The 576,716-nt window shown below is 45.7% G+C and overlaps 2 protein-coding genes across 3 annotated transcripts in view; one reads left to right on the forward strand and one right to left on the reverse strand.

Annotated features, from left to right (window-relative positions):
• The first annotated feature begins 43,528 nt into the window (after positions 1 to 43,528).
• On the forward strand, positions 43,529 to 440,528 carry ROGDI (rogdi atypical leucine zipper). The gene is made up of 11 exons (XM_078662917.1): positions 43,529 to 43,705; positions 184,764 to 184,835; positions 203,354 to 203,436; positions 207,385 to 207,439; positions 207,558 to 207,638; positions 227,858 to 227,953; positions 235,872 to 235,970; positions 274,435 to 274,548; positions 367,801 to 367,850; positions 395,770 to 395,896; positions 439,389 to 440,528. Exons 1-11 carry the CDS (start codon positions 43,658 to 43,660, stop codon positions 439,428 to 439,430), a joined length of 867 nt encoding a protein of 288 aa, XP_078519043.1. The 5' UTR covers positions 43,529 to 43,657; the 3' UTR covers positions 439,431 to 440,528.
• Positions 440,529 to 479,393: 38,865 nt separating this feature from the next.
• The window catches only part of SMIM22 (small integral membrane protein 22), a 272,449-nt gene continuing 175,126 nt past the window's right edge, over positions 479,394 to 576,716 (reverse strand). For both annotated transcript variants that reach the window (XM_078662918.1, XM_078662919.1), the window contains exons 3-4: positions 544,963 to 545,045; positions 479,394 to 482,889 (exon numbers count right to left, since the gene is read on the reverse strand). In XM_078662918.1, coding sequence (XP_078519044.1) covers positions 482,836 to 482,889; positions 544,963 to 545,045 — 137 coding nt within the window. In that variant the 3' untranslated portion in view covers positions 479,394 to 482,835. The remainder of the gene's footprint in view (positions 482,890 to 544,962; positions 545,046 to 576,716) is intronic.

The following is a 576,716-nucleotide window of genomic DNA, read 5'->3' on the forward strand; positions in this document are numbered from 1 at the left end:
CAAGGGACTTACATGTGGCCAGAGAGGTGCCAATTGGGGGTACAAAGGTACAGTTTGGGGAAAGAACACAGGCCCTGGGAACCTGATTGGAAGGGACCCTGGGCACATCAAGTCAAAGTGCATCAGAAATCTGGCAAAAAGTGGGGGGTTACTGCAACAGAAATCTAGCTTCCTACAGGTACCCAACATTTTTATTATGTTTCCTTTTGACTTCATTGTTGTACCATTATCTTGTAAAATGTGAATAAAAGCTGTGTTTTAGTAAGGGAGAAGATGTGTTGTGATCTTATCTCGTGCGCCAGCATCATGTGAGTTCAGGAGTTATGGGTTGCGTGGATTCCACTATGGTCAGTTGAATGTTGGCTGGCTGGAGGGAAGCCATGCAACCGACAGGCCTTAAATAAATCTTATCTTATTGAAGGATTGCGTTTGCGGCGCTTTGTTTACCACAATGTGTTTTGTAGCACCAGGCGCAGGTGGTTAAGAGGGCCTCCTCCTGGCCCCCAGTGAGTCCTACCACCAGTAGTTCACTTTTGCTGCTGCAGTTATGTCCCATTTGAAGTCAGAGGAAGAAAAGTAAACATCAAGCTCCCTGGAATACGGAGCCTGACATTTCCCCTCTTTAAATGCACAACAAATGTGACCAGATGAAAACAAGAATTAGAGGCCTGTTTATAGGACGAATACAGTAAACATGGTTTGGGCAATAGAAGGGACGAATTCGAGCTGGCCAAGTCAAAAAGGAAGATCATGCTAGGGTGATTCTGAAGTCATCCGATGACTTCAGCCAGGTTATTCCTGCAATTATCTGTGGAAGTCATCTGAAGCCATCCTGAAGTATGCCCACAGGGCAGAATATTTAAATGAGATGACTTTATCCAGAGTCATCAGAGAAACTACTCCAGGATTAGTGCCCGATTACTTCAGTGGAAAAGATGTGATGATCTTGTACTACTGCAGGATGATACCATGATGATTTCAGGAGTAGTCTGAATTACTCCAGGATGGGTTCCTGATTATTTAATTGGAATATATGTGATGATGCCTTACCACTGCAGGATGATTCCAGAATGATTTCAGGATTAGTCTGGATTACTCCAGGATACTCCTATGGGTATTTCAGGATGGGGTTGTATTAGTACAGAATGATATTGTGATGACTTCAGAATGAGGCAGTAGTACTCAAGGATGATCCCAAAATATCTTTAGAATGGGACTACTAACCGATGATGACTTCATGATGGGGATGTATTACCTTAGGATTGGTTCTGGCTGTATTACTTACAGCATGACTATTTCAATATGCGGATGTATTGATAATATATCTGGAAGAGTAACGTGTATACCGTTGTACAAAAGAAGTTAGGAAATCTGTAGGTTTTTTTTTTTGATTTTTTAAAAACCTTTATTAACATTCGTGCACAGGTACACAGCTTTGCGCCTACAACCATAATATGGCCAGCAGCATGTTACCGCAGTTGTTGAGCATCAATGTGTGATTGATAATGAATAACAAATTAACACATCAAGCCGCCTACAAACACTTCGGGCCGGCCGCGTATTGGACTAGTTTCAGTATATCTATAATAGCAGAGAAGGCAAAAACAAAAACAAAAAATACAGAGATCTCACAAGGACAGATATGTAATCAATAAATCAGATGTGCAGTCCACGTAATTAACGTGCAACATTAATCATTCCCTCATTGCTTAGCATACGTCAGACATGTACGCCTCAGTTACGTCTGCAGTGTGTTTGTGCAACCCAATACGTGGAGATATATTTCCGTTGCAACAGGATAGGCAAAAGTTACCTGTAGCGTGTATTACCGTGGCTGAGTGACCTCTCAAGGTGTGTCGTGTGCGTATTGCACATGTCTGGGAGAGTGTTGTTCCTGCGCTCATGTACTGTATAGGTATCCTCTCCTACCTAGATCTTAGCTAATGCCCTCGCAATGTAACCCTCAGATCTGCCCAGTGCAGGCCGTATGAGAGGGGTGTTAGATTCCCTAGCGGTTCCACAATGTAAATGTGGCAAGTATCAGCAGGAGATGGTGATTATGTAGGGGTATGTCTTCCCTCTAGGTCTGGCAGGGCGCTATCAGTCATCTGTGTCGCCGTCCGTATCAAGTATGTGTGTAGTGGGCCCCAGATATCCGCCGGCCTAGATGTCATTGATTGCATTTCCGAGTATATTCCATATTGCTCCTGACAGTACACCATGTCTTGCACCCACTCCTTAAATTTGGGGGCGTGCCCTCTCCCCCACCTGCACGCCAGTCGTCTTTTGGCCAATAGTAGTGCTACATTAGTGAATTTCCTGCTACTCCTCGGAATCTGCGCCGTGTAGCCCAGTAAAAACATAAGAGGGTCAATCTCTATCGTGCTATCTGTCATGAGCTCTAGCGCCTCATGGATCTGCCCCCAGTATATTCTCACTTGCGGACACTCCCATGCCAGATGCATGAAGCCAGCACCAGGTTGCTTACATCGTTCACAACAATCTGAGTCTGTAAGATGAAATCTATATTTTTGAGCCGGGGTGTAATACATTCTATGTAAAAATTTATAATGGATTATTTTGAAACGGCAACTTGACATCAAAGTCCCTGCAAGTCCACAGCAGTACTCCCACTGCTCATCGGTCACCTCACTGCCAAAATCTGCAGCCCAATGCGCCCTGGCTGTACCCTCCACTGCCGGCATATTACCACGAATGCTGCTGTATATGCTAGACACCAAGTGTGTGCCATCCGCGCTGTTCAGAACCACATTAAGAGGAGCCGTGCATGGTGGTTCTTTGGGGTAATCTGGGAACACTGTTTTCATTCCTTCTCGCAGTCGGATATAATAGAACACCTCCAACGGGCTAGGGGGTTGTTCACCGAAGAATTGCTCCCGAGAGCGGAATACTCCTCCAGGAAATAAGTCACCCCATGTACCTATATTAAGCCAGCGACACATATTGCGGAAGCACACTTCTTGAAATAAAGCCATCTGAGGGGGGTAGGAAAGAGGCATTCGGGGCGCGTAGAGCATCGGTACCCGCAGTCAACCCCCTATCCTCTGCCATGCTTCTACCGTGCATGTCACTGTGGTGGGCGGGGTGTCAAGAACCCCAGCAGGACCATAGACGATACCAGTTAACGGCAACGGATGAGCAATCCAGTCCTCAACCGCTATCTGCGGCATAAAGCTAGCAGGTTTCATCCAGTGATATAAATAGTGCGCCTGTGCACTCAGGTAATATGTCTCAAAGTCTGGTATGCCAAAGCCTCCCATGTCGTAAGGTTGCGCCATGACAGCCCATTTGAGTTGTGCCTGTCTACCCCCCCCCCCACACCAACCGAATCAGTTCAGACTTCAAGGTCTTAAAAAAGAAGGACCCTGGATAGTATGGTATGTTGAGAAAATAATAAAGGAAGGAAATCTGTAGTTTTTTTGTTAGTTTGCAGAGCAGATTACTCCAACAAAAACAACCATTGGTAAACGCATTAGGTTTCACCTATGTGATCAATAATAGGCTGCTTTTTGTTGTGAGTTGTAGGTTGCTGAGTAGTTGTACAATATAAGTTACAGAAACTGTTAACGTGTTATGACTCATTTATGTACAAAAAGGCAAAATATTGTGCTGTTACTAGTGGTTTAGTGCTGGTAAGCAATAGCAAACTTTTGAAAAAGGAAAGAGGGAAATAATAGAATTAAATGATGTAATAGCAATATTATGTGTTTAGTAAAGTTCTGACAACTTTTGGGCCCGGTGCCACTGCACCTGCTGCACCAGTCAAATCATGCCCCTAATGCCTGCAAGGTAACATCACTTGTGACTGCTTATTTAGTAGTTAAACACAGCAATATTTGATGTTAGAGGAGTTCTGACAACTTTTAGCCCCAGTGCCACTGGACCTGCTGGACCATTCAAATCATGACCCTATTGCCGGTAAGGTAGCTGCACTTGTGACTGCCTGTTTAGTAGTAAAATATTGCAATATTTGGTGTTTGAAGGGGTTCCTAGAGCTTTGGAACCCGGTGTCACTGCACCTGCTGTACCATTGAAATGATGACCCTGTTGCCTGCAAGCTAACTGCACTTGTGGTTGCCTCTTTAGGAATAACATATAGCAATACTTGGTGTTTAGTAGGGTGCCTGGAGCTTTTCGTCCTGATGACATTGCACATGCTGCACTATTGAAATCGTGGCCCTAGTGCTTGCTAGATAACAGCACGTGTGACTGCCTGTTTAGTAATAAAATATAGCAATATTTGGTGTTTAGTGGAGTTATGACAACTTTTGGCCCTGGTGGCACTGCACCTGCTGAACTACTTGAATCAAGCCCCTTTCACATGCAAGGTAACTGCAATTGTGACTGCCTATTTAATTTTAAATGTTAGCAATACTCTGGGTTTAGTGGAGTCCCTGGAGCTTTTGGCACCGGTGCCACTGCACCTGCTGCACCGTTCAAATCAAGTCCCTTTTAACTACAAGGTAACTGCAATTGTGGCTGCCTTTTAAGTAGTAAAATATAGCATAGTTCTTATGTATTAACTTTATTTTTTAACATCCAGTCTTTATTACATTATTTAGAATATGATCATAATGATCAAATAGCTTAAGTTGAAAAAAATCAATCACATAATGTCTACGAAGTGCAAAGAAAAGTACTGGAGGCATGAATAGGAAATGCCACAAACGTTCTAAGGATAAAGCATCTGGTTTACCCAACTAAATAATAACAAGCATTGGCATAGCCAATAGGTCTCGCCTTTGGGAACTTATAAGTGTTTAGCCAGAGATATTGACTTTACCTATGTCTTTAAGCTGTGCTGTACAGATTCTGCAGCATGCTGAAAAGTTATAATAAAGAAGTGGCAGAGGCATTTTTGTTACCTTAGATATGACTAAAAAAGCATTATGTACAACTGAACGACCATATTAAAAAAAGTATTAAAAATAATGTCTTGAGTTTCTTTTGTCCTTTCAATGCTGGCAACTTGTATCTGCCTGTCCCAATGGTTATTTGTCGTGTTTTTTTTTGGTTATGGGGCATAAATAACAGGAGGGTGAAGGACAGTCAGTTAGTGAGAGAGTCAGTCAGTGAGAGTGTCAGTGAGAGTGAGAGAGTCTGTCAGTCAGTGAGAGTCAGTCAGCCAGTGAGAGTGAGTCAGTCAGTCAGTGAGAGTCAGTCAGCCAGTGAGAGAGAGTGAGTCAGCCAGTGAGAGTCAGTCAGTTAGTGAGTCAGTGAGAGTCAGTCGGTCAGTGAGAGTCAGTCAGTGAGAGTCAGTCAGTCAGTGAGAGTCAGTCAGTGACAGTGTCAATCAGTGAGAGTGTCAGTCAGTGAGAGTGTCAGTCAGTGAGTGAGAGTGAATGAGAGTGAGTCAGTCAGTGAGATAGTCAGTCTTTTAGCGAGAGTCAGTCAGTCTTTTAGCGAGAGTCAGTCAGTCTTTTAGCGAGAGTCAGTCAGTCTTTTTTGCGAGAGTCAGTCAGTCTTTTAGCAAGAGTCAGTCAGTCTTTCAGCGAGAGAGTCAGTCTTTCAGCGAGTGTCAGTCTTTCAGCGAGAGAGTCAGTCTTTCAGCGAGAGTCAGTCTTTCAGCGAGAGAGTCAGTCTTTCAGCGAGAGAGTCAGTCTTTCAGCGAGAGAGTCAGTTTCACTGGAGCAATGTGATGCTGAAGGAGAAGCCGCCTCGACCTTGCATCACCTCTCTGAAATAAGGCGCCTCTTTCACCGGCCGACATGACTGGAGGTTCCCGCCTTTAAAACCGGAGATGAGGCAGCCCAGAAGTTTGAAGATGGGAAGCCACAGCTCTTTCTTCAATCGCATCAATCCATACTGGGGAGGTTCAGAAATGCGCCTCCCTCCCACCCTCCTGCAAGCATGAGCCCGCGTGGAATCATCATCGGTCCCTGGCACAGCAGTTCTTCGTCTTTGTCTCTCCTTGCCAGTCTGCCTACGGCCGCTTCCGGTACTCCAGGGCAACTTCGGTTTGAAAAAGGCGAAATAGAAAAAGGACATAAGTAAACCCAGGTTAATGTTTAGCTCCGGCTTTATTTTACCACAGTACCTCCAGATAGTGGCATTTCCATTGCACAAGAGCAAGTGCGATTAAGACTCCGTTTTAATTTCTGTCCAGAATTAAACATACTCTTTTTTTTTGTTGCTTTTAAACTTGTATTTAACTCTCAAGTTTTATTAACATTTTGTTCTAAAAAATGGTGTCAGAGCCACTAAATTTATGCTAAATCGTACTGCCAGAAAACAACATGCATTCTAAAACAAACAGGTTTTGTCTAGAAGAGAACTATTGGCATTATCCTGAGCCCCTTTTTTGTTTTTAGTTTATACAAATGGTTTAGAAAGGTTTCTGTTGGAGAACTGCTCAGACTTTCCTAAAGTAAATGGTAAACAGATTCCTTTGTTATCCTATGCTGATGACACTGTACTAATGACCCTAACTGCTAACAGTATGCAAACCTGCCTGAACGCATTTAATAACTTTATGCAGGACTTAGATCTTAGGGTCAATTTTACAAAGTCTTTTGTAATGGTATGTGGCCCCAGAGGGTCAAAAACCCGTAGGTTCGCAGTAGATAACCGGATTATTGAAAAAGTTGAAAATTTTAACTATTTGGGAAACCTATTTAATAAAAACTTGAGCTGGGATCCATTAATAACGGCTCGTGTACAAAAGACCACACGATCCATAGAGGCCCTTTTTTGTTTTTCAAGCAAATTGGGTAAAAAACCAATTGCCGAATTGAAGATCCTGTACAAAGCGAAATGTTTGCCTGTCGCTACCTATAGGGTGGGGGTGTGGGGGACACATAAATGTACCCAGATACAAGTTATGGAAAACAAGTTCTTAAAGCGTCTCTTATCAATTCCAACTTGTTCTTCAAACACCTTTTGTCATTCAGAGATTGGCATAGAATTTGTGAGTGATATTATTCATGTCTCTCCATTACTTCTATGGGAGAAAATCTGGCTATCTGAAGATTTGCATCTCTCAAAAGAAATTCTGAGGGATTGCATAAAACTAGATTATGCCATGCAGATCCCATGGTTATCATATGTGAAGGAAACTTTCTATAAAATTGGTCAGGGTCATATTTATGAAAATCCAGAATCTATTCAGCAGGATACAAAGATTATAATTAAAAACGCTTACTGTAACACTTTGGGTCTGTTAAAAAATAATGAACAAGTTCCATATCAAATGGGTAAATTGCAGCACCAATTTTATTTATCATTTACTGTATATACTCAATGGCGTTTTTATTTGACGAGATTTCGATGAAATATTCTGCACTTTCTTTTTGGGGGTTGGTGTGAGAGGCTACCACCTTGTCCGTGTGATAATAAAGCTCAACAATGCACTTTACATTTCGTTCTTTTTTGCACCTTGTATAAAGATCCAAGAAATCGGTTCATTAAACCTATTTTATTGGATATCCGACCCTGCAACTATAAAGAAGGATATGAGTACTTAAAATCGTTGTCTACCGCTGCTACGTGTAGCGCCATGCTTAGTTTTATCAGACTGGCACTTATCATCAGCAAACGATATTGAAAATTTTGGTTGATTTAGCGGGAGTACTGTGTAATTACTTGACGAAAATTTCTGGGCAATGTAAGCTTGTATGTATGCAGGGTTGAATTGATTTATATTTGATACTCAGGATTTAAATAGCATAATGCACTTTATTCCTATATGTTTGCTTCCTTTTATTTCTTTTTTTCGATGTATTGTAATTTTCTTTGGGTAATGTGTTGAAAATGTGGTTGAGAAAATGTATTATTTGGAAGTAACCTGAACTTGTAGATTCGATAAACCGTTTGTAAAATTGCGTTTTAAAAAAATGTATACTTTTATGATTCCTTTTGATGAATCGAAATAAAGTTTTATGACTGACTGAGTGAGAGAGTCTGTCAGTCAGTGAGAGTCAGTCAGCCAGTGAGAGTGAGTCAGTCAGTCAGTGAGAGTCAGTCAGCCAGTGAGAGAGAGTGAGTCAGCCAGTGAGAGTCAGTCAGTTAGTGAGTCAGTGAGAGTCAGTCGGTCAGTGAGAGTCAGTCAGTCAGTGAGAGTCAGTCAGTCAGTGAGAGTCAGTCAGTCAGTGAGAGTCAGTCAGTGAGAGTCAGTCAGTGAGAGTGTCAGTCAGTGAGAGTGTCTGTCAGTGAGAGTGTCAGTCAGTGAGAGTGTCAGTCAGTGAGTGAGAGTGAATGAGAGTGAGTCAGTCAGTGAGATAGTCAGTCTTTTAGCGAGAGCCAGTCAATCTTTTAGCGAGAGTCAGTCAGTCTTTTAGCGAGAGTCAGTCAGTCTTTTAGCGAGAGTCAGTCAGTCTTTTAGCGAGAGAGTCAGTCTTTTAGCGAGAGAGTCAGTCTTTCAACGAGAGAGTCAGTCTTTCAGCGAGAGAGTCAGTCTTTCAGCGAGAGTCAGTCTTTCAGCGAGAGAGTCAGTCTTTCAGCGAGAGAGTCAGTCTTTCAGCGAGAGTCAGTCTTTCAGCGAGAGAGTCACAGCCTTTCAGCGAGAGAGTAGGTCTTTCAGCGAGAGAGTCAGTCTTTCAGCGAGAGAGTCAGTCTTTCAGCGAGAGAGTCAGTTTCACTGGAGCGATGTGATGCTGAAGGAAAAGCCGCCTCGACCTTGCATCACCTCTCTGAAATAAGGCGCCTCTTTCACCGGCCGCATGACTGGAGTTTCCCGCCTTTAAAACCGGAGATGAACATTGCCCTTGACATTGCTGGGCAAAGCGGCGCTCTATAAAATGATGCCGCTGCCGCGCTACTTATATATCCTAGAAAATACACCATACCCGGTGTTACCAGGCTACTTCAGGCAGGTGTCAGCATTGGTATCCGGTCTCATGTGGAGTAATCGCCCGGCGCGCATTGCTCAGGCCAAATTGCACAGAGGTTGGTACTGATGAAGCAAAGCTTCGCATATTTTGCGGCTTGCCGAAGTCAAGAACCTCGTTTATGTGTAATAAGGTAACAAGTGTATGTTCTACTAACATTTACGTTTAGTTTGGATAAGGATCGTGAAGCTTGCACATGTGTTTTACTAAAATAATTTACTCGAGTCATCTAAAAATGGCCGCCGCTTGTATTTAGTTACTGCGCATGCGTCAGCCACACTCACGTGTCCTGACGCGTCTGCAGAAGTGGAGGGAAAGTTATGCGCATGCGTAATTCATAGCTGTGCTTATCATGTGGTACTGCTCGTGCCACTGCTCTTGTGACTGTGTCAATGTAGCTAACATTTAAATGCAATAGTTTTATTTTTTGATGATGAGTCAAAAGTACAAATCCTGTGATGTATTTTCATAATGACATTATTATGTATTAATTTGTTTTTCGCTTACTTTTTATGTACCGCGGGGAATGGGGTTTGTCTGTGCCGAGAACCATTTTGGAGGTCCTTCTGCGCCTGCGCGACCTGCCAAGGCAGAGCAGACCTTGAATGATGGAACTCAGCCAGTTGGCAGTGATGAGCAAGATGCTCCTGAGAACGACCCGAAAACTCGGCTGAACCAATCATATGTGCTCACAGAGCAACAATGTTAAAGTTGCCATTGTATTTCTGCACCAGTTCTCATGAGAACCCCAATCTAGTTAGGCGGTACCCTATTATGCAAATGTAGGCTTGAAACTCTATGTCGTGATTGGTGTGTTACCCAAATCCTACCTTAGGACCAATCCAAATTGAAGGATTCTGACACTTTGCAACATTGGGGGGTGGTACACTGACTCCAAACTGTATATCTACCCTGGGTTCACCTAGTGAACCGTCCGACTTGTCTGGTTTAGCTGACCTGTCACTGACCCAACGCACTCAATAGGTGACTGAAGATACAGAGCGCTGCGAAGCACTCTGTCCGAATTTGACCATAGACTGAGGTTCTACTGAACCTTAAAGTGCTGGCAAAGCACTTAGCTGGGAGTTCGCTGACCCAATCGGGGTCTTGATCGATAGCTGCAGAGCGGGTGGAGCGCAGGCGTTGCTTCCGAACTGTGGGTTCCGGTCCTGTCCTGAGCGGTCCTGTCTTGAGGGTTTGCTGTCCTGTCCTGAGGGTCCTGTCCTGATTCCTATTCCGAGGGTATCCTGTCCTGTCCTGGGTGTCCATTCTGCACCTGCTGTCCTTTGAGGGGTATCCTTCCTTGAGGGTTTCCTGTCCTTAACTGACCCGTGGCCAGGGTTTGGTTTCCACACCTTTCTAGGTAAATATTGCTCTGAAACTCTTAAATCTTGCACCTTCTGAATTCTAACTTTTGCTTTAATAAAGTTCATCATTGCATATGTTATATTTTCCATGCCTTTCCGCAACTATTGAAAGTCAATTACATATTTTCAAGGGTTTGTTCCTATGTCTTCTCACTGGTTAGAAATTATATTTTGCATTGCAGTTTGTAATTTTATGATATGGTCTAGAACTTCATTGCCTAGATTGTTCAAAGGCCCATTCACCTTAAGTGAAGCGTGTTACTCTTTATAGGCCCTCCCATAGTTATTCAGGCATAAACTGTCCATGCTTAAACATTTCTGAGATTTTATAGTATTTTCCATCTGCATTTCATATTACATTTGAATGATTACCCTGTCATTATTTCTTTATGCCTATATAATTTACGTTATCTTGGTTATTGATTGCCTTATTTTACTGTACCTCATGCAAGAAAATATTGAATTTAGATAAACATTTTAAAACTTCCAGTTGTCCGTGGTCATTTAAACAGTATTTGAATGTTATTGTTTGGGTTTGCATTTTGCTGCCTTTCTTTTACAGCTAGCTCCCTGATTCATTGTGGTCATTAGGTACCCGCATCGGTGGATGGTAAGTCGGGTGCACTGAAAATTATTAGCAGGGAACACACACACATCAAATTGGTAGAGCTCGTGAAGTCACCCGATCGATGTATATGGTGATTTGAAAGTATATGGGCCCTGAAGCCGGAAAACGGCGAAAACTATTGGTCGGGTGGCCTCGCGCGCTCTATCAGTTTTTCTGGTAGCTAGAGGATGGTTAGGGACTAGTTGAGAGTAAGGCAGGGATTAGTTGGACTAGTTGAGTCGGAAGCTGCTAGTATATTGATGCTGCTAGAAGAGCGGCTGTTCTAAGAGACCTGATCATTCTCTTGTGAATACGCTGCTGAAACTCATGAATTTTTGCGTTGTTATTATTCTTGTTCTTATATTGCTATATGTACTAATCCATGCATTTGTAAACCGTATCGTTACATGTTGTCCGAACTCCCCGGGGAATTGAAAGGGCAAGTGGTGAATAGAATCCATTGTCCTGAGGTCACAGGCTCGAGGAAAGTTAGGTGCAGGTTAGGATAACCGGGAAGCACTAACTAGGGTTTTTCTGAATACATGTGTGAATAAATGACAGTAACGGGGTTCATTGGCAAAATTCCCATAGTGGCGTAACCTAGTAAGGGTCACATCGGAAGAGTAGCAGGTTCCTCGGAGCTAACGTGAAAGCAGAGGGGTCCGCTGAGAAACCTTAAACTCGGAATATATCCCGGAAAGAAGTGGATGAGTTTAGGGGAATAACAGGTTCACCGATGCTAGAGTGAAGGGTAGGCGGAAGAGATCTGCCCGCAGCGAGTGAAAAGTAAATGGAAGTAGTTTACTTGCAGTAAAACAATTCTTTCTCTGTCTAGACACTTGAGCACTGTGGCGAATGTGTATTTGTTGTAAATTAACCAAGCACTGAGCACTTTAAAAGAAAGAAAGTTTCCGTTACCTTGTGAAGGAAGGGGGTCAGCCGCGAAGCGTCTCTGACGTCACTCTGTGCCGCGCTGGGATTGGTGAAAGCAGCGGGCGGGTAGCGGAGCTGAGTTTGTAAAGGAGGGGTGAGCGCCGGAGCGTGGGAACTATCTCACGAAGGGGCCGCGCACCCATTGGCCGAGATTATTTAGAGTCGCGCACCCATTGGTTGCACGAATTTCTGAAGTACGTTCTGATTGGAGGTAGTTGTAAACAAAGTTTAGCGGAGAAGTCGTATGTGGCACTCGCAGACTACAGGAACTCGACCTGATCCAAGGCACCTAGGGTTTGAAAGGGATCAGTGGAAGACTAATAGATACGATATTATGTACGGAACAAAGAGAAAAATGTCCCTTATAAGTAAGGTGAAAAATTATTTTAAAACGGACAAACCGATTAAATCTAGAGAAGGTGTTCTTGTCCCACCACCTAATACTCCTGCCTCATTCATGATGTTTGACCGAGGGTACAATACCTGTGTGTGGTTGGAGAATTGGGTGAAGTACACAAAAGATGACGGAGTATTGGCCTTTCCGTTAGATGGTACTTTCAATGGTAGGATCCTATTTAATTTAAGGACTCGGATGAACGAATTGCATCCCAGACCGAGACTAACGCAGTATGAGGCATTAGAGGAATGGGAGATTGAGGCTTTTGAAAGAGAAAGACCCCGAATGGACAAGGGTTTGACCAAGTGGTACCCCAGGCAGAAACAGGAGTCCAGGGATAAAAGGATGAAACAGTGGAGGCAGAGCATGATTGTTGAGGGTCTGTTTCCCATGATGCCGGCATGTCATAACATTGGAGCGGGTGAGAAAAGTACTGAAAAATGTAAGCATTGGGGGCCCTGGGGGAATCAGATGATGAACTAATAGATGACATCTGTACCAGAAGTCCGCCACCTTACAATGAGGGAACCCGACCTTCCAGTGTAGGAGATGCTCCCCGACGCCACTTCCTAAAGGAAGAAGACAGGTCCCTGGGACTGGGAGGGGGTGGTCAAGTATTGCCCTATCCTGAAAAACCAGAACCGGCGGAAACAAGGGATATATATCCCAAAGTGCCCGCGAGCCAGGAAGAAAAATATTCACGTACGAAAATCTTTTTTCCCAGACCCTTGTATGAAAGCGAAGAGAAACCATCGAATTCAGGACTGCCTTTTGTTCAACCTCCATATGGGGATGAGCGCAGGTCCTTTAATACTGGAACTTTATTCCCGAAACCAAATTATGGGGGAGGACCAAGTGAAACGCATCCTACTGCCCCGAGTTTTACTCCTCCATTGACCCCACAGATATTACATGACACAACTTTAAGAAGGGTACTAGTGGAAAAGGAGCAAGAGGCTCTAGCTAGACAAAGGACAGAAATAATTCAGAAAATTTCCCAGTTAAATACCAGTCCTGAGGCATTGACTATTCCAGTAACTATTGGACCGGTGGTCCCGTTATACGGAAATGGTCAGGGAAATCCGATTACTCCAATTATGACCCCAGTCATGGCAACCCCGAGACAGGAACCGATCATCATAGATGATCAGTCCAGTGAGTGCGAGTCTGAAGTTGCGTTCTTGGAATTGCCAAACAAACAGACTGGAAAGGGAATACAGCAGAGGCATAACCCTTTTAATACAAAAGAAATTAAATTAGAGTCAGCAACAGGTACTAGGAATGTCTCTCTGGTAACTCCGGATGAAATTGAGAGTTGGAGTCGTGAATTAGAGAAACAGACTCCGCAAACGAAACCTTTAGACCTCTACAAGCTGAGGGTCGAAATAGAAGAATTAATGGCAGGAAATGTGGGGTTGGATCGATTGAATACCTACTCTGAAGAAGAATTGTCGATCATATGTAAAAGCTTTACAAGGAACACCAGAGTGCTCCACGAAAAACTGACCGAAACAGCAGTTAGTATGGGGGTAGATATCTCAAAATCCAAGCCCTTACAGAAACCGTACCGAGCAGACTTCTCAGACAAGGATATAGAGCACCTGAATGTGGCGGGAAAAAAGCTGCAGATTAAAGAATTAATGGGGGTACTGCAGAAATGGGGAGATGTGGAAAAATGGAGAAGCAGGTGGGCGAAAAAGAGAGAAGAGGTTCGCTCCCGACAAGTGACTCCTGAATTTGCTTTAAGGGAGGTAGAAAAACCTGAGCAGTTATGCCCCATGCGCGAAGTTCCAGGAGGGAAATATGTGCATGTCCCCTGGTCTAGGCAGGATATTGTGTCCTTCACGAACGATTTTCCAAAATTACGAGAGAAACCAGTTGACTGGTACAGGCAGGTGGAGAGGTTCGTGAAGGTACAGAAATGTCTGTGGAAAGACCTGGATGGGTTTTTCGACATTGTGGTTCCAGTAGATTTATGGACCCAGTGTAAAATAGCCATAGACTGGCCCAGTGAGGAGTACCCCAGAAACAAGGAAACTGGGGAGCCATCAAAGGATGTCATGCGAAAATATGAGCAGGTAATTCAGCATTTGAAAGAAAAGGTGCCCGCAAAAGAAACTGATTGGACAAAAATAGATAGAACAACACAGGAAAGGGACGAGACAGTGCACTCCTTCTATGAGAGGTTATTGCAGGTATTTAAAACATACAGTGGTATTGATAACATCGATTTGAAGGACATGACGCACTTTATTTACAGGTTTGTAAATGGTTTAAGACCTGAAATTTGTCAGTGGATAAAAGATAATAAAATCTGTTGGCATACTAAGAAAATGGATGAGGTCCTGCGGTACGCTAAGTACTGCGAGGACGAGATGGCAGAAAAGAAAAAGGCCCTTAAGGAAAAGGTGATGTGGGCTCAGGTGAAGCTCGCAGAACAGCAGGAAAAACAATTGAGTAACATGGTTAAGAATGCTGAGAACAAAAGTCCTGGGGGAGGGGGTGGAGGAAAGCCCCGGCCCAAATTTAGCAGGGAAGAGGCTATGAAGAAATTTCCCTGCCATCAGTGCGGCGAAATTGGACACTGGCGAAACGAGTGTCCCCAATTAGTAGATGTTAATGAAAAAACTCCTGATTTAACTCCACAGACGCAGAAAGATAGACCAAGAAAGACTCAACCCCAGGTAAAAACAGTCCAGGTGCCTCGAGCACCCAAGCAGGTATACAGGGGAAGACAGGCAGAAGATGAAGAGATAGAGGTTTGGGAAAGCGGGGAGAACAGAAATACAGCAACTTCGCAGTATCTGCTAAATGATACCTTCCTTTGTACTGATCAGGACTGACGGGGCCTGAGAGGGGAGGACGAGGAGTGCGTACTTGGCGCTTCCTTGCCGGTAGACCAGTCTGGACCATATATTGAAGGAAAGGTTGACGGAAATGATGTCACTTTTCTGTTGGACACTGGCGCTACCCGTTCTACTGTAAGAACAGTGGACGTTCCAAACCTACCCCTCTCGGGAGAAAATATCCAAGTAGTGGGTGTATCTAATCAATTGATTAGTACTCCTGTTACCGAACCAATGGAGATTTCAATTGGAAATTTTAAACAGATGCATAGATTTGTCGTCTGTGACACCAGTCCAGTGAATCTACTGGGTCGTGATTTGCTGTGCAAAATGAACTGTACCATCTTTTGCACACCAAAAGGTGTTGAAATACAGACCCCAGATGAAGATGGCATTTATAAATTATTGTTACTTAGACCTGACTCAGAAATTAAAAGATTGACCCTGCAGGACTTGCCCCAAGAACTCCAGGAAGCCGTAAAGCCAGAGGTGTGGGATTTCACTGGAAAAGATGTGGGGTTGATGAAAGATGTGGACCCCATACAGATAGCCATCAAGGACAATGCAGTATATCCTAACACTAGGCCCTACCGAATGAATGCTGAAGTGAAAGCAGGTGTCACTCTGGAAATACAAAAATTATTAGAAGGAGACATCATACAGGAAGTGATGAGCAGCCCATGCAACTCACCGATTATGGGCATCAAAAAGCCTAGTGGCAAGTATAGGGTAGTGCAAGACCTGAGAAAGGTTAACAAAATTGTAGTTCCTTGCTGCCCTATTGTCCCGAACCCTGCAGTGATTCTGTACCAGATTCCTTGGGATGCTGAGTGGTTCACTGTGATTGATTTGTGTCATGCATTCTTTTCGAAACCCCTGCACCCCGACAGCAAATTTCTTTTCTCTTTTGCCTTCGAGGGTCACGTGTATTGTTGGAACCGGGTCCCTCAAGGGTATACAGAGAGCCCCTCTATCTTTAATCAGATCTTGAAAAAAATGTCTAGAGACTTTGATCTTACCTGGGAACTCTGTGTTAGTGCAGTACATAGACGACCTTCTACTGGCGTCTAAAAGTCATAGGGACTGTGTAGTTGACACCATTGCCCTCCTAAATCATTTGTGTGAGAAAGGGCATAAAGTGGCCCCTGACAAACTACAGTTCTGTGCGAAATCAGTGAAATATCTGGGACACCAAATAGAAAAGGGTGTCAGAAAAGTCACATCAGAAAGAGTGAGAATAATTCAAAAGATGCAGTTGCCCCGTACTCAAAAAGATGTCAGAATGTTCCTGAGTGTATTAGGGTACTGCAGGCAGTGGATTCTGGGATTTGCAGCCTTAGCCAGGCCCTTGATAAAAATGACCACGAGAGGAATGCCAGATATTGTAGAGTGGGACGATGAAAGCCTAATGGCTTTCACAAGACTGAAAAACTGTCTGTGTACAGCCCCTGCGTTGGGAATGCCAGATTATTCCAAAGAATTTGCCTTATTCTGTGACACTCGCGATAATTGTGCATTGTCAGTCCTGACTCAAGAACATGGCACGACCAGAAGGCCTGTGGCCTATTTCTCTGCCACTTTGGACCCAGTAGCTGCTGGGTTACCAGGCTGTCTGAAAGCAGTAGCTGCTACCTGTGCAAGTTTGGAACAGAGTGAGTCCATTGTCATGGGACATCCTGTGACCGTGTATGTTTCACATGGAGTGGTAATTCTATTGACCAGAACTAAAACACAGTATCTCACCCCTAGTCGGCTGACTAAATACGAGAGGATTCTTGTGGGTGCAGCAAATGTAAGCATTGTTAGGTGCGGTATTCTGAACCCTGCCACTTTACTCCCCGACCCCTTGGAAATAGAAGGTGGGGATGATGATGAACATGATTGTATTGACCTGACAGAGTTCAGTACTAAACCACGCCCAGACATAAAAGAAGTGCCATTGCCTGAACATGATAAAGAACTATTTGTGGATGGTTCCTGTCTAAGACATGAACTAGGAGGCCTGAGTGCTGCTTATGCAGTAGTCTCTTTCACAAAAATTGAAGAAGCAGGTTACCTATATAACATCAAGTCTGCACAAGTAACCGAATTGATAGCTATGATAAAAGCTTGCAAAATTGGGAAGGACTTACGCATAACAGTGTATACTGACAGTCAGTACTGTTATGGAGTTGTGCATGACTTTGGCCAATTGTGGCTGCAGAGGGAATTCATGACTTCCTCAGGTACTCCCATTCGGAATGCAAAGGTTGTTCATGACCTTTTAGAGGCCATCCAGTTGCCCAAAGAACTGGCAGTGGTAAAATGTGCTGCTCATAAAAAGAGCATGGACAAAGTATCACTGGGAAACGATTATGCTGATCGAGTGGCCCAATGGTGTGCCAAAGATCGGTATATTGTAAATCCAAAACGAGGGGGGCCAGGAACCAGCTGCCAGCTTCAGGTGTTTGAAGAAGTGCCTACATGGGATGAAGTGAGAGAGTGGCAGGAATCGGCTCCTTGGCAAGAAAGAGAGAAATGGAAGGAGGATGGGTGTAGACCGAGACGTGTGGATGGTGTGATTTTGGGCCCAACTGGTATGCCTGTGTTACCCCGACACTTGCTTGGCACAATGGCAAGATTAATACATGAAGGATCACACATTGGTAGGGATGCCATGATTCTGGTATTTCAACAGACTTGGTACAGTAAGAAGTTCAGGAAGGTAGCAGAGTCCCTCTGCCAGAGGTGCCTGTCATGTCAACAGATGAACCCAGGCAAGAGGACAATGGTTGAACTGAGCAAGATTGGGAGATCAGGGGGTCCCTTTGTAAGGATACAGATTGATTTCATCACCATGCCCCGTTGTGAAGGGAAACGATATGTCCTTGTCATTGTTTGCGTATTTTCAAAATGGGTAGAAGCTTACCCTACTCCCCAAAGTGACGCACTGACAGTAGCGAAGTGTTTACTAAAAGAACTGATACCTAGATTCGGAATACCATACATTATTGAATCAGATAAGGGTGGACATTTCCAGAATGAAATACTGGCTGAACTCTGTAAGGCCTTTGGAATAAGGCAGAAACTCCATTGTGCATACCACCCAGAGGCTTCTGGAATAGTGGAACAAGTAAATGGAACTATAAAAAACAGACTAGCAAAGCTGACAGATGCTACTGGCATGACCTGGGTGAAGGCCCTGCCTCTGGTCCTAATGGGACTGAGAAGTGTTCCTGACCGCAAGACAGGCCTAAGTCCCCATGAAATCATTATGGGAAGAGTGATGAGACAAGCATGGGTGCCAGGAAGCAAACTGTTGAGTATTACTGATGATTTGGTGCTTGAATACTGCAGAAGATTGGGTGACCAAGTGCGTTCTTTCTCTCGCCAGATTGGAGACGACGGCATCCTCAATCCAACGACTCCTCTCCACAACTTGGTTCCAGGAGACTGGGTCAAAATAAAGAAGCACACTCGATCCAATTGTCTGGCACCAAGGTGGGGAAAGAAACGCCAAGTAATCCTGGTAACAACCACTGCAGTGAAGGTCGCAGGTGTTCCCCAGTGGATCCACGCTGGACACACCCAGAAGGTATTACCAGACAAAGAATTTGCAGAAGAAGGGCAACCAGCAGAGGACCCTGCAGGAGCCAGTCCAGAAGCAGCTGACAACGAGCAGCCCAGCACCAGTCAGGTTGCAGGAACAGCAGACGTTGGCCCAGGAGTAGTTGACTACGAACTGCCAAGAATCCAGCCTGCTGAAGAGGTCCAGGAAACTGAGCCAGGAGTAGCTGAAGACGAGCTGCCAAGCATATGGCCAGAAGAATGGATACCGATGATTGATCTGACCGAAGATCCTATCAGAACAAGAGAGCGACTTAGTGAAGGTAGAGAGTGGACTAGTCAGGAAAAGCAAGGCACAGGCGAAGAACCTCAGCCGCTTGAGATTCACATCAAAACTGAGGAAGGAGAAGGTCAGACAGGGACAGAGAAGGTGTTCGATACACCACCGCTAACACCTGATGCAGATAAAGGAGAGACTAGAAATAGAGTGATAGTTCGAGCAGAAGAAAATCAAGAGATCGAAGTGCTTGAACAGGATCAGAGAGGGTTAGAAGAACGGGTTCAGGAAACAGAAACAGAAACAGAAACAAAGACAATCGAAAGCCAAAAACAAAATATTCCTGAACAAGGCCAGATTAGCAACCAGGCAGAAGAATTTGATGCTAGCCCTGGAACTAGCCAGATAGGGGAAGTAGAAGAAGAAAGTGGAGAAGAATTACCACAAGATAAAGAGAACAAGAGAATAAGAGAAGAAAGTGAAGTCCAAGTACCGACTAAGAGACTAAAGAAAAGAAACAACCTTGAGCCTAGGTTTGTAAAAAGATTGAGACTAAGGATAAAGACAGTGGAAGAAAAACGTGCAGAAGCAAGAAGAAGTGCTCGGATAGCAGAGCAAGAAGAAGACTCTTCCAAAAGAAGGAGTGAACGAATAAAAAGACAAAACAAAAAGTACAAGTCTCCTGAATGGACACTGGTTTTGGAAGAACTTGAAGATCTTGATATAACTGACGTGAGCGACGGAGAGCCCGTCCCTGAGTACTCAGCTGAAGAAGAAGACGAACCACCGTGAATTTGCACCAAGTAAGCTAGTAGTGTAAAGCCAAAAAGAGGGGTCGAGAAACTCCTTCTGAGCCAAAAATGTCTGATTCAACAGTGAATGGTAGACCTAGTTGCAGCCGTTTTAAGACGTGTTGCAAGGTGTGTATATGTAGTGTAGTAGTACTGATAGTTATCTGGATAGGATTAACAATTTTCATTCCCTTTGCTGTAAGTAAAGATACTAACATTGTCCCTACTGAAGTTGTAAATACTGACAGTGAGGAGCTAACAACACAGAGTGTAACACGACATGAAAGAGCCCTGAGACAAACAAAACAGAACTTAGAAGCATCAGATGAGGGAGGACTACATTATCATGGAGTTAAGAACAAGACACACTTAAATGTTTTCGCAAACTTGTTAATACACTATGTAGAGACTATGGAAATTGAAGATTGCTATGTCTGCATGAAGCTACCTACTTCTGTGGCTGAAGGCGTGACATACCATCACCTGCCATTGACATATGGAATCTCCTGTAGCATTTTAGCTAGTTTATTTTACAAAAGAGGACCGTTACAGTATTATTACTCTAACAATGACGTGATCTTTTCTGAACTTCCTATACGTGGGAACTTGAATCCTGTACATACCAAAAGTGACACCATAAGATATATGGGAGACTACTTTCTGACTATAGGTAACATTGACATAGCAGACGCACACAGAGATAACTTGACTTGTTCTTTGCGTGAGCAGGAAAAGATGTTCCTGAACATGGCAGAGAAAAGAAGAATTAAAATTCAAAAGAAGGCTAATGACGAAAGTCAGAAAAAGCCAAAGTGGGCAGAGAACATGGAAGGCACCTCATCTGGTGGAGCGGGTCCTGCTCTGTTGCTGGATTTTGAAAAGAAAGGCAAGCTATGTCTTCACCGCGAGAAGACTAGCTATTATAATAATGTTTTCATTGGTTCCAGTGAATGCGAACATAATTACAAGGTAATTGGAGGTTGGGGTTTCAAAAATGGGTCAGAGCCTGTGTTTCCTGGAATTTATTATATTTGTGGGGACAAGGCTTATTTCAAATTGCCGGATCACTGGTATGGAAGCTGCTACTTTGGCATTGTCTTCCCGAAAATATACCATGTGAATGGGAAAGCTGGAAGCAATGAAGATACTAATGGCTTAGTGCGTAGTAAAAGAGAAAGTATAGGTGAAATTATGGGTAGTATTTTCAGTGCACTGATACCTGGAGTGGGAGTGGTTCTGAACACTCACAGAATTTGCAAATTGTCTACTATAGTAGATGTGCTGTCTACTGAAACAGCTCATGGATTTCTGCTGGTCAATACTGAAATGGTTGCGATCAGATCAATGGTTTTGCAGAATCGACTTGCTCTTGACACCTTATTAGCGAAAGAGGGCGGAGTCTGCCGGATGTTGAAGGCGCAACATTGTTGCACTTATATTCCGGATAAAAGTGTACAGATCAAAAGATATGTGAAAAACATTACTAATTTGGCAAAAGAACTCAAACCACTCGAGGTTGATAGTGCCTGGAAGAGACTGGTAGATGGTCTCTCAAATGTAGGTCATTGGCTTGCTAGCATAGGTAAAAGCTTATTGTTCAAAATTCTGATGCCAATTGGTATTATAGGTCTTATTATACTTTCCATTTTCTTATGCTGTAAATACCGCAAGCGCACCAAAAAGCACGAGGTAAATGCAAGAGGAGTGAAACGAAGTGTGGATGAGATTGAATTAGAGGAAGTGAATGATCAGATATACAAAAAGGTGAAGACTTCTCACCCTACTAAAACTGAGAGAGAAAAGTTAGAACGGTTGTTGGAAGAAATAGAACTTTATAAAGTGTGAAAGAAAGTTGGCATCTGGTTCCATTATAATTTGTGATGATAGTAAATATCATCAAAGAGGGGATTGATGAAGCAAAGCTTCGCATATTTTGCGGCTTGCCGAAGTCAAGAACCTCGTTTATGTGTAATAAGGTAACAAGTGTATGTTCTACTAACATTTACGTTTAGTTTGGATAAGGATCGTGAAGCTTGCACATGTGTTTTACTAAAATAATTTACTCGAGTCATCTAAAAATGGCCGCCGCTTGTATTTAGTTACTGCGCATGCGTCAGCCACACTCACGTGTCCTGACGCGTCTGCAGAAGTGGAGGGAAAGTTATGCGCATGCGTAATTCATAGCTGTGCTTATCATGTGGTACTGCTCGTGCCACTGCTCTTGTGACTGTGTCAATGTAGCTAACATTTAAATGCAATAGTTTTATTTTTTGATGATGAGTCAAAAGTACAAATCCTGTGATGTATTTTCATAATGACATTATTATGTATTAATTTGTTTTTCGCTTACTTTTTATGTACCGCGGGGAATGGGGTTTGTCTGTGCCGAGAACCATTTTGGAGGTCCTTCTGCGCCTGCGCGACCTGCCAAGGCAGAGCAGACCTTGAATGATGGAACTCAGCCAGTTGGCAGTGATGAGCAAGATGCTCCTGAGAACGACCCGAAAACTCGGCTGAACCAATCATATGTGCTCACAGAGCAACAATGTTAAAGTTGCCATTGTATTTCTGCACCAGTTCTCATGAGAACCCCAATCTAGTTAGGCGGTACCCTATTATGCAAATGTAGGCTTGAAACTCTATGTCGTGATTGGTGTGTTACCCAAATCCTACCTTAGGACCAATCCAAATTGAAGGATTCTGACACTTTGCAACATTGGGGGGTGGTACACTGACTCCAAACTGTATATCTACCCTGGGTTCACCTAGTGAACCGTCCGACTTGTCTGGTTTAGCTGACCTGTCACTGACCCAACGCACTCAATAGGTGACTGAAGATACAGAGCGCTGCGAAGCACTCTGTCCGAATTTGACCATAGACTGAGGTTCTACTGAACCTTAAAGTGCTGGCAAAGCACTTAGCTGGGAGTTCGCTGACCCAATCGGGGTCTTGATCGATAGCTGCAGAGCGGGTGGAGCGCAGGCGTTGCTTCCGAACTGTGGGTTCCGGTCCTGTCCTGAGCGGTCCTGTCTTGAGGGTTTGCTGTCCTGTCCTGAGGGTCCTGTCCTGATTCCTATTCCGAGGGTATCCTGTCCTGTCCTGGGTGTCCATTCTGCACCTGCTGTCCTTTGAGGGGTATCCTTCCTTGAGGGTTTCCTGTCCTTAACTGACCCGTGGCCAGGGTTTGGTTTCCACACCTTTCTAGGTAAATATTGCTCTGAAACTCTTAAATCTTGCACCTTCTGAATTCTAACTTTTGCTTTAATAAAGTTCATCATTGCATATGTTATATTTTCCATGCCTTTCCGCAACTATTGAAAGTCAATTACATATTTTCAAGGGTTTGTTCCTATGTCTTCTCACTGGTTAGAAATTATATTTTGCATTGCAGTTTGTAATTTTATGATATGGTCTAGAACTTCATTGCCTAGATTGTTCAAAGGCCCATTCACCTTAAGTGAAGCGTGTTACTCTTTATAGGCCCTCCCATAGTTATTCAGGCATAAACTGTCCATGCTTAAACATTTCTGAGATTTTATAGTATTTTCCATCTGCATTTCATATTACATTTGAATGATTACCCTGTCATTATTTCTTTATGCCTATATAATTTACGTTATCTTGGTTATTGATTGCCTTATTTTACTGTACCTCATGCAAGAAAATATTGAATTTAGATAAACATTTTAAAACTTCCAGTTGTCCGTGGTCATTTAAACAGTATTTGAATGTTATTGTTTGGGTTTGCATTTTGCTGCCTTTCTTTTACAGCTAGCTCCCTGATTCATTGTGGTCATTAGGTACCCGCATCGGTGGATGGTAAGTCGGGTGCACTGAAAATTATTAGCAGGGAACACACACACATCAAATTGGTAGAGCTCGTGAAGTCACCCGATCGATGTATATGGTGATTTGAAAGTATATGGGCCCTGAAGCCGGAAAACGGCGAAAACTATTGGTCGGGTGGCCTCGCGCGCTCTATCAGTACGACGGGGGGATTGCGCTGCCGAACCTGCAATTATATTACTGGGCCGCTCAATTAAAGCCCATCAATCAGTGGCTGCATGCACCTCAAGACAACCCGGCATACAGGGCCGACAGGGCACAATTGGGCACCAACTGCATACTGGCACCTCTATATGACCAACGCCTAGTGCGCAAACTGGTGGGACCCACTAGACTTACCACAGCGCTGTGGCACACGGTACAAGCAAAACTGGGGTGGAAGGGGCGAATTACTCAGCTCACCCCATTGTGGGACACCCGGGCCCTGGGTAACCTGAGACGCAGTAAGGGCTTTACGCACTGGGACAATATCGGTATATCCAAGTTTGAAGATGGGAAGCCACAGCTCTTTCTTCAATCGCATCAATCCATACTGGGGAGGTTCAGCAATGCGCCTCTCTCCCACCCTCCTGCAAACATGAGCCCGCGTGGAATCATCATTGGTCCCTGGCACAGCAGTTCTTTGTCTTTGTCTCTCCTCGCCAGTCTGCCTACGGCCGCTTCCGGTACTCCAGGGCAACTTCCGTTTGAAAAAGGCGAAATAGAAAAAGGACATAAGTAAACCCAGGGTAATGTTTAGCTCCGGCTTTATTTTACCACAGTACCTCCAGATAGTGGCATTTCCTTTGCACAAGAGCAAGTGCGATTAACACTCAGTTTTAATTTCTGTCCAGAATTAAACAAACTCTTTTTTTTGTTGCTTTTAAACTTGTATTTAACTCTCAAGTTTTATTAAAATTTTGTTCTAAAAAATGGTGTCAGAGCCACTAAAATTATGCTAAATCGTACTGCCAGAAAACAACAAGCATTCTTCGGCACAACTGCTGGTGGTCCCGAGGTTTCAGAGAGTTAGGATGGGTGGCCGCTCATTTAGTGTTGCAGCGGCCAACCTTTGGAACTCCCTGCCTCTTTCTCTGAGAAGCCACAAGGACTACCTGCCGTTTAGGAAAGCGTTGAAAACGCATCTCTTTCCGAATATTGTCTGAGCAGTGAGAAGTGCAATCGTCCCGAAGTTCAAAGCGCCAGAATGCTCTCTGGGTGACAGGTCTGCGCTCTACAAGTACACAAAAATAAATAAAATAAATAAATAAAACAAACAGGTTTTGTCTAGAAGAGAACTATTGGCATTATCCTGAGCCTCGCTTGGAGCTCAGTTTGGTAAGAAACATTTCCGAGGTGGATGGCGAGGTGAAGTATGTCCGCACTGAAGAACTGCGTATTACTACAAACATGATTTTTCTATTGGAAGGACATGGCAGAAACGGAGGGTGCAAACAGCAACACAAGGGTGGTCGGAGGGGCAGGCAACATCATATTTGCAATGCATTAAATAATCTGACCTTCTGTAATGTAAACCAGTGTGTATGTAAAGCACTCCAATGCCATTGGTCTAATTTTGCACTTTATACATGCAACATTGGAAAGAGTGGGGTGTGGGGCTTGTGGCGAACACAATGCAAGAGGGGGCAGGAGCACCTGGACAAGAAGCAACGATAGGGCAAGTAAAAAGAAAAAACAAGCATTGGCATAGCCAATAGGTCTCAACTTTGGGACCTTAAAATGTTTTAGCCATGCAACACTTGATGCACCAAGGATATTGTGCTGGATAACTAAACACTTATACGGTCCCAAAGGCCAGACCTAGTGGCTATGCCAGTGCTTGTTTAGCCATGCCACCCAACTAACAAACACAATGGCCACTACTTACAAAATGTTACTACTTCAAATTAATTCCTATCATACTATCCCTACTCCAAACTCTCCTTTTCAAGTCTCTTCCTATTTTTCTTTCCCTACTCTAAACGCTTCTAAACATAAATGAAATCAAGAGCACAAACCTAACGCTACTAATGCACAAGAAAAATAAAAGAACTTTATACTAACCTACTAACAACTAATCTTGGGTTCCGGAGTAGTGGATTACACACTAAAAAAATGCGATGCAACCAGGGGTAATAAGTGCCATATAAATACATTTACAATTATAATTACATTTTAGCTCACTCTTTCAGGTTCTGGCTTTCTCTCAGTCTTTATGCCGTTTTTTCTGTCTTTCTCTTTGTCTGCCTTTCTGCTGTTTTTGATTTTCCTTCTCTTGTTGTCATGTCTGAGGCAGAAACAAAAGTGCGGATCCCCACCGTCTCAAAGTAAGCACTGCTTGAAACTCTCGCAGAGAGCTTTGAAGTAACTCTGGCAGTATGGGACAAGCTGACAGGAATGCCTTTGGAGTTAATCGTTAAGCATGTATGAGTGTGTGCATACTTGTGCGTGTATGAGTGTGTGCGTGAGTGTGCATGTATGTGTGTGCTGCATCTTCTTAACTGAGTCACAAAATCTCGTCATTTCCTAACTGTGACAACAGGACAGGAGCAAAAAGATGTATTTTCATTTGCAGTTTCTGAAAGTGTGAATTAGAACCCTGTCCAATAACTGCTAAAAAATGCGGGTAGATAAGCCTGCTAAAGAAAGAGATCTGCAGACAATCAGGATAGTACAATATTTACCAAAATGCTCACAAACTGAGTGACACCGTCTGATGAATGTGTCACTCCTAAAGTCATTGGGATGACTGAAGCTGGAGTGCGACTGCGCGCGCGTCATTGTAAGGCCTACACATTCTGAATGAGGGCATGCACTAAGGTGTGAGAGGGAGCTGTTGTGAGAGACCATTAGGCATAGTGTCCGACAGAATGCAACAGTCACACAGACTCTCAACAGGATAGTGAGGCTATGCTCCAAATAGTGAACAAGACATCCACTGAGTGACAAAACTTCAACGTGTACAACTACATTAAAGTCTACAGGGTGACCAAGCGGGAAGAGAGACATAAACCAGGCATGAGACACGCCTACACTCAGTGCACAGAGGTGGGAGACTAAACACGCAGTCTGATTCCGCCAACATGTGCAGCTCCGTTAAAAAGTATAGTTTCACAGCGGCTGGAGTGGGTCTATGCCTCATTGTGAGACCAATATCTGCCTAGTGAGGCTGTTCATTAGTGTGTAAGACTAACGCCAAAAGTGTGAGGGTGGCACACTCACTGAATGAGACCGTGCCAAAACCTGTAACTCCATTAAAGACACTGGTGTCAATGCACATAGCACAAAACTGTGTGAGACTCACACCCACCGAGTGAAAGTGCACCAATTTATGAGACCCCTGCCCCCTCCCAACCACCTCTTCCCCTTTCAGGATGCGTGCAAGAACATTAACGTCTTTGTCGCTGACAAGGCCTGGCCTGGCACGGACTGACCGTTCGCTGCAGCGAGTCCTCTGTGCACGGAGGTCACCCTGCTAAGAAGGAGAAGGCCCTTACCAGAAACCGGTCGCCATATCCCAAGCAGGAATGGCAGCTGGGTTGCAGTCTCGGCAACCCCTGGCCAACACAGAGAACAATACACACTTGACGTGGTCCGTTAGGAGGCGCTGTCCGACGAGAAGCGCTATACACGGTACAGAAGTAAATCTCTACCCCCCCTCCGGAGCGGTGGCCTGTTGTTGCCCACCGCCCTTGTCCCACAGAATTTATTAAAGAAAATAGTACTCCCTGACTAACAAAAGCATCCCGTGTAGCGCCGCAAGCAAACGAACCGGTCCAGGTGGGCGTGGCCAAAAGGAGACAGGACAGTAACCAAGTAGCCTCATTTTCAATGGGAGGCCAGCGTTTTGCATAAACGATGACACCAGCCAAAAGGAATGATGGGCGGGGCTTTAAGTCCCCTTCTGAAATCTACTCGATTACTATAAGCCTCGCAGAGGCTAAGTCTGCGAGACCTAAAAAGGTGTGTTCTTAAACTCTGAGTTTGGAGATCCTAAACTCCACATCTCTAGCTGTTCCCAATGGAAAGTTGCACTTGTAGAAATGTTACAAGACAGCTCCAATGTTAGCCTATAGGAGAGCTAGTCCTTGCAATACTGAAAATGAAATTTGCAGTATTTCACTATCAGGCCATGTAAAACACACCAGTACATGTTCTGCCTTTCACATACACTACACCCTGCCCAATGGGGTACCTTGGGTTTACCTTATTGTTGCCTTACATGTAGTAAAAGGGAAGGTTAGTGCCTGGCAAGTGGGTGCACTTGCCAGACCGACATGACAGTAACAACTGCGCACAGACGCTGACGTAGCGAAACAAAAAGGGGATGATGGACGGAGCGTTTGAGCAAATCAAAAACTCACCCCCAGTCAACTGATCAGGGTTTAATCCATCACCATTCTTTAGCTCACTCAGCCACCCCAGTTCAGACATGGCCATATGCAAATCAGACTGACCCTGTGCCTCATGGGAACAGTCCAGCCCGAACTGCCAAGCCATGTCTTCCCTGGACCGGAAACAAGCATCCTGGGAGCGGTTTCGGATTCATAATCCTCATCAGCCAGGCTATCTTGAATCCAGTGGCCAAGTGAGCAAGGGACTCAGGTCTGAACATACCCTGCCAATTTAGGGCGAACAAAGCGAAACAAAAGGGGATGATGGACGGAGCATTTGAGCAAATCAAACACTCACCCCCAGTCAATTTATCTGGGTTTAATCCATCACCATTCTTTAGCTCACTCAGCCACCCTAGTTCAGACATGGCCATATGCAAATCAGTCTGACCCTGTGCCTCATGGGAACAGTCCAGCCCGAACTGCCAAGCCATGTCTTCCCTGGACCGGAAACAAACATCCTGGAACCGGTTTCGGATTCATAATCCTCATCAGCCAGGCTATCTTGAATCCAGTGAGCAAAGGACACACGTCTGAGCATACCCTGCCAACTTAGGGCGAACAAAGCGAAACAAAAGGGGGTGATGGACGGAGCGTTTGAGCAAATCAAACACTCTCCCCCAGTCAACTGATCTGGGTTTAATCCATCACCATTCTTTAGCTCACTCAGCCACTCCAGTTCAGACATGGCCATATGCAAATCAGTCTGACCCTGTGCCTCATGGGAACAGTCCAGCCCGAACTGCCAAGCCATGTCTTCCCTGGACCGGAAACAAGCATCCTGGGACCGGTTTCGAATTCATAATCCTCATCAGCCAGGCTATCTTGAATCCAGTGGCCAAGTGAGCAAGGGACTCACGTCTGAGCATACCCTGCCAATTTAGGGCGAACAAAGCGAAACAAAAGGGGATGATGGACGGAGCGTTTGAGCAAATCAAACACTCACCCCCAGTCAACTGATCTGGGTTTAATCCATCACCATTCTTTAGCTCACTCAGCCACCCCAGTTCAGACATGGCCATATGCAAATCAGTCTGACCCTGTGCCTCATGGGAACAGTCCAGCCCGAACTGCCAAGCCATGTCTTCCCTAGACCGGAAACAAGCATCCTGGTACCGGTTTCGGATTCATAATCCTCATCAGCCAGGCTGTCTTGAATCCAGTTGCCAAGTGAGCAAGGGACTCACGTCTGAGCATACCCTGCCAACTTGGGGCGAACAAAGCGAAACAAAAGGGGATGATGGACGGAGCGTTTGAGCAAATCAAACACTCACCCCCAGTCAAATGATCTGGGTTTAATCCATCACCATTCTTTAGCTCACTCAGCCACCCCAGTTCAGACATGGCCATAAGCAAATCAGTCTGACCCTGTGCCTCGTGGGAACAGTCCAGCCCGACCTGCCAAGCCATGTCTTCCCTGGACCGGAAACGAGCATCCTGGGACTGGCTTCCGATTCATAATCCTCATCAGCCAGGCTATCTTGAATCCAGTGGCCAAGTGAGCAAGGGACTCACGTCTGAGCATACCCTGCCAACTTAGGGCGAACAAAGCGAAACAAAAGGGGAGGATGGACGGAGCGTTTCAGCAAATCAAACACTCACCCTCAGTCAACTGATCTGGGCTTAATCCATCACCATTCTTTAGCTCACTCAGCCACCCCAGTTCAGACATGTCCATATGCAAATCAGTCTGACCCTGTGCCTCATGGGAACAGTCCCGCCCGAACTGCCAAGCCATGTCTTCCCTGGACCGGAAACAAGCATCCTGGGACCGGTTTCGGAATCATAATCCTCATCAGCCAGGCTATCTTGAATCCAGTTGCCAAGTGAGCATGGGACTCACGTCTGAGCATACCCTGCCAACTTGGGGCGAACAAAGCGAGACAAAAGGGGATGATGGACGTAGTGTTTGAGCAAATCAAACACTCACCCCCAGTCAACTGATCTGGGTTTAATCCATCACCATTCTGTAGCTCACTCAGCCACCCCAGTTCAGACATGGCCATATGCAAATCAGTCTGACCCTGTGCCTCATGGGAACAGTCCAGCCCGAACTGCCAAGCCATGTCTTCCCTGGACCGGAAACAAGCATCCTGGAACCGGTTTCGGATACATAATCCTCATCAGCCAGGCTATCTTGAATCCAGTGAGCAAGGGACACACGTCTGAGCATACCCTGCCAACTTAGGGCGAACCAAGCGAAACAAAAGGGGGTGATGGACGGAGCGTTTGAGCAAATAAAACACTCTCCCCAGTCAACTGATCTGGGTTTAATCCATCACCATTCTTTAGCTCACTCAGCCACCCCAGTTCAGACATGGCCATATGCAAATCAGTCTGACAGTGTGCCTCATGGGAACAGTCCAGCCCGAACTGCCAAGCCATGTCTTCCCTGGACTGGAAACAAGCATCCTGGGAGCGGTTTCGGATTCATAATCCTCATCAGCCAGGCTGTCTTGAATACAGTTGCCAAATGAGCAAGGGACTCACATCTGAGCATACCCTGCCAACTTGGGGCGAACAAAGCGAAACAAAAGGGGATGATGGACGGAGCGTTTGAGCAAATCAAACACTTACCCCCAGTCAAATGATCTGGGTTTAATCCATCACCATTCTTTAGCTCACTCAGCCACCCCAGTTCAGACATGGCCATAAGCAAATCAGTCTGACCCTGTGCCTCATGGGAACAGTCCAGCACGACCTGCCAAGCCATGTCTTCCCTGGACCGGAAACAAGCATCCTGGGACTGGTTTCCGATTCATAATCCTCATCAGCCAGGCTATCTTGAATCCAGTGGCCAAGTGAGCAAGGGACTCACGTCTGAGCATACCCTGCCAACTTAGGGCGAATAAAGCGAAACAAAAGGGGATGATGGACGGAGCGTTTCAGCAAATCAAACACTCACCCTCAGTCAACTGATCTGGGTTTAATCCATCACCATTCTTTAGCTCACTCAGCCACCCCAGTTCAGACATGTCCATATGCAAATCAGTCTGACCCTGTGCCTCATGGGAACAGTCCAGTCCGAACTGCCAAGCCATGTCTTCCCTGGACCGGAAACAAGCATCCTGGGACCGGTTTCGGATTCATAATCCTCATCAGCCAGGCTATCTTGAATCCAGTGAGCAAAGGACACACGTCTGAGCATACCCTGCCAATTTAGGGCGAACAAAGCGAAACAAAAGGGGGTGATGGACGGAGCGTTTGAGCAAATCAAACACTCTCCCCCAGTCAACTGATCTGGGTTTAATCCATCACCATTCTTTAGCTCACTCAGCCACCCCAGTTCAGACATGGCCATATGAAAATCAGTCTGACCCTGTGCCTCATGGGAACAGTCCAGCCCGAACTGCCAAGCCATGTCTTCCCTGGACCGGAAACAAGCATCCTGGGACCGGTTTCGAATTCATAATCCTCATCAGCCAGGCTATCTTGAATCCAGTGGCCAAGTGAGCAAGGGACTCACGTCTGAGCATACCCTGCCAACTTAGGGCGAACAAAGCGAAACAAAAGGGGATGATGGACGGAGCGTTTGAGCAAATCAAACACTCACCCCCAGTCAACTGATCTGGGTTTAATCCATCGCCATTCTTTAGCTCACTCAGCCACCCCAGTTCAGACATGGCCATATGCAAATCAGTCTGACCCTGTGCCTCATGGGAACAGTCCAGCCCGAACTGCCAAGCCATGTCTTCCCTGGACCGGAAACAAGCATCCTGGGACCGGTTTCGGATTCATAATCCTCATCAGCCAGGCTATCTTGAATCCAGTGGCCAAGTGAGCAAGGGACACACGTCTGAGCATACCCTGCCAACTTAGGGCGAACAAAGCGAAACAAAAGGGGGTGATGGACGGAGCGTTTGAGCAAATCAAACACTCTCCCCCAGTCAACTGATCTGGGTTTAATCCATCACCATTCTTTAGCTCACTCAGCCACCCCAGTTCAGACATGGCCATATGCAAATCAGTCTGACCCTGTGCCTCATGGGAACAGTCCAGCCCGAACTGCCAAGCCATGTCTTCCCTGGACCGGAAACAAGCATCCTGGGACCGGTTTCGAATTCATAATCCTCATCAGCCAGGCTATCTTGAATCCAGTGGCCAAGTGAGCAAGGGACTCACGTCTGAGCATACCCTGCCAACTTAGGGCGAACAAAGCGAAACAAAAGGGGATGATGGACGGAGCGTTTGAGCAAATCAAACACTCACCCCCAGTCAACTGATCTGGGTTTAATCCATCACCATTCTTTAGCTCACTCAGCCACCCCAGTTCAGACATGGCCATATGCAAATCAGTCTGACCCTGTGCCTCATGGGAACAGTCCAGCCCGAACTGCCAAGCCATGTCTTCCCTGGACCGGAAACAAGCATCCTGGTACCGGTTTCGGATTCATAATCCTCATCAGCCAGGCTGTCTTGAATCCAGTTGCCAAATGAGCAAGGGACTCACGTCTGAGCATACCCTGCCAACTTGGGGCGAACAAAGCGAAACAAAAGGGGATGATGGACGGAGCGTTTGAGCAAATCAAACACTCACCCCCAGTCAAATGATCTGGGTTTAATCCATCACCATTCTTTAGCTCACTCAGCCACCCCAGTTCAGACATGGCCATAAGCAAATCAGTCTGACCCTGTGCCTCATGGGAACAGTCCAGCACGACCTGCCAAGCCATGTCTTCCCTGGACCGGAAACAAGCATCCTGGGACTGGTTTCCGAATCATAATCCTCATCAGCCAGGCTATCTTGAATCCAGTGGCCAAGTGAGCAAGGGACACACGTCTGAGCATACCCTGCCAACTTAGGGCGAACAAAGCGAAACAAAAGGGGGTGATGGACGGAGCGTTTGAGCAAATCAAACACTCTCCCCCAGTCAACTGATCTGGGTTTAATCCATCACCATTCTTTAGCTCACTCAGCCACCCCAGTTCAGACATGGCCATATGCAAATCAGTCTGACCCTGTGCCTCATGGGAACAGTCCAGCCCGAACTGCCAAGCCAAGTCTTCCCTGGACCGGAAACAAACATCCTGGGACCGGTTTCGAATTCATAATCCTCATCAGCCAGGCTATCTTGAATCCAGTGGCCAAGTGAGCAAGGGACTCACGTCTGAGCATACCCTGCCAACTTAGGGCGAACAAAGCGAAACAAAAGGGGATGATGGACGGAGCGTTTGAGCAAATCAAACACTCACCCCCAGTCAACTGATCTGGGTTTAATCCATCACCATTCCTCAGCTCACTCAGCCACCCCAGTTCAGACATGGCCATATGCAAATCAGTCTGACCCTGTGCCTCATGGGAACAGTCCAGCCCGAACTGCCAAGCCATGTCTTCCCTGGACCGGAAACAAGCATCCTGGTACCGGTTTCGGATTCATAATCCTCATCAGCCAGGCTGTCTTGAATCCAGTTGCCAAATGAGCAAGGGACTCACGTCTGAGCATACCCTGCCAACTTGGGGCGAACAAAGCGAAACAAAAGGGGATGATGGACGGAGCGTTTCAGCAAATCAAACACTCACCCTCAGTCAACTGATCTGGGCTTAATCCATCACCATTCTTTAGCTCACTCAGCCACCCCAGTTCAGATATGGCCATATGCAAATCAGTCTGACCCTGTGCCTCATGGGAACAGTCCAGCCTGAACTGCCAAGCCATGTCTTCCCTGGACCGGAAACAAGCATCCTGGGACCGGTTTCGAATTCATAATCCACATCAGCCAGGCTATCTTGAATCCAGTGGCCAAGTGAGCAAGGGACTCACGTCTGAGCATACCCTGCCAACTTAGGGCGAACAAAGCGAAACAAAAGGGGATGATGGACGGAGCGTTTGAGCAAATCAAACACTCACCCCCAGTCAACTGATCTGGGTTTAATCCATCACCATTCTTTAGCTCACTAAGCCACCCCAGTTCAGACATGGCCATATGCAAATCAGTCTGACCCTGTGCCTCATGGGAACAGTCCAGCCCGAACTGCCAAGCCATGTCTTCCCTGGACCGGAAACAAGCATCCTGGTACCGGTTTCGGATTCATAATCCTCATCAGCCAGGCTGTCTTGAATCCAGTTGCCAAATGAGCAAGGGACTCACGTCTGAGCATACCCTGCCAACTTGGGGCGAACAAAGCGAAACAAAAGGGGATGATGGACGGAGCGTTTGAGCAAATCAAACACTCAACCCCAGTCAAATGATCTGGGTTTAATCCATCACCATTCTTTAGCTCACTCAGCCACCCCAGTTCAGACATGGCCATAAGCAAATCAGTCTGACCCTGTGCCTCATGGGAACAGTCCAGCACGACCTGCCAAGCCATGTCTTCCCTGGACCATAAACAAGCATCCTGGGACTGGTTTCCGATTCATAATCCTTATCAGCCAGGCTATCTTGAATCCAGTGGCCAAGTGAGCAAGGAACTCACGTCTGAGCATACCCTGCCAATTTAGGGCGAACAAGGCGAAACAAAAGGGGATGATGGACGGACCGTTTGAGCAAATCAAACACTCACCCCAGTCAACTGATCTGGGTTTAATCCATCACCATTCTGTAGCTCACTCAGCCACCCCAGTTCAGACATGGCCATATGCAAATCAGTCTGACCCTGTGCCTCATGGGAACAGTCCAGCCCGAACTGCCAAGCCATGTCTTCCCTGGACCGGAAACAAACATCCTGGGACCGGTTTTGGATTCATAATTCTCATCGGCCAGGCTATCTTGAATCCAGTGGCCAAGTGAGCAAGGGACTCGCGTCTGAGCATACCCTGCCAACTTAGGGCGAACAAAGCGAAACAAAAGGGGATGATGGACGGAGCGTTTGAGCAAATCAAACACTCACCCCCAGTCAACTGATCTGGGTTTAATCCATCACCATTCTTTAGCTTACTCAGCCACCCCAGTTCAGACATGGCCATATGCAAATCAGTCTGACCCTGTGCCTCATGGGAACAGTCCAGCCCGAACTGCTAAGCCATGTCTTCCTTGGACCGGAAACAAGCATCCTGGGACCGGTTTCAGATTCATAATCCTCATCAGCCAGGCTATCTTGAATCCAGTTGCCAAGTGAGCAAGGGACTCACGTCTGAGCATACCCTGCCAACTTGGGGCGAACAAAGCGAGACAAAAGGGGATGATGGACGTAGCGTTTGAGCAAATCAAACACTCACCCCCAGTCAACTGATTTGGGTTTAATCCATCGCCGTTCTTTAGCTCACTCAGCCACCCCAGTTCAGACATGGCCATATGCAAATCAGTCTGACCCTGTGCCTCATGGGAACAGTCCAGCCCGAACTGCCAAGCCACAGACGCTGACGTGGCAGGTCTGAGACACCTTTGAAAGGCTACTTTTGTGGGTGGCACAACCAGTGCTTCAGGCCACTAGTAGTATTTGATTTACATGCCCTGGCCACACACAGTGCACTGTACTAGGGATTTACTAGTGAATCAAATATGCTAATCATGGAAAACCAATCATAACACAATTTTACAGTTGGAGCACTCGCACTTTAGCACTGAATAGCAGTGAACAAGTAAGCATGGACACTAAGGCTGCAAAAACGAAGTCCAGCATGCAATCAAAACAGGAGACCAGAAAGCAAAAAGACAGGGGAAACACACCAAAAGATGCCAGCTCTAACAATGCAGCAGCTGGTGGATGATGCTGAAAGTCATTTTCTGCTTTAATTAGTCCACAACAAGTGAAAACTACTTTATAATGTAAGGAAAATAAGAATTTCAAGAAATACACACACCCAAATAATCAAGATTTACTAACTTTTATTACTGTTAAGTACACCTGCACTCATACATTTTATTTTCCGCCCTGGTCTACTTAAATCAATAAAAAGAGTAAAAATATCACACTGCAAATTACCTTTGACACATTTTTCTGAAGCACATTGTTTGCCTATTTGAATGTTACAGGCAACACATGTAGTAGCTAAATAGTTTTCTCTGTTTAATTATCAGCCAAAGGGCTCAGCATTCCTGATGAAAATGCAACCAAAATAGTGGAAAGAAAATGTAATTTTGTTAATCCCTTTGAAGTAATCAGATAGTCATTTTCAAATCACCTCCAAGTCATCAGGAACAATCTCAGCCTAAGAAGTAATCCTAAACTAATTTTCAAATCATCCTCAGTCATTTATTTTGTTTTTTTAAAACATATTTTAATGAAGGTTTATCATCACACCACAGTATTACGATCTCAACACCCTCAATCGCTAAACATCTCTTCATTTACATCCCAACATATTCAAATATTGACCCCCCTCCCTTCCCCAAATGGTGTGGGCATGTGGCTTCAAGAGAATGCATCATGTATAGTGTAGCTGTCAGCGAAGGGTACTCAACCGAGCGAAAACTCTAGATGTCATTCGTGCATTCCTAGTGCTCTAGTTCTCCTCCTCTGTCTGTAGGTCTGACAAGGCCTGTACAAACGCTTCCCATGCTCTTGCGTGCTCCAAGGCCTTTTCCTGACCGGAGCGTTGGGCCTGTCTCAGCCGGACAGTACTCTCGCTCCTCGCTCATTTACTAAATTCCGCCCCCCCAGCGCCTATAGAATGGTCCTTCCTTCGACTTCCAATGTAGAGTGATTTCCCTCTTTGCCAGTATGAGCCCCAAATCTATAAGCTTACTCGTTAATTTCATCTTGGGTGTATGAGGGAACCAAAGCAACACACATGTGGCCATGTCATAGGTCAGATCCCTGCTCGTGACTTCATTTAAAAGCGCTCCCACTTCTATCCAATAATTCCCTATTTTTGGGCAGTCCCAGAGCATGTGTTTTAATTCCACTCCCCCCTTCAAACATCTGGGGCATGCAGCATCCTGCGCCTGGAAGTATCTCTGAATCTTCCCCGGTGTCAGATAGGCTCGGTGTATCACAAAGAACTGTATCAGTTGGAACCTCGCATTTCGTGTGCCCTTCCACGCCCTTCTGATGATATGCCCCATGCCGTGTCCAGTATCGGTCTACCCAACCCTGCCTCCCATTTCGATTTTCAAAGCAGCCAGCGGTTGTATCCCTTCGTGTAACATCCTGGAGTGGAGGCACGTAACTGCCTTAAAGGTCCCTGATGCCATTACCACATACTGGCATGCCATTGTTGTCTTCGGTTCTGCTTGCCCCTCCCTCCAATGCCCCCGAATCGCCGCTACCACCGCAGCATGGATCAGGAAGTCACCTGTTGGAAGGTCATATCTCTCCTGCAAAGCTCTAAAGGACAACAGCTCTCCTTCTGTCCCCTACCATCTGAATTCCCAATTGCTCCCAGCCCTCAAGAGCAGACCAGTCACTTCCATGAGGAAGTGCTGTCAGCATCCCCAGCGTCAGTTTGTCCAGTGCTATCCGCTTCCTGCCAGTTCCCCATAAAAAGCCTATGACCATTGTCCTCAGTTCCCTAAACATAACCGGCGGGATCCAAACAGGTAGCGTCCGGAAGTAATAAAGTAGTCTCGGTAACGCCACCATTTTAAGTAAGGCTATCCTCCCCATTACTGATAACGGGAGCGTGGCCCAGAATGCCATGTTCCCCTTCAAGGCCCGAATACAAAGCCCTATGTTCCCCAGCAGGACATCTGCGTCGTCGTCATAGATCCGGACCCCGAGATAAGTGAGGCATCTTGGTTCCCATTTTATCTCCTGGGGAAGGGTCGGGACCACCGCACCTGGCCGCACCGGAAGTAGGCTCGTCTTACTCCGAGTCACTTTAAGCCCAGTAAAGTCTCCAAACCGAGTCAGCATAGTGATCGCCCCTTATAACGCCTCCCCCGTATATTCCAGATATAATAGTAGGTCATCTGCATACAACGAAATACGATGCGGTATTGCATTCCGCCATAGGCCGTCAAAGCTCAGTCCTCGTCTTGCCTGCACTGCTAGGGGCTCCACTGCCAAAGCAAACAACAGTGGGGATAGTGAACACCCCTGTTGTGTTCCCCTCAGGACCGGATACTGGTCAGATATCAGTTTTCCCAGTCGCACCCTCGCCATTGCTGAAGTATATAGAACCTTGACCCAAGTCCCGAACAACGCACCCAGACAAAACCGTTCCAGTACCATATGAAGGTATGTCCATTCCAGGCTGTCAAAAGCTTTTTCTATGTCTACCGAAAGCTCCGCCGGTGTATCTAGATCACAGTGATTAGTGCCCATTATCCTCATGAGCCGGCGTATATTCATGGAAGTGTTCCTAGTTTGAATAAATCCAGCCTGATCTGGGTGCACGAGAGTGGTCATGTGCGGCAAGAGCCTAGTTGCTAGTATCCTACTCAGTATCTTATAATCCGTCGTCAACATGGATAACGGCCTATACGATGTTACATCCTCCCCGTTCCTGCCTGGTTTCAAGAGGGGAATAATCAACGCCTTGCGCATGGAGGACGGCAGCTGACCCAATTCCCTAGCTTCCCTATATACTTCTAGGAGACGAGGGGCGAGCAGATCAACATACTGTACATAGAATTCTACTGGCAGCCCATCCACTCCCAGAGTTTTGTTCCGAGCCATGTGCTTAATCGCACTGCGGATCTCGTCCAACGTGGCATCCTGTCCTTGTAGCTTAGCCTGTTCCTCTTCTAGGTGCGGGAGCTGGAATTCCTCCAAATAATCAGCGATTGCTTCCCCCTCCATACTTAAGCTACTCCTATACAATACCTCATAGTAGCCCAAGAACCGTGCCATGATCTCATGCTGGGTATACACTACAGTGCCAGTTACTGTTTCAACAGCCAGTATTGGGCACCCCCTCGGTGTCGGATCAGCTAGCCACGCCAACAACGATCTGGCTTTATCCCCCTCCGCATGTACCCTTGCCATATACTTCTTGTATTCGAAACTACGCAATCTCTCTACTTCTGCTGCCGCCTGTTCCTTTGCTTCAAGCAGTTGTGGATGTAATGGTGGCTGCTCTGGTCGCCGTTGTTCCAGTGCCCTCAGCTTCTTCTTGGCTTTGTCTACATCATTTAGCAACACTTTCCTCATCCCTGCGTATTTGCTGATACATAGCCCTCGAACCACCACTTTGAAGGCGTCCCACTCTACTGCTCTAGAAGAGGCCATTCCCTCATTTTCTGCAAAATAGTGTCCTATGCCTTCCCCTATCGCTGCCTGGTATGCCTGATCTTCTAAGGTTTCCGGGCGTAAGCGCCAGGTAGGGATGGACGACCTCTCCCTCTCCCAATTAGGAGATCTCAACAAAGGGTTATGATCGGATATAGTCCTGGCTAGATATTCTGATCGTCCCACCAAGGAGCCCATCGATCCTGAGCACAGAATCGCATCTATGCGAATGTGGAGCTCATGTAGGGCTGAAAAAAGGAGTAATCCCTATCCCTTGGGTGGTGTTTACGCCAGATATCCACCAAACCCCACCTTTCTTGCCAGTTTAATCTACTCTGTGTGAGCCGGCGCACCGGTGAGTCCGCCAACGGAGGGTGAGACCTATCAAGTTCGACATCCGTAAGTGAATTGAAATCCCCTCCTGCCAATATCGGGTTGGTCAAATAATGTGCCAGGGCGCCCGACAGGTGCTCGAAGAAATGTGCCTGATCTGTGTTTGGTGCGTATATACTGCAGAGTGTGATGTCTCTCACATGCAGTCGGCCCTCTACTGCCACTTATCTACCCCCTGGGTCCACAACTTGTTGTGTAGCTTGAAAAGGAACTCCAGCTCGCACCCAAATTAAGGCACCTCTCGCAAACGCAGAGTACGGCGTGTAGAAAACCTTGCCCCTCCATCTATGCTGTAATGCTAGTCCCTCCGCTTTAGTGAGATGAGTTTCCTGGAGGAAGGCTATCTGGACTCCCCTCCTGACTAAATATGTATGGACTTTGTGACGTCTTGTCATTGTGTGTAAGCCTCGCACATTCCAGGAAATGCAAATCAATCCAGGCAATGTCCCCATTGCTGATGTGCCAGCTCCCCCTGATTGTGTCCATGCATCTGCCCACACCAAGCATTCCCGTTCTCCAAACAACATACCCAACTGTCTTCCCCTCCCTCCCCCCCAGAACAGGACCCAATATCAAGTTATCAGCCCCCATCCAAACACAAAGGAACAACCCAAACACTCAACTATATCCTGCAGTAGTCACTGCAGATGTGCCTTATGGGCTAGTAGGGTGTCACTCCGGCCCAACAGGCAGCTACGCCAGCCCCCAGCCCCCGCCGCAACGACCCCATGGTGGAAGACCTCGATCTTAAGTCCCTTTCGCCAATAAGCATAAGGCCTTCATCTCTCAATTTGAGTAACTTCAGTGTTCCGTTGACCAATGTATCCCCCCCCGCCTCATGCATCTAGTACTCCGTCAGCCGCCCGTAGCGTAATCTTCGGGCCCTGGACGCTGTCCGTGTCTGATAATACAGTTTCCAAGCATGTTTTATGCCCTTCCGATTCAGTTCCCTGCGTCGATTGAGTTTATTGCGTTCCAGAGAGTGCCAACACCGCCAGCAATGCCGCCTGCCTTTTCTCGCCTGTCTGGGATGACGATGGTTTCTGTGATCCCTGACGTCGCCGACGTATTCTCTGTGATTTGCGCACCTGTGGGGCCCTCTGTATTTCGTGCTCTCGGCGCTCCATGCGATCAGTTCCCGCTTTATAGGTTTCCAACCATGCCCATGTCTCTTCAGGCGTGTGAAATAAGTGTGTTGTGCCGTCCACTATGATCCTCAGCGTTGCTGGAAAAAGCAAGGAGTATTGAAGTCCTTCGGCCCTTAGTTCCCGCTTGACTGATAGAAAAGACGCCCTGAGCCTTTGTGTCTCATACGTGTAATCCGGGAATAAAGTCACCTTGCTATTGTCTATGGAGAAAGGCCCATCCCTGCGTGCTTTTTGGAGCAACAGATCCCTGTCTTTATAATGGAGCAACCTTGCAACCACAGGTCTTGGTGGGCAGCCCTGTTTTGGAGGCCGTGCAGGGACACGATGTGCTCGTTCGAGCGTGAAGAAAGTGGATAGGCCCTCAGGGGCCACTGTTGTTTGAAGCCAGGACTCCAGATATCCGATCATATCTTTCCCTTCCACTTTTTCCGGCAGACCCACAATGCGTATATTATTGCGCCTGTTGCTGCCTTCAGGATCCTCGGCTCTCTTTTCCAGTGCTTGTATACGTTCCAACGCATTCGCCATTTTGCCCTCAAGGGCCGCATGGGCCGGAGTCAGGTCTTGGAGCGTGTCTTCAGTCGTCTTCACTCTGTCCGTCAGTTTGGAGTGATCTGCACGTAACAGTCCCAGCCCGGTCGCCACCTGGGCAATAGCTATCCGTAAGGTCTCCCGCGTTGCCGCGATAACCTCCAAGATGCGGTCCAACTGTTGTTGTAGGTCCGCAGGGCCTTGCGTTATCTAATCTTGCGCATCCGAGTCCATGGCGCCTTCTGTTTTCCCCTTGGGTTTACCCATAGTCAAGGTCCTGCTACTAGGCCCAGGTCAGCGTAGTAAGTTCTAGGAGAGGTAGTTGCGTGCTGTTCACGTCCTGTTATACTGACCGTCTGCGGTACGCCCGCAAGTCATATACCAATGTGCATCAAGGGAGTAAGTCACTGTCACCAGTCACCGCTTCTCAATAGTGTAAACTCAGGCCTTCTCCGTTCGGCACACCCCTGTTCCGTGGACATCCAGAGCCCTGGGAAGTTCAAAGCAACCCCGTTACAGCTCCTCCTGCTCTCCCTGTCGCCTGCACCAGCTCAGTCCTATTAGCAGTATTGCGCAAGCCCCTTCTGCGCAAGTACATCACTAGAATGTCAGTACCCTGCACCGCTCCATGGGCAGCAGCCTGCTCCAGCTCTGGGTCAATCCGGCAACAGACGGTGCTTTGCGCCCTCCGGCTTCGCAGCATTAGGCCCAGTGTGCGCTGCCGCTGATATACCTATGGCGGTAATCGCCGCCCCAGACGTGTCCCGCTGGTGCTAATCTCCGATGTTACTCCCGACAGTTGTGGCTCACCCCCAGCTAACGGCAATCATGTCGCTCTGTTGTAGGCCTTCACACGGCATCTGCCAGCAGCTCCTCACTCCGCCGGTGGCCCCAGCAATAACCACAACGCCTCCCGGACGCCGGCCACATTCATCACTGGCTAGCCTGCCCCGCCGTCCCTGGTTCGCAGGATGCAGCCCGCCCGCGCCCCGCTTCTACCACCACAGTGCGGGGCCCCAGGCTCGCCGCGCCCCACTCACCCGGGTCTCCACTGTCGGGCAATTCAGCAGTCGCTGCCGCCTCTGCCTCGTCCGCAGCAGTGTTCCGGATTCCGGGTGCCTCCCGGTAGCATTAAAAGTGCTCTGCTTCCTGCTGCTGGTACTTCCGCGCTGCTCACTTGGGGCTACGGCTTTTCTGCTCCGTCTGTTCAGGTTACGCTCTTCCTCACATGAGGCCGTGCCTCTCTCCTCCTACCGTCCGTTCTCACTGTGGGGTCGCCGCCATTTTGGTGCCGCAGCTCCCGGCTCTGTTCAGCGATCTCGGGCTCAGCAGGTGCCGCCCTTCCCACCGCAACCACAGCGGTCCTGGCAGGTCACACCCGTCCTCCGCTGCTGTTCCGTTCAGCCGGCTGCTGCCTTCACGATGCCTCCGGTCCGCTACGCTCGACGCTGCCTGCGCCGGGAGCCAAGGGTAGTCGCCATTTTGATTCGCCCCTGCATCGGAGTGTCGTTGTTCCGTTTATGTTAGTTGCACAGCGTTGGGGGCGTCCACGGCCGTTCTCTGGCCCACCGCTTCTTTGCTCTACTGTTCCGACCTCTGTTTGGTCGAGTCGTTGGGTCTAATCGGCAATATTTGCAGGATAAATGCGGGATCGGGCACGGAGCTCCGAGCTCACGCCGCCATTCCCATCGGCGCCCAAGCCACGCCCCATCATCCTCAGTCATCAGGAAGATTCTTGTCTTGTGAAGTAATCAAATGGTAATTTTCAAGTCATCCTTAAATCATCAGGCTCAAGTTTCTAACGTTGCTGATTACTTCAAAAGCTTGATGATGTCTGATGACGTGAAAATTACTTCTATAGTAGTTGGCTGATCATCCAAAGACTCTGGGATGGCTTCTAAAGTAATCCTGTTTGACTTGGGTGGGCAGCCTAAAACAAATAGAGCCAGCAAATAGAAATCAAGCAAATGTGTGTTACAACCCACAAAGCCAATGGAAAACAATAGCCGGAATATATTACATGGAAGGTTTCCGAATGTCTCAAAGATGTTAGCAAATCAGACACCTTTGCTGTCTGATGCTCTTCGTCCTAAAAAAACAAAAACAAAGAAACGTTATGTTTTTGCAGAACACTTTTTAGATATTTATCACATAAAACTCAAAATGTAGCTGTATTTTGTCCATTTTCTCTGTCCCCTCCAAGGAATTCCACAAAAGGGGTTAAAACCGCTGTACCATGCATAGAAATAAAAGGTTGTACCCAATCGCGTGGAAGCTTGTTGCATAGCATTGTTGTGTGACGTCATTGGGGTATCTTCCAATAACGTGCCAACGGGTGGGCGTAGCTTATTTCTTTATACTTGTACTCTGCGTCGGGTGGGGGGTGATGCAGAACGTCTTTGTGTGAGTTTAAGTGCTTACCAATGTTATTGTTACTTGTCTTGTGAGCGAAAGAAGTTCTTAACTATGGCGAGCGTTTCTTTGGTTAGAAGAGGGTTGTGGGCGGGGCAACTGACAGGTTAATGTGACCCGAGCATGGTGCACGAGTGACAAGAATTCTGCCCTATCGTGTTGGAGCTGGGCGTTGCTCGCTCTAGTGCAAAGGCGGGGCTGGTTGGTGGGCGGATTTGCTTGTCTGGCGGCTTCTGCAGCTGACTGTATTCAGTCAGTTTGTCTCAGACTGTCATTGACGCTGGACAATGGCTTCCCTTGCGGCTTCAGCGACCGGCACTGAGCGGAGTGTTCTGGTAAGTGTGCGAGGGGATGTGACTTCTCCCTCAAACTATACTACTAATTAATTGCATACTGTTAATTAATTGCATCCTTGTACTATTTTTCTCCACCCCAGCAGCCTATTCCATCCTAGGAACTGTCTATTATTGTGGTAACAGCCATTCCGAAGAATCTGTCCCTTGCGTGGTGCAACCCCAACCCCCTCTGCCCCGCCCCTCAACGGTGACCACACGCCCTGGAACAGCCCACGTTCCCAGCACCTTTCCCCAAGACCTGATTCACACCACAGGGAGCTCCCACTCCTGCTGATCACAGCTGCCTCTCCATATTCCCACATTCAGGTGACGTCTCCCTCAATTACAGCGCTCCCAATAAAGTGTCTCATCATTGTCATGAAATAGGCCGCCAATCGGCATGTTGAACATTATCCACCTTCCCCAGTTTGTCACGGTCCTTATATGGGGCTAGAAGGCCACAGCCCCATTAATATTTGTTAGATGCTTCTCATCCTCACCTAGAGGATAGCACCAGCTTTTACATTATGTTTATCATCCACCTCAAAAGCAGCAGTCCTCCATAGACTTCAAAAGGATTACCTGCTCTGCAAACCTGTGACACGGTATTTAAATGTTGCAAACTCGATTCGCTCCTGTGAGATTACCCTCTTGACTATCGGACTCCACCATAATTCATGAGCCACCTTGTTGCGAGATTTCAATTGAATAGGACACCTAAAGTTATTAATACCAGATAGAGGCATGGCCAACAACAGCCATGCCAGCACCAGTGTAATTGAAAGGTGCCCGAGGAGAAGGGGGTGACGTATATGAATTCATAATCCCCCTTCCCAGGATAGGTCCGAGTGGGGGGATATGTCCTAGACTTTAACAAAAAATAGCGTTCCTCCTATGGAATGAACTTTTTCACCCCTGACCCTGATTTAAATACAACTGTGTGGGAAATGCTGGTGATTCTGACTTGTCCCCCCCCCTTATTTCTCGGTCTCTTCCTTGGGCAGGCCTCCAGCCCATTTACCTGAAGCAAGCTTGTGTACATAGTTATACAGGATACTGTCACCTCTACGTGTGGGAATGGTGCTTCTAGGGTTTTCTTAATGTGGTACAAGATCACGTTCCCTACATAATTCGCAAGACTGTGTAGGACGCCAATGGGTAGATTGACATAAGTGTCTATTTGCATCCTCCTGGTGCCTTACCCCCGCCGACCACAGGCTATTATACATGTTTTTCTTTAGGATGCCCTTAAAGGTTCACAAATAGTAGCTTGAAGATATACAGAATGCATGGAATAATTCTTATTGATATAACTCCAAATTTCTGAACAGGGCCTTTGATTTAAACGTGTTTGCCTGACTATTGAGTCCACACATTTTAATCACGAAATTATATATCCACCCTGTTTGAACATTGTTAAGGTTTTCTTTCCAGTGGCAGACAAACGTATTTTTCTTCCACCCCACATTTCTCGGTCTATCCTTTGAGGATATTAACATCACCACTGTTAAATTCCTTAATGCTTTAGTGCCTCAATATAGCAATAAGTAGTTGAAGGTAACCACCAATTGTTAGAGAATATTCTGGCTCTGTGTTTTGCTCGGAGTGAAAACATTTTAGTAACTTTTTTATCTAGAAAAATACATTTGTCAAGCTGTAAACCGTGAAGCGGATGAAAGGTCTGGTAAGCGTGGCAAATTGATAACTAAGCGAAACGGTCACACAGATAACTCACAGTGGAAATGATAGAAACTAATCTTACGGTAATACTAAGCAGGTTAGACTTTAGTATTCTAGCTGCTAGTTTGCTGGTATTGCTAGCGGTCAAAGTGGGCAGTGTGTATTAGAAAATTAATTTCTAACCTTTTTTTAATTGTATCTAAACGGATTCCATAAGGTTTGTTAAAACAACTACTGTTCCAGATTGTATGATACCAGTCTTGGAGGAGATCTCCTATGCTGTCAAGAGAGTGAAGCAACAGTCATCCCAAAAATAAGAAAGCCTTTTCTCCAGGGTACCTGTTATATCAAAGATATAAACATTGGTGCAGTTGGTTAATCCGAAAATTTCAAGGCTTCTTGGGAGCCAGTATAGGCTTTACTTGATAGCTTAATTTGAAGCTTCATGGTGACGGTTATTCTTTTTGAGAGGTACTGTAAGGCTATTACCAGTTCTGGAATCTCTTTTCAGCGGAAACCTACAAAATGTTTGCAATAGGTACAGTCTGAAAACATTAAATTTTTGCACATTTTACATCAGCCTAATTAGTCTTGTTTGCAGCCTATCTTAGTGTGTGTATTTTATATTTTTTTCAGATGTAGCAGCCGATCACATGGTGTGCTATTTAAAAAAAAAAAACGAATAACTTAGTTATCCACAGTGATTTCTGTCACAGGTTGGGATTTTCTAGCACTGTAAATATACATGTCACTATTCCCTGGGCTATAAGTGGAGCGGGTCCTGCTGGGTCTCAGATCCGCCAGTAATTTAAAAGAGGATTTTAAATGGGTGCCCATCGGGCCCTATATTCATGTGCTTAACCTTACAGGAAAGTCTTTTAAAAAAAGAAAATTTCCTGAATTGCAGGCATTAAAACGACAAACTTATTCAATCTTTATTCTCTTAGACTCAAAATTACAGTTACCTACAATTCCTTTCTTGGTGGTGCAGCTACGTGTCCTCTGCTCCAGAACACCCCAGTAGAAACTGTAAATGGTGCTGTATACAGACTAGCCATACACACTTCAATGGAAAATCCTTAAGAAATGTATCTTGATTAAGGTTTTCGGTTTTTACAGATAAATACAGACCGAAAACAATGTGTGTCCTGTCTGTATTTATTTTTAAAAGTGGAAAAATGCTCAAAATGGTACTTTTGGTTAGATACTCTGCATGCTGTTTTTTATGAATTCCAGGCAAAAGTTGAGAAGGTAACATGAGAGTGAAAAAACAGGATGTGATTTCCTGAAATACAGGCATATATTAACATATATTTGTAGTATAACGCTAATATGCACCTGGTGAGTGTAGTCTTTTGTTATTCGCAGCTGCATAATATGCTAAAATGTGGAGGCATCCATGTATGAGTGCATGTCCAGGAGTTAAATAAACATGGAAATATACCATTTTACCGCTCAATTTATTCTCAAAATACAAATTAAATATGGATAAATACACATAAGACGGCCAAACAATAAATATGGATACATGCAATGGGAAATGTAATTTTTTTTTTTTACATAAAACCGGGATCCTTGTCTTGATTCAGTGTTTTAACTTTGAATATTGATTATTCATTTTAAACGTAGGTCGTTTCCATATAAAATATTTGATCACAGACACTGAACATATGAAGAAAAGAAGTAAACAATGTTAATTCACATTTTTAGGAAATCATGACAACGTTGCTCCTGTCATAATCACAGTATGCTTCATGCTCCACTCCAATGCATTTTGGCAAAGGTGTGCCCTTCTTCAAGGAGAAAGGAACTCCATCAACATTTATCAGATTGCATAGGTTCACAAGTGTGACCAATACTATCACCCAAAAATAAACTGATAACAATGTGCTAGGATCTTCAGCATAAAAAAAAATGAAAACTCACTGCGTAAACTGCTAATGTGGCAAATCCTAAACCATGCATTTAAAGACCGTCCCCACGTAAAAAAAAATAGATCTATCAGAGGCAAGTTTGGTGTGTTCGCTGACATTAGAAACCGGGGGTGGAGCTGTGCATAGTAATCCATTTCAGACAAAGACAACAACCAAACAACAGACCAAACCAAAATAGTGTAACGTGAAAGAGCTTGGAACGCTTGGTGAATTTGCGTTTGAGAGTGGAGTCCTACATGATTTTATTCACAGCCTTTCATGTTGCATTAGTATAGAGTGACGTGGCGTGGAGCTGCGTAGAGTAGCTTTGTGTGGAGTGGTGTAGATTGCTATAGAGTAGTGGTGCAGCGTAGCTTGCCATGGAGAGATATAGAATAGAGTGGAATAGTGTAAAGTAGAGTGGCATAGAGTAGTACTTGTAGGGGTGTCACAAAGGGACCACGGAACAAACCAAGTGCGCTTTGCAAAAATGGGTTTATTTCTTTCTTGGTTTTCTTTCTTTGGGGTGACTCTCAGGCAATAAATGTTAAGCCAAAACAAAAGTAAATGAAATGCAAAGGTCTTTGCAACAGGGATGGTGTCACATAGCGGGCTAATCCATAATCTTCTTGGTCTTCTCCTCAGTCCCTCAAAGTGGTTTCTGGATCCTCCCGACCTCTCCCACAGGTTCAGTTGTGTAGCAAAGGGGAAAAGAAAATAGACTCAACCAGTAGTTACTGCCAAGATAGGGGCTTCTCATTGTGTAGTGTGCTACCGTCACCAAAACAAAGCGGGCAGTGAGGGAGGGGTGTGAGGGAAAAGCTGGCGTGGTGTAGATAAAACAAAGCAACAAAACACACGTGGGACCTAATTCCCCGTGCCTCCCCACCACCCCCACCAAAACGACCTTCCCAAGGGTACTCGCTTTGTACCACGGCCAGTGTCCCGGACCGTGGTGTAGAGACCGGGGCGTCCTCTCTCCTCGATGAGCCGCCGGGCTTGGTCGCGGTATACAGTGCTCTCTCCTGGGTCTCCGCCCTCTCCTAGTCATCGTCCGCGACTTCCTTCTCTCCTTGGCCATGCTTGCTCCTCCGATCTCCTCCTGCTGTCTCCGATACTACTCTCTCCCCCTCTGGCTCCGTCTCACCGCGTTTTGTGTCGTCCCCTCCCGATGACGTTAGGAGGTCGTCCTCCTGTTCCCCAGCCGATGCTAGACCGCTCAACTTTTACGGTCCTCTGAGGGAATCGCCACACTCCTTTGGACACTTACGGGTTGCTTCGTGCCTCTCCCCCTCACAATCCTCCCCCATCAGGAATGGACGTTGGGGCCATTCAGTGAAAGGGTGCCGTGACAGATACTCAGAGCTTCTTTGCTTCGCCCCCGGCTTGTGTATGGTCTAGAACGAGAAAGGTTGTAGGGCTAAGAACCAGCAAAGGATTCAAGGGTTGGTGTCTTTGTTGTGTGCTAACCAGGTGAGAGGGGCGTGATCTGTGAGAACAAGAAATGTGCGTCCTAACAATTAATATTGTAGAGCTTCTATGGCCCATTTGATGGATAGGCACTCTTTCTCGATGGTGGAATAATGTGTCTCGCGTAAAAAGAACTTTCTGCTAATGAAGAGGAGTGGCTAGAGGTCATTGTTCGCATCTGGTTGGTACAACACAGCACCTAGACCCACTCCGTAGGCATCAGTCTGTAGGTGAAATGTTTTGTGGAAATCGGGGCAGTGCAATACCGGAGACGTACAGATAGCGTTTTTCAAGGCATAAAAACTTTTCGTGTTCAGGAGCCCAGGTGACTATGGCGGAAGGATGTTTCTTTGTTAAGAGATCAGTAAGGGGGCTAGCCAAGGAGGAAAAGTTTGGAAGGAACCTCCGATAGTATCCGATAAAACCTAAAAATGAGCGGACCTCTTGTTTGGTTTTGGGGATAGGTATCGCCCTAATTGCCTCGACTTTGTCCATTTGGGGTTTTATAAGTCTGTCCTGTATGGTGTACCCTAGATACTGAATGGTGTTTGTGCCTAGCAGGGATTTCTTTAGGTTTATAGTGAGGCCTGCTGTTTGAATGGAGGTGAATACAGAGCCTAGATGTCGTAAATGGTCCTCCCAGGTGGGCCAAAATACGACTATATCGTCTAGGTACGCAGCGGCTTACTCGCTGTGGGGTTTCAGAATCCTGTCCATTAAGCGTTGGAACATGGCAGGTGCCCCCTGTAATCCGAATGGGAGAACCTTAAAGTGATATAGACCAGAGGGGGTTGAAAAGGCGGTATTTTGCAGTGGCTTGAGGTGTCAAGGGGATCTGCCAATAGCCCTTGGTTAAGTCAAGAGTTGACCTATATCGGACCTTTCCTAGTCGTTCAATAAGTTAATCTATGCGGGGCATGAGATAGGTGCCGAACTTGGTTATTGGGTTCACTTGCCTGAAATCTATGCAAAAGCGTATGCTGTCATCGGGTTTGGGCACAATTACCACCGGGGAGCACCAGTTGCTTTGCGATTGTTCTATGATATGGGACTGTAGCATGGCTGTCACTTCCTTCTCTACTGCCTCCCTCCGGGCTGCTGGGATTCATTAAGGCTTTTGCTTCACTACTTTTTTTGTCTAATGATACTATGTCATGTTGTACCAGTGAGGTCAAACCGGGGATGGTGTATAAGAGCCCTGGAAAGGAATCTAACAAACCCCTCAGTTGAGTATATTGTGTTGGTGACAAGATGTCTCCAGTGGGTACTATCTCTGTTCTGGTTTCCTGTGTAAGTAAGGAGGGGATGTCTGTGGGTTTGTTGGTGCTCACGAGGTGTATAGGTGTTCCTGGAGTGTCTGTCTTATGGGTTCCTCCCACTTTTTTAAGTGGTTTACGTGGAAGATCGGTTTGCCCCCAACCAGCAGAGGTAGAAGAACGCTGTAAGTGACTGGGGTGATTTGTTTTTAGATGACAAAGGGTCCCTGGCACTGGGTCAGCAACTTGTTCTCAGTGGAAAGCAATAAGAGTAACACCTTATCCCCTGAACTAAACTCCCTCAAACAACTATTCCTTTCGTGGTATGTCTTCTGTCTTTGTTGGACCTCCTCCATATGTTCCTGTACCGACCCCCATACTTGAGTTAACGTGTCTTTGAGGTCGGCCGCATACTTCAACAAGGGTTTTCCTTCCTCCTCCTACTCCTCCCATTGTTCCACAGCCATGTCAAGTAAAGACTGGGGTTTTCTCCCGAAAAGTATTTCAAAAGGTGAAACGCCAGTGGATCTTTGTTCATGTGATCTTATGGCGAATAGAACCAGGGGCAATTTGTGGTCCCAATCCCTCTCGGATTCCGAAATGACCTTGCAGAGCATGGTTTTGATGGTTTTGTTGTTCCACTCCACAACGCCATCTGTTTGGGGATGTTATACTGATGTACGGATTCTATCGACTCCTAATACCTTCCTTATCTGCGCCATAAGACGAGACACAAATGGGGTCCCCTGGTCTGTTAAGATTTCAGATGGGAATTCCACCCTGGAGAACAAGGAGATCAAGGCTTGGGCTATGGTGGGAGTGGTCATACTCCGTAAAGGAAAGGCCTCAGGGTACCGACTCGCATAGTCCAATATGACGATGATAAACCTATGTCCTCTGGCCGAAGGGGGCAGGGGTCCCACTAAGTCAATACCCACCTGCTTAAAGGGTATATCGATGATGGAGAAGGGATATAGAGGGGCCTTCTTTATTCCTCCCGGGTTCACGTATTGACACCTTATACATGCAGCACATGGTTTAGCCAGGTCTCTATAAACCCCTGGCCAATATAACTTTTCTAATAGGTATTTTAAGGTGTTTTCATTGCCATAATGAACCCCTCCAACATGGCTGTGTGCCAGGTGTAGGACATGCTCACGAAAGGAAAGGGGAACTAGCAGCTGTGTGGTGGTATGTGTCCCCTTTCACAACCCTATATACCAGCCCCCTTTTGACTATAAAGTAGGATCCTACCTGCTCCGGCTCTTGGTCCTGGACTTGCTCCCAGGCGCGTGAAAGCGTGTTGTCCTCCTACTGAGCCGTACGGAAGCTACCTGGGGTTGTCTCAGCTGCATCTGTGAGAGAAAGGGGGAATGCAGGATAGGGGTGGTGTAAGAGTGCAAAGTTCTGTTTCTCCCTTCGTCTTTCTTGTCTGCTTTTCCTTTCTCTGCTCTGTGGGGTCTCTATATCACTGCCACTGAAGGGTGCATCATGTAACCAAGTGCTAGGGGCCTCCTTAGTCTCATCTAGGTACTGTCTGAATTTAGGATGATCCATTCCGATAATTACCGCCTCAGGGAGGGATGGGATGACGCCCACTTTCCTTAAGTGGGGATCGTTTTCCACGTCCAACAGGACCTCAGCAACTGGGTACGTTTTTGTATCCCCGTGCACACAGATGACACTCGCATGTTCCTTTTCCTTCATCTGTGGGTGGGGTATTAATGAACTGTCTACCACTGTAACATGGCATCCGGTATCTAAGAGAGCCTGTTGTTTTTTTCCATTCAGGAGGATCTCCTTCCTATATCGTTGGTGCCCTTTTCCTGTCACATATATCCGCCCTCTGGAGTAACCTATCTTCATGGGCTCACTGGTGGGGGCTCGATGAGGGCATTGTCGGGCAATGTGCCCCCATTCGGCGCAATGATCACATTAGGTGGCTTGTCCCCTTGGTGTAGGGGCTGGGAAGGTGGGTTTAGGGGTAGGGAAGATGGGTTATGGGGCTTCCGCAGACCTATTGGGGCTCTGGGTTCTGGTCGGCCTATGCTACGTGAAGGGTTCAAAGGGGGCCTGAGTGCAGTAGCCTTGAAATCGGGGGACCTGTGAAAGGCGCAGGCCAATTCTACCGCCGTGGTCGGGGTAACATTGGGGTGTTGCTTAACTCAAGATCTAGTATTGGGAGGTAAGGCATCCAGGAACTGCTCCAAATATATTTTCTCAGTGAGTTCCTCTGTGCTGGAAGTATTGGGTGTCAGCCATCTGTTACCCATGTCCTGTATCCTATAATCGAGGGTGCGTGGATTGTCTCCTGATGTCCATTTTTCTTTTCTGAACTTTGCTCTGTAATATTCCTGGTCTCAACCCAGGCGTTCCAGGATGGCCTTCTTCACATCCTCATATGCTGTAGTGCCGGCTGGGTTGGCCGCCTGGTATGCGGCCTGAAGTTCTCCGGACAAGAGGGGGGCTATGTATTGGAGCCACCTCTCTTGGGGCCATGCTGCGGTGGTTGCCACCCTCTCAAAATTGAAATAGTCCAGGTCATCCCCGTCCTGATAGTGAACGAATCCCGGTACATTAGGTCTCACCCTTGTGCTTACAATGATGTCGGTGAGCCGCAGGATTGCAGTGTCCTGGACCTGCTGGTTGTTTGTAAGCAGACTGGCCTGCTATTTTAATGCTTCTTGAAGGGCTTCCTGGTCCCTTTGTGCTGTTTGTGTTTGTTGTTCTGACACTAATTGCAAGTGACGCTGTCCTTCAGCCAGTTGGGCTATTATGCCCTCTATAGGCACGGGTTGTGTCATGATTTGACACGATGGTCAGGGATCCCACTTCTGAAACCACTTTGTAGGGGTGTCACAAAGGGACCACGGAACAAACCAAGTGCGCTTTGCAAAAAGGGATTTCTTTCTTTCTTGGTTTTCTTTCTTTGGGGTGACTCTCAGGCAATAACTGTTAAGCCAAAACAAAAGTAAATGAAATGCAAAGGTCTTTGCAACAGGGATGGTGTCACATAGCAGGCTGGTCCTTTTTAGGTCTCGGTTAGAAGCGCGTTCTCGCCAGAGAACTATAGTCGTCGGCTCAGCCGACAAGGACTGGAGACATGAGATGGCCACGCGCACATTAAGAAGCATGGCAGAGTCGGATTCCGACGCGCGCCTTGGGATTGGGTTGCGCGCGTCGGAATCCGACTCTGCCATGCGTCTTGGGATTGGGTCACGCGCGTGAGCTTCTACCGTAGACGGCTCACGTCGCACGGCTCGTATGTTTGTTTAGTTTTACTCGTGCGTGTGGCCGGCTGGCATTCCCGAGCCGTGGAATGGAAGGCGCAGCCCACAAACGCGCTGTAAACAAAATAGTGAACTGGCCCGGGGGCGACGGGGCTGAAAGAAAGGCCGTCTTTATCACGGTAGTTGTTGATGGGACGCGCTGTGCTAAGCAGAGCAAGTGAACACACGTGGGAAGCGCCACTGCATAGCATGCGAGATGGCGCTACGAGACAGAGGCGCTTCAGGGCGTTGGAAGAATGGAGAAGGGAGCTGGCACAGTGCGTACGCACTGGAAACAGCAAGGCAGCTGCACACCCTGAAAGCTCTCCAGCGCTTACTACTTCTAAGCGCTAGGGAAGGACACGACATCTGGGTGAGATGAAGCTGCCTAGGAGGGAAAGCTCTCCATCACTTACTACTTGTGTGTGCCTCCCTGTGCTTGTGTGTGCCTCCCTGTGCTTGTGTGTGCCTCCCTGTGCTTGTGTGTGCCTCCCTGTGCTTGTGTGCGCCTCCCTGTGCTTGTGTGCGCCTCACTATGCTTGTTATGTTAGTTAGGGTGTTTGATTAGGCTCAGGAATTGTGCAGAGATGCTTCGAACACTAGTTGATGGAATTTTTGATACCTGGGACTCGTTTTGAATTGCTCATGCTGGAACATTAAGAACAAGCATTTGCAATGCAATAGGTCTCGCAGTTGTTAGAGTTTGAGCCATTGCCATTGTAAATGGCAATGCCTTTTATTTATGTGTTAGTTTATAAAACGTAAATAAAAGGCATTGCCAATTACAATGCCAATGGCTCAAACGCTAACAACTGCGAGACCTATTGCATTGCAAATGCTTGTTCTTCTTGGTCTTCTCCTCAGTTCCTCGAGAACAGTGGTTTCTGGATCCTCCCGACCTCTCCCACAGGTCCAGTTGTGTAGCAAAGGGGAAAAAGAAATACACAACCAGGAGTCACTACCAAGGTAGGGGCCTCTCATTGTGTTGTGTGCTACCGTCACCAAAGCAAAGCGGGCAGTGAGGGAGGGTCGTGAGGGAAAAGCTGGCAGGGTGTAGATAAAACAAAGCACACACATGACCGAATTCCCCATGCCTCCCCACCACCCCCACCAAAACAACCCTCCCAAGGGTGCTTGCCTTGTACCACGGCCCGTGTCCAGGACCGTGGTGTAGGAACCTGGGGCGTCCTCTCTCCACAATGAGCCGCCGGGGCGTGAGGGAAAAGCTGGCGTGGTGTAGATAAAACAAAGCAACAAAACACATGTGACCTAATTCCCCGTGCCTCCCCACCACCCCCACCAAAACGACCTTCCCAAGGGTACTCGCTTTGTACCACGGCCTGTGTCCAGGACCGTGGTGTAGGGACCCGGGCGTCCTCTCTCGTTGATGAGCCGCCGGGCTTGTTCGAGGTGTACAGTGCTCTCACCTGGGTCTCCGCCCTCTCCTCATCGTCGTCCGCGTCTTCCTTCTCCGCTTCGTCCTGCTTGCTCCTTTGATCTCCTCCTGCTGTTTCCGATACTACTCTCTCCCCCTCTGGCTCCGTCTCACCGTGTTTTGTATCGTCGCCCTCTCGATGACCTCAGGAGGTCGTCCTCGTGTTCCCCAGCTGATGCTAGACCGCTCACCTTTTCCGGTCCACCGAGGGAATCACCACACTTCTTTGGACACTTCCGGGTTGCTTCGTGCCTCTCCTCCTCACAGTACTGTTGTAGGAGAAAGTAAGCAAAGCGTCAATAGAAATGGCAGTTAGGGTGTAACATAAATAGGAAGCTGTATGCTTGTGTTAAAAGTAGGAAAGCACATTGCACATCCAGGAATATTACTGAAACGCTTATAGAATAAAAAGTGGTGTGTTGCAAAAGGACAAGGAAGAACAAAGACTAGGAAGAAAACATACTTGATCCATGCTCCAAGGAGATGCTAACATAAGAAAGGAAGGGAAGCCTACAGGACTAAGCAATTGAAAGACTGCAAATGAGTGATCATGAAAACAACTAATGGTGTGCTGTGGACGAGTTGTAATCCCACTGAATTGTAAATGACATGTCTCGCAGGATAGTTTATGCAATGTCTAGGCGGGACATAAAAAAATGCTTCAGCAAACATGTTTTTCTTCAGTTTTTTTCCTAAAGCTCGTTAGAAAGGGTTATAAGCTAAAGTCTGTCAGCAGTGCATCCCAAGTTAGAGAGGCAATCACTAAGAAGGAACATCTGCCCAAGTAGAGAGAGTGCATATTTTCCGAGTGTCTTGTTCGAGCTCTCTGATAGAAATATGACTGACGGTCAGACCAGGCAAGCTCTTGAAATTCTAATGCTGTTTGCCATTTGAAGCCAGTGCAATGATCTCTGTGCTCAGAAAAAGTGGTCTTTCAGTTAGGACAGGAGTTGATTTACTGCCTGCGTTTTCAGCTTGCTGCACTTGTTCCACCAAAGATAGCAGTAATCTGTAGTGGTAAGCGTTAAATGAAGAGTTTCAAAGTCTGTGCTTAATCTGGACCCAGGTTAATACCTTGATACAAAGTGATACCAAGCTATCTCCACTTGCTGCTCTTCCTTGTTACCTCAGTCAGCCAGGTGTGGCTATCTATTTAGAGGCCTTCCTAGAGCTGGAGAAGAGTTCTTTATGCTGCACTGCAATGATCCCTTGTGGGACTCTACGTCAGCCTTCTTGACTTTGTTCATGGCTTTTTGTTAGCCCATCATAGGCGTTGCTATTTGAGGCACTCTGGGGAGCCATAGCCTTCACCGCAATGCCAATGGTATGTACAATGCTTTGAGGGACTGGTTCACTTGAGGACTGTAAGCTAGTCTGCAAAGAGAAGGTGTCCAACTGGTCAGCCTTGACCCCTGCAGGTAAACAAAGCTCAACAGAAAGTGATAGGTGGACATGAATGATCAAAGATATTCTAACCCTCGGGATTCCCTCTTAGTAGCATTATACTCTCTCTTTAGCTTGTCAGTGTTTATAGAAGGGTGGAAGTCTTATTCGATTTTACCTTGTCTCTTCCTCACGGGACCAGACCAAAAAAGCAGAATGCTGAAATTGCAACACATTCTTAAAACATGTTAGCATTGAGAAGGGCAGCCAAGAGATGTAGAAGGCGTATTGCATGCAAGCAGTGTTGGGTGAAATGGCCACAAGTGTCCAAGTTAATGTCTCCTTCCTTATGCTGTAAATTCCCGACTCTTGTCCAGGAGTGCTCCCATGCGTGCTGTGCATGCATGGTTTATATGAATGTATCGTCTGCAAATTAATGGTTTGGCATGCTCTCTTTTTCCAATGAGCACTTCAGTCAAAGCAGTACTGCTCTTCCTGTTGCCTTATTCCTATATTCCCACTTTTTCTTGCAGTTGTTTATACCACAAACCAAGTGCATAGGATCGCTTTACATGAGCACCAGTTACATTACACAAGGCTAGAATCTTTGCTTTTTGGAGGCATGGGGAAATTAAGTGATTTGCTCAGAATCACAGGATGTTAGGCCAACAACACGACTCGAACCTTGTTCCCCCTCTCCAAAGTCAGCAGGTCTTGATGTAAGGTCATTGTGAGAAGTTGGTCTGGTATATGCTGTCCACTAATTAAAGTGTCTTTCGAAAAATGGGGCTTGCCCTGGCAATCTTACTGCATCCGGGCAAAAAATACACTCTGGAAACGAACAGCGATGCAAAGGAACAGATACACCAATAATTATATAACGGAAAAATTATATTAGTCCCTATCCATGAGTCCTAAACCTCTACAATTTTTATTTCTTTTCTTATCAATCTAATACCGACTCCAAAAATGGTTATCAAAAACATATATTTTATCTAGTTTTTAACACAGGACACATGAAAACAAATATACAAAAATACATACATATACAAGACTAGACGCAAGGGTCCCTATTTGGTCAACGGTACCTACCTCGGCCCCCAAATCTAACACAGCCTAACTGTGAGATATGTAAGTTAAATGGAGAATAACAAAAATAAAACTAAATGGAATCAATAAAGAAATAAACAAAATCAACAAATGAAGAGAAGGCTGCCAAGTGAGGCACCAACAGCTTCAGGGATTTACAAAGTCCTGTCACCTATTTGTGTACACCCGAGGCAAGAATGTCTCAACATATGTAAACCAGCACACAGCCATGAGTGGTATATACACGTTAGAAAAGGGTGCAATACAAATAATGACTTAGCAATTCTAAGTTCATTGCTGAACCAAGGAGCGGTTTTAAGCTGCCTACCCGACGCCCTCGAGGACCAGGGAGCCGTACTATCCAGTGCCTCCAGGATACGTTTATCGAGTGCATCACATGCAAACTTGATGTCGGTACCCCCAGATGGGCCACCCTTATGTAGGGCCGTATTAAAACTGGGCATAGAAAACTTAGCCCATTTCCTCAGCGGTTTTGTGGTACCCATTTTAGATGAAACATCAGACTGGGGCAACATGATCCTAAAGGGGACCACAAAATGATCAGACCACAGGACAGGGGGTTCAATTGGTAAAGCATCCCAGTTGTCAAAGATCGGATTTAATAGATGGCCAAGTTGGGGAGTAGGATGCGCTGATTTGAGTGTCAAATGAAAGTCACCCAATGCCTGGCGAACCTCTCCCGTGCGCCATTATTTGACTGATCATCAAAATGTAAATTCAGATCCCCCCAACAGCTAGATCACATTTCCTCCCTGCACAGACATGACTGGAATATTGGGAACCCAGATACTTCCTCCGGATATCTCGGGCCATAGGAAAGCGGGTTCATTACCTCATATGGCATTTGAATGTCCTGGTAGACAGACGCAGATTTTTCAATACACCTGTGAAAATAAATAAAAGCATATTTCCAACACAATATGGGATCAGTTGCTGCTGTTGCACTACTGTGGAAGTGCTTAAGGCAACCCTTTGTATGAAAGCTATGACTTTTCTATGAAATATGTCATCCACTATAGACAGAAGTCCTTGCCCTAGAATAGAAATGCTCTTCCTCCCAAGATGAAGCAACAAAAATTCACATGAGACAACTCGCTTGAGACACCTCTATGCTTCCATTTTTGCCCATGCAACATCACACCTATGGGTTGGGGAACAAAGTGGGGAAATCGCTATACTGGCTCACCGTTTGCCAGGCTTCATCCAGGATTATTCTGACAGAATATGACCCTTTGGGTCAAGTGCAGCACTCTGCAGTTGTAGCTTTCATCTTTAAATCCATACTACTAGAACTCTCAACATGAGCTCTGTCAAATTCTGAGCACAAACATTTAGATCTTCCCATATATCCAGTTTAAGTTCTCGATGCAATAAGTAGGATGCGGTCGGGCAAGACTTTCCCATTGAATTCTTTAAGAAATTTAAAACCCTCCTGATGCCTCATCTTTTAGATGTATTTAGTGATGCACCACAGAATACTTCCTCCCACTAGACTGGAGAGGCACTACTGTTTTGGCCCTGTTAAAAGCCAGCTAGGCCCTGCAGTAATGTTCATCATATCGCCCAAAATCCTTATAAATTCAGAATCCAAATTATAGCACAAAATTCTCGCCAATCAGTTAATCATTCATAACCTACTTGCACCAACATGCTAACATTAAAATGGCCTTATTGCATGGCCCCAGCAGTAGGCCCTGTCTCAGATGATTGCAACTTCGCCCTATCCGACCACACATTCTCCGACCCTAGCACATATTAGTAGATTTTGAATAAACCTTTGACTCTAATAGTAGGAAATTGCTCATGCAGATCCTTGAGAAGGGTGGCTTGGCCCTAGACTTCTCTCCTACATACCAGTTCTGTACCAGTTTTCCTGGGCTTGAGTAAGAATTAATATTGCGCCCTCTAAATCTTTCTCTGTTGAGAGGAACACCTGATTGCCCCCTTTCTATGTTGTTGTTTGCACGGGCCATTGAGCTCCTGGCAGAACGGATTGGACGCGATGACCTGGTTTGAGCTTCCAGTGAGATCGAGATATGGAGGACACATTGCTTTATGCATATGAAATGCTTTTTATGTGGCTCCCCTGATGGTCAATGCAGAGTCTAATGGAGTAGTGCTGCAGGGGTGATAAATCTGGGTTTAAGATTAACTGTGATAACTACATCATAGTCCTAGTCCAAGGAGGTTCTAAAGCTACTCATTTGCAAACTACATTGCAGATCTAGATCAACTACTTCAAATATCAAGGTGTCTGCACTGAAATTATCCCTAAGCGGTGCTGGGATCTAAACATTACCCCTTTTCTAGAAGGAATGCAGGAAGACTTGGAAAGATGGAACTCCTTTCCTCTCGCAACCTTTGAAAATAATAGAATTAATTAAAATGATTACATTTGCAGGGCTGCTCTATTCCCATCGAACTACCCATACAACATTTACAACAGGTTCTTTGTCTCAATGCACCTATGGCCACCATTAAATGTGAGTCGGCCCTCAGCCTAGGATATCCAATCAGCCTATGGCTGAAGCTTTGGCCTCCCTGACTTGCGGCTATAATGTTGGGTGTTTCAGCTCACTATTATCATTACCTTGGCAACAGGGAAGAGATGCTTACAGATTGGAATTATACCCGTTCAAGGGCTCCGCTCTGAAGGGGTTCTTGTACGACTCTATAATGCTCATAACATTGCCCACAGGAACTGTACTGTAAATCCTCAGGCAACCTTCTCTACTGATTCACATGTGTAGATTTACATAATTAGCAGAGCTCATTAACACACTGATTTAGCAAAAATACAAAATAGTTTTATTATCAATATTTAAGTATTGTCCGCACATGTGACATATACATGAACATAATAACATACTGCTCTAAAAAGAAACCATAACAGTCAATCACATCTCTCATCACCCATTAATGAACATGGATCTCGTTTGATAAATAATGCAAAATCCTCAGTAATTGGGTCTACGTCTGACCCATCAATGGTTAGAGCGGCAGACCCTGATGCAGAGGTCTGGCCCAGGACCAGGGTTTAACTACCGCCTTGGCGGCTCTTGGACTCAATTTCCCTGGACCTGATCATTCTCGCCTCGGTGCCTAGTCTAATCATGGGTCACACTCTGTGACTCTGGGCAATAGCTTGCTTAATCTCCACAACGGCCCCAGCAGCGCTAGGATGCCTGGCTTCACCTTGGGGGTGCCCAGGAGTGGACATTTCACAGGAAAGCCAGGATGGGTTCCACAGCGGTATGAATACAGCGCTACGAGACCTCTGGGTAGAAGTGCGCTATATAAATACAAACACATTTACATTTACATTCAAATCTGCATTTACATGGTTGTTGAGATTCAATTTATAACAGAAAATCCAATCTCCTTATATCAAGAACAGTTGATAAATCCGATGCAACTGGAGTGCATGATGCATTTCACTTTTGTCTCCAATATCATGGTGGTTTTTAGCACATCTCTCTGCGCACATTCTAGCTCATAGGCCTTAACCGGGAAAGCCATATTTCTATGGTTTTGAATTATACCTCATCATCCTGTTATCTCCTTTTTCGACCGCTAAAATGGCAGTGTAGTATCAGTCTTGCCCACAGTAACTACATCTACTCTCAAATGTTGGCGACGTATTGAAACAAATAGCCTGGAATAATAAACTCATGTGGAAATCCCTATTCTGGCAGGATACGTGGTTGGCTGATACAGCGGGTTGTACAGCAATAGGACGTGATATCTCAAAGCTGATAGATTTTTGGGAGAGACAATACATGAAGTTTTTTTTAACTGTTCAAAGGGGATTATGCTTTATAATACAATTTCCAATTTTACAGCTACCTGCAGCTGCGACATGCCCTGGAACAGTACTGCCTTGAATTACACTCCTTCTCTGGTAATAAGCTCTTCAGACCACCTAGGACCGCTTTGCTTTCTCTGAGTGTGACTCTGGGCCTGTAGACTAAGGCGATCTGAGGGAAGCAGAGATCCCCAGAGTACTGATAATCTGTCTCAGATTACGATGAGTTCAATTTAAATACCTCTGTAAAATGTACTACACACCAGAAGAGCCAGTCTTCTGCTCTTATGGGCCCCTGAGTGGCGGTTGGAGTCTTTCTATATATGGTATTGGGGGATGCCCAGTGAGCACTGGTTGCGAGAACCCTGTATCTTATATAAAAAAAATCCTGGAATGGCCCCAACCTGAACTCGGTGCCCTCAGGACTTGTAGAGGAACTGGGTGGTACATAGGGCTCCCAATACGTAGTTGGGTCTGAGTCTCTTCATTGCTATGGGGAAGACTGTATTACACTGGGACAGGGTAAAGGGATGCCCTTAGAAGTACAACAAAACATGGGACCATGTTGGGCATGCTTTGAACCCACAGTGAGGGGCTCACCACCTTCATAACTACATTGACACATGGGAGCAGAATCATACCCCGATATTTAAGACACCCCAGAATTTCAGTTCACCCACAATTTACCAAAGACTGTTCTTCCCCGAGTTGATCTTGCATGAAAAGGCACCCTCCCCAACATCAATTTAGCAGAGTAGTGCACACTTACAGCACGCTTACAGAGTCAGATAATTGGGAAAAGCGGCTTCTGGGGACTGAGTTGGGGGGGGGGGGGACACCATGCCCCAGTTGCTGATGCATGGGGTGGGGGGTGGTGGGGGTGGGGTGTCGGGGAGGGGTGTCGGGGCTTCCAATGCCATAACTGGTTACCCTCTCTGCGGGGATCTGGGAATAAATCGCCCAGAGAGTACTTTGTAGGGCTTCCTTCAGTAGGGAACTGAAGCAATGGGATCTGGCACTGTTCTGGCGTATTGACTCCACCATGTCTATGGAACGGTGGCGGGGGGGGATGTCTGGATGTGGGCAACGTTTTCCCTGGAAACACCTTTATATCATTCCAAGAGGCACAGGACTCGGTTTCTCCGTTATGCTAAGCTGGAGAGCGTGGTCAACGACCTCTGGGTGGTTTTCCCAGTGACCCCTCGGCGGTCCTTGATGGCCTCATTGGATGAGGAGAGGGGTGCCATCTCATTGCCCATTTCTACAAAGCCCTTAGGAGTGATAGGCAACGCCGATAGTACTCTGCACAGAGGGCCTGGGAGGTGGACATGGAGGCGCCCATCTCTGATACGGACTGGGAGACGACGTTGAACTTTGTTCGTACTGCATCCTGTATCAACCGGTATAAACTCTTGCATTTCCATTTGCTACACCGTACATATGTCACCCCATACAACCTTAATTAAGTAGACGCTGCAAGAAATGCTGCCTGTGCGCTTTGTGGGTGGTCAGGCTACCTTGCTACACTTGGCCTGGAAGTGTGGTCCCATTCAGTCCTACTGGACACTTTTGATACCTTGCATAGAAGCGACCACTGGAATAAGTGTTCCATTGAGTGGTGCATCCTAGGAGTCGTAAGATCCCTTATAGGCTAGCTCAGCTGGCTTTACTGTTGGCGAAAATGCATGTGGCTGTCGGATGGATGGGGGTGCAGGCTCCGGTGAGGACTCATGGGCTGAGAGACATGATGGAGTGGGGAGCTGCGGATGAGTAACATATGCGCCTATAATGCACTGATGAGTGGGCGTCTGAGGCTATAATGCAATGGGCCCAATTGTTGGGTATGTTTCACAGTGATGAGAACCAACCCACGGAGGACCAGTCAGAAATCGGGGACTAAAGGGTACTTGAAATACTTTTTGTTCGTTTTTGACGACCAAGTGCACATTTCTATGTTATTGTGTTATATATGGCTCAATGGCTTGGTGTTGTTATTTCTTGATGTCTTGGAATATCTTTAGACCTACGAATATTTTCACATTTGCATTTCATGTCTCATTGGATGCCTTTACTATATGTCAGAATTCATTACACAATTTCCAATATGCACTGCATGTTCGCTGTTGATGGAAAATTCGATCAAATACAGTTTAAAAAATGTAATTAGCAGAGTAGCAAAATAAATCATTAAGACCACTCGATAATTTAGTTCTGGATCGGAGGAAAAGTTAAAGGGTTATATTCTAAAAAAAGGTCTCTAAAATCAAGCAGCACAGACGAAATGCCATGATGGCTCAAATATAAAAGCTATACAGAGTAGTCAAAATAGAAAAAAATCCAAGTCCCAAATGAGCCTCAAAATTATAAGTAAATCGAGCAGCACCCTAGTAGATTTGGTAAGTCTTCTAAAAAAATCTCTGGCTCACCCCCAAATCAAGGCATTCTTATACAGAATTCTAGCATAGCAAATTGGGAAAAGAGCAGATTCTTTGTGGCATGATCACAAGTAACAACTCTCTTGGTAAATCACAACAATACAATTCACTACCTAAAACATAAGCACAATCCCATTCTAAGAGAGCATCCAGCAACTTCCTTGTTTGTGTGGAAGAGAGAAGTTCTTTGTCAGAAGCCCATCACCAAACATGGATATAATTCTCGTAAACTCTAAAACCAGACTAAAGAAAAAATATGAATGTTATTTGTTCAAATAAAAAGTACTGTTAGTTTTGAATTTCTGTAACCTCAAGTCACTGTTAAAACACAAAAATAACGTAAAGGATGTAGGCTAAAAAAGGATAAACTATGGAAATATTTTTTTTTTACAAAATAAAGTATTGTCCCACCAGCCCTATCTCTGAAGTACACGTGTGTTTACTGCAAAAAGAACAATTGATGGACAACATTCTGAACACTCTCCCCTAGTCCGAGATCTGGGCCTAAATCTACCGTTTTTAGCTCACAATGCCATTCCAGTTTAGACCAAGCATATGCAAATCTGTATCGACCCTGCTCCCGATGGGAACAGTTCAGCCCTAACTGCCAGGCCCGGTCCTCCCTGAACCGGAAACCAGCGTCTTGGGACCGGTTTCAGGGTATCACTCTTCATCAGCCAGGCTAGCTTGACTCCAGGGGCATGGTGAACACAGGACCCACCAGATGGAAACATTGATGGACGGAATACTGAACAATGTCAAACATTCACTCCTGGTACAGATGTGCACATGTGATGAACCCAAATACCGTCACATTGCTAGTCAGCCAATGACTGAATTGGGCTGTTCCATTGCTCCATGCTGCATGTTGTGGTAATTAGATGCAGAATATGAAAGACAGCTGAACAGACCCATGACACAGAAGTGATGACCCAAAGCCTCTCTGCATATGTGTTGTGTGAATATATAATTTTTTAATAAATCTTTTTATTGATTTTATGAATCAACACAGTACGGCAGACGTATACACTCGCTCACCAGCACAATGGGAACGTCCACAGTTAATTGGGAAGCCACATCTGTAATAGGAGTACAAGTATACTGGTGACAACCAGGCAAGCTAGGAACAAAGTAGAGAGAACACCACCATTATAGACTTCCAGTTGAATAGTCCTGCAATCTTTCTCCTGCATCCCATTGGCCTTATACACCCCATTCTAGCACAGAAATCCATGATCCTATTCCATTCCTCCATAGTAAGAGGTTCCCTCTTACGCCAGTGGTGTTGCAAATCCCTTTTAGCAATCCGCAAGCTAATGGCAATGAGAATTCAGATGTGCCTAGGGCCACCCAAATGATACATCATTCCCCACTGTACTACACACCCTGCACCAGTATTCTTTGCACCTTTGGCATTTTTTTTTTTTGCTTTTTGCTTTCCCCATTTTCCATAGACATAGGGATTTTTAATAGTACCGGTGCAAGTATTTAAACTGAGTAAGACATAGGTGGGCATAGATGGCTAACCCCCGCTGTGTCATCTTCACCGCGATACAATCGTCGTCCAGTTCACCATAGTCAAGTTGCCACATTTCCCTCTGTTTCAAATTTTGTTCAGGGGAGTTAACAGCTAGGGAACAATATAGCTGCGATATTCCTTTCTCCACATCGTCACGAGTTCATTTGTCCTCAAAGGGACTAAATTTAGAGAGTGCTATCAATGTATCCTCACAACTCTCAAGCGCATGCCGCAATTGGAGGTATCTGAGAAATTGGATTTTGTGTAGTTTAAAATCTGTGACCATCTCATCGCCACACTTTGCCCAGCGAGGAGAGGCCTGTCATGTCCCATTGTGAGAAGCCTGCCAGCTTCACCGTCCCTGCGTGTCCAGTGCCTCGCCATAGCGGAGTAATCGTAGAGGGTTTCGCATTGAATCTTCATAAGCAACTCTTACAAGCATAACAGCTGTATTCTAGTGGCTGCCAGTAACATTTTAGGGATTTCCTTGCCATATAGTATGTGAAATAAATCAAATTTGTCTAGGAGGTCCAACTCTAACCTAGTTATGGGTTCTTTTGTGTCCCCGAATATCCAGTCATTAATGGGGATGAGCTGAGACGCTCTGTGATATAGCTGAGCGTCCATAACCCCCAGCCCTCCGTCTCAGGGGTTTTGTCTACACTTCAGGAAGGAGACCCCCAGGACCACCCCACCCCATAGGAAACCACTAATCTGAGATTGTAAATCTGTGAAGAAGGTTGGTGGGAGTCTAAACAATGCTTCAAGAAGGTCATTTTAAATAGCGCACACAAACTCTTTATTGTGAGGGGGAAGAAAGGTCCAGGAGGCAAGTTTCCTCTTCAGTTTGTCTAACAGAGTAACTATATTCGATACCCAACCCTCTTGTTGGCTCGCTGTAATTTCCATATCCAAGTACTTGAAATGTTCACCTGTGATCTAACAGGGTGTTGAGGCATCCTCACAATAAAGAAACATCTCATCTCTACCTAAGTCCTAAGTCCTGACTGTCTGGACTTCATACAGTTTACGTTATTACTAATTGAGTGCTTTGTTTTTCCGTGTTATAAAACCATTCTGGTCATTGTGAACTAAATAGTTCACCACCCTAGAAAGGAGAGTTGTGACTATTTTAGCTAATATTTTAGATTTAGTGTTTTGAGTGATATGGGAAGATAGGAGTAGGAGTGAAAAGGCTTTTTAGATTTAAGGATAACTTCAATAGTAGCCCCATGTAGGTCGTATGGTACAACGCCATTCTTGAATTCTCCCTCATACAGACTGCAAGTGTGGGTGGCCAGTAAGGAAGTGCACTCTTTAACTGTACATTTAAAATATCAATTAAGCACATGAATTGGGTTTGCTTGCCAAGGCCTGCAACCAATTTGGCAAACGAGATCAAAAGGAGGACAGGATCACTCAAACCGACAAGATAACCAGATCGAGAAATCTGGAGGCTAAACGATTAAACGTCCCTTATCCTGGTAGCTTTCTAACTTGGCTATTCCAGTTCCATTTTGGTCGCATCAAACTGGAGAACTCTCCAAAGGCACCATTTACTGTATTGATATTTTATGATTTGCCCGATAAATGGTTTCTGACCTGATGCCGACTCTTTGACCTTGGGGTTAAAATGGCATTGCTGCTTCTGGCATTTGGAAGGGATTATAACTCTCAAATTTCCAATTGGTTTTGAACCTATGCATTATCTTGAAAATTAATTTTTCCAATGCCAGCTTTTGTTTGCTTTTAACCCACTATAAATTATTGAATGTGTTTTTGTTGTGTAATAAATTGAGCACGGAGTACTGACTCATGTTTTGTTTGTTTTTTTCAAAAATAATTTACTATGTTTTTTTTTTTTTAATTGTGTGGGCACTTTATTTTTATTTTTGTGACGTCTATTTTTTGTGGCATTTATGTGCTTTTCATCAATTGATTTTGTATGTATAATTTCCTACCTGGTACCCTTGTTGCTTTTATAGATAATGTGAGACGTAGGCGCAGTGCGGTTGCACTGCAAATCGAGCACGACGTTGAATTCCATCATGTCGTTGAATTCTCCTCCCATGGCCTCTGTGCCTGGAAGAGGATCTGCTAATAGTTGGGTATGTTTGGCTAGGTTTCGACTCCTGTGGAGTTGGATGGGCCTAGCCACTGACAAGTGTCCTGTGGTGTCCTGCTATTGGGCCTATTACAGCTAAATATTGGCCCAAATTATCAGTATGCACAGAGCTCAGCATTCGGGGAAATAATTTTTTATTTTTTTTTTGCAGAGTTTTATATAGCGCGAACTAGACCCGAACCGAATCAGGTATCAGAGCGCGGGAAATAATTGTTTTGAGAAGAATCCTTACTCCCTTGGAGTCTCAATTGAAAAGCAAGAAATGTTAAGGTCACCTGAAGCAATCCATAGAAGTTAGAAAACGTGAGGGTAATAGAGAAAAGGAGTAAGAGAGCGCGCAGAAGGCACCAAGTAAAATACAAGTGCTTGCATCCGTTTCAGTACTCCAAATAATAGTATACATGTCCCCTCCCATGCAGGGGGTCACAGTAGGCAGTTTGTAGTCCTGTAGGAGTGCGAACCGAGAGGTGGGAGATAAAAGGTTAGTGTACTCCAGTAGCCAGTAAGGACAAGACATAGCCTCCTTTTCGGTAGCAGACCTGGTCGCTCCTCAGTGTCGCCGATGAAGTCGACGTGGCTGTCTCCAGTCCACTCAATTGTGGCTCCACTTCGTGGTCTGAAGGAATACCCCTAGACTATCTTAACACTCCGACTTATCATCCCTTGCTTGAGACGTATGAGATTGCGGCCTTTGGCATCTTTGAGTTCTCTGCACCATGGCTACCTCTGCACTGAAAGAAAAATTTGGATGCCGATTTATCCCCGCCCCTTTCTGCGTGCAGGGTATGTCATTCTTGCACCCAGGTCCAGGCTGGTTCCAGAGAGCCAAAGAAAAAGAACCTTCAGCTTTACTTAATGCAGCCACATATAGAGTAGACCCATGGTGCTTAGCTTTTGTTTCACCAAGTTAAAAAGTACAGCGCTGCTGCTGGATACTGCAATTTTTAATCCGGAAAGACACGAGTGTATTATGTGAGTCGAATGTGAGTTCTTGACACCAAAGGGCCACCTTTATAATGGCGTCTCCGTCCCAGAAGTTTAGAAAATAGACAATCTTTTTCAACTTTTATATAAATGATCCAAAGGTATTGGGGTACCGGTCATGAGTGCCAGTTACGTTACACAAGGTCACATTTGTATTTTAGGCAAGGGGAAATTCAGTCAGTGATTTTGCCCAGAATCATAGGATGTTCAGCCGATGCTGAAACTTGAACCTGGTTTCCCTGTTCCAAAGTCTGCAGCTCTAGCCCTAATGTCGCATCCTCTCAACAATGAATGTGCAAGGTGAAGCGTCCATCGTGGGCCCTAGCCCCAGTTCCTTGTGTGCTTGTTCTATTGACGAGCAATGCGAAAAATTGTGTGTCAGGCAACTTAGTTTTAAGCCATTTCTTCAAAAAAGTTTTGGGTGTGTTCCTCTACCTGCTCAGAAAACCCATCAAGTTGAAGCCTGTTGTGCCTTGTTCTTCCCTCCGCGTTCTCCGCAGATGTGCAAAGTTTGTGAGTTATTGCTTTCAATTTCTGAACAGTCTTTTTGAGGCCTGGAGCTGTGGCCTCAGGCTGGCATATGCCTCCTGCTTCAGTGACCCTCCCTGCCTTGTTCTGCAAGTCTTGTTGCATGAGTGTCAACTCGGCAGCCACCGTCCATGTTTGTGTCTCCAGAGCCTGCCTAGTGGCTGCGACGGCATGTAGGATGACCGTAGTAGCCTCAGCAAGTTCACAGGGTGTCTCAGCAGATCCACTTGCTTCACGCATCTCGTGAGTAGGTGGGTTGGGGTGCATAGTGATAGGTTTAGTAAACCTATGTAATTTCCCCTGTTTTGGAGTTGCCGCAGACCTGCCACACGTCATGGTGAAGTGTCAGGAGCTAGGCGCCATCCAGCTCAACCAGTAAGGTAAGAGCCTCTCTAGTCAGTGTAGGGCAAAGCAAGACGGCTGCCTCTTTAACTGGCGCCATTGGTCTGTCACACCGAATGGAAAGTGATATCCTCAGTGACCCGCCAGCCCTGGGCAACATGAGCAGTGGCAGCACTGGCACAGCTGCTGGGTATAGGCCTCGCCTCCCTCACGGCAAAGCCATTGCCTTCCGAGGCTCCACGTGAGATGATGCACAGCAGGGCCACCCGGGACTCAAAAGGCACATTTGAGGATCCAATTGTATTGTATGTACAGGCTCCAGAGGGCCTCTTCCTTTCTAGCAGTGGTGGGGGAGGGCCCAACTCCAGCCCTCTCTCGGGGTGGAATGCGTGACCGACAGTCCCTCTACAGGTCCGGTCCATCTAAACAACATGGGCCGCTCTGCCCTCCCGGTCTCCAAGACGCCAGATTAGTCATATGCCGTCTGCGAACACCTCAGACCCATGGCTCTGCCCTACCCAGTTGGCAACTCTGGCCTTAGCCCCAGGGGGAGAGTGGCCAACTCAGCTTACCAGCAGATTGGACTCATTGAAGCCATAGACACCGTCCGCAGCGCACCTCCTCTAGTTGATCTGTCTCGCAGATATGTAGGCCCAGTGGACCTCAAGTCCCATCTGGTGGGAATCTGCCTGACTGACTAAGGATTCTCAAGTCAGCAGTTTCAGCTGCCACGGGTGCCATGCGATTCCCCTCTGTCCTCCCGACTCCAATTACAGCTGCCTCTTGGAGGCTTTTTATAAACCGACAAGGGGCCCGATGAGTAACTAAGGACCACGGGTATCAATTGTTTTCGTAAACAATGGTCCTTAGAATGACAATATAGAGGAAAAAATAAGGTATAGACCTAAATGGGTACTATTGTGGTAAATAAATAAATAATACCCTATTTTTGACTAGACATATATCATAACAGATAGCTCAATAAATAAGAGTCAAGATTCGAGGTAGTAGGAGTTTTGCAGGTTTAATACAGCATAAGGACAGGAACAGGACAACCTGCATGGGAATAGGATGACAGGGCCCAGCAGGGTGACAGGGGCCCAGCAGCTGCTGGGCCTGGGTCTGGGATGAGCGCGCTAACTTTTAATAACAATACACGAGCATATATACATAACGCAAACACATAGCATTACATTGCAGTAGGCGTAGCAGTGGGTGAAACAGAAGGCGTGACGCGTAGCAGTCGCGAAAGATAACAGTAAAAAGAGGTGTAACTGGGCGTGTACATAGACATGTGGTGCAAACGTAACAGAATGTGTCATGAATGGGCGGAAACATAGGAGGGGGCTACCTAAGGAGCCGGGACCTCTAACCTGGTGGTGCGCGCAAACTGGCAATGACGTGTTACTAGGAGAAGCTGGGGGCTATGAACTCTGTGCTAGGAGCAGAGACTAAAGTCTGGAGGGTCGGAGCGACATGTACCTAAACCCTATCTAGTATCTAATGTTTAGGGAACATGTTGATATAAACTAGAAGTCATGAGGGGAAAAGCTAACTGACTCTAAGACTAGAGCATGCATTTATTCTACATATAGTGCGTGACGAAGAATATTAAATGACCATTAAATACAGTATTTCTCTTACATGGAGCCGAATAGGCTAGACAATGACGGAAACTATTGATGCAGTTCAGTAGCTTAGGAATGCAGAGAAGGAGGACTAAACTGATAACTGGAATCATAACATAATCTTGGCAGACTCAGAGGCAGAGCCAAGCTGCACTGGGCACTGCGAGGCAGGAAGTAAGTGAAGGGTCGAGGATACAGGTGGGGGCTGGATCGCTCCTCAGCGAGGCTTCAGGAGACAGGAGCTGAATCTGATGTCCGGGCCCTGTTGAGGCCTGGAAACGGGGACTTTATAATGAAATAACGTGCACACTGAGAAATGTGGCAACATTACTTTACATAGGCCTGATATTCGTAGTATTCACGAGGACTGAAAACTAGCATACTAGAGGTGGACACAACTGTAATTGCGTCATTAATCGGACATGGGGAATAACATATGCATATTAGTCATGCACACATAACATATGAGGGATGACACGTAGGGACACAGAACATGGCAAAATTTACTTTTCCACATTCCCTCCTTGTCACTACGTTTCCATCAGGAAACATCAATATTCATGATACCATCTATCATTTCATACAGTACCATTTGTTCATCTCGAATTGTCTTGGAACGGGATTTAGAACGAGGCTTGGGACTAGGAATACAAGAGGTAGCACACATGCCGCAAATCGCAGGGCCACATTGTATACAGAGGCAGCAGCTGAATATGATCGCTACTGCGATACCTAGAAGGGACAGGACTTTCCATCCCCAGGCGGAAATTATATTCCAGAACCAACCGGACCATGTCCAGGTGCCTGGATCTTGGTGTAACAGATGGGCAATTTTATGGAGTCTGGTTATAGCTGAATAAACAGACGGCGCGTTATTTGGAATGAAAATGCAGCAACTAGATCCGAGGACTCTACAGGCCCCGCCCCTATCGGCCAGTATGACGTCAAGGACGAGACGATTCTGGAGCACGACAATTCTCATAAAGGATTGCTCTTCGGTTAAGTTACCTAGAGCGGAGGCAGTCTCATCTACTACTGCTTCAAGGGTTCTTGTTAACCTACGGATTAGCTTACTATTTACAACTGTGCCTAAATAAGGGAAAACACCTTTATCAATATCAATGAATTGCTCGGCAGCAGTTTCAGTATAGTTGACAATCGGGAGGTTTCTCTTGTGTCTAGTATGTACTAGGAAGGAATTCCTATGGTAGTCAGGTGGGGCTAGAAAAACAGGTGGCAGTAGGAAGGCAATGTAACAGGTTCCCTCCCAATCGAGGGGCAGACGAACATATGCAGTCTGACCACAAACAAAATAAGAATGACGTGAAGCTTTAAAAATAGATTTCCCACTGTCACTATACTTGATAATAGTAGTACAATCACTATGTCCTACGTGTACGGAACCCTTATTTCGGACACATAATTCGCCTTTGACTGGTAGTACTGAAATAGCAGGTGAGTCTGGAGTAGTATCAGACTGAACATTCAGGACCATGAAATTCGACGAATAATTACCTAAATTATACACTTCATTTTCTAGATCTAAACCTGTTCTATGGGGGAAACCTTGCTTGTCTGGGAAACATGTACTGTTAAGAAAAGACATATCTGTTGAGGATGACGTTAACGTGGACCATGCTCCACACGAACCATTATGTGAAAAAGGATAAGGAAAGAGTGGCAGAACTCCCTTCGGTGTCTGGAAAGGGGGGAGTCGACCACACACCCAACAATTAGTGGCATTGCTGGTCTGGTGTGAGTAATGTAACATACGGATAAATGAGTTATTACGCATAGCGAGGCGGTATGAATATTCGTGAGGAGGCAGATCACTAAACGTGTGCTCTACTGTAGCATTAGCAGACATATTTACATGAGGAACTGGGAAACACAGGAAAAATGCGTAACTAGTGCAGGAAATCATTATGCTGAGAAATAATATGAAACTTAGAAAAACGATACATTGAATTGAGTTTTGACTAACTCTCTCACTATGGGGGTCTATTTTATACATGTCAGAAACAGTCTAACCGTTTCACCTAGGGGAGGACTTATACAATCAAACTGACTGACTTATTTTACTAGACCGGAGTTTTTGCTTATACTCCTGCTGCGGAGTTTTCTCTAACAGGGGAGGGGTTGTAGCAATGTCTTTTGCGGGACAGTCCTTAGGAACAATATTTTGGCAAGTCTTGATATCCTGGGAAATGTTCTTTAAGGCGGGTTTCAGTCCATTAAAAAGTTTAACATGAGAAAGGTGTATCCATCCCTTGCGTCCTTCCAATTTCACGGCTGTACGGGTGGTGAGGAGGACCTGACGGGGCTCTTTCCATCGGGGCTCCAGCGGACTTGATCTGTCAAAGTTTCGGACCATCACCATGGATCCTGGAACGATTTCATGCGGTGCCACCTCGGTATTGTCTGGAAATGCGGCGGCAACCTGTGAACGACATGAGTTGAGGGCAGACATCAAGGAAGCTAGGTAATCTGTCAGCATATTACATGAAACATCAGTAATACTTCGGGGTCTAGGAGTACCCCACATGTTAGGGGGGCGGCCGAAAACGACCTCATACGGGGACAGACCTGATCTGGAATGTGCGACCATGCGCATATAAAACAAAGCGACTGGCAGAGCTACTAGCCAGTCCACACCCTTGTCTTTGCATACTTTAGCAATTCGGATTTTCAGAGTCTGATTATGTCTCTCAACTAGACCGGCTGCTTCAGGATGGCGTACACAATGAAACTTCCACTGGTACCCTAACAACAGGGAAACGTGCTTCATCAATTCAGATGAGAATGGCTGACCGTTATCAGAATATACGACTCTAGGGAGTCCATAACGAGGGAAGAATTCACGAACCAACTGCTTGGCAGTGGTCGCGGCTGTGTAATCTGGGACTGGATATGCTTCTGTCCATCTGGACAAAGCGCATACAACTACAAGGACATACTTGAAACCTCGACATCGCTCCATCTGAATATAATCCATCTGGAGGACTTCAAAAGGGTGGTCAGGAGGCTGGAATCCACCTTGTTCCACCGGGACACTTTTACCTGGATTAAACTGACAACATATCATACAGGTACGGACTTTCTGCTTGGCTGCAGCTCGTAAATGCTTGTTGAACCAAATGTTCTGGATACTGTCTAACATTGTTTTTTCTCCTAAATGTGCTGGACTATGTGCGGTATTAATAATGACTTGAACCATAGAGTCGGGGAGAAACCATGCGGTCCTACCCTTTGTTAACCATCCTTGATCTGTCTGGACCCCTCCTTGTTCAGACCATTTCTTGATTTCATCGGGAGTAGCATGTAACTGGATATCTATGACATCTTGAGTAGGGTCCTTAACTGTCATACATGTAGTCAGATCTGGAGTATGTGTCTTGTTAACTGGAATGTCTGGAGTCTGGGCTGTAAGCTTGGCTGTGCGATCTGCTAGATCATTACCTTGGGAAATAATGTCAGTAACTTTCGTATGTGCTTTGCATTTCATGATAGCAATGGATGTCGGTAAATGTATGGCATCTAACAGAGCTTGAATAAGGATACCATGCTGAATCTTGGTTCCATGAGAAGTCATGAAACCTCTCTCCTGCCAGAGCACTCCAAAGTCGTGTACGACTCCAAATGCGTAACGTGAATCTGTGTAAACATTAACTTTCAGGTTCTTGGCGTGTATGCAGGCTTGTGTCAGAGCAACTAGCTCTGCTGCTTGAGCGGACAGAGTGTCAATACGGTGTGTCTTAATAACTTCAGTGTCAGTAGTCACTGCATACGCGGCGACTAGTTCTCCTGTACTAGTTCTCATACATGAACCATCCACATAAAGTGTCAGGTCAGGATCTGGTAACGGAGTATCTGTCAGATCTTGTCTTGGCTTTGTCGTAATGTTAACTACTTCCACGCAATCGTGTGTGGCAGAATTTGAATTAACTGATGGTAACAGTGTAGCAGGATTCAGGATGTTGCAGCGTCTAATTTCTATGTGTGGCTGAAACAGTGTCAATTCATAACCTGTTAAACGTGCAATTGTCAAGTGCTGAGTTTGTGTTCGATTTAAAAGAACTTCCACGGAATGTGGGACTTGTACTGTCAAGGAGTGTCCTAAAACTATGGAATCACTTTGTCTGATAGCTAGTGCTGTGGCTGCAACTGACTTGAGGCACGCAGGCAATGCCTGGGCGACTGGATCTAATGTGCTCGAAAAATAAGCACAGGGCTTGTATTGTCCTGCTTGATCTTGTGTAAGAACAGATAATGCTGTACCTTCACGTTCAGTAACGAAAAGTGTAAAAGGCTTACTGTAGTTCGGTGTAGCTAGAACTGGAGCTTGGCATAAAGCTTTCTTTAACTCGTTGAAACTAAGTGTATGTTCAGATGTCCAAGGGAGAACAGTCGATACGGCTGCCTCCTGTGTCGTTAACTGTATCAGTGGCTTGGCTAGAAATGCATACTGAGGAATCCATTGTCTACAATAAGAAGTAAGGCCGATAAAGGCACGTACCTCCTTCTGGGTTCTGGGCTGGGGAAGACTCGCTATCAACTGGATACGGTCTGGTGTCAACTGCCTACCCCTCTTGGACAGTAAGTGTCCTAAGTAGACCACTTGCTGGACACAGAATTGAAGCTTCGAAGGGGACACCTTGTGCCCCATCTCGGCCAGGAAATACAGAACCGTCAGTGACGCACGCTCGCAGTCACGTTCAGAACGGGCTGTGATCAGTAGATCATCGACATACTGGAGCAGGGCAGTGTCAGCTGGCATGTGAATATTATCTAGTTGTCTCTTAAGTGCTTGGCTGTAAATACTAGGACTTTCTGTGAAACCTTGAGGAGCGCGTGTGAACATATAGCTCCTTCCATTTAAACAAAATCCGAAAAGAAACTGGCTGTCTGGATGAATAGGAACACTAAAAAATGCGTTCTTGAGGTCTATGACAGTGAAGAACGTGGCTTCGGAATCAATGGCTGTCAATAGGGAAGAGATGTCTGGGACAACTGGGTACTGAGGAATAATACATTTATTAAGTTCTCGTAGGTCGATCACTAATCGATATACTGGGGGTGCATTTGGATCAGTACGTTTCATGACTGGAATGATCGGAGAGTTACATACGTTGGAGTCAGTTTCTACAACTACTCCTTGAGCCATGAGCTCGTCTATAATTTTGGATAAGGCTGCTACAGCCTCAGGTGGCAATCTGTACTGTCTGATTCGTGGTAACACTACACCTGGTTTGAGAGTCACACGATGGGGTGTGATTTGCATATAACCTACATCAGTGGGACCTTGCGCCCATAAATACTGCGGAACTTTAGACAGTCTTGAATCAAAATCTCGTAATACATAGTGACCCTTAAAGTCACGTAGGAACAGACGTATTCCCTCTGGGGAGCAGCAAATAACTGCACCCAACTCTTTCAGTGTCTTAATGCCTAATAGGTTTTCTGGACATGACTTAGTAAGTAACAGATCAGTGGTACGGGACAATGGACCTACTTCTAGAGTGACTGGCTTTGAAATCTCATTAACGATCGGCTTTCCTGAAAATCCAAGGGAAACATTTCTTGAGCCTGAGAGCGGAGCCCCTGGAACTTCGGCATGACTAATTGTGGTCCTACTTGCCCCTGTATCAATCAAAAACTTTCTGTCTTTCCCTAATACTTGACTGTGAACATAGGGACCTTCTTGATCTACAGGTATCTCTATGAGAGGCAAGCCTACCTCCCTCTCTAGGCTGTTTCATGAATATGGCTGGTACTCTGGCTACTCAGACTGTGCATACTGGTACATCTGCGATGTAACATGCTGTGTTGCAGCAATAGGCTGCGGTGCTGTAACTGTCTGTGGTGCATTCTGTGGCTGAGGAGACTGTGAAACTTGTTCTTGTCTAGGCGGACGTGGTCTTTCTTTAGTCTTACCAGTAGCTATGTTGTGTTTCAGAACTGCACACTCATTTATAAAATGACCTGGCTGTTTACAATAATTGCAGTTCCCTTTAACGGGAACTGCAGGATGACTGGCTTGATTCGGACCCCTCTTCTGACTGTCTTGAGGAACAGATTGTGCAACTAGTACTTTCATTTTCGTGTCTTTCATACGTTTTCTCTCGTGTTCTTGCTCTTCCCTGATTCTATTCTGGTGATACTGGAGCATCTGGAGCATCTGGGACGGAGTATTTGCTTGCCAGGTGCTTTCGACTTTCAAAACTCGGTTTTTAATTTGTGGACTTGAATTCTCGACTAATTTAGTAACGAAAAGGTGAGGGTATGACTCACTACTTGTCTTGAGGCCACTGTTGATACTGAAACATTTTTCAAATCTAGAATAAAAATCACTAATATCTTCATCTTGTTTCTGTTTACAGGCTGAGATTGCATCCCAGTCTTCTTTTCTAGTTGTTAATAATCTGGGTAACACTTGAATTAATAATTCCGGTAATTCTTTACATTTATCTCCAAGACCGGTACCTGGTACACGTGCCTTGTCTTCAGCTTCTAGGACTGCCCAATTGATCTTTTTCTCTCCCACCTCCCATTCTTTTTCCTTTAGCTTTTCATACACCCCTGCGGGCAGCAGAACCTTTAACATTTTAATGATATCTGGGTAAGTATATTCTCCCATACGGAGCATGTCTTTTAATTCTCTATGGAACCCTGCTGGATCTTTGTCATGACAGGGAATTAATTTCTTCATCTCGAGGAGTTCCATCTTTGTTATCGGAGTGTATACAAACACTCGCTGCATTTCGCCACCCGTTCCTTTAACTGGGTGGACTTCTCGTAACGGATTCTGTTTGTCTATGTAGAATGATTTACTTTCTGGGGGTGAGACATGAACAAAATGCGGGTTCAAGAATGTTCTATATTTATGGCGCTGTTCTAGAATGACACTAATTAAATCGGTACCTAGACCTCTCCATCTGTACTGGAGTAACTCGTTCAAGATATCATGTAACGGGCCTGGATCAGAGTGCTGACCCTCATACAGAGTAATGAGGTGCTGAATCATATACATACCCACCAGTCGCTGCTCGGCTGGGGGCATTTTCAGAAACATTTGTGCCACTATTTCGTCTGGAAAAGTGGTAGAATCAGTAATCCATCGGACCGCTGATCGGGCTAGTTCTTGTTCATGCATGGTACTTAACTCACTATAACCGATTCGTGATTTCAGAATGTGATCGGTAGCTTGGAATACTTGTTCTAGAGAACCTTGTTCTGGTGCTGGATGATGAAAAATAGACTTGTGTTCTAGGCGTAAATGGCGGTCTGGAAATCTAGATTTTCCTACATACGCTATTCTGGCGGGATTCTCGTCCTCTACCTCTTCAGTATCAGAGATACTTTCTTTCTCGCTTACTTGGGCTGCTTTACGTTGTTCGTGTATCTTTATTATTTCCCTACGGATTTTCTTGTACATACTCTCCATAGCACCGACGGTCTTGTGCTTACCCTCGGCTATATTATCACTCCACCTTGTCAGGATTTTCATTTCGGCAGGATCTTTAGACGGGTAATCTTGTTCTCTTATTAGACAATTTATCAGAAACTTTAATATCATGAGCTGGATCTCGGCTTTCCTTTGAGACATGGCCTCGCAAATACTTTCTGGATCATCCCCTGTACGGATGAAACGATATATTCTGTCTAGATCTTCTTTCATATTCGGTAAGGTGACTAGATACTCGGCCACCTTTCTTACGCGGAATGAATATAAAACCATATTATCCTCGCCTGGGACTGGATCATAGCAGCATTCGGCAAGGGATTTCCTTATTTCTGCTACAGTCTGATGTCTAGGCGTACGCTGTGACGCTTGTGCATGTAATTCGGCTAACGTTAAACGCTTGTGTGGCGGCGGGGTTTGAGGAGGACCTCCCCCTGCGGCCCCTAAACTAGAGTCTAGGTCTACTGAGGCTCTTCGTCCTGGCAGAGTGGGAAATGGAAATGTAGGCTGGACTTGTATGGCGGGCTGGACCGGGGGTACCGTAACAGGTACTCCGGTGTCTGGAGGAGCGGGAAGTGCCTGATTTACAGGGACTGGCAGAGCACGAACAGAATTTGCATATTCGGGGACTGTGTCGTCCAAATAGGACGAAATAAAAATATCAGCTGCGGTCGGTTTGTGACGTAGCTTGGTCGGAACTAATGGTGGCGGGAAATTACTGGATGCCTCTGGGGTCGCTTTTGGCAAGCCCTCGGCAAGAAGAGGATACATACCCCTAATAAGGGCATGCCTCTGTCTGTCTGACTGTTCGGCTTTGACTTGTTCACCTATCTCGATTAGTTCTTTTTCTTGGGCTCGTTCCTGGGATTCTCTACTTAGTTCTATCTTTCTGATTTCCTTTTCAGTTCTTTTATGAGATTCTTTACGCCATAACTCGATGGCATCTTTCTGTGACTGTCTGGCTTTCTTTTTCCATAATGCTTCTTCTACTCGCATGATGCATTCGGCATCCCATGTACCCGATACGGGCCATCTATACTTTTCTTCTAACTGTTTGGTATACTCTACCCATAAATCTAGATACAATATGGCACTTATGCCATGTTTCTGATACATAAAATGACCTGGACTGTCCCTCGGCGGAACAGGAACTGCTTCTTCTAACAAACCTTTTCTAGTTTTTAGCTGACGTAATCTCAAAGAGAGACATGGTAAACTTGAATCGGAACACAATACAATACACGAGGAACAATAACAATTGGGAGAACAATTCAGGCATACCACGACATTGAAAATACATTGAACAACATCATAACATAACAGTTCGGACGGAATATTACCTGGAATACTGAGAACAGAAAACACAAGAATTTCTCGAGAACGGAACAGACTAAAGTTACTGGATGCACTGCTGAAACAGTACGGAACATACCGGTCCCATAAAGGGACGCATCAAGACCCGTATCCACCTAGGTGAACACTTCGTTTGTGAGTCTGGGTACCACCAACCCACGGACCAGAGTCAATTTAGATTGACCCTGTCTAGATACTACCCCAGTAATGGTACTCACCGGGCAGCAAGAACGGAAAGCCTCGGACTGGACTGGACTGCTACGACGACGGACGACGAACTTCGGACTTCAGTTACGGGTGGACCTCCGGATACCTCGGACCTTGGACTCTTGGCTTGGGCTCTGGTCGGGACTCGCCGCGCTCCTCCACCGTCTCGTCTGGATGCTGGACCGCCTCCTCCGTCTCCTCCGTGGGCCTGAGGGATACTTGAGCAGAAATATCTGCCACTGCGCAGAAGAGTTCCGTCACGACTGCAGAGGGTCAGGGGGTCGGCGTGGCTTCACCGACGCGTGGGGAAAGGGCAAGTCCCTATTCGGGCGCCATTATGTGGTAAATAAATAAATAATACCCTATTTTTGACTAGACATATATCATAACAGATAGCTCAATAAATAAGAGTCAAGATTCGAGGTAGTAGGAGTTTTGCAGGTTTAATACAGCATAAGGACAGGAACAGGACAACCTGCATGGGAATAGGATGACAGGGCCCAGCAGGGTGACAGGGGCCCAGCAGCTGCTGGGGCTGGGTCTGGGATGAGCGCGCTAACTTTTAATAACAATACACGAGCATATATACATAACGCAAACACATAGCATTACATTGCAGTAGGCGTAGCAGTGGGTGAAACAGAAGGCGTGACGCGTAGCAGTCGCGAAAGATAACAGTAAAAAGAGGTGTAACTGGGCGTGTACATAGACATGTGGTGCAAACGTAACAGAATATGTCATGAATGGGCGGAAACATAGGAGGGGGCTACCTAAGGAGCCGGGACCTCTAACCTGGTGGTGCGCGCAAACTGGCAATGACGTGTTACTAGGAGAAGCTGGGGGCTATGAACTCTGTGCTAGGAGCAGAGACTAAAGTCTGGAGGGTCGGAGCGACATGTACCTAAACCCTATCTAGTATCTAATGTTTAGGGAACATGTTGATATAAACTAGAAGTCATGAGGGGAAAAGCTAACTGACTCTAAGACTAGAGCATGCATTTATTCTACATATAGTGCGTGATGAAGAATATTAAATGACCATTAAATACAGTATTTCTCTTACATGGAGCCGAATAGGCTAGACAATGACGGAAACTATTGATGCAGTTCAGTAGCTTAGGAATGCAGAGAAGGAGGACTAAACTGATAACTGGAATCATAACATAATCTTGGCAGACTCAGAGGCAGAGCCAAGCTGCACTGGGCACTGCGAGGCAGGAAGTAAGTGAAGGGTCGAGGATACAGGTGGGGGCTGGATCGCTCCTCAGCGAGGCTTCAGGAGACAGGAGCTGAATCTGATGTCCGGGCCCTGTTGAGGCCTGGAAACGGGGACTTTATAATGAAATAACGTGCACACTGAGAAATGTGGCAACATTACTTTACATAGGCCTGATATTCGTAGTATTCACGAGGACTGAAAACTAGCATACTAGAGGTGGACACAACTGTAATTGCGTCATTAATCGGACATGGGGAATAACATATGCATATTAGTCATGCACACATAACATATGAGGGATGACACGTAGGGACACAGAACATGGCAAAATTTACTTTTCCACACTATATATGTCCTGTGTCCAGCCAGACAAGGAGATTTAATAAGACAATGTATTTAGAGGTGGCAAGTAATATACAAAAGAACAGAACAACGGGACGCAATCCAAGCTTCCACGGCTCCAGCTTTTTGCCTGTAACTTGTTTTGTTTAAACTTTCATTGTTTGTTTCGTTTGCTCCCTGTCCTTTGTATCGGGTGCAGGATTGCGTCCTGTTGTTCTGTTCTTTTGTATATTACTTGCCACCTCTAAATACGTTGTCTTATTAAACCTCATAGGAGGCTGGCAGGAATCTGCAGGAGTAACCAGCAAGGGCATCCAAAGGCCTAATAAACAGCAGATAAGCCATGCCCCAGTATATACATATCTAGCATTTTTTTTTAAGACATGAGGCTGACAATACAGTTATAACTGTCTGATCCCAGACATAAAAATGACACCTCAGTTATGTAAATAGTAAAGCTGGTTTGCACCATACTCTGATTTAAGTAAACCTGCACTCCATTGTGTCCAGTATACAGATGTTTCCAAATCGAAATAGTAATCCAAGAACAGATATTCTAGCAATAAACCTCATGGGGGTTGCATATACCTTTTTGTTTGAGTTTTCCGGAAATGGGGAATCAAGATCTCATACGGGTGCATTGACCGAAGTAGTTTAAGGGAGGAGAGACGCATGTTAGCAACTGGCCTACACTATCGTTCATTCAGAGGGTAATCGCGGAGATTGAAATGTGTGGCATTAAGCTCATTTGGGACATGCCTCTCACTTAGGGGTGCTGCTGCGTAATGGTGTATGGCCATGTCCCCTGCAGGGAGACATTAAAGGGGACAGCCTCTTAGTGTGTCCCCACTACCTGGGGGATAGTATCTTTTCAATACATCACAGTGATTCTGGATGGCATGATATTGGTTTCAGAATGGGTGTCAGTGGTTAGTCTTAAAACACTTCGATCACTCGTAAGTTAACCCTACCCGTGTCTTGCATATAGGAAGTATGAATTTACTTGTGACCGTTTTTCGCACCCCCTTAGTGTTTCCCGATTACCTGGGGAATAGTATATTTTCAGTGGCCACCTGGCTAAGCAAGGTAGCCACAGCCAACACAAGATCTCAGCCCCTCAACCTGGGCGGATGATATCATTTCCAGCTCGGGGTGGGGGGAGGTATTTAGGCTCGCTTTCCTGCTCTCCCTCTTTTTGTTGTCAAAACCAAAGGTGGTGATGGACGGAGTGTTGAACATTGCAAGCACTCACCCCCAGGTAACTGATCTGTGTTTAATCCATCACCATTATTTAGCTCACTCCACCCAGGTTCAGAAATGGCCAAATGCAAATCAGTCTGACCCTGTGCCTCATGGGAACAGTCCAGCCCGAACTGCCAAGCCATGCCTTCCCTAGACCGGAAACCAGCATCCTGGGACCGGTTTCGGGCTAACAGCCCTCATCAGCCAGGCTATCTTGAATCCAGTGGCAACGTGAGCAAGGGACCCATGTCTGAGAATGATCTTCTCAGACCATTAGGGGCCATGAGAAGAACGGGACTGTGATCCCGTTATCTCGCAAGGGACAGTTTATATCCTGACAGCTGGAAGTTGGCCTTAATTTGCTCCGTGGTGGCATGAGTGCAGCAACTTTAAAATTGAGCGGGCCACAGCCCCAATGCAAAATGCAGAGCACCGGATGGCAAATGAAACATCACTGGATTCCCGGTGGCATGATGGGTGTCCACAGTTAGCCTTAGACGGCGCTGAGCACTTGGATCGCCAATAAGTTAACCCTACCTGTGTATTGCATAAAGAAAGTATGAATTAACTTGCGGCAGTTTTTCCCAACACATGGCGTGTGGTCTGTTTTGTGAAATGCAAACTGTGTGTCTTTTACAAAAGCAAGAATGTCAAATAACAGAAGGGCTAGGGGTGGAAACACTAGGGCGGATGAGGAAGTTCTCCTAAGTTCCTTTCCAGCTCAGGCCCCATGCAAATGCCTCACTAAAGAGCTATCTGCAACTCTGCGTCTTGTTGGCCATAAACAAACAGTTGGGGGTCGGGATCCCAGTTCGATCCAAACACTGTGTTACAGACTCAGACAGACGCCCATCTCAGCGAGCCATCAAGACAACTGGCGTCACCTCGCGAGTTGTTAAAACATTCATTGCGATTTAGAAGAGGTTTTTACTTCCTTAGTCTCGCTGTATAGGGTCTGTGTGCATGTCGTGTAATAACAATGTGTATGTCTCTCTATAGTTGTCATTACAGAAAAACACATTTATGTAGCATTTACGTATGTAGCATTGTAGCAGAGAGTGTTAACTACCCAAAGGATCCTGCTATAACAACATAAGTCTAAAGATTGGGGAAAAAACTGCAGAGTTTTACACTTCTGCTCAGCCGGTTATGTACAACTCTTTGATGCAGTGCATAAATCACTGAGCTGTATTAACATGATCTGACCTGTAGGTAACGCAGTGGTCGCTACAACAAAAGCATTCCCTCACTCCGCTGTCTACACATCCAATATGAAATAGCGTTCTGCATGGTGCACTCTGCGCTCTGCATTTGGCACATTAACCCTCCGTGCTGTTTTATATTGAGTCAAACGTGACTGGATTGCGCAGCATCCACCACAATAGTTCTCTTCCGCCACGGTGACGTAGGGTTTAGCGGGAGCCTCCGTTCGCTGACATGTGCGGATGTTTCTTCTCGTCCGATGTGGCCCCGTGAGTTTATTTTCAAGTACCAGCGTCTTGTTGCAGCTCGTCGTGGCGGGCTTTTCTCCTGGTGGTGCCTCGTCTCCTCAGCTCAGGCAGGGACCGTGTTTGCCGTTCCTCTCTGAACGCTTGTTGTGTAAATAGTGTTGTGTTTATCCAACATCGAGCTGTTTCTGCACAATGGCCCCGGCGGACCTGTGATGGTTAAGCAGGGCTCTCTATTCAGCGTCTCGAGGCTGATTACCTGCACTGATGGTGCTGTGCACTCTTGTCTCTTACCAGGAATTCGTTTGCTGAGTTTTTGCGCTGCGGGCAAACGTGCCTCTGTAACGAGAATCGCACAAGGACAATTGCAAGTGACTATTTTTACAATACAGAAAATAATGCAGAGGTTTGGTATGTTCTTAAGTGCTCCAAGTTTTCATCCTCGAGATACAAAATTAGAATGACATGCTCAGGATTATTGAAGTGGGTCAAGTGATGAAGCTGGAATTACAACATGCTGCTTATAGTAAAGATTTTAGGTCTGGCAGAGAGCACTGGAGCTTTGATACTTACGCCCTAACCGCTGCTCCTACCATTGTGCGCCAGCAGTGATTTCACACTCTGTAGGAAAGTGCTCCTTTTGGCATGGTTAACCCCACTATTTCCCTCACTGATGCATCTGACTGAATGTGCATGGGGTTCCTGTTAACCAGGTTCCCAGTGCCTGTGTTCTTTCCCAAAACTGTACATTTGTTTCCACGATTGGCACACCTCTGGCACACATGTAAGTCCCTTGTAAAAGGTACCAGTGGTACCAAGGGCCACAGCATGTATTGTGCCACCCTAAGAGGTCCCTCACCAAACACACGCACACTGCCACTGCAGCCTGCGTGTTTTGGTGCAGATAAAAGTAGAGTCGGCCTGACACACAGGCCTGCGTGCCAGGCCTACCAGCACTGCAAGAAACATAGGTAAGTCACCCCTACAGCAGGCCTTGCAGCTCTAAGGTAGAGAACACTATATCTCTTGTGAGGGCATAACTGCATGAGCAGTCCATTCTTTGACATTATAAGTGAACAGTGAAGCCAAATTGAATACACGGGTGGGAGCTTGACATTGAGTGCCACAGCTCCATGATGGCTTCACCGAATTCCAAGATGTTTGGTACCAATCATCTCAGATTATTGAGCCCACACTGATGCCAGTGTTGGATTAATTAATAAATGTACTCAGAGGTGCCCCCTGAAAACCTACCAACCCACTAGTGCGTGTCTGACTGATCTGCACCAGCCTGCCACTTCTAGACATGTTTCTGACCCCCTGAGGTGGGAGCCTATAGCTCTCGTGGGTCAGAAACCAAGCCTGCTCTCGGTGGAAGTGCTTCACACCTAACCCCAAGCAAGAACAGCATAGCACGACGGTGAGCCTCAAAGGCTTATGTTATGCCCTCCAGGGCGGCTGCTCCAGCCAGTAGAGATAATTCCCCCCCCCCCCCCCCCCCCCCCCATCCCTTACCCCGGCCATGCCCCACTTTTGGCGACAAGGTCAACTGGAAAATTAGTAAGTAGGGAAAGTGTCCCTCTTCAGCCAGGACCACTGCTAAGGTGCCCTGAGCTGAAGTGACCCCATCCTTTGAAAATCCACCATTGTTTGGAGGATTCTAGCCATTGGGGTTAGGGGTATGCCCCCTCCCTAGAGGGATGGACATACGAAGGGTGCAGTAACCCTAAAGGTAAGTAGCCCATTGGCTACAACTACCTTTTATCACTGTAACACCCGTAAATTGAGTATTTAGGGGCACACCTAAACCTTAATCCTCAGATTACTGACGACCTATGAAGAAGAGGACCAAAAAGAGCCATGTAAAAGCGAAGACTGAAGACACCAACTGACTTGGCCCGTCCGCAGCCCTCAAAGACCCTGCTACAGAAGAGCGACTCGTCCCACAACCCAGCGCCCTCCAGAACCCTGGGGAAGACTGCCTCCCTTCTAAAAAGACTCCTGATCTCCCATGGACAGCGCACCTGTCAGAAGATAAACCAAGTAAAGACCAAAGCTCAGCTTGTGGAACTGGAAGTCTACCACCTCTGTACCCGACACCCACGGCCGAATCCAAGAGGTGCACTGGTCCAGAAAAGGTTTCCCAGCGATCCTGAGTAAGAGTCCCTCAGGGCTTGACCCCTGCTAGGCTCACGTTGACGCCTGCAGCCTCTGCAGGACGACCCCCCCTCCAACTTTGACCACATTGGTATGCTGACTTCCAATGCTAAAGGACAACCCTGCACCCGGAGCCCCTGGGCTTTGGGGAGCTCTCCCGACGTTGTCCCGGCACTCCAGCACATCCCGTCTTACCTGTGCTGCTTTAGGTTTCTTTCGTCAAGACTCCTGGCTTAAAATTTCTTCCAAGTTCAAGATTCCCTATTGGCTTGCATTGGGCACCTAATGTTGTGATGGCACTCTCCTCCTGGCGCCCCTGTGCTGCTGGACGGGTAAGTTTGGTGCTGCCTTGTAGCCCCCGTGCCTACCTTAACCCCCAGACACTGGGTTCTAAGCTGTGCTACTCACCTGCAAGTAGTACCACTTCATTTGGCCCCTTACTCCATTTCATAACATTGGCACCAGATTCTGAGTTTGACCTCTGCACCCAGCCGCCCCTCTGCTGCTGGTGGTGCACTAAGGTCTCTTACCTGAACCTTGCATGGTACTGATTCTTCATTCAAAAGCTTAATTTCGTAAATCGTGTACTTACCTACAGTTTGCAGATCGTGATTCCTCCCTTAGGATAACATTGTATTGATTGAAAAATGTAGTGTGCACTTTTGATATTGAAAAGAGTGATATTGCAAACCGTAATTTACGGCAACAAAGTATCTTTGGTTCTATTAAATATACTAAAAGTAATATTTTTTTAAAACCATTGGTCTCTGATTTAGTCATTGAGTGTGTATAATAATTTCTTGGTTTAGTGTGTACAACAAATGCTTAACACTGCCCTCTGATAAGCCTAACTGCTCGCCCACACTAACACACACTACAGCCTCTGGGGTTCCACTAGACTCTGTGCATACTATACCTTCCTTTGGTATAGTATATACAGATCCAACTTCCTACAGTCTCCACCAGGGAGAACTGTTTGCTTTTCGCTAGACAATCCTCACTTATTTACATCTATTTCAGGATTTTGGGGTTTAATAGCTATAACTAAAAAAATCTGGGAATGGAGGAACAGTTGGACAAATAAACAAGCTCCAGACAAGCGGACATCTGAGCAAGCAATCAAAACACCTGGAGTTGCTTCCCATGTTGTTTAAAAAATGAACTGCGATTTGGAAAAAGTTTTTACTTATTTGTGTAGAGTAGATTGGCATAGAATGAAGTAGAGCAGTGGCATAGAGTAGAATAGCATAGAGTGGAGTAGCGTAGAGTGTTGTGGAGTACCATAGGGTGGAATAGAGTGGAGCTGTGTAGAGTGCAGTAAAGTGTTGCACATTAGAGTGGAGTTGCATAAAGTGTTGTGGAGTGGAGAATGCATGGTGTGGTAGCACACTGCCATTACAGAGAACACATTTTCAATTGAAATTACCTTAACATTTGCAGAGACCTTTAGTTTTACTGATAAAACTATACAACACGCAAACAATGTGTGGAAATTGGCATCACCTAGTGTACTAATTTTGTTTTGATCGTATTAAAATAGGTTTCCCTCACACTTAAAAAAAAAAAAATGTACTTTCATAATTCTGATATATCCTGAAATATTTGTACAGTTCATTTACTTGCATTTAAGTTTTGCTGTGTACTAGAAAAAAGTAACATCCTACATCTAGCCTTTCCTTTAACACCCCTAGTACCCAGCAACATTGCCACATAAATCCTCTCGCTTTGCATTCAGAGAAAGAAAAGTAAATACCATGCTCCCTCGGAAGACAGAGCTTAACATTTGACTTCTGTTTTTCACGGTTCAGCAAATGTGACCAGATAAAGGCCTGTTTATCGCCCATTTGCTTCTAACCCCCAGCATGTTTATGTTGGGGGTGCTTCAGTATCTCCCACTTCCCTACTTTCCGCGCCTGTGGCAACGATGTGAAATTGAGGAGGAATATTGTTTGTTGTGTACCGACCAAAATAAGCAAGCTCGTAAACAGAATATTGTTCCTCAGAGGCATGCAAGACTGATGAACTGGTACTGGCAGAGATGAGTAGAATCCAGTACAAAGATAGGCGGCAGAAAACCTTTTCATAGAAATACAGCACATTTACCCTTTCCTGAACTAGCATAAAAGGGACAAAACTGAAAACACATGCACTTTCGTGGAGTTTCTCACGAAAAAGAAAAAAAAGTTCCCAGAAAGAAGGGACGCATGGAAGGATACAAGGAGCTAGTAAGAGGTGGTAAACAAGCTGTGCTCCACGGGAGAGACAGACATGCTGGACATCCTAAACCAAATAAAGGCAACAAGTAGAAAGCAACCAAATTTGAGTTGCAAAACCAATGGTAAGAAGTAGGCAGAATGTCTTCTTAGGGAAGCTATCTGCATGTCCCCAGTATGTCTTTGCACAGTCTGATCAGCTTCACCTATATAATGAAAAGATAGCAGCAAGCACTGGTCTGTCTCTCTGCTCAGGATCACATGGAACATCCACTCTTGTGAAGTTTGTACTGATATCAAGGTATGTCAGTATAAAAAGCAGTGAAGTCCTGTGATAAGATATGTAGTGCTGAAGTGGGCAGTAAATATTTTGGAACTAGGCATTGAGGCTGTAATAGGAGATACAGAGCAGTGGATATTTGGAGAGTTCTCGCTGTGATGCTACTTTCATTGAATGTTAATTGCAGTTATCTACAGCGGCTTTGTCAGTTTGTTTATAAGGCAAAGAGACAGAGGTCCCTCCATGCTTATCGTGTGTTTATACATCAAATGGAATCCTTTTGGGAGCTGTGGTTAGCTCTTCTGTGGTTGGTTGTTTTCTGCAAGAAGGAAAGGGAAAATACAGCATATAGAGAAAGTGGTGAAAAAGGCAGAAATTCACCTAGATGTATAAAGAGATGAGTTGCAGACTAGAGTACAGCTGATTAAGAGCCAATCATTGAAAAGCTGTGCTTGTAATGAGTTAGCTTGTTAAAGCAAGTGTAATGTATCCTTATGGCTTGTGTGCTTCTGGAAGGTCTTTTGTGGGTTTTTTGCCTCTCCGGTTGATAAGGGTGAGAATTCAGCATTAGTGAATCAAGGAGATTGTTTGGGAGTGGGAGGTGTCATTTTCAGCAAGACCTCTTAACATTGAGAGTGAGGAGGGGGTGGGGGGAGGCACACTAGAGAAACGGAGCATGGGTGGGCATTTTGGGGGAGCCCGCGGGAGAGGAGAGCGTTGTAAAACAAATGCAATCTCATGGAGTGCTTAAGCAAAATGATAAAAGTAGTTTCTAAAATTGAGCAGTGGAAGGTTTCTAAAATTGAGCAGTGGAAGGATAGAATCCAGCCAGTCAGAGAGATGGTACTGGGGTATGCTCCAGGGGAATGACAAACACACGCTATAAAGCTAGGAAAAGAAAGCCATTGAGGAAGAAGCGAGGAAATGAGTGACAATACTGCCAACTTGAGTTAATCAGCGGGTGGGCTGTAAGCCCTTGTAATTTCATGGCAAGCCCACAATAGGTCTTTTGGAAGCAGCAGCTTTTGTTGTCTGATAGGCTTGACCTTGAATTCAAATGAACATTGGGATGTAGAACGACCACTTGTTGTTCAAGTTCCACTTGAAACTTTTACCTCTGCTGTCTAGACCATGGACTTTTTAGCATTTGGGTCACTGCGAGTACTGAAGTTGAGCAGTTTTGTTGATCTTCCTAGGACAAGTCTTTCTGTCACTCTGGAATGTTACTGATGGGCTGCAGGCCTACTTTCTGAGCTCAGTGGGGTCATGTGGCCCTACATGACTTATTCTTCCATGCAGCATGCACACCACACACAACCCACTTCTCCTCCCCTCTGCCTCTTGTAGGGCCTCTTGCAAATTCGTTTTTTCTATTTAATATTTTTGACAGTGGTGCCCAAATTACCTTCAAGCACTTGAGGCATGACCTTTTGAAGAAGATTGCAGTGTGAAAGAACCACTGCAAAGATAGAAGTGGAAATGTGGTTAAAGACTTAGCATGCTGTACCATAGATACGGCACGCCATAGATTTCAATATTAAAAGACAAGACACTGGAAGGAGGGGTGCTGGCGGTCCCTAGTGAATCATATAAGAGGGCAAGCACTTGGACGTGGCCCCCGCCATCATCATCACTCTTACAGGATGGGCAGTTTGTCATTACCTACGTCTCGGAGGAGCCAGACAGTTCTGACCCCACATGGTAGGCTGCCCTTCTCTGCTGCTGCTCCTCCCCTGATACTGAAAGGGATGTCTGGCGTGTTTCCCTACGGCTGTGGCCTCCCAAAGTCAACAGGGGGCTCACATCCCCCAACAACACCCCCAGGTCTGGTATAGAACATCAGGGTAAACCTCTATCAGTAAAGGACCCCCCAATTGTCTCCGCTGTTGTTCTCCGTTTACCATTCACAGTCAATGTTTGTTTGTGCCTTTAACCTTTGTGTCCTGTCACGGTCTGGTAGAGTCCTATCATTTTACCATTTCAACCCTGGATTCAAAGTTAACACGACGATGGGTGCTTTGAATCTCTGCTTTGAAAGAATCCCGAAAGGTAACCGAAGAGCTCTCTAGTGAGCCTGGCCTGATTGTGTCGACCGTACAAGCTAAATGACATTTATCAGGGTCTGCCTAATTCTTGCAGCTTCATGGTTTTGAACAAGGGGCTACTCGTTAATTGAAATTGATAAATTATTTCGGGAGAATTCCTATAGGAACCTTGCGTCTCCCATTAATATAAACAAAACTACAAGATTCAAGACCACAAAGCGACTCTTTATTTTCGATTTGCGCAGTAGAAATGTAAAAGGTATGATGATATTTTATTTATGTATTCTGCCCCAGTCTTGCGACATCGAACAGCAGACAGTTCTTAAAACCCTCTCCCTCCGTGGTAATCATTTCACTCCACTCAGAAGGATACAAGTTTTAGCGGAGGTGCTAGAATGCAGCTGGTGCATAAACTCGCTGAGCCATAGTAATGGCCTATATGTTGTCAGTGCGACAAAGAGGTTTGCAAATATTGTGTCAGTAGGCCAACGGATTGAGTGCTGAAGGTGGGGGAGACTGGTGAGGCAGAAATTGTGGTGAGGGGTGAAGAAAGATTGTGCAGGCAGCAGACGTTCTCTGTGAGGGAAATCTCAACGCATCCAATGGGTAGATGAGCTAAGAAGCAGCTTCTCTAAAGGCAGCTTCTGATTAGGTCTGGTGATGATGAATGGGATGTCTTTGTGGGGTCGGCTAAATTATGCAGCAAGAATAGATAAATTATAGGGCACGTTCAGTGGCAGTATTTCTGCATTTTGTCACGTTTAGCACACATTGATACAAAAAACATTCCTTCAAGACAACGGCCTCTTTCTTCAGATCTCAGTCGGGTCAAGCCATAAACTTTCTAAAAAAAAATAACACTTTGAGAATGTGAAACAACACTCCTAATCCATTCAAACTTCATATGTCCAAAATACAAATGAAAGTAGTGCAGCATTCTCTGAGTTATTTGATAAAAAGATCTGCAGACAGATTACTCCACCCTGTTCCAAATAACAATGTGCTCTGGAATAATTTAAGAGAAATTACAGGAAGTGAATAGTCTAAAATTATGATGAACTGGTCACTGTCAGACCAATAACGTCACCTTACTAAAAGAGATAAGCTAATCTCTTTCCCTGTTTTTAATTCGTCTCATCAAATCTTCACTTGCTCAGAACTACTCCACTGTTGTACATTTTAGAAAGCTGGTGATGATCCAGAAGATCCAAATAAATTCCATCCAATATCTATTCATGTTATTTACAAAAATCATAGAAAGCTGCGGAGAACTCCAATGATTCATACGGGACAATGACCTTTTCATACGATCTGCAGTTTGCTTTTAGTGCTGTATGTAGGAAAGAAACAGCTAAGTTCCAATGATTTGATGAATTGCTCATCTTATGGGACAAAGGTGAATTGTCTACTAATTTTACTTGATTCTTCATCAGTGTTTGATATGGTGAATTCCACCACCCCTCTAAACACACTCGAGGCAAGAATGTGTGTAAATTGCACAGTTCAGAAATTATTTTCTTCATACCGTTAGATTTGATACCTACAAATAAAATTTAGGAATAATCTCTCTTTAACACCCCCCCCCCCTCTCCTGACCAGGGAGTGCCACAGGGTTCAATCATATCCCCAACTTCTAAAACAATCTAATATTGGTATTTACCTAAAAGTTTTCACCACTAAGAACCTACTTATTTAGGGCTTTTTTAAGGCTCTTTTGCTTAACTCACATTCGCTTCAGAAGCATGAACCTCGGGTCTTTGACCTTCTGCAAGATTCTCTCCCCGACTTAATGTTTGTAACTTAAACTTGGTTGACTAAATTTTCTAATCCTACTATTGCCTCAGCTATACCACCTGTGTACACAGTACTTAGGAACGACCATCCTGTTGAGCAGGGGGTGTGTGGCTATTGTTTTTAATCAAGAATTTGATTGCAACTTCGAGGATGCGAAATGTCTTGGTTTCCGCTGCACTTTATCTTCTCACCAATCCCTTGCCAGTGCCCTAATATACAGGCCTCCAGGAGGCCCCGTCACCTTTTTGAGATCACTTACAGAGGTGATTGCACCCCAGGCCCTCAGATACAGCCACTTTCTTGGTTTAGGTAATCTAAATCTGCATATGGATAAACCTATGGAGTTGGATGTCATCTCCCTTACAGAGACTCTATCAGCGCTCAATCTAGTGTCCAGAGTTTGGGTCACACCCGAGACCAATTATTTTCAAATGTAGAGCTGGAGGTTGATCTCCCCCTACCCCTGGTCTGGTTGGACCATTATCTAATTAGTTTTAGGGTGCGCAGCTGTTGGACTGCCGGCCAGGATCTCCCTAATAGGGTGGAAAACAAAGTACTGAGCCCTTCACAGAGTTTTACCGTCGGCTCTGGGGGACGGCCTCAAATCCTCTGTCCCTCCTATATCCGTGAATCCAGACGGGGACGCGCTTCAACTTGAATCCTGGCTGAGGCAGAACTCCCATGAATTAGCCCTGCTGACGATATGCATACCAAGAAGGCTAGGCCCTCCGCCCCCTGGTTCAATGATCTTTTGAGAACTAGCAAAAGGGTATGCAAACGCTTGGAAAGGAAGTAGCGGAAAAACTATAATCCTAAGGATAGATTGGCGTATAAGGCGGCATTGAAATCTTACTATACTGAAGTCCGTGTTGTCAAGAAGAGCTATCTGGAAGATCAAATTGAGACCTCCAACAATAAGGGAAAGGAGATTTTTTTAAATCGTGAAAACTTTTGCTACTCCAAAGGCCGTCATCAGTGATCTCCCACATTCTGCAGAATGGACTAACTATTTAGCAATGCTCTTCCAGGAGGATATCGTGATTATTTAGAACTCTTTCTTAAGGGGGCCTCCTGATGACCATGCACACTCGCTAGTCCCTGCTAGGGAGCGGCCCACCGGTGAAATCCCTTCTCTATTACAAATACCTTCGCAGCTGCCTGAGGTATCCCTGGATATCATGAAGGGTCTTAAGTCCGGCTCTCTCCTGCTGACCCTTGTCTAGCGAAATTGTTGGCCTCTGTTGCCATGGCCATAAATCCAGTGGTAAACAAGGTTCTTAATTCCTCTCTCTCAGCCGGCTATATACTTTCCATCTGGAAGGCCATGAAAATTCTTCCGCTGCTAAAGAAACCGTCAGAACATCAGAATGTGCTTGCTAATTACAGGCCCATGATGAAAAAGTGTTCAGGCAGATCAGGTCGTTTTACCCCTTTTCTATGTTTGCCCGGCGTTAGCCGATTCTCACCCAACTCACGATTACCAAATAAAGAGGCAGGCGCTGGAGACTGGAAAGCGGGAAACAGGAGTTTATTTCCGACGGAAACAGAACACGTCAAATCAGACAACAGGGTATCTTCTCGAGGTGCTCTAACCGCATCTCTGAGGTCTGGCCTCTTATACACATGTTTATGGCTTTATTACATTTATGACATCCGTGGTATTGCTTTGAAGTTCACAAAGGCATCTTTGGAATCCCCGGTTCAGGCCCGTTCTCACACATATCTACAGTAGAGGTCCCCACCCAAATCACAGCATGATGGCTATCGCGCAGCTGGACATTCCGCTGGGAACAGGAATGTGGGCGATCGGTCGGATCTAGGGGGAGGGTGAAGGCATTGATTATTCCCCGCTCCTTTGATGTGGGGCGAGGTCCTACTGTAGGGGGCAATAAACTGCATCTGCTGAGCTAAGTGATGGCCTGGGGTCAGGCCGGACAATCGGGCAGGGAGGAAGAGGTTATCAAAAGGGCCTGTTCTATGAATGAGATGAAAGAGCGAGGGGGTTCAGCACGGGATGTGGCTCGGAGGCAGGGTCGCGCTGGAGGTGCGTTTATGACCCAAGCAGGAGAGACCGGGGGTTGTCGGGGATGCTTGCGAGGCTGGGAAGTGAGGGGGAGAGAGAGACGCTGGCTATCGGGAGTGGGCAGAGAGGCCATGGCAATCAAAATGGTTGCTGCTTACGCGCACGTATGGATCTGAAAAGGACAAGATGGCGCCGATAATGTTTACGCCACAATCCAGATTTTAACAGTCCTCCCTTTTCAACATATCTAGCCAGCTTGTCAATTTATGTCTATCCCCATTATATTACGTATTTCGATATCATACAAAGCGTTCATACGTTCAGTGTCGAGATTCGGAGTCTTAGGGCACATGCAGTTAGCGATGAGTGAGCACAAAGGTGGCAAGCATTGAATACCTAGGCAACATCCACACAGTACCACGACCGGTATCAATAAAAATGTAAACAACCTCCATCCCCAGTCCTTCAAAGTACCCCAAAACCAGCTCCCAAGCGACCATCCTTCTTGCTTTTGGTGAACCGCTGAGGAAAGTCTGTGGAGGTGCTCAATTGCTTTGTAGACTGAGGGCGAGTTATCTGGCACGTAGGTGCAACAGCTGGATCCGATGATGCGGCATGCTCCTCCAAGGTCAGCTAGAACCACATCTAGAACAAGGCGGTTCTGAAGAGCCACCAGGCGGACTGCCTGAAGCTCGGCTGTATTGTTAGTGAGGATGCCAGCCGTGATGTTCATGGTCGTTTCTACTGCCTGAGTCAGGTGTCGGATGGCGCGGCTGTTTGCCATTGGGCCCCACAGAGGAACAAGTCCCTTCACTGCATCCAGGAACTGTGCTCCGGTGGAGTCGGCTTGCTCAATGTCTCTTGCGCGCTTCTGCCGGTGATGGTTTGCTGGAGCCACGTACGTTGGAGGGAGAACGAAGGCGACGTAGCAGGTACCCCCCCCAACTTTTTGGAAGCCAAGTGTAAGCTTTGGTGCCACAAACAAAGTACATATTCGGAGAAGCAACAAAGGAGGGGGGGTCGATGGAGTCCAATGTTCTGGTGAACCGGCAGGAACTGTGACCCACCGGCTGTGTTCCCAAGCCTTCGAGGCACACGAGGCCCGTGATATTGATAACAGACAGAGCCACTGTCAGAGTGGCAGCAGTTCGTTTCCGTAAGTAGGAGAAGGTGGGTCTGGCTGGATTATGGAACACCTGCATTTCGACTCGCTCCTTGGCAGGGATATCCATCTGGAAAGAGGAGCCAGAGGTCAAAGGACAAAAGGGAGCAGAAGTCCTTCCGGTTTTGTTCAGCCAGAACCCGTGGTAGAAGTGCGACACTGTTTGACCAGAAGTGGCGTTGTCCTTGTAGCTCTCTTGCAAGAGGGTCAACCAGGCAAGGCAAGAACCGTGAACCGAGAAAGGGGAAGGGATGAAAGGGATGGAGTGTCCAGTGGCATGTGGGAGCAACCCGCAGATCCAGCAGTTTGTGGCATTGGCGGCAAGGTTGTGCTGGTGCAACAGTTGTACGAAGGAATTGTTCCAGAACTCCTTACGCCTTTCTCGGAGCTGAGGCGAAAGGGAGATCAGGTGATGTTCTTTCATAGTGGTTGGCTGTGCAGTGGTCAGCAATATCTGATGAGCGGGTGCGCTCTCTTCCATGATCCAGAAGGAAGTCATGAGGAGGAGGCAAAAGAGGAGGACAATGAAAAGAGCAATTGTCTTTGATTTGTGTATACTGTCAGTCTTTGGGTTTCGATAACGGGTATTTCCTGTTGCCTCCGTGGGCTTCTTATCTGGCGCTTCCATCATCTTCTTATCTGGCGCTTCCATCATCTTCAAGGTGCTCGGTAGCGGGCAGAACCGCTGACTTCGTTTAGCCTCTGTTCGGGTAACCCTTGGTTGTGTTTAGGCTACCGTTCTGAGATTCAACTTAGTCTGTGGTCTACTTAGCCGAAGCTCCCTCCTTTCGACGCAGGAAATACCCTTCCCTGGATGGCACAGTGGGATCAGAGAATTTTGCAAGTTCGAGTGCCTCGGTATCAGGATAACAGTTCAATGATGGCCGGTCTTTGTTCAGCAGTTCTTCTTGGGTGCTGACGTTTTCTGTCGTGGTCAGGGTCGAGGAGACCTTCTTACAGTGGTGTGCGTGCAGCCAGTGTGGCTTCCCCTCCACTCGAAGAGCCGTTCGGGTGGTAATCAGTACTTGCCAGGGGCCCGTCCACCGGGGTTCCAGACTCTTTGTCCGTTGGAAATTCCGGATCAGCACATAATCTCCCGGTTGGATATCGTGACCCGGACCCCTGGAAGCATCGGGGATGGCCTGCTGCACCTGCTGATGAATGACAGACAACGTTTTAGTCAATTTGCACAAGTAATCAGACAGTAGGACGTCCGGGACGTCGTGAATGGAGGTCGGTTTAGGGGCAGTCCAGAGGTTCATCGGTCGCCCAAACACAACCTCGTAGGGGGTCAAATGGTGCTTAGTGGGAGTGGAGCGCATCGATAGCAATGCCAGTGGGAGGGCATCTGGCCATTTAAGTCCTGTGGTGGCCACTATCTTTGACAGTTTAAGTTTCAGTGTGGCGTTGTGACGCTCGACTAAGCCAGCAGATTGGGGGTGAAAAACTGCATGAAACCTCTGTTTTACACCCAACCCTTTCAAGATTAGTTGGATAACTTCAGCTATGAAGTGGGGGCCGTTGTCGCTCCATAGAATTCGACAAAGACCGTAGCGAGGGAAAAACTCTTTCAGCAGTACCTTGGCAGTGGTCATAGCAGTGTTATCACGGGTTGGATAGGCTTCTACCCATTTGCTGAAAGCACACACAATGACTAATACATACTTCAGGCTTTGGCATCTTTCTAGTTGGATGTAGTCCATCTGGAGGACCTCAAAAGGATGGTCGGGGACCCCAAACCCTCCCCGGGGTACCACAGTTCCTTTCCCAGGGTTGTGTTGCAAACAGATAAGGCATTGCTGGACCAGGCGTCTGGCTGAGTCGGGGATTTTGTCGTTGTGCCAGACCTTGGAGATGAGTTCGATCATGGGGGCTGAACCTGTGTGCAGGGGAGTGAGCCATAGTCAGTATGGGGATCAGGTATGAATTGAGTAGCAACCATTTGTTTGTGTCCTTTGTCCGCCAGCAGCCTTCCTCGTCTTTCAATCCCACCCGTGCCCATTCAGTCAATTTGTGTGGTGAGCTGGCCATCTGGATGTCCCTAATTGTTTCCCTAGCGTCAGTCCATTTTTCTGCTTGTGACCTGGTCACATACATGCGGGTCGTCGTCCTATTCTCAGCTGTGGTTCGGGCAGTGATGTCGGCCAGCGCTTTTCCCTGTCCGACTAAGTCTGTCACCTTCTTGTGTGCCTGACATTTGATTACCGCTAGTCGTTTGGGAAGGAGAACTGCTTCAATCAGGGCGGAGACTAAATCTCCGTGGAGGATGGGCGTGCCGTGGGACGTCAAGAATCCCCTTTCCCTCCATAAGAGTCCAAAATGGTGAACCACTCCGAAGGCGTACTGGCTGTCCGTGTAAATGTTTGCAGTAGTCCCTGTCGCTATAATACATGCTCGTGTGAGGGCAATCAGTTCTGCCGCCTGTGCGGATCGCTGCGTGATGCGGGCAGTTTCAACTACGGTTTGGGTTGTGGTAACTGCATAGGCAGCTGAAGTGGTGCCGTCGGGAAGTTTTATGCAAGAACCGTCTACCATAGCTCTCCGGCAGGGTCTGTGAAGGCGGTGTCCTGAAGGTCAACTCTACTCTTAGTCTGTTCGTCTGTGAGGGTCACACAGTCATGTATAGGGGGGACGTTCGGGTCGTTTTCGGGCAGGGGCAACAAGGTGGCTGGGTTCAGTGTGGTGCATCTTTTCAGCGTAATGTGGGGTGCAAGCAGGGTTAGTTCGTACCCTGTCAGTCGTGCGCTGGTCAGGTGTTGCGTCTTAGTCTGGTTTAGGAGGGTGTCAACAGCATGGGGCACTAATACCGTGAGGGAATTCGAGAGTACGATCCCCTCACTTTGTCGGATAGAGACAGCAGCGGCAGCTACGGCTCAAAGGCAGGCAGGCAAGGCTCTCGCTACGGGGTCAAGGGTGGCAGAGAAATAAGCACATGGTCGTTGCTTGGGGCCAATAGTTTGCATCAGGACAGACAAAGCGCACCCCTCCCTTTCGTGAGTGTAGAGAGAGAAGGGTTTGGTGTAATCGGGGGTTCCTAGGACTGGCGCAGAACAAAGGGTGTCTCGAAGCTCTTTGAAGGAGGATTGGCATTCGGGGGTCCAAGGGAGTGGGAAGGGGACATCTTTGGCTAGTAGGGAAAGTAGTGGCTTTACAATGAGGCTGAAAGTTGGCAACCACTGCCGGCAGAAGGAGGTGAGGCCTACCAGGGAGCGGACTTGTTTCTGGGTCTTTGGGACAGGGGTTTCTAGAATGGCCTGAATTCGATCGGGTGTGAGCTTTCTCCCGTCTTTGGACAAGAGGTGGCCTAGGTAGGTGACCTGGGGTTGGCAGAATTGCAACTTCTTCTTGGAGACCTTGTGGCCATTTTCCGCAAGGAAGTGCAAGAGTTGGATGGTGGCTGTGACCGCAAGTGGAGTGGTGTCGGCCGCCAAAAGGATGTCATCGACGTACTGTACCAACACCACTCCTTCCGGTAGCTGAACGGCGTCCAGATGCCTCTTGAGGGCCTGACTATAGATGCTGGGGCTTTCTGTGTAACCTTGGGGAGCGCTACAAAATCTATATGAGCGGGATTTTAACGTGAAGCCGAAAAGGTAGCGGCTGTCCGGGTGGATGGGGATGGAGAAGAAAGCGTTTTTGAGATCTATTACAGTGAAGGTGGTGGCTGTGGAAGGAATCAGGGTCAGAATGGTGGCGATATCTGAGACTACGGGGTACTGAGGTACAACTACCTTGTTGACCTCTCGAAGGTCGATGATGAAGCGGTACGCTTTCTCATCTCCTTCGCCCTGCTTCTTCACAATGGGTAGGATAGGGCTGTTGCAAATATTGCTGACTACTTCCTCTACCACTCCTGCCTCTACCAGGGACTGGACTATCATCACCAATGCCTTCTCACCTTCGGGCGATATCCGATATTGTGGGAGTTTTGGGAGCATCGCATCTTGGCGGACAGTTATGCGCACGGGGTCGATCATCATTCGTCCTACATCAGCGTCAGTTTTAGCCCATAGATACAGAGGTAGAGAGTCAAGTAAGGATGCGTCAGTGTCAGAGATGGAGAGCATGTGTCGTGCATGATGATGTCTGAGCAGAATCGGGTATCGTACAGAATGACTCGAACCCCGTCCTGTGAACACCTGATAGTAGCTCGGAAATGCTTTAGTAAATCAAGTCCCATAATGGCATCGGGGGTGTTGGAGGAAAGCAGAAACGTCGTATCAGTGGGGTTACTGTCCAAGTCGAAGAAAACCGGTGCGGATAAAGGGTTAGTGGAGGGCGTTCCATCAAAGCCTATTGATGTTATGTGTGAGCCAGACAAGGGTGCCCTTGGAATCAGTTGTTTAGATAACGCACTACGTGTCGCGCCAGTGTCTACCAGAAATGGAGACTTCGTACCTAGGACCTTAGCGGTGACGTAAGGACCTTGCTGGTCAACATAGAGCTCGACTGGATCCCTTCCTTGCCCTTGGCAGTCCTATGCAAAGTCGTGAGTGTTGTCGCAGTCAGACTGTTGGCACTGATTCTGTCGGGGGCGGTCAAATGTGTTTGGTCTGCCAGGTCTGTCATTGTTGGTGTCGTGGGTGTGCCCTCGTCCCTGCCCTCTAGTCTTGGGGCCATTTGCCATGTCCCTTGTCTCTTTATTTTTAATCATTTCCAGGAGGACCAGGCATTGAGACTTCCAATGGCCAAATCCTTTGCAAAACGCACACTGGTTCTCATCGAGGTCTGTTCGTGGAGCGCCGGGTGTGGGTGTGCGGTCTCTAGGGGGTGCATTTGGCTGGTAGTTTCCTCTATACCGTTCCCTTCCTGTCGTCACTCCCTGCAATTGAGCAATCATCACTCGTTCTTTCAAGTCCTTTTTCTTTTTCTCAGTCGCCCTCTCGTTCTCGTTCTTTTGGTGTTCGTAATACTGAGCCATCTGAAGGATAGCTGCAGGTTTGGAGGCCCCCCCAACTACTCTCGCTCGTCTGTAACTTTTGGGAGACCTCTTGCGATAGACCCTTTACGTAGTTTTGCACGAATAGGTGTTGTCCGGTTGCAGTGGTCATGTCTTGGCCACTGTAGTCGGAGAACACTGTCTCAAATCGGGAGAAGTATTCTGATACGTCTTCCTGGGGTTTCTGACGGCAAGCCGTGACTACCGACCAGTCTACCTTCTTCTCTGGGATCAATGTCTTTAGCTTCTGAACTATTTTGTCCGGGAGTTCCAGTATGTCTTTTACAGGTTTCTTTCCGGGCTCCCGTTGCCTATCTAGTTCACTGAGTTGATTCCAGGACTTGCTGTTGTCTCCTTTGACAGTTGGAAAGACTGAATCCTTGCTCCAGTGTCTTGTAAGCGGCTGGAATCGCGCAAATCAACAGCGCCCTGCACTCCGTGCTGCTGCCTCCCCGGGGACTCGCTGGTGAGAGCGAGAGCTGCATTCGGCAGGCTCTGTCATCCGCTCCCAGCTAGAGTCCACAGGGTAGAGGCCAGGCGGAGCAGCGCTTTCAGCCCGGGGGACTGCGAGGACCAGCAACCCTTGCTGGGACCAGCTGGTTCCTCTTCCCCCAGGCGACACGCCCACGGACACGCCCACCGGCGAATGAGGAAGCAGGCCTAATTAGCATAAAGCTTCGTGACCCCCGCTTCGCGGGCGCCACTCACCAGGACTTGCTGTTGTCTCCTTTGACAGTTGGAAAGACTGAATCCTTGCTCCAGTGTCTTGTAAGCGGCTGGAATCGCGCAAATCAACAGCGCCCTGCACTCCGTGCTGCTGCCTCCCCGGGGACTCGCTGGTGAGAGCGAGAGCTGCATTCGGCAGGCTCTGTCATCCGCTCCCAGCTAGAGTCCACAGGGTAGAGGCCAGGCGGAGCAGCGCTTTCAGCCCGGGGGACTGCGAGGACCAGCAACCCTTGCTGGGACCAGCTGGTTCCTCTTCCCCCAGGCGACACGCCCACGGACACGCCCACCGGCGAATGAGGAAGCAGGCCTAATTAGCATAAAGCTTCGTGACCCCCGCTTCGCGGGCGCCACTCACCAGGACTTGCTGTTGTCTCCTTTGACAGTTGGAAAGACTGAATCCTTGCTCCAGTGTCTTGTAAGCGGCTGGAATCGCGCAAATCAACAGCGCCCTGCACTCCGTGCTGCTGCCTCCCCGGGGACTCGCTGGTGAGAGCGAGAGCTGCATTCGGCAGGCTCTGTCATCCGCTCCCAGCTAGAGTCCACAGGGTAGAGGCCAGGCGGAGCAGCGCTTTCAGCCCGGGGGACTGCGAGGACCAGCAACCCTTGCTGGGACCAGCTGGTTTCTCTTCCCCCAGGCGACACGCCCACGGACACGCCCACCGGCGAATGAGGAAGCAGGCCTAATTAGCATAAAGCTTCGTGACCCCCGCTTCGCGGGCGCCACTCACCAGGACTTGCTGTTGTCTCCTTTGACAGTTGGAAAGACTGAATCCTTGCTCCAGTGTCTTGTAAGCGGCTGGAATCGCGCAAATCAACAGCGCCCTGCACTCCGTGCTGCTGCCTCCCCGGGGACTCGCTGGTGAGAGCGAGAGCTGCATTCGGCAGGCTCTGTCATCCGCTCCCAGCTAGAGTCCACAGGGTAGAGGCCAGGCGGAGCAGCGCTTTCAGCCCGGGGGACTGCGAGGACCAGCAACCCTTGCTGGGACTAGCTGGTTCCTCTTCCCCCAGGCGACACGCCCACGGACACGCCCACCGGCGAATGAGGAAGCAGGCCTAATTAGCATAAAGCTTCGTGACCCCCGCTTCGCGGGCGCCACTCACCAGGACTTGCTGTTGTCTCCTTTGACAGTTGGAAAGACTGAATCCTTGCTCCAGTGTCTTGTAAGCGGCTGGAATCGCGCAAATCAACAGCGCCCTGCACTCCGTGCTGCTGCCTCCCCGGGGACTCGCTGGTGAGAGCGAGAGCTGCATTCGGCAGGCTCTGTCATCCGCTCCCAGCTAGAGTCCACAGGGTAGAGGCCAGGCGGAGCAGCGCTTTCAGCCCGGGGGACTGCGAGGACCAGCAACCCTTGCTGGGACCAGCTGGTTCCTCTTCCCCCAGGCGACACGCCCACGGACACGCCCACCGGCGAATGAGGAAGCAGGCCTAATTAGCATAAAGCTTCGTGACCCCCGCTTCGCGGGCGCCACTCACCAGGACTTGCTGTTGTCTCCTTTGACAGTTGGAAAGACTGAATCCTTGCTCCAGTGTCTTGTAAGCGGCTGGAATCGCGCAAATCAACAGCGCCCTGCACTCCGTGCTGCTGCCTCCCCGGGGACTCGCTGGTGAGAGCGAGAGCTGCATTCGGCAGGCTCTGTCATCCGCTCCCAGCTAGAGTCCACAGGGTAGAGGCCAGGCGGAGCAGCGCTTTCAGCCCGGGGGACTGCGAGGACCAGCAACCCTTGCTGGGACCAGCTGGTTCCTCTTCCCCCAGGCGACACGCCCACGGACACGGCCACCGGCGAATGAGGAAGCAGGCCTAATTAGCATAAAGCTTCGTGACCCCCGCTTCGCGGGCGCCACTCACCAGGACTTGCTGTTGTCTCCTTTGACAGTTGGAAAGACTGAATCCTTGCTCCAGTGTCTTGTAAGCGGCTGGAATCGCGCAAATCAACAGCGCCCTGCACTCCGTGCTGCTGCCTCCCCGGGGACTCGCTGGTGAGAGCGAGAGCTGCATTCGGCAGGCTCTGTCATCCGCTCCCAGCTAGAGTCCACAGGGTAGAGGCCAGGCGGAGCAGCGCTTTCAGCCCGGGGGACTGCGAGGACCAGCAACCCTTGCTGGGACCAGCTGGTTCCTCTTCCCCCAGGCGACACGCCCATCGGCGATACAACTATAAATTACATCCGGATTAACGCGTAGCGGGACGCGCGCGGGACCAAGCGCGGGGCCAAGCCCGGGCAAAGGGCGGGCCGTCTGTGGCCGTCCGGGGACGACCGAGGACGGGACGGGCCACCCCACTTACGTTTAGCTATTGAGGATCTACCAAAGCCACACTTTGAAACCAATTTGAAAATATATCTCAAGCTTTACGGATCAAATCTTTATCGCAGACCTTGAAACAAAGTCACTACTTCTACATAAAATTAACTGCGATTAATATAACAAAAAGTAGATCTCCGATCCCAATTATGAGGGCTGTAAAAAAACTTCGCTCACGAACAATCTATATGAGGCGCATGGGGACTGATGCAGCTGTTAGAAAGTCGGCAGATAAATCACTGAAACCTGGTCAAATATCAAGTACTCCAGCTATAAACACATATTTCTCTACCCTCTCCAAGAAAAAAACCCTATCTTCATTTTCAACTGAAGACCAACACAAGCTGGAACTTTCTACTAATAAGGAAGATTATGTTTCGTTACCTCTTTTCGACCAGAATATCGACAAACAAGGACAGACAATAACTGAAAGTAATTTGGCAAATATCTCCCTCACTGGGGAACGTCAAAAATCGTCCCTAGATACGGCACAAATAACACCTATAACACCAATAAGAATCCAGGATAACGATTTACCATTTGACGTGTCTATAAGTGACAATACGAAGATAGAACAAGAAAAATCAGAAATATTACTGAGCCAAATACATCCTTTAACCAGTTCACCAGAAAAATCCCCTATCCTATATCCTAATCAGGCCAACTTTACTGACCCAATTTTTTCACATTTAAATTTTGGAAATACTACTTCTCCTTTGTCAAAAGCACTTTTTACGCTGCAGGAAATCTTGGAATCAGTACTTACTCATCTTGGTCAAATTCTAGCTAATTCTGACTATACTTTAGACGTACAAATAGGAATATTGAAATTCCTGGTTGAAGAAAAAAAGAAAAAAGATCAAAATAAAGATACATCAAAAAAACTTGATCTAGTCGAAACATTACAAACTGAAGATCTCCAAAAAAATAGAAATACGACTCCAAAACAACAAGAAGCAAGTACGCAAACGAATAACATAGCAAAAATCGAGACTAAAACTAAGGAATTAAGAAAGAAGAAAAAACCTCTCATTACATATTCTCTTAAACTGTTTAAAGAAGAATCGGAAAACATCACCGGAAAAAATAATAAGCATTTTCCTATCTTTTCGTACAAAGTATCAGAAAACAACCGAGATCAGGGTATAGGGGACAATAAAGCAGAGTCATCGGGAGTTACTGCTGAACAGAAACGTAGTCAACTAGAAATGTCTGAAAAAAGTAATGATGGGGAAAATGCTAGGGGGAAGAAGAAGAGAAAACCACTAAGGAGAATACAGAGAAAAAAAGGGAATAAACTTAAATTTAAAAAATCTACTCCCATAATCTCGGTGAACTCTCCAGAAATTCAAAAAACTCCGTTGGCAACACTTCTGAACCCAAAAGCTGAAGAATTCTGTCCACTGGTAGAAAATAGAACAACAGTACGAAATACCAAGGATATTAAAGAACCCAATGACATCATCTCTCAACCATGGGAAGGAATTCCATCTAAGCATATAATCATTGAAGAATTGTTTCCTACAGACAAGATGCCATTGAATCGTGGTAGAATACTTAACCTTTTACAAGAAATACCACCCCTGATCTCTCTGACCAGCAAAGAAATCGATCTAGTACTCTTTCCAAAAAAAGAAAATAATAAAATAGTACAGGTATCCTTTTTTTCGCCAGTTCTGCCTGGAATAATACTCAGAGAGAAGGAAATTCTTCATAAGAATGGCTATGATGTAATCTCTGTAGTTGATCCCATAACCAATAATTTAAACAAAGGTATCCTAGGACAAACTAATCGAAGAAATGAAAATATCAGTACACTCTGGGGAGAATCGGTATCAAATTTCACGAGAAAAGACTCACTTAAAATACAAGTAAAGCAAGGTGAGAGGTCAGTATGGTCCCGGGACTCAAGCTCTAGTAATAATGAGAACTCAATAAAATCTTGGACATGGTTATCAGAAACCTTAAATAGTAAAAAATCTGTTAAACCCCAACAATATCAAGTTTAGCAAAGGTCTGACGCTACTGTCTTGGAATTTGGCTGGGAAGACTGACAAAAAAATGAAGTATGCAACTAAAATCTTCCCAGATATTATTAGTTTACAGGAAACGTGGTCCATTAATCCCTTTAAACAAAAAGGATACTACGTATATGAAACTCTGGCAAAAAGATCTAGAAGGGGGCATGCCAAGGGTGGTCTAGCTATTTTATTAAAAGAAGATCACTCTTGGTTACAGGAAACAATCAATACAAATACAGAGAATCTACAATGTCTAAAGGTATCTCTTAAAACTCAAATATCAGCCACATTTGAAAAAATATTGCTTTTTAACGTCTATGCACCTCCCAGTAACAGCTGTGATCTGTTGTTCGAACGCCTAATGGAGACCATCTCTCACATTATTGAAGACCAACTTAATTTGCCATATATTATAATGGGAGACATGAATGCAAAAATGTCAAACAGCGAAATAAAGAAATGGGCTCTTCTCTTTAAAGAGGAATCTTTGGAAACATCACTCCCTGTACTCCCAAAAGGAATGAAATCAGACAGGAGAGGTCGCGCACTACTATCATTTCTCCCTAGTATTAATGGGACAATTTTAAATGGTAATATCCATGGTGATAAACCAGCATCGTACACTAGGCAGGGAAACGGATCTCCCTCTATCCTTGATTACTTCATATGTGGGATCGGAGAAAAAGAACAAATGAGTCAACTTTCGATTACATTCAATGAGGAAAGTGATCATGCTCTCTTATATCTATCAACGGAATGGATTGCACAGTCCACTTTCCAGTACCAGCCGATATTTCATAAAACCAAAATGGAAGTAAACGCAACGAGGGGCCGAATTTATTGGGGGACAGAAAATCTGGACCATTTGAGGCTACTAATCTCCCAAACTAATCTGTTGACTACCACATACTCAGTCGATCCTATAAAGAACTTTGACTGCATATTAAACAAGCTCAAATTTGCTTTACAAAGTAAGTTAGAACATACCAAATCAGCAAAAAGCAGACGAAGTAGTAAACATAAAAATTCAAATAAACCAGTCGTAAAACAACTTAATAGGTTGATACGTGCCCAGTATCTGAATTTCTCATTTACAAATAAAAAGGAAATCAACAGATTAAAGAACCAAATACGACGAGAAAAAACTAAACAGAAAAAACTGAAGCAGGACTCTAATTGGATTGAAATCCAACAAGCAGCTAAACAAAACAACCAGCGCAAATATTGGGCCCTGATTGCAATAATGACTGGATCCAAGAAAAAGTTGGAAGCAACTCCTGTTACAGAAGAAGACTGGGAAATTTACCTTCGTGAGCTATATAGACCGAACAAGTCTACTAATAATGGTGAGGCTGAAGTACAAATTTTGGGAACGAATGATACAAAAATCAACATAACGTCGGCAGTGTCTGTCTCTATGATCATTAGAAAGGCAAGAAGCACGGGTGCGTCGGGCCCCGATCAGATACCTATCAAGGCCTATCAAATCGACCATAAAGAGTGGGGACGGTTGCTCTCGCCACTATTTAACTATATAATCGATAGTGGCAAAATGCCAAACTCCTGGAAGGGGAGTATAATTATCCCGATTTACAAAAAAGGAAAAAGAAGCATACCGGGAAATTATAGGCAAATTGCCCTCATGGACGCTGCCGGGAAGATTTTTGCAGCAGAAATACTGGATAGGCTGAAAACTTGGGCATTTTCACTGGGTTTAATTCCTAAGTTTCAGTCTGGATTTCGTCCAAACCATGCAGTGACCGACAATGTAGCGATCTTCCAAACCATTTTAGACAAGTATGTATCAGGGAAAAAGCAATCCATCTATGCAGCGTTCATAGACTACTCGACAGCCTTCGACCGAGTAGATAGACCGACCCTGTGGTCAAAATTAAGAAGAATGGGCATTTCGGAACAGCTATTGCTTTTAATAGTGAATCTACATAGCGACACCTGGTGCCGTGTCCAAATGGGGAGAGATAAGGGTCTATCAAAGGTAATTCGTACAACAAATGGCTTAAAACAAGGGTGCCTCTTGGCTCCAATTTTATTTTCTTTGTATTTAAGTGATTTACCATCCCAACTACAACAAGGGCTAAGTACTCCGCCAAAGATAGCCAATGAGTATATTCACTCCCTGCTGTACGCGGACGACATAGTCTTGTTCGACCTAACACCTTTTGGACTTCAAAATCTCCTAGTCATTTTACACCAGTACTCTAGGAATTTTTTTTTACTCCCAAACATAAATAAGACCAAAGTGGTTGCCTTCGCAAATCAGAAGAAAAGGGTGAGATACGAATGGAAGTTGGGAGGTGAGAAGCTAGAGCAGGTAAAGGAATATACTTACCTGGGCAGAATCTTCTCACAAAATATGAGTAACAACAGTCAAATTAATCACTTAAAAAGGAAAAGTGACCTACATGCTGGGGCTTTGTCTCGCCTATATTCTGCTACTGGACATAGGCATTTCTCTGCACTAATACAAGTTTACCGAGCCAAGATTCCACCGGTCATGTCTTATGCTTCGGAATACATTCCTATTAATCAATGGACCTATATGAACTTAACTGAAGGTAAAATACTAAAAAATTTACTGAAAATCTCTACATCTACCCCAGTACAGGCGTTGAGACTGGAATGTAACATCACGAGTGCCTATGCTACAGCTGTAGCTAGCATCATAAGGTGGGCCTATAATCTTCTCCACTCTAAAGAAGGCACTCTACGAAGTTTACTAAAAGTTGAGACATTTAACATCGGTTCTACCTATCTCACTTTTTCAAAAAATATGCGAGAGGCTTTTCAGCTTGCAAAAGTTAGTGTGGAGATTTTGTCTACGTGGTCTCCAGCCCAACTCAAACTATTCTTAAAAAACTTCACCCCTAAACTGAGTTATGATATTGACCACTTACATTGTGTTAGTCTATCCTCGTATAAGACCTATGTAGACTCCCATGAATACAAGCAATATCAGCCTTATCTAGATTATATTCTTATACACGGTGCTAGGCGTGCAATTATGATGCTGCGCCTGGGAATACTTCCTGTACTAACTTTTACCTCTTCCTGGAGATCAGACAGGACAGCTCTTTGTACCTTTTGTCAAGGGGGCAATCAGAATTTGGAACATCTTCTTTTTATATGTCCTAACATAGAAATAGTAAAGGCAAGGTTAATATGTCTTACGCCCATTTATCGGTCATGTAGGATCGTAAACTCAAAGGACTTTTTATTAATTTGCAAAAACCCCCCAAATGAATATGTTTGTTATAGAATTTTTAAGTTTCTGAAAATTTCACTGAAAATGTATTAAATGAGAATGTATAAAGCACATATTTTATTTTGTGGTCCTCAAAAGAGTACCGTTACAAATAAACTTTTTTTGACTTTGTATGTCCGAACAGATCTGTGTGGTCGGTTTTCCGGATTTGCTTCCACACGTCAGCCGGCAGACATAACCCGAAAAACAAGTCAATGTCCGCTAGAGTCATTATGGTTGAGCCCAAGGCTGTACCTAGTTCGGTATAAAATGCTGTCGGGTTCTTTCTTAAATCGGGTAGGGTTTGTCTAAAAGTTAAAATATCTTGCCGATCCCATGGTTGATAAACCCAGTTGTACACAACCCTCCCCTTTGCATCTGCATGGTTGATATCGTCGTTCGTTCCCTGACCTCGTGGGGGAACCCAGTAGGGGGCGGCTTCTCTGATAGGCAACATAGTGTTGCCTACTTCTGATGGGGACCCCGTCGTCTCGGGAACTGTACTCTTAACTTCTGGTTTCTGTTCCGTGAGGTGGCGGAAAACCTCAAGCGTTTGCATGAAGAGGTCCGCCGCGTCACGCTCGGCCTCGTCTCCAATATCGACTTTTCTATATAACGCTGTCAGTTTAGCAGGACCCCGATTCTGATACCTATCCTCATATGCGTTCAGAGTGTGGTAACTAAACCGTAAAATGAAATGCCGTCTGTGGCTACCGGCATGTGAATTGTGCATATCCATCGTGTATTCTTCGCTCTCCTTCCGGTCTACCAGTGCCTTTACTATCTTGTCAATTCCCTCCCGTTCATCTTTGCTCAATCTATTCAGTCTAGCCGGTGGCTGCTTGTTAGTCTCGGGTTCATCTGATGTTGTTACTAATGCGGCCGGAGCGGAGGCCGTGAGGGCTGGGGCACTAGCTTCAAGGTTATTCTCATTTGCACTCGGAGCTGGCAAGTGCTGTACTAGGGGTTGGGAGGGGGCATATGGGGGGGGCATATAGATGATCGGAGGACCTAGCAGCAGCTCATCGTTCGCCCGTTGTTTGGAGGTCAGCTCAGGGTAGAGCGTAGAGGGGGTCCTAACAGGACGCTGGCCTGTCGACTCAGATTCCTGTTTTTGTCTGGCTTCCTCCCTTTCTTTTATCTCTTCTTCTAGTCTCTTAGCGGCCAGGTGGGCTGCCTTTCGTAACTCTTTTCCTATTCTCGCTTCTTCTCTTTTCTTTCGTTGCTCTGCTTCTTTGCGCCACATGCCGAAACTATCAAGCATAGTGGGCGTGGTTTTATTGTTACAAAGGGCTGTTTCCAGCACGCTTATTTTTGTGTCCTCGAAGGATCCTATCAGTGGCCACTGACTTTCCTGATCCTTTTTAGTATATTTATTCCATAACTTACTATAAGCTATGGCGACTAGTCCATATTTTAAAAACATTTCCTTATTAGGGGTGCCCTCCAGAGGAGCCGGATGATCCACCTCTAATAAGCGGTCCGGGCTGAACCAACTACTGACCAATGGGGAGAAGATAGGCATGACGGGTTACAACGGGGACAAAAGTCTGCACTACCTATCCTTCACTACTTTGTGAAGACTGGACAGAATATTTCTATTCTGCAGTATTCGCAAATAGGGAATACCCAAAGAGAGAACCAATATCTAACAATTAATGTCCGTTCAATCAAACAATCAGTGGCGAGAAAGAAATAGGCACGACGGGTTACAATGGGGGCAAAAGCCTGCGTTACCTATTCTTCACTATCTGCAAAGGAGGACAGAATACTTTTATCCTTCCCCGTTTGTAGACAGAAAATTCTCGAGAAAACAATCCTTGAACAAACAATGTTCGGGCAAACAATCAATCAGTGGGGGAGAAAGATAGGCACGACGGATTACAACGGGGGCAAAGGCCTGCGTTACCTACCCTTCACTACCTGCAAAGGAAGAGAGAATACTTTTATCCCTCTCAGTTTGCAGACAGAGAATCTCCAAGAGAACCAACAATTCGGAGAGTAATACTAGTATTTTCCAATCAAACAATCAAATATTTCCCAGTTTGTCGTGTTACACGACCTTACCCGGACCGTATGGACAGTTTCTCGTCTTCCGCTTCCAGCGCCCGATCGTCCTCTATTCTCCGTAATTGCTGTGGCACTCCTGATGGTTCCCAGTCAGGACCGTAGATCACTCGAGAGAGGTCTGCTCGGAACCAGTGAAGTTCGGATGATCGGCTGCCAGACGAGGGTCTATCGGGCAGGTGCACTTCCCGATCGTTGCAGTCGTTCACTCCGTCGTCGGGACCTCTCCCACTGGATCCACGTGTCGCTGATGGCGCCCACGTTTGGGACGCCAATTGATGAAAAAGGGTTCAGGCAGATCAGGTCGTTTTACCCCTTTTCTATGTTTGCCCGGCGTTAGCTGCTTCTCACCCAACTCACGATTACCAAATAAAGAGGCAGGCGCTGGAGACTGGAAAGCGGGAAACAGGAGTTTATTTCCGACGGAAACAGAACACGTCAAATCAGACAACAGGGTATCTTCTCGAGGTGCTCTAACCGCATCTCTGAGGCCTGGCCTCTTATACACATGTTTACGGCTTTATTACATTTATGACATCCGTGGTATTGCTTTGAAGTTCACAAAGGCATCTTTGGAATCCCCGGTTCAGGCCCGTTCTCACACATATCTACAGTAGAGGTCCCCACCCAAATCACAGCATGATGGCTATCGCGCAGCTGGACATTCCGCTGGGAACAGGAATGTGGGCGATCGGTCGGATCTAGGGGGAGGGTGAAGGCATTGATTAATCCCCGCTCCTTTGATGTGGGGCGAGGTCCTACTGTAGGGGCCAATAAACTGCATCTGCTGGTGACCACCTGGACCAGCTTCAGAACGGTCGCTCCACCACGCTCCTCCTGTGCTTCAGCTGAAACGCTCCCTGGTATCGTTATAGCGCGCTGTACACTGAAGTGTTGCTACCTTTGCATTATAGCGCCTCACACGCATAGCGCTACTGTTAATATCTGCCTCATTCAGCGCGACCTCGCTCAGGCTGTTGGGATCATTATTTGCTTGTATGTGCATTGGATTTTTGGATACTACTCACTCGATAGTTTGTAATAGTGTTTACTTTTAACAGCGCATTTGTTCAGATTGTGCTGCTCACTCGTCGTATTTCTGTATTTGCTGCCCCTGTCTGCCTTTCCCTCTGACCCTCCATTTTGTTGTTGTTGATATCCCCTGGCCCGCCCCTCAGCCACACTACCGCCTCCCTGCTGCCCCTCCCACGCTCCGCCCCCTCCACTCTCCATATATGCCACATGTCCCAACGCGCAGCGTCCACGCGCAGCGATCGCGCCGAAGGTGCGCCAAAGGTAAGCCCGTCTACGCCCGTCCGCGCCTGGACCGCGCCCAGCGCCCGTCCCCCTGCTCCATGCCGCTCCCTTCCCCCCAGAGTAACTTATGATGCCGCTACTCTCCTCGCCCTCAACGCCGGACGCACCCCACTTTGCTGCGAAGCTACCCCAGGACGTACCCACGGCCCATTCTCCTGCCTCTCCTGTGAGTTCAACTGCGTCAGGACCCTCACCAAACACACTTCCTCCACACACAGCTCCGAACCCAACGACTTGAAATGCATCCTACTAAACACCCGCTCGGTCCACAGACATGCAACCGAACTCTGGGACCTAATCGACACTGCATCACCTGACATCGCCTTCCTTACTGAAACATGGATGAATGCATCTTCTGCCCCCGACATCGCCATAGCCATACCGGACACTTACAAGATCATTCGAAAAGACCGCACCAATAAAAAAACTGGAGGAGGCATCGCCATCGTCCATAGAAACACCATCAAAATTACAACCAGCTCTGACGTAAATCTTGCAACCGCCGAACACCTCCACTTTCAGATCCACACCGACCCCAGGACCACACTTAGAGGAACACTCATTTACAGGCCCCCAGGCACCCGATCTCAATTCAGTGACGACATCACTGACTTCGTCAGCCCGCACGCCCTCGCCTCCGAGAACTACATTCTTCTAGGAGACCTCAACTACCACCTTGACAACATTCACGACAACAACACCACCACCCTTCTGGACAACCTGTCCAATCTCGGACTCATACAACTTGTTGACACCCCCACTCACATAGCCGGACACACGCTCGACCCTATCTTCACCTCCAGCAAGCACATCTCCTTCGATCATACTACAGCCCTCCACTGGACGGATCATAGCTGTGTTCACTTCAGCTACAAAACAACCCTGACCCACAACCGTCTACAACCCATTCCCCGAAGAAAATGGAACAAAATCTCCACCGAACAACTCCTCACATCACTCAGCCAAAACATTCCCACCCTGGCAACGGACCCAGACCTAGCGGCCACCAACCTCAGGCAATGGATTACCCACAGTGCGGACGAACTAGCACCCCTGAAAAAAAAACAGTCGAAATCATCCAGCAAAAAAGCTCCCTGGTTCAATGATGACCTTAAAAAATCCAAGAAGACATGCCGCACCCTGGAGAAGAATTGGAGAAAAGAACCAACTTCAGACAACATGGACTCCCTCAAGACAGCCACCCGCAAACACCACCAACTGATCCGATCCGCCAAGAAATCAGCACTTAAGAACCGTCTCGACAACAATTCTCATAACAGCAAGGAACTCTTCAATATCGTCAAAGAATTCACCCACCCTCCCGCAGCATCCAACGACATCACTAACTCCCAAGACCTCTGCGATGCGCTATCCTCCTTCTTCTACAACAAAATTGCCGACATCCACAACAGCTTCAAGAATACTCCCAATGACCAACTCACCCCACCCACTTCAGATCCCACCCCTCCTACTAACTACCTCAACTCCTGGAACCCAATCACCATTGATGACACCATTCGCCTCATGAACTCAATCCACTCTGGCTCACCTTCTGACCCCTGCCCCCACTTCATCTTCAACAAAGCTGACTCCATCATCGCTCCCCAACTCCGCGATGTCATCAACTGCTCCTTCGACTCCCCCACCTTTCCAGAAATATGGAAACACGCCGAACTCAGCGCCCTTCTGAAAAAACCAACAGCAGACCCCTCAGATCTGAAAAACTACCGACCCATTTCCCTACTCCCTTTCCCGGCCAAAGTCATCGAGAAAGCCGTCAATAGCCAACTAGCAGCCTTCCTTGAATCCAACAACTCCCTGGATCCCTCACAGAACGGCTTTCGAGCCAAACACAGCACCGAAACCGCCCTCATTGCGGCGACCGACGACATCCGAGCACTCCTGGACAACGGTGAAACAGTGGCCCTCATTCTACTCGACCTCTCCGCCGCCTTCGACACTGTCTGTCACAACACCCTCATACAACGCCTCAACAACATCGGCATACAAGGAAAAGCCTTGGACTGGATCATCTCATTCCTAGCCGGGAGAACACCGAGTCCGACTCCCCCCATTCCACTCAGAGCCCACCGAAGTCATCTGCGGCGTACCTCAAGGCTCCTCACTCAGTCCCACCCTCTTCAACGTCTACATGAGTCCCCTCGCCTCCATCGCACGTCAACACAACCTCAACATCATCTCCTACGCCGACGACACCCAGCTAATCCTTTCCCTCACCAAAGACCCCAACACCGCCAAAAACAACCTTCACGAAGGTATGAAAGAAGTAGCCGAATGGATGAAACAGAGCCGCTTAAAACTCAACTCAGACAAGACGGAGGTGCTCATCCTAGGATCCTCCCCCTCAGCTTGGGACGACTCCTGGTGGCCTTCCGCTTTGGGTTCTGCGCCCACACCCACAGACCATGCACGTAACCTTGGCTTCATTCTAGACTCCTCCCTCTCAATGTCCAGACAAGTCAACGCCGTATCGTCCTCCTGCTTCAACGTCCTTCGCATTCTCAAAAAGATCTTCCGCTGGATCCCCCTCGAAACAAGAAAGACTGTCACCCATGCACTGGTCACGAGTCGACTGGACTATGGCAACACACTCTACGCCGGAATTACAACAAAATTGCAGAAAAAACTCCAGCGCATCCAAAACGCATCAGCGAGACTCATATTAGACATCCCGCGCCAAGAGCACATCACCGGTCACTTAAAAAACCTCCACTGGCTTCCCGTCAACAAAAGAATTACTTTCCGCCTCCTTACCCACGCACACAAGTCCCTCTATAATCTAGGACCCGAATGCCTCAACACCCGACTGTCCTTCTACTATCCCACCCGCCAACTAAGATCATCCAATCAAGCCCTCGCCGCAGTCCCGCGCATCCGAAAAACCACCATGGGTGGCAGATCCTTCTCCTTCCTGGCTGCCAAGACCTGGAACTCACTCCCCACCCACCTCCGCCTTACTCAGAATCACATCTCCTTAAGAAAAGAACTGAAAACATGGCTATTCGATAAAAAGTAAACCCCTCCCTCCAGCGCCTTGAGACCCTCTGGGTGAGTAGTGCGCTTTATAAATACCTGAACTTGAACTTGAACTTGCTGAGCTAAGTGATGGCCTGGGGTCAGGCCGGACAATCGGGCAGGGAGGAAGAGGTTATCAAAAGGGCCTGTTCTATGAATGAGATGAAAGAGCGAGGGGGTTCAGCACGGGATGTGGCTCGGAGACAGGGTCGCGCTGGAGGTGCGTTTATGACCCAAGCAGGAGAGACCGGGGGTTGTCGGGGATGCTTGCGAGGCTGGGAAGTGAGGGGGAGAGAGAGACGCTGGCTATCGGGAAGTGGGCAGAGAGGCCATGGCAATCAAAATGGTTGCTGCTTACGCGCACGTATGGATCTGAAAAGGACAAGATGGCGCCGATAATGTTTACGCCACAATCCAGATTTTAACACCCATTTCTCTTTTACCGTCTTTCTCTAAGGTGTTGGAGAAATATGTGAATAGAATGATTTCTGACTATGTGGAAAAAAATAATCTTTTGCACATTAGTCAGTCAGGTTTTAGGGCTAACTATAGCACTGACACAGCTCTTCTGGAGGTGACCGGATATATCAAAGAGAAGCTTGATCAGGGAGTAGAGCCATTCTAATTCTATTGGACCTGTTGGCGACCTTTGACATGGTCCCCAATGACCGGCTCCTGGATAGGTTGAGAGAACTTGGAATAGGCGGATCCGCGTTAGAATGGTAGACTTCCTTTCTTGTGGACTGAAGTCTGGAAGTTCGGACTACTCCCTTTGCATCCTTCATTCCTTTTTTGAAAGTGGGATCCCACAGGGATCTTCATTGAGGCCCACTCTTTTCAATCTATATATGGCGCCCTTTGTACCACTAGCGGAAGCGTGTGGGGCAAAAATAATTTCATACACTTATAATACACAGCTGATTTTCGACTGTGATAAGGGAGCCGACTTTGAGGGTGATTGGATCAGATTTAAACCTCACTATGGTGTTCAATTGGCTCAGGAGGAACCAGTTGAAATATAAATCAGAAGTCTGAGGTCCTCTTTTTTAACACCCCACTCTCAGAGTGGAGACGTTGGTGGCCTGGGGCTATGTCTCCTCCCATTCTTGGCGCAAACCACAGTAAAAAAATCTGGGTATCTATATTGATAGTGTTCTCTCGATGAGATCACAAGTCCAGTCAGTAGTAGGCACCCGCCTTGGCCTCTTACGAATGTTGTGGACATTTTTTCCACTACTTTCATTTGATACCAGGAAAACCATGGTGCAGTTGTTAGTTATTTCCAGACTGGACTATGCCAATGTCCTGTACCTAGGCCTCCTAGAGTGTCTTCTCCACCGCTTGCAGGTGGTTCAAAATGCTGCTGCCAGACTGGTACTTATGCTTAAGCCCAGGACTCGTGTACCCGCACCTGAAGGCAATACACTGGCTTTCTATGAGAAAGAAGATCAAATTTAATGGAAAAGAGGGTGAAAAACTAAAAGAAACCATTATTAAGAATATGTTCGTTGGGCTGTCTGCCACTCTGCTTGGGGTAAATGCTGACTTCACCCAGCAGGTAGATTATTTCCAAGAAAATATCGACCTTTGTAAGAAAATATTGCTAGTTTGCATAGAAAAATTACATCCATGTGGAAATATAGGAACCGTGAGAGTCACCGCAAACTGTGGCCAGCAAACAGAATCTACATTAAGCTATGCTCCCTAATAAAAACTTTGCTCTTCCTTGAAATGTTACACTGCCAGTGTGATGCAATGGAGAATGCCTACTTGGTAGGGCCTAGGGCTCACCACCTCACTGTAACTTCCATCCTAAAGGAGCGAGCCATATATAAGCACATTATCTGTCAACTTATACATAGCCTTCCTTTAGATTTACATCAGCCTGCCAGACATAAAAGCATCATAACCAGCAAAGATACCTTGCATGATTGTGTTACAATACACTACATCACAAACACTGAAGCATTGCTGCTGTAGGTTGGGTGAGAAGAGTAAAGAACAAGACCAACCATAACCAGGTAGGGTAACAACTTGGCATATGGCCATATCCAGCAATCCAGCAAAACGTATAGAGCTATAAAAAAACAACTGGTCTTCCTTTCAAGGAAAGCAGCTCCAACATTTAGTGACCGGAACTGGTGAATAAAGCACATCATTTTAAATGTTTGGGAATTATTTTTTGTTGTGGTGGGATGGATTTAAATACTTCTGCACAAAACTTAAAACTTAAATATCTGGGTCATGGAGGAGAAAACAGGATTATGCGACACAGTCCCTATTTGAAGGGGATAATGCACAGTTGTAGCACAGAGAAGAGAACAAATGAGTGCACCATTTCTTCAACTGATGCTGCAGTGGGGAACACATAATTTACAAGCCAACTTCAATTGCTAAAGCACGACACAAAAAGCCTGAGAGGGGCATGTAGGTCTATTGCTGTACATTGACCCGTCCATCATTATATTTATCATTATTTTTACTCTGTCAACTCAGTTTGAACCCAGTCATATGCAAACCAGTCTTGAACTTGCTACAATAGGAATACGTCCGAACTGCCAGGCATGGTCTTCCCTGAACCAGAACACAGGCAACCCGAGTCCGGTTTCACACTTAATACTTCCTTGTCCGTATTCCCGTCCCTTACACATGAGCAGCTTGTCTGCTCAGCAGAAACCTATTACCTAGCTGAGATCAAACACTTTCCCTTATATTATGCTCCCTACCCAGAAATCATAAAAGGGGAAATACGTCAACATGGCAGCCTGTGCTTTTCTTTCTGTGGCTGCAGGCCGGTTTCCCAGTGACGTTGGGTAAGTTTGCTTTTCTTTATTCATATTTATTTTCTTCTTTTTCCTACAGTGACTTGCTCTAGCCTATCTTCTTTATGTAACCTGGCGGCCCTGCTCAGCGGACGTTGATTGTCAGTGTGGGTTGTGGCACTGAGTGTCCTTACACCTGTTTCGGCCGCCGCTGTTGCAGTGTTCGTTCTTGTGGCCATGCTTTCTTTAAGGCGCCCACCCGACTTTACTGCTTTGGGGTTTACGGGTTATTCCTGCATACCATCAACTCTCGCAAGAGGTCGGGGGCCATGAGACTTAGTGTTTTTCAGAAACTGGTCCGATGCAGGATGCACCCATATTCGTACTTCTTGCAGTCATGGAGCTGGCTCCTGTGAGAAGTTGGCCTGGTATATGATGTCCACTATTCTAGTGGGCACCTTGCACCAGTCCAAACGACCCTTATTGATGGTAGGTTGTAAAGTCAACCTTATAGAAAGCTATCCTAGTGGTAGCTGTGGAGAGCAGCCTTCAGGCTAAGACTTGGAGGCGAGTTAAGCAAGATGTTTTACCAATTATAATCTCTTGAATGACCAAATGAAGCACACCACACAAGGTATATATCAAAGATATATATATTTAATCTAAACACAACCCCTCTGGTCTCTTTATGAGGTCAAGAGGTAAAAGTACAATACAAGGAACTTAATTAGCATACGATAAGTTGCACAGTATACGTTATGACCTAGGGGCCTCACAAACCATATACTAAAATAGTGGTATAAGAACCACGCGAGTTAGAAAGCTGGCCTAGGGCCTGTAGAACCGCTGGGGCTACCTAGAATCACTAAAGGTTAGGATGCAGGAGGCCCACGGGGGACACGTGCAGTGTCTAAACACAGTCGCGGATCACCATTGACTTTCTATGGAGAACAAACAAGTTAAAGTTTTAAAGATTAAGGGCACCTAAAGGTGAACTACGATGGAACCCTTTTAGACTTAGACACTTCGAGAGTCAATACCCACGAGAGCACCAGAGTACTCAGGTTACCTCACTCACGGGAGCCGGGTGCATAGGTGTCTTTTGGTGTCGGGTTTCGTCGTTATTTCCAATGGAGAGCTGCGAAGAAATGCTGCAGGCGACCAGAGGAAAAGTGTCCAGGTGGATTCATGGGTGGATCGGAGATGTGAAGAACCTGAAAGCAGAAGGGACAGAGTCTGGGTCACTAGCCAGTGACCAGGATGGCGAGAAGAAGATGCCAGCCGATGTCGGGTGATTTCAGATGAAAGAGGTGAAGCTTGACTCCTCAGCCACGAGTACCTGGAGGCGTCGGCGACGACCAGGAGCTGGATTCGAGCTATCCCACGAAGGATGTCGAGTGCTACAGCGTCCGAATCCGCATTGGATCCAACAAACCTTGGCAACAGCAATCCACGCAAGATGTTGAGATTGGCTTCGGTGCAGACCAGTAAGGCCTGAGGGACTCCTCCTTTGGAGAGGAGTTAGAGCATGTCTGGAGCAACCAGGAAAGCTCAAGAAATCAAGGATGGCCCTTAGTGGGGGCTCGCTAGCCAACGGATGGGGCACCTTGTGTGCCCCAGCCAGTGTCTGAAAAGCATTCACTGAATGCAACCCACCCTGCCCCAATACACTAAAGCCTGTCTGGGGAGGTGCTAGCACCTCCCTGGACAGGAAACCTATTGTCCAGGCCTCCCCTGCCGGAGGTTTGTCCAGCAGCAGGAGGGCAGACTCGTGTCTGTGGCAGCAGCATTCATTTTGTGATGCTGGGGCTCTGTTTAACTTTAACCGGGTTTACCAGTAACTACATGTCTTCTCTCTCTAGAAGGGTGGAATGCTACCCCCGCCGCCAGAACTGGCGTGGGTGTAGTATTCCAAAGTGTTTGACACCTTACACAACATGTTTTGATAAAGCCAAACCAAAGTTAGCATTAACCGCGAGGATTATAATGCACTTAAGAGTATATGGTATGGCTATATCATAGAACCGCTTTAAGGAGATGGTTCCGAAAGCTGCAGAGGGGCTCAGCTCATGCTAGGGCACCCTCTCACACAAAACCAAGCGCTCTGCCTCCAAGATTGTCAAGGCCTGCCATAGGAGTGACTAATAGGTTACTATGTGTCTATATATGTATACAGATATAGGTATACTATATCTAAGTAAGGGGTGATTACCCCACCTTACCCAGGCTGCAATTGAAAACCTGTGGTGTCAGTTTGGAAGGCTAACCAGGGGTGGCATAATACATGCTGCAGCCCCTGGCAGGCCTCAGATGCACCTATGCCCTCGGTACCTAAGGTACCATATACAGGGGCTCACAAGGGTAACTCAGATACAAATCTGGTATGTACCTAAAGTACATGGTATCAATTTAGAGAGAGAACAGGCAGGCTGTGGGCCTGATTAGCAGGGCCACAGCCATACTAAAGTCGAAAAACCAGTGAAACACAGCAAAAAGTGGGGGTAACCATGGGAAGCAGACCCTACTCTCCTACACAACCCCCCCCCCACCAAACGCAGGGACATTTAACTAACCTTGACCAGTTGAGTCTTCATGTTCTAAGTGGAAATATCTGGAGAGTCCATCTGCATTGGCATGGTTACTCAGAGGTCTATGTTCCACTGTAACGTCCATCCCCTGTAGGGGAAATGGACCACCTGAGCAGTTTGGGATTTTTACCCTTCATCTGTTTTAGCCACAAGAGGGGCTTATGGTCTGTCTGAACTGTGAAGTGAGTACCAAACAAGTATGGCCTCAGCTTCTTCAGAGCCCAAACCACAGCAAAGGCCTCCCTCTCAATAGCTGACAAACGTTTCTCTCTAGGGGTCAGCCTTCTGCTAATAAAAGTTACTGGCTGGTCCTGACCTTCATTCAGTTGTGATAGCACAGCCCCTACCCCCAACTCCGAAGCATCTGTTTGAACAATTACTTCTTTGGAGTAGTTAGGACTTTGCAGAATTGGTGCAGTGCACATTGCCTGCTTCAGGTCATCAAATGCCTTTTGACAGCTGACTGTCCACTGAACTTTCTTAGGCATTCTTTTAGAAGTTAAGTCATTCAGGGGTGTCACAATGGAACCATACCCCTTGACAAATCTCCTATAGTACCCAGTCAGGGCCATGAAAGCTCTGACCTGAGTCTGGGTGGTTGGAGCAACCCAGTCCATTATGGTCTGGATTTTGCTCTGCAATGGTTGAACCTGGCCTCCACCTACAAGGTGGCCCAGGTACACAACCTGACCCTGCCCTATCTGGCACTTAATAGCCTTGATAGTTAGACCTGCCTTTTGCAGGGCCTCCAAAACATTTTTCAGGTGGATCAGGTGATCTTTCCAGGTGGAGCTAAAGACAGCAATATCATCAAGATAAGCTGCACAGTAGTCATCCAGGCCAGTGAGGACTTTATTCACCAACCTTTGAAATGTGGCAGGTGCATTTTTCAGACCAAAGGGCATTACCACAAACTGATAATGTCCACTAGGGGTTGAAAATGCTGTCTTTGGCTTTGCATCATCAGCTAGTCTGATCTGCCAGTAGCCAGCTGTCAGATCAAATGTGCTCCGATATTTTGGCAGATGCCAACTTCTCTATGAGCACATCTGCTCTGGGTATTGGGTGGGCATCAGTCCTAGTGACTACATTGAGACCCCTGTAGTCTACACAACACCATCTCTTTCTTACCACCCTGGGTGTGAGGTTTGGGTACTAGGACTACTGGATTGGCCCAAGGGCTCTCTGAGGGTTCAATCACTCCCAATTCCAACATTTTCTGGGCTTCTGTCCTGATACAGTCCCTGACATGATCAGGTTGCCTGTAAATCTTATTTTTAACAGGCAGACTGTCCCCCAGTGCCCACTTCATGAGTGCACCAGGTAGTCTGACCTGGAGTCAGTGAAAACATATGTCTGTATTGTTGCAGAACTTGTCTGCAGTCACTTTGCTGCTGGTCAGTGAGACTGCCTGCCGAGGCTACACCATCAACTGACCCATCATCAGGGTTCTGAGAGAGCAGGTCTGGGAGAGGGTAACTCTCTTCCTCCTGTCCTTCATCAGTAGCCATGAGCAAGCCCATGTCTGCCCTGTCAACATATGGTTTGTCTGTTGACATGAAGCACCCTATGGGGGCTCCTGGGAGTTCCACGATCTACCAAATAGGTAACCTCTCCCTTCTGTTCAACAATAGTGTGGGGTCCACTCCACTTGTCTTGGAGAGCTGCTGGTACCACAGACTCCAACACCAGGCCCGGACTGGCCGTAGCGGGCACGGGCAATCCCCCGGTGTCCCGCACGGGTGGGGGCCAGTTTTTGGCCCCTGGGGGCCCATTTGTTTACAGGGCCGTTTTTGCAGCATAGCTGCAAAATCGGCCCTGTAACAAAATCGGCCAAAAACCGGCCCTGGCAAAGAGCACGGCGGCACCCCCAACCCCTGGGGATGTGGGGCGGGGGGCGAGTACTTTGCCAGGGACGGTTCTGGTTCCCAGTCCGGCCCTGTCCAACACCCACACTTTCTGTCCTGGCTGGTAAACAGTCAGTACAGCCTTTTGGTCATGCTAGGATTTCTGTAATTCCTGACTGGTCTCCAGGTTTTTGGTTGCCTTTTTCATGTACTCTGCCATCCTGTAGCGGAGACCAAGTACATAGTCCACAATATCCTGTTTGGGAGGTTTGAGAGGTAACTCCCATCCCTCCTTCACTAGACAAAGTGGTCCTCTGACAGGGTGCCCAAACAGAAGTTCAAAAGGGCTGTAGCCAACCCCCTTCTGTGGAACCTCCCTGTATGCAAACAAAAGGCAGGGTAGCAGGATATCCCATCTCCGCCTGAGCTTTTCTGGGAGACCCTTAATCATACCCTTTAAGGTCTTGTTAAATCTATCAACTAGACCATTGCACTGTGGATGATAGGGTGTGGTGAACTTGTAGTTCACCCCACACTCCTTCCACATTGCAGTTAAGTAACTAGACATAAAGTTTGCACCTCTTTCTGATACAACCTCCTTAGGGAAACCTTCCCTTGAGAACTCCCAAGAGGGCCCTTGCCACAACAGGAGCTGTAGTGGTCCTAAGGGGTATAGCTTCTGGGTACCTGGTGGCTTGATCCACTGCCACCAGGATAAACCTGTGCCCAGAGGCTGTCTGAGGATCCATTGGTCCAACAATATCAATCCCCACTCTTTCAAAGGGAACCCCCACCACAGGTAGTGGTATAAGGGGGCCTTTGTAGTGCCACCTGCTTTGCCACTGGCTTGGCAGGTTACCCAGGAGCGACAAAACTCCTTTGTGTCTTCTGACATATGGGGCCAGTGAAAGTGAGGGACAAGCCTTTCCCAAGACTTGTTCTGGACAAGATTTCCTGCAAGGGGAATATCATGGGCTAGTGTCAAAAGGAAGTCCCTGAATGCCAAAGGTATGACCAACCTCCTGGAAGTACCAGACTTGGGGTCTCTACCCTCTGAATACAGGAGCCCTTCATCCCAATAAACGTTATGGGTGCCACTAGCATTCCCTGCAGCCTCAGCAGCAGCTTGCTATCCGAGGGATTCAAGAGAAGGGCAGTCCAACTGCGCCTGCCTAAGATCTGCCCTGGAAGGGCCCCCTGTACCAAAAAACTCAACCTGATCAGGTTCAAGTTCCTCTAGGACAGTTCCTTCTTCAGGCTCACAATCGGCTTCCTCAGAAGGCTGATCCTCACTCTGAGTCAGGGGGAAGGCACTGCCTTAACCCTACTGCTCCTTTTCCTGGTAGATAACTGGTTCATTGTTCCAGAATCCAGTGCTTGTTCAGTGTTAGACTTTTTGACCTGTGACCTAGTCACTGCAAGGACATGTGCTGAGATTCCTAAGATTTCTGCATGGGTCCTATACTCCACTTTAGACCAGGCTGAAGTCTCTAGGTCATTGCCAAGCAAACCTTCTACAGGGAGGTCTGAACTAACAACAACCTTCTTTAGGCCAGTTACCCCTCCCCAGGTGAAAATAACAACTTCCATACTATGTGTGGTAGTGACATTGCTAGCATTGGTCACTTGGTAGGTTTCACCAAGTATGATCTGTCCAGGGTCCACAAAGTCCGGTATCCCCATTGTGATACTGGCACCTGTGTCCCTGTAGGCCTGAGCCTTTTTCTCATTGACTAAAGGAGTTTGTCTGTACTTGTCCAGGTTACTGGGACTCACAGAGGAGGACATATCCATGCCACCATCACAGATCAAAACAGCTTGAGTTGGTACTCTGACTAGGCCAGAGTCCATCTCAGTTTCCAGGGTTAACCCTACTACACCCTTCTGTTGAGAACCACCACTTGGAGCTGAGCTAGGGGGAACAGTTACCTTAGGGGCAATGGTGGCTGGAGCGGTCTCCTTTTTGGTGCAATCACTAGTCCAGTGAGTGTTATTCTTACAAACTTTGCACCATGGTTTCTTTGGACCTTCTTTCATTTTGGTTTGGGGACCCCCACCATTAGAAGCTTTTTGGGGACCTTGTGAAGACTTCTGGTCTTTACCTTTCTCCCCACCCTTTTGGTCTTGCTTCTTCTGGTCACCACCTTGGTTCTGTACCTTCTGCTTCACCCTGGTTCTGACACATTTGTCTGCCCTCTTACCCAATTCTTGGTGAGAGGTCAGATCAGAGTCAACCAAGTGCTGATGCAACAACTGGTTCTGATAATTAATAAGAATCTGTTCTCTCATGATTAGATTATACAATCCTGTATAGTCACACACTTTACTGCCCAGTAACCAGCCCGCCAGAGCCTTAGTAGCACAATCTACAAAGTCAGTCCAATCCTGAGTCTGTGTCTTCTGGGTGTCTCTGACCTGCAACCTATACTGTTCAGTGGTTAGGCCAAAACCATCTATTAGAGCACTCTTCAGGACTTTGTAATCATCAGCATCCTCTTTTCTGACAGTGAGGAGTTTATCTTTACCTGTGTCTGCAAAGGAGAGCCACACGATTGCTGCCCACTGCTCCTGGTGTACCTTCTGTACTTTGCAGGCCCTTTCCAGTGCAGTGATCCATTTGTGGATGTCATCCCCAGTCTGATGGGGAGGGACAATCCTGTTTAGGTTTCTATGGTCATAAGACCTATCCCTAATACTAGGAATATTGCTGCCACCAGGAGATTCTAACCCCATCTTATTTTTCTCTCTCTCAAGAGCTAGGGTCTCTTTTTCTAAGGCAATTTCTTGCATTCTTATCCTAAGCTTGACTTCGCTCATTCTAGCTTCATGTTCCCTCTTCTCAGGAGAAGTTCTTCTCCTATGAGATGAGGCAGAAGACCCTATTGATGACCCAGAATGGTTAGATTCCACTGAAGGTGATTTTTGCCTTCTCGGTACACCACCAGGTCTACGTGGGGGGATGGAGGGAGGTCCATTTTGGCCCACTTCATCTCCAGGTAGCCCTGTTTCTCCCAGGTTGGGTCCATTGACACCAGCCTGGTCTGCATCCTCATCATCTTCAGAGTCCTGGTGGGGTACTCCATTGGGATCCTCCTCAGATGACGGTTGCACCCCATCCCTATTACCCTGTCTATCGGGATCTGATGCTTTTTTCCAAATCATCTGCTATTAAGATATCTATCAGGTGTTGGGTGTTGGGACTTTGTCCTTGCTTTAATTTTCTTATGGCACACAAACCCCTTAACTCCTGGAAGGAGAATGTGTTCTATTTAGATGGCAGAACTAGGCTGTCATCTTGCAGAGGCACACTAGGCCCTGCTTTTTAAAGCCATGACTAGTGAGGTGTGGTGTGTGCACCTACCTACACTACTTGGTTTCCTACTAGAACCTCTCTAGGATTTGTAGTCCGGGTGTTCTAAGCCCTTACCACCTACAACTTCTAAGTTCAGTAGAACATATGTATTATAAGCTTGATTTATATGTACCTACTGGTACCTTAATGTGATTTTTCAAATGATATTCTCAAGATTATTTGGTAAAACAATGCAAGCTGTAAACCCACACGCTGCACACCAATGTGAGAAGTTGGCCTGGTATATGATGTCCACTATTCTAGTGGGCACCTTGCACCAGTCCAAACGACCCTTATTGATGGTAGGTTGTAAAGTTAACCTTATAGAAAGCTATCCTAGCGGTAGCTGTGGAGAGCAGCCTTCAGGCTAAGACTTAGAGACGAGTTAAGCAAGTTGTTTTACCAATTCTAATCTCTTGAATGACCAAATGAAAGCACACCACACAAGGTATATATCAAATATATATGTATTTAATCTAAACCCAACCCCTCTGGTCTCTTTGAGGTCAGAGGTAAAAGTACAATACAAGGAACTTAATTAGCATACGATAAGTTGCACAGTATACGTTATGCCCTAGGGGCCTCACAAACCATATACTAAAATAGTGAAATACATCTCCAGAACGGTTCCAAATACCGCTACGGCAGCGCTCAGTCCGGGTGCGGTCCCCAGCAGCTGAACCACGCTGCTGTTAATTTCTCCACAATCCCTCCAACCAGAAGGACAAACGGGTCGCACTCCCGTGGTCGCTTTTACCAATTTTTATTTTCCTTACATTTCTTTAACGCAGCAAAGGGCAAATCAAGATCAACGTGTTTCAGGACAGCATGTCCCTTCCTCAGGATCAACCTAGCGCTTGCTTCAAACTTTCACATATAGGCAAATACATGTTACATAATTTCCTGTCAGATGGTACAAGCGCCTTAATGTATTTTGGGAGATGTAGTTTTTACTATTTTTACTTGATTTTCTTTTTTTCCAATTAAAACTTCATCTATCCTATTTGGTCTGTTACTTAATTTTAACCTTGGATGCCATTGCGTACTTTCCGCAAATGGGAATATAGGTCTTCTGATCCCTCTAGTGGGATTTCCTGACATATTGACCCCATATTTCACGCCATTTATTGCCAAAAGAGCGCCAACATTTCTCCTTATTACCCTCTAGTGGGTATACACCATCATTGTTCACTACAAGTTTATACTTTCATTAAGGTGACCACCATCTTCCGGCACTTTAAGGATTTAAACTTGCATTCATATCACAGACATCTTAGAGCAGTTTCTTTCAGTAGTTCGAGAGAAGCTTTTACAAATGAATATATAATTCCTCCGATTGGTTAAAATAGTGGTATAAGAACCACATGAGAGTTAGAAAGCAGGCCTAGGGCCTGTTGAATCGCTGGGGCTACCTAGACTCACTAAAGGTTAGGATTCAGGAGGCCCGCGGGGGACGTGTGCAGTGTCTAAACACAGTCGCGGATCACCATGGACTTTCTGTGGAGAACTAACAAGTTACAGTTTTAAAGATTAAGGGCACCTAGAGGTGAACTACGATGGAACCCTTTTAGACTTTGACACTTCGAGAGTCAATACCCACGGGACCACCGGAGTACTCGAGTTACCTCACCCACGGTAACCGGGTGCGTCGGTGTCTTTTTATGTCGGGTTTCGCCGTTGATTCCAATGGAGAGCTGCACAGAAATGCCGCAGGCGACCAGAGGTAAAGTGTCCGGGTGGATCCAAGGGTGGATCAGAGATGTGAAGAACCTGAAAGCAGAAGGGACAGAGTCTGGGTCACTAGCCAGTGACCAGGATGGCGAGAAGAAGATACCAGCCGATGTCGGGTGATTTTAGGTGAAAAAGGTGAGGCTTGACTCTTCAGCCACGAGGACCAGGAGGCGTCGACGACCAGGAGCTGGATTCGAGCTGTCCCACGAAGGCTGTCGAGTGCTGCAGTGTCAGAATCCGGATTGGATCCAACAAGCCTTGGCAACAGCAACCCACGCACGATGTCGTGATTGGCTTCGGGGCAGACCAGCAAGGTCTGAGGGACTCCTCCTTTGGCGAGGAGTTGGAGCACGTCTGGAGCAACTAGGAAAACTCAAATCAAAGATGACCCTTCGTGGGGGCTCGCTAGCCAACGGACTAGGAACCGTGAAGGGGCCTCGAGCGGAAATGCACAAAGCGGGCCCACGGGACACTCGTGGAGTGTAGGCCCCTGAGCTTCGGTGCAAAAGGTGCTCGGGGCAGGGGCTTCAAATACTCCAATGCACAACTTTGGGATACTTCGGGAAGTAGGTGCAGTTGCAAAAATGCAGCATGTCCAGGAGTTCCGGTCCTAGGTCTCTCGTGTCCGCTACAGGTCTCAGCTTTGCTGGGAGTGCAGGTCAGCGTCCGAGATGTCTGGAAGTCCGTGTCCTGTGTCGCAGATTCTTCGGGAACCGGCGGGTGCCTCAAAAATGCAGACTGGCAAAGATGCTGTTGGTGCCTGTTTGAACAGGGTGGTCACTCCTTGACCACAAGGGAGATTTCTTTCTTCTTCCAGTCGATGTGGAATGTCGAAGGTCCAAGATTTATGTATCAGAGTTTAGTCCAGGGTAATCTAAAGTCTCAGGGACTGGGATCCTATTCTTATGGTAAGTTTAGGGGTTGGACTAACTCTAGGGTCCCACCTATGGGAGGATCTGGGGAGGGGGTGGTTACACCCCTTCCCCTTTGTCCAGTTTCGCACCAGAGCTGGGGCAGAGTGCCCCAGCAACCGGTTTGAACTGGGAAATGCATGGGGCACCTTGTGTGCCCCAGGCAATGTCTGAAAAGCATTCACTGAATGCAACCCACCCTGCCCCAATACACTAAAGCCTGTCTGGGGAGGTGCTAGCACCTCCCTGGACAGGAAACCTATTGTCCATGCCTCCGCTGCCGGAGTTTCGTCCAGCAGCAGGAGGGCAGACTCGTGTCTGTGGCAGCAGCATCCATTTTGTGATGCTGGGGCTCTGTTTAACTTTAACCGGGTTTACCAGTAACTACATGTTTTCTCCCTCTAGAAGGGTGGAATGCTACCCCCGCCGCCAAAACTGGCAGGGGGTAGTATTCCAAAGTGTTTGACACCTTACATGACATGTTTTGATAAAACCAAACCAAAGTGAGGATTATAATGCACTTAAGAGTATATGGTATGGTTATAGTATAGAACAGCTATAAGGAGATGGTTCCAAAAGCTGCAGAGGGGTTCAGCTCACGCTATGGCACCCTCTCACACAAAACCAAGCACTTTGCCGCCAGGATTGTCAACGCCTGCCATAGGAGTGACTTATAGGTTACTATGTGTCTGTGTATATATGTATATATATATATATATATATATATATATATATATATATATATATATATATATATATATATATATATATATATATATATATATATATATATATATATATATATATATATATATATATATATATATTTTTTTTTTTTTTGTTTGTTGCAGGGTTTTATATAGCGCGAAGTAGACCCGAACCGAATCAGGTATCGGAGCACTTTACATATCACCAGTTACGTTACATGAGGACACACATTCATTATAGGCACAGGGAGATTAAATGATTTGCCCAGAATCACAGGAGGTTTTGTCGTCGTTACCGATATAGGTATACTATATCTAAGTAAGGGGTGATTACACCACCTTACCCAGGCTGCAATTGCAAACCTGTGTTGTCAGTTTGGAAGGCTAACCAGGGGTGGCATAATACATGCTGCAGCCCCTGGCAGGCCTCAGGTGCACCTATGTCCTGGGTACCTAAGGTACCATATACAGGGGCTCTCAAGGGTGACCCAGTAATCAATCTGGTATGTACCTAAAGTACATGGTATCAATTTAGAGCGAGAACAGCCAGGCTGTGGGCCTGATTAGCAGGGCCACAGCCATACTAATGTTGAAAAACCAGTGAAACACAGCAAAAAGTGGGGGTAACCATAGGAAGCAGATCCTACTCTCCTACAGCTCCCTCTTGTGGCTCTGCGGGAATTGCCACAGTGGATGCGCGGTGCCTCTTGATTAATGAGGCTGTGTTGGCAGCTTTCTGGGCTAGAGTGTCTGAAGGTCCTCCTGCTACAGTTCCTAGGCCTAATTCCCTGTCTCATGATCCTGATGAGGAGGAAGGACGGAGAGCAATCTGGTTCTTCCTTCTCCTGTGGTGCACGAGTTGGAGGATGTTTTTTTTACCCAGTACCTCCAGCCTGTTCCAGACTCTTTGCCTTTGCACACTGCAGTCCGCAACGGGCTTGCCCATGAATGGCGGGACATTGATAAATCTGCATTTCCTTGCTGTTTAGTGAACCGTTAAGCTTTGGAAAGGTTTTTCGAGGAATTCTCCCAGTCTGCCAAGGTGGATAATCTGATGGCTGGCCTTTTTTCTCCAGGGCATGGTTCTTTCGGATGACGACCTTCCTTCCGACCCAGTCAACAAGAAGGTGGAGAGTGCTGTGCCTTCAATTTTTCCTGCAGGGCAACGTCCTATACCAATTATATGGTTCAATCCCTGTTGAAGGATTTCCAGGCTCTGACTCATCAGTTGAGTAAGGGTGGGGGATACTTCCTCTCTGTTGGCTCTGATGGAGCTCCAGGTTCGCTACTTCGCCGACATGTCTTCTGATGACTTGTGTGCAGCTGCTGTGGCGTCGGGGGCTTCCATAGCAGCTTGTTACCATATCTGGATGAAGACTTGGAAGATGGAGGCGTGGCAGAAGTCTGTTCTTCCGAAATTGCCATTTGAAGGTTGAAAGGTGTTTGGCCCCCAGCTGGAGGAGCTGGTTAAGTAGTCGGCAGAGAATCGGAAGCTGGTGGCTCCCAATCGCCCTCACTCTCGTGGTAGAGGTTTTGTGATATTGACGTGCTTTTGTCTTTCCTCAGGCCAGGGGTGCTTTCCATCCCTTTTGTCGCAGGGGTCATGGCCGGGGGGCCCCTGGAGGTGACAAGTCCCGGGCTCAGTCTCCTGGTGGCTCCTCCACTCCTTCTCCAAAGCAGTGACTATCTGCCTTTTCCAGTTGGAGGTTGCCTTTGCTTCTTTTGTCACCACTGGCAGGATCTTTCCAATGCCTAGGCGGTTCGGGCAGTGACCTCTGGTTACCGGATTGAGTTCATCTCGCCCAGCTCAGGTATTCAAGGAGTCTCCTGTGCCACAAAATTCTGTGAAGCAGGCAGCTTTGCTGGACGGTAGGCGGCTTCACTTGGAGAATCCAGCTATCGTTGATTGCGCCCCTGGAACGGGGGGCTGGGTTATTATTCCATCCTCTTTCTGGTTTTAAAGAAGGACTCCACAGAATTCCGCCCTGTGTTGAAGCTGAAGGAGGGGTATCAGCACATTCTTCATTGTTGTTTCAAGATGGTGACCTTGTTGTCTATCCTTCAGCTGGTGCACCAGGGCTGCTTCCTCTCCTTCCTCTACCTGATGGATGCCTACCTGCATGTTCCCATCCATGTGGCAGATCAGCAGTTTCAGTGCTTTGCGGTAGGCTCATGGCACTACCAGTACCAGGTGCTTCCTTTTGGCCTTTCATCAGCATCAAGGGTTTTTATGAAGCTATTGACACCCCCCCCCCCTCTTTCCCCGGTGGGTATTCAGGTTTATATTTATCCTGATTGGTGGATTGTTCCTCCTTCTTTTTCTCAGGCATCGGAGGATGTGCATCGGGTCTGTCATATGGTGGATTCTTTTGAATTCCTAGTAAATCACAGATGTCCTCCCTTTGGCCCTCCCAGTACCTGAAGTTCCTTAGGTCCCTCTTCCGGATGGATCGGGGGTTGGTGTTCCTGTCTCCCGAAAGACAATGGACTCTGTTACAGCATCTCTTTTGGGTACTGTCCCAGTCTCCGGTATCTGCCATGCTCTGTCTGCGGAGTCAAGGGGTGATGACCTTCACACTGCATGTTCTCCCCCCTGCCCCATCTCCATTTGTATCCCTCTTGCATCGAATGCTGCACCACTGGGATCATGCTTCTTAGGCCTACCAGGCTGTAATTTCTATGTCCCCGGAGATTTGGGAATGACTCCAGTGGTGGTTGTCCCCTCTCAATCTCTCAAGGATTTCGATCTCCTTCCTCCTTCTCCCTTGGTGGTATTGTCGACCGATGCCAGTGCCACAGGGTGGGGAGCAGTTCTGGGGGGTTCCAAAGCCCAGGGCCCTCCCGTCCTCGAACTGACAGGATTTGATAGCGGTTTGACCGACCCTTCTTTGGTTAGCTTCCCTGCTTCGGAACTGGGATGTCTGCGATCAGACTGACAACTAGGTTCTTCGTGCCTATGTCAACAGTCGGACAGGGCCTGTGATTGGCCTGTGGGCTGAGAGGAACCTCCTTTCTCTCTCGGCAGTCTATCTTCCGGAAAAGGAGAATGGGCCTGCAGATTCTTTGAGCCTGGTGTTTCCCTCATAAAGGACCCTGTGTCTGTCTCCCCTTCTCTTTGGACAGATTCTATCCAGATTCGGCCTTCCCTTGCTGGATCTGTTTGCCTCTATAGAAGACGGCCCTTCTTCCGCAATTTTGCAATCTGGTCCCCTAACGGTTGGCCTGGGCATTAGATGCTTTCTCCATCCCCTGGTCCCAAGGGGCTCATGTTCGCCTTTCCCGCCTTTCCCTTGATTCCCCGGGCCCTCTGGAAGATTCGGTTGGATCGGGCAGAGGTTTTTCTGGTTGTTCCGGAATAGTCCCGAAGCCTTGGTTTCCCCTTCAGGGTTTGGCAGTGTGTCTCTATTGGCGGTCTCCCCTGTACCCTTCTCCGCTGCTTACTCCTCTTAGCGCATCCTCTCTCCTTCGCCTTTGGCTGGAGGTATGACTCTTGAGAGGTTGGATTTGTTGGGTCAGGGTTGTTCCTTTGAGGTGGCTCTGAGCATCCAGTTGTCTCACAGACCTTAGACCCTGAAGAAGAACTTTGACTCTTTGTGTCTTGGGAAGGGTCTGACTTCTTCCTGTGATCCTTTTGATGGATTGTTTTGTCATGGGTCTGGCTGTCTCCACTCTCCGTGCCGAGTTGCTTGCCATTCTTGCCTTCGGAGGTTCTGCTGTGGCTTCTGTCTCTCCCATGTTGACTCATCTTTTATGAACTATTTTGCTTCAGCGTCCTGTCTCCCGCTCTCTGGTACCCGCTTAGGATCGTCTCTTGGTGCTTCAAGCATTGACTGGTCCTTCATTTGAGACACTGATTTCTGTTGACTTTAAGTTTCTTTCTATAATGTTATTTTTTTGGTGTCCGTTTCTTCTGGTTGACAGGTTGGTGAGACTGGAGCTTTGCTGGCTACTACCCCTTTCTTGCAGTTTTACCAAGACAAGGTTATTTTGCGTCCTAGTCAGTTTTTTCTGCCCACGGTTTTGTCTGACTTCCACTGTGAAGATGATATTGTTATTTTTGTTTTTTTCTCTTCCTGACCCGCCTTCTCCTGATGAGGAGGTTCTGCATTCTCTGGATGTGTTGAGGGCCATTCTCTTCTACCTGAATCGGACCCATAATTTTAGGAAGGTGGATTCTTTGTTATCTACGGTCTTTCTGGGAAGGGTCCTAAACCTTCTTTGTCCACCCTGACTCAGTAGTTGGAGCGTGCGGTTCGCTTGTCTTACAAAGCTGCTCTCTGTCCTCTTCTATCTCCTGTCCAGGGGCATTACACTCTGGGTGGGGCATGTGATCCTCCTCTTGGGCCATGGTTAAGGGTGAGTCACTACGTGATATTTGTAATGCTGCTACATGGGTCTCTCCCCACACTTTTTTTACCCACTACCGTCTTCAGTTGGGGGTGGCAGCATCCACTGCTTTTGGCACTCATGTTTTGTCTGATGTACATGATTTGTGATTTGTACGGTTTCTTTTACATTAAACTGAATTGTCTGTTTTGCTGCATCCTTAAATCTTATTTCAATCACCATGCATTTGGGTATTGGTTCATATGTAAGGAATGGGTCAGGAAGACTGACGAGGAGGTAATGACCGGTTACTTACCGGCAATCTTCATTACTCTGAGTCCAGGTCTTCCCGTTTCAATCCTGAGCCTGTCCCTCCCTCACTGATTTCTGTTTATGGTGATTGTTTTGTGTTTTGTTTTCCTTGGGTTTCTTTGGTATTCTCAGGCTTTCACAGTGGCTTTATGCATACTAGGTAGGCAGCGCCATTTTGGGGGAAGTATTTGACCTCAGCTAGGTAATAGGTTTCTGTGGAGCAGACAAGCTGCTCATGTATAAGGAATGGAGAGGGAAGACCAAAACCCGGGAGTAATGAAGAATACTGGTGATTAACAGGCATCAGGGTTCGCCAGTCCCACTTAGGATGTCAAAATGAAGTATACAAAAAAGTGATGGAAGTAATTGCTTGAATTAATCTCAGCCACAGGTAATTACTTGGGCCAGCGTTGGTCTCATGCACATTGTGCCACTGGAAGTTCGGGCTGGACTGTTCCCACTATAGCAGAGACAAGACTAATTTGCATATGGCTGCGTCCAAAATGAGGTGCCATGGTGTGCAAAATAACGATGGACTGGGATTCGACCTGAGTAACTACTTGTGGCTCCGATTAATTCAAGCATTCCATCCATAACTTTTTTTGTATACTTTTATGTGCGGCCCTAACTTACTAACCTAAGTAAAAACAGTTTGGCCCTATTTGGGAGACAGAGCCAGGGTAGGTGAAGTGCTAGTCGCCACACTGCCTGCGTGTACAAGGGAGTGTACGACGAGCTCTGTTTTCCATTTCCGTCAGCTTAGACCTAATTTATGTGGGGTCACGCAATACAAGGTAAAAGCGTATCTTGTATGTATTCGCATGGCTGGTGACTTGAGCATCTAGTCACATTGGTAGCACTAGCCTTGCAGTGGTATAAGAGTTACAGATGATTTCTTGATTAACCAGTCCTGACGAATTGCCGAATGACCCTTTAGGTGCTGACAATGGCAAGAAACATGTTGACCACAATAAACAGCACGCGCTCTCTACAGCACCATTGCCTCCAAATACAGCCACACGGTTTTTATTTATGTTAGTAAGTCTTTTGAATAAAACTAATGAAATAGGGCCTTCCTAAACCTATTTTAACTCACCATGTCACATCGCTACACTACTCATTATAGTTCACCCCACACACCGAATGGCTTTATCTAAAAGAACTCCGCCAAAGAGCCTCTTCGCGGGTGCCCATCGGGCATTGCAGCGCCGGCCCGACGAGGAGCCAGCCCAAATGATGAGGTATGACACCCTTTGGAGTGTGTGAGGGCACTTCCCCCAAAGGGAGGTTATTTCACAGACCTGAACTATTTCACAATCCCCAAGGAATAGCACACCATTTAGACACAGACTAGTATTGCGAGGGAGTATGTGTGCTGGACCTGTTTAAAAACCGCTCCCGGTTCCTCCTTTTTGTGAATCAGGGATAGCATGGCCTGGCTGTTCAGGCGCGACTGTGCCCTGTGGAGCAGCGTCAAGATTGATTTGCATATGGCTGGGTCCAAACTGAGGTGGCATGATGTGCAAAACAATGATATACTGAGTTTCTGTAATTACCAGCGATTAATTAAAGCATTCCATCGGGTAACTTTTGTAAACTTCAATCTGATTTTACTAGTGGCATTATCAGAATTGGGGGAGCCATCAATATTTTTAAGTTCGTTTTCAAACTATCACTTTTAAGATATGCAGTGATATTATCTGAAGTAATAAAATGATAAGCTTCCACATGTTACCGAAATGCTTATGTACTTGCCAAATACTTTCTTGGCTCTGCTCATGTGGGGCTCTTAGAGCCAAGGCAGACCCTTGGGTCAGCTATCCCTGTAAATATAGTGGCTCAACCATCACTACCCAGGCTGCAGCAACAGGGATTTGATGTCCGCTTGCTGCAGACAGTCGATCCAACTTTCACTGTCCGACAAAGACCTTACTAACATATTATTATGGGGGTGACCCGCCCCATACATCCCCTGAAGCTACTTCACTGTCTGAGTACACGAAGTAGGCTTGTAACCATTTTCCAGCTTTGCTACTGCTGTGTGTAATACTCACATTAGTACTAGAATTGAAAAAACTTTACTCTGGGAACCCATAATTTGGGGGATCAAGGTGGGACAATGAAAAGGGGGTGGATTTACGAGGGGCAGAGTCATGGAAAGCAGTCTGACAGTCAACGTATACATTTATTATTTTTAAAATCTGCCATGCGACAATTGGCAACAAGGAGAAACGTGATAGTAAATCTTTTCTGTCTTAATTGGTTGCAATGGCTGCATTTTAAAATATATTATGGGATTAGGGCACCTGCTGCAGAGATATTTGTGTGCCTAGTAAATCTCAGGGCATTGTAGTAATGGTGAGAACTCTGATGGTTGATGCACTCACTGGAGAAATCTGTGTATTGTCTAGTCAGTTTTGACTGAAAGTAGCATAAAGGGTTAATGTGTTTACTGCAAACCACATCTTGCAACACGCAGATGCCAGTTTTTTATGTAAATAGGTAAGTGGATTACTGATTTTAACACAACGATCCCTTAGTTACTTGCAGTTTAAATTGCAACCCTCCCAGTATAGCACAGTGATCTATGAAGGATATGTGACTCCTACACCCTGTAATCCTCACTGTCTTATGTAACAAAACCAGTACTTTGATTTACACACTTGTATGATTTATTCTCAAAATAAAATTTTTGCGTGAAATAAAGCGCTTGGACACCATACTTGGGATAAGTAGCACTGTAAAAAAATTACATTGGGATCAAAAAGTGCTTTGAGTAGATAACAAAAGCTACCACAAAGGGTAAAATGCACTATTGTTTGCCCAGAATCCCCATCACAGGGACAAGGCATGGAAACAAGGTCAGTAATTAAAGCAAAAGGAAATCACAAAAGATATTTTGTTGTGCCAGTCCTGTAACCAAACAGAAGGCTCCTTTCCCATCGCTCCCGTGCTCTAATAATTAGGTGACCAGCGCTATTATCTAAAGGAGCTAACATCATGTATGAAACCACACTGGCCTTGCGGTTCTCCAGAAGCATTCTTTTAGAAATGACCAGGCCATATAGGGTCTGTCGTAACAGTTTTTAAATTGATTTTTGTATTATTAGTGGGATCAGTAAAGACCCGCTGTAAATTAATCTAACATAGGCTAAGTTCAACACTAATAAGTCAGGAAATTTCCATGCATTTTTCACAACTAAGGCAATCTAGAATAATGTCCCTAGTCAAACATGCCTTCTCATTTATCTAAATCGCCAACCCTAGTAGAGGTTGTCGAATTTAATGTTGTCCTCGATGCACGGGATGTCCAATTCTCTATGTCAAATAAAAGTAGGAGAAGAAATAGGTACCATGAGAGCCTTTCTGCAGAACTTATTTTCCTCTGTCTGAATGATGTTACAATTCTAAATGCCCAGACTACCGGACCTTATGTGGCTGCAGGCAAACATCGGGCTTTATATATTTGCAATAGTGGCGAAAGGGAGCCTCCTCTACTAGGTTGTGGTAGGCTAAATAAGGTGCCTGCAGATTTGGATAATTTTTGCCTGCTGTGTGTAATGTGTGGCCAACGAGCCAGTGGCATCAAATGTCAGACTCCAATAAGAAAGTGCTGGTATCAAGACATTTGCAAAAAGAACAATTGATGGACAGAATGCAGAACAATGTAATACATTCACCCCAGTACGGAGTTCTGGGCCTAACTCCTTCACTTTTTTTGCTCACCATGCCATTCCAGTTTGGACCCAGCCATATGCAAATTTGACCCTGCACCCAATGGGAACAGTCCAGCCCGAACTGCCAGGCCAGGCTCTCCCTGGACTGGAACCAAGCATCCTAGGACTGGTTTTGGGGTTTCACCCCTCATCAGCCAGGATAGCTTGACTCCAGTTGCATGGAGAGCACAGTACCCACGTCTGGGCATACCTGTCCCACTCGGGTGACCATTGCAAAAAGAACAAATGATGGACAGAATGCAGAACAATGTTATACATTCACCCCAGTACAGAGATCTGGGCCAAAATCCATTGTTTTTTGGCTCACCATGCCATTCCATTTTAAACCCAGCCATATGCAAATCAGTCTTGACCCTGTGCCCAATGGGAAAAGTCCAGCCTGAACTGCCAGGCCAGGTCCTCCCTGGACTGGAACCAAGCATCCTGGGACTGGTTTCAGTGTTCTGGGTCTGAACTGAGGTGGTGCAGTGAGCTAAAGAATGATGATGGATTAAACCCAGATCTGTGACTGGGGGTGTCTGAAAAGTTTTAGCGCTCCATCCATCATCTCCGTGTGTTTGCTTTGTTTGCCCTAACTTGGCAGGGTATACCCAGACATGGCTCCCTTGCTACTTTGCTACTGGATTGAAGCTAGCCTGTCTGATGAAGGGTGTTACCCAGAAACTGGTCCCAGGATGCTAGTTTCCTGTTCAGGGAAGACTAGGCTTGGCAGTTCGGGCTGGACTGTTCCCATGAGGCACAGGGTCAAGAATGATTTGCATATAGCTGGGTCTGAACTGAGGTGGCGCAGTGAGCCAAAGAATGATGATGGATTAAACCCAGATCTGTGACAGGGGGTGAGTGTCTGAAAAGTTTCAGGGCTCCATCATTCATCTCCTTGTGTTTGCTTTGTTCGCCCTAAGTTGGCAGGGTATGCCCAGACGTGGGTCCCTTGCTCACTTGGCACTGGATTCAAGCTAACTCGGCTGATGAAGGGTGTTACCCAGAAACCGGTCCCAGGATGCTAGTTTCCTGTTCAGGGAAGACTAGGCTTGGCAGTTCGGGCTGGACTGTTCCCATGAGGCACAGGGTCAAGACTGATTTGCATATAGCTGGGTCTGAACTGAGGTGGCGCAGTGAGCCAAAGAATGATGATGGATTAAACCCAGATCTGTGACAGGGGGTGAGTGTCTGAAAAGTTTCAGGGCTCCATCATTCATCTCCTTGTGTTTGCTTCGTTCGCCCTAAGTTGGCAGGGTATGCCCAGACGTGGGTCCCTTGCTCACTTTGCCACTGGATTCAAGCTAACGAGGCTGATGAAGGGTGTTACCCAGAAACCGGTCCCAGGATGCTAGTTTCCTGCTCAGGGAAGACTTGGCTTGGCAGTTCAAACTGGACTGTTCCCATGAGGCACAGGGTCAAGACTGATTTGCATATAGCTGGGTCTGAACTGAGGTGGTGCAGTGAACCAAAGAATGATGATGGATTCAACCCAGATCTGTGACTGGGAGTGAGGGTCTGAAAAGTTTCAACGCTCCGTCCATCATCCCCTTGTGTTTTCTATGTATCAAGACGTTACCTACAGAGAGGAAGGACTAACCACCGTACGGCTCTCGGTGTGCATATCATTAAAACAGCATTGTCCACATAATAATGTGATGGTAATGAAGAGTCGTTGATTATTGGGACATCCGGGGTCGTGCTCATTAAAAATGGGTGGAGATTAATAATGTACAAAATGAATAAAAGAGATGCCAACATGCACCCTTGTCTCACTCCCCGAAAAAATCTATTGCCGACGAGACCTCGCCCTCTGCAGTGATTTGAATCTTAGCCTTCATATCTATGTACAAGTAAGCAAGAAAGTGCATCAAAGTTTCATCCAACATCTTCACAGAAAGGATAGACCAAAGCTTTGAACGGTTTACACAATCGAACATTGAAGTCGGTCCATAAACTAAATAAATAGGTGACTTGCGGGCAGTTGTATATTTTCCAATGATCAAAGACAAATTTAAGCATTTTTCAATGGTCCCAGCTCTGCTCCTTAAACCATATTGACATAGGTATATAACAGCCTTCTCCTCTGCTCAGTCTTTGTTTGGATGGTATAAAACCCTACCAGAAATCTTAACTGTAGTGTTGATTAGGAAGATTCGATTTTCTACAAATCTGCACAAAGGTGGAGGTTGACCATGTACTACGTAACAGGGAATAAGCTAGACTATTAAAAACATTCACCAGCAAGGATGCACAAAAAAAAAAGAGAATTCTTAAAACGATCAATTGGGACACCATCTGGTCTGGGTGCTTTTCCACCTAAACGTTTACTAATGGAATCTTCCATCTCCTTTAGGGAGACAGAAAACTACCCTAGGGGACACTTCAATAGCAGCATAGATTTTGGAGAAATGTGCCTCTTGGGTATTACTAGCAATGTGGCACGTTGTAGGAGTTGCAATTTGACTCACTTTCCTTATTGCTGACACCGCCCTCCAGAATAATATACTGTTCTTCATGGCTGCGAAGGTAAGTGAGTCCCACCAGTTTTGCAATAATTCCAGCTTCTTCTAGCGATTGCTTTTTTTTTTTTTAACTTCTTGCGATGGTGCGACTGCCACAGGTTCCCTAGGGCTAGCTGTGAGTGCCCTACGGAATTTGCGATTAGCTTCGGTGCACTCATGATTAAACCACCTGGTGGTGGAGGAGGATTTCCGTAGGGCATGGGTATTCACAAACATTTTCCCAGTGGCCACAAATGTGGTCTGTGATGTGACCGAGGGCTGCAGTGCTACCAGCGAGGTGTTGGTTCGGGTTTTGGGAGGGGTTTGTGATAAGGTGGGTGTAAGGGAAGCTAGGCGCATACATCTAGTGTCTGAATTGCACAGTGTGAAACCATAACTTTGGATTAATCTCGGCTTTTCCAGTTAACCAAACTGTGTGAGCCTAGGTAATGATTTTATTTCATTTTCCCTCATTAGCACATATTGACTTCAAAATACATGCCTTCAGTATGTGTGCTGTAGAAAGCCTTCTCCTGTGTTTGATTTAATAAACTATGTTGTTCATGCATTTTTTTTTTAACATACTTTGACTACCACAACGGATGTACAATGTAATATATTTGATACTTACGACATTTTCTTTTGTTGCGTCCCCCAACATATACATTTTATATCTATATAATGTTTTACTGTTTCGGCTCCAAATATGTCTCACTAAAACATCTACTCCAACAGTCTTGTATTGCTTGCATATATACATGGAATACAGTAATTCTGTCAATTATTTGCAATTAGCATGTTAAACCATAAAATAACTGAACTTTTTAGAAAATTGCCCCCACCCTACACCCTCCTGCCTGATCTGCTAACACTTTTATGGTTTGTGGCCTATTAGTACTATCAACATCTCAAACAATCAAAACTGACCCTTCGCTGCCTGTGCTCGGTTGTGTCGTTACTCGGGCCTGCAACTATTCTTGCCGCATTTTGCTAGTAAAGTGTGAGTGTGTTTTTGGGTGGGGAGACCATGTGCAGGCACGAGGTCTAGTTGTTTAAAGTCTTCCATCATGATGTCCCAGTCCATGGAGATGGGATGTTTCCGTGCCCCCCCTTGCTTCTTCCCTTCTTAGTGCCACGCTTTCCGGATTGCCTCATTGTATCATGTCTTCCTGCCATACAGTCAACAGGGGACATCTAGGGGATTTCCATCTCATGGTAATGGCTCTCACAGCCAGTATAATGGCCAGGTACAGGAATCGCATATGTACTTTGAGTGCTGAGATGCGTTTGCGGAGCCCCAGAAGGCATTCCAGGATATTGTCCTGAACTGTGAGGTGCGTAACCTCACCTAAAGAATGCCGAATTCGGCTCCAATGTTCATGGAGGCGCGGGCATGCCCATACCATATGAGTGAAGTCCGCCTCATCTCCCCTGCATCAGGGGCAATAGGGTTGTGCCTCCGGTAACATGCGGTGTATTCTTTTGGGGGTTAAGTAGGATCTATGTAGTATCATTGTTTGAATGAATTTAAGATTAGCGTTTTTGATACCCTCTTAGAATGTTCGAGCATTCTCTCCCAGGCTTTATCAGTGAGGTCTGTGTTTGTATCCTCTGCCCACTTCATTCTAAGTGTGGTAAGTTCAATAGAAGCTTGCACCCTGATACCTGTGTATAGCCATTTGACCAAGGGGCCCGTCTCCCGTGTATTACAACATATGTACCAGTTCATGTTGTGGCGGTTCTGTGCTTTGTTGCGCCCAAGTGGCCTTGATATAATGTGATGCTGCTGCATGCACTAAATAGAGGCGTTCTGGTGCGCCAGTGGCCTGTATGAAAGCGTCGTGATCAAGGAGGACACCGTCTCCAAAGAACGACCCGACAGTCTCCACCCCAGTCTCTGTCCAAGCCCGTAGCCTAGCTTCCGTAAGCCTACCCCCAGGGGCAGGAATGCCCAGCAATGGGATGTTGGTCGCATATGGGGTTGTTCCAGAAGTATACAGCAATGCTTTTTTCCAACATTGTAATGCAGTTTTGAGCAGTGGGGTCCCTCCGATGGAAATTTGGCTTTCGGCAGGAATAAGGAGTGCAGTGTACACCGATCGATTATTCCTTTATGTATAACCATTTTCCTGGAGGTTCCTGCCTGCTGTCCAGTAGGACAGCCACTTAAGTTGGCAGGCATAGTAGTAGGCCCTGAAATCAGGAATCCCAGCCCTCCTTTGTGGGGCTCTAGTTGCAACTTCTGGAGACTCACTCTCCGGCAGCCCTTACCCCAAATGAGTTCTATGAGGATAGTGTTCAAGGTGCGGAAGATTAAGCGTGGGACTACCAGAGGTAGGTTCACGAAGAAATATAATAAACGGGGAAGCATCACCATTTTAGAAATAGCAATCCGCCCCATTACTGAAAGCGGCAGGGATTTCCAAATGGCCACGCTCGAGCGGAGGGCTGTGATGGCCTTTAGCAGGTTACCTTCTAATTGGTCTGCCTTAAATTTCTAAGTATTTAAATGTTGTTTGAGCCACGGGTAACGTGTAAGTGCCAAACTGCGCCATATCTGATCGGGGTCCGTCTTGGAAATAAAAGGCATTTGATTTCCTGGTATTAATAGCTAGGCCGGAGATGCGTTTAAATATGGAAAATAATGTAGGGAGAGGTTCAGCGGCAGTATTCAGGTTGCATAAATAAAGGAGAATATCCTCTGCATATATTGAAATAAGGTGAGCTTGGCCATCAATGAGTATTCCCAGCTTCTCGGCCGATTGTCTTAGGGCGATCGCAAGAGGCTCCAGTGCTAGTACAAACAGGGGAGATAGAGGGCATCCATGCCGGGTACCCCTGTGTGATATTCCTGGGAAATATAGCGGCCAGTGCGTGCCCTGGCCGTGGGAGAGGTGTAGAGTAACCACACCCATTTTAGGTACGGGCCAGGGAGGCCAAATCGCTGTAGCGTGGCAAACATATATTCCCATGTAATGGAATCAAAAGCTTGGTGTAAATCCAGTGCCAGACAGCCTGCTGCCTGATATGTGGTCGGTGTAGCTGTCATGACATAGTGTAAGCATCTTGTATTAAGGGACGTGCTGCGATTCCGTAAAAAAACGCATTGATCACTATGTACAAGGGTGGTTAGGTATGGTTGTATGCGGTTTGCTAGCGCTTTGCTTAAGATTTTATACTCAGTGGCCAGTAGGGATAGAGGCCTATATTTAGATAAGTCAGTACTATCACGGCCCGGCTTCAGTAATAAGACAACCATTGCCTGCATAGTGGATTGTGGCAGATGTCAAGCCTCTAGCGCTGTCCTATATACCTCTTCTAATTTAGGGGCCAGGGCGTCCACATAGGTTTCATAAAATTCTATGGGCAGGCCATCTATGCAAGGTACTTTGTTATGATTTAGGCCTTTAATCGCTGCTCGAATTTCGTGTTGGGTAATGGGGCCGGTAAAGAGGGGAGTGTTAAGCCTCTGAAAAAGTCGACCATGAGCGTGTCATCATGATGCACCTGGGCCGCATAGAGGTTACTAAGGTAATTACAAAAGGCCGCATTGATCTCGAGTTGCGTATAAACTGGCCCTTTGTTCGGTATATGTATGTGTGTGATAATTGGCGGTTCTGGTCTATCCTGCACTATGCGGGCTAGTAAAGTCCCAGCCTTGTCTGCCTCAACGTGCTTCTATTGGGTGAAAGCTCCTATAATTGATAACCCGTAAGGTTTATAGCGTTTCAGCGTGGCTAATTCTGGCATTCTGTAGGGCGTCTCTTTTGTCTGGATCTAATACGGCCTCTGGTTCTAAAGTAGACATTAGGGTTTACACACTGATCAGGCGTTGGTGTATCTCTTGCCTTTCCCCCACTACCTGTCCAATGGCAGCCCCTCGCACTATCACGTTAAGTGCGTCCCACTCTTTAAGGTTGGAGGAAGCTGTATTCCAGTTTTCTGGCAGACAATTGTTAATGGTGGTGGAAATAGCTGTGCGGAACGGAGCGTCCTCCAGTATGTGGGGCCACAGTTTCCAGGTAGGCACAGGGGTCGGCCCCTTCCCCCGGCTAAGCGTGAGCTCTAGAAGATTGTGATCCATGAAGGTTTTGGCTAAATATGTGGATTGACTTACGCGTGTTGCAATGGCATTTGTGCATAAGAATCTGTCTATCCTAGTGTGGAGGTGGTGGACCGGCGAATAAAAGGAATATTATTTATGTGTGGGATGCATCTGTCTCCATATGTCCGTCATCCCCCACCCGTGTAGCCATGTTTTCAGGAGATCTGCTTGCTTGCAGGCGCCAGCGCCGTGCCGTGGGGGGTGGGATCTGTCCATGTCCACATCTAGTATCGTATTACAATCCCCTCCTAAGATCCAGGGAATCTTATCCCATCCTACTAGTGCTGTACCCAAACGATAAAAAAAGTATCCTGTTCGAAGTTTGGGGCATATATACTACCCAGGATCACATTTGCACCATCCAGAGTATCCTTCAACAGGACATATCGACCCTGGTCGTCTATACGACGCTCTAACTCAGTGAATGGAACCCCATGCCGGATCCAGATGACCGTGCCTCTGGCAAACGCTGAATAATTAGTGGAGTATATATTTTTAGGTCCTTTCTAAGCAGGAAGGAGGGATCCCCAATATACGCTTAGGCTCATGAGGTCTTATATTTTAGAATTCTAAGTAAGACTTTTTCCTTCTTATTATGTGCTCTCTTTCCATCAGAGCAGAGAGTAATTCTGTGTTTTATATATGTGTGTGTGTCAGTGTTGTTATGTCCACTTGTGTGTTTTTCTTTTTCTTTTACCTCATAGGGTCCCATTATTTTTGGTTGACCTGGTGATACTCAGAGAAGGTTTCTTCTTCTCCATTTGATTGATCTGTGACATCTGCATGTATTTACCTATGCATTTCTTTTCGCAGGTTCTTTCGCCAACTGGGCGCAACTGCATTCGCTAACACTTAAAACACTGTTAGGAATATTACACATTGTGGTAATTTTGTAATTTTTTTAATACACTTTAACATTCTGCATGTGAGTAAGGGGAGGGTAAGTGCATAACCCTTGTCCTGAAGAAGGAGGCTGTGACCTCCGAAACATGTTGACACTTTACTAGTGGTTCTCGATACCTTAACTCGTATCTATTTAACCACGCCCTGCACTTCTTTTTAACAATACCAGCCGGGGATTAAATTAAAATATTTTTTCCTCCCACGTGCCAGGTATTTTTTAACCTTTCACCTCACCTCACTCACATTTTTGATCCTATATACACACACACCCCCACACATAGTCCACTTCAAAGTGCTCCTGCGTATCCGCGAGTCGTAGCACGCCGCATCCCGTAGAGGGGTGCGAAGGCCCCGATGATGAAGCATGACACCAAGGGGCCTGTTGGTGTGTGAGGGGCATTTAAACAACACTGTGTGCTTCCCCAACACTTTAGGGATCACCACCACCTTGAGTGGATTCCACTTTGTTTATGTATACATTCAGGGAGACTGAATCCACTGACCCTCTCTCTCCCCCCTTCTGTTACAATTCGTATATATGGCCTCACCATTTTTTACGGGTCTTCAAAGCCTCTGAGTCTGTGAGGTGTGATTCTTGGAGGAAGACGATGTGGGCTTTACGCCTGAGTAAATGTGCATGGACACAGTGTCTTTTCTGTTCAGCCCCCAACCCTCGCACATTCCAGGTCATCAGATTGTAAGAGCCTATGGTGGTAGTGTCTCTAGGCATACTCTATTATGATAAGTGGAGCACTCTGTAATGCGGTGCTCCTTACTAGTGGCAGACCAGGAGTTGCCCCTTCCATGAAAACTAACAATACTTGGCTCAGCCCTCGAACTGTGCTGGGCCCAACAAAGGTTTCTAACATGTAAATAACCCATAGCGGTGTGTTTGCTTAATGGGGGGGGGGGGGGGAGGTCGCTGCCATCGTGGGGGCTCAACGGGGCGCGGGGGGCATATATAAACAGATCATTACATTTGCATTAACATCGCTTTCATCATATATTCATGGCCTTGGCTTTAACAGTGCTATACTTAAATATAACATGACAGGTGCCACCGTACTCTGTGTCATGGGGTCATACAGGCCTTGGGCCTTAGAATGAGATATTAGTGAAGACAACCCTTCTGTTATCATTGCCGACATTTCTCTGTTTGCATGCCGGGTACCAGCAGTTCTGGGGAGCAGTGTCACATGTCACAGGTTAGACATTGTATGATATAATAAGGGAGCAATATAAAAGTACAGTTATGCACACAACGGCCCTTGTGACCAGAATTTTATAAAAGTGCTGCGCTGTCTCTCAATAGGTTCTCCCAATGGGTATAGATGGTATAAGTGGAGTCATTACATTAGTTATCTATTAATTTGTCCACAGTTTGTGGTGTTATTGAGGGGAACAGGGCAATGCTATAGTCCGAATCCGAATGCATGGCACTGTCCTCTGAATCTGTTAGGATTTTGGTTCTGCCTTCCCGGATGGATCCTGCCACAGCCAGGACCTCCTCCCTGTCCATTTGTTGTTGGTCTCGGGTCAGTCCAATGCTAGGTTAATCCTGTGTGTTCTTGCAAGTTCGGCCGTAACTGTGTCTCTTAGGATTGGTGGGGCCTTGGCTCGTTGCGTCCGTTAGACCACTTTGGAATCCGCTCTGGTTCCAGCCAAAGTTCATCACTTCCAGCCATTCCTCTGCGTCATTTGGGCTATCGAAAAAGTATGTTTTCCGGTCGTGGATGATCTTTAATTTGGCCAAGAATAATAATGCATATTTAAGGTGGGCCGCTCGTAGTTTTTTCTTGACTGCTTGATAGGGCGAACGTTGCCGTTGTGCCAAGATTGTGTAATCAGGATACAGCGAGATTCGGTGGTTCGCGAATTGAATCTGTGTTTTTTCCCTTACCTTTTGTAGCAGCACATCCCGAACCCTGTAGTTTAGTTTTTTTAAATCAGGGGTCGTGAGGGTGCCCCGGTCTTCGGCGCTTCCGTTGGGATCCGGTGTGCCCTTTTCACACAGAAGTATGGGGATAGTCCATCCTGGGCCACATAGGAGAAGTGTGGCTCACTGGTTAGAGGAGGCAGACCTGGAAGCAGAGGTCAGCCCGGGACCAGGGTTCAATTCCCGGCTCGGCGGGGTCTTGAGTCCTAAAATGTCCATGGACTTGACAATTCTCGCTCCGGTGCCTACTCGATTCACGGGTTCACACTCTGCGACTCTGGGCAATAGCTTGCTTAATCTCCACAACGGCCCCTCGCGGCGGGATGCCTGGCTTTCACCTTGCGGATACCCTGCCGGGGTTATCTCACAGGGGAATACCAGGACGGGTTCCCTAAGCAAGCGCTTAGAAACCGCTCGGTGATTTGCGCTATATAAATTCCTGTACATTCTCTGAACCACGCCTCCATAAAATCCGCAGCCTTGGCGCCCTCGCTGCGCTCCGGAAAGCCAATTACGCATATGTTATTAGGGCGATTCCTGCCTTCTGCGTCTTCTACCCTGCCCTGGAGCCAGCAACTTGTTGTTGTAATTTCGTTATCTGTTTGGTATGGTCCGCAAGTTGGGGTTCCATGTGGGTGAGCGCTTTGCCGTGGTCTCAAATGGTATCGGACAGCTTCCCATGGCCCGTTCGGAGCAGGCTGAGGGTTCTGATTTGTTGCTCTATTGCTATGCGGGATTCTCGAACTTCTTTTAAGATCAGATCCAGTTTGTCTGGAGTGGTCTCGGCGGACGCAGAGGTTGAAGCCCCAGGCGCTACATAGGTCTGGTGTTAGATTCGGGCTCACCAGCGGGGACGCCCGTGCCAGGGTTGCCATCCATAACCTTCCCCTTGACCCTTCCCATGTCGACTGTCCGCTGTTACTAGGGGAGGAGGGGGCAAGAATTTGCAGGGTAGTAGTGGGGGGGGGGGGGGGTAACTCCGCCCCTGTGTTGTGGTCATGCACTGGGAGCGGGGGAGGGGCCACAATCAGCTTCTTCTTCCCCCAGACCCCTGCTTGGTCTTCAGCACTCACTGCTTGCTCTCTGAGTAGGTCGTATTGGTCCAGCCGGTTTGCTCGGGGGGGGGGTATGCAAGACACCGCAGTCCACGGCCCAATATGAGCTCCGCAGTCGTCGCAGGCCAGCTGCCGAGCGAGCCATTTCACACTGTACAGTGCAGCCAACAGAGTTCCAGGCCCCCGGGTGAGAGGCAGAGGACACCGCGCTCCCGCGCGGCGCCGATGGTATGCTGCAGTGTTTGCGGTTCCGGATAAGTGCAGGGTTCTCTTGCATCGCTGCAGCTCATTGGTCCGAATCAGGCTGATCTTTCCACCGAACAGTAAGTGCTATAAATCGGTTGTTCAGGCGAGAAACATGGCCCTCGATCTGCCGATTACTCAGGATGATTCCCCCCAGGGTCCAGAGCCTCACCAAAGCACGTTCGCCATCTTAAGCGGCTAACCACGCCCCCTATATGTTGTTCATGCATAATAGAAACCCCCAGCCCCCAAAAGGTGCACAAGACAACTGACTTGCCTCTTGGTACACTATTGGCATTGTTAATAGAGTTCAGTGAAGAATGAATGTTTCTCAATTCATGTTTGAAAACTATCACTTAAAAAAAAGACTTTGAAGTGGTTTAGGACACCCTAGCTAATTTTTTTCTTTAATTTTAATTAACCTTTAAATAAATGCTTGCCGGTTAACTTAATATATTTTTTATGTTAGTGCTGAGTCGAGTAAACATTAGCCCAGTGCTTCCCTTGACCAGGGGGCCGCATGTAAAGGTCAGGAGGGCTGCATGTGCCCCCTGGGCCGTACTTTGAGACACAATAAATGTATTTCTCATCCCAGTTCTTATCTTATTAAAAATAGTACTTTATTATCATAGCAAAACCTGATATGCTACAGTTCACTGGGGCTCAGTTACAAGGCTGCAAATTCAATTGCAATACCTAGTTTAGTGACCCACCTGCTATCGCACTCTTCCCCTTCAATCTAGGAGTGGTTATCATGCGTATAGCTCTTCTACTCTAATGCAGTCATAGGCACACTTGCATTTAATAGGGTCTCTAATTGCTCAGAGTAGTTTGTAGTTCAGTTCAGTTCTTCCTACCAAAATTAAAGGGATTGTTCTTTCTACTGCAGAACATAGTCTGTGCAGCTAGTTTAGACTTTTGTGTGAGGCCCTGTTACCTCCTCACACTGAAGTGGTCAGCTAGGTGCTGTTGGGCGCTCTTTTGGCTGGAGCACTCAGCAGCATCTCAGCTGTTGAGGTAACACAGTGGCGGTGGTGGTTTCACTTGGGACTGGGACAGGGGAGCAGCATGGCAGACCTGCTCATCTGGGATCCAGCCCAGCAAATACGGTCTCCAGGCTATGATCCGACAGGTGTTTGTTGCGGCCTCTAGGCCTTGTAACACAGGGCATGATTTGGTGGGGAGGTGGTGCTTCTTTGGGTAGTTGCGACCTCTCGTTTGGGGACAATGACATCTACTCTTTGTGATTCTCTGGGGTGTTTACCTCCGCAGCAGCAAGCTTTCAGACTCTTCCTGAAGGATAGGAACTCTTTCCTTCCCTGAGCTAGCTGGAGACTTCTAGTGTTAGGCAGACCTTCAGTTTCTCCAGCTGAGGTATTAACAAAACTGGCAGCGCTGAATCGGCGGTGAAAATATGGACAACGTTTTCTAAGACAAGGAGACGGTGGGGATCTATCAAAATCCGACGTCGACCTGATGTCACATATGATGAGACTTCACTAACAAGCCAATATCGAAATAATGATGCTACACCTTGACTTTTTCACCTAACAAAGATTTTAATATACTTTTAATGACAGTATCTGAAAAGATGAACAGCTATTGTTTGACCAGAAGCACGTTTTTGGATACAGTGGAACTGCCAGACACATTTTGGAGATACAATTCTGTGCAGATTCTACTACCAATTGGTCTAGTAGTGACTACGCAAAGCCTTGAAAAAGCCCTGTGGGCGAAACGCGCGTCGGCTGTTATGGTTCTTCTTGTGAATTGTGGAAATTAAACAAAACCTCAAGACAGAAGATTGGATTGGACTATTTGTTTTCTATATTGTGAACTTTATTAAGACACATACATGTGTATAGGATACAGGGCGGGAGAAAGAAATTGTATATCAGTCTAAATAAATACTTTCACGCCTTTCTATTAAAAAATAACACTAATGGTGTGCGTAGGTATGTTGTATATTTATGTGTGACCTGGGATTCATTTGAATCCAAGGACCAATTGACGCCTTGGTGGGTAGGTGTCAGATACCTTGATAGCACCCCGGCCACAGTCGCCAGGAATAATATTGGATTCTCCTTGATAATTGGCATTAATTTGAGATGTGCGAATCGAGTTAAGCAAACCCGCAATCTGTGTTTATTAATATGATCCGACAGGTGTTTGTTGCGGCCTCTAGGCCTTGTAACACAGGGCATGAGGTGGTGGGGAGGTGGTGCTTCTTTGGGTAGTTGCGACCTCTCGTTTGGGGACAATGACATCTACTCTTTGTGATTCTCTGGGGTGTTTACCTCCGCAGCAGCAAGCTTTCAGACTCTTCCTGAAGGATAGGAACTCTTTCCTTCCCTGAGCAAGCTGGAGACTTCTAGTGTTAGGCAGACCTTCAGTTTCTCCAGCAGGGGTACTCTTTGAGTACTCTGCCGAGCTCTCCCTTCCTTGGTCAAGCAGAAATTGCAACAGGAACCATATGGGATGGCTTGGATCCCGCTTTTATACCCATTTTCCAAAATGGGGATGTAGATCAACTGTTTAGGATTTCAGAAATGATCTTGCTTAGTTTCCTTTCAAATGTAATTTTTGGCAGCTCTTCAGACACGGGCTTTGTGCAACATGATGGCTCTCTCATAGTACATAGCAATGTGGCGTGTTCCAAACAGGTAGCAAACTCGCCGTTAGTTTATGCCCGGCTTGTAGAGTTTCCGATGAATCCGAGCTGCACATAATTTTTTTTGCCCGGCTTACAGTGCAATCCGTAAGAAATGGATTGTTCCTATATGCAGGAATTTGGGGTTTGTGGAGTGTCTGGCCGCATTCAGAGTGCTCAAAACTGACCTGACGGACCCCATTGTCTTTGCAGTGGCTAAATATCTAGGCATAATGTGGTCTTTGAGAAGTCAATGCCTCAAGGCCGGTTTCTGAATTTTACTGTAGTAAAAGTATGACATTTTGTACTATTGAAATACTTCATGACCTTTGTAGGATGTCGCAATGTTATAATTTTTAATGTTATAATAATTTTAATGAAATGTTGTTTTAATATCTTTTATGGTGATAAACTTAACGAAATAAAGATTTATGAGTAGCATTCAAAACAAGAGCATAATGAAGTGTGAAAACTTTGAACCTGACTGTTATCAGTTTTCTTGGAGTAATCAGTGACAGACAAAAGGACAAGCTCTGCCTAGATACGTCCTCTCCCTGAACAACAGAAACTGCAGGCCCACTCGTCACTCTCACCATCTACGAAAAAGCAATCAGCAGCCCTCTTACCCACAAGGTTCTCATTGAATTTGAAAGGTTAATCCTGACTCTCCCTCTCTTCTTTCACTGTTTGTGTCTTCACTCTCCAGCGACAGAGGAATGCAGGCAGTAAAATTCCACTGCCTGGGGAAGCTGCACTCCTTCCCCATTGTGTGCCATGCTAACTAAGGGGCATCCAAAATGAATCCCATTGGTCCGATTACTCACTCGTACCACACACATGTCTACTACCATACATGTGCTACACACACACTATACATACACATACTCTACTTGTTCAACAATTATCAGTATGAGATTTGGAGTTCACATAACAGCAGACCTTTACACGAGGGATCAGTAAACTCAGTTCTCAGACAAAGAGAAAATGGTATGATCATGCTAAAGATTCACAAAACATGGTATGCTATTACCACGTTTATATTTGATGCGCCCATAGCAGGGTAGTCCATTGCCCCCTGTGAGCACATTCTTGATATGCCCCTTTAGGTCACAGAACAGGCTTGGACCTTACATTACCAGGGACACGCCTAGGCCTCTGAGCACATGCTGGATTAGCATTACAACAGGGCCAAAATAAATAGTCACTTCTCAACTGCATGTGAAACTGATATCCTGAGTAGGGGTGCACATGCATTTACCGTGCAGGGGACATTCCAGCCCCAACAAATGGTCTTTTGTGAGGTTTGGCAAGATTTCCAGTATAAAGTTGGCGTTCTTTTTAAATCTTATCTGAGAAATAGGTCAAGGGTAGATATGCAGTAAATAGGAATGTTTGGTGTTGGAATGGTAAACAAATTTACCCATTCAAGGGCCATATGTGCAATAATATTTTGCGGTTGCAATCTGTTATGTAAAATCCTAAGGTGGTGGGCCTTAAAATGCCATTTAAAGATGTACTAAATCCCTTCTGTGATTCGTTCCAAATCGCAATTAGATGTAGCAATAGTTTGCATCCGTAATTGCTGTTGCAAGCCATTGTAATGTTTCTGGCTCCTCCAAGGAAGTGGGAACCGATTTGAAGTGGGGAAGCTGTGCCCATGAGATGGTTTTGGGGGGTGAGACTGTTTGTTGCCTGCCCTTCTCCGATATCTTCCCAAACAGGAAACATTTGTTTTTAATATTTAAAGCAGCATTAATTCTTTTATCCATCTTTGGCTGCTTAAAGAAATATATAAAACCCGTTTGGGAAGGCAAACACCGGGATGGTGGTCTGGTTCTTGCAGGCCACCATCAATGTGTTTGTAGCCAATAGCAAGGGGCCATACATTTTAACATGTCAAATTAAGATTATTTAGCCAGGTCATTGTGTGTAACAACTTGACATTTTTAACACGATTTATGAGTACAGAGATCGCCTTTGTAAATTAAGATACAGGTTGCAAATAGTAGGTGTACACTTTGGGACCACTATTTGCGATCGGTCTTTGTCCACCTGGCCCTCTCCTCGCTCTTACAGAACACCCAGACTCCTTCTCTTGACCTCTCTTTTCCTCCCGGTCTCATGTTATGTTATGTTAATTAAAATTTATAAAGCGCACATACGCCCATGGGCTTCTTGGCGCTGGGAAAGAGATTAATAACCCAACAAGGAAAATACCAATAACAATCACTACTCAAGATATGCCTGTGTGAAAAGCAGGGTTTTGTAGGCCCGTCGGAAAGTAAGGAGGTCCCTACTCTGTCTAAGAGTCAGAGGCAAAGAATTCCACAAGGAGGCTGCCAAGAAGTGGAAACAACTGCCTCCCTGTCGCTTTCTCCTAAACCGGGGTACCTCCAGTAAATCTTTATGGGCTGATCGCAAACTACGCGAGGGGATGTATCTCCCTATCAACTGCCTTATAAACAGTGGGCCCTTGCCTTGTAAGGCCTTGAAAATAATACACCCTGCTTTAAAAGCCGCTCTCTGGGCCACAGGTAGCCAGTGTTCTAAGTTGACCTGCAGGCAAACCCAGGTATAGGCTATTGGAAAAGTCAATATGGGAGAGAACTAGGGCAGTGACTACTTGGATCAAAGCTGAATGAGTAAGGAGGTGTGCAATTTTTTTTATTTTCCTTAATTGGAAAAAACCTGAGGAGACCACTGTTCCGATCTGTGATTTTAGGGAAAGATCCTCATTGATGGTCACTCCCAGACTCTTTACCGAGTGCGATTTTTTTGGGAGGGAGGCCCATGTCTAAAGGCCAAAAGTGAGGGCCCCAACTAATCTCGCTTTTCCCAGGCAAGATCAGCTCGGTCTTTCCTGGGTTCAGTTTAAGATGGTTTGAGGACATCCACCTCTGAATGTGGGTCATAGTTGCCTGAAAATCCTCAACAGCATCGGGCAAATTTAATGTAAAGACTAACTGTAAGTCATCTGCATAATTATATGTAGTTACTTTGTAATTTCTCAGTGAAAACAATAAAGGCCTCATGTACAAATTAAATAATAAAGGAGACAAAGAGGAGCCCTGGGAGACCCCGCAGAAGGAATTGATTTTAGAAGCTGTAAATGACCCTAGCCGAACAGACAGAGTGCGTTCCGATATAAAAGAATGCAGCCAGGCCAAGGCAGAATCTCTAAGGCCGGCCTGTTCGACACGGTTGACCAGAATGGAGTAGTCAACCGTGTCGAATGCTACAGACAGGTCAAGAAGCACTAAAGCCTGATGGAGGTTATTATCGGCATTGGACCTCAGAGTGTTCTGGACGGCCAGTATCACTGCCTCTGTAGAGTGGCAGGGCCGAAAGCCTGCCTGATTAGGTTGCAAATATTCAGAATCCTCTATAAATTTCGATAGGCAATTGGTGACATGAGCCTCCAAGATCTTTGAGAGGTAGGGCAGGAGAGAAATTGGCCGATAGTTTGTGAGGTCAAGGGGGTCTTTGCCGGGTTTTTTTGTCAGAGGGATCAGTAGGGCCTGTTTAAAGCTGCGAGGGACCATTCCAGACAGGAGGGATTTGTTAAGCAATGGTAACATGCCATTAGGAATAGCATGTCCGATCTCCCTCATAATGTGCGGAGGGCACATGTCCTCAGGGGATCCTGACTTTACTCTGTTTAATAGAACTGAAAAGGTTTCTAAGTCCATGAGAGGGAAGGAATGAAGTGTTAATGGATTATAAAAACAATCATCCAAAATGGTGCACACAGGAAGTTTGAATATATCATGTTTAATAGTGAGTATCTTTTCACTAAAAAAATTATTCAAAGAGTCGCAGAGTGCTTGTGTAGGGACTACAGGAAGGGAGGTTCTATCGTCATTGCATAAGTCGTTCACAATTCTGAAAATTTCCTTCGACTTGTTGGTAGATGTTAGTATTTTAGTCGAGAAATATTCAGTCTTGTGTTTAAGAAGGAGTTTTTGGTACCCTTTCCTAGCTAGATAGTAGGCTGCCCTAGCTTGTGGGCAATATTTTAATCGCCATGCTCTTTCTTGCTGACGGACTTCCAGCTTTAGTTTTTTTAGGTCAGGTGTAAACCACCTATGGGCATCCACGTTTCTTGAACTGCCAAAGCTGATCAGAGGAGCATGATCATTAGTGGCTATATTTATCCATTCTCTGAGCCTAGAGTCCGCTACCTCTACGTCAGTGCTCAGTGAGGGGAGGGAAATAATTAGTGAGTTTAAAAATGCTGGCATGTCCACTGAATTCCATTTCCTAGTGGTCCTGCTGGCTTGTAGCCTAAATTGAGTGATTTTATCTATAAAGAATGAGAACCCTATAGTGTAATGATCAGACCAACTGCGAGGTTTGATATCAATGGAGTGAATTGATAAATTTGAAGTCCAAATTTGGTCGAGGCTGTGGCCCTTCTGATGGGTCGAGGTGTTAATATGTTGGGTCAAGTTAATATCATTTAGAAGATCTTTATTCTCTGCTGCTTGCGGATCTAATAATAGGTTATCGAACCAATAGTTTAAATCTACAATCAGGAGTAATTTGGAGTGGTTCGTAACTAAGAGGGCCAGCTGCTCTGCTAGGATGGCAGAAAATGTGGTCATTGTTTGTGGCGGACGGTACAAGAGAACCACTACCAGTGTTCCATTGATGGTATCTAGTTTGGCCACTATATTGTCTGAATTGGGCAGAGATAGAGATGGTAATTGCCTGAGTTGATATTTTTTTATTAATGATGATGGCCACTCCTCCCCCGACCTTCCCTAAGGGACGGATTGCTGATATGATATAATAATCAGCTGGTAAAGCAGCTAAAATGTCCGGTAGGGAATCTGGGGTAAGCCATGTTTCTGTTAATAACGGCATATCCGGTTTCATGTCTGTTAATAGCAAAAATATATCCGTCTGATGTCTAGTCATTGAGCGGGTGTTTAAATAAATGCAGCTGAAATTGCATGTTGCGCCCGATGTGGTCGCATGCACTGAGTACTTAGGTATAGACTCAGCTGCCAAGGTACTAGAGTTACTAATACCAAGACGAGATGTTCGTTTCATCGTGTTGGGCGGCACTGGGGGGCACATCATAAGGTTAGGTTTTAGAGCCAGTAGCTCTGCAGATGAATAGGTGAAAAAACGGGCAGAGTCCTTGGCCCCTGGCCCCGGACGCTTGCGGACGAGCGCAGACGAGCTTAACTCTAGCGCAACTCCGGCGCGCCTCCATCGTGCCCGCTGCGCTCCCTCCAACACATCGCGTTTTATGTGAGTGAGCCTCGAGCAACTGGACCGCTGCCTCAGGTCCCAGTGCTCTCTGGCTCCTCCCAATATGGCGCCCGTTCTCGCCACCAGACCGGCAATGAAAGCCGCGGTAGGCGAGCCGCCCTCCACTCGATCGGCAGAGGAGCCGCGGTGGACCGGGGCAGAGGGGCCGCTAGCTGCAGGTAAGAATAGCGGTGTAACTTGCGCTAAATGCGTTTTAAGCAGGCGTGTTAGTCAACATGCAGCCGCCTAAATAAACAGGGTTTAAAGTGCTACAATCATACACAAAAACACTCCAAAGGTGCAGCGTTTACAAGAGAATGCAATTATTAAAATAACCACTATTAGCTCAGTGATTCAGGTATCGCAATTAAAATAATACAAGCAGGTTGAGGTTAAAAAGATTCTCAATGGTCTGCCCTTGTGTAGGCTCTCTCTCCAATGGCGCTGGGAAGCTGCCACCTAACCGGAATCATCTACTTCATCTTTTAGCATTTGTTGCACCGAAACTCTAGCCTTTTCTCTGCAACAGACCCCCGAGTCTCACTCCTGTGCCCTTCACTGTAGCACCCTTACCTGCAGCAGAAACTCCCTCTGTTGCCCATTGCCCGCTTCATGGTGCAGCCCTGGCTGGCATTACAGCTAACGGCTCCCATTTGCTGTCAGTTGGCACTGGTCGCAACATGCGTTGTTCAGTGGCTAGTGGTACTGCGTAGCTCTGGTAACTGTGCACGCCTGCTTGTGTGAGTGTAGTCTGCCTCCAGGGCGGGGAGAGGACTGCGTTGTTTATTACTAGTGGAATGACACATCCCAAGTCATTATGACACCTTGATTACTAAACTGTACTTGGGCTGCCACAGATACGTTTCGCGCAGGCCGAAGTGGAGTTCTTCTAGCCCCCATCTGCACCCACACCCTTCGAATGTCTTCAGTGATCATCCCAGGCCATCGAAATACATTGCAATTTCTGAAACCATCTCCTTGTGGAAGGCGATAATCATCCGGCACTCCAAGATGTGACTGTTATTCGGATTATTGCCACTAGCCCATTATCAAAACACGTCTGTCTCTTCACCTCCCAAGCATAACACTGCCCATGGACTACATAGTTCCAACAACCACTACTCCGGTGAATGCATGGGATGGGTCGAGCTCCTTCACCTGTTTCTGCCCCCTTGGTAAGGTAATGTATGCAGCAGACTGATGAGACAGCAGAAGAGTTGTTGATTAAAGGGGCCGTTTGCCACTTTGGTTTGTGCATTGTCAGCAGTATCCGGATATCCTGCAGTATCAGGATATCTTGGAGATTTGTGCCATAACTATTTTCCTGGTTTCTCCAATGTCCAGATTATTTTGTGATTTCACACATAGATGTCTTGACATGCAGAACTCTGGTTGCTTCAAAGTCTCTGGGTCATGTGAAATCCAAGGATCCAACCAAAATATTGTGGAGTTTTATGTTTTTGGGGAACTTGAGCTCTGAGCATTCCGGTTTTGTATTTCACACCTTTTTATTTTATTTTTTGTTTGTTTTCACGCTTTTTTTTGGAATGTTAGTTCTTCAGCACCGGATCTTTCATAAATTAACATTTGACCTTTTCGCCATTTTACATTTGGAATCTCCTCATTATGACTCGAACACTGGTCAATGATGTGGTGAGACTTTGAGGTCCAATCCCACATACGGTATCCATAGCTTCAGATTTTCTACCACGTCAGTGAATGGATGGAATGCTTAGGAGTTCTGCTTATAAGATACGTTTAGAAGGTTAGGAGTTCTGCTTATAAGATACGTGTTGAAGGTTAGGAGTTCTGCTTATAAGATACGTGTTGAAGGCTTCTGCAACAGATAAGACTTTACTTTTACCTGATCTCTTATGGGATCCCATGTCCACATCTGGCAAGAAATGGATACATGTTTCTTTTCTTATTTTTGGGTGGTTTTGTCCCAATTGTGTGTTTTCTGCCTACATCACAGGTGACTCTTCAGCTAAAAACAATCGCTGTTTATAGCCTGTCAGTTGTTCAAAAAAAGTGTTATATGGATGACCTCCATTTACTGGCTTCGTCCAGACCTCTAGCCACACAAACGTAAGTAATGCTGAATGTTTTCCTTTTAGGCTCTCGAGGATCGAGAGCTGAGGTAGAGGGTTTTATTCACAAAGCTAACTGACGTTTAAAAAAAAATCTTTTTGATTAAAGCTCCATTTGTGTATGTTAGAGAAATATAGATGTGTCATTAGACCTTCATACAATAATATCCTTCAGGCAACAACATATAAATCTTCCCCAGTTGTGTCGTTCATCAATGTTAATTACCATATTCTTGAAGGTGACGTCCAGAACATATTATGAATTGAAGGCCCAATGACTATTTTGTAAATTGTGGGAGTTTGTTTAAGTTCGAAGCAATATTTCAAAATTCTCACATCTAACCAAGTTAAATAATCATAACCTATAGAACTCTCTAACGGCTAGAGTACCCAGGGGTTCCCGTACAGATAATTAGGCATCTAACTGATTGTTCTGATGACAGGTGGTGTATGCGTTTACTCAGGATAAACTAGTGTTACCGATGGGGTGCTGTGGCGTTGTATGATTAGGGTGGTTGGTCTCATTTTTGGGCCTGCTCATAATTGAGAGTAGATATTATTTGTATTAACTTATTGGTCTATAGGATTCCACCTTGACCCGGTCATAGTTGGACAAGGGTGTCATGCCTGCTAGGGGCGTGGGCTGTGAGCTTCCGGAGAAACCGTCCCTTGCTTCCCATTCCTGTATCACCTCTGACCACAGGTCCGCTATGGGCCAGCGACTCACTCCTCTGTTGTCTTCTTCTATAAGTGCTCGCTTCAGCCTGTGCCCAGGCTGTAACATCTTTTTCCCAATTTGAAATGTTTGGACCTGTGGAGGATTTCCATTTTAGCGTAATCCTTCTTCTTGCCAATATGAAGGCTACATTTTTTTTTAAACATTTTTCTTTGGTCTTGGGCCTAGGGAACAGGCCTAATAGGCATACTTTGATTGTGAAGGGGATAGTGCGTGCGAGGACCCTATGTAACAGCTCTGTAACTTGGTGCCAATAGTCAGAAAAAGCCGGACAATCCCAAATCGTGTGTTTTAAATCTGCATCTAGGACTGCACATCGCGGGCATTGTTTATCGGTGCTATCTAGCAATATGTTAAGCTGATGTGGGGTAAGGTAAGTCTGGTGCAAAATGTTTAACTGGGAATACTTAAAGCTGGTATTCCTAGAGATTTTCTTGGGCAAGCGAAGTGGTTTTTTTTTCCATTCTGCCTCTAGCAAGTCTCGGCTGAGTATTATTTCCCATTTATTTTTCAGTGCTGGCAGTGGTCCATCCATCATCTCCCTTATGGCCCTGTATATCCACTTAACTAGGTGTCTTGCTGAATCCAACATTACAATGGCTTGCAGCAGAGCATGTGGGGCTGGTTCCTGGTTCCCGCCACCCCACAATGTCTGAAATACTTTCTGTAACCTGTGATAATTCAGAAATTGCCATGGGGGTAGATCACATCGGGAAATTAAATCGCCCAGTGGGATCATTGCGCCCTCTAGGTAGCAGTCTCTGGTTGTTTGAAAGCCTGCATTAGTCCACACCCTCAACTGGCTCTTAGTGAAGATGAGGAGGTGCCACCGCTTGGTAGGCCGACCAAGGGGAGGTCATGAGCATGTTGTGGGGCTCCTGGCACTCTCAGTAAACCTCTACGCCACCATTTCAAAACTACTGTGATCAGAGTGCCCTTGTGCCAGTCACGCCTCCTGGAAAGTAGCCGCTTTGCCAATATTTTCCCCTTCAGATCTGTGCGTCGTGAAATGTCCTGGGTTTCTATCCGTGCCAGCCATTGCAGTTGGGCAGCCAGGTGGTACACTTCAAAGTCTGGCACTCCCAATCTACCCCTCCATCGGTCGCTGGCCAGTAGACATCGACAATGTTCTGCCACCATCCCCAATCAGGTCTCTCAGTAGAGTAAACCGTTCCCTGGACTAGAACTTTGGAATGACCACTGGTAGATTTGCAAAATAATATAGTAGTCGTGGCACCATTACCATTTTAGATAGAGCCACCCTTGAGATAGTAGGGATCCTATGAGAGCACCAGAATGCAACTATAGTTTTAAGAGGGTAGTAGGGTCGAACAGGAAGACATGTGTCTTGGAATTGTTTACCCTTAGACCTGTTAGGTTAGCATATTCTTTCAAAATGTCCAGTGTGCGTTTGACCCCGTTGTCTACGTTCCACAAATATAGCAGAATATCATCTGCGTATAGGGAAATCATAAACTAACTCCGGTCTAGTGTCGGATCCCAGTCGCCCTCCTCCCCCTGAACTGGTCAGCCAATGGCTCCATGGCCAACGCAAATAAAACAGTTGACATGGGGCAGCTCTGCTTGGTTCCCCTAAGCCCTTCGTAGGAGCTTGAGATCTTTCCTCCCGTCCTAACCCCGGCTGTGGGGTGTGTGTAGGGCAGCTTAACCTACTTGATCCAGCCGTCCCCCAACCCTATTGCTTGCATTACTTGAATCAGGAAATCCCACCTCTAGGAGTCAAAGGCTTTTTCAAGATCTACCTCCATGACCACGACATCAGTATTAATCTAGAGATCGTGATGAAACATTGCGTAGTATAATCGTCTGAGATTACCTGAGGTGGATCTAGTGGGACTGAATCCATTTTGGTCAATATGGACCAGCGAATGCACATGTGGAAGTAGTTTTGTAGCTAAAATGTAACTTAAAATTTTAAAGTCCAAATTTAGCATGGACAGCGGTCTAAATTCCGTGACAGAGGGAGTGCTCGATTTAGTTTTGGGGAGGGGAACCACCAGCGCCTCCCTAATCGATGTAGGCAACTGGGCGGATCTCAGTGAGTCCGCATATAAGTCCTTGAGGTGGCGATCCAACGAGAGCTATAGACTGCATAACATTTTGCTGGTTATCCATTGGGGCCCCGGGTCTTCCCTTTAGCCATTCCCTTAATCGCTTATCTATTAATCTATTAATGCATTAGGCCGACAGTTCAGGCGGTGATTCATAAAGTGTAGTGTAATAATTTGAAAAATTAGTGTTGATGGCCTTGGGGTAATAAATCATGGATCCATCTCTAGCCTGCAGCCTAGTAATGGTAGAGCCTCTGCTTTCAGCCTGAATCAGCCAAGCAAGCAGTTTCCCGGATTTCCCAGCCTCAACATATTGTCGTTTCTGGTAGGTTTTAAGGTCAAGTGATTGCAGCCTGTCTAGTGTTTTATTATAATCATTCTTGGCTGTGGGCAACTGTGTATGTGTGTCAGTCCGCACCCTAAGCCTAGTTGCCAAAGCATGTATCTCGGTTTCGCATTTCTGTAGTTCACGTTCTATCTCCCTCCTAGCCCCTACGGTCTGTCCAATGCAGTGGCCCCTAATGACTGTTTTGAAGGCATCCCATTCGATTAAGGAAGAGCTTGCAGTGTTCTGATTCTTGAGGAAGTATTCAATGATAGAGGTCTGTAATGATTGTTGGAAGCAAGTATCTTCTAGCATAACTGAATCTAGATGCCAGGCCGTGATGGCTGTCTTTTCGGATACTGGGGAGAAGGGCAGGAGTGATCCGACAGTGTGCGTCCCAAATATTCTGAGTCTGTCAGCCACGGGCTTAGATATGTTGAACAGAAGAACATGTATAGTCTAGTGTGTAAGTGGTACAGAGAGGAGTAAAAAGAGTAATCTCTGGTAAGTTTGTGGTGCAGTCGCCAGACATCGACCAACTCCCAGTGCTCCACCCAATTCCGGAGGGCTTTCACATTAGTGTTGGCTATTGTACCAATTAGCGGAAGGGTGGATCTATCTATGTTAACATCTACAACACTATTATAATCACCCCCCAGTATCCTGTCTTGTGCAGTAATTCCCTTCCAATGGGCTCAAGTGTTTGTGGAGAAACTGAGGTTGGTCCTGATTGGGTCATAGATATTGCCCAATATTACCTTTTTAGCCAGTAGTCTCCCCTTTACCAGCACGTATCGACCCTCGGGCTCTATCTCAGACTGCAACACGTTAAAAGGGGTCCCAGGATGTATCCACACTAACAACCCTCTGGGAGGAAAAAGCAGAGTAGGTTGTTGCAAATAATTGGCCTCTCCACCGCCTACGAAGGCGCTGTCCTTCCTCCAGAGTTGGGTGGGTCTCCTGGAGCATAACTATCTGTACTCCCCTACGCCTAATATAACTATGTATGTTGTGGCATTTCGAGGAAGATCCCATGACTCTAACATTCCAGGATAGGATTCTTATCCCTTTAAGCTGCACTGTTGTGCTGCCATGTGTGTTTAGTGTCCTGTCCTATCTGCCACATCTGAGTGGAACTGTTTCTGAACCCCTGGGTGCTCATTTGTACGTTTAGAGCCCCAACTCCCAAACCCAAGGGTAACAGCGCAACCACTACTCGCCCAAACCTGTGAACAAAACAGTTTGTTAAACTAGAATGCTGCCTCTGGGCTATCAGGCAGAACAAGCCGGTGCCGGGTGGGGTCAGCATGTTGATGGAGCAGGTGGGCCTCGTCTCGGACCCGTTCTATGCACTTCTTCAAGGCAACAGCCCTTAGCCAAGTCTCCATGCCCCCAGACTGCAGAGCCCCCTGTTCAAACCCCTTAGTCCCCTCCCTCTCCGTTCTGGACAGTCATGGAGGCTACAGATCATGTCCTGAACCTGCTAGCACTTTAGATAACATTTATGTTAGGGGAGGTCATCCACCGATCTTGGAGTGATTTTCGTCAGAGGAGGGTAGTTTTCTAAGGAGTCTCCGGACTCGGACGTTGCGTCTTTGGCTCTGGCTGATATGTCCGAGAGTCGCTCTTGGCTGTGGGGTGAAATGAGTTGCGCTACGGCTTGCAGTGCGGCTTGTCTGTCCCGTTGGGTTTGCAAGGCTGTGGGTTTCAATATTCTGGATTTCTTCCAGGGCCTCTTCGGCCTTTTCCTGACTTGGTGTAGAGCCGGTGCTGTATTCTGTTTGTTCAAGGGCAGTGGCGTGCCCTAGTTATACGCCTCCAGCCAGGTCCAGACTTCGTCCGGAAGTCGCAGAAATGTGAGGCCCTTTCTAGCATGATTTTCAGCCAAGCAGGGAAAATTAAGGAGCATTGTATTCTGCCTCTCAGAGGGCTCTTTCAGCTTCCAGGAACGATGCTCGTTGGGCCTGGACTTTGGCGGTATAATAGGGAAATACTAGTACTTTTCCTGTTTTCGATTATGTAAGGGCGTTGCTTTCTAGAATGTTGCAAAATTGTGTCCCAGTCCCTATAGTGGAGGAGTTTGGTAATTACAAGATGAGGAGGACTTCCCGGGGTTGGTGGGCGAGCAGGTACTCTGTGTGCCCTTTCCAGGGCAAAGAATTGAGTGAGGTGATCCGAGGACACAACAGTACACATTCATGTTTGCAGGTAGTTCCGCCATGTTTGACCCCTCTACCTTTTCTGGAATTCCAATAAGTCTGACATTGTTTATGCGACTGCGGCCTTCAGCATCCTCTGTCCTGCGCTCAAGAATTGTCAATGTGGTTAGGACGGATGCAGAGCTTTATTTTACAGAAAACGTAGGGACGGTAGACTCGGCTGTCTCACTATGGGAGGCATACAAACCCGTACTACGGGATAGGGCACAAAACATCATAGCCCATAAAAAACGGAAGGAAGAGGAGGAGATCACCGGGATTGAGTCCCGAGTACAGCCGCTCGAAACTCGGGCAAATACAGGTAATGATCCCTCCTTGCTACATAGTCTACAACTTATTAGACCGGCATATCTCGCGCTGGCCAGAAAATATGCGCAACATGCAATACAAGCACTGCACAGGAGACTGTACGACAAGGGAGATAAGATTGGCAGGCTGCTCGCATGGCTCAGCAAACAAGAGCTAGATAGTAGATGGGTAACCCAGATATAGGAAGAGGATGGACAGATTCACGTTACCCCTGTTGCAATAGCTAACGCTTTTGCAGATTATTATGAGGCTTTTTTTTATGCCACAAGCCCTGGCTGAATCTGCGCAAATACAGGAGTATCTACGGGCGATACAGCTCCCCAGGCTAGAGGATGATGACTGTCCTTAGACAGTAAGATCACAGAAGAAGAAATCATGATGGCCATCGACCAGCTGAAAACTGGGAAAGTTCCTGGGCCGAACGGGCTCCCCCCAGAAGTTTTTAAGCAACATGCGACGCTCTTCTGCCCGCATTTCCTCCAACTCTTATCTGGAGGCTCACGAGGTAGGCAGCCTCCCTAGAGACTTGCGGACTGCCACAATGGAAGTAATCCCTAAGAAAGACCGACCCCCCTGAACGGTGTAGCTCGTACCGTCCCATCTCGCTGATTTATCTGGAGACCAAAATACTAGCCAGGATATTAGCAAATAGGCTCACAGTGGTAATCTCCGATCTCATTCATAGAGACCAGTCCGGCTTTATGCCAAAAGGTCGACAAGGCTTAACCTGAGACGGTTGCATAACTGGCTGGAAGTGGTGAACAGGAGGGATGATCCACACTACCTGTCCCTTGATGCCGAAAAGGCATTTGACACAGTACATTGGTCCTTTCTCATGTCCGCATTGGAGGAATTTGGCTTCGGACCTGTGTTCCGGCAATGGATCTCCGTACTATATGACAGACCTGTGGCGAGGGTCAGAATTAACGGGGTGCTATCACTGGAATTTCCCATAGGTAGGGGCACTCGCCAGGGCTGTCCTTTACCCCCTCTTCTCTTCACCCTGGTACTGGAACCACTTGCTTGTGTGATCCAAACACACCCAGACATAACAGGTTTTCAGCTGGAGGGTACGACAGGGCCCGACGAACGCATATCCTTGTATGCGGACTATATATTAATGTATTTGACAAACCTGCAAAGAACACTTCCAAGCATTATGGAGAGTTGCGAAGCATATGGCTCGCATGCAGGTTATAAGATTAATTGGGGGAACTCTTATCTATACCCGGCGGATGGGGATGATGGTTACACCATAGGCCCAATCCAGCTCCAGATGACACGAGAGGGCATTAAATATCTAGGTATTTATGTAACCACAAGTTCGAAATTAGCTCTGCATCATAACCTGTATAGGGTGTTTAGGGAGTTTTTCGAGGATGTGGAGGGATGGAGGTCCCTGCCACTTACCCCACGTATGCTCTAGAGCGCACACAGTTAATTAAATACCCGTACACGCACTAAGTATATGGGGGGATAGGGGTTGCACAACTCCTTTCAGCAACACGGATCGTTCTGGCAGCATGGAAACAAGCGGAAAGACAGATGAAATGGGGCGGCTGGGTCACTAGGGAGACCCTGCTATGGGTGGGTAATCGCTTGCCGGAAATTAAGAAGCTGCGTAGTTTTAGGAAATGGGATCTGTTAAGCATTTCACAACTTAAAGATATACTATACCGCAAATAGTTAGTAATTTTTACATGTCTTCAGACCGAATACGACATGAACACAACCCAATACTACAAGTACTTACAGTTGACACATGCCTGGCGGGCACAGGGCCTAGACACTGATGAAATCCCCGAATATGCACCCTTAGAGGGACGACTCTTGATGGAGGGAAAAAGCGGAAAAGCGGTCTCTTGGACATATAAAGCAATAATAAACAATAAGCCAGATAAACTGTTGAAATTGCGAATTAAATGGGAATCCGAGCTAGGCGAGATGGACGATTTGGATTGGGAAAGGGCACTGATGCATCCTTGAGAAGTAGCCATCTGATCGCGCCTCAGGCTGATTAAATACAAATATTTGCATAGGGCATACTACGACAGAATGCGACTACACCGCATAGGGAGGGCAGAAACGTCAACCTGTTTGCGTTGTCTAGGGTTAGAGGGTACATTTTATCATACGGTGTGGGAGTGTTCTAAGATTCAAAGGTACTGGATGACTCTGATGGGAGAGATGGAGAATGTCCTGGCGGAAACAATTCCACTTAGCCCCTCGTTTGTTTTGCTGGGAATCTCCACGGACATTGACCTCCCTAAACCTAAGTTGGTCTTGCTGCAGCTAGGGTTGGTGGTCGCGAAACGAGACATAGCTAGGGCGTGGGGGGCCGCAGCGAAACCATCTTTTGTTGAGTGGAGAAAGAGCATGGGCATGTATACGCTAGGAGAGAAGACCATCTATAAAGCACTGGGCTGCCCTAAAAAGTTTTGGAAGCCTTGACTTGCACACTATGGACTCTCGCTCTTTGATTCACAATGATCTTATATGGTTGGGTAGATGGTTGGAAGGGGAAGATGGGGCCCACAATAATGCTCTGGTGCATAAGCATATTGCTTGACTCTCCTGCTACTGCTGATTAAATACGCAGCTGCTGTCTATTTGCACATGTTTACATACTCTGCGGATAACCACTGTTGCTGTCTTGCAATCAGAAAAAATGTCAAACAAATAAAAAAAGTTGTCACTGTGGAAGAGAGCTACTCTAGTTTGGAAATGTGCAACTTTTGTTCTGGTTGTAGCTCAGTGACTGCAGATTCCACTTTCCGTACCCTATCTGCAAGCTTGCGGTGTTCCATCTGTAAGAGGCCCAGCCCCACAGAAACCGCCTGATATCCTGCTGTAGTGCAGTCTTGGTGTCGGTGATGGCAGCCAATACCCTATCCAGGTGTGAATGCAGGGAGTCGTCCGCTCTGGCAGCTTTGCCGCCCCATGACTCCAGTGGTGCAGGTGAAGGTTCTCTGGTAGCGGGCTGAGTGCCACCGGGTTTCTGCTTCAGTTTTGGCATCTTGAGTGATGTGGAATCTATAGGCTACTCAGTGCTTCGCTCACTCACCGGGTCCCTTGTAGGGCCGAAACTGGCCTTGCAGTTGTGTGGGCTCTCGTATATTAGACTTGCCTATAGGCAAGTATACAGGGCGCTGATGCCCTCCTCCCAAAGGTGTTTGGTTTTTGGGTTTCTGCGTATGTTCGCGGCACTCTGTGCGATGTGCTGCTCCCCGTGTTCACCTTTGTTGGATCAGATCATATTCCACAGCAAGGGGGTTGGGGGGCAATTCGTGAACAGGGCTGGTCTCTCGTATGTCTTTTCCTTTAGTCCGCGGGTTCCCTGGGCCCATCCACTTATTCAGAGTGGGTACTCAGACCACCCATCTCCGGTGCAGTCCGAAAGAAAATGGGGAAAAATAAACAGGCTCGTCCTCACACTGCAGTGTGTCACCACCTCCGCCTCCCCCATTGCTGTCTTGGGTCTTCGCCCGTCTTCTCCGGGCTTACAGTCCAGTACAGGTATGTGCCGGTTTTGTTCGGGGCACGCCGACGGAGACCCACCACGAAGGCCGTGCCCCCGATAGGGTTAGATGGCGGCCTGTAGATTCTCTGGCAGGTCTACGAACCCCTGGCTGCAACACAGCCAACTCATGACACTGTCGCAGGCCATGCCCCGCTCGGGTTTGTCCTGATCTGTTAGTAGCTTGTAATTGCAGCTGCCATCTTGTCACCGCCGCTGCTGCCTGTCTATTCTCTGCTTTGTTCGGGCCTGAAGCAGCCTTCCTCTCACTCCTGATTGGGTCCCCGGGTGGGTCCTGCCCAACCTGAGCAGGTTCCCGTGAAAAAGGTCTCCAGTATTGAGCCAGCAACCAGAGTGGAGGACAATTTAGGGACTGGGTTAACGGAAACTTGGTCGGAGCCATCCACCATCTTGGTCGGCTAGGCTATGCCCCAGCAGACCAGTAGTTAATGCTGACCCCACAAAAGACTGAATTTCATCCTATGCTAAAGGAAAAGGCAAATTTAGCTTCATACTTCTTGATCAAGTAAAAGTAGGTGTTGCCCCCTCTTTTTCTCCGGAAGAAAAACTAGTAAGTTCCACCCAGTACAGGACTGTATTGCACACTCTTAATACAAACAGAAATCCACAAATATCTACCTTCTTTCGCTGAAAAAAATAAGACCATACATTATTTTTTTTTTTTTTGGGTTTTGGTTAAAAACTTTTATTGAGCAATAAAATAAGAGTTACAGAGATGGGCCTACAACCACACGGGCTGGCCGCTAATAGCAACGCACAACATAAGTAGCGAACGATCATTCCCGTGGCCGGGCACAAAGAATGTACCAATTATTGCTCGAAGCATAGGACAGGACATAACAATTTTTATAGTAATCATAAAAACAACAAACTCTAAACAAGGCGAATGCACAGTAATCAAGTCAGCCCAGAAGGCGGAGGGGAAAGCAACTAATCAGGAAGACAAAAGCAAAACAATGAAACTCGGCATGGCCGGGGGGGGGCAGCGGGGAGGGCAGGAAAATCCTAAAACCATATGAAAAATTTTCGGGAACGTCAGCCTAGGGAGATAGGGTAACATCGGGCATGTCAACCAAGGGAGGGGCCCAAATATCTCCACGATATGCATTCCACTGACCCCAAATCTTCGTCCACGCCCTGGGTCTGCCCCTAGCCACATAGACGGTCTTCTCTCGGAACATGGACCAGTCCATGTTATCCTCCCACACCGAAACTTCGGGAGGTCTGGATGCGCCCCAAAGTTGCGCAATGTCCCGCTTCGCGACCATGTATCCCAAGGTCGCCCATCTGGTCTGGGCCACAGAATAGTCGGTGGGTTCCCACACGTTCAACAGGCATCGTCGGGCCTCAGGCCGCAGGGTAATACCAGTCACAACAGTCATCACCGCAAGCACATCAATCCAGTAGGCTGCTACCACCGGGCACTCCCAAAGAATATGCAGAAATGTAGCACTCATCCCACAACCACGCTTGCATAAACCATCCGGGGGAAAAACCCATCACAACCAGACGCGGACCAGTTACATACACCCGGTGGAGGATCTTAAGTTGAACCAAACGGAGACGGGCGGGGATGGCGACCTCTTTCGGAGAAGAGAGTGCCGACTGCCAATCCTCGTCATCCAAGTCTAATCCGTCACCGACCCAAACCTCCCTAAGTCGGACCAATAAGTCAGCGCGATTATTAATCAGTTTCTTGTAGATAAGGGAGATAGTGCTATCGGGCAGGTGTCCATCCAGTATACGATCCTCAAGGGGGGAGGACTCGGGCAGGGTCACTTCAGGAGTCAGAACTGAGGCCAGGGCATGCCGGACCTGCAAATACCGAAAAAACTCTCTATCACTCAAGTCATATTCTGCCTTAAGGGCCTGGAAAGACTTCACTCTACCCTTCACACAGACGTCACCCACTTTACATATCCCAATCATATCCCAGCGGTCAAAGCCCTTAGTAGACCAGAGACACCCCAAACGTTCAGAAGCATAAAGCGGGGTCGCCATTGTCAGTCGATTCTCCCATCCCAAACTCACATTCGCGGCGCGCCACACATTGACTGCGATCCTGGACGGGCCCACAAGATGGCGCCCGGCCGATCTGGAATAAAGCGCTCTATTAAAATCCCCTCCCGCCAGCTGGAGTCTATCCATCTCAAAGGCCGAATCTCGACCCGGGGAATACATTGCGTGGTTAATGGCAGACAGCTGGGCAGCCCAATAATATCTCTTGATATCGGGGAGCGCCATGCCCCCGTCATACCAAGGGATAGTAAGTTTCGCAAGGGCGATACGTGGACGCCCGTCCCAGATCAGTTGCCTCTGAAGATTCTCGATCTCCCGGAAATAGGTAGCGGGAATGTCGTCATAAGAATTTTGAAGCGCGTATAGGAATCGCGGTAAAGACATAATTTTAAAAAGGGCCGCCCTGCCCAGAGGAGACAGGGGTAGCTTACGCCAACGGGCCACATCCAGTCGCAGTCTAAGAAGCGGGGGGAGGAGGTTACGCTCGAACCGGAGTGAGGAGTCCAGCGTAATAAAAATCCCCAAATACTTAAAGCCAGATTGGACAACCTGGATAGGAAACCTGTCCGGTAATGGGGGCAAAACACCCGAGAGAACATATACACAGGACTTAGCCCAATTAATAACCAGACCCGAGTTAGCACCAAACGAAGTAAGAACATCGAATAAGACATTTAAAGATTTACGAGGGGAAGTAAGATACAGAAGAATGTCATCCGCGTAAAGCGAGACGCGGTCTTCAAAATCCGGTGACCAACGGATCCCTTTGAGTGAAGGTTCCCATCGAAGCCACGCAGCCAACGGTTCCAGAGCAAGCGCAAAAAGCAACGGAGACAGGGGGCACCCCTGACGGGTCCCCCTACCAAGACAGAAGGGGACAGAAACTCGACCGTTTACCACCACCTGTGCCAAGGGTTCGGCGTATAACCACTTCACCCAACCAATAAACTCCGGTCCAAAACCGAATTTCTCAAGAGCTGCCCAAAGATAGGGCCACTCTAGCGAGTCAAAGGCCATCGAGGCGTCTAGCGAAGCCAAAATGGCCGGCTCCGTCAGAAGCCCCGCCCTCGCAACTGCTCCGTGGAGACGGCGTAGGTTAAGAGCCGTGTTGCGATGCGGGATAAATCCGGATTGATCCGGATGAACCAAGCCACTAATGACCGTCAAGAGGCGGGTTGCCAGGAGCTTAGCCAGGACCTTGGGTTCAACATTCAACACGGAAATGGGCCTGTAAGACGAACAAAGGTCCCGAGGTTTACCTTCTTTGGGAATAACAACTATCGTAGCCAAACGCTGATCATATGGGAGAATACCCCGTTCGCGGGATTCCAAAAACATGGTACGAAGATAGGGCGCCACCCTGTCAGGACGTAGCTTGTACAATTCAATTGGCAATCCATTCGGGCCCAAAGCTTTGCCCGAACGGAGTGAGCGAATGGCCGTCGCTATCTCGTCCGTAGTAAAAGGGGACTCCAAAGAGACTCGGTCTAAATCGGAAACACTGGGCAGAGCTATATCACGCAACAAAAGGCGAGAGTCATCAACATCCCGGTCAGACACAGGGGTATAAACCGCACGAAAATAATCCGCAAAACACTCAACTATTCCAACCGGGTCTGTCACTCCCACGCCACTCGAAGTCTGAATCACAGGCACCACACGATTCGCCCTCTCCATCTTATCCAACCATGCCAGTAGTTTACCCGCTTTGTCCCCCACATCATACAAACGACCCTGTTGCTCCCGAAACATCAGTTTAGCCGCATCTGTGACCAAAGACTTATAAGCAAATTGTTTCAGACCCAGGGCGTGGAGTTTATCAGATGTAACGTTCGATTCTAGGTCAGCCTCTATCTCAGCAATCTCCCTCTCAAGGTCTACCACCTCCCGATTCCTCGCCTTCTTGGATTCGGCAATAAGGGAAAGGGTCTGCCCGCGAATCACTGTCTTAAAGGCCTCCCACAGGGATACAGCAGAGGAGACGGAACCCTCGTTGTCTAAAAAATAATTGTCCAAAGACTTAATCAAGAGATTGCGGGTCTCGGGGGAGGTGAGGTACCATGGGTTGATAGGAGCCACCCGGCCCGCCGCCTCCACCCCCACCTCAAAACCAAGCCAGAGCGGGGAATGATCAGAGATGCCCCGGGGGAGGTGCCTAATCTCACGAACCGCCGGCGACTGCGCCGCAGGCATCAGGAAATAATCCAGTCTAGACAGACTCCCATGGGCCCCGGAGTGGAAAGTGTATTGAAGCTGAGTAGGATGCATAAGTCTCCAGCAATCCACCAAGCCGAACGTATCCAGAAACCCACCCAGCCACTGTTGGGCCAAAGGGGTGTCCCTAGGGGGGTGACGATCATGTAGACCGGAGAGCACAGAATTAAAGTCACCTGCTATGAAGAGAGTACTATCAGGGAGGTTCAACAACACACGGCCCAAATCGGAAAAGGTAGAGGTCTGTAGACCGGGGGGCACATAAACGGCAAACAAGGAAAGGGTTCGACCCTCATAGCGACCCACGAGGACGGCGTAACGCCCCCGATCATCAAGGATCACATCATCAATAGCTAGGGGGAGGGAGGTCCGAACAAGGATACCCACCCCCCTGGAACCCGTGGTAAACTCCGAAGGTGCGGCGAGGCGATAGCCCAACCTATTCATTGCACGACATGTATTGCCTACCAAATGAGTCTCCTGTAGAAAAACAATATCTTGAGACAAACGTCGTATACATCGCAACACCACACCCCGCTTAATACGATCCCCCAGACCATTAACATTCCACGAAATAAACCTCAACCCGCTACCTCCCATCCCACACAGCAACGCCGCAACCCCCCTCCAATGAGCATGACATCAAAAACATCATTAGCAAGATAGAATCGCCTTGAAAACACAACACACAAACATCAAACTTCCCATCCACCCACCCCCCAACAAACGATGAAACACCCCCCACCCTGCACCCCTGCAAGAAGCTAAAAAGCCACCCCAACATGCAGTGTGCCTGTCGCCCAAGTACCCCCATTCTACAAAAAGACCCCGGAGGAGGAAAGGCTCTGACCCACCCGCCACCCCAACAAGAAAAATAACAAAGAAAACACTCGGACAGCAGAGGCACTTAGGCATAGAATCCCAGAAGAAGTTACTTTACACGAGGACCCGGGCATAAACAAACAGTTCAACTCTCTACACCACCCTCAGCACCACCCGGGTGGGCGGCGGACTCAGCCGCAGGAGGTCGGTCCGGCAGGGAGTCCAGCCAGTCATTCACAGAGTCAGGCCGATCAAAGAAAAAGGTTCGTTCATTGTACTCAACTCGCAGCCTGGTCGGAAAAAGCATAGCGTAGCGCAGTCCCATGTCCCGGAGACGCTTCTTGACTCCACGGAAGCCCATACGCTGTTTCTGCACGTGTTGAGAAAAGTCCGGATAAAAGTTCACCGTGGCATTCTCAAAGGCCACCGGGCCCTTCACACGTGATGCCTGCAGGATAGCGTCCCGATCCCTATAGTGGAAGAGTTTCGCGACAATAGGCCTCGGCGGGGCGCCAGGCTTACCCTGGCCTCCCGGAACACGATGGGCACGCTCCACTGCGAAGAACTTACTCAGCCCAGACGGAGAGAGGTAGTTCTGGATCAGGTCCTCAACCAGGAGATCAACAGAGTGCGGTTCTGGATTCTCCGGAACGCCAACCACACGCACATTACAGCGACGTGCCCTGTTCTCAAAGTCCTCCAAGCGCCGGGTCATGAAATCGTTCACCCTACGGAGATTGCCAATCTCTGTCTGTATCTCCGAGACGTCTGCCGTGAGGCTGGATGACTTGAGATCCAATGACTTCACCTTCTCATTGGTTTTAGATAGGTCGGCCCGAATCAAATTCACATCAATGGCCACGGTGTCGATTTTGTGGGCCAAAGCTTCATATTGTTGACCGATCGTTTCCTTCATGCCAGAAATGGCGCCCATGATGTCCTGCAAGGACGGTTCCGTTGATGCGTCCACGATGTGGTCAACCGCACTTGGGCCAGGCAGGGCGGCTCCGGGGGACCCCTTCGCATGGGTGTAACGGTCCATAACGTTAGACTGGACCGGGCCCCCACGCAGGGGCGTCTTGGTCTTTCGTGTCTCTCGGTCCCCTCTGCCCGCCATGTCGGAAACCGCGCCACCAGGAGACTCACTCGACCCGATGGAAATGGCCACAGGAAAGTAGGGCGTCGGGACCAAAAGGCCGCTGCAAGGGTACCACTAGGAGAGGACCAGCCTGAAAGGAGAATAAGCCAGCCAAAGGCCCGACAGCCGTACCGTGTGCCGGACCCAGCCCAGGCCAGACTCCCCTGCCAGATGTCTCAGTCTAAGGCAGAATCGAAACCGAAACTTAAGAGGGGGACCCACAAGTCCAATCCCCCTGCCGTTGTTGTTCAACTCCGAGACGGCCAGAGAGCCTCACCCAGTCCCGGGCGCACCCCAAGGGCGGACCCCGAAAGTTCGAATCGCCGTATCTTCGGCGCCCCGGGTCCAAATCAAATTCCAAAAATCACAGGAAGATCAGCCCAGCGTCCTCTACATAAATCCTCGTGAAGAATCAGGATATGTTCAGGATATCATGCCAGGAGTGGCGGGGGTCCGGAGAGCGCTGTGCTCACGCGGCCATCACAGATGCCCGCCAAGCTCCTCCTCCAAAACCATACATTATTGAACTGATAACTACTGGATTTGTGAATTAATCCCATCCACTGCCAATCGCTTGAGTCACACCCCAATCCATTGTTTTTTTGCCCCCCATGCCACCTCAGTTTTGACTTTGCCTTATGCATATCAGTATGGACCACCCTGCTCAAGTGGGAACAACAGTCCAGCCTGCCAGGCCAGGCCATACTGAGCCAGAACACAAGCAACCCAGGACCGGTTTCTCCATTATTGGCGTTCATCAGCCAGGAATAGATTGTTTCCAGTGGAACAGGGAGCAAGTCTGGGCATATCCGTCACACTTAGGGCATCACTTTTTGGGTCTCGTACAGGCGTGGGCAGAGCAGCGAAGCTGCTGCCATGCCCTGCGAGAGATATTGTTCTAATGAGGGTACTGTAAGCCCCGCCCCTCCTTTTCATTGGGTAGCGTCAGCGTTAAGGGTAAACGCTGGCTTCCCATTGAAAAGGAGGGTTTTCAGTTGCCGCCCTGTCCGCTTTTTAGACCGTTCCTCCGGACACCGTGGCCTGCTTCACGACTGTGGTAAAGAACTTTTCTTATCTGGTTGTTTATTTTAACGAGCAGATAAGAACATTATTCACCACAGCTGTGAAGCAGACACGGAGGCGCAGGGGGGCACGGGGACTGCAGCTCTCCGTCCGCCCACCCACCCCGGCCGGGTTCTCCCTCCCAGTGTCTGCCGGCAGCCACTGCAGCAGCGCAGAGTATCTCCCCCGCCCTCCCACCTTCAGCCTCTTCCTGGTCTTTGCTGTAAAGGCCTGTCACTTGGTTCGGTTGCGGTTCGCTCTTCCTCCCCTTGTTCTGTCTCTGGCTCCAGTCTCTCTGTCTCTCCTGGTTGTGTCCCCTGAGCCCCTTCGCTTCCCTCCCCTCTTTCGCAGCCCCCCTCTCCTCAGGATGCTGGACTCGTCCATGGCAGCGGGTCCCGCGGCTCCCCTCCTCAGTCCTCCCGCGGCAGACCCTCCATGACATACTACAGGATCCAGACCCCACAGCAAGGCGACTCGCTTCCAGCAGCCGCCGAAAAGTTCTCCCATTGGAGAGGGGGGATTCAGCTGCCCTCGCTGAGTTGTTCACTGCAACAACTTCGGAGATCTCATCTGCCCGCAGCAAGTGGGCTGCTGGCACCTGGAAGCATAGGGAATCCTGCCAGGCTCAGGACGTGAGAGCGCTCTGCGTTGCTGGCAGCAGGCTGCACTGTCCCTAGGTCACCGCCTAGAGCCTCAGCTGAAGGGTCAAAGTGTTAGGAGGCTGCAGCAGTGACAACTCATTAAGGGGAGCTGCTGAACTTGGAGGTGGGCGCGGCTGGCCGGGGTAGCAGCACACATCCACCCCTGCTGGGTCTTACCAACGGAACCAAAGACACCAAGCGTAGCCCAGCAGGCACCAACCTCCCAGCAATGCGCAGAGACACACCTGTTTCTGTCCGCGCTCTGACGGCCCTTCACTGCCATGCGTGGGGAAACAAATAAACAAGTCGATTGTTTTCAGTCATAGACACTTACATTAAAGAGAGCTGGGGGAAATGTGAGGACGGCAGAAACAAAAAATAATTGACTGCAAAACGAATCTATATTGCAAGCAGGAGAGGCGCAGTGCTGCCTTGACAATCATGAGCAATTTCACAGTCTGCCTCCGCTTGTTTTCCTCGCTCTTGCTCATCGTATTCCAATTCAATGGGAGATGAATATTAAGTGTCCTGCCGGCCACCCGGTGCTCCATTCATAAACGAGGACTGCAGTACAACGTGCGCTGCTGCAGGCGCACCACCCCCCTGTGCAGACAGCTCATAGGCAACCAGGCTCCTGGGCAGTTTTACGAGCTGGATGTGACCAGCAGGCTATCTATATGCAATGCGCTATAAAATAGTAACATCTCCTAGGTCTGAAAAGGTCAAAGCAGGCTGACATTAAACACCCAGGTGCAGTACAAGTGCCAGTGACTGTAAGCGCTTTCCATTTAAAGTATCTTCAGAGCAGTGTGCAAATCGCTGACCAGCCATGGCAGAAAAGAGTCCGAGATTCGCATTAGCGCTGCCTGATGAATGCAGAAGCCTCTTCCAGTTGCAGTGGCATTTCTCTGTCACTCACACTTAGCTGTTTGCTCATGTTTTCTGCGTGCCTCCATGTGCCTCTTTGTTTCCTTTTCACGTCTAGAGAATTGTCTGTTTATTGTGTGACCTGTTGTGAGTCGCACCTTCACACTGATTACTTGTCTTCATCTGTGTGTGGGTTCATCTCTTTGAGGATTTAGCTTGTGCCGATGGTGTGTCTGTCAACCTGCGAGCTCATCTGTTCATTCCTGTGTGTCTTGGCGCGATCAACACTGCTCTGCTGCAGCCTCTGTCTCACAGAATGAGCCATGTTTACAGAATGTTGATCATTGTAACCACCCACTGAATTACACACAGCAGGAATTAACACATCTCCGCAAGGACGCGCATTGTCCTGTGATTCTGGGCAAACCACTTAATCTCCCTGGGCCTAATAAAAATGAATGTGACAAATGTAACATTACTGGCGCTCTGATACCAGATACCTTTGGGTCAAGTTTGCGCTATATAAAACTCTCTCTAAAAAATAAACTCCCAACATTTCCATGAGACCTGTCCCGGTGTGTGCATTATCATGCAGTTAAAGTATAGAAGATGCATGGGACCTCCAAAAGTGACAAGGGTGGGAGTAAAATAAAGCGTGGAGAGAGGGCAGAGATCGACTAATAGTTACTGACACTTTTATGAAATCATATGATGGATCTAAGAAAGTTTTATTCTTGTAAATGTGTTATAAACAGTTACTTCTCCATGCCCTACGCTCTTGCTAGAGGCTTTAAAAGGAATGCCCTCCTTACAGTAAGAGTCACTGAACGAGAAAACAAATGGGGCTTAGTGTGACCCTCACTCTTCCTCCACCCATGTTTGTCTGTGTCCCGGTCCCTCTGACTCTGTATGTGTGTATCTCTCTGTCCCTATCTCTGTTTTTCATTATATCTATGGCCCTCTGACCTCTTTTTGCCTGTTCCTCTCTATAGAATTATCTCGATCTTTGTTATTTCAATCCTATCCTTCTGACTATCTATGCCCCTGTTTTTCTTCCGGCCCCTTCCTGTTTGTGCCTTTATGTCCGTGGCACCCTCTACTTCTGCCTGTTTATTTATTTTATTTTTACCATTTGTAGAGCGCACTGTAACCCTGTGGGCATCCTGGCACTAAGACCGCAAAAAAAGGACCGGAATACTAGACAGATAAACTAGCTGGCCGCCACTGATGTAGAGTTAAAGACTCAGGGAGCAAACTTTGGGAAAGAGCCAGGTCTTTACTTTCTTGCGGAACAGCATTAGGTTCTGTGTGCTCCTAATTTCCAAGGGAAGGCTGTTCCAAAGGCGGGCAGCCGCCACACTAAAGGATCTTCCCCCCCATACTTGCTCTCTTTGTCCTTGGTATCCTGACCGAATAGGCAGATGCAGAGCGAAGGTTGAGAATGGGTACATACCATTGAAATCTGGCTTGGATCGGCTTTGGTCCTTGTCCATGCAGTGCTTTAAACGTTACGCACAAGGATTTAAACAAAATCCTTTGCGCCACTGGGAGCCAATGAAGCTCCGCTAAAGCCTGTGTTGTCGAGGGCGGCTCAGCGCAAGCTTGGCTGCAGCTGTCTGGACACTCTGTAGTCTGGCAATCAAATACCCAGGGGATTCCAGAAGCAGGGCATTACAGTAGTCTAGACGGCTTAAAATAATGCTCCTGACTACTGTAGTTCTTGCCTGGACAGGCAGCAACGGTAGTATTTTACGCAGTCCTCGAATAAGAGTAAAACAAGCTCCTACTACTTTATTAACGTGGGACTCCAAGTTCATTTTCTCATTAAAACTGACCCCCAGATTGCGTACCGATCTTACTGGTGCCAGTGAGCCATTTGTGTTTGTTGGCCAGAAATCATTCGGCAATCCTCGAGGCATTCCCACTTTGCAGTGTAAAATCTCTGTCTATTCACTGTTAAATTGAAGCGATTTGCCCTTCAGCCATTTTGCCATTTTAGACATGCAGGCATGAAAGCTTTCCAATGAATCTGCTTGGTCACCATCCAGGGACACAATGAGCTGGGTGTCATCGGCGTAATTAATCACACTGATATTATACATTTTGATGATCCCTGTCTGTCCTGCTTTGGCTTAGAGTACCAGTTGTCCCAGAAGAACACTTTAAGTACTTATCAATGCAGTGCTATAATGTACCTATTAGTGCCAAAGTGTCCACGTTAAAGAACAGTGGTAAATACTTATAAGATCCCATAGGTAAGACCTATCGGCTATGCTAATGCTTGTTCTTTACCGGGTGCTGTGGGGATTCCTCGTAATTTCTTTTTTTTTTTTTACAAAATTCTAAATTACACCTAAAGATGATGCATTCTTTACTGTGCATGAACTCACACATTGCGACCACAGAAACATCAGCGCTGACAGTGTGGTGCGGGATGTTAAAGCAGAGGCCACACACAACAGAGCTGGCGGGGGCGTTCTAACTTTCAGAATCGGGTAGCTGTTCTTATTCCCGGTTTCGACGAAGGACGTCAAACTCGTGATTCTGCGAAATGACTTTCTCTCCCCCATTGTTTGCAATTGTAAATGTGTAAAACTTCTAAATCCATAAGAACTGTCGTCCTCCTATTAAATTACCTCTTCACATCCAGTCCCGGACTGGCCTTAGCGGGCACCGGGCAATCCCCTGGTGCGCCGCACGAGTGGGGGCAGGTTTTGAGTCCCTGGTGCGATTTTGTTACAGGGCAGATTTTGCAGAGCCCGGCTGCACCTTCAGCGCCCCCCCCCCCCTGTGGGGAGGGGGGGCCGCCGAGCACTTTGCCAGGGCCGGTTGTGGTTCCCAGTTCTGTTTAAATCCCATGCCATGATGACCCCTATCAGGTCACAGACGTCACCTCTTGCCTGCCCCAAATCATCCCCGTAAATCTTCATAGACGCGCGACCCCGTGTTTCATTCTCACAGCATGAGCGTTTACATACTGTTAAAGCAATTTTAAATATCAAAAAATGTTCATACACGCGTGCTCGACAGAATATGTGCATACGACTTGTTTTTATCTGGTCTCTCATTCCTTCAACCAGTTTAATTCTTGTCTCCCATCTTACCGGAATCCCACAGCCTCGTTCCGTTTTCGGTCTTTTTAATTATGACCTAAATAGAGAATCGTACGCCCAGCAAACCTGCCTCTCACCCTTCCTGGGCATTTAAAAAACCGAGAATGCGCTCTGTTTTGGATATAGTACTATAGGCACGCCAATCATTTTTTAGCAAGCTACAGTGGCCCCAGGGCTAGAAAAAGAATGAACTGGCAGATATGAACAATAAGCATAGGGTGAGTAAGGATACAGGGTTGTCTCCTATCATCCTTGCACTTTGCTTTGACGACAGAGCCCCTGGTTCACCGACACTGGGACAGCTCTGTAATGGAAGACCTCAAACTAGGCGGCAGTGTTTTTAAACTGTTTGTTTGCTGATGACTTTATGGGAGCCTGAGACATTGGGATATGCATAGCTGTGGATCTACACATTACACCTGGGAAATACAAAGATCTATCAAATGCCATTGAATAGGATTCGCAGAGTTGGAGCATCATTGTTGTCTCAATGGTGAGCTGAATTTCCTCAGTTAAAACCTCAGTCCTGCTAAAATAATGTAACTACCAGGAGCTGCTTACTGCTGATTATATCAGGTGACTACAGAGGGGATATGTAACCCTTTTATCTGGGGAGTGAAATGGCCAGAATCCCTCTCTCGTGGGATGTTGAGATCGATGGAAGGCGGACTGAGGATCCCAGATTTGTGATACTCCTGGTGAGCTTCCCATTTTCGGCATATGACAAAGGGTCTGGTTGGGCACTGGCAAAACTTGGCGTTTCCTGGACCATACCCTGTATGAATGCTACCTTGACTGAGTAGTGAATCGCAATGGAGCAGAAGAGTACTACAATGGCAAACAAGTTTATGGGGATGTATTCATTCAGGAGATGTCGAGGCATGAGATGACGTCGACAACATATCCTTCACTTTGATCCCTGTATTTCGGATAAAGGGTTCATGAGAGTTGTTCGGAAAGGACTTTGCTAAATAAAAAGAGGGGTGGCTATATGCTCCGTGAAAATGAGTTTCAGATACTCAAGTACGTTATTGAATTATGAATAAATTGGATTATGAATAAACAAAGTCAATGTCCACATATTGGATATGTTTGCAAAGTAACAAGGGTGACCAACTAAGCCATGAAAGGCATCTACAGGCTGATAGCCTCTAGATGTGCAGCCTTTTCAGGAAGCAGGTATCACCGAGGAACAATGGTAACACACTTTGGTACGGATGTCCGCACCTGCTATAAATACAGAGCAGTTCTGTTTAAATTGTATTGGTGGCAATTTGCTCCTGTGAGACTATGTGCTATATATAGCTCAAGATCAGAATTTTGTTGGGAGGCCTGTGGCAATAGGGTCTCAATCCCTCACTTATGCTTGGAATGCCACTCAGAACAGGACTTCTTGGGCCACTTCTGCAAGGGATTGGAAGCATTGTAACCAGTATTCTGAGGTATCCTGAGACTAGACTGTTGGACGTCAGGTCCAATTCCATTGCACCGAAGGGGCCAGACCAGAGTAAAATAGTCTCCTATGTTACTGGCAGCAATGGAAATCACCGTAACGCCCTGGTACGCTCAGGGACCTGGAAAATTTCCTTTGGCAAACCTTGGTTGCAGAGGTTATGATGCTTGTCGTGGATGGAAAAGATAACGTATCCAGGGTCCTCTTCTGGAATTTGTAAGAAAATGGCAGTCGCAACTTCATCTTCCTGGACTCTAAAGAGCTGTTGTGTCCAGGGCATCATGAGGTCAATTACCTATTGGAAGAGGTTCTGAATAATGCCTACAGGTTCTGTCGTCCTAAAAAATGCCACAAAGAGCTTCTAGCATTCGCCCTTCTGAACTGCGGGGCTTTTAGGGGTCAGGGGAAGAGGAGGGGGGGTCTGTTTGTTTTATCTAATCAGTATTATTGCCCAGCTGGATGTTGTACATTTTCAAAACAAAGTATTGAAGCATAAAAGCGGTCTAGTTAGGGGAGTTCTTTCGAGTAAGGCAAAGACTGTCTCTTTTATTCTTCTACTGTGACCCCATTTTATGCAGATTGTAGTTGAAATAGTCTAAATCGGGCCGTTTTCAAGAGTTACCTGAAATGCTTGTGAGTAGAATTGTCCCTCAGGTTCGGTCAGAGCGTTTCAAGAGTCTGGGATTCAGCCTGTTATGCCTAAGATATGGCAGGCCATCCTCCACAGTAAGCAGCCCAATGGCATGCAACATTAAGGGGATATGCAACAGTGGCAAAAATACAAAGCACTTATGCCCATTTTGATTTACATTTGCACCGGCCATTTCTTGACTTATTATTATATTAATGGCACCCCTTCTTACATAGGTTCAGTAAATTTGACCTTTTGTCCGGAATCTGTGAACTGAATTTTAACTCTTTTTCCTGATTTTTAAACAATACCAAGAATATGCCTACATGGCAGGAGGTCACCATAAAGACAACTACCTGAGCGATAGGAAACTGTCATTTACGAGACAACTTACCAACACATCAAATCTTCTCAGCCATTGAAGAGGCATGAGCTGTCTTTTAAAACAAATTGTACAGCACTTACAAAACAGTCAAAATTGAGGCACCATCAACAATCACCTAAACCATACTTACAAGGACCGGCCGTGAATGCAGCTGCATGTCCGCACCCAGTTGATAATCTTTTAACAAATGTAGTTTGTCCTTACAATTGGCACTTCCTTGTCACATAACACTCTGTCCACAGTTAAACACATTGACGGAGTCATCTAGGAGTGTTCATTTGTAAGGCACGCTAGGATTGGAGCATTGATGGCATCGCTACCAATCCTAGTGAGCCTTGCAAAACTTACAATCGCTGATTGGGTATGGAATCCGCATGTTTGTTTGTCTGCTGCTGAGTAAGTCCTTTACAGTCTGCGGGCACAGTTTAGGTGAAGATCGGTTTAATTGGAGTTCCGTCTTATATGAATTTGTTACGGACCGGGCGGCGATGGGCTGATTTGGGTTGTGCAGGCTAAGGTGATGCCCCTTGCTGTTTTCCATTGAGAAGGAAGAAGGAGACTGGAGTAGCGCGGAATAGGGACCTAGATGAGCGAGTTATAGTTGGACACTGTATAGTCTGTTCACGTCTGGGAGCTTTTTTGACAGCAGCCGTACCTCGCACCAAACAAATAAGCGTTTCAAACATTAACCGACACTGGTTAGTGGATGTGAGCGAGGGAGAGCAGAGCCAGCGCCTATGCATTAGCGGTCTAGTGAACATTTTGCCAGTGGTTAAAGTAGGGATCTGAGGGCACGACGTGCGCGCGTGCCTCCCGCTGAAAGGAGGCAGCAGGGGGCGGGGGCCGGTGCCTGTTTCCCTTGTGGGACCGTGCAGGAACCATCTGTTAATTACTAACAGATGGTTTTGAAAGCTCGCTCCAGCGAGGGAATCGCCAAACATGCACGCGCTGCAATGCAATACGTGCACGTTTTTGGCAAAAAGCTGAACCGATTTCTAAAGGTCTTTTCCTCTACAGCGCATGCGCGCTGCGTAGGCGAGACCTAAAAGGGGGGGGGGAGGAAGGAGAAAGGAGTTAAACAAGAACAGGCAAAAGCAGGAGAAAGCTGTCCGATAACCCGGGAGGAAGCAAGGCAGTGCAGCAGCACATGGGGAGCTAGGCCGAGGGCCTGCTCTGTTGTTGGGTTTGTCTCTTCCCTGAAGCATCGCCCTTTTACAATACTTTTGCTTCTCTTACTTGTATCCTGCCTCTGCTCACATTTATGGAACTGCTTTTTTATTTTTTATTGAGCACTCCATGAGAGTGCTTGTGTTTCTGGTTTTCTCGCTTGTCCTGCCTCCCCTTCCCTATAATACCCGCCTCCATTGCTTTCCTTTCATAAGCCCATCAAACCACTCCACAATTGCTTCCCTATCCCTTGCAGTCCTTGAAAAAAAATACCTTTCATTTCTATTATAAGGGAGCTTAGTATCTGCCATTTGCTACCAAATTCAAAAATCTCTTTCACTTGCTTCTGTTGCTCCCTCACTTCATTGCTTTCCCCATCCGCTCTGCCTGTTGTGCATCTGCTCCTCTCCCTCGTGGTCCTAAAAAAGAAAAATATTTTGTTGTTTTTTGGAGGGCCTCGCAGCTGTTACTTGCAGTTTGCTACACTGCAGTGTGAACAGTTCTTTTGCTCGTGTATTTTAAATTTAAAAAAATATATATATTTTACTTTTTTTCTTTTAAATAAATTATTTACTCATCCAGGTGGCGCCTGATACCTTGGAGAGGTAAAAAAAAACCACACAAAATAATGCTCCTGCATCATTCTTTGGCGCAAGCATGCATCGTGATGCATAATCATGCATTCGCACACATGTGCTCACATGGAAGGATATGGCAGTCAGCGGTGCAGAGTCATTGCACTTCTTCTGTTTTTCCCTTTTTTGTTGATGTTGCACATGATCTGCTTTTTGTCAGTATTGCACAGTGATGGCACAAAAATTGGCCAAGCCAATAGGTCAACTAAGTGAGACCTATTGGCTTTGCTAAGTTTGTTTTTCTGAGCCATCTACTAAGGCAGAAAGGTCACTGGTGGAGAACTGTTACAGGAAAAAACACTAATTTCCTCCCATTGCATGCGAGTTGGGTCAAGGAAGTCTTCCCCCTGATGTTCCTGGATATCTTCAATGTGCTCTCCCTCTGTGGTTCTCCATATCCAGTATTGCAGGTTGCTATATTTCCTCCCTGCAGTGGGCTTGGACTGGTAACTGAAGCCCCACTCTACCTCCCTCCAGGTCGGTACCTTAGAGTAGCAACAGACAGTCAAGCGACTAATACATTTGTTATGAAATGCTCACCTTGTTAAGTGAGTCCAGATTCCAGAGTATATCTCCTGTTTTCAGGTAGGGTTTTGAGGGTTTCAATTTTCTGTGCCCCTATGATGGACTTTGTCTCAGGTTTTCCTTCACTTTCCCAGTAAGATCCTTCAACTCTATCAGTTTCTTGGCACATGAGTCATGGGCCACAGTGTCCATTCTTCCTTTCTTTGAAGCCAAATGTCCCTGTCAGTGTTCCCCTCCATAACCACCTTCTCTTCTCCACAGTTGAGTGTTAGGCTTCAGCTATGTAGCTTCCACTGCTTTCAACCTGGTATTTCCTGGCAACTGTCCAGCACTCCGGTCTTTCCTCGGTTTCAGGGCTGACATTACTCCAAAGCTCATTGCTTTGCTCATACTCTTCATAAATCGATGTTTTGGCCTCGATCATTTCTTCCAGTGATAACAGCATCAGATTTGTGGGCCTACGGCGGAACCTTATGGAGTCCGTCATCTGCAGGTGAAGAGCCAAAGTGGCCCTTGAAGGCGGGAGAGGGTATACAGCCCTGTGACCAGAAGCTGACAGAAAAAAGGTACTGGGTTTAATGTTGATTAAACCTGAACCTAAGCAATCCATTTCTGTAGTGCAGGTGACATATGTATTGTTTTTCTTACATTACAGAATACCGTTAATCTTTACTCTCCCGTTTGTGATTGTAGGAGGAGGAGTTCAAGTGGCTGTTGCGTGAAGAGGTGCATGTTGTCTTGAAGCAGTTACAGGAGATTCTGAAGGTAAGTAGCAGTTCGGTTCATTCCCAGGTATCTTTGGTACCTAATAGTGCAGTATCCACTGTTTGCTCGTCTCTCAGAAGGACAAGAAGCAGGGAAGCAATGATTGTTGTGTACACAGATTATAATCGTTCGCTCTTATTTGTATAGAATACATGGGATTCTGTAATCCCCATATAAGCGGCAGTCTCTTAATTTCTTTACAATACATGGGATTCCGCAATTCCTAAATAAAAGCCAGTCTATAATTTGTTGTTATCGGCGACTAGTGACGCACTCTGTCGCAGTTTTTTTAATTATCTTTAAAAAAAGACTTCCGAACTCTACTGTTATAAGTTATTACAGTTGAGTTCTAAGATCACAATACCTGCTGCCAGGCAGTGGGTCATGGCCGCGGTCTTCTGTTCTATTTTTTAGCTTGCAATGAACAGCAGAGAAAACCGGTTTATTTTTGCCCTCATTAAATAGAGAAGCTAGAATCTTTTTGCAAGTTTCTACACATTCCAAGCTACACTAGATTTAAAAAAAAATGAATTCTGTTGAACTGGTTCTAATATCTGTTTGCAACAAATAACTAACAGATTTGTAATGTGTATCATTTTTCACCAGAGGTTTTATTTTTATTCTTCATGTTTGCAAACCTGCCCGCTCTTTCATTTGAAAGAGCTACTTTCCAAAGTTTTAAGTGGTTTTTGGGAGCGGTGATGGTGTGACCATCAATCAAAAACTCCGGATTCATAAAGCGAGGCAAATCACCGCTGGAGTTGCTAGCTGCTTTGCACGGCTCTGTTTATTCAAACAGCCAGGTCTTGATTGCTTTCCTGAATTCCTTTCCCTACCATGTATAATATGGGATAAAGTTCCCCCCACCCCCTTCCCCCCTGGCGTACACATAAGGATATTGCCAATCACCTGGAACCAAAGTTCTATTACTTTATTAAGGAGCTCGACATTTGGTTTTGTTCCGGTAAATGGTTATTAAACTCCTCAGTGACTAGCAATATCCTTATAAGGTATGGCAGGGGGTACTTTATCCTCTGTATACCATTTTTAGCAACTAGTTAGTCATCAAAATAGGGGTAGTTCCTCATAGGGCGGGTGGTCACAAGGGAAGGGACCACGTGGCTAGTACAGCTGTCGTGGGGAGACCTGTAGATCAATTCTTGATACCCTCACAGACCACTTAGGGTGTCATGCTTCATCATTGGGCGCTCCTCGTCTGTCTGTCGCTGCAATGCCTGACGGGCCTGGGGGCTCTTTACCGGAGGTCTTTTGATCCGAAAGCACCGTTTGGGTTAATGCATATGAGGGGGCCATACAAGGGGGCCATACAAGGGTGTGTCAAGTGAAAAGCGAGGAATGTCTAAAATAGACACTGATGTCCTCAAAACGATTTTTATAGTTTAAGAGTACCAGGACTAGATAAAACAGTGGTGCTATCATTGGTCTCGATGCACCTAGATAGCTGTTATGTCACTGGGTGACCAAGAGCAACATTCTCTCACCTGCTCTGTGCATGCCATAGAGCACATGCCACAGAGCATAATGGTCAGAGTGAGTCATAAGTGGCATACAGACGGAGGTGGGCCTGGCGTTCATTGTATGAAACATATACTTCAAAGGTTGATAAATTTGAACACTCGATATGTACGGAAGCAGAAATATATGTGAAAACACAGTCGCAGAGATTCCAGATAAAATTGGGTGGGCACATGGTTCTGGGAAAAATTGTTTTTTTCAGAATGTATTTATTTATTTATTTTTTACATTTCTAGAGCGCACTGTTACCCGGAGGTGTCCTGGCGCTAACAGATTAAACTGGTGTGGGTAAAGTGCTTTAATGAGTGAAGAGCCAAGTCTTCAGTGCTTTTCTGAAGGATAACAGATCGGGCAATTGTCTAATGTAGAGGGGTAGTTTGTTCCAGGCTACTGCTGCGCCTAAGGAAAAGCACCTGCCTCCCCATCTTGCTTTCTTGACTCTGGGGACTGATACCAATGCCTGCTGCCCAGATCTGAGGGATCTTGCCGGCTTGTACCAGAAAAATAATTCCTTCATGCATCTAGGGCCCAGATCGTGCACTGCTTTAAAGACAACACAGAGCGCCTTGAAAGTAATTAGTTTCCGCACTGGCAACCAGTGAAGTTTTGCCAGGTCCTGAGCCACCGATGCGAACTTAGGTGTATCTGTTATCAGGCGTGCGGCTGCATTCTGTAGGATCTGGAGTTTATTTAGTACGCCGACTTGGGCGTTCAGCATAAGGTTGTTACAGTAATTTAGCCGAGATAGAATTAGACCGGTGACCACTGTTTTTCTATGCTCTTGCTCCAAAAATGGTAGCACTTTCCTAATTGTTTTAAGGAGAAAATGCGTGGATGAGACAAGAGCATTGATCTGAGGTTTAAAAGATAATGAGTCATCCACCAAAATGCCGAGATTTTTCACCTTAGTCACTGGGGCGGGCAGAGTTCCCATTTCTTCAGGCCACCATCTCGGGGACCAGAAGTTATCTTTGGAGCCAAAGAGACTATATGTAGAGAAGCTGATGGAATATGGCATGTGAGGAGTTGAGTAGGATGGTGGAGCAGAGTTGCATAGGGCATTTCAAAATTGAGCTTGTGCTTTTTTTTGTTGTAAAACAACCCATCCAACTTAATGGAAGTAAAATGTGGTAGGTGATTGTTTGGGCAGGTTAAATAATATCTGGGTTACCTTGCTGCATGGTGATTAAGCATGTAAGAGAAAGTTAACAAGTAAACATTTTACGTATTTAGCTTACTCATTGCCAGAATATTTATCATTGACTAGGCTGCCTGCGAGGGAAAATGCTAGGCAGAGTGCAAATCTGTTATCCTTGTAAACCTTGTTGTATGGGACCCTTTCAAGTATCTTAATACAGTCAATTATAGTTTTTAAGCCTTTTTTTTGGGCTATTTGGGGTAGTGCGCACTTAGGCCCCTGTAACGTTTTGACCACATAGGGTATCTACCCCAAATTTGCATCCTTTTCTTCCAACATCATGGGGATTCTAAAGGTACCCAGGGTTTGTGGATTCCCCTGGAGGGGTCCCAGAAATTAGACCAAATACAGCTAAATTTTGTATTTTTGGAGAAAAATGGGAAAAAAGTGCTGCAAATGAAAGCGTCTGGATTTTTCCCTGCAAATGGTATCAAAAAAGGGTTTGTGGGGCTGAAATCGCAATTTTCCCAGCTTTTAGGGTATGACAAATTTTTGTCAGAAAACCAATATTTTTTACACAGTTTTGGCATTTTTCTGGGACATAGCCTATTTTTTGTGCTTTCAACCTCCTTCCAGTTAATGATAGAAATGAGTATGAAAGATATAATGAATCCTGGAAAGCTATACATTTTACAAAAGTAGATAGACAAATGCTGAATCCAGCAGGGGGCTATTTGTGTAAATCCATCAAGGTTTCTTTATAGAAACTAAGTTAAATATAGGAAAAATTGAAAATTAGTAGAAAAACAGTCTTTTGTGTCAACGTTTTCACCTGTAACTTATTATTACGATTGCTCTTTGAAAGCATTATACAGTTACATCCACTGGACCTTACTGGTTGTGGGATTATATAGGACGTGTAGGTTCACCAAGAACCAGACGAACCCAGAGCAAGAAACTGAGCAGCATCTTGCTATGGTTTTTTATTATGTACCGGGGTATATAGCAATTATTCTGGGAAAATGTATATATGGAAAATTCGGTATGAAAGATTCCTATGTATTTCTGAAATGGGAACAAAATATAGACTTTATTAACAGTATATATTTGCACATTTCCGAAATTGGGAATACTCGTACTAGCATGAGAATTATCGGTCATTTTTCAAAATGACTTCTTTTTTACACATGGTCTCTTATTTGGAGGGCAGAAATGCATCAGTCAATGGGTAATAACAGTTGCTTTGCAAATCTGAATTACCCTAAGTCTCCCGATAAAAATGGTACCTCACTTATGTGGGTAGGCATAGTGCCCACGACAGGAAACGGCTCAAAACCCAACTTGAACACACCACATTTTCACAAAGAAAAATTACCCTTTTTTTTTAAAAGTGCCTAGCTGTAGTTTTTGTACCCTAGCTCTGTCGGAAACCTAGCAAACCTATACTTGTTTGAAAACTAGACACCCAGGGGTGACTTGACTGGTTCCCACCAGGTTCTGTTACCCAGAATCCCTTGCAAACCTAAAGAATTGTCAAAAAAACACCTTTTCCTCACATTTCTGTGGTGGAAAGTTCTGGAATCTGCGTGAATCCACTAATTTCCACCCACCCTGCGTTCCCCCAGGTCTCCCGATAATGGTACCTCACTCCTGTGGGTGGGTCAAGGACCCGCAACAGGCAAGGGCCCAAAACCTGAGGCGACATCAAAATTACCTATCACAAACCAACCTGGTTTTGCAAGGGGGTGTTCCATGAGTTTTTGGCCCGGGGCTCAGCGGCTATCTAGGGAAACCTATCAAACCCACACATTTCTATTGGGCCATTTCCTGTTGCAGCCACTATGCCTACCCACACAAGTGAGGTACCATTTTAATCGGGAGAACTGGGGGAATGCTGGATGGGAGGAAATTTGTAGATACACGCAGATTCCAGAACTTTCCCACACAGATTTTTTTTTTTTTTTTTGTCCTCATTTGTGCATTATAGTTAGTAAGGAGTTGTCGGGGCCCCAATATATCGTTGTCCTTTGCTTTCACTGCCATGGTTCTGGGTGTGTGGGACTAGGCAGTACCTCTGTAGAGCTTTGGAGATAAAAGGGTCCCCTTATTTCCATTACTTTGTTGAAGGATTTACTGAGTGGGGGAGCTAGCCATTCTGGCTACTCTTGCAGGCCTTCTCCTGGCTTTCCAATGCTCACACATAATCATTGGACTGTGGTAAAACAGGTTTGAGCCGGTCCATCTATCAAGCATTAATCATAGTATTTACCCCAAAGCTCTCTAGGTATTCCCAATTGATAGTTTTCCCAAATCTCCCAAAATTTGAGTTTTCTACCAGGTGTTTTCCTTTTATCTAGTTTGTATATTCTTAATATTGAAGCCAACCATTCTCTATGTAACGGGGGCACTAGGCTGACCCATTTCACACAAATCTCTCTTCTAAGACATTTGAACTTATTACCCCAAAAATGATTAGGTCCATACTTGCATTCAGGTGTCTTCCTAGTACCTCATCCAATGTCTTACTCACATCATTCCAGAAACCATCGAGAAGGGGGCACTGCAGAAACATGTGGAGGTCGTCTGCCTTTTCCAGTCCGCATTTCGGGCAAACCTTCACTGATGCCCCAATAAATTTGGAAAGCTTTTTCGTAGTCCAATAGGCTCCTTGAGACGTAAATAAATAGTTCCTCTTTAGGGCAGCCGATGTAACAATTGACCAGCATTTACTCATAGATACTTGCCATTGGTTATTTAACTCCAGCATCGGCAGATCTTTCCCCCATATTTTCTCTGGTATCCGGAATTCTTCCGACCCTGCTAAGATCAAGGCCCAGTACCAATACGAGATTTCTTTGTGGATAGTATCCTTTTTCAGCATTGCCTTTTCCAAAGTTATGTTCCCTGATCTAACTTCTTTTATAGAGTTTGCCCAACTTGAAAGCTGGTAGTATTTAAATTTTGCTAGGGAAGCATTTGTTGTTGAGTATAGTATATCCCAATCCATTATTTTTTTCTGGGACAAGAGTTGCCCCCACTCTGTTATTCCTGCTGCCTTTATAGGGAGTGCTAGTTTGTCTTTAAGACATTCGGGAGTGCCTGGTGAATCCCATATTGGGGCCAAATCACTGTAGTAAGGGATATCTAGAGAACATCTTATGCCATACCATAATTTAGCAGCTGACTTCAACATCTTTAATTTAATTTTTTTGAAAAATTTCAGCTGCCCGAATTTGTATAAGAAATGGCTGGTTTTATTGGTCATTATTTGGAGATATTGCGGGTAGTTTTCAAATGTGCTTAGCAATTTCCTGCTTGATTTAAATTGGAAGGCTCTACAATACTCCGGAAGATCAGCAAGGGCCCAAAACCTGAGGCGACTTTACCTATCACAAACCAACCTGGTTTTGCAAGGGGGTGTTCCATGAGTTTTTGGCCCGGGGCTCAGCGGCTATCTAGGGAAACCTATCAAACCCACACATTTCTGTTGGGCCATTTCCTGTTGCAGCCACTATGCCTACCCACACAAGTGAGGTACCACTTTAATCGGGAGAACTGGGGGAATGCTGGATGGGAGGAAATTTGTAGATACACGCAGATTCCAGAACTTTCCCACACAGAAATTTTAGGAACAAATCATTTTTTCAGTGAAATTTGAGGTTTGCCGGGGATTCTGGGTAGGAGAATGTTGGGGACCCACGCAAGCCATACCTCGCTGGAATCCCCCGGGTGTCTTGTTTTCAGAAATGTGTGGGTTTGGTTGGTTTCCCTAGAAAGCTGCAGAGCACGGGGCCAAAAACCCAGGTGCCCCCCTTTGCAAAACCAGGTCGTTTTGATATGGTCAATTTTGATGTTAACTCAATACGTTTTGGGCCCTTGCCTGTTGTGGGTACTTAGGCCTCCCACACGACTGAGGCACCATTTTTTTCGGGAGACCCTGGGGAACACTGGATGGTAGGAAATTTGTGTCAGCCCGGTGATGCCACCACTTTCCCACACAAAAATATGTGGAAAAAGTTTTTTTCTTTTTTCAGCTAAATTTGAGGTTTGCAGGGGATTCTGGGTAAGAAAACATTGGGGAATCCATGCAAGCCACACCTCCCTGAAATCCCCCGGGTGTCTAGTTTTCAGAAATGTGTGGGTTTGGTGGGTTTCAGTAGCTGGCCGCCGAGCATGGGCCAAAAAACCCAGGTGAACCCTCTTGTAAAACCAGGTTGTTTCGTAATAGGCAAATTTGTTGTCGCCTCAGTACGTTTTGGGCCCTTGCCTGTCGCGGGTAATTGGGCCTCCCACGCGAGTGAGGTACCATTTCTATTGGGATACTTGGAGAAAGGCGGGGGTGGAAAATTTGTTTCTTTCTGCAGTGTGACAATTGTGGCACAATAATGCAAGGAAAATGTGACAGACATTTTGAGGTTTGCAGGACATTCTGGGTAAGATAACTTGTTGGTATCCACAAAAGAGACATCACCATGTACTCCCATGGGTGTTTAGTTTACGACTATATCTACAGTTGGTAGGTTATTCTTAGATGAAATATACACCTTGGCAGAGAGACTGAAAAGACAAAGATTACTGTACAGCCATTTATTCCTCAAGCACACACACATACTGGTTGGATCTGGCACGAGGGCGAGTGATGGTTCAGTATATAAATTTCTATTAACAAGAGATTTCACAAAAATGAAATGCACTGTCAATAATTAAAAGGAAAAAAACTGAACCAGTGACTCGCAGCTCTTGAGCTGTAAACCCACGGCAAGGCACCAAGCGCTTTACAGGTCATTCACACACCTTTTATACGTGATCCACACAAGACCATTCACACCACGATGCATGAAACCAACAAATTACAACACTCACAAAAAGGGACAAGGCACACCTTGCTTGAGAATGACAGAAAAGACAAATATTTATGCAAAACCACTTATTCTTCAAGCGCACAGACGTACTGGTTGGATTTGGCACAAGGGTGAATGATGGTGCAGTTTATATAGTTGTTTTAACCAGAGATTTCACACAAATGAAATGCACTGTTAATAATTGAAAGGACGAGAAACTGAACCATTTACTCGCAGCTCGTGAGCTGTAAAGCCACGACAAGGCACCAACCGCTTTACAGGCCATTCATACTCCTTTCATACGTGTGACACATACAAAACCATTCACACCGCCAGCCGCGGGCCCAGCACATTACAACACTCACACCAGCAGACCGCACCATTCAAGGGCTCATCACTTTTACCCGCCCACATTCCTGACACAGCAACCACACCAGCTCATGGATTGCATGGAGTGGCTTTTAGCTAGCAGTGTGTGTAGTGACCAGCAGCAAGTCACTATTCACACACCGACACCCAAGTGCCCGTCTACGCACCCTGCCAGCCAAGCGCCCGTCTACGCACCCTGCCAGCCAAGCGCCCGTCTACGCACCCTGCCAGCCAAGCGCCCGTCTACGCACCCTGCCAGCCAAGCGCCCGTCCACGCACACTGCCAGCCAAGCGCTAGTCCACACACACTGCCAGCCAAGCGCTAGTCCACACGCTAGTTGCTAAATTGAAGAGATGGATGGCCAACTTCTTATACCTAATGTAAGCCTTACGAATAGCAGTGTAAGGTTCCAACCTCTGATCTACTCTATCAACACCACCCATTATTGTAGTCTAAAATGCACACAGGTTTGCGCACTTCAGCAATCTGACCCCAAACAGCCACAGCTGAAGTACTCTCATGTACACATCCCTCCTGTCCACAAATTTCACAGCTAGTAGTTCATCACTACGCAAGGAACTGCACTGTCCCCTCTGAAGTTTTTTGCAAACAAGCTCTTTTGGATAACCTTTACGGTTAGAGCGGATTGTGCCACAAGCAAAAGTGTCCACTTTGAACAATTCCTTTAACAATTGCACAGCATTGTAGAAGTTATCAAAGTACAAATAGTGGCCTCTGTTAATCAGTCCTCTAGCAAGATCCCACACAATTTTCTCTGAAACTCCAAAAGTGGACTGACAACCAGAGGGTCAATAGTGGAATCCCTACCAGTGTACACACGGAAATTAAAAACATATCCTGTCCTACTCTGAGACAACATATACAGCTTAATTCCATAACTTGCCCACTTGCTAGGAATGTACTGCCTAAAAACCAAACAGCCCTTGAACAGGACCAAATAGATATTTATTTCCCTGGAGTATAGATCTCTGAAAATCCATCTACAAAGTGATCAAGAACAGGCCAAATCTTAAAAAGACGGTCACAGTCAGGGTGATCTCGTGGCAACGCCAAAGCATTATCAACAAAATGCAGCATCTCAAGCAAAAGTAAATACTGATCACGAGTCATAATTGCAGGAAATATGGCCGTTGCCATCAAGGGACTGGTAGACCAATAGGAAGCCATGGACGGCTTCCTTATCAAACCCATCAATAAAGTCAAACCCAAAAACTTCTTCATCTCTTCCAGATTTGTGGGAGTTCACTGGGTAGCTCTAGAGTGGGGCCTAAGTCTGCCACTGTTGTCCCTCACAAACTGTTAAGCATACAAACTAGTCTGCTCAACAACCTCACCCAAAAATACATCATCCATAAACAACTGAAAAAACTGTATAGGCAAAAAAAATTCACAATCCACTCTACACCCTGCATCACCACTGAAGGCAGGCAACACCGGCTGCACCATGTTTGGAACAACCTAGCGTCCAACACTTCCAGTAGGAAGCCTAGCAGCCTCCGGCTGCAATTCAGATGCCTCTTGCACCATCGGCACAGCAGTGGCCTCCTCTAAAAAGGCACTTCATCTGCACCGAGAGTAGCTTCATCCGCACCGAGAGTAGCTTCATCCGCACCGAGAGTAGCTTCATCCGCACCGAGAGTAGCTTCATCCGCACCGAGAGTAGCTTCATCCGCACCGAGAGTAGCTTCATCCGCACCGAGAGTAGCTTCATCCGCACCGAGAGTAGCTTCATCCGCACCGAGAGTAGCTTCATCCGCACCGAGAGTAGCTTCATCCACACCGAGAGTAGCTTCATCCACACCGAGAGTAGCTTCATCCACACCGAGAGTAGCTTCATCCACACCGAGAGTAGCTTCATCCACACAGAGAGTAGCTTCATCCGCACTGAGAGTAGCTTCATCATCCGATGATTCCATGTGGAAAGGAAACTCACTGCCTGAATCTTCCCCTCTCTCCTCTCCCTCAGACGCACTGTCAGTTTCATAATCCTGCTCAGAGGAAGATTCAAGAAGCATACCAACCACCTGCTGAGCAGTCATTCTATGGCTAGCCATAATGCTTACTAATAAAGGTAACTTGTCAAACAAGTCAACAACAACATTCATACATGACAATAATACTCATTTGGAGTAAACGCAACAAAAATGTTATTACGCAAAACTGCAGAACAACCATTGTCGAAACCATTGTCGAAACCGCAAACAGGAATCAAAAGCTTTACACTGGAATAAAAAGGAGAAAAAAAACATTACAATAACACATTAAAATAATGCACCAGTCCACACACAATCCACCAGCTAAGCTAAGGGGTAGGTGGGCCTAAGAGTATAAATAAAATATTCACACCTGTAAAAGGTAAGCAACCCTTGCCCTTGAGGCCACTCCCCAACACAAAAATTAAAAAAACCCTGTCGACTAGTGGCTTCAGCCCCCCCGTGGGGGCCGATGGGACTAAAAAAGAAAGAAATGGCCACAATCATCCTCCCATAAAGGGGAGCGACCCTTGCCCAAGGGGCCCCTCCCCACAAACAAACCCCTGGTGGTCTAGTGGTCCCCAACATGACAAGCCCCAACCCCCAAAGGAGAGTGACGCTTGTCCAAGGGGTCAATCTCCCTTCAAAAAATCTCACACCCCTCACCTTCACACACCCTCACACACCCTCGCACTCGCCCTCACTCGCCCTCACCAGCATAGCATAACAAAACATAGCGTAGCATAACAAAACACAGCATAGCATAGCGTAACAAAAAAAAGCATAGGATAGCAAAACATAGCATAGCATAACAAAAAAAAGCATAGGATAGCAAAACATAGCATAGCATAACACAACAAAGCATAGGATAGGAAAACAAAACATAGCAAAGCATAGCAAATCACAACAAAGCATAGCATAACAAAACAAAGCATAACATGACATAGCATAGCAAAACATAGCATGGTATAAAAATACTTAGCATGGCATAACAAAACACAACGAAACATAGCAGAACATAGCAAAACATAGCATAACATAACGAAACAAAGCATAACAAAACATAGCAAAACAAAACACAACAAACCATAGCATAGCAGAACAAAACATAGCATACATAACAAAACATAGCATAGCATAATAAACAAAGCTTAGCATAGCATAACAAAACATAGCATAACAAAACATAGCATAGCAGAACAAAGCATAGCATGGCAAACCACAACAAAACATAGCATAGTGTAACAAAACAAAGCATAGGATAGCACAACTAAACATAGCATAGCATAACAAAACAAAGTATAGGATAGCAAAACAAAACATAGCATAACACAACAAAACATAGCATAACAAAAGACAACCCATAGCATAGCTTAACAAAACATAGCATAGCTTAACAAAACACAACAAAACATAGCATAGCAAAACAAAACATATAATAGCATAGCAAAGCATCGCATACCAAACACATCAAAATATAGCATAGCATAACAAAACATGGCATAGCAAAACAAAGCATAGCATAATAAACCAACAAAATATAGCATATCATAACAAAACATAGCATAACAAAGCATAGCATAGCAAAATATAGCATAGCATAACAAAACATAGCATAGCATAGCATAACAAAACACAGCATAGCATAACAAATCAAAACATAGGATAGCAAAACATAGCATAGCATAACAAAACATAGGATAGCAAAACAAAACATAGCATAGCATACAGCATCACTCAGCACCACCACAACATCACTCCGGGGCACCACAACATCACTATGTGCTACCACAGCATCACTGAACGCCACAGCATCACTCGTTCGCCATCACATCACTCCGCGCCACCACTGCATCAATCTGTGCAACCATTATTCAACAACTTGTTCAAATATGTTCTCTCAATGTTTCAAGCTTTATTACAAATGTAACAAAAATATGTTAATATTTCACTTCTGTTCTTGGATTTTCGTCACAATAAAATACACTGAACATAATCTTCACAAAAGTTATTTACAAAAGTTTAAGCTATTGCCATTATAAATTACAATAACTTTTATTTAAGTATTATTAAAAAAAATTAAAAGCCATTGTTTGTAATATCAATACATGTAAGTCACGTAAATACAACACATATTGGATTACAAATGCTATAGGTGTCACATTTGCGAAAGTTATAACTATTGGCATTGTAAATGACACAGCTATTAATTTCGCTATTTTCAAAAACAAAACATAAATAAAAAATGTGTCATTTACAATACCAATGGCTAAAACTTTCTTAATGCGAGACCTATTTCATTGCAAATGCTTGTTTAAACTTGCTGTTAAGTAAACGATAAACTTTCTTCCAAAACAACGATTTCCTACGCTGAAGGGGCGAGAGAAGCAAAGGGCAGAGCTCTGGCAGTTGCACCGTCAGGGCTCTGTTCAACTCTTTTTTAGCCGTCCCCTGCTGCTGGAGAGAGGCTAATATTTTTTTCCACTGTAGAGCAAAGGCTGCTGGCTTATATTGCTTGCGATGATTATACGTTGAGTAAAAATATAGTAGGGTGTTCATGACGAGTTCCCAGTTAGTAATCGGGCATTGATCATGAAGATTTCACCAATTGTAGGATGCGTACCACAAAAATTCTATCATTTTGAATGTACACTCTGTCCATTAAATCCCCCTGAGTTTGATTGTCTCAGGTTGCCACGCAGAGTATTTCTGGGCTTAAGCTTGAGACCAGTAGTAGCCACATCAATGACCTGCAGGCGATGGTCAGTTTCTAAGTTGTCATCTATTCTAAATGTACCTATGAAAGCAAAGAGGGATACCAATGCGACTGGGAAATCAATAGTAGAGCTTGTAGTCCATGTGTGATAGGCCCATGCCGGTGTTTCATCAGTGTGGAATCGCCCATTTAAGATTCTCAGACTGAGTGCCTCAGCTTCCTTCATAATAGATTAACCCTTGAAGTCCCTGCGCCTTGTTTGGAATACACCAAAAGAAATCTGTTGAAGTGAGAAGTCCTCTCCTTCCAAAACTGGCATCCGGTTCATATTGAAGTTCCCTGTTACAATGATGTTAGCTGCAGATAGCATTTGGTAAGCATACTGATCAAGTTAACTGAAATGGATTCTCTAGAGTTTCGATCTGGCTGTACATATGTGTTAATGGGTAGCAAAGAGTGGTCGGTCTCAGAATTCCAGGTTTTTTTGTAGAACTGTCCGCATTTGAGCATCTTTATTTTCAATATGCTAAATACCTATTTTTGATGAAGCAGCTATATAAACGTGCTAAACTCCCCGTGGGATTACTGTACCTCTTTATATTTGTGGCTGCATTGAAGAAGCGTAGGAAGCCTTCAAGTGGGAGGGGGCAGCCTCGACCAATTCTCCTGCAAGAAAATGATATGAAAGGAACTATGGTAGCTTACTAAATTCGGATCAGTGATTTTGTTCTGTAGACCAATAATGTTCCAGGAGTAGAGACTTAGTCAACCCAGTGGTTGAGCATTAAATGAGCGCTTAGAACGCCGTGGCTTCCTAGGAATGATGACGTACTGGTGCGAGACGGGTTAAATCTGGCTTCTTGGATTTAGGCAAGTCCGTTATAAAGTTGAATTTTTAGGGCCTGTGCTTCTGCTCCTTAAATATGCTGCATCTCGGATGTTTGACGACTGAGTACACTTGTTTACTCATTTTCTCTCTGTTCACCTCTTTATACTCTGTCCATTCTAGAGGTGGTTTGGAGTGAGGAACCGGCATATGCTGAGAAACCGCAATACCCCACATTGCAAAAGATTCTTTTCCCTGCAATATTAATCTGTTGTAGAGTTGGAGGATCAAGTTACTAGAGAGTGGTACCTTGCATTCTTCCCTATGTGAGTTAGCAATTCAGTGGTCTTGTTGTCGAAGTACTGCGATGAGCAAGTTTAGTGAGGGTGTGCAAGAACTTTAAGATGTTACCACAATTTAAAATATCACACCTCACTATAGAAGGATAACCAGGACGAAAGATTGTGCACCTACTAGCTGAATTGTCATCCAAGGTAGCCAAATTTCAGATACTTTCTCTATGCACCCGGATTCACCAGGTGACTTAGACTGTAAAGAGTGATCGCCCGGAGTAGCACCCGTGGTGGGGATGCTTGTTCCTGATTTTTCACAAGTAGCTTTTCCCTTTGGAGGTTAGGATCTGCGTCCAGGCCAAATGCAGTTGTTAATTGGACAGAAGCCTCATCTGTTCGGTCAAAGTTCACCCTATCCCCTCTTGAATTGGAGTTTGAGGGCCAGTAGCTTGTTGTGTGTGGGACTGGTGTTCCTGGGGGTAGGGAGACGAAAATGTTTTTATTTGTCTCTGGCCATACATAGCTTTTTCTTTGCCTTTTGGTCGGTGAGATACTGGTTTGACAATTCAGGGCTGCGGATACGCCAGCACACTGTTCCCGAGTTAGTATATTGTTTGGTTTTAATGATGCTGACTTAGTTGTAGGCAGTGCCAAGGGAGAGTCCACAAGGGAGCAGCCACCCACATAACATGGACTATACTGGCCCACAATGTAACCTGATCAAGATGAATCTTTGTGGCTTTTGTTGCTTTCAGATTCTTGAGACCTTGAGTGACATTTGTAGGGCGGTAATTGTCTTTGATTTCTTGTATTAGGGTGTCCCAAACCTGCAGAAGAGTACTTATTTGATCAATAATTGGTGCACAAAGGCACTCCGTTTGCTGCAGTGCAACGTCGTCTTGTGCCCTGTGGATTCGACTATTCAAATCAGCTAGTTACTGGTCAATTCCGGATACAAACATTGCAAGTGTGTTTAAGTCCACCTACAGGTCAATTCTTTTAGGTTGATAACTCTGGGCATCCACAGTTAGCTGAGATGTCCTTAATAGTGACTCCCACAGATAATTCACAGTGGCAGATCGAGTTATCTCTGCAGTTTGGAGATCAAGATGTAGCTTATGATCTGCATCAGTCAATTTGGAAAGCGTAGCCTCCAGCTTGCTTGCCCCAAGGTCTTGCTTGTAGTGCTTAGAAGAGGGCGGGTGCGCGAGAAGCTCATCTTGAGAAATAGTCTAGTGGAGATTTTTCACATTGGGAAGTCTAGAGGAGCATTTATGCCTGTCTTTGGGTGGAGAGTGTGTTCATTTTGGTTCAAGATCACATACCACATCAGCCATTAAGTAATGTCTGACTTTTGGAGGAGACCAGAGGCGTTCTTCTTAATCATTTGCTGTTTTAGTGCCCTCCTGCTGCCAGTCCTCCGCACACTCTTGTTCTGAAACCATTTGAGGGTGTGGACTCTGAACTGCCTCGAGGCTGTATCTGTTTCTGTTGTTTCCTTTATTATTTTTAAATAATTATTTTTATTAAACAATACAATCAACAAATTACACACATCAGGTGGCATATTTATGAGTCTTCAATATTCTACCTTGACATTCCATACATTATAAAACATGTACAATGATGATATCTAGCGGATCAAGGGGACTCATGCGTTTCCTCTTCTTCCTGACAAGTCGGTGGGTCACAAATATCACCTCTGTAATGATTCCAAGCCTCCCAAACCCTCCCCCATTTCCTCGGGCAACCCCTGGCAGAATAAACCGATCTTTCCCTGAACATACACCTGTCCAAATCCTCCTTCCATTTCTCAATCCGGGGCGGCTGGCTGGCTCCCCACAACTGAGCGATGTTCTGCTTAGCAATCATAAATGCCAACGTTGCCCATTGCGTTCTGTACGTATTTAGGTCCGTGGGCTCCCAGACATTTAGGAGGCATCTACAGGCCTCTGTCTGTAAATCTATCCGCAGGACCACTTGCAGCGTGCGGTGAACCTCCCCCCCTCCCCCCCAAAAAAGCCTGTACACTTTGACAGTGCCACAGTATATGTATAAAAGTCTCCAGTTCCCCGCAACCCCTCTTACATTCGCCGCCCTCTTAGCGACCCATGCGGACCAAGCAGGGCCCGTGACATGCGACCTGTGTAGTATCTTAAGCTGCACCAGCCTTAGCCTCATTTGAATTTCCACCACCCGTGGGGAAGAGACCACCTCCCGCCAGTCCTCATCATCTAGCTCCAGGCCATCCTCGGTCCAGTGCCGTCTGACAGTAACCAATGGGTCGTCCATGTTGTTTATCAACTTCTTATATAGGAGAGAGAGATGGTCTTCTCAGGAAGATGGCCATCTAGCACTCTGTCCTCAAGGGGTGAAGCGTCTGGGAGTATCGTGCCTCTGGGGCTGTGTGTGTGCAGCGTGTGTCGGACCTGAAGGTAGAGTAAGTACTCACTGTCGTTTAGGTGGTACTGCAGCTTAAGGGCTTCAAATGTATGTATTGTTCCTCTTCCCCAAAAGTCTTTGATGTGTGTGATCCCAAAGAGGTCCCATTTATCAAACCCTCTAGACATCCATAGACTTCCCAACTTTTCCGAATTCCAAAGCGGGGTAGCCAGTGTGAATTTCCCTTCCCACTTGAGGTGTCTGTTAGCTGCGTGCCACACCTGGCCGGCGTGTACCGTAGGTTCTTTGAGTGGATATCTCCGGGGCCCGGCATACAGCACTCTGGTATAATCTCCCCAGGGTAACTGCCACTAGTCCATGTCATAACCCGGATCGCCTGGGGGCCCATATATCCCGTGATTCACTGCCACCAGCTGTGTAGCCCAATAATATTTCCTTAAGTCCGGCAACCCTATACCCCCGTCATACCAGGGAAGGGTAAGTTTAGCGAAGGCAATTCGGGGTTTACCATTCCAGATTAGCTGTCTCTGTAGAGCCTCCATTTCCTTAAAATAGGACGCGGGAACCAAATCCATCGCGCTCTGAAGAGCGTACAAAAACCGGGGCAACGCCATCATCTTAAAAAGCACAGCTCTACCCAACAAGGAGATTGGGAGAGCCTTCCAGCGCACAACATCACTTCTAAATCTCGACAGGGGGGGTGCCCAGGTTGTTATTGTAACGGAGTTTCGCATCTAACGCAATGTCCTGTTGTTTCCTTTAAATCTGTCAGCTTTGGAGTGGGATGAATTCAACGGGGCAGGTTACCTTTCAACTACTGGTTTTTGGCCGGGCTGGCGTTCCTCCTTAAGGTTATGAAATCGAAGGAATGTAAAGGTTCTTAGTGGAGTTGCGAGCATGCCTGCTGCACCAGTCGACTCACTGTCCCCACTGTAGCTTAAGTTGGAGACCGAGTAAACGAAAGGGGAGGCCAGAGCAGAGGGGACCGCGATGTGTTCCAGAGTAATTAACTCTGAATAGTATACAGGTCCCCACCTTATTAAGTGCCGTACCTTCTTTTTCAGTACTCGGAGCACTAGGTACGCTCTTTGGGGAGATCGGGGTTGGGCGCCCCTGAAGTCCCTCTGTCGAGGAGGCTATTGCTTCACCAGGATCCTTTGATAAGCTAAATTTATCAGGGTTCTTTGCACATTTTTCAAACATCTTGGCCAGGGATGAAATCGGGCTTTGCCCACCTTGTGCAGTTTTAGATTTCATGTTTTTTAATATGTGAAGTGATTGAGCCCTGGTCTCGTGTTCCTAGGAGGTAGGGCCCACAGTGCTTTTCCCAGGGCTTATTCCCTACTGTAGCTTGACTGATGTATTGAAATTGTTCATGTTGAACCCTCCGTGAGATAGAAAATAGCCAGAGCCACAAACTACGCTGCAGCCGAAGGCCGTACCGTACCTGTGTGCCAAGTAGAGGCTCAGTCCACACTTCCCATTAATCCGGCTGCCCAAGCCCAGCAGATGAAGGCAGCATCCTGGATCGATGTATGACCCAGTCCTCAAGGAGCCGAGAATCGGCAGTAGCAGCACCCCTACACCTCTACACTTACGATGAATGAACCAAAAGGGAGACTTGAGAAGCCAGTGAAAGGGGGGGGGGGGGTGTAGGGACTCTACTTTGCCATTGATACCTTGGGGACCTCTTGATAAGGAAGTCAGAGACCAGACTGCGCCATGCCAGTCCAGCACCAGAACCCATGCCATTCCCCACCACGGACGCGTGCAGCTGTCCTGGCTGGGCTGTCCATGAACCTCTGCCTATCCAACCACAAACCCCCAACCACCTGCAAACCTATCTCAGGGCTGCCGCTCTACACTGGCTTCGAGGGGCTTGCAGGAGAGCTTGCCGAATGATACTATCCAAGTACCCCCCCCCCCCTTTTTTTTTTTTTACACCTAAATGTATGTTTGTCGCGTTTAGACATTTAAGTGACCTTGATAAAGAGTGAAAATATGTTGCACATTAATTACATTCGATACCTTCTGTTTTGATGTGTTGTGCAGCATGTTTTAAACGTGTGGTTGGGAGAGATCATTTTGGTGCCAGATACCAGCGAGATAAGATGATAAAGCAGAGTGACCTACTGTGTCTAGTTTCAGATGCTCGAATCCCCGAGGAAGCCATTTCAACCTCTCACCTTTTGAGGGTTAATACATTGTGTCTGAACTCTGGTAGGAAATACTAGCCTGTTGGGAGCTTTGTAAAGCGCCATGATACCTGCTCAGCTAAGGTGCGCTCTGCGATGCATAAGGCCAGATATTATTGTAAGCAGCTGTCAGTACTGACTGTGTCGATGGATTGACTCGATCGTGTGGAAATCGAATGAATGTATTCTGCTTTGTTTCTTGGCAGGAAGCATCACGGCGTTTTACGTTGCCATCCGGAGCATCTGAAGGACCAAGCAAGCAGGAAAACTTTATATTGGGTAGCTCCACGTGAGTATCTAGGCACAATAAGCCAATTTTCTATTTGCATTCAAGCAACTAACAACCTTCTTAGTCTTTTGAAATGACTAAAAACTCACCTCTCATTTCTCTCCCAAGTAATTCCTCACATGAACATGAGGCAGTTTGACTGTCAAACCACACAGTTCCTCTATCTGTACTTGATTTCCTTCTTTCACCAGCACCAGTGAGCATCGCCCCCTGCACATGGGGTATCTGAGAACATCGAGCCCTGCACATGGGGTATGTGAGAGCACCAATCCCTGCACATGCGTATCTGAGAGCATGGACCCCTGCATATGGGGTATCTGAGAGCATGGACCCCTGCATATGGGGTATCTGAGAGCATGGACCCCTGCACATGGGGTATCTGAGAGCATGGACCCCTGCACATGGGGTATCTGAGAGCATGGACCCCTGCACATGGGGTATCTGAGAGCATGGACCCCTGCATATGGGGTATCTGAGAGCATGGACCCCTGCATATGGGGTATCTGAGAGCATGGACCCCTGCACATGGGGTATCTGAGAGCACCGACCCCTGCACATGGGGTATCTGAGAGCACCGACCCCTGCACATGGGGTATCTGAGAGCACCGACCCCTACACATGTGGTATCTGAGAGCATCAACCCCAGCACATGGGGTATCTGAGAGCATGGACCCCTGCATATGGGGTATCTGAGAGCCCCGACCCCTGCACATCTGGTATCTGAGAGCCCCGACCCCTGCACATCTGGTATCTGAGAGCCCCGACCCCTGCACATCTGGTATCTGAGAGCCCCGACCCCTGCACATCTGGTATCTGAGAGCCCCGACCCCTGCACATCTGGTATCTGAGAGCACTGACCCCTGCACATCTGGTATCTGAGAGCACCGACCCCTGCACATGCGTATCTGAGAGCATCGACCCCTGCACAAGGGGTATCTGAGAGCACCAATTCCTGCACATGCGTATCTGAGAGCATGGACCCCTGCATATGGGGTATCTGAGAGCATGGACCCCTGCATATGGGGTATCTGAGAGCCCCGACCCCTGCACATCTGGTATCTGAGAGCCCCGACCCCTGCACATCTGGTATCTGAGAGCCCCGACCCCTGCACATCTGGTATCTGAGAGCACCGACCCCTGCACATGGGGTATCTGAGAACACCGACCCCTGCACATGCGGTATCTGAGAGCACCGACCCCTGCACATGCGGTATCTGAGAGCACCGACCCCTGCACATGCGGTATCTGCGAGCACCGACCCCAGCACATGCGGTATCTGCGAGCACCGACCCCTGCACATGCGGTATCTGCGAGCACCGACCCCTGCACATGCGGTATCTGCGAGCACCGACCCCTGCACATGCGGTATCTGCGAGCACCGACCCCTGTACATGCGGTATCTGAGAGCACCGACCCCTGCACATGCGGTATCTGAGAGCACCGACCCCTGCACATGCGGTATCTGAGAGCACCGACCCCTGCACATGCTTTTCTGAGAGCACCGACCCCTGCACAAGGGGTATCTGAGAGCACCGACCCCTGGGATATTGGCAAAGTAGTAGAGGAGCCTAGGCACCATGATCATCTTTGACAGGGCTACCCTCCCAATGGGCACCAAGGGTAGGGTCCGCCAGAAGCCGATTTGGCTTTTAAGCCCACAGAGGGCTCGGTAGTGATTACCCTCCAAGAGATCCTGAGGCGCATGGTAGAGTCTGATTCCTAAATAGCGCGGGGGGGCCCTGTCCATGCCAATGAGGCATCTCCCAGATGAATTTTCATGTGTGGGGTGTTTGGGTGCAGGGGGTAGATAGAGGATTTCTCCCAATTCACCCGTAATCCCTAAGCCCTCTCTAAATCTATGAGCGTGGTCCTTTTAGTGGTGAGGTCTGCTGTAAAGTCCCTGACGTAACTAAGGAGGCCATCCGCGTAAAGGGAGACCCCAGTATGTGTCCACTTCTCGCAGCCGCGCTGCCAGCGGCTCCATAGCAATGGCAAAAATGACGGGAGACAGGGGGGCACCCCTGGCGTGTACCGCACATGATCGGGAGAGGAGACCGAGCAGCCCATTCGTACCCTCGTGGTGATGTCAGTATACAGCAGCTGTGTGTATGTGATAAATTGGGGTCCTACGCCCACCCTCCTAAGTACCCCAAAGAGATATTGCCACGACAATGTGTCAAACGCCTTCTCGAGGTCCAGTACGAGGCACGCTGCTCTTGGGAACCTGTCCCGCACCCCGTCCTGGACCTGGAACAGTCGGCGTAGATTTTGGGAGGTATTTGTCCCTAGAACGAATCCACTCTCATCTGGATGTATCAGCTTGGGGAGGATTTCCGCGAGTTTGTCTGCTAGGATTCGCCTGAGAATTTTGCAGTCCGTGGTCAGAAGGGTGATGGGTCGGTAGGAAGTGTGGAGCAGAGGATCACGATCGGGCTTGGGGAACGTCACCAGTGTGGATGCTCGCATTGATTGGGGAAGTAGGCCCACCTCCAACGCCTCCCGGAAGACCGTGTCAACTTGCAGGGCTAGCTGCTGGGAGAATGTGGCGTAGAGCTCTACCGGGAAACCATCATGTCCCGGAGCCTTGTTTTGTGCCAAACGGCAGATGGCGAGTTTGATCTCCGCCACTGTTATTGGAGCATCTAGTGCAGTGCGTTCCTCGTCCGCGATTTGGGCAATGGTGTCCGTGTGCAGTATGTGTTGGATGTGGTCCTCCCTGTCTGTGGTTGATTTCCTGTAAAGTATGGTGTAATAGCCATGGAAGGCCAATAGTATGTCTGCTTGCGCGTAGCCTATCTCCCCCACGGCGTTGCGAATACTGGTGTCCGGTTGTGTTTGCGTGTCCTGGCAGATGAGCCATGCTAACAGGGTGCAGGCACGGTTCCCTTCATTGTGGGCTCTGGTAGTGTAGGTGCGAAAGTTATAGCGCCGTAAGTCTGCACACGCCTCCTCATATGTAGTTTTGGCCTCCGCAAGTTGTGTGGGGGGGGGGGGGGGGGGGGGGAGTTCCCGCTGATCAGTCACTTTAGATAACTGCGCTACTTGTTGTTCTGCAATGTTAACCGCGCTCTCTAAGGTCTGTTTCACCCTCGTGATTTGTTGCATGCGCCCCTTAAGGCTACTTTGAAAGCGTCCCATTCTAGGGACCTGTGCAACAGGCACACTATGTATGTTTACAATGCTCAGCCTTCATGCAGCAAGAATATGTTTCCATTGTTATTAAGTGCTACCATGCATAGACAGTACTAAGAGTATATTGCCTTTCATGTACATGTAACTAAAAAGTCAATAAAAACAGATTTAAACAAAAAAAATGAAATTCTAAAGAGTAAGCTATGACTTGCAGAAACGGACGCGTTGAGTCCGCAAAAGGTTGAACATAGGCTGTAATGTGTTTCTGCATGTCTTTATTTCTCCTTTGGGTAATGGAATCCATTGTCAGTCATGTTGATGGCTTCCCATGATGAGGGAACTCAAGGTAGTGCATTTGTTAATGGCCCAGATGCACTCTTGATGATCGTGACAAACCAAAAGACTACCACTCGCATGCCGTCGAGTAAAGTTGTTAAAATGGCTTGTTTCAGGAGTTTGACTCTCAACTCCACCCCCATTCATTACTCACATGGTTATTCTCTGATCCCACACCACTTTCTGCATCTCAACCTTCCACCCTGCACCTATGTGCATTTACTTCCTTCCTTCTACTTTCTAGGCTGTTCAAAATTACAATTTGAACTGTGCTCTGCTTCTGAAAAGTGATGACTTTCTCAGTCTTTGAAATATAAGTTAGTAGTGCTGACAGTCTGTTGTGATTATACCTACACCATAAGTTTGACACATCGCAAAACTCTTGGCTGGAGAAGTGTTGAGGATAGGGAAGGGAGAGGTGTTGAAATTACGTTAAGGATAACGATCCTAACTTCTGTTTTTCTGTTAATCTCGTTTTAGGGCTGATCTGGTTAAAGGAGTGTTGACTCTGCAGGGAGATGCGTTGTGTCAGGCCGTAAGTTCCTCTTTACCACTACCCTCAACATATCTGTCTATTTATGCAGCTGTGTGTGTGGGGGTTTAGGGTGTATATCCTTTACTGCTTACACTAATTCATCCCACTCTTATAATAGGATGTGAACATGAAAATGCCACGAACAAACCAGGTGCTACACTTTGCCTTCCGTGATGACAAGCAGTGGAAAATGCAGCAGGTATGGCAAGTAGTGTGAATGTGCTGGAGAGGGACTAATTGGAAGTAGTGGTATGTGCTGTTGTACCTCAAGGGTCGTTTACAGATATTAGCTCATGGGTCGTTTGGTAGTGGTTAAGGGCAGTAATACGGGGCTGCTTTCTTGTTCATATTCCTTCTAAGTAGTTACAAAGCAAGAAGTGCATAAACTGTAGAACATCTGGAATAAATTGCATTAAACTACATTATTTGCCACATTTCACCCCTGATGTCAGTCTCAAACCTCTTCCCAACATAACCTATGCCACAAGGATGTTAGACTGGATATAAACAAGTAGTCTGAAACTTAATGGTGACAAAACCGAAGTACATGTGGTTAGTAATAACAGGTCAAGATGGCTAGAACGGTCATTGCTGGAACAACTTGGAGAAATACCTAAGCCTGCCCAGGCAGTAAAAAGCCTTGATTTCTGGATAGACTACAAACTCGCTAAGGAAACGCACGGTCAGAAACTAGCCTGACCCTGCTTTGCCATTCTGAGAGTCCTCAAATGTCTTCCATATGTTACCACCGAGCAAAAAGTCCAGCCTCGACTATGTGTTGTGATGATGTGTTGCACACGTCCCTTCCCTGAGCGTTCGATGTAACGCTCTCCAGGAGTCCACTAAATGAAGGTCTGATATGATGATGTGCAGCAAAACTGCTGCTTTAGGGTGATGCAGATGAAATGAACCTAGCCTGTCAGCTGTGTTCGAGAGAGCCACATAAAAATCACCTCCCCATATGTCTGCCGTGTTAGTCGTTACTTGTACCTTTTGCCAGATGAAGGGAAAGCATTCCGGATTGTCCGTGTTTAGGCCATACGTGTTTATAATCACCATGGGTGTATTGTATAGCGTGCCCTGAAGCATAATGTATCGACCTTCCCTATCTGTTATTGTGTGGTGCATCCGCCATTGAAGTCCCTTACGGATCAATATTGCAACCCCTCTGGAGTAGTTAGAGTATCCAGCTTCCACCACCTCCCCCCATCTATTATTCCTAAGCATGCCCGCTGCAGCCTTTGTCAAGTGAGTTTCCTGAAGTAGGCAGATGTCAACCCCATGTCTCAGAAGGTAAGATTGAACCAACCTTGACTTTCTACGGTCATTTAGACCCCTTATATGCCATGTGAGACACGTCGGGTGTGTCATAGTGGAGGTACACAATATATAGAGTTGTGGGTCACGGGTGATAGAGATGCACTTAAATCAAAGGCACAGAGCATAGTAGTTGTAATATAGCCCATTTTGACAGCGCGCACGTGTAGTGACAGTGAAGTCCAGACAGTTTGGTACATATCAGCTGTATTTGACTGTTACTTCTTCGAATATTACCTGACAGATCTCTGAAAAAGAACTTTCCCACCCCCTCCTTCCCTCCCACACCAACCCCCTAAACAGGTTGTGAAATTCCCACCGCCAACTCCCCACAACTGTAAACAAATACTCCACAGAAGTGAACTTAAGGGACTCATCCCATGGGGGAACGTGGGGCTGCCAGCGGGACTCCCCTGCACTTACGTCAGGGTGGACGACCCCGTATCTTGCTACCGAATAACGTATAGCCATTATAGTTCACAGTACTTCTAGCATGTCAATAGGGCCTGTTAATAGATATATATGCAGCTGTAACATACTTGCAGAGTAGAGGAGCCACCTGAACCCTTAACTACCAAAGATTTAATAAATACTTCAACACTTCATACATAAAGACTTATCTATATATCCAGCGTTAAGTGTCGGAACTCTCGATCATTGTCACTCAGGTTGTTTTCGGCTTGTGAATCGCCCGACGGTGCCCTCTATTTTTGGTCCTTAGCCATTTGCTTTGCAAATGCCACGGCGGCATTGGCATCAGTAAAGAAGGTGGGCTTACCATGACCCTGAATGCGCAACTTGGCAGGATATATCAAAGAGTATTTGGTTCCGACTTGTTGGAAAATCTTCTTCGCGGGCATGAACTCCCTGCGGGCCGCTTGGAACTGCAGTGTGAAGTCTGGGTATATGGCGATGTCATTACCCTTCTACTGTATGGCCCCTTTCTCTCGTGCCAGTCTAAGGATAACATCCCGGTCCCTGTAGTTAAGCACCCTCGCCAATATTGGTCTCGGTGGAGCCCCAGGTCTTGGCCTGGGGACCAGCGTCCTTTGAGCCCGTTCTATTAGAAACATGGCGGACAAGTCTGTTCCAAAAAGATCTATCGTCATTGTCTCAATGTATTTCTCCATATTTTGTATGTCTGTTGCCTCGGCGACCCCCGTGATTCTTATGTTATTCCTCCTCGATCTAGCTTCCAAATCTTCATTCTTCTGCCTGATGACTTGCAGCACTCCATCCATTTCACGTAGGTTCTTGTCCATGTCCGTTTGTCCTTCTTCTGTCTGTTAACCTTGTTTCCAAGACGCTCATTCGGCCTTCCTGCTTTTCCACTTCCATTTTGGAGTGGATCCCTTGAAGACTTGTTTTCAGGTCCTTGAAAATTGAACCAATGTCTTCCTCTGGCGGCGATGCTCCTTTAATATCCTCAGTTTGACTTTGTAGACTGGAATCTCCATCTGAAGTTTTGTTGGACTTCCGGTCAAAGGTAATCCGAGGTTGTCGCGCGTCAGGCTTTCCCATCTTGGCCTGCTGTGGATATTGTGAGATGTTGCCGCTATAGTTTATCTCCCCATAGGTATGCAGCACCTCTTCCAGGGAGGTAGCATGGGCCTACTATTGTCTTCTCACTGCGCCTTGGGTCCAACGTGACTGCAATGCTCCATAGCAGAAAAACAGCTCAATGTAATCAAAATGGCGTATGTTAGCGCGGGGCACAGTGTATCTCAGCTTCTTCTAGAGGTCCAGCGTACACAGTTCCTCCAGTCGTTCCCTATACCATGACTGGCTCACGCCGCGTTTGGTGCACCGCCTGCTCTCCCCTTCTGAAAAACCGTGCACATACTCGGGTCAGCTTGCCCCTCGCCCTATGGCCACCGCCTGCCCGGTGTATAGCAGGCTGTTCTCTCTCGCTCAGGGCCTCCGAGGACGTTGAGCAGGGCTGTCTCCCACGTGGAGCATCAAATGCTGGCCCGGAGCATCTAATCAGGGCTATACTATTGAGGATGTGGCAGTGGCAGCCTTCACCTCTGGTTCCCTGAAGTTTTTAACCACCTTTTCTTCAGCAGTTCCACTCCCCTGTCCACATGCGGCCTACTTAGATCATTTCCATGTGGGCGGACTAAGAATATCAGTTCCAGGGATCGAAATCACCCCTTCAACCAGAGTCCAGGACGTCTCAGAGCCACTTATGACCTCACATCAGAGCTGTTCCCACCACCAGGCTCCCGTTTGAAATTCGTAATATAGCGCCGATTTTAAAGCGCTTCCTTACTTTGCGCCTCTCCTCACCCAATGCAGGCTGCTAAGCACACTAGTCCGAGCACAGGTATGGACTGCAGTTCACAATCTAACAGGCCGCATAGCCAGCCGTTATCACGGCGCACAGAGCGAGTCACATTGTGGGGAATGCCGCAGTACTTCATGGACCTTCACAAAATGGCGACTCCGACCGGTAACTTCAGTGCGCGTCAGCCTGCAAAGGCAATCCGAGCTTCTCTGCCAATCTTCACAGGGATTACAATACGCCACACTTTGCACCTTTAATCATCCAGAGCTTGCCTGCCAGCTCTCCGAGGGCCTGCCTCAGCTCATCAGGTCAGTGGCGCTCTGCGCGTCTAATCTCGACAAACCTCCCCGAGCTCCGTGCAGGCACATCTCACTTAAATGCGCTCTATGTACAGTACACCTTACCAAATCCTTACTTGCGGGGTCGCTGGGACGTATGACAGCCTCTGACCCGTTCTCACAATGTCGATACCACTGCCTCTGCTGCAGCGCCGCTAGCTGCCCCACACCGCCTCCAGGGCCAGCAATCACCCGAGTCCCCGGCTGAGGTTGCCGTCCTCTGTGGCATGCTTCACTCTGGCGTTCCTTTCCACTTGCTTCCACTCCGCATCTAAAGGTGTCACAATGCCGCCGCTGCATGTGCAAGCCGTTTCCATACAGTCTGCACACGATTTGGTCAAGAAAAACGGATTTATGGCGGATGTGAGTAGCTTTGGTTCATCTTCCATGGTTATGGAAACAGAGCCTATTTTAGGAGGAGCAGATGTAGCCTTTCCAGCATTATAGTCCTCCAAGGTGGAATATATATGTGTGATCTTGATGTGGGAAAATTCTGCCATTCTGTCACAAAGTTCTTGAGAGAGATCAGATGAACCAGCAACAGGAGGGAAAGTGAGAGAGTTGATAACCTTAAAAAGTGCTCTAGAAGATTTAGTTGACTCAGTAACCTTCAAATAGTAGTCTTTTTTTTCCTCATTAGTGGGCGCTTTATAGACCCTCAAGCTCTGTTTATGTAGCTCTCTACCCGCCGGCGCGAGAACTGTGTGCCATATCATTTCCTGTTTGCGGCAGGATTGTCTCAGCTTTCTGAGTCTGTCAGAATACCAAGGAGCAGAGGGTTTTTTCCTCGCTACATAATGTTTTGTAACAGGAGACAAAGTATCTATGGCTCCTAGCAACCATCTAGAGAGTTCATCTGCTGCTAAGTTAGCATCCAGGTGCTCGGAAAACTGGAAATTCATAAAATAATTAGCAAGATCATTCTTACTAATACAGCTCAGATTTCTCTTTTCTTCGCCTACCCTTTTGCCAGCTAAGACAGTGCTTGATGCTGAGGTCTGGAGTTTAAAGGGGACAGCATAATGATCTGACCAAGAGAGGGGTATAGGCAATCCCACCTCGATCCGCGGATCGTTAGAAAATATGCCGTCCAATATATGTCCAGCAGTATGGGTGGGACTAGTAACCAGCTGCGCAAAAAAACACAGCAGCCTAAGGTTTCCAGAAGGGTTTGAGTATCTTTACATACGGATTTGTCTAAATGAAAATTAAAATCACCCAACAATGTTAAATTGGGTCTTAACCAGTAGGGTTCCAAGAGATTACTAAAGTCTTGACTGAAAGAGGATTTGGATCCGGGTTGCCGATAGGATAGGACCACAGAGAAACTTTCAGTGGTAAGAGTATTTATCGAAAAATATAATGCCTGGTACTGGTCAGAGGGTGTAGTAAGTGGCTCAGTGCGACAGGTATAGACATCGCTATAAAGAATGCCCAACCCTCCTCCCATTCTGCCTGCCCTATCCAATCTATCTAGGCTATACCCGGAAGGGATTGCTTCCACAAGATTAGGACCAGAACAATCCCTTGCCCATGTCTCTGTAATAAACATCCAATCTGGTTTGTGAAGCGAGACAAAGTCCCTGAAAGCGATCTTGTTCTTAATCCGGGATCTGGCGTTAATAAGATATCCCCCGATCATATGCTCTTGGGGGGGTGATGTAGGATTACTTAACTCCAAAGGGCTGCAACCAACTCCTACCTGTGCCCAGCAGAAATATAAATAGATATATATAAAAAAAATATCAGCACCTTTACTCACATTGCATTCAAAATATGTTGGGGGAAGGAAGATCTAAGGATCAACCCTATTATCAAGAACTACAAAAAAATATGTAGAGAGAAGAAAACTCCAGAGAATTATAAAACCAAGATACCGTAACAGTACAGGAATATTGAAATGGAAGAGAAGACAAGTGTGTAGTATTGTTAATAATGTAACAAGATGGAGTATGTCAATCATGGCCTGGTGGCACGACAAACGTGGTTCTCAGTGCTACTGGAAACGGGGGCGGCTCCTCCGCTATGGCTAAGGAGCGTTGCCTCACTGTTGCCACCCAGCAGAGACAACAGTGAAAAGGATAAAACAATTTCATTGCCATTTCCTTTGTAGCCGTTGCCTCTGCTGGGCAGCCGAGTTGCATGGCGGGGCTGGGCCATCCTGAGCTTCAGGAGGAGTTGTGGGCACTAGTATGCATGACGGTTTTGCTGGCTGTTTTAGGCTGACCAAACCCTTGTGTGCACTAAGCACCATTGTACAGCCGGGTGGAGAAAAGCCACAGGCTCCCAGCAGGCCGCTCAGACCAATCCCAGTGCTGCCGTCATACTGGGAATAGTATTTGGGCACCTGCACAGTGTGCACCAGTCTGATCGGGAGAGGAGGAGGACTCTGCGACAGGTAAGTCACAATTTATTTATACATATTTTATATATATTTTCTTGAATGAAGTTGTGCCCCCCACCACCCTTCTTGAGGCCTTACTTCTTTGCATCGTGGTCCGCTGCCACTAACTGGAAATGTCAGTTCATTCATGTGAGAAGCTGCCGCCACACCCAAATCTACTTACACAACATCATGGTCAATTATGGCATACCAGTCCAAGGGAACACAATCTAGTCCTATGGTTCCTGAGATTTTAGAATTTAGATATGCTTAAAACCTTCAGAAGAATATATGGAAATACACAAAAAAAAGGCTAGAAAACCAGCAGCTAAGGCATTTTATGCAGATATGTGGAAACTGTTCGTTTGTTGCAGTCAGAAGTTTAAACATGCAGCCTTTAAATGTTAGTGTTAAATCTATTATTTATAACAATTAAATAGGTCAGGCATTGCCTACACATCAGTACGCTTACACCTAGCGTCTATATCTGAATAATTACAAAACGCGCAACATCAGTCTATTTTCAAGATCCTATGTGCCAAAAACGTTCTTGGAAGGTTTGTAGCGGATAATACGCCCTGCTTTACTGCCGATTTCTTCATGGGATGTAGACATTGTCCTTACTTGACTAATGGGGTTGTAGCTCCTAGATTGAACAAGCCAGCTGCAGTTCCTTTCGTGGGAAGTGGTTTTCCTAGTGGCAATAACATCAGTCAGTAAGCTACAAGCTTTGTCAGTTGAATCTTTTGTAAGGTGCACAAAGACAGATTTGTGTTTTCAACACTCTCTTGCTTCTTATAGAAGTTAATGTCACACTTTCATTAAAATTACATCTTTCTTGCAACAAACACTTGCGGAGACTGCTCTGTGTACTCAGGTGTTAATTAAGTCATTATGTACTATAATGACACTACAGAGCCAGTTTACAAAAAAAAACGTGTTGTTCCATTTGCCTAAGCACACCTAGATTCCAATTTCAAAGGCACGTCTGGTCATGTGAATTCTAAATTTTATTCAAATATGTTGAGCAAAAGCTTGATGTACATTAACAACCACACCTAGAGCTCATTCAGCTCACATTAAAGGTGCTCCAATTACATACATGCCAAACCTGCCGATTCAGGCAGGAGACTACTTATTTCAAGGGTAGTCTCCCGCCTTCCGATTCCTGCATGCAAAAACCTGGTTCCTCGGGAGGGAGGGTGGGGAGTGGGGTGGTTGGATGCTTCAGATGGCCGGGGCAACAACGTTTTGCTAGGCAACCGAGCAAAGCATGGTGCCCGAGACCAGGTAGCCAACACTGGCGTCTGAGGAGGCTGGGGTCTGCCATGACAGTACAGGAAGCACGTGAGCGGCACAAGCTCAGCAGTCAGCTGAGCCCTTTGCTGCCATGTTGGAATGAGCCAATTGAGTTCAGATTAGGGAGTCTGAGGGGGGCCAGGGTCAAGAATGGACCCTTAAACGAGCCCTTTTTGAGATGGAGCCAAACTCGGATCACTTTCCAGCACACTTTTTCCATCTTTTAAAATGCAAACACAATTTTGACACATTTTGCTTGTTTTTTTAAATTTCTCTCCAGGGAAAAACACACACCCTGGATACTTTTAGAATCCCTAACGTGGGAAAAGGAAACATTTTTCGGGGATATTTTCCGTGGACCTACATTTATGATTACTTATGTGCAATCTGCTACCAATATCCAAAGAAGGTCGTAGCTTTGGGGTTGGAGCAGAGATGTGGGGGGTGTCTTGACTGGTGGGGGAAGGAACCCCTAGCAGTCGCGTGTGCCTATTTCAAAGTATGCATGCTGACTGCCTCCTCTGCAACTCACTCTCAGCATTTCAATTATTTTACAACGGATGAGTCCTCTCAAAAATATTTGGAATTGTAAGGTACCGTGATCATTTTACCACTAATCAATCATAAGCAGTTTAGATGACATGTTGTTTTTATCTTCCAATAACTTCAGATACCAGTGGTTAGTAAACATAAACCACACTGGGAGATGCAGGAATCTCGGTTAGGAGCTACTAGTGGTCCCCATGTGTATTCTGTTAATCCATTTAAGACATTTTCATACAGATCTATTAAGTATTAAATTTAAATTATAGGGTGGAATAAAAAGAATACACAGAATCAACATGAGCATTACAAAATAGTCTGGGTCCACTCAAAGCTTGATACTGCTTTCATGGATAGGAACATTAGAGAAATATATATGTATATATGTATATATGTATATGTGTATATATGTGTATATATATATATATATATATATATATATATATATATATATATATATATATATATATATGCGCAGCCCTCCGCATCCCGGAGAAAACTGCAAGCAAGTAGACAGCATCAGATGATTGGCAATCTAAACATAATTTGTAACAAAACATTTACCCGCTCCACACCCTCCCCACTACCAACTCCCCCCTCCCGGATCGCTCCCTAACCCACTGCACGATATCGTCTCATTCTTGAAAGTAGTTTCACATATAGAACAGTGTACACAATTCCTCAAATTTGGCCCCCTCACACCATTCCCGTGCAATCCTCTTGTTCTACTGGTGGCCTATAGTCCGCCCATCTTTTCCATATTTTGTAGTGTTTTCTAGGGCAACCCCGGGCCTCAAAAATAGGGCACTCCAACCCCATACAAAAATCTAGTCCCTTCTTCCACACCACTACTGGAGGAGCCCGTGGATCTTTCCAGGCCTGAGCCACATCTCTCTTGGCGACTGTGAGGCCCAACAACAACAGATGCCTTTTATATATGTTACCCCCCACCCCTTCTAATACATGCAAGAGGCCTAATTGTGGAGTACGAGGGAGTTACCTACCCAACTCAGACATACAGTCCCACACCCCTTTCCAGAACCTGACCAAAACAGTACAGCTCCATACCGTGTGAATTAAGGTGCCCACCTCTTGGCCGCATCTCAAACAGTCTGGAAACTCAATCAGACCCGCCCGGAGAAATATTTTAATTGTAGAAAAAAAAATCTTTTTTGGGCAGTTCTCAGACACAAAATCATTCTCTTAAGTAGAATTGATTATAAATAAAATTGGAGTCTGCCAAGTATTTCTGATGGTCGGATCATAAAAAAAATTCTACTGTGCATGGCAACTATAAGGCCTGTTCTTGTAGTTCTATTGTAATCCATTGGTATTGAAGAATATCTGAGGTGGGTACAGTTGTTAACAACTAATGTCTCCCCATGGCCACAATGCTTTGCATTCCAGTTATGTCAACAAATAACTCCCTATAGGCGCTTGTCTTTAGGGGATGGTGAAGTCAAGCATTGAAGGCTTGCTAGAGTAGACCGTTGAGTTCGAGAATCAATACAGCCTTAGGCAGTAAGTAAGTAACATGCAAACATGCCAAAAAACTACACCTGAAGTTACTTGCACTATTTGAGGCTGGGATGCACAACGGCCCCTCGCGGTGGGATGCCTGACTTTCACCTTGTGGATACCCTGCTATCTCACAGGGCAATACCAGGAAGGGTTCCCTAAGCAAGCGCCGGGAAACCCACTGCGGGTAGCTGTGCGCTATATAAGCTCAACTACAACTACACACACACATGCGACCCCAGACATATTTATAGTGTTACTTTGAATGAATGAGAAATTGTATTGAGCTCCAATGAATGCCCGGAGGCGTCTCAGGGCTAAACGGGACAAGAAAGGATTTCCCTGTACTCCTATTTTCTGTACAAAAATTCACGTTTTCAAGGACTTTCTAAAAGCAGAAATAGAGAGATCCGTTTTAAATTCCAAAGGCATACTATTCCAGAGTAAGGCACGCTTTCTCTTAAAGATTCCCAAAGTTTAGAGTCTGAAGCTTCTTCAGTAAGCCTATCAGTAGATTTAGATAAAGACTATTGCAGTAGTTGAGTCTTGTCTGTACAAGAGAGATGACCACTGTCTTTAAGAGCTCAAAAGGTAGGTATTTCTAAATTGTTTTGATAAATCTCGAGGAACAAGGCTGACCTTGTTGACCTGTTTAATCATCTCTTTAGCTAACATTACCCCCAAGTTCTTGACTTTTGGCACCCGGGTAGGGAGTGAGCCTAATTTGGTTGGCCACCAGGCCGGTGTCCAGAAGGATGGATTGTTTCCAAGTAGGAATACCTCTGTCTGGATGAATTTAATTTCAAGCAGTTACCATCCATCCATTTGACTTAGTATTCTCCAAGCCATCATCTTCAGCAGTCATGACCCCAACCCATTGTGATATATTGCCATCAAAAACAGGAGCATTTTTTGTTTACAAAAAGCCTCTCTAAATGACTGTGTTCACTTTGTTTTTGGCACAATTTGTAGCCAGAACTCTAGATATTGGTTGAATGTAATCCCAAATGTTACCCCGTATCTCAGATGGCAACCCAGGAGAGTTTTATTTGATTAGTCATCCCAGACTTGCTCCATGCTGAACGATATGATAAATCACTTACCCGAGGTATACTATACTACAGACTTCATGGGACACACTAATGATAAAAAGCAATTAGCCCAGAGGGGCGAACCAGCGCAATCTCACCAATAACACTTTAGCATTCCTTTAGTGACATTCACATGCATTTATTGAAAGAATAAGAATATTGATGACCCAGTTATGCTGGTCTCATAGTCATTCACCTCAGTCTGAATTCAAGGTGTGTGTATTATGTGTCATGCTCATATCTTCTATATATGTCCCAAATAGGTTGGGTCCATACGTGTTCACTTACTTTGTATTTCCCAGTGCTATCGACATACACATGTGACATATTACATTAAACTGCTGCCATTTCAGCATCAGTGGTTAATGCCGTATGCTTCTTGGTTTTATCCAGTCTGTTTTTCCAAATTGAAGACCCACACAGGGAGTTATTTCAATAGTTTTTCACTCGACATGTTGACACACCACCAATCATTGTTAGTTAATGGCAGTATGGTTTAATCTAGCCTGCTTGCTAAGTACAAGGCCCCTGGGGACTGATCGTTATGTGGTTGTTTTAATTTTAACACCCCATCTCAGTGTCATTAGATATTGCCGTGTACCGACAGTTGTTTCCGTAGTTTCATACTCACCGTATCGACGTCAATAGGTCAGGTGGCTCTGTGATCTAAAAACCAATGTATATATCATTAATAAATGCCAATATGGTTGAATCCAACCTGCTTCCCAAATAAAGGCACCCGCGGGCAAATATATACTTACCCCTGTCCATATTAAAGATATTGCTGTGTGCATGCTAATAGTTGCTGAGCTTATGTAAGCATGCAGGGCTCAGGTTGGCCGTAATTGGATCGACCCGCTTACACTTACTTCGTCAGAAGAACTGCGGTCCCTATACACCTACGAGAGCCCCCTTTAATCCTGCATACCGGGAGATGGGCTGAAGTGCTATGTCAATAGCCCGTAAATGGCAGCTGACGTATACGTCATCCATGCTGGCCCGGTAATGCTGGGGCTCGCAGGATTCTGGGAGTTCTAGTAGTGACTGTCTGCCAATAGTCCAACTTAGTCTAACAAGTTGAAGTTTGCCATAGTTCATTACCCAACTGTTAGTATCTCATGAGCAGACACCCAAATTGCCAACCTGCCCAATTATTAGGTTTGGACAGCCGGATTGAATCTGCTCCTAGTCATCAAATAAAATAGCCCTTTAGGTCTAGTACCGTGGCATTCAGATGTCACAATATTAAATCATAAAATTGCTCTGGACGCCTACTGGTATAGGGTACGGAGGGTGGTTTTTTTGTGATTATTGTTTTTGATTCTTGATAGAAAAAGCTGCTGTTGCTCACCAGGAGAGCCCTCCCATATTTTCATGGGGTTGTCGCATCTTGACCGACCCTGCATAGTGACTGTGTCATCATCTGACTGTCCAGAAAATGGAATTAATATTAGATTTGGGACCACTGAACTTCATCATTGAGACCCCCTGCTTGATGTGCCCAAACGGTAAAGCCATCTTTGTTGTGCTGTTGAACAGGTTGTTTTTGTTCTTGTTAGTTGATGTCCCTTGCTGTATAATGGACCATTGAAAATCTTTGTCTCCATGGTTTTTTGTTAAAGTGTACAAAGCAAACTCAAGGAGATGATGGACCGAGCGCTGACATTTTTCAGGCACTCACCCCCAGTCACAGATCTGGGTTGATTCCATCATCGTTCTTTAGCTCCCTTCGCCACCACAGTTCAGACACAGCTATATGCACATCAGTCTTGACCCTGTGTCTCATGGGAACAGTTCAGCCACTGGATTAAAGCTAGCTTGGCTGATGAGGGCTGTTAGCCTGAAACCGGTCCCAGGATGCTTGTTTCGGGTCCAGGGAAGACATGGCTTGGCAGTTCACGCTGGACTGTTCCCATGAGGTGTGTCAACCAGGAGGGACCCCCTCAGTACCACTTCTCCCATTTAATGAAGCCCTTACGGACGTCCTGCTTGAGAACTGGTTCTAACCCTGCACACGGGGTTCCTGTGAACAGGACAATTGACCGCCGCCATCGCCATGCCCCAGGGGACCCAATTTCCTCATGCAACACCGTACCCCAGAGACCTTGGTGTACCTAGCATCGATCTGTCCCTTAAACCCTGGCGCATTTCCTACCACTCCACCGGATAGGAAATCGAAGAGGCTGGACACCTTAGGCAAGAAAATGTTTTTTCCCACCAGCCTGGCACTGCAGTTAGTAAGCACCTTGTGCCTTTAGGCGGTTACTCCCATGCAGTGCGGGATTCAATTGCATAGGAGCTGCCCACGTTCCAGGAGGAGTCCCAGGCCCTGGCTGACTGGAGAGATGCTGCTAAATTTATGATCAAATGAGGACTGGACATGACAGACTCGCTAGGCAGAGATGTTTCATCATCAGTGGCTTTACGGCTCCACGCGTGGCTGAGAATGACTGGTTTTTCAGCACTTAGGGGCATGCCCCTTTATGGCTCCCGTCTCTTTGGAGATAAGGTGGACTCCAGGCTGGAGTGCTTCAAGGATAGCAGAGCTAAAGCCAGGTCCCTAGACCTTTCCATGGCCCCTTGCCAACCCCAATTCACCTTTTGCTCCTTTCTTTGCCACAGACAGGACTTCCAGCCACGTTTATACCCAGCTAGCCACCACAGTGTATAAGCTTCCCAGCCCATGCCTGGTCGAGGATGCGGTACCCACAGACCCCGTGTGTCAGGTATCTAGAAGTCTGTTTAGTCCACCACCCCTCAGCCGCCACAGCCTCCAAACCTCTTTAGTTTGCCTTTCTACCATCATGGGAAGCCAGTGGGTGGCAGGATACACCATCACCTGCACCACTGGAGGCTGATAACAGACCAATGGGTCCTCCAGATTGTTAGTTGGTGCTAGTCCCTCCCATTCACGACTGCTCCTTCACCCATGCCACCCATTTGCGGGAAGCTCACAGTGGACCATCTCTCCTCACTCCACCAGGAAGTGGTGTCTCTCTTGGCCATAGAGAGAGGGCTGACGGCAGAAGTAGGTTGTGATTGTTATCCCTGCTACTATGTTACCCAAGAAGGACGTAGGCCTTCGTCCTATCCTAGACCTGCGCCTTCTCAATTAATTCCTCAAAAAGGAGAAATTCAAAAGGCTCATGCTCTCTTAAGTTCAGTCTGCCCTGGACCCAAGACTGGATGTTAGCGTTGGACTTGCAGTGGTGGATCCTGGTTCCAGCACGGGTGCATCTCCTGTAAACAGTTGAAAGAATGCGTTAAGTCATACAGGCAATTTCTAAGGAAAATTTTTAGTTTGTGAAAATAGACACTTAGAAACTTTTCTGGTGAAAACCACACAGTGGATTCCTATAGAAGGAAATACAAGTTACTGGTAAGTACGGTTAGAATTACTTTTCAAGATCAGTACTGGGCTCAAAGAAGCAGCAATTAAGTCACTCCTGATTACAGGTGAGTAAATCGGAATTCGTAGTTCAGCTGATTTTACAGGAATATTTGTACGTTTCAAAAATCAACACTTAGAAACTTTTCTGCTGAAAACCACACAATAGATTCATATGGAAGGAAATTCAAGTAACTGGTAAGTACGGTTAGAATTACTTTTCATGATCCGTACTGGGCTCAAAGATGCCGCACTGGGTTCTCTCCTGATAACGGGCGAGTAAATCGGAATTCGTAGTTCGGCTCATTTTACAGGAATATTTGTACGTTTCAAAAATCAACACTTAGAAACTTTTCTGCTGGAAACCACACAATGGATTCCCATGGAAGGAAATACAAGTTACTGTAAGTACGCTTAGAATTACTTATCAGGGTCAGTGCTGGGGTAAAAGATGCCGCACTGGGTTCTCTCCTGATAACAGGTGAGTAAATCGGAATTCGTAGTTCGGCTGATTTTAGAGGAATATTTGTAGACTGGTGAAGAAAGGGGGCGGGGCCTGAGGTGACTTGTGCAAACACGCCCTGTGGCGCGTTATAAGTTGCGCGATTAAGTGCCCTTGAATCCTGAGGTCCCCTGGGGGCCAACTAGCCCACCAGGTACCTCCTAGTATACGCCCGGGGGCTGCGTTGCAGAGAGGTGTTCAGAGGCCTTGCCCCTTTTTACAACACTCTGCAACGCAGCTCCGTGGCGCTTACTAGAGGTACCTGCCCCCCCTCCTGTGGCCACTTTTGGCCCCGGGGACCCCATCCTCCGTGGCCGGCCCTTTTTTTATTAAAAGATTTTTTTTTTTTTTTAGGGGGCCGTGGGTCCCCCCTCCCGGGCCACTAATAGCCCCGGGGACCCCATCCCCCGGGGCTGGCCCACTCCGTTGAGGACCTTGGGGGGTCCCCAATCCCCCCCACAGTCCCAGCCGGCTCCCCGCATCCTGCGGGAGCCGGCATTGCTTCTCCATATGGGGAGCAGCTAACATGCTGCTCTCCATATGGAAAAGCAATCTGCTTTCCTATTTGGAAGAGAGAGCAGGTTCCCTGCTCTCTCTTCCAAATAGGAACGCAGTTGGAAGAGAGAGCAGGTTCCCTGCTCTCTCTTCCAAATAGGAAAGCAGTTTTCAATGGCAGGGTGAGAGCCACGAGGCTCCCACCCTGCCATTGCAAACAGCAGTGTCCCGGGGTGGGCACCCCTGGACACTGCAGGATCCGGCCCTGGGGGGTGGCAGTCCCCAGGGCCATTGAGGGCTCCAGGAGGGGGGCCACGCGGCCCCCCTCCCACATTTTTTAGAAGCCCTGAGGGATGGTGGTCCCTGGGGCTGGGGGGGCCTGAGACCCCCCCACCCATTTCAAAATAGCCCCGTGGGGTGGCGGTCCCCGGAGCTGCGGGGGGGGCCCTGTGAGCCCACGCATACATTAAATTCTTGCCCTGGTGGTTGGCGGTCCCCGGGGCTGCGGGGGCCTGAGCGCCCCCCACACATTTCAAAATAGCCCTGGGGGTGGTGGTTCCCGGGGCTGCGGGGGGGTGGCCGTGAGCCCCCCCATACATTAAAATCGAGCCCCAGGGGTTGGCGGTCCCCGGGGCTGGGGAGGCCTGAGAACCCCCCCACCCATTTTGAAGAAGCCCCGGGGGGTGGCGGTCCCCGGGGCTGCAGGGGGGCCTCGTGAGCCCCTCGCATATATTAACTTTCAACCCCGGGGTGGCGGTCTCCGGGGTAGTGTGGGGGGGAATTGGGAGCTCCCCCACACTTTCTTTTAATAATGCCCCCGGGATTTGGCCCCCCGGGGGCAAATTAAAACATTTTGCGCGGAAGACCGCGTTTCTTTCTTTTTTTTTTTTATTGCTAGGATGTGCGAATCCTATGCACATCCCGCGATATAAGAAAAAACATTTTGGGGCCCTGGGGGTCCTTGTGGGACCCCCTGAGCAGGCTAGGGGGTCAGGGTGTGTCTACCCTGCCCCATTTTCGCATTATTGCGATTTGGTTTGGTTTCTTCTGCCTCGGTTCTACCGATGCACAAGATGGCTGCCAACACTTCCTGATTTGGAGTGTTGACAGCCAATTAAAAAGCAGCTTGTGCACAGCAGGGTGTGTGCAGACTCCGCGTAGGGTACGCGGACCCTCCAAGCCCATAGATATATATGTGCTTTTAACTGTCATTTTCTCGGGAACTACTGAACGGATTTACACCAAATAAGCAAATGGCACGAGTCTGAACCAAGGACTACCTCTTTGCCAAATTTGGTGTAATTCCGTTCAGCAATTCGGGCAGTAGCTGCGGCTAAAGGTCCGATGGGAAATTGAATTAGGAAAATGCGTTTTGGGGTCCCCCTTTTTTCTCTGCCCCCGCTTAATGAATCATCGTGAAACTTTAAGGATAGGAGCGGACCGGAGCTGGCCAAAAGTTTGAAAAATTTCATGCAGATTCGTCAACCGGCACCAAAGTTATTCCAAATAGAATGTTGCGGATTTCCTATGGATAATAGGTCCTAACTATAACTTAACTACCTGTTGGCGACCGCCAGTAGGTAATATATATGTATGCTTGTATCTCCACTGTTTTGCTTCTGTTGAATCTGAACACAGTTCTTTCGAACAGACAAGCCGCGGCCCAATTTGCATTCCAATCTTCCAATCTGGTACACGTGGTAAATCTTGGAGGGTGCATGCAGAGCAAAACAATGCCATCTATGGGCGCACAGGGGTAAATCTTGGAGGCCCCTCCCTTCCTCAAATGTGTCTTTTAAACCTTCCTTTCTATTGGTTTTCTGAACCCTAATTTTCCCTACTGTCACTCCTGCATGAAGATATCTAAAAAGGTCTTCTGCAATCCTTTCCCTTTCTTTATTAAAATGCCATATCTGAACGAAAATCCCAAAGTGAGATACAGTAGATAAAACAAACCTGTGGTGCTGCCCACTCCTAAATAACATCACATTTCAAGTGGCAACCAGGAGAAAAATAGGGTGCACTCTACATAAAGTTTCAACAATTATTTGAATCCATAAAGTCCTGGTGCTTCAACAGGAAGGAATGGTTGCCTATCATTCCTTAGTAGGAAGAAAACTTCCAAAATTAGCAGAATTCATAGCCAAACACTCTCAATACCCAGTTGTCCAAAGAAAACTCAATACGGAAACTGTTCGGCGGTCTTTATTTTTCCATTGTAGCCAGTATGTGTTTCATCATATATTGATCTCCTCAGGGCTAGAAAATTATATAACACAAATCACTGTGCATTCAATTTCGTAAGCTCTAAAACTGTTTTTTATAAAAGACATAAAAACGGAAGAACCCTCATTTCACCCTTATTGAGTGACCTCATCGAAGAATACTAATTTCAAAGCGATAATTCATCCTAGATTTTTTGTAAAAGAAAGCAAAAAGCCCCAGGAGATTCTGCATCTGGTGATGAAGACCAGAATCTAGTTTTGCCCACAGGCAAACTCAAGCGTGAGGAAGGATACCTTATATGGCTAAACTTCTAAGAAGCTTAAAAATCATAAAAATGTCAGCAGATGCTGAACAATCTATGAAAAAAGGGGATTCTGTCCCTCCATCTCAAAAACGTCCCGAAAAGACTACATCTGAGCTGGCTACTCCCTTCAAGAAATACTCTTCTCAGAAAACACGGTCGACGACTGAGTTGCCTCCAGAAAAGCAGCCTGTTAACTGTTGTCATGGGGATGACCACAACTACGGCTTCGGCCACGGCCCACAGTTCTTTGCTCTTTCTCTAAAAAAGTATCAACACTCGTGATAGAAATCTGAGCTGTATTGGTCTTGCAGGGAAAGAGTGCTCAGGGAGCTGCGCTCTGATTAGTTGAAGTTTGATTCTTGCAAAAACAATGTGAATTGGTGAACACAGCCACTTGACATTACTGTTGTTTTCAATGCTTATCTATGCACTACTTGTAATTATTACCGTGGGACTCCCACCATGATGACTAGGAAGATTCAAGCATGTTAATCTATGAAAGATATAAATACTGGAGATCCACAGTGTACAGATAAGTAACTTGTTTTTTGACCAAACCTCCTACTGTTCCACAGATCAAATCCGCAAAAGCAAAGCTCTCACAACCTGCATACATTTTTCATGGTGTCGGAAACAGACTACAAATCTCACAATTCACTGTTCAACATACAATGTTATACTCTCAATGGCACACTCTACCAGAATGTATCACCCTATTTATACTCGCTTCTTTATTCAAGGACCAGCTTCATAAACACCAGATCAATCCAAACGGGACCATCGGAATTTGGGAACACAGACTAATTCAGGGCACATTTCGTTTCTGGATCAAATCTGTAGCATCAAGATCCAGTCTGAACCATCTAGTTCCAGTTTCTACATTTCCAGATCCATTTTCACAACATCCTCAGATACCAAATTTGATGGCACTTTCTTTTTATGTAGGGTAAAGCGCTTCTGAGGGACTGGGAGAGATGTTAATCCCCCAAAGATATTGTTGCTTCTCCACAGGATAAAATGATTACAGAAGTAATAATAAGGGTTAGAAATAGGTCAGATAGTCGTTTACACCAATAAAAAGCTTAAAGCTCAGAATACATTGCAGGAAATATTCTGACAGAACCAGATACATTTCAGCTCTGGTGAATAAATCAAAATCCTAACTCAGAGGCTAGACCAGCGTGGTGCTGCCTCCTTGAGGGGTTAAAAAGGAGCCCTACTCCCCCAAGAATAGACTTCTTTTACAATGCGTTATACAATGGAAGTCATACATTTAGCACAATTATGGGAGAGTCGCACCGTTTGATCCAATCGCATTAAAGAGGGGACAAAACCGTTTCTGAGCTCACCCACTCAAAATTATCTCCGATTCACAGAATGCAGTTTTAGCCTTTCCCATCCCTGGTGCCCTTTGGACTCCTTAGTTGTTGATACAAATGTTATTACTTAATATACAAGGATAAGTCTCATATGAAGAATCACTTCATGGCCCTAATAGGTGAGGCCTTTGGTAAATTCACGGTCAGTGCAGCTGCAGGCTACAGACTCTTTTGAAGGAAATAAACTTCATTCTGTACACGAGAAAGTGACATTACTTCTCAAAACATTGTTTACAGAGTTACTTGTGCAGGGTGAGATTGAGGCAAAGAGACGGTTGCAAGTAGCACCGGACATTTTGAAATCAAGACCTACATTGATCAACGTTAGGATAAGCCCAGTTTTATCAACATAATGACCTTGTAGCAACTGCATTTTATTTGTATTGTGTTAATACTAGTATGCATCTGCTTAAAAGAACCTTTTTCAACACCAGCCTTCCAAGATCCATTTGTGATGCGCTTCTCTGGCCAGGTTTTTACTTTAAATTCTGGGAGAAATAGTATTGTTTATTCCATTTAAAAATAGGACTGCAAGTCCCAGAATTCAAAGAAAAACCTGGACTGGGGCAGCACATCACATATGGACCTGGGAAACTTGGCAGCTTTGGAAGACTACTATATGATCTCTGCACAGCAAGTGATTTGTGAATAGATTCACGCTGCGAAAAGATTTAGGTACTTACTCAAAACAGTATTTTTTGTAGCTGGAATCTCTTCTAGATATGCATGTTACTTCCCAACCTCCCTGCAAAGGAGGGGAAGTTAATGCAAAGCACATGTAAATAACAGAATGACTGTAAGAAAAGATAACATCTGAAGACTGCAACTACGCACTGTGATATTGTGGGCTTATGCGCAGAGTCCAAGCGAGTCATAATGACTCCACTTACGGTTGGTGTCCATAACAGAACTTGGGTTACTAACGTTGCTGGCCCAGACCACTAAATGGCAGAATTATGCACAACAAAAAAATAAAAAATCTTTTAAAGTTTTAAAACTATTGTTCGAGGTAAGAAACTAGTCTCTTGTTGTTGGGACTCGTATTAAAGCTGATGAAGATGCCATATGGAGGGGTGGAAGGAGGGCGCTCTAGGGCTTGCAAGTATGGCATGTTGGTGTTGTACGTATTCCTTCCAGGTTTGGAATTTTGTTTTTTCATACTCTCTTCAAGGCCTGCACTAAAATAAACATGGTAATGATTATATTGATAACAAATTTAATGAACCTATATTTATGAACTTGTTTTTATTGCTCCAAGTCAACAGATGTTAACTTTATTGGGTGATTGAGCACTGTTTTCCATGCTGATATTTTCTTTTGCGAATTTTCTTATTTGTCCTGTGATTAGATTCAAGATGCAAGAAACCATGTGAATCAAGCAATATACCTTCTAGCAAACAGAGATGAAAATTACAAGTTTCAAACTGGGGCAGAGGTTCTCAAGGTGAGTGACTTTCAGGATGTGATCAAAAGGCCTTTGATCTTTGTTGCATTGTTGAAATCATGTGCTGCAGGCTCCAGGTGTTGCCTGTGTCGGTTTCTCGTTTTAATCCTGCTTCCTAAGGTTTCAGATTGATGTCCTTTAAATTAATAAAGCATTGATTTCTTAGGTAGAGTTCACACTTGTCCCAGAGTCCAGTTCCAGATCTCAGGCATCATCTAAATTTTAGGTCGAGCCTGGGCAGCACACGCTGCTCTGCAAGGCATGCTGTATTCAGGTATGGACTTGAAGCTCCACCCATATTTTTCATTGGCTTGTGTCATTGTCCTTTGTAAACTGTGGCTTCTCATTGGTTAATAGGCTTAGTAGTCCTTCTTAGTATGGCCATGTCTCATTTTGTAACCTCCCATCAGGACACCCCCTGTTACCAGTGTTACCCGGTAGGGTTTAATTACAGCCTCCGGGCACTATTTGGTTAAATGGTTTGACACGCTCTCCCCCAACGCTTTATTTATTTTTTCCTAGCACGCCACAACACGCTGATGCAGTGGTGGCCCTGCCTTTAGTTTGTTGCTTTTGGGCTGAACGCGGCGCATGCTTTTTTTCTTATTATTTGATCCGTTTTTGTTTTACAAGTGCCCCAAATGGCGCTTTCATTTTCATGTCGGCCATACCCCTTTTTTTAAACACAGCTTGTCTAAAGAAAGGTGCGCAGCCGCTATTAAAGAGAAGCTATGATCTGGAGCACTTTTACAAAAAAAAGCATTTGTTTGTCAACTTGACAAACCGCTGCTTTTTTTTGTAAATGTGCCCTATGCCCTGCTTTCACTATAATGGTGGCCGCGCCCCGTTACTGTAGAGGAGCCGGGTCTACAGAAAGGGGCGTGGCCGCTATTAATGTAAAAGCGCAGCATGGGGCACTTTTCCAAAAATAGCATTTGCAATGCAATAGGTCCCGCATTTATGAGAGATTAAGCTATTGGCGTTGTCATTAACAATGCTAATAGCTAAAACTCGTAAATGTGAGACCTATTCCATTGAAAATGCTTGTACTCTACTTGTGGGTCAATCGGCTATAGCAGGGACACCAGAGACTAAAGCCCTGCTTCTGCCGCCGCCTGCCTGTACAGGTGCCGGTCTGGTGTCTTTTTGTAGCGCCTACTGTTGCCATTGTTAGCTCCTTGATGAAAGAGACATACGGTGAGATAAAAGTGGTGTGCATAGAATCGCACAAGGTGGTCAAGTGGGGATACAGAGTACTGCACTTCTTTAATTCGAAATGGAGTACCAGCACTTCTCAGCAGGGTCTCAATACTTTTAAAGGGAGAGTATCGGGACTTCACAATACTAGGCTGGTGCTGTGGGGTGGTGTACTCTTGTTTCTACATTTCAGTTTGAAGCACTGGTCTTACTCCACGGTGTGAACCGGAGCAGAGGGGTGACATGGTGGAAGACCACGAGGTAGCTCAGTTGGGTAGCATCCTTGCTGCAGGTGTTTGTGAGACATTGAGGTCACTGGTTTAAACCCTCGGGACTAGCTCGCCTTTTATCCTACATTAGTCAACACAAGGAGTGCTCTTAATTTGGGTTGTAATGACACCTTATAAAACGTGCGACCCATGCTGCTTTCACACGATGGAATTGACATACATATGCAAGCAGTCTTCCTTCCCCAGCAAAATATCTACACACCTGTCTTTACAAGTTCAAAACTGCCCTGACGTGCAAACAGGTGCCACTTTCATTTTCGTGCCAGGGCATCATTTCTGTCCCACCCCGACACTGTAGCTGTATATTTATGTAGAGTGTGAATGTATGTGAGGGCGGGGCCTGCCTCGGTTGTGCCACAAGGCTGTCTTAATCACCCATTCGCACACATGCTTGGTCATGTCCGCTCTGCTCCTTGGCTGTGGGAAACTTAAATGTAATCAACAGGCTATTAACGCAATTACCTGCAGAGTGAGCCCCCCGGCCTTTCCAGTGAGCTGGAGCCCGGCTCTGCAGCAACAGGCACTTGGAAGGCATTTGTTTGTATTGATCATTGACTGGGTGCAAATTGGGGCATTAATATAATAACGCGTGGTTGAGTTTGCTGTTTCTTTGAGTTTAAGGGCTTTCATAGCAGTTACCTTTATATCCCACTCACTTGTATCTTCACAAGCAGTAGCCAGAATCTAAAATGTTGTTCGAATACAGGCAGAACACCACGCCATTTGAAGTTGCCTTTCACTTTTGGACGTTGTGTGTGTTTACTGTGAATCACTGCAATAAAACGTTTCTCGTTACACAAAGCAACCGCATTTCAGTTCTGTGTCCTTATGTACTGTATAGATGGTACACTTAGGGTATGCTTTATTTTTTTTAATACATTTTAAGTAGTTGCAGCCATTCTTCCTTAGCATGCTTAGCTGGCAGACTGTTGTTGAAGCATTGGCTAGTTGATTGTAGTTAAGCTTTTTTTCAGCCGGGTCTGCTTGCTCAGTGGACTAATGCATCCACTGCAGGGCCTGTGTTTGACCTCATGGTCACAGGTTCAAATCCCAGTGTTACACTCAGCCTTTCATCCACCTGAGGTCGATAAAATGAGTACCATTGAGTTGGGTAACAATAAACATCTGTTATTCAGCGCCAAGATGCCCCATCAGGGGTGAACACGCTTTACAAATACACGTTATGTCACGTTTATGTTTTGTCTTTCTTTCAGTTAAACAATGAAGTGACATTCAGACAGCCTAGATTCAGGATGCTGCCTCCCTGCCAACATTTTAGGCATCCCTTTTTTTTTAAGTCACGAACATTCTGTTCAAACAGCTGTTATGCTAGGATGTAAGATATTACTTCTCACTAAATAGATCCAATTGTGATATTCATGTGCTGAATGCAGCCAAAGGCCTTCTGAATCAGTGTAAATAGTTGCAGTGCATATTACCTAATGTTCTATATGCGATATGCCTTCAACTAGTAATTGCCATTGGATCATTGTGTGCTGCCTCACTCTAATGCCTGTTTAAAGTAAGCATTTGCGATGCAATACGTCTCGCATTACTGAAAGTTCTAGCTATTGGCGTTGCAAATAATAATGGAACGCCAATAGTTCAAAAATTCAGTAATGCGAGACCTAATGCATTGCAATTGCTTGTTTGCTTTCTTTCCCTGCCTCCCACAACCTTGCTGTTTTACATATTTATTTACCATTCAAGAAACGTGTAAATAATGGGGAATGACCTATAGAATATCCTAAATTACACTGCAACACCGGGTGTCCCGGACATCCCCCTGATTGCATTAGCAGTAAACTAATCCATTTATACCGCACTGGGTAACCCCTGAACGTATATGTAGTGTACAGCACATTGGTGTTACAAAGAATGTTTTGTTCTAGAATAAAAATGGGTTCCATCTACAAATGAAAGATTCAACAAATGGGGGCTTCATTTGCCCCAACCTGCTTCGTATGTTCATTGCAGAATTTGAAAAGGTGGCTTTTAAGCATGCTAATGCATATAGCTTTCCGTTTGTAAGGCTCACACATGGAAGTACCCAATTAGAAAGCAGCTACAGGCCTCCCAATGATCATTTTGCATATTGCCTTGCCCCTACCCTCTTTGCTAATGACCCTCAGCCCACTCTATAAATCCTTATCTTGTAAGAGGGGGCGGGTTTCGAGTAGAGCTCTAGTTTTAACACTTTTTTTTAAATTGTTATCTTCTTGTTTTTTATAATGTAACCTGCGTTGCAAACACTGGTTAAACTTACCTTTCTTATTGTAAGGATTTTTATTAATTCAACAATAAAAATATTTTTATTTTGTTTTTGTACATGGAAGTACCCAAAAAAAATTATTTGTTCTCGGTTTCTAGTGTTACACTGAGCCCGACTCCTTCATTATCCTTCCAATTAGCCTTTCTAATTACGTTTTTCAATGTTTCTATTTAAAGGTGTGTTCCATTATGGCCACTCACTTCTGGAGTGCAATCACATTCGGGGGTTTATTATTGTTTCCTGTTATTGCACCTTTTCTATAGTCTTCCTCCTTTGTCAAGTTAGAGAGGGCTTTTTAGGCCTTTTGTTGGTGTCTTTCTCTGCCAAGTTGAGGCCCGGGATAGTGCCTAGTGTTGGGATGGTTCATGGTTGCTTCTATGAATTGTTTTGTGCAAGGCATTGCTGGATGGGCCGAGGACAGATGTTTTCTCCATAACAATTGCCTCGATGTCTGTTTGGTAGGTAAGCTGTATAGTGAATGCTTTTGTTGGCACCCGTGTTTCGCTGGAAGTGTCTTTGATCTTGTTCCTTCTCGGTCTCTGTGTCTCGTGGGAAGTTGCGATTTTTTGTGGGTATGTGCATTCGAAAGAGGAGCTGCATGTTTTTGAATTTTCCAAGTGTAATCTGCATGAGACCGAGTATGGGTTGTGCGATTGCTGTGCTAGTAGTGCCCTGTGCTGGTCGTGCAACGAGGATGGGTTATACATCTGTTGTGTTATGTTTCCTTTGTGTGTATGTGATATCGTCTCAGGAAGGATGAGGGGCGGGGGGGGGTTCCTCAGCGTTTTATTTTCGTCATGACGGGTACGGGTAGATGCATATAATTCTGTGCTTTGTTTGAGTGAGTGGTGTAGTGTGTTTCAATGCAGTAGGTATGGCAGTTGAATGAATGTGTGCCCTGTCAGTTGCTGACAGATGTCAGAGCTTTTATTGAGATGATCGCAGTACCTGCTGAGACTATTATATTCTAAGTTATGTTGTAACCTAGAACGAGGAGTAGGCTCATTTTGTGGACCTTGCTTGGAAGTCATTTCTTTTCAACATATGTCCGTTTTAATCTGGATAGCCTAGTTGTGTCTGGTAATCTGTCTGCCTGAGTTACCACTTTTGTCAGTTTAGTGTTACAGTGGGTAGTGCCCACAAAGAGTTCCACGACGACAATAATGCTAATGGCAACGAAGTGACTGATGGAATTTTTGACGTCTTCTCAGCCACTGGTAATTACTTGGGCCGCCTCCCAGAGTATCATTATTTAGCACACCATGTCACCTCAGTTTGGACCCAGCCAAATGCAAATCGGTCTTGACCCTGCTCCAAAGGAAACAGCACAGCCCGAACTGCCAGGCCAGGGCCTCCCTGAACCGGAACACAATCAACCCAAGGCCAATTTCATCCTTATTAGAGCTCATCAGATGGGTATACTTTGTTCCAGGGACTCACTGTGCACGCTTGGTTGTAGTGCTTTCTTTGCAACAGTCGTAGCCTTAAAATTTGACCAGTTAGCTGGTTCTCTTAGAGGTGTTCTGGTAGTATGAGGTATCCTGGTGTGACTCGCATAACTGAGTGATGCTAGTGCAGAGCAGGAATAAATACTGCCCTGGCCGCATTTTTCTTGCTATTCTTGATTATCAGGGGTCTAAAGATCACTATTCTCGATGAAGCTGCTACCTTGCTGTGAAACATTTGCTTAAACATTTTCCTTTAATTTGCTATGGTTGTTTTTTCACCTCATATGTGAAGTTAACCCTGGCTTATGTTTTGGCACGATGTGCCATCTGCAAAAATGGAGACTTAAATTTGAACAAATGGAAAAATACACGATGCCTCAATCGTTAGAGAGCCACTATCAATGCATTCATTTTATGGTATTCTTTTCACTGGTCATTTATTTTTGCTTTGCCATGTGAAAGGGGAATTGCCAAAACGGCCTTACTCTGCCTGTGGCCCAAGTAAACGTCTTACAGTCAATGTAATTTACATTGAATCTACATTTACCTTTTATTTTGGTTAAGTGAATATGCCTGGATTGGAATTGAGCACGCAATCCATGCCTGTTTGATTTGCCAATGTTTGTTTGATGTTTACTGGTGCCTGTTACTGTCTCTTTCTGCTATCTATACATTTTCTTTGTAATGCTTATCTAGTGTGGATCTAGCATCAACGTGCAAGGGCGTGTCCCACATTGCATAAGGGGGAGTCATTCAGCTCAATAAGTTTCATTCACATGATACATAACATAACCGATAAATTCTGTTCAATTCGATGTAGTCCACAACAAGTTGATACTTAAAATTGCTCAGTATTTGACAGTGGAGCTACAGATTGAGTCGAATTTTGAGCAGTGGCTATGGATCTAGTAAAATAAAAAAAAAACACCCAGAAGACAAACTGAGTTTAAGTGCAACTACATTATTTGATTTATGGAGTTTTAGTCTTGCAATGGTGTGGCTGTCGTTCTTTCAGAGCTGACCAGAAGGGTTCTCTGAGTTCTTATAGAGAATTGCTTTGTTTGTGATGTAGAAATGTTGATTGAGGTACAAACTATGATGGAAAGCAAGTGGAGACTCCCTTTGAATCAGGAAATGTGTTTACATTTTCTTTGGCATTTGATGGAGCAGGCAATATCATGGGAAACTGGCTTTACTGGTGCCACGGCAGGGCTTTAGAGGCCAGTTAGGAGAGTCTTGCACACAGCAGTGTGGAACAAGACTACAAACTGAATGATAAAAGCAGAAGATGGCATTGAGAAGGAAGGCTTTAATTTGTAGAGGAGATACCGCTGAAGCCTTTCTCCCCTGCGCTTGTTAAAGGAGTGTGTCTGGAGGTCGTGTTGGTGGGATGCGTGGTGGAATTGAGAGCTCTTGTGCAAAAGTTGAAATGTGGTGTGCTCCAATGTACCTCCAATTCCACAAACCAGGATTACATTTTTGTTTCATTCATTGGCTTCTCCTTCAAGGAGAACACATTCTTTCTTGGACTGGGTAAGTTTAGGGTGTAAAGTGGACAATCTAGATTTGTATGTGGTTAAGGTTCAACCTCAGTCGTTAATTAGTAGTTCCTTGATGTCAAAGCTGAAAGCAAATTTGAATGTTTTATGGATGAAATCTTGCCTATTATGGCAAAATCATTGTATTTAAAGTATTGCTACGGCATTCTACAAATTAAATCTAACACATCAAAATGGGCTTGTAATAAGGGTTCCACAGGGAATGTTTTTCTAGAAACTTGTGAACTGTGTGATATGGGCACAATGGAGGACGTGGCTCATGTTTTATTTTTATACACGGGATACCTCCAGATTAGGAAAAAATGGATAAAACCCATCTGTCGCCTTTTAGGCTTCCGACGTATTAAGGAAGGGGAAAGAGTGTTCAAAGGTGACACATCACAGACCATCGGCTTCAGTTTAAGCCGCTTTTTCCTTGCAGTGGCAATAGTCAGAAAAAGACGAGGCTTAAAATTGTAGTTGTAATAGCTGGACCAGTAAGAATAAGATACTTGGTATTCAAACTAAATTGATTGAATGAAATCAAGTGTAGAGCGCTGGATCTTTTATTGAAAGCACTATTTATACACTTTAGCTTCTAGTATGCAATGGATGTAATACCTTATAAAAAAAATGTTCTTTATGATTTTAACAACATTGTACTGTTCTTATAATGCTATTATCATTAATTAATAATAGCACCTGGTATTCTTTTTAATCCTATTTATTATATTCCTATTCTAAAATTTTTAATATTGTATTCCCTCGCCCATTTATGCTTGCATTTCCACAAACATGATGGACTGATTCAAATAGCGTGCTTGTAAATTATTAATGTCTGTTAGAATTGCGCGTCCCCTTAGAGATGATTTTGTATTGAGGCCATGGTCCTTTTATGTGTTTGTTTTCTTACCCAGGTATTGATATTGCTTGACCTTGATGGATGTTTTAAGATATTGTCTTGTATTATTGTATGATTCTTTTATGGTTTGTTTTAACGAAATAAAGATTTGAATGAGTAGGGGATGGGTGACTACTGTGGTGGATAAAATAACAGTGTCATGACCCTGATCGTGAGTCCTGCAGAACATGGGACTGATAGAGAGTGCTTGCAACTGCTATGATTCTCTTTCTTTTTCTCCCATACTTATGGAGGTTTATTTAAATCCCTAGTTGATGGATGCTGTGATGCTGCAACTGACCAGAGCTCGGAATCGTCTTACTACACCAGCCACTTTGACTCTTCCGGAGATTGCCTCAAGTAGCTTGACGGTAAACATTTACCAAATGAGATTATGGCTTTTGTGATGCGTTGTAACTTGGAAACTGTGCAGGAGTCTCTGTAAAAGCATGTTTTACTCTACCCAGTGGAGTTCCTTTTTCCTTGTATCCCAGAACATTTTAGAGATCCTCATTACCCTCTTTGCTTTCAGCAGTTTTAGAGAGGCCCCCACCCCTTTTTCCTTTTATTGAGGTAGGTTGGACTGTAATGTTTTGGGAGTTTGGTGGCCATTGTGCTTCCCTAGTGCCATTAACTTGCATAGAGGACAATAATAGCACCCTCAGTAGATTAATATCTGAAAGAAACAGTTAGTTATAGGTTTCTTACCTTAGAATTACCCCCAGGCGTCAGACGATCCGTAAAGTTTTTCGTCAGCAGTACCCCTGCGCGTCGGTCGACTCCGCGTTCGTCGTTGGCGTCGTGGTTGCCGGGATGATGTCAGAGTAGCTACTTAGACGCCGCCCTCGTGCGCGGACATCAGTTCTTTCTTTATCAGCGCAGATCCGGAGAGAGAGGTATCCACAGTCACTTTTTGACTGACTTTTTCTTGACTTATGTAGACATCGTTTTTTGAGTTCGACTCCTGGTGCATGAGGTATTCTGTTTAAAAGGCTCCCTTGAGCCAGCAAGCTGACGAGCTTTGGAGATGCACCTGTGTGCCTGTGAGTGGTACTGTGACCTGAGAGGAACTTGGCAGCATTTCTAGCAACCCCAGATGATTTTTCTTAGCTCTCCAATTCTGCTGCTCTCTACTGTCAGTCAAGTTTCTTTATTCGATTAATAAAAATCAAAAAAGATGGACACATAATACATTTCATCATTACATCATTACAACATTACATGCACAGTACATTGATCTATTGGTTACAAATTTTAAAAAATGCAAGAAATTCATACGACCATATTTCATAAAATTAATACATATGGGTGGTATCTAAAAGTTATAAAAAGTAATAAAAAACATCGTATATGCTAAAAATGATCAAATATTAAACAGTAAAGACCCTGAGTTTAAGCAATTCTTGTTAATGCGTACTCCTGCGACTAAAAAATTTGCTACATGGAATGTTACTTTTGCAGTGGGTAAAAGTTGCAGGAACATAAGTGCTGGCCTAACCTGTACAAAGCCTGCCTCACGCAAAATTGGTAGCAAGTATTTTTTCCTAATCATGGTATAGTGACCACAAAACATAATAAAATGTAAAGTGTCCTGAACGGAAAAATGATCACAGTCACAGGGTTTCGCATTCTCTGGTATATCCCAATTTTGATACTGGCCAAGCATTAAATGAATAAGGTTAAAACGAAATCTGATTAAGAGAAATCGATGAAATGGTCTTGTTACTAAAATGAGATAGGGTTCAATGCCCGGGACTGTCATTAGTATGTAATTCTTTCTGACAAGTGGCTTCTTTAATTCAGTTTCTTTCCTTTCTGATATATACATATTAGCCAAGCTAATTTTCACTGTGTTGACATCCGCTTTTGTAATACATTCTGGTGAGAAGAAAAGGTCAGGACGACCCGCTTGTGTAAGTTGTGACTTTACATATCTCACCCATGGGATGTTTAAGGCTCTATCCAAGGCTAAACAATCTTTGAGAATTATGATTTAGTGAAATCTCCTTGTTAAGCCAAATTTTTAGCCAGCAAGTAACTGGGGCTAACTTTAATGCGTCTGTTACGTAACCCAGACCCAGTTCAGCGTGTAGTAAATATATAGGGGTGGAATTAGGGACGGAAAGCAACGATCTCAGGAATTTATTTTCCACCTTTTGAATCTTGTCATGGTTCGTATGTCCCCAAATGGCGGAGCCATAATAGGCTATGGACAGGCATTTTGCTTTATATACCTTTATGATAGTCTCCATTGGGCGGGCTCCCAGCCTTTTCGTTAATCCAAGCAAAGCTGCAGCCGCTCTAGCTACAGCGTTGCTTTTTGAAAGTTGCTGGGGCCCCCAAGTTCCTCTATCATCAAATAAGACTCCTAAGTATGGAAAGGATGGGACTCTCTTTAGCTCCTGCCCAGTACAAAAATAAGTTTTAGTTTTCTTTTTTCTACCTGCAGCTCCAGTCATCATGATCTGCGATTTCTGGGTGTTAATTTTCAGATCTAGGGAGGCCATAAAATTACCAAAAGAGTCCAATAGATGGCTAAGGGCCACCCCTGAACGTGCCAGAAGGACGGCGTCCTCCGCGTACAGGAGGACCGGGATCTTTGTCTCTCCTGCACGCGGGATGTCCAGGGATGCGTCCGCCAAGACTGGCTCAAGGGCATTAATGTAGAGTGTGAAGAGGAGGGGAGCTAGGATACATCCTTGCCTAACCCCCATCTCTGATTTAAAATGACAGGTGCACCTGCCCTCCTTGGTGACTCTAACCGAGGCCGACAGGTCGCGATGAAGTTCGGCTATATAGCTAACCAGTGGGGGATCAAAGCCCATGTCCAAGAGGACCCCCCACAGCTTCGCCCTGTTAACAAGGTCGAAAGCTGAGGGGAGGTCCATAAAGACCATGTACAGAGACCCCCCCCCCCCCCGGCGATCGAGTACTTATTTATAAGGAGTTCAAGATTAAGACACTGATCCAGTGTGCTCCTGTTTGCCCTGAAGCCATATTGTGCATTTGACATAATCCCTTTCCCATCGAGCCAGGTGGTCAGTCTCCCCAATAGCACTCGACCCAGGATATTTACACTGGAGTCTATTAGCGAGATCGGCCTAGAACAGGCTGGATCTCTCCTCAGACCTTTTTTAAAAATTGGGATGATTGTCGATTTTGCCCAAGACTCAGGAAAGTTATAGTCTCTTGTATAGCATTAAAAACGTTAGTAAGAATTTTGGCCCAAAAAGTCGGCGCGCATTTGAAGAGATCAGCGGGTACCCCATCTGGGCCCGCTGCTTTATTCTTTAATGTATCATTTATGGCTTTCTCCACTTCCTCGGCCCTAAAGGCCGGCACCATTACTACATTTCCCGAGTACGTTATCTCACATGCAGTAGTATGGGCTGGATGACTATATATGTTTCCAAAGTGTGCCACCCACTGTTCATCCGGAATAATGCATTCTACTCCATGGTTCTCTATGCCCGAGAAGTAAGGAGGATTTATAATTGACCAAAATTTGGAGCTGTCCCGCTGTACCTCAGCCGATAATAAATCATTCCAGGCCTTATCTTTAATCTTTAATTTACAGGCCTGGATGGCTTGTTTATATTTTTTTCTAAGGGATGCAATAAGTGTTCTGTCCGTTGGTTTATCTTTTAGCGCTATAAGGAGGACTGAGTGGGCTTTTGTACAATTGTGATCAAACCATTTTGGGCCGAACTCAGACCTGGTTTTATTTTTACCGTTAACTCGGCATTGACTTGATGGCATATGACGTTAAAAGCCTCAATTAATGTTGTATTTGGGTCGATATTATCTAGGCAAATGCCCACCTCTGCCTCAACCTTAGCCAGGGTATCTTGTAGGAAGGTCGTTGGGATTACTTTGCCCCATTTTAGCCTCCGATGCTGGTCTTTAGGGACCAGGTCAGTGGCACAAAGATCCTGCGTCTCAATGCCTCCCAATGGCCCCCATCGAGCAACCTCCAGGATTATGGGATTGTGGTCACTAAAAACAGAGTGTTCTACCCTGTAATTTATGGTCTGCGATAAAACATAAGTAGATATAAAAATAAAATCAATAACCGTGCCTGTGTTATTTCCTACATGTGTTCAACCTATGCCCAGTTTCGCAGCAACCAGATTCATAGAGGTTCATTGAAGCCAGGAGAAGCTCCAAGGCCTCCCCCTGTTTTGTATGTTCAAAGTGCGTCGGGAGCGAGTGAGGGGGACCCTCGCTATCTTCCCTTAGGCACTCAAAACTACATGGGTGAATATTAAAGTCTCCCATGAGTATGGCCTCAAACTCGTGTTTACTGGACTCCCTATTCTTGTTCAAGAACTCTCCTAAAGAGTCTAGGTGCTCACTTGGGGTGTGACTGACTGGGGAATTATAAAAATGTATCGATAATAGAGTGGGGGAATTAGTTATCTTAAGTTCGACAACTAGACAATTTCTAGAACCAGAATCAATCTGTTTAGCTCTACCTGTAATATTTAATGAAATGAGTGTAACTAGTCCTCCCTTCGCTCTACCAGCCGTGCTAGATTCGGCTGGAGTACTAAAGTGAATATATCCATCCAGAGCCATGCTATTTCTCGTGTCCCATGTTTCTTGCAATGCTATAATTTCATGGGCTCTAATCATACCCAGCCAATTTTCATCCTTGCTTTTGGATCTAAGGCCGGCTATGTTCCAGCTGAGGATACTACATGTAATTTTGGGAGATAATGTAGCAGCGGACTCTGATTTTTTACCACGTTGGTTTGGTTGTCAATCAATGTCGTCCATCCCAACAAGAGGCAAAAAACGGTTTGAAAGAGGTATACCCCCGCATGATGTGTTGACCTTATTCTTAGGTTCCTTTGATAATGTGATATGTTGCTCAGATGGAATACAGCATGCCCTCGATCTGGAGGTACCTTCGTGTGCAAGTATACCTGGTTGGGGTTGGCTGTTGGATAATGATACAGGCCGCCTACCGTTCTGTACATTTAAAGGTGGATAGAAAAAACCCAAAGGATATGGTCTAACCCCTGTTTTTGTGATCTCGGAGCCATCCTAGAACAATCTATCAGCGGCATATTTCTCACCAAAATTCACAACAATACAGTCCCCTGGTATTGACTTGGTGCCCTTTCCTACCCACCCCACTCTCCTAACCATAGTGATGGGTGCAAATATGTCGCTGTCCCCACTACAGTAGTGTCTACACCACTCTCTGGTTTTGCTTGGAAGGTCCGCTGTAGATTCGGTGACCCCATATGCTAGGGGTGGAATCCCGGTTAGTACAGCTACAAAGGGGGTGGCATCAGGGGGGAGATGCAGCCTAAAATTACTAGCTCTATGAATATTTGTAGTGAGATTTGACTGGGATATAGTATGTTTCTGGGTGGTAGAATTGATATCAGATGCACTAATGAGGGTGTTTTCTTTACTATGAGTCGGATTTATATGGTCACCTCCGTTTTTAGTGTTCGTTTTTGCTCGCGTGTCAGGTGTAACTATGCTTGGACCAGAGCATTCCATTGCTTCCAAGACTATGGGGGGACCAGGCTTAGGGATGATGTTCCCCTCCCGGGAGTGCGATAAATAGTCCTTTATAAAAATGTCTATAGTTTTGCACCTTTTTAGTAAGCCGGCTACGCAAGCATTAAGTGAGTCCACAATATCTTTAGCAATACTCACGAGTAGTGGTTCTATTCGTGAGTTAACCAGTTCCTCCAGTTTGTCTCCCAAAAATGTGTTCATAATTTGTCCTTGGTCTTGATCTGATTCCAAATGTTTTGTTTTACGGGCACATTTTTTGGGTTTTGACTGATCCGGATTTGGAGGCTTCCCAGGGCTGGGCTCCTCCTCCATTGATGGTATACATGTATTGGTAACAATGTCTTGTGGTATGTCAGAAACAGGGATTGTGTTCTCGTGTGGGGATTCTGACGAGGTCGGATGGGTAGAGGACTTGTTGGTAGTGCCATTTATCCTTTCTAGTTCCAGAACCTTTTCAGCATTAGCAATTTTTTTGTTTATAGCCCCCACGGCAGAAGTTAAATAAGAGATGATGGGGTCAGCCATACGTGGGACTTTAGCGTTTTTAGTACCAGCTCCCTCCACTCCCATCAGTTTTCGCTTACCCATGGTTAGCAAGTTAGAGGGGTGGCCCGGCCTGGCCCCTGACGGCCCCTGACGGCCACAGACGGCCCACCCTCTGCCCGGGCTCCGCCCGGCGCCGTCCGCGCGCGTCCCGCGGGGCGGGAGGCGCCTCTCACCCTTGTAGCGCCTCCGTGCGCAGGAATGCCGTCACAGGTGTTGCGCCGGCGGCCGGGGCAGCTGGGGGATGTAGTTCCCGCTGCGGCCGGACCGTCAGGAGTGTAGCCAGCAGCCGTTGCCCTCACGGCCCGGTAGTGGTGAAGGAGATGTCGGTGTCTCAGCAAAAAGTCTATGCAAGCCCTTCCCCTCACGGCGCTTGTCAGAGTAGCTACTTAGACGCAGCCCTCGTGCGCGGACATCAGTTCTTTCTTGGTCAGCGCAGATCCGGAGAGAGAGGTATCCACAGTCACTTTTTGACTGACTTTTTCTTGACTTATGTCGACATCGTTTTTTGAGTTCGAATCCTGGTGCATGAGGTATTCTGTTTAAAAGGCTCCCTTGAGCCAGCAAGCTGACGAGCTTTGGAGATGCACCTGTGTGCCTGTGAGTGGTACTGTGACCTGAGAGGAACTTGGCAGCATTTCTAGCAACCCCAGATGATTTTTCTTCGCTCTCCAATTCTGCTGCTCTCTACTGATGACAGGCTCAACCCAGAAACACGTGTCTAGAGATATACAGCAATGTCTGCACCAACTTTGGTGAAAAACTCCAGCTAATTTTGAAGTAAGTTTGAACTGTGTACTGCATTTACCAGGATGCGTAGGGGCAAACTGTGCTGGGACTGTGAGGCAGTGTGCCACTAATCCCCATTCAGTAATTAAATCAGCCGGCGCCCCATCCATGGTGGAAGTTATCTAACTCAAGATCTCGAAACGTGGTCAAACAGACTTAAGAGAGAGTTGGTCCTCAAAAGGGTTTTAATCCGACTCTGCAACAAAGATTGATGAATTCCTGAAAATAGGGGGTTTCTTTCTTGTCTTACAGATACAAGCAAATGTTGGGGTGATCTGGAGCACACACATCATTTTTAACTTATGGCAATACAGTCTCTTTAGGAGCATACTGCTAATAACTGCGCCCATGCTGGCATAGTGCATTTTACTGTATTTTAGCAATCTAAGTTATTTTACTATAAAGATTATAAGTAATCGTACGGTTATTAAAGAATATCATTAGTGGGGAAAAAATATCATTACTAATGCACTCTGGTCAGCCAAACATGTGAGTAATGTTCCCTCTGAGTATTTGTCTCTGTGTGCGTCATCGAAGAGTGTCTATCCACTGCAGCCAAGACTTTCACCACCTCAATGTGCAAGCAAACGGAGGCCATGCGCTACAAGATCAAAGATATGTTTAAAAAGCACTGGCTGACTAATGTGGTAAAATAGTGCTACTCCAACTCCTTAAATAAGGATTGACATCAGCCTGCTAAAACTGTGGCAAAGACGGAGTCTACACTTTTCGTTCACAATTAGAGGTGGGTGAGCCACTCAAGCGCCCTCTGGCTCAGCTCGAGTTCATCTTGGACATTCAGGCCCAAAATGAACTAAGGCTTCTTTGGCCACTGACTGCCTTCCATACTATTATGTCATGCTCCCAGATCTCCATCTCTACTCCTGCAGCACTGGTGCTGCCTTCTGCTGTGCAGTGCAGAGAGGCTGTAGTGAACACCTACGGAAGTACTTTGCAAGTGCTTGCATAGGGGTGTTATCATAATGATGTTTCAAACAGTCCCTCTCTGAGCATCTTTCTAGTCTCTACAGGATCTTGACACTCAGCCCTCATGGACTGCTGTTCCCCGTAGCGAGAGGGTAATACATATGCAAAAGGCCTGTGATGAGATCCTTGTGTAAGGCTGTTGCAGCCGCAGCTTTGCACTAAATCTTTGTGGGTGTGAAAACGTGTATCCGGTGAATTATTGGAACCTACAGGGCTTTGCCTTGCTAATACGTGTAATTGCATTTGCTCTGGTGCTGAGTCTCTCTTAACATTGGTGGCTTATGTTGATATCTTCTGGCTTGTGGACACGTAAGTGAGACGTGTCTGCTTAGTCAGCGTTGAGTCGGTGTCCTCGCAGCAACAAGTGGAATGAGTGCACATGTGGTATTGTTGTACGTGTATTTGTGTACCACCTAGTACCTAGTATGTGCATAGAAGAAGGCATAGGATGAAGGTGTGTGCCTCTAACTTTTTAGTATTTGTGGTCTTCAGGTAATTCTACAAATCGCACCAAAAGGACTGATGGTGACGCATGCCTTTTCTTTAGGGCGATGCAACCAAAAGGCACACCAGGTTTCTGTTGGTCTTTGCCTGTCGCTCCTTTCACTGCCTCCTTTCCTTCATCACATTTAACATCAGCTTAAAGTACATCATTTCAGGATGTACGCTGTAAACAATGCAGTCTTATGTTGACATTTTAAATTGTCCCCACTGGGGTGACATCAAGAGAGGATTGAGGGCCTGTTCGTCACCATAGAGGTGCGTGCCACGCTGTCTCTTTTATTAAGGTAATTGTCTTTCCAATAAATTTTGCATTTGTTTCGCCCGTCTCTGCCCTAGCATCTGAACCCACACGTGTTCTCCACAGAAAGCAGCCTGGATCTCCTGCCAAGTGTGGCAAAACTTTAACTTTCTGATGCCAGAACTGACAGACATTTTATTGTGCCGTGTGAATTAAGCTGACACATTTGAAAGTAATTCGCTCACTAGTGCCGCCCTCCCGCCATAAACCAAGGCCAAGCAAACGGCAGACGCCTGAGCTTGGCGGGAGATACTCTACACACTCAAAATCTCAGCAAGTGTTGAGGGGACGAGCCAAGCCCGGCTCCTCCGCCCCTACAGATACCCAACTGGTCCCTACGGGGGCTCGCATGCTGCTCCATAAATATTACTTCTCAGTCAGGGTCCATCCACTCAGGGGGCAGAAGGAGTGGCCAGCTATTGAAATAAATAACTTATCTACTCATTCCAGGTGGGTGGATAACATTCATTGTATCCGCAGTGATTGCAAGTATTCAGTTTGTGCCATGAGAGATGCCTGTCATCCCCCAGCGGATTCTAAAGAGGCCTGTTCAATAAGGTGCAACAATAAATTAATGTAAAGTGCTCCGTCTCTCTCGCCTTTTCCAACCCTCACATACCAAAGCCGGAAGCGCCAAGACCAAACAAGAGAACCGCTCTGTTGACTCACAACAGTACAGTAGTGGCTTCACTGCAGTTTCATCCCGCTACCAAGTAAGCCCTCCCCAAGGCAAGCGTGCTATCCGTCCGCTCATGCGTTTCGATGCCACATCGGATGTGTGAAGTGCTACAGAAATCGAAATACAATACAACACAAATGAAACCAGCACTGGCAAAGGCAAAGCCACGCGGTTTCGCCTATTGAAGAACTGTAATCTTCATTCTCAGGGAATACTTACTAATAAAAAGAACTTGGCACAGAAGCTGAAAATATGAAAAAACATCTTTATTACATTTAATAAGTGAGGCCACGTCACACAGAAGCCGTAGCAACTGAATGAGGTAGTCTGAGGAATACAGAGAACAGAGGCCTTTTATATGCTCTCAGGGTTACAAACTTCAGCATACAAGTAAGGGGCAGTCCTAGCTTTTGCAAGCATGCAAAATACCTAACATTCCTTCTTACACAAGCCGGACAAACCCATAATAAAAGGACCACAACCCATATCATAAACAGACCATAAAAGAAGGAACAGAAAACAGATAAGGGGTGTGTGTGTGCATACCAAACTCTACAATGGCCTGTACTTTAATCCTCAATCTTGATCAGCTAAAGGGCAGGAACTGGTTTAACAAGGTCAGCTTAAGGCAACAGGGTCAGTTCACTCAGGTCAAACAGGAGTCAGCACAAACTCAAGCTAAGGTCTACACGTCCTTAAAAGACTTGTTTTAGCCACAATCATGGCCTATGTGAGGGCAACCACAAAATGGCTGCCATACACAAAATGGAACCCACGGGTTCAGAATTCACAGAACCTCAGACCCTCCTTTTGCCCTTACATAGGCAATCACTCAGTCTGAATCGATGTCAATATTATCCGTTATTCCCTTCACTAAGGCATTATTCCTCGAATTATCTTTCATGGAACGCAAGGGATAGACTTCGTTGGCATAAATAAACATCGTCTGATATGCCCATACAGACCCATTGTAACTAAATGACAGAACCAAATAGGGAATACCTCTATCTGTAGTATGTGGCATAAAACCACACACCCAACAATTTGTGGTGTTCATTACTAACTGGTGTTGATGCAGAAGCTGTACAAAGGAATTATTCACAAATTCCGACCTTCTAATCTGCTCGTGTTCAGGTAAGATATGAAAAGAATGCAAAGAAGTAGTAGTAGGAAAAGACATAGGTTGGGAGGTGGGTGCAGAAGTCAATTGGGTAGTGAAAACAATCCCACCCATCAGAGACCACATCATGCTTAAAAACACTAGAAAACACGTTTTTAAGAACATATAGACAACAGGAGAAAGTAATGACCACTATTACAAACAAAATTTATTGTTTTTCACAACCCTAAGCAGAAAGCAAATCCTAAAATTATCTAGTAACATTTTTATGGCTCTATGGCTCCTATGTATTTCAGTAACTTATTATATGCTCTGGTGAAACAGTGGCGAGAGGTGAAAAGGGAATACTCTTCCACAGAGAATGGACTTTATTCTGCTTTTACTAAACATAATACTACTTTAAAACAATGCCAGCAAAACAGCAAAAATTAGTCTCCTAACACCCATTATATGCAATCGCACGGAAACCACTTGTGAAACCAACTATGCCCAGAGTCCGTTCAAAAGCCTCTCTGGCAGGCTTCTATTGTCCATCAAATCTTCTTTTGTTGTTTTCTTCCGCATGGGCCTCTTCATTCAGGTCTTTCATGTAAATGGTGCTTCTCAGTATCCGTTGGAGTGCCCTCCTGGCAAACACTCATAGCTCATTCGAAAGTCTCAATGTCTCAAGGCAGTGCACCAGTATCTCTCCTCTGCGGCAGACACTACAGATAGCATGATCTTCATTGATCATGAGCACAAATCATCTCGTGCAGACCCGGGACCATTCTCAGACTCCAACACTCAACATTCAGTGTCAGAGGACGCTCAGGCTGCTCTTTCATGGGCACCAGAATGGAGTGCCTTTTGCCAATCTTGGATCCTCCGGTGCACTGCACTTCCGTTGGAGCAAAGGAAAAGGGGGGTGGGGGGGTGTGGCCAAAACTCAGGCCAAGGGACTGCACACTGTCAGAGGTTACCAGTACATGACAGGCGCTCTTTTGCACTGAAATTCTGGTTCTGTGATGTCCAATGCTGTCTGATGGAGCAAGTGCGATGCTTTAAACAGTTCATTGTATAACAAGGGGACTGAAAACAGGTGGCCTGCAATCTTCAAAGGAGTGGCCATACGCCATGGGACAATTCTGCGTTGAAATACACTGTCATTCTTAAAGGCAATACAAAAACAAAGGCAGTAGGCAAAACAGTGCCTCTAGGCTCTTCAATTGGGTTTCCGTGTGAGAGCATATCCTTCACCATCTAAGGGTAGATAGCGACATGGGAATTCTATCTGAATGGATGTCCTCACACATAGTGGCATCGTCTAATGGGGTAAACACATTTTATCTCAATGATTACATATAGGTGTTCCTAAATTCCTTATCTAGAACATCTCAAAAGAAAAATCGCATAATACAGATTATCAGGGACAACGGTCTGGTTATACAAAAGGGAATTATACATAAGATGGGGGTCCATGGTACATTACTGCAATCTGAAAGTGTGAACCTGAATAATTCACCAACAATAAAGAAATGGGCTAACTGGTGAAAAGAATATGGAAAAGGGAAATGGAACTAGGACACAGCTAAAATCCCAATAACTAGGCACGATGCGCTTGGGTGATAGTCAGGCATGTGACACAATACCAAGAGTATGGGTGATACACAAAAGGTCAAAATAATACACAAATTTAAACTCTACCACTGGCCGCTACACCTTATATGGTAATCTCAGCTAATGTTCCAGTTCCTTCTTCAGGGAAAAATGAAACCTGGTTTCCTTTATGGTACAAGGCCATACACTACTTAGGAAGCAGAACAAAACTGACTAATGTAATATAAAAATTAGGTCACCATGCACAAAAGTCACAGATCTATAATTTATCCATACGTCCAATTCAGGATACATAATTTTAGGGCTGCCTGTTCCTTTAAGGGGAGGGGCAGTACGTGACTAACAGCATGTGACACACTTTGGTTCTGTATATCTCTTTTTTATTTTCCTTCAAATATCATTAAAGCCAAATTTGACATACACTGATGAAGTGTTGTCTGTTTTTTTGTGAAATTTAGTGTCAAAGCAAATCTACCCAACTGTTTGCAGGATACACATCGTCATGTATATCCCTTCACAACACAGGTAAACTTGTAATAGTATTATAAGCAGCAACATAAAACAAAAACATGCAAAAAAACGCACAAAACGGACATGTCAAGCCATCAGATATACTCACTGTATGTCAAGCACAAAAAGTATAGACAAAACAATAGCATATATAAATGAGCGGTGACGCACAACGCCAGGTCATGTACTAACAATATTCGGGCCTGCTTAATTTGTCAGGTTTAAAATCCTCACCCTCCTTTTGACAGCAAATCACCAGGTAGTGGAGATTTGGCTGTCAAATGCAACTTACTGTGTGTCACTTCTGACACACAGGACCAGCAGGAACAATTCATAAAAGGATAAAATGCAAGAATATGTAAAATGCACAAACATTTCTTTTCAAAGAAATTACGCAAAAACACATCTCTTTTCAACCAACCAAACTCACGTGTCTTGTCAGCCTTAAAATCACCCAGAACAATCCATGAATGATCTGTGAGCAGAAGCAAAAAGAAAAAATACACAACACACAAAAGAGAGACATTTCTCATGACAAACAGACATCAATTATAACTTTTAATCAGAAGACAAAACATGATACACATTAACGGACACAAAAAAAAATCCATTACTTAACTGTTACCATCTTGTCAGTCAGCTTGCAACATGAAGCCCTTTTAACTGTCCAAAGGTAAAATTCTTTCACTGACACTCTGCGTGTCCCGTGTGCCAACACCCTTTGAGGCTCTCCTTTTCCAAGCAATCATTTCTCCATCTGTTTACACTTACTCCTAACTCCCACCTTACTGACCTTAAGGTCAAAATCTGCCTTGCGGGCTACTCAGCCCTCGATCTCTTCCTCACTCTTAAGGCTGAAAAAAAGACAAAAAACCTTCCCAACTCTTTCTAACCTGCAATAACCAACCCTATTTAAAACACATGATATATATATAACTCCTGGTAGGGGCTACAATTTATTTCTATACTTAGATTATTAAAACAGTTACTGTGACTAATTCGCAAAACATAATAACATAACATACCATCTTTAGAACAGATGTTTGCTATTACCCTATGCAATGGTACTCATTTCAGCAACATTAAATGAATCTCACTGGGCCATTTAAAAGCAAACCCCAAATAGGGACAGTCTGCAAATTTGTATTACACCTAAATATATGCATTTACTGAAGCCTAAAGCACTTTAAAGCTATCATAAATGGCAAGAATGCTGTTTTAAATGGTCTGTTTTACCCAAATTCGACTTTGATGTTTGGGGCACTTAAAAATAAATATCCTATACTTGTGATACATATTAATCATCCTCAGAATGTTCTTTACAAATTACAGAGATTTTTAATCAGACATATCCCATGTAAATCTTTAGAAAAATGAGTTTTGTATGCCTGCGCTAAGTGAAATTCCATATGCTAATGTTCTCATTATGCGGTATCATTACCAAGACAGGGTCTGGGCTCACTGGCAATAAGGACAAGCCTCACAATCAATATCTACAAACCAACACGAGCACCAATATTGCCTAACTATTTCCACAATGGATCAAAAAAATGATCGCTCGAATTACCGAAACAAAACAGTAACTCTCAGGGATAGTATTTCTCCGGATTAAATCCAATACTTTTTTATTCTTTTTGCATCAAAAGAGCCATATAAATGAGCAATTTTTCATTTTAAATGTACAAACTGTTTAAACTCCACATCACATAAAAATAAACAATTTCTTACAATCTACCAGCTTTCATACAAACACTCATACACGACAAAACATTAATATATATACACACACAAAATTTCTGGAACTATACAAAGTTATTTACAATTTCCTGATATTTGAAAACATAGCATTGGAAAAAACAAATGAAATTTCTGGTATTTTAGTAATCAAATGGGGTATTCCTAATGCTGGATGGGGGGGTCTACGCGTTTCGATAACCCCTTCGTGAGGGGAAATCTCATCAGGACCGGGAGCCTGTAAATGAAGGACAAAAAACAAATCAGCCTACGGAGAGCCATACCTCTGGCACTACAGTGAGGGGGGGAGGAGAAACTAATCCTACCTCTTAGGTGCTCGGTTTTCTTTAGGTGAAACTGTAATGAAAACGAAGCCTCTTTTAAATTCTATTCACCAAGAGATTTGAACTTTTTTAAGATAACAGACTCATACGTGCAATACTCACATAAGTTAACCCATATTGCAGATTGGCAGGAAAGGTGGAGTTGGAAATCTGTCAAAATAGAGCGTTATGTCAGAGCTTAGCGGGATTTTATTTGCAGGCTCTTTCGTTATTTTTCGAGGAACAATGTTGGTTGGGGTCCACTTACTTAGTTAGAGCGAGTGTGGCAGCCGGACTTCGGTTCCGGGTCTGGTTGGCGTACTTTAGGCTTGGAATCACTAAAACGGAAGAGGGGGGGAGACTCGCGTCAGGTCTGGGTTCTCACCTAATATTTGCTCCGTTTTTGCATTATTGTGCTTATATTTTACCTTTTGTAATCGCTTGCGCTGGATTGATCTGGAGTCCACACTATTCGGCAACCATCATTCTGTGCCGAGGCTTTCACCAACTGGTCGGTCTCGTTCCTCTCGCGTCTATTGCTTTTGAAACACTTCCTGGTTGGTGGAATTCTGGGGGTTGTGGTTTTAGTTGCCAATTGTCATGGAAACGAAATGCTTTTCGTGGTGTAACGAAAGCGGGATAGCGTTGATATGTGAGTAATCCTTATGGGCAAAAGAAAAGTTGCGGAACTCACGGATACTGGCTGAATGTTGAAGCCAGCCCGTGTCCTCATATATTCTCAGATGATACACCCAGAGCAACAATAAAAATGTACTTTAAAAAAAAAAAAGAGACTAGTAATTATTGCCTGGAAGTACACAAGGCTGCGCCGTGGGAACTTGTATGTGGCCTTCATTGATTTGAAGGCCACTTTTGATTCTATTCCTAGGGACTGTCTTTGGTCTAGTCTTTTGCATATGGGGGTCCCAAGCAATATTGTACTTCAGCTCATCAGATTACATGAGAACACATATGCAAAAGTGCGCTGGGAGAAAGGGGGTGAACTGACAGAGGAGATACCTGTAAAAAGGGGTGTGCGCCAGGGCTGCGTCCTGGCGCCAACCCTCTTTCTCCTGTATGTTAATGATATGACTACGGCACTCAAAAAAGTTAACCATGACTCCCCGAAATTGGGAGGTGAACACATCTGTGCCTTAACTTTTGCAGACGATACCATCCTGTTATCGCAAACCCCAAGGGGACTGCAAAATCCTTTAGATGCACTGGATGGTTATTGTAAACAAAAGGGTCTTGAAATCAATCCGACTAAAACTAAATATATGGCTTTCAGACCACACAGATGTTTCAATAATAAAATGCAGTCAAGTGGAGTTAGTTTGGAACAGGTGGCAAACTTCGTTTATCTGGGGGTGACCATAAATTCTAAACTCTCGTGGAACCCACAGATCATGAAATCTAAAGCTGTTCTTAATCAATATGCTGGCCCAGTTGTAAAAAAACTTCTATCAACCTCATCATAGGCTGTTACTCCTGCTCTACTTGTTTACAAAGCTAGGGCTCAATCGGCTGCTTTATATGGCTCAGAGTTATGGGGAGGCGGGAGTCTTGCCCCACTAACTGTAGCAGAAAATAAAATCATGAGGAGATTCACTGCCCTCCCACAAAATACCCCAGTGATACCGCTAATGCTGGATCTGGGACTTAAACGAATCGAGCACAGGGCAATATGGATGTCCCTTTCCTATTGGATTAGAGTATGGACAACCGAAGAAGTGTTGATATATAGAAAGGCGATAGGTGAATTGATTAGTCTTGACACCTTTGTCACATTTACTTGGTTGACCCACATCGTTCTTGGTTTTTGCGACTGGGCCTGAGTAGATACTGGGAGCATCTGGAACAGCTCTCCCCTGACTCAAAGCTGGAGTGCAAAACTATTTTTTGGAGTTATATTGACCAAAATATTGCAGTACGCCCTGACTATGGATCCCTTACTAATCAGTTTTTAAGCTTTAAAATAAGCCCCTCCTTTGAGCCGTTTATGGATGATATCGAGCCCCTCCTAGCTAAAGTACTGTACCTAAAATATAGATATGGTACACTGCAAATTAAGAAATTTGTGTCTAGCTGGGGGAAAAATTCTGAAGAGGGCAATGATTTTTTCTGCGCTGAGTGTGCTATGGATTGTCAAGAAGACCTAGCACATGTTCTATTCTTTTGTACTTGCTATGAAATCCCAAGGAGAAAATGGATTCGCCCATTGGGTAGGAACTTGGGCATTAGACAGTACGTTAAAATGTTACGTATTCTCAGAACAGACACCTCTAGGTTGTTCGTATTTGGGTTGAGTAGATTTCTACTAGCGACCAACTTTATCAGATTAAAACGAGGCCTAAAGTTCTGAAACAAGAGGGAATGTGATAATACATGAATTGTGGCCTTCCCCAATAGATGTCATCCACTTTTAATTACATTTGCTCTTTCATGTAAGAAATGCTGTATAGCTGGATTTTGTTGATCCTGCCTCATTTACAATGTCTCTTGTCTATGATTACTGATGGATCTAGGAATGATGAGTCAATAAGTGTTATTTTAGCTTGACTGTAATCTTGCGATAATATTCCCTATATATCGTTGGAACTTGGAATTAATGGAAGAGGCACTTTACGCTGAGGACTTTTAAAAATAGCATTTTATAATTAATGGATCGATTACTGATACTACATTTTATATATATATCGTTTTTATCCTATTTATACATATATATTTTATTGTTATTGATTAACTTTTTCTGCTTTGATGATTCAGTGAATCGAATAAAGATGTTTACAGCAGAAAAGAAGAATGGATTAACATGTAACAAAAGGGGAATTAGTGCAGCGGAAATTATTGGAGATATATTTGGTGCACAGATAGCTTCAGTGGGGGGGTGATTTTAAATTCACAGAAAATTGTCTACAAGTAGTTGATCGTTTATCAACGGATACTGCTGGTGGGTTCTTAATGATTGATACTGAAATGGTTGCTATGAGAACCATGGTTTTACAAAATAGACTTGCCTTAGATGTATTATTGGCAAAAGAAGGCGGAGTCTGTAGTATGCTGAAAATTCAACACAGTTGTACATAAATCCCTGATAAAAATAAAGATTTGGAGGGATATATCAAAAACATTACTCATTTACATGATGATTTGTCAAAACTGAAGGTTGAGGGTGCACGGGAGAAGCTTGGTAAGATTTTCTTTACCATAGGTAACTGATTTTCTACTTTTTCTACCATGATTGTTAGGGAGGATACTAACACCAATAGTTGCTGATGCTACAGGTGTGGTAAATAAATAATTAATTACCGGTACTATTTTTCTATACATTAACCAAAACAGATAGCTCAATAAATAAGAGGCAGGATCCGTGATATCTGAGTCAGAATGGCTTTAATCGGATGGCTCGAGCCTAAAGACCATGAAGTGGCATGCAATGGAATGGAATGGCAGCTGCAACGTCTCATTAACATTACATAGTATATATAGGAAAACAGTATAATTGCATTGCATACAGTAGGCGTAACAAGTGACAAACGTAAGATAAGAACATATGGGCGTACAAAGAAGGCGTGCACAGGGCGTGCACGTAGACATGTGATGAAAACGTCACAGAAGTGTCATAAATGGGTGGATACATGGAGGGGGCTACCTGGGCAGCTGGAACCTTTAACCTACTGGTGCGCGCAAACGAGCCATGACGTGTAACTAGGGAGAGCTGGGGGCTCTGACTTCTGGCACTAGAAGAGGAGACTAAAGTCTGGGATGTCAGAACGACCTGTACCTATAGCATATCTGATATCTTGTGTTTGGAGTACATGTTGCTTGAATCTAAAAGTCATCAGGGCAAAGGCTACTTGTCACTAAGGCTAGTGCATGCATATATTTCTTAGTGTATTGCGTGTGCTATGAATCTTCTATGGATACTAATTCAGTAATTCTCTTGCATGGAGACAGGAAGACTAGACTATAGATGAAGATGTTTATGCGGTTCGTTAGCTAGGAATGTGAAGCCGGGGAGCTGAACTGATAACTAGAGGCATAACATATTCTTGGCAGACAGGCAGGCAGGCCGGGCACCGCGCTGCTTGGCAGAAAGTAAGTGAAGGGTCAGGGATGCGGGAGGGGCTGCATCGCTCCTCGGAGTGGTTTCGGGAGACTTGAGGCTCGAATCTGGTGTCCAGGCCCTGTGAGGCCTAGAAACGGGGACAACTCGATGAATTAACGTGCACAATGTAAAGACGTTGGCAACATAGGCCTAGAAGCCTAATTCACGTTGCTTTCAGGAAGACTGGATAACTGGCATACTAACGTTGGACACAACTATAATTGCGTCTTTATTCGGTCAAGGGATAAATATGCATATTAATCATGCACATATAACATACGATGGGGAACACGTAGGGACATATGACAGGGCAAAATTCAATTTTCCTCATTCCCTCCTTGTTCCCTACGTTTCCTTCAAGAAACATCAATATTCATGATACCATCTATCTGTTCATACAGCATCATTTGCTCGTTTCTTATCTTCTGGGAATGGGCCTTTGGACTTGGAATACAAGAGGTAGCGCACAAGCCGCAAATCGCAGGGCCACATTGTAAACAGAGACAACAACTGAATATGATCATTACTACTATTCCTAGGAATGACAGTACTTTCTATCCCCAGGCAGATATTATATTCCAGAGCCAACCGGACCATGTCCAGGTGCCTGGATTCTGGTGTAACTGATGGGCTATTTTATGAAGTCTTGTTATAGCTGAATATACAGACGGTGCGTTATTAGGAATGAAAATGCAACAACTAGATCCGATGACTCTACAAGCTCCGCCCCTATCGGCCAGTATGACGTCAAGAACAAGGCGGTTCTGAAGAACGACAAATCTCATAGCAGATTGTTCTTCTGTTAAGTTACCTAGAGCGGAAGTAGTCTCATTCACTACTGCTTCAAGGGTTCTGGTTAACCTACGTATTAGCTTACTATTCTGGATAGGTCCTATGAAGAAAAAGAAACCTTTATTGAAGTCTGTATACTGTTCTAAGGCAGTTTCAGTCTGATCGACAATTGGGGACTCGATCTCCCTTCTATGTCTGACGTGTACTAGATGAGTATTTCTGTGATAATCGGATGGGGCTAGGAAAACTGGTGGCAGTAGGAAGGCAATGTAACATGTTCCATCCCAATCTAGGGGCAGACGTACATATGCGGTCTGACCACATACAAAATATGAATGACGTGAGGCTTTGAAAGTAGATTTCCCACTGTCACTATACTCTACCACAGTAGTACAATCACTGTGTCCTAGATGTACTGAACCATTCTTTCTAACACATAATTCGCCTTTCACTGGTAGGACTGTTATAGCAGGCAAATCTGGAGTAGTCTCGGACTGAAGATTCAAAACCATGAAATTCGAGGAGAAATTACCTAGATCGTATACTTCATTTTCGAGATCTAACCCTGTCCTATGGGAAAGACCTTCCTTGTCTGGGAAACATGTTCTATTCAGAAGGGACTTATCGTCTAAGGATGATGTTATCGTAAACCATGCTCCACACGAACCATTGTGTGAAAACGGATAGGGAAAAAGTGGCAGAACTCCCTTCGGTGTCTGGTAAGGGGGGAGTCGACCACACACCCAACAATTAGTGGCATTGCTGGTCTGGTGTGAATAGTGTAACATTCGAATAAAAGTATTGTTGCGCATTGCAAGTCGATAGGATAACTCGTGAGGGGGTAGTTCACTAAAAGTGTGCTCTACTGTATCATTAGAGGAAAGATGTACATGCGAATCAAGAGGAGGAAAAAATACATGTAAAACATAACTTATGCATGTGATCGTAAGACTCAGAAATAACATAAACAATAACGTAATAACGCATCTGCTGCGCAGATTCTTAAAATAACGTATTTTCTTGGAGTTTTGTCTAACTCTCTCACTATGGGGGTCTATCTCATACATGTCAGGAACCTGTCTAACCGCTTCACCCGAGAGGGACTTAAACAATTAAACTGTCTGACTTGCTAGACCTCAATTTCATTTTATACTCCTGCTGCGGAGTTTTCTCTAACAGGGGAAGTTTAGAGTCAGTATCGGGGCAGTCCTTGAAAAAAGTCTTTGGGACGGAGTCCATGAAAACGCTTGATGTGGCTGGAGTGAAGCCAGCCCTTGCGTCCCTCCAGCTTCACAGCGGTCCTTGTGGTCATCAGAACAAGTTTCGGCTCCTTCCAGCGGGGCTCCAGCGGGCTTGAACGATCAAAGTTGCGAATCAGAACAAGGTCACCTGGAACGACCTTGTGCGGTTTCACCTGGGTGTTGTCTGGAAAGGCAGCCGCGACCTGTGAACGACAAGAGAGTAGTGCAGACATCAAGGAAGCTAGGTAATCTGTCAGCATATTACTGTCAACATCGGTAATTTTACGTGGCATAGGTGTACCCCACATGTTCGGGGGACGACCGAATACAACTTCATACGGTGACAGACCTGATCGGGAGTGAGCGACCATTCTCATATAAAAAAGGGCGACTGGCAGTGCTACCATCCAATCTACACCTTTCTCGGCACAGACTTTTGCAATACGTATTTTCAGAGTTTGATTGTGTCTCTCGACGAGGCCAGCTGCCTCGGGGTGTCGTACACAGTGGAACTTCCACTGGTACCCTAACAGAAGAGATACTTGTTTCATGAGTTCGGATGAGAATGGCTGGCTGTTGTCTGAATACACGACCCTGGGCAAACCATAGCGTGGGGAAAAACTCACGAACCAACTGCCTGGCAGTGGTCGCGGCAGTGTAATCTGGAACTGGATATGCTTCTGTCCATCTGGACAAAGCGCATACAACTACGAGGACATACTTGTAACCTCGACATCGATCCATCTGAATATAATCCATCTGGAGGACTTCAAAAGGGTGGTCAGGAGGATGGAATCCACCTTGTTCCACCGGAACACCTTTTCCTGGATTGAACTGACAACAGATCATGCAGGTACGTACTTTCTGCTTAGCCGCTGCTCGTAAATGCTTGTTAAACCAAATGTTCTGGATGCTGTCTAACATGGCTTTTTCTCCTAAATGTGCTGGACTATGTGCTGTATTAATAATGACTTGAACCATAGAGTCGGGGAGAAACCATGTGGCTTTTCCCTTCGTCAACCATCCCTGATCTGTCTGGACCCCTCCTTGTTCAGACCATTTCTTGATTTCGTCTGGGGTAGCATGTGACTGTATGTCTAGTACGTCTTGTGTAGGGTCCTTAACTGTCATACAAGTCGTCTGGACTGGAACATCTGTCTTTGTCGTGTTAACTGGAATGTCCGGGGTCTGAGCTGTAAGCTTGGCTGTTCGATCTGCCAGATCGTTACCTTGGGAAATGGTATCCGTGGCTTTCGTATGTGCTTTGCACTTCATAATGGCAATGTCTTTCGGTAAATGTATTGCTTCTAACAGAGCTTGAATGAGGGGGCCATGCTGAATCTTGGCTCCATGAGAGGTCATGAAACCTCTTTCTTGCCAGAGGACTCCAAAGTCGTGAACGACTCCGAATGCATAACGTGAATCTGTATATATGTTTACTTTCAGGTTCTTGGCTCGTATGCAGGCTTGGGTCAGAGCGATGAGCTCTGCTGCTTGAGCAGACAAGGTGTCAATAGGATGTGTTTCTATAACTTCAGTTTCAGTAGTTACTGCATACGCAGCTACTAACTCTCCTGTACTTGTTCTCATACATGAACCATCCACGTAAAGTGTCCGGTCTGGGTCAGGTAATGCAATGTCTGTCAAGTCTTGTCTTGGCTTGGTCATAGTGTTAATGACTTCCACGCAGTCATGTGTGGCAGGATTTGATGTAATCGAGGGTAACAATGTAGCAGGATTTAAAATGTTGCAGCGTCTGATTTCTATGTGTGGCTGAAACAGTGTCAGTTCATATCCTGTTAAACGTGCAATTGTCAAGTGCTGAGTCTGTGTTCGATTTAAAAGAACTTCCACGGAGTGTGGAACTTGTACCGTCAGGGGGTGTCCTAACACTATGGAATCACTTTGTCTGATAGCTAGAGCTGTGGCTGCAACTGACTTGAGGCACGCAGGCAGAGCCTGGGCTACTGGATCTAATGTGCTAGAAAAATAAGCACAAGGCTTGTGTTGTCCTGCTTGATCTTGTGTAAGAACAGATAATGCTGTACCATCACGTTCAGTGACAAAGAGTGTAAAAGGCTTACTGTAGTTCAGTGTCGCTAAAACAGGTGCATTACATAAAGCTTTCTTTAACTCATTGAAAACAAGTGTATGTTCCTGGGTCCAAGGGAGGACAGTCGATGTGGCTGCCCCCTGTGTTGTCAACTGTTTCAGTGGCTTGGCTAGATATGCGTACTGGGGAATCCATTGTCTGCAGTAAGAAGTGAGGCCGATAAAAGCTCGTACCTCCTTCTGTGTCTTGGGCTGTGGAAGATGTGCTATTAACTGGATACGGTCAGGTGTCAACTGTCTACCCCTCTTGGACAGCAAGTGTCCTAGGTATACCACTTGCTGGACACAGAATTGCAGTTTCGAAGGGGACACCTTGTGCCCCATCTCTGCCAGGAAATACAAGACTGTCAGTGATGCACATTCGCAGTCACGTTCTGTACGGGCTGTGATCAATAAGTCATCGACATACTGGAGCAGGGCAGTGTCAGTTGGCATGTGAATACTGTCTAGTTGTCTTTTAAGTGCTTAACTGTAAATACTAGGACTTTCTGTGAAACCTTGAGGAGCACGTGTGAATTTATAACTTCTTCCATTTAAACAGAATCCGAAAAGAAACTGGCTGTCTGGATGAATGGGGACACTAAAGAATGCGTTCTTGAGATCAATAACAGTAAAGAACGTAGCTTCAGAATCAATGGCAGTCAATAGGGAAGAGATATCTGGGACCACTGGGTACTGGGGAATGATACATTTATTAAGTTCTCGGAGGTCAATCACTAATCGATAAACTGGAGGTGCATTTGGATCAGTACGTTTAAGAATCGGAATGATAGGAGAATTACATACATTGGAGTCAGTTTCTACAACTACTCCTTGAGCAATGAGCTCGTCAATAATTTTCGATAAGGCTGCTACAGCCTCAGGTGGCAATTTGTACTGTCGGATTCGTGGTAATACAACACCTTGTTTCAGAGTGACACGATATGGTGTAATATGCATACAACCTACATCAGTTGGACCTTGCGCCCATAAATGCTGTGGTACATTCAATAATCTTGGATCAAAATCACGTAACACATAATGACCTTTAAAATCACGTAAAAACAACAGCATATGACTGCTCCTAATTCTTTCAATGTTTTAATACCAAGTAAATTTTCAGGACATGATTTCGTAAGTAACAAGTCTGTAGTTCGGGACAATGGACCAACTTCTAGGGAAACTGGTTTCGATATTTCATTAACAATAGGCTTTCCTGAAAATCCCAGGGAAACATTTCTTGAGCCTGAGAGTGGAGCCCCTGGAACCTCGTCATGACTGATGGTAGTCCTACTTGCCCCTGTATCAATCAGAAACTTTCTGTCTTTCCCTAATACTTGACTGTGTACATAGGGACCCTCTTGATCTACAGGAATCTCGATGAGAGGCAAGCCAACCTCCCTCTCTAGGCTGTTTCATGAATACTGCTGATATTCTGGATAATCTGACTGTGCGTACTGGTACATCTGTTGTGTAACGTGTTGTGTGGCAGCCATAGGCTGCGGTACTGTAACTGTCTGTTGTGCGTTCTGCGGTGGTTGCGTGTTTTGCGGAACATGTTCCTGTCTAGGAGGACGCGGTCTCTCTTTCGTCTTACCAGTAGCTATGTTGTGTTTCAGAACTGCGCATTCGTTTATGTAGTGACCTGGCTGTTTACAGTAATTGCACGTCCCTTTAACGGGAGCTGCAGAATGAGTAGTCTGATTCGTACCCCTCTTCTGACTATCTGCTGGAACAGACTGTGCAACTAGTACTTTCATTTTCGTATCCTTCATACGTCTCCTTTCGTGTTCTTGCTCTTCCCTGATTCTGTTCTGGTGATACTGTAACATCTGGAGCATTTGTGACGGAGTATTAGCTTGCCATGTACTCTCGACTTTTAATACTCGATTTTTAACTTGTGGTAAAGAATTCTCAACTAGTTTGGTAACAAAAAGATGTGGATACGACTCACTACTTGTCTTCAAACCGCTATTAATAATGAAACATTTCTCAAATCTGGAATAAAAGTCACTAGTGTCTTCGTCTTGTTTCTGTTTACAGGCTGAGATGGCATCCCAATCTTCCTTTTTCGTGGCTAGTAATCTTGGCAAGGCTTGTATTAACAACTCGGGCAACTCTTTGGCTTTTTCCCCAAGTCCAGTACCTGGAACTCGTGTATTATTTTCGTTCTCTAACGCGGTCCAATCAATCTTTTTCTCTCCCACCTCCCATTCTTTTTCTTTGAGTTTTTCATAAATGCCCGCAGGCAACAGGACCTTTAACATTTTGATGATATCAGGATACGTGTATTCTCCCATACGGAGCATGTCTTTTAATTCACGGTGAAACCCTGCTGGATCTTTATCGTGACAGGGCACTAACTTTTTCATTTCTAGTAGTTCTATTTTCGTTATAGGGGTGTAAACAAATACTCGTTCGAGCTCACCCCCCGTTCCTTTAACTGGATGTACTTCTCTCAACGGATTCTGTCTATCTATGTAGAATGGGGGTGAAACAGGAACAAAATGCGGAGTTAGGAACGTTCTGTATTTGTGGCGCTGTTCTAAAATGACGCTAATCAGATCGGTACCTAGACCTTTCCATCTGTTTTGGAGTAACTCGTTCAGTACATTATATAACGGACCTGGATCAGAATGCTGACTCTCATACAGTGTAATGAGGTGTTGGATCATGTACATACCCACCAGTCGCTGCTCGGCTGGGGGCAGTTTCAGAAACATTTGAGCCACTACTTCGTCTGAAAACGTGGTAGAATCACTAGTCCATCGAACTGCTGATCGGGCTAGTTCTTGTTCATGCATGGTACTAAGCTCACTGTAACCTATTCGTAGTTTCAGAACTTTATCGGTAGCCTGGAATAAATGTTCAAGAGAACACTGTTCTGGTACGGGAGGAGGAAAAACTTTCTTGTAGTCTAGGCGTGTGTCTATCAGAAGGTCTCGTCCTACCTACATACGCTATTCTGGTGGGATTCTCGTTGTCTGTCTCTTCGTCTGAAGAGTCATTCTCTTTCTCTGCTATTATTCTTGCTTTCTCCCTCTCGTGTATGCCTACAATTTCTTTACGAATCTTTCTGTACATAGTTTCTATACTATTCTGTGTCTTGTGTTTTCCGTCTGCTATATTGTCACTCCATCTTATCAGGACTTTCATCTCTTCTGGATTTTTATCAGGACGATCCTGTTCTCTTATTAAAAATTTATTAGAAATTGCAAAATCATGCCTTGAGTCTCGACTTTCCGGTGTACCATAGCTTCGTGAATACTTTCTGGTTTCTCCCCTGTTCGGATAAAATGATATATTCTGTCTAAATGTTCTTTCATATCTGATATGGTGATCAAGAAGTTTGCAACTCGTCGTAAACGTACGGAATATAATATCATGTGATCTTCGCCTGGCACTGGGTCATATCTACAATCAGTAAGGTACTTTTTGAGGGCTTCGTACGTAGCCACTTTTGGCGTATGCTGTAACGCTGCATCTCTCAGCGTCAGGCGCTTTGTTTGAGGCGGGGTGATAGGAATACCTCCCCCTGCTCCTCCTGAACTAGAATCGTCAATTAATACTGAATGTGTGGCCGCTGGTAACGTGACTGGTAAAGTAGGTGTACGTAATGTGGGTTGGTCCTGGGGTACTGGCATATGGACCGGATTCCCGGGACCCACGGCTGGAGGTACAGTAATTACATTATTAACAGGAGGTTGAACTTGAACAGGCGGAGTAGGATTCGTATTTGCATATTCTGGGACAGTGTCATCTAAATAGGAAGAAAGGAAAATTTCAGCTGCAGTCGGTTTATGACGCAGCTTAGTCGGGACCAATGGTGGCGGTAAATTACAGAGTGCTTCCGGGGTCGCCTTCGGCAAACCCTCGGCGAGAAGGGGATAGATACCTTTAATAAGGGCATTCCTCTGTCTGTCTGACTGTTCTGCTCTAACTCGTTCACCTTCTTCTAGTAATTCCCTTTCTTGGGCTTTTTCGGAGGATTCCCTACTTAATTCTGCTTTTCTGAATTCTTTTTCCGTTCTTTTATGCGATTCTTTACGCCATAATTCTATGGCATCTTTCTGGGATTGTCTGGCTTTCTTTTTCCATAATGCTTCTTCTACTCTCATGATGCACTCGGCATCCCATGTTCCTGAAACAGGCCATCTATATTTCTCTTCGAGATCTTTGGTGTAGTCCACCCATAAATCTAGATACAGTATGGCATCTAAGCCATGCTTATGATACATGAAATGTCCAGGACTGTCCCTGGGAGGAACAGGAACTGATTCTTCGAGTAACCCTTTTCTGGTTTTTATCTGACGTAACTTAGAAAACAGCGGCATATTTGAACCGTACTTGAACTTGAACACAATACACAATAATAAATAGCAAACAATCACTCATACCACGACATCAAAAACACATTAATAACAGTTCGAACAGATACTACCTAATACATTGAAAACATAATACTTGAATTTCTCGAGAACAGACTTACTAGAATTACTGGATGCACTGCTAAAACAGTACAGAACATACCGGTCTCCTAAAGAGACACGTCATACCGTATCCACCTAAGTGAACACGTCGGACCGGATCTGTGTACCCAAACCCGTCGGACCGGGCACAAATTAATGAACCCGTCTAGATACGTCCCAGCAACGGTACTCACCGGGAAGCAAAACTGAAAGCCTCGGACTGGACTGGACAGCTACGACGTCTGGTTACTGCTACGCACTACGCATGCGCCTCGGGCTTCGGAAACAGGTGGGCCTCCGGATACCTCGGACCTTGCTCTCTCGGCTTGGGCTCTGGTCGGGACGATCCGCCTTCCTCACCGCCTCGTCTGGATGCCGGACCGCAGTCTCCGTCTCCTCTGTGGGCCTGAGGGAGACTTGAAGCAGAAATATCTGCATGTGCACAGTAGGGGTCCGTCACGGCTGTAGAAGGGTCAGGGGGCCTGCGTTACATCGCCGGCGCGTGGGGAAGGGGCTCGTCCCTATTCGGGCGCCATTATGTGGTAAATAAATAAATAATTACCGGTACTATTTTTCTATGCATTAACTGAAAAGGATAGCTCAATAAATAAGAGGCAGAATCCGTGGTATCTGAGTCGTATGGGCTTTAATCAGATGGCTCGAGCCAATGGACCATCGGGTTCCATCACCTGCAAAGGTTCAGGAAGGGACAGACACAAGGAAAAGGGGAATGGCAGCTGAAGCATCTCATTAACATCATACAGTATATATAGTAAAACAGTACAATTGCATTGAATACAGTAGGCGTAACAAATGACAAACGAAAGATAAGAACATATGGGCGTAACAAGAAGGCGTGCACAGGGCGTGCACGGAGGCATGTGATGTAAACGTCACAGAAGTGTCATAAATGGGTGGATACATGGAGGGGGCTACCTGGGCAGCTGGAACCTTTAACCTACTGGTGCGCGCGAACGGGCCATGACGTGTAACTGGGGAGAGCTGGGGGCTCTGACTTCTGGCACTAGAAGAGGAGACTAAAGTCTGGGATGTCAGAACGACCTGTACCTATAGCATATCTGATATCTTGTGTTTGGAGTACATGTTGCTTGAATCTAAAAGTCATCAGGGCAAAGGCTACTTGTCACTAAGGCTAGTGCATGCATATAGTTCTTAGTGTATTGCGTGTGCTATGAATCTTCTACGGATACTAATTCAGTAATTCTCTTGCATGGAGACAGGAAGACTAGACTATAGATGAAGATGTTTATGCGGTTCGTTAGCTAGGAATGTGAAGCCGGGGAGCTGAACTGATAACTAGAGGCATAACATATTCTTGGCAGACAGGCAGGCAGGCCGGGCACCGCGCTGCTTGGCAGAAAGTAAGTGAAGGGTCAGGGATGCGGGAGGGGCTGCATCGCTCCTCGGAGTGGTTTCGGGAGACTTGAGGCTCGAATCTGGTGTCCAGGCCCTGTGAGGCCTAGAAACGGGGACAACTCGATGAATTAACGTGCACAATGTAAAGACGTTGGCAACATAGGCCTAGAAGCCTAATTCACGTTGCTTTCAGGAAGACTGGATAACTGGCATACTAACGTTGGACACAACTATAATTGCGTCTTTATTCGGTCAAGGGATAAATATGCATATTAATCATGCACATATAACATACGATGGGGAACACGTAGGGACACATGACAGGGCAAAATTCAATTTTCCTCAAGGTAGTCTGAGGAATACAGAGAACAGAGGCCTTTTATATGCTCTCACGGTTACAAACTTCAGCATACAAATAAGGGGCAGTCCTAGCTTTTGCAAGCATGCAAAATACCTAACATTCCTTCTTACACAAGCCGGACAAACCCATAATAAAAGGACCACAACCCATATCATAAACAGACCATAAAAGAAGGAACAGAAAACAGATAAGGGGTGTGTGTGTGCATACCAAACTCTACAATGTACTGTGCTTTGATCCTCAATCTTGATCAGCTAAAGGGCAGGAACTGGTTTAACAAGGTCAGCTTCAGGCAACAGGGTCAGTTCACTCAGGTCAAACAGGAGTCAGCACAAACTCAAGCTAAGGTCTACATGTCCTTAAAAGACTTGTTTCAGCCACAATCATGGCCTATGTGAGGGCAACCACAAAATGGCTGCCATACACAAAATGGAACCCACGGGTTCAGAATTCACAGAACCTCACTATTTGAGACATATTTGGCGTTATCCATGTTTTTAAGATATTGCACAGCAGCGCTGGCTGCTGTGCAACATGGCTAAACAAAGCGCTATGGCGCGGCCAGCGTTGACCACGCCATAGCGCTTTACTTGAAGCCATGCTGCACAGCAGTCCGCCCAGCTGTGCAACATCTTTAAAAAAAAAAAGAAAACACACGAACAAAGCCAAATAGCTCTGCGCAAGCTGTGTGGCTTTCTTAATTGTTTTTAGAGATGGTTAACAATAAATAAAAACAAAGCGCTATGATGTGGCCAGCGCTAGCCGTCAAAACACTTTGGCAGAGCACCTCTGTTCTTTCCAGTGACAGAGGTTAAGGTGTGCCTCCTTCACTGCAGGTGAAGCGTCTCCTCCCTACTCACTCTACCACTCTCTAAGACACACTCTGCTACACACTCTGCTACACACTCTGCTACACACTCTGCTACACACTCTGCTACACACTCTGCTACACACTCTGCTACACACTCTGCTACACACTCTGCTACACACTCTACTACACACTCTACTACACACTCTACTACTCACTCTCTACTACTCACTCTCTACTACTCTCTACTACACTCACTATTCTCCACTATTCTCTACTACTCACTCTATACAACACACTCTCTACTACTCACTCTACTACTCACTCTACTACACACTCTCTACTACACACTCTCTACTACACACTCTCTACTACTCTGCTACTCACTCTCTGCTACTCTGCTACTCACTCTCTGCTACTCACTCTCTGCTACTCACTCTCTGCTACTCACTCTCTGCTACTCACTCTCTGCTACTCACTCTCTGCTACTCACTCTCTGCTACTCACTCTCTGCTACTCACTCTCTGCTACTCACTCTCTGCTACACACTACTACACACTCTACTACACACTCTACTACACACTCTACTACACACTCTACTACTCACTCTACTACTCACTCTACTACTCACTCTACTACTCACTCTACTACTCACTCTACTACTCACTCTACTACTACACACTCTCTACTACACACTCTCTACTACACACTCTCTACTACTCACTCTCTACTACTCACTCTCTACTACTCACTCTACTACACACTTACTATTCTCCACTACTCACTCTATACGACACACTCACTACTACTCACTCTACTACTCACTCTACTACTCACTCTACTACACACTCTACTACACACTCTACTACACACTCTACTACACACTCTACTACACACTCTACTACACACTCTACTACACACTCTACTACACACTCTACTACACACTCTACTACACACTCTACTACACACTCTACTACACACTCTACTACACACTCTACTACACACTCTACTACACACTCTCTACTACACACTCTCTACTACACACTCTCTACTACACACTCTCTACTACACACTCTCTACTACACACTCTCTACTACACACTCTCTACTACTCACTACACACTCTCTACTACACACTCTCTACTACACACTCTCTACTACTCACTCTCTACTACTCACTCTCTACTACTCACTCTCTACTACTCACTCTCTACTACTCACTCTACTGCTCTCTACTACTCACTCTCTACTACACACTCTACTACTCACTCTACTACTCACTCTACTACTCTCTACTACCCACTACTACACACTCTCTACTACTCATTCTCTACTACACTCTCTACTACACACTGTTTACTACTCATTTTCTACGACACATTCTCTACTACACACTCACTACTACACTCTACTACACACTACTACAGAGTCTCTACCCTCTACTACTCACTTAACTACTCATTCTCTACTACTCACTCTACTACTCTCTCCCACACACTCTCTACTACTTACTCTCAACTACTTACTCTCTACTACTTACTCTCTACTACTTACTCTCTACTACTTACTCTCTACTACTTACTCTCTACTACTTACTCTCTACTACTTACTCTCTACTACTTACTCTCTACTACTTACTCTCTACTACTTACTCTCTACTACTTACTCTCTACTACTTACTCTCTACTCTTACTCTACTACTTACTCTCTACTACTCACTCTACTACACACTCTACTACTCTCTACTACTCACTCTCTACTCTAAACTTCTCTCTCTAATATCTATTCTCTACCTCTCTCTACCTCTCCCTCTACTCCTCTCTAACTCTCTACCTCTACATCTACCTCTCTACCTCTACCTCTCTACCTCTTTCTACCTCTCTCTACGTGCACACATATGCACATATATATGTATATATATGCATATGCATTTATATATATGTATGTGTATATATATATACATACATATATAAATGTATATATACATCTGCATATCTATATAAATACATGCATACATATACATATATGCATACATATGCATGTTATGTACATGAAAGTTTGAAAAACACTAATAAAAGCAAATCTAAAAAAACACCTAATTACAAACAGAATTGCTTTAACTTAATCGAGGGTGAGACCTATTGCATTTTCACTGCTTGTTTTAAAGTAGCGCGTGTAAAAAAACAGCTTTTCACCAGAGTGAGGCGGATGATTACCTTGCCCTGTGGTGTCCTGCACGCTTCTAGAGGGACCCTAGGTGCAGTGGCGTAATGAAACTTGATACCCCCCCAATGTTACACCACGGCACAGTTGAAAGGTAAGCAGGCTGACTCAGCATGTGAGGCATGTGTACACAAGGAGTGTGCCTGCCTTCCACTGCAGCTGACCAAACGGGGCCCCGGTATAACATTTTGAGCCTTACATGGGGAGGTTGTCTGGAGAGGCTGCCCCCCCATGCATCACTGTGCAGGCCAGGTTGGGGCTCTTTTGCTACGTATTCAAGAGTATTAGAGGCAGTCGTCCCCTTGGATTTCAGTATGAGGACCTTGGGGGTAAATTGAAAACACCTGAGCACCATGTCTGACAGGGTTACCTGATGAATTCAAATCCCTCTTGCCATTGACTGTGGCTCAGGGGACCCTCTGTCACCCCTTCTCGTGAAAATGGAGGTTGTTCCCGATCAGATTTTCATACAAAGCCAAGCCACAGGTAAGGCTCCACATGCCCCCCAAGATGAAGCAGCAAAGAACATCCTTCTTGCATACCTGGATAGACCACGCATCTGCTGATTCAACTCGTTCTCTTATGAAAGGTTCCTAAAGCTCCTGACTCTGTTGGAGATAACGCTTTGCGTTATTACTGAGATTTCTTCTTTTTGCATGTCATTTCAGTCTAATGCTGTACTCTTTCTTCTCTCTGAAGGTGTAACTACATGTGGCATGAGTGGACTAGGCGTTTGCCTCATAGTTTCTATTCTTCGTAGATGGCTTTTATTCTTTTCTTACAGGATCTTTGGTCTTCTAGGGGACAACTCTTTTATTCATTTACCTTACTCTAGTTGTTGTAGTTAAGTTCGCACTTTGCGAACTGTGGTCCCTAGATGGCATATACATATTGCTGTTGAATTTATATAACTTTTGGATTCTTTTATTATGGAATCCTTACAAATCCCCCAGTTTCAGTGTGAGGGATTTTTTTTACATCATCTGTAGATTAGTCTCTAGTCATATTGTAAGATTACGTACTAACCGTGGGTTTCGTTAAGCTTCAAAGTTTCTTTTTTATACTTCATATCTTATTCAACTTTATACTCTATTGCTTGCTGATGCTTTCTCAGGCAGTTTGCATTACGCTAATGTTGTGGATGACTGTTGTTTTCTTAGTGGGTTTGATGGTCTTTATGGTTTCCATACTATTATATGTATCAACAAAGAAGACTAGCACTATATGACTTTATGGTTGGGACTCTGACTAGTTTTGTCAGTGGACACCTTGTAGGTGTATTCATGAAGCCCTCACCCACCAACCTAGTTGGTGGCATGCTTCATCATCGGGCCCACCCAGTAACACCTAATGTGTCCCGGGTGTGCTTCAACGCTTGATTACAGCGGAGCTGGTATGTTACTGAGAGTGCAGTGTTGGTGACGTGACAGTTAAAACGGCTTGGCGAGTGTCCCAGTACCCGAGGGTAAATTACATTTTAATGACTGGGCCGCTGTCAGCGGTTAAAAATAAGGCAAGAGGATGTTTTGGTGGTGAGTTACGACCTCCTACATCCCTTATTGGTCGACATGTTTCAGCCAGTGCCTTAGGATTAACCTGGCTTTCCTCAGGACCTATTTAAAAGTGTGCATGTGCAAGCTAAAAAAGGTGGGTAGGTGAAGCGACAAGGGGTTGACCAGCCTTTCTGATCAGAGCCTGCTGTGTACCTGTAACGCCGTCTTCTCACCGGAATGTGAAGACGGCGTTACAGGTACACGGCAGGCTCTGATCAGAAAGGCTGGTCAACCCCTTGTCGCTTCACTCCTGGAAGCATTGGCTGCTAAATCCCAGCGTATGCATGAGAAGGGAATCCCCCTCTCACACCTAGAAAAACACCTTAGCGAGTGTAACACATAGTCTGTATTACACCTGAAGGATCTTGTCTCGGTCTTTGTAATATATGATCTTTGCAATAATTGGGCAAGGAGGGAGTTTAGGCGCCAGGGACTCTCCACCACAAAGCAGGAGGACCATTGGGATCTGGGGACCCAAGAGGCAATCCGTTTCTTTTGGAACCTTCTGGGAAATCCATGAATCGAAGATTACAGTGCTGGGCCCTGTGGCATCCTCTTGGTGTCCTTTTATGAGGTTAGATGTAGATGTTAATTTGGAGACGGTGTATTTAGTTCACTCAGGTTATCGTCCAGTGCTGAGACCCAGCCTTCGGCCTCAGGGACACTGTCTGCGACACCACAACATTTTTGGCGCAAGAGGGATTCCACCTCACCAATTGTAAGTTTGAGCGCAATGCAGGAGGCCTGAATCGCCAGTAAGATGGCCCAGGTGTCTTTTGTCAAGGAGGATGCTCTTTGGGTGGTTGCGGGGTGTTGGAGCCCACGAGCGTAGGATGTGGGGGGCTGTATACTTGTCAATCTTGTGTTGCCCTTGGGATTCTAATATGTATCGCAGCCCATGGCTGAGCGCCATGATCCGGTGTGTTCGCCTGGCGAGAAAACTGGGTCAGACCAAGTGATTACCTTATCAGGGCCGGTAGAACATTTTGTGACTACTGGCACCCAGGTCGTTTGGGTGGTGGGGAGTGGAAGGAACAACAGCTTTCCACTAGAACACAGGACCAGCATCTTGTCCCCGATGACCGGCAAGTTAAGGGTTGCCTATCGGCTCCCTTGGGGCTGCGCGGCCGCTATGGGAATGTGGTACCAGTGTGTTTTGAGGGCAGTGGCTGTCCCGTGGCGGGCCACTGCAAAGATATACGGACCTCCCCTTCCCAAGCAGGGAAGAGCAGGCTCCAAACAGATGTGAGGGGGTGCGTCACAGGCTCCCCCCACATTATCTGTGGAGGTCAGCAGTGTTTCACCCACTGCACCACTCCCAAGCACAGGCAAGCCAGTGCGGTGGTAGTGTGGTCGCTGCAGTAGTTCATGGACAAGGAGGGTAGCACGAGGAGATCTGCCTGTGGGGAGGAGCAGGTGGGCCCTGTTCAGGCATGGGGGAGTTTTGCATGTCCATACAAGCCCACCCTCCTGATTCAGGTGGGAAACTACAGATTTCAAGGCTAGTCTCCCAACTCCTGATTCATGCATGCAAAAACCCAATTCCTCTGCATACTTCAGACTGCAGGGACCGGTCTTGTGTGACTCTGACTATGCACCGCCATTAACCTGCTCGTGCAGGCAAGAGCACAAAATGTGTCACGCCCTCTGCCTGCCAGAGCGATTTCTTTGTGCTCTTGACAGGCAAAGAAAGAAAGGTATATTTGCATTTAATATCTGCTCCTGTAGCAGCATACTTGCAATTCCCATTATGCTAATAGACCCGATGCAGGCCTCAACAGACGGTAATGGGAGAAATACATGCTCCCGATTTATTTCTTTAAAAATCTCCCACTTTCCTTTTCCTAAATGTTGGACCATATGCTTGTCGCAAATTCCCCTGCAGCAAGGATCTGTGTGGGGCAGTGCCCCCCACCCTCCTGTTGTCCCAGGCCGCAGTGGCTGCGAGACGTCACTGCCTCTGCCGCCCACGCAGAAGCCTGCCTTTCTCTGAAAAGGCTCTACTTTGAGCACCCGGCGCCACCGTCCCAGCCTCACCACTTTGAGACCTGAAGGAAGTCACCTTGTCTGTCTCCTGGTAGGCAGCTATCCGCTCCTGATGCACACACTACTGGGATAGTCTCTAGAGCCGCGCGGCCGCCATATTTGATGTAGGTCTCTTCCCGGTCCGCTCCTATTTCAGCTGACATGATCCTCCCTGGGCAGCGGCGATATTCCCCCCCAGTCCCTCAATTTGTGCAGATAGGGGGGGGGGGGGCGCCTCCCAGGCCACCGATACCCCATTACCCCACTGGTAACAGTCACTGGCGTGGCCAGTCGGAAGCTCTAACGGATAGCTACCACCATCTTTGGCTGCTAGGCCACACCCCAACAGTATGTGACTTTAAATGGCACTTAATAACTTTCATTTTCAGGCATCACTTTATTATAGGTAAGTAAAATATTCCTCACTTTCAATGTAAATCTACAAAAAAACAGAAGATTTCACAGTCAAATTACTTGGAGTTCGGAGACCAGTAGCTGCTGGAAATAGTGGATGGCTAGGGCGTCAGTTCATCCTGTATGTCTCCTGCTGCATGGTTAGGTTTAAGGATGGGAACCTATCCCTATACAAGTCACTGGTACCGGTACAATTTTCCAGTGGTGGTGGGCACCCGCATTTCAGAGACTCCCACACTGGGTCCAGGAGTGTCCACTAGCCTATTGGTTAGTTGCCTGGATGAGTGGCGGTCATCAGAGATTTGAATGGCAGTAGCTCTGATACTGCTCTGGCTAGTTGATTTCTTCTCCAGACAACGAAACTGTATCCCAGACCAAGGTCCTATGTCCATATTTCTCAGGATCTCAAGTACTTGCCACAGTGGTATGCACAGCCACCATACAGGTACTGAGACGGTTCAGTAAGGAGCAGCCCTGCCCTTTTCAGTGCTTGATGGGGCTAGAACAGCTCCTTAACCTAGTTTTTGCTAATTTTGCCTGAGCAACTGGCAAGAAGCCTTGTGGCTTTTGAGCACTTTTTGTCTTGTCAAGATCCCCTTTTGACATGCGTATTCCAGTTCCTTGTGTATGCTGGTAAATTTTTATTTCCAATCCAGCAGCACCACGCCTCTGTAGATTCACCTAACTTATGCTGAGTCTGACAGGAGACTTGCAACTCTCCGAGTTCCTGGCTGGCCAGTCAGGGAGGTTATATGCTTTGAATTTCTGGGTGCTCATCCAATCCAGGAGTCCAGGCTTTTAGTGTGATATTTTCATCAGGTGGTTATGTAGCCTTGTTGGTCCTTCCTGAGACTAGTTTTAGCCGCTCAGGTAGATGTGGAATAGTTTCAGGAAGGAGGTCTTCTCACAAGGGAATGATGACCACATAGGGAAAGGGTAGAGGGTAAGGATTCACTCTGGCAGGGGAGCTATGACTGTCAAAGGCATCTGGCTGGCTGTCTGACTTACTTTACCCATCAAAGACAAATTGTTCTAGAGGTGGAGACAGGAGCTGTGTGCATTCAGGATCCAGTGTCTGAGATGGATTTTGGCAAGCAAGCTCCAACGTGAGTATTCTAATGGGCCTTACAATTCGTTACACATGTGAGAACAGACAAACACATGCATAAACCCCTCATTCCCTCACACTATGATGTGCTCCCATGATAAATAACAAATGTCCTTGCATTATGTAATTATTAGTGTTTTTAGTAAATAGGATAGTCTATACACATTTAATTCGCTAGTCAATGCTTTTTAACAAAAATAAGATTGTTGGGAGCAAGAAAGTTGGAAATTATGCAATTGAAAGCTTACTTTTGATTTATTTTCAGTTTTATATAGCATGATCTTGACCAGAGGTCATTAGAGCCCTTTACAAGCGACCAGATTAAGTTACACGTTTTTTCGACACGTAGATTAAGTGATTTGCCCAAAATTACGGGATGTAGAGCCTTGTTATTGTTAATTTATATCTTCACTTAGTACTTAATTTCTTGATGAAGTGAGCATGTTGCATATGTTTGTATATGTTATGGTTTTGCTTAAATAAAATTAAAAAAACTGAATTTGAATAAACTTGCTCACAGCAAAGTCTCTCCAGCTAAGGTAGCCACTCCCACAAAATTCTCAGATCAAAGAGTCTGCAATCCATTCCCATTCCCAGTTTACACAGGCATCACTCCAATACAGGACAAAGGATCGACAACCACCAATGAGCAAATCCTTTGTTGTAGAGATGTAGATAGCAGCCACATACAAATCTGGTCAAAATCTTTGAAAACATTACAGCCAAGATAAGACTCTTGGGTGAAGGTCAGATGCACTCTGATTAAACCAGGTGCATCTATGGATCATCCAGTGCCTGAAAGAAAAATTACTTGCAGTAATCGCCCTTGCACCTATGTGTTCAACTTCAATGAATGTGTAATCTTCCCCTTTCAGAATGAGATGCCATACCATATTTCCCTGTTTCTGCTCAAAATGGAAACTAAAAGGACACTGGTAGAAGACAAACCTAGGAGTTTTTAACAAACGACCCAAAACTATGGCTGCCTGGAATAAGACCGAGAAGTTTACTTAACCTTCTTTGCAATTATATTATTAAACTTTTAAAAATTGTCACTGGAATGATGACCCCCATCCCCCGTCTATCATACTTCTTATAGGCGGGATAAAGGGAAATACCCATTAATTTCACAGCTGAGCAGCAAAGTGACCTTTATGCTCCGTAAATGCAGGCTCACTACAGTTCAGTTATGGAAATGTCCTCGCCCTCTATTGCAGTTATGCAGGACTAAGATGTGACAGTTGTGTACAATGGAAAAGCTAGTAGCTATGGTCCATGACCATTTTAAGAATATAAAAATATCTGGACTTGCTTTGTAACTTATTCGAACAGTTCTCACTCGATGGCTGAAAACACATTTTTAAATGCGCTATATACTTCTGGCTTCCTCCTACTTTCCCTACCCTATATCTTTTCCCTACATCCTTGAAAAATTGCAAACAACAAGTTAAAAAAAAAAAGTAGTGTGTGACAAATGTTTAGTACTTCAGATTTGGTAACTAAAATTTGGTTTACCTGGAAACTCTTCTTGGTTTCTGTGGAAATGCTATAATTTAGCTTTTCTTCTGAATTGAACAGTCAGTTATGTTTCACTGGTGTTGATAGCCTGTTTGACTAGGTTTTGTTCTGTTCCTTTATCTAGAAAATGTTTACTCCTGCACTGCCTGGAGATGTCCTTGTGAACTTCTACATCAACCTGAACAAACTTTGCCTGCTTGTCTATCAGCTCCATGCTCTACAGCCTAGCTCCACCAAGGTATTGTCTGCTACTTCCTTCTAGAACACGCACCTGTCTCTTGCCTTGCCACACATGCTGCCTGCCGTTCTCTAACTGTCTGTCTCAGTTTTAATAATAGCCTTATTCTGTATTTTTTGGGTTGTTGTGTATCCGTAGAAAATGAAATTAGGTTTCCCATGAGAACTGACTGAGCAATAATATATTGAGCTTACCAACCTCCGCATGATATAAAAGTCACTGACTTAGTCAGCCAAGGCTTTTTGTTGTCATATCCCTAGTTGGTGCAGTAAAGTTCGAATGCTTTGTTTTGTCAAAATGTCCAGTGAACTTTGCCGTAGAAAATTATCAAGATCAACATCTGTCCCACATTTCTGTAAGAATGACTTGAAAGATAGGGCAATTGCACAGTTACTTTATTAAGCGTGCTCGGGAATGTACTACCTTCATCCACCTTGCCTTCATAAGAAGCTGGACTGAGCCTGCTAGATGGATCCCCACCATATTCTCAGGAAGACCTTTCCTGTGCCAGGCTGACTAGAAGATCCACGCGCACAACCTCCTGGTCTGGCCAGGAGGAAGATTTCATGAGAGTGCCATCCGAGCCATGTTGTCGCCTGTTGTAGAGAGCGGTCGACATGCACATTTCCTGACTATTCTGTGACTGTAGGTTATCAGTATACCCTCTTTTCAGGCACCAATGTCACCAGGAGCCAGTTCTCAACACCGCTGAATAAGGGTCCAGAGGAGGCCACCTTGTTTTCTGCAACCATTTGAATAAACTTTATGGTTCTGGAGATATTGCTAGATGAATTAGCTTTTAGAATCCTAGCACTAAAAGACCTCCTTGAAGTAAAGTTTTCCATCTGGGATCTGTAGATTTACCATAAAGAAGGTAACCTATGAACAACCAGCCAGGAACAGTGTCACCGGCACATTACCACTGGGAGCACCAGAGACTTTCGTGGTCAAGGGCCTGGTTGATTGGGTGGAGGTTTTCTGGGGTGTACATTTTTAGTTGTAGTACCTTTTTATTCCAGCGTGGGTACCAGTGCGGTTACCAGTGTCTGTATCGGTGCCAGAATTGGGTCAAGAGTCCCTGCACCTGTATCCCTTGTACTTCTTTTTGACCCGTTTGCAAATGTAGTTTTATCCCAGAGGATAACATTGGCATCAGGGACATTGTTATCACAAATTTAGAGGCTACCAGTAGGTGTATTTTGGTCCAAGAAGATGCTAGCATCTTCTGTTTTGTGTGTATCTTATTTTTATTTGAACTACTTACGTTAATGAGTGTACTTTGTTGTTTTCAGACAGTATCTGACTTTAACTTCCTCATTTGCCTGCAATAATCCTTATCTGCTTCTCCTTGCTACCCTGAAAGAGTTGAGTAGTAAAGCGAAGTCACTTGGATTGGTGGAGTGCCACCAGTATTACGGTCCAAGAACACCAGTGGTAAATGACAGTACCCATACATGATGTTGCCCAGTAACCTTTGACTCTCCTAGGACCCCCAGTAAAGGCCTTACGGTATTGTAATAAAGGATGCATTTGTAATAAACTGTATATTTAGATTAAGCCATAATACAAATATTTCAAACACATAATACATCCAGATTAGAAATGCAAATTGCATCATTATTGAATATAGCGCACATTTAACGCAATAGCGTAGTTACTAGGTTTAACAAGATGGTATTTACTGATTTTCTAAAACCAGATCTTCCATAGATTGCATTTCAAAATTTGGCAACTGTACAAGATCGATCTACCATTTTGTTACGGTAAGAAAAATTTACACAACATTGTCTGTATTCTTATTCTATTTTTAGTCCTACCTCTGTTACCATAAATACTTTCATTTGGTTGATTCTAAAGTTTAAAATGATGAACGAAGAATTAAACTCTAAAGTTCTACTGGTCATGCTTAGGCAGTCTTATCAATGAGCTGACGATTCAAAAACATGCATGGCATTTGAAGATATCCATGAATCCCACACTAGTATTTCCATACACCTCGAAGTGACAAAGCCAGGATTTTAAATGCACAAATACGTTTACAAAAAAAAACCTAGCAATGAAGAAGCTGTTGCATCTCTCAGATCCCACTACTAAATATGTTTCTGAACTGCATTTGAAAACTGGATCCATCCAATATTTCCAATTCACTGGCTACCTTACAAGTCTGTATTGTATGTTGTTACTGTCAGAACATTCTAATTGATGCAGACTATTTTCTAATTTTAGATTGATCAGTATTGAGTGATGGAAAGTATCGGTGTCTTTTATAAGGACAATTTAAAGCTCATGGGTATCCGCTATTTAATTGGTCTGTGCTGCAAGCCTCTTACTGTGAACTTAAAACGTAAGCTAGACTGCATCAACAAACGTTGATGGCATATAACAGTTTCTATATTCTGCTTGTTAGAAATGGGATCCCTGGCTGACCAGGGCTTGCGCCAAAGTCAGTCAGAGACCACCACTTCCACGTCAGGGCAAGGGAGTAACACGCCAAGATAACCCCTGCTCACCCCTTTGGTAACGTAGCACGAGCAGTAAGGCTAAACTCGGAGGCAATGTGAGTTAAGTGTTTGCGCGCGCACCCCCAGCAACAACACCCAAGGCCCACCACAAAGGAACTCCACACAAGGTTATATATAAAAATTGCCTTTGTATCACCAAAACACATTAGATAAAAACACACACTTTACAATGTGCCAACAGGCACGGGCAGAATTTACAGGAGATATGTACAAGACAGGGCCACCTGGACCACTGTCAGGAATATGCACTTTTAGACTTAGTACTTGGTAGAACTAGCACTTGTAGGAATAATAATTAGCACATAGCACATATAATAATAATCACTGTAGCACAAAATAGAACATAAAGCACACAACCAGTAACCACTGGTAACCGGTAAGTACCACCTACGCACCCCTAACCACTTTAGGAAAATGTCACGCAGGGAACCAGGACCTCGCTAGCAACACCTGTACTAGGAGAAAAACAACCACCTAAGTATCACCATACATTTAGGGGTATAAGCAAGAACACATTACACATGATGCATCACAACATTCAGAGGTGTAGGGAAGGAGATCACATGATGCATAAACATACGTTCAGCGGTGTAAGAACAAGGCACATGACGCATAAACAACACATTCAGATGTGCAGGAACAATTGCGCAGAAATCACAGTCACCACCTGTGACTGTCCCTAAGCCAACTGGCCTCTCTGGGGCTAGGACGCCCTGTGTCCCAAAGTCAGGGGCCTAAACGTGGCAGCTGCCCACTAAGTGCTGGGCAGCTGTAGGACAATGATTGGGCCAACACTGGAGCCTCGCAGGCTCTGACCAATTGATTGCCCCCTGAGCCCCTCTGGGCTCCAAGCAAAGCAATGCCCCTGAGCCTCTCCGGGCTCGAAATGCAATGTGGGGCAAGGTGGGAGCGGCCCGCTGCCTTCCGGGGCCGCTCTACCGCAAGAAAAGAATGCCCCCTGAGCCCCACTGGGCTCTGCAGAAAGGATGCCCCTAGAGCCCTCGTGGCTCTCCACAAAATGGGGGGCCTTGAGCCTCTCGGGGCTCCGCAACAACTGTGGCACCGGCTTTGTTGGAGTCCCCCTCCTGGTGACTCAAGAAGACAATGGTCCCGCTCGTGGGAGTCCCTCTGGACTCTAGGCACAATGCACCTTTAGCGTGGGAGCGGCCCGCTGCCAACCGGGGCCGCTCTGCGCATACCAACAACTGCCCCCGCTCCTTGGAAACACTCACCGGGTCTGGTTGCGGAGGGAGAGCTCCCGCCAGCCCGTGTCACTCACCGGCGGTACTCCGGCGGGGCTCCTCCTCACTTCCTTGGAGCCTCGGGGGGGGGGGGAAGAGTTTGAGGGGAGGCGCCGGGTTCTTCTCTTCTGTGTCGGGTGGAGGCGGGATGAGCTCCCTTCCTCCCGGGCCCTCAGGACGCGCCTCTCTTCACCACCTTGTACCGGAGCGCGGGGTGAGCTCCTGTCGACTTCCGGTTGTTCCGCCTGACTTCCGGTTTCGGTGCTCTCCGGCCCACGGGCCGCGGCGGTGAATGCGGGGAGACACACGAGGGGTAGGCTCCCTCTAATTAAATAATGATGCCAGCAAGGTCCCTCGCAGGGTGGGCACCCGTCAGGGGTCAACAAAGGGCAGGCACACGGCAAAACACGGCGTGGGCATCCGCAAAAGGAAAATAAAAGCGCTACCAAGCGCTTAGAGGAAGAATCAAGCGCTCCCAGGCGCTAGGTAAAATAAAGTTCCAGCAAAGTTCTTAGGTAGGCAGGGGGGCAAGGCTGGGCCCAGTGCCAGCTCACTGGGCCCTCCAGGCAGGAAGGCAATCACCAGTGGCGGTCCTCCTGGCGCCCAGCAGCAGCAGCCCCCCTCAGCAAAAGGATCCTGGAAGAGAACAAATTGCAAGGGGACACAGCCCCGTTTTATACATCAAATCCCTTTGTCTCAGGGTGCAGGTTGGGGGAGAAACCAGTCGCAGCTGGTTTTGGAGTACTTTGTTTTCCCCAGCCACCCTTTCCATTCATCAGGCAGGCTAGGGTCATCAGTCGCACCACAGGGGGCGGAGCCAGCATTGTGTGGGGAAAGCCCAGCCCTATTCAGGTCCCAGGTGCACCACTCCCTCACATCACACATGCTAATCTCAACACTCACTACCGGGGCAGACCCATGGAGCCTGGCACACCAGCCAGCTCCAGCCAATCACAAGCCAGCACATTCACTGCACATGCACACCAATGTCTAGAAGTGGCACTTCCACACTAGACACAATCATGCAGCATACATCATTGCGCAGTATTCAATCACACGAGTCCGCACATACCAGACTCGAGCCTGCACACCCCACGCATCAGGAACTACCAGGGACACATACATTCCCCATGCATTCCTATGGGAGGGCAGGCCTATCTCACCACATGCACTCAGAGTGCGCACGCGCTTTCCACTGGGACACAGTGAAAGTGCGCAGAAACCAAAATTCGCCATCACCAGGTCACCATTAAAAGCAAAAAGTTTAGGGGTGAACCTGCCAGAAGGGCCAAGTCCAACACTGCTGTTTTAAATGCCAAGTTAACTGTTATTTTTATTTACACACAAAAGAATGTCTTTCCCGTTTAGGAGCTTTATTGATAGTCACAAGCTTGGAATAAAAGGCATACTTTGCTTTAGAAAAGTCATTTTTAAAAATGAAACTTTATTTTCTCTATCAGGGGATCTCCATTGATAATCATACCTACAGATTATCTCCCCCTCCCACCCCCTACTCCCAATGTGCAGAGATCTTTGAGCATTTTTTCTACAATTACATTTTGTGTTGTATCTTCGCCTTACTAGAAATGCCAGGAAGTACATGTGGCACAAATCGATTCATTTAGCAGCCCAAAAACAGGACATGGCACCAATTCCATAAATGTATTTTGAAATATGAAAGAAAATACTTTAAGCCTTGAAAGATCACTAGAAGAAGAAGTAACTTCTTAAAAACATTATTTTTTAATTTTCTGTAAAGTGAATGAAAAGCAGGCCAGGGCAATGTAGTCGTATAGCGTGCAGCTGTGTAAGAATGACAATGGGACACTGTGCCTTTAATGGAACCAAGACCTCCAGTGTCCTATCATGCCCTGTAGGTGGCAGTTGTCCGACTTTTTTTCATTTATTTTCATCTCCTTCTGGCAGAATCTTGGAGCACTGACCTTGGCCTTAAGGCTTTTTCTGCTCACAGAAATCTTCATTTGTTTGAGTGGTTCACTCAACACCTTTTAGACTTAGTTTTTTTCTGTGTGCCTCCTGGTGAGATACACATTTGGGACCAAGAAGATGCAGGACATCATTGAACCTAGGATAGACCATATATGCCTTATTTTTGAATGGGCTGTTTTCTTCACATTGCTAAATTCCTGAAGGATAACTAATAGTCTCTCATCCAAAAGAATCACTCTTGTGTTTATAGCATCCAAAACTTAAAGCCTTGTCCAGCCAATCGTTAAGGTAGGTACGAGACCAAGATGTGTTGCAACAATTGCCAGGCATTTTGAAAACCTCCTGGTTTCAGAATTCACACCAAACAGAGGGACTTTGTATTGGTAATGATCACTTCCCACTGTAAATACACACCTTACAGATCTACACAACATAGCCAATTCCCCTGATCTGACGGAGGTGAGAGTAGATATTATGCAGCACAAACATCCTGAGCTTTGTTTTGCAAATCTGCTTTTGCAGCATGAATCTTTTCTGGATTCACATGCTGTGTATTATTCCACCATCTAGTGGTTGGCTCCTCTTTTAGTTTTTTCTCCCTTTATTTTTTGTTGGGCGTTATAGAAAAGTGGAACCTTTCTTGCATAGATACACCCACTTTTGGCCAGTGTCAGTATGTTTTGAATGCAGTTCACTGGAATCCTACTAACCAGGACCCCAGTGGCAGTGCTCTCTCCTCTAAATTGCATGGTAAGTACTTTTTACACCCCACAATTGGCATACAGGGTTACCTTTGTAAGTCCCTAGTATATGGTACTGAGGTACTCGGGGCATAGGTACACCAAGTGTCTTCGATGGGCTGCAGCATGTATCATGCCACCCATGGGAGCCCATGCAAACTGTGTCTGCACAGCTGCCATTGAAGTCTGCGTAAAATGGTGCTTGCTCCTTTCACTTTGGATACAAGGTTTCCCTTACATCCCGGTCACTGCACTTTAAACCTATGTCACTTCGATCATAGGCCCTTCCGTCCAAGGGCAGGGTGCATGGTTCCAAGTGTGTGGGTACCCCTGCACGAGATGGGGTACCCCTACAAACCCCAAGATCCATTCTCTGGGCTTTGTAAGTGCAGGACAGCCATTATAAGGTATATAGTGAACACTGGCAAGTCAAGAAGTCCAACTTCATAATGGCTGCCTCAAACTTGGTCCTGTTTGAATCATGCAACTACACCGATTCCAGTGTTAGAGACATGATACCATGTACAGGGTGGCTCCTTAGAGGACTTCCCAATACCTACCTGTGTGTCCTTACAGGGTCTGCCTGCCAGCCCGTGCTGCAGCCAACCCAAGACCGTGTTCTGCCCCACTGCTGATGAGCCTAACTTGGGCAGGGCAAGCCAAACTAAGGATTATCTGCAACGGAGAGGTGTGACTACCTCTCCTTAGAATTGGGTAGGGTGGGGTGCTTCCCAATTCCACCAGACTGCAATGAAAGGCACATTTAGTTCCCTCCTTGCATCAACCAGTTTTACCCAGTACATGTGCCCTTGGCTCCTGCTCTGGCATAAAAGTACACAAAGGAAAGGGGAGTGTCCACCCCCTGTCCTGCTTCTCCCTAGGGAGGTGCCTAGAGCTCTTTCAGGTGTCCACTTGATTCTGCCATGTTGAATCTTGGCCCTGGGGAGCATTTGACTGGCTAAACCAACTGAGTAGCGCCCCTGACCCTTTCTGATAGGCGGGTCACCACAGACGAGGTCCTTCCCCACCTTTTAGGGTTACTTAACGGCTCCCCTGAGGGTAGGCTCCTAGCTTTGTCCCAACAACAACTTCAAGATCCGACTGCCTGTCGTCTGAAGACTGTTCAAAGACTTTTTTGATGGTGGACACAAGAACTCTGCAGTTCTTAAAGCCAAAGTCTACGACCAGACTGCTTTCAGTGGGAAGATTCCTGATGCATCTTCATCCCAGTGCTTCTTCAAGTTCTGCAACTCTGATATCGTGAATCTGCCGAGTCACCAAGGATTCATCCTGCATCCCAGCCAGAAGGAATATCCCTTAGAGTGAAGGAGTCACTTCCCTGCATCCGCCGGCACCTCTACGTTGACGACTGGTTTGCTGAACCTGTTGTGCCATAGACATAGCCTGGCTCTGCAACACAGGTGGCTGTTTGTTGGCTCTCTAGAGGCCTAACAAGTCTTCCCTGCAACTTGGGCGACCGTAATTCCTCTCCAGCTGTCGTGAACTGCCTCCCTGTGCACCACGTCTGTTTGCCGTTGCCAAGGCTTTTTGGTTCTCTCCGCTAAAGATCTTCAAGCTCCAAGAATCCCCACCTCCAGCATTGCACAGCTCCAAGAACAATGTCCTCCCTGCGACTCCCTGTTCCTGCTGCCAGTGGGTCCTGGAGGGGGCTCCATCGATTTCTGATGGCTATCCTCCTCGCTGAGTGCTGGCTCTTACTTTCCCTTGCTAGGTTAGTCCTACAGACCTTCCTGGTCTAAAACGCAGCATCTTCTTCTGCGAGCCATTTTTTGTGTTTGCCAAGGCTTGTTAGTGGCCCTGCCGGCCACTGACCTTCCTGCACTCGAGTGGTATGGGGCAGCTCATGGACGGCTCCTGTGCTCCTGGATCGTGTCCTGGGCTCCACAGCTGCTTCTACAACCTCACCGTGCTACAACAATAACCTCCAACAAGGGCTGGTAATGTGTCCTGTGCCTCCTGGTCACCTCCAGGTGGTTTGGATTCTGCCCCCTCTGCTTTCAGGTTCCTCTCGTCTGGCTTCTACATCCTGGTTCCACAGACCTGCTCTACAAGACTCTGTAGCTGCTGATCTACCACACACCTCCATTGGCATCTTCAGGCGGTTTTGACAACACTTCATCCCTGTGCACCTGGGATCCCTGGTGTATCCACAGGTGGGATGGCTATCCAACCTTCCTTGATCCAAGTAGTTCCTTTGGAAAGGGTAGTAGAACTGTAAAAATCCAACCGCAATTTACCCTGTGTTATCCTATGTACATTTGACCTGGTGTGGCCACTCTTCACCAAGGGGCCTTAGGGTCCCTGGCTCTCACCTTGAGTGGTTCTGTGCTTCCCCTGGGGTCCACCATCCTTTGGTTTTAGTCCTGTTTTGGTACTTACAGCACATTCAACTATTTGTGTACATGGTTTGGCCCCCTGGTTTCTATGCTACACACCTATTTCTGGCGTATTTACTGTATGTAGTTAATATCTCTGGGTAGGAGATATCCCAAGTTAGTGTCTAGTGTGTGTTAATAAATACAAAGTATTTTTGTACTCACCTGGTGTGGGTGTTTCTTGTGTGAAAAGATTGCCTACTGACTATAGTGGTAAATGCACTTGCTTTACACCCTCCTGGATAAACCACAGATGCTCTCCGCGGCTACCCCTAGAGCTCGGGTTTTGAGGGACCTAAACACTATCATTAATGGTTGCCTGGAATCAGTGCACAGTGCCTTATCATAGGCGGACACTATATTTAGCCCGCCTCCTACAGGCATTATTGGTTACCATTTGTTACTACAACATCTGCCAGAACACTACCAAAAGAGAGCAGGCTCCCTCATAGAAGAAGGAAAGGGCATAGCCAACACATGCTTAAAATCAGTCGTAGAAGCTGCGTGCAGGCATTTGGTGACGGGAACAACATTAAGGAGTCACACCTGGCTGTGAGGGTTTAGGTTTTAAAAATTAATTCCAGGCAACCTGAATCTACACACCGTTCAGTGGGGATCAACTCTTTGGCAGTGCAGTGGATGGTACAGTGCAACAACTAAAGAAGGATAACAAGCGAACAAAGCCCATGCAGGCTTTACAGTTAAGGGGCCACGAGAGGAGGGAAACTGCCCCCAATAGAAGACAGACAGAAATGGGGATATTTCAGCCCACCACTTAACACCAACCGTTCTAACAGCGCCAATATCGGGCACCACAAAGACAGTCATTTAGTGGCTAAGCAAAAGGTAGGAACAACTTTCCAGGAGAACAGGCACGCAAACAAGTAGTGCCCTTTCTCCATGAGTGGAGAGAGATCACATCGGACAAAGAGATTCTCAAGCTCATCCAACGTGGCAATTACATGAAACTACTAAAATACCACCGGATATAGGGACTAAAGGTGAGATTTTGTGCAGGAGAGGATAGATGAAATCTACAACTGGAGGTGAAAGAGCCGTTGCAGAAACAGGCAGTAGAAAGAGTACCTCCAAAGGGGACCAATCGGAGACCTGCTTAATATACTTCATGGTTCTAAAACCAGACAAGTCACCAAGATCAATACTAGATCTCCGCTTCTTAAACAAATTCATCTGATATACTTGTAGCCGCAGATTACTTACTTTAGAATTCTCCCCAGGCATCAGACTAAATCTAGAAAAAGTTTGTGAGCAGTACCCCTGCGTGCCGTTAGGTGGCGTCGTCCAGCTCCTCCTGACTTCGTCAGCACCGGAATTGATGTTCACAGTACCTATATAGGTGCCACCCTGGCATGCTGACGTCCGTTCTTTTCTTTCTGTGCCAGCCACCACTGATCCAGGAAGAGCTACCCCTTAGTAATTTGTTTACTATATTTTTCGACTTTCTACGTTTTTTTAGAGGTTTTCCTCCTGGTGTGGCAGTGATGTCCTCCCAAGAGGAGCCATTTCAAGCCCTGTGGCTCCTGTGACCAACAGATGTCAGTGACTGACCTGCACTTTTTATGTCTTTTGTGCCTTGAGCGGCATCACAACCTAAATGGTTGCTCCAAATGCCGCACCATGCACCCGAAGGCCTTAAGTGAGTGCTCCCTCAAGCTTATGGCGGCTCAGCATGCGACAACCTAACAATCACTGTCCCAATCGAGAGGAAGGTCCTGGTAGCAGTTGCGGCACCCTAAGTCATTGAGCTATTCGGTTAAGTCCAGGTTTCAGAAGAAGAAGTCGAAGCATGCCTCGACTTCACCTCTTCTGTCAGCCAACAAAAGTAGGAAACGCCGCCACTTGTGGTCTGGTTCCAGCTCAGCGAGTGTCTGGGTCGGCTCCACGCCACCCTGAGTTTACGGGAGCCGGAGCGATCCCCACCCAATTAAGAGAGTTGTATGAGGCCATGCACCTGATCTTTGGATGACCCATTCCCTCCAGTGTGCCTTCGGGCCTGCAGGTTCAGAAGGGGCCCCTATTGGATCCACGCCGGCAGCCCGCCCCCAGTCTGGCCCCAAGGATCCACAGATGGACCCAGATCGGCACTGGTCATACACCCACGGCCTTCCCTTACACCGATCCCGAGGCTGACGCCTCCAGCGCTCACTGGTGGGGCCATCCCCATTCTCATCCCCAACTCTGACACGGAGCCAGAGATGTGTCTTCTGACTCCAGCACCAATTGGAGCCATGCTTTTCAGGCCAGAGACTGAGTGCTATTTTTAGAGGCTAGAACTCCCGAAGTATTGGGAGGGGTTGCTAGACCCTGAAGAATACCAGCATTCTGAAGAACTGGACTGGGCTATGGATCTGGGTGAAGTCAGTGGACTGGATACCTCTCCAGATATTGGCATGATGTTCTCCCCCTACCATGACTACAGAGGAGGGAGCTTCATTTGTTGTGCAGAGGGCAACTGAGGTCCTGGACCTTGCCTTGCCCTCTGTGGTAGTCCAGGCTAATGTTTTGATGGAAGCGCTTCAGCCGGGAGTGTCCCCATCAGAACCACTTCTAGATTTCAACTAGGCACTTACTGATGTTGCTTGGGACTTGTTCCAAGCCCAGCATAGGGGCTTCAGTGAACAGGACAATTGCTCGCCGCCACCACCCAGCTCCAGGGAACCCAAATTTCCTCACCCAGCACCCTACCTCGGAGAGATTGGTGGTCCAAGCCTCCACGTACGTAATTACTGGCACATTCCCTACCGCACCCCTGGGCAGGAAACCAAGAGGCTGGACAATCTTGGAAAGAAGAAGTTTTCTTCCATCAGCCTGGCACCGCAGTCTTTGGACACTGCATGCCTTTTGGGCCGTCATGCCTACGCTCTTTGAATATGGTTGCCCAGGTGATATCAACGGTTCCCGGAGGAGGCCTAGGCCGTGCTCTCCCAAGCTATTGTCATTGGGAGGGATGCAGCAAAGGTCACCATCCGTTGTGGACTCAACGCCATGACTCGCTAGATAAAATGGTTTTGTCGACCGTGGCACTGTGATGCCATGCCTGGCTGAGGGTGAATGTCTTTTCGGGGGATGTCCAGTCCTCGCTCATAGACAGGCCCTTTGATGGCTCCCGTCTCTTCGTAGACCAGGTGGATTACGCGCTGGAGCACTTTAAGGACACAGGGCTGCAGCTACTTCCTTGGGCCTTTTTATGGCCCCCTTGTCTCCCTGAATCCTCCTTTAGCTCATCTGTTGGTCACAGAAGGGGTGTGCAACTAAATTATTAACCACCCAGCCATTGCACAGCGCAAGTTTTCCGGCCTCTGCGCAGATGTAGTTCCTATCGGCGCAGTGGGTTGGCTGGCCAGCAGTCTGGTCAGTCCGCCAACCTCCCTGCAGCCCAGCATCCAAATCCTCCTAGTCTGCCCACTTATTAGGGGCACCCAGTCGGCAGCAGGATTCGCTATCATAAGCCCTGCTCGCAGTTCATAACATCAGACAGGTGGGTTTTTCTGGTTGTCTGAAGGGGCTACTCCCTCCCCTTTGAGACCACGCCACCTACTTACGACACTTCTTTTTAAACAACAAGGGTAACCCAAATAAAGTTAGCCAGGGACCTTGGGAGTCAATTACTTAACACAACAGTGGTCCTTAGTGGAGAATAGATCAATAGAGATGAACAGAAGCAATAAATACAGACCCAATCAGTACTGTGTTAGTTAAACTTATCCAGCCGGACAGAGGTTCAATGTTTACTTTGGCAACAATTATTAAGGATTCAGCACACAAAGATACTGAAAGTGGGACACAAGCCTGTGTCCTACTGCAAAGGCATTAAGACATACAATTGGGGAAACATTTAATCGAGGCTCAGGCAATGCTCACGGTTTGTTTTCAAGACAGATCCTCAATTAAACAAACAAATTGCAAGGAACGACTCTACTTAACCAAATAGTGACATCAAAGTGTATGTATGAGAAGTTTTGGGTGTCGACGAAGTTTCGATCCGAGAGAACAATGCAAGGATCATCTTCAGGACATTAGATAAGCATGCCTGTTAATACATGCCTAAGTAAGGTACAATAATAAATCACAGTCACAAAATAAATTGACATTAGGAGAAGAGGGGAGAGAAAAACCATAAAAGGGGAGAGTTAGAGGGATGTATGTGGGTGTAACCTCCAATACTTAGATCGCTAGTCAATTACAGTAGCAGTGTAGATCGAGCACATGCTAATAAGGTGATAGTTTAGGCGAGCACATGCAGATATGGTGAAGTCACCTTCTACATGGACATAAAATTCATGACGTGTCCTATTACATGAAGATTAAAATTGGCGCAGTGACAAAGTGTTCCAGATTAAAAGAAGTTTTTTTTTTTTTGCTGTGCAGTGACATGGTGATCTAGGCATGTAACAAACGGTGCAGTGACTTGGTGTTTAAATCAGTTGAGCATAGTGTAGTGTTATGCAAACGAACGATGCAGTGACCAGGGCAGGGTGAGGTTGTAATGGTGATAGCATGGTTCTTATTGTTGTCAACCTGTACCTGGTGTGAAGGGGATTAAGTATGATGAAGGAGGAGAAGCACGCGGTAACGGGAGCATAAAGTTCCGGTTCGGGGCACGCGTGGATAGTAGGGCAGCTACCGGTCTCCAACAATGCCCTATTGACTGCAGCCATTGTAACCACCCAACTGCCGGTAAGGACGCTTGCCCTAATTTAGAATCCCTTCAATCCTTCTCAACCGATCGCCGATTCTTACATCTGGTCCCTTCTCCTTTTCAGAACGGACTTCTCTCACTCCCCCGTGGCGGTTTTCCCTGCTAAAAACCTGCTAGGACCTTTATTCAAGTAATGCTTGCCCTACTGTCCACGCGTGCACTGAACCAGCACTTTACACTCCCGTTACTGGGTGCTGCTCCTCCTTAATCCTACTTAATCCCCTTCGCACCAGGTACAGGTTGACAACAATAAGCACCACGCTATCACCATTACAACCTCACCCTGCCCTATTCACTGCGTCATTCGTTTGCATAACACTACACTATGCTCGACTGATTCAAACACCAAGTAATTGCGCCGTTTGTTACATGCCTAAATCACCATGTCACTGCACCACAACCCCCCCCCTTCTTTTAATCTGGAACACTTTGTCACTGCGCCAATTTTAATCTTCATGTACTAGGACACGTTATGAATTTTATGTCCATGTATAAGGTGATTTCACCATATCAGCATGTGCTTGCTTAAACTGTCACCTTATTAGCATGTGCTCAATCTACACTGCTACTGTAATTGACTAGCGATCTAAGTATTAGAGGTTACGCCCACATACATCCCTCTAACTCTCCCCTTTTGTTTTTTTTCTCCCCTCTTCTCCTAATGTCAATTTATTTTGTGACTGTGATTTATTATTGTACCTTACTTAGGCACATATTAACAGGCATGCTTATCTAATGTCCTGAAGATGATCCTTGCATTGTTCTCTCTGAGCGAATCGTCGACACCCAAAACTTCTCATACATGCACTTTGAAGTGCATGTAGCACGGGGACACGCCGGGATGGCGTAGCCAGGCGCTTTATAAATGCCTTTATTATTATTATTATTATTATTATTATTATTATTATTATTATTATTATGTCACTATTTGTTTATGTAGAGTCGTTCTTTGCGATTTGTTTGTTTAATTGATGATCTGTCTTGAAAACAAACCGTGAGCATTGCCTAAGCCTCCCTTAAATGTTTCCCCAATTGTATGTCTTAATGTCTTTGCAGTAGGACACTGGCTTGTGTCCCACTTTCAGTATCTTTGTGTGCTGAATCCTTAATAATAGTTGCCAAATTAAACATTGAACCTCTGTCCGGCTGGATAAGTTTAACTAATACAGGACTGATTGGGTCTGTATTTATTGCTTCTTCATCTCTATTCTCCACTAGGGACCACTGTTAAATAACCTACTTACGACAGGCTGACGGAGGACCACCTATCTGTTCCTCACGAGTAAGTGATGGGTCTTCCTGCCTCCCACAGTTGTCACCTGTGGTTCACAGTGGGCCATGGGTATTTTCAGTCTGCTATGCTCCCTTTTGGCCTCACCAGCGACTCTCTGGTGTTCTCCCAAGTGATGGTGGTGGTTGCTGATTATCTGCGGAGATCAGAGGTGCAAGTCTTTCCCCATCTTGACGAAAAGCTGTTGAAGGCTAGCTTGCCCCAGGCTGTCCTCTTCCACATCCAGACTAAGGCGGACCTCCTGCATTCACTGGGGTTCATTATCGAACATGTCGAAGTCACAGCTGACTCCCTCTCTAACGCTCCCTTTCATCTGAGATGTTGTGGACACAGTGCAGTTTTGGGCCTATCTTCTTGAATGGCGAGTCCAGGATATATGGGCTATGATCACGATGTTTCAGCCTATATCCTGGATTTCGGTGAGACAGGCTGAGGCTGCTGCACCTCATGGTCTTCTGCATCCCTTTTGTGACACATGCCCACTGGCATATGCAGACTCTGCAGTGGGACCTGAAGTTTCAGTAAACACCGCATCAGGAGAATTTCCCCAACATGGTCCAGATCTCGGAGGAAACTGCAGTGGTGGCTTACGAACTGTGATTGGGTAAACAGCAAACCCCTCTCTCTTCCCCCAACCAGATCTGACAGTAGTGACAGATGCTTCACTCCTGGGATGTGGCAGCCATCTGGGAGAGGTGGAGAACAGAGGACTCTGGTTTACAGTGAAATGCAGACTCCACATAAACCCTGTTGGAGCTCTGAGTACTCAGCTTGGCATTTTTACCCTTAACCAGGGAAGGCATGTGCAAATGTTCACAAACAACACCACCACCATGTGGTACTGCAACAAGCAGGGAAGAGTGGGGTAAGGGACCCATTGTTAAGCAAAGAGGCCCTGCATCTCTGAACAAAGATGGAACAGCAGGGCATAACCCTGGTGGTTCAACATCTGTTTTTTGAACACCAGAGTGGACAATCTCAGCCGCAGATGCTTAGAGGATCACAAATGACATCCCCATCCCGAGATTGTGCAAGGTCACAGCACTAGGAGACGGTTCTCCACCGAACCCATCAGCGGTCTGCCTTATTGTGTGGAGATTGAGCGACGACAATTGATGGCCTTCGACCTGCTGCCCAAAGTCTGTAATGTTATCGTGGAAGCCAGGCATCCCTCTACCAAGATGCTTTATGCCTGCTGTTGGGCTAAATGTGTGGCATGGTGTTCACAAAGAAAAAATAATCCCTTTTCTGCTCCCCTTTCTCTGGTGCTCCAGTTTGTTCTTTCCCGTGCCCAGCATGGCTCTGCTCTGGGCACTGTTAAAGGATACCTATCTGCAATATGTACTTTTCTTCGGTTGCATGACCAACCTTCCCTTTTCCAGTCCCCTATTGTACATAGGTTTTTGAAAGGTTTGCAACATATGTTCCCTCCGACTCCCTTTGTCATGGCCCAGTGGGATCTAACGCTCATCCTCACCTTCCTTATATGTACTCCTTTTGAGCTTCTGCACAAGGGTCCGCTCAGGCTCCTTACCATTAAGACTACCTTTCTCGTGATGATAACATCTGTCCAGAGGGTCAGTGAGCCTCTGGTCTTGTCATCCAAGCCTCCTTACCTAAACATCTACCTAGACAAACTGGTGCTTCGTACAAGGGCTTCCTTTCTTATAAAAGTGGTCACTACTTTTAATGTAGGCCAAACCATCACTCTGCCTACTTGTTTACACTCCTCCTCATTCCTCAAAGAAAGAGGAACAACTTCCCATCTGGACCCAAAGAGTATTGTCATTTACCTTGACTGCACGCGAGAGTTCCTGGTAGGTGACCACATCTTCATTGGGTATTTCGGAGCGAAGAAGGCCAAGATGGTGCAGAAGTGGACCATCTCCAGGTGGATTAATGCTCTGCATTAGAATCTGCTACAGACTGGGTAAGAAACAACCCCCTGAGAGTTTGCATGCTCATTCCACCAGAGCTAAAGCTGCAACCACTACGTTAACTCGCGAAGTTCCGGTCCAGGATATCTGCCAGGCAGCAGAGTGGGCCTCATTGCACACGTTCACCAAATATTACTGTTTTGCCGGTTCGGTCTTGAACTTCCTTGTGTGAATTGGTCAGCAGGCTCTCCGGGGAGGTATTGCTTGCATATCTATTTTAAGGTAAGAAATCTGCGAATAGAAGTGTATCAGCTGACAAAGTGTTTTTTTTTTTTTATAATCTGTTTATTGCTTTTCAAACAAAGGCAGGACAATAAAAACATTACAGAAAAAGAGGCAATCACATGTGGTACACAGATAGTCAGCAGGTCGAAAGAGAAAGCATGGCGGTACACAAGGCTACAATAAGTAAGTGCAGGCATTGTAGAACATATCAACTGGAAATTAAGAATACATTCAGCAGGGGGGGGGACAACAGTCACATTATCAGTTCTCACCGCAACATCTCTTTATAGCAGGATCTCACAAACACGGCACCTCATCTATCAACACATCAGGGGCAGTACCGGAAGCGCCCATCACTACCTCCACTCCCACATCATCCTCACCATCAGCAGCTGCAGCCTGCCCGGTTGGAAGAAACGTCCCATCCAAAATTGCAGCCCAGTCGTTTTTAGGTCTGTTCTTGGGGGGCAGCAGCTCATTGTATAGTTCGGTTTGAGTGCAACAATAAACCAACTCTCTTCCACACACTTAGGGTAGGGGGAGGGCCTCTCATCCAAGCCCTTGCAATACAGCGCTTAGCCATAAGGAACGCCAAGTCAACTAGACTACGCTGTGAAGTGCGCAAGGTTTTCGAGTAGCCTAAGAGGGCCAATATTGGGTCTGGAACGAAGGTCAGGTTAGCAGTTCTATTGAGTTCAGTATAAACCGACTGCCAAAAGGAGAAGATCAAAGGATATGACCACGCAACGTGTAGAAAATCTGCCAGGGGGGGCCCCGCATCGCTCGCACTCCGGGGACTCAGAGTTTGTATCTGTGCAGCCTCTCAGGTGTGTAATATGTTCTATTCAGGAACTTGAAGTGTGTGAGCCTATGTCGGCCATTAAGAGAGATTTTCCGAACACTAGCACTGCAATAGCTCCAAAGCTCTTCGCTCATATCAGTGCCCAGGTCGTGCTGCCAGGCCAAACGCAGCTTTGTGTATTCAGCGTACAACTCCGACTGCGCTGTACGATAGAGGGTGGAAACCAATTTCATGGGGGACTTGGCGGTAACCACATAATCAAAGGTAGTCATCGTCACTGGCTCCTCCATGTCAGCCCCATGAAAGTTCTCGTAGCGCTCTGCGTACCCTGTGAAAGTGAGCCATCAAGGGGGGGTCCGCAACTCCCAAGGCCACCTCTTCCCACGCGCGTACCGTGCCACCGAAGAATAAGTCGCCCATATTGTGAATGCCGAGCCGACGGAGGGCTAATATTACTCCCTTTTCCCTACAGGGAGCTAGCCAGTAGCACCACTCAAGACTTGCACTCGGAGCACACAACAATGAACATGCCTGAACATTCGTCATGAAGTGCCAGGCGTGGATAACTGATAATAAGGAATCTGAGGCCCGTCCGGCAATCAAGGGACTGCATCAAGAGGGCGGGTAGGGGCGTCGGTTCAGCAACTATTCGTTCAATACGGAGGTAAGGAGCGTCTGGTGGCCCATGAATCTACAAATCGGCGTGAGCAGCCTGCGCGGCGCGGTAGTTGAGTTCGAAATCAGGGGCATTCAGGCCACCCAACGCATATGGCCGGCGCACAATATGCCAGGCTACCCTGGGTTGTTTACCAGCCCAGGCCAGTCGCACCATCAAAGATTGGAGTCTACGAAAAAAGTGGACAGGAAGAACCATCGGAATGGTGTTGAACAGGAAGAGGAGGCGCGGAAGCACCACCATTTTCATTAACGCAATGCGTCCCAGAAGCGACAGTGGGAGGGAGATCCATTTCTCAACATCATCCTCGAGCTTAGATACAGCACAGCCGTAGTTTTCCCTAAAAACAATTTCTGAGTCCGTGTGTAGACGGATACCGAGGTATCTCACGTATTCCGTAGTCCACTGCAGTGGATACTCAGGCTCAAACACTGCCGTAGTTGCTGTCAGCGGGAACATGATCGATTTTGTCCAGTTGACCCGAATGCCAGAGACGGGAGCCAAACAAAACCACCTCCCGCAATACCGTAGAAAGATGAGTAACGGGGTCTCTAACATAGAGGAGCGTGTCATCTGCGTACGTGGAGACAATAAGATTATACGTAGGAAAGCGGATACCACGATGGCTGATATTCACGTAGGGCACACGCCAAGGGCTCAGCCACCAATGCATAGAGTATCGGAGACAGCGGACAGCCCTGTCTAGTGCCTCTGCTCACCACAATGGAGTCCGAAGTCAGTGGACCAATACGTATGCGAGCTGTCGGTTTATAGTACAGCACCGAGAGAAGCTGTAAAAGCAAAAGGCCAACCCCCATTCTACGTAGGACGTGGTGTAAAAATGTCCACTCCACGGAGTCAAAGGCCTTCTCCATGTCTAAAAAAAAAAACAGCAACGGAGGAAACCTCCGGACGAGTGTGTTGGAAGGCAGCAAAGATTGTTCTGATGTTATAAATAAGGTTGCGGGTTGGGACGAAGCCAGACTGTTCAGGGGCCACCAGAGACGTAACCATAGGATGTAAGCGGTTAGATAGTAGCTTTGCAAATATTTTCGTGTCCACGTTCATGAGAGAGAGCGGGCGGTACGAGGCACATTCGTTAGGGCCCTTTCCCGGCTTTAGAATTGCCACAATAATCGCCTCCCGCACAGAGGGCGGCATGGAGCCCGAATTGGCCATGTCGTCAAATAGACTAAGCAAGTGAGGGATCATGAGATCTGAAAACACTTTATAAAATGCCACCGTAAGGCCCTCGCTGCCAGGCGCCCCGCCACTCCTCATGGAGGAAAGAGCCAGCACCACGTCATCTCTGTCAAAGGGACAAGCTAGAAATTGACGGTGTAGATCAGAAAGCCACGGTAGTTCGATGTGGGACAAGTAATCCACGATTCATTCCTCTGGAGCAGGCCCTCTCGAGGCATACAATGATGCATAATAGCCCCGAAAACGCGTTGTGATCGCGGCGTCCGACAGCGGGGGTTCCGAATCCTGCGACCTCATCACAGGAATGGAGGTGCGTTCCCTGCCTCGTCTAGCTAAGCGGGCCAACACCGCACCCGGGCACTCGCCCTCACAATAAGTCAGAGCGATAGCATATTTGCCTAAATGTTTAATCTCCAAATCTGCCTCGTCATTATATTCCCTAAGGACCCCAGCGATCTCTCCATCAATAGCGTCACCACCAGACTGCAATCTCAACGCTTCCAAGTCTCTAAGTTTGCGCTCCAAAAGCTCAAGTCGATTACGAATCGACTTTAGCACTCCACCATGTTTAGAGATAGTAATCCCCCTGGTATATAATTTAAACGCTCCCACACCGACTGGAACGAGTCCACAGAGCCCACATTAGCCTCAAAGAAGGTTTCTAGCGCCTTGAGAAGTTCTTCCTTAAAAAGAGGGTCTAACAGGGAGTATGGGGGAAAACGCCAGAAAAAAGGCGGAATTCGCCGAGCCGGCGTGTAGCAGGAAAGCTAAAGTGGCGAGTGATCCGAGTAAGTTCGCGGGAGGATCTCACACGAGCACACACTTTGAAAGAAAGAGGCGGATATAAACCAGTAATCTATCCTCGTATGTATATTGTGTGGGGCCGAGTAGTGGGTGTAGCCACCCTGCGCTGGATGTCGGTGACGCCAAACGTCAATCAAATCAAGGTTTTCCAATTGCGCAGATAATGTACGCGCAGAGGCCGAAGGCGCCCTCAAAGGGCCATCCGATCTGTCCTGCGCTGAATGTCGAACCAAATTAAAATCTCCCCCCCCCCAAAAAGTACCCTGTCAGCATGTGTATGAACCTTCCCCGCCAGGTACGAGTAGAAGCTAGGAAGATCAAAGTTGGGGCCATAGGTATTCACTATACACATGTCCATACCTTTGCCGGAACAGTTCGTGATTGTGAAGCGTCCCTCACTATCAGTTTCTATTGGTGACCAAGTGAGGGAGGACTTAGGATTAAACCAGGTGAGGACCCACCTGGCATGAGTGGTAAAACCTGCAGCGTGAACATTATCACGAAGCCCCCGATAACCCAGGATGTGACTATCTCGCGGGAGGTGGGTTTCCTGCAACACCGCAATGTACACTCTGTGTTTAGCAAGGTACTGGAGGACCCTACGGACCTTGAGGTGATCGTTCAGGCCCCTCACATTCCAGGTAAGGAACCGCAGTGTGTCAGGAGCTGCTTCTCCCCTGTCCTGTCCCCTGCCATATTAATCGGAATAACATCGTGTCTACCATGTCCAAAACCAAGTTGTGGAACCACATTAGTTCCGTACTATCACACCATCTGGACCACCTGCCTGCCTCCAACAACAGTGCCAACGCACAACGATACGTAAGTAAAGGACCCCCAAAAAGTCACACCATCCCCCCCCACCCAGAGAGTGGTTGGAATACCACATCAAGCTCAATTGGAGAAGAAAAACCAAAAGAGGGGTCGCCAGTGGAAAGGATCGTACAGTTCGAAGGCACCCCAGAGTCAATATTCCAAAAGGTAGTAAGCCAAACAGGAGGTCAAGATAGCACCAGCAAGACCTCTAAACACAAAAAGTCAAATGGTAGGCCGGTATAAGGTACAAAGGGTGAAGTGCCATCATACATAGTTGTAAGGCAAGAGGGGCCCCAATCCAGCAAATCGGAGCAGGTGATACCTGAAGAGCGGGTACTAGTTCTTCCAAGCACAGCCTCGTCAGGGCCTCAGGACCCGAGACATACCTGCCAACCAGTGAAACAGTAGGTTATAGCTCTAGACACCCCCATATCCATCAACAAAAACATAACAGGTGGCAACCAGTCGCCAGCCAGTCCGTAACGCGCAGACCTCACTCCTGATCGTCCATAGAACCCCCATTCAAGTCTTCTCTCTCCGGCCTAGGCGATCGCTTCTCCTTCTGCCAGTCTTTCAGGGCCTTCTGTAGTGCCTTGGGATCCGTGAAGATCTGGGATCTCCCCTGTCGATTGACATGTAATTTCGCAGGGTACAGCATCGCATAATCCGCACCCAGATCACGCAGCTGGCGTTTCATCGGGGAAAACTGCTTCCGGGCCTCCTGCACTTGTGCCGTGAAGTCCGGGTACATGGACAGGATGGAGCCCTCCTACTGTAAGGGCTGCCTCTCCCTAGCGAGTTTTAGGGCAACATCCCGATCACGATAATTCAATAGTTTGGCTATGATGGGGTCGCGCGGGGGCACCTGGTTTGGGTTTGGGACCCAAAGAGCGATGCGCCCTTTCAACGACGAACATGTGGGAGAAGGCGTCGTCACCTAGTAATTTCTTCAGTAAACCCTCCATGAACAATTCCATGCTGCCCGTCGGGGTACTTTTCGGAAGGCCCGTAACGCACAGGTTACAGCGGCGCGAGCGTGCCTCCCAAGTCGTCAGTTTTGTCCAGGAGTGATTGCATAGCCCTGCCCATCTGTCAGCCATTAGACTCCAACGCGGTGTGGGCCTCCTCCACTTCAGTGAGGCGTCGCTCCGACACATCCAGACGTGCCGCATGCTTATCCAACCTCTCAGCCATGCGGTCCATACGATAAGCTAGAGCGTCCAGTTTTGTGCCAATGGCAGTCATGCCTCCCTCAAGGTTCTCTAATTGTTTTGTAATAGGCTTAAGTGCTGCCGCCAATGCTTGTTGCACAGTAGTAGGCACTGAGCTCTCTACAGCCTTGTTGACCGAGGCCTGCACCGAAGCGTCCAAGGCCTCCACAATTTTATCTTCCACTGCAGCAGCAGGCTGCTCTTCATAGACTTCTTCCCCTGCCTCCTCGTCAAAATACACCCAGTCTTCCATATTACAACACACACAGTGGGGTAACTAAATAAAAGAAATGAGGTAGGCACAAGGAGTAATAGGGGGGGGTCAGCCCCACTGCACACAGATCGTCACAAGATTAATTGTACCAGACCCCCTCAGCAAAGCTGTATAATGATTATTGCAGCCCCAGGGGCGTCAGAGCAGAGAAAGTTCGATATATGGAGCGTGTGCACACTCCCCAGAAAGGCAACTACTGATTTCAGCCAGTTAGGCGTCCTCTCCACCAGCTCTAACACCAACGCGGTAAAAAATCAGTGGGAAACAGCTTAAAAATGTGTGCAGCCCAATCGAGTCCAGAATCCTACTAGAAGTAGCCCAATGGACGTGGTTTGGGCTGCACGCGTTCGCCGAGTGGTTGTCGGCTCTGATGAGGCGTCCAGGCGATTAGGGAGAGCCCTGCGCCCTCCTGCGACCTTCAGGAGTGCCGGTCGAGGAGCTGGAAACCCGCCGAGCGGGCCGGTACAGATCACGCTAAGCGCGAAGTTCAAGGAGCGAGGCTCCGAGCACGAGAGCTGCAGCGCTCCGAGCACGGCCGCCACCGCCGACCCGCTAATGGGTCTCAGAGCGCGAAGCACGCGCAAATCGGAACAACCAGAGATTTGGCAAACAACAAGTGCAGATAAACACCAAATAAGGTAGAAAAACGGCTATAAACAATCATGAATATATAAATAATAAGCGTGCTGCTAATCAAATCAATCGATATTAAATGCAATAGGGTAAGGAGCATAGCACTTATCTCTTGCTGTGAGCAGCAAAGAAAGAGGAAGCTGGGACTGTTACCAGGGCTCTTGTAGGGCTAAGGAGGCGTGGCTTGGGCCAAGCATCATGGTTAATGTGGTTTAATTCTACTAAACTGTATGTTTATTGGCTGCTGTGAGTTTACAGTAAATGAAAGAGAAGCATAATCCTCGCCTCCGTGTCCTTAATAGAATTGAAAATTCTTGGCGCGAATGCTAGCTAATTTTTGATTCTTCTCCATGGTCAGGAGGATCGCTCGTAGGTCCTACTGCTGTGCCTCCTCCGTCGCATCTTTATCCGCCGCTCCACCACTCCCGGCATCATCCGCCATTTTCGCGCCCTTTTGGTTGAAGGAGAGCTTGGGCTGCGATCTATCCGGGCGTCCCATTGTGGCCAGATGGAGCTCCACCAGGGCCAAGGCACAGGATCACCGCTGCGATTCAGCAGTCCGTAGGTGAATTGAGAATCACGTAGGAGAAAAACCAACACTGCGGGAGAGGAGGGAGAGACCGGCGCCACAGCGCGGTCAGTAAACCGCCGGGGAGAGAGCCCACACACGCAGGGCGAGAGCGGCAGCTCCCAGCTGCCTCCAGGTACAGGTGGGCAAACGGTGACCTCAAGCAGCGAAGATCGCAGCGCCTCGCTCCCCTCTGCCTTCACAAGCGTTCAGGTGCCCCTCGGCACAGCAATCCCACGTAGGCCGCAGCAGCACAGCATCTCGAGCCCAGCTCTAGCAGTAACGGAAGACCACGCCGAAGGTGAGGGGGGGGGAAAGGGCGTCCCCCCACACAGATCGAAGACCCCCGCTCTCCACCTCACTCGGCTGACCGCGTCTGGCCGCAGTGTGGTCAGCCGCACATACACCGTCCCGCCAGCCGCGATCTCCAAGGTGGCGGAGGCGAAACTCGAGGCCGCGGCTTCACAGGCCCACCGTGCGCCTTGGTGCCAAATGTCAGGGAGCGGTCTCACAAGTCGCAGGGCTCGACCCAGATCACACAATCGAGACCACAGCAGCTACGCTCTCTCCAGCACTGCAGGGCGCCACTCGTAGGGCTCCAAATGAGCAGGATTATTTCAGGATAGTCGTTCTGAGCGGAGGAGCTCCGGACTTAGGCAGCCATTTCGGTCGCCGGCTAGCTCCGCCCCATCAGCTGAAAAAGTTACTCTCCTTCGGTAATGCCTTATCTGGTGGAGAATATCTGGCTGCAGATTCCTTCCGGACTCACCCATCCTCGCTGCTCTGTGAACGAATTTCTAGGGACAGAGTTTTTCCCCTTTCACAAAAATTGAAGATGACTGCATTACAGTAAGTCATCCCAGGACTCAAAAAGGCGGATTGCATGCCATCAATAGACCTAAAAGATTCCAGCTTACACATCCCCATGAGCTGTGGTCACAAGAAGTTCTTCTGCTTCGAAGTGGACAGAACACACTACCATTTCAGAGTACTGTCCTTTGTAATAAAATCAGCACCCAGAGTATGCACAAAATGCTTGATTGCCGTAGCGACACACTTGAGAAGAAACGAAAAAGTGTAGCTCTACCTGGATGACTGGCTGGTAAAGGGAAACTTTTTTTTTTAAGTGTGCAAGCAGCATCAAAACGTTGAGGGAAACATTTCATAGAACATGTTTCTCTATAAATACAAAACAGTAATCTCCTACACCAGAAAGGGTCAAATCTTTTTAAGCACCAGATTCAATACTGCACAAACCAAAGCATTTCCCTTCAATAATAGTCCAAGCAATAATGCAGCAAGCTCACAGTTACCTCAAGGGTCAGTCTCTGACATTGAGGACAGTGGGTAAGATGGTAATCATGATGGCTGCCTGCATCCCACTAAATTCATATGCAAGGTTACATATGAGTTATGAGTATAAGGTCGTGCACCGCTTTTACGCTTGTGTTTGTAGCTATTTTCGTGCCTCCAGGGCTCACTCCCCGTCTGGAGTGATACGTTATGAACCACAAATAGCAGCTGTACCTAGTCGGGTATTGCTGTCCCCCTGGGCACCGATTCGTGCTGTTCAACCAGCTATAAATTCAATTCAAATTTTAGGTTTAAATGAATACAACGTGATGCTTATTCAGAATGAGTTGGTTAATCCATTGTTTCATTTTATTTCTCATCAAATCCAATGCATTTCGGCAGTGAACACTGCCTTCATCAGGGAAATAATTTTTCTACAATAATCAAAGGAAATATGAATCAAATTAGCATCCGTAATTACATTGAATTCATTACATATGCTGTTGTGCTAATGCTTAACTATTTCATTTTGGATGTTTCTAGTGCGCGTGGTTTAATACTTAATCACTAGTTGCGAAAATCCTGTTTAACGGTTGGAAGCTCTGCTCCGGCTTTATCTAAGTGTCTGCTGCGCAGGGATGGTGCTATGGGCGGGTTACACCTGGGTTCGCTGTCTACATTTTGGTCTGTTAAGTGACCGCTTAGTTATGTTGTATAAACTCGCCGAGTGCGCTGACTAATTACATTGGTGTTTTAAACCCTTCTAAAAAAGGCATAAGATAGATGGGGCTTTCTTACGCGCTTATATTTCTATTATTAAGTAGCTTAACGGCTCACCTCGGCATTTACTACGTCCTGCTCTGCATCTCGACTTGCTGTTTCTCTTCTCTTCCGGTATAGGGAAGTTCGCGCATGCGCACTAATATCGCTGTCGCGGCAATTTTTTGCTTACTATGTAACTTTATTTAGGTACCTAGTCGATCCACCCGTTTGCTCGCTTCCACTATGTTATGTTACCGCTGAAAAGCAAGTTCTGTTATTTTGAATGTTAATCAACTACTGCAAACGTTAACTACAAGGAGTATGATAGTACGTGACAAAGAAATTCAGTACGTTCATTGTATATACTTATAAATAACAAAGAAATTCGGTACGTTCATTGAGTCCACCCGGTTTCAGGCTGCCCAAATTATAAATCCAGTAATTCTCCTGTTTCAATAAACTCGTTTTGTTTGAGGGTCCTTCTTTTCTAGGTAATGTTTCTAAAACACATACTCTTAGTTGGCTTACACTATGTTTCATCTGAGTGAAATGTTCTGCAATGCTGGTTTTCATGGATTTTAGTCTTATGGTACTTTTATGTTCATTGATGCGTATTTTCAGTTTTCTTTCTGTGTGTCCTACGTAAACGTCTCCACATGGACATTTGATCATCTAAATTAAATTCGTGGAATCACATGTTGCATTCACTTTCAATGGTATGGGATGTCCCTTTTGTGGGTGTGTTATAGTAGATCCTCTTATAATGTTGTTGCATGTGTTGCAATTATAACACGGTACTGTTCCACGAAAAGAAGTTTTGCTGGTGTCTTCATTTCTTGGTTTCAAAAAGTCTGCAAGATTCTTAGAACGAGTATGTGCAAAAATTGGTTCTTGTGAAAAGATGCCTCGAAAGTCAGATTCCATTTTTAACATTGGCCAATGTTTTTTAATGATGTGCTTGAATTGAGGGCTGACTGTGGAGAATTTGCTCACGCATGTAATGCAGTCACTGGGTTTTATTTCTTTTCTTTGTAGCAGGTCTTGCCTCGACTTGGATTGAGCTCGTGTTAAAGCTTTTTGAGTGATATCTTGGGGATATCCTCTGTCTTTGAATCTTTTTGTCATTTGATTTAGTTGTTCTGTGCATTGCGGGGCTTCTGAGACTACTCTCTTAACCCGTAGCATTTGGGCTCTTTTAGATAGCGATTATCCACAAGAATTGCAAGTATTCATTCTAGAGCTTATGCAGTTTACTTTACTACACAGCTATTTTGAACACGAAAAAAAATGGTACATCCAAAAGAGCGGCACATCCATGGGAAATTGTGCCGCGCCGGCGTATGCCAATCTATTTATGGCAACATTTGAAGAGGAATATGTCTACCAAAATCCCATCTGGAACGATCACACTGTCATGTATGTAAGATTCATAGATGATATTTTCACCATATGGAGAGGCACAAAAGATTCATTAGAAGAACAATTGAAAATTCTGGACACAAAACTAGATCAGATTGGTTTCACATGGAACATCAACGAATCAAGAGTACAATACTTGGATGTGGAGATCACCAAACAGACCAACACATTCACTACCAACTTGTATCGTAAAAATACAGATAGGAACAATTTGCTACAATACAAAAGCCATCATCCTCCGGCCCTTAAGAAACATCTGCCATATTCCCAAATGCTACGGGTTAAGAGAGTAGTCTCAGAAGCCACACAATGCACAGAACAACTAAATCAAATGACAAAAAGATTCAAAGACAGAGGATATCCCCAAGATATCACTCAAAAAGCTTTAACACGAGCTCAATCCAAGTCGAGGCAAGACCTCCTACAAAGAAAAGAAATAAAACCCAGTGACCGCATTACATGCGTGAGCAAATTCTCCACAGTCAGCCCTCAATTCAAGCACATCATTAAAAAACATTGGCCAATGTTAAAAATGGAATCTGACTTTCGAGGCATCTTTTCACAAGAACCAATTTTTGCACATACTCGTTCTAAGAATCTTGCAGACTTTTTGAAACCAAGAAATGAAGACACCAGCAAAACTTCTTTTCGTGGAACAGTACCGTGTTATAATTGCAACACATGCAACAACATTATAAGAGGATCTACTATAACACACCCACAAAAGGGACATACCATACCATTGAAAGTGAATGCAACATGTGATTCCACGAATTTAATTTACATGATCAAATGTCCATGTGGAGACGTTTACGTAGGACACACAGAAAGAAAACTGAAAATACGCATCAATGAACATAAAAGTACCATAAGACTAAAATCCACGAAAACCAGCATTGCAGAACATTTCACTCAGATGAAACCTAGTGTAAGCCAACTAAGAGTATGTGTTTTAGAAACATTACCTAGAAAAGAAGGACCCTCAAACAAAACGAGTTTATTGAAACAGGAGAATTACTGGATTTATAATTTGGGCAGCCTGAAACCGGGTGGACTCAATGAACGTACCGAATTTCTTTGTTATAAGTATATACAATGAACGTACTGAATTTCTTTGTCACGTACTATCATACTCCTTGTAGTTAACTTTTGCAGTAGTTGATTAACATTCAAAATAACAGAACTCGCTTTTCAGGGGTAACATAACATAGTGGAAGCGAGCAAACGGGTGGATCGACCAGGTACCTAAATAAAGTTACATAGTAAGCAAAAAATAGCCGCGACAGCGATATTAGTGCGCATGCGCGAACTTCCCTATACCGGAAGAGAAGAGAAACAGCAAGTCGAGATGCAGAGCAGGACGTAGTAAATGCCGAGGTGAGCCGTTAAGCTACTTAATAATAGAAATATAAGCGCGTAAGAAAGCCCCATCTATCTTATGCCTTTTTTAGAAGGGTTTAAAACACCAATGTAATTAGTCAGCGCACTCGGCGAGTTTATACAACATAACTAAGCGGTCACTTAACAGACCAAAAAGTAGACAGCGAACCCAGGTGGAACCCGCCCATAGCACCATCCCTGCGCAGCAGACACTTAGATAAAGCAGGAGCAGAGCTTCCAACCGTTAAACAGGATTTTCGCAACTAGTGATTAAGTATTAAACCACGCGCACTAGAAACATCCAAAATGAAATAGTTAAGCATTAGCACAACAGCATATGTAATGAATTCAATGTAATTACGGATGCTAATTTGATTCATATTTCCTTGGATTATTGTATAAAAATTATTTCCCTGATGAAGGCAGTGTTCACTGCCGAAATGCATTGGATTTGATGAGAAATAAAATGAAACAATGGATTAACCAACTCATTCTGAATAAGCATCACGTTGTATTCATTTAAACCTAAAATTTGAATTGAATTTATAGCTAGTTGAACAGCACGAATCGGTGCCCAGGGGGACAGCAATACCCGACTAGGTTCAGCTGCTATTTGAGGTTACATATGAGACCAATCAGGAATACATCCAGAGCAAATGTGTTATATCCTGCTCAGGTATTAATGTTTCTTCTATGTTACCTGGCTTCTAGCTGTTTCGCCATTGTGAGTAGAATGTTGGTGTGACGGAGATGATTGGAATGTTTGGGTGCCTGTGTGGTGAAGTGTGACAGTTGTGGTCTGGGCTGAGCACCAGTCAGGCTGCTCCTGGTGGGGCTGCTGTACTAGGATACCATCCTGCAACTAAGACTTAATAAAGAATCTTCAAAGATCCTCCACGGCTACTTGTTGTACATCACAGCATAATTTTGGCGACGATCTGGAGACAGCACCATATCTTACAGCTGTTCTTCCTGAAGTGGGCACTCAAAAGAAGACTTAAAAGCAGAAGGAACTTACAGAAACTACAGATTCTGACAACGTATAGTACATTTCCAGGAGGAAGTTGTTCACAGAAAAGCATAAGTGTCCACAAGAAATCGGAGAAACTGGAGCAGCATACCTGGCAGCCCCACCAGTGTCCTTAGCACCGGACAGCCCCAGCCTAGGCATGCTGCACTTATTCATATCATATAGATATTAGACTTTCAAGGCAAGCTACACCAGTCTGATGTATGCTTACTACAACCAGAATTAATAGCTATTACAGGACAAGACACAGCTTGCCCTGTCATAGTGTTTTCCATAGTGCTTTGAAAAAAATGTCTGCCAGTGCGACACATCGAGGTGTGAACTTGTGTTTTTGGAAGTCACTGAGCGTAGTTAAATGAGTGTCTACTCAACTTGCAGAAGCGTCATACGAATGCATTTGTTGGTTTGGGCGAGCGGTCAACTGCGGTGTTCCTGTCGCAACTATGTGTCGTCTCAGCGTGAGGACAAGTGAGGGGTCACTCGCGAGTACTTCATTTCTTGTACACGTCTGTAGGGCTGTATTCAGTATTTTTTAAATGCATCGTTAAAACGACAACCATTTGGCACGATTGTTACTTACATTTGAAACACTGCGTGCATTCTTCTGGTTTATGTTGTGGTCGCAGCGCGAATCCATGGTGCGTGCCTGTCCATGGAGTCGCGCGGAGCTGATGAATGATCTTCTATGACGACTTAGTTTATGTCAGCTCTTGAGCTGTTGTTGGATGCATTCCAGCACGGTGGTGCCTTGAGTCAACCGGCGCGTGTCACCTTTGAGTGCTTCCATCTTGGAGTTTAGTTTGTACTTTAATCTCGAGGTTATTATGGTTGCTGCACTACGTGGGATGCTCCATAGCCTGTTCGCCCAGCCCGTGAGCACCGTGGGTATGGAAGTAAAAAAGCGGCCGCAGCATCCTGTGATACTGCATCTCTGTGAACTATTAACATGGAGATTTCTGCCGAAGAGGGATCCAGTTGCCAACGGTAATGTAGAGGGGTCCAGTAGCCGCGCTCAGTTATCATGACAGCACACATTCATCAGTTGATTATTTTTGATCTGACATTATTTTGACAAGTTTGTTAGAAGCTGTCACCTGTTCAGAAGTTATCTGGTACATCCTTGTTGTGAGTCACTCACCTCCTCTACACCTTGGAGCGAGACTCTATTCCAGCTTAGAGTGGCACACTACGTAAGATTTGGACAGTGTTTCTTTACATGGGTGAGAAATTTCTCACCAATGTCAGTTTTGCTGATGCAGTCACATTGGTTTACGGATCTAGCTGGGCCATCCATTACTGCTCAGTTATTTTTCAAGTTATGGAGCTTTCTTGAATGACATGCATGCTGAGTGGGGCAGATGTCTTTCTATTGTGAATCGCAAAAACAACAGTTGATGGACAGAATGCAGAACAATGTCATACATTCACCCCAGTACAGAGATCTGGGCCTAAATCCATCGTTTTTTTCCACTCCACACCACCCCAGTTCAGAAATGGCCATATGCAAATCAGCCTTGACCCTGTGCCTCATGGGAACAGTCCAGCCCGAACTGCCAAGTCATGTCTTTCCTGGACCGGAATCAAGCATCCTAGGACCGGTTTCTGGCTATCAGCCGTCTTCAGCCAGGATAGCTTGACTCCAGTGGTGTGGAGAGCATGGGACTCACGTCTGAGCATACCCATCCCACTCGGGGTGACAAATGCAAAAACAACAGTTGATGGACAGAATGCAGAACAATGTCATACATTCACCCCAGTACAGAGATCTGGGCCTAAATCCATCGTTTTATTGCACTCCACACCACCCCAGTTCAGACATGGCCATATGCAAATTCTATTGTGAATCTTTAGTACCAAGTTTCTTCCTGGGGAGAGTGGGTGCCTAGATGGTAATATTCAAGATAAACTCATTTTATTTTTGTGGCTTAGTTAAATTTGTATGTTTGCATATTTCACACCTTTCACTTTATTGCTATGCTGACATTAGATGTTACATCTTATGCTTCATTGTTTCATTGTACAATTAATATCGCACATTGAATTGTTCTATGGGTGTTATTTGCCCATTTCCTTTGGTTAGTCTAGGTTCTAGTGTCTTAGTGGGTGGTGTTCATCTAGTCCCAGCTCACATGTTATACATCCTTACATGAGGGTGGTCTTAGTGTTTTGGTGGGTGGTTGTCTCCGTTCTCTAGGTATGTAGTTAGACACCCTTCCTGAAAGGATTTGTCTTAAAGGTGGAATTGACCTGTATTTGCATTGCACATTACACTCCTTTACATGAGGGACGGGAATGGGTTTTCATCCCATTTTTACGCTGTACATGTACATGAGGGATGTTTATATGGGTTAAAGTCCCATTTCTATTGTTTTCTGACCCTTACATGAGAAGTGGGTAATTGGGTGTCCGTACCATTTACGCAGTTTACAGTAATTACCTTTACACAAGGGATGTCTTTATGGGTTACAGTCCCATTTCTGCAAGTTTGTGCCATCTACATGAGGGGTGTCATGATGGGTCTTGTCCCATTTTCACAGTTTTGGTTCCTTGTTCTTACATGAGGGATCTCTACGTGGGGTGTAGTTCACCCATGTTTTTTTTTTTTTCCTCTCGATCCCTAACTTTAGAGATAGAGTTCTAGGGGTGCGTGTCACCTGTTGCTACTAGTTACATTCGTTTGCCCTGTTTTGTGTTGTGTGATCGGGTGCTTCACACCCATGTCTGCTATGTTTTCACGTTCCTTGGTGTGTTTCAGTTCATCATATAGTGTTTTTTAGTATTTCCTAGTCAGCGGGCTAGTTTCTTGTGAAATTTTGATAACATTGTTTCTTCATTTTAATATGTTTCTATAATTGGGGTAAGATGGATGAAATTTCTTATGTATCAAGTCATTCATCCTCTATGCTTTCTCAAGTGTTGAGTTCCTTTCGAGATGCTATACTTTACCTTGCATCCCTGTGTTCTGAACAATTTTTTTCATGTGTACATTTTTGTGTATAGTTGTTCCCACTTAGTATTTTCTTTTTAGTTTCCATTTATAAGGGGGACGATATATTATATCCTGCGTAGATATTAATGTTTCTCATATGTTACCTGGCTTCTAGCTGTTCAGCCAGTGTGAGTGTTTTGAGTGGAATGTTGGTATGATGGAGATGATTGGAAGGTATGGGTGCATGTGTGGTGAGGTGCGACAGTTGGAGTATGGGCTGAGCAGCAGGCAGGCTGCTCCTGGTGGGGCTGCTTTACATGAATGTTAACCTGTAACTTACACTTAATAAAGAATCTTCAAAGATACTTCTTGGCTGCTTGTCATACATCACAACACAATGGACACAGGGAACAGGGAGTTGGGAGAATCTAGTGGTGGCATGCAGAAAGTACAAGAGGAAAGGGCATGTTGGAACTAAGAGAACATAAAAGTGGGGAGACCCTTCATACTACCAACTCGGAGAATGAGTATCGCCACAGACTCCACTCATACGGGGTGGGGAGCACACAAGGGGAACTTCAGCATCAGAGGAGTCTGGAAAGCAACAAACTGCATAAACATACTGGAACTAAACATAGTGTTCCAAGACCTAAAGGTACTCTAAACACTAGTGGTGGAGGTGGACCTGTTCTCAAAACGACAGAACGCAAAATGCCAAAACTTCACCTCCAGGCACCCACACCACCACTCCCTGGGAATGTACTGTCGATAGACTGGTCAGGGAAATGTGCATACACTTTTTTGCCAATCCCACTGATGCCACGAGTGATCAACAAGTGCAGACAGTTGTGAATGATGCTAACCCAGATAGCACCCTTCAATGGGCGAGACAAACATGGTGTTTGAGGCATGTGTGGCTTAGATACTCATGCTTTGCATACGTCCGCCATCTAATGTTGGGTCCAGATTTGTGCAGGTTCTATTACTTCGAAAAAGTCTTTAGCGTCACAAGACAGTGACTCCTCCTCTTGGTGATAATGCGCATGGGCATTGACTCCATTGTTAGATTGCTTTCTTTCTGCACTCTGGTTCAGACATGTTGTGTAGAGCTCTGGTTCGAGACTGTCTCCTGCTCTTTTTGGTTCGCTGTTCATTTCCATACTTGTCAGTATTGTTTCAGTTGCGTTTCCCATTGTCGCGTACCGAAAAACAGAAACTTTCACCCACCGATTTAATATGCTCCAATCGCAGCCTTTGGGTCTTGTCAGTTCGGGCCTACTGTTCATTCATCGGCTTCGACCAAGAAGGGCTGCTGAAGGAACAAACTCCATTTTGCTTCTACTCCAGGTGCCATACAAAGTACCTGAGACCCGCCCTCCATCATGTTTGCAACTTACCCATGTCTCTGGACTATCAGGAAGCGGACTGTGAGGCTTGTTGATCCTTTCGATCGAAAAAGACATTGCATGATCATCTGGCGTGTGGCAAAGAGATGCAGAAAAAACACCCGAAATCTTCGCTCAAAATGTCGAAGAGGAAGAGCATCATAAGGCCTCTGCTACGAAGGAAGAGGCCGTTTCCATCCTTGACTTCGGGTCTTTCTCTGACTCCGACCTTGACATGAGTCTCCAGATGAAAGGATCTTACTTCGGGGCAGCGTACCGTGAGTACCCATGCCCCTGTTCCACTCACAAGAAACACTCTGTTTCGACTTAATATACGGCTCCCGGGCCACCACTGCAAGCAGGCGGTGATAGGCACCAACCATCTGCTATAGATGCCCCGCCCTCAGGCTCTGCACCAAAAGCAAAGCCTAAACAACTACTTCCTGCACCGAGTCGAACAGCTGCCTCCTGGATTTTGAGCAGGTCGCTCCCAGATGCGTCCACTCTGAAAACCTCTGCTCTGAAAAAGAAACTTGTTTTGGCACAAAAAACTTCAGCTTCGCCATCCAAGTTGCCTCCGAAACCAACCCTCCAAATCACCCAGGAGCTGCTCGATCTGAAGCACAAAAAATACATATACAGCTCACACTAGCCGAATTTTAGCTCAGACTGTGCACTTGATGTCAAACTCATCTAAGCACCAGCCTTCTTTTGCAGAGGCAATAAATGTACCAATGCCCGCTAAAAATGAGGACATTGCCACCAGCTCTCTGCATCCTCCTCTTCCTCCTTGTTCTCCACCTCAACCACCTCCTCCACCCTCTTCACCACCACCACTGCCAACTTCATCACAGCCTTCACATGGTGAACCAGAAGACATTGTACCACGGGGGTCTCCACATCTCCCACTGATGATCATGGAGGAGGCGATGATTCATAGCCACAGATACTTGGGATAATATTGGCATTGATTCCCCCAGGTGATACTGACCCAGATCCCTACCCAGCCAGACCATCATCCGCTGATGATGCTTCGTCTTTTCAAGATCTCATTACTAGGGCAGCAGCATATCACCAGGTTCCCATACACAAAGACCCTATTTAGGGCGATTTCCTCTTCAAAATATTGTCCAGAATACATAGATGGTGTCAATATCTTCCCATGCTTTAGGGTATGCTGCGACATTCTGACGACATTTTTAAAGAACCATCTATAATTATACCCAGGGTTACCAAGAAATATACACCTGCACCCTTAGATCCTATTTACATCAAGGGTCTGCTTTCCCCAGACTCATTAGTTGTATCTAATGCCCGTAAAAGTGCCACATCACAATCATCAGCAGGTTTTCCTCCACCTGATAAGGAATCCAAACGTATCCGGTGGCAGCACAATCCTCCAATCACTGGTGGATCACGAACACCAAAGCCTTGTTAGCAAGATATGACGGGGCACTTTGGGACGACGTGGAGGAGCTCGTCCAACCCCTCCCTGAGAAGTATAAAAAATGGGAGACATGATATTGTGAATGAGGGAAAGTAAATCTCCAACTCAGTGGACATAGCAGCTAGGGGCATCAATACAGGTGTATTGTGGTGTAGACGTTCTTGGTTACATATATCTGGCTTCAAGCCAGAGGTGCAATGAACAGTATTAAATGTGCCTTTTGATAAAGAGCTTCTCTTTAGGTCCTCAGGTGGACTAAGCATTGGAGAAAATGAAAAAGGACAAAGTAGCTAATTCTATGAGAGTGCTCCAAACCTATGCTTTGTGTGGCTCCTATCGGCGTCCCTCATACAAACAAGGCACCAGAAACTACACCATCTGATGCCTTTACCTCCTCATTTAGGCAGTAACAAACCTCCCCCTCAAGAGTGTACTACAAAAGCATATATATGGGGGAAATAATTCCCTGGGTCACTGTAGGGCTGCCTCAACACCCTCTGCTCCCTCCGCCTCAAAGCAGTGACTCTCTGCATATTCTACCCGACCATTAAACACCTGTCAGGGGCCGACTGCATTTCTTCCCCACTTGGAAAACTGGAACATCATATCAGTGGGTGTTGGACATTATTCAACATGGTTTTTGTCTGGAGCTCATAACCACACCTCCAAACATTCCACCTTGCAGACACAGTCTCTCCATAGAACATCAAAACCTGCTCAAGCAAGAAGTGGAGGCTCTGTGGCTCAAAGGAGTCGTAGACCCTTCCCAATTTCAACATCAAGGTTCAAGAGTGTACTCCATATATTTTCTAAATCCCATAAAAGACTGGTGATCACTATGGTCCATCTTAGATCTAAGACCCTTAAATCATTACATACTATCAGAACACTTCCCTATGGTCACTCTTCAGTACATGATCCCACAGCTTCAACAAGGCTACTTTGTCAGCACTAGACATAAAGGGTGCCTATTTCAACATCCCAATCCATTCAGCTCATCGCAAATACCTCAGACTTTTCATAGCTGGAAAACATTACCACTTCAAAATACTTCAATTCGGAGTTACTACCGCACCCCGGGTGTTCACCAAATGTCTAGCAGTAATAACACATCTGTGAAGACAGAACCTTCATGTCTTCCCATATGTGGACAACTGGCTCATCAAAGCCACTACTCAACTCGTGTGTCAACAACACACACAAATTACTCTCCAACTTCTCCATCTGACAAAGACATCTAGCCGCAGATTCCTAAACTTAGAATATCCCCAGGTGTCAGAATGGATCCAGAATTTTTTTATTGCAGCAGCAGCACGTCTGCACGCCGGGGGACGGTGCCACATGACCCCACCCTGACTTCGTCCACGTATGTGACGTCAGTGAGGTAATACAAGTCCCTCCCGGCACGCTGACATCAGTTTCCTTCTTTTCCGCGTGCAACGCAGATGCAGAGAAAGTGGTTCATCTAGACTATTTTCAGGCCCTTTTTCGACGCTCCGCTTCTGGAACAGTGTGCGATGCATTCGGGCTTCAAAACTTGTACTTCTTGTTCACGGCAGATGTCTGCCCACATCTTATCTGTATGTGGTGTCTGGGGGAGCACCACAACTCCACGGACTGCGACGCCTGCCAACACCTAAAGCTGAAGTCCGGGCGGGAGCTCCGGATGAAGCTTCTTTTGGCACAGCTGTCCCAGTCAGAGTAGTCTAGTCCCCCGGCCTCTTCAACGCTGGCAGGACCCTCTGCTTTCCAGTTCCACCGTTGATCGCCCTCTGGGGCCCGGGGCCGTCGTTCGCCACTTGCTGGTAAGTCGCGGCGCATTTCGCCACGGTCCTCAACCTCACTTTCTTCTGTTGTCGGGGGCGACTGAGGCCCAAATGGAGGTCTATGCCACTGCTTTGCAGGTCTCCCTTGGGTCCTCTCCTGTTCCTGGGCTGTCCTCGGAACCTCCGCTACTTGCGGGGTCCCCAACAGACTCGGCGGTGGGTTCGCCACCGGCACAGAATGAGCCCTTGATTCCCAGGAACGTCGGAGATGTGGTGTCATGAGGCCGCGGCCCGGCTGGGTCCCCTCTATGTTCCACATGGAGTCATCAGGGTGCGGCCCAGCTGGGTCCCCCTCTGACCCACTGCACCCCTGCCGCGTCCCATAGTTCTGTGGGGCTCCCTGTGGCATCGCAGGCGGTTGCCGGTGCTCGAAGCCTTGCTTTGAGCACAACCCGGCCTTCCGGGCAGGCGGCCGCCTGTCCGGGGCCGGGGACGGCGCTGTTCCGGTGCCGTAAATTCGCCTCCATGGCTCCGCTTCTTTTCTTCGGAGTCGGAGCCTGCTGTGGTTGAGGCAGAGTATGAGCCAGTGCATCGCCGGAGGCTCCTTCTTCGGAAGGGGAGCTTGTCCTGGTTTCGGCGCCAGATGGAGTAGTCTGCTCCTGACAAGGCACAATCGGCGCCGTAAAACTTTTTTTGGCACCGCACCAACGCCGGGTTGTTTATTCCTCTCTGGAGGCCTCTGGAGAGAGTTTGGCGTCGCCCTCACGCCCGGCGGTGCCGGATGTATTCCTGCCTGTCCTACCCTTAGAATTTGTGAACCAGGTGGGATCCCCGTCTCCTCAGGAGCCCCCGGACCCCGCAGGCTCCTCGCCTCCTCAGGAGCCCCTTCAGGACCCTCATTCTTCAATGGGGCTTCCTTCGGTTGGGCATTGGTCGCACCCTCAGTGTCTTGGGAGGGTTCGCTTACAGCCCTCCCCTACAGATGAGCTGCTGTCCCCTCCACGGAGGGCTACCAAGGCTGGTGCGGCTTTTTTGAGAGTAGTCTCCTTGGCCACTCGTATTTTGAACATGCAACACCCTTCAGCCCCCTTGTCTGAGGATCCCCTGCTTGAGGTCCTTCATCGTGGGTCCGGAAATATGGAGCTGCTTCTGCCTTTTGAAGCTGGGTTCGGCCAGCTTTGGGTGATCCGGTAGCTCGTTCTGTTCTGCGCTGCCACCGTCCTGCTCCATATGATCCGGTGTGCCTTATTGTGCATCCTGACGTGCAGGGGTTTGTTTTGCAAACTGCCTTTCATTCCCTGCCCCGACTAATGCTTCATTCGTCCCGGGAGTCCAGATGGCTTTAGTCATGGGGTCGGAACATCTTTGCCTCCACTAGTGCTGCCCTACGGTCCCTAAATACAGTGCTTGTTCTGACTAGGGCTACCTCTGCCCTGTGGGACTCTGCGGAGTCTCTGCTTTCCGCCACCTTTGAAGGCAGGCGTGTTGACCTCCTTCATCTCCTCCGGTCAGGCCGTGACCTTGCTGAATTCACAATCCGCTCGGCCTTGGATACTGCGGATTCCTTAGGCTGGGCTATGGCTGGTTCAGTTGCCTTGCGGCGCCATTCTTGGTTGCAGGATAGCGTCTTCCCGGAGAATATCCAGGAGCGACTCGTTGATTTGCCCTTTGATGGGGTTATGTTGTTTGATGCTCATGACAAATCGGCTGTTTAGTGCCTCCTTGCGGGCTTTTTTCTCTCCCTTAGGCCTGTCTTCCTAAGGTGTTGGTTCTGGGGTGATACCTTTTCATTTAGAATCCTTTAGATGCGTTGTGTTTTTAGGCTGGCAGTACGTCTTGTATATATAATGCATATTTAAATAACGAAGCAAACCACATTCACTGGCTGATGTCATCAGTGATGTCATCAGTGATGTCATTTGAGATGTCAAAAGTGATGTCACTGACCATGTCATGAATGATGTAATATGTGACATCAGCAGTGGATTGCGGGTGCGCGAAATATAGTTAGTACAACTAACTATATAGGAGCAATTTCAATGGTTTTGTATGAGTGAATTGTCCAGCTAACTAGAACACCCCTAAAACTTTTATAGTTTTTTGAGTGAATTTCAAAGGTTTTTAAAATGCTAATTCCTAACTATATAAGGTCTGAAACCTATGGTTGTTTCAGTGAATTTGCAAGGTTTTTTAAATGCTAATTCCTAACTATATAAGGCATGAAACCTATGGTTTTTTTCAGTGAATTTCAAAGGTTTTTCAAATGCTAATTCCTAACTATATAAGGCCTGAAACCTATGGTTTTTCAGTGAATTTCGATGGGTTTTTAAATGACAATTTTTAAATGTATTAATTGTTGTTTTTTTTCTACTGATTTACTATATTTTTGCAGGCAGGTGTTCAGAAGGCACGCCCCCTTTTTACAACACTCCGCAGCGCAGCTCCATGGCGCATACTGCAGATACCTGTTGGACTAGTTCCCTCTAGGGTACCTCTGGATTGAACAGGAATTAATTCCCCATCTTAAACTGTGCAAACGCACCCTGTAGAGTGGGCATGCCTAGGGGGTCAGTGTGTTTCTACCCTGCCCCCTTTTTGTGTTCTACACGTTTGTTTTTCTGCTTTCTTGTGCCTCGGTCTACCGAGCACAAGATGGCTGCCAACACTTCCAAGTTTGCAGTATTGAAAGCCAATGAGCATGCAGCTCGTGCTCTGAAAGTTTTAGAACTCAAAAAGGGGGCATTGTAGAAGCACCCTGACCCCCTAGGCTTGCTCAGGGGGTCCCACAGGACCCCCAAGGCAAAAAAATAATCACTGATGACATCACTGATGACATCATCCAGTGGATATGTCTTTCTGAAAAATAAATATGTTTTATATATGTATATCTAAAGGTCGATGGAAGAATAAATGGGTAAGTAAGTGTATAAATGGATGACTTTTTTGTAAAATTGATTGTATAGCGGACTGATTAATTGTATGTTAGTGAATACATGGGTTAGTGAGTAATGTTTAAATATGTAAATATCTGTATCAGTCTCACCCTTTTTTTTAAATAAGTGGCTGCATGGGTTGGTGAGTAGCTACATGAGTGCCTATATAGGTTATTAGTTGGTTTTTTGAGTATCAGTATGAGTGTTTACATGGTTTGGTGGGGGATATTACTTAGCACATAGATGCATTAATGAGTGACTCACTGTTTATATGTGTTTTGAAGACAGCATGTGTGCAGGACTGTATGAGTGGATGAGTGTGTGTTAGTGAGTGAATGACTGTCTCAATACTGTCTTTATGAGTAAGTACATATGTTTTAGACCAGTAATGTCCAGCTAACTATAACATGTTTGAAACCTATGTTTTTTTTCAGTGAATTTCAAAGGTTTTTAAAATGCTAATTCCTAACTATAACGTGTGTGAAACCTATGGTTTTTTCAGTGAATTTGCAAGGTTTTTTAAATGCTAATTCCTAACTATAACGTGGCTGAAACCTATGGTTTTTTCAGTGAATTTCAATGGTTTTTTAAATGCTAATTCCTAACTATAACGTGCCTGAAACCTCTGGTTTTTTCAGTGAATTTCAAAGGTTTTTTAAATGATAATTTTCAAATGTAATAATTGTTATATTTTTTTTATACTGATTTACTACATTATTATAAATTATTTTTTTAGATATATTATTTTCTAATTACATTACATATTTTTAATATAAATAAAATAAAAATGTTTGTACACCTCTCTGCAAGGGGCAGTGTGGGGGGATTGGGGACCCCCCACACTTCTTTATCACTATGCCCTTGCGATTTGATCCCCCAAGGGGTTATTTTTAAAAAAACAGACTGGGTTTAAAAAAAATAAAATTTGAGCCTTTTTTGTCCTTTTCGGACCACCTGGGCAGGCCTAGGGGGTCATGGTGTGTATACCCTGCACCCTTTTTTTTTTCTATACGTTTGTTTTTCTGCTTTCTTGTGCCTCGTCTACCTAGCACAAGATGGATGCCAACACTTCCTGGTTAAAAGTGTTGACAGCGAATGAGCATGCTGCTTTCTCAGGAAGGCATGCTGATTGGCTGCCACTGTCTGTCAACACTCCAACACTCCACTTGGTAGAACCAAGGCACAAGAAAGCAGTGAAACAAATGTGGAAAACACGCAAAGGGGGCCGGGTAGAAGCACCCTGACCCACTAGGCCTGCTCAGGGGGTCCTACAAGGACCCCCAAGGTCCCCCCAAAATCATCATGGGGTACGCGCACCGTGCGCGTACCTTGCTAAGGTACGTGTACGGTGCGCGTACCCCGCGATTTTTCAAAAAAAAAATTGGGGGGGGGGGGCCTTGGGGGTCCTTGTGGGGACCCCTTGAGCAGGCCTAGGGGGTCAGGGTGCTTCTACCCTGCCCCCTTTTTGAGTTCTACACGTTTGTTTTTCTGCTTTCTTGTGCCTCAGTCTACCGAAGCACAAGATGGCTGCCAACAATTTCTGTTTGGGAGTGTTGACAGACATTGGCAGCCAATCAGCATGCAGATCGCGCACGCAAAGGTCCACGCACGTACGCGTACGGTGCGCGCACGTTACGCGGACCCGTGCGCGTACGGTGCGTGCCTATAGATATATACATTTTGTACGCAATGTCCCGTGGGCTCCGGTTGTGGACCAACAACAGGGATTTATGGCTCATCTACAACCTGGGGGCCCATTCAGGACCCTTCATGAACAGTAATAATTGGTGCAACCATCAAGGATTAATAAAGTTAGGCACTACAAGACCCACGAGACATTGCGTTCTACTCATCTGAGTTTAATTAATGTCGGTGTGTCTACAAACGCACAATCTCTTCGTCGAAGCCTCTGGTGAGGGCGGATGCCCAGAAACGCGTCAGGCTATAATTGTCGACATGAGGACTGTAAATCGACAGAGTGCAGATCAAGCTATTACCCGGAGAGGTTGTTGGCGGGTGCTGCCGCGCCTGAGGGCAACGTGGAGCGTGAGTATATATATGTATGTATATGTATGTATGTATGTATGTATGTATGTATATGTATGCATGTATGTATGCATGCATGTGTATGTATATGTATGTATGTATGTGTATATATATGTATGTATGTGTATATATGTGTATGTATATATGTATGTATATATGTGTATGTGAATGTATGTGTATATGTATATATATATATATATATATATATATATATATATATATATATATATATGTATGTATGGCAGCGTGATAAAGGGCAACTCGCCTGAAACGCGTAGCTGCTGGTCTCTGTAGAGGTTGCAAATAAATTCCATCTTTTGCTGACTTTTGTGGTCCGTCTCCCTCGTCTGCAAGCGTGCGCTGCTGCGGCTTGAAACGCTGTGAGAGCCGGGGAGGAGCTGAGTTTTCATATATGTATGTATGTATGTATGTATGTATGTATATATATATATATATATATATATATATATATATATATGTGTATGTGTATGTGTATATATATATATGTATATATGTAATATGTATATATGTATGTATCCCCCTTAATGAGGATTTTTTTGTTTTTTCCTTATATAGCTACATTGGCCTTCCTGTTCTTTTCCCCTTCTCTTTTGTTTTCTGACTTTATCCCCTTCCCCTCTGTTGGCTAAGTTCTGGTGTCATGGCAGTTCCACCACCTGACAGGTTTGTTGTGTAGTTTTTAATAAGAGTATCGAAAACATATCACTTTCAGACCCACAGCACTTACCTGTGAGACCACCTTAGATGACACACTTCACATTTGTTGTTAGACGAGGGCTGAGGGACCCACGCGGGAAGAAGGCAATATCATAACAGGGTACATCCATGGACCCCAAGTTACACTCTCGCCTGCACCACACGACCGCAAGCTCTCTATAGCCTTTCTACCACGAGCTAATGCTTATACCTGCTACGGCCATGTCTTGGGGATCATTATGCCCTCCTGTTGCCTGATGCACTCTCCCTTCCTGATGTGGGTGTATTGCTCTCTAAGGAGGAGATCTTTTCATCAAGTATAACATGCCCTCTTGAGAATGTTGATGTATTCCCTCTTTCGCTTCCCCCCCCTTCCTTTAATTATCCTCCTTTTGCTTTGTAGGACAAGATATGTGACCTGTGTCTAAAAGATCATTCTTCTTGTCCATGATTATTTATTTTTTACACATTCAGGGGATGACTAATTGCATTTCCTGATTACCTTAGCATGTATTGTGACTTTGTACTGCACCTAAATAAACTAATAAAAGATATAAAAAAAAAATTGATGTGTATGTATGTATATATATGTATGTCTGTATATATATGTATGTATGTTAATGCTCGTTCTCCACTCCAATACGAAGCACTCACAGGAGGGTGCCGGTTGCGGTCGTGGAAAGCCGCAATACATCAAGCTCCAAATTCCTTTGTATCCAACAAAGAAAAGCCGCACTCGTGGGGTAACGTTAAGGCAAACTTTTAATTGCTTATTCCTGCCAAGCGAACAGACGCGTTTTGGCGTGTAGCCTTCTTCGGAGTTGTATGTATATATATGTATATGTATATGTACTCCCTTGAGGAGTGAAACGCGTCGTCGGATGGACATTTGTCCTTTACTTGCAAAAAAATAAATAACTCTATTCTGCTATATATTTGAGAAAACTAATTTTCTTTGGTATGGCTGCATCGCAAAAATGAGGTTGGCGTGAGGTCTGCACCTGAAGGAATTCCGGCTTTCATTGTCGGAACAGGACTGTTGGTTTCATGTATGTATACATGTATATGTATGTATACATGTATATGTATGTACACATGTATGTATGTGTATGTATGTAAATATGTATGGCTTATGGTTTATTCGAAAACTAAAGCTACACAAATATTTCAAGTTGAGGCCACATATTAAAGGTCCTAAAATAGTGGCAGTCAGAGTAACAGCCATGGATGTATTGACTGGGAATGATTTATCTGGGATTGAACTTTTGGAGAATTTAAGATTGGAGAATGATGATATATCTACTGTAGAAATGAATATGGTGGAAAGGGCTATACAAATAGGCATCGAGCAAGAAAGAGAGGAGAGCCCGTTTAAGCCCACATCTGTTTTTAATCCTCCGATGCAATTGATGTATTCTCTGATGCCATGATCAATGATTTACTCAAGTTCAGGTCCAAAAAGAATGGACATGAAAGAAGGAGTAACAATAATAATAAAACTATCGGACAAAGGTGGAAACGTAGTCCTTCAAACAAGACAACAATATCGAGTTGAGGCAGTGCGACAATTATCGGATGTGAAATATTATGAAGCGTCTTCAAATGACATGTATCAGGAAAGTATAAAGTCTTCTGATGGATTGATAAGAAAATGGTACGATCTATCTATGCTGGGGAGAGAGGAGCATTTATTTCTCCGAAGTAACAACCCAGTAATACCAACATTTTATCATAACCCAAAACTGCACAAAGACTGTTTTAACCCTCCAGGATGTCCAATCGTGTCCTCTATGAACAGTCTGACTGAACATTTGTCCATGTTTGTTGATTTTTATCTATTTCCATTTGTGGCACAATTACCATCATATGTAAAGGACACGAAGGACTTTTTGAACAAGATAGCCAATATTGAGTGGAATTCCACATATCTACTTTTGGTGTTAGATATTACTAGGTTCGAGGCATGTGGGCTGCTAAATTCATATCTATAGCATAGATCGCCGCCTAGTGTTGGGTCCGGATGATTGCACGTTGTTGTCCTGGAAGAGTCTTCGAAGTATCACGAGATAGGTGGCTCCTCCCCTGGACTACAGTGCGCATGGGCATCGACTCCATCCCCAGATTGGTTTTTTCCGCCATTGGGTTCGGATGTGATTTCGACATCTCCTGTTCGGAATCGATATATAACTCCTTTTTCAAGGCCAAAAGGCCTTCGTTTACCGTCGGTATTGTTCGCGTTCGGTCTCGTGTATACTCCAACTCGTCGAGTCGGATTTCCGAGGAGTCGGGTGACTCTTCGGTGCTCGAGGCCCAGTCGACGCAGCAAGACTTTCGACGGCATGGAACTGAGGCCGTTCAAGAACTGTCCCGTGTGTGGTTCTAAGTACCCACACATCGACGTACACCAGGTGTGCAACAAGTGCCTGTCGCCGGACCACGACGAGGCCAACTGTATGGCCTGTTCGAGATTTAGATCAAAGAAGACGATCAAGCTTCGGCGCGTGGCGCGCCTCGAGGCCCAGCGGTCGGCCCTGGCGGACATCTTCGTAGACCCCGAAGCAGACGAGCAAGAGCTTCAACTGCAGATTTCACCTACATCGGCGGAGGTCGAGTACGACTACGGAGCGGACGTCGAAGGCCAAGACCTAGAAGAAAACGTTGATGAGGTAGGGGACGACGACGAAGCTTTTGGGGCCATGGAAGATAGCTCGGAGGAAGAGCTATGCCCCGTTCGTACTCTTACAATGGCTCAGGTCACGGGATCGCCACGCGGCCTTACCCAAGACCTTACACCTCGATCCACGGCCCCGCCTTCCGGCCCGGCTACGGACGCCTCAGCGGAGCCGCCATTAACAAAATCGAAACCGAAACTAAAACCATCGGTGTGGACGAAAACAAAGATGGACGACGCGCCATCGAAACCGAAGACGTCTGCTCCCCCATCGACGTCGTCTTCGGAGGCCTCAAAGTCTAAAAAGGCTGTCGAGCAGGCAAAGGTGCCGAAAGTGGTCAAGGAGCCAAGCTCGAAGAAGGTCGTCGAACAGGTGTCGAGCAAAGTAGTCGAGTCGAAGTCAAAGAAGACTGTCGAGCCTACAGCGGGCAAGGCTACCGAGCCAAAAGGCACGAGGGCCGTCGAGACGAAGTCGGCAAAGGGCACCCAGCCGAAGTCTGGAGTGCCGTCGCAAAAGGCAAAGGCTGCCGATCCGAAGCCGTCGGCGTCGACGCCTGCGGCCGCGGAAGGTGATCGAAGCGCAGTTGTCGAAGAAACGCCTGCGCCTCAGGCGGACAAACAGAAGTCGTCGACACTCGGGTCTTCCCCTAAGGGTGGACCGAGGTCATCGGTCGGGTCGACAAAACCATCCGCTTCCTTTACGAAGCAGGTCTCGGACTCCCTCAAGCGGATACGGGACAAGGCGTCGGTGTCGGAGCCGAATGCGCCTTCGGCACCAAAGCCGATGGCCCCACCAAAGAAGACTTCAATGCCAATCCTCTACACTCTACTGCCTAAGGTGGCGCTGAAGGCCTTTGCACCACGGTTGGTGCCCAAGGACTCTGAAGTGTCGAGGCAAACTCACCCGAGTGGAAGTTTAGGTCATCGACAACCTGTACTAGAGGAGCAGTCGGTGCATTTCATCTACGCCGACACAGGAAAACTCACGCTCTACAAGCGGAAAATTACCTCACAGCCTCTGGAGTCGTTTGTAATTCCTCTGAAGCGGAAAAAAACAGCACCAGAGACACCAGTACTGGTTGAACACATTCTTCCACCACCTAGGAGGAGTGCAACACCTTCACCCACTTGCTCAGATTGAGATGGGGGTGAGCAAGATGAGGAGTATAATTTTCCTGCACACACAGACCCTGATGAGCAACAGGACTCGTGGATGGACACTGGTGATCAAGGGGACCAGCAGGCTGTCCATGACCCTCAGGTTTATAGTGTGAAAACGTCTCCCACTGAGGATTCTGCGGCATTTAATGCCTTGATTGAGAGGGCAGCTACAAACCATATAGTGAAAATGCATGCTGACCCTGTGGACGTTGATTTTCTATTTGACACTTTCTCTGCTGCTGAAAAAACTGTGAAAACTCTTCCTATGCTGAAAGGGGTCCTTAAGCATGCCGCAGACATTTTCAAAGAACCCACAAGAGCGAGGGTTGTCAACCCCAGAATAGAGAAGAAATACAGACCCGCACCTGGCGACCCAACTTACATACGGGGCCAGTTGCCTTTGGACTCTTTGGTAGTCTCTAATGCCCGCAAAAGGGCGAACTCCCAAACAACGGGTGAAGCTCCTCCCCCGGACAAAGAGTCAAAAGTGCTGGAGGCATGGGGGAAGAGGGTGGCAGCTCAGGCATCCAACATCTGGCGCATCTCAAACACGCAGGCTCTGTTGGCCAGATACGATAGGGCACACTATGACACCCTAGAACAACTGTTGCAACACCTTCCAGACCAGTTTAAAGAGGGAGCTGAGATGCTTATACAAGAGGGCAAGCTCATCTCCAACGCTGCGATAAAGTGTGCGCTCGACGTTGCGGACACGGCAGCGAGAGCAATCAACACTAGCGTGATGTTGAGGCGTCAAGCATGGCTCCGCATCTCAGGGTTCAAGCCAGAGATACAGACTACTATCCTGAACCAGCCCGTTAATCCTGACAGGTTATTCGGCCCAGAGGTTGACACCACCCTCGAAAAAATCAAAAAAAATACTGAGACGGCCAAATCCATGGGTGGTCTCCAGTCTCAGCAATTCAGAGGGAACATTTTTCGTCGCTCAGGCAATCGAGGTGTTGCCAGAGGACACTTGGCACAGCAAACGCAATTCAATAAAGGTGGGGCGCAATCCTCGTACCCCAAGCAGGGTAGAGGAGGTTACCGGGGAAACAGCGCCAAGGGCAGAGGCAGAGGCAACAGCTCCCGTTCCTCCGCCACCAACAAACAGTGACTTCCTTTCACTGCCCCGACCATCCAACTCCTGTCGGGGGAGACTCCAACAGTTCCTGCCGGTCTGGAAGTCCATCACCACAGACAGGTGGGTAAGGAAACTTATCCAGTACGGCTATTGTTTGGAGTTAACGTCCACTCCACCCAACATATCACCAAAGCACCGTCCTATGTCAGCAGAGCATTTGCACTTATTGCAGCAGGAGGTGCTCGTCATGCTGCAAAAAGGCGCAATAGAGCTCGTGCCAGTGGAGGAAGAAGGCACAGGGGTGTATTCCCTGTACTTCTTAATCCCAAAGAAGGACGGCTCACTCAGACCCATTCTGGACCTCAAGCCTCTGAACCAGTACATTCTTTCAGAACACTTCCACATGTTGACACTGCAGCAGGTTCTTCCATTGCTAAACCAGGGAGACTTACTAACAACCTTGGACCTCAAGGATGCTTACTTTCACATACCGCTCCATCCATCCCACAGAAAATATCTCAGGTTCACCATCCAAAACAGGCATTACCAATTCAAGGTCCTACCCTTCGGAGTGACCACTGCCCCCAGAGTGTTCACAAAATGTTTGGCGACAGTGGCGGCGCACCTCAGGAGACAGAACATACATGTCTACCCTTACCTGGACTACTGGCTCGTTCAAGCCAAGTCTGCACAACAGTGCGCCGCAGACATGTCCTACACCATTCACCTCCTTCACAGTCTGGGATTTTCTCTAAACTATCCAAAGTCGCACCTTCAGCCAGCCCATGTGCGGCAGTATTTGGGCGCAATGATAAATACTCTGGCTGCCACAGCTCAGCTGAACCCAGCGAGAATCGACAACATCCAGTCGCTCATCCTGAGGTTCAGACCGCAACACTCCCTTCCAGCGAGAGTGTTCATGCAGTTGATAGGCATGATGGCCTCCTGCATCTGCATAGTCCCGCACGCACGGTTGCATATGCGTCCGCTCCAGGAATGCTTGGCACATCAGTGGACTCAGGCTCAAGGACAGTTGAAAGACCTAGTGTTGGTGACCGGTCGGGCATACAACTCTCTGCATTGGTGGAATCCACACAACCTTTGCAAGGGCCGACCGTTCCAAGAGCCTGTGCCACAGATTATCCTGACGACGGACGCATCTCTCCAGGGATGGGGAGCTCATGTGCTCCACTACATGGTGCAGGGACTATGGACAACGCAGCAACAGAAGATGCACATCAACTACCTAGAACTGATGGCAATCTTCATGGCACTCAAGTCCTTCAAAGTACATCTGTGCAACAAGGTCGTGTTGATCCGGACGGACAACATGACGGCCATGTATTACATCCAAAAGCAGGGAGGTACACACTCTCCACAGTTGTCTCATCTGGCTCAGAGCATGTGGAAGTGGGCCATTCAGAGGAACATCTTCCTCATGGCGGAACACCTCCCGGGGAAAGACAATCAGATGGCGGATCTGCTCAGCAGGTACAGCCACCAGATGCACGAGTGGGAGTTACATCCATCAGTACTCCGCCCGTACTTTCACCAGTGGGGTCATCCAGAGATAGACCTGTTTGCCACAAGGGAAAACGCTCAATGCCAAAGCTTTGCCGCCAGGTTCCCTCACCCACAGTCGCAGGGCAATGCGATATGGATGAACTGGTCAGGCAAATTTGCGTACGCTTTTCCCCCAGCACCTCTCATTCCGCTGGTGGCAAGAAAGCTAAAGCAACACTCGATGACGCTCATCCTGGTTGCTCCAACATGGGCACGCCAACCATGGTACACCACGTTTCTAGAACTTTCCGTGGTACCGCATCAAAGGCTGCACCTCACACCCAGGCTTTTGACGCAGAACCATGGAGACATTGAGCATCCAGATCCGCAACAGCTGGATCTGGCTCCTGAGGTCTTAGAGTTTGGCTACTTTAATTTGCCTCCCGAATGCATGGACATCATACGGGAGGCAAGAAAGCCCACTACCAGAGCCTGCTATGCAGCAAAATGGAAGCGGTTTGTCATTTACTGTACAGAACACAATGTCAACCCGCTAGATGCATCCATTCCTAACATCATCTGCTATTTGTTACATCTTTACAAATGCAATCTAGCATATGCTTCCATTAGAATACACGTAACCGCCATAGCGGCTTACCTTCAAAACAGGCAGCATCTCTCTGTTTTCAGAGTGCCTGCCATTAAAGCCTTCCTGGAAGGGTTGAAACAGGTCATCCCTCCCAGGACCCCGCCAGCTCCTGTATGGAACCTTAATGTGGTCCTCACCAGGTTGATGGGCCCACCTTTTGAGCCTCTACATTCATGTGAAATTCAATTCTTGACATGGAAAGTGGCTTTTCTCATTGCCATCACGTCTCTTAGACGTGTTAGTGAGCTACAGGCGCTCACGATACAAGAGCCATTTATCCAAATTCATTCAAACAGGGTGGTGCTCCGCACTAACCCCAAGTTTCTTCCTAAGGTGGTGTCGCAGTTTCATGTCAATCAAACCATTGAACTGCCCGCATTATTTCCAAACCCAGAAACCGTGGCGGAAAGAATGCTCCATACGCTAGACGTCAAAAGGGCGTTAATGTACTACATTGACAGAACGAAAGATTTTAGAAAAACACAACAGCTCTTTGTTGCCTTCTCAGCCCAGCACAAAGGCAACCCCATTTCCAAAGCAGGAATAGCCAGGTGGATCGTTAAGTGTATTCAGATTTGCTATCAGAAAGCTAAGCGCACTTTAACGGTCCCCCCCAGGGCACACTCCACACGCAAGTTGGGGGCCTCCATGGCATTCCTCGTAACATTCCTTTGGAAGACATTTGTAGGGCAGCCACATGGTCTACACCACATACGTTTACCAAACATTACTGTGTAGATGTGCATTCCAAACAGCAGGTAGCTGTAGGACAGGCTGTTCTTAAAACACTCTTTCAGACTTCTGCAGCTGGCACGGGCGTCCGCCGTTAATGGAGGGACTTCTATGTATTCTATGCTATAGATATGAATTTAGCAGCCCACATGCCTCAAACTGAATATGCTACTTACCAGTATGCATCTGTTCTTGGCATGTAGGGCTGCTAACATTCATATCGCCCGCCCTCCTCCCCGGCGCCCGTAGCGGCTGCAAACTTTTCTTGCATTCAACCATTAGCATGGACTTCGCTTACGCTATTACACTCCATCTTTGCCACAATGGCTAAAAACAATCTGGGGATGGAGTCGATGCCCATGCGCACTGTAGTCCAGGGGAGGAGCCACCTATCTCGTGATACTTCGAAGACTCTTCCAGGACAACAACGTGCAATCATCCGGACCCAACACTAGGCGGCGATCTATGCTATAGATATGAATGTTAGCAGCCCTACATGCCAAGAACAGATGCATACTGGTAAGTAGCATATTCATCTTTATACATGCATCGAACACCAGCATGGTCTAAGGGCAGTCCAGTTCTTTTTGGAGAAACTGCAACTACGTTTTATGGAACGCACCAAAATGTTGTTGGAATTTGTGGAATTCTGTCTTGTTCCTGTTTGCAGACCAGATTTTTAGACAGACATCAGGGATGGCGATGGGCACTTGCTTCTCCCCCAGTTACGCAAACTTGTTCGTTGGCTGGTGGGAGGAGCGGATGCCCAAAACCTGTCAGGGTGGAAATGGTGGTAGAGTGGTTCAGTGGCATCGCTAGATTGATGACCTTGTCATCGCGTGGCAGGGGACATTGGACATGGCTCATGGGTATGTCGATGCCCTGAACGACAATGACCTAAACTTGCACTTTTCGGGAACAGTGAGTCCATGTGGCAGTGGACTGCCTGGACCTGAGGGTGTTTGTGGAGGGAGGGAATTTGCATACAACTTTATTCCACAAAACCACAGCTGGCGATTCAACATTATTTGCCAGCAGCAATCACCCACCTAAGCTCATCCAGAGCATACCGTATGGTGAGATTTTAAGATTAAAGAGGAACAGCTTAAAAGATCAGGACTTTGAGGCGGCCCCCTCGGAGTGCATCACCAGATTTAGTGTGAGGGGCTATGAGAGAACAACTCTAGAAAAATCCCTAAAGAAAGTAAGAAGAATACCCAGAGTGAAATCGTTGGCAGAAAAATGTAAGAACATGAAAGAACAAGTTAAGGGACCATTTCGGATGGTTACCCCTTATTCCTCTGAAGCCAATCATCTCAAAAGAATGCTTAGAAAGAACTGGCATATTTTGAAAACAGATACCATTATAAAGGATGATATACCAACACATCCGCTAGTGACTTTCAGGAAAACCAGGTCCCTGCGAGATATGTTAGTCAAAAGCCACCTAAAGTTAAGTAAAGTCCACATTTGTAAAGCGCACAATCACCCGTAAGGGTCTCTAGGCGCTGGGGGCCGTCGGGAAGATTAAGCGAGCTATTGCCCAGAGTCACATGGTGCTGGGCTAACCTGCCGCCGGAGTCGGATCGAACCGTGGTCCCCAGATTCCAGCGTCAGTCGCCCTGGCCGCGGCGCCACACCTCTCCCACCTAGAACCAACACCCTTAAGAACCAGCACTCTGAAAGATATGAGAAGTTTCTTTCCTTGCGGTAGGTGCAAGGCGTGCGCCAACAGCAAGAGGGTTCTAGGATACAAATTACCAGCCATGAATATGACCAAACCTATAACTAAGTTTATCACATGCAGTACTTCATATGCTGTATATTGCCTGGTATGCCCATGCGGGCTACAATACATAGGAAGTACTATCCACCAACTAAAGATAAGAATTTTGGAGCACTTAAGGGCCATTGATAAGGTGGATGATGCATACCCGGTAGCACGCCACTTCTCTGAATTTCACCAAAGTGAAAGAAATAAAATCCAATACTATGACCTGGATTTTGTTCCACTTAATGCTAGAGGTGGGGATAGGCTAAGGAAATTGCGCAGACTAGAGTCTCGATACATAATAGACTTATTGACAAAATTCCCAGGAGGATTGAACAGTGGGGAGGAGTTAGCTGTACATCTAGGGACGTGAATAATTAATTCTGTATTTAGTCTTTCGTAGCTTTTTATGGATCAATTGGTATCTGTTTAAATGAATTAAATGTAAGAAATGTGTACTTGAACATGCAAGAATATCGAATGAATTTTGACTTCTTTTTAAAGTGTTTAATGGAAAGCTAGTAGTGGGGACATTAGCCGATACACGGCAAGATATCAGATAAAACGTGATAATTTTCGTATGCCAATCCATGGCAGGATTACCAATGAGAAAGGTTAAACTAACAATGTATTCAATCCATGATAGGATAATTTCATTTATAATGAGTAACGAAATTAATAATGAAATGCATCAAGTTTGGAAAGTTTGTAACCATATATAATAATGTGCAATATATATTGTCATGTTGTATTTACCACATTAAAATGGTGCTCGTGTTAGCAACAGGGTGTTTGTCCCTCCTCAATTTTCATGTTGAAAGTCAATATCTTAAACAAGCTTCCTTCGGTGTGTCATGAACACCGAGGGAGGTGTTACGCCGAAACGCGTTTGTTTACTGCCTGCTGAATAAAGTTTTTGAAGCATCCCCAAGAGTGCGGTAATTCTTTGGACTGAAAGAGCTGGAGCGTGAATATTAAGCGGTTTGTACCACTACCGCCAACTGCACCCGCCTGCAAGAGTGCTCCGATCTAAGTGGTCACACGAGCGTGATTGTATATATGTATGTATGTGTGTGTGTGTGTGTGTGTGTATATATATATATATATATATATATATATATCACCATCCTGACCACGTTCATGAAAGCAGGCACCGACACCGTGATTATTTGTGGCACAGGTAGCTTTTAATTCCACTAGTAAGGTCAGACGCGTTTTGGCGGTACAACCGCCTTGGTCACTGCATTCTACACTTTGCTGTAAAGCTTTCACATATATACACAATTGGTTTCTCCCTTGGTTGACGTGGCAACCGAAAAGTCAGTCATAGACATTAGTACTCTATGGCTGTGCTCAATGACAATGCAGTTACTTTCTACAATCAGAAAAACAATAGGATAACAGAACACATTAAATTGTAAATAATAATTATCACTATAATAGAGTTAAGGAATGTCACTCGACTGTAGTGTGTCTGGAAATATTATTTAAAAAGTTGATTTAACTTAAAAAACTTGAAACAAGTGATTTCCCCAATATGTAAGGTGATTGGATAGAATTAGCTCGTGTATTGAGCACATTTTGCCATCTCTGGCCATTCAAGGTCTGGTACTACGAAGCCTACTCACCCTGCCGTAACAAAGAATAAGTTAATCCTGTGTAGATCAAAGACCTGACTCAAATTGCAACAAGAGCAAGATTAATGCTTTATGTAAAAGCAGGCCATGGTAATAAATCATGCAGGCCCCTCTGTGTTTACGTATAGCCTCGCCCAAATGGGCAATGGCACAGTGAATACCCGGAGATAGAGCCGCTATGATAATGCATGGAGAGTGGCTAAAAAAGGCCATGTGAGTGTACTGGATGATGGACGATAAGGCCCAAGTGGGCATAGACCAGGTAAATATAATGGATACATAGATGTATAATATACAATAGGTCCAAGTGCGGAGTATTGTGGCTAAATGTGAGAAGGTAGGGAAAACCACAAATAGGAAAACTAGATTGTATTCAATAAGGAGAAAAATATTATCCAAATTATTGAATCCTTCGGGATTTGCTTATTCCAGGAAACCTGGTGCCTGGAACCGCGGCACAAGGTGGGCTACTCTACCTACTTTGTGCCCGCGGTGCAATCACTTGGTGGTAAAGGCCGTCCGTCTGGCGGCTTATTAATTTGGGCTAGCATCTCCCTGGGTTTAAACATCAGGACTATACCAACAAAATCACCTGACCTGCAGAGAATTTCAGTTAAAGGGTCTGGGGGGAAGAAGCTAGAAGTTTTCAATATCTATGTCAGAGGGGCAAGGGGTGGCACATCTATGTTAGCACTCACAGGAATTGAGGAGGAACTTGGATCTTGTAATGCACATTCCTTTGTTTTACTAGCCGGGGATTTTAATTGTTCATTTGAACCACTTGCCAGTGAGGATATACTAGGCACCAGTGAAGATGATGCTAGGAGAGGTATTCCCCCCCCTCATTTTCACAACCATTAGAAGTTGGACCCAAAGTGCCATAGACCTTAATGCCCTTTGCTTGGAACATGGCCTTAGGGCAACTAATGGTAGATCTAAGTCAGATTCCCTTGGGGCACACACATTCAACAGGGTGGGCTACTCCTCACGGATTGATTATATACTCCTGAACCACAGGCTCTGGGCTCACCTGATAGATATGGTGGTCCTATCATCTATTGACAGTGACCACAATCCCTTAGCCTGGACTCTGTCCACTCCCTGGAAGGGCAAGGTCCCAGCCCTAATCTCACATGTATGGAAAACAACTCGCGAAGTTCGTCCTTCCAATTGTGGCAGGCGGCTGAAATGGAACAAAATTGCTGTTAATGAGGGAAAGATCTTAGAAACAAAATCCATAATGTCTAATGCTATGTTGCGCTTAGACTCTCCGGGACTCAGTAAGCATGATGTTCCAACCTTGTTTTCTGAAACCACCAATGCGCTAGGCGAATTGTTTACGGTCCGCCCAGCAGGTGCGAGGGGTAACACAAGAGCTGGACCTATGGGCAATGCGAGCTGGTTCTCCTCCGCCTGCCGCTCTTCCAAACGGGAGTTAATTAAAGCAGTGAAAGCCAAGGATGGTGGCCAGATCAGCCTTGCTAGGAAAAATTACAGAAGGGCTATATCTAGGGCAAGGGGTGAGCACGAGACCCAGTTTTGGAATGATCTAAAGGTGGCTAGTTCTAGGAAAGACTCCAAGGGTTTCTGGGACTTGCTCAGAGCAAGGGAAAGACCCGTGGACTCTTTACTAACATGCAATATAACTGGTGAAGCATGGTTTAGCCACTTCTCTCAGCTCTATTCTCTGTCTGTGGGTCCGGATACTAGCATGTTGTCACAGCCCCCTATTGAATGTACAGAACCCAATGAGGACAATCTCTTCTCGCCTAAGGAAGTAGTGGGGGCGATTAAGTGCCTGGTTTTAAACAAGGCTGCGGGACCAGGTGGCATCCCAGGCGACCTGCTTCGGGTCAATCCAGAAGAGTGGGGGAGACTCATTGCTTCCCTTTTGAATTCTGGCTTGTATGGTGGGAATCTTCCGGACTCATGGAAGGGCGCTGAGGTCGTCCCGATTTTCAAGAAGGGGAGTCGGGACGACCCTGCTAACTATCGCCCTATAAGCCTCTTAGACTCCACACAGAAGGTGACTGGCAAGGTAGTCCTAGGAAGGGTCTTGCAGTGGAAAGAGGAGAAGCAAATCCTTTCAGACTTCCAGGCTGGTTTTAGAACCGGCATGGGGACCATTGAACAGTCATTCCGGTTAATGATGATCTACTGGAAAGTGGTTGTACTGGACAAGGCCAGTCTGTACCTTGCTTTTATAGATCTACGGACTGCCTTTGACCTGGTCCCTCGTAGCCAACTCTGGACTGTTCTTAATGCCCTGGGTCTCCCCTCATATTTACTCAACATGCTTATAAAGTTTCACGAAGATAACTTTGCGCAGATCAGGTGGGGTAATCAGGGTCAAAAAACATCGCGCATTCCTGTAAATAGGGGTGTCCGCCAGGGATGTGTGCTAGCCCCCACTCTATTCTCCTTGTATGTTAACGGAGTGGTGGAGCATCTATTAAAACATCCAGCAGATGCACCCTCCCTGGCTGGCAGGAAAATACCTACCCTCCTATTTGCAGACGATACCCTCCTGATCTCTAAAAGTCCAGCTGGCTTGCAATGTCTCCTAACCAGTTTTAAAACCTTTTGTGACCTAAGGGGACTTGTTATCAATGCAGGGAAAACTAAGTTCCTGGTTTTAAACCCGCCAAAGAAGTCTGTCAATCCACCTTCCTTGGACTCCGTCCCACTTGAGAGGGTCAAGGAGTTTGATTATTTAGGCATTCGCCTCTGCGATTCCATGAGCTGGAAATCCCACCACCAAAAGATGCTGTTGACCCACAAGAGGGTGGTGGGGGCCCTCCTTAAGGAACAACGTGCTTCATCACTCAAACCCATTGCTCCAGTTCTTGACATCTATAGGGCAAAAGGGGTGAGTGCAGCTTTGTATGGGGCAGAACTGTGGGGTGTGCAGAATGTAGATTTTTTTTGTCCCGCTCAGAAGATAAATTCCATAAAGACCTTATGGGCCTCCCGTATAGCACACCATCCCTCCCACTTCTTTTAGATGCGGGCACTCGGCCCATTAGTGATCTGGCGAGGTTGCGCCCCCTTCTTTTGTGGGCACGCATTTGGAGGGTCCCAGAACGGTCTAGCTATGCAGAGGGCTTAAAGGAACTTCTTTTGACACCCGGTTGGTCCAAGGTTCGTTGGTTAAAGGAAGTTAAGCGCCTCCTTCTCGACCTGAGTCTTGAAGATGCCTGGTCTAGCAGATCTGCCCCGCCCAAGTCAATTATGAAGAAGTTATACTGGAGTTGGATGATTAATGGCAGAAATAGCAAGGCCAACTTTTGCAAAACAACTGTGGAATTTCTGATGGTCAAGGAGGTGCCCTTATGCGAACCATATCTGGATATGATCTCAAAAACCTGGGACAGGGCATTATACTTTAAATTCAGGGTGGGTTTACTTCCAGTGGGGAAACTAACTGCCAGTTGGAAGGTTCCGGCACAGACGACTCCCTTTTGTCCCTTCTGTGTGAATAGGTCTGAGTCAGTTCCCCACCTACTGTTCGAATGCCCAGCCTATGCAGCTCCTCGCCGCAAATGGCTGAAACCTCTTTGTAGGAGCCTTGGTACTATATCGCATAAGGAGGCTTTACGAATCTTAAGATCAGATCCTCGTCCCCTATTTGCATTTGGCCTGGCCAAATTTTTAGGTTGGGCATGGCGTGTTAGATCCTCTAGGCTCCTGTATCTCGTTTAAATATCTATTTTAGCTTGTTCTTATGTGCAATATCCATGTTTTGTCTATTATGAATTGTATGTTTATATTTATGCACTGAACTTTTTACTGTTATTACTCATTTTGTACTGCTTTTTAAGATATATGAATGATATCGAAATAAAGCTTGTTACAACAACATTATCCAAAAAACAATTGAAAATGGAAGTGTTAAAAAATGTTCAGAAGACTGGTTCAGCAGTCAGGACGAGACAATCTTGTATATCTTTCATAAATGGACATTAAGGGCTTCGTCTGCATTCATCCCATGTGGGATCTTGGAGTTGAGCAGAATAATACATCTAGACTCCAGCCTTCTTTAGGACAGCTGTCTGTCTCCTCCCCTTGGATTTTTTGGTACGTTGTCAATGACAAAGTATGTGAGGTCTTGGGCCTTGCCTACATGACAGGAATTAATGTGTCGTGCTACAGGATAGGCCTGGTCATCATGTGTTATAGCCCTCAAGTGCTGTAGTATGCGTATGTGTACAGGATGTATGGTGCTCCCAACGTACAGTTTGCTACAGGTGCATTGCAGTATATATACTACTTGTAGCTTCCACGGATAGCAAATGGCGTTTGTCTGAATGGCAATGTCACTGATTTGGTGTTCACACCATGCCTACAAGCTTTACACCTTGTAAATCCTTTCTGTGTTTGTAACCAGTTTAATGGTTTTGCCACCGCTGGTGCGTTTTGCACCAATTGTTGGCGCATGGATTTCGCTCTGCGGAACCTTATCGGCGGTACTTTAGGACAGGTGGGGTCCAGCACTGGATCAAGTTTCACTAAATTCCAGTGTTTATAGATTATTTTTCTGAATCTAGTGTGGTAAGCATGGAAACCAGTAATCAGTCTAGGGATGTCGATTGCCTCGGTCTTTTTCTTCTTCACTACTTTATCTTTAAAAAGTAGGTCTTTTCTAGGTGTTAACTCACTCCTACTTCTGGCTTTGGTCAAGGTTTCAGACTTGTATCCTCTTGTTTCTAGCCTGTCAAAGTGCTTTGGTGGACCTATCTAGCCCCCTTTCTGTGCTGCAGTTGCGCCTCATCCTGAGACATTCTGCAAATGGTATTCCTTCCTTAAAACTTTGCGGGTGAAAACTGTCCGCATGCAAGATTGCATTCCCAGCAGTGAGTTTCCTGCTGAATAAAGTTTTTGAAGCATCCCCAAGAGTGCGGTAATTCTTTGGACTGAAAGAGTTGGAGCGTGAATATTAAGCGGTTTGTACCACTACCGCCAACTGCACCCGCCTGCAAGAGTGCTGCGATCTAAATGGTCACACGAGCGTGAGTGTATATATGTATGTATGTGTGTGTGTGTGTGTGTATGTATATATATATATATATATATATATATATATATATATATATATATATATATATATATATATATATATATATATATATATATATATATATTGTGTGTGTATATATATATATATATTACCTACTGGCGGTCGCCAGTAGGTATATATAGTTAGGATTTTTTCTCTATGGGATTTTTGAAAATTCTATGTCTAATAACTTTGGCGTTTGTGGACGGAATTGGCTGAAATTTTCAGCAAAATGGAACATTTTGTTTCTGAGCAGCCACTGGAAATTTGGGGGGAGTTGGTCCAGGGGGGGCCGAGAAAAAAGGGGGGTCCCAAAACGTGTTTTTAACATTGAGTTTTCCATAGGGCGGTTAGCCTCACTTTTAGCCCGAACGGCTGAATGGATTTGCACGAAACTTGGCAAAATTGTAGGGACTGGTAGCCCGATGTGCCTTTTGTAGGTCTCAATATATGTGCTGCAGTGGATTTTGAGAAAATAACGTTCAAAAAAAGATATATATCTGTAAGCGCGGACCAGGCAGCGCCCCGGTACGCGTACTTGACGCGTAACGGAACTTCGCGTAGCGAAGTTGATTGGCTCTCCGGTGTCTGTCAACATTCTAAACAGTCCGGAGCGGCCGCCATCTTGTCTCTCGGTAGGATCGAGTGACAAGAGGAGGACAAAACAAAGGGGGAAATGACCATAAGGGGGCATAGTAGATCCTCCCTGACCCCCTAGGTTTGATGTGGAGGCTTTAAAGGGGCCCCGCTAAGCAAAAAAAAATAATTTTTTTTTGTTTTTTTTCGTGGTTAGCGCCCGGTACGCGAACCGGGAAGCGTTCTGGGGAGCGTATCACAATGAAAAATGAATGATAGACTTTTCAAATGCTGTATGTTAATTGATTGTTGGTTTTGTTGATTATTTTTTTTTTTTTTTTTTTAAGCTTTTTTTATTGTGTTTCATAATTTATTAAACTTTCTAACATTTCATTGTCAGAAATTTCATAATAATCATGGAATATAGATTGTAGTCTCTGAGGTTGTAAAATGTCCTCATTTGCAAGGAGGTTATCTACTGCTTGTACACATTGCAGTAGTTCTTGGTCCCAAGTTTCATCCATAAATTCAATCTCATTTGGATCAATGATTTCTGTGTTGGACTCTGGAAGGACAATTTCAAATAAAATGTTTTGTTCACTTTCCATTTTTCCTGAAATTTGCATAAAAAAAATATATATTAGTAGAGGTAGGGCACTGTTGGGATTAATTTTAGATAGGCAGTTTTTAACAGAGAATTTATCTTTGGGCAGTGTATAGTATCAGAGTGGAAGTAGGAATATAAAAAAGTGTATCTAAATTTATAAGTACTACAGAGGGATAGTATATAACTAACAGAAAAAGTTTGCCATATTAACTTAAAGTGCACAATATACTTCAGTTTTAAAAATAACAACTTACCTTTAAAAAGAAGTTGAAGTTATTAATGAAAATCCTATTGAAATGTACACCAGGAAGTAGTAGTCAAAATGGCTGTGTTTCCTTCTCTTCCTTTATATATATTCGGGTACATAACCAATCAAATGTGAGGTAAAAAAAGTAGAAAATGAAAGTAACATTTTAATTGGTTGTCAATTCCAACATTTCAGATGTGTTTTGTGAAGTAATTTACCTCACGGTATTTAGAGAGGTCTACAGGCTAAATGGCTAAATGGAATTCCAATCAAATTTGTGAAAATGGTAGGGATTGGTATGTAGTATGAGCTAATCTATATTTGGTGAAATTGTCTCCAGTGGCTTTTCTGTGAACTACTTTCCCACCCTTTTTTCCCAGGGAGCGACCCGGTACGCGAACCGTTGAGCGCCCCGGTTCGCGTACCTTAAGCGTTCCGGGAGTCCACCATTTTGTGTTTCGGTCGAATTAAGATACAAGATGGAGGGCAAATAATGTTCAGAATGGGTAGAAGGGGGCACGGTAGACTTATCTTGACCCCCTAGGTTTTCTGAGGGTGGCTGAGGAGGTTTATATGTGCGAAAAAAAAACATTTTTTTAAAAAATTTCGCGAGGTTAGCTCCCGGTACGCGTACCGGGTAGCGCCCCAGGGAGTGTACTTTGTTGAAAATTAGTGAAAAAAGTTAGAGTAAAATAATAATTGTGAGTGATTAGATGTAGGGTAGCTCTGAGAAGAGCTTTTGGGTTTATGGTACATTTTGGTACTTATAAGTAGGTACCAATGCACATTTTTAAATTCAGAGTGAAAACTCTGTTGCCCTCATCTGAGAAGTGAACTCCATCTCCTCTGTAGATATCTTGCATGTAGTAACGCAAGTTATTGTTGTACAGGGAGCCCATTCCATGGTCTCTCATGTAAGCTGAAACAGATTTGTTTACATGCTTCCTCGACTTCTCAATTTGTGGACAAAATTGGTTTGACCACCTCCATTTCTGTCTTTGGCATATATTTGAATATACCAAGGCAGTCTGAGGAAAAAGTGCCATTAATTGCTCAAAGGTGTCCTTTAAAAGCATTTCCAGACCTACACCAGTCAAAGTGCCCAAGTCATTACCTCCACAGTGCACAATTAACAGGTCAGGTTTTGGCAAATGCATAAAGGTTTTCACCAATGGTATCAATTGGTGACATTTTAATCCTCTGTGGCCAAACCACTTAATTTCCACATCTTGTAAATTGAGGTTAGGTAAATTCCTGCTTTCAACGTACCTTTGAGCCCAGTGAATATAACTATGACCAACAATCCAGACAGAAAACATGGTGAGAGAAGGTTCTCCTGCAGTCAGATGAAGTGTGGCAATGAAATGGCAGTTGAAAAAATGTGAGTTTGAAATGAAAAAAACTGTGGAGTTTCTGTGTTCATGAAGTAGTAACAGTGATTGGTGGATTTTGATTGATGAAAACAGAAAGTTAGGGTGTACAGATGTGTTGTTTGAAAGATGTATTTTGAGTGGTCAATAAAAAATCATTAAATGAAAGAAAGCACTGGATATGCAGGTGCACTGAGAGTTCAGAGTTCAATTGCAACATTGTTGTGTGAATTTGCAAACACCAGAGTTTCTCCAAGAGGTGGTTGCTATGGAAAATAGGCAGAAAGGGCAGAGGGGGAAGGGTTTTCATTTGAAAAAAAGTGAGGGAAGAGTTTTGATTGGGTGACATGAGAAATATGTGTGAAGAATTACACCATTTCTGTGCTTTTGATAGCTGCAGACTCTGGAGTGCATACCTTTTGCTCTGCTGAAGACAAATTGGTGTGTTTCTTAGACTGTTTTCAAACTCAAAGTATTTGCTAAGGTGAGAAAATATTTCTTTACTTTAGATAGAGAATAGTGTGCTTTAAGGAGAAAATTATGATTTATGTGGCGCAAATTGCTTGTAAATATGCTCTCACATGTGCATGGAAAATTTTGATTTTGAATGTTTGTGTTACATAGCCATGTTAAAAGTGACGCAACCATGCTGGAAAGCCAATCAAAAAATGATTTCATGTGTTTTAATGACATTTTAAGTCATTTTCTGATGTGCAGTGTTTAGAAATTATGATTTGAAAATCGTTTTTGTGGAAAAGGAATTGTTTTTAAATTCATGACAAGGATATAATGGTGTATGGTTCTTTATAAGGCAATTGACTGTCCTTGATGTTATTTTTCTCATTTTAGTGTAAGACCTTTCTCTGTGGCGCAAATTGCTTGTAAATATGCTCTCACATGTGCATGGAAAATTTAGATTTTGAATGTTTGTGTTAAATAGCCATGTTAAAAGTGACCAAACCATGCTGGGAAGGCAATCAAAAAACGCTTTCATGTGTTTTAATGACATTTTAAGTCATTTTCCCATGTGCAGTGTTTAGAAATTATGATTTTAAAATCGTTTTTGGGGAAAAGGAATTGTTTATAAAATCATGACAAGGACATAATGGTGTATGGTTCTTTATAAGGCAATTGACTGTTCCTGATGTTATTTTTCTCATTTTAGTGTAAGACCTTTCTCTGTGGCGCAAATTGCTTGTAAATATGCTATTACATGTGCATGAAAATTTTAATTATCAATGTTTGTGTTACATAGCCATGATAAAAGTGAACCAACCATGCAGGAAAGCCAATCAAAAAACGCTTTCATGTGTTTCAATGACATTTTAAGTCATTTTCTCATGTGCAGTTTTTTGAAATTATGATTTGAAAATCGTTTTTGGGAAAAAGGAATTGTTTTTAAATTCATGAGAAGGACATAATGGTGTATGGTTCTTTATAAGGCAATTGACTGTCCCTGATGTTATTTTTCCCATTTTAATGTCAGACCTTTCTTTGTGGCGCAAATTGCTTGTAAATATGCTCCCACCTGTACATGGAAAATTTTGATTTTGAATGTTTATGTTACATAGCCATGTTAAAAGTGACCCTACCATGCAGGAAAGCCAATCAAAAAACGCTTTTATGTGTCTTAAGGACAATTTAAGTAATTTTCCCATGTGTAGTGTTTTGAAGTTATGATTTGAAAATCGTTTTTGAGGTAAAGGAATGTTGTTAAAATTTATGTTCGCCATATGCCCCCAAATTTCTTTTTCAGGGTTGCAGCAGGGTGTTCTTGAGACACCCCTGCACCTTTGGAATAAATTCCTAATTTGTGATGAGCAAATTGTTAATCGCAAATTGCACCTTCATTTATATGAGCCTCCTAGCCCATGGAAATGAATGGGTAATTTGCAATTAGCAATTTTCTCAAACAAATTTGGAATGGTAAAGAATCGCTATTTATTCCTTAAAATTCGCTTTTTTGGAAATGCAAAATAGTTATATGATACATATGGCGGTTGATGTCTAACAAGATAAGAAGCTTATGGATACATTTATGATGACTGGTGCAATGAAGTAGAAATCACTTACTTCATTGGTAGGCCTTTACAATAAATTATCTCCTCTGTATTCTTCATCAAGCGTAACTTTAATCTGCAATCCTGAGTAGGCCTCACCTTAAACAAACCTCTGGATAGGCCACATCTTATTGTCATCCTGATTTAATCATTTATAATGCTAGGGACAGATTTATGATAGGTGTATACCTCTTTTGTGCCACTTAGAAAACATTGTCCATGGGGAAATGACTTAAAATGTCATTAAGACACATGAATGTTTTTTTTTAAAACGTTTGCAATTTTTTTGGGTCACTTTCAACATGGCTATGTGTCTGAAACAGTCAAAATCTAAATTTGCAATGCACAGGTGGGAGCATATTTACAAGGAATGTGCTTCATGGGGAAAGGTCTTATAATGTAATATGGGAAAAATGACATCAGAGACACTGAAATGCCTTATAGAGAAGCATACACCATTATGTCCTTGTCATAAATTTGCAAACCATTACTTTTCCCCAATTTTTTGTGATTTGTGATTCCTTAAATGCAATGTATCAAAAAAAAATATGCAAAAAATGATATTAAGGATTTGGAAACTACCACCAACTTCTAGTTTGTGGTAATTTGCGAATTCTTTTCAAAAAGCATTTTTTTTTTAAAAAAAAAAAAAGGTCCCATATAACGCCCATACATGCCATTAGGGCATGTAGGTGTGCCATGTGCTCCCAAATTTCTTTTTCAGGGGTGCAGCAGGGTGTTCTTGAGATACCCCTGCACGCTTGAAAAAAATCCTATTTTGTGATGAGCTAATTGCTAATCACAACTTGCAACATTAATTCTTATGAGCCTCCTAGCCTATGGAAATGAATGGGTAATTTGCAATTAGCAATTTGCTCATTGCAAATTAGGAATAGTAAAGAATCGCTATTTATTCCTTAAAATTTGCTATTTATAATATGTAAAATATTTTGATGATACATATGGCAGTTCATCTGTAACAAGATAAGAAGCTTAGGGATAGATTTATGATGAGTGGCGCATCACCAGGGATGTGACAGTCATCCTGCGCCACTGTTCCGCCACCCATGTTGTGCTGCATTTACAATGCGGCGCAGCATGGGGCAAAAACGGCACAGATGCGTGACGCATCTGTGCCGTAAAGGTGGCGCATTGCTGGAGTTGTATCGTAAGTGCGATGCAGCTCCAGCAAGGCTCAGGGGTGCCCCATCTCTACAATGCTGCGTCAAGACCTATGCCAGCTTCAAGCAGGCGCAGGGTTTTGAAGCAGCTTTCTCCTATCTGATTGTAAATGCGGCACACCATGGGTGGTAAAGCAGTGGTGCACATTAACTGGTGCATGCCTGGGGATGTGCCATTTAATATAAATCTGCACTTTAACATTTGAGTATGTGCAGGGGACACAGAGTCGTTGAGGCTTATCCAAGGTTAAGAACAGATGAGTCCTGTTCAGTGAAAAATTAGACATAGGCTTCACCTGCTCAGCATCGCTGGACATGGCTAAATAATAGCTGCAAAATGTTACTCTTGTTAAATAATTTTACTATTATAATCTGTGAGATTTGTCTCTTACTCTGCAACATCTCATTGTTGTTATCTTTCTTTAAAGATAAAGACAACCTCAACATGAGCGACAATCTGCAATCAGTTGATTTTGACCTCATCATTGAACTTGTAATTGAAACATCAGTGGATGTTGATCCATTGGATGATTTAAATCCTGAGGATGAAGAAGAGCGTGATGAGGATGCAGATTTGTCCGAATTATATGATATAGGATGGGAAGCTGACCTGCTTGAGCCTTTGGAATTATAAACATTTATTTTTAAAATTTATAATCAATAAAAAGTAAAAAGGTAAACCGTTTAATTTAAAAATAAAGACACCTTCAAAAACAGGTTATGTGTAGTGTCTTCAATAAAATATTAAAATATGCTCATAAAATTAGATCAGATTCACATATAAAATAGCATAGGTAACATAAATATAAATGTCATTTCTTTTCTGGTATTTCTGTATTGTAAAAATGGCAATGACTAAAAAATCTTCAAATTAAAATGTCAAGTAGTGTGTTATGTTTTTGATCACTATTACTGATTTACTGTTTGATAATAATGTTTAATAACATTTTTTATTATATTTTTCCTCAGATTCAACTGCAGATCATTTCAAGATTTCAATATGCCTACAAAAATAAGAGAGATAAAGGCTGCAAAACGTCAAAGACAGCAGGAGAAAAAAAAAACGCAGCAGTCCTCTAACAAAAAGATTTCTCAAGCCATGAAGAAAGCACCGGGTAAGAGCTCTAAATATTTCATAAGAAATATTTCTAATAAAAAAAATATTAGTACAGAAAATGTTTCAATCCATAACATGAGAAGTAAATCAAATGGAAAGAAAAGGACAAATGAAAATGTTACTGCTAGAGCAAGAGATAAATCTGTGCATGATAGTAGAAGGAAACAACAGTTTAGGGAGATTCGTAAACGAATGTTCCGTAACAGGATAATTGGCAATTTGTTAAAAAATATTAAGAAAGGTCAACAGAAATTAGTTTTTTATAGGAGAAAAAAAAAAGTTGAGAAAGTTATTGATCAGGCTTTTGAAATTAAACGTAAGTTATTTATTTTGATAATCAATAGAATTAGGAAGCTAAACAAGGCAATTTTTGATTTCAAAAGAAATAGTAGATGGAAGAGAATAGTTAATCGTAGTAATTTTTGTGAAGTTTTTTCTGGAGAATGGATACATAGTTCAAGCTGTGAGGCATTTTTTAATGAAGAGAGTTATTTCCAGGATAATGATTTGGTGCATGCAGTTGACATCAGTGGTCGTGCTTATGAAGTGAAAGATGGTTGTCCAGTTGAAAAAGAAAAACTTGTGACAACAGAGGCAGAAGAGTGGTTAGGTAATGAGGTTTTAGGAAGACGTGCTAAGGGTCCTGTGTACACCTGGAAGTGTAGTAGTATTTGCAGTGTGCGACAGGATTCCATCAATTTGCTTTGTGATTTTGTACGGACATTTAACAAGAAAAGTTTGAAGCAGAAAATAAGGTTGTTGCAAGAATTAGATCCTTGCAGAGTGAGAGAAGTGACAGGTTTGCATGGTCATTCACTGGCTTGTCTTTCCAGGAGAGTATGCCAGAGTGTTTTTCATCATTTCAGGATGCTAGCAGTGCATCATAACAAAGTGAGGAAGTTAGTTAGACTGTTGTATTATGCTAAGAGTCCAGCAATTATGCTGAAACAATTATGCGCTGCTCTTTTGCATGGTTCTGAAATAGATGTGAAGAATATATGTGAAGAAATTGAGTTTTGTTACTTTGGAAGTAAAGAGGAGAATGTTGAAATTGAGCAAGAAGTAGAGGGTCATTTGGAAGATAGTGTACATGTTTCCAGTACAGATAATTTCCAGAGGGAAATTGCGACGTTTGACATGAAATCAAGTGAGAGGCCTAATTTCACTTGTGTGTGTTGTAGACGCACTTATTATAAGAATCAGACTAAGTTAGTGGATTTATATGCAAAAAGTGAAAGGGAAAATAATAGTGAATGGAAGGATTTTGCAACATACTTGATGGTAGAAAATTGTTTTGATTTGGGATTGGATCAACGTGTGTGTACTTATTGTTGTAACAAATTAAAACAAAACCAGATGCCTGCTAGAGCAGTTCATAATAATCTGGAATTGGTTGAGATTCCTTCTGAATTGAAGGACTTAAATACTTATGAATCTATTTTGATTCAAAGTATCCATCCCTTTCAGGCTATTGTAAGAATGGAGCCAAAGACAGGGAAATTGCCTCCATCAGATTTACAGAGAGGATTAAAGGGAAGAGTTGTTAATTTGCCTCTAGATTTCAAGAAAAACATTAACACAATTGGAGTAGAAAAAGTGGAAGAGGAACCTCTGGTTATCTTAGTTAATGGGGTTCCGACAAAGAATAAGAAAATATGGCAAGATTTAGTAGATGTTAGGAAAGTTAAAAAGGCAACATTGTATTTGAAAAAAAATAATAAATACTATAAGAATGTATATGTTGCAGAAGAGGAAGTAAGTGAGGAAGAGGATAGCGATTTGTGTGCTGGTCAAATTGAGAAAGTAGAACCCTCTACTAGTGAGGAAATATATGAACATTATAGTGTTCATCCTTTGCATTCAAAGGAAGTCATGGGGAATGCTATTGAGTTGTTTCAAATGAAACAAGCCAAAGGGAGTCCCATTAGTGTTTGGGAGGAAAGTTTGGAAGCTCGGTGTTTCCCACAGCTTTTTCCAACAGGTCAGGGAGGAAGATATGATGAGCGACCTCATCAAATTCCTGCTTCTGAATACCGGACTTTGCGATTGTATGCAGGAGATGCTAGGTTTCGACAATGCATTCCTTATTTGTTTCATCTCCTGTTTGAAAGCGATCTGTCTGGACTGTCATATGCAGTGAACCACATCTTGAAAAGTGGTATACACATGCAAAACATCTCGGCAAGTGATTTTATGGATAAAGTGAATGTCCAAGATAGTATTTTGGATTCTCACCTGATTAATCTCATGGCGTGTCAGCGTGGTACTAATGAGTACTGGTACCGTCGTCATGGTGATTTAAAATGTATGCTGAGGAACTTAGGTACTCCCACATGGTTCCTCACTCTGAGCTGTGCCGAGTATGGCTGGGAAGACTTACTTCAATTTCTACGAGAGGCAAATGCTAACGTAGAAAACATCGAATTCAAGACACCCGGAGAACTGTGCTCTTTGGATCCAGTCAATGTATGTAGGTACTTCAATCATAGATTTGAAGCTATGATGTCTTTCATCATGAATAAGAAGAATCCACCTCTTGGAGAGGTGTTGGATTTCTTCTGGAGAAAGGAGTACCAAGCAAGAGGTGCTCCTCATATACATATGTTGCTGTGGATCAAGGATGCACCTAAATTTGGAACGGATCCAGAAGACTCAGTGATGAGTTTCATCCAACAGTATTCTATGTGTGCTGTTCCAAACGCAAAGGAGAAGAAAAGCCTAAGAGAAAAAGTTCTGCGTTTCAAAAGCCATCGATGTGGAAAGTACTGCCGTCGTAAATTCCGAAACAAAGACAAGTTCTACACCAAATGTCGTTTCGGCTTTCCACGACCGGTGATTTCTAAAGGAAGAGTAAACAGTTTGATGTCTTCGCTGCGACATAATGTGATGAAGAAATCACCTAAAAACACTTACAATTTGAAGAGGAACGAAGAGTCCAAGTACATCAACGACTACAACCCGGTGATTTTGTCCATGTGGAATGCTAACATGGATATACAGTTTGTGGCTGATAACTGTATGGCTGTGGCTCGGTATGTGACGTCTTACATCACCAAAAAAGAGAAGACAGAATTGAAGGATATGTGGGAGGACATTTCCCATGAAAAGAGCCTCAGCAAGAAGTTGTACAGTTTCAGTCTGAAGATGTTGTCGCATCGAGAAATCGGAGCGTACGAATGTTCTGACCGGTTGTCTTCAGCAAGTCTCTATGCCAAGTCCAGGAGTATCGTTTGGGCGAGTCTTGGTCTTGCTGCAACGCGTAATCGAGTTCTCAAACCTGTGCGGGAAATTGAGTATTTGGCGGAAAAGGAGCCAAACAGTACCGACATTTTGAAGACAAACATGTTGGATACATATTATCCAAATCGAAGCAGTCACCTAGAGAATGTTTGTCTGTATGAGGTTCTGCAAAATTACATGTTCAAGAGGAACATCAAAGAAGATACTGAGAAAGGAGTGTATGCTGTAATAGGAAGTGAGGGATGTCTGGTCAAGCAAAGAAAATGCCACTTGATAAACCATCGAAAATTGAGTGGCGAATCTCCTGAAAAAAAGGAGTTTTTCTATTTAGCACTTTTGCAACTTTTCAAGCCTTGGCGTGCAGAAGAGGAACTGCTTGGAGATTTCCTCTGTTACGAAGACTCTTTCAATGTCGCCAAGGAGACCATAGAATGTCCTGCTTTTCCCAAATATGTAGAAATGTTGAATGCGGAAATTGAGCAGGAAGCAACGATTGCAGCCGAGATTGCCAGAGACAGTTCTCAGGACAGTCAGAGTTCTGCTTCATTGAGTCAGGATCCACTAGGAGGACCTCTTATTGAAAATGAAGCTGCCACTGCTATGAATGAGGTGGAAAGAGCCATGGCACATGCTCAAGAGGATGCGGTTAACTTAGAAGAGTTGGAAAGGCAACTCAACGTTGAGCAGAGGAAAATATATGACTAAGTTACCATGCAAATTGATCATGGATTAAGTCATGATAAGAAAGAGTGCTCATGTACGTCGTTGAAGCCTGTCCGACTGTACGTGAGTGGAGAAGCGGGAACTGGAAAAAGTTTCCTCATTAAAGCAATTTCATGCTATTTGCAGGAAAGGACAGAGTCATCGCTGTCTTGTGTTGTCACTGCTCCAACTGGACTGGCAGCACATAATATTAAAGGGATTACTTTACATCGTTTACTGATGCTGCCAGTGGAGCATGACAACAAATTAGAATATCACAAGCTATCTGGAGATGCTTGTTTTGAAGTTTCAAGAATCTTGAGGAAAATGAAACTTCTTATCATTGACGAAGTAAGCATGGTTTCCAATGTCATGCTTGCCTTTGTGCATTTGAGGATGCAAGAAGTTCTCAAAACAGAGTATGATGTGTTATTTGGTGGCAAACACATCATTGTTTTCGGAGATCTTCTGCAGCTGACACCAGTGAAAGGGCAACCTGTGTTCAAAATGCTCACGCATGAAGATACCAGGAAGTGCCTAGGCAGCATTGGCAACGTCAATATATGGTTAAACTTCAATTATGCTGAACTGCATGAAAATATGCGTCAGGCAAAGGATGAAGTTTACAAGACTATTCTACAAGATGTTAGAATTGGAAAAGTGACCGAGCATGGGAAAGAAGCTTTACATGCACGATTACTGTCAAATTTATATCCAGAACAAGATGTTGTGCCTGAGAATATTTTTCAGAAAATTACTGATAAGAAATCTGGAATATGTTTGATGCCAACTCTTGCAGAATGTGCCAAATTTAACAACAAAATGTTGCATTTAGAAAAGCAAGAGATTGTGAAAGTGGAAGCTATTGATAGAGTAGAGCATATGGGATCAACAATTATTTTGTCTGAGAATCTGAAAACAAAATTGGATTCATTAGAGAAGAGTATATCTAAAACTGCAGGTTTTGAAAAGACTCTGAATGTGTGCTTGAACTGCCGTATAATTTTAAGAAGGAATTTACATGTTGAAAGAGGTCTGGTAAATGGATCAATGGGTAATGTTGTTGATTTTGTGAAATACAGAAATAGAGATGGAATTGAATTTTTAAAAATTAAATTTGATGGCATTGAGGAAGTACAGCTAATTGCTCGTTGTTCTGCTAGATTTTTGCTTGTAAAAGACTTATATGTTCGCCGTAAGCAGTTCCCTGTTTGCTTGGCATATGCGGTGACAATTCATAAATCGCAAGGTTTAAGTGTAGACACTGCATTGGTGAATATTGGCAGTTCTGTGTTCAAGGAGGGTATGGCATATGTGGCATTGTCACGAGTTAGAACTTTATCGGGATTGTACTTGATTGAGTGTGATGTCAGAAACATTTGTGCAGATCTAGATTGTGTTAAGGAATACAATAGGTTAAGAAGAGAGTATGCGCCACATTTGCCTCAGTTTCCTTTGTTTGAGAAACGTCTGGTAGGCCGGAAACGAAGAAATGAGAACAATACTGGGGAGGTTGTAGCAAAAAGACAAAAAGTGAATGAACCTAAAATTACAAGCAGAAACAAAGAGGATTCTGTTGAAGATGTTGTTGGTTTTCAGTTTGAAAACAGTTCTGGTGTCAACTGCTATGCTAATGTAGTAATTAATGTTTTGTTTTCTCTAAAAAATGTAAAAGAAGAGATTGTGGTCAATTCTGATCAAAGATTTTGCAGTTTGTTAAATTCTGTGTTAGAGAAATGTACCACTGATAGAAGAAACATAGAAAGTGTGTCTGAAATTAGAAATCTGTTAGATAGATGTTCAGGCCAAACACAATTCTCTCAAAATATTCAGCAAGATTGTCAGGAGTTTTTAATGTATATGCTTGATGTATTACATGCTGAAGGTGTAGATGTAGATCAGCTGTTTGGGCTTTCTTATCAATGGCAGCATGACTGCGAGAACTGTATGGTATCAAGTACTACTAGTGTAGACTCAGAAAGATTTATATATTTAACTTTGCCAGACAGTAAATCAGTCTCCTTTAATAAGCTAGTAAAAGCTGCTAATCACAACATGGAGTGTAGCCAATGTAAATCTGAAATGATGTCCACATTATTTATACGAACATATGGCCAGTACGTCATTTTAATGTTCCAACGATGTAGGCCTGATGGAACAAAATTGACAACTTTAATAAAAAATTTTGTAGCTTCGCAGTTGTCAATATCAGGAAGGACTTTTGTAACTACAGCAATTATATATCATGACGGCCCTTCAATATCATCAGGACATTACACAGCTTATTTAAAGTCTAGAAATGGCTGGTCATTCTGCAATGATTCTGTTTTAATTTTCAAAAAAAAATTGCCGTATGACCTTAAAAACTCTTACCTGGTGTTTTTAAAACCAAAATTTTAGGAAAATAATCTCGGGATATGATCTGTGGAATTTCAAGAAGTTCTAATGGCTCCTACACAATTTGGCCTTGAGGATAAGTGTAGTTCAGAGACATAACTTCTAATCATAGGATTGGACATCATGGAGATGTATGTGCACTTTAAATGAGTTCAGAAAAACTGTTTCTTTTCATAAGCTAATTGAAGCAGCCAATCAAAACATGGAGTAGAGGGAATGTAAGTCTGCAATGCTGTCTACTGTTTTACATTGCTTTGTGATTAAAAGTGATGTAGAGAATTAAATAATTGTAGTACTCATAGAGGTAGTGTAAGTCTGCTTCATATTAAGCAGTATCAGTGTCATAGGAAATGTAGAACATGACTGAGCAAGAAGGGGAAGATATTACTATTCCAGGATTGTGAAAATGATCTTCAACATTTTAATTCTGAAAGTTGCGGAAATGCCAAATGATGGGATTGGCTTACAAGAAATCCAAGAGTTATAAATATCTCTGACTAGATTTGGCCTTGTGGAAAATAGTGGTAGAGAGCAAGAAGTCATTTATTGCATGTAACGTGTTTTTAAAAACGATGGAGGTTTTCTTTCAGAAAGTGGCGGGCTGAAAGTAATAACAGCACAAAAGAGTGTAAGCTGTTCATAGGACATCCTTGGACGTCATGGAAAGTAAGTTAACTTTAAGGAGTTCTGAATTTTAATTTCTGATGTTGTATGGGTTTTTTAAACACAATCATTTTGATTGTGTTTTTTTTTCCCCGCTGTTACATGATGAATACCTTCAAGTCACTGTTTTTAGTGAATTTTGATACATTCTGAGAACAGCAAAAATAAACCATTTAACATGTATAATTAATTCTGTACTGTTTGCATTTATGATGTATATGTAGAACTGTGTAGGAGGCATGGAGAAGGTGAGTTTTCTGTAAGTGTTAAATTTATTGTATGCAGTGCTGCACTTCTACGTATTCTTTCATATGCTGGACTACATCTGCACAATGAGATACCTAAGCAAAGGAAACACAAGTGATGTGATTGTGAAATGAGCAAAATAAATTGCACATATTTCAATTACATCACCTGTGTTTCCTATCATTACGAATCACATTGTGCAGATCAAGTTTAGGTCTGTCCAGGGAAACATAGGAGGTTTCTACTTTGTTGAAGAGTGCAGTGGACATGACTCACTTCATTAGTAGACTTTCACAGATATTATCTCCTCTGTACACTTCAACAAGTGTAAATCTCATCTTGAACTCTGAGTAGGCCTCACCTCAAACAAATCTCTGGATAGGAGACATGTTATTGGCATACTGAAGCGACACTTTTCTGAAACAAGAGCAATGCAAAAGATGCACCATGTTTTAAGATAGGCCTCACTTCATCTGCATCAAGATACTGTTAGTTTAAAATGTATATCTTTAGGATTGTGTAGAGGACCTGGAGAAGCAGAAGCTTCTGTCAGTGTCAAAGTTGTTGAAAAACTATTTGTCCTTCAATATTTTCCCTTGTCTTTTGTAATTTTTAAATACATATTTTAATTTTTTTCAAATGTTGGTTCTCTCTTTCACAGATTGAAAGTATAGAAATAAAATGTGATTAATTTAACGGCAATTACAAGGTAAATAGTTGTACTCTTTTCGTTACATTTCTATCACATTCACCTACTATTAGATCCACTGCTTCACTTCTTTAATCCTCAGTTTCCTGCCTTTGCTACTTTCCTCATTCCTTTCTCTATTACCTATTTACTCAACTCCTTCCACTCTTTTTCTCAGTCCCTCTGTTCTCATAGTTCCTCAGTCTTGTTCACTCACTCCATCTCTATTACTCTTAGTGTCTGTGAATTACTTTCCCAACTTTTTTTTTTTTGGACCGCTTCCCGGGAAGTTGCCCGGTTCGCAAACCAGCAGCGTTATGGCAGTCCACCATTTTGTGTTTCGGTCGAATCAAGATACAAGATGGAGGGCAAATAATGTTCAGAATGGGTAGAAGGGGGCACGGTAGATGTATCTTGACCCCCTTGGTTTTCTGAGGGTGGCTGAGGAGGACCATAGTTCTTCACTCTTGTTCACTCTCTCTGTTTCTATTAATGTCACTGTTTATGACTGATCAAAAAAATGTTTTTTAAAAAAGAACAGTAACTATAAGGGAAGGAAATAGACAGTTATGTTAAAAGAAAGACAGCTATAGGGAGTAAACTAAGGATACTGTTACCTACAATCCACTGCTGTTGATGTTACTGACCATGTCATGAATGATGTAATATGTGACATCATCAGCAGTGGATTGTAGGTAACAGTATCCTTAGTTTACTCCCTAGAGCTGTCTTTCTTTTAACATAACTGTCTGTTTGCTTACCTTATACTTACTGTTCTTTTTTTTTAAAAATATTTTTTTTGGTTAGCTTCCGGTACGCGTACCGGGTAGCGCTCCGGGAGCGAACTAAGAGAAATAGAGGTTGGCAGAGTTCCAAATATTCTACCAATTTTTTTATAATGGGGAGTTAGTTCTGAAAAGAACTTTTTTTTAATGTTTTTGTTGTTTTATATTTTTTTTAGTATTTTTTGAACATTTTTTTACTTTTTTTGTATTTTCTGAACGTTTTTAAATTTTTTTTGGTTTTTTGGGGGGGGGGGGGAAACAAAAACGATCCATTATAAAGGGCTCAACAGGAGCAAAAAAAAAAAAAAGAATTTATTTTTTGGTGCGTTTCGTACAAACATTAATATGATTTTGAATTGCTCGCAAAATCAAAGTGATGCTACTTTCTCTGTAGCAGATGAAAGTGCCACATTCCACGCACACTTGCTTTACGTGCCCAAACAACATTTGGATGTTTGCGATCATCTCCCTCGCCTCTGGTCCCGACACCTCTGGAACCACCGATCTTCTTGCCATTGGGAGGGGATTTTGTTGTTCGTCACGTAGCTGGGCAGCACTATAATTATTTGGGTGCCACCTACTCATATGCCGATGCATAGTATGATTGCCATAACTGTATTTTTTATCAGTGCCCCTTGACAATCTATCACCGCATATGCGGCAAAACACGTAACGTGCATTCACTTTCTTTTGCCCCTCAGGAATTCTGTAGAATTGCCAGATGTAATTCTCCTTTCGATTGTACCTCCTGGGCTCCTCTGGCAAAAACTCATGCTCTTCCTCCTCTTCCTCCTCTTCCTGTTCTTCCTCTTCTTGCAAAATTACTTCTGCAGGTGGTCCTCTCTTTCTTGGATTTGGTGGAGGTGGTGGGCTAGCACCAGCTGAAGCTACTAATGAAGCCATCTCAAAGTCTCAATAAAGGGTCTTTCTCTCACCAAGATGAAAGTCAGAGTGATGAAAGAAGGAGGGGTTTTCATCATTTGGGAAAAACAAAAGTTCTAAACCAATGAAAAGTGTCCATTTTAGATCACATGACCTTGTATTACATCATTAGGAAACCAAAAGTGAAATGAACCAATGAAAAGTGTTATTACCGAGTCACATGACCTGCTATGTTTACGTTACGCGGTCGGCGCCGCGCCGCGGATCGCTTCCGGTTCGCGTACCGCTGCGCTTCCGGGTACGCGAACGTAGCACGTAATATGACGTATTACGCGAGAACGCGAAACGTCATGCTGACGCGAAGCGTCACGATGTTGTTTTGTAACGCGAGAGGTGCGCAAAAGGAACGTTTACCAGTTCGCGTACCGGGTCGCGCCTCCGGATTGAGCTAACGGGAAGCTAACCGGTACGCGTACTGGGAGCGAAACAAAAAAAAATAAAAAAAAAATTGTATAAAAAACATGTAAAAAATATTTTTCTTTTTAAAGAATAATACATTGTAAAGGTTTTGATATTAGCTATTAAAAAACCAATGAAATTCACTGAAAAAACCATAGGTTATAGACCATATATAGTTAGGAATTAGCATTTACAAAACCTTAAAAATTCACTGACAAAAACCATAGGTTATACACCATATATAGTTAGGAATTAGCATTTAAAAAACCTTATTTTACTCACACAAAACCAATGAAATTCCATATATAGTTAGTTGTACTAACTATATATCACGCACCCGCAATCCACTGCTGATGATGTCACATATTACATCATTCATGACATGGTCAGTGACATCACTGATGACATCTCAAATGACATCACTGATGACATCACTGATGACATCTCAAATGACATTACTGATGACATCACTGATAAAATCATTCATGTGATAATACGATGAACCTCTTCAGACTCTAATATAACCTTAGATACACTCAGTGTAAACACAGACTCACAGATTGTCACTCATCCATGAAGTTACACACACACCTAGACAGTCATGCAAACAATCAATCACACCTCCGTTTCCTTAACTATACAGTTAAACACACCTTACTTATTCAAACATATACTAAAACATATTTACTCACTTATACAATCCTGGATACAAGTTCACAATGATCCATACAGCCACTCACACATTCACTGGCTCTTATGCACAGTTATTTATATATGTCAACTCTCACATGTACTGTATTTTACATATGTACTTAATTTGACATGTAGCACTGAGATATCTATTCACTCACCAATACAGTCATGCACACAGTCAACCGCCCATACAGCTGTTTCCAACATGCACTTTTGAATCCATACATCTATGCACAGAGTCATACACGTCCCAGCCACCCACACACACACTCAGTCTCCCATACAAATGCTTGGGCAACCAATCAATAACCTATATAGTTACTCATATAGCTACTGATCAACACATGCAGCAGTTTACAGAACAACAGACATAATGATGCACAAATTAAGACAGTTTAGTCACTAACCCATGCACTCAGTGAGACACATTTAATCACTCACTCATACATTCAGTCATGCACCTACTAAATCCTTCGTCCAGACACTTATACATCGACTCATTCATAAATATGTAAGACATATTTTAACTTTACAGAAAAATACAGTCACTGGATTTTGTCATCAGTGATGTCATCAGTGATGTCATTTGAGATGTCATCAGTGATGTCACTGACCATGTCATGAATGATGTAATATGTGACATCATCAGCAGTGGATTGCGGGTGCGTGATATATAGTTAGTACAACTAACTATATATGGAATTTCATTGGTTTTGTGTGAGTAAAATAAGGTTTTTTAAATGCTAATTCCTAACTATATATGGTGTATAACCTATGGTTTTTGTCAGTGAATATATATATATATATATATATATATATATATATTACCTACTGGCGGTCGCCAGTAGGTATATATAGTTAGGATTTTTTCTCTATGGGTTTTTTGAAAATTCTATGTCTAATAACTTTGGCGTTTCTGGACGGAATTGGCTGAAATTTTCAGGAAAATGGCACATTTTGTTTCTGAGCAGCCCCTGAAAATTGGGGGGGGGTTCGTCCAGGGGGGGTCGAGAAAAAAGGGGGGTCCCAAAACGTGTTTTTAACATTGAGTTTTCCATAGGGCGGTTGGCCTCACTTTTAGCCCGAACGGCTGAATGGATTTGCACGAAACTTGGCAAAATTGTAGGGACTGGTAGCCCGATGTGCCTTTTGTAGGTCTCAATATATGTGCTACAGTGGATTTTGAGAAATTAACGTTTAAAAAAAGATATATATCTGTAACAGCGGACCGGGCAGCGCTCCAGGACGCGTACTTTTCGCGCAACGGAGCTTTGTGAAGCGAAGCTGATTGGTTCTCCGGCGTCTGTCAACATTCCAAACAGTCCGTAGCGGCCGCCATCTTGTCTCTCGGTAGGATCGAGAGACAAGAGGAGGCGAAAGCGAAGGGGCAAATGACCATAAGGGGGAATAGTAGATCCTCGCTGACCCCCTAGGTTTGATGTGGAGGTTTTAAAAGGGCCCCGCGGGGCAAAAAAAAAAAAGAATAATAATAATCGAACGGCTGAATGGATTTGCACGAAACTTGGCAAAATTGTAGGGACTGGTAGCCCGATGTGCCTTTGCTAGGTCTCAATATATGTGCTTCAGTGGATTTTGAGAAATTAACGTTCAAAAAAAGATATATATCTGTAACAGCGCACCGCTTCGCGTACTTTTCGCGTTGCGGAGCTTTGCGAAGCGAAGCTGATTGGCTCTCCGGTGTCTGTAAACATTCGAAACAGTACGTAGCGGCCGCCATCTTGTCTCTCGGTAGGATCGAGAGACAAGAGGAGGCCAAAGCGAAGGGGCAAATGACCATAAGGGGGCATAGTAGATCCTCGCTGACCCCCTAGGTTTGATGTGGAGGTTTTAAAAGGGCCCGCGGGGCAAAAAAAAATAATAATAAAACGGCTGAATGGATTTGCACGAAACTTGGTAAAATATTAGGGACTGGTAGCCCGATGTGCCTTTGCTAGGTCTCAATATATGTGCTTCAGTGCATTTTGAGAAATTAACGTTCAAAAACAAGATATATATCTGTAACAGCGCTCCGCTTCGCGGAGATAAAATTATATCTGTATTACCTAGCTGTTGCTAACACCAGTTAGCGACGGCTAGTAGGAGATAGCGACCATCTTGGGCCCCACTTTGCATGTGAGTGATATTTATCACTAATGACATGCAAAGTGGGCATGCCAAGATGTTAGCGACTGGAAACAGTCGCTAACATCGCTATCTCCTATTATCAACTTTTGGAAATATTCGAGATAAGCGCGAATATCTCCAAAAAGTAACAGCTGCCCTGAGCAGTTCTTAGCCATGTTATCCAATGGGAGGTGGATAACATGGCTAAGAGCATTAGCTCGGTAATGCATGAATATCGCTGAGTTTTCAGCGATATTAATGCATTGCGGTCGTTTTTTATCGTATTTGCGATAAAGCTTGATAATAGCAAGGTTTATCTGCGATAATTTCTGACGGTAAAAAAATCTTTGCAATGCATCGTTAGGGATAAATATCGCTTAACTTTGGTAATATGCCCCAACGTCTGTTAACGTTCGATTCGAAGGAAATCAGGAAGTGTTGAAAAACATTGTCTGCGCCATCTTGTCTTTTTTCAAATGCCACACTTTTGTCGTGCACGGCAGCCATTTTAGATGCCTTGACCAGACCCACTCTGTGCACGCTGTCGATCCTTAGCATGGCTCCCCACCCTCGCAAGCATCTCACCCAGGCAGTGGTCACCCCCGCTCTCTGTCTTATGCATGGGTAATAAACCTCCCCCCATCTGCGCTGCTCTTCCCTGAGAATCACACCCTGTGCCCGCCCGACACCTCCCTTTCGCCCTATTCACTACCGCACCCTCTGACACTCCTTTTCCTCTGTGTCCGATTGTCCAGGCCGGTCCTAGGCTATCAGCTAGCCCTGCAGATGTAGTTTATGGCCACAGCTGTAAAGAATCACCCCTCTTGAAAGGAGTTATAGTAGATCAAGGCCCACACTCGATGAGATCCGTCACAGCAGAAGCGTTGCTATTATCTGAAAACCATCCTGTATTGTGATTGGGGAGGGGACCGAGCGTGAAGCGGAAGATTCCAGGGATGACTCTTTGTACATCAAAGTTTTTACAATTATGTGTCACATTAAAAATATATAGCACTCCGACAAAGTAGTAAGATTATAAAACTTTAATAATTTATAAATATATACAAGAAAACAAAAATAGTAATAACATATAAACATTTTTAGGGAAAAACAACGAAGTAGCGGTCGGCTGTGCGAATAGTCCCAACGCAGCACAACGTCCAGATTTCCGGCGTGGGGCGTCGCGGGGGGTGGGTCATCAGTAGCAAACTGTTGTGCGAATAGTTCCAAGGCAGCAGAACGATGGCACCAAGGTGATGTCCAGTAAGTTGCCGCACTGGTTTTGGTATCCTACAATGCTGCTCCGAATAACGGCGTGGGGCGCCCCGGGGGAGGCGGCGTGAACGGGCCTCTCCAGGTGGAGTGTCATCTGTTGTAGTGGGGCGCCCCTTTACCGTTTCAGTTGCCATTCCGTCCGTTTTTGGTCCACTGTGTCAAAAGCCGCAATTCAGCTGAGTTGCGCCCACTCTTGCGGTGCAGCGATAGGTGGCTGTCACAGGACTCTCAAAATGGCGGCAGGCTCTTTCCTTTTTGGGCCTGGTCCACTGAAATGGCCCTGGGACACCTTGGAAATCGGACGCTTGTCTGCTAGGTCTTGGACCCCATTCTCGAAAGCGTCCCCTCCGCCTTGAGAATTCATCAAAAGTTTTGGGGGCCCCGACTCCTGCAGGCTTCTGGTGGGGAGCGGCTGCCATGATTGCTCGCGGAATGACCACGACGGAGCTACGAGATGGTGCTGCTCTCATGCTGACGCCAGTTTAGTCTGAAACATCCAGAAACAAGGTGGGGCTTTCATCGTTTGGGAAAAAAAAAAGTTTTCATCCAATGAAAAGTGTTGTTTTTAGGTCATATGATCAAGCCTTCCATCATTAGGAAACCAAAAGTAAAATGAACCAATGAAAAGTTTTATAAACAAGTCACATGACCTGTTATGCGGCATAGGGTATAAAATGCGGAGAAAATACGTTGGCACGTGAGGCGGCGTCAGTAGCGGACCGATGTGCGAATAGGCCGAAGGCAATACAACGCGCCAAGATCCGGATGGCACCGAGGTGGTGTCCAGCAAGTTGCAGCACTGGTGTGGCCATCCTACAATGCTGAAAGTCGGCGTGGGGCGCCCCGTTGGCCTGTGAGTTTGCGTCAGTAGCGGACCGATGTGCGAATAGGCCGAAGGCAGCACAACGCGCCAAGATCCGGATGGCACCGAGGTGGTGTCTAGTAAGGTGCACTGGTGTGGCCATCCTACAATGCTGAAAGTCGGCGTGGGGCGCCCCGTTGGCCTGTGAGTTTGCGTCAGTAGCGGACCGATGTGCGAATAGGCCGAAGGCAGCACAACGCGCCAAGATCCGGATGGCACCGAGGTGGTGTCTAGTAAGTTGTCGCACTTCTGTGGCCATCCTACAATGTTGAAAGTCGGCGTGGGGCGCCCCGTTGGCCTGTGAGATGGCGTCAGTAGCGGACCGATGTGCGAATGGGGCCAAAGGCAGCGCAACAATATTTTCTGACTGACACCACAAGGCGCTGAGATGCCAAGATCCGGATGGCACCGAGGTGATGTCTAAGTTGCGGACTGATGTGCGAATGGGGCCAAAGGCAGCGTAACAATATTTTTTGTATGGAAGATACCACTAGGCGTTGATATGCCAAGATTCGGATGGCACCGAGGTGATGTCTAGCAAGTTGCTGTACTGGTGTGGTCATCCTACAATGCTGAAACTCGGCGTGGGTCGCCCCATTAGCCTGTGAGATGGCGTCAGTAGCGGACCGATGTGCGAATAGGCCGAAGGCAGCACAACGCGCCAAGATCCGGATGTCACCGTGGTGGTTTCATAGTTGAGAGGCACTTCATCTGCAGTGGGGCGCCGAGATCCGGATGGCACCGAGGTGATGTCTAGCAAGTTGCTGTACTGGTGTGGTCATTCTACAATGCTGAAAGTCGGCGTGGGGCGCCCCATTAGCCTGTGAGATGGCGTCAGTAGCGGACTGATGTGCGAATGAGGCCAAAGGCAGCGCAACAATATTTTCTGAAGAGAAGACACCAAAAGGTGCTGACATTCCAAGATCCGGATGGCACCGAGGTGGTGTCTAGCAAGCTATGCAGTTGAGTTGTGTGCGCACTTGCGGCGAATAGGTCGAAGGCAGCATAACAATGTTTTTTGAATAGAAGACACCACAAGGCGTTGAGATTCGGTTACCACCGAGGTGATGTCTAGCAAGTTGCCGCACTGGTGTGGCCATCCTACAATACTGCTCCGAATAACGGCGTGGGGTGCCCGAAGGGGGGGGGGGCCGGCGTGAATGGGCCTTCCTAGGTGGAGGCTCGTCTGCTGTAGTGGGGCGCCCCTTTACCGTTTCAGTTGCCATTCAGCTGAGTTTCGGCTGCTCTTGATGCTACAGCGACAGGCGGCTGCAAGAGGACTCTCAAAATGGCGGCCTGTTCTTTGGATTTGGGCCTGGTCCACTAAAATGGCCCTGGGACACCTTAGAACTCGGACGCTCGATTTTTTTTTCCTTTCCTGTACATGCAAAAAAAGGTAAATGCCCGGTACGTTACACGCTTCATCTGCCACGATGAACTCTCCAGAGGAACCGAAAAAAAATATAGTTGTGGTAACTATACCATGCATCGTCATATGGAGAGGTGGCACCAATTAATTATAGTGCTGCATAAAAGAGAGATTTGGAGGAGAACCCCTGACCTGCTAGTACATTCATCAAAGAAGTGGCACTGAGAGCTTCAGAGGCAAGGGAAACGGTCCCAAATATTTAGAAGAACTTTGGAAAGATTAAAATGACATGTTTAGATTGTGGCAAATTAATTTCATGTGGACAGATGAGTGTTACTCTAATAAATACAGCATATGAACATCATCATAGTCGATGGTTGGTAGAGACATTTTGACTATATCCTGGACCTGCCCGTCCTCGCCCAAAATGGCGCCGGAATAAATGGGACTCGTAACTCCTTGTTGTGTACTGGTTGCAGAACCTTGAAATCACGAGATACGTATGCAGTTTTGAAGCACATGGCGGGCGGGGACGAGAATTGATTGAATATTTCGACATCCCTATTGATATTAAGTTCTGATGTGTTATTGATTACTGTACTGTTGAAAGTTCGAATTAACGTCACCCATGGTACTTGCCCGCAAATGTATATCTAGATAATTTTATTGTAACTGGCCCTGTCGTATTTTAATTATAAAATGTACGTCCACCGATTCCGTAACTGTTAGACACCTTAGTTCTTGCAACCTAATGGCCCGCCCGTTACGTTCCTCTACAGTGTAAATGTCTATTCATCATATACGATTACAGTTTGCTCTGTGGCAGGCCCACGTGGTTATAGGCTCGTATTTGTATAATGAAATTTTCACAATAAAGGTTTTTAAAAGAAAACATGGTAGTAGTATATACATTGGTAAAGTTTTTAATAATAGTGACTGTTTTAGAATCATTAAAAGGCAAGTGAAATAAAGCAGACCAATTACATGAAGGGTAAAAGGTATAATACGAAGGAACGCAGTAAAGATAAATGGTCAAGGGCTGTTGTGTTTTCTATTCCTGCAACATAAAGTGATCGATAAGAATCTCATATTCAGGCGTATCGGCGACTAAGACAGCAGGTCGACCCTCTTTTGCTCAACGGCTCCGTCATGGGACGAAGAAACGCTCTTTTTCTCGAAAAAAGAATATATTTTACTTGCAGGACAGTTATAAAATTTCCGGGAAAGTACATTAGCCTGGAACATTATAACATATATTTAAGAAAAAATAATGTTCGGAAGTAATGAAAAGCGTAATTTTTAGGTCATATGACCAAGCCTTTCATCATTACAATAAGAAAAGTAAAATGAACCAATGAAAAGTTTTATTAACAAGTCACATGACTTGTTATGCTTACGTTACGCGCTGCGCGCCCCGGATGACTTCCGGATGCGCTAACGCGGCGCGTCGTATGACGCATTACGCGACAACGCAGGTACAGAATATAGTCAAAATGTCTCCACCAACCAGCGGTCGGAACACAACCCCTTTCAGCAGGCTAAATAGTTCTGTTAAATGACAACAGAAGGGACAGGCAACAAGAACCATCAGTCAAAGAGGGGAGGGCTAGTTCTTCTCTACCGGGTTACATTGGGGCGCTACCGGAACTGATCGAATTGGTAGTCTACAGTGTTTCTGGATGTTTCAGACTGAAGATGGGGTTAGCATGAGAGCAGCACCATTTCGTAGCTCCGTCGTGGTCATTCCGCAACCAATCATGGCAGCCGTTCTTTATCGTTATTTTGGGCGGTGTGGGTGGCGGAGCCGAGCTGTTTTGCAGCCATCATTGTGTGGAGTTCAGTTCATCTCACTAGTTTTGTATTTGTCATGAGGGGTTGTTCCTAATGTTTCTATTTTAGCGAGGTCAAAAAGAGATCCCATTAGTGGCCTACTGATTTTGCTCGATTCCTTTTCTTTTTTTTTACACGATTTTTCGTTATCTGCAAAGACTAAACAGAGTATTGCGACTCTGTGTTTGTTTGTAAATAGAGAATGAACCAAAGAGAACTAATTCTAAAACAGTAAATACTTGGATAACAATCAATCAAATGGAGAGAAAAACAGGCACGACGGATTACAACGGGGGCAAAGGCCTGCGTTAACTACCTTTCACTATCTGCAAAGAGAGAGTACTCCTAATAGAAATGAGGGGGGGGGCACCATTCAAAGCAGATCAGTGTGCATAAACACGAAAATGTTTTCACTTACCACGTACTTGACATTCGACAGCTTATGATATTTGCTATTAAAAAACCATTGAAATTCACTGAAAAAACCATAGGTTATAGACCATATATAGTTAGGAATTAGCATTTACAAAACCTTGAAAATTCACTGAAAAAACCATAGGTTATAGACCATATATAGTTAGGAATTAGCATTTAAAAAACCTTATTTTACTCACACAAAACCATTGAAATTCCATATATAGTTAGTTGCACTAACTATATATCGCGCACCCGCAATCCACTGCTGATCATGTCACATATTACATCATTCATGACATGGTCAGTGACATCACTGATGACATCACTGATGACATCTCAAATGACATCACTGATGACATCACTATTCTGTTTGTTGAGATATTCTTCCCTTGTTGCAATTGAGAATGGTCTGCGCTCCAGTGTCTAATTCACATGGGGAATAAGGCTGGGAGACTGCTCACTTGGCTCATACACCATGATGAGCCAGCGTCTACGGTCACATCCGTATGCACGGCAGCCGGGGCGTAGCATATACGCAGGGGGACATACGTGATGCGTTTGTGACTCATTACCAGGGCCTTTACGTATCTCGCATACGCAGTACGCCCCTGGAAATACAAAACTACTTGGAGGGGATAGATCTACCGAAACCCACACGAGCAAAGGAGGAATTATATGATCCTCTTCTTGCGCAGGAAATACGAGACAGCATATTCTCGTTAGCCAACGGGAAGTCGCCAGGTCCGGATGAACTGCCGACTGAATTCTATAAGGCTTATAGACATATTAGTACCACAGCTGCTGAAGGTGTATGCGGCTGCGTTGGATGAATCCACGCTCACTAATACGCAAAATGAAGCCTTGCTAGTATCCCTCCTTAAGCCTGACAAGCACCCTGAATCGCTGGGCTCTTATCGCCCACTAGCACCCCTCAACACCGATTATAACATTTTTGCATCACTACTTGCTAAACGTCTTTCACCTTTAGTGAAAACACTGGTACACCCAGACCAGAACAGAACAGATTTGTGCCAACTAGGAACACCTTACTCAATCTCTGTAGGATTTTTAGGATACAGCAATACACGGCACACAGATGGCCACGCTCTGACTCCCTGGTGTTGGACCTGAAGAAGGCCTTCGATTCTTTGGAATGGCCTTATCTGGCAGCAATGCTGAACAAATACGAGCTAGGTGACCATTATTTAAGTATGTCCAATTGCTGTATCAGCGCCCTACTGTTCAAGTCCGCACTGGTAGGCTTGTGGCTGAACCCATTAGAGTGCGGCGAGGGACACGTCAGGGATGCCCGCTGTCCCCGCTGCTTTTTTCTCCAGCCATGGAGCAAATGGCGATGATGCTCCGCGGATGTGGTGAGGAGTGGGGCATACAACTGGGGGATGGATGCACGCCGTGTCTCTGTATGCCAACGATTTATTGTTATATGTCCGTGACGTCACCGATATTCTTGCGTCCATAGCTGATGTGCTGAGGGCCTTTGAAGAAATGTCGGGTCTCCGAGTAAATTGGGCCAAGTCTGGAGTTTACCCCTTTAGCGGGGGACACAGTAGAATCAGATGTGATCATCAATGGCTCGCTTCTCCCATGGTATCCTACCACCTTTCGCTATCTTGGAGTCCTCCTATATCGGACACCCGATGATTTGTTGGAGGGCAATTTAATGATAGTGATTTTGGCGGTAAGGGCCCAAGTACAATTTTGGAAGTCGCTACCGTTAAGTGTTATGAACCGCGTTACCCTGCTGAAGATGATCATCCTTTCTAAGTTATTATATTATTTCTCAAACCCCCCGGTTTATGTTCCAACCAAAATCCTTCGTGAGCTGGAGCTTTTGTCCCGTGACCTCATATGGAACAAAGGCAGACCCAGAGTTGCGCTGTGGAAATTGCATGCTCCTACCACTCAAGGGGGGTTGGCGGTTACCAATATGGAACTGTATTGAACAGCAGCTCAGTTGCAGTGGGTAACAAAGTGGCTACATGGTATTAACCTGGAAGACACGGCGACCCTGCAGCAGCTGTGGACTTGCGCTCAAATATATCACTTATTCCATTCAGCTACCAGGCCCCCACGTCCATCCCAATTGCAACTGGGATTAGCATATAGGTGTTACAAGAGAAGCTTATATCTCACCAACGCGACTCTCCCATATGCCCCGATATTGCTGCTCTTGGGGATGCCTAGAGGGAATACAGGCACCCCCGAAGTCATTCTCAATCATTGGCATACAGCAGGAATAGATACTCTGGGCGATCTCTACAGGGATGGCACACTGTTACCATTTGAGTCATTGGCGGAGGACACCAACTTGCCTTCAGGGCAGTTACTTCTCCATGCCTCTCTCATAAGAGCTCTATCGGCCCTTTTGAGAGATTTAACGAGCGAGCCACCGACACATCTGTTGCTGCAGTATTTATATGTGATGAGGGCGGGTTCACACATAGTACATTGGCTGGTGACAGCCTTACTCATGCATATGCTGAAACCAATGCTGACTCTCCGCACCCGCTGGGAAAGGGACAGGGGCCAACCCTGGACAAACAAGGAATGGGATAACATCTTAGCTGGTGCTACGTATATACCACGAAACTCTCAAACATACATCATACAAAGGGCGCATCTTTCCCCTGATAAGAAACAGATATTTAAGATTGCCACTTCTGAATGCCCACGCTGTCGACAGCTCGACGCGGATCTGCTCAATATACTATGGTCATGCACCTCCCTCCAGACCTACTGGTGAGAAGTTACTACAACTTTAGCGCTCTGCACTGACACGTCTTTGCCACCCACATTGGAAATCTGCATTTTGGGGGGCTATGTTAGGTCCAGTTAGGTCCAAGAAGAACAAAGTCACATCACGATTTAGAGACCTAGGTTTGATAGTTGCCAAAAGCTTAATTACAAAACGGTGGAAGCAGGCTGACCCCCCAGAGACGATCAGCTGGGAAAGATCACTTAAGATATGGACACAAGCTGAGAGTACAGCATTACACACGGAGGAAATGGTGGGACTTCGCAAGTACCCCATAGCGCAGTACTGGGACAACATACTCACAGCCTTCAGCAGCGAAGAAAGCGGGGAAGACCAGGACACCCCACCAGCTGCTACATAATATACACGCTGAAGGTCCCAGGCGGCGGAAGGCGAGGCATTGGTGGGTAGTAATCACAATCTATTAACCGCCACCCCATAAAGGAGGAGTGATGTGGAGAGCCCCCCCCTTACTACCCAGTCACTTACCACCATAACACTGACTCCGAACACCCACATGAGTCCAAGTTCTGCCCTGGTGAGTCACCATGTTGTAACATATAAGATACACGATCCCACACTCAGTCATGTAATGGTTATCTTATTTGCATCTCGATGGCAGCTATTTAAATATGTTGTTAAATGTTTTTCTTGGGGTTTTTTGGGGTTTTTTTTTGGTCCCCATCCTGTCAATTAAATTGTAGGCGATACTCAATTTCTGAATATATGGGCCGGGTAGAAATAGAGTCTTTCCAGACAAGAAATAGCTGCTTCCACTCATACCCCTCACACAACACGTATGAGGGGGATCAGGATGACAACTATAATTGACTTAATCATTGGACCCCGTTCCTCTGACACCAGTCAACCAACAAAACCCAACCTTTTCCTGACTTTTAGGATCACAAGCTAGATCGGATTGGCTAGTTCGTATGATATTATTTTTACACTCAGAGAAAAGAGGTGGGGCAGCCGTTTTCCACACTTTGCATATTTCTCGCCTTCCCAATAATATATCCTAAAAGATTAATCTAGCGGCCCTTTTATCCAAAGTCAAACCAGTCAATGTTATCCTATGGCAGGAAAGTGAGTTATCGGTTTCCAGGTGAGTACTCGACTGGTGTAGTTAAGGTTCTGGGCATAGACTCCGGGGTCGCCCAGGGTCGGAAAGGTACAGTAGGTATACCCTCAGGGGCAGCCGGGTGCAGAAAGAGTAGGCCCAATGCAATCCAATGGAGGGGAGGGGGCCTTCGGTTGGTGGCTGCAAGCAAGCAGGCCACAGGGCTGTGGGAGCTCAGCTCCTGGTCACTTACTTAGGGCAAGTGGGGAAGTAGAGTAGGGTAGTAGTTACACTTCCAGCGGCACTCGGGCAGCTGGGTGCAGGGTGCTTTTGAGCCGTTGGGCACCCAATGTTATTCAATGGAAAAGGTAACAAGGGAACAAAAGCTGCAGACTCGGGGACGGAGATTCTTCAGGTGCCACCACCACTTCGAGAGGTAAGTTGGGATCTTGGAGAAGAGGAGAGTACCCCAAAGGAGGGCACAGGGGGCCGTGGGGCGCCGGGTGCAGGGGTGTCTTTGGTTGTCGGGAAATCTTACCCTTGGCTGGTCGCGGTTGGTGGGGCCCTGGGTTCTGAGGCTGCAGGCGTCGTCTGGGTCGTCGAGGAGGGTCTTTGAGCACTGGACTTCGGGTCCCAGTCACCAGGGGGACATCCTTGTGGCCTTGGGTCACTCGGGCACAGGCCGGGCTTGGCGGGTGCAGAGTGGGCTGGATTTGCGGTTCCTGGCTGGCACCAGGGGTGTTGCTGTTGGAGCAGAGCCTCTGCTCATGGGAGTCCCAGTCTGTTAGAGGGTCAAGGCAGGCAGGACCTCCGGGTTGTCCAAGGTTGCTGTCTGCAGGAGTCGCTGGGATTTAGCAGGAGCAGGTTCCAGGGTCGGCAGGCCGGTAGGGCTGGGGCCAAGTCAGTGGGTGACGTCCTGTTAGCAGCTGCACGGCGGGTCTTCGTCTTCTTGATCTTCTTTCTTCTTTTCGTATCGGGATCTGAGGAAGGAAGGTTCAGGGAGCCCCTAAGTACTGAATTTAGGGGTGTTACAGGTAGGGCAAGGGCAGGGACCAAGAGGTCCCTTTCCTGGGGTGGGTACACCCCCTAGTCTGCTCTTCTCCTGTGAGAGGGGTGCAGGAACCTAGCTGTGATTGGGCAGGGCTCCCCATCTTCGTGAGAGGGGTGCAGGAACCTAGCTGTGATTGGGCAGGGCTCCCCATCTTCAAGATGGCCGGAGGCCGGGGTCATGCTTCACTTCGCCTCTCCCACCTGAGGGGTGGGGTTGGCACAGGCTGGCACACCCCCCTTCCTGACGTAGGGTTTCCCGCCAGTCTTCCCGCCAGAGTGGAGGTCAGAACTGGTGGGGGCCAGTTGCTGGGTACAGCAAATGGTCTGGAGAAGCTCACAGAGGCGGCAGGCCTTTGAAGCTTCCCCCTGCCCAACCTGGGGGAGGAGACCTAGCACCTCGCCCAGGATGTACATTGTTGCAGGCCCAGGAGAGCGGGGGGCTCTCCACCCAGGGGTCCAGCAACATGTCTGCATGATCTTTCTTTCAGGCTTCAATAGCTGATTTATAGCGAGTTCTACTGTTTAGACTTGCTACTCGATCCCTTGGATGTGTATGCAGCTGCTTAATTAAATCCCTTCTTGGTTTAGTGCTATTATTATCGAACCATCCCTTGGGCCCTTGTTTAGTGCCTTTAGTGACTTTACTCAGGCACTGATTTATGGAGTTTGATATCATATTATGTGTGTCAATAATTAGAGCATGCTCTGTATCTCCCTCCAAATAAGTTAAGAAATTATCTTTATCCTCCTTTGTTAACTCTGAAGTTAAGTCAGTAGGATTGACAGCTGTCCATTTAGTTCTTATGGTATTTTGCCCACCCAGTTTAATGTTTGATGTTTTTGCCAGACACTCACTCATGGAGCAATGCAACTATATTGTTGTGATTAAAGGTTATGGTCACTAACCTAGTTATTCTGAACCTCCAAATCAATTGGAATCGCCCTGTAATTTCTGGAAACCCATATATGATCATTATTACTCTGCTCCCTGGTCCCAATGAGAGACATCATAGTGGGAATTATTAAAATCATCCATGTCTTCTTCAGGGGGATCATTTAAACCACATAACTTATTCAGAGCTACAGTGCGTTTATGTATGTTGAAGTCTCATGCCCATTTACAAAAACGCATCCTTTGCCTTGTCTGAGTGGAATCTCTTTATTGCAGTATGCAGGTCTACTACAACCTTGGCCCTTGTGCTATCAAATATATTATTATGATAGTTTATTACTAGAAATATCCAAATTTGTATCCAAACCTAATAAGACAAGCTGTCATTTGAGATGTCATCAGTGATGTCACTGACTTTGTCATGAGTGATGTAATATGTAAGATCATAAACCGTGCATTGTGGGCCGTATGTTATATTTAGCTCGGGTAACAATTGCTGAATTTGTATGGTTTTGTGCGTGTAAATTTTGTGCCTCTAACCATTGAATTTTTTTAATGTATTTTTAAGGCTTTAAAATGTTATTTCCTAACTACAACATCCCTTTAACCTTTGTTTTTTCAAGTGACTTCCTAAGGTTTTTTTAATTGTATTTCCTAACTGTAACTTGTAACCTTAGAGGATGGGTATGTGAGTGGCTGTATGGGTCTGAGTGGCTCAAAGGGTGTCAGGGCGCCACTTCCTCGGAGTCTGTACGTTGCTCTATGAGCCCACCTCTCGGTACCTCCAATTCAGGATGCTATTACTGCACTGAAACGTAGAGTGGCCAAGTGGGGGTAAGAGTTTGGGGAAAGGAACAGCTGGGAAGGAGACCTGTAAAAGAAATAAATACACATACAAACTAACAATTAGCATATACAATTCTCGAATGCTGGACTCTGCTACAGGAAATTTGTCTGCCAAACAGTTTATATATGACTTAATCACTAGCCCGTGATACCAGTTATGCAAGAAATACACTTCCAAAGAATGTGTTACAAACACACTTTCTTATTAGCAATAGTCAACAAAGCTTGTAACATATGCTCATAGTTTTTACTCAACATACAAATGAGCCCCAAAGCGCTTGCCCAAGCGCCTGAAAAGACAATATGCAAATGACTTCCAAAGGGCTTGACTGAGCGTTCCACATGCACTATGTAAATGAGCCCTGAGCACCTGTCCTTGTGCTCTACAACTCAATATGCAAATGAGCCCAGAGCTCTAGGTAGTAATCGCTTATCCCTGTGCTTAACAACACATTATTCAAAAGAGTTCCAAAGCGCACAATAATGTGTCAGTACAGTATGTAAAACAGCTCCAAAAACACACGATCTTATGTTTGCCAAATACAATATTCAAATGATATACAAAACGCATGATCGTATGTGTGCAAATATAGTATGCAAATGAGTTCCAAAGCGCACGATCGTATGCGTGCCAAATACAGTATTCAAATGAGCTTCAAAGCACAATCGGATCCCAAAAAAGTTCAAAATGAGTATCGTAAATAAAGAGCAGAAATGAAGATACTCTGTTGTCTTCAAAACACCAGAGGCTTACCTGAAAGCCCCAAGATAAAAAGGAATGAACTCACGAGTCTGCAGAGTGGACCAAAACTGCTCCCACTCGGCAGGATTCCAGAATAGTGAGCAACGCCCAATGGGGCATGGCTCCTTTTATAGGCAGACCACACCCAAAGTGACTGCTGTGTGGGGATTCTGGGATATGTAGTCCCTTATGGCTACATCTGGAAAAGAAGAGAAAAAACACACAAAAGAAAATAGACAACAAAAGCAAAATACAAGAAAAACATATTGCAGTGCTCAATGTACACTTGTAGAACACTGCAGCAACCATCTTGCAACAGGAAAATGTAGTTTCCCACATTGTATCGTGGTAGTACCATAAGTACGATGGCCACAGAAATCCAAATGGGCAGTGGGGGCGGGCCCTGGAACGCGAGTCACAGAGGCTTTGCTAACAATGGGTGAGTGTAAATGGGTATGTCAGTGGTTGTAGAGGTTTGTGAGTAGGTGTGTGAGAGGTTTTGTTGGTGTGAGAGTGTCTGTGTGAGCCTGAATTAGTTTGTGGGCCTGCAAGTGTTGGTGAGGCTGTGTTGATTTGTGAGTGTCTGTATGGGCCTGAGAGTGTGTGTCTCTTATCTGTTCATTTTCATGTTTTAGCTTATTCCATTTTTTCTTTCCTAGTTTTCTTGATGCACCTTACCTTTTTGTTATTAATTTCTTTTTAACTATCTTTTTCAGAACTTCCGGCCAGCTGGTGGCTCCATCCTACACCATCCCGGAGCCATGTTGTGAGTATTATAAAATGTTTTGTTAAAATATATACAGGCCTCAGTGAAAGGAATCTAACAGAAAATCTCATAAATGGATTTCTAAATCCATGCTTCAAACATATTTCTTGGGAAGTAGTGTTAAAGTACGTCAGTCTCTCTTTTGCTCAGAGGACCCACTAACCCCTACTGGCAACTGTTTTAAAATAGGTATTGTCAGTAGATGCATACTCATCTCCTTTTAATGTGATACTTGGTTCGTCTCATTTCAACGTTTGTGGACCGGAAATAATGCCACTGCTCATTTGTGATGGACAATGTCGTTAGTTGCAATCGTTTTTTTTTTTTTTTTTTTTTTTTGCGTTGCCTGCTCAAATGACTGCGTAGTTTACAGGAAACTGTTTGTGGATATAAGCACAACTAAAGGCTTGTGTCTGCTGCTTCAGACATTTTTACTTTCTGCCAAACTCTGTCCTTATCACAAACCGCTCTCACAGGAAAAGTCTCCAGCACAAGGCAAACAAGTTGTCCAGTTTTGGGGTATCTTAAATAGATTCACATGCTTGAATCATTCACTGTGGTCAAGGGGGGAGTCCCGCAGTATGTAAAACTACTATAGGCTATAATAGCACTAGAACATGAATTTAATAGCCTATCTCCTCTTTTTTAAAAGGACTAAACTTCAGATACAACCAATCAGTAGCTAGTACCCTCTAGAACAGTCCCAAGAGAAGCGGAGTCCCTCAGATTTTCACTGCACGTTGTGTGTGAAGGAGTCTCCCTGAGCTCTGCTCAGTTGTCGTCTTCAAAATAATTGTACAACTTTAGATTTTGTTCTTCTACTCTATATGACAAGAAAGCCCTTTTCCATCCTTGCAAGACCTGTGAGAAGGAAAGAGTTCATGTTGCTGACGCACAGTGTAAGATCTGTCACACTTTTTCCCCTAAAACCTGAAGGGATAGAGAGGAGGCTACTTTTGCGACTTCAGAAAACAGTCACTCAAGACCTCTTCAGAGAAGGACAGTGACACTTCTGCCTGGTCACATATTAGGTGTTACACCCCCATAGGGATAACCCAAAAAGGCCACCGGACCTGGGTCAATGTCAGTACAAATAACAGGCGGTCACAGTGGAATGCCTAATAAACAAACATCACATCACCGATGTAAAGAATTAAGAGGAACAATTTTGAAAGTTAGTCTTTCAAAGACGGTTAAGGATCACGCTGACTGGAAGACGCTCCGTGATTCATTCTGCGACATTGTTACCAATGGATAGAAGTTGATTTCTGACACATTTTCTTCAGAAGCGAGCCTGCCAGCTGGCAGGCATTTCATCATGTAGTTGTTTGAAGGCAAGCCGAGATTCATTCCAATTGAAGTCTAATTAAATAAACGACAGCACTCAGCATCCTGACTTTTCTCCTACTTACATAGTCCAAGGATGGGATTGAACTGTGTCTTCTTACCCCTCTGACATAGGAGCCTATGGGCCCATGTTTATATCGTGATTCCACAAATTGCATGGTTGGATACAAGGTGTCTCCCTTTGTCCTGAAGAAGACCCCGGTGTAAGGACTTAATGCACCTTTGATTACTGATGGTGTCGAAACGTTGACTGTAATTTAATGCCTGTACTGAATATGTTGCATAACTTCGATAACAGTAATTGTGTTACTGTATCATATGATTGTGTTTCCAATGGATTTTGGCCGCGCAGGCTATCAGACAGGTCTTTTTTAAAAAGACACTGTCAATATTGTATAAACACCCCCTTTCCACATTTCCAAACACTCACAGTGAGCACTTCCTTTATCACTATCACACCTGGAGCACCTGTGTAGAAGTATATCTTAGATGCATGATTATAATGCTGAGATAAAAAAAAGACTTGAGCTTTCAAAATTGTTTCTCTTTATTCTTTACATCGGTGATGTGATGTTTGTTTACTAGGCTTCCCACTGTGACCGCCTGTTATTTGTAAGGTTACATAATAGGCCCAGATTGCAGGCGGATGTGTCTGAGGAGGTCAGAAAACCTCATAAATCCTCCAATGAGGCTAAGGACTCTCATAAGAAGGAGAAGCATACCAGAATCTCCTCGGAGCCAACTTTGTCTTTGCCATGTACTCTTTCTTCTAAGGAGAAAAAGCAACTTCATGCTGCCTCTTCAGATCCTGTGAGGCATAAATCCTCTCAAAAATCAGCGTAGACTATGCCATTGCCATCTAAGCCACGCTCAGCAACAACGACAACCAGTAGAAGTATTTTGATTAGAGACCATCGTCGACCGCAGCATAGACTACGGCCGCCATTGGCGCGCCCGTTTTATCAACCAGAATTCAACTGCCTACAAAGATCCCTTCACGGCTGACAACAACTCCATCATCTAAGGCACTATCTACGACAACATTTAACACCATCTATGAGCTCCTCAACAACGATCCTGTTGATGACAACATCCACTGACGGTGGTTCTGTCGGCGGCAGTCCCTTCGACGAGGATTTTGGTGAGGACAACACCCAAGGACTACACTCTCCAGTTGAGGATGGCACCGGCTATCCCACCATCGACGAGGGTGCAAATTGAGGTAACCAAGACTTTCCTGCACCCTGAGATAACTTCACAAAGCAAAGTCTTGCCTTTGCCCCAATCCACCAACTAAATATACAGGAATCTGAGAATGAAGGTCCCTTTGGGACAGCGCACAGCTCTTCTGAGCTGCATGTTCAATGTCAGAGAAGGATGAGGACTATGATGATGAGCTGCATGTTCAATGTCAGAGAAGGATGAGGACTATGATGACGTGAAGCAGTATTACCAACATTATTTCCCTCAACCGCCAAGGCAATTTGAGCCTTGTGGATATTGCATGAACCCTCCTAGACCCGACACTGCTCACTTACCATCCTCATTAATCCAAGACCTGCAGGCTATGCTTTCGGCCTATAGGAAAAAATGTCCACAACCTCAAGAGGAACGTACTATGGCACCATCACCACGGCCTGCTGCCCCTCTCATGCTGCCGGTGCCTGTCACACCCAGAATAACGCTTCACCTCCTGATGGCGTTGCCACTGAGAGAAGATCTATCTTCCTCAGATAAGGAAAGAGAAGAGGGGGCAATTCCTGCACCTCCACTACTTTCAGATGACTGGGTTGACTACATTATCCACTACTTACCCGTGAGGGTCTCAAGGCGCTGGGGGGGGGGGGGGGGGGGGGGGTCAGGTGCTGCTACTGCTCGAAGAGCCAGGTCTTGAGGAGCCTTCTGAAGGTGAGCAGGTCTTGGGTCTGCCGCAGATATTACAACACCTCTCGACAAGGTAGGGCACTGATTAGCCACCATTGGCAAATGCTCTCTGCCATGTCTGCCATTACTGTGCAGGCTGCTAATGCTTTGACTATCTGAGGTCGTTATGACTGCCAGATGTAGCACTATTTGGGGTACATATTGGACTTCCTTCCGGAAGGCTGAAAGCAAGAGGCTAGGAAAATCTTACAAGAGGTAATTGACTGCACAATGGATATAGCCTTTGGAGGCTTTCGACAGCCAGCCGGCGCAGCAGTCTTAAGGAGTCAAGGTGGCTTAAGGTACATCATTTTGACCAGAAGTATAATCGAAGAACTTGGACATGGCATACAATGGGCATTCCGTATTTGGCAAACATATAGATGAGGCCTTGCTAGTGATCAAAACCGGTTTAAGGATGGACACCAATGCACCCAGCAGTACCAGTCTTCTCAACCACAATTCAGGCAAGGTTACCAGCAGCAGTCATATCACCAGTCCTCCCCGGCGAGTTTCTCGAGGCAGGACTTCCGCAACCGAGCACCTTATCAAAACCGTGACACAGGTTGCAAACCGTGACCTCTGGCAGGTGCCATCTTCTATCATCTCCCATCCCGTTGGTGCAAAGATAGCCAACCTCATCCATCAGTGGAAGAACATAACATTGGACAAATGGGTATTGGACTTGGTCACCTATGTCCATGCCCTGTTGTTTACGGCACAACCACCAAACACTACACCCAGGTGAGCGCACCCCCCTCGTCTTCACTTACTAAAGAGAGAGGCCAACATGATGCTCTCCAAGCAGCGATAGAGAAGGTTCCAATTGTGCAAAGGGGGAAAATATTCTACTCCCTTTTTTTTCTTATGCACTAGAAATCAGAGTGGAGACCTATATGAGATCTCAGGAAACTATAGAAATTCCTCTAAAAGCAGACCTTCAGTATGGTTACTATTTCTGATATCCTGCAGCGCTTCAGCACTGAGATTACATGACTTCTCTAGATCTGGAAGATGCATACTTTCATATCCCCATTCATCCCAAGCATTGAAGATACCTCATTCACAGTAGCTGGTACCCAATACCAATTCAAGGACCTTCCCTTCGACCTGAAGTCTGCACTTCAGATGTTCACCAAGTGCCTCTCTCCAGTAGCGGCTGCCCTAAGAACCCACGGTCATCAGGTATTCTCTTACCTAGATGACTGGCTGCTAAAAGCCCGAACTGCATCACAAGCTTCCAGAACTAAGACAGCCTGCCTATCGCTTTTCAGCAAACAGAGCCTCGCTTTAAACAAACAAAAGTCCTCACACACCGCACCATATTACAGACGGTGGAAATCTCAATACTTCCAGAACCTAGGCGCTGTCTATTAAATGTGTGGGAACCAAACGACCTCACTCACCAAGGGCAGGATTGGGCGATACTAGTTATGGCTGTCACCAAGCATAATATTGCTATGTTGTGGGGGTCGGATGCCACCCCAACGCTCCGGAAATGGTGCAAGGATATGGATGAGGCAATGGTGGCTGAGAAGGCGGTATTTGTTCACCGTGGCTGCCCTCGTAAATGGGAGAAGGTATGGGGAGCATGGAATAAGTTTAGAGGATATGTTTGTGATCCACCAGAACTCGCTACAGGTGATGTAACCCCATAATAGCACTGCCAGGCCAGGGGTTGGGGAGGAGGGACAAATGTAGTGTGTGTATCCGACTTGTTAAAATGGGACTGTATAGTGTTGCTTCTAATGTCTTGATCTGTTTACATCCACTCCTGAATGCTCCATGACTGTATTACAACCACCTGGGAATATTTTATGTGTATATTGCGGCCACTTGTGATTGTCTTATGAATGTATTCTTGCCCTGATTCTTTTTAATAATATAAATTTAAAAAAAAAAGTCCTCACACACCAAGTCAAACAATGATGTTCTTAGGAGCAGACCTCAACACAATCCAGAGCAAAGCTTTCCTATCCCAGGAACGACGAGCGTTTGGCAAACTTGGCTTGAACCATCTCAAGAAGACTGTGCATTTCAGTCAAGATGTACAAGTCGCTCCTAGAAATGCCCTCGTCGGCAATCAATCTGATTTCATTTGCATGCCTAAAAATGAGGCCATTGCAGGAGGAACTCCAACTTCAGTGGGTCCAAGCAATGGGATCTTTCAAAGACTTGATCTCAATGACACCGATCATGAGAGAATTGATGGTATCACAACCACATCTCTTGGAAGGCCTCACTTTTCTACCCATGATTCTAGATTTCATTGACACTACGGACGCATCTATGGATGGCTGGGGGACCACTTGCGGGAATTCCAAATCCAGGGCAAGTGTTCTTCTCAAAAAATTCTGCACATTAGCAGCCTGGAGCTCAAGGCCACATTACTCTCCCTGCAAGCTTTCCTTTCAAGAATTGCAGGGTCCTCGATGCTAGAAACGGGGAAGAACCAGGTCTCTCACACTTTCTTAGGAAGCCCTGTAGTTTTGATCTGCCTTACGGTTCACAGAATATCCCTGAAAGCCGAACACATTCTGGGACTTTGCAATACATTGGCAGACAATTTCAGAAGTGGGAACTGGATCAGCATCAACTGGACAGGGTCTTCTCACGATGGGGGAAGCCAGCGCTGGATCTCTTTGCGACGGACAGCAATACCACATGCCATGTCCATGCCAACAGATTCACTTTCCCAGGGTCGTGGCGGAATGCCCTTTCGATGATTTGGTCCGAGATATATGCATACACCCCCCCATTCCATTGATTCCCTGGGTCCTCCACAAGATGAAGAGAGAACACTGATGTCTCCTGCTGATCGCCCCCAAGTGGCCCAGGCAGCACTGGTTCTCGGACCTTCTCATCCTCTGGGAGATCAAATCCAGCATGGCTCCTGAATACTATGAATTTCACAATCTAAGTATCACACAAGAATGCAGGGATATTCTTGCCAAGTCTACAGTGGAAGGCACCAACAAAGCTTACAAATCTAAATGGAAGAGATTCTGCATTTGGTGTCACTTGGTGTCAGCAGAACAGCTTGCACCTGTTCCACATTTCTCCAGAGCAGATCTTACCAGATCTGCTCTCACTGGCCAAATCGGGATACAATTCCACTATGCTGTGTGTTTGTATTGTGTTAAGTGTATATGCACGTGAGTTCTAGTTAGGAGCAAAATTTCCATTAGGAAAGCATTTTTATTTTGCTGTTAACTTGACTTCTCTACACAAAATTTTCACAAAACGTCCCCTTTTTGGTTCAGCTGCTGTGTTGAAAGGTTCGAGGGGATCAGACAACCGGGGGCGAAAAAAGAGGGGGGTCCCAAAACAAGTTTTTCCCATGTTATGTCTATAAGGATTTTTCTTTTCTTTTTTTTTTAACACTACTACAGCCCGAACTGCTGAACGGAATTACACTAAATTTGGCAGAAAGCTAGATGATGGTCCAGAAAGCGTGCTTGTTGTGATTTGATTTCAATCCGTTCAGTAGTTTCAGAGAGATTAAAATTTAAATTTGAAAAAATATAGATTTCTGGGGACGCAAGTCTTTGCAGTCGACTCGCAGATCCTACTAAAATTTGATTGGCTGCCAACACTTCAACCACTTCAAGCCAAGTTCCAGAAAAAAGTTCAAAATAAAGAAAAAGGGGCAGGGTAGGAATACCCTGACCCCCCCCAGACATGGTGGGTAGGGGGGGGGTCCCAGAGGGAGCCTGCCGGTGTTTAAAAGCATTTTTATTTGTTTTATTTTGCTGCGGACTCATGGGTGGATCCGTGGCAAAATTTAAAAGAAAATAAAAGGATGCGCAGGCTGCTGCTTGTCTTTTTTGTAAAGCCCCCAGGTGGACCAAATCCTGTGGGTATGCGAGTAAACAAAGAGTGGGGCTCATGGGGCACCCTCTCCCAGGCTTTATTAAGCCCTGAGGACTGTCACCTTCCCAGGGCCCTCCACACTAAAGATGCGGGGGACGCACGGCACCCCTGCTGCCCCGGGGACCGCCACCTTCTCAGGGCACATATATTATATAATCAAAATCAATGGGGGACTACCACCTCCCCAGGGCAGTAATAATATGCGGGGTAGCCACGTGGCTGCCCTGGGGAAAGTCACCTCCCTGGGGCACTGTAGTGTACATATACTGGGGGGCTGTTCATCCCCCCTTGATGCCCTGGGGACTGCCACCTTCCTGGGGTTCAATAACATATTTGCGAGGGGCACGCCCAGCCTGCCCGCTCACCTCGAGACCGCCACCTCCCTGGGGCTACAGTGAAAAAATGAAAGGGGTCCGTTGCGGACTGCCACCTCCCCGGGGCTAATTCAAAGAAAGGAGTGGGGCTGCACAGCCCCTTCCTAGGTCTCTAGCTGGCCCTGGGGACTGTCACCCCCAGGGGTGTCCACCCCGGGACATTGCAATGTGCTATGGCTTGGCGGAATCTATAGCAAACGCTCTGCTTTAAGCATGTGAGAGCAGAAAATGCTCTTGCTTGCTGAAAGCAGGGCATGTCTGTTTCCCTGTCCGCTTTGAAGCAAGTAGGAAAACCGATATTGCTTTGAGATCCAGGGAGCTGCATGTTAGCAGCTGCCTGGGTCTAGAAAAATGCTAGATCCCGCAGGAGGCGGGGGAGCTGGCAGGGACCGCAGGGGTCTTCTGTCCGCCCCCCACCCAGTCCCCAACAATGTGGCCAGGCCCTGGGGCTTGGGTACCAGGAGCTGATATCGGCCCGAGGAGGGGAGGCAGTGTGGGTCCCCCACTAATTTTTTTTAAATAAAGGCTTGGCCCTGCGGTTGGGGCCCCTGGGCCGATATTTGCCTGGGAGGGGTGCCGCGCGGTCCCCTCCCATTTCTTTTTGGATCTATATATATTTTTTTATAGTTGGCAGGGTATCTGGTGCCCAAAATAGGCCACATCTCCCACATGTGCCCCCCCCTTCAAAAAAAGAAACAAAATAGAAAATAATAATCCTGCAGCTTCCCGGAGTACCCATCCCCTTTCTCCACCAGTCTGCAAATGCTCCTCCTGGAGCACTTCTTGTTGGGGATAAAGTTCCCTTGGCTGCTGAGGGTCCTTAGGTCCAATAGTATCTCCTGTTACCCCCAGGAAGTCCCAAACAGCGGGATTGCTGAGAGGTGGTTGGAGGTCACGCCCCCTTTCCCCAACACTCTGCATACGTGCCTCTCGGCGCACTGCTGGTGGGTGGGAATTAGGTCCCCTTGCTTCCCGAGGGCTCCAGGACTAAAGTGGACTTCTTCCCCCAAGCAGCAGTGCGCCAGGAATCGCGTTTGCAGAGTGGTAGAGAAAGGGGGCATGGCCTCCTATGAGGTCTCGGCAATCGCGCCGTGTGGGACTTATTGGAGGTAACATGGGGGGTAGTTGGCCCCCAAGGGTGTCCTTGGGGGCCAACTACCCCTCCTGTTATCTCCAGTAACCCACTCCAACTTCTACACTACCATTCTCACACCCGTTCACACACCCATACCTGTTCTTACACAGCTAGTCACTGTGATTCATAGATCAACACACACATCCACTCACTCCCCCTTACAGCCACTCACTCACCCTTACAACTACTCGCACACTGTCAGTCATACATAGTTAGTGACACACCTACTCACCCATACAGTCAATCACACAGCCATTTACCCATACAGTTGCACACACACTCACTCATACAGACACTGACACAAGAACACACCCATACAGCCACTCATATTGACTCACTCACATACTCCATCACTCTCCTATTCTGGCTTTCACATACCCATTTACCCACAGACACATGCACTCACTCAATGACAGCCATACACACACTCACTCAGCCATACAGTCCCTCACACACACATCCTCACTAACCCATAGCCATTGACTCACCCACCCATCCACTCACTCATCCATACAGGCAGTCACACACACCCTCACCCACCCGCTCAGACACCCACAGAGGTACTCAGACAAACAATCACTCACCCATGCAGAAACTAGAGTACCCACTCACACACCCATTCAACCACTTGAACATTAACTGCCAGATACAGACATTCACACAACCAGTCACACATACATTCACTGAGGCACCTAATCACTCACTTAAACAGTCAATCACACACCAACTGATGTATCCAATCAGGTACTCATATACTCACTGATTCAAGAATACACGTTGGTGTGTGTGTGTGTTTATATAAAACACTATCTAACGCAGTCACCAGATGATTTCATCAGTGATGTCATTTGGGATTTCCTCACTGATGTCACTGACCTTGTCATGAGTGATGTAATATGTGAGGTCATAAGCAGTGCATTGCAGGGGCGCAAGTTCTAGTTAGCTCAGCTTACTACAACTGCTGGTTTTGTACGAGTGACACCTGAGCCTAACTATAACATCCCTGTAACCTTTGTTTTTTTTCAGTGAATATATATATATATGTATGTATGTATGTATGTATGTGTATGTGTGTATATATATATATATATATTCACTGAAAAAACCATAGGTTATAGACCATATATAGTTAGGAATTAGCATTTAAAAAACCTTATTTTACTCACACAAAACCATTGAAATTCCATATATAGTTAGTTGCACTAACTATATATCGCGCACCCGCAATCCACTGCTGATCATGTCACATATTACATCATTCATGACATGGTCAGTGACATCACTGATGACATCACTGATGACATCTCAAATGACATCACTGATGACATCACTGATGACAACATCCAGTGACTGTATGTTTCTGTAAAGTTAAAATATGTCTTACATATTGAAGAATGAGTGGATGTATAAGTGTCTGGATGAAGGATTTAGTAGGTGCGTGACTGACTGTATGAGTGAGTGATTAAATGTGTCTCACTGAATGCATGGATTAGTGACTAAACTGTCTTAATTTGTGCATCATTATGTCTGTTGTTCTGTAAACTGCTGCATGTGTTGATCATTAGCTATACGAGAGGCTATATGTGTTATTAATTGGTTGCCCAAGTATTTCTATGGGAGATTGAGTTTGTGTGGGGGTGGCTGGAAGGTGTGTGACTCTATGCATAGATGTGTGAGCAGTTTATTCACTAGGTGTATGAGTTCAAGAGTGCATGTGGAAACAGCTACATGGGCAGTTGACTGTGTGCATGAGTGTATTGATGAGTGAATGGATATCTCAATGCTACATGTCATAGTAAGTACATATGTAAAACACAGTACATGTGAGAGTTGGCATATATAAATAACTGTGCATGAGAGCCACTGAATGAGTGAGTGGTTGTATCGATCATTGTGAACTTGTATCAGGGATTGTATAAGAGAGTAAATATGTGTTAGTATATGTTTCAATAAGTAAGGTGTGTTTAACTGTATAGTTGAAGAAATGGAGGTGAGATTGTTTCTTTGCATGACTGACTGGGTGTGTGAGTAACTCCATGGATGAGTGGCAGTGTGTGAGTGTCTGTATACACTGAGTGTATCTAAGGTTATATTAGAGTCTGAAGAGGTTTATCGTATTAGCACAAGAATGATGTCAAATGAGATGTCATCAGTGATGTCATTTGAGATGTCATCAGTGATGTAATCAGTGATGTCACTGACCATGTCATGAATGATGTAATATGTGACATGATCAGCAGTGGATTGCGGGTGCGCGATATATAGTTAGTGCAACTAACTATATATGGAATTTCAATGGTTTTGTGTGAGTAAAATAAGGTTTTTTAAATGCTAATTCCTAACTATATATGGTCTATAACCTATGGTTTTTTCAGTGAATTTTCAAGGTTTTGTAAATGCTAATTCCTAACTATATATGGTCTATAACCTATGGTTTTTTCAGTGAATTTCAATGGTTTTTTAATAGCAAATATCATAAGCTGTCGAATGTCAAGTACGTGGTAAGTAAAAACATTTTCGTGTTTATGCACACTGATCTGCTTTGAATGGTGCCCCCCCCCCTCATTTCTATTAGGAGTACTCTCTCTTTGCAGATAGTGAAAGGTAGTTAACGCAGGCCTTTGCCCCCGTTGTAATCCGTCGTGCCTGCTTCTCTCTCCATTTGATTGATTGTTATCCAAGTATTTACTGTTTTAGAATTAGTTCTCTTTGGTTCATTCTCTATTTACAAACAAACACAGAGTCGCAATACTTGTTTAGTCTTTGCAGATAACGAAAAATCGTGTAAAAAAAAAGAAAAGGAATCGAGCAAAATCAGTAGGCCACTAATGGGATCTCTTTTTGACCTCGCTAAAATAGAAACATTAGGAACAACCCCTCATGACAAATACAAAACTAGTGAGATGAACTGAACTCCACACAATGATGGCTGCAAAACAGCTCGGCTCCGCCACCCACCCCGCCCAAAATAACGATAAAGAACGGCTGCCATGATTGGTTGCGGAATGACCACGACGGAGCTACGAAATGGTGCTGCTCTCATGCTAACCCCAGCTTCAGTCTGAAACATCCAGAAACACTGTAGACTACCAATTCGATCAGTTCCGGTAGCGCCCCAATGTAACCCGGTAGAGAAGAACTAGCCCTCCCCTCTTTGACTGATGGTTCTTGTTGCCTGTCCCTTCTGTTGTCATTTAACAGAACTATTTAGCCTGCTGAAAGGGGTTGTGTTCCGACCGCTGGTTGGTGGAGACATTTTGACTATATTCTGTACCTGCGTTGTCGCGTAATGCGTCATATGACGCGCCGCGTTAGCGCATCCGGAAGTCATCCGGGGCGCGCAGCGCGTAACGTAAGCATAACAAGTCATGTGACTTGTTAATAAAACTTTTCATTGGTTCATTTTACTTTTCTTATTGTAATGATGAAAGGCTTGGTCATATGACCTAAAAATTACGCTTTTCATTACTTCCGAACATTATTTTTTCTTAAATATATGTTATAATGTTCCAGGCTAATGTACTTTCCCGGAAATTTTACAACTGTCCTGCAAGTAAAATATATTCTTTTTTCGAGAAAAAGAGCGTTTCTTCGTCCCATGACGGAGCCGTTGAGCAAAAGAGGGTCGACCTGCTGTCTTAGTCGCCGATACGCCTGAATATGAGATTCTTATCGATCACTTTATGTTGCAGGAATAGAAAACACAACAGCCCTTGACCATTTATCTTTACTGCGTTCCTTCGTATTATACCTTTTACCCTTCATGTAATTGGTCTGCTTTATTTCACTTGCCTTTTAATGATTCTAAAACAGTCACTATTATTAAAAACTTTACCAATGTATATACTACTACCATGTTTTCTTTTAAAAACCTTTATTGTGAAAATTTCATTATACAAATACGAGCCTATAACCACGTGGGCCTGCCACAGAGCAAACTGTAATCGTATATGATGAATAGACATTTACACTGTAGAGGAACGTAACGGGCGGGCCATTAGGTTGCAAGAACTAAGGTGTCTAACGGTTACGGAATCGGTGGACGTACATTTTATAATTAAAATACGACAGGGCCAGTTACAATAAAATTATCTAGATATACATTTGCGGGCAAGTACCATGGGTGACGTTAATTCGAACTTTCAACAGTACAGTAATCAATAACACATCAGAACTTAATATCAATAGGGATGTCGAAATAGTCAATCAATTCTCGTCCCCGCCCGCCATGTGCTTCAAAACTGCATACGTATCTCGTGATTTCAAGGTTCTGCAACCAGTACACAACAAGGAGTTACGAGTCCCATTTATTCCGGCGCCATTTTGGACGAGGACGGGCAGGTCCAGGATATAGTCAAAATGTCTCTACCAACCATCGACTATGATGATGTTCATATGCTGTATTTATTAGAGTAACACTCATCTGTCCACATGAAATTAATTTGCCACAATCTAAACATGTCATTTTAATCTTTCCAAAGTTCTTCTAAATATTTGGGACCGTTTCCCTTGCCTCTGAAGCTCTCAGTGCCACTTCTTTGATGAATGTACTAGCAGGTCAGGGGTTCTCCTCCAAATCTCTCTTTTATGCAGCACTATAATTAATTGGTGCCACCTCTCCATATGACGATGCATGGTATAGTTACCACAACTATATTTTTTTTCGGTTCCTCTGGAGAGTTCATCGTGGCAGATGAAGCGTGTAACGTACCGGGCATTTACCTTTTTTTGCATGTACAGGAAAGGAAAAAAAAATCGAGCGTCCGAGTTCTAAGGTGTCCCAGGGCCATTTTAGTGGACCAGGCCCAAATCCAAAGAACAGGCCGCCATTTTGAGAGTCCTCTTGCAGCCGCCTGTCGCTGTAGCATCAAGAGCAGCCGAAACTCAGCTGAATGGCAACTGAAACGGTAAAGGGGCGCCCCACTACAGCAGACGAGCCTCCACCTAGGAAGGCCCGTTCACGCCGGCTCCCCCCCCCTTCGGGCACCCCACGCCGTTATTCGGAGCAGTATTGTAGGATGGCCACACCAGTGCGGCAACTTGCTAGACATCACCTCGGTGGTAACCGAATCTCAACGCCTTGTGGTGTCTTCTATTCAAAAAACATTGTTATGCTGCCTTCGACGTATTCGCCGCAAGTGCGCACACAACTCAACTGCATAGCTTGCTAGACACCACCTCGGTGCCATCCGGATCTTGGAATGTCAGCACCTTTTGGTGTCTTCTCTTCAGAAAATATTGTTGCGCTGCCTTTGGCCCCATTCGCACATCAGTCCGCTACTGACGCCATCTCACAGGCTAATGGGGCGCCCCACGCCGACTTTCAGCATTGTAGAATGACCACACCAGTACAGCAAATTGCTAGACATCACCTCGGTGCCATCCGGAGCTCGGCGCCCCACTGCAGATGAAGTGCCTCTCAACTATGAAACCACCACGGTGACATCCGGATCTTGGCGCGTTGTGCTGCCTTCGGCCTATTCGCACATCGGTCCGCTACTGACGCCATCTCACAGGCTAATGGGGCGACCCACGCCGAGTTTCAGCATTGTAGGATGACCACACCAGTACAGCAACTTGCTAGACATCACCTCGGTGCCATCCGAATCTTGGCATCTCAACGCCTAGTGGTATCTTCCATACAAAAAATATTGTTACGCTGCCTTTGGCCCCATTCGCACATCAGTCCGCAACTTAGACATCACCTCGGTGCCATCCGGATCTTGGCATCTCAGCGCCTTGTGGTGTCAGTCAGAAAATATTGTTGCGCTGCCTTTGGCCCCATTCGCACATCGGTCCGCTACTGACGCCATCTCACAGGCCAACGGGGCGCCCCACGCCGACTTTCAACATTGTAGGATGGCCACAGAAGTGCGACAACTTACTAGACACCACCTCGGTGCCATCCGGATCTTGGCGCGTTGTGCTGCCTTCGGCCTATTCGCACATCGGTCCGCTACTGACGCCATCTCACAGGCCAACGGGGCGCCCCACGCCGACTTTCAGCATTGTTGGATGGCCACACCAGTGCGGCAACTTACTAGACACCACCTCGGTGCCATCCGGATCTTGGCGCGTTGTGCTGCCTTCGGCCTATTCGCACATCGGTCCGCTACTGACGCAAACTCACAGGCCAACGGGGCGCCCCACGCCGACTTTCAGCATTGTAGGATGGCCACACCAGTGCTGCAACTTGCTGGACACCACCTCGGTGCCATCCGGATCTTGGCGCGTTGTATTGCCTTCGGCCTATTCGCACATCGGTCCGCTACTGACGCCGCCTCACGTGCCAACGTATTTTCTCCGCATTTTATACCCTATGCCGCATAACAGGTCATGTGACTTGTTTATAAAACTTTTCATTGGTTCATTTTACTTTTGGTTTCCTAATGATGGAAGGCTTGATCATATGACCTAAAAACAACACTTTTCATTGGATGAAAACTTTTTTTTTTTCCCAAACGATGAAAGCCCCACCTTGTTTCTGGATGTTTCAGACTAAACTGGCGTCAGCATGAGAGCACCACCATCTCGTAGCTCCGTCGTGGTCATTCCGCGAGCAATCATGGCAGCCGCTCCCCACCAGAAGCCTGCAGGAGTCGGGGCCCCCAAAACCTTTGATGAATTCTCAAGGCGGAGGGGACGCTTTCGAGAATGGGGTCCAAGACCTAGCAGACAAGCGTCCGATTTCCAAGGTGTCCCAGGGCCATTTCAGTGGACCAGGCCCAAAAAGGAAAGAGCCTGCCGCCATTTTGAGAGTCCTGTGACAGCTGCCTATCGCTGCACTGCAAGAGTGGGCGCAACTCAGCTGAATTGCGGCTTTTGACACAGTGGACCAAAAACGGACGGAATGGCAACTGAAACGGTAAAGGGGCGCCCCACTACAACAGATGACACTCCACCTGGAGAGGCCCGTTCACGCCGCCTCCCCCGGGGCGCCCCACGCCGTTATTCGGAGCAGCATTGTAGGATACCAAAACCAGTGCGGCAACTTACTGGACATCACCTTGGTGCTATCGTTCTGCTGCCTTGGAACTATTCGCACAACAGTTTGCTACTGATGACCCACCCCCCGCGACGCCCCACGCCGTTATTTGCTGGGTGGCAACTTACTAGACATCACTTTCGTGTCATCTAGATTTCAGCGCGTTCTGCTGCCTTGGAACTATTCGCACAACAGTTTGCTACTGATGACCCACCCCCCGCGACGCCCCACGCCGGAAATCTGGACGTTGTGCTGCGTTGGGACTATTCGCACAGCCGACCGCTACTTCGTTGTTTTTCCCTAAAAATGTTTATATGTTATTACTATTTTTGTTTTCTTGTATATATTTATAAATTATTAAAGTTTTATAATCTTACTACTTTGTCGGAGTGCTATATATTTTTAATGTGACACATAATTGTAAAAACTTTGATGTACAAAGAGTCATCCCTGGAATCTTCCGCTTCACGCTCGGTCCCCTCCCCAATCACAATACAGGATGGTTTTCAGATAATAGCAACGCTTCTGCTGTGACGGATCTCATCGAGTGTGGGCCTTGATCTACTATAACTCCTTTGAAGAGGGGTGATTCTTTACAGCTGTGGCCATAAACTACATCTGCAGGGCTAGCTGATAGCCTAGGACCGGCCTGGACAATCGAACACAGAGGAAAAGGAGTGTCAGAGGGTGCGGTAGTGAATAGGGCGAAAGGGAGGTGTCGGGCGGGCATAGGGTGTGATTCTCAGGGAAGAGCAGCGCAGATGGGGGGAGGTTTATTACCCATGCATAAGACAGAGAGCGGGGGTGACCACTGCCTGGGTGAGATGCTTGCGAGGGTGGGGAGCCATGCTAAGGATCGACAGCGTGCACAGAGTGGGTCTGGTCAAGGCATCTAAAATGGCTGCCGTGCACGACAAAAGTGTGGCATTTGAAAAAAGACAAGATGGCGCAGACAATGTTTTTCAACACTTCCTGATTTCCTTCGAATCGAACGTTAACAGACGTTGGGGCATATTACCAAAGTTAAGCGATATTTATCCCTAACGATGCATTGCAAAGATTTTTTTACCGTCAGAAATTATCGCAGATAAACCTTGCTATTATCAAGGTTTATCGCAAATACGATAAAAAACGACCGCAATGCATTAATATCGCTGAAAACTCAGCGATATTCATGCATTACCGAGCTAATGCTCTTAGCCATGTTATCCACCTCCCATTGGATAACATGGCTAAGAACTGCTCAGGGCAGCTGTTACTTTTTGGAGATATTCGCGCTTATCTCGAATATTTCCAAAAGTTGATAATAGGAGATAGCGATGTTAGCGACTGTTTCCAGTCGCTAACATCTTGGCATGCCCACTTTGCATGTCATTAGTGATAAATATCACTCACATGCAAAGTGGGGCCCAAGATGGTCGCTATCTCCTACTAGCCGTCGCTAACTGGTGTTAGCAACAGCTAGGTAATACAGATATAATTTAATCTCCGCGAAGCGGAGCGCTGTTACAGATATATATCTTGTTTTTGAACGTTAATTTCTCAAAATGCACTGAAGCACATATATTGAGACCTAGCAAAGGCACATCGGGCTACCAGTCCCTAATATTTTACCAAGTTTCGTGCAAATCCATTCAGCCGTTCGATTATTATTATTATTTTTTTTTTTTGCCCCGCGGGGCCCTTTTAAAACCTCCACATCAAACCTAGGGGGTCAGCGAGGATCTACTATGCCCCCTTATGGTCATTTGCCCCTTCGCTTTGGCCTCCTCTTGTCTCTCGATCCTACCGAGAGACAAGATGGCGGCCGCTACGTACTGTTTGGAATGTTTACAGACACCGGAGAGCCAATCAGCTTCGCTTCGCAAAGCTCCGTAACGCGAAAAGTACGCGAAGCGGTGCGCTGTTACAGATATATATCTTTTTTTGAACGTTAATTTCTCAAAATCCACTGAAGCACATATATTGAGACCTAGCAAAGGCACATCGGGCTACCAGTCCCTACAATTTTGCCAAGTTTCGTGCAAATCCATTCAGCCGTTCGATTATTATTATTATTATTTTTTTTTGCCCCGCGGGGCCCTTTTAAAACCTCCACATCAAACCTAGGGGGTCAGCGAGGATCTACTATTCCCCCTTATGGTCATTTGCCCCTTCGCTTTGGCCTCCTCTTGTCTCTCGATCCTACCGAGAGACAAGATGGCGGCCGCTACGGACTGTTTGGAATGTTGACAGACGCCGGAGAACCAATCAGCTTCGCTTCACAAAGCTCCGTTGCGCGAAAAGTACGCGTCCTGGAGCGCTGCCCGGTCCGCTGTTACAGATATATATCTTTTTTTAAACGTTCATTTCTCAAAATCCACTGTAGCACATATATTGAGACCTACAAAAGGCACATCGGGCTACCAGTCCCTACAATTTTGCCAAGTTTCGTGCAAATCCATTCAGCCGTTCGGGCTAAAAGTGAGGCCAACCGCCCTATGAAACTCAATGTTAAAAACACGTTTTGGGACCCCCCTTTTTTCTCGACCCCCCCTGGACGAACCCCCCCCCCCCAATTTTCAGGGGCTGCTCAGAAACAAAATGTGCCATTTTCCTGAAAATTTCAGCCAATTCCGTCCACAAACGCCAAAGTTATTAGACATAGAATTTTCAAAAAACCCATAGAGAAAAAATCCTAACTATATATACCTACTGGCGACCGCCAGTAGGTAATGTGTATGTATATGTGTATATGTGTGTATATGTATGTGTATATGTGTATATGTGTATATGTGTATATATGTATGTATATATGTGTATGTGTATGTATATGTATGTATGTATATATGTATGTATGTATGTATATATACCGTCTTTACCGGCACGCCCTTTCGGTCTGGAGCTACGTGCATGACCTGCGCCGAGTGGAAGAAAGCACAGCACATCGCCTCCCTGGAGGGTCCAGATCACTCACTGCAGTGTGTGGCCATTCCGGGGAGAAAAGGAGCAGCTGCATGCGGCTTGAAGGTTTGGGTGTAATTTGAACATCTCTGCTTCTTGCTGACCCTGCCGGAAAATAAAGTTCCTCTCGAGGCCAGCAGAGGCTGGGACACCACCGGGTGTTTGTATATTGCTGCTCACTGTACCAGCATTCACCAGCGAGGAGAGCGCAAAACCCGACATGGAGTGAAGCGGAATTGTTACGGCTGGAGGTTGTGGTGGGCGGGCAACACTGTTTGCACCAATCAGCAAACGATGACTTCATCTTTAAATATAAGCCCCCAAGTGTAACATCATCTATGGTGAAATGGGCACTGGGGAAAGCTGACAGGCTGCAACGCGTCTGCTCAGCGTTTCACCTTTTTAACAGGACATTTGACCTTGGCCTGAAAGAAGCAATTACATTTTGCCTGTACCTCGGAGCATGTGTCGGTCCCATTCTTTGAGTGGGAGTGGTGTGGATATGTATATATATATATATATATGTGTGTGTGTATATATATATATATATATATATATATATATATATATATATATATATATCTATATCCAACCAACTCAGGATGCACATACGGAGGGAACTCAAGGAAGTTAAAGTACGTGGCTTCACTTTATTATCGAACAGCTTGCCAGCAGTTAAAAACATCAAAATTGGCACCTCTTTTCAACAGCCAGACGCGTTTCAGGAAAGTGTTCCTTTCATCAGTGGCAGCAGAGAGGGAACGTCCGCGCTGCACACGTTCTGATATAATGTCTATCACCTGCCCCAGTGGGCGGGGCGCTCCCGTGGCCCTCTGGTGATTGTAGTCCATGTGCTCGATATTTACCAAGTGGCTGCGCTGTTAAACTCTGCAAACATGGAAAATAATGAAACCCCAGTGGGTTGATGCTGGATTCTTAATGTCATAGCTGCCCCGCTCTGTAGCTGTTCGATTGCACGATGCTGGTTCCATCCCTGAAATGGGCGCAGCAGACTTCCTCCCTTTGGTCTTAGCTCGAAGTCAAGCTGGACGGGCCCGTGTTGCAGCAGTGGCTCTCCTCCACGGCCGTGCCGACCGTACTAATCCAACCAACTCAGGATGCACATACGGAGGGAACTCAAGGAAGTTAAAGTACGTGGCTTCACTTTATTATGGAACAGCTTGCCAGCAGTTAAAAACATCAAAATCGGCACCTCTTTTCAACAGCCAGACGCGTTTCAGGAAAGTGTTCCTTTCATCAGTGGCAGCAGAGAGTGAACGTCCGCGCTGCACACGTTCTGATATAATGTCTATCACCTGCCCCAGTGGGCGGGGCGCTCCCGCGGCCCTCTGGAGATTGTAGTCCATGTGCTCGATATTTACCACGGAGCAATGTGCCTTTTTCCCTCTTCTTCAATGTTCTCGGAGTTCAAGTCTTGTAAGCCTGTGCACGACAAATGTCTGCCACAGATCTTCACTCGGTTTGCATGTGGTGTCTGGGTAAGCACAGCGACTCCGGTCAACGACTCTGACCAAAAACATGCAGGAAACATCGCATGAAGCTCCTGATGGCGCATATGTCAGTCTCAGAAGTCTACTCATTCTAGGGACCGACCGCAGGTCTGTTCTAGGAGCCATTGCTGCGGGTGTCATTCACCTTCGACATCCAGAGGGACTCTGCGCCGGCGGTCAAAGTTGCAGCGCCTCCCACCTTTGCCTACCACTGCTCCCCACTCTTCTGTTGAAGTGACTAGGCATGAGTCTGCCCACGTCTCCCCATCTACCCTGGGGCCAGAGCGCCTTTGACCCAGAGGAGACAATAGTCTCAATCTCTTCTTTCTGTTCTTGGGTTCTCACCTCCTTCTGGAGTGCCCTCTGGTCCCACAGAAATGCATGAGATCGTGCCTGTGACTCAGCCGTCGGGGTCTCCCCCGGCTTCAGGTTGGCCTCTGATGTCAGACACTTCAGCAGTGCCGGTTCACAGCCCATCATGACAACCCACCTTTTACTCCTGCTTCTGATCTGTCTACTCCAATGTCAGTGTTGAGCTTGTGTCTGCCAGCTCCCATACTGGTGCTGTTGACACCCATGAACGTTCCTGCCGACGTCCAGGCGTTGCCTTCTCTGCGCAGACCAGCTTCGGTCACGGTGTCAGATGCAGTGCCAAAGGAGCCCAGATGTTTTCCCTCTGGTTTTTCCCCCTGAGGATCATGGCTGTGGAAGTTCTACAGACTGTGTAAATGTTTTTGAGCTTGTAAAGCGCACTGCTACCCGTCCATAGGTCTCCTGGCGCTGTATAACTCTGGGGAACCCGTCCTGGCTTTCCCTGTGGGATGGTCCCTTGCTGGGAGTCCCCAAGGTGGAGCCAGGCATCCCCGGAATTGGTGGGGCCGTTGTGGAGATTCAGCAAGCTAATGCCCAGAGTTGCCGAGTGGAACCCCTGATTAGAGTAAGCACCGAAGCGAGAATTATCGAGTCCGCTGACCAAGGTCCACGACCCTGCCGCGTCGGGAATTGAACCCTGGTCCCAGGCCGACTTCTGCTCTCGGGCCTGCCACCTCTAACCAGTGAGCCACACTACTCCACACCAGTGAGCCACACTACTCCACGCGTGTCCTCCTCCAGTTCCAGTCACATTACCATCCCCTATCCAGTCGAGCTGGTTACTTGACTTGGATGACGCCAGTGGCTTAGAATCTTCGCCAGCTTCAAGCCTGTTGTCTCCTGGTTTGGCTACAGAGACGAGTTCTACGCTGGCGGAACTTGCTCAAACGAGTTTCAGTTGCCCTGGACTTGCAACTCCCTTTGGAATTGTCAAGAAACCCCTTAATTGGTGTTTTACGCCCTACCTAGTCTAATGTTTTTTTTTTTTGTTTTTTTTAAATTTTTAAGACCTTTATTAATCAACAGGAGCGATACACAGCATTCTGCTTACAACCCATCCGGGCCAGCCGCATGTATGTCGAGTCGTTTCCCAGGTATGTAATGAACACAGCCTCAAGGCCGACAACCCTGAGGTTCGGCGGCGTAAACGGTGAATATCAACACTGTACAATTATACAAACATTTGGTGATGTGAGTCTGTAGAGTTTTCTTTTTTTTTTTGTAATATGTGTGATCCCGCGGGTATAGGGCTATGCTAGCTCTCATAGATGTCCCCGAACGGATTATGGCTCGCTTAGATACCCATTGGGTATGAGGAGGAGTGCCAGTGGAGCGCTCCTCCCAAGAGGACGTGGGGTAGTAATAGTGAGGGATGAGGCTAGTCAGCATCCTAAGTGTGTTGATGAGCGAATATCAATACAGCTTATCTACTCCAATGAGAGTGTTTGGTATTTGTACCGGTATCCAGAAAGGATCACTTCGGCCATGACTGTTACTCTCAGAGGCCTCATGGCGTAGCGTGTGCAATATCCAACTTGGAAAGGTCTGGTCCAAAGGGAATGGGACCACTATATCAATAAACTTTAGAACAGTAACATGAAAAGTATATACGAGAGGGAGGGTAATGGAGGTGGAGATTGTCATGGGTTTCATGGAGGGGAGTGTGGTGCCAATGCATCGGTGGCGGTCCGGTGGGTGGGCAGGCAAATACCTAGTCTAATGTTGATCCTGTACTTCCTTATAGTTCCCGTTTTTGTTATATCCTTTTGGGTACTTGGACCAAACCTGAAACAGGGCCCCCTGTGGATCGCTCAGCCCTGGAGAATCCCTCCGGTCTACTTAGACATCCCTCTACTAAAAGCTTTGTGGTTCAGGGTGCTTTAGCCACTCAAAATATACATTTTCTTCCCCCGTCCCTCAAGAAAGGGAGGCCAGGAAATTTGACACTTATGGTTGGCGTCTGTTCTCTTTTTCTAGCGCTACTTTGCGCTCTTGGAACACTTCTTGTGTGCTCGCCTGCTTCTCCCACATTTTGTAGGACTCCGTTGAGAGCCTCTTGCCCTCCTTTCCAGAGGAAGCCCGGAATGCTCTTGTTCCCCTGGTACAAGATGGGCAACAAACTGCCATCCTTAGCATCTGCTGTGGCATGGATTTTACCGATTCTGTTGGTAGAGCTATGTCCTCTGTTGTCGTTCTCTGTCAGCGCGCATGGTTGTGTACTTCCAGGTTTTCGCAGGCTCTGCAAAAGGCACTACTTTGACATGCCTTTTGATGGCACCTCCCTTTTTGGTGTGCATGCTGACTCTGCTTTATGGCGTTTTAGGGATAGTCATGGTGGTAAGGAGTCTTAACTCTGTCGTACTAGGGTTGTCGGGACAGTTTATTTCCCCTTGTTTTGACTCATGTCTGCCTTCATTAGGCGGAGTACTCTCTCCCTTCCAGGGTTACACCCGGTGAGATGTTCCTGCTTTCTACTTTTCTTCTCATTTATGCTGTCAGTGACCGGTTTTGTTTCCAGCCATCTGGACATATTTTGCTTTGCAGTCTTGTGGGAGGCTGATCTTACAGCTTTTTTGCCATTTGAGTTTTCCTACCCAACTACTTACTCTGAGGCTGCTATTCTATTTATATGGTGTTAATGCACTGTAGCCTTGTTCCCTGTTTTCGGCGACCTTATTTTGTATGCCTTAGAGGCATTTTGTGAGCTATCTCTCCACTTTGTATCCATTATAGGGACTTCGTTTTCATCTTTTCTCTGCCCCTTCAGATAAGCAACACTAAGACCACAAGCATGCACACTCTTGGCCTGGTTTACTTTCATTCTAGGCTTCAATCCTCTTCGATGTGGGCCTTCTTTGTTCTGTTTTACTCTGTGGGACACATGGATTGTCTCCTATGCATATTGGGTTCCTATTGGTTCAGGCCTAGGTTCCAAGACTCCACTTCTATAATGCCTTTGTGGTATTGGCATCTTTTTGCAATATTATGTAGAATTGCACCTGGGCACAGCTTTCTTGTGTAGGCCCTTTTCTAACTTATTGTGCTCCTGAGGCTATTTATATTCAGCAGTCTGGTGTTCTTGGTTGGCTTTTACCCTTTCAGTGTTCTACCTACCTGCTTGTGGTACAGCCGCTGCTGTTGCCTCCTGCGAAGGGTGGTTTTATACGTATCTGCCATGGTACTGTGGGGTAGCTGTTGTCTGCTGCTGTTTCTGTTCTCTTCACCTGGAACACCAGTCCCCTTGATTGTTTGGATCCTTGTCTAGTATCCTTCTTTCACAACAGGCTGGGTTTCCCTTTCTTTCCTGTACCTTCCTCCCTCCACTCCCGCCTTCGTAGCGTCCCCCTTTTTCAATGGGAGAGGTTCCATTTAATCCCCTTCTTTTGTGGAGGGTATTTAATTATTTTTTCTTGGCTCATATTCTCTTTCCTCAAGTTTCCATGAAGCATTGGTCAGGTTTCTTACCTGTTTCTCCTGCTTCCATAAGTTGGACAATGTGTGATTGTCATAACCAACTATCTTGCCCTAAGTTCTGCAAGGCCTTCTTTTTTCTGTCGGTCTTTTACTTCTTCTTCTCTGTCATGTTTAAACTTTCAACATACTGTTTATTCTTTGCTTCTCCTGCTACCGCCTGCTGGTCTCCTTCCTCAGTCTTTGGCATTGGTTCTTGGATAGTTGCTCTTATTTTCTTATAGCAGGCGATGCCTTCTACTTCCTACTCTTATGTGGCACTGTGTTGCGGTTTCCCAGCTTGCCTTTCTGACTCCACCTCAGCTACTGTTGTAACCTCTTCTTTATGACAGTAGGATGTATTATCTCGGTCCTTCCTTGGTTACCTCTGTTTTTGGAGTGTCCTTTGTTCCTGCACTTCTTATCCTCTCACTCACCGGCAGAGGACATGGGTTAGCTTCTGAGGAGTAGATAATAGATATACTTTTGCTGTACTCTGTATGGCTTGTGTGTCTACAAGAATTTCTATTTAAAAGAAATTAGATGCATATTTATCCTTATATACATTTATCTTTGGATATCTCTGCATATACATACCTATCTCTTGCATGGATATCTTGTAGATGTCTTTGAATTCAGATATATAGTATGTGCATGTGTGTGTGTTTTGTACATATGGTCGTCTGGCCTTCGATTCGCTGTACGGTGCTGCATTTTACCTACATCTTCCTGGTTGTACTTTTCTGTTTCCTTCTCTTCAATGAGCATGTCTGTTACATTGTTATGGAGGTTACCTTCTATATCTATGAAGACTCTCAGTATAAGAGCAGTTTCTTTTACCGTTCTTGTTTTTCTAGCGATGCTCTTCAGCATTCAACGTCCTCTTTTCTCCATTATTCTATGATTGGAGGTCCCTTTTTCGAAATCTGTTTCTCATGATAGTTTCCCTGACAATCAGTGGGTGCTGTTATTCGTTGTCTGTGTCACACCTGGCTGGTGTATGCTCCTTACATTGGTTTTAGCCAGGACTCTATGGACTATTGTCCTTGGTCCCTTTGCATCCCCGAGCATAGGCTGCAGTTCCCTTTGGGGCTGCCTCTTTTACTGTCTCTATACCTTGTTTCTCACAGTGTTGTTGCTTTCTACTCCTTACTGGCTTCCCATGGTCCTTCTTGGAGATCAGTCCTTTGGTGAGCATCTTTGCTGCACCTTTCATTTTTTGGATAGTCTGGTCCCTTTTATCTTTTGGACTGGCTTCTATTTGGGGATCTTTGGTAAGGTTGGTTCACAGCCCCTCCTCTAATGATGGTATTTCTTAGGTATCTGATTCTAAGATAAGGTATCTGTGGCTAGATGGCTCTATCAGCTGGACAAGTATCTTACCTTCGGTAACGCCTTATCTGGTAGAGACAGGATCTAGCCCCATTTTCCTTATCAACCCACCCATCCTCCCCCCTCTGCGAACTGGGGGCCCTGTGGTTTCCTAGATACCCTCTTTGCAATCTATTGTAGTTCTTTCAATCTGTACTTGTTGATATTAGAATTTTTTCTTTTAGCCACACTGGTTACTGATACTGTTTGTCAACATGGCTCCACGTTGTTGGCATGGAAATGGTCACAAAGAAACTGATGTCAGCATGTCTGGGGAGAGCTTATATGGACTGGAAGTCGATGTCACTGCGGAGTGGCTTGACACCCTCTACCGATGCGCAGAGGTACTGCTGAAAAAATGTCTGAATCTACTCTGGCGCTTGGGAAGGATTCTAACATAAGGAAACTACAGCTAAATCCTGTGTCTATCTCAAGAGACATTACCAAAGGTAAGTAACTTGTCCAATTAGAAACTATTTCTCGAAAAAGGCCTGCAGCATATTTATTCAAGTGTCAATTATTTTTGCTAGATTATAACAGTTGTACATCTACGGCTCATCTCCAAAGGGTTAGTTATTTCCTTAAATCAGAGGTTCAAATGTTAAAGTTAGGAATGGAGAAAAGCGACAATTATTGGCAAATTTGTCAAGGGCAACATGCTACTAGAATGCTAGTTAAAGTAGCAGGATGCCATATTCTGCCTGTTCTTCCTAGTACATTTTAGAGCATTAGCACTTAATATATAGTCTGGTCTCTTGAATATATACTTTATATCCCCAACATCTGGGGACCTCGGTGACAAAACAGAAAGCCAGTTGAATGACCGAAGATAGTGCTGTAACAGATCTGTCATGTTGCATCTTCTGCCTTGACTTATGAAAGCTGTGATGTTAAAATGTTAAATTTAGCTTGGATATGAGTTATAAATTGTTCACTTTTATGTGTTTGGTGGAGAATATGTGCAATGTTATTTTGTTATAAATTTCAGATTGTCAAAACCTACCAAGGATAGCTCGTGGTCTACTTTTTAGCTCTTTTTCTCTCCTGATGCTGTGACTAAAGTTTTTCTGCAGCCTTAAATATCTAGTCAGACATGCTAATGGCCTTCATCGAATGTTCAATAAATTTATACTTTGGACTCCAAATGTATACAAATTTTTATTGTATGGGTACTGAAAATAAAATCGTCACTGCTTACGAGAAATATAACAAACTGACTGGTCTTTTTACGGAGATGTGAACAAAAATAGCGAGAACCAAATTCATTTTGGAACATATTAATAATGTTTTAAGGGAAATTGCCTCAAAAATAATAAGCCTGAAGTATTTCTCTTGCTTGCCTGATGTTTGGTTTTTTGCTCACTATCGATTATGATTTTCTGCTACAACAGTCTCATCCAAAGATAGTTGTTACAACTCTTCTTTCAGAGTAAACATTTCAAATGTCTAGGGCCAGGTCCTTATACAGGCAAGATGGTGTAACAAAGTAGGCTTCTATTATAGTCGACATCAGTTGTAACTACTTGAGATCTTGCCAGTTTTTCTCCCAGGTGATGTATTTAATACGCAACTTAGTCGCGACTGCGGCATCAAGAATTCTAGAGCATGCAGTCATAAGTCTGTTATAAGTCACCTTGCTATCGGTGAGGATAATAATGTGAAGCTTCATGAGTTGTACAATATGGGATACGTCAACCAGATTTAGAGGCTCGTTGAAATGCTCTTTTAACATTAGCTATTTAAAGGAACTCCAGGGTTTGTCCTCCATGCTTCTCTTCAAAAGAACAATGGAATCTCACCTTAAAAAGTTGCAGATGCTCGGGACATCTATATGTTGATTTTAGGTTTCCTATCTTTATGGTTCTCCCACCTTCTTTGGTGAAGGGTTAAGCTTGCTCTTCTCTTGCGTGTTTATGAACATTAGTGAAGATCCCATAATTAGGAAGAAAATGTTACTTACTTGTAACATGGGTTCTCAGTAATCAGTATCTTCGTTAAATTCATCAACAACCTTCTGCATTCCTGATGGAGGCAAAGGAAGGAAAGTCACTTGACAGATAGCATTCTGCTATTTTCACTTAACTGTCAAAATGAAAGTAGGTGTCTAATGGGCATGCAAGTCATGCTGGGACAGTGTTGCCTCTTGACAGGCTTAAAGACTTAGTGTCCTTAGATCCACCTTTGAAAATTGCTATTTCTGCCATCATTTTATTGCATCTTTCAATTTGGGCACCAATCCTATCTCAGGCTACTTACATAATCTCTGTAGTCTCTGGAAAATTCTGATTTTGATGCTGGGTCATATCTTCTTTTATAAAAAGTTGTGTAAAGTCACAGATCTTGTGAGTTATGCATAGGCAAAGTGTTGGAGTAAAAGCTTTTTTTTCTCTATATTGTAAAAGTGTTCTTGGACCCTGTGCAATATTCAGTGTTTATGAATTTAATGACGATCCCCATGATAAAAAAAAAACTTGTTACAGCTAAGTAACGTTTTCTTACATGACAATGTACAGGCTTTACCTCATCCTCAAATGCTTCAATTCAAGAAGCTATTGTTCTGGTTAAAACTGTAAATACATTTTGTTCTAATATTACTCAGTGTACTTACCTTTATATTATGGTATTTTTCTTTTAGCGAGTTTGGTGGTCAGAGATTTGAAATCATCCACGTCCATAAGGTGGAATGTGTGGTACCCTGGCTGAATGATGCCCTGGTGTTCTTCACTGTTGCCCTTCAGCTTTGCCAGCAGATGAAAGATAAGGTACACTTTAGGGTGGCTTCATAAAGTTGATATGTTAAAGGCTGGCTAAATGGCAGTTGTATCTGTAGACCTTGCTTTGTCTTCTTGGGTCACTGCAAATTCAGTCTTGTTTGATTGTAAAAAACGTGTAAATGCTTACTGTGTTTAGTTGTGGGTTGCAAGATGTGGTGGAGAGAATTCGAACAATGACTACGATGTTGGTGATGAGATTGGACAGCTATACCTTGAAGATAATTAGTACATGGACCTTCAGTAAGCTAGTGGCCTTGATATCTCCCCTGGGTCAGGGCTTCTGTCACCACCCTGGTCCTGCCTCTGAGGAAATTGATTTTCACACAATGGTGATGCGTAGGGTGGCCGAAGCCCTTGACTTCCAGTTCCCACCTTGAAGATCAAGCCCAATGTCCCGCCAGTAGTCGTTCAGCCGAGGCAAACATCCCTTGAGCCCTTCTTGCCTTCTAAAGAGGCACTAACAAAAACCTTTCTGGGGGCATGGGCCAAACCTTGCTCTGGCCACCCAGTCAACTGTTATATCCACTGCCCTGCCCAGGGCGACCCTGTGTTTTTATCCCAGCACCCCTTCCTTTAAAGCTTGCTGGTACAGGTGCCTACAAGCAGGACAAACCTCAACTCATTTCCAGCTACGAATACCCCTTCCCCCAATAGGGAGTCAAAACGGGGGTAGACATTTGGAAAGAGTCATTTGGAAAGAGTATTTTTATCTTACCAGCTTGGCTCTTGGATCAGTGAATGCCAGCTGCCTCCTGGTGTGCTATTCTCAGACCTTTTGGGTTTCAGTGGCCCAAGTCCTCCCAGGTGTTCCTGAAGATCTGACTGTCCTCGTCCAGGCTATATAGGACAATCCTGACGCAGCAATGCTCACAACTTGTTATGGCTTAAACCCTACCTTTTCCATCAAACAGGCCATGGCCGCACTTGGCTATGGTCCTCCATTATTTCAGGTGCTGTACAGTCGTTCCCTCATGGAGATGTCTTTTGAAGGGACTCACCTGATAGGGGATAAAGCAGATTGTGCTCTTAAGCTTCATGGAGAGTAGGGCTATGGCACGCTCCCTGGAATTATCTCTCCCACTTCACCAATCTCATCAGACCTATCACAGCTTCTGCAGAAGTACCTCATATCGTCAGCCAATTCAACCTCAACAAAGTGCCCAGCAGTTTCGCAGTAAAGGCTGTGGTGCACACCGCTCCCACCGTCAGTCAACAGGCTACTCAGTCCAAAACCCCACCTGCCAAACACATTTAACATGTTCTTACTAGAGCACCATTACCAGTTTGAGGCAGGATTTTACAAATCATGCCAGGTTGGCAGGCCATAACATCAGACAGGTGGGTCCTGCAAATTATTTGGAAGGGATATGCACTACTCTTCCTTCTCACACCACCACTTCTTCCATCTTCCCCCCAATGATTGCAGAGGACCATGCATCTGTTTTGCATCAAAAAGTGCAAGGCCTCTTGACCAAAGGGGCTGTTAACAGGTTATCCATGCCAGAAGTGGGACATGGCTGTTATTTCTGCTCATTTCTGGTGCTCAAAAGGATGGGGCCTTTCCCCCATTTTAGATCTGCACCCTCATTGATTTCCTCCGGAAGGGAAAAATTCAACATGCTAACACTGACCCAGATCTTGGCTGCCCTCACCCCTTAAGGCTGGGTGTTGGTGTTAGACCTGCAGGAGGCCTACTTCTGTATACCAGTTCTGCTGGCCCATTGGTACTACTTGTGTTCGTAGTGGGACTGGAGCATTTCTAGTTAGCTTTCTCTCTGATGGTAACACCAGCGCCCCTCAGATGTTCATGAAAGTGATAGCAGTGATTGCTGCACACCTTCGGAGGTCCGAGTTCCAGTCTTCCCCTGCCTCCATGGCTGGCATCTAAAGGTGGGTTTGCCCCAGGCAGTCGTTAATCACCACCAGATGATGGTGAACGTCGTGTCATCTTAGGTGCTCACTATCAACGTGCCGAAATCACACCTGACTCTTTCTCAGGTGCCCACCTTCATCTGAGCCATTCTGGACACGGTTTGGTTTCATGCCTTTCCCCCGGGAAAGAGTCCTGGGCATTCAGGCTATGATCACAATCTTTCAGCGTCGGCCCTGGATTTCAGTGAGGTTGCGGGAACTGATGGCCTCCTGCATCCTGCTTGTCAAGCTCGCCAGGTGACCCATGTGGGCTCTGCAGTGATATCTGAAGTCTTAGTAGGGCCAACATCAAGTGACCGCTCAGACTACATTTATATCTCCCTTCTCCACCCAGAGTTGGCAGTGGAGATCGATGTATCGCTTCTGGGTTGGAGTGGCCATTTGGGAGAGGTGGAGATCAGATGCTTCTGGTCTTCGGCAGAGTACCAGCTGAATATCAACCTTCTGGAGCTGAAGGCCATCCGCTTGGTGTTGAAAGCCTTCCTTCCATCTGTCAAGAGGAGGCTGGTAAAAGGTGCTCGCGGACAACACCACTGCCATGTGGTACTGCAACAAACAGAGCAGGGTGAGGGTCACTCACCCAGTGATAGGCGGCCCTATGCCTTTGGGAAATGGTTGGACCTCCTGGGAATCGTCCTGGTGGTAAACCACCTGGCTAGATTGTTGAATGCCAGACCAGACAAGACAAGATCAGCCACCTGTGCCCAGTGGATCGGGAGCGTCCAATGCACCTAGAGGTGACACAAGGTCTCTTCTGGCGAATGGGAAAACCTGTGGTTGATTCTGTTCACCACAGCATGGAAGGTGCAATCTCTGCATTTATGTGCGTTGGAGTGTCCAAGGTGTCTCTCGCTCGGAGACCCGTTTTGCCTTGATGGAACCTGGGAGTCCTGTGTGCCTTTCCCCTGAAACCACTCCTACTTGGAGTTATCAAAAATATCAGGACTGACTGAGCCAAAGTCATCTTAGTGACCCTCGATTGGGCAGGGAGCGTATGGTAGCCAGAACTCCTGGACTCTAGCAACTGTCCTCCTTTCAGGCTGTCCCACCAGGAGACTCGGTTGTCACAGCTGCAGGAGAGGTTCTGCACTCATTCCTTCACAATCTCTACCTTCATGATTGGAGATTGGACAGCAACAGCTGAATGCCTTTGACCTTCTTCCTGAGGTGGTTGATGCCATTTTGGCAGCCTGGCTCTTCTCAACAAAAACTGTGTACTCCTATCATTGAGATAATGTTGTGCTTTGGTGTGGTATTTGGCAGATAGATCCTTCCAGGCAAAATTGTCTGACATCTTTTTTTGCCCCTAGCCTGGCAAGGCTTAGGGCACATTTAAAGGCTCTTTCTGCCTTTTAGAAGTTGCCAGATAAGCCCTCATTGTTTAAGTCTCCAATTGTTTTGCGCTTTTTGAAAGGGCTTAAAATTAGTTTAGTCTCTCTCCCTTTGTCATGCCACAGTGGGACCTTTACTTGGTCCTCACATTTCTGATATGCAATCCCTTTGAGTCGCTTCACAGCTGTCTCTTGAGGCTTCTTACCCTCAAGACATTGTTCCTCATCACAATAACATCAGTGCGGCATGAGTGAGCTTCAAGCTCTCTGTATTAACTCGCCATACACCACCTTCTTCCCAGAGAAGTTGATTTTTCGGACGAAGGCATCTTTCTTGTCCTAAGATTTGATGCCACTTCATGACATCAAAACATCACCTTGCCATTGTTCTATGCTATGCTTCACCCCTCTGAGGAGAGACTCCATTGTTTGGATCCCAAGAGGGCTTCAGCCTTTTATACTGATCATAACAATGAATACTGAGTAGACGATCAACTCTTTTTGGGGTCCTCTGCAGTGAAAAAGGCAAGACAGTGCAGAACAGGACCATCACTCAATGGATCATGCTTTTTATTCAGATCTGCTACACATTGGCCAGAAAGCAACCTCCAGAAGGAATGTGTGCTCATTCAACTTGGGCCAAAGCTGCTACCACTGCATTGGTATGAGTGTCCCTTTCCTAGATATTTGCCAAGTGGCTACATGGGTGTCCCTCCAGACGTTCATGAAGCACTATTGTCTGGCTCGTCAGGTTCGTAGAGGGGGACCTTTTGCCTGCTTGCTCTGGCAGGACTTTCTGGCTTGAGTCAATTTCCAGACCCACCTCGGAATAGGTACTGCTTTTGCATCTATTTAAAAGTTGAAGTATCTGTGGCTGGAAGTCTTTATCAGAAGAATAAGTTACTTACCTTCGGTACCGCTCTTTCGGGTAGAGACCCTATTTAACCTCAGATTTTTCATCGACCCTCCCATCAACCCCATTCTGTGATTGTACTCTATCCATTAATAAGATGCTAAGTGTAGGAATCTGCATATGAGCCAACCAGTTCACTATAGGGGCAATGCGTCTGGGTGCGCGAACAGTTTAGAAAGCAATTGACATCCATATTTGGGAGTGGCGCCTATAAGGCCTTTGTGCATAATTTCTGGAGTGGAACGGCATCATTGCGAAGCCGCACAACGCTACTTACTAGAGCCCAGGTGTGTGCTGAAAAGTTTTTTGATCCCGTCCGACAACTGGGTAATATTCAAAAGGTGAGGTATCTATAGCCAGATGGTAATTACCAGAAAAAATGTTAAAGAAGGTAAGTAAATTGTTCTTTATTCATCTCTAATGATATGGTTTTATGTGGCGCTGGTGATGTGGTTGATTAGAATAAACCATGTTCTGTGATGGATGGCATGGACATAGGAAGTGGATGGAGGGGGTGAGGGGAACTATGGCTTGAGCTAACATATCTTTTCTATGTGCTTCTTTGACTGTGACAATTCAGCTGCAGAATACCCCCTGAGAGAGTTTGGCGCTACATAAACTCTTAACTTAAAATAATAAACAAACATACTAGCCTGATCTGTACAGCCACACAGTTTGATTCCTCGTACTGGTCCCAAGAGACTCCGGGCAGACAGAAAAGTTATAGTGAACTAAAGTATGCTATGTGTTTCCAGCTATTGTGGCTTGTGAGATATTTGGCTTGTTCACATAGCAAGAGGTTGCAGTACCCTAAGCATCAGCTTAGTATTTAGGGATTACGAAGTGTAAGGTAAAGCTGCACTTTTTCACCATTTAAGAAAAATCATAACAGTCAATCACTCACTAACTGTCAGCAGTTACAAAGCCATCCATGTCTTGAAGGCTCCATTGGTGTCGACAACTCCTTTGGTACTAATGAGCTAAAAGACTCCTTTGGCAACAAAAAAAGTTTGGCTCCCAAAGCCCTGTCCTTTGCTGGATTTGAGGAATCGGAGCAGCCTATTGTGCAGCATCTACAGTAAGAGCTTGACTCTCGCCTGAAGCAGTTTTTTTATCCACCCACGGATCTGCAAGATTATCACCAAGCCTCCTCCAAAAATCCAGGAAAATATTTCTCACAAGAGGAAGCAGACGTTCGAGGAGGAGCTTTACTTGAAGCCAACCCCTCCATCCAAAATCTGAAATCATCAGGATAGGGGTGCTAGTCCTCTACCACCTAAACTACGACATCTGTCTCCTCCATAATTTCCCACTCATCCTCTTCACCACCCCCACGGAGAACCCCGCCTCATTCAGCAGAGGGTTCTCCACATTCATGATGCGGGGGTCCCTCCAACCAATTTTATCCCTACAACGCCTAGCACATGGAATACCTGCTCTGAATATTAGTCAGGCTGCTGTGGGGACGTTGTTGGTATGCACATTCTCCAAGCACTATTGCCATGAGGGCAGGTCTGTTGAAAGGGGCATTTTGTTTGCTTGGTCAGCAGAACTTTTTAGTCTTAATCAGTTCACAGACCCACTACCTGGGGAGATACTGCCAAGGCGTCTATAGACAACTTGGGGAATCTTCTATTAGAAGTATCCTTTGGAAGAACATAGCTACTTGGAACATCAGAAGAACATGCTACTTACCTTCGGTAAAGATCTTTCAGGTGGATACTCTATTCAACCGCAAATTCTTCACCAACCGTCCTACCTCCACGGTCTTTGAAGTGGACTCTTTCCATCTAAAAGTCTTCTAAAGGTAGATATGTTTCAGACAGTTTGAGATGTTAAGTGTTCCAGAGCTTCTTATTTAGAATAATAGTCCTTTAAGGTTGGTTTGAATAAAATATTTAGTATAAATGGAAGCAAAATGCACTAATGTGCATGTGATCCAGGGTCCTTTACAGGTATTGTGAGTAGTTCACTCAGAAATGCCTACACTTGAGCTGACACATTTCGGCAAACAGTTTTTTCAAGCTCCTCATTCATGAATAAATAATTCTGATAACTTCAATTATTACAAATGAGTCTTCCATTCTTTCTCTCTTGAGTTCGGCTAATTGCAGACAGATGTTTCCCAATCTCTGCAAATGTGGTGATAGCTTTACGTTTTACAGTTCATACTACTTCTCCTGGGAGTCCTACCTAACTTCTGGTCTGTGGGTGCTCTAATATTAGTCTGTGGCTTTAGGACGTGCTCTATTAACCAGGGTCTTTTCTTTGAGGAAGCTGTAATGACTGCTGGCGACGTTTGTGATGTCTTTTCTGGATCCCAGATACATTAGCTGGACAAAGAGGTATCTGGATGCATTTAGCATATATCTGGAATTAAAGAGGTTATTCAGTTACATGTGCCAATGTGCACTTGTAAATGTTAAACAGCAAGGGTGAATCACATTCCGAGGTACGAAGCACGCTACTCTCCTTGTGATTTGGTTTACTCTGATCTGATTTGCGGCCTGCAGTTTTGGAGAAAAAAAAATTCTGTACCAATGAACCCTGTCCCTTTCCTCAGCCTTTTAAGTAGTCTCTCTTCATCTCCAGTGTCTAGGGGGCCAAGAAGTCTCTGTATCTCAGAACTGTGTGGTAGCCATTGTCCAAGAGTAAGTGCTTTCATTTGTTTTGCTAGCTCACTGTATGGTCTTCTCTTGAGGAGGAGTCCTGACTGGCAGTCGTAGGAGAAGATTGTTGTCTTCATCAGCAATTAACTGTGATGAAAACTGCCTGAGTAAATAATACCAGGCCTACGCCCTGGAATTGGTTGGCTAGCTTCACTTACCTTAAAAGTGCTGAAATTGCAAGGAAATTACAAGGGTGACAGCCTAATTTATTTAATATGGTACTGTGATTTCACACGAATGTTGTTGTTTTGAGGCAGTAAAAGAGTTAAAGTTGAATACTGGCTATCTTATCTATTATGTACCAGCTAAACAAATTGTTTAGGGAGAGCCTTGGTGGCCTAACTACCTGGGTATGAGCCTCCCTTACCTGTAGGGTCACCCAATTAAACATGGATTTTCCTGATATTTTGGGGATCATACGCACTTTTAATCAGAAGGATTGTATTACCATTTAGAATATTTATGCTAGAGGGGGAAAGGGTGGCCAAGCATCAAAAACAGTGCCAATCCTGGAGGATTATTTAGAAGTATGTCGTCCCCAACACATTCTTATTGTGGCTGGTGACTTTAATACCACATTTGAGCCGTTTAACAAAGATGTTCATTTGACCAAGGAGGAGGATGAGTTCTGGGGTGTTCCTCCCCCCCCCCCCCAGTTGGGAATTACTCCCATTAAAAGATGGACCCAGCCTGCTATTCAACTAAAGGGTCTTACAATTGCGCTTGGGTCAGGGCCAGTAACTGCCGTACTGAATCAGATGTCAGGGGAGCATTTCAATTTAAAAAACCCAATCATACTAGTCGTAATGACTACATTTTGGTAGATTTAAGGCTGTGGTCACTTGTGAACGATATGATTGTTACCCCTGCTTTTAAATATGGAGGGTGCCGCTCTTAAAAGATCACCACCTAACCATATTGTAACGGAACAGAAGCCTCTTATAGCTAACAACCGTAGAGGATTAACCTGGCCTGGGGTTCTCGCCAATAGAGATTTGCATTCAAAGATCTATGGGCTATTTGTGTATTTTCTGTCTGTCCTGGGTAGTGCCCACTTTGTAGAGGCGACATCATTACTATCAATTCATAGGGATTTTTAAGAGACCCTGCAAGTGTTTTTTTCCCAAACATGTGGCTCGTAAGAAGCCTATTGGCGGAACTAATTATAAATGGCACACTCAAAGTGTAAATCAGCAAAAGGGTCCCTAAAGTTAGCAGTTACTGAGCGCCACCAACCTGGGATAGCTCTGGCACGACACAGCTATAAGGCTGCGCTTGCTAGTGCCAAGTGAGATTTTGCTGATTAAAAACTGGCAAGATTTACTATCAGCAGCAAGGTGCAATGATAACTGCTCACTTTGGCACATCATTGCACATGGAAGCTTCAAAAGTATTACGACCCTTAGCTACCACATCCAGCTGGACTTATTGGTGGCCACATCTCCATGCTGTACGCCAGGGATGAGGATATTAGCTGGGTAGCGACCACTAGTGCTAACTTTAATACTCCAGACATTCCTTCTCCTCTGAACACCATTAGCACTGAGTTGGTCTTTAGCCTAGATGGCACTGTATCAGCAACCAACAGACTGAAAGCAGGAAAAGCCCCTGGGCGTGACAGGATATCAGGCGATTTATATAAATCTGAACCTATGATATGGGCTCCTTACATAAATCTTTTGTCAAATTGTAAATTAGCTGGAGGGGATATTCCAACAACCTGGAAAGGGAGCAGGATAATTACTATATAAAAATCGGAGATGCCTCCACCCCCTCCAACTACAGCCAATCAGCGTGATCGATAATTTGCAAAAGATTTTTGTGAGGAAAGTCCTAGATAAACTCCAAGCATGGATACATGACAATGCGATCTTGTCTTACTGTTAAGCGGGCTTTCGAATCAAGATAAGTGCATGTGACCAGGCCTTCAGATTCACTTTACTCATGTGGAAGTACGTGTTGTTAAAGAAACAAAAATGACATGTAGCATTCGTTGATATGAGGGCTGCTTTTGATCTTGTGCCTTGCGAAATGTTATGGAGAGTTATGCTAGATTTAGGTGCTCCAACTAATCTGGTAAACCTGATAGCAAGATTGCACAAAGACAATTATGCCCAGGTACAATGGGAGAAATATGGCAAACTAACAGATAAGATTTCAATACAGTGTGGGGTGCGTCAGGGGTGCCTATTCCCACTTTGTTTACCCTGTTCATTCTACCATCTTGAATGGTAAGAAAGTGTTGATCTTGCTCTTTGCAGACGTTATCCTACTCATCTCCACAACACCAATGGCCTACAAAATTTAGTAGATACATTTTTGGTTTTCTGCAAGAAAAGAGATTTGGAACTCAATGTTGCGAAATTGAAAATGTATGGTCTTTGGGAAGAATAAGGGAAAAACATGAACGGTCCGGATCGCAGCTGAACCACTTGAGAGGGTGAAAAGCTTTGACTACCTGGTAATAAGGTTAACTGACTCACTTGGATGGGAGCAACAATTAGACAAAAGTTACCTTACCCTATGTCATAGGTCAAAGTCAATATTGAGGTTCTTCAGACAGTCACAAATTCAGCCACTGACCCCAGCATTAGAGGTATACTGTTCAAAAGCCCCAAGTGGTGCATTGTATGGAGCTGAGATATGGAGTTACACGAATGCCCATAAAGGTATGTGAAAACCTCTTTGTCAGGTCACTTGTTTCAGTACCTGTTACCAGCCCTCTGACCCCATTATTCCTCGATTTCGGTAGGAAGAGAATTGGGGATTTGGCCTCGCTTAAACCCATAATGTACTGGCTGCCCTTGTGAACAATGCCCCAGCTAATTGATTTCTGCAATTCACTACGGGAGATCCTGGCGATAAGTTTTGCAAAAGAACTACTGTGGTTTAAACACAAGCAAATTGATGTAGACTATTGGAAATGCCAAACTTGTGGGATCATCTAGAGGGGGTGCGCAAAGACGAATTACCTAGAGTAAAGGCGAAGTACTGGGCGTACGTGGCAGAGCATTATGCAGTGAGAATGGCCAATGGTCATTTAACAACACAGTTCTTAAACTTTAAACTCTTCCCTAGGTTTGAATCCTATTTGGATTTAATTTCTCCACCACTCGACAAAAGTTTATTTGTTAGGTCTCGGCTGGCTAGCTTATTTTTAAAGATTCTAAACAGCCGGGTTGTTGACCTAACATCAGAATGATGTCCTGCATGTGATCAAGCATAAGAATCTGAGGAAGACATTTTGTTTTTCTTTCTCACCAGATCTGCAGGAGGTGGATTTGACCAATAAGCTTAAATCTAGGAGTTAGATAATATTGGGTTGCTTATAGAATTCTGAAGAGCGATACGTCTGATCCAATATCCGATTTTTATTTTACTTCTGGATCAGGCAACAGAAGTCTGTAACCCAGGTCATTAAGGCAGGTAATCTGCTTGATATACTAAACCCTGTCACCATAATTATGGACTCAAAGGAGTTATGTCTTGGAAACAAAAGGTGAATTGTGTTTTGTATATCTGAAAGAGACACGTTGGTGATAGATTCCTTACTGTAGAATAATCCCCAGGTGTCAGACTGGATTCAGAACTCTTTCGCCAGTAGTACCCCTGCACGTCGATAGGCGTCGTCGTACGGCTCCGCGTGCGTCATTGGCGTCGTATTCACCGAGATTACGTCACTGGAGTTACTTAGACGCGCCCACGCGCGCTGACGTCGGTTCTTTCTTTTTCTGCGTCCGCAAGCGCAGATCTGGAAAGAGCAGTACCCTGTCACTTGTTAACTAAAGTATTTGTTTGATATAAATTTAAAGTAAACTTACTCCTGGTGCATAGGGATGCCCGGTTTCAAGCTTTGTGAGGCCTGTCCGCGCACGATGTCGCTGACGGACCTGCACCGTGAGTGTCTCTTCTGCCTGGGGCGTGACCACGACACCAAGTTGTGTTCCCACTGCCGGGCCATGGCCCCGAAAACTTTGCGGGAGCGGTCCCGAAAGTGGCTGGAGGCCCGGGAGTCAGCCCCACGTCGTTACAGGCCCTGGTCCCGTGGGAGGTCAAGGGCCTGGTCGCAGGGCAAGCACCGCCATTCGAAGTCTTCGCACTCGGAGTCGGGTAAGGCGAAGCACAAAAAGTTGAAACGTCGCTGCTCTTCGTCCTCCCCTCGCCGGTTGCGGGACACTGCTGAGGGGGCAGGTGGCACCGCCCCTGCGGCTCCAACGGAGGCCGAACAGTTACCGTTGGCTTACCCACCTTTCCCGGGGTCATCGGCGACTCCGTCCAAATTGCAAGAGTTTGTGTCTACAATGGCACGTATCTTCGGCCTGTGCGGCCCTGTCAGATCGCCTTCGGGCCCCGCGGGCCCCACTGTTCCGCGTGTCTTGACGTCGCCGGCTCTGAGGCCTCCATGGCTCCAGCCCGGGCTCCATGTTCTTGCCGGTGGACCCCGTACGGCCCCCACCGACATCGACTTCTTTGCTGGTGCCGAACCGGTGCCGGAGGGATGTCTTCCAGCGCCAATCCCGACACCAATGGGGGACTTTTACCCTTTTCTTCACCCACATCCTCGTCCACTTGTGGAAGAAGGGGAGGACTGGGAAGGGTTTGAAGACCCTCTCGCAGCACAGTGCAAGTCCGTCCCCGAATGGGATGAGGAGGCGGAGGAAGGTGGCCCGGATTACACTCCGGCGCCTGGTTCACCATCCCATTCAGCTACTATAGAGGAGAGTGGTTCCTTTTCCACGGTGCTAAGTAGGGCGGCCGAGGCTCTCGGCCTCGAGCTCCCTACAGTGGCTGTCAGGACCAACCTACTGACTGAAGTACTTCGGCCAGCCTCTTCTTCTACAGAGCCGCTGTTGCCGTTTAATGATGCACTTACTGATGTGCTTCTGGGCACTTGGTCCCGGCCCAACACGGGGGCCCCTGTGGACAAGGGTGTAGGCCAACGCCATCGCCCAGCTCAAGGCGACCCTGCCTTCCTCACCCAGCACCCTACACCTGAGAGTTTGATGATTCAGGCCTCAACGTCCCCTAGTGCGTATCCCTCTGCTCCACCAGACAAGGAGTCCAAGAAACAGGAGCAGTTTGGCAAGAAGATTTATTCTTCCGCAAGTTCTGAACTGAGGTCTGTGAACACTGCTTGTCTCTTGGGCCACTATTCCCACTCTGTATGGGATGCGGTTGAGCAGGTGCTACCTCAGTGTCCGAAGGTGGCCCGAACTGTTCTCTCCCGAGCTCTTATGGAGGGGAGAGATGCGGCCAAGTTCACTATACGTTGTGGTCTTGATACCTCTTATTCGCTGGGTAGAGGGATTTCCACAACGGTGGCGCTACGTCATCATGCCTGGTTGAGGACGACTGGCTTTTCTGCAGATGTCCAGAATACTTTGATGGACATGCCCTTCGATGGCACCCGCCTCTTTGGTGATGAGGCGGATTCCACATTGGAGCGCATTAAGGACTCTCGGGCCACGACCAAGTCCTTAGGCCTTTCGGCTACACTTACTCCTTCCACTTCTAGCTTTCGTTCCTTTCGAAGCTCTGGAAGAGGCATGCAAACACATTCGTTTCAGAACAAGCCTGCTCAGCCAAAGTCCCAGTGCAGCCGCGGACGTGGGGCTCGCAGAGGCGGGTCACGGGGCCAGCGTGCGGGTCGGTCTACCAACGCCCCCATTGCCAGTGCCTCCACACCTTCCTAGTCCGGTGTTTCAGGCCCACCGAACACCAGTGGGGGGCCGGATTCGTCATCACCTCCCCCACTGGTGCACCATTACATCAGACAGGTGGGTTTTGGAGATTGTTCGAAGGGGCTACTCCCTCTCCTTCAAGTCTCCCCCTCCCCAGCCATGCCACTGCAGTTTCACTGCATGTCGGGGATCATTTGCCACTTCTCCAGCAGGAAGTTGCAGCCCTCTTGGCCAAAGGGGCCATCAAACCCGTTCCCACCCCAGAAGTAGGTTGTGGTGGTTACTCCCACTACATCTTGGTTCCAAAGAAGGACAAGGGTCTACGTCCTATCTTAGACCTTTGGAACGTCAATCGCTTCCTCCGGAAGGAGAAGTTCAAAATGCTCACTCTGGCTCAGGTCTTGTCTGCTCTTGACCCACAAGACTGGATGGCGGCACTGGACCTGCAGGACGCTTATTTTCATATTCTCGTCCTGCTGGCCCATCAGTGTTACCTGCGATTCACGGTGATCCAGGAGCATTTTCAGTTCACCATGCTCCTCTTTGGCCTTACCAGTGCTCCTCGGGTGTTTACGAAAGTGATGGGGGTGGTCGCAGCTCTTTTGCTCAGATCAGGGGTTTCAGTCTTCCCCTATCTCGACAACTGGTTGTTCAAGGCGGGCTCGCCCCATACAGTCGTCTCCCACCTCCAGAGTACGGCCGACCTCCTGCATTTGTTGAGGTTTTCCATCAAAGTGCCGAAGTCGCACCAGATTCCCTCCCAGAAGCTCCTCTTCATCGGAGCGGTTCTGGACATGGCACCGTTTCGGGTTTATCCTCCCGAACAGCGAGTCCAGGACATTCGGGCTAGGATTCCGATTTTTCAGCAATTGTCCTGGGTATCAGTCAAGAAGACCTTGAGGCTGCTGGAACTCATGGCCTCCTGCATCCTTCTGACCAACCATGCCGGATGGCACATGTGGGCTCTGCAATGGGACCTAAAGTTTCAGTGGGTGTAGCATCAGGGAAACCTGTCCGACTACGTCCAGATCTCGGAGGGCACTGCACTACAGTTGCGGTGGTGCCTCACAAATCGGCATTGGGTCAGTGGCAGATCCCTCTCCCTTCCTCAACCGGAGCACACAGTGGTGACTGATGCGTCCCTCCTAGGATGGTGCGGCCACATGGGAGAGGCGGATATCAGGGGCCTCTTGTCTCCGGCGGAGTCCCGGCTCCATATGAACCTTCTGGAGCTTCGGGCGATCCTTCTTGCACTAAAGGCATTTCTTCCCCCTGTCAGGGGGAAGGTAGTGCAGGTGTTCACGGACAACACCACTGCCATGTGGTATTGCAACAAACAGAGCGGGGTGGGGTCATGGACCCTATGTCAGGAGGCTCTGAACCTCTGGACATGGCTGGAATGTCACAGCATTTCCTTGACGGTTCAACACCGGGCGGGTTCTTTGAATGCCAGAGCAGACAAAGTCAGCCACTGGTGTCTTTTGGATCACGAATGGCGTCTTCACTCGGAGGTGGCGCAAGGTTTCTTTCAACAGTGGGGAGAGCCTTGGTTAGATCTATTCGCCACCGAAGAGAACTCGCAATGTCATCAGTTCTGCGTGTTGGAATTTCCAAGGGGGCACTCGCTTGGCGACGCTTTTTGTCGCGAGTGGAGTTGTGGTCTGTTGTCTGCCGTTCCACCTATACCACTTCTACCCAGAGTGCTGAAGAAGATCAGGTGCGCCCGGGCCCAAGTCATCCTTGTGGCTTCGGACTGGGCTCGAAGAGTTTGGGATCCCGAGCTACTCCGTATGAGCCTGGATCCCCCGATCCGACTGCCTCTGCAGCAGCAGGGGACGGTTCTCCACCCGAACCTGCCCAGCCTCCACCTACATGCGTGGAAATTGAGCAGCGACAGTTGATTCCATTTGACTTGCCTCCCGAAGTCTGTGATGTCATTCTGGCAGCTAGGCGTCGCTCCACTAAATCGGTATACGCCTGCAGGTGGAACAAATTTGTGGCATGGTGCACAGCCAAGACTGTGGATCCCCTTTCTGTCCCTCTTACTGAGGTCCTTTTGTTCCTCCTTTCTCTGACACAGCAGGGCTCTGCTTTGAGCACTATCAAGGGCTACTTTTCGGCCATTTTAGCCTTTCTGAGGCTTCCAGATCAGCCTTCTCTTTTCAATTCCCCTGTTGTACAGAGATTCTTAAAAGGCATTACGCATATGTTCCCTCCTGTTCCTTTCATAATGCCTCAGTGGGACTTGAATCTTGTTTTAACTTATCTCATGTGCGATCCTTTTGAACCGCTTCACGGTTGTCCTTTGTCTTCTGACTTTGAAAACTGCCCTCCTGGTGGCTATCACCTCTGCCAAGAGAGTGAGTGAGCTTCAGGCTCTTTCTTGTAAGCCTCCTTTTCTGTCGGTTCATCCAGACAAGGTTGTTCTTCGCACTCGTCCTTCCTTCTTGCCATAGGTTGTCACTGCCTTCCACATCGGGCAGACTATCACCTTGCCCACTTTCTTTCCGCCTCCGCATCCTTCCAGAGAGGAAGAGAGGCTCCATTGTCTGGACCCAAAACGTGCGCTCTCCTTTTACCTAAATCGCACACAAGCATTCCGAGTGGATGACCAGCTCTTTGTTGGCTACGCAGGCGCCAAGAGCTGTTCACAAGAGGACTATCTCCTGATGAGTCGTCTTGTGTATCAAGGCATGTTATTCAATGGGTAAAACGGAACCTCCGGTGGGGCTGTATGCCCATTCTACCAGGGCGACAGCAGCTACTACGGCATTGGGACTTGGTGTACCCCTGCAAGACATCTGTCAGGCTGCCACATGGGCTTCACTGCTCACTTTTATCTTGACAGTCAGGTCTGGAGGGACGGCTTCTTTGGCCGTTCTGTTCTCTGTGACATTCTGGTGTAATCTTATTCGCAGACCCACCACCAGGGTTGCTATTGCTGGGGTATCTATTCTAAGGTAAGGAATCTATCACTGACGTGTCTCTTTCAGATGCACAAGTTACTACTTGTGTAATGATATATCTGTAAGAGACATTACTTAGTGATAGATTCTGTACCGCCCCACCCATCCTCCCCGTTCTGCGAACTGATTTCTAGGGTTAAGGTCATCTTTTCGGGCCCTAGTTTCTATGCACCAGTGGTCAGTATCTTGAATGGCTCTGCGTTCCTGTCGCGAAAAAGTTGTGTACACAACAGACGTCCGCGCGCGTGGGCCGTCTAAGTAGTTCCAGTGACGTCATCTCGGCGAACACAACGCCAACAACGCACGCGGAGCCCTATGACGACGCCTATCGACGCGCAGGGGTATTGCTGACAAAAGCTTTCTGGATCCAGTCTGACGCCTGGGGATTATTCAAAGGTAAGGAATCTATCACTAACTAATGTCTCTTACAGATATATCGTTACACATGTAGTAACTTGTGCTTTAGATCGTATTTCTTAATATTCTAACATGATGTGAACTTTTTAATTTGAAGTTTGATTGTTTTATCGTTTTCATTCTTTGATCTCATGCATAGTTATGATGCTAATTACTTGGATTTTGTCTTTTTTTGTACATTTTTTAAGACTGCACAAATGATGAATTTTGTACACTTTGATGGTTCCGGAAAAAACCATATTAAGTTTATTATTGATTGATATGACTGTTACTCACAGGGTGGCGAGCGACCATACTCCGCTATCCCTCTCAATGTCCGCGCTTGGCCGTAGTCTGGAACCAGAGTGTTGTCCACCTTCTTTAACTAGGGACTTTAAACTTACTTTGGGCAAGGGTCACCTCAAATGGCGTCATATAATTGCCCACCCGGATACTACGTCGACCATAAATCAGGATTTGCGAGGGTTACTTGTTAGGATTCAAGATGGTGTTTCCCTTAACAAGGGTGGCAAGTATGCTAGTATAATGCTTAATAATTGGTTTGAACATATTTTACCATTCCTGCCACAAACTTCAAACGCCCAGCTTCGAAACCTAGATCATTGTACAATGGGGAATGTCAACTGCTTAAAGGTTTGTTGGTACAGGTCATTAAGGCTAGGGATGTAGGCCAAATTTGAAACTGTAGTATGGTGTACAAAAAGTACCTGGGTATTGCTAAAAGGGCCAGGGACGATCAGAGGTGGCAGGATCTCTTAGATGCTTCTTCAGTTAGGTATTCTAATAAATTCTGGCCTTCGTATCGAAGGGTGGCTTTTCTGCCACCTTAGAACCCACTAATTATGTCACTCAATTGGACTGGTTTGATTATTTTAGGAACCTCTTGTTATGATACTACAAATAGGGATGCGGATTTATCTTTGTCACCCTTTCCTTGGACAATGCTGCACCTATGTTTGAAATCAAAACCAAAGGGGATGATGGACGGAGTGTTGAACATTGCAAGCACTCACCCCCAGTCAAATGATCTGGGTTTAATCCATCATCATTCTTTAGCTCACTCTGCCACCCCAGTTCAGACATGGCCATATGCAAATCAGTCTGACCCTGTGCTTCATGGGAACAGTCCAGCCCGAACTGCCAAGCCATGCCTTCCCTGGACCGGAAACAAGCATCACAGGACCGGTTTCTGGCTAATAAGCCATCATCAGCCAGGCTTGCTTGAATCCAGTTGCAAAGTGAGCAAGGGACCCACGTCTGGGCATACCCTGCCAGCTTAGGGCGAACAAAGCAAAACCAAAGGGGATGATGAACGGAGTGTTGAACATTGCAAGCACTCAACCCCAGTCAACTGATCTGGATTTAATCCATCATCATTCTTTAGCTCACTCCGCCACCCCAGTTCAGACATGGCCATATGCAAATAAGTCTGACCCTGTGCCTCATGGGAACAATCCAGCCCAAACTGCCAAGTCTTCCCTGGACCAGAAACAAGCACCCTGGGACTGGTTTCTGGCTAATCAGCCATCATCAGCCAGGCTAGCTTGAATCCATGCATTTCCTATGTTTGAAATGTCTGACATATTAACCTCCATTAGGAGTATCTCAAGGGGTAGGGCTGCCGGCCCGGATGACATTCCAGCTCTTATCTTTCGCTCCAACATTGAAGAATGGTCTAAATACATTCTCTACTGTAGTGTAGTTCCTATTATCCCAATAGGCTCTGCGCATTGGAATAATACCTCCAATAGTATAGGCCTAGACCAGACGTTAACTAAGTCTAATATCGACAATAGAAGACCTAAAGTTTTGGGTTTGCCAGCTAGCTCAGAGTTCACTAGAAACTTTCTCGAATAGGCAAGGAGGAGTTGAACCTCCCTGGATAGACAAGAAGGGATTTAGTTTCTGACAACCATAGAACATGACAACTTTGCTCTCCCCTAATCAAGAGTGTATCTCTAGAGTCGTGTGAAAACAAAAGACAACTTATTTTACTCAGTCAGTACGTGCATTCTTAGTCTCACCAGTTTGTAGAGAAAAGGAAGAGACGGGCGTGTTCAATAAAAGATGGTATTTATTTATCAGTCTCTTTTCTCATACAAGAGAAATGAATCGATATTATCGCAATACTTATGGTTAAGTAAAGTGCATACAATAAAAGCAGAAGTATAAAATAATACTGTAAACACATTTATATGGTTTCTAAGCCATATGGTGGTTTAAAATGGATAAAATAGATACATACACATATACATTTGACTAATCGTACTCAACTGGTGTTTCTAACTACGCCTACCCCAGTGTACCTGACCTAAGCCTAATACGTGGGCGGGAATAGAAAGTAGCAGTTTAAGTTAAGTTTGTTTTGCCAAGTGACTGACTCAAGAATTCTCTGCAAGGGGTTATTCAGTTCTGTACCTGGAATCTAGGATGGTTGAGGGATGGTATCTCTCGTCTTTGGTCTCGATATTCCAGGCTGCCTGCAAGGACTGCTTGGAAGCGCCGGAGCTGGATTTCTCGGCAGGAGAAAGCAGCGTCTCGTTCTCAGCGCGTCAGGAAGGCGGGGCTGCGCCAGCGGGGTCTGCTCTGCTCTGGGCTTCGGCAAGTCTGGCTGCTCCGATCTTGTCATCACCGCGTGCGTTTGCTTAAGGCAATACCGGTAATATTTATACCTGTAAGGTGCCGAGATTGACGTAAGGATGGACATAGATACGTCAATAAGGATGTCATACGAACTGGTCGTTAGCACATTCTTTTGCTGAAGTTCTCGGTGAAATCAAAACTATGGCCGCAGGGTTTTTCCCAGGTTGTCATAGGTTTGATTTGTTTTGAGAACTCCGTATGCCTTATCAGGGTGTAGTGTAGCTCCTATTTTCCCAATAGGCTCTGCGCATTGGAATAGTACCTACAGCAGTAAAGGCCTAGACCAGACGTTAACTAGGTCTACTACTGTCGATACTAGACTTAATTTTTGGGTTTGCCAGCTAAGCTCAGAGTTCGCTAGAAACTTTCTCGAATGTTCAAGGAAGGATTAACTCCCCTGATTAGACAAGAAGGGATTTAGTTTCTGACAACCATAGAACATGACAACTTTGCTCTCCCCTAATCAAGAGTCAGTCTCAAGAGTCGTGTGAGCACAAGGCAATTATTTTACTCAGTCAGTACGTGCATTCTTAGTCTCATCAGAATGTAGAGAAAAGGAAGAGACGGGCGTGTTCAATAAAAGATGTTATTTATTGATCAGTCTCTTTTCTCGTACAAGAGAAATGGATCGATATTATTGCAATACTTATAGTTAAGTAAAGTGCATACATTAAAAGCAATAGTATAAAATAATACTGTAAAAACATTGATATGGTTTCTGAGCCATATGATGCTTTAAAATGATTAAAATATATTTACATACACATATACATTTGACTAAACGTACTCAACTGGTGTTTCTAAATACGCCTACCCCGTGTACCTGACCTAAGTCTAATGCGTGGGCGGGAATAGAAAGTTACAGTTTAAGTTAAGTTTGTTTTTGCCAAGTGAATAACTAAAGAATTCTCTAGGAGGGGTTATTCAGTTCTGTACCTGGAATTTAGGATGAATGAGGAATGGTATCTCTTTCTCTGCTCTCGATATTCCAGGCTGCCTGCGAGGGCTGCCCAGAAACGCCGGTGCTGGGTCTCTCGGCTTGAGATAGCAGCGCGTCTCTCAGCGCGTCAGGAAGGCGGGGCTGCTGCCTGCGGGGTCTGCTTCTGCTCTCGGCTTCGGCAAGTATGGCTGCTCCGTCTTGTCACCACTCGTGTGTTTGCATAGGGCAAGGTCGGCAATATTTATACCTTAAAGGTGCCGGGATTGACGTAAGGATGGACATAGGTACGTCAATAAAGATGTCATACGACTTGCTCGTTAGCACATTCTTTACTAAAGTTCTCTGTGAAATCAAAACAATGGCCGCACGGATTATCCAGGTTGTCATAGGTTTGATTTGTTATGAGAACGTCGTATGCCTTATCAGGGGCTGGAGGAATGTCGCTTGTCTAATTAGATCTCAAGCGTTATGACCTAATCAGATAACACGTTCCTGTGCCGTAGTGTGACTGCGTCAGATAACGGTATCTGCATCATGGGGGATTTCTTGCCTCATGGGCTGACTGTTAATTAACTAGCTAGGTAGTTTAACCAGAATAGGGTCAGGAATAGGGGGATCGATTCAGAACCTATAGAAATACACGACACCCACTCCACGCTAACTATGGTCATATCTACTAATCTATGCATAGTATAACATAGTACAACATACTATAGAGTATAGTGTATACCTTACCACCCCAAAATACATAAATGCATTTTGAAATTTTCAAATATACTGAAAAATTGCAGTCATATATATTGTATGCACTTAAGCTATGAATTAAATGCAAAAGTAAACACGCATTGTCATGCATTATTGCTTGTTGGTATATGAGAAATACACATGAAATGGCTCTTAATATGGCTATACAGAAAAAAAGTCGAAACCATTTCATCACATAAAATATATTGTGAACATACCAGCGGGCAGCTAAAGTCTATATAAAGTCTATAAAGTATCTAAAAAATAGAAATCTTAGTTCTCTAGGAATAGTTTCTTACTTTAAGCAGAAGATCAGTGTCCCGGAAAAAAATATATAGAAAAATATTTTAAGGGGCTTTCTGAAAAAATTGCTGTCCGTGAACTGGATTGTAATTGTTCATGTGACTTTATTTTGAAAGTTGAAGGCCGGATTCAGGGAACGCCGTGTGCGAGTTTACTCAAAAGTCTCTATTTCTGTTCCGGAGAGAACATCATATCATTCAGGATTTCGAAAAAACTGTCAACAGCTTCATGGGAAAGTTCCACTAAGTCGGAAATAGGGGTAACCATGCATTCGTGCGCATGATTGTCTGCATTGACATTCTGATTTGCATTGCTGACAGAAGGTCGTACCTGTTCGATGCTGCTTTCATCTTGAACTTCACTACCCTTCAATCGCAGTGGTGAAGATTCCAGGAATGCCGTCATCAGAATTGGCAGCCTTTGAGGGCAGCACAAAGCGTGAACCTTGGTAGGAACCAGCAGTGTATCTGCATCCACCGGCGCATCCGATTGTAGCGTCAGACAGGTGTCTAACACGCATTCTTCTCCGTATAGCAGACACCTTAGTACAGGTAAAACACACCTTTGCCACATTGGTCGGAATGATAGAAACCAAGTCATGTTCAGGTCTCTAAGCCGGGAGAGTCCCAGGATTTTTGATATCCGGTCCCGGTATCCAATGGCTAGGATCGTTTCTTCCATTGTCGTGAGAGTTTGTTCTGTGACATGGGTTGCCATAACGAAAAATAAGGACTAGGAATAGGATTCCTGCAATTAGTCCCAGGATCAAGGGAAGTCCGCCAAAAATCGAATGGACGAAATCTGGAAAAATACCCAGTATGGCTTTGAATGGTGTTAATGCCATCGAAAATACTGTCTTAAATACCTTTGAGACCCCAGTGGTATCAGAAATATTTAAGATTTCGCTCAGGATTTCCGCGAAATGTACGGGGGAATTAGTTGATAATAATGTATGTATCTCTGCAGTCGTCCTTGCGACTTGTAGATCATACGTTTCTTTAGATGACGTGAGCCTTGTAGGCGTCTGAAGAAGCACTGTTTTCATTCTGCTTAAAGCGTCTATTCGAATAGAAGTAATTTTCAAACCGGGCCATGCCCTTGCCTCCCTGTCTGGAAAGGAGCTGGGGAACAAAGAACGTCCACAGCACTTGACCTTCGCCGTCGTAGTGACGAGATAAGGAGTCCCGGGCATAAGACTACAACATCTGTGGTCTACAATAAGAATGTAACTCCCATTATAGAGTCTTTGAAAGAATGGTTCTATTTCAGTTGCAGGTGCGCCTTGCTGGTGACATGAAAGGTTGTATGAATTCCCTTCACAGGCTCCGTGCAAACTAATACCGTTACACAGAAGCGTGCCGCTTAGTGACATAGCACAATTGTTGCCACTAAGAAACACTTTCTGTCCTTTGTTACTGACACATGCATGTGAATAGGGCAGGTTCCAAGTTGTTTTAAGGTACCCCTTTCCCAATTTCTCGTACATGCCAGCCTGTATATATTTTTGGCAGTATTGAAACCTGAAGGTTGAGATTGGAATATTTATGATTCCGTGGATTATCCATTCACTGACAGGTCGTTCTGACATTGTCAACGGTAATCTTTCTAGTTTTTCAATGCTCAAGATTGTATAATCAGCACCCTTCTGCGCCATACCGATTTGTCTATCAGTAAGGTTAAAGATTTGGAATAGTGACGTTGTGTTGATTAAACGCCAAGGCACATAGCCAGAACGCAGATTTTGTAACGTCCAGCCAAGCTGTACAATAGAACGCAATTGTGACTGACCATGTTGTAATAACAGTAAGTCTTGCGATAATATATCGATTGCTGAAGACACAATGCTGTCCAATGAAAAAATTCTGGAGGACAGAGTCATTAACCCATTGTCCACTACAGAAAGCGATTTTTCCAAATTAATACGATCAATTTCACGTATTCTCTCTGCTGTTTCAATTTGAGTAACCTTCCAGGCCTCATTGTATGCTGCATATACAGAGGCTGCTATGAAACGCTTTTGACGCTGTTTGCGTGGTCCCATTATGAAATCACGCAAGTCAGCACCATCAGTAAGTAAAGTTAGGTGTTGCTTAATTTCAGGCAGTGTGGAAGACTGTAGCCATTGAAGGCATAATTTGCCCACACTGTAGGTTGTTATTATCCCTGGGTGATGTCTTTGGGGATATCTAGGGTCTGGCCTGGTCATTTTGAAACCCTGTGTTTTATTCAGGAATCTATCTTGACAGTTATTTGTATCTGTGGGCCAGATCAACCATTGTTTCCAATCAGGATGTGTTCTGTTTTGGTTAAGTATATGGTTTATGTCTATTTCTTCATCTGTATCAGAGTTATTGCTAAACATTGTTGGCTTTGGAATAGACGGGTTATTTAAATCTTTGATTTTGGCTAAGCCAAGACAGGTGGTTTGTTGAACAGTGTCATTTAAAAATATCATTTGTTCTGGGATCATGCAGGCTCTAAACAAAGCTTCTATACCCTGTACTTGCCATTCTTTTGTACCCCAAACACTTTTCAAATCAACATTTTTGTCCCAATAATCGAATCCAAAAGTATTCATTTTTTCAAAGAATGAATCCGAATAAATCAATTTTGTGTTGGTTATCATGGTTTTGGTCCCTGTCTTGTTTGACAATTTATAATAAAATGTTTCAGCATTACTAGTGTTAAAACCTTGAAAGTATGAATATTTGTCATAAACGGTTCTAGAGCTCCCTTTTGGAGGTGTAGCACAATGTTCCCATTGATTATAATTTAAAACATTTCTAGGTTGTGCAGATTTATGCAAGAAATGGTTACCATAGTGGTTATAGCAATACATACTATCATAATTTGTAGAACCTTGCAAATAATCATGTTTTGTAAATTTAGCAGACATTACTAAGTCAGACATCATATTGTTTATACTTTCAAAGTCCCAATCATCAGCAAATGAGTTTGGTTTTGCAAAGTCACTCAAAGAGATCTTAATTTGGTGTGGATATTTCAGGATCTCGACCGGACCATAAATTTCATAGTCAGTGTTGTCCCAGGCTACCCCACCAGGTATTGGAATTGCTGTGAAGTTGGCTGAAGAAAGTTCTGAAGAAAGTTCTCTTTTCTCGACGTGTGAAGATGTGTGTGGTTTGAGGACCAAGTTGATGTTCTGACTTGCTGTGTCCATTTTAGCATATTTTCCCTCAATGAAGCGTCCCAAAGTAAATACCATGATGAGCCAAAGTATGAGGATAAATGCACCAAAACCCACCCAAAATTCAATCCATGGAGAAATCAGATATGTTTCTTTTAGTTGTTTCAAAAGTTCCTTCGCTTTGTCTTTAAAGGATTTTGATGATGGCTGTGTCTTTTGTTCGCTGAAACCTTCAGAGGAATCATCGAAGTTGATGAAGTAACCGGATGCAGTTCTGTCAATTGTTCCAATTGGTTCAGGATTTTTGTTTCTTGCATTTTCACTTGGTACTTCAGTATAGATTGGTGTGTCTCTGCTAAATGTCTTTATTTGGGTTTTCAGAGGTCTAAGTTCTATTGCATTGTTGCATAGTCCTTGTTGTTCTTCTGTAGGCGTTTCGAATGTGATGAGCCTCTTTGTTAGGACCTCTGTACTGGTAGCAAACCTTGGTGTTCTGCTACTTATTGGGAGTCCACTTGGCCTACTGTTTGTTATCGGCCACATGTTGTGGTTTTACCAGGTCGATGGATACAACTCGGTTCTCCTTTTTTCCAGCAAGTGGCGGTAGTACAACTGATCTTGTCCCGTTGACAGACAAGACAGGAACTGCTTTTCTGTAAGAAGGCCCAAATTCCTTCTTTACCGCGATCTTCTCCCTGACTAGATCCCCGACTTTTGGAATCCAGACAGGTCTTGCTGGGACAGGTGGTGATTCTTCAGTGGTTGTTGGTTGTTGTTTCAACTGTATGTTGCTCAGGTCTTTTCTTGTTTTGTTTAAGTCCTGCAAAATAGCCAAACGGTCTTTGACATCAAAGCTTTTTTCTATTACCACTGAAGTCTGACTATCAAGGTCAGAGATCAACATCCTAGTTCCGAATAATAATTCGTACGGACTGAATCCCTTCAGAGAATTTCTTGGCAAGTTATTTAGACTACGTTGGACACTTATTAGATGTTTGACCCACCCAGCTCCCGAACCTAATATCCTTTCTATTATAGATTGCTTTCTGTCTTGGTTTTTTCTTTACACCATCCCATACCCTCAGGAAGGAAGTGAGAAGATTCCCGCTGGGCTGTGCTCATTTGGCCATTCTTTCCCCCCCCAGGCTGGATTGCCTGAGTGAAAAAAAATGGTCGAACGTAGCATGCTCTTAGCGTATATGCCATTTAGACTCGCAAATCTTGTATAACAGTCCGGACGTCAGCCGAGTGCTGTGGATCTACATTATAAGTGGAACTAGCCTGTGTATGTTAATCGCACGCCATTCTTTTTGTTGGTAATATTATCTGCCTTGATACGACGAGGTATTAAACTGCTTCTCTCCCCACTGCGATCTCTGTTGCAGTTTGGGCAGTTTTTTACAAACATGGTGTAGTGCAGGCTCATGCCTGGCCACCAGTACCGTGATTGTAATTCTTCCAGAGAATCTTTTAATTTAAGGTGTCTGAGACCCTCGCCCATGTGTGCGTCTGCGATTAACAAGTTTCTCCTGTCCATGTTTGGAATCACTCTATCCCCCACTCCAGGGATTCGAGCAAAAGGGACGGAGTTTGCATCGATTATGTATGTATAATTGAGTGGATAGTTGATCGGTAACGCTGAGCAGTCGCCTTTTGATGACGTTTTCACCGCCAGCAATGTTTCACCGTCAATGTATTTTAATGTACGGTTTTTTCGATCTACGGGAGCCGGTTTAGTGGCTGCCGCTGCGGCTGTCTCAGCCAATGAATTCCCTACAACGTGAACGCCATCACGCTGGTGACTCAGTGAGTGTGTCACGTGAGTCTTTGGTAGTTCTTTTTTCAAAAGAGCTACTTGTTCCCAGAGCAGTCTCTGCTTTATTGGTGCATCTGTGTCATCTTTGTAACCGTTCTGAATCCATGTCTGCAAATCCTTGTTATATGCTTTGACGCAGAAATATGAATCTGACACTATAAGTGTCGGGAATTCGCGATCCGCATTATCTAGCGCCATTTTCAAAGCTATTATTTCAGTTTGCAGTTCTGAATTAGTTTCTACTGAGTGTGATTTTGTTAATAGAGGTCTTAGTTTACCTCCGCGCCACACTTCTTTTGTAATCTCACATGTGGGATTGTATGCATGTTCTCCCCAAACGGAGGGTTGAGCATGTCCGTCTGTATAGATTACACAGGCGTAATGTCGTAGAGGCAGAATGTCGATTGGCAGAGGATACGTCTTTTCATATTTTAGATTTTTTAATTCTTCTAGTTCTTAAAAGACTGTCAACCAGGCAATACTTGATAATTCATATCCTCCGTACTGGATTTTCAGATGGGCAATTCTGGATTTTTTGAAGTTGAATTTGTAACCCTCTGCAGCGAAACCAAGTATTATGGTGTTCACTCTTTTCAAGTGAGTCTCCAAGTCATCATCTGTTAAGTAAATGTCATCGACATAAGATAATGCTTCATCATCATATTGTTGTAGTAATTCTGTTACTCTCGCTGAGAATACCCCCGGGCTATTCTTGTACCCCTGGGCTAACCGACAGAATAGTTTTTGAGTGCCATTTACTGAGAAAGCTGTTAAATATCTGCTCTCTGGTGCTATGTTTTGACAAAAGAATCCGTTGGAGATGTCCACGGTAGTTTTGTATTTTTTGCGCACTATGTTATTCATTAGTGCAGCACTGTGTGAATTTTGCACTGCAAAGGTTTTGCAACATGTGTTAAGGTGTCGGTAATCCAAAACTAGACGGTATGAATTGTCTGGTTTGGAGACCGGAAACAAAGGATTGTTCATTTGTGAGGTGCAAGTTTCAATCACCCCCTGGTATTCTAGCTGATCTAGTATTTCATTTACTTGTTTTTTAGCTTCTTGCTTAACTGGGTACTGCCTTTGTGCAGTAGGTTGTGATTTTAACTGGATTTTGTGAGGAGGAGAATCCTCATCCCATCCTACATGATTTTTGTATAAAGCAGGTGCTAAGGCCACTGCCCACTTTCTAGCAAGTGTGTATTTTTTATGAATCGGGATTTGATTCGAGAAGGCAGGCATAATTACTTCTTCGCCATGAGGGCACTCCCTGACAAACTCTGGTGGCCAGTCTTTTTCAGCTAAAAGGATGTCATAACCCTTTGAGAGGTTATCCCAAAATAGTCCCCTTATTTTCCTAGTCTTATCTCCCTCTATACGTAATGTTATCTCGTATATTTTGTGGGGCTTGCTAACTCTGGTATCTGCAGTTTCCACTTGAAGGTATTCATTCGTGTCCACTGTCTCCAGATGATTCATAAGGACTTTGCGAGCTATGCTCACCTCTGCTGCGCTGTCTAGCATTGTCTGAGCCCACTCTCCGTTTTTCAGTTGTGTCCTCAGTATTCTCGGCATTGTTAACTACCTTGATACTGGCTACCTTCTTTTTTGGAAATTGTAATTTCTTTTTCAGTTGAGCAGGTTCCTTGTCTTTGGACTTGGCGTGCTCTTCTGATCGTCCTCTTCTTTCCGATTTCTGCGAGGAATTCTGAAAAGATTGAGAGGGACGTGTATCAATGTCTTGATATCTATCAGGTTTTTTAATATTATCCCTATTTCTAAGGTTATATCTATTCCCAGAGGGTTCACTCTGGGGTGACCTTTGTCTCGGGTTTGGAGATTTCTCTCTTCGCCTAGGAGACCTTCCTCTGGACTGGAATTTCTTTTCTTTAGGATTGGATTGTTTGTTCCCATCCCAGTTCTTTTTTGGTGAATTATTATTATTATTAAAAAGCATTTTTTCTGGACTTGTAGTCAGTTGCGGTTTTACTGGTATTCCACCTAGACTATCTCTGCCTAGTTCTTCATAGGATTTTTCTATGATTCTGGCAATTTCAGCTGGTTGGTCTGCTATATCTGTCTCTTTTAACCTCTGGCGGATCGCCACGTTTGCTGCTTCACCTTTTATGTTGGCTAGTAATATAGCCGAGACCTGCTTGAAGTCTTTTAGTAATTTCATACCAAGAGTTAAAGCAGGTTCTGGACCGTATTCATCTTGAATTTGTTTTAGCACATCTGGTATCACCGAAATGGATGGAACACCGTGCGTTTTTGTGTAGATGGAAGCAAAGACTGTACCCCAAGTGTCACAGTCCTCAATGTGTGGTGCGATTCCCATTGGGAGACATATAGTCAGAATCCTGTGTTTTTCTAATGGGGTGGTGTCAGGAAACACCGCCTCTATTTGGGTAATTTTCTGTGCCAACCAGAATGGTATTTGTTCCCGTTTTGCTGGGACTTTACCTAGGCAGGATTGGATGTTCTGTGGTGTAATTTTATTTGTGTTCCCCTGGTGAGGGGTCAGCTGTGGAAGTTTAATCGCTGGCTGAATTGTTGAAGTCCGCATTACATACTGAACTAATTGTCTGTGAATTTTTAGTAGTTGTTTTAGCTGTATTAACAGCTCTGCTGCAGGCATTCTTTCGATGTCTGGATGTGGTGTGTATCCGGCTAGGACCGGCCACGTTGCTCCTGGTCTTCCTAAAGGACCGAGCCTTGTAATGTGATTGTTATGTATTAGGGCGCCATCAAATAAGAGCAAATGCTCTTGGAATTTGAGTGGTACTTCCACCTCCTCGAAAGGAGTGTACTCATTAGGAGGTTCCTCTACTTTGTAATAGTGGAAGTACTTTGTTACAGTATTAGCTGCTGGAAAATGTATCCATGTATAGTATACCTCTGTCTGCCGATATTCGTGTGCCTCGATTACGAATATGACTGTGCCACCTCTAGGTGTCAGTCCATTTTCTATAAGTTTTAAGGTTATAGATCTCCTTTTGGCGACCTGGATGAGTATTATATCCGGGTCTGCTGTTTGCATGGTAGCATCAGCATCTGCTATTTCAGTAGCTAATCTAGTAACCTCTCGTTCTTCATCGCTGTCCATTTTGCTGACAGGATGGTATTATGTTTATTTGCAGATCAGGTTTCTTTATGGAAACAGTGATTAGATGCACAATATTTTGGAACTGTTTTATCCTTCAACGTTGACTAGACCAAGAACCATACATAGGAGTTCCCTCCTGCGAGGTTTTGGAGGATATAATAACCTTTCACCCACTCCAGACGTCTTTGGAGTATTTGGGAAAAGGGGTCTGAGTGAGAAAGCACGACTGAGTTACTCTAAATGTCTTACGTTAGTTTTATCGCCCTTTCCAAACGCGTTGGGCGCCATGTAGTGTAGCTCCTATTTTCCCAATAGGCTCTGCGCATTGGAATAGTACCTACAGCAGTAAAGGCCTAGACCAGACGTTAACTAGGTCTACTACTGTCGATACTAGACTTAATTTTTGGGTTTGCCAGCTAAGCTCAGAGTTCGCTAGAAACTTTCTCGAATGTTCAAGGAAGGATTAACTCCCCTGATTTAGACAAGAAGGGATTTAGTTTCTGACAACCATAGAACATGACAACTTTGCTCTCCCCTAATCAAGAGTCAATCTCAAGAGTCGTGTGAGCACAAGGTAATTATTTTACTCAGTCAGTACGTGCATTCTTAGTCTCATCAGAATGTAGAGAAAAGGAAGAGACGGGCGTGTTCAATAAAAGATGTTATTTATTGATCAGTCTCTTTTCTCGTACAAGAGAAATGGATCGATATTATTGCAATACTTATAGTTAAGTAAAGTGCATACATTAAAAGCAATAGTATAAAATAATACTGTAAAAACATTGATATGGTTTCTGAGCCATATGATGCTTTAAAATGATTAAAATATATTTACATACACATATACATTTGACTAAACGTACTCAACTGGTGTTTCTAAATACGCCTACCCCGTGTACCTGACCTAAGTCTAATGCGTGGGCGGGAATAGAAAGTTACAGTTTAAGTTAAGTTTGTTTTTGCCAAGTGAATAACTAAAGAATTCTCTAGGAGGGGTTATTCAGTTCTGTACCTGGAATTTAGGATGAATGAGGAATGGTATCTCTTTCTCTGCTCTCGATATTCCAGGCTGCCTGCGAGGGCTGCCCAGAAACGCCGGTGCTGGGTCTCTCGGCTTGAGATAGCAGCGCGTCTCTCAGCGCGTCAGGAAGGCGGGGCTGCTGCCTGCGGGGTCTGCTTCTGCTCTCGGCTTCGGCAAGTATGGCTGCTCCGTCTTGTCACCACTCGTGTGTTTGCATAGGGCAAGGTCGGCAATATTTATACCTTAAAGGTGCCGGGATTGACGTAAGGATGGACATAGGTACGTCAATAAAGATGTCATACGACTTGCTCGTTAGCACATTCTTTACTAAAGTTCTCTGTGAAATCAAAACAATGGCCGCACGGATTATCCAGGTTGTCATAGGTTTGATTTGTTATGAGAACGTCGTATGCCTTATCAGGGGCTGGAGGAATGTCGCTTGTCTAATTAGATCTCAAGCGTTATGACCTAATCAGATAACACGTTCCTGTGCCGTAGTGTGACTGCGTCAGATAACGGTATCTGCATCATGGGGGATTTCTTGCCTCATGGGCTGACTGTTAATTAACTAGCTAGGTAGTTTAACCAGAATAGGGTCAGGAATAGGGGGATCGATTCAGAACCTATAGAAATACACGACAAGGGGCTGGAGGAATATTGCTTTGCCTAATTCGATGGCAAGCGTTATGACCTAATCAGATAACGCGCTCCTGTGCCGTGGTCTGGCGTAATCAGATAACGGTTTCTGCATCATGGGATGGCTGCTAGTTAACTTGTTAACCAGAATAGGGTCAGGAATAGGGGGATCGATACAGAACCTATAGGAATACATCACACCCACTCTACGCTAACTATGGCCATATTTACGAATCTAGGCATAGTAAAACATACTGTAGAGTATTGTGTATACCTTACCACCCCAAAATACATATAATGCATTTCGAAATTATGTAATATACGGAAAAACAGTCATATATACTATATGCACTCAAGCTGTAGAATAATGCTAAACTAATCACGCATATGTATACATTATTACTATTTGAATATGAGAATTACACATGAAATGGCTCTTAATACAGAAGAAAAGTTTGAGACCATTTCATCACAGAATAAAATAATTATGAACATACCAGCGGGCAGCTAATGTCTATAAAGTTTCTAAAAGTAGAAATTTTAGTTCTCTAAGAATAGTTCTTACTTTAAGCAGAAGATAAGTGTCCCGAAAATCGTAAAAATATTTTGGGGCTGCTGAAAAAATTGCTGTCCGTGAACTGGAGGGAAAATTGTTCATGCTACTTTATTATTAAAGTTGAAGGCCAAATTCAGGGTGTTGGGAACGCCGTGTGCTAGCTTGCTCAAAATTCGTTATTTCTGCTCTGGTGAGAACATCATATCATTGAGACTGTCGAAAAAGCTGTCAACAGCTTCCTGTGAAAGTTCCACTAACTCGGAAAAAGGTGTAACCATGCATTCGTGTGCATGATTGTCTCCATTGACCTTTTGATTAGTATTGCTGACAGAAGGTCGTACCTGATCGATGCTGCTTTCATCTTGAACTTCACTACCCCTTAATCGTAGTGGTGAAGTTTCCACGAATGCCGTCATCAGGATTGGCAGCCGTTGAGGGCAGCACAATGCATGAGCCGTTATCGGACCCAACAATGTTTCTGCATCCATAGGCGCATCCGATTGTAGCGTCAGACAGGTGTCCAACACGCATTCTTCTCCGCACAGCAAGCACCTTAATACAGGTAAAACACATCGATGCCACATTGGTCGAAATGAAAGAAACCAAGTCATGTTCAGGTCTCTAAGCCGGGATAGTCCCAGGATTTTTGATATCCGGTCCCGGTATCCAATGGCTCGGATTGTTTCTTCCCTTGTCGCAGGTGTTTTGTCTGTGACATGGTTTGCCATAACGAAATATAAGGACCAAGAATAGGATTCCTGTAATTAGTCCCAAAATGAGGGGAAGTCCGCCAAAAATCGAATGGACGAAGTCTGGAAAAATACCCAGTATGGCTTTGAATGGTGTTAATGCCATTGAAAATACTGTCTTAAATACTTTTGAGACTCCACTGGTATCAGAAATATTTAAGATTTCATTCAGGATTTCTGCAAAATGTATGGGGGAATTAGTTGATAACAATGAGTGAATCTCTGCAGTCGTCCTTGCGACCAGGAGATCATACGTTTCCTTTGATGACGTGAGTCTGGTCGGCGTCTGAAGAAGCACTGTTTTCATTCTGCTTAAAGTATCTATTCGAATAGAAGTAATTTTCAAGTTAGGCCATGCCCTTGCCTCCCTGTCTGGAAAGGAGCTGGGGAACAATAAGCGTCCACAGCACATGACCTTCGCAGTCGTAGTTATGAGATAAGGAATCCCGGGCAGTAAACTACAACATCTGCGATCCACAATTAGAATGTAACTCCCGTTATAGAGTCTTTTAAAGAATGGTTCTATCTCTGTTGCAGGTGCACCTAGCTGGTGACATGAAAGGTTATTTGAGTTCCCTTCACAGGCTCCATGCAAACTAATTCCATTACACAGAAGTGTACCGCTTAGTGACATCGCACAATTATTGCCACTAAGAAACACTTTCTGTCCTTTATTACTGACACATGCATGTGAATAGGGCAAGTTCCATGTTGTCTTAATGTACCCTTTTCCCAATTTTTCGTACATGCCAGCCTGTATATATTTTTGGCAGTATTGAAACCTGAAAGTAGATATCGGAATATTAATTATCCCATGTATTATCCATTCAATGACAGGTCGTTCTGACATTGTCAATGGTAATCTCTCGAGTTTCTCAATGCTCAGGATTGTATAATCAGCACCCTTTTGTGCCATACTGATTTGTTTATCAGTAAGGTTAAAGATATTGAATAGTGACGTTGTGTTGATTAAACGCCAAGGCACATAGCCTGAACGCAGGTTTTGTAACGTCCAGCCAAGCTGTACAATAGAACGCAATTGAGACTGACCGTGTTGTAACAACAGTAAGTCTTGCGATATTATGTCGATTGCTGAAGACACAATGCTGTCCAAAGAAAAAATTCTGGAGGACAGAGTCATTAACCCATTGTCCACTACAGAAAGTGATTTTTCCAAATTAATACGGTCAATTTCCCGTATACTTTCTGCTGTCTCAATTTGAGTTACCTTCCAGGCCTCGTTGTAAGCTGCATATACAGAGGCTGCTATGAAGCGTTTTTGACGCTGTTTGCGTGGTCCCATAATGAAATCACGCAAGTCAGCACCATCAGTAAGTAAAGTTAGGTGTTGCTTAATTTCTGTCAGTGTGGAAGTTTGTAGCCATTGAAGGCAGAGTTTGCCCACACTGTAGGTGGGTATTATCCCTGGGTGTTGTCTTTGGGAATATCTAGGATCTGGCCTGGTCAATGTGAACCCCTGTATTTTGTTCAGGAATCTGTCTTGACAGTTATTAGTATCTGTGGGCCAGATTAACCATTGTTTCCAATCAGGATGTGTTCTGTTTTGGTTTAATACATAGTTTACGTCTATCTCTTCATCTGTAGAGCTATTGCTGTTCATTGTTGGCTTTGGAATAGACGGTTTATTTAAGTCTTTGATTTTGGCTAGGCCAAGACAGGTAGTTTGTTGAACAGTGTCATTCAAAAATATAATTTGTTCTGGGATCATGCAGGCTCTAAACAATGATTCTATACCTTGTACTTGCCATTCTTTTGTACCCCAAACACTTTTTACTTCAACATTTTGTCCCAATAATCAAAACCAAAAGTATTCATTTGTTCAAAAAATGAGTCTGAATATATCAATTTCGGATTTGTAAGCATGGTCTTTGTCCCCGTCTTATTTGACAATTTGAAATAAAATGTTTCAGCATTACTTGTGTTGAACCCTGAAAAGTATGAATATTTGTCATAAAAGGTTCTTGAGCTTCCTTTTGGAGGGGTTGCACAATGTTCCCATTGATTATAATTTAAAACATTTCTAGGTTGTGCAGATTTATGTAGAAAATGGTTACCATAGTGGTTGTAACAGTACATACTATCATAATTAGATGAACCCTGCAAATAATCATGTTTGGTAAATTTAGCAGACATCACTAGGTCAGACATCATATTATTTATACTTTCAAAGTCCCAATCATCAGCAAATGAGCTTGGTTTTACAAAGTCACTCAACGAGATCTTGATTTGGTGTGGATATTTCAGGATTTCAACCGGACCATAAATTTCATAGTCAGTGTTGTCCCATGCTACCCCACCCGGTATAGGATTGGCTGTGAAGTTGACTGAAGAAAGTTCTCTTTTCTCGTCAAGTGAAGATGTGTGTGGCTTGAGGATAAAGTTGATTTTCTGGCTTGCTGTGTCCATTTTAGCATATTTTCCCTCAATGAAGCGTCCCAAACATAGTATCATGATGAGCCAAAGTATGAGGATAAATGCACCAAAGGCCACCCAAAATTCAATCCATGGAGAAATCAGATAGGTTTCTTTCAGTTGTTTCAAAAGTTCTTTAGCTTTATCTTTAAAGGTTTTTGTTGATGGCTGTGTTTTTGATTCACTGAGGTCTTCAGAGGAATCATCGAAGTTTATGAAGTAGCCGGATGCCGTTCTGTCAATTGTTCCAATTGCTTCAGGATTACTGTTTCTTGCATATTCGTTTGTTACTTCATTGTAGGTTGGTGTGTCTCTACTAAATGTTTTTATTTGGGTTTTCAGAGGTGTGAGTTCCATTGCATTGTTGCATAGTCCTTGTTGTTGTTCTGTAGGCGTTTCGAATGTGATTAGCCTTTTAGTTGGCACCTCTGTATTGGTAGCAAACCTTGGTGTTCTGCTACTTATTGGGAGTCCACTTGGCCTACTGTTTGTTATCGGCCACATGATTGTGGTTTTACCAGGTCGATGGATACGACTCGGTTCTCCTTTTTACCAGCAAGCGGCGGTAGTACAACTGATCTTGTCCCGTTGATAGACAAGACAGGAACTGCTTTTCTGTAAGAAGGCCCAAATTCCTTCTTTACCGCAATCTTTTCTCTGACTAGATCCCCGACTTTTGGAATCCAGACAGGTCTTGCTGGGACAGGTGGTGGTTCTTCAGTGGTTGTTGGCTGCTGTTTCAACTGTATGTTGCTCAGGTCTTTTCTTGTTTCGTTTAAGTCCTGCAAAATAGCCAAACGATCTTTGATATCAAAGCTTTTTTCCTTCACCACTGAAGTCTGACTGTCAAGATCTAAGATCAACATCCTAGTTCCAAGCAATAATTCGTACGGACTGAATCCCCTCAGAGAATTTCTTGGCAGGTTGTTTAGACTACGTTGGACACTTATTAGATGTTTGACCCACCCAGCTCCCGAACCTAATATCCTTTCCGTTATAGATAGCTTTATGCCTTGGTTTTTTCTTTACACCATCCCGTATCCCTCAGGAAGGAAGTGAGAAGAATCCCGCTGTGCTATGCTCATTTGGCCATGTTTCCCCACAGGCTTGAGGGCTAAAGTGAAAACATCGGTCAAACGTAGCATGCTCCTAGCGTATATGCCATTTAGACTCGCAAATCTTTGTATAACAGTCCCGACGTCAGCCGAGTGCTGGGGTCTACATTATAAGTGGAAACTAGTCTTTGTTTGTTAATAGAACGCATTATTTACACTGGTCTTATTGATTATTGCTTAGCCCTTCTTGAGTGAAACGCCATGGTATTACACCGTTTCTCTCGCCGCTGCGATCTCTGTTGCAGTCCGGGCATTTTTTTACAAAAATGTGATGCTGCAGGCTCATGCCTGGCCACCAGTACACTGATTGTAGTTCTTCCAGAGAATCTTTTAGTTTGAGATGACTAAGACCCTCACCTATATGTGCGTCTACAATTAACAAAGTTCTCCTGTCCATGTTTGGAATTACTCTATCCCCCACTCCAGGGATTCGAGCAAAAGGGACGGAGTTTGCATCGATTATGTATGTATAATTGAGTGGATAGTTGATCGGTAGCGCTGAGCAGTCGCCTTTTAATGACGTTTTCACCGCCAGCACTGTTTCACCATCAATGTATTTCACTGTACGCTTTTTTCTAGCTATGGAAGCCGATTTAGTTGCTACCGCTGTGGCTGTCTCAGCCAATGAATTCCCTGCAACGTGAACGCCATCACGCTGATGACTCAGTGAGTGTGTCACGTGAGTCTTTGGTAGTTCTTTTTGTAACAGAACTATTTGTTCCCAAAGCAGTTTTTGCTTTATTGTTGCACCTGTGTCATCTTTGTAACCGTTTTGAATCCATTTCTGTAAATCGCTGTTATATGATTTGACGCAGTAATACGAATCGGACACTATGAGTGTCGGGAATTCGCGATCTGCATTATCTAGCGCCATTTTCAATGCTATTATTTCAGTCTGTTGTTCTGAATTAGTTTCTACTGAGTGTGTTTTTGTTAATAGAGGTCTTAGTTTACCTCCGCGCCACACCTCTTTTGTAATCTCACATGTGGGGTTGTATGCTTGTTCTCCCCAAACGGAGGGTTGAGCATGTCCGTCTGTATAGATTACACACGCGTACTGTCGTAATGGCAGAATGTCAATTGGCAGAGGGAATGTTCTTTCATATTCTAGATTTTTTAATTCTTTTAATTCTGGATCAAAGTAGTATTTTACTCTGTCCGTTGTAATTGAATTCACCCATTGTATCCATTCCGGATTCAATGCTGTTGTTGGTAAATTACACGGTGTTGTTAATGCCTCAAAGGCTGATTCTGCTGTTCTGACTGTGATACGTCTACCGTCAGCTTTATCTTTTTCTCTAGTTATTGCGGTTTGAACTGCATGAACAATGTTTTCTTTAATGCTGAACTTCTTTTCAGCTTCTGTGTACAAGTGTGATTTGAATGCAATTGGTACCTTTTCTCCCTCATTAGAGGTCAGGTATGTGAATCCGCATCTTCCTGGGATGACTCGAATCACAAGATTGCGTGTGTTATCACGTGTTTCTAATTTTGTTTTAATTAACATGTCTGTTTGTAAGGATCTCAGAATTTCTGTGTGTATTTGAGTCCAATTCGTTCTTTTAAAATCTGGTTTTATTAGATCATAAAGGGGTTTGACCCTTTCTGCGTAATTTGCAATGTATGTTCTTCCGAAATTTAGGAAGCCTAGAATTGACTAAGTTTTTTAGTGTTTTAGGTGCTTGGAGTACGGCACATTTCTCTAGGAAATTGTCAGCCAGGCTTTTGCCTTCACTTGATAATTCATATCCTAAGAACAGGACTGTTAGATGGGCTATTCTAGATTTTTTAAAGTTGAATTTGTAACCCTCTGCTGCGAACCCAAGTATTATGGTGTTCACTCTCTTCAAGTGAGTATCCAAGTCATCGTCTGTTAGGTATATGTCGTCGACATACGATAATGCTTCGTCATCATATGTTTGTAGTAACTCTGTTACTCTCGCTGAGAATAATCCTGGGCTGTTCTTGTACCCCTGGGGTAACCGACAGAATTGTTTTTGAGCGCCATTTATTGAGAACGCGGACAAGTATCTGCTCTCTGGTGCTATATTTTGACAAAAGAATCCATTAGAGAGGTCTAATGTTGTTTTGTATTTTTTGCGCACTATGTTATTCATTAGTGCAGCACTATGCGAGTTTTGCACTGCAAAAGTTTTGCAACATGAGTTAAGGTGTCTGTAATCCAAAACTAGACGATATGAATTGTCTGGTTTGGAGACAGGAAACAAAGGGTTGTTCATTTGTGAGGTGCAAGTTTCAATCACCCCCTCGTATTCTAATTGATCTAGGATTTCTTTTACCTGTTTTTTAGCTTCTTGCTTAATTGGATACTGCCTTTGTGCAGTAGGTTGTGATTTTAACTGGATTTTGTGAGGAGGAGAGTCCTCATCCCATCCTACATGATTTTTATATAAAGCAGGAGCTTGAGCTACTGCCCACTTTCTTGCAAGTGTATATTTTTTATGAATTGGGATATGATTTGAGAAGGCAGGCATAATTATTTCTTCGCCATGAGGGCAGTCCCTGACAAACTCTGGTGGCCAGTCTTTTTCAGCTAGAAGGATGTCATAGCCCTTGGAAAGATTATCCCAAAATAGTCCCCTTATTTTTCTAGTCTTATCCCCTTCTATACGTAAAGTTATTTCATATATTTTGTGAGGTTTGCTAACTCTGGTGTCTGCAGTTTCCACTTGAAGGTATTCATTCGTGTCCACTGTCTCCAGATGATTCATAAGGACTTTGCGAGCTATGCTCACTTCTGCTGCGCTGTCTAGCATTGTCTGAGCCCATTCTCCGTTTTTCAGTTGTGTCCTCAGAATTCTCGGCATTGTTAATTACTTTAATACTGGCTACCTTCTTTTTTGGAAATTGTAATTTCTTTTTTAGGTGAGCAGGTTCCTTGTCTTTGGACTTGACGTGCTCTTCTCTTTGTTCTGATCGTCCTCTTCTTTCCGATTTCTGCGAGGAAGTCTGAAAAGATTGAGAGGGGCGTGTATCAATTTCTTGATATCTATCAGGCTTCTTTATATTATCCTTATTTCTAAGGTTGTATTTTTTCCCAGAGGGCTCACTTTGGGGATACCTGCGTCCTTGGTTCGGAGATCTTTCTCTCCGCCGAGGAGACCTTCCTCTGGACTGGAATTTCTTTTCTTTAGGATTGGATTGTTTGTTTCCATCCCAGCTCTTTTTTTGTGATGTTAAATTATTATTAAAAAATACTTTTTCAGGACTTTCAATCAGTCGGGGTTTTACTGGTATTCCACCTAAACTATCTCTACCTAGTTCCTCATAGGATTTTTCTATAATTCTGGCAATTTCAGCTGGTTGGTCTGCTAAATCTGTCTCTTTCAACCTTTGGCGGATCGCCACGTTTGCTGCTTCTCCCTTTATGTTGGCTAGTAGTATTGCCGAGACCTGCTTGAAGTCTTTTAGTAATTTCATACCAAGAGTTAAAGTGGGTTCTGGACCGTATTCATCTTGAATTTGTTTTAGCACATCTGGTATTACCGAGATGGATGGAACACCATGCGTTTTTGTGTAAATGGAAGCAAAGACTGTACCCCAAGTGTCACAGTCCTCCACGTGTGGTGCGATTCCCATTGGAAGACAGATAGTCAGAATCCTGTGTTTATCCACAGGGGTGGTGTCTGGAAACACCGCCTCTATTTGGGTGATTTCTTGTGCTAACCAGAATGGTATTTGTTCCCGTTTAGCTGGTACTTTACCTAGGCAGGACTGTATGTTCTGTGGTGTAATTTTATTTGTGTTCCCCTGATGAGGGGTCAGCTGTGGAATTTTAATTGCTGGTTGGATTGTTGCAGTCCGCATTACATATTGGACTAATTGTCTATGTACTTTTATTAATTGTTTTAGTTGTATTAAAAGATCTGCTGCAGACATTCTTTCGATGTCTGGATGTGGTGTGTATCCGGCTAGGACCGGCCACGTTGCTCCTGGTCTACCTAATGGACCGAGCCTGGTGATGTGATTATTATGTTTTAGGGCGCCATTAAACAAGAGCAGGTGCTCTTGAAATTTAAGTGGTACTTCCACCTCCTCGAAAGGAGTGTACTCATTAGTAGGTTCCTCTGTTTTGTAATAGTGGAAGTGCTTTGTTACAGCATTTGCTGCTGGAAAGTTTATCCATGAATAGAATACCTCTGTCTGCCGATATTCGTGTGCCTCAATTACGAATATGACTGTGCCACCTCTCGGTGTCAGTCCATTTTCTATAAGTTTTAAAGTTATAGATTTTCTTATGTTGACCGGGATGAGTATTATCTCCGGGTCTGCTGGTTGCATAGTAGTATCAGCTGCTACGAGTTCAGCTGCTATTCTAACTGCCTCTCTTTCTCCTTCACTGTCTGACATTGTACTGTCCAGAAGGTTATTCCGTTTGTTTGCAGATCAGGTTTCTTATGGAAACAAAGATTAGATGCACAATATTTTGGAACAGTGTTTCCTTCAACGTTGATTGAACCAAGAACCATACATAGGAGTTCCCTCCTGCGAGGTTTGGCGGATATGACCTTTCACCCACTCCAGACGTCTTTGGAGTATTATGGGAAAAAAGGGGTCTGAGTGAAAAAGCACGACTGAGTTACTCTAATGTCTTGCGTTAGTTTTATCACCTTTCCAAACGTTTGGGCGCCATGTAGTGTAGTTCCTATTATCCCAATAGGCTCTGCGCATTGGAATAATACCTCCAATAGTATAGGCCTAGACCAGACGTTAACTAGGTCTTCTATTGTCGATATTAGACTTAAAGTTTTGGGTTTGCCAGCTAGCTCAGAGTTCACTAGAAACTTTCTCGAATAGGCAAGGAGGAGTTGAACCTCCCTGGATAGACAAGAAGGGATTTAGTTTCTGACAACCATAGAACATGACAACTTTGCTCTCCCCTAATCAAGAGTGTATCTCTAGAGTCGTGTGAAAACAAAAGACAACTTATTTTACTCAGTCAGTACGTGCATTCTTAGTCTCACCAGTTTGTAGAGAAAAGGAAGAGACGGGCGTGTTCAATAAAAGATGGTATTTATTTATCAGTCTCTTTTCTCATACAAGAGAAATGAATCGATATTATCGCAATACTTATGGTTAAGTAAAGTGCATACAATAAAAGCAGAAGTATAAAATAATACTGTAAAAACATTTATATGGTTTCTAAGCCATATGGTGGTTTAAAATGGATAAAATAGATACATACACATATACATTTGACTAATCGTACTCAACTGGTGTTTCTAACTACGCCTACCCCAGTGTACCTGACCTAAGCCTAATACGTGGGCGGGAATAGAAAGTAGCAGTTTAAGTTTGTTTTGCCAAGTGACTGACTCAAGAATTCTCTGCAAGGGGTTATTCAGTTCTGTACCTGGAATCTAGGATGGTTGAGGGATGGTATCTCTCGTCTTTGGTCTCGATATTCCAGGCTGCCTGCAAGGGCTGCTTGGAAGCGCCGGAGCTGGATTTCTCGGCAGGAGAAAGCAGCGTCTCGTTCTCAGCGCGTCAGGAAGGCGGGGCTGCGCCAGCGGGGTCTGCTCTGCTCTGGGCTTCGGCAAGTCTGGCTGCTCCGATCTCGTCACCACCGCGTGTGTTTGCTTAAGGCAATACCGGTAATATTTATACCTGTAAGGTGCCGAGATTGACGTAAGGATGGACATAGATACGTCAATAAGGATGTCATACGAACTGGTCGTTAGCACATTCTTTTGCTGAAGTTCTCGGTGAAATCAAAACAATGGCCGCAGGGTTTCTTCCCAGGTTGTCATAGGTCTGATTTGTTTTGAGAACTCCGTATGCCTTATCAGGGGCTGGAGGAATATTGCTTTGCCTAATTAGATGGCAAGCGTTATGACCTAATCAGATAACGCGCTCCTGTGCCGTGGTCTGGCGTAATCAGATAACGGTTTCTGCATCATGGGATGGCTGCTAGTTAACTTGTTAACCAGAATAGGGTCAGGAATAGGGGGATCGATACAGAACCTATAGGAATACATCACACTACCTCACCAATGTTATTAAGAGGGGAGCCCCGATTTCAGACTCCTGGCAGGGTCAGTAGTGTTACATATTTTTTAAAGGGTTAGAAGTCCCACCCAGGTAATTTTAGGTCGATTAGCCTTCTAGACCATATTCATTAGGTTTTTAGTCGTTGTGAACTATACAAGATCCAGGAGTGGATGGATGGAAATAATATTTTAAGACCCTTCCAGGCTAGGTTCCTGAAAAAAGTGTCAACCATCGACAAGATCTTTTATTTGTTAATTTATTGGACAGTTGTAGTAGACTGGGGCAACCTTTGTTTCCTTTGTTGATTTGAAATCTGCTTTTGATGTGGTTCCCTGTTCCAAAATATGGCAAGGGCTTAGCAATATTGGTATACCTCTGGATGTTGTATCCATTTTAATTTGTTTACATGAAAAAAAAATTGCTAGAATTTGGTGGGACACGCAGAATGAGATGACAGAAAAGGTTGCGGTTTCTAGAGGTGTCCGTCAAGGTAGTGTGCTGCCCCCCCCCCCCCCTCTGTTTTCTTTTTTCCCCCCATCTTGGCTTAGGTGAAAACCCCAATTCTGCTTTTTGCAGATGACACTTTGTTGATTTACAAGACCCTGAGTGGACTACAAACACGTTTGGAGCACTTTGGTGAGTTTTGTCGCCCTCGGGTTTGGAAATCAATGATTCAAAAACCAAGCTGATGTTTTTTAACCCTTGTAACTCATTCAAAGGGAAGTTGGCATCTGATGGTATTCCTCTGGAGAGGGTGGATTCCTTTGCATGTTTGGGTGTCATTTTGGCTGACAATATGTCCTAGAAGCCGCACATTACTAAGGCTGTTATTCGGTATATACAGATAGTGGTGGCCATTTCTAAAGCACATCAAGTATCCTTTAGTAAACCGATAGCACCGGCCCTTAAGATTGATGAGACAAAGGCACTGGGCTCTGCTCTTTATGGGGCACCCGGCCGAGCCACGGGGATTCGTTAAGATTAATGGGCTAATCAGATCCAAGAACAAGTTCCTGGGAACCATTGCTGCTCACTTACCATCTAGTATTCCGTAATTCCCATTGACACTGGAAATGGGTGTAAAAAGAGTGGAGGCTAAATGTAGATTGCCCCCGCTGTAGTTTTGGAGGTGCCTCTGGTCCCCCCTGAGTTAGCTCATTATGCCGCAGCTCTGCAGGATGTTATTAAAACCTACAGTTTTCATAGCATTCTCTGGCATTGCCAAATTAAGCAGTCACTTTAATTCTGTTGGTCTGGCTGGCTTATGAGAGAACCTTTTGGGGTCCCATTCCCTCTAAAGAAATTGTGAAAAAGCTTTACTGGGCAAAACCATGTCTGATGAAGCCCACAAGTCTGCTAGTGCTACCCTTACAGGTGAGTTCCTCAATTGTAAATCATTCTCTGCTTATGAACACTTCTGGGACACTATTCAAGTGCTGTTGGGTCTAAAGTTGTATTTTCAATTCAGAGTGGGCACTTTACTGTTAAAATCATTTACCGCAAAATGGGGCGGATTCGAATCTACGATTTGCCCCGTGTGCAACCGTTCGAAGGAAACTGTTATCCAAGTTATTTTTGCTTGTCCTACATATTTCTGACTGATGCAAGTATGCAGAAAATTAGGTACCAGAAGCCATAGCCCCGCTCTCCGTAGTTTTAGATCCGATGGCCAGCCTCTGTATGCCTGAGAGCTATGTGGCCTGTATTTCCCGGCAACAATGACAATTAACTTTTTTAACTTGTTTTATGTCTCATGTACTGTACTCATAGTTAAAATGTCTACGTTTGACTGACCTTGTGATGTTTTATATGAACTGTTTTAGGTATTTTAATGCCACGTTTGCACTGTATTTATGTATTTTAACCCCTTCACTGCGGCGGCTATTCCGCCGCAGTGCTAAGGGGGCGGGGCGGAAATGCGGCGGGCGCATGCTGGTGACGGAACCGCTCCGTCACCAGCGTCGGTTGCGCTGTGCTTGTGACGGAGCGGTTCCGTCATGGCCCGCCCCGCTCAATAGAACGCTCAGCGCAGGCGCGGAATTCGCGCCGCGCATGAGCGGCGAGCGGGCCATGACGGAACCGCTCCGTCATCAGCACAGCGCACCCGCTGCTGATGACGGAGCGGTTCTGTCATCAGCATGCAAAGGGTTAAAGTATTTGCACGTACTTTTATGGCTTTTGACAGCCGAAATAAAGTTATTTGACTGAATACTTATAAGGAGTTAAAAAGTCTGGGGAATGCATTTTTAGTTGCTAATTGCCAATGTGAATCCACAAATGAATGTATAAGGTCCACAGCAAATCCCAGAGTAGTAAGGGTTGGTCTTAACGCAGTCCTTCTCATTGCAGATATCCGTGTTCTCCAGTTACTGGAACTACAGGCCGTACTGAGCCCCGGCCACGCACTTTGCGCCGAGCGCCGTGCTCTGCGCGTCAACGCGTCAACGCTTGGGAGACTTCGTAGAAGCAGCGCCTGCCTGTTCTAAGTTTGAGACCCGGATGTAGCCGTAAAACTGCCCTCCAGATCGTGGTGTTGCTAGCGCGGTTTCCTCTCTCCTCCACCGGAAGAATCTAGAAACCCCTGTTGTGGCATGGTCTCCCCTGAACGGAAGACTTCCACTCCGGGACGATAACTTAAATGTTCTTGTTTTATTTATTTAGGATTTTAACCTTTGCATGAACTCCTGTGTTCCAGGTAAAGGGAAAGTGATGTTGATAATATATTGCTAATAAACTTGTACAGTTTGCACATTCCATGACAAATGATGGTCACACTACAGGTAGATAAGCTAATGCAGTCCCATGAGTTTTCCTTCCCAAGGTCTTTCCGGATTGTTTTCGTTTATTTCATCTTTTTTTATCTCTAGGGATATGAAGGGGAGATATTTAGTTTACTTACATAACATATATTGTTATGTGCAACTTCAGGAGCATCCAGTACAAGGCTCGGGGACCAGCACTGCTCGGATGTAAAGAAATGGAATCTGCTCTTTCCAACTCCAATCTCCTGCCTTACTTACAGCATTGGCTGGCGCAGCAGAGGGGCGATTAGGGCTTTTGTTTAATTCTTAATTCCGGTTCCTTGTAGTGGGGTGCTCGATTCATTCTTTGGGTAAGGTCATTCAACATTCCGATGCCGTTTACTTTCCATGGTTGTGGGCTTACTTGACATCCTCTCCATTCTACGTCTTGCAGATCAAAGGGAAACAAACCTCTCTAAACACACATACACGCACACCAACCCCACCCACCCACCCACCCACCCATCCATCCACCCACCCATCCATCCACCCACACATCCATCCACCCACACACCCACCAATCCACCCACACACCCACCAATCCACCCACACACCCACCAATGTCTTTCCGTCTTCCATTCAGTACATGCACAGAAACAACCTTGAGGAAGTTATGCATTCTGTCAATTTGAAGCCACTAGAGATCAAGGTGTTTTTGTGTGTGAAATAAACGTCATTGAAATCAAAAGCCTGTGTTTTTGCGTTTTTCTAATAATAAATGTAGGTAGGAGTTTGATATTTTTTTAACTGACTTTTTGCCACACCAAATAGCCAACAGATGGCCTCCACCTCGCGGACTAGTCCAGTTTGGAAACTGTGGGCACTCGCTAGTCCTGTAGGTAGGAGGCGCCAAAGCTTGCAGAGGGATCTAGAGGTTTCATTGATGGACATTGTTTTTTTTTTTTGGGGGTTAAAAACTTTTTTTTTTTTTTTTTATATTTTTATTGAGATGGATCGGAATATAACACAAAATTACAAATACCAACTGAATACCATCAGACATTTACACATATGGACTTAAACTATATTGCATGTGATAAAGTCAGACAGTTAATATGTAAAAATCTCAACGCTCAGCAGAAGAGCAGCAAAAGTTCACGAGAATGTTACAGTCCAAATAATGCAGGGGGATCGTTCTCCCATCAACTCCCGGTCTATTCATCTTAGTTCTCTCCAGTTCCTAAGAGGAGCCCAAATCCTTATACCATACTCTTACCTCCTTTTAGCCTTAAAGCTATATAGGCATTCCTCTATATTATGGATCCCCAGCAGCCTGGTTAGCCACATCTGAAAAGAGGGCGCAATCGGGTCTTTCCAGGCCGCGGCAATTAAGATTCTAAAAACAGCTACGGATAGAAAAATAAATGCTTCAGCTTTGTGTCCAATTGCTAAGTTTTCATCCCTACCAAGTAAAACAGTAATTGGGGATAGAGATATTTGAAGCTCTAGCAGCCCCGATAAAAAAATTTCCATTTCTGTTAAAACAGGTGTGAGATTCTGACAAGAGTAAAAGATATGCAGTAGATCCGCCGGGCCTTGATTGCACCTCGGGCATTTATCGTTGTCTCTTAAACCCCATTGAAACAGCTTTGCAGGGGTATAATACAAATTGAAGACCATCTTGTAATGCTGCGCTTTTAAATTAGTTGCTCTTAATACCTTTTTGTTCAGTGCGAGCGCATAATCTATGTCTACATTTGGATCCCCTATTCTTTGAGCCCAAGCAGACTCTATCTGTGCAATATCATCACCCAGCGCCTTCAAAAGATAACTATACCCTACTTTGATCTTCTTGCCACCATTTATTACATACTTTATAAGAGGATTTATCTCCTGTAATGCTAATCTCGGTCTGAGTGATTTGATCGTTTGCTTGACTTGATTATACAGGAGCCAGTGGGTGGCCGGAATACCGAATTTCTGTTGTAAAATATCAAACCCCAGAAAATCATCCCCACACATGACATCCCCCAAATATCTGATACCCAGCGCCTTCCATGAACTGCTATTTCTATTCTCTCCAAGATGAGAGAAGGGTTTTGAGCTCCATAAGTCAATCATACCATTAATCTTCGGAATTTTCAAAAATTTCAATATCGCCTTCCAAGTACCCCATACGCTTAGCATTACTTTGCTTTTACTCCTTTTAAAGTATGAAACATTAATTTCTCGTGTTAAGAGCCCCCAAGCCCTTTCTCCTACTAATACTTCATATATTGAGGGAATTCTATAAAAGCCAGGTGGAGTTACTAAAGCATCATTTTTCAACAGATGATTCATTTGCAGCAGTAAACAAGCCCAGTGGTACAACCTCAAATTGGGTGCAGATAACCCTCCTTCCTCCAATGGTGCAGAAAGTCGAGCTAGTGATCTCCGGATTTTCCCATACTGCCACACGAATTTTACAAAAACTGCTTCCATTTTTTTTAGCAGACCCTCTTCTACTAGTAAAGGTATGGCACGGAATAAATACAACAATTTCGGAAACATTGACATTTTCAATACGTTCACCCTCCCAATCAAGGATAAATGTAAGACATCTATTCTTCTGAGTTCTCTATCTATTGAGGTAAGTAGAGGCAGGTAATTTTCCTCAATAATTTTCCCAACATTAGCATTGATTCTTACCCCAAGGTAAACTGCGGAATCCACATATCTTGGATCTCTTTTATGGATGTTTTTTGTACCAATTATTATTGTTTTTTCCGTATTAAGCCTATAGCCAGAACATAATCCAAACTCATGCGCAAGCTGAGTTAGTTCAATCATTGCCATTTGCGGGTCCGTGGTGGTGATTGCCAAGTCATCCGCATATGCCAATAGTTTAGTGCTATAACCATTAGTTATGACTGGGGATATGTTATCAGAAGCGAGGATTTTCCTGATAAAAGGGTCGATGAAGAGAGGAAAAAGTATCGGGGAACAGGGACATCCCTGTCGAGTTCCTCTCCTAATCACCACTTCTTCCGACTGCAGACCCATTGCGTTAATTCTAGCTACTGGATCTCTATACATAGCTTTAATTGCATTTCTACATTTTTCTCCAAAACCCCTTCTAGCTAAAGCCTCCCACATAAAATCCCAAACTACACGGTCAAAGGCCTTTTCGGCATCTAAAAGGATCATGGCCATATCTCCTCCTGTAGCAGCATTCGAGTCAAACAGCGAGATTGCTCGCGCGATGTGTTCTGTTGTACCCCTTCCCGGGACAAACCCATGCTGCCAGGGTGAGACAAGTTGACCAATTACCCTCCCTAGTCTTTTGGCCCATACTTTCGAATAGAGTTTTGCATCTGAATTTATCAATGATATTGGCCGATACGAGCCAGGGTTTTCCTCAGGTTTCCCCTTCTTATGAAATATTACGATATTGGTTTGTTTCCATGTGTCGGGGATCATTCCAGAGCAGATTATTCCATTAAAAAGGTCTACCAACATAGGAAGGATTTCCTCTTCAAGAGCCCTATAAACTTCTAATGGTAGCCCATCTGGACCTACTGCTTTACCCGCTGCTAGTTCATATAATGCGGTCTTGATCTCCTCCGATGTTATGTCAGGTCCAGTCGCGTCTTATCCTCCCCCCCCAGCGATGGGCATAATGGCCCATAGTCATGCGGCATTGGTACCATCCCAGTCTCCTGATCATATAATTTTTGAAAAAAATTCTGGAATACCTCCATTATTGCTTTAGGGTCTGTATGCTCAACACCATTATATTTGATCTTCGCAATTTTATTTTTATTCGTTTCTTGCCTAATACGGAGGGCTAGGACTCTTCCAGCTTGCTCGCCTGTCTCATATCTCCTTGCTCTGTGTGTCTGATAATTACCGATCTCCTTCTGCGTAATTATTTTTAGGATCTCCCCCTTAATCAAAGCCATAGTTCTAGTCGTTTCCGAACTATCCTGACCCGAAGCTATTTCCATTATGTGGCATTTCTCGACTTTTGCTAACTCTAACGTACGTTTCTCCAAATTACTTCTATCCTCTTTCCTTAATTTGGCTGCACAGCTGATTGTCTCCCCTCTTAATGAGGCTTTAAAGGATTCCCATACGCCATTTCTAGATGCGCTATATCTATTCATTTCAAAAAATTCTTTCGCCCAGTGTTTAATGTGTTTAACAAACCTTTCATCATTTAGGAGTTTCCTTTCAAACGTCCACTTTGAGATCTTCCTTTGAGTATTGGGGATCTTATATGTTAGTATCAAAGGATTATGATCCGAAATAATTCTTGGGGGTTTTGTAATTTTAACCTTACAGATTTCTCCCTTTGTCACAAAGAAATAATCTAGTTTAGAATATTTCTGTGCGGGATGTGAGAAATATGTATACCCTGGGTCCCTGGGCATCTTAATTCCCCATACATCCCCCAGGCCATGTGACTCTATTAGAGAGTCGAGAGCTCTCTTTACCTTTCGTTTACGTCCTATGTATCTACTTCCCTGTTTCCAGTCAGCTGTGATGTTCATATCACCACATACTATCATCGGGGTTGCCCAATTAGCCAATTCTTCCTCCAGCTTATCATAAACCATTGGCTCATCTTCATTTGGGCCATAAATTACACACAGCGTAATCCCCATCTGAAGTTCCACTATGGCCCATCTACCAGACCCATCCGTTTTGCTACGTTTCGCCCCCCCCAGATTGCATTTAGCTAAGATAGCCACACCTCTTATCATCGATGTTTGTGATGAACACCCTATCAGCGTATACCCATAGATATCCAGCAGCTTCCTTTTATCCCAGGGTATATGAGTTTCCTGAATACAGAGTATGTCTATATTATTAGATCTTACCCAGTGTGATATCCTTTGCCTTTTTTTCCAGTCATTTAACCCCCCTGCATTTATGGTACAAATCCTAATGTCTGACATTATTGCCGCATTTCTTCTCCCTACGATGACTGTTATCCATGCATATAATTCTGCACATAGTGATAGTCTTACTCCTTTCCATCTCAAAAATTTTCTTTTTTTTTCCCCCGTTCTTTTCCACCCTCCCCCTCCCTGCCCTGCCACTCCTCTCCCCAGCCAGGGCTCTCCCCCCCTTTCTTCGAGGCGCTCAGACTTAGGGTCTGTGCACGTGATGGTTCGCCGCCCGAGTTAAGGAGATTTAGAACATATGACCCATCCTTGACTGCCCATAACCCTATCACCCACCACCATATATACTACACCCAGCACCACCCAACACCACCACTTCGTGTACCTATCATGATAGTTATTGGTCTAAATAGAGATCCGTTTTTAACAAAATACTCCCGTAATGCAGGACAAATTTACTCTACCAAGCAAAATAGACATATTCTAAATACTGTTATACATTACTATGCATTACTACACATTACTACACATTGCTACATGCCCTGCAGCTGCAAAAATTCTTTGGCCTTTATCTCAGAAGAGAAATATAATGTTCGACCATCTTTAATTATCTTCAGTTGGGCCGGATTAATCAAATATGCCTGCATGCCCTTATCTTGAAACGGTTTGATCATCTGGCGTAGTCTCCAGCGTCTCTCCACCGTGACATGACAGAAATCAGGGCGCACAAAAAAGGAGTAACCGTCCACAGTCCTTTTTTTATCAGGTCTCGCTCTCTCTGAAATTGCTTGCCTCAAGTTGAAATTGCCCAAGAAGATCAGAATGGCCCTTGGTTTGTCCCCCTCTTTTGCATTTTTGTGAATCTTAAAAGGTATACGGCGTGCCCTCTGAACCTCCCTTGACCAATTCCAATCTTTCAGATCTGTAAAGGCCTGTTCAAATAGCTTCACCACGAAGGTTTTCATGTCTGAATCCTCTGATCCTTCGGGAATTCCCAAGATGCGCAGGTTATTCTGTCTTGATCTATTCTCCAGCGCCTCCAATTTCCACTGTATATCAGTAATCTGAGTTCCTTGTAAGTCCATGGTGCTAGATGCTGCTGCCGTCTCGGCTTCCACTGAGACCACTCGTTCTTCCAGATTATTAACACGCTCCCCTAGGTTCATACAGACTTTTGTTAGTTTCCTGACTGCCCCTTGGATTTTTCTGGCTGCTGCCTGAGATTTACGGCTTTCCTGACGAACTTCTTCCCTGTGCGAGATTATTTCCTGATGGATAACCTCTAGGAGAGACATCTGTGCCGTCTCCCCCCCTGGACTGTCTTGAGCTGTATTAGCAAGCTTGGACGTCAGCTGCTCTTTTTTTTGATGTTGGATTTTCGAGCCCTTCATGGCTTTCACTGCGGTTATTGGGGGGTTAAGATCATCCTGTTCCAGATCGCTGTCAGTGTCTGCGTCAGACTCACTAGTTTCTTGATCCAGACTACCATCCCCTTCCTCCGACCATTCCCCACCCTCTGACACTGAAAAGAACGCTTCACTGGGGACCTCTTTTTTGTCACTTGCATCGCCCCCGGTTTCCTCCTCCGATATTCCTTCTAGCTGATTGAGTGCGGGCACAATGCCCTCCGCTTCTCCTGTACCAGTTCCTGATATACCTGGATCCGCTTTCTTATACCCCAGTGTGTCTTCTGTTTGCTCCTGGAGCACAGACGTGTCTATATCTGTCTCATTTGTGGGTACAACCTCTGCATCATGGGGCCCCCCCCCCCGTCTTCGGCTCTTGTCATAACCTGGACAACCTCATTACTGGTGGCGGTAAAATCAACAGTATCATTAGAGCCTTTTATTTTAGCCAGTTTCTGGAAAATATTCGATATCGGGGTGGTACCCTGGGAATCCAGATTGACTTTACTGTTTCCCTGTTGTTGTGCCATTTTTTTATTTGGGGTATCTTGTTTCCTAGTCTTTTTGCCCTCCATCTCGTTCTCTGCGGTTAAGCCTGCTAGCTCCGCTGCAGCCTTTCTTCTAGCGGCTGCCTTAGCGCCTGCAGTAGTTTTGGGGGCCATAATTTCTCTCCTCCTTTCTAGGAGCCCAAACTGCGCCTCACCCCTCGTGCTGTTGCACCCCCGGATTTTTCCCTCCGGGCTACAGTCCGCCAGAGCCTCCAGAGCTCTCAGGGCGCTTTTCCCAACACTGCAGGGAGAATACCGCCGCTGACTCAGTCGGGTCTCCAGAGCCTCGATCTGTCCCCTCCTCCTCCGCTGCAGGTCCCGCCTCACCTGCGAACTCCGCTGTGCTTGCCTGCTAGACGCCGCCTCCGCAGCCTCCGCAACCTCTGCCAGCAAACTGACCGCCGGTAGGGCTCTCCGCCTCCTTACAGCCCGTAGCAGTTCCAGCAGAAGCCGCTCGAGCGGCCAACCGCGAGTAAGTTTCATGCGGCAGGGCGGTATCTCCTTCAGTGTTTGTCGCGTTTTGTCCTTGCCTTTCTTGCCTTTCTTGCGCTCAGATCGGCTGGCTGGGTCTTTGTATCCACATTATATTATGCCTCAATTCCCATATCCTCGCATATCATGTCATATATTCACCGCACTCTGCGGCACCATGGTGCGTGGTTCGGGTTCATCTGGGTCCTACAATCTCCCAGACCGCATCTCCTCACTCGAGCTGCTTCCCGACCGTCCTACATGGCCGCCATCTTGCCTCAGAAAACCAGCAGCTCTACCACGGCTCTCGCCAACTCCACAAGTAGGGAAGCCTGCAGTGGACTTGTCAGCATGTGTCTTGGGGTTAAAAACTTTTATTGAGCAACAAAAACAAATTTACAGAGACGGGCCTACAACCGCACGGGCTGGCCGCTAAAAACAAAGCACAATGTAATAAAAACAATTAAAGCCTTTCCGGCGGGCGGGCACAAACCGGATACTGGATGTTGCCTACACTATAGAACAGGAGAAGACAATTTTCCATTTTATACACACAAAAACGAACAAACATCTAAAAGGCGAATGCATAGTAAACGGAGTCAGCCCAGGAGGGGAAGGGGAACCCCACTAATCAGGAATCCAAAATCACAATAAACAGGATAAGGCAAGGCAGGGGGGGACAGCGGGGAGGTCAGTCAAATCAAGGGACAATATACGAAAGTTCAGGAACATCGGCCTAGGGAGACAGGATAACATCAGGGGTTTCAACCAAGGGAGGAGCGCAAATATCACCGCGATAGGCGTTCCACTGACACCAGATCTTCGTCCATGCCCTAGGCCTGCCCCTGGCTGTGTAGACAGTCTTCTCGCGGAACATAGACCAGTCCATGTTATCTTCCCACACAGAGACACTGGGGGGCCTGAGGGAGCCCCAAAGTTGCGCTATGTCTCGCTTCGCAATCATATATCCCAGGGTCGCCCATCTGGTCTGGGCCACCGAGTAATCGGTGGGTTCCCACACATTCAACAGGCATCTCCGGGCCTCTGGCGCCAGAGCAATTCCAGTCACATCAGTCATCACCGCAAGCACCTCCGTCCAATAGGCAGCCACTCTCGGACACTCCCAGATAATATGAAGAAATGTAGCACTCATCCCACACCCACGCTTACACAGGCCATCCGGGGAAAAACCCATCACAGCCAAACGAGGACCGGTGACGTACACCCGGTGGAGGTTCTTAAGCTGAACTAGACGGAGGCGGGCAGGAATGGCGACCTCTTTCGGAGAAGACAGCGCCGACTGCCAATCTTCGTCATCCAATTCCAGTCCGTCGCCGACCCAAGCCTCCCTGAGTCGAACAAGCAAGTCGACGCGATTGTGAATCAGCTTCTTATAAATCAAGGAGATAGTGCTATCAGGGAGATGGCCGTCCAGGATACGATCCTCGAGAGGGGAGGAGTCGGGAAGAGCGGTACCAGAAGTCAGAACAGAAGCAAGAGCATGACGGACCTGCAAATATCTAAAAAATTCCCTATCACTCAGTTCATATTCGTTCCGAAGGGTCTCGAAGGACTTCACCGCTCCGTTCACACACACATCACCCACTCTACAAATACCAATCGTATCCCAGCGGTCAAACCCCTTCGTTGTCCAGAGACATCCCAGACGCTCAGATGCGAAGAGCGGAGTAGCAAGCGTCACTCGTTCGTCCCACCCCAGGCTTACATTCGCAGCGCGCCATACACTAACCGCGATCCTGGTAGGGCCCGTAAGATGGCGCCCAGCCGACCTAGAATAAAGCGCTCTATTAAAGTCCCCACCCGGCAGCTGGAGTCTATCCATTTCAAAGGCCGGGTCCCGACCCGGGGAATACATTGAATGGTTAATGACAGACAGTTGGGTAGCCCAATAATATCTCCTGATATCAGGAAGTGCTATGCCCCCGTCATACCAAGGGATGGTTAGCTTCGCAAGGGCGATACGTGGACGCCCGTCCCAAATCAGCTGCCTCTGCAGACTTTCAACCTCTCGGAAATAGGTAGCAGGGATAGGATCATAAGAATTTTGGAGTGCATAAAGGAATCGCGGTAAAGACATCATTTTGAAAAGGGCGGCCCTGCCCAGCGGAGACAACGGTAATCTACGCCAACGGGCCACGTCCTGTCTCAGTCTAAGAAGGGGAGGAAGGAGATTACGTTCAAACCGGAGCGACGAATCCAGCGTAATAAAAATCCCCAGATATTTGAACCCGGACTGAACAATCTGGATAGGAACTCTGTCCGGCAATGGGGGCAGATCACCCGAAAGAACATAGACACAGGATTTAGCCCAGTTAATAACCAAACCAGAATTCTTGCCAAACGAGGTGAGAACATCAAATAAAACATTTAAAGATTTATGCGGGGAAGTAAGGTAAAGAAGAATGTCGTCCGCGTAAAGCGAAACACGATCCTCAAGATCCGGGGACCAACGTATACCCTTGATAGAAGGCTCCCATCGAAGCCACGCAGCCAGTGGTTCCAATGCGAGAGCAAACAGAAGTGGAGACAAAGGGCAGCCCTGTCTGGTACCCCTACCAAGGGAAAAGGGAACCGAGACTCGGCCGTTAACCACAACCTGCGCCAGGGGGTCGGTGTACAGCAGCTTCACCCATCCAATAAACCCCGGGCCAAAACCAAACTTCTCAAGAGCCGCCCAAAGGTAGGGCCACTCTATCGTATCAAAGGCCATCGAGGCGTCCAACGAAGCCAAAATGGCCGGTTCCGTCAGAAGCCCCGCCCTCGCGATGGCTCCATGGAGGCGACGCAAATTCAGAGCCGTATTACGGTGCGGGATAAAACCGGATTGATCCGGATGAACCAAGTCGCTAATGACCGTTAGGAGGCGAGTAGCCAAGACCTTGGCAAGAACCTTAGGCTCAACATTTAACAGGGAGATGGGTCTATACGACGAACAAAGGTCCCGGGGCTTACCGTCCTTAGGAATTACAACAATCGTAGCTAGGCGTTGGTCATAAGGAAGAGCACCCCGCTCACGGGACTCCGAAAACATCGTTCGAAGATAGGGCGCAATCTTATCAGGACACAGCTTGTATAATTCGATTGGCAAACTGTTAGGGCCCAAAGCCTTGCCCGAACGAAGAGATCGAATCGCAGTCGCTATTTCGTCCGTAGAGAGCGGGGCCTCCATAGAGACCCGCTCCAAGTCAGAGAGGGAGGGCAAAGCTATGTCGCGCAACAAGAGGCGAGAGTCGTCCGTATCCCGCTGCGACACAGGGGAGTAAACCGCACGAAAATAATCAGCAAAGCAATCAACTATTTTAACTGGATCAGTCACATTCACACCATTCAAAGTCTGAATCACAGGCACGACACGGTTCGCCCTCTCCTTCTTATCCAACCAGGCAAGCAATTTACCCGCTTTGTCCCCAACATCATACAGACGACCCTGTTGCTCTCGAAACATCATTTTAGCCGCATCCGTGACCAGAGACTTATAGGCAAATTGTTTCAGACCCAGGGCATGGAGCTTTTCATGGGTAACACTCGATTCCAAGTCAGCTTCCAGCTCAAGTATTTCCATTTCAAGACTCACCACCTCCCGATTCCTCGCCTGTTTGGTCTCAGCAATGAGAGACAGGGCCTGCCCACGGATCACTGTCTTAAAAGCCTCCCAAAGGGACACCGCAGAGGAGACAGACCCCACGTTATCTAGGAAGTAGTCGTCCAGGGACTTAATCAACAGATCACGGGTCACAGGGGAGGTCAGGTACCAAGGGTTGATAGGGGCCACCCGGCCCGCCGCCTCCACCCCCACATCAAAACAAAGCCAGAGCGGAGAATGGTCCGAGATGCCCCGGGGAAGGTGTCTAATCTCCCGGACAGCCGACGTCTGTGCGGCTGGCATGAGGAAATAGTCCAGTCTATACAAACTCCCATGGGCTCCAGAATGAAAGGTGTATTGAAGCTGAGTGGGGTGCATAAGTCTCCAACAGTCCACCAGACCAAAAGTATCCAAAAAGCCACCCAGCCACGATTGGGCCGAAGGAGTATCCCTAGGGGGGTGACGATCATTCAGGCCGGAGAGAACAGCGTTAAAATCACCAGCCATGAAAAGAGCACCATCAGGGAGTCCCAACAGTACTCGGCCCAAATCGGAAAAAGTAGAGGACTGCAGGCCGGGGGGCACATAGACGGTAAACAGAGAAAGGGTTCGGCCCTCATATCGCCCCACGAGGACGGCGTAACGCCCCCGATCATCGAGGATTACATCATCTATAGCAAAGGGAAGGGAAATACGGATAAGGATGCCCACCCCCCTGGAACCCGTAGTAAATCCTGAATGAGCAACAAGACGATAGCCCCACCTATTCATTGCATGACCGGTATTACCCACTAGATGAGTCTCCTGCAGAAAGACAACATCGGGAGACAAGCGTCGCAAGCATCGCAACACCACCCCCCGCTTTATACGATCCCCTAGACCATTGACATTCCATGAAACAAACTTCAACCCGCTACCCCCCATCCCACAAAGTGATGCAGGAACCATCCCCAAATGAGCATGACACTGAAAGTTCCATTAACAAGATAGAATCGCCTTGAAAAAACAAAACACGAACCTCAAACACCCCACCAAACCACCCCCCAACATCCAAGAAAACACCCCCCACCCTGCACCCCTGCAGTAAGCAAGAAAGCCACCCCAACATGCAGTGTGCCTGTCGCCCAAAAACCCCCGTTCTACAAAAAGACCCCGGAGGAGGAAGAGGCCCTAGTCCCACCCGCCACCCCGACAGAGATAAAGAAGAAGAGAAAACATAGGAAATAAAATCACTCAAGTACAGAACCCAGGAAGAAACACATTACACGGAAACAGGGGCGCAGACAGTAAGGTCAGCTCTCTACACCACCCTCGGCACCACCCGGGTGCTCGGTGGGCTCAGTCAGATTAGGCCGGTCCGGCAAAGAGTCCAGCCAGTCATTCACCGAGTCAGGCCGATCAAAGAAAAGGGTCCGTTCACGGTACTCAACTCGCAGCCTGGTAGGAAAAAGCATGGCATAGCGCAGTCCCAAGTCCCGAAGACACTTCTTGACTCCACGGAAGCCCATTCGCTGTCTCTGCACAAGCTGGGAGAAATCAGGATAAAAGTTCACCGTGGCATTTTCGAAAGCCACCGGGCCCTTAACCCGCGAGGCCTGCAGGATAGCAACTCGGTCCCTATAGTGAAAAAGTTTTGCGACAATGGGCCTCGGCGGAGCGCCCGGTTTGCCCTGGCCGCCAGGAACGCGATGGGCACGCTCCACCGCGAAGAATTTACTCAAACCAGATGGAGAAAGGTGGTTTTGTATCAAGTCCTCAACCAGGAGATCAACAGAATGTGGGTCAGGATTTTCCGGAACACCAACCACACGCACGTTGCAGCGCCGTGCTCTGTTCTCAAAGTCCTCCAAGCGCTGAGTCATGAAATCATTTGCCTTTCTAAGGTTACCAATCTCCGTCTGTATTTCAGAGACGTCGGCCGTGAGGCTAGATGACTTAAGGTCCAACGATTTTACTTTCTCATTAGTTTTAGATAGGTCGGCCCTGATCAAGTTCACGTCAATAGCCACAGTATCGATCTTGTGGGCCAGAGCCTCATACTGTTGGCCGATGGTCTCTCTCATGCCAGAGATGGCGCCCATGATGTCTTGCAGGGACGGCTCCGCCGAAGTCTCCAAGGGGTGCCCCACAGCACTCGGGCCAGGCAAGGCGGCTCCCGGGGACCCCTTCGATTGAGTGTACCGGTCCATGATATTAGACTGGACCTGGCCCCCGCGAAGGGGCGTCTTGGTCTTTCGCCTCTCTTGGTCCCCTCTGCCAGTCATAATGGAGAATCCGTCCCCGAGGGACCCACGCGACCTGGTGAAAATGGCTGCAGGAAAATGAGGCGCCGGAGCCAAAAGTCAGCCTCGAGGGCACACCGAGGTGTGAAATGGCCCGAAAGGAAACAGAGCAGACAGAAGGTGCAACTGGGACCACGCGCCGCTGATCTCAACACTGGCCAGGCACCTCCGCTGGAGAACGTTGTCCGAGTCAAATCGAAACCGAAAGTTAAGAGGGGGACCCACAAGTCGAATCCCCCCGCCGCTGTTGTTCAACTCAGACACGGCAACAGAGCCTCACCAAGTCCCGGGCGCACCACCAGGGCGGGCCCCGAAAGTTCGAGTCGACGTAGCTTCGGTGCCCCTGGTCCAATTCGAAATCCAAAAACAGTATCAAGATCAGCCCAGGTTCATCTACAAGAATCCTCGTAATTATTCAGGATATGTTCAGGATATCATGCCGGGAGTGGCGGGGGTCCGGAGAGCGCTGTGCTCACGCGGCCATCACAGGTGCCCGCCAAGCTCCTCCTCCATTGATGGACATTGTTACTATCACTTTCTGCAGACTGGCCAATCATTGGATGAGTTTGGACTCTGAACGTACAAGTCCCTCACTACACATCATGGAGGAGACTTGAGACTGTATGGAGCTCCCGCTATAGTGCAGAACTAACACACGGGTGCATACAATATAGCAGGTTTCAAGAGTGCTGAATTTTCATTAAAGAAAAATTACGGGTGTACCTGGGAAGGATTCACAATGACTCTCGTCTGAATTGAGAGATTCTTTCAAACATTTACAGGTTCAGTCTAGGTTCATGGCGAGAGATATAGGTATCCACAACTGTGTAAGTCGTGTAAGAACAACATACGCACACATGTAACCCTGTTTTCTTCCTATGACCTTTTGCTCATGCCCGGGTGTTTGTGTGACCAACTACCAGGTATACATTTAGCTATGTGTCTAAATGAGCCAGTCACCAACAGGGTACGCGAGTCCCCAGGCAGTACAAGTGTGGCTTAATGGTAGAAAATTTCTTTTTCCACCCGTCTCCCCCTTACATCCTCCGACATGGATCAAATTTCTTTGCACATTCTTCCGACTAGCTCTCCTGTGTCTCAGCACCATTCAGCTCTTTCCCCCATCATTGCAAATCACGGAACCTATATTGTGACACTACGTCCCTTTTCTTACCCATCTCAGTGCTGTTCTGTGCCTGCCTGTTGATCTAGCCAAGATGACAAACCGCAACTAAGCGGGTTATATTAGGGCTAACAAGCAGCATAGATACTTGATTGGGTCTTGTTCCTATGCATGAATCTCTTCAATCACCTGATCTGATAGAGACCATCAGTCTGCATTGCAATTTCAGCATTTTGAATACAAATTACCAATTATGAGAGGGGTGTGTGGTGTAAAATACTAGTCGGGCACCCAAATAATAGTGCCACAATACAAAACCTATGTTGAATTGAATTATACTGAATTCAGAAAGGCGTCTTTGGTTTGACAATCCCCTAGCCACACTCATTTGTGGCCTGCTGATATGTATCTGTATACCACCAAAAATCTTATTCTGAAGTGTGAATCCATCTTCACTTTTGATACACAGGGCATAATATTCCAAAAGAAACATGGGTAAAACAGGAAGCAGTGAATACATATTTTCTAAAAATGTGAAACACATCTAGATCCCTCTGAAATAATTTTGACTAATAAATGGGTATTGATACAAGTTTATAGCAAAATGCCTGGGCTTATGACCGGTGCTGCGTACCGTTTGTCTAAAGTAACAACATTGTGAATGACTCAATAATGGTAAGATATGCAATGATTCTAAATCAAGGGCCAAATGTATGGCAATTAAATCTATTGAATGTTAAATGGTAACGTGGAATCTTGTCAGGCTTTGGCAATAGTAAAAAAGTAAATCTTTTGTTTTTTTTAAATATGTAATGATTTGGACAATGTATATTGTCATGTCTTTCTCCTTGCTCATGCGTTTCACTAGCACACTGCTCACTCCTAATTATTTGCTTATAGCATGCACTTCTAAACTAATCTTATGTAAGCACTCCCAATTAGAGAGACAAAAGTAATTTGCCCACAATCGTAAATTTGGTCAAGGGAGGAAGTTGTCAACCAGACACAGTTCTCATGTTGCTGAGGTCTTCAACTTGGTCATAAGACCACTCCTCTTTGTCACCCTTTCTCCTCATTCTATTTTGAGGAAGTCCGAAGTGTAATTAAATTCTCTAGTGTGGGCTTTGCGGATTGGAAGTGAACTGGTATCTAGCCAGGTCCCCCAGGCATGCTATTTTGAAGAACACTGCCTCTCTGACCAATATGCTTATTTCTGATGGATACTTCTACTAGCAAATTCCTCACCTTTTGAATATTCCCCAGGCATCAGACTCGATCCGGTAACATTTCAGCGATACCTCTGTGTGCCGGTAGGTGGTGTCATGTGGCTCCGCACTGTCATTCCTTTCCAGAAGTGACTCACAGAAACAAATATAGGCACCACTCGCTAACTTCTTTTCTTTCTGCGGCCCCAAATGCGGATCTGGAGCTACCTTTTGCCTCTTAATGAGATATTTCTCTCTGACAGAGTGTTGAAAAAAATGTAGTGTGCTAGGGAAAATGTCACTTCCCAAGACTAAAGGATTTAACCCATTCGGTGCTCATGACGAGCTCAGCTCGTCATGGCATATACCTCTCAGGTGCTCATGACGATCTGAGCTGAGCTCGTCATGACCACACCCGTTTTTATTATGGCCCAGCACTGCAGGGGAATTGCTCCAGCAGCCATGAGGTTAAGCCACGTAGGGACTAGCAAGCACATGTCTGTGACAGATCCCAATCAGGTTTGCCTAGAATCGAAACACAACTCTAAGGCCTACAATGACTGTGCCATGATCTGATCTGGATTCACTGGCCCTACTCATCCTAGTGCCATCAGATGACGCACGGAGAGTGTGTTATCGAGAACTCCTGGCCATGAGCATCTGTCTTCCAATCAGACTGCCACCTCAGGAGGATCATCTGTCACAGCAGCAGGGCAGGGTCTTGCATGCTCAGTCTTTACCTCCATGCCTGGAGACTGAGCAACCGCGTTCCACTGTATTTGATCTCCCTCCCAAGGTATAGATGTCATTTTGGCAGCCAGGTGTCCCTAGATAAAATCTATATATGCCTGCCATTGGGACAAGCTTGTGGCTTGACGCAATGCTCGGCATATTGACCAGCTTCAAGTCAAGCTAGCTAAAGTGTTGGGTTTTGTGCTGTCCCTAGCCGAACAAGGACTTCCTTTGGCCATAGAAAAGGATAACTTGCAGCTCTTCTGACTTTTTTTTTTATAGTTGGCACATCAGCCCTCTTTGCTTAAATTACCCATTCTGATCTGTTTTTTCAGAGGTTTGCAAAGTTTGTTTCCAACCTCTTCCTTATTACGCCTCAGTGGGACCTTAATTAAGTCCGCACCTTCCTGATGTGCACTTCTTTTGAAGTGAAGCACAGCTGTTCATTCTAGCGTCTCCCTCTCAATACAGTATAACATTGGAGTGGTGGGTGAGCGAGCAACAAACCCTCTGTCAGACACTACTTTCTTCCCAGACAAGCTGGTTCTGAGAACCTGAGCTTCCATTATTTTGAAAGTGGTGACTCCTTTTTTACGTCGGACAAAGCATCACCCTGCTGGCAATTTTCACTCCTACTTTCCCCTTTAAGGATGAGGAGAGACTACATTGGCTGAATCCAAAAGGGCTCCACACGTTTACATCCATTGTATTAGGGAACATCGTGTGGCCGATCAGCTCGTTGTGGGATTCGTTGGAGCAAAGAAGGGCAAGGCAGTGCAGAAGAGAACCATCTCTCAGTGAATTGTGCTCTGTATTCCAATCTGCTATGCATTGGGCAAGAAACAGCCGCAGAAGGTTTGCGGGCTCCTTCCATCAGAGCCAATACTGTTAACACTCTGTTGGCATGGGCTGTGCTTGTGCTAGACATTTGCCAGGCTGCTACATGGTCATCACACCACACATTTGCAACGCACTACTCTCTGGACAGCCAGCTCGGTCAAGATGGACATTCTGCCTATGTGGTCCTGCTGGACTTTTTGGTTTGACCCAGTTCACAGACCCACCACCTTGACGTACTGCTTTGGTATTTATTAAAAAAGTGAGGAATCTGTGGTTAGAAGTATCTGTCAGAAGTTACATAACTTGTGTAACACTCTTTCTGCTAGACCCTCTATCTAACTGCAAATGCGTCACTCATCCTCCCATTTCCCCTTTCTGCAAATTCCACTATTTTGCACCTAAAAAGGTCATCTGCACACTGGCCAAGGCAATTTACTGTCGGCTCTGTGTTTAGGGAAGCGGACAGCCTAGAAAGCGACTGATGTCAAACCGTGCAAGTGGTCTCTATATTCAGTTCTGTTATGCGTATTTTCTGGAGCCGATTGACATCTGTGCAGAGCTGCACAATGCCACCGACAAAAGCACTGCTGAAAACTCTGAATCCTGGAATAAGTTGCACAGTATACGTTATGCCCTAGGGGCCTCACAAACTACATACTAAATTAGTGGTATTAGAACCACGTGAGGGTTAGAAAGCAGGCCTAGGGGCCTGTAGAACCACTTGGGCAACCAGGAACCACCCAAGGTAGGGACGCAGGAGACCCACGGGGGACGCGTGCAGTGTCTAAACACAGCCACGAATCACCAGTCCCTCTACTGGCCGGTGGGGACGTTTTTTGTGGACTGTGTGGCCAAACATGAGCGTGGCTCGGCTCACTCCTGTTGTGGAGCGAAGGGTGGTTCGCTAGGCTCCCAGAACTTGACACAGAGCCCGGTTGACTGTTAACCCTGAAGTATGTGCCCTCTAGACGGTTCTTTTAAGAGTGCCCATGAATCGTTCAATCACTCAATTTTCCTGAGGCCATAGTGGAGTGATGCGTCAGTGCTCCACACCCAGGTGGATCAGAAACTCCTTGAACTCTCTGCTAGTGAAAGGTGGTCTGTTGTCTGACTTCAAGACCTTAGGGATTTCCCATGTTGCAAACATGTAATTGAGTGCTTTTGTTACCTTGGCGTACCCTCTGGACGAGTTGGTGTTGACCAATGGAAAAAGGGAGTATTCATCCACTAGGACTAGCAAGTATTTGCCATTTGTAAGAGGACCGAAGTCGACCGCCACACGTTTTCCAGGAGGTCTGAACATTGTTAGCGAGTCATGGCTGGTGTTAGACAGGCACTAATGTGACAGGTTTCCAGCTCGTTTTCTACTCTCTCATCTTGCTTTGGAAATATCCTTTCTTGTAAGGCATGTTTTGTGGCCAGGATGTCATGGTCTCCGTTATGAGGCAGTTCAATGGCCCTCTGTCATAGGCCTGTGGGAAGCGCAATTTGCAATCCTCTGAGAATGATACCCTGGTTTGTCACCGCTCGTTCCTCTTGGATGTTGTGGAACATTGCTGTGTTATCTGTCTCTTCTCTTTTTTTTGGTTTAGCATGCCACATTTTCATGTGGATGATTCATTTGATTTCAGATAATTTCTCATCAATTTGACTGGCGGCAGCAATTTGGAGAATGGAGAGAGCCAGGATAGTGCTTGAGTGTAGTACGAAATGGATGTATTCTTCGCTATGGATGGGACCCTGGAAAGATAGCAGAGTTATTTTCCTATCCCGGTTAGTGGACAATGGGGTAGTGCTATTCTTGTAGTTGCAACCCCCTTCCTTCAATCACGGTGGCATTTTTCCTTTGAAGTTGCCAAAGACAGATTGGAGTATTTGGTGATCCGTGATGAAAGAATGTGGAGAAGTGTGGCTCAGGGGTTAGAGGCGGCAGACCCGGAAGCTGAGATCGGTCCTGGACCAGGGTTCAATTCCCCGCCTCGGCGGGTCTTGGGCTAAAAATTCCACGGACTCGATAATTCTCGCCCCGGTGCCTCCTCGACTCACGGGTTCACACTCTGCGACTCTGGGCAATAGCTTGCTTAATCTCCACAACGGCCCCTCGCAGCGGGATGCCTGACTTTCACCTTGTGGACACCCTGCCGGGGTTTCTCACAGGGGAATACCAGGACGGGTTCCCTAAGCAAGCGCCAGGATGCCCTTTGGGTGACAGGTTGCGCTATATAAGTACACCTACATTTACAAAGTGAAGTGCTTTCTGTAGATGAAGATGAGAAAGTGTTCAACCATCCAAACAGCCACAACACTTTTCTTTGGTTGTGAATAGGCACTTCCAATCTCGTAGAGGGTTCTGCTGTTTTGTTTGACTGCCTCTGGGCCCCTGACTGCCCAGTGTGTTGCACCAGAATCGCAGCAAGCCCATATGGGCTGGCTTCCACCGTGACTTCAGCGTTTAGGTCAGGGTTGAAGTACGCCATAACTGTGGCAGTTTCAATGGCAATTTTGATGGTTTGGAAGCTGCTCTCACATCCCGATGACCACTGGAATTCCATCTTCTGTTTTCAGGGCCTGCAGCAGCGCACTTAGGATTGCATAATTGCAGATGTACCTAGCACAATAACTGCCCATGCCAAGGAAGGCCCATTATAGATAATGAGGTAACCCAAAAATCATCACCAGACCTGGGTACAATGCGGGAATGAAAAGAATGGTCCGTGACTCATTCAAAAAGAACTTGATTCAAAATCTGTATAATCTGTGTTGTGTATCAGCTCCAACACTGGTATTAAATCCCCTTTAGAAGCCACTACGCTTATGCAATCAAAAATATATTATAAATGCATACACTGAATATAAAAGAACAAAAACACTGAAGCGCCAATGAAGCATATTTCATCTGCAATATATTTATTCTAAATGTTAGACTCAAATCACAATTATATACATTTGGTAATAGGTTGCATAAAGGGAGAAGGAAAAGGAATTTGGGACGTGCTCGTGTGGGGCAGGTGAATGTGAGGATCACAGGTTTAAGGATAAACAATTCAAATAATTCTAACAATAGACTGGTAAAGAAGACCAGTGTCGAGAGACCTGTCCACTATAGAACATGTTTATACAATAATGCATTCAAACATGCACCAATGCATCTTCAAAATTTAGGGTGACAGGTACAGGCCTCGTGTGGGTAGAGAGCGTCGACGTTTCGACTCTGCTAACGCAAGGAGGGTGATTGTCCTTCCGGCAGTTTTAGCATGTTTGTCCACACGCAGGGCATTTTCCTTCATCGGGAAACAGAAGACCACACCAACAGTATGACTTTGTCCTTTATATGGTTGTGTACTTGCATTCTTGTGAACCATATTGCAGGTGCTTCTCATAGCAAGTCCTGTCTCAAAGTGCGTGGTGCCCGCTTCCAGGGCAGTCACCTGTCGTTCTGCTGGCTCCTCTGGCGACCGCTAGCATCTTCTCGCAACAGTGGGTGTCTGAGTATTCGCCCCTGAATGAGTCAGACAGGCAGCCATCTATTATCCCGTATCCCAAGGCACATTTTCTCCAAATGTGTCCATTGTTTCTCCAGGTTGTTGTCGCAGCTTGTGAAAAAGGTACCTTTCATAGTCAGCGTTTGGTGGTGGGTCAAATTTCTTTGCTAGGGCTTCTTTGACCTTTTGATATGAATTAGTATCCTCACTTGCAAGCTTCTTTAGAGCTCCATTGACTCCCTCGCCTATCAGATTCTTGAGATACATAAACATCTTGTCATCGTCCTCTTTCCGCAGAGCATCTATGAAGTCATCGAATTGTTCAATCCAGGCAGACAACCCGGCTTCAATGTGTTGTTTCTTGGCCATGTCAAATGGAGGGGGTGGCTTCAAGAAGGCAGCAGCATCGTACTTAGCCCCACCATCCTGTGCCATGGTGTAGAGTAGACACAGGTGGCCTTAGTGGCGATGTGGATGAAGAGGGCCCCACTGGGCCTGGGAAGGGCGATGAGATAGCAGATGCGCTCGATATTGGCTCTGTTGGGAACTCTCAGATTCCCATGGCAGGAAAACAATTTTTTATTTTTTTTATTTAAAGATTTTTATTGAGCAGAGCTTTCAGGAAAAACAATTCATATTCACATATTTACATATTAAATCAAAGAAAAAGACAGAAAACTGATTTCCTTAGATACAGTCCGACAAAAATCATTGATTAGTATCTCATTATACAGCTTGTTAAACACAATTAAAAAAGTTTAAAAAACAACCTTGATTTAGAATTGTTAACCAAACAAGATTGGGTTTATCATCCCTCAAATTTACCATTCAACAAGATATTTCCAAGTCAAAGCATTTTTTTTAATTGCCCCCACTCGTTTAGCATAAGCTTCTTCAAATGTTTTAGTGTGCTTCATTTTGTTAAGCCATTTCTCAAACAAAGGTTCTTCCAGTGATCTCCAGTTTTGTAAAATTAAAGAGCGAGCCACCGACATTGAAATGCCTAGGAAAAAACCCCTCAGATTTTGACAATATGGCCTCCCGACTGGTTATACCAAACAGGACAGTTTCTGCTGTTGGAGCGTACGGTTTTTGAATTGCCCGACTGAAGTGCCCACATTTTTCCCCCAAAACACTCCCAGTTTAGGGTAGGTAAAAAATATGTGCATCCATCCCCCTTCTGATAGGGTGAGACAGTGAAAACACCTATTTTCGACCTCGGGATAGATTCTATTTAGGGCCTTTGGGGTATAATAGGCCATCCAGTGAGAAAGAAAGGCCATTTTTTAAATTTGGCAGCTCTAAGGGTCTTATTTCCTATGCTGGATATTATTTGCCATTCCTGATGGGAAAAAACACATTGCGTTTCTGAGGTGACTTTCTCCAAAAACGTTTGGACCAAAGGAGATTTGTTTTGAGTTCGCATTAAGCGATACCAATTTCCCACCCACTCATATTTGAGGAACACAAGGCGGTGGCTGCCTTTGAGGGGTAACTGTTTAGTATAAAATGATATTTGTTTAAAAAATTAACTATTTGTAGATATTCAAAAAATAATGGCTTGTTGCGTCCATAACACCTGGTCTGAACTTCTTCCCAGGTGATCATCCTCCCCTGAATAATAAACTGATTAACCACCCCCAAGCCAGAATCCTGCCAGGTTCTCAACTGGGTAGAATGAATATAAGGGCCCAAATCTCTACACTCATTCAATTTTAAAAAATAGAAACCAGAAAAACCGCTCTATTTAAAAACGGAATGGAGTCTATTTGACAAGTACAAAAGCGTTTTGTACCTAGTTTTTGGGGGGAGTTTAGAACTTTTAAAAAATGTGGGGATTTGAGTTCCAGCTTCTTGGATCATCTTGTTTATAAAAAAATTATCTATCCGTTTTGTATTAGATGGTAAACAAGCTGTAAAATCAAAAAATGCTGATTCTTAATATGAACGAATATGCGGTAGTGCTAAGCCACCCAAGTGAGTATCAAGTTGTAAAACCGAGAGTTTGACTCTAGCGACCTTTTTTGTTCCAGATAAATGATCTAATCATAGTCGATCCCATTAAAATAACTAGCATTATGATGTTAGAAAAAAGACATTTTAATAGCGCCACTCGACCTATCAACGTTAGCGGAAGACTGACCCATTTTTCAAGTAATTTCTGAATCTTAATGCTAGTTGCCTCATAGTTCAATTTAACTAGCTGGCCATATTGTCCTGTAACAAAAATCCCCAGGTGACGTATAGGATCAGTTTTTAGAGCCTGTTGTTTCACGTTCTCTGGCAAGAACTCAGCCCCAGTATTTAAAATTATAAACTCGGTTTTGCTTGGGTTAATTTTATATCCCCCTATTAGTTCGTATTGTCTAAATTCAGCCAAAATCTGATCTACATTCAACTTATCGGGACACAAATACAGAATAGCGTTGTAGGCAAAGTGTTTTATTTTAGCCATGCCTACAATCGGGGCTTTAATACCCAATTTAGCTTGTATTTTAATCGCTAGTGGTTCTATAAAAAAAGTAAACAATAAATGTGATATATGGCAGCCTTGCCTAGTCCCCCGAATAATATCCACTGACCCTATTGGATCTCCGTTAATCATTAACTTAAAATTGGTAGATGTTTTGTACCTTTGAAATTACTAGGTCCAGGATCTCAAACCTTCGAAGCCCAAAGAATAAAGCATCCCAAATAACTAAATCAACGGCTTTTTCTGCATCCACCATCATGATGCAGGCTGGTGTTGCGTTAACATTAAAGTAATTAAATGCTTGTATCAGATATCCCATGTTAGATGACATAGTTCGCACAGCAACGAAGCCCGTTGGTCAACATGAATAACTTCCTGAGCCAAAGGAGTGAAACGTTGTGCCCATGTCGTCATGAACATCTTATAGTCGGCGTTTAAGAGGCTAATCGGTCTATATGAATTCACATTATTGGGTGCTTTACCCCTTTTTGTAAAACTAACCACTATCGCTCTCTTAAACTCTGATAGAACAACACCTCCAGTTTTTATATGGTTAAATCATTTCTTCAGAAATGGTGTCAACTCTTTAGCAAAAATTTTATAAAATTTGATGGGGATTCCATCTTCCCCAGAAGCTTTTGACCCAGCCAGAGATTTTATAGCTGCCAAAATCTCTGATCCTGTATTTCCTTTTGAAGCTGTACAGCTGAATTCAATGATATCCTGGGTAGTTGCACTTCAGCCAAAAACTCCTGGATCTCTTCCATACTGGTCGTATATTTAGTGGTGTATAATTGTTGACAATGTTCAACAAAAGCCCGGGCTATATCAGTTCTATCAGTTACTGTTACATTAGACTTGGGGTCTATTACCTCCAAGATACAAGCAGATTCCTGTCGTGCTTTTGTTGTCTAGGCTAGCATTTTCCTCACCATTTGACTTTCTTTGTATACCCTTTGTAGGTAAGTCTGAAAACAATTGATTTCTTCAAGAACAAAATAATCTCTCAACATCTTCTTTGCTTCTTCTCACTGATCCTGTAATGAAGAATTTAAAAATGTAGAAGCGCATTCAAGAGATTGCTGGAGTTTTACCATTTTTCTAGACGTTTCCTCGACTTTCCTGCTGATGCTACAATCATCTGGCCACAGGCCGCAGCTTTAAATCCGCCCCAAACAGAATAAATGTCAGCCGTGCCTTCGTTCATATTAAACAATTCTCAAATCCACTCCCTAAACCCCTCAAGCCACAAAGGGTCTTGAAGGAGGCGGTCCATCTGCCACCTGGACCTCCTCCTCCTCCTGCCCTCAATTTCTACATCAGCTTGAACATAAGAGTGATCAGAGAAAGCATTTACACCAATTGCTGCAGCCTTTAACACCAAAGATCGAGACATCAATAAAAAATAAATACGTGAAGCTGTCTGAAATTGGCGGAAACAACAAATATATTCCCGGACTGTCTGATTTAGCCTTCGCCATGCATCAATTAACTGCAAATCCTCAATCAAAGCATCTAAAACTTTTTTTTTCTTGGGCTTCAATTGTTTCTTGTTTCTATTTGAGGTATCAGGTTTCAAGTCTTGTATAAAGTTAAAGTCACCCCCTAACACATTTTGACCGGAGACCCCAATATGTAGCTTATGTATTGAAAGTATTGTGGATGCATCATCCATTATAGGCCCATAATAATTAAGGACATGCACATTCATTTTGACCTTAATCCAAATCCACCTTCCCTGGGGATCTCGTTGTTCTTGTAAAAAATTCCAAATCTAACTCTCTGGAGAAATAGATTGCGACCCCTCTCATTGTAACCCCCGCTAAAGCAAAAAAAAAACTCTGGAAAACATTCCCGGTATAAAAAGTTTTGGTGAATTGGTTTTCAGATGGGTTTCTCGAATAAAAAGAATTTGGGGTATTAACATGACGAGCCACCTTATTAATCCTCCATAATTTTGTCTATTCAATATGCCGTTGACATTCAATGAAATAATACAGCATTTACTAGTTATATTCATTATCCTGGTATTGAAAAGAAGATCTTAACATTCAATGTTCTACTCAGTGCTTCATTTTCCTGTTTGCTACTGCTCATTTTTTCAACTATTTTCCCCCCGAACCCAAGACCCTTTGGCCGTGGGCTCCCACCCCATGGCGGCCCCCCTCCGTTAGAAATGTGGCCTCTCTCGCTTTCCGCATTTCCCCCTCCCTTCTAAGCTTAATGGTGCCCTGGTACTGCACCAAAAAGAAAAAGAAAAAAAAAGGAGACGAGAAAATGAGAAAAACCAATATCAGATTACTTCCCTACTGAAATTACTTTCAGCAGTTCCTGTGCCTCCTCAATTTGTGTACACACATGAAACTTCCTCTGCACAAGAACTTTGAGTTCAGACTGCTGTGCAATGGAGGCTTGTGCTCCTTGAGCTTTAACCTCATGCGCGCTAGCGGTTTTCCCGCTGTAACGTGAGTTTTTTAAAAACCCACGTTACATGACGAGCTCAGCTCGTCATCAGCGTACGACAGGCGTACCTCATTTAAAAAGGTATAGTTGTTTTATGAACTCCTTGCGCCTACCAGCAGCTGCAACAGACATATCCGTGAAAATTCTAAATTTAGTCCCGTCATTTATGTCGAATTGTTTCAGCTGGATTGCTTTGTTCAGTATCTTCTCCTTGACACGAAAGTCAGCAAAATTGACTAATATTGTACGAGGAAACTTCAAGTTTGGTGGAAGATGAGCTGGAACACGATGTGCCCGGGTCAAAGTTAAATCTCCAGAGAATTCGGGAATCACCTTTTGCTTAAGAAATGTCTCCACCCATTGGAGCGTGTGGGCTCCTTCAGAACCCTGCGGGACTCCCACATACCATAAGTTTGCGCGGCGTGAATAATTTTCGAGTTCTTCAATTTTATTTTCCAAATGTATTTTATCGTTTGCCGCTGAGTTTACTTGCTGAAGCATGGGATTCATTTGATCCTCTAATTGGGATATTCTTGATTCAGCATCCTGAATTCTAATAGGAAAACTTGCAACCGCCTCTTCATTTTTGTCCAAACGGAGGTAAAGTGCCGCTATGTCAACTTCTTGAGGTTTCTTCATGTCGCGAATCTCTTCAAGTATTAAATTGAGCAATGTCTTAATGGCAATCTGGCGTGTGTTGGCCATATCGTTTTGAATTTCGGAATCAAGTTCCTCCAGTCTTGGCTGGGCCCATCGTTTATCCTTTAGCGTTGGCGGCTCTGGGCTGCCCTTGTCTTGGGTCTTGGCCGGAACTGGTGGAGCCTTCTCCTTCGTCGGGGCTAATGGAGTTTTCTGTGCCTGTGGCTGGGCCTTTGCCTGGAGAGACTCCTCAAGGTGATATTGTGTTGGAGTTTTGCTGATAGAAGAGTGTGAGGGCTGAACCACCACAACCCGTGGACTGGTTTGAGCGAGAGCGGGACCATCTTCACCAGAGAATAACTCTCCTGTTATTGAAGCCCGAGTTAAAACCTCAGTGAGGGAGGAAGATGCTGGCGGCGGTGACATAGATATAAATGGAGAAGATGGGGGAGACGGTGGGTTAGATAACAGTGCTGTACTCCCTAATAATTCAGATATTAATCTGTCTGGTGAACCTTGGCTTGGTTTCGTGGATACTTGAGCAGATATAGGTAGAAGATTATTTTTAACGAAAAGAGAAAAGTCTCATGAATTTTTTCGCCTGCAGGAACCCCTGACACAGTGTTTTGTTCCTTGTCTTTCCTCGCCAGTTCTGCGGTCTCTGTCAAGCTTATCTCATTTTGATCTTCCAACACGTGCTGCATTTCGGAGGGGTATCTGTCTCTGAACCCTCAGAGCTAGAGCTCAACTCCCCACAAAGCATTTTGTTGCCAGCTTTTGCTAACAACTGATTTAGTTTAGCTTGGACAAGGCGTCTTTTAGTCTTTGCAGCCGCTGCATCCAATTTGGCGGCTGCAGCTGCCAGCTTTAACTGTTTCCTCATTTTGGTTACTTTTTTTTCCGCCTTTGATCTAGTTTTAAAGATTGATTTTCTATTGAAAAACAACTTTCAGATACTTTGTTTCTTTAAACGTTGTACTGCTGTAGCTCTACTCGAATCAGAACTGATCCACCGTTTTCCCCGGTATCTGCTAGATGCAAAATGCCGCTCACCTGCATCCAGCAACCCTTCGCCAGCAGTTAGCGCAGCCTTGCCACCTTCTCCTTTCCTTGGCTAAAAGCTGCTCGTCCCCCGCACACAGTGTACTGGGTACTGTGCTCCGTTAGTTCTCAGTTCGTGAGGCAGAGGGAGAAAAAATGCCTGATGTTTGATGTCGAGTCTCGTACTTCAGCTCCTCCCAGCTCGGCTGTCAGCAATTGCCTGAACCTTTCCGTCCGAGTTGAAACTCGATACATTTCTCTGCACACCGCGGTGAGGAAACTGCTCCTCACACTACCCTCTGCGTTCAAATTTGCCATTCTCCGTGCTCCGCTCCTAGTTCTGCCGACTAGCTTGCCCGGTGTGCTCCATTACTGAGGGAAGGAGCAGTGGTCACCTGAGGCTAGGTGGAGGCGGGGTTCTCCTCCATATTTATTTATTTATTTAAGAAGCTTATAAAGCGCACAGCTACCCCCGTCGGGGGTGTCCCGGCGCTACAGATTGCAAGCTAGAAAAAAATGAGCTACTTATGAGATGGTGAACAACCAAGTTTTTAGTTTGCTTCGGAACAGAGGCTCTGAATTAATGAACCTAAGATCCAGTGGGAGGCTGTTCCAAAGTTTAGCTGTAACTACGCCGAACGCTCTGCCCCTACTCCTGGCACGACGAAATCTGGGTACCACCAGGAGGCGTAGGCTGTTCGATCTCAGAGATCTGACAGAGTGGGACAGTTTAAGTCTCTTTCTCAAATATCCAGGGCCTAACCCGTTGAGGGCACGGAAGGCCAGGATCAAAGCTTTGAACTGGATGCGGCGGGCAATGGGGAGCCAGTGCAGTTTTTTCTGGTATAGAGCAACCGAGTGGCGGAAAGGAATATTGGCAATCAGTCTCGCAGCGGCATTTTGTACTATTTGTAAACGTTCAATTTGGTAAAGGGGAGCGTCCGCATAGAGACTGTTGGCATAATCTAAATGCGAAGTGATCAGGGCATGAACAATGGTCTTGCGGGAATCCAAAGGGAGGTAAGGGAAGATCTTCCTGATCATGCGTAGTTTGCCAAAGCAAGCTGATGTAACCTTGTTGATTTGAGATTTGCAGGACAGAGCATTATCAAATTGAAAGCCCAAGTTTCGAGCTGTCTGGACTGGGACCGGAAGGGGGATTCAGTACAGTTGGCCACCACTGAATAGCGGGCAGCGCGGTTTTCTGATTAAAAAATAAAACCTCAGTTTTGTCGGTATTCAGTATAAGGTGGTTAGAGGCCATCCAGGAGCAGATATTACTGAGGCAGTGGCGAAAATTGGTGAAATTGGTGTCAGAGTGATCGCTAAATGAGAACACAAGCTGAGTATCATCAGCGTAGGAGATCACTCTGACCCCCCAAGATTCCACCACTTTAGCCAACGGGCCCAGATAGACATTAAAAAATAGAGGGCTCAGAGCAGAGCCCTGAGGCACTCCGCAAAAAAGAGGTTTACCCTCTGATTCAAAGGGTCGGAGAAAGACCTTCTGAGTCCGACCTGTGAGGAAAGATCTAATCCAAGTCAGCACAGTACCTCCGATTCCCGACTGCCCTAGACGGTCCAGTAGTATTTCGTGAGATACTGTGTCGAAAGCGGCGGATAGGTCGAGGAGGACCAGCATGGCCTCCTCGCCCCTATCCACACACTCACAAATAGTCTCCGATACCTCTAAAAGAGTGGTTTCGGTACTATAGCCGGTTCTAAATCCAGACTGCGAGTCATGTAGCAATTGGTTGGATTCTAAATAGTCTGCCAATTGTTTCTGGGCAGCCTTTTCCAGGATTTTTGCTGGCTTTGGGAGGAGAGAAATCGGACTGTAGTTGCAAAATTGTAAGGGATCCGCATCCGTTTTTTTCAGGATCGGGACTAACATTGCCTGTTTCCATGCCATGGGGAATTGACCCGAGCGTAACGAGGAATTCCCAATGGAAAGGAGAGGGCTGATCAGTACAGGGGCAAGATTGCCCATCACCTTAGCAGGAGCCGGATCAAGCGGTGACCCTGATTTGCATTGGATAAGTAGATTTGGGGCAATCTCAGGAGTAAGCTCTTTAAAAGAATTCAGCGAAACTTTCTGAGAGTCAGTATCACCGGTTGGAGGGGAGGCCAGAACCGGTTTGAATGAGGAAGTTAACTTAATAATTTTATCCTGAAAAAAGTCTGATAGCCCATTGCAAAGAGCCTGGCTAGGAGAACTCTGAACCATCATGGCGGGAGGGTTAACAAAGTCCTTCACTATCTTAAAAAGGATTTTATTAGAATTCTCTGCATTCTTAATTTGCTCAAAATCTCTCTTCGTGGATCGTTTTAATTTTTTTAATTTGTTCAGGGCAGTCTCATAGCCCAAAGTCCCAGCCCCCTGGGTGTACATACTTGTGCTGTATCTCCTGCAATGTAATGACCCTGATGTCCGGCTTGCAAATTAACATTCACATACCTCAAGGGCAACTTTTCCATACTGGTTGCTAAGTCTGTAGACTAAAACCTAAAAAAACAGGAAAAGAACTCTGTCCCCCTTACATGGTAGGCATTAACACATGTCATCACTGTTAGGCACAATACGTTCCTATAATCAGCCTTCATTACAATCTTGCTCCCTGTACCCTCCAGATAATGGCTGCAATGAGAAAATGCCTCTTTATTAGCTAGAAGCACCCTTTCATATACAGCCTGTTACTTCTCCATTCTGTGAATAATAGGCCACTGGGTGAAGCTCCTTGGTCTTTGGATCTCTTTGTGACAATATTGCCCCAATGGGAAAGAAGGCGGCATCAATCTACTTCAAAAGGAAGATCATTGGGATGCCTTAAGAAAAGGAACAGATGTAAAATTTATTTTATGTTTATTAAATGCATGTTCCTGTTCTTTAACCTATTTGAAATCCACCCTTTTAGTCAACTGTACAGTGGAGCATATGATGGCTGAAACATTCTGTATGAGCTGTTGATTGATGTTGTCAAAACAGATTATTCTCGGCTGCTCTGTTACGATTAGTATTGGTACTATCTAACGCCCAACCATCAATTTCACTGTTTGTAAGGAATAGCAACAAACTAGGACACCAGGTCTCTCAAATATACAAACTCCTCTGCCCAAAAACTTCTAAACTTAATGATAAGAATATAGCCTTTTGGGTGCAGCTGACCCCAGATCCACTGGAAGATCCGGAATGGTCCTCACTATGGAGATCCGTCTCACAAAATAGGATCTCCCCTGTCCTCGCCCAAACCAAAATGCTGGCTACTACACAAAGCATTTTGGACCCCTGCCTGGCTATTCGCATTAGGGCTCCGAGAGGATCCAACATGCTGGAACTGTAAGCAAGACACAGGGAACTTAAACCATCTTATCTTTCAGTGTACCTTACTTAAATCATTCTGGGACAAAATCTTCGACTTCATATCTGCTTTGTTTAAATGTACTTTGGTCAGAGACACCTTCAATCTACCCACGGCCTGTATAAGCACAAACTTGAGATCTGATTCTGACAAGGACCTACTAGACCTACTAACCTCTGCAGTAAAAATGATACTGGCTAACTGGAAGGTCATGAGTAAAACATTGTATATAAGCTGGATAAACTGGATCATCCATCTCAGAGGGGCAGACAATATAGCATTACAAAACTCTCCATGGAAACCGTCATCCAGAGACTTTTCTTGACTCGTATGACCCCCCATGAGCACAGGAGGGACCTCGGAATCATCTACTGCGAAGCTACTGCTGCCGACATGCTCAATTGTACTTGAGTGTTGTTCTTTGTTACCTGTATTAGGGTGATGTGTTAACCCCTACGCCGCTGGCGAGATTCCCCCGCTGTTTTGTGGGTTCACGTACAGCGCCCCAATGCTCATGACGAGGTCAGCTCGTCATGAGCCACGGCGCTTCGGTGCTCATGACGAGCTGAGCTCGTCATGACCGTGCCCGTTACAATGGAACGTTCAGCACACCAGGGGAATCAGCCCAGCGTGCGAGCATTCCATCTAACGGGCGCGGTCATGACAAATGAGCACCGGAGCGCCGTGGCTCATGACGAGCTGACCTCGTCATGAGCGCTCAAGAGGTTAAGCACTGAAATGCTGAAGCAATAATACAGCCCGCCTAGCCTCTCCTATTCCTTCCCTTCTTCTTTCTCTCTGTTTCATTTTCCTTTCTCTTGCCTGTCCCCTTTTCTCCTTTAGCGATCGATTGGGTCAGGCTCATGGTATCCATAAAAGTGCATTACCCTCACTTTTGACTACATATGCAAAACTTGCCCTGGATACCTTATGCTTACCCTGCTTCAAGCTTTCTGTATACCTTATGAAAACCAATAAAGTATATAGAAATACAAAAATAAATAAAACAAAAAAACCAGATTATTCTCTGCACTTGGTTCACATTCTGTGGAGAGCACCACTCTAAACTGTCCTGACTTTCACAGGGTCCTTGTCAATATCTTAGCTAGAGAGGTTTCTACCTAGAAAAAGGTAATTGTAGGAACTTCAAAAATAAATGTTTCTACTTGGTCATACACAGTTTCTACTCAGTCTTGTGAGCACTTTCGACACAGCCACTTTTATGTTCTCCTGTGAAACTATGCTCTCTGATGGTTCCAGAATGCACAATAATAATACGTCGTGTTTGCAGTCATTTAAATTAGAAGTCTGTTGCTCGAGCTGTGGTTGGGGTGTCTTCAATAAATTGTTTACTTCAACTAGTTGGTATGCGTGTAGAATTCAAGGACGTGATCCTACAATGCGTGAGCACGATTCAACAGAGAAAGCTATCGCAAAAGTAGTCTGAAACCTTGGACACTACACTTAAAGATACTGAGATCAGAACTGCAATTAAGGGTTGGGTCAAGATAAATCACCCAGTGATGATCGGCTTTCATAAGAATTTTAGACAACTTTCCAGGATTTCTGGCATCTTGGTTATTTGATGTGTACCTGGCAGCTAAGAAAGCCGGCACCTTACCCCAACCACAAACGAAGCAATAGTTGTAGCTTCACCCAAGACACATATGAATTCCTTAAATGTGTCTTCATATTGACCATGCTCAGCCTGGCCTACAGAACACTAGGGAAGGCTGTGGTAATTGGGGTCACCAGGATTTTGACGGACTGGTTAACCATGCCCAATCAGGTTTTGCACCACATTGGAGCACCTCACCAAACGTTGCTGTGTCACTGAGTGAATTGCCCTGCAGTTTAGCTCAGTTACTGGTCACGGTCTCCATAAATAAGGAGTAAGTCTCGAACACTGTAGGAGAGTAGGGTCTGCTATCTTATGGTCACCCCCAATTTTTGCTTTTTGCTTCACTGATTTTCGACTACTGAGGCTGTGGGCCTGCTAATCAGACCCCCAGCCTGCTGTTCTCTCTCTAAATTATTAATACATGTGCTATAGGTACATACCACAATTGGAAATGGACTCCTTGTTAGCCCCTGTACCATGCACTATAGGTGCTCAGGGCATAGGTGCCACCAAGGCCTACCAGGGGCTGCAGCATATCTTTTGCCACCCCTGGCTGGTTCTTAAATTGACACAACTGGCTGATCACTCAGCTGGGGTAAGGTGGTGTAATCACCCCTTGCTTAGATATAGTATACCTATATCTAAACCTATATCTGGACACATATAAACCTGTGAGCCACTCCTATGGAAGGCCTCATCAATCCTGGAGGCAGAGTGCGTGGTTTAATGTGAGATGGAGCTCTAGCATGAGCTGAGCCTGTCTGCAGCCGTCGGGAACAAATCCCTAAGCTGTTTCAGGATAATGCCATACCATATACTATTAAGTGCATTATAATCCTCGCGGTTATATAGCAACTTTGGTTTGGCTTTATCAAAACATGTCGTGTAAGGTGTCATACGATTTGGAATACTATCCCCTTGCCAGTTCTGGCGACGGGGATAGCATTCCACCCCTCTAGAGGGGTAAGACATGTTACTTTACTTAAATGCGGTTAATTTCTAAAAGGGCCTCAGATCCACAAAATGGATGCTTCTGCCACAGACACAAGTCTGACCCCCTGAAGCTGACCGAAACTCAGCCAAAGGGGCCTGGACAAAGGGTTTCCTGTCGCAGGGAGGTGTTACACCCCCCCAGACAGGAGATAGTGGATTGTAGCAGGGAGGTTTGAAAGAAACCAGACACTGCATGGGGAGCACAAGGCTGCCCCTTGCATAATCCGGTCAAACCGGTTCTGGGGCAGACCAGCCCCAGTCCCAGCGCAGCCTGGATCAAAGGAAAGGGGTGTATCCACCCCCTTCCTGGGTCCCACCCATAGGAGGGGACCTAGCAGGTAATCCAGCCCCCCAGATTTGAATAAGAATGGGAGCAGTGCCAATGCACTTCAGATTATCCTGATGAAACATAAGAAACGAAACTCTGGACCCTTCGACATCCTACTCAACGTAGAAGACTGAAGAATCTCCCTTGTGGTCAAGGAGTGACCACCCTGTGCAAACAGGCACCATCCAGCCCTCGACGTCTGCTTTGTTGCAGTTCCCGCCGGAACTCGAGCGACAGAGATCGACGAGATCAAGCTTGCCTGCCTTCTAACAGCCCGATCCACAGTCCCTGCAGAGCTGAGACCCGTGGAGGCGACCGGAAGCGTGGGGCACGCCATCTTGAAAAGACCACGAGACGCTGACCATGCAGCCCACGAGTGACCCTCGAAGCTGTACACCGGGGTTTGAGAAGCCCCAACCCTGAGCCACTCTTGCACCGAAGTTCTGCTTCTTTTGGCTCAACGCGTTGGCCCGGTCACTTGCCAGCCGGCTTGTGGCCCCTGTGCCGACGAAACTTGAAATATGACTTGCGATTCTAGTTGCTCCAGATTTGCACCAGCTCCCCTGAAAAGGAGCCCCCACTCTGACCCTCCTGGTTCGAGTGAGAAGCAATCTCCCGGTTCCGCGTGGATTGCTTTTGCCAAGTGTTGTTTGCTCCAATCTTGAAGCCGACAGCGCCGACGGCGAGAGCCTATGTGGGACAGATCGTGACCTGCTCCTGGACATCGCAGATGCAACAGAGCCCACGTGACGGCGGAGAGAAGCTCCTCGACAACCACCTGATTGCGCCCGACATTGCCTGGTTCCACCCTGGTCACTGCTGAGTGACCCAGACTCTGTCCCCTCTGCTTTCAGGTTCTTTTCGACTTCGATCCACCCTTGGATCCCACCGGACACTTCTCCTGCACAGCGCCTGCAGCCTCTTCAGCTTCAAGCACCAAGAACCAGCGTGACGAAACCCGACACTACTTCGACCCTGTGCACCCGCTTCCTGTGGGTGAGGTAACATTGCAACGCCGGTGTTCCCACACTGGTACACACCTCTAGGGTCTGTGTCTTAAGTTTTGTCCCCCTAGGTTCAGCGGAAGTGTCCTTAAACTCTATTTGTGTAACGTTTACGCACCATTGACTAACATTGGTGCATGCGTGCGCTTTCAGCACTGCACCCGAATCCCGCGGGCTTTTCCCGACTTCAGCATTGCTTGTCCCGACTGCTCCCAGCGATTCCCTAGGCCCTAGGCCTAACCACTGTTCGATTGGTATCTCTTATATCACTTGTTTAGTATATGGTCTGAGTGGCCCCTCGCCCTCATCCATAATTGTGCAACTTTGTATGTTATACTGTGCTTTTGATTTAACGCTTGTGCCCCTTTATTCATAAAGAGTACTGGGGATTATTTTGAGTAATAAATACATATATTTTTATAATATATACTTGTGTGGTGTCTTTTCATTTGATATTACAGGATTGTGATTGGTAAAACAGCTCGCTTAACACGACCTCTTGAGTTAAGCCTTTAAGGCTGCTTAGTCTATGCTACCATTAAGATAGCTTGTCTATAAGGTTGACTTACAACCAGACACCATAAGGAGATATTTGGACTGATACAAAGTGGTTCCAGAATTGGAAACATCATATATCAGGCCAACTTCTCACAAACACCCTTATTTGAGATTGCCTGTTCACATTTATGACCAAAATAGTATTCGGGAATGAAGTACTAACCTGGATCGGACTGCCTTACATAGAACCCACAGCTTTTGTACGAGATGGACGCAATGGTTGAGAGTGAAGGGCCTGCTGTAGGAATACAGTTTGAAATCTACACATGTAGGGCCTCATTTATGAGGTTTTGCCATAGGGAAGCGCAGCAGGACTTCCTGCTGCGCTTCCCTACAGCAAAAGAAAGGGGCAGGAATGCGACGTATCTATAAGATACGGCGCATTCCCGCCCTTTTCTCCTGCGCTGGCGCACAATGGGCTGCCTGCGCCAACGCAGGCACCTTTGCACCGTGGTGCAAGGGTGCCTGTGTTGCGGGGATGATTATTTTTGTACAGGAAGGGAAACCTTTCTGTACAAAAATAATCACAAGAGGCTTTTCCTCTTTCTATGTGTGCTGCAGAATGCAGCACACATAGAAAAAGGAAAAAACGAGGAGGAATAAAGATATTTCTCCCCGTTGCGCCTCCCTTACGCCTCCCCTGGGAGGGGTAAGCCTTTGGCACTGCCTCAGATTTACGATTTCTTGTAAATCTGGGGCAGTGTCAAAAGGCCATGGGCCTCATTTATGAAAAGTGACGCATCGCTGCGTGAAAACAGCGATGCGTCACTTTTCATTGCGCCCTCGTTGCGACACCAATGATGCGTCATATTTACAGTATGATGCATCATTGCGCAAGGAGTTACAGATATGTCAGTATTTCTGACGTATCTGTATGCCGCAAAAGTGACGCATTGCTGGAGTGTGTCACAAAAGTGACGCAACTCCAGCAATGTGTCCTATCACATGGGGCAAGCCCTATGTGAAAGGGCCGGCGTCAGTTTTACACCTGCTGTGAGGCAGGCGTAAAAAATTGACGCATTTGCGTCCTAGAAGTGGCGCAGTGAAATCTTATAGATTTCACTGCGTCACTTCTATGACCTTTTCTTGCGTCAGAATGCCCCCCTGCATAAATTATACCTGGCGCAGGTATAATGTAGCACAGGGGTTTACAAAGTGACGCATCTACCTAGATGCGTCACTTTGTAAATATGGTGCAACAAAGCACATTTTTTACTCTGCTGGTGCGTCACAAAAAGTGACGCACCGGCGGCGTAAAAGTGACGCGCGGCCTCATAAATGAGGCCCCAGGGATGTTGCTGGGAACGCCCCAGCAACACCCATTGCACACCCCTTTAACGCAAAACACTGCGTTAAAGGGACTGATATTTATCAGGCATCACTAAGCCAAAAAAAGTGGCTTAGTGCTGCCTGCTATCACGCAGGCTTCTGCGCCATGGAACGTCGCAAAAAAGTGACGTTCCGGAGGCGCAGGGAGTCTCATAAATGAGGCCCGTAATATTTCATCGTAAGCAGATGATTAACTTTTTATTTTAACCATGGAGACACAACCACTGATCTCAAGTCCACCGTGGTAAAAAAAAAAAAAAACAGGTATATTGCCAGGTTTATAAGTGAATCAAAAACTCATGCTTATTTCTAATCCGACCGTTTAATAGGCTGGGTACGAGGGAATCCCCTGTCTTACTTCTCAAATGGGAGATGACAACTGTTAATTTTCTAAGTGCAAAGATATACCACGACCTGGCCGAGGTAATTGATGGAAACATCCATCAAGGACCTAACTGCAACCTGAAAAACTGCCCCGTTCTGGAACAATGGTCCCCACTGGGTGCTAGGTAGGATAGCCCTTTCCAAGATGGTGGCACTACCTCGACACTGATATGACTTTGCTAACGTATGTGATACAACACTGTCGCATACAATCCTCAATTTGATATTGGTTTGCTTAAATTGGGTCAGAGTCAGATATACAGTGGCACTATAAAAGTTTTAGTTGCTGGTCACAGAGGGGGAAGTGGACATATCACTCCCCAAATCGTTGTTTGGGCACGATAACAAAACTCATTACATTATTAAACAGTGATATAAGTTGTTGAGAATTCTTCCTTGCGGGCTCAAAGACTGAGACAGCATGTGCACCTGGCCGGCCCTTGTGGTAAGTTCAGAGGTAGGAGCAACTGTTGGCCCTTCGATGGGGACATGGGCAGGTGTGCATCAATCGTACGTCAAGTTTGAGGTACAAAGCTTCTTTACAGCTTTAAAGCCTTAAACTGCCATGCCCTGTTCCCACTGGTTAGCTCGTATCATATGGTGCAAACACGCAGGCAGTCCGACAAACCTGGGTTAACAGCACGAAGGGACCCCAAACGCACGTGGTACTTGCACCCAGTCGGTACAAGAAAGGGGTCTGCTCTGCTGTATCAGATTGGAACTAGTTAAGATAGCATTCGAACCACTTAAGGCCAGATGGGCCAGAGAGCGGACTACAGAACTAACAGATGTGGACTGGGAACACACTCTTGAATATCGTGTTGGGTCTCTAGGAAAGCCAGGTACATACTAACCCAACACAACATACTCCATCAAACATTTTTAAAACGACAACTTTTGCCTTAATTGTTCCCCGGGGCCTTCAACAGATGTCCAAGATATGTGGCAAGGGCAACGTTTTTCCCATAGGTTCGGGATCATCTGTAGTGTCATTGCACCTTTTTGGTAAAGAATCACAATATAGACACAGCTCCTACAGGGTGAACCGACAATCATAAACATGAATCTTGTCTTCTCTGCCTGATGCCCACACCTAAGAGAAGTAAGCTGGAATGCAAGCTTGTCTTGGCATTTCTGTTGGCTAAGAGGCAGATACCCATGCAGTGGAAATCCCCCAACCCGCCAGATCACTGTATGTTTGTATGGAGGGGGAGAGTCTGAAATGGGCGGAAGCTGAAAATGAGGCCCTTTTCAATCAACACAGGGGACAGTGGTGTATGAGTGCATGAGGGGTGCATGCGTGGGGAATGAGTGCCTGAGCGGTGTATGGGTGCATGAGGGGTGCATGCTTGGGGATTGAGTGCATGAGCGGTGTATGAGTGCATGAGTAATGGTCTGTGCTATAATTCTGTTAGCTTTAGTAGACCCCCATTGAATTGGCAAGTGGACTACTCTAGTACAGTATGGCTGCAGGCTGACCAGTGCCCCAGAGTGCCACTGCATGTGCAATTGGGCCTTTCTGGACTCATCAAATGAGGTGACCGTGTGGCTGAAGGACAACAGTCGCCCCTTGACATGGTCATGTCTTGTCTTGGTTATACCCCGCTGATGCTGGATACTTCTGCATACCTCACAAAATGGATCCTATCTCTCCATCTACAAAGGTGCATGTAATGCAAGTTTCATACTTGGTATTAGTGGACACGATTCTGATTTACCTTCACCTGAAAAGTTCACAGCTCTTATTTTAAGCAACAAGCACTCTTCCTTCCTTTAAATGAAACTGAATGACATATTAAGCTTGTGCTCAATTATGCTAACATGTTAAATATCATAAACTCCATAAATATATTTTAAAAACTCATAGAAAAGGGATACTTTTAAATGCTTCGGCAGCCACACTAACATTTTTATTTATTTTATTTTATTTATAAAGTTTTATGTATCGCTAGCTAGACCCGTGGGTATCCGAGCGTTTTACATACACAAAGGAAAAGAAAAAAATTGCATTACATCGCAGGATATGAGGATGCATAAAGATATCAGCAAAGACATAGGGGCAGATTTATGAAGGCCTTGCGCTGCCGGTGCGTCATTTTTAACATGGGATAAAGTGACGCACCGGCGGCGCAAGGCCTTCATAAATCTGCCCCATAATACTTATGTATACAGTGCAGGGGAGAAAAACGCAGGTGGTTGAAACAGTCAGATAACCACCATCCTTGAAGGTCGAGGGGAGTCCATTAGGTTATTGATGCCTAGGTTGGTTACCTTGGTAGGTAAAGTATTGGTTGAGGAGCAGGAGTTTCAGGTCCTTTTTGAAGCAAGAGAAGGAGGGGTTGCATCTGAGGTCAATAGGGAGTGCGTTTTACATCCTGGGAACGTTACCAGAGAAGGATCGGCATTGGGTCATTTTCCTTTTCAATTTCGGGGGATGAGAAGAAGTGAGTTGGTGCTTCTCAAAGTTCTGGATTTTCCTGCTTTTATCAGTTTGCTATTTAGGTATTTGGGCAATTGGGCGTGGGGGGTCTTGTGTGTGATGCAGGCCAGTTTGTAACATCATGCACTACCACTCAAAAATGATTCTGTGTGCTATGAATAAGCAGGCCTGGTGGATTTAGAGTTCACAGGAGCACAAACTAGAAAGCCTGGTGTGGGAGTAGCAGTTCTGGAGGCACAGGAGTATTCCAGGAAAAGACATGGAAAAACCTGAAGTACGGGCGGCGCAAGGGGCTTGTAAATAAGCCCCAGAGTTGGATCGGGACAGGCTTGGACACGGGAAAAGTAGTTACGTGCATCTATACAGACACGGCACTTTCGACACAAGAATGAATCAGTCTTTTTTATTTTAATCTGTTTTATTTAATAATGTCTGCATTACAAGCGGAGGCACGGTGCATACATTTACCTCTTGTCAAAGTGTTCTACCTATCTACATTGTGTAAAGTGTTCATGCGAGAGGAAATATTGTCAATAAGGAAAGTGCATTCAGCGTTTGGAGACGCAATAAGCAGGCAATTGAAAAGCAAACTGTTTCATAGGTCAGGGCACAAGAACCACTCACAGGAACCATTCACAATAAATGCTATCTTTAGAAGAGTTTGTTCTTTTGGAAAGATGGTGCCCATAAACCGCGTTGCAATGACCACTTCTCTGTGACCGTTCACGTTCAATGGCGGAAACCATTGACTCGGGGCCACAGAGCTGTTAGGCTCTGAACTTTTCCTTCATCAGATCCTATCAGTGTAGCTGCAGCTGTGTCTTGTGGGCTTCATACTCAACGGAAACAATCAAAGTACAATCTAGACACACAGTTTGGAGACTGTAAACTTTGTCTATCGTCCCTCGGATCTCATGCTAGAAAAACACATTTTTGGTTTGTTCAAGCTTTTACAGACTTGTTGCACAGCGTCGTGCACCTTTTAGTTCAGATTTTTACTTAGGACATGTAGTTACAACCTACTATCTGGAAACACTTGGACTGAGAAGACAAGGGGACGTTTTAGGGACATTTAGGTGTCTTGACATAATACAATCAAGTTCTATGGATGACTTCATTAGAGTAAACATAGGGTTTTATTTACAAGACCCTTGCACCACTTTTGCGTCATTTTTAACATGGGAAAAGTGACGAAAAAGTGGCGCAAGTAGCTTGTAAATCTGTCGCATGGATGTTATCACAAGGCCGACTTAACTCACTTTGTTCTCAAAACCTTTGGGGAAGCACAGTGACTCTTCGTTCCTTGGGTATTGTTCGAGATGTTTCTTTGTAGTGTTCTGTGTCACTGGGGAACGAAAGGTGAGCCACCTGTAAGCTATGCCTATGCACTAGTGTCCATTACCACTCTGTAGCAGCACTCTGACCTCTTCTTTATGCTCCCCCTCCCCCATCCTCTGCACTTTAGCCCATGGTAGTGAAAGGACGCGTTCAATAATGCAGAATGCTGTATCCCCACAAGGGTGGCCGGCAAACAATTTTAATGTTTTTGCACCATTCTAATTTATTTAGTGAGGTGTCACCTAGCCAGGACAGATAAGCTCCTGGCGATTATGCTATGCCAGTAGTATGGAACGTTAAAAGGTTTGAGGAAGAAGGTTTGCTTCAGTGAGTGGGTGGTGGTGGAAGGAGGCCATGTTTACCGGACAGTATTTCCATAAAAAACTGCTTTAAGATTAAACAAATTTGGCTACAAAAGTTCAACCTCTCAGACATTGACTTTTCTGACTTTTCTGACTTTCTCAAACTCAAAGCATGCCTGTCCAAATTAAACCCTCCTGAAAAAGATCCCTCCATCATCAAGACAATAATGACTTTTAACAAATCAGGCTGCCAAGCGACTATGGGGCACATTACCAACGTTAAGCGATATTTTTCGCTAACGATGCTTAGCAACGAATTTTTTAACGCTAAGCATCGTCAGGAATTATTGCAGATAAACCTTGCTATTATCAAGGTTTATCGCAAATGCGATAAAAAACGGCCGCAATGCATGAATATCGCTGAAAAGTCAGCGATATTCATGCATTACCGAGCTAATGCTCTTAGCCATGTTATCCACCTCCCATTGGATAACATGGCTAAGAACTGCTCAGGGCAGGTGTTAGTTTTTGGAGATATTCACGCTTAGCGCGAATATCTCCAAAAGTTGGTAATAGGAGATAGCGATGTTAGCGGCTGTTTCCAGTCGCTAACATCTTGGCACGCCCACTTTGCATGTCATTAGTGATAAATATCACTGACATGCAAAGTGGGGCCCAAGATGGTCGCTATCTCCTACTAGCTGTCGCTAACTGGTGTTAGCGACAGCTAGGTAATAGGGAGATAATTTTATCTCCGCTTTCTTGGCTTTTAAAGCCAAAAAAGCGGAGATAAACCCCCTTGATAATATGCCCCTATGTTCTATCACCTCTTATTACATAAATCCACATCCTCCATGAAAGCTGTATTAGGAAAATGGAATAGACATGGAACTGTCCCCCCCTATTTGGAACTCAGTCGTTTTCTACAAGACCTCCCCTGCGCTCTCCCAAACTAAGTATTGGCATCTGCAAAAATCTTTTCATACTCCGTCAAGGTTTCACAAAATGTCTTTTAAAAATAACCCTCTTTGTTGAAACTGTAATGCTGCTACGGAGGACCTCTGTCATGTTATATTCTACTGCAGTTAGGTTTCCTCCTTTGGGGACAGTGTGTTCGACTTTATCTACACTATCTGTGGGGTCCGCCTTAACAAGGATTTTCTATCACTAATTCAAGGTTTTCTAGATCCTCAAATCCAAACACAGAATGATAGATTCCTAGCGGACATATTACTGACGTCAGCATGTAAGTCGAGACTAGCCAACTGGAAAAACACCGCCTCCTCCTCCTTTAAGGCCTGGCTCAACTGGATCTCTTTCTTAAGAGGTGCAGATAATATCTCTCTTCAGAATTCCCAGTGGAAACGTTAAAATAACAGGGTATGGTCATCTCTGGACACTTACTTCTCTATGACAAAACCTCCCTGAACCCCTCACATTCCCATAAGCTGCTTGCCCACTTTATATCATTGTAACCTTATGTTCTTCAACCTTATGTTCGTCAAGCGCCTACACATGCTTGTCACTGGTAAATGTGTTATGCTCTGGTTGTAATCCCCCTATACTTGACCATTGGAAACTGTTCCTAATATTAGACGGCATGAGGTCCTTCAGTCAACCACTTAATAATTTATTTTGCATATTTGCAGTAATTTGTATATTCTATATTGGTTTTGCCGTGCATTCTGTATGTTTTCTTTTCATGAGTGAATTTATAGAGGATCATCAGACTCTGCTCATGTCTGTGCACTAGATTTCTGGCTACAATTCTGTATGGCAATTGTTTTCCCTTCCTTTGTTTTGCCTTGTTTTGTTTTTTAAAAACCTAATAAAGACATTTGGAACAAAAAAACAAAACAAAAAAAAATTGGCTACAAAAGTTACTGTAGAGGACAAGATGATGTCACTTGTTGGGACAGGCAAGGCCTTTCCCATCTTGCCCAACAGGCGCTTGGTCGGTGCCCTTGGTGAGTTTACAGTCTTTCAAGGGTTCTGAACCCAGAATACACATATGGAACAACTTATGACAAGGCATTGACAGCACATATTCAACATGTATTAGTATGCACATCTTGAGTAATGTATGGAAGAATGTAGGAGAGAGCACGGAGTGTGAAGAATGCAGAGAAAAAAAGAGAGGCTTTTCTGAAGTCGATTCAATGATGCTTCTGTCCTGGGGTTGGGCCACTGCGGTGGAAGCTCTATGGCTCCATGGCGAGGTTGTCCACTCCGATCTTCTGGTGCTTGTGTCCTTTCTGGAGCAGAAATAAAACACAGAAGATAGATAAGACAAACTAAAACAATGTCAACTCAAAACCACAAATTCTCTTAACTTGACATATTCTTCCCTTCTGCTTGTATTTTTTGCTGCTGATATCTCTACTAGCAACTGAGGTTCCAGCAGTCAAACAGCGGAGGAGAGGAGGAGATGAGTGGTACCAATTGCGAAGAGAAAAACAAAGCTGTCCATACTCTGTGTACTCGTGCCAAAGACATATTTTGTGGACTAACACACAACTCTTTATTTTTAACAGAAGATCACTCATTATTTATTAATTATGTGACACAATATAACATGCCTATCAAATTAAATATAGAGGCACTGGGAAGCACAGAGCAAGTTTGTGCCTCGCTAACAGGGAGCTCCTCTGAAGTTCACTTCCTGTGATCAATGGTGAATCCTGCCTGCCTAACAGGCCACTAGCTCTAAACCTTTGCTTCCTGCAAGGCATATCAGGGGCCTTATTATACAAAGTACCTTGGGGCGCCATTGGTGTTAGCACCGCCATATTATAGACACAAGCTCAAAGTTAAAGAAGCTGTCAGGAGGCACGCTGACAGTGTCCCACCTAAAGGGTGCCGTCAGGTCAGTGCGCCCCCTAATGGCAGTCCTCTGGAGAGGGTGAAGTGGGTCCTATGGATCCCCTAGACATACCTATTCAGGTGGGTGCAGTCATTCACTGTACCTGCAAGGGGATTTCCCATCCCTCTGAAAGTGCAGCCGGTTTGCCGCCTGCACAGTGAAACACAGAGCGGCTGCTTCAAAGCCGCTCTATATTTCACTTGAATGTGCAGCCCCCAGGGCAGCATCAGTTTGCGTCTGATCTAGGGGCTGTGCATGCAATCTTTTTTTGTGTTGAAATTATTTATTAGACATTTTGAGACAATAGTACAAATGCAAAAATAAAGCAAAGCAAAAGCAAAGCAAAATAACATCTTTGATAAATAAAAAATATTATCAATGAGGAATAGTAGTACACAAAATATAATAAATATGAGGACGTAGAGATATCGTATATTCCATAATCCTAAATAGATTAGAAATGGGAAAAGTGCAAAATAAGTACATTATAGAAGAAGAATGAAGGAAAGGAAAAGAGAGGAAAAATGAAGAAAAGAAAGAATAAGGAAAAGGAAGAGAAAAAAGAAAAGGAATGAATAAGCAAGGATCCCAGAGCAATACGAGTAGGTATGAAAAGAAGTAAGGGGAAAAGAATGTAAAACTGAGCAATACGAGGAAGAGAACCTAAAAGAATAGAATTAGGAAGGTAGAACAATCAGAGGAGAAGGAGGAGTGGAAACAGGGTCGCTATGCACAGTGGCTGCCAGAAAAGGGCACCACACCTGGAGAAAAATGGAAGCTTGATCCTGCAAATTATAAATTGTACGTTCATTTAGAGCTGTCTGCATCATCGCCACCAACCACTCCTCCTGCGAAGGAGGCAGAGGGGATTTCCAGTGCCGCAGTATACAGATTTTGGCCGTGGCCAAAGCAGTATGAAGAAGACGAGTTTGTGGTCTAGAAAGCTTCGGAAGGCTATGAAAATCATGCAAAATAATATCTAGAGAAGTAAGGGGCAGAGAAAGTGACATGGTATTGGCCAATGTCTAACGTACAAAAAGCCAAAAGGGAGTTGTACGAGGACATTCACAGACAACATGCGTAATATCGCAACCAGAAGCTGAACACCTCCAAGACAAAGTATGTGATAATAACTTAGCATGATGCAATTTAACTGGAGACCAATGCCATTCATGCAAAATTTTAAAAATGCAAAATTTAAGACGGGCTTCTCGAACTCCCTTATGTAACCCTTCCAATAGTTGATCCCATTGAGTATTGGAATATACAACTGATAAACGAGATTGCCATTTCAACTGGAGAGCTTGCGAGAGAGGCTGCGAAAACAGAGGATGTAAAAAAGTTTTATAAAGACCAGAGGTCACACCTTTAAGATTCCCCCATAACTGTAGATAGGACAAAATAGGAGATACAGATATCAAGTCAGGCGGAGGGCCTAAATGTTTTGTGAGAGCTTGTTGGAGTTAAGTGTATTTACAGGATTGTGTGGGTGGTAGATGAAATTCCTCACAGAGTTGAGAAAAGGATTTAAAAGCGTTATTGTGAAACAATTGATCTATAGTCTGAATACCAGCTTCCTGCCATACAGGCCAAGACAAAGTGCGACCCCCAACACGAACAGCAGAATTAAGCCATAAAGGAGCTTTGATATGGATACGCGAATTAGATTTAAGTATACGATGACTTCTCTGCCAGGATTTATACATTGCGGATAAAATAGGGTTTTTAGGATCAGAAGAACTGACCCCTTTGCCATATAAAAGGGACAAACCAAGACCAGAAGCTAATAAGTGACGTTCAAGGGGGACCCATTAAGGTACGTCTTTAGATTTTGGTAGAAAAAAAACAAGTTGCGAAAGATGAAGAGCAAGTGAGTAATGCTCGATAGAAGGGAGACCCAAACCCCCTTGTAACTGATGAGATTTTAATTTTGCAAAGGTAAGACGCGGTTTAGCCGTGCCCCAGACAAAAAGTTTTATTTTGGAGTCAATGGATCTCAGAGTGGTTAAGGGGATGTGTAAGGGAAGCATACCGAAGACATAAAGAAATCGAGGAAGAGTAACCATCTTGACCGCCTGGACCCGCCCCCATAAGGATAAGCCCAAAGCCTTCCATTTTATCAAAGTCTCTTTGCAGTTGCGCGATTAAAGGAGTCAAATTGTCTGTGACTATATTATCCAACCCTCTATTCATTAAGATTCCTAAATACTTAAGCCGGGATGGTTGCCAATGGAAAGGGAAACCCGAAATCACAGCTTTTGTAGTACCAATGGACATGGGTAATGCTTCACTTTTATCCCAATTTATCTTGTAACCAGAAAAGGAAGAGAAATCATTGATAATGCAGAGGAGAGCAGGAAGAGAGCGGGGAAGATCGGTGAGTGTGAGGAGAATATCATCCGCATCTAAATAAATTTTAGAGTGACCAATTGGAAGGGGGACACCTACCACAGCTGTAGATTGTCGTATCGCAGCAGCTAAAGGTTCCATAGCAAGAAGAAAAAGAAGAGGGGAAAGTGGGCAACCTGGACGAGTACCTCGTCTAATTCGAAATGGGGTAGATAGGAAACCGCAACAATTGACCTGAGCCGATGGGTCATCATAAAGTAGCCGCACTTTATCTATAAACTGATCGCTCAACCCACACCTTTGCATGACAGTAAAAAGTTATTCCCACTCAATGCGATCAAACGCTTTTTCAGCATCCAAAGAAAGAAGTAACGTATCATCAGTGAGATGTTTAGCTTACCATAAAGTATGAGATAAAGTGCGTAAATGGTTCCGAGATGACCTACCCGGAACAAAACCTACCTGCGAATTATGAATTAAAGAAGATAAAACTTTACGAAGACATGATGCAAGAATGCTAGCAAATATCTTAACATCAGAATTTAAAAGAGATATGGGCCTATAACTACTGCATAACAGAGGATCCTTACCAGGTTTCGGTAAGACAGCTATAACGGCCTTGTTGGAAAGAGGACCGAGAGAAGACTCCTCCACCGCCTCCCCAAATGCAGCATGTAAAGTGTCAATCATACTCTGACGGGTCCATTTATAAAATTCAGGGGGAAAACCATCATCTCCCGGAGCTTTGTGATATGGCAAGGCAGCTATAGCTGAAGAAATTTCATCCTTCGTAATAACACCATCCAGTAGGGCTCTACCTTCATCAGAGAGTTTTGGGAGATGGACTTCATCTAGAAATTTGGACATCGCAAGTGCATCTATATAAGTGCTTGGAGAGTAAAGAGATCTATAGAATGAAGCAAATTCCTCAACTATTTCCTGTGGTCGAGTAAGTACATCGCCACCACTTGATTTAATTGCTGGGATTGCCATAGCGGCCTCCCTCTGTCTCAATTGCGCAGCTAACAACCGACCAGCCTTTTTCTCCTGTTCGTAATGACGTCCTTTCATCTTTTGCAAAGCGTATTCGGCTTTAGAAGTAAAGAGACTATTAAGAGACATTCGCACTTGCTCCAGTAATTTACGAGCCTGAAGGGTTGGATTTGAGATATATGATTGAGAAAGTCGACGAATGTCGTCCTCCAAATCAGTCCGTTTAGCTGCGTTTTCCTTATTGCGAAAAGCAGCGTCCCACATGAGTTGACCCCTAATTGTTGCCTTGGCCGCTGCCCAAACCATTGTCTTAGAAGAGACTGAGGTATCATTAAGAACAAGGTATTCTTGGAGATGCGATTGCAAAAGGAGTTTACCTGCTGGAGCTCTATACCTGGCTATATTCAAGCGCCATGGTTTACTACCTGGTTTGGAGAGACCCAAATCAAGAGATAAGAGAACAGGGGAATGGTCAGATATGGCTGCTTCCAAGATCTGAGACTGTGTAACCAATTGGACTGCCTATTGCGAAAGAAGAAAATAATCGAGACGCGAGAATGTACCGTGCGTAGAGGAAAAAAACGTATATTCTTTGTCCTGAGGGTGACTCAGCCTCCAATGATCAACTATTTTAAGGAACAGTGGTCCCTAGTTTTAAGAATCAAACAACGAAAAACATACACCGAATATCATGAATGTCCTTTGTCCAGCCGGACAGAATTTATTATTTTCCCAAAAATCTTTTAAAATTAGCTCAACAAATCAGTGTAAATATCAAGTGGGCACAGCCCATGACTAGCAATTTTTAAGACAAAACAGAAGGAAAATTATTTACAAAAGACGTGCAAGGGGGTCTGTACTAGTACTAAATTATACAGACTTGATTCATTTTAACACATTGTAAAGATTTGTTAAAGCTGTATTTGGTACATATGGTGTTTACAGGTCGACGACGTTTCGATGCCTTACTTAAATACAGGGCATCATCAGGGAGCGATTGAGAGAACAGAGAAAGCGGAGAGGACGGGAGAGAGTTCTTGCATGCTAAAGAACTTGGTGATATTTACTCCGGAATAGTAACCACTTTTCGGCTGGAGTGCGGTAAAAAGTGTTTTGTAGAGAAAGAACATACCTTTTCTGCCGTCATTGTATGTGCCGGTGCTGCATGGAACGAGGTCCACACGATTGATGTCTGGCGTTTTTGTCGGCGCTTACACCACTTCGGCACGTCAACGGAGCTGGCTTTTACGGGCGGTTAACACAGCTGTGGCTGGTTTGCAGAGCCTGAGGAACGCCGCGAGGAACGCCGTGAGAGTAATTCGAATTTCCAGCAGAAAGCATTACGCTCAGAGAATGGCTCCCAAAGGTGTATGCGAGGGAGACGGGCTCAGGAGACCCCTGGTGGCAGCAGCGAGGTGGAGGAATCGACTAAATCCGCTAAAGCAACGAGCCTTGCGGAAAAGAAAAATGAAGCGGGTAAGACTAAGGCTGCTACAATACCTGCTATATTTAACACGGCAGAAGAAAAGCGCAATGGGAAAAGTGGTGTAAATAGTACAAGCGCGTAACATGAGACACATTTGAAAGCAACTGCTGTTGTTAATGTGGGAGAAAGGACAGCGCCTGAAAATACAGAAAATCAAGGGAATACTGCAAGTGCTGATATTAATTTTAACTCGACAGTTGAGAAAGTGGTTACTGGCAATTTACACGAGGTATTGGATAATGAAATTGCTATAGACTCCATGACTGCCATGATTCAGGAAGATGGGGTCGAAGGGTGGAAATAGTGAACAACTCCGAGAAAGGTCACAAAGTCAACCACCTGACTTAATGTTAACACTCTTGCCTGAAGGACGCTTTACAGTAGAAGGCGAATCCGGTGATTTCTATTCGGAGTCTGAAGGCTCAATTTCATCTTGCGAGGACTTAACAGTACAGTACTCAAAGCAAATGAGCTTGGTAGATGAGTGATGGTAAAATGGAGGACTCTGTTGATTTGGGAGAAGTAAGCCCCGCTACTATACGTGAGAGAGGTCAATCATTGGATGAAAGGGGGGATAGTGAAGTATTATTAGCAACAAACAGTGGCAGTAACGTACCTATTGGAGAGAATGACATTACTTTACACACTATCTACCAAACTATACTTTCGCATATGGATAAAACGGAGCAAGAAAGTCTGAGGATACAAAATTTTTGCCGTAGGCTCCAGAATTCAATACGGCGGTTGGCGAAGTCTCAGACTGATTTTGGGGAGAGAGTTGTGGAAATTGAAACACGAGTTTCCAATATTGAGGATTAGCTGGTTCAACAGAAAACTACCACAGAACTGTTGAGTGCCAATAAAGAGGATATTCAGTGGAAGTTAGCTGATTTTGAAAATCGTGCTCGTCGCAATAATCTGAGAAATATGCAGATTCCAGAGGGGAAAGAGGGACAAGATCCGCGAAGATTTATTGTGCAACTATTTCAACAGGCCTTCCCGGAGATCACCAAATGGGATTGGGACAGAGAAATAGAGCGGGCACACAGATTCCCATTTAATACCCGGTTACAGGCTGGGGCGGCTGAGACTAGGCCTCGGCCCATTTTGGTAGCCTTCAATAGCTTTTCAGCTAGGGAGGCTGTATATATGAGTACACGCCCCAACAAGAAAAGAAAGGATGAGGGCTTTGAGTTTTTCGCAACACCTGACTTCTCCAAATACACTATGGATAATAGATGGCAGTTACGCCAGTTGGTCACACAGTTCCAGAGCAAGGGCGCGCAAGCCTATAAAATGAACCCTGCTAAACTCAGAGTCATCTATAAAGAAAATTCTCGTTATTTTACGAATGTAAAGGCTGCAAAAGAATATTTACAGGCTCTATAAGGAGCAGAGTTGAATAGGTTGTATGCAGCATGGTATTATAAATCAAAGCCGTCTAGTGGTAATCTGGGTTTAATAGAGGATGCTTTCTCATGTTTTCTCATGTGTATCAGTAAACAGATGATCATATGTAAAATGGTATCCTTGTGGGGGTAGGCTGGAGGTCTGGGAGGCTCCACATCCAAGGACCATTAGTCCTAAAGCCTCGGTAAAAGGAGGGGGGAGGGTAGTAGGGGGAGGGGAGAGGAGCACCTAGGGTACTTGAGTGGTGAAGGGGACGGGAACTTGGTGGGGGTAAAAAACCCAGTGAGGGACAAGTCACAGATCAGGGAGGAAAATCTTTGTGGTAAGATCATGATTATAAGGACATATTTGGTTATTAGAAAGATTCGCACCCCAGTATGCTGGGTCATGATGAATATATATTTGAATGGCTTACAACATTAAAATTTGTTCTTTAAATGTGTCTGGCCTTAATAACGTGAAAAAAAAGATACAAGGTAGCCTCTGAGCTTCGGTATATTCAATCAGACATTGTATGTCTCCAAGAGACACATCTTCCATGGAGCAATTGCTCAGTCGCAGAAGACGTGGGATATTCACTGCTTTGTGCATCACAACAGACCACAATGATTAGGGGAGTTATGATTTTAGCAAAACCACGAGTGTGTACACTAATTCGTAGTTTAACGGACAAATGGGGCAGGTGGGCTATAGCCGAGATAAAAATCAAATCTGCTCATTTTACACTGTGCTCAATATATGGGTCAAATTTAGATGAATATGCGTAATCAAGAGAGAGAGAGAGGACCAGATAGCTAGTCCTTATCCCCGGGGTTATATATGATTTAATCAAAAAGAGACTAGCTCACGATTTACGAAAATTACAAGGAGTAAAAGACTCGAGTATGTTTCGTCATGGGGTGGGAACACCTGGTGAGTGTGTTCATAAAGCCCTCACCCACCAACCTAGTTGGTGGCATGCTTCATCATCGGGCCCACCCAGTGACACCTAGCGTGTCCCGGGTGTGCTTCGACGCCTGATTACAGCGGAGCAGGTATATTGCTGAGTGTGCAGTGAAGGGTGTTATGAAAGTGATGTTAAAACGGCTTGGCGGGGGTCCCAGTACCCGAGGGTAAATTAGACTTTAATACCTGGGCCTCCGTCAGTGGTTAAAAATAAGGCTGTTCTGGGCAGAGCCTGCTCGACCTGTAGTGCCTCCTTCGCATACCGGTGTGCGAAGGAGGCACTACAGGTCCAGAGCAGGCTCTGCCCAGAAAAGCTGGTCAACCCCCTGCCACCTCTCAACCTTGAGGTCCGAACCTGCTAAAACTAGCGTGTTTTGAGAAGGGAATCCCCCTCTCACACATAGATAAACACTTTAGGGCGTGTAGACACATAGTCTGAATTACACACCCACTAGTTTAATTACAATCACCTTTTTATCTAGATCCTGAAGAAAGCCAGCATATACATAAGGCACTGGCTGAAACATGTTGACCCACCGGATGTGGGAGGTCGTAGCTCGCCTCTGACATCCAACAGCCTTATTTTTAACCGCTGACGGAGGCCCAGGTATTAAAGTCTAATTTACCCTCGGGTACTGGGACCCCCGCCAAGCCGTTTTAACATCACTTTCATAACACCCTTCACTGCACACTCAGCAATATACCTGCTCAAATTTAGATGAACCAGAAACTTTAATAGATTTAAATATGGAATTAGAAAATTGGATAACACCGGTGATAATATGTGGAGATATGAATATTAATTTAAAAAATACAGAACTCACTAGTGGACCTGAGAAATATGCTGGCCGTAAACCAAAGGTGTTTCGGGCTTTATACAATTTGGTAAATGATCACGGTCTGGTAGATGTATGGAGTAATCTGAAATTTACATTCCCTGGCTATACATATTATTCGTACCCATATATAAAAAAATGGCTCGTTTAGATTATTTTTTTTCTCCTCCATCATTGTTGGCTGAAGCATTTGTGGAAATATTTCCTAAAGTAACGTCAGATCATGCGCCCCTTGTTTTAACTATACCGGACTACACGAGAGATTCAGAAGTAAGAATGTTCACTTTTGACAGGAAACTATGTCTTGATGAAGAGTTTAAATTGAATATGTCAAAGTGGATAACTGAATTTTTTAATATTAATGTGGGCACGGCTAACATTGATATAGTTTGGGAAACATTCAAAGCGTGCTTTAGGGGGGAAGTGGTGAGTTATGGTAATTATAGACAGAAGAAAATAAAGGGAGAAATGCAAGACCTATACACGGCATTAAAAACTGTCGAGGAGAATTTATTAAGGGAAATTCAAAAAACGGATAATCAACGTAACATAGCAGATGCGGAGGAGAAAGTAGCTAGATGTCGATGCAAGATAACGGGGATATGGAGCCAAGATAACGCAAGAAAGTACCTGGTACATAAATGATATATCCATGAGTATGGTGAGGCGATTGGGAGGTCACTTGCCTTAAAATTAAAGATGCAATCAACCTCTAGATCTATAACTAGAATGCAAGATCAACAGGGTAAATTACAACAGGACCCAGAAAAGATTCTTGATATATTTCATCAATATTATACAGAATTGTATACGGGTCAAAAAATAGATAGTAATGACAGATTTGATCTAGGGGAGTTTGTACAGCTCTCTGATATGGAAAAGGAATGGCTGGATAGTCCAATCACTTTAGAAGAATTAGAGCTTGCTGTGAAAAGTTTGGCGAATGGTAAGGCAGCCGGACCTGATTACATTCCAGGGGAGGTGTATAAACTATTTTTTGATCATTTAAAACATATCATGCTTGATACTGTGAGAGCTGCACAACGAGGTAAAGCACCAAAGTCCTGGGATGAGGCGATGATTGTTGTGTTTAATAAAAAGGGCAAACCCCCTGAAATCCCGGGATCTTATAGACCAATTTCTTTGCTCAATTGCGATAGTAAAGTATATTCAAAGATATTGGCTAATCACATTTCAAAAGTTATAACTCCCATAGTCTCTTTAGTCCAACACGGATTCATTCCTAACCGAGGTGCTGTGACGCACATAAATAAAGTTATTACTCTACTGGATATTGCTCAGGCCGAAAAACGTGCTCTTGCTTTAATATTACTCGACACTGAGAAAGCTTTTGACCGTGTAGAATGGCAATACTTATGGGAGGTCATGAGGCAGTCAGGGTTTGGTGATTCTTTCTTGACAGCAATACAGGTACTATACACTGCCCCAAATGCAAGAATTGCTGCTATGGGACGGAAATCTAATATTATTAAAATCACCAGAGGGACAAGACAGGGGTGTCCCTGCTCGCCACTTTTGTTTGCCTTATTTATTAATCCTTTTTTAAAGCGATTATCAAACAATCCCTCAATTAAGCCATTTGTCGCGCAAAACATAGAGCACACGGTATTCGCGTATGCGGATGACGTGGCGGTTGTGACGACTAAACCAGCGGAGGCATTATTAGAGATTGAGCAACTGGCCTCAGCATTTGGAGCTAAATCCGGCTACAAACTAAACTCAGGGAAGACCCAAGTTCTATGCACTGAGAATCTGCGATTTTGCGATGCACGAGTGGTTTCTGAAGCTACATATCTTGGTATCATAATCAAAACATCCATGAAAGACATTGTAGAGGCCAATTGGAGTAATACGTTTCGACATATTCAGCAGTCACTAGACAGGTGGGGGCGTTTGCAACTGTCAATTATAGGAAGAGGAAATGTAATCAAGATGAGTATTTTGTCAAAAGCCCTTTATATGTTTAGAGCTATACCTCTTGAGATTCCATCCCAATATATACAACAGCTACAATCAGCATGCACCAAATGTATATGGTCTCCAGGGAAACCTCGGAGGGCAATGAGATGGATGACTCTCCCGGTTGAGAGAGGGGGTCGGGCAATTCCTGACTTTTTGTTATATTACTATGTATGTGTTTTGCAAAGATTGCGTGTGTTGCTAACGGGGGAACCAGTAGAGGATATGGCTGAAGCACCTTCTATATTTTACCTAATGCTGGGAATACACGCTAGACGCAGCCTGATTAAAGAGTTGCAGGGTAATTATTACAAGAGAACTCGGTATAAGGTACTAGAAGCAGCCTTTAAGGTATGGAGAAGGATAACTAAAATGATTAATATCGGGAAAGTATCGTATTATACGCCTTTTAATGCAGATAAAATATTACCTTCCATTTTTCATGACCGGGTGATGTCGGATTGGATACATCGAGGGATAACACAAATAGGGGATATGTTTGATTTAGATGCAATAGTAGTCACTTTTGAAAAGCTGACTTAAAGTATCATTTGACTAAATCGGCTTTTTTTAAATATTTTCAGTTAAGAGACTTCATTAACAGAAGACATGTCAGTGGTGAAACTAATTCGCTGGTAGAGGCGATTCGCCGAGGCGAGAAAATAGGGTTTTTGTATAATTTATTAATGGAATACAGAACTGATGACTTGCAGAAATTTAATGTGTATTGGCAGAATCAGCTGGGGGAATCTTCTTTATTAATAGAAGACGCGATTGATTTGTATAAGGAAGCCTTTCTTTCGGCTAATTTGAAAGCCCAATTTTTTAAAACTACCTTTCAATTATATTATACACCAGAGCGTATGAGGAAGTGGGGATCACAATATGATGGGAAATGTTTTCGATGTAGAGCTAACAATGCAGATAGCACTCACATATTTTATGAATGCTGTAAATTGCGTGATTTTTTTTATTCACATTGAAAACTTTCTTTCTATGATTACAAAACTCACTGTAAAAATTTCTCCAGCTATGATGCTTCTAGGTATAAGTGAAAATGTGAAACAGGGTACTGATTTATTTAGATTTAGATGTTTGATATTTGTTGCAATGACGATTGCTCGCCTATGCATTGCCTCTGAATGGCTACAAGAAGAACCTCCCGTATTTGAGCATTGGAGGGCGAAGTTATATCATACTTACGAATTGGAATGAAGTCTGTATTCTTTGAAGGGGGTCAAAAAACGGCGATTGGGAATATTAATTTGGGGTGCAATTCAAGAATATTTGGAGAACTGAAATGCTATCTGCTAAAAATGTTTGTATCAGATATATATATATATATATATTGTTGTTTATTATGAATTTGTTGACTTATGTTCTGAGGACTTGTCCCTACGGGGGAATAATAATTTAAAAAAAAGAAAAAAAGAAAATGGCGCAGTGATATTGTAAACAAATTACATGCAGCATGCGCTATGTTGCTGTGATATATTTAGCGGTCAGTGACCAAAGAGGGCTAAGAAATGATTAACGAGGTACCTGTTGATCGAGTGATACGATCCTAACAGGGTTGGAGCCAAGGGGTCGATACTGGGTAGTTAGAAAAACTTAAGCCGTCAGCATAATAGTCGGCTTCACTCGTTGTCAGCATAGGTTTAAAAACAGTTGAGAAGAATGATAGTCAACTGCAAATGGGAAGAAAAACGGGTATTTAAAAAGTTGCCGGGACGTACCTCAATAGTGTCTCAGTAGTGCCAATGGTTACTTACTGAGCAATATTCCCACATATGAATGACAAAAGCTGAGTATTTTTCAACTATAAGGACCTCCACTTATATTTTAGCGTGCCGGTCTGCTTTTCGAGATCAGCAAGCATATAAGGATTGTTGCGAGAATATCTGTGCCAGAACAAAGGGGAAAATATTTGTGCCAGAACAATATTTTACTAACTGCAATTCAACGAATGTAGTTTATGCAGTTTTTTGTCCTTGCATGCTAATAAAAACAAGAAGAGAGCCCCCACATGTAATAGGTAATACACATGCAGCATATAATGAGCAAGGCCTAAAATGCGTAAATATTCCTAAAAAGGTCAATTAAGAAATGCAAAATTTTGAAAACTCACAAGATAACAAGAAGACATAGAGCACAAAATAAAACAGAATGCCACAGTGCTCATATTTTATAATACTAGAAATCCGCAGGCAACCAAGTAAACAGTTTAAGCATCACAGATAACAGGAATTATCCTAATCCAGAAAATAGCAAAAATACAATAAAGCAGAAAAATCAGTCAGCATCTGAAGACTGCTTAAGAGGTGACCTAGATTTGTCCCTTTGTGGCATGTTAGTAAGGGAGGAAACTGAATGTAGTGCTGAGGCCTTATCATCCTGAGAGCGAGGAAGACAGGTAATATCTCTGCCACGTTGCCGAGGGTCATTAGAGAATTTCAAAGGAGACCCTGGAAGACTTGCAGATGACGCCTTGGATTGAGAAGGCTGAGCACAGGAGGAAGATTGGGTGTCCATATCATCAGACGTGATGGTATCCAAAAATTGCTGAGGAAGAGCAGGATCGTAGAAGTCTTTGGAATCTCCATTCCTGGTTATACTAAACCGTGCGGGTTCGAATAATCCATACTTAATGTCCATTCGGCGCAGTTGAGACTGGAGAGAGAGGAATGCCTTCCGTCTTTCATTAGTCTCTTTGGAGAAGGCCGCCGCCGTATGGATAGTATGACCTTGAAATAAGAAGGAGCCACGTGAACGAGCCATTGACAAGAGTGTGCTCATGTCGAAGAAAGCAAGCAATAATTGGTCTAGGGCGGGCAGAAGCACCAGAACGTGGAGGGCCCAGTCTATGAGCACGTTGTATTTCGAGAGGGGGAGTAAAAGAAATACCAGTCAGCATAGGAAGAGTCTCATATAGAAAAAGCTTCATGTCTTGCTTTTCGATGTTTTCCGTAAATCCAAAAAATCGAATATTGTCTCTACGACTACGATCCTCCGAATCAATAATTTTACTATGTAAAAATAAGAGATCTTGATCTGAGCCGTGGACAGTATCCAGTCGAGTTTCCATATCCGATATCTTAGAGTCAATAGCATCAATCCGTGTATGGAAGGTAGTAAGTTCAGCACGAATAGACTTAGTCTCTGTAGCCAAAGATGTCATTGTGATGTCCAGCCCCTCCAATCTGCGTTAACACCAGAAAGTTCTAGCAGGATACGTTGCATAGTATCTGACAAAGACTTGTCACTCTGAGATGATGCAGCTTGCGATGAGGGGGGTGATGCGGAGCCATTTCCTTTCACCGGTGGGTGAGAATTTTGTTTCACCACTTCATTAAAAAGTGGCGGTTTGGGACCACGACCCCCATTTCTGTTATTGGACATTTTAGCGCACCGTTGTAAAGATGCTCTACAAAAACGAATTGATAAGGTATTGGAATGTGAAGCAATGATGAAACCAGGGGTACATCAAATAATCAAATGCCAAAAAGGATATGCAATAAAGTAGTGACCAACATATGCAACATAGGGAAAATGCATCAAATTGAGGAGTCACTATGACATTACCACAAAATAGCAAGCAGGACGATATGAAACAGGTTCAACGCAATAGTAACATGCCTTGTGCGCCAAAAATCCCCTGATGAGGAAAAGCAGGTGAATAAGATGAGGCAAAACAGCAACAGGCCATTCATTCAGTGCTACGCAAAAGAAAAATAAATCACATGAGCTCATAACATATAGCGGTGATTGTGAATGGAAAGCCAGCCCTTTTCCTTTTCCCTCCTGCCTCCTCCGTCATAAACGTAACTGGCAAAGTGACATATTAGGAGAACAGGCTGAAGTATTAAAAAGAGGAGGCAAATCTGATAGAGTCAAGTAACTCTGACACAAATGTCATATATGTCATATAAAGCGGCTAAAGAAAAGTGCCAAAGCCAGTTGGTTAAAGTCAAGGAGAAAAATGAATCAGTACTCCTGCAAGTGAATCTGCCAGTACAGTTAGCGTTGTTTTTTCAAGTGACAGTCATTTCCTGCTTCTGCATGTAATAGCAAATATTATGAAATAATAAGTCAAGTAACTTTAGCCCTGCCAGTATTGATATTTCATCTGGGCATGTGTACACAGTTGACTAAAAAGAAGCGCGCTTCATTGGAGTGACGAGTGTGCGCAGTCCTACAGTTTTCCTCTTCTGTCCTTTATGGTGCCTTTTCCAATTAAAATGTATTGTTAACAACTGCGAGGAAAATCATTTCTATATAAGCCTGAGGGGGACGCTGCTTACAGTTAATATAGGCAATGGTATTCAGAAAGGCAGTCTGTAGCCGCGGTGAAGCACGCTTCCACCATCTAAGCGCGGCCTAGAAGTTGAGGAGGCGCGGCCCTGTGGTAGCGAGGACGCCGCCTTCGCTGAGGGGAGGCGCAGCTTCAGAAGCGCGCAAATGCCGTAGCGCGCACCGTAGTAGTCGGCCGCCTCACCGTCACTCCGCTATGTCGAGAGCAGAAGCCGCCAGCGGAAAAAGGAGATCACCGTAGCAACCCCCATGGTCTCCTGAGTCCTGCAGGTTCCAAAGAGACGACCCACTCGAGCAGGTAAGGCAAGGAAGCTCGTCAGGTGTTCGTCCCTCGGCGGAGCTCTCCTAGCAGGCGGCCATTTTCCTGCGTGGCCAGACTACGCCCCCCTGTGCATACAATCTAATATGGTAAACTCTCTTTGTTTGCGCAGGACGCATCTTTTGAAAGGTGAGCCAAGAGCAAACTAGGAAAATGCACCACATGGTGTAATATGGCCCCAGATGTGCCCACCGGAATGTGTCGGAGTGTACGCGACAAAAGTGACGCTTATGTCTGACATCACTTCGGCCAGTATCTTGGTCGTTAAAAGGCACTTCTCTGGAGTGGCAAATGTTGGTTATGGATGACAGTTAGTCATAAGGCACATACCTTGCTTGTTTTGCTCACAGTTAACAGCACTAAATGTAGTAAGTAATAACATATATTCATACAAGCAAATAATTTTAATTCAGAGAAAGAACTCACTTTTTTTTAATCTACAACAAACATGCTTTAGCTGCCTCTTTCTTTAAACTCCCTTCACGCCAATGGAAGAAATTGCCAAATTAAAATTGTCCTGATTCATGAGCATAAAGCTTCCTTTAAGATGTTTTAAAACTGTGGCATGTGTAATGTGCCTCATGTTGACCACTGTGAGGTAGTGAAACGGCACAAGGACCCTTGTGGTTATTGAACAGACACAGGACAGAATGACTACTTCCTAGCCCTGTATGAGGAAGTGAGCAGGGAGTAGGCGAGGGTAGAATGCTCAAGGATAGAGCAGCTTAGGCTAGCTGTCATAGGAGACAAATTTCAAGAGAAGTATATAACCAGTTTGCTTTGAGGGATTATTCAAATAAACAATAAACCAGCAGTTTACCTGAAGGTCTCAGAACGTGTATTATTTGCATGGCAACAATGAGACTTATATCTATCGATAAAAGATGCAAAGGACCCGGAAACTAGCAGCATGCAAAATCCAGAGGCATGCACTTGTGCTGACAGTATGTAGCAGCAATTGATGTGGAGTTGCTGTCCACTGCGTTTCCCATGCCCAACTACTCACACTTCACTCAATCCTTGCAGCTATGTGAGTGAGGTTTCAAATAAATGCAAGACCAACCTTTCGATTATACCTTCAGTAATAGTATTGAGAGCTTCCTGTTTTGCTATAAGTGTCTGCGAATACACTCCGGAAGAAGAACTATGGATAACAATCAGTACCAATCCACAATGGCTGACAGAAGCTGATGTCTGAGATTCAGGGCAAAATTAAAAACTCACCTATTCCCTAAGTGTTAAGAGGTCGGATGAGCCCCTTGCCCCTACTCCTCTGGATTGATTTGTTTAGCAGTTAGCGCGGGGACACACAGTTTTGTGCAGCCAGGCGCTCTACAAACGTTTTATTATTATTTTTTGAGGTACAGGGAGTACCTCCTTGACCAGAGTGCATATCTTCTAGTCATATAAGACTACCTTACAGCACTACATTCATCTACGGGGTGCAGAGTGTTAATGAGAGGAAGTAAGGGCCAAACCCCAAAAATACAATGAATGGCCTGAAAAAAGGCTGCCCGTTGGCCCCATTACTTTTCTCTCTATATCTCAATCTTCTGCAAATGTAAGTAATTTACTTCCATGTGTCGAATCTTACAATTGATATATCTTACTGTATGCCGATGATGTGTTCTCCAGTGTAATTTAGAAGGTTTGAATGAGTACCTTGGGAGAGATTTCTTAAAAATGAACATCACAAAGACTAAAATATAGACTTTCAAAATAATAATACACTGCCAGGCATTTAGCTGGCATATAGGTGGTACACCTTTGGAAATGGGAAAATCCTATCTTTGTATTCCTATGCAAGTGCGAGTCTTATTGGGGCCTTTAAATTTTGCATGCAGGGTGGTTCTGGCAGGGAGACCTTTCTGCAGGAGACTAGACTTAGCATAGACAGGGGAGATATGCTGCACCACAGGGTGAGATTGCCTGCGGGCATAATGGAAGACTTGAGGGTATAGAGAGCATTTTTGGAGCAGTTTAATGGCATACCTTTGGAGAAGGTGCAGGACAAGACAGAACAAAACATGCAGGCATTTTCTGTTGCAGCCAGGGGACATGTTTTCGGCTTCAGTTGGGTGGGCATTTGTGCGCAGATCAGAGATCACGGGCATGGAAGAATGGTGGGAGGAGTATTGCTTTTCTGGAGTTTTTCCCACTGGTAATAGCCATTCAAGGTGGGGGGGGGCACTCTGCAGATAAGACAGATCTTTTTAACGTGGCAAATATGTCAGTGGTGCTCTTGGTGAATAGGAAGTCAGCAAAAGATGTGTGGGTGTTGAAGGTGTTTTTTATTAGGCTGTGTAAGGTGCAACATTATCTTTAGAGTGAGCCACGTGCCAGGCATAGACAATAAAATCACGGACGCTCTGTCTCAGTTGCAGAGGCAGAGGTTTTGTGGGCTAATTACGGGGGTAGACGGAGACAAAACACCTATACCACAGGAGCTATGGCAGATAGGGGTCAAAGAATGCTGCAACTGGCGTTAGACTCTCTGGCACAGTCCATGAAAATAACATATGTAAAAGCTTGGAAAGAGTTTTCGATGTCCATAGCACGAATGAGAGAAATAAACAAACAGTGGCGGAGAGGCAAAGATTTGGTACAGTTTATCATGGATCTGGTGGATAAGGGTCGCTCCAGGGTTACCATTGTGGGTAAGTTGTGAGGCATTACGCTTGTGGGAAATTGTTGTGGGGATATGCTCAGCATGTTAGCTGGGTAAGAGGGTTCTGGAAGGGTGGGGTAGAGAGCTGGGTAATGGTGGGAGAAAAGGATGACTGCTTATTAGAGAGATGCCCGCTGTATGTCATGATGCTTGGGAAGTGGGGCTTTTCGCATTGCTGATGAGCTGGATGTTTTTCGGTGCTTTTCGGGTGAAAGAATTGTTGGAGGGAAAGAGTGGTGGGGTATAGGTTGGGACTACGTAGGTATGGAAAGTGACAGGATTGTGGTAAGGTTTGGTAAGCCCAAAACAGACAAAGGGGCAAAAGGTAAGGTAATCACAATTGGAAAATTTCCAGTACAGCCAGTACAGAGCTTTTGTCTAGTGTAGTTGAGGGCGAAGTTCAAGAAAGAGATAGGAAGGTGAGAAAGCAAGGTATTTCGTCATCAGGATGGATCGGCTGTTACTCAGTTTCAACTGTTAGCAGTGCTAAGGAAGGCAGTGTAGCGGCTGGGGTTGCCACTAGCAGAATTTGGAACACATTCCTTTAAAACACGGGGAGTCCCGGAGGCAGGTAGGATTGGTCTGAGGACAGGATAAATGAGCTGGACAGGTGGTCATCCAGTTGCTGCAAGCGTTATGTGAGGGAGCTGGGGAGTGAAGGGGACAGGGTGGTGGGTGTAACATAATTTATGCTGTTTTCTGTAGGCCCTGTACTGGGCCTGGAGAGAGAAGAACTGAGTGTGTGAATCGTGGGCCCTTCATTGTTAAATGGGTAGAAAGACAAGCATAGAGTAGACAACATGGATTTTGCAGTTGAAACAACTATCGTCCGGTGGTATGGGAAAGAGGCATGTTGCGGAGAGAGCTATTGCCGACATTAAACAGATTGCTGGATGGAAGAGGCTGTCCTGATGTTCTAGTAGTGCAACTTGGGAAGAATGACCTAGGGCCGATAAAAGTGTTGGCGTTGACAAAGGCAAGGAAATACAATTCGAGGGCGGTTAAGGCAAACTGGGCAGGGAACTTAGTATTATTGTCAGCATTAATACCCAGGAGGTAATGCCAGGGAGAGGTGAGGCCGTCGGCTGTTGAGAAGGCCAGGAGGAAAATAAACAGGGAACTGCATAAGTTTTGCAGGGAAGAAAGAATTGGTAGAATAGTGCACCCAGATTTATGAACGAAGGCAGTGAATTTTTTTACGTCAGGATGAGGTACATTTGTCTGAGATAGACATGGATTTATACTTGATGCAGATGAGGTTGACACTGGCAGAGGCCTTTGGGGTGAAGCTGTGGAGGTCAAGTTAAAGAGAGGAGGTAAGTATAAGACGCAGCTGCAAGTGAAGTGGAATTTAACCCCTTGCACGCTGATGACGGAACTGCTCCGTCATCAGCTGCGGGTGCGCTGTGCTGATGACGGAGCGGTTCCGTCATGGCCCGCCCCGCTCAATAGAACGCTCATGCGCGGTGCGAATTCCGCGCCTGCGCTGAGCGTTCTATTGAGCGGGGCGGGCCATGACGGAACCGCTCCGTCATCAGCATAGCTCAACCGACGCTGGTGACGGAGCGGTTCCGTCACCAGCGTGCGGCCGCCGCGCGGCCGCCCCGCCCCCTTAGCACTGCGGCGGAATAGCCGCCGCAGTGAAGGGGTTAAGGGGGTGTATAAAACTCCGGATGGAGGAAAGATGGAGGAGTTTGGGATGGAGCTTTGCCCAAGGGTTATCATGGCAGATACTAGGGAGGTAGGAAGGTAGGGGTAGGTGGAGGGGAATGCAGGGGTGGGGTTTAGGGGAAATGGTAGATGAAGCTTGTTGTATTAGTGAGAACAGTAGTTTTGTAAGGCAAACTGCCTAGGATTGTTCCCTGTTTGTGATAAGCGCCTGTTTCAATAAAGCAGTCTTTTTCACCCTAAAGCGTGTTAGTGGTCTGTGCTGTGCCCTCTTGCCCAATAGGGACATGGGGGGCAGCCGACCAGGGGAGATGTCCTCCCGAGGGATGTTGGGCAGGAGGTTCAGTGCAGAGAACTGTAGGTGGCTTTGGCATTCTTAGTAGGCAGGGGCAAGGCAAGAGATACAGGAAGGCACATTTGGACTACTAGCTACCATTTTGTGAAATGTGGAACACAGTGGCAAGTAGTGTGGGTTAGATGAGTGGAAAAGCGTCAACCCACCCTCTCATTCCGAGAATTTGAGTTTTAGAGGAGCGTGATATCTGGGACTACATACATCGCCAAACAATCTTTATTCGACTTTGCTAGTCATAAAACCATCAGGGATAAAAAGTTTGTCAGGTTAAAACATTTAGGTTAAGACGTTTGTGCAAAATGGCTGTCAGAGTTATCATTTTATGAAATATAACATGCCATTGCTAGATAAAAACCATCAGATACCAGGAATCTCTAAAACCCTAAGGGACGTAATGAGCCTCCTAATATGCCCACAACGCCTACACAGTTTAAAACATTTCATCATGCTCAATTGCTCACCCTAATTTGGTTGCAATGTATGTGCCACATCCACCTAAAGAATTTACCCACCGGGATTGTGTACCTAGGTGATGGGGCAGAGCAAAGAATTCACAGATCAGTGCTATGTGATCTTGAGCCCAGGTTCTTGCCGAGCTGAGCCAGGCATAATTCCCATGGGCCAGCATAAGCTGGGCAAGCAAAGAACACATGCACATATGATTCTATAAGTGTGACGCATGCATGCTATTTATTGTCATCAGTGGGAGACAATTTGGATGAGAAACACTGCAAGGGCATGGATCCAGATCTAAATTGGAAATAGAGTTTCAGATCCAAGGGCTTTTTAATAAGGTCCCAATAAGGCTCAAGATTTGGAGATGGCTTTATCTGAAGAAAGAGCCTTGAAAGTGAGGTTGGATCATGACGCTAAAATCTTCAAATGCAACCATTTCCCAACAAATTTCTTTAAAGCCATTTTTTCACGGGAATGTTGAGGTGGAAGGGTGGTCCCACAGGTGCGATAGGCAATTTTATCAATCAAACTTCTCAGATTCTGTTACCAGTTGATTTTATTAAAACAATCTGAGTTAATAATATCCCTTAGGCCTCTGTGTACGCTGCCAACTCCTGCGTGCACCATAATCTGCGCCAGAATAGAATTGGGTGTAGTCTGGGTAGATCTGACAGAGCTTTCCGGCCTAGGTCATTCCAAAGGGGAAGAGTAGGTGTGCTCTGTGGCAAACTAGTGATTGTGTGTATAAACACGTTCTCGGCTATCGTTAGCTGGGTCACATTCTCTAGGCCCCACAGCTCTGACCCATAAAGGACAAAACTCACCACTTTACTGTTGTAGATTTGGAGTAACGGACTAAGGGGCTTCGTCACAGTAGATTTAAACTCCTTTCTAAGGGTACAAGCAAGCTGCCGATGCTTTAGCGTCATAACTTCAATTTGAGACTTCCACTTCATGTCCTTTTGCAGTTTGATGCCCAGATAAACAAAGGCATCAACCTGCTCCAGGGGAAGCCCATCCATCATCATTTTCTCTGAACAATCTATGTTGGTTGAATGGCATAAATTTTGTCTTAGCGGCCTTAATTTTAAGATGCCTCGGTAGGCAAAACTCTTCATAGCAGTAGAGGGCATGCTGCAATCCACTTGGTGTTTTAGAGATTATCAGCATGTCATCTGCAAACATTAGGATGGGGCTTTTCCTTCCAGCTAGGGTCGGAGCATTGGTGGGGGTAGCTTCGAGGAAGTTTGCGACTCCATTTATAAAAAGAGAAAACAGTGTGGGAGCCAACACGCATTCTTGGTGAACACTCTTGCACACAGGGAAGGGATCTGTTCTATTTCTTGCCACACCCCAGCGTTTTTGTGCGTAATAATCCTCATGGAGGACCAGAAAGAAAGACTGAATTAGAGATAAAGTTCAAGACTAGGTGTGGGAAGAAAAGAGAAATATTGTTTTTAATGGTGTGGCCGGGGGGGTGGCGGACTGGAGGTCGGGAAGTGTTGACCAATGATGACATGTCTGTTTTCTTGCAATATGAAAAAATGCAAATAAAAATGTTTAAAAAAAATAAATAATCCTCATGGAGGCGGACGATCAGGGAGAGTAAGTCGAGTGGCATCCCAATCTCCTTCAGGACCTCCCACAGTTTATTCTGTTATACCAGGTCAAAGGTGATTTTAAGATTGACAAAGGCAGCATACATGCTACCCTTGCCGAGGGTGACTGTCCGCCAATAAATAAGAACAAATTGAAAGACCTGGTCAATGGTACTAATGCAGGTCCTAAAGCCAGCCTGGAGGGGGGTGAGGATAGCATTTGCCTCAATCCATGTCTGGACCTTGGCCAGCACAAGCCTGGCCACCACGTTTTGTATGGAATTGATGAGGCTTATTGGCCTATAGTTACCCAGCATGGATTTATCTCCTTTTTGTACTTGGGAATTATCTCTGCCCCCGCCAGGTAGCCGGGATGGGTGCCCCTTTGTGCTATGGCATTAGCAAGTAAGAATATATATTTGGACCATTTTGATCTATGAAGCATGAAATGTCCACTGGGTTACAATCAAATTTTGGGTCTCTACCACTTGTTAGAGCGCTTAGGGCGCCACTGAATTCTACATCATCAAATACCCTATCAGTGGAAAAAGGGTGGATCGGAAACGAAGAATTATTGTCTGTTTCATCTTCAGCATATTGAGTAGAAAAGTGGCTAACCCATGTGTCGGGGTCAACATGATTTCCGGGTGGCTGAGCTACTCCTCCCCTACCCCATTTGACCACATTCCAGAACCATTTGGAGTTGTTACTGTCACAAGCTGATTTTAATTCCTGCCATCTATCCTCATCCCACGTTTTGTTTGGCACCATAGCTAACATTCTTGTAGGTGGTCCAAGCAGCACGCATTCTGGCCACATCACCGAATTTGATTGTTCAGCAAGGATTTTATGTGCACCTCTACAGGCATGATTATACCAATGGTTTTTGGGGATGATGACTTTCTCCCTAGCTTCACCCTGTTTTTGAAAATGCCCACGGATTTAAAAAAACAGTAGATTGTGCAGCTGCGTGAGTTCATTTGCTGATTCATGGGAGAAGTAGCAGGTCTCCATCAATCTGAGTGTACTCTCAAGCTAACTACTTATGATAGATAGTGTTTCCGGAGGTGCTAAGATCCTAGGCCATTTAACTCTGCGCATTTTGTATGAGACTAAGAGATCGCTAGTAATAGGTAAAATGACCGGTTGGACTGGTGCACTAAGGTATTTAAATGTGAACCGTGAACAGAGTGGATCATGGTTACTCTCTATGCGAGTCTGAACGCCATGTCATCAAAAGAATGCCATAAATTCAGACTGATTAAGATGCAGTCAATGCGACTGGAATGATAACCATTGTTAAAAGTGTTTGACCCTAGTCTATCAGAAGGGGATCACCATTGGCTTCCCTTAAGCCATGCTGAGAGCTTTTATTTGAATTGTTGTCTCTATCCAGCGTTTGATCGGATGTAATTCCAAGAGTGGAACACCCAAGTGTTCCTCGTCCTCCCTCGTTAGGTCATTGTCCTCACTGTCAAGCAGTTTGAATGTTGTATTGAAATCCCCAACAACTACAACTCCGGCTTCCTCTGGGAGAGTGTCTAATAGCCCATTTAAGACCTTGATAGTGTTGAGTATCAATTTAAATTCCGTATGAATTTCCTGATTCATGCCCTTAGATAGGTATAATTCACATTGCCCTAACATAGACATAGAAATCCAGTCCTTATTTAGGCATAGTCCATGCTAACCAAATACAGGCATCGCTACTTCCATCTGTTCATCTACGTCACAATGAGTTCTTGGAAAACCAGACTCTTAAGCCGTTAGGGACTTCCCCTTGATTGGATATTGATTTCTCCAAGAACTCATTTATTATGCATGAACATCTATTCCTTAGGGGTTAATTCATGACGTTCATATGCCTGACTTGGCCTGAAAGGTGTGCTTTCCTTACGGGGGTCTGTGTAGTAACACGGATACTGCTGCCCTGGTGGACTTCTGATTTTCCTTACCAGGATTTTTACTTGCCTCACTTTAACCTACTCCTCGCGGCCCCCCGCTGCGTGGGGACCGCTCGTGCTGCTGGCTCTGTCATCTGGAGAGTAACCTTGATCACGGACACCCGGACCAACGCAGGAGGGAACCACGACGCCATCCGGGACTGTGAGGACAAGCGGGCAGTGTGTTACAACTCGCCACAGCTGGTCCTCTTCCCGCCTCCGCCCTCACCTATAACATCCTGGGCGTGATTGGCCGGAATTGTGTGCTTTCCTGACGGGGTTCTGTCAACTCTCTCCTACATAACTCCACCACCACCTCCTGCCTGCGGGACGCGCGCGGACGCGCTCGGGCGAAGCCCGGGCCAAGGGCGGGCCCGTTTAAGCCCGTTCAAGCTCGGGCAAGACCGGACCGGGCCAACTCCCCTGATTTTTCCTCCCCTATCACTGTCTATTGCGGTATGGCTGCAAGGGAAGCGAGAAGGAAAGCCACGGCATCAACAACAATGGTTGCAGGTACTCTCGATAACTTTCTTATCAGAGCCAATACTGTGGTGGATAATGAATTGATTGTTTTAGAAAGACGACTTTCAGATGGGATTGAAAGTGTAAGGAGATCATCTTTGGGTTTAATTTCAAATGCCAGAACCCCGGAAAAATTGGACGATTCCCACATAGCTCTGCTGGACAGCATTGACCAAACAATTGAATCTGCTCTGCAAGACCAAATACAGGCATGGCTACTTCCATCTGTTCATCTACGTCACAATGAGTTCTTGGAAAACCAGACTCTTAAGCCGTTAGGGACTTCCCCTTGCTTGGATATTGATTTCTCCAAGAACTCATTTATTATGCATGAACATCTATTCCTTAGGGGTTAATTCATGACGTTCATATGCCTGACTTGGCCTGAAAGGTGTGCTTTCCTGACGGGGGTCTGTGTAGTAACATGGATACTGCTGCCCTGCTGGACTTCTGATTTCCCTTACCAGGATTTTTACTTGCCTCACTTTAACCTACTCCTCGCGGCCCCCGCTGCGCGGGGACCGCTCGTGCTGCTGGCTCTGTCATCTGGGGAGTAACCTTGATCACGGACACCCGGACCAACACAGGAGGGAACCACGACGCCATCCGGGACTGCGAGGACCAGCGGGCAGTGTCTTACAACTCGCCACAGCTGGTCCTCTTCCCGCCTCCGCCCTCACCTATAACATCCTGGGCGTGATTGGCCGGAATTGTGTGCTTTCCTGACGGGGGTCTGTATAGTAACACGGATACTGCTGCCCTGCTGGACTTCTGATTTCCCTTACCAGGATTTTTACTTGCCTCACTTTAACCTACTCCTCGCGGCCCCCGCTGCGCGGGGACCGCTTGTGCTGCTGGCTCTGTCATCTGGGGAGGAACCTTGATCACGGACACCCGGACCAACGCAGGAGGGAACCATGACGCCATCCGGGACTGCGAGGACCAGCGGGCAGTGTGTTACAACTCGCCACAGCTGGTCCTCTTCCCGCCTCCGCCCTCACCTATAACATCCTAGGTGTGATTGGCCGGAATTGTGTGCTTTCCTGACGGGGGTCTGTCAACTCTCTCCTACATAACTCCACCACCACCTCCTGCCCGCGGGACGCGCGCGGACGCGCTCGGGCGAAGCTCGGGCCAAGGGCAGGCCCGTTTAAGCCCGTTCAAGCTCGGGCAAGACCGGACCGGGCCAACTCCCCTGATTTTTCCTCCCCTATCACTGTCTATTGCGGTATGGCTGCAAGGGAAGCGAGAAGGAAAGCCACGGCATCAACAACAATGGTTGCAGGTACTCTCGATAACTTTCTTATCAGAGCCAATACTGTGGTGGATAATGAATTGATTGTTTTAGAAAGACGACTTTTAGATGGGATTGAAAGTGTAAGGAGATCATCTTTGGGTTTAATTTCAAGTGCCAGAACCCCGGAAAAATTGGACGATTCCCACATAGCTCTGCTGGACAGCATTGACCAAACAATTGAATCTGTCCTGCAAGACCTACGAACCTCCTCCCCATCTCCAGGAAGAGACTCACTCCAGCCTATCCCTGAGTGTGCTCCTACCGTAGAGACAACACCGACTTTGCATGAGGGGAGTGATTTGATTGCTTCCCGACTACGAGGGTTGCGGGAGGGTGCTGTTCAGAAAAGGAAAAGAGGGAGGCAGCTTAAGGGAGGGAAAAGAAGTAAGCTGGACTCCATACACAATAATAATATACTGGTTAATACCCCGCACATAGTGGATTGCCCGCCAACCTTAGGTCCAAATCCAATTGTTATTGCACCTGAGCCCCCACAACTTCAACTGAGGGCTCTGCCTGCATCCTTTGCTTTTGGTGAGGGGCCGGATGGGGAGGGGGGTTACTCAATTAACACCCTTGCCACGGTTCTGAAAAGACATTTGGAACCGTTGATGGCCAGACTAGTCCATATTGAAACAAGGTTGAATGCAATAGAAAGGGTTACGGGGGGCCTTGAGGATAAACTGAAGAACATTAGTTGTTCTCAAAGAGTCTCCTCAACGACCCCTGGCGCCCTACTTTCACATAACCCAATAGGCACAAATATTCCTGTGGTAGTACCCACCCCGCACCGCCAGGACCCTCTTTAGTTATCTCAAATCCCCCGATTTCCAACCCTACATTATCAGTTCCTCTACCCAGCCAACCGCCCACCCTAGCAACGAAACTTAAGACGGTAGTCAAACCCAAATTAACTAGATTGCCGAAAACGCCTAAAGAGATTGGCGATCACGCCACTCATAGCGTAATCAGCCCAAGCAGGGAAAGGGCTGTTAACCTACCACCAGAGGTGGCTCCCTACTTAGTGATTTTAACTGGAGTCCCGGAACTGCCTATTTCATCACCCGAAACCACTGATTCTCTAAAAAATAAAGTGATCAGTTGGTTGAACATTCATAGGCCCCTCCCTCTGAACATGAGAGCAGATCTACTACAGTCATGAGAGTTCCCTGGGTGGGTAAGATGCAGAAGAAAATCAATGGCAACTGTATCTTGGTAAATTTCAAAAATCCCCACATTGTCTCTCTCATTTGCAACTGGTTAGGTAGCTCAGGAAATACAGCCATTCAGCCCCTCCCATTGTCCTTTTTCTACCCACCCATGGAATATTAGATTCCATCAGGGGATGGAAGAAGGGTGGACTCTGGTGGGACCTAGCTATCGTGAGAGTAGGCACAGGTACCCCCATTATGATGGGCCTGCTCTAGGTGATTGGATTTGTAGTAATAGATTTAACTCCCTCGAGCAGGTAGATTGACTTCATCAGGAACATGACGCAGGGGGAAGTGAGGGGAGGGCCCGAAATAGAGTGTTGAAGGGTCTGGTAATAGATAACCCTGAGAGTGACCATCTGCAGGAAGTTAACAATCTCCAGGAGTCAAACTGTGTCACTAATGACCAGCCCCCCTTAAAACTCACTGATGGTCCACAGCCCCCCTTGCAACTCATTGATAGCCCACAGGCCGAAAATACGTTAAAGATCCTATCCTGGGATGTAGCGGGCCTCTGTGACAAGTTGGCCTGTCCCGATTGGGGTGCATTCGTTGATTCTAATGAGATATGCCTCTTCCAGGAAACATGGACCAGGGAAGATCAACATCGTGAGGGGTTTGCTTCATTTACAATCCCTGCAAGGTGGGGTGGAACAGGTAGACCATCAGGGAGCCTGACTATTTGGGTTGCAATTCATCTGGGTTGCAGGACTGCAATTCTGGATACAGCCACGGAAGATGTCCAATGCGTGGTCCTGGAGTGGCAGTCTGGTTTGAAACTTGCGTTGGTCAATGTGTACTCCAGACCTGTGAGCCTCTCCTCTGAGTCAAAAACTGTTGAAGAGTTATCGACTGTCCTGACTAAGATCCCGGAGGGGGTTTTGTTTGTGGTTGGAGATTTCAACTCTCACTTTGAACCGCTTGAGGGTCTGCTGGATGCTGTAAACCAGGAGGAGGATGATCACTGGAAAATTCCACAAGTGATAGGCTGTACAGCCCCCCTCCCTTGGCTCACCCCCCATTCCCTCCTTTTCAGTCAAAACCCTTGGCATCACTCTCAACCAGGATTTGACACTTCATTCTCACATCAGTTCTGTTTTTACCCTCCGCATCATCAGGAAAGTATCCCGGTTCTTCTCCCCCTCTGCTTTGAAACTTATAGTGATGGCCATGGTCTTATCCAAGATCGACTACGGGAACATAATTTACAATGGTGCTCCCGCTTACGCACTTCAGCGTCTCCAGCTGGTACAGAACCAGGCTGCCCGTCTGGTACACGGCCTATCCAAATATCACCACTCTTCTCCCCTCCTCATCGCCCTCCACTGGCTTCCCATCAAACAACGTGCTCTGTTTAAACTTGGCTGTCTTACTTTTCAAGCTCGAGCAGGCACCGCCCCTGCTTTTATTAATTCCACCATCGCCAACTACTGCCCCCCTAGAGCGTTGCGCTCTTCTTCTCAATCTTTATTGGTTATCCCCCGAATTAAAAAAAAAAGATCGGGAGGTCAGAAATTCTCGGTTCTGGCACCTATTTTCTGGAACTCTCTCCCACCCCTGGTCAGATTTTCCCCTTCCTATCTTGAGTTCCGCAAAGTTCTCAAGACTTTTCTGTTCCAAGAAGCTTTCAGCCTATAGTCCCCAGCGTCCGCATCAGCTCAAGTACCCTCTAGCGCCAAGAAACTGCACAGTGTACGCGCGCTCTATAATTTTTTTTTTAAATTCAAAATTCAAAATACAGCAAAAGCATGGTCCCCACTAGCGGTCCAAATTACATCCTTGACGTTGGCACATTTGATTAGAGCATGTAACGGCCGGACAAAATCTGATAACCCTCCCAAGCCAACCTTCAATAAAATAGGGGGCGAGTCACATCTGGACTATATATTTGTTGAATGTAGGGCTTGGAATAGAGTAGTCGACTTCGGGGTTGTGCCCAGGGGAGAGAGCGGCCACAACCCCCTGATCCTGGATTTTCTGTCACCTGGTGGTACTAAGGCTGGTTTAGTCCTGCAGTCTGATGCTCCAAGCAGGGATACCCTGACGAGCAATATTATTTATTTATTTGTGTATTTTAAAAAGCACGCAGCGGCCCCAACGGGGGTAGGGTAAGATGGGATAAGGTGGCCGACAACCCAGAGAGATTGAGGGAAGTGTACGAAAGAGTCATTCCAGTGTTGTTAGATGTATGTGATCTTGTTGAGCATCAACCCACTCCCGACTACAGAGAAAGATTGGGTGAACTCAACAAGACACTAATCAATGGTCTTTCCGAGACTCTCAATCCCCCATGTCCCAGCAGGAAAAGGGTGGCAAGGAAGCCATCCTGGTATAACAAGGCATGTAGACTGGCGAAGGGAGAACTACTTTGTGCATTAAAGGAGAACAGCAGTAGGGACCTTATACAACATAGGAGGCTGGTATACCGGCAGCTAATCCATCATGCCAAGCTGGAGTGGGGGAATGACAACTGGGCTAAACTAACATCAACCCTTGCGAGTAAGGACTCACAAACGTTCTGGCGGGTGGTGACTACTGGCTCGGCTGAGCCTGAGCTGGCAGTGATGCCGAATATTGCTGGAGAGGCATGGGAGGATAATTTCAGCACCCTCTATAAGGGGGATAGTTCCACTATGGAGCTGCCCCCTGAGGACCCCCTGATTAGGCACCCTGATAGCTTATTTGAGAATATTTTCTCGTTAGAAGAGGTAAGGGTAGCAATATCTAGGCTCCCGGCGGGAAAGGCCCCAGGGCTGGATAAGGTCCCAGGGGACCTCTATAAGCAAGAACCCGCGGTATGGGCCCCTTACCTTTTAACAATCTTTAACGCCATCATGGGAGGTATGGCGGTTCCAAGTACTTGGCTGGGTGCAGAGGTAGTCCCTATATATAAGAAAGGGTCGCCCCTGCTCCCGGCCAACTATAGGCCAATCAGCCTAATAGACGTGGCTCAGAAACTCTTTGCAAGGTTGCTTTTGGACCGCCTTCTGCACTGGATGGAAGACTCAGCAATTTTAAGTCAGTACCAGGCAGGGTTCAGAAAGAGCGTATCCACCACTGACCAGATTTTCAGACTGGCTATGCTCTTTTGGAAAACAGTGAAGGTGGAGGGCGGATCTTTATACACCGTTTTCGTAGACCTTCGTGCGGCCTTTGATTTGGTTCCACGAACGAGACTGTGAAACGTGTTACGAGATCTGGGTATTCCTGCATTCCTGTTGGAGATCATAATACGCCTCCATTCTCATAATTTCGCTAAGGTCAGGTGCGGGAGAGAAGGGAATCTGTCATCTAGCTTCTCCGTTGGCAGGGGGTAAGGCAGAGCTGCGTCTTGGCGCCAACCCTGTTTTGCCTCTATGTAATCGGATTGAACCCGCATCTGAATGCCGTCCCCAATAGAGACGCCCCAAGGCTCGCCGGTATAGGGATCTCAGCGATCATGTTCGCAGATGATACCCTGTTACTTGCAAAGACACCAACTGGCATTCAGCGAGTCCTTGATGGGTTCGTCGTCTTCTGTCACGATCGGGGACTGGAAATAAACACCACCAAAACCAAATTTATGATTTTTAATCCTCCGAAGACGACCCGCCCAAACCTTTCTATAGATGCTGTGTGCCTGGAAAGGGTGGAGACATTTGAGTATCTGGGTCTGACCCTCAATGAAAATATGTCCTGGGCCCAACACCAGACTAAATCCCAGTTAAAGCTTTCCCAAAAGGTTGGGGGGGATTATCAAAATATGGCGTAATTCTACGACTAAACCTGTCGGACCCCCCCTTGAAATTTACAAAATGCAGGCACGGGGCAATAATTTATGGAGGCGAATTGTGGGGCCACAACTGTGCCCCTGCGATTTCTGCCATAGAGAACAGGTTCATTAGACGGCTGACTTCCCTGCCTATCAGCACGCCCCTCCTCCCCCTCAGGCTTGACCTGGGATTGAGACCATTAAAGGAGGAGTTGGGCCTCAAGCCCTTAACCTTTTGGAGGCGTTTGTGGGTAACCCCAGAACTCCTGAGCTATAGGCAGGAACTTACAGAAATGTTGAAACTCCCAAATGTCTGGAAGCTCCCCTGGCTAAAATATATAAGGCAGGAATTTGAGAGGCTAGGCTATCCTTCACTGTGGAAAAATCCAGAAGAGGCTTGCAGAAATGTACCACGAAAAGTTCTGGTTAATAGGTACTATGATTACAATCTTTCTGCCTCTTTCCGGAATGCCCAAAGTGGGACATTGTGCAGCACATTTATCACATCAAAAGGCTACTATAAGTTGGAAGCAGTGCTTGAAAATATTAGCCCCATTGGTCTCAGGAAGTTGTTCCTGCAATGGAGACACAGCTCCCTCCCAATTAGAGACCTTACTAGTAGGTGGCGTTCTCCAACTCCAAAAAACTGCCCAGCTTGTACTGAAGAGCTAGAGAATGACATCCATGTACTCTTCTTCTGTCCTACCTATGAGAAGCACAGGAAAAAGTGGAGTGTTCCCATATGCAGAAACCTGGGGATTAGGCAATGTTTGCAGTCTTACAGAATATTGAAAACTGATTTATCCCCAGTGATTGTTTTGCTGTAAGTACATTTTTAGCTGCTATGTGGAACATCAGGAGAAGTTATGTAGCAATTGAGATCTAGTTTTCTACTGTACAGCTGAGGGTGTATATTGGCTTTGAATAGAACTTTTATTGTAATTGTTGGAACGGTTTTTATGAGAAAAATTTATTGTAGATGGACTATTCCCTTTTATCCCGAGGAAATAACTTATGTTGGACATAATATTGCAAACTTTTTATTTGATTTTAACTTCCAAATGAATGTGGTTTTATGTATCTTTTATGGCCGCAATGTGCCGAAACAAAGATTATATAACATAAATAAAAATAAATATGCCTGACTTTTACGTAAATGCCGGCATTCCTAAACACCTTCAAGGTATAAATATACCTTCACTTGCTATGGCAAAGCACGGTGTGGTTCGGTGCAGTTCGACTACCTACTTGCACGACGCAGCTCGCCACAGCAAGTACCGAAGGAAGCCAACTCCCCAGCTGACGCACTAACTAGACGCTGTCATCCTCCCTGCCGAGAATCCAGCTCCAGTGTTTCTGACTCCCCTTGCGGGGTGTTGGGAAATCGAGTCCCGGGAAAGAGATACCAACCCCTCTCATTCTAAGGTATGGAGCTGATTAGAACCTAGAGAAACCTTTGGCAATTCTTGGCAGAACTAAAACTTATGCTAAGGCAGCACCTACGTCTTCCTTCATACTAGACCTAGGTTAGGTACACTGGGGTAGGCGTATTTTAGAAGCACCAGTTGAGTATTTTAGCCTGTATTATTTATGCATGTATTTGTATATATGTCTTAGCAACAGACAATGCTATTACAGTATTATTTTATATTACTGTTTATGCTTTACACATTATACTTTGCATTCTGTCTAACGATTGTAGCAGTTCATATCTCTTGCATGAGAAATACGACTGTTCAATAAACCCCTTTTATTGAAACGCCTTTCTCTCTATTTCTATGCAACTCTGTAGAAACGAAGCATGCACGATTGACTGAGTGAAATAGTTATCTATTGTTTCCACGACTCTGAAGATATTGTTCCGACTCTAAGGGAAACAAAGTTGTCATGTTTATGAGGTTGTCAGAGACTAATCCCTTCTTATTTATTCGAGAAAGTTGCTAGTGACCTCTGAGGTAGCTGCCACACACAATTAAGTTTAATATACTCGATAGAGACATACTGACCTCAGTTCTATGTCAAACCTATAGTATATGTTATTCCAATGCGCAGAGCCTATTAGGGATGTAGGAACTACACTACATGGCGCACAACAGTTTGGTAAGGCACTAATTTAACGCTAGATACTGAAGTAACTCAGTCGTGCTTTTTTCAGAGACCCCTTTACTCATAATACTCCAATAGACGCCTGGAGTGAGTAAGGGATAATATCCGCCATAGCTGAGTAGGACGAAAATCCTATGTATTAGCTTTTTGGTTTGTTCAACATTGAAGCATACACTGTTCCAAAATATTGTGCACCTTAACTTTGTTCCCTTGAAACTTGCTCTGCAATTTTTATTAAACAAAATGTCCCTACACGGGGATAACAACAACGAAACCGGTGGAGCTGCGGCTGATCCAGCCGATGTGGCTTTTAACTGTACAGGTTTTCAAGAAACTGATGCAAATCCTGTAATAATTCCTCAAAATGTAAGGAAAGCCATCACTATAAAACTTATAAAACATGGCCTATCATCGAGAGGTGGTAGAGCATTTTTGTCATATAGGCACATGAATATCACCAGACAGAGGTATTCTATTCATGGATAGTCTTCCCAGTAGCAAATCCAGTAACACGTATGTTTCACTCCTACAAAGAAGAAGATCCACCAGAGGAATGTATTCCTTTTGAGGATATTGAAATTCCACTCACATACCAGGAGCACGAGCTCTGGTTTAAAGGCACCCTAAAACATTTAAATCACATTACCAGGCTCGGTCCACTAGGTAGACCAGGAGCAACATGGCCGATTTTAGCAGGTTACAAACCTCATCCTGAAATCGAAGACATGTCAGACGTACAATTACTTGCTCACACTTGACCACAGACTTTACACACAGTCATGTGTAAATTACCCACAAAACGTGAACAAATACCATTCTAGATAGCTCAAAAAATTACTCAAATGGAAGCAGTATTTCCTAATAATAGCCCTCATGAACAGCACAGAATTTTAAAAATCTGTCTACCAATGGGGATCACACCACATCTGGAGGACTGCACCATTTGGGGTCCAGTCTTCGCTGCAATCTACACTAAAACACATGGTGTTCCGTCTATGGTGGTAATACGGACATCCTGAAACAGATTCAAAACGAATACGAGTCAGAGCCTGCTCTAAATTTAGGTATGAAACTACTGAAAGATTTCAAACAGGTCTCTACAATAATATTATCTAATATTAATGGAAAAGCAGCATCAGTGGCTTTCTGCCAAAAATTAAGGGAATTTGATGTAACAGAGCAACCACAAGAACTAGCCAGAATAATTGAAAAATCCTATGAAGAATTAGGCAGAGACAGTTTGGGTGGGAAACCAGTAAAACCACAACTGTCTGAAAGTCCTGAAAAAATATTTTCTAAAAATGCACCTACTCCTTCTAAAAAGAAGTGGGAAAATAGCAAACAACCTTCCAAAGAGAAGCGTTCTCATTCCCGAGGTAGGTCTCCTCAAAAGGAGCCCTCTGAAAGGAGGAACAACCTCAGGAATAGGGATCATTTGAAAAAACCTGATAGATCTTAAGATACTGATACACGTTCCTCTCGTACCTTTCAGACTTCGTCACAGAAATCCGAAAGAAGAGGACGGTCAGAAAACAAGGAAGAACGTGTGAAGTTCAAAGACGATCAACACGTTCAGAAGAACAAAAAACCTCAATTCACCAAAAAGAAGGTAGCAGGTCTAAAAATCAGACATGCTGAGGATCTTGAGGACACAACTCAAGAACAAAGAATGGGCTCAGACAATGTTGAACAGCACCGCAGAAGTAACAATAGCTCGCCAGAACCTGAAGGGTCTTCTGGAGACAGTGGACTTGAATGAAGACATTCAAGTTGAAACTGCAGATACCAGGGTTAGCTCTCCACATAGGTTATATGAAATAACACTCCAGATGGAGGGGGACATACTTAGAAAAGTGCAAGCACTCTTTTGGGAGTGACTTTCTAAGGGCTATGACATACTACTGGCTGAACAAGACTGGCCACCAGAATTTGTCAGGGAGTGCCCACATGGCGAACACACCATTATGCCAGCCTTCTCTAACCATATTCCAATACATTTAAAATATACTTATGCCAGAAATGGGCAGTCGTCCAAGCTCCAGCATTATACAAAAATATTGTAGGATGTGATGAAGATTCTACTCACCATAAAATCCAATTTAAAAAATCAAGCAACTGCACAACGGCAGTACCCAGTTAAGCAAGAAGCTAAAAAACAGGTCAGGGAGATCTTAGATCAACTTGAATACCAGGGGGTGATTGAAACATGCACCTCATCAATGAACAAACCTTTGTTTCCTGTCTCCAAACCAGACAATACATATCGTCTAGTTTTGGATTACAGACATCTAAACTCTTGTTGCAAAACATTTGCAGTGCAAAATGCACACACAGTACGGCATTAATGAATAACATTGTACGTAAAAAATATAAAACCACATTAGACATTTCTAATGGTTTCTTTAGTCAAAACATTGCACCAGAAAGCAGGTATTTGACCGCTTTCTCAATAATGGGGACACAGCGTCACTTCTGTCGTCTTCCTCAAGGATTCAAGAATAGTCCTGGGTTATTCTCAGCAAGGGTAACAGAATTACTACAAACTTATGATGATGAGGCATTGTCATACGTCGATGAGATGTATCTGACAGATGATGACTTGGATAGGCACTTGAACTGGGTGAACACCATTATACTGGGCTTCGCCTCTGAGGGGTATAAATTCAATTTTAAGAAATCAAGAATTGCCCATCTCAACGTCCTTTTTCTAGGATATGAACTATCAAGTGAAGACAAAAGCATGGCAGCCAACTTTTTAGAAAAGTGTGCACTGCTCCAACCTCCAAAACGCTGAAAAACTTGCAGTCGATTCTAGGTTTCCCGAATTTCAGAAGAACTTACATTCTAAACTACGCAGAAAGGGTTAAACCTCTCTACACATTATTCAAACCTGATTTTAAAACAGTAAATTGGAAAAAAGAACACAGAACTTTTGTGTTCACTCCAAACAGACATGTTAGCGACTACACATTTACAAACACACATAAATGTACGCAACTTAGTGATCCGAATAATTTTGGGTCAATGTGGATTCACCTATTTAACTTTTAATGAAGGTGAAAAAATACCAATTGCATACAAATCACATTTGTACACACAAGCAGAAATGAAATTCACTTCTACAGAAAAAATTCTGACAGCTGTTCAAACCGCTGTAGCAAAAGAACGAGCCCTAGCGCAGGGGAAACGCATTATGGTCCTAACTCCTGTACACTACATTATACATTGAAGTTGAAGCAGTATTTCTTGTTACTAAATGAAAACCCCTTGTTCAATCTCCCATCATATAGTCATGGTTTTGAGTGGCTTGGTCACCATTATAGTCTGAAATGCAACCTGCATTGGAATGACGTTGACAATAATAATATAAAACTTAAGGAAACCCATCACAAAGTGAAAACATCCATGGTGCCCTCACAGCACACATTGATCTTGATCAGGGGCAACCAGTACTAGAGGTGGTACAACTGCCATGCTATTGGATATACTTGACACTATCCTTGGTAACCATGGTCTCAGGAGTCATTAAATGAGTGGTAGGATAGGAAAGTAAACATAGGTCAAAAATCCCTGTTTTCTTTATTTACTGTTTGTTGCTTTGGGCTAGCCTCTGGGTTGTAAACAAGAGGTTCTTGAATGGTTAAGGATGGGTTAAGGGGTCAATCGTGTGATGAGACAGGTGGCAAATGGTGTCTGATGTCACTGGCACTGCCATTTTATTGAAGTGCAGAACGGATACTCAAACTTGCATCATACTGAATAACACTAGTAACTAAAACATTCATAAATACTAAGACAGTTGGTTCCAATATTTGGCAACCATGCATGAGGATTAACTGATACGGCTTAAAGTCTGTGGATTTTTAACATATGTTATAGAATTCTTCGGTCCAGAAAGAAATAATTAATTAAGACTTCTTGGGCACAGAGGAAGAATCCTTCGCAGCAGCATGATAAAGTTTTTCCAGAAAGAATGACACAGATGTCAGAGAGGCTTCTAACAGGAGTGATGGGGCTAAATCAGAAACATTGAAAATAATTTGATTTGGATGAATCGGAATAATCATAGTGTGTGAAAAAGACTGATTTGCCAACATACTAGTCTTTATTGGGTTGCCTTAAACAGGAAATTGATATGATCAGTCAGTCTTGCGAATTTAATCCCACCCTTTTTGATTGAACAGATGTAAAAATAATGATTTTACTGAGCTGGATGCGATTAATTCAAGGCAGCAAACACCTCTGTTTAGTATTGTCTTTTTCAATCACTGCCCCATATTCTAACCTACCTCTCTCCCGACTAACCCTTTAAACTGTTATTAACATGTTAACAACTATAACCCTAGTGGTTTCTGTCCTGTCACAAGCCATGCTCTCCCTCCAATCCTCCCCATTCAGACAGGGCACACAGCTGAATATATAAATGCTAGCCAGGTGATCTACTGCCTTCATGAAGCTCTCGCTGACCTGCTTTGTAAGTCTTGAACTGTATACAATGATTTGTACTCTCTGTCTGTCACCCCCTGATTCTTCTCAGTGCCACTTCATTCCATAACTATAACCTTTTCCCCGGGCCATGACAATAGCCTGCTTCCCTCTCCTGATAGCTTCTGCCAACCATCATTTCTCCTTTTCCTTCCTTCCCAACCTATTGGTGGGATAGCTAAAACCAGTTACCTAGAAGGCACTGGGATAATAATGTCTTGGAGCATACCTACTCTATCCAAACTTCTCATCTTCATTTCCTATCCCATGTGTCCTGGGTTCTTTTCTCTGCCTTCCACTTTTCTATCTCCTACTCATTCTGCTCATTTAGGTGATCTTAAGGGGGCTTAAAGAGCTAAACAAATATGCAACGTAACTTCCTACGCAGAAAATATGCTAATAAATCTTCGTCTCAATGGCCCACGGATAAATGTAATAACAGCATATCAAGTGTATGCAACATTTCTGACTGACTAGGACATAGTGTGCTGAATTTAACCCAGACAAAATGCAGATTATTCTTTTGGATACTCTGTCCATAAATGACAACTATTTGGGCATTTCCATCAAACATAAGGACAGTGTTAAAAACTTGCGTTTTGTTTGGAGCTATGACTTGAGTCAGATTCCTGTGTCAACACTAGAAAGCACTTCACTTACACCTTGAGAGCATGCGTGAGGTCTCAAATGCAAAGCTATAGTCACAGTGTTAAAGGCAGTCATAGCCAAAAGGCAGCAGGCTCAGAGTGAGCAAGAAGGTTGGAGCAGAAACACCCAAGTCAAAGCAGGTAGTAAGTGCTCTACAATCAGCACAAGTTCCTCGCTGTTGACACGAAGTAGAACTAGCTGCAAGAATATATGAAAACCAGAAAGTCAGTGGCGGCAAAAATCTTCGCCAGCACCAGCCCCCCCTCCCCCCCCCGCTTTTCAGCGCGGCGGCAAAAAACAGGGACCGTGTTAGAGTGCCTAGCTACACGCCTGCACACTGCTGTCTAAGATGTAAAAGCAGGGGGGCTCCTCCGCTATGGCAGAGGAGAGTCGCCCCACTGCTTTCAAGCAGTTTGGAAGCAAAAATATAAAATGATAATAGCTTTCAGTTATCATTTTATGTGTGGCTGCTTTGCGGGCGGGTGGGGCTGCTCTGCTCTGCTAGCAGGGCAGTGGAGAAGTGGTTTGTCCACTCCTAAAAGTGCGCAGTGACTGTTTGGTCGGCCCGCCCAAACCAGTCATGCGTACTTTCCCAGCCCCTGGCTGAGCGTCATGTCACGCTGCTCAGACCAATCACAACGCTGCAATTGCAGCATTGTGATTGGCTTAGAGGAGGGAGCCTGGCTGCCTGCTTCCTGAAATTGGAAGCAGGAGAGCAGGAGCAGCGACCGGGCGGCGGCAAGGTAAGTGTTTCTTTTTCTTAATGATTTTATTCCCCTCCCTCCCACAACCACGAACCCCCTCCCAGCCCCCGCAACCCTCCCCGTCGACCCCTATCCAGAAGTCATGCCGGCCACATAACTACTCCACCACGGTGAACTCCATAAGGAGGCAACAGGGTCCCAGGCATAAGACCAGAAGCACTGGAAACAAACTGCAGCAGGAGGAGAATGAAACTGAGATGATGAAAATATGTTGCCAGCTATCAGTGTGGCACAGGCTCTCCACAAACATTGAAACGCATAGTCTGCAACAATGCTGTCCCAGGATCTTCAAGTAGGCACCACAGAATTGCCTGCTTCAAATTCAAAAAGTAGGTGTTCTGAGCAAAACAATGCCCCCGGCAGAATTTCAGCATCAACATGGCCGGATAGAGTAGAGATAGCAAAAGCCAAGCTTGCCCTCTGCTTGTATGCCTGAAGAACAGAATTCTTCAAAACAGCACTGAATGTTATGTTATGTTATGTTATGCACATTTGTATTGCGCACAGCTGCCCCAGCTAAGGGGCGTCCTGGCGCATGGCAGGGAATGTGCAACAGTTACCGGAAACACAACAAAGAAACAGAGAGAATTAAAAAAGGAAAGTTTTCAAAGCTTTGCGGAAAGCCAAAAGATCATCTAAAAGCCGCAGGTCCGCTGGGAGGGAGTTCCAAAGCTCAGCCGCCCTGACCCGGAAGGAACGGCCACCGACCCGACACAGCCTGTATCGAGGGATCACAGCGAGGGCTTGACCTCCGGATCTCAGAGAGCGGGAAGGAACATACCACGACAGAAGATCTGCAAGAATTGGTGGGCCTACTCCCCTCAAGATCTTAAACGCCAAACACAACACCTTAAACTGGATGCGTGATTTGATGGGGAGCCAATGCAGTGATCTCAGGACACCAGAGACAGAGCTCGTTCGGGGTAGACCAACAATGGCTCTCGCCGCAGCGTTCTGCACGCGTTGGAGGCGGATGGTCTCAGCCCCATTGGTCCCTACCAGGAGAGAGCTTGCATAGTCCAGGCGAGATAACACAGTAGCCTGGACTATCAGCTGCCTGGTGCCACGGTCAAAGAACTTCAAGATGGGACGCAGCGACCGCAAGATACCAAAACAGCATGCCGCGATTTTCTTCGAATGGACCACAAAACTAAGAGCAGGGTCCATCCAAACTCCCAGGTTCTTTAGTTCAGTGACCGGGCGAGGGACCGGCCCCAGTTCAATGGGCCACCACTTGTCCCCCCACAGTTCCGCCCTCCTACCGACGATCATGATCTCTGTTTTCTTAGCGTTGAGCTGGAGACAGTTGTTCTTCATCCAGCTTGCCACCGCCCTGAGACCACTCTGAAACCTGGGGGCGTCCCGGTCCGCATCCCCGCTGATCGTAACCGCTAGCTGAGTGTCGTCAGCATACGAGACCATGGTCATGTCCCATTGCTTGACGATCTCAGCCAGCGGTCTCACGTAAAGATTGAACAACGTGGGACTCAGCGAGGAGCCTTGCGGGACCCCCTGTCTCAGAGGATGGAATTGGGACTGGAACGGTGGCAGGGCAACGCTGAAGAAACGATCGTTCAGGAAGGAGCGAAACCACTGGAGGGCAGAACCACCCAGCCCGATCTCCTCCAGGCGATGCAACAGGATGGGATGGGATACAGTGGGATACAGAATCCCTGCAGGTTAAAAGAACGGAGGAGCAGTGTTGACATGACCAGTCGGGTACTCTGGCTGCGAGATGGGCCACCTTGAAAGGGCAAGTTCTTGGGTCGTTTTTTTGGTCATGTGGGCTTTGATGGGACCAAATATCCACTTCACACCTTCTTTCCAGCCAACCCACGTGGCAGTGGCAGAGTGCCCAACAGGCCAGTCCAATTACTGCAGAGGTACAGCAAGGCCAGTCACTGCTATCAGCAATCTACCCTAAGTAATGGATCAGCCAGCATCTCCTCCTCTTCCTCCCATCACCCCTGCTCCATGAACATCTTCTTATAACCCACATAGCATCATAGCCAAAATCCTATTGTAAAATTGCATCTTCTATTGTAGAAAATGCTACTTGTTTTCAAGGCTTATCCATACTGCGAGTGTGTTTTGAAAAATAAAAGCATTGAATGTCAATGTACAGAAGACATGAAGCATTCAGTATTCCAGAAAGCTATCACTATCACTATTGCAAGTTCTGTAACTTAGCTAAAAGATAAGTGTATTCATACAATACCCACAAAACATTCCTTTAAAAGAAGGCAACTAAACACATACAAATCGAATGGACAATGAAATAAGTACATTCATTAAAAAAACGATGACATTCTATGCACCTCCACTCTCTGCCCCTTCATGCCACTCTACTCCACTCTATGCTATGCCACACCACGCCACTGAACTCCACTACCCTCTCCTCTATGATACTCTAGGCACCTCCCTCTATGCTTCTCCACTGTACTCTACAATGCTCTACTCCACCACTCCACTCTACATCATTCCACTCTACACCTCTCTGTGCCACTCCACTCTATGACTCTTTACTCCGATATATGCCCCTCCACTCTGCTCTATGCCCCGCCACGATATGATACCATACACCATTCCACTCTACACCACTCCATTCTACTCCACTCTTCAAGAAGATACTACACTCTACGCCACTGCAGAAACCTTCCCTTCATGACACTCTAAGCCCCTCCACTCCAACACTCCGTCTCACTCTGTACCACTTCGCTTTGATACTCTGCTCCACGACATTCCACACCAGTCTTCTCTTCGCCACTAACTTTTTGGCATGCTGAACAGCAGCCATGCTGGTGTACAACATGGCTAAAACATATTGGCAAAGCCAATTGCTCTTGCATAGGCAAAACCTATTGGCTTCACCAATGCTTGCTTTAAGTTTATTTGGCATTGGTCCCAAAGGAGAGACCTATTGGCTTTGCCAATGGAGCTGGGCAAGCTGCTGAAAGCTTGAGCCAAAAGCCTGGCACTAGCTCAGTTCAACGTCCTCTTGGACCATGAAGCCCAAAACAAGCCAAGTTTAAATGTGGCTTCTGTCGGACATCTGTGCTCTAACCTATAGCACCAAAAATTATTACAAAAATAATCTTTGATGTAAAACAGGTACGAAAAATAGATACTTGTCTAGCGGCTGCATGGAACAATATGAAATGAGAAAACGTAGGTTTTTTCAAGGCCGAACCAAATTGGGTTTTTCTCATTTCGTTTGAGATCACTTTGAAATATGTGAGTTCAGGGTGTGTGTGCTATATGAGCACCTTCCTTGTATCTGATTTAAACAGACTTTAGTATTGCTCCATGTAAGAATCGAGGCTACTTATAGGGTGAACATGACAACTGACTTGCCTTTTAATCCACTAAATAGCATTGTTGCGGGAGATGAGTGGGGCGCCAGTATTCAAGTTCATGTTTAAAAGCTGTCATTTTTAATAAATACCCCTCAATACAATTATATATTCTCATGTACTAAGTTGAAACTCTTCCATATGTTAAAGGAAAGCACTTGCATTTTGAAGAGTCTTTATCATATTTTTTATACGGTGTTTGCTGCACCGTTTACGTGCCCAACGTTTTCCGGGGTCGGCTCAGCTCTCCCTTTGAAATTTATTGGCTCGTCCACCTTGTTTGCCAACGCTTGTTAAATAGGGCCACACATTATGCTTGATCTCACATTTTTTTTACGAAGTTCACAGAAAAGATCATGGCAGTAGCGGCCACACAAAGCAATGAAAAACAAGCATTGGCATAGCCAATAGGTCTCGCCTCTGGGACCTTATAAGTGTTAAGCCATGCAACACTTGATGTTGTTGCACCAAGGATATTGTGCTGGATAACTAAACACTATAAGGTCCCAAAGGCGCGATCTATTGGCTATGCCAATGCTTGTTTTGAGAATCTGGTCGCCCCAATCATGTACTTGTGTGTGAATGAGTGCCTAGAAGCCTGTGTGCGTGCTTCAGTGTGCATGTACATGCATGCTTTTTCAAAAACTGCACGTTTCGGCAGCTCACCTCGGAATAATCACACACAGTGGCTCATAGTAAGCAATAAAATATGGAACTCAGAGGGACTGCTTCAGATCCAGCACATTGCCTGTGTGTGTGTGACAGCTTAGAAGCTTGTGTGTGCAGGTACTTGTGTGTGCATGAGGACTTGGAAGCGTGTGTACGCTTGTGCGCATGTACTGGATTTTTAGCAGGAAACTGCATGTCATGGCAGCTCATCTATATATAATCACAGAGGCTCATGGCAAACAACCGAGCACACATAGGAACTTCTTCAGAACATGTGCATTGTCGGAGTGTGCGCGAATGTTTGGAGGGATATGTATTTTGTTTGACTCACAATACTACATAGTATATGAACAAAAAACATTGGCAAAACTAATAAGTCAACGTTGTGAGACCTACTGGCGTTGCCATTGCTTGTTTGACCTACTCCATCTGACTCTGTGAAAAGGTTCAAGACCAATAGTGACCCTGCCGAACTCGCCTGTGCAGTATTTTCAACCTTAACTCGAATTACTATTTCTATAGCTTCTATGTGCCTTTGGGCTCCCCAGTGGTTAATGACAACATGACATATGGAGAAGCATTTTTCAGATGTAAAGTACCCAGTCATGTATTCATATTTACAGCAAACAATTAACCCGGCAAACAAAGTACAGAATATATTTGTTTTTAAATAAGTGAAGGAACAGACCCCATTAAATAAACATGGTATGATTAACGATAGAAAAACTATTAACTTGTGGCAGAGATATCTATAACAAGTAGGTCATTCGCTCTAAGCTGTGAGGGGAGTGGACCGAGAATCAACAAAGCGCTTCCCTTGCGGGAGCGAGCCAGGGGCACCATGTGTTTGCAAGTTAATTACAAACATATGGTGTCAAAGCTCGCTCAAGCAAGGGAATCGCCAAACGTGCACGTGTTGCCACTGAAAGCAATGCAACACGTGCACGTTTTTGGGGCCAAAACTGAATCCATTGCTAAAGGTCTTTTTCCTAAGCAGCGCATGCGCGCTGCGTAGGCGAGACCTAAAAAAGCAAGCATGCACTTTTAAAGTATGAATGTCCTTACGGGGAGAAAGGAATACTTTTAGGCTCGCTGGCCTAAAAGCCGGGAGACCTAGCCCAGTAAGCCCAACCCACAGAACCTGATGGGGGCTAAAGCTCTTTCTGCCCAATAGGCTTTGCGTGCCTGTCCTGACAAAAGATCTGACAACTGCAAGCTATCAAGCCATACCTTAAAATAATTCAGGGTGGGGCCGGGTGGGTCCCAGGATGGCTGTGACATTTTGGAGCTATTACTGTGTGCTGTACTTGCCCCCAGTTGCTGGAGAGCCACCAAAACTGGGGAGAGTTCGATGAGAACAACACACCCATGTTATGTTAAGTTGTTATGCTAACAATTGATATAGCATAAAACGAATCATCTCCATAGGAATATATCAGCGCTTGGCTGATACAGGCATGCAACACCAACTGAGGTAGACCAACTGACTCGAATAGCCATGTTTTAAAAAGTTTTTTGAACTTTCTGAATTCCGAGCATAGTAGAATATGCAAAGGTAGCTTTTTTCAGTGGAAGGAAGCGAGATAGGAGAACGATCTCTCTGAATGTCTGGCAGTGCGAATTCACAGAATTTGCAAATAGGCTTTGTCTATAGATATTAACAGTTTGGATGGGTTGTGCTGCCTGAGCCTACTTTGCAGGTAAGATGGAGCATTCCCATTTAGTGGCTCATGTGTAAGACAGCATGTCTTAAAGATGAGCCCTTTCCTGAAAGGTAAAAAGTGCACAGAGTTCAGAATCAGAGCAGAAGAGGATCTGGATAGAAGACTGCAAACTAGTCTGGCTGCCATGTTCTGTACCACTTGTAGTTTGGAAAACAATGCCTCATTTGGAGCACCCAACACAGACTTGCAGTAGTCGAAATGACTTGTGATTATGGCTTCCACAGGAGTTTTTCTGGAAGTTGGAGGGAGCCAAGGAAAAGCTTTTTTCAATAAGTGCATGGTGGCAAAGCAGGTTACACAAAAAGTAGATAGGTGCTCTTCCCTAGAGAGAGTCATCCAACTTTACACCCAGGAATTTTGCTGATGGCGTTAAAGACAGGACTGGCACTAATTTAGAAGGCCAGAAATCCAGCTTCCAGAAATCCTGAGATTTGCCAAATAGAACTATCTCAGTTTTTTTCCATTCAATTGTAGAAAGTTACTACACATCCAGGAAGCTATCTTCCTCATACAGTCAGAGAAGCGGGATGTAATCCCTTCTAGGTCCTGACCAAAAGAGATGACCAATTGTGGGTCATCGGCGTATGAAGAATCTTAAAGAAGCTGGTTTCCTATCCTAGTGCTTTAGACTGAACAGAATACCATCTGCTGCTCTGCTTGGGTGATAACGTCGACAAAGCAGAGAGGATGAAGCCAGTAGCACCGGTACTGGCACAAACTCCAGGTCAAGCAGCCCCTGCAGAGTGAGAGTTGCAGGGTCTGATGGGGAGCATCAGATATAACGGTGAATGGGCTGAGAGTCAGATGACACTATCTAGAGAACTGTGGATTGCTCGATTTGCAGAAAGCATCTTGTGCCTGGACTGACAGCACACACATGGAGGGCTGAACTACAGGAGCAGCAGTCAACTGGAAAGTGATCTGATCCTCACAGTAATGGGTGGGTTGGGCTGCAATAGGGTCCTGCCCCTGATTCTTGGCACATACTGGTGGTTCCCTAAGGAGCCCCCACAAACCTTTAGTGATATCAACATTGGATGGATAAAATTGTGCCACAGTCCTCAGCTATGGCAGCCAGAAGGAAATCTAAAGAGGACTTCTTTGAACCACACACAAAGACTGCTAAAGGAAACACTTGCAAACAAACATAGAGGGCCCTGGATGAACACTGCCTAACAAAGGGAGAATGGGTCCTTTAAAAACCCATTGCAGATCTATAAACTCAGTTTGTTGAAAGGACTGGCATCATTGAAGCGCGATGAGGAATGTGGAAAAGAAGCTGTAGAACATGCGAAAATGTGTGCTGGGTTTGGAAAGGACAGCGAAGAAGATGGAAAGAAGAGTGCGTCCCTTAGAAATATCTTTTGTAGCATCCATGGCAGAGGTGAAAGATCTAACTAGCGTTATGCTGTGCACAACAGAAGTTATACTGAAACTTGAAACAAAGATTAAAGCACCGAAGAACCTCATAGGTGCTTAGGGTTCCAGGGGAGATCCTACCTGACTCTATGCTAATGTGTAGTGTGGCAGTGCTCTAAGATCTGCTATAGATGCAGAAGGACACTACCCTAATGATCCAGCAGATCTACAGACTTCCTTTGAAACACCAGTGTGCGGTGTACAATGTGGGGAAACTGAAGGTGGTGTCTGGTGTGTTGAAATCACGAGGTTGGAGAGACCAGATCATGAGAGCAGCAATACAGCAGAAAAAAGAAATGGCATGAGGAAACAGACTATTACTTTATCCTGACCTGATCCGAGTGCTGTAACTTTGGCAGGGAAGAGAGTCTTGATAAACATCATAGAGGCAATGATTGGGGGAGGAGCTCATATACTCAGTGGGTTTTCCGATTAAGCTGCTGGGGGAACATGATGGAAAGAGGTGATTGGTCAAGCAGAGTCAGATAGGGCATTTTTAGAGGAGTTGTAGATGGAAGCGTGGTGAAACTGGTAGGGTTACAGGTGTTGAACACACTGGGGGATGATGGGCTGAAATACAGGTTGCCTGTTGGATTGGAAGGTAGGTTCGGGAGAGCCCCTTTTGGTGGGGAGGGGTGGAGACACAAAGTGATGACTGGACATAACTACGTTAATACTCGTTTTGCAAAAGTATGGTCTCTCTGTCATCTTACCCTGCCTGTGAGCGCATGAGGGGGCGGCTGTGATTTCTACAGGCCTGCTTGAACTTGGAGACTGTTTATATGATTCAATTTGCCACTGTGTATGTTGGTGGGTTCACTGTGATATTGTTTTTTTTGTTTTTTATTCTTTGTATTGTTTTTCAGTATATGGCACATGAGAACATCACCATGTAGAGGCCAGCTCTGGCAGCGAGTACAAACACAAAAATGTGTACATGGTAATTCCATCTCTGGCCTTGTGCGAGTAGCCAACTGGGGAACACACCCAACAGCGGATATTGGAACTGGGTGAGTGTTTATGTAAAGAAAGGGGAGCGGGTTGGATCCCTGCATGTGTAAAGCGATTTTGGGGATTGGGTGGGTGACTCTTTTGGCCTTTGAGGCTGCTGTTTGAAGATGCTGGCAGGTAGCGCGGGAAGACCATGATGGTGCTGTGTTGCAGGGAGAGAGTTAGGGCCTGTTATGAGGGCACCTCAGGCATGTTCACGTTATATCTGCAGCAGCCTGGGGGGACCTCCGCCCAGGGCTGTTTCTACCATTAGGCAGGACTAGGCGGCCGTCTAGGGCAGCAAAAACATGCTATTAACTGCTATTAGTTTCCAATTCCTGACTGAAACTGTCTCTTCCTGGTGAAGTGGCAGCGTGCGCGCAGCTCCCAGCAGGCGGCTTATGGGGGCTGCCTGAGCAGCAGCTAGCTACAAACATTGTAACAATTCCCGACACTGGCCGTGCAGAAAATAATAGGCGGGGTCGGGTATCCTGCTGCCTCCTCGGTGGCGCGAGGGTAGGCTACAATTCTATTGGAGGGAAGGCAGGGCACGCAGTTTTCCATTACTTTTAAAATTATTGTGAAGCACTGCAATGTGACTACCGGACCCGGATGGTCCCAACCCCTGACCCGGACGGTGGCCAACAGCCGCAATGGAGCCCAGTACACCACTGTGCTCCAGCTGCTGCTGACAGTTCACAGTGTCTGAGAAGAATTTCCAGGCTGGTGCCGGAAGAAAGGCAGCGGAGAGCTTGCCTTGCAGCAGGAGTTGTTGCGGCCACAAGGCGGCCTGAAACGGAATTGCTGCAGTGAGCCACGCAAAGTAAGTGTGCGTTACAGTGCCCCCTGAAAGTGTATAATTGAACTGCTATTTGGTTGCAATGGATGGTATTGCTAAATTAGCAGTTGTACTGTAGCGCGGTCATGATCACCTGTCCGCCAGTGCCCTGTACTGTAGCAGAAGTTCACACAGGTCAGCAGCTTCACTGAGCAGAGCAGCATTGGATAGCTCTCTGTGACAGCCCTGCTGTGGTGTGATCTGCGTGTTCGAGGGCAGGGGTGGACCGGGGTATCATTATTTTTGTGTGTCGGTGAGTCGAGCAGTAATGTTGAATTAATGATACATGCGCACACGCACCACTGGATTACTTAAAGCCACTGACTCTTCCTCCCTCGCACCTCAGAATTCCCAGAAACTAATAGCTCTTTGGAGGGCAGTAATAGCCAAGGAGCAGGGACACCCGTTATAAATGAAAGTGCCAACCATGGGTACTACCTGTTATCTCTGCTTCATGCATTTTAACCGTCGATCAGTCCTGCAAAGGTGGGCACTCCAAAAACGATCGGATTTTGTACTAAAGTGCTAACCTTTGTTATTTTTGAAGCACCCACAGATTGTGAATGCTGCTGAAAGGTGCACATGTTTGAATTCTAACAGTTAGGCCCTATTTTAATTAGTCTGGAAAATAGATATTAGATCACTGACCCACCTTCCTTTCTCAGATGGTTGATTTACTCTGAAATAATGTGTTTGTCAGCGGGCACCATAGGCCTTAAGACAAGTAAGGAAAATGGGCAGCCATTTAGATAGTAAAAGGCAGCCATAACCTGGGATACAGAGAGCCCTCACATTCCCGGATCCCGGTGCCACTGTGCCTGCACTGCACTGCACTAACGATAGCTCTGCCCATTTTCAATGGAGAGAGCTGAATGGGGATGGCAATACCGTAATACAGGCAGTTCAGTATCTACGTTTGCCCATTTTATGTAAGCACAACTACGCAAAAAATTGACATTTTGTGTAGTAATATACATTTTCCCTATCCCAAAATTTTAATATCAGTATCACAATTTACTGAGAGGGCCACTAGAAGGAATATGAGTGCCTTTGCCTCTAGCTGTTAGCGAGAAGAATGCACCCCAATACACTGAGTTTATGGGGAAGCTCTGCTCCTCCACAGCCCCAAAGAGAGCTTTAATGCCTCACCACCATGGGTTAGCATTTAATGCTTTTAGAATCTCCTTGTTTTAAAAATTATTGATTCCAGTCACACTTTATCGATACTCGCTGCGACTCCTTTGTATCGTGTTTTCACCCGAGTATGTCTTCTTAAAGATTATTTAGTCCCCTATCCATCCATCACCTTCTGGTCATACTTTCTTCTTGAAAACATTTAGCCTCCCACCTCCCGCAGCAAAATACCTTCTGTCATGTACACAGTTTCCCAGTTTTTGTGAATTATTCTTTGTTTACGAACAGCCTTTGCCCTTAATTCTGCGTCCGATTATGCATCAGAGGATGCTCTGTGACGTTTGCCTAATGTCCTCAGCTCCCTCCTATGCCCAGCATGTGTTTCTAGACTGCTCGTATTAGGAACCCATGTTTCTCAGCGCCTTGTATTTCTCTCTTCTGTACTTCCAGGGGCAGCCTCAGGCATGTGCAAGCTGTTCACCTGCACAGGGCCACCAAACCACAGGGGCCGCCACGACAATATATATCCTTAATATAATAATCCTCTGAGGATGGATACAAATTTGCGTGGCGGCCCCTGGCAGGGATTTGGCGGCCTCCGGCTCTGTTCCACTTCCAAACACCCTGCCCCCCCTCTTCACTGGCCTACGTGCCTATGTTCCTCCTGGTTCCTGATTGGCTTCTTCTTTTCCCTACCCACTGCTGGCCCACTGGTACAGGCGTACATAACATTGCAAGCAAAATGAAGAGAATTCGAGTACGCGAATCTGGATATTCGAAACGAAAGAGAAAGGCGGCTCAGCAGGCTTTCGTAGCGTCACAAGAAGGGGCAACCTGAACTTTATCACCCAAGGGAAACCTAAAGATGGAGAATCCTCCAGCCAGAGTACTGCTGATGCACTAGGTAAAACAGGCGCTGACGACCGTAAACAAGAACAAAAAAATTATTATATCCATGAGCAGAATGATACTCGTGGCGGCCCCTGGCAGGGATGTTTCTGGGCAAAGAGGCCACCGATTCTTTCTCTGTGGGGGGGCTGTGTGTCTGGGGCCCCTGTCAAGGCCCTGGCACTGCAGCCGTCTGTGCCAGACCCTCACGTCATGTGTCACAATATACCCTCCTCCTCCTAAATGTTATCGCTCTGAGATGAATTCGGAAGGGTAGGAGCTGCCGCAGGTACTGGTCATCTAACGCCTTTTCTGGACGTTTTATTACAACACCTTCCTGAGCTCCGGGGGACTCCGCCCCGCCCGGACCCCCTCTTCTGGGGCCCCCTACCTACACTCCCTGCCCAGGGCCGCCATGAGTCTAGAGCGGCCCCTGGCACTTCGTGTTTATTAGCTACCTCCTCCGTTTACATCCTCGTGTTTCTGTGAACCTCCCTGTAAATCTTCCTGTGTCCTGCAGTGCTCGCTTTGCACCCTTGCAGGGCTGGGTAGATAGCGCAGACCGCTTTCGGTGTAATTATGATTTATATTTGGGTTGATGAGACTCGTTTTTAATAGATTACAGCACCATGGCTGCTGGCTCACAGTGACTGCCGGAAAAGGTTGCCCAGTGCCTGTCTGTCTGTGGCGGTGTCCATGAGGCAGCTGACTGTGTCACTTAATTTTTAAAGCAGCTGACAAGGTGTGTTGTTGAGGAGCATCAGCTATGGCTACAACTGAAGGCAGTAGGAATAGGTGAACATAGAATTGTGCCCGTTACAGATTTAAAACTGAAGGTAATTGCCATGTTTTAGGGTTGTTTATGTGCAGTACTCCTTGTATGATTGTATGAAGTGTTCCTATGTGTGATATTTCAATACTTGAGTTGTGGCACTTTCACAATTAATAGAATAAAGCAGTTATGTACAGGAAACATAGTTTATTTAAGTATTGACCCACCTATAAGCAATGTGATAATCTAGAACAGATTTTGAAACACGTGATGTTTATGCAAGATTTGCAATCAATAATGCATAGGAATGGCATCATGCCATCCACACAATCAGTTTTAAGATCTTCTTAGTGTTTCTCGTTGTCCAAATGGGTGTACTTTCTGATATTTATATGTTTCCCTTGTCTTTACTGCTTGATTTTGCTCGCGAGAAAGTGTCACTCATAGTCGTTGAATGTCGCAGTTATTTAATGTTTGATGTGTTTTATTGTTTAATGTTTAATACAAGTTCTTTTATATCCAATTCATGAATTCTTCGAGTCTGGATGACAGGGGGAGAGAGTGATGGTAGTAAAAGGGAGGGGCGGCATTTTTCAATTCTCGCCTAGGGCGGCAAAACACCTAAAAATGGTTCTGCCCCGCCTCACCCCAGTTAGATGTATATGGCGGACGGATTGTGTAGACCTTCGTGACGTTAGTTGAAGAGCTGTAAGATGCACACCTGTTGCGGCATGAAGCAACGATATTCTAGTCTTGTCGTACAGGCCTGACATACATGTGCAAATGTTCGATCTAAGTATGTTAATGTGTGTGTAATCTTTATCATGGCAAGCACTCCCCACATTTTGTTGGACCAGAGAGCTACAGGCGGAGCCTCTTTCTTTTTCCAGAAGAGTGCAAGAAGACGTTTAGCCCCCCTCATGTGCCCTATGAGCGTTTTGTATTCCCCATTTTTCCTTTCATAGTGAAGGGCGGGGCTTTAAGTGAGATGAAAAAGGGGGGGTCTCTGGCGGGGGGTCTCTCAAAGGAGCGTGGCCGATGTAATTAAGGGCATGGCTTAAAAACAAGCTAAAAATATGTGCTTAGCTTAGTGTGTCGCCCAACTGGTATTTTGCTGCTTCTGTCATTACTTCCAGATACAACAAGTAACATCATACCTACATCAAGTCAGGACTATTGGCTTTGTCAATGGCTGATAGTTGCATGAGATAAAAAAGCAACAACTATGACTTTGTTACACAGAATAATGAACATGCTTCAGTTCTGAAATGATGAGACTGTGCAAGAACTATACCCAGTCTCCTTGAAGTTACATCACAGCCTGTGAAGGGTGGCACTACTGCAAAGTTCATATTTATTTTTATCACAGAGGGTGAGGGCACAAATGAGAGCCCGATAGGGACTCGTTTCAGCACCTGTTTTTAGAACTGGTGGTGCTGAGCACTGACAGGACCCGGGCCACATAAAGCCCTGGTAGAAGGCATTATTCCAAGGAGGGTTGTGAATGGTTGTGCTGGGATGGGGTACCCTAAAGTGGCTTTGATATGGCCAATAATCTCCTTCGGGAACAGTAATATAAGTGAGCTGTCCCGCCAGATGTGCAAGAAATGTCCCTCCCCCTGCCTGCATCTCCAACATCTTGTCAAAACCTTGGGGAACATTTTATGCAAGCGAACTGGGGTAAGGTACCATTGGAACATGATTTTATACGTGGACTCTCTCTAGAGGACAGTTTTTAAGGATCTAGGTACATCGTGCCAAATTCGGTCCCACTCCTTGGTCAGTATGTGTCCCTGGAGATCCCTCTGCCAGCGGGTTGGGTAGGGGTGTGGAGTCGGGGTTTTGAGCCCTGTAATGCCTGGTAGGTTCTGGAGATGAAGCCCTTCCTGCCTGAGTAGTTACGTATCCAGGCGTGACCGCCTGGACATCGTCCTGAACTGCCGCTCCCCTCGCTTCCTGCTCCCAGCCCAGTGCAGCGCCCACAGCACACAGCTGAATCTCGTTTTGCCTGTGACTCGCCTGCAGAGTCTGGTATCGTTGCTCTGACCTGATCAATTCGATCTGTGCATTATTTTGAGGCAGCGCTTTTTTAACTTGTATGTGCATTTAGTTTTGGCAGCGCTTTTTAACCTGTAAGTGCATTCATTTTAGATAGCTTGTTTTTAAATTGTAAGCGCTCTCACCGGGATTCTCTGTGTGAGCACGCTGGTACTTCTGTGCATTCGACATTACCAGGCTTCGCATTGCGCCCTCCCGGTTTCACTTTCTAGCCACCCCACCATCTTGTTGTTGTGCTTTTCCCCTGGCCCGCCTCCACGTCCCCGCCTCCCAGCTGACCCTCCCACGCTCCGCCCCCTCCACCACCTATGTTAGTCAGATGGTTCCACGCGCAGCGTCCACGCGCTACGGCCGCGCCGAAGGTGCGCCAAAGGTAAGCCCGTCTACGCCCGTCCGTGCCGAGCCCGCGCCCAGCGCCAGACCCCCTGGCCCTCGCATTGCCCAGCCCTCCCGCATTACTTACGATGCCACCACCCTCCTAGCCCTTAACCCCGGCCGATCCCCCAACTGCGTCCAAGCCGCTCCTGGACACACCCATGGACCTTTCTCATGCCACTCCTGCAAATTCATCGGCACCGTCACCAACTCCGATACGATCACACCTCAGATTCCCGACCCCAACCACCTACAATGCATCTTGCTCAACACCCGATCGGTCCACAGGCACGCCATTGACCTATGGAATCTACTAGACACCATCTCTCCGGACGTCGCCTTCCTAACGGAAACATGGATGAACGCCTCCTCCGCCCCAGACATCACCATTGCCATCCCAGAAGATTATAAGATCATACGCAAGGACCGTACCGGCCACACAGGAGGAGGAATCGCTATCGTCCATAAAAAATCCATCCACATCTCAACCAGCTCTGACGTCAATCTCGCCAACTCTGAACACCTTCACTTCCAGATCCACATCGACCCCAAGACCACACTCAGAGGCACCCTCCTTTACAGGCCACCAGGACCCCGCGCACAATTTAGTGAGGACATCACGGACTTCATCACTCCACACGCGCTCCCCTCCAAAAATTACATCCTTCTGGGAGACCTCAATTTTCACCTTGAAAAGAACAACGACCGCAACTCCACCACCCTTTTGGACAACCTCGCCAACCTCGGACTTAAACAACTGGTCACTTCCCCCACCCACATCGCAGGTCACACTCTCGACCCTATCTTCACCTCCAGCAATCATGTCTCCTTCAGCCACACTACGGCTCTCCTTTGGACTGACCACAGCTGCGTTCACTTTACCTACAACAAGCCCAAACCCAACAACCACCCCCAACCAACTCTGCAAAGAAACTGGAACAAAATCACCATCGACCAGATCTCCTCATCGCTTCTTCTAAACCCCGCAGCCCACTCCTCAAACCCCGACCAAGCCGCCACCAACCTCACCCTATGGTTATCCAACAGCGCCGACATCCTAGCACCACTGAAAAAACGACAAAGCAAACTTGGCAGCAAGAAGGCCTCATGGTTCAACGATGATCTTAAGAAATCCAAGAAACTCTGCCGCTCCCTTGAGAAGGCCTGGAAAAAAGACCCAACCACCAGCACCAAGGACGCCTTCAAAAACGCCACCCGCATACACCACCAACTGATCCGAAAGGCCAAGAAAACCGCCTTCAAGGACCGACTAGATAACAACGCCCACAACAGCAAGGAACTTTTCAACATCGTCAAGGAATTTACCAATCCCTCGGCCAACTCCAACGACATCACCCCCTCTCAAGCCCTCTGCGACTCCCTAGCTTCATTCTTCCACAACAAAATTGCAGACATCCACAACAGCTTCGACAACCAACCCGGAGTCCAACCCACCCAACCATCTGCTGAACCTTCACCCCCCTTGAACATCCTCAACGACTGGAACCCAATCTCCACTGAGGACACCATCCGCCTGATGAACTCCATCCACTCAGGATCCCCCACAGACCCATGCCCTCACCACATCTTCAACAAAGCAGACTCCATCATAGCACCGCACCTCCGAGACGTCATCAACTGCTCCTTCAACTCCGCCACCTTCCCGGAAAGCTGGAAACACGCTGAACTCAGCGCCCTTCTGAAAAATCCCACAGCGGACCCCACCGAACTCAAAAATTACTGCCCCATCTCGCTCCTTCCATTCCCGGCCAAAGTCATAGAGAAAGCTGTCAACAACCAGCTCGCCGCCTTCCTCGAAGCCAACAAATCCCTCGACTCCTCACAGTCCGGTTTCCGAGCAAAACACAGCACTGAGACCGCCCTCATCGCAGCAACAGACGACATTCGAACTCTACTGGACAATGGAGAAACAGTCGCACTCATCCTCCTCGACCTCTCCGCAGCCTTCGACACAGTCTGCCATAGCACCCTTCTACAGCGCCTCAGAAACATCGGAATCCAAGGAAAAGCACTAGAATGGATCACCTCGTTCCTCACCGGAAGAACCCAGAGAGTCCGCCTTCCACCATTCAAGTCAGAGGCCACTGAAGTCATCTGCGGCGTACCACAAGGATCTTCACTCAGCCCCACCCTTTTCAACGTATACATGAGCCCCCTCGCGACCATCGCCCGCCAACACAACCTCAACATCATCTCCTACGCGGATGACACTCAACTGATCCTATCACTCACCAATGAGCCTAGCACCGCCAAAACTAACCTACACGAAGGAATGAAAGAAGTAGCCGAATGGATGAAACACAGTCGTCTGAAATTGAACTCAGATAAAACAGAAGTCCTCATCTTAGGTACCTCCCCCTCCGCATGGGACGACTCTTGGTGGCCAGAAGCCCTTGGAAAAGCACCCATCCCGACAGACCACGCACGGAACCTAGGCGTCATCCTGGATTCCTCACTTTCAATGAACAGACAAGTCAACGCCGTCTCCTCATCCTGCTTCAACATTCTTCGCATGCTCAAAAAAACATTTCGTTGGATCCCTACCGAAACTAGGAAAACGGTCACCCACGCTCTGGTCACGAGCCGACTGGACTATGGAAACACCCTCTACGCCGGTACTACCGCTAAACTCCAGAAAAAACTCCAACGAATCCAAAACGCCTCAGCCAGGCTCATATTGGACATCCCGCGTAAAGAACACATCTCTGGTCACCTGAAAAACCTCCACTGGCTCCCCGTCAATAAGAGGATCACTTTCCGGCTCCTAACCCACGCACACAAAGCACTCTACGAAATCGGACCAGAATGCCTCAACACACGACTGTCCTTCTACACCCCCTCCCGCCAGCTACGATCTTCCAACCAAGCCCTTGCCATTGTACCTCGCATCAACAAAACCACCATGGGAGGTAGATCCTTCTCCTACCTGGCAGCTAAAACCTGGAACTCACTTCCCACTCACCTTCGCCTTACCCAGAACCACCTAGCATTCAGAAAGCAACTTAAAACGTGGATATTTGACAAGTAATCCCCCACCCCTCCTTAAGCGCCTTGAGACCCTCTGGGTATGTAGTGTGCTATATAAATTCTCTGACTTGACTTGACTTGACTTCAAAATGTGTTCGTTTGAGAGCCGCCGCGTGGGCGTTGGTGGGGCATCGGGCCCAGTTTCTGACTGGACTGGTAGTATTGGAGTCTAGAGGACTCTGGGATGTGATGCTCCCATTGGCACCATTCGAACGGCTTAGCTCCGCCTCCCTGGGAGCAGGCCCTGCAGCGCTCAACATGCACCCTCTGCCCAGCTGGGGAAGGCTCTAGGCCTAGGGTCCAGGGCCGGGGTGAACGGCGACCGGTGTGCTCGGGGATGGAAAGGTTGGGAGGCCTACACTGTGATATTTTTAAAGGAGCTAAGAGTGGAGATGTTCCATACTCCTTAATTCGACAAACCTGATGGATAAAAACATTTAAACCTAGAAAGAATTCGGATTGTGCAAGTCCAGCTTTCAAAAGGTCACTTCCAGCAGGCGTTCCACTCATACACTCAACAGCGAAATCAAGACAGCATCCAATAAGTGAAAAGGGGAGGTCCTATGTCGGTATTATGTGTGAAAAATAAGAGAGGTGCCAGAGGAAACCACTTCACAGGACACTCGACAGAAACTGGTTAGCTGTTGTGTGAATTCGAACTCTTCAGAATAGCGGTCTAAAAGCAATCCGTAATGTACTCTAAGGCTGTGGTTCTTTGGGAGCTTCCTTTAGTTTATGGTTGCTTGTCTGTGTTTGGGTTTAATGGGCACATTCTTTTCCCTTACTTCTATGCAAGGGGATCATGTAAGAGGCAAGAGCTTTCCTTTGTCCTTTTCTCTCTGTGACCGGATGACTCGTAAGAGCTTTTTTTCTTTTGCAGTTTTTTTTATATAGTACGAATTCGACCCGAAGGTATTGGAGCGCTTTACATGAGCACAAGTTGCATTACATAAGCACACATTCATAGGGCTTGCGCCTGCGTTGCAGTACGCAGAAATACTCGCGCAGCGAGGGTCCTTTTGTATGGGGTTTTGAAAGCTGCTCACACGCACGGGTTTCGATTCCCGCGTCGGCTCCTCTGTGGTGCGCGCGCACCACTGCTTTTACCTATTGTAGTATGTGGATCCCCGGCTAGCGCTCACAATCTAAACGGGTTAACTGCTTGTTAATGTTAATATTCTAGAATTGGATGGCAGGGTTGGTATCATGGACCTGGGGGGGAAAACTGTGGAGCTAATTGTCTGGTAGTACATGACCAGGGGAGGAGGCTCAAGTGGTCAAAAGTAACGCCCAATGTATTTTTCATGGAGTTCTGCAGAAAGGCTGAAGGGAATCTTGCTATATGTGCGGATCCCTCAAACCCAAAGGACTTGCGGGCACATGCATCATTGGTTTTTGCATTCGCAAACGGTGCGAATCGGTAAAATCGGCCGTTTGCGAATGCAAAAACCATTTGTGGGATGCATCAAAGTTGTTTGCACAATTCGCATTTTTTAGCATTTCTAAAAAATGCGAATGCATTTAAGGAATCGCATTTGTGCGATTCCTTAAATGGAATGCATCATTTTTTTAAAAATTGCGAAAATGGAAATTGGAAGTGCAAATTAACACGAGGTTGACCCTCGTGTTAATTTGCGAAAATTAAAAAAAAAAATGAATTTTTTTAACTTGCATGTTACAGACACACATGTCCTTAGGACATGTGTGTGTGAAACATCCACTTAAAAATACATTTCAGGGGTGCAGGGGGGGGTCCTTTGCACCCATGGAATGCATCAACATTATGCGAATTCTAATTTGCTAATTCGCAATTCCCATTGATTCCTATGGACCTTTTGGCCCATAGGAATCAATGGGAAATGCAAATTAGCAAATTAGAATTCGCATAATATTTGCGAATCGGTAAAAAATGCGAATTTTACCGAATCGCAAATATTATGTTAAAATACTCATGCATCCCGTTTTGCGAATTTCGAATTGCGATTCGCTATTTTTCGCAATTTGGAATTCGCAAACGGCCGGGATGATGCATGTGGCCGTTGGTCCTTAAAGCATTTGAGGGCATTTGTAGCCGGATCGCAGTAGATCTGACGATTGGCACTGAGTTCAAAGGGAATCGTGGGCATAGGTGGTTTGACGAAACCTGCTCGAAAACCCATCGTCTACTCATTTTAGCACTGAAGAGGACACCTCGAGATAGGGTGGCGGTAGCTAGCCTTCGTAAGCAGTATAAGCTGGCAGTGCACGCCCGGAAAGTAGAAATTAAGGCAGAGGCTTTGAATGCTCTTCTATCAGTAGAAGTTCTAAAAGATAGTTCTAAATTTTGGTACATTATAAATGCCCCCTTTTTTTCTTCTGTGGAGAATGATGCACAGGAATGCAATATTACAGAGCCACAGTGGCTAGCCCACTTTGGGGAGATCTATGACTCTGGTGGTACACTATTGTCTACTGCTAGTCCTTTCCCTCGACTAGGAACAGCTCCATTCGTGTTTAGTGAAATGGAAATTGAAAAGGCAATAAAGGAGACCGCGAGTAACAAAGCCCCAGGACCCGATGGGGTCCCAGCAGATCTCTATAAGTGTGACCCCAAATTTTGGTCAAAAATATTGGCTAATGTTTTTAATGCTTCTGGTATGCAGGGGTTCCGGGTATCCTGGAGCCAATCAATTATTATCCCGGTTTTTAAAAAAGGTCAGAGAGGGAGCCTGCGGTGCTATAGACCCATATCACTGATTGATTCAGCAGTTAAAATTCTGGGTAAAGTGGTCTTAGCTAAGATAACAGGCTGGGTCACTGAAAATAAGATTTTATCAGATTTGCAGTATGGTTTTAGACAGGGGAGAAGCACTATGGACCAGTGCCTCAACCTGCATTTATTAATTGGTAAATATACTGTGGCGAAGGAAGGTTATCTGCACATGGCATTTATGGATTTGTCTTCCGCCTTTGACCTGGTTAACAGGTCAAAGCTGTGGAATATTTTAATGAAAATAGGTATTGAGCCATGTTTAGTTCACTTTCTAGCTGACCTTCATCGGGATGCCAGGTCTTTTAAATCTGACCGGGGTGTTCGCCAAGGGTGCATATTGGCGCCCCTATTGTTCACTCTTTATATTAATGCCTTGGATAAATCCCTAAAGGAGGCGAGTCTGGATATTCCGCGTGTAGGTGAATATTTAATACCCGTTCTCCTATACGCAGACGACGCTGACCTTTTAGCATGTACTGCGTTGGGCCTCCAGAAACTCTTGGACGCTTTTGGAACCTATATGCAGTCCTTGGATTTGGTCGTGAACAATGGGAAGTCGCACACCATGGTAATCGGGAATAAAAAAAAACTAGGAAAGTGAAGTCATCCCTCTGTAATGGAGTGGAAGTATCCAGGGTTACCTACGGATCTACCGAGAGGAAATGTTATTTGTGTTGGGGACGGGGGGTGGGGGTGGGGGTTGGGGGGTGAGGTCCCTAGCTTTTCAGCTATGCAAAATGGATGAAAACCCACAACTCCGCAAAACGTCCTTTGCAAAGGCTAGTGTAAATGCATTTATTGGCGGTAAAAAGAAAAGACCACCTTCAAACTTTCTGGTGCATAGTAGAAGTGGTTTCTCCACCCTGCTGAAAACAAACATTCTTGCCATCTGGACAGTCAGCTAGATTAAGTCCAGTGGAGGGGTTTGCGTTGAAGTCTAGAATTATGTGGTTGATAACATAGTCAGTCCTGGGAAATGTTGGGATAGATGCAATACTAGTTTTTTGTTAGGCTTGGGGAGATTTATTGATATGCCTAGAATCACAGGATGTTGAGCCGACACCGAGGCTCGAAACTGATTCCCCAGTTCCAAGGTCAGCAGCTCTGGCCGTGGGCTTGGCCCTCTGGAGGGGCCTTTTAAACACTTCTTAATCCTGTTTGCTGGGATATCGCGGGATCTCTCTTTGATCTTTGAGCATTTCTGTGATTACTCTCTTGCTAGCCTTCTTTTAGGGCTGGGCTCCTTAAAACTTAAAATAGTAAAATGCACTTGTGCCATGTGTGTTACGGTGTGGCCAGTGTCAACTACAGCACCGGGAGTTTCTACTCCCAGACCCCGTTGTGTTGATCCTTCAGAAATAGCAGCGGCTGCACTCGGTATGGATGAGGAGGGGGCATTGCCTGGATGTTTCTGCCCCCTTGATATCTCGATAATAGCAGACGATCTATTAAATAAAGGCTTTTGGAATTGTTTATGGACCCAAAAATGATCGAGGTTAGTTGATATTTTTAAGTACAATTTTTTATTAAGAATTCATAAAATAAGATAAGTACAGCACGGGGTTGAGGTGAAAGTCACTTGCTGATTAGTACCCTCCATTCATAAGCTTCCAAGGCTACTGAACGAGTAAGTAATTGCATCCCATTAATGTATCATTTACTTAACATATTCTTTTATCATAACACGACAAACCAATTAAATGTCATAGAATACCAGATGTTGTAGAAAAACATATAATCAAGTAATATTACTAAGATTCAAAGTGACAAGTGGTCCCAAAAGTGAAAAAGAAAGTAAAGGAGAAGGAAAGAAAGGCATCATGAACAAATACATCAGGCCACCCCCATGTTGGTGGGAAATGCGTCATATATTTGTGCTCGGTCGCTGTCTAGAGTGATGTCATGTAAACAGGTAGGACAGTCGTCACTTAAAAAAACTTCAACCTTCAATCACGGATAGTTTATTAATTTTGTTTACTAGTGAGTTGGCAAATGTAAGAAGCAGAGTTGCTCTATGGGCACACCTCAATGAGCGTGTAAATACTACTGCATGCATGATATGGCAGGTAACATGAAAATCTACTGCTCATTTGTTGTTGTGCTTGCACTTGAAGGTAGATTCAGATATGGTCTGCTCAGGGATTTAAGTGGATGCTCTCTGTGAGACAACCACACCCAACCATCCACTGGAGCTTAGGTTAAATACAACCACCAGAACCTACCTGCAAGTCTGTGACTGCTGTTTCTTACTCACAGGAAGTGCCATTGCGATTTACACCAGAGGAAAATGTTTTTGAAGCCAGTACTGTAAAACTTGTCAGAGGTTTTGGCCCATCAACTCTTGGGGGTTTGTGCCTAGAAATGCAGTATTTTTCTTTACACCTCATTTCTGTGGGTAAAGGTAGTTTGGCAGCACTCATTGGGCAGCACTAATTTCTATGGACTTCGATCTTTTGGGAGGCTTTCCTTGGTCCCTTCAGTCCTTTCATTTTTCCAAGCCTTGAAACAGTACGTCTGCTCGATCTTGGCACCATTGTCTCCGGATCACGTTAGCTTTATTCGTATCTGCGGATTGGCTTTTCTTTCTATAGCTCTTATTTCCGTAGTTTTGGGTGTCAAGAGACATTTTCAGTGGCTTTCTTTACTGATGTGATATGGCGGATGTCTCTGGGGAGTGGTCTTTAGTCCACTTTACTTCTGCGGTTAAAGGTCTTCTGGAGAAATTTAGTTTTAATTTAGTCCTGTCGGGTCCATGAATGCAGACAGATGTGCCAAGCAGTGCCAGCTTTGTTCTGGCTGCACATTTGTTGTAGAAAACCTTCTGGCTTTGTAATGGGGATGAGTCAAGAGTCAAACCTCTAACTGTTCATATCCCTTACCGACCAAACCTGGGCAGATTTCTGGATGGCGACACCAGTTCGATAGAGCACTGCCTGTTACCTCCTCACTGTCCTCGGTGACCATCCCCTCTTCACAGTTACCTATTTTTGCCCTTGAGATCTAATCTAACGCCAAGCATTTCAATTTCAGAGGACAATACCATATAAACACATTTTCAGTATGCGCTTATGTTGCCTTACGTACGTTGAGGACAAAGCAGGCATACACATTATGTTAAACACAACATTTGGTGCAAAAACCCACACACTGTTTGATTGTGGCTTTGTTTTATTATGTAAAGACGGTGGGTTGATGCAATGTTGCTTGACTTCAGTAGAATGCAACACACTAGTGAGGCCAAAGGATGGTTTTAAGGTTTGCAGGACAGTGTGAACCTAAGAGGCAGGATAGAAGCTAAATAGGAGGGTCGACTCGAGGAGATGTGTGCAGGCAGCGAGACTCACCGTCTGATGAGAGGATTCACAGTCACAGCAGCAGCAACAGCAGCAACGGATGAGGACCAGGATAATCATCAGCAAGACAGCTCCTGGAAGAAAAGCAAGCGAGAGGTCAGTGGAGGCCGCCTATCAGAGGGGTGTGCGTCAATACCGAGTATCCACCTTCCAGCTGCATATACTACCCACCGTGTGGCATTGCACTTACAGCGCCTCTACACCAAGGAAAACGCTTCACCTGATCCTTCAACAGAACTAATGGCAAACTCCACTTGCTAACACAGCTAGCAATGTACCCTCACTGTTCGTGTTATTACATCAGAGGGCCTTTCCATTCAATCCAATGTTTAACTTGTTGCAAATCCATCTAGGTATAAAACCGAATATGTGGTAAATACATTGGTAAGTTACTTCCTGGCAAACATTCCATAAGTTAGTGTCCTGGTTTCAAGAGGTGTTCAATCAGAGAGTCATCCTGACTTTTTTTTTAAAGTAATGGGTGCCTCATTTCTGTCTATTAAAAGGGTTTGGAGTGAGGACGGGCTGTGTTACTAAACACATCATTCTCTGAATTAAACCACTTGTCCAGTTAACAGAAATAATAGAGCAGAGTCGGACACCATTGTACAAATAGGATGTTGCACAAGGTCTAGAGTCCTTCCCATTAACAGTGGCTCCAGAGGACGATCTTTATAGCTTCCAGAAAACACAAGGACATTCTGCCGTCAACGATCATTGAGGGAGAATATATGGGCAATCTGGATCTGAGGAGACTCATTCATAGATTAACAATGTTGGCTGCACACCGACTAGAATCACAAAGTGTGAGAGTTCTTCTCCGTCCCTCTGTCTTCAGCTACTTCTGTTTTGCCAAGCTTCTCAAACTTGTCACAGTATGATTAGGAGTACAAGAGGTACACTCCAGTGTTTACAGATGATGATTTGCTACCATGTCAGACTAGGACCCAGTTCTCATTGGTAGGTCATTTGATAGCAGACTTGTAAGAGAATATCATTTGTGAGAAATCAATCCTAACGCCCTACAAAAAAAAGCAAACAAACTGAAATGTCACTACTTAAACATAACCTCAAATTCAAGCCTTTGAAAAGCTATCATGATTCACAAACGTTAAGTGCTATGTTACGTTAGAGGTTTGTAAAGAGCTTGGTTACTCCTAACCGAGTGTCCCCGTGCTAAGATTCCTCCAGCAAAGACCTACTGACCCTGCTTTGAGCTCCGTTACAGTTCAATTTTGCCTACATTGTCGATTGCCAGTTCAGTTTTGCCTAAAAAGCCAAGTCTTCAGATCTTTTTGGAACAGCCCTTTGGACGGCTTAATTCAACGGTCCCGGGGCATACAGTTCCAGAGTCTAGCAGCTAGGAACCTAACAAAGCTACCTCCTAGGCGCACTTTGTTTACTCTGGGGATCACAGTCATTGCAGTCCCTGAGAACCTGAGATGCCTATTAGGAAGATAAGGTTTAATCAGGGGAAGGAGGTTCTCTCTGATTGAGAATATTTTGGCAAAAGCAGAGTGCTTTAAAGGATACGCTATGCTTGATAGGAAGCCATTGAAGCTGTGCTTTCCCTGAGCCCATGGGAGAATGTCTCAGAATATTCAATAACATTTGGGCAGCAGCATATTGAACTCTTTGGAGCATTCCCAACCAGCCTTTAGAGAGCCCCAGGTAGAGTACATTGCAGTAGTCCAGTCGGGATACCTGCAGGGCCTGGACTACCGTCTTCTTTGTTGATTCAGGAAGGAGCCCTAAGATTTTATGGAGCATCTTTAGTATCCCAAAACAGGTGCCAACCGTAGCGGCGATCTGGCTGTCAAAAGATGGAGAGGAGGCACACAGGAAACCAAGGTTTTTTTACCTTTAGTTTGGGGACAGATGAAGAGCCCAGCTACCTAGGCCACCACGCGGAGGAACATATTGAGGGTTGAGCTAGAGTCCATCCATTTGGCCAGGTCCGCCAAACAGGCCTTAAAATTGGCCGCAGCACTGCTATCTTTCTCTCCCAAGGTGATAATCAGCTGGGTGCTGTCACCATAAGACACAATCTCAACGCCATGGTGCTCAATCACATCCACCAGCGGGCGCATATATAGGTTAAATAGTGTTAGACTTAGCGCCGAACCTTGAAGCACTCCATGCTGCAAGGAAATGTCTTCGGAAGCACAGGACTTCTGAATAACCTAAAAGGTGCAATTATGAAGAAAATCAGCAAACCATTCAAGGGCCCGTCCCACAATGCCCTGTTTCCATAGCCGTTCTAGTAACAAACCATGGACCATAATGTCAAAGGCCACATTTAAGTCCAGCACGACGAGGGCAGCTGTCTTTCCTTCATCCGCAGAAAGACGGAGAGACCCTGATGCTAGTAGCAGAGCAGATTCATTGCTGAACTCCAGTCTAAAGCCCGACTGGGTCTCATGAAGAAGTTCTTTCTCCTTCATGAACTTCATCAGCTGTTGGTTCACATGTTGTTCGGCGACCTTTGCAAAAAAATGGTAGCAAATAGATCAGTCTGAGGTTCTCTGGCTTCAATAGATCTAGCGAAGGGTTCTTTGGGAGGGGGACCACAATAGGGTGTTTCCAGTCAAATGGTACCCGACCAGTTGAAAAGGATAAACTGAGTAGATTACATAACGTTGGGGTAATAGCTACTTCACCCCACATCAGCATCGCCGGTTAGGATGGGTCAAGTGGAGATCCTGATTTGATTTTGGCTAATAGGGCACTCGTTTCCTCCACTGATACTTTACTTATGCTTAAAAGGCCATCTGGTGGATCAGGAGGTGACAGTCCGGGAGATGGAAATCTATATTTCCAGACTTTTACAAAAAAAGAGGCATAAATGGTGGAAATGTTCCCAGAACAATAGTGTGCGATCTGATTACGATTATCGATCGTTCGGGTTATAACAGCTTAGACTCACTCTAGAGACATGAGCGATTTGACTATTCTGAAAATCTCAGGAGAGGAGTTTTTAGCCCCCTCAATCTTTTGGGCAAACAATTGAGTCCGGGTGCATCTAACTTATTTGTGGTGCTCCTTAAGAGCGTTGAGGTAACTAGTTTTATCTGTAATATGATAGCTCTTGTGCCACAGACGTTCTCATGCCTTTTTCATAAGAGGTGCCCCATAAACAATTCCGCTGTAGGTCTCGAGCGGGTGAAAACAAATTTTTTGAGTGGGGCTAGAAAGTCATTTATCCAAACTGTCGCCTGCTGATTGGCAACTTAGGGACATGCATCTGGCAGAGGTGGTTTGAGATTCAAAAAGGGAAATATAACCCTGCCAGGGTTTATTGGAGATCCATAAGTCTCCATCAAAGCAATAATTACATTTCAGCTATACCTCAGATATTTATAAGTCGTGTTGTGTGTTACTAAAGTCTCCTGGGGCTCCAATACATGAAAATGCCTCACAGTCTGCGCTGACCGCACACTCATTGCGAGTTTCAAGAGACGCGCAATGGAGGGAAAATGTATTTCATCAGCCAGAATAGGGCATGTGCTGCAGTTTGTACTATGTAAGGGTGCACACACACTATGGATAATTAAATTGTGTCCTGTGAAAATGTATGTGGTTGTTTTCTGCTTCTGCCAATATCCTGAGAATGTCTAATGAAAAACAACATTTTAACCAAAGTTGTGGCAGCACAGCATCATAAAGAGAGAGGTTGCGGGTTGTGGCAGCACAGCATAATAAAGAGAGAGGTTGCATTGCACAGTAAAACAGAGGTTTGTGACACAAAATGGTATACTTCACTTAAAATATCTGGATATGAATACTGTTGCTTGTTTCATAAATTATAAATATATATACACACATATATACATATACATACACACCTATATACACACACACACACACATATATGTGTATATATATGTATAGATATATATATTAGTCAGGACGAGTGCTGTGTCCGTTCACGAGGGTGGGACCTTGTATATTGCGCTGCAAACTTCCCAAAAATACGGAGTACTCGCAGGGTTTCTGAAAGGTATGTATTAAACACATACCCTACAGACATGTTTAAGCATTGTGCCTTCCTCAATGCTGGTAATGTCCACATGTGTTGCACAAGTCCTGATAGGTTTAAAAACAATATCCATTTTTCTGATTGGCCTCAGTCTGGTCTATGGGAGGGCTGATTAAACTCCTCTGATGTCACGGTCGACATCATCATGCCTGTTCGGCGCTGCGATATCATCCGACATTGTGCACAGCTGATTCACGGGCAGAATGTCCCAATCACCACTTTCTCCCCGATGGGCACATAAAGATGACAGCCACAGAGCCTTCGGTCCGTGTCAGAGAAAGTAACAAATCGGTGGGCACAGTATGAGGTCTCGGCCATTTATCCAAAACCATAGACATTACAAGAAGAGCCTCCTCCTGTGGTATATTTGTATAGAGACTCTCGATATCGGGAGTGACCACCAGCTGTTGGTCACCATCAAATACAGAGTGTTCCATCTTTGCAATGAAATCCATTGTATCTCTTATGTCTGCCCTTATTTGAGGTACAAATGGCTTAAAAATATATCAATATATTTAGCCAATGGTTCTAACAATGATCCGCATGCAGCAATATTAGGTCTGCCTGGCGGCTGCGACAGGTTTTTGTGCACTTTCGGCAATACGTAAATATTAGGTATCTTCTGGTCGGTGACATTTAAGTATTCATACTCCTTTTTGCATAGATGTCCCCCAGTTTACAAATGCCCAGCTGGTTTCACTTTCTATATCCCTCTCCTCTCTGAATGCCACCAGAGTGGCTGCCACCAACAATGGGGTCTCCAGTGTCAGCGTATCGTATCAAGACAGTTTTCTAACTGTCAGCCTCTAAATTTCAACTGCCACTGCTGATGGGGAGGGGAGGCTACCCAATCTTCCCTTATCATAAAGAGATCTCACATAGCCAAACAGGACCATTGCCCAGTTGTCCGCCATCCGTGAGGGTTTCCTCTGGTCAGCAAAGGCCCAATCATTTATCACAGTCAACTGGGATGCCCAGTAATACAGATGCCAATCTAGTAGTTCTATTCCTCTGTGACAGGGTGTGTCAGCCTAACGTACAAACATGTGCTATTCCTGAGTGGTGGTCACCTACATGTGACCCTCTCAATCGTATTCCCTTCCAGCACGATGAATGGAAGACCGACGATAAAACTTTATTGATCCCGCAACACTCTGAACAGGACGACGGCTTCTTTAACTGGAGATTTCTGTCGGACGAAGCCCCGCCCACCGATGACGTCGACCCGCACCTGACGCTATCCGAGGAAACTTCCTGGTTCTTCGGACGGCCCCAGGGCGAAGAGGAGAGAGAGTGGCGTTATCCAGACGTGGAGAACACAGGTGGACCGGCAAGAGAGGAGGACGGAGACCACAGACTGAGTACGGCGGAACTCGCAACGAAGCCAGGAGGCCAAAGACCCCGCGACTCGCCCTGCCACGCCCACAGAGGTGCGTGGCTTGAGCAGGTACGGAGCAAGTTCTCGGTGTGGGTGGGAAGGAAGGAGGGTAGTCAAACCACCCAGTTACCTCCAACCCCCACTACCTAGTAAATACCTGTAAATACTAGCTGCAACATCTGCACACGAGCACAGTTCCCCTCCTTTCGTCTCTCACGTATTGCACAGTGTGTTTGGTGTTTCTCCTCACTCCCCGGCCCTCTCAGATCTTGGCTCTGAGAACAAGTGTACTGATAGTTTCTTTATTCTTCTTTATTTTCGGCCTGGGCCCTTTGTATGTCGGACGGACCACCGAGTCTTGGGATCCGAAGAAGCCAACCACCGTCCTCTGACAAGAAAGGAGGAAAAAGACCACCGGCAAAACGGACCTGGACCCCTTGCCCAGAGAAAAGAGAACTCAGAGACATAAACGCTGTTTCAAGCAAATAAAACCTTATTTGATCCGACCTGGCCTACGACCTTATCATTCGAACCCACAACATCCTCCTTCTGAGGACTTCCTGGTGACATTAACAGTTCTTTCTGTGGTAGCCCCCTGTCCCAGAGCAGCAGTCTGGTTTCAGCCTCCACCAAATGGAATAAGGGCTCAAGGACCTCAAATAAAGAGTTCTGCACGGCAGAGAGTAATTTAGGTAGGTATATAATTTTGTACAGTGCCGCCCGCCCCAGCAGGGTCAGCAGCAGCCGGCGCCAGTTGATCATATCACGTTGCTAGCCCTCGAGCAGTCTACCCAAGTTACTTTTGTGGAATACTTTCTTGTTCTATGTGACAAAAATCCCTAGATATGTAAACCCTTTAACATCCCGCGTTATCGGGCACTGTAGGTCCACTTCACGCTGCCTTGCTATCAACTATCCCAAAGAGCTCTAGGACTCTGTCGATAGATTTCTCCGGCTTGGCCAAATAAAACAAGATGTCATCTGCAAAGAGTGAGATTACGTTTTCCTTGTCATGATCCCAGCGGACCGCGTGAATCAAGGCATCCCAGTGGATACATGTGGGCTGTGTGCATGGAGTGTGTATAATACACTGAGGGATTTCCATTGTTGTGCACTTGAAGGGTGCATACACCATTGAGTGGGAAGCATTTTGCTTTGTGAGTTTATGTGTGCATGGTACACACCTCTGCTGGGTGGGGTGTCAAATGAGCTTTGCTAGAGAAGTGTGCCAATATCTCTGCTGGAATGCATTTGGTGCCGATTTTGCATGGAGACTGAAGATTCCACTGGGTGGCTTGGTGATGTCTGTTGTGCTGTGCTAATAGGTGGGATGCCTATGTTGTAAAAGGACGGTATCCCAATGCATAGGCTGACCGATGCAGTGAAGTGTACAAAATCTTCTGGGTCAGATGCCTTTTGTGCTGTGGTACATGAAATGAGGCAACTTCACTGAGTGAGATGCCTGTTTTCCTTTGTTAATTGGTGAGTCGGAATTCCACTGGGTAACGCCTACTGTTCTATGTTGCTCGGTTGGATTGGATGCCACTGAGAGAGATGTCTTTTGCAATGGATTCATGTGTCAATAGAGGAAGCTCCACTGGGTAAGACACTCACTGTTGGGCAGTTACTTGAGTGGAAAGTTTCCGTGACCGTCTCGACGCTGTTGTTAGCGGTCGCTCCCCAGGCTCCCTGCTCGGGCTGGTATCGTTGTGCTGCGCTCCTGATCTAAACCTGCTGTTTTTAATACTGCCCTAGCGCGATCAGCTCTGCACCCTTTCATACAGAATCTCAGGGCGCTTTGCCATCTTTAGCTCGATAATTTTTACTGACGCTGCTGTAATGCTAATTAATGCAGTTTGGCCTCATTTGATCAGCAGACGTTTCATTGTAGCGCACTTGCATTCATTGTACCATCGTTGCATTGATATTTGTGGCTGTGTTTATTTTACTCTACTATCCGCTGCCATTTTGTTGTTGTTGTCCCTGCAAGCCCGTCCTCTAGAGCCCGCCCCGCCTCCCAGCTGAGCCTCCCTCGCCCCTCCCCTTCCACTATCCATTTATGACTGATGCAGTCCCGTGCAGCGTTTACGCGCAGCGGTCGCGCCGAAGGTGCGCCAAAGGTAAGCCCGTCTGCGCCTGGACCGCGCCCAGCGCCTGTCCCCCTGGTCCCCACCGCACCCTACCCACTAGAATCTCATATGATGCCGCAACTCTCCTCGCCCTCAATCCTGGACGCACACCACAATGCTGCAAAGCCACCCCAGGACGTACCCACGGCCCATTCGCCTGCCTCTCCTGCAAGTACAACTGCTTCAGGACCCTCACCAAATCCACTTCCTCCAAACTCAGCACCGACTCTAACCGCCTGAAGTGCATCCTGCTTAACACCCGCTCGGTCCACAGACACGCAACTGAACTCTGGGACCTACTCGACACTGCGTCACCGGACATCGCCTTCCTTACAGAAACATGGATGAACACATCATCAGCACCCGACATCGCCATAGCCACCGGACGCTTACAAGATTATCCAAAAAGACCGCACCAATCAAACAGGAGGAGGCATCGCCATCATCCACAGGAACACCATCAAAATCACAACCAGCTCCGACGATAATCTTGCAACCGCCGAACATCTCCACTTTCAGATCCACACCGACCCTAGGACCACACTTAGAGGCACCCTCATCTACAGGCCTCCAGGTACCCGCACTCAATTCAACGATGACATCATGGACTTCGTCAGCTCACATGCCCTCGCCTCCGAGAACTACATTCTTTTAGGAGACCTCAACTACCACCTTGAAAACAAACACAACAACAACACCACCACCCTTCTGGACAACCTGGCCAATCTCGGACTCAAACAACTTGTTGACACCCCCACCCATACAGCCGGACACACGCTAGACCCTATCTTCGCCTCCAGCAAGCATATCTCCTTCGACCGCACCACAGCTCTCCACTGGACGGACCACAGCTGTGTTCACTTCAGCTACAAAACCACCCTGAACCACAACCGCCCACAACCTATTCCTCGGAGAAACTGGAACAAAGCCACCTCCGACCAACTCCTCACTTCACTCAACCAAAACCCTCCCACCCTCCCACTGGACCCAAACCAAGCAGCCACCAATCTCAAGCAATGGATCACCCACAGCGCTGACGAATTAGCACCCCTGAAAAAGCACCAAATCAAATCATCCAGCATTAAGGCTCCCTGGTTCAATGATGACCTTAAAAAATGCAAGAAGCTATGCCGCACCCTGGAGAAATCATGGAGAAAAAACCCAACCGCCGATAACATGACCACCCTCAAGGCAGCCACCCGCAAACACCACCAACTGATTCGTTCCGCCAAGAAATCAGCATTCAAAGATCGCCTCGACAACAACACTCACAACAGCAAGGAACTCTTCAACATCGTCAAAGAATTCACCAACCCCACCGCAGCATCTAACGACATCACTCCCTCCCAAGACCTCTGCGATGCGTTATCCTCCTTCTTCTACAACAAAATTGCCGACATCCACAACAGCTTCGAGAATACTCCCAGCGATCAACGCTCCCCCCCCCCCAGATCCCACTCCGCCAACTAACAACCTTAGCGCATGGAACCCAATCACCACTGAAGACACCATCCGCCTAATGAACTCAATCCACTCTGGCTCGCCAACCGACCCCTGCCCCCACCACATCTTCAACAAAGCTGACTCCATCATCGCACCCCATCTCCGTGATGTCATCAACTGCTCGTTCAACTCTGCCACCTTTCCAGAAAGCTGGAAACACGCCGAACTCAGCGCCCTTCTGAAGAAACCCAGAGCAGACCCCTCCGAACTAAAAAACTACCGACCCATATTCCTTCTCCCATTCCCGGCCAAAGTCATTGAGAAAGCCGTCAACAACCAGCTCGCCGCCTTCCTTGAATCCAACAACTCCCTCGATCCATCTCAATCCGGGTTTCGAGCCAAACACAGCACCGAAACCGCCCTCATTGCAGCGACTGACGATATCCGAACACTACTAGACAAAGGAGAAACAGTGGCCCTCATTCTACTCGACCTCTCCGCCGCTTTCGACACAGTCTGCCACAGCACCCTTATACAACGCCTCAGCAACATTGGCATACAAGGAAAAGCCCTGGACTGGATCATCTTATTCCTCACTGGAAGAACCCAAAGAGTCCAACTTCCCCCATTCAACTCAGAGTCCACCGAAGTCATCTGTGGCGTACCACAAGGATCCTCACTCAGTCCCACCCTCTTCAACGTTTACATGAGCCCACTCGCTTCCATCGCGCGTCAACACAACCTCAACATCATCTCGTACGCCGACGACACCCAGTTAATCCTTTCCCTCACCAAAGACCCTAACACCGCCAAAACCAATCTTCACGAAGGCATGAAAGAAGTAGCCGATTGGATGAAAGATAGCCGCCTAAAACTTAACTCAGACAAAACGGAGGTGCTCATCCTTGGAACTTCCCCCTCTGCCTGGGACGACTCTTGGTGGCCTTCCACTCTGGGCACAGCACCCACACCCACAGATCACGCACGCAACCTTGGCTTCATCCTAGACTCCTCTTTCTCGATGTCCAGACAAGTCAACGCAGTCTCATCCTGCTTCAACGTACTCCGCACCCTCAAAAAGATCTTCTGCTGGATCCCCCTCGAGACTAGAAAGACTGTCACCCACGCACTGGTCACGAGTCGACTGGACTATGGTAACACACTATACGCCGGAATCTCAGCAAAATTACAGAAAAAACTCCAACGCATCCAAAACGCATCAGCAAGACTCATACTGGACATTCCTCGACAAGATCACATCTCCGGTCACCTAAAAGACCTCCACTGGCTTCCCGTCAACAAAAGAATTACGTTCCGTCTTCTCACCCACGCACACAAGGCCCTCTACAACCTAGGACCCGAATGCCTCAACACTCGACTGTCCTTCTACAAACCCACCCGCCAACTAAGATCGTCCAACCAAGCCCTCGCCGCAGTCCCGCGCATCCGTAGATCCACCATGGGTAGCAGATCCTTCTCCTTCCTAGCTGCCAAGACCTGGAACTCACTCCCCACTCACCTCCGCCTTACTCAAAACCACGTCTCATTCAGAAAAGAACTTAAAACCTGGCTTTTCGACAAATAATGGACCCCTTCCCCAAGCGCCTTGAGACCCTCTGGGTGAGTAGTGCGCTATACAAATGCCTGAACTTGAACTTGAACTTGAAAGCATATTCTCAGCTGTGTGGGATGCCAATTTATGTGTTGCGTTCGTTCCTCTGGGTTGAAGTTATGCCCACCTTTTAATACCCAGGTTACTTACTGGTAATCTTCATTACTCCAAGTCCTAGTCTTCCTCACCACATTAATTAAGACATGAGTATTAGACTCCCACAGAAACTCCAAGCAAAATAAAGTTAGCCTATTAGTCTCCCATACCTCCAATATGGCCCCCCACCTTCATCCACCAATAGGATAAAAGGAGGCATCATACACAACAATGGCCTGTAAACAAAGTCATAGAACATGAAGACCCCAACTAAGGGCCAAAAGATTAACTATACTGTGTGGCGAGGAAGACTTGGACTCGGAGTAATGAAGATTACCAGTAAGTAACCGGGGATTCCCTCCTCGTCCGTCTTCCTCGCCACAGTAATTAACACATAAGCAGATACCAAAGCAACATCGGCTTCATGTAGAACAGAAGACAGCCCACACACAGAAGTCAGCAACAACAGTTTTAATGACATACACGGGGCAGAAACAGAATTTCAAGAATCAACAGAACCCAGAACAGAAGTGGCAAAAGCAATGGAAGCACCACCCCCAACCTCAAGCCGGCAATGCGCCATAAAGGTATGAGAAGACAATGTGGACATCCCGCAAATATCCACCATGGACGCCCCATTGAAAGCGGCCCAAGAAACAGCCACAGAACGAATGGACTGCCCCTAAACCAGAGGAGTGAGTACCACGGCTTGGACACCATAAGCCAAGAGGAACGCCTCCTTAAGCCAATGACAGAGTAGAAAGGGAGGGTTTCAAGCCATGTCTAGCCAAACCGAAAGTGACAAACAGACTGTCCATTTTACAGAAAGAAGCAGTGCGGCACAAGTAAATCAACAAAGCACCTTTAACATCCAAAGGATGTAACAGAGACTCCTCCTCAGACTGGGGATCTGTAAAAGAAAACAGGAAGGATCACCTCCGCAGTCCTACGAAAGAAAGAAGCCACCTTAGGCAAAAAAGTAGGGTGCGTCCTCAACAATACCCTATCCTCCAAAATTCGCAAAACTGCAGCAGACCTCAAGAAAGACTCCAATTCACCAACACATCTGCAGAGGCGTTCACCACTAAAAAGACCACTTTCAAGGTCAAAAACTTCAAGTCAACAGACTCCAAGTTCAGAGTGTTGCGGGATCAATAAAGTTTTATCGTCGGTCTTCCATTCATCGTGCTGGAAGGGAATAAGATTGAGAGGGTCACATGTAGGAGACCACCACTCAGCTGTGTGGGATGCCAATTTCTCTGTTGCGTTCGTTCCTCTGGGTTGATGTTATGCCCACCTTTTAATACCCAGGTTACTTACTGGTAATCTTCATTACTCCGAGTCCTAGTCCTCCTAGCCACATTAATTAAGACATGAGTATGAGACTCCCACAGAAACTCCAAGCAAAATAAAGTTAGCCTATTAGTCTCCCAACCCTCCAATATGGCCCCCCCACCTTCATCCACCAATAGGATAAAAGGAGGCACCATACACACCAATGGCCTGTAAACAAAGTCATAGAACATGAAGACCCCAACTAAGGGCTAAAACATTAACTATACTGTGTGGCGAGGAAGAGTTGGACTCGGAGTAATGAAGATTACCAGTAAGTAACCGGGGCATTACCTCCTCGTCCGTCTTCCTCGCCACAGTAATTAACACATAAGCAGATACCAAAGCAACATCGGCTTCATGTAGAACAGAAGACAGCCCACACACAGAAGTCAGCAACAACAGTTTTAATGACACACACATGGGGCAGAAACAGAATTTCAAGAATCAACAGAACCCAGAACAGAAGTGGCAAAAGCAATGGAAGCACCACCCCAAACCTCAAGCCGGCAATGCGCCATAAAGGTATGAGGAGAAGACAATGTGGCCATCCCGCAAATATCCTCCATGGACGCCCCCTTGAAAGCGGCCCAAGAAACAGCCACAGAACGAATGGACTGCTCTTAAACCAGATGAGTGAGAACCCCGGCTTGGACACCATAAGCCAAGAGGAACGCCTCCTTAAGCCAATGACTGAGAGTAGAAAGGGAGGGTTTCAAGCCATGTCTAGCCAAACCGAAAGTGACAAACAGACTGTCCACTTTACAGAAAGAAGCAGTGCGGCACAAGTAAATCAACAAAGCACCTTTAACATCCAAAAGATGTAACAGAGACTCCTCCTCAGACTGGGGATCCGTAAAAGAAAACAGGAAAGATCACCTCCGCAGTCTAACGAAAGAAAGAAGCCACCATAGGCACAAAAGTAGGCTGCGTCCTCAACAATACCCTATCCTCCAAAATTCGCAAAACTGCAGCAGACCTCAAGAAAGACCCCAATTCACCAACACATCTGCAGAGGCGATCACCACTAAAAAGACCACCTTCAAGGTCAAAAACTTCAAGTCAACAGACTCCAAGAGCTCAAAGGGAACCCCTTGTAAAGCTCTCAACACCAAAGGAAGATCCCACGGCGAGGGAGACAACATCGGTTTAGGACGCTGAAAATCCAGTGACCTCAACAGGCGAGCTACCAGAGGCTCAACAGCAACATAAAGGGAACTTCGTAACGCCAGATTAGCCGCCCATTGTTCCTGATGAGTAGAAAGGTCAATCCCAGATCAAAACCCTCATTAAAAAAATCCAGAACATGAGCGGATCAACAACATCAACAGTCTCCCCCTGGCGCAGACACCAACCAGAAACATTTTCTCAATGTTCAGCATAAGCTCTCAAAGTAGAACGATGCTTGGACTGCTGAATGAGGCCTGCTACCACCTGGGACAACCACTCTGGATCAGAGACAGCCATTCAAGAGTCAAGCCTGAAGACTCATGGACTGGAACACTGGGAAGGGAACCTGAGGACCCAATAAAGGATACGGATGAAACAGAAACGTCTAACTCGGATGTACCGCCAACTCCAACAACAGAGGGCGCCGCCAACCTGGGACCACTAGAAGCAACAAAGCCCCGTCCCCCCTGATTTTCTGCAGAACCGACGGAATCAGGGGAACCGGGAGAATGTATACAACAGACCCTGAGGCCACGGGAATGACATCGCAACCACCTTTCAAGCCCTCAGGCAAGGCATAATCATGCAGAACCAAATGACCTTGGCATTGTTCAGAGAGGCAAACAAGTCCACTGTAGGTGACCCAAACCTCCCCGGCAACATCAGGAATGCCCCAGGGTCAGAGACAATAAACCCATGGAGGAAAAAAACCCTGCTCACACAGTCTGCCACCACATTCTCTTTTCCCGGTAGGTAAATGGCAGCAAGGGATGCCAACATTCCCAGCCAAGAGCAAATGACCTGGCTGAGGCAACTGAAGGACCTCACTCTGCAACCCCCCTGATGATTTAAGTGTGGCATGACAACCTGGTTGTCGTTCTGGACCTGCACATGGTGACTCATCAGAAGAGCTGCGAAGGCCAAGAGACCTAAGTGAACCGCATTCAGTTCCCTGTATTTCGAAGAAAAAGACATCAGGGCCCTGGACCACTTGCCTTGGACCAGAGGCTACCCCAGGGTATCTTCCCAGCCCATCAGACTGGCATCTGTTGTCATCACTCGACAAGGAACTACCAGAAACGGATGACCCCTGCATAGGTTCGCCTCGTCCAACCACCACCCTAGATCTTCCTGGGCAGTCACCGGCACCCCGTGACGGAAATCCTGACCACACAGGAGCCAGTGGGTCAAAATATGGTTGACAGTAGGGTACATGTGCAGGTGGGCCCATGGGACCACCATCAAGGAAGCAGACATCAGGCACTGCACGAGGACAGGTCATGGAGAACAATGCACGAACGCTGACATCAGTGCCAATTTTCAGACCTGTGGTAGAAAAACATCCCCAATAAAATCATGAATCGCGCCCGATGTACGTGAGATCCTGAGTCGGATCAAGGCAAGATTTCTTCAGATTCACCAGAAATCCATGGCTCTCAACACTAACAAACCTCCTGGACATGACACTCCACCTCAGGGAAAGAAGAGGCAGAAGTCAAAAGATCCTCCAGGTAAGGAAAAATCGTAATCCCCCGCCCATGCAATAGCCCAATCAGAACAGCCAGCACTTTAGTAAAAACCCAGGGAGGGGAACAAAGACCAAAAGGGAATACCTTGAACTGATAATGACGGCCCAACACACAGAAGCATCAAAATCTTTCGGACTTCCGATGGACCGGGACATGGAGATAAACATCCTGCATGCCAAGGGAAGCCAGAAATTCCCCCTGATTGATCAAGGGAAGAATCAGTTGTAGTGCCACCATCTTGAATTTGACAGGGGGGTAAACCCATTCAGCCACTTCAGATCCAATATAAGCCTGAGGTCTCTGGTATGTTTCTCGACTAGAAAAAGAATGAAATAAACCCAGAGCCCCACCTGTTCTGAGGGCAACGGAACCACAGCACCCTTTTCCACGAGACTCCGAACCCTGGCCAAGAGAGCCTCTCTTCTCATCCCATCCTGAGGACAAGGTGTGATTCGAAATGGTTCACAAAGAGAGGCAGGCAACCCACCACCTGCACCCGGTTCACAGCCATATAGTCAGGGTTTTGAAGAGGCAGAAGAAGCCGTAGGAAACTGGGACTTGTCAGCAGACGGAGCACCCTAGCCACACCCCCTTCCACAAAAGGGCTGGTGAGCCCTCCCTTGCTGAGCCAGATCAAAGGCCCTCCGAGCACCAAAGAACCGGGGCCAGGCTGACGCCTCCGGAACCAGAAGCTTGTGATCCTCCGCAACCTTCTTAACCATATCTTCCAAAGGAGGCCCAAAGAGTTTCACCCCTGAAAATGGAATCTTCATCAACAAACCCTTCTGAACTGCATCAACCTTCCAAGAACGCAACCACATCTGGCAGCAATCCGCAACAAAGGAGCCTGCCATAGATGCCACCGCCCCCCCTAAGGAATCAAAAGAAATGTCGGAAGGGAGCCGCACCTGTTGCTCCATCTGAGGGAGAGTTGGAGAAATGTCCTCGCCCTCGTCCATCATTCCGCCAAAGATTGGAAGTCTTTCTTCAAAGACTGAATAGTATAAGAGGAATAGGCTGCAGCCCTAATAACAAAAGTAGAAGCAGCAAAAGTGCATTTCACAGCTGTATCTAACTTCTTATCCACAGGGTCGGCCGGCAGAAGCATCCTCCGAAATATTAGAGCCCTGGGAGGTCATCCCACCCATCAAAGAATCTACCTTAACAGGAGCAGGAAACGTATCCGCAAAGTCCTGCAAGGGATAACGTCTCGCCAGAAACCGAGGAAATCCATGTTTATCAACATCCTTCCACTCATTCTCCAAAACCTTAATAACCGAAGAGTGAATAGGCAATAATTCTAGTTCTTCCTTTTGATATTGAGAAAAGAAATCAGTGTCTTCCTTAGCCACTCCTGATTAAGGAAACAACAGATTAGAGCGAATGTATTGCAGGACGTCCCTTAAATCTGAACCCTGTACAAAACACCCTTTAATTTCTACATCCTCCTCCCTGTCAGAGTCATGGGAGGTACCAGGATCCATCCTCGATTTTTTAGGAGGAACAGTCTCCCTGTCCTGAAAGGAAGCAGACACAGCAGCCTGAATCATCTGCTGAATAACTGCCAATGAAGGCAGAGGCTCTGAAGGCTCAACCTCTTCCACATTATGGGATTTCCCCAGTGCCTTGCCACCTGACTCCATAGCAGTGCACCCTATACCACTGTAGTACTCACAGGAAGAAACAACCCTGATCCTGCAAACACACCACGTTAAAAAAAAACCAAGGTTGCCAGGGAAACACACCCACAATGCACCGTGACGGCCGCCAGAAAATCCTAAGCGTGCAAGCTACCCAACTAACAAGAAAATACCTCCCGGGCTGCCCGCCACCGGGAACCGGCACCTGCATCTAGCCACACCTCCGACAGGAAGCAGAAGACTAAAAAGACGGGATCGGACCCCGCTGACCCATATGGCTGGAGAAAACCCAGGAGAAACAAGGTGAGCACAACAATGAAAAGAATCGAAACTTGGAACCAGACAGGGAAATCTGGTCAACAGTAAACTAACTAAGACCAAGACCGCACACCACAGGCGATATCCGCTCAGGCAGGACAAACCTGGCCTGGTGCATATTACGTAATGCACATTAGGCGGCCTCAGAAACATGCGGAAACTGCGCTCCCTGGCAGTCCGCTAAAGCAGGACACAGGGAGTGTGTGTGCAACTGACAAAAAAAACACAGAGGTCGCACCAGCATGCATAGCACACCTCGACCCCCAGGGACACCATGAGTCTGCTGGAGCAGGATCTTGATCCCACTTACCGCAAAAACTGGAAACAGCACTCGGAGTAGTGCAGAAACAAACAAAAAAGGTCGTTGGTGTGAATGGTGCCTCCTTTTATTCAATTGGTGGATGAAGGTGGGGGGCCATGTTGGAGGGATGGAAGAGTAGTAGGCTAACTTATTTTGCTTGGAGTTTCTGTGGGAGCCGAATGCTCATGTGTTAATTACTGTGGCGAGGAATACGGAAGAGGAGGTAATGTGTTTTACACAAAGACAGTGCTGGAATACAGTGAGAACTAGCCAGATTACACTTCCAATAACTATTACCGAAGCAGATCCGGGCCAGCCTCACTGAATCTTCTCAAACGGGTCCCAGTGCTATGTGCTGACACAAGAGTACACTCTGGGGTGGCATATACTTTGTTTGCTTCACCTTGCAAAGCTGTGCCCTGCAGTAAAGGACTCACTTTGGGGAAAATCGCCAATTCCTTTTGTCCGAGTTGTGTGTTCTGCTATGAACCGTATAACTCCATACTGGACTATGGTAACGTCCTGTACCTGGGGGCCCCAGCTTCTGTCATTCACAGGCTACAGTGCGCCCAGAACGCTGCGGCAAGAATCCTTACTGGAACTAAGTCAAGATGTTCGGCTACTCCTGCCCTCAGAAGCCTACACTGGCTACCAGTCAAACAAAGGATTATTTTTAAGGCCCTATGCATCTCGCATAAGTTAATGCATGACAGAGGCCCCCCGATTTTGAGACCCCTGATCAAATTCCATCAGTCTAACAAACAACTTAGATCAGACTCCCTTTCCCTCGCGAGCATTCCTAGAATAAAAAAGGCCCGTTCTGGTGGACGTTTGTTCTCCTATAACGCCCCTAAACTGTGGAACACCCTCCCCCTCGCCTTACGGAGAGAACACAACCTCCTGGCTTTCCGGAGACTACTAAAAACATGGCTCTTCCCCTAACCCCTCCGCCTCTTTCTTCCGTCCTTTCCCTCTGGACTCCGGTCATGTCAGCGCTGGGACGCCCCAGGGTAGCTATGCGCTCTACAAATCCCTAACTCAACTCAACTCAACTCAACCGCAGGAGGTCAAATGGAGCAGCCCAACTAAATATTGTCAAGAATTATAGAGAAGCTTAAACATTGTTTTGGTTCATGTGCTCTTTATCAGTAAGAACGTGTGACTTGCAGGAATATCAGGTACGAGTGTTTGTGTAAGCATACAATACATAGGAACGTATTACAAGCACTCTAGTGTCTAATGTCATAATTATCACTCCCATGAAAATCCAACACCAAGGTGCTCGAAATTTATTAGATGTGATAATTATCATCAACTCTCCAGGCTTTTTTGTGTTCAAATATTTTATTGTATTTGAGGACAAGAAGGGTATACAATTGAAGATTACTGTGATACAATGTGCATGAAATTGTATAAAGCGCACATGACAACAGAGTGAGTATCTGTAATGTAGGGATCTCCCCCAATGAGGACGCTGCAACGTTGATTAGGTTAACTGTATTTATTAATTAAATCCGCCCTAAAGAGCGCCGAGCTGCAGCCGCTCTATGTCGGCTATTTCGCGCTGCTCTGCCGGGCTGCGCGCGCATCCCTGAATATGGCCGCCGCACGTCACGTCTGTACGTGACGTGCATCAACTAGACTGCGCCGCTACATATCTCCCCTTTTTTCCCAACAAACATTTAAACTCACTGTCCGTCGCACATATCAAAGTCTCGAAATCTTGCCGGCTTAACCACCGCCCTACCGCTCCGTGTGAGTCTCGGGGGGTCAGGCGGAATCACTCTTTCCTGCGCCTCTTCGCTCCTTCCTCCACTCTCCAGCGCGGTCGCGCCTCCATCTCGCCTGCTCATTCCCGCTTCACTAACTAGTCCTTGATCGCCATAGTCTATTCTCTCTCCTTGCTGTGCTCCTCGGCTCACCTCCAACTCTCGTTTGGTCGTTCTTGTTCCTGAGACCCTTCTTCTCCATCTCCCGGGTCTTCTCCACCTCGGTTCCATCCTTGCACTCCGTGGCACCTAGCCATGCGATCCTGTGACCACACGTTGCCATCACTCAGTAAAGCCGCTCTGCCCCTCACTTCCTTGACTTGCAGGGGCTTGCTGTATTTACTCTCTCCCTTCCTCCTTAGCGTGGCCAATTTTACTCGCACCCATTCCCCTTTCTCCAGCTCGGTCTCCTTCACATTTCTCCGGGTGTTGTAGTGTCTAGAGTAAACGGCCTGTGCTTTCTCCAGGTTGGCTCGCACAACCGCAGGGGACCATTCACTTGTAATGATTTTTTCCTTCCACACGCTGTTGTCCCGGGTGAATGGTTCGCGGCCTCTCATTATTTGAAAAGGGCTGTACCCTGTTCCTGTGGGGGTGATCCTGTACGCCCACACCATGCGTTCAATCTCTCTTTCCCAGTCCTGTTGTTGGAGATGGCTGCCTGCACTGAACCCATCACCACTCTGTTAAATCGCTCCACAAGTCCATTCCCAGCCGGGTGGTATATGGGCGTGTGCTTTGCCAGAATACCGTTCCTTTGCATAAAGTTACTCCATTTCTCTGATCTGAATTGGGGGCCATTGTCGCTTAGGATGGACTTCGGGATGCCTACCCTCACAAACGTGTCCGCCAGGAACTTTATGATGGTCTCAGTGTCCATTGCCTCATCTATTTTCAGCTCAAGCCCTTTTGAGTACCTATCCACCATGACACACACATACTTCTGGACTCCATGCCCATCCAGGATAGGGCCCAGTATATCCACTGACAACTCCTCCCACGGATTCCTTGGGGGGTCAAATTTGCCAAGGGCTGGGTGGAGTGGTTTGAGCGTTTTGTCTGCCCTTTGGCACTGTGGGCAGTCTCTAACGTGCCTCTCGGCCCTTACGTCCATCCCTGGCCACCAGTAGTTTTGCTTGGCCCTTAGTTTCAGTTTTCCTATCCCCAAGTGCCCCTCGTGAAGCATGTCCAATAGTTTGGGGATGATTTCTGCTGGGGGGATGACTTTCTCCCCTCTGTATACAAACACTCCTTGGTCGTCCATCGACAACTCTTCTCTGACTTCGAAGTAAGGGTTGAGTCCTCCTTGGGTTAGTCTCTTCTCCGGCCACCCCTTTGTGATGTAGGATTTTACTTCCTCAAGGACTTGATCTTTCCCGTAGGCCTGCCTCCATTCCTGATGTCCAATGGTTTTCTCTTGGTCTTCCATGAGGGCCACCATTTCTTCTGCCCCTGCTTGGTCCTCTCCAGTCTGATCCATAGCTGCCGCTCTACTCAGGTAGTCTGCCACCTTGTTCCTGCTGCCGGGGATGTGTTCAACGTCGTATCTGAATTCTAGCAACTTGAGGGTCATCTTTGAGATCCGCGGCGTGGCACTAGCGTGTCCGCTGGACGTCAACACTTTCAGTAAGGGTTTGTGATCCGTGTGCCCCACAAGAACTGTCTGAACCGGGTCATGGCCCATACGACCGCCAGCATCTCCTTTTCAATTACACTGTACTTCTTCTCGGTCTCACTGAGCGTGCGGGATGCAAAACTGATCGTTTCCATCTTCCCTTGACCTCGATCTTGCATAAGGACGGCGCCCAGTCCCTTGTCGCTGGCATCCGTGGTTAGTACCGTGGTTCCTTGGGGGTCATATCCTTGGAGTGGGACTGCTCCGGCCACCTCTTTCTTGACGATCTCGAATTCACCTTGCGCCGCCTCCGACCAGCAGAATTCCGTGTTGTCTCGTGTCAGCTGCCTCATGTGATGGGTTTTGGATGCGAAGTGCTGCACGAACTTACTGTAATATTCCGCCATTCCCAGGAACGAGCAGACTTCTTCTTTGTTGGAGGGCGGTGGCGCATCGCAGATGGCTCTCACATTGTCTGTTTTCGGGGTAACTCCTCGCACCCCTATCTCATGCCCCAGGTACGTGACGGACTCCATTCCTATCCGGCACTTGGTCCATTCGGCAGTGAGACCCTTATTCTCGAGGATCTTTAACACCTTTCCAAGTTTGTCGTCGTGATCCGGCCTGTCTCGCCCCATTACCAGGATGTCGTCCTGAAAATATTGGACTCCTTCAGTGTCTTTGAACAGTTGGTGCATCAATTTTTGGAACACCGCAGCCGCCGAGGCTAGCCCGAACGGCATGCGGCGGAACTGGTAGCACCCGAATGGGGTGATGAAGGAAGTGAGCTTTCGGCTTTCCGGATGTAGGGCGATCTGGTGGTAGGCGGAGGTCAAGTCTATTGTGGAATACCATTTGACTCCCCTGGTTCTGGCCAACATTTCCTCGATCCGGGGCAAGGGGAACTTTTCCACCACTATGCTCTTGTTCAACTCGCGTAGGTCGACACACAGTCTGATCTTCCCGCTTGGCTTCTTCACTACCACTAGGGGTGCGAGCCACTCCGCGCACGTGATAGGTTCTATGATCCCTTTCCTTTCTAGATCCTGTAGTTCTTCCTGCACTGCGTCCCTCACCGCCAGAGGTACATTCCTCACTTTGTGGGCGACCAGTACTGCATTGTTCTTCAGGACTATCTTGTGCGCGAATTTTTCCATCCTTCCGACTGTGCCTCCGAACACCTTGGGGTACTCTTCTTTCCATTTGTCTAAGTCAGGCCAGGTTCCCGGTTCTGTGAGTAGTATCTGTTCCTTGCCCCCTGGGTCCAGCTTGATGCCCAGGTCTCCTTGATCGAGCCATCCTAGGACCGAGGGTCCTCTCTCAGATATGTACAGTTTGCAAAAGGCTGACCGGCCTCTGAACTTAAACTCTAATGGTCTGAAACCTGCCATGGGAATGCGGTCCCCGTTGTACGTCACTGGGCGGATGTCCAACTTCTCCAGCTCTGGGCCTAAGTGTGGTGCAAAAGTCTCCTCCCACACCGCTCTTTGGATGATGGTGTAGGGTGAGCCGGTGTCAGCCACGACCTTTATCTGTATTCCGCCAATCAGCATCTCCAGGACAGGTTTCATCATTCTCTTGCCGTCAACGTTCAACACCTGGCCATCCACGCTTAGTTCTTGATCTTCTATGTAGATGATTGTGACGACGTCTTCCTCTGCGCCCTCCTCTTGTTCTTCGTCGTCCTGTCCGACATACTTCACCATGCTCTTCGAGGACTTCCTCCGACACACCTTCTCATAGTGGCCCACTATGCCGCAGTACAAACATTTGGCGCGGAACGCTGGGCACTTCCTGTCGTGCGCCTCATGCGACCAGCTCCCGCACCGATAGCATGGTTTCTTGCTACTTCCCGCTTGTCTCCCTGGAGGGCCTGGGTTGCCTTGCCATTTGTTGGGTCCCTTAGCCGCCGAACCCTTGTTCTTGTAATCCCTACGGGGCTCTTCCTCGCCTATTCTGTTCACCATGGCGTTGGGGGCTGTCTCTTTCCTCGTTGCTTCCGCACACCTGCGCGCCAGTTCTGCCCTTTTGACTATTACCATCACCTCCTTTAGGGTGGTGTCCCCACTGGCCCACAACTTGTCCTGCACCGATGTGCACGTGGTATGCATCACCACTTGGTCTTTGATGAACTCCTCTTCCCAATTATCATACTTGCACGTGGCCGCTAGTCGCTTCAAAGCCGCAACATATTCCTCAACTGTCTCTCCCGGGCGTTGTTTCCTTTGCTGAAAATTGAACCTGTCCACTGAAACACACACCGCCGGCCTATAGTGCTCATTCAGGTCTTCGATGGCGTGGGCATACACGTCCCCGTCGGTGCTTCCTCTTTCTTTTGGCACTAGGCTTTTGTAAATTCTCAGGCCTTCTGGGCCCAGGTTGAGCAATAATATGCGTTTCTTCCTCTTGGGATTGAATTGTTCTTCACTCTCATCCTCCAAGACTCCTATGAAATTATCGATGTATTCCCTCCAATCTTCCCACTTCATAAGTGGTTCTCCTGGTCTGGGCAGGAACTGCACTGGCGCCATCGCGTATCCCGCCTGCGCACACATTTTCTCGCTCTTGATCGTGGGATGTGCGCTCGCTTGGCCTCTGGGACTTCCTGGCGTGTTGTCCTGTTCTTCCTTGTCTGTTTGCGCTTGGGGAGTACCTTCGGCCGCCCCCTCGATCTTGTCTGGGGGATCCAGCGCGGTCCTCCCTGTCTGGAGGGTAGCAGCGTGCTCAGGCGTGCTATGCTTAGTGCCTGTGGGGCTTGGGCCACCCCTTCGGGCTGGTAAGTGCCTCCCCTGGGCTGTGCTGTGCTCTGCCACGCTCTTTAGGGTGTTGTACCTGTGTGGGGGGCTGCTGGTCACTTCTCGACCGCCTGCTCCTCCTGGCGCCAGGTGTCTCTTGGTCTTGTTCCTTGCTGCGTGCCCTCTAGCCACCTGTAGGTGCTGTTTTCTCGGTGGCCTGGTTCTGTTCAGGGGGTGGGGGGGTCTAACATCCCACCCTCGTCGCCATTGTAATGTAGGGATCTCCCCCAATGAGGACGCTGCAACGTTGATTAGATTAACTGTATTTATTAATTAAATCCGCCCTAAAGAGCGCCGAGCTGCAGCCGCTTTATGTCGGCTATTTCGCGCTGCTCTGCCGGGCTGCGCGCGCATCCCTGAATATGGCCGCCGCACGTCACGTCTGTACGTGACGTGCATCAACTAGACTGCGCCGCTACAGTATCATACAATAATAGTCACAATAGAATATCAAGTAAAGAAAATCAGGCTTAATAATGAAGAATACGTGGAGCAAGACTATCATATACTTGCTACACGGTAGATTTCTGCAAAGTGCAAATTTCCTCTAGAACATTCAGATGACTATACAAAAAATATTGTAAGAATTGCAGCCACAAAGCAACCACACGGAGCAATATTATAACGTGCAACAAAATAAGTATCGCGTTAGAAAAGACATATCAGAAAGGGAGAAGAAAGATAGGAGGAAAAGAAAGAAGAGAAGGCTGAGAGAGGAAGTGGGGGAAGGAAGTTGGATACAGGGATATCTTCTCCATCTATATCATATTAAGTCCTAGGGATGAGACCCAAAAGGATGTTGAGCCGTCAGGCCCTGAGAGCTTAGTTCCACATAGTTATCCAAGGAGTGCCAAACAGAGCTAGTAATAGAAAGCGTAAATTGTTTGCCTGAGATGAGTGTATGTAATCCTCGAAGATATGAGACCCAAGCCTACCACATGTGGTATGATATGTGTTGAAAAGATTTCCATTCTGAGAGTATGATTTTGACTGCAATGGTTAATAGTTTAAGTACAGCAATGCTAAGTCCATAGTGTCAAGAGTCAGGGGGGATGATGAGGCTTAAGGACCCAGCATAATCATAGGAAATGAAAGGTTAATGGGTATATTAAACATTATAGACAAGTGTTACTTATAAGCGTCCAATATGAGTCTAATAAAGTGCATTTAAAGAACATTTGTTGATATGTGCCACTTTCTAAATTGCAATTCCAACAGATGTCTGTTTCTCGTAAATGTAATATGTGTAGGCGAGCGTGGGTCCAGTGGAAGAGGTTCATTGTGAAGAATTTTGATTGAATGAGCGATGAGGCAACTTTATAACATATAGAGGATTTTTGATGAAATGCCAAGTGACATGAAAGATGTGTTGATAGACCTCTTTATCGAAATGTTTTGACCCTTTGGCACAGGAAACTAGGCTGCGGGAAATAAGGAAAAGAAAAAAAATGTAGATTTTAGATGCTATATGTCCCAATTGTTGCCAGAAGCCAAGATGCGTGGCTAGTACAGAATTAACAGAGAGGACTAGCTTAGATAGCTTAACTTCGATTTTTAAAAATATATAGAAGTCCATATTATTGAGATTATATTTTCTCGACAGGGTTAAGAAGGGAAGTAGATCTGAAATGATATGCTGAGAGTGTATAGGTGTACATTTTGATAGTGTGCAGAGAGAGGATGCACTAATAGGAGAGCACAGTTCTTGTTCAATGGATATCTAAGGAGGAGTATGAGGGGAGTCTGGAAGAAACCAGGTAGCCCCTTGGGCTGCAAAAAAAGCAGAATGGTATAATTTCCAATTCAGGAGACTACAACCACCTGAAGAGAACAGTTTCCTAAGACACGTATAGGAGATCCTTGGCCTCTTGTCACTCCATAGAAACCTAGAAGTGAGTTTGTCACGCTTTTGGAAGAAAGAGGAGGATAGATTTAGGGGGAGCATGGAAGAGAAGAAATTAACTATTGGGGTAATCATCAGTTTAAGAGACTGTAGTCTCCCCCACCAAGAAATATATTTAGGTGACCAGGTTGTGAAGAGATCCTTCATTTTATTGATAGTGTGAGATTCGTTAAAAAGAACTGTGCCCGTGAGATCTTTGCAAAACCAAATCTCCTAATATTTGAGGCTTGTGGATTTTCACATAAGTCCAGAGACGCCCACTTGAGAAGGGAGGCAAAGTGGACTTAAAGGGAACACTTCAGTTTTGTCTTTATTAAGGGTATAGCCAGAGACTCCTGAAAATCCATGTATAATGTTAAGTATAGAACGGATTGCTGAATCAACATCTCCTAAAAAGAGAAGGACATCATCTGCGTATGCAGCTGTCTTAAATGTGTGTGCACCAAATTGGAGGCCTTTGATACCCAAGTCTGCATTCAAAAGACTAAGTAATGGGTTAATGGATAGAAGAAAGAGTAAAGGTGAGAGGGGACATCCTTGTCTCGTTCCTTGGTGGAGGTCAAAATAGGGGGAGGTTGAACCATTAATTCTAATATTAGCTTTAGGGTTGGCATACAGCACCATAACCATGTTGATAAAGGAGTTACCGAGATTGTGTGACTCCAGAACCGCATATAAATCAGACCAAGACACTATGTCAAACGTCTTCTCCGCATCGAGAGCAATCCCCACCGTCGGCAATGAAGAAAGTCGAGCCTTCTCCAAGATATGACAGACAGTGCGAATGTTATCCCTTGCAAGACTACATTGACAAAGCCCGTCTGTGAGTTATGGATGAGTTTAGGAATGTGACTTTCCAGTCTATTTGCTAGGATTTTTGCCGAGATTTTTGCCTCCATGTTCAATAAGAAAATGGGGTGGAAAATGTTTAGGTCCGAATGATCCTTACCCTCCTTGAGTGTAACTATAATAGTAGGTTTGGCGGCCGTACCTGAGACCTTACCCGATAAAACATAATGATCAACAAGCATTTGCAATGCAATAGGTCTCGCATTAGGAAAGTTTTAGCTATTGGTCTTGTAAATGACACATTTTTTATTTATGTGTTGGTTTTGAAAATAGTGAAATTAATAGCTTTGTCATTTACAATGCCAATACTTTTATCTTTTGCAAATGTGACACCTATAGCGTTTGTAAAGCAACATGTTTTGTATTTACGTGACTTAGATGTATTGATATTAAAAATAACAATGGCTTTTATTTTTTTTTAAATTATTAATACTTAAATAAAAGTTATTGTAATTTATAATGGCAATAGCTTAAACTTTTGTAAATAACTTTTCTGAAGATTATGTTCAGTGTATTTTATTGTGACGAAAATCCAAGAACAGAAGTGAAATATTACCATCTTTTTGTGACATTTGTAATAAAGCTTGAAACATTGAGAGAAAATATTTGAACCAGTTGTTGTTGAATGGTTGCACAGATTGATACTGTGGTGGCGCTGAGTGATGTTGTGGTGGCGACGAGTGATGCTGTGGCGTTCAGTGATGCTGTGGTAGCGCATAGTGATGTTGTGGTGCCCCTGAGTGATGCTGTGGTGCCCCTGAGTGATGCTGTGGTGGTGCCATAGATTGAGTGAGGGCGATAGATAGCTAGAGGGAGGGCGAAAGATAGATAGAGTGAGGGCGATAGATAGAGGGAGGGCGATAGATAGATAGAGGGAGGGCGATAGATAGATAGAAGGAGGGCAATAGATAGAGGGAGGGCGATAGATAGAGGGAAGGCGATAGATAGATAGAGGGAGGGCAATAGATAGATAGAGGGAGGGCAACAGATAGATAGAGGGAGGGCGATAGGGTGTGTGGGTGTGAGGGGGTGTGAGGGTGTGAGGGAGGGTGAGGGTGTGAGTGTGAGTGAGGGTGTGAGGATGTGAGGGTGTGTGATGGTGAGGAGGTGTGAGGGTGAGTGAGGATGAGGGGGGAGGGTGTGAGGGTGTGTGAGGGTGTGAGGGTGTGTGAGGGTGTGAAGGTGGGTGAGGGTGTGAGGGTGTGTGAGGGTGTGTGAGGATGAGGGGGTGAGGGGGTGTGAGGGGGTGACGGTGAGTGAAGGTGAGTGAGGGTGTGTGAGGGTGTGTGAGGGTGGGTGAGGGTGTGAGTGAGGGTGTGAGGGTGTGAGTGAGGGTGTGAGGATGTGAGGGTGTGTGATGGTGAGGAGGTGTGAGGGTGAGTGAGGGTGGGTGAGTGTGTGAGGGTGAGTGAGGGTGAGAGGGTGTGTGAGGGTGAGTGAGGGTTGGTGAGGGTGTGAGGGTGGGTGAGGGTGTGAGGGTGAGTGAGGTTGTGTGAGGGTTAGGGTGTGTGAGGGGTGAAGGTGAGTGAGGGTGAGTGTGGGTGTGAGGAATGTGAGGGCGAGGGGTGTGTGAGTGAGGGTGTGTGAGGATGAGGGGGTGAGGGTGAGGGGGTTTGAGGGTGTGAAGGTGAGTGATGGTGTGTGAGGGTGGGTGAGGGTGTGATGGTGAGGAGGTGTGAGGGTGAGTGAGGATGAGGGGGTGAGGGTGTGAGGGTGAGGGGGTGTGAAGGTGAGTGAGGGTGTGTGAGGGTGGGTGAGGGTGTGAGGGTGGGTGAGGATGAGGGTGTGAGTGAGGGTGTGAGGATGTGAGGGTGTGTGATGGTGAGGAGATGTGAGGGTGAGTGGGGATGAGGGGGTGAGGGGGTGAGGGTGTGAGGGTGAGGGGGTGTGAGGGTGTGAAGGTGAGTGAGGGTGTGTGAGGGTGGGTGAGGGTGTGAGGGTGGGTGAGGGTGTGAGGATGTGAGGGTGTGTGATGGTGAGGAGGTGTGAGGTGAGTGAGGATGAGGGGGTGAGGGTGTTAGGGTGTGTGAGGGTGTGAAGGTGGGTGAGTGTGTGAGGGTGGGTGAGGGTGTGAGTGAGGGTGTGAGGATGTGAGATGGTGAGGAGGTTTGAGGGTGAGTGAGGGTGGGTGAGGGTGTGAGGGTGAGTGAGTGTGAGAGGGTGTGAGGGAGGGGGTGTGAGGGAGGGGGAGTGAGGGTGGGTGAGGGTGTGAGGGTGAGGGAATGTGAGGGTGTGAGGGTGAGTGATGGTCTGTGAGGGTGAGGGGGTGAGGGTGAGTGAGGGTGTGTGAGGGTGAGGGTGTGTGAGGGGTGAAGGTGAGTGAGGGTGTGAGGGTGAGTGAGGGTGTGAGGGTGAGGGTGGTGAGGGTGAGTGAGGGTGTGTGAGGATGAGGGGGTGAGGGTGTGAGGGTGAGGGGGTGTGAGGGTGTGAAGGTGAGTGAGGGTGTGTGAGGGTGGGGGTGTGAGCGAGGGTGTGAGGATGTGAGGGTGTGTGATGGTGAGGAGGTGTGAGGGTGAGTGAGGGTGGGTGAGGGTGTGAGGGTGAGTGAGGGTGAGAGGGTGTGAGGCCTGCAGTTTTGGCCTGCAGGTGGCGATAGGCGACCAAGTCCAGAAATTAGTTTCACATCACAGGAGGGGGATAAAAGTTTGCGGCATTTAAAAACCAGTGCCTTACATAATGTCATCGACTTTCACTTAAAATAGTCACTCTCAGTGAGAGACGGCTAGATTCCATGTGCGTCAAGAGGGCCTGTAAGCTGACATCACAGGGTGTGGATAGAGGGGAGGGTGTAAGCAGGGAGGGAGAGCGAGAGCAGGGAGATGAGAGAAGAGTTGAAGAGAAAGGCAGAGGGGAAAAGAAATGGTATTGAGAGGCGGTCGATATAAAGCAGAGAAGAGAGAAACAAAGGGGCAATATGTAGGAAAGAGGGGAGGGGGAGAGAGTGCGTAACAGCGAGAGCCTGACTAAAAGTAGAGAAAGGGAGTAGGTGGGAGAGACAGGGTCTGAATGTAAAAGAGAGGATGGTGGCGAGGGAGAAAGTCTGGGACAGATCGGTAGAGGAAATGGGGCGAAGTGAGAGGCGTGAGCGAGGCTAGAGAGAGTGGTAGGGAGAGACCGGATAAAGAGGCTGCAGAATGGAGGGGTTAGCGGTACAGGAAGGGGGGTAGGGAGAGTACCAGGAGGAAAATAACTCCATGGGCAATCCCGAGTTTATTGCCAATGTGTTTGATATGTTCATGTCTGGAGAGTGTCGCTCCGTGTTTATTTACAGCGCTGCGAAGATGAACCAAACATAGGCGCATAATACGTTTCTGGCGTTTTGTTTGGGGGGTGGTGGGGGAGCGTTGCCCTCAGACAGCTGGTTCAGTCCCGGAGACCCTTTGATTGGCGCCTCTACCTCAAACCCAGCAAGGAGAGGCCTGGGCTGCCGTGTGTTCACAAGAGCCGATCTGCACATGCACAGGGTCTATTCAAGGGACGCCCAAAGGAAGGGGAGGGGGGGTTGGAAGACATTACCTGCTGCCCCTACTGATAAATAAAGATTGGAGTTGTTTTGTATTTAGTTAACTGCAATGCAGTATTTTGGCGGTACTAACGATGCTACTGTTGTGTGCTTTCACATAACATGTTATCCAGGGGTCGGTGAGTGGAGGCTGTGAAAGTGAAAGTACCGCCGGCCGTACGGACGTGGGCAGGGAATAATTAGGGGAAGAGAAATGCTGCTGGTGGCAATGAAGCAGGGGGCGGGGCAGCGGAACCCTTTGATGTAGCTCACGGCATGGCGGCCGTGAAAGTGCAAGCAATTAGGGGGGAGGAGAAGTGAGGCCAGCGCGCACTGCGCACACTGGGAAGCCTGTGGGAGGGAGGCTGATGGCTTTGATGTGGGGAAATGCGCGTGCTTGTGTTCACGTGATTTCACGTGAACTGTTTGAAATCCGCCCGATGGTTTGAGAACTTATTTTGCACACTAAAATTTTCCCCTATCCATTCCTGCGGAATGGGATAGGCTCGACCTAAAAATATTTTGAATGTACTTAATGATCGAAGTAGTAAAAGTCTTTCCCTGAGCGATGGCTTTAATTGCTCTAATAATCTCCTCCGTTTCAATTGGTCGACGCAGATTTAATTTGTCTTCTTCCTACACTGTAGACATGGGGAGTGAGTCAGGAAACCTCTGACTGGCTGATTTAACTCAAGTCTTTTGCGGGGTATATAGATTTCCATAGAAGTCTCTAAATACTGCAAGGATTTCGTGGCTGTGGAATTTTTTCTAACCATCCTTATCCGTAATATGAGTAATTAGCGTAGTATTGGTATTTCTATATTTGAGCAAGGATGCTAATGATTTACCGGCCCTATTATGTAATAGTAGTTGGCGAGATTTTGGGGCGTGAACCTCCAGGAAAGCTCTTCTACTGATTATGGAGTTGAATGAGTACTTTAATTGTTTTATATCTTGGAGAAGCGATTTATTGTTAGAATGTCTGTATAACTCTTCTTTCTGTTTAATTTCGTCCCCCAGAGATTGGAGGCTTTGCCTAACGTCGCCATTCTTTTTGGACATTTTTTTTACTATTTGACCCCTCATTGCGCACTTGAAAGCAACCCACAATATTATCGGAGAGTCAACCGAGTGTTCGTTTTTTATGAAAAAAATGGTCGATCTCATTGTTAAGGTCTGTAATGTCAGCTTCATTTCCTAATATCTCCGTATTAAGGCGCCAGTTCCGGCTCCATTTTGTACCAGTGAGGCTAAGAATAGACAACAAAATCGCTGTATGGTCAGCAACAACTATTGGGTGAATCATAGTATCCGATATGTTCTTAAGAAGGGAGGCGTCGATGAGGAGGTAATCGATGCGAGAAAAGCTTGAATGAGGAGAAGAAAAGAATGTGAAATCACTACCCGTAGGGTTGTGAAGTCACCAGTATCTAAAAGATTGTGTGAAGAAGACAGATCAAGCAGTTGTTTGAATGCCCGGGGAGGTCTAAATTTAAATGCTGAATGCCTATCCAGAATTGGATCTAAAAGAAAGTCCTTGTGGGATCTCTGCAAGTTTTTTGTCAATTGCACGCCAGAAGGTATGATTATCAGCATTAGGGGCTTATATATTCATAACAAAGACTTCCTCCACCCCATTGGTGAGTCTAGTAAGTAACCATCTACTACTAGTGTAGTAGATGGTTACTTACTTTTTCTCACCCCCTATCACCCTACATGCGCCCCCACCACCACTAACATACGCCCATCCTCCACCATGCACTCTCCACCTACCACCAATACCCCCCTCCATAATATGTCATCCTCCCCCAACCCTCCAATACCCACCACCAACACAAATCCCACACTAGATTACGTTATGGCCTCCCTCCTCCAGCTCAAAGAAGACATCCACATCATCAAACAACTACTCTGCTCGCATTCCAGTCACTCCTCACCCACCACCCTCCTCAAGCTCAAACAAGACATCCACATCATCAAACAATTACTCGGCACACATCCCAGACACCCCTCACCCGCCTTCACCAGCACCACCCTGCCTAACAGGACCTCCTCTTGGTCGGCTAACTCTCGCACCCAACGCCTCCCGCTCTGGACCTCAATCCCTGTTCGCAATCGGGAAAACCGTCCCCATCGCACCTGCAACACACTATCGGACTTCGATACAGTCACCCTCCTCCGCTCCTACGGCCCAGCTCCCCTTAACAACATACCCGCCACCCTCCGCGCCATTCCAACGATTCATCCAAATCCCCTTAGACCCCCCACGCAAAACAACAGAATCTCTATCCTTAGTAACCTGAGAAAAGTCCCCCTCTCTCCCGA

Source organism: Lissotriton helveticus, chromosome 10, assembly GCF_964261635.1.
Source record: "Lissotriton helveticus chromosome 10, aLisHel1.1, whole genome shotgun sequence".
NCBI classification, from domain to species: Eukaryota; Metazoa; Chordata; class Amphibia; order Caudata; family Salamandridae; genus Lissotriton; species Lissotriton helveticus.

What these genes read in the sequence shown, in the direction of transcription:
- ROGDI (XM_078662917.1), top strand. Translation starts at nt 43,658, where the DNA reads ATGGCTTCCCTTGCGGCTTCAGCGACCGGCACTGAGCGGAGTGTTCTG. An exon ending in CTGGGGCAGAGGTTCTCAAG is followed by an intron (nt 227,954 to 235,871) that starts GTGAGTGACTTT and finishes TTAAATCCCTAG; the next exon opens with TTGATGGATGCTGTGATGCT. An exon ending in TTGCCTCAAGTAGCTTGACG is followed by an intron (nt 235,971 to 274,434) that starts GTAAACATTTAC and finishes TCCTTTATCTAG; the next exon opens with AAAATGTTTACTCCTGCACT.